Source organism: Calonectris borealis, chromosome Z, assembly GCF_964195595.1.
Source record: "Calonectris borealis chromosome Z, bCalBor7.hap1.2, whole genome shotgun sequence".
Classification (NCBI taxonomy): Eukaryota; Metazoa; Chordata; class Aves; order Procellariiformes; family Procellariidae; genus Calonectris; species Calonectris borealis.
In genome coordinates this window covers 41,243,603-41,754,356 of record NC_134352.1, presented here as the reverse complement: position 1 = coordinate 41,754,356, position 510,754 = coordinate 41,243,603, and the positions used below count along the sequence as shown (strand labels likewise).

At 39.9% G+C, this 510,754-nt stretch overlaps 6 protein-coding genes and 1 long non-coding RNA gene across 22 annotated transcripts; 3 read left to right on the top strand and 4 right to left on the bottom strand.

Annotated features, from left to right (window-relative positions):
• The first annotated feature begins 24,742 nt into the window (after positions 1–24,742).
• Positions 24,743–30,149, top strand: CTSL (cathepsin L). The gene is made up of 8 exons (XM_075137709.1): positions 24,743–24,826; positions 25,322–25,457; positions 25,790–25,912; positions 25,994–26,149; positions 26,505–26,729; positions 28,295–28,463; positions 28,809–28,926; positions 29,726–30,149. The coding sequence occupies exons 2-8, from the start codon at positions 25,332–25,334 to the stop codon at positions 29,823–29,825; spliced, it is 1,017 nt and encodes a 338-aa protein (XP_074993810.1). The 5' UTR covers positions 24,743–24,826; positions 25,322–25,331; the 3' UTR covers positions 29,826–30,149.
• Positions 30,150–33,922: 3,773 nt separating this feature from the next.
• On the top strand, positions 33,923–41,336 carry LOC142075792 (uncharacterized). The gene is made up of 3 exons (XR_012671028.1): positions 33,923–36,992; positions 37,435–37,470; positions 39,664–41,336. It is a non-coding gene; the product is annotated as an uncharacterized LOC142075792 (long non-coding RNA).
• On the bottom strand, positions 41,205–61,738 carry LOC142075791 (fructose-1,6-bisphosphatase isozyme 2). Its single transcript, XM_075137710.1, has 7 exons — positions 61,566–61,738; positions 58,719–58,881; positions 57,707–57,799; positions 51,897–52,037; positions 50,555–50,692; positions 44,386–44,505; positions 41,205–41,399 (listed from the first exon to the last, which is right to left on the bottom strand). Exons 1-7 carry the CDS (start codon positions 61,736–61,738, stop codon positions 41,205–41,207), a joined length of 1,023 nt encoding a protein of 340 aa, XP_074993811.1.
• A 5,675-nt stretch (positions 61,739–67,413) lies between these two features.
• Positions 67,414–77,560, bottom strand: LOC142075202 (fructose-1,6-bisphosphatase 1). Its single transcript, XM_075136272.1, has 7 exons — positions 77,319–77,560; positions 74,551–74,713; positions 72,722–72,814; positions 71,563–71,706; positions 70,183–70,320; positions 68,816–68,935; positions 67,414–67,829 (listed from the first exon to the last, which is right to left on the bottom strand). Exons 1-7 carry the CDS (start codon positions 77,486–77,488, stop codon positions 67,638–67,640), a joined length of 1,020 nt encoding a protein of 339 aa, XP_074992373.1. The 5' UTR covers positions 77,489–77,560; the 3' UTR covers positions 67,414–67,637.
• A 32,901-nt stretch (positions 77,561–110,461) lies between these two features.
• Positions 110,462–314,792, top strand: AOPEP (aminopeptidase O (putative)). 8 transcript variants are annotated; one of them, XM_075137924.1, is made up of 17 exons: positions 110,462–110,525; positions 127,739–128,701; positions 140,127–140,293; positions 147,943–148,099; positions 152,465–152,713; positions 195,175–195,364; positions 197,064–197,170; positions 202,315–202,417; positions 202,536–202,643; positions 212,266–212,309; positions 219,639–219,699; positions 233,242–233,304; positions 233,943–234,026; positions 288,237–288,353; positions 308,099–308,185; positions 310,886–311,030; positions 313,963–314,792. In XM_075137924.1, the coding sequence occupies exons 2-16, from the start codon at positions 127,896–127,898 to the stop codon at positions 311,024–311,026; spliced, it is 2,484 nt and encodes an 827-aa protein (XP_074994025.1). In that variant the 5' UTR covers positions 110,462–110,525; positions 127,739–127,895; the 3' UTR covers positions 311,027–311,030; positions 313,963–314,792. The 8 variants fall into 8 exon arrangements, with proteins under 8 accessions (XP_074994025.1, XP_074994023.1, XP_074994027.1 ...); XM_075137922.1 differs by having other exon boundaries at positions 197,061–197,170; XM_075137926.1 differs by lacking the exon at positions 152,465–152,713 and having other exon boundaries at positions 197,061–197,170.
• Positions 314,793–329,065: 14,273 nt separating this feature from the next.
• FANCC (FA complementation group C) lies at positions 329,066–416,295 on the bottom strand. The gene is made up of 15 exons (XM_075136496.1): positions 416,231–416,295; positions 400,093–400,266; positions 398,400–398,484; positions 392,612–392,706; positions 361,985–362,104; positions 361,110–361,174; positions 357,250–357,414; positions 354,122–354,278; positions 348,136–348,188; positions 345,066–345,165; positions 340,398–340,473; positions 339,494–339,575; positions 335,597–335,768; positions 332,509–332,709; positions 329,066–330,625 (listed from the first exon to the last, which is right to left on the bottom strand). The coding sequence occupies exons 2-15, from the start codon at positions 400,255–400,257 to the stop codon at positions 330,482–330,484; spliced, it is 1,680 nt and encodes a 559-aa protein (XP_074992597.1). The 5' UTR covers positions 400,258–400,266; positions 416,231–416,295; the 3' UTR covers positions 329,066–330,481.
• Positions 416,296–440,938: 24,643 nt separating this feature from the next.
• PTCH1 (patched 1) lies at positions 440,939–509,129 on the bottom strand. 9 transcript variants are annotated; one of them, XM_075137243.1, is made up of 24 exons: positions 508,896–509,129; positions 507,090–507,282; positions 485,229–485,418; positions 483,869–483,938; positions 483,668–483,759; positions 482,022–482,220; positions 481,251–481,372; positions 479,804–479,951; positions 478,857–478,988; positions 478,396–478,551; positions 477,671–477,769; positions 476,223–476,348; positions 469,149–469,267; positions 467,838–468,237; positions 467,026–467,335; positions 461,284–461,426; positions 459,069–459,252; positions 457,296–457,576; positions 455,632–455,769; positions 452,191–452,333; positions 449,120–449,219; positions 447,481–447,735; positions 445,874–446,402; positions 440,939–444,179 (listed from the first exon to the last, which is right to left on the bottom strand). In XM_075137243.1, exons 1-23 carry the CDS (start codon positions 509,094–509,096, stop codon positions 445,875–445,877), a joined length of 4,329 nt encoding a protein of 1,442 aa, XP_074993344.1. In that variant the 5' UTR covers positions 509,097–509,129; the 3' UTR covers positions 440,939–444,179; position 445,874. The 9 variants fall into 9 exon arrangements, 8 of the variants coding, with proteins under 8 accessions (XP_074993344.1, XP_074993350.1, XP_074993345.1 ...); XM_075137249.1 differs by lacking the exon at positions 508,896–509,129 and adding an exon at positions 507,553–507,900; XM_075137244.1 differs by lacking the exon at positions 476,223–476,348.
• Between the last annotated feature and the right edge of the window lie 1,625 nt (positions 509,130–510,754).

Sequence of the window (510,754 nt, the reverse complement as noted above, 5' to 3'; positions counted from 1 at the left end):
TTTAACAATGCCTGAGGTACTTGGCTTCCAAAAGGGTTACAGCCAAGCCACTCAGACTTTGCAGGTAGAAGTGTTTGGGTCTCCAAAAGTCAGATGAGCTGTAGGTAGAAGAGGACTGATGGTATTCCTCTGTGTGGCTACATCGTTTATCATAACAAGCTTTACAGGAACAGTGGAGACAGCAGCTAATGCTGCCTCAAAGCCAGGTGAGGGTCTCGGTGGATCTGGTTCAAGCTTGCATTAGCCAAATTGAGGTAGCGTTTCTGCACCAGCCAGACTACCCTGGGTGAGGTCCAAATACAACACATGCATATTTAAAGATCATTCTTCAGAATACAGCCATGTTGCTGAGTCAGTTGGATGTACCTTAAAAATCACAGCCCTGCCCTGAGACGGGGCAAACCTAGACCGTCTTGCCCAAACTCTGGGTCCTGCTGTCACCTGGGGCACCTACACAACTAATAGGCGCTCACATCTCCTAGGCAGAGAGAAGACTAGGAAGAATCCCGTGCAGGACAATAAGGCGTCTTGAACAGGAGTAAGTGCTTAGGCATGCTGCGTCTTACTCACAGGGGTTTGCCGGCAAAGAGATGTTGACAGCCTGAGCCCATACTTCCTCCTGCAGAAACGTCGTAGCACCTGCTGCAATAGTTTGGGCATTTCTAGTGGCTCTGTGTCCAGGTTCAGGAATAGGCACTCGCTCGCATCTGCATAGGATCCAAGGAGTGGCGAGGCATCTTCCCTGCGGACTCGGGCACTGTCACAGCTGAGTGTAACTGACCTCGAGAAGCTTTGGGCCACATGTGTTGGAAGTACAGTTAGGACGCTGCTGCTCATCTCAGCAGTTGAGGCTGGGGGGGGGGGGTACCCAGGAAAGAGGGTGGCATTTGCATGAGTGAGTAAGGGCTGGGTGAGACACCAGCATGTGGTGCACAGGGAGGGGAGAACAAAGTTGTACTTTCCAAAACTGTTCTCGGAGAAACATGGGAGAGAGGGGAGGGCTCTTGCATTAGGGGGGTTAGACTGCTGATGCTGTTAAAAGATTGCGTGTGTATGACTCTTTGAGTCACTGTGTGCTTCACTTTTTGAGCTGCACACTGCATTGCAAAATCTGCTATTTTAGCCTGGCCAGAAAGAAGTATACTTTGATCATTATGGTCTGTTTCCCCCTAGAGATGAATCAGTCCCACTTGCACACCCCCTAAACAAGACTGCATACTGACTCAGCTAAGCAAAGGGAGTGCAGAGAAAAGGATCATCTGCTGGGAACATTGGGATAACATCAGCAAATCCTGCTATCACTAAATTTACCAACAAAGCACTACAACTTTGTAGTACTGGCATCTTTTTTTAGTTCTTTCTATTGGTTGCAAATGTGAAAAAAATATTACTCTGCTGAGTGCAATCTACTGCTAAGCCAAAGCTTTTATTACTGTGGAAAACAGAGTGTACGTGTCTTGACTTTTGTGCTGAAGGCAATGTGTGAGTGCACATGAAAGCCAGTGCCAAATCCAGGTGAGTTGCAGGACAGAGCCAGATCCTACTTTCCTAAGCTTATAGGGTGGATTATTTCATTATTCCTGAAGTGCGTATCGGCAGAAGAAGCTGGAAAGAGATTATTTTGGAGGCGTTTCCACCCATTAAAGGCTTTGATAGCTAGTATTAGATTCTTTGATTTGGTTACACATAAGGAGTCAAACCACAATCCTCTACAACTAGAACACTTTGAATCAAAATTTTCTGCAGACCCCTGGGGATTGTCTCTCCCCTGTGGAGAATGTTGTAGCAATTACCCTGGAAACCCTGGAAGGGGGTGAGTCACTGTAACCAAATTAGCATCAGATAGGATGGGCTAAATTTCCTGGGTTGCTGAAAGTCAGAAGGAAACATCGCTTGCAGCTGCTAGACCTGGCAGTCAAGTGTCAGTAAAGATGTCAGAGGAAGCTGGAGGCCTGCAGCATACCTGCAGTATCCGTCTGCTTACAGAGGTTCAGAAAGGAGCTGCCTGAATGTTTAAGCGGATGGATTAACACAGTTTCCATGTATGCTTCAGGAACTGAATCAAGGCCCAGGGCTTGGAAGTGCTACCCAGGAGAACTTCCAGACCTTTTTATCCCAGGTAATTTTACCTGGCAGAGAAGTGCTTTGCAAAGCAGCTGTTGCTGCCTTCTCAGGAAAATATCGGAAGGAACCTAATCTACTGGTGTCAGTTAAGGTGTACGGGGTGGGTGTAAAGAATGAACACAAAGCCAGCAAGTGACCTCCCCACTTGTCATTCATTCTCGAAGGACCAGTGTCCGTTTGTACTGAATGAAACAGGGAGAGGCGGAAGGTCAAGGAATGTTACAGGAAGAGCCACGTCCCCAGCTGTGACTTAGCGCTATGCAGTCACTGTATTTCTTGCTCTCGTGGCTAGGAAAGCTCTGTAGGAGCTCCTGTAGCCACCAAAGAAAGGTGTAAGTGACAGGGAGGAATCCTGGCTTGCTTTCTGTATTCTACTTCACTAAGGATATTCAGTTACTTAAATGTTCCAGTCTTCCATGCTAGTGCAAATTCCCCTAGTTTCACAATTCCCCTACCAGACCCGCCTTTCTGCTTTAAATTACTCACCGCAGGAAAGAGTGCTACGTCACTCATGCGAAACGCCGTCTGCTGCGCCAGGCGAGTCAGGTGTTGCACGGAGGAAGAGCACAGGTCAAAGCGAATGGATGTGGCGGCTGCTGTTGCCGCCCAGATAAATGCGTATTTTTTATTATGGCCACAGGGCCTCTCTCTCCTGTCAGTCAGACCATGCTCCTGACTCCAGCACAATTCAGCTGTGCAGTGTGGATGTGACCTCTCTGGATTTCTCGTGGCATTAGCAGCAAACACAAAATACACATCCATTAAAGAGAAGAGAGGGGAGACTGTCTTACGCTTTTCTTTATGGTGTGACTGACTTCAGTATCTTTCACGTTCCACCAGTAAGCCAGGAACAGGCATTGTAGGCACATAGGGATCTCTCTGAAACTCGGATTTGACAGTCATGTGTGTTTGTATAAAGCCCAGCACCACTGCGTTAAGGAGTAATGGGGACATTCCTGCCTCACTCAGTGTTCATTGGGCTCTACTTTTTCTCTTTTTTTCCCCGAAGTGAAGCTGGTTTCTATGTAAGTGCTGGAAACCCCTTGTTTTCAGCAAGTGTTTATCAACTCCATCTCTGGTCCACATTGTTTCTAGGATGTGGTTTCAATAAAATCTCTAAAAGAAACGTTTTCCCCAACATAGAAACAAACCCTTTGGCAGCAATTTTCTAACTAATAGAGACTGCAGCTGACTGTTACTTTGACTGGTAAGTGAAGTAATATGCAAATTGGTTCTGTCATTAGAAGAATTAGTTTCAAAACCTGATAGAAGAACCTCCTTTAATCCACTATCAATGTGGAGCCACAACTCCTTGTTATGCATCTACATAGTAACTACGGCAGCAAAGTCATGACTTCTGTATGCCTCTGCATAACAATAGAAATGAATGATGACTACCCTCCCTAGCAGGTATTTAGATACTGGTAGATCCATTCCTGCTCAGTAGGCGTGAGGCTTGTGGTTCCTTCTACAGGTGGTTAGACCTACTAGGACCACTTATGCCATTGTGACCTTATTGTTAATATCCACCAGGCCAAGAGCCACATTTTGCATAAATTAAGCCAAGATTTCCACTTGTAGCTTGGAGGAACTGACCCACAGACCTGGTCTCAGTCCTACTCAAGGGCTTGCGTTTCTCTGCCTATCCTTTTACTCCTGTTATCTGCCCGCAACTCCACATGTTTACCCAACTAAGGCGAGACTCAAAAAGCAAAGTCTGCAAACAGCGCTAATGATGATTTTGAGAAGCTGTGAGATCAGCTGTACTATCAGGTCATTTCAGTTGCAACAACAAGCTGGTTTTATTCTCTTTCTGCAAGTTCCAGTTTAAAAAAAAAAAAACTGCCAAGTCAAGTCATTCATCTTTTTGGAATCTAGGAAACGTAACAGAGTCTAGAAAGCTTGTAGTGTAAGCAATTGGGGCTATATTCTGAAATATGACTACTAAGAAATCGGTCTGGAATTGCTCACTGCACTGTCTCCCTCTCCAAGCGAGAGTCTGACTTCTCTCTCCTCTGCTTGGTAGAAATGTTTCCTGTCTTTGCCCAGCAGAAGAGCCTCTACATCAGACCACTGTTGGCCAACAGAATAACCAGCGTATACATGCATCTCCTCACAAATATGATTATCACATGTGGGTCACTATCAATGCTTGAGGGTGCTTCCCAACACTTACAAATCCCAGCTGGAGACATGCTGTGTAGGTGCACATTTCTGTAATTTAGACAAGGCCTCCATTAGCACTGCCAACAACAGCGACTTCTTGACGTGCTGTGTTGCCATCAGGCAGGGTGTGGTGGTAGGTTATTAAACTGCCTCTGCCACTTAGTTTTCATCTGACACATGCTTAATTGTGAGGATGTCCTTCCTCTTGTTGGCGTTTGAATCAGTCCAACTGTTGATGAGGGATGTTGTTCAAATCGTGTTACAGTAAAAATTATTTACAGCCACCACCATAGTGTTACGGTAGAGCCAAGTTCAGACTCTTGACATGTTGCCTCCTCGCATTTCCCAGCATTAGCCAGGGGTGGCACCGTCTTATTCCTGACGGGCAGAGACGCGGTAGTTGATGTGGCCAAGAGACTGTTCTGGACTCCCCCATGAAGAGATGAGGACTGCAGTGTAAGTCATAAGTGGGAGAGACTTTATTCAGTGTTCTCTGTCACCTCAGGCTATTTCTATTAGTTATATGAAAGGAGGCTGGCGATGGAAGTAGAACAGGAATGTGAAAAATAAGGAAATCTGTGAAACCTGTGGCTTCTTGACCTTGCCATATGGTTGGGGATGGTGAGTACAGCTATTGATCAAAGATGCAGTGTTCAGATGCCAAGGACTGAAATTAGAGTCTAGGATCAAAAGAAGATTGGTATTCTTGCACAAGGAACAAATTTCACAAGCTAGCTGGCTTTTCTATATCGCAAATAGTTATAGTCCTTTCTTCTGACTTTTAGTCCATTGAGGCAACAAACTTCAGGGACAATTTCAATCTGGGAAGCCAGATGTGCTCCTCCTAACCTCTGCTACCTGAAGCCTATCTATGATTGCCAGATCCAAGGAGCTGAGTAAATAAAACATTTGGGGGAGTGGGAATGTAATAATTAAGTGTTGAAATAGCCAGAGTAGGTAGCGTACTGATGGCATTCACCTTTGCGAAACATCTACGCAAATGTAGGGAGCAGAAATAGTTTTAAATGGCAGCAGGAGGCAGAGACGAATCCTGTGCATTACTCCCCGTGACACAGACAGGGGCTTAGGAGAGGGAGGCCCTGGTTCATCCACAGTCGTCGTAAACAAGAGCTGAGTCCACCTGAGAAATAAGATTAAATACTTTCTAAAGCCAGTCCATGTTCTGGTACAGGTTCCTGGAGAGCCCTGTACGTCCAGTTCTGGCAGAGCCCCTTTGCACTGATTGCAAGAGGGAGTCCAGTTCTGCCAGCTTCGTAAGCGCCGTGTTCAGCGTTATCTAAGCTGTCTTGGAAAAGAAGCACGGTAGAGGTTAGTGGGAAACAGTAAACAAAACGAAGCATGCAGCAGCTAACATAACTACGTGTTTGGGGCAGAGAGAGAGGAGCAGGTGCTTTTCTGGCCGATAGCCACAGCTCAAAGGCTTAGTCCATATATTTTGGTCAGGAGACTGCTGGCAACTGATCAGCAAATCCGTCCGAGGCTGACGTCTCTTATTTGCAGGGTAGCTGGTGTGTGCGGGTGGTGCGTGCCTGTTTGTAATTACAGTCAGGACAGCTGATGGGGGTTAGATAACCTGTTGCAGCAACTTCTGTGTTTCTGACATTTTGCTTTTTCTTCTTTTTATCTTTACTTTAATCCAGAATATTTTCACAACCATGGAGAGAGAGAAACAGAGAATTTGTATATGTAAGGGTAGGTGAATTTGACGCTGGCTGGTCTGAATCCCTGCTCAGCTTGACACAGAAGAGACTTTAACCAAGTTCTCCCATATCTCACGTCAGCATTCTAGTGCGACACTGTAAGACTTGACGGTCCATTTTCCCAAGTATCTTAAGCTAATCTAAAGCTGTGTTCCACTGAAAGGGGAAGTCCTGTCCTTTCCATCCTTGCACTGCAGTCTTTTGGGCTTGCACTGATACACGTGTGGTTGCATGCTCAGCCAGTTCAGCTCACTGATCCAGCAGAAGCTATCACTTTGTTTTGTAGGCTTTGTCTGCAGCCTGATGAGCTTGCTGCTACGGCTTAGAGCAGGAATGAGAAGTCACAGGTGAGGGGAAGGGCCAGACTGCCTTTTTTCAGCAGTAATGCTTGTTCAAATCCGCCTAAGCTGCTTGGCAAACCACACCCATAAATAGTTTCAAGCCCTGTAAAGGTTTTACTTCAATGTTTGTTTTAGTTAAAAGCATTTCCACAAGCTCTGATAAAACTCTGGGCAGATGTCAGTGGCCCTTGGCAGAAAAGACACTTAAAAAAGATCACAGTAAGCTAAAACAGTCCTCAACCCACAAATCGGCAACTATCCCAAAGCCAGAAACACCAGCAAAGGCGAGATGGTAGAGCCTCTACCCTGGGGGGTGTTTAACCAGGAAAGCCAGCCCCGAGGAATGATTAGAGCGGCTCTGCTGCGGAGGGGAGGGCAGTACAGCAACTGCGCCACTGTGGGACTGAGCACTCCCTGACTCACGGCCACCCCTGGAGTACTAGGAATTGCGATTTGTTTCACTCCTGTTAGTGAATGAAGAATGCTATCCCTAGCCCTTTCCTTCTCTCCTCAAGCTGTCTTTGGGCACAGCTAATTCTGGTCCACCTGGTGATGAAGGCAAGGTTAGCACTGAAGCACGGGAAAGGGAGCTTGCTGTGCTCCTGCCTGTGCCACAGGATTCCTGTGGCATTGCTGAAGTCGCAGAGTCCATCCTTGACTCAGCCCTCTGCGGGATGCAAGCAAATAATAGTACTGCCCTGCCTGAAAGGGCTGGGCTGAGGCCCGGCGCAGGGAATGTTTCTAAAAGTGCCCGAAGTCTCAGTGCTGCAGGAGCTGTACGCTTTCAGGTGGCTTTCGCTAAACTCCTTCGAGCTGCACAGGGCATGCTGTGGTCCTACAGCACTTGTCACAGAGATGTAGACGTGGGCCATACCATCCCAGCTGAGTGGGACCTGGGCTTTACATGCTGTAACAAAACAAACACGAGGAGGAGAGAGGCTAGCTGGAGATGTGGGTGGAAAGACACAGAACACGAAGAAGAAATACGGTACTACTTGCCATTAAACGTTTCTGAGTAAAACTCACCCGTGTGTCATCTGACCCCTTTCATCTCTTTCATTGTACCCAGCAGATATCTTCAGTCTATTGGCATTTGGATTTGTTGTTTTCCTTTCAGTCGGAAAAGAAGGGGGGAAAAAAACCCTGATTTTACAGATGTGTGGCAGCTGCTGTAAATGCTGCTTCTTAAACCAACATAATGAGCAAATTGAATTAAAAATCAAAGTACTGGTACAAACCAAGGCTCAATCTTCCATTTCTCACACACCAAATACGACTGTCGGGTTCAAGATCTGAGTCTAGGTTACTCTGCCTGCAAAAGCATTAAAAAAACAAACCAACAAACCATGCTGATTCTGTAAGTGAATTGTAAAGCACTTTGCCTAGTATTTTAACAAGCCCTGATGAATTTAAAGGATGCTCTGTGATCCTGCTTCTGAAGAACAGTATTCATTTAATCTGTTCATTCTTCACCCTCAGTGCAGCAGGGATTGCTACACTGTGGCTGACGCACAGCCCGGGTCGTCCACAGGGGCCGCGCTCCAGGACCGGCCTTCCCAGGAAGGCACCACCCCGAGAGCTAGAGCAGAGGACAACTTGGTCCCCGACACCAAGTCAGGTGTGACCAAGGATCAGGGTATTGCTTTTGGACAGTGGGTTTCCCAGGTATTGCAGCTGGATACCAGACTCTGGGCAGTATCACAGCTAAACCGTAACCGTAGATTAGGGTGAGCTTTTCTCCGACCGGTCCACGTTTTCTCGCCGAAGAAGTTACAGCACCTCTCCTCTCGCCCCCCAACCCTGCTTGCAGGGAAGAGTGGTTTTCTCGTGTAGCAGCATCAGCCGCAGACATATCAACGATGCAGCCGCCGCCCCACTCTCCCTGCATTGGCTCTAGCTGATTGGGAAGGTTTGCAGACTGGGAAGGTCACACTGCATGTGAATGGGAGAGGATGTCCCTTTGTACAACTCGCAGAGTCTACATGTCTCTGAATAGTCTGTATACATAATAAAAGGGAGTACAGAAAGCTATTTGTAATTCTGTTTACCTGTAGGTTTTGTCTTTTATTCACTATGTATGGAAAAAACCCTTAATTTAGCAGGGCTTAGGGAATCTCTATTTGTGAATTATTTTCTTCTTCACTTATAAAGCAAATGTAAGGACCCAGGAAAATAAATAAGTAGGAAGGACTGGGCTGTACTGTAGGGAAAAGCTGTTAAGTTTAGGACAGGCAAGGGATCTGTCATTGCTTCAGGTGTGGATAACACTGGCTTTCACACACCGGCTTCCAAAGTGCAGAGGTACAAACTTTACCTTTCCAGTGGTGAAAAATAATGCACTGGCTAGTATCTGAGATACATTTGCCTTGACTTGGGAGATAGAAAGTCATCTTCCTTGTCTGAAATGGAAATTAAAAGAAACAAAAATTCCTTCAAGTGAAAAATTAGTGAGAAGTTAGGTAAGAAGAGCAAAATGTCAGCAAGAAGGTTTCCCGCAAGAAGCAGTTCTTCCAGGGTTTTGGGTAGGCATTTGTCTGTTTGAACAAACTACTTTTTTTCTTTTTTTTTTCCCCTAAGTGTTTAAGGGTGTTTTGTTTAAACTGTTTTAAACTAGCTCCAGTGGTTGAGTACAGGGAAAAACCAACAAAAGAACACGTGTAGTACTAAGCAGAGGAGTCATCCAACCAGCCTGTGCAAAGATTTTTCACTGCACTTCCAAGTATTTTAAGCACTTGTAGGAAAAAACACTGAATATCCTTGAGAACTGAACTGAGAGTCTGTGCATTGAGGATTTTGTTGGAAGCAAAGATCTTCCTGGAGGAAATAATCTTTGGACACTTCCTTTCCTGATCTCATTTTCCCCTGGTAAGATAAGCAGTAAGCCAGGCATTTTCACTAACATGATATTTAGCAATGGTCTTAAGGCAGGAGGGGGAGTGCAGTCCCATATTCTGAAGCCTCCTGTAAAGAAACAGGAGCCTGACTTTTTGATTGCCCCCAGAAGAGCTGTTTTTCCAGTGTTATCACGTGCAGCTCCCACAGGTGCCCACTGGAATATGATGGGTTTCTGAAAGCGGATACGCAAGCTGCCTTCCGACGGCATCAACAACCAGGCGTACAAAGCAGCGACCACCTCTGACCTCTTCCTGGCTGTAAGAGTTCGCTTATCTGCAGCGCTGAGAGAACAACATGCATGTCTCTCAGCGAGGACTGCTGTGAGGAGGCTGCCAGGAGGTGCCTGCAGCCTACAGACACAGCGGCAGACGCTGTCGCTGGCAATCTAGCACAGACACAGATAAGGAAGTTCAGACTTGACATCAAGGGGGAGCGGGAGGTGGTGTAAGGGACTTTCTGAGGGCATCCTCAAAGAGCTCCAATGTAGTATGATACACGCCAGGTAAGAGTTCAATGTTATTGCAATTACCACATAAAAGAGAAGAGAGACTGCAAGTGAATATGGAGAGATACGCAACTGTGCAAACCCTTGTTTGTCGTGAGTCAGTTATAAGCAAGCTGCACCTTGCAGTGCAAGGATGCTCCAGCCACCTCCTCACAAACTCTGCTCTAAGTTAATTCAGCCCCAGAGCGAAGAGCACCCCTGATGCTTGTTTTCTCGTTCTCAAATGTTAGAACAGTATTTGCTGCTGCTTTTATCCTAAAAGCCATCCACACTAAAACTGCAGGTACTGCACTTTGGTATGAATCATAGCATAAATACCGCCACAGTCACTGCTTGTCACAAACAGGTTTATTTCAAAATGACCATTGCAACATTCCTCCTTTGTTTGGCTGTTTTACAATCCTTCCTCGACTCCTGTCAGCACACTTGCCGCTGGGAGGTGAGAGAGAGGGTCTCGTTTCACCCCCGGTTACCCTTGGAGGCACAGTCTGTTCAATTCACCTGTGAAAGGAGGTGAGGGGTCTCTCATCTGACCATTCTGTAAGACAAACAAGTGTGGTGATTTCACGCCGTCAGGTTTTTTCGCAACGTAACCGCGTGTCTATTACATCCCATTTCCTGCACAGCCTGTATGCGATGCATTCTGGTAAAATAAGGGGAGGCGTCTGGTGCAGGGAGACACTCGAATGCACCGTTGCACTGGTTTAAGTCTCTGCCTGGGGTCATTCCATTGCACACTCGCCAAACCACAGAGCATAATGTGCCCTGACACCCATCTCCTCCCCTCACTCAACCTCCCATCCGCCTGTGGAGGAGCTCCTATACAAGTACGGAGGGCATTGCAGCAGTAGCTCTGTGCCTGAACAGGAGGGACATATCTCTCATCAGAGGACCTATAGCCATCCCACTGCCCCTTTGCAACATCATGCCTTCAGGCTATCTGTCAGCCAGGGTAAGAATCCAGTAAACAAGAGCACAAATCAAAAAACAATGTTGTGACCCATTTAATGGGAAAAAGACTATGTCAACCCAAGCTACTGGCAGAACTTGTTTAATTGCTATAGCTGCTAGCCAAATAAGTCATGTGTGGACACAGGCGTCTGAAGTCACCAAGCTAGCAGGGCCCTGCTCAACACACTTAAACATCTCTGCAAATGCTTGGCTGGGAATGTATCTAGGCACATGCTACTTCTGCAGCAGCAAAAAGAGTCTGGGAGTTGTTTCATCTTTCAAAGGGAAAGCATAATGCCTTTCTTTGTCCAGCACTCTGGGGGCTGCATCCATCCGTGTTAGTGGGTGTGAATTTACCCCGTTCTGCTTAGGCTCCGTGCTGAAGAAGGCCCTATGGAGGAGACTGTCCTTCACACCATTTGCTGCCTCATGCTGTCCTTTCAGTTACCCTCTCCATGTAGATAGATAACTGGGATGTTCTGTTGGGGGAAACAACTTGAGAAGTAAGAAAGCAAGAGTTTGCAGGGATGTTTACAGCACAGAGGATGGCTTATTTAGTCAGAGAAGAAAAAAAACCCCACCAAACACACCTATTCCAGCCTAAGGAAGCTCAGAAGAAATCAAGTTCTTCAAGTGAGAGGAAAAAACTCTACAGAGGCTGTAGGAGAAGAAAGCATATAAAGCAATGCTCAAAGACAAGTGGAAAAAAGGCTGTAACAAGGTCTATGTAAAATAGCAGCTCTGATCTTCTGCTCTCACCCTGCCAGTGTCCATGTACAAGTAATGTAAGCGACCGCTAACCTCATCTGTGAGTGGCGTTGCTTCATCAACTCTGCCTAAAGAAAATGCTCAGCTCAGAACGCTCAGAGCCTTCTCCTCCCCACAAATAACCTCTGAGGGAAGAAAACCAGGAGGGTTTGGAAAAGAATGAGAAGCATCCCTCTAGCATGAAACACATTGTGCATAAATAGCAACACCACCACCATCGATTCACCGCATTCAAGCCCTCGGTTTGGACTCTTTGGATGCTAGATGTATATAACTATGAAATATTGCTGTAACACTTGTACAGGTTGGAGCAAAACACTAATGATCCTTATACTCTGCATTGCAGAGAGTAACACTTGCAAAAACTGCTGCATGAGCTCATAGCAGCTTTGAGGCAGGGAGAAAATTTCTTCTCACCAGTTCCACTTGGCCTCCATAGCATACAATTTGCTTACACAACTCTTAGAAAGATGCTAATTTCTGAGGTTAGGTGTTTCCACAGCAAAAATGCAAGGTTACTCTCCATTTAGTCCTCTGAAAAATACCATCTTAAATTATACACTGTTCAAAACACACTTTCTTCAGTAAGACTGCATATGTGTGCCCTATAATTTTTTTTTATTTTACAGTCTTCGTGAAATTTAGTGCTACAGTGCTGAAAAAAAATTGAGGCACTGCATTACAAGTGGACAAAAGACTTAGTGATATCAGCTATTCCCTGAGCAAAAATAATTAATTCTGCCATCCCACTGAAGCAGACAGCTTAGGTGTTTAGGGCTCGATCCTGCAAACATTTAAATGTGTGTCTGTAGTTTATTCATGTGAGTGAATTCACAGAATTATATAAAATCACCTTTGTGGATAGTATTACAGGGCATGGTTTTTCACTGTCTTCAGAACTGAGATGGCTGCAGGTTCCTGCAGGCCAAGTGTTTTAGAAGTGGCATCTATAGAAACAGGAAAGTGTTCTATTTTTAAAATTCATATTAAATAATAGATTACTCATGCAATATGTTGAGCTTTAGTGCTGATCCTTTCGTTCTAACTGCTTTTCTAAGATGTTTGGTTAGAAAAATTATTTATGTTTGTTATCGTTGGCTTCTGCTCCTGATGAGAAGTACATTGTCAGATCATACCTGGCAGTCGCAGCATGTTCAATCTTTACAGTGATTTCACTTACCCCAGAAGACTTCACATAATCAGAAACAGTCAAAGGGAAAAGCAAAACTCATCCTGCCTTTGCCTCCTCCTTTGCATGCAGTCTGCCTTCTTGCAGTGCAAAGGCTTGATCTTCCTAGCCAAGGATACTGCTTGGACACACTTCCCTTTCTTTACAAAAGAAGTGCAGGTAGGAATGTGCTCCCTCCTGCCCTTCATAGGTGTGATTCATCATTTCAGGAATCTGTCTTCAGTAGTGACACAGAAGTAGCTACAGGATCTTCTGCAAGTAAATGAGAGAACCAGCTGTGGAGACAGCTGGGCAACATGGATGGCAGAAAAAAGTGGTGGGAGGGCAGAACCGATGAATTCTCGTTATCGTTGGAACTCTCTTTTGTCTCCTGTTCCTCATTTCCTCTCTGCATCTCTTCCCATCCCTACTGAGCAAGAGGGAGCTGTGCCACAGATAGCCTGGAGCCATACGTGCTCAGACAGGGGAGCACCGGCAGCTGCCGAGCTCTATTTTGTGGCAGCTGTGGTCTGCCTGGCTTTCCCCCAGTGGAGGCTCTGGTTTGGTTTTTTCCCTCCTACCAAACTGCTGCCTTCCAGGCAAGTTGGAGACTTCTGACTTTCACACCTGACGTGCAATGGCCAATGTGCTCAAAAGATACAGGAGGAGGGAAATAGATGCACGGATGATGTGATGCCCTAGGTCTCATGTTCTTAGGGAAAAAAAACCCAGAAGGTACCGACGGTCTGAGTGAGGGAGCAGGAGCAGGGCTAGTGTGAATCTCTCCGTTGACTCTGCATTGCCTACCTAGTGAAACTCCTACTGCCGCTCTGTGACCTCGCCCTACGTAAGGATGCAGGATAAGGCGCTGTGCGCTTCGCTATGATTCACATGAAACTGAGTATTTTCTTGCCTTCCAAAACAGGAAAACGGAAAAAACTAGTTGTGCTGAATTTCTGCTTGCACTCCCTGTTTATAAGAAACCCCTGCTTCGTGGCACACTCAGCAATTTAGTGAGAAAAACACTGGGGTTAGTGACTTCAAAAAGCTGTTTGAGAAATGTGAGATAACCCTGGCTGTTCCCAGAAGCAGTGGGAGGGAGGAACAAAACGGAAACACAGGGGAAAACAACAGGCAGGTGAATTACGCAGGTACACAATTGCAAGTACATAACCGAAGGTGAGGAGAAGGTTGTCCAGGGACTTGAGGCCAAAACTGTGCTCTTATGATATATCTTACCTACTTAGCATTCATAAAGAGCCACCCACAGCCCTACTATCTGCAGTTTTACCAAAAAAAAAAAGCACTGCACAGAGCAGCAGGGTTTCTATGAATAGCCCTTTGCTGTAGTATGTGAGAACAAGTAACCAGCATCCTCCTCAATTCCTCTGCTTGAGGAAAACAGCAACAGCTCAGCCAAGACCTCACTGAACCGCGATATTGCCATTCTGCCATTTTCTCCTCCAGGTCTGTAGCGAATCCAGGATGCAGAATTACGTCTGAGTTGATGAATTACAAACCTATTTGATGAATTCGTGTACTTTTTCCAGTGTTTTGCATGAAACAAATGGTTCTGGGCCTTTTTCAAAGAACATACTAACATTTTGTCTCACAAAAAAAAAAAAAAATCAGCTTGAGAATGGGCTTTCTTCTTCTGCCCCTAAAGTTTAGGCAACCCTGCAGCAACACATACACTGATTTGTCAGCCCAAGGAATTTGTCTTTGTAGCCAGGCTTTAGCTAGGAAAATATGCAGGAAAGCGTCCTGTCAGCTGTGTGGAGATTTTATAGACACACCAAATTATTTTCAGGATTGATCTCCCACTCCCTCACAGTACTTAATTAACAAAGCGTAGTTAGTTAACATTCATGGAAGAGGAAGGCATTCAATCAATGCAAAGCATTACATTTAGTAGTGATATCATTACAGTGAGGTATTTTATTATCTCCTTTTTATTTTGTTCTGATTATCTTCAATCAAGATTTAGCCTGAAAACATACAATGTGCATTATCACATATCTAGGGTGCCCTCTGCTTCTCCTAAAGGATAGTGATAAGGTAAGGCTGACACTTAATGAAACAGAATTTTACAGAGGGAACGATCTTGCTGATAAAGGCTGGGGGCAGAAGGGAGGAAAAGCTTATTTTTGCTCTTTTTGATTTTGAAGAAGTTGAGGCATGAAAGAGCGCTATAAAGGACTATGAACGGACCTGATGGGTGGAAGAGAAACAGCCAGGGAAAATGTTAAGAAATCCCACGTATTCTACTTAAGCCAACTATCAGTCGCTTCTGGTAACTCTATCCTTTGTTTGTCTTCATTTTCACTCGACGCGAGGCGCCATCAGCACGCAACCTTTGTCACATGAGGAAAGGTTAAGAGAAAGACCACCGGCGGCAGGGGGCCCGCAGCTGAGGAAGTGGACTTCCACCTCATCGAGGTTACCACAGGAGGAGCAAACAACCTCGGCGGCGTTCGGTTTGTATGGGATCATCTGCAAGGCACATCATTATCCCTGAGTCCGGGTGAAAAGGGCACGTTACAGCCAGAGCTAAAACATGCAGACATACTCGTGCTAGCCATTCCGGTATCATTTAAAAACATGTGTATATCGATTCCTGTTTAAAAGCAAACATGGAAAGCCAGCCAGTTATCTGAGTCTGAACTATCTAAACTATTTTTAAAAGAAAATCTGTACCTACCAGCCTTTATTTGATAGCTCTTTAGAAGTTGATTTAATGTTTTCAGCCCCTTCAGACAAACCAGGCAACTGAACACATGAATACCGGGTAATGGCCAATGTTCTATACATAGTTTTTAAATGTAGCCAAATACAGAAAGAAGCATGGGCTAGTCTCAGCTGGACTTTGCCACTTCTGCTTGGCTTGCCTTTTGGCGAGCAGTAAAGGAGAAGAGGGGAAAAAAGCTTTCTATGTGGAATTAGAAATCTTTCTAGCCAGCTCAACCAAGTCTAATCCGGTATTTGGCTAGAGAATTCTCTAGTTTCAGTTTCAACTACTGTTTTGAGGGGAGAATTTTTTAATACTGTTATGAAGGAGCATTTTAATTTAAATGATAGTATATGAAATGCAGAACATCACTAAAGCGTGTTTTTCCATTAATAGTTTACCCTTCTTTCTAGTCATCTTCATGTACATTCCATGAATGGTTTAGGACAGTACAAATTCAGCCCATTGAACAATACATGAAACAATGTGTGTGATGTTATACATGAGTTATGGATGTATTATTTCATGAAACAATTATTGGTAATGCAAAAAAAAAAAAAAACAAAAAAAAACCCAAACCAATTCAAAAAATACTCTTCTTGCTAGGAAAATAGAATAATTAGAAAAATATGTTAACATGTACATTGATATTTGCCACTGTACATATAGTCAAAATAGTCACAAAATAAGGTTTTACAGATAAACCCTGGACCGCTAGTGTGTTGAATCTTTTGTATGTTTCTTCTTTTTCTTTCTCCCTTCCTTCCTTCCTGTCTGTCTCCATCACAGAATTTGGGGCTTAACCTTTTGAGGCCAGACGGTGAATGTACCTAGTTCTAGATCCGAATGTCAGGACTGAGGGCCTGTGTAAATTTGCATTGAAACCTGCAGCAGGGAAAGCCTCTGCCAGCAGAGATGGCAGCTGGAGCAGCCTGCGTTCACCCAGGCAGACTAATTCCCAAGGTGCAGAAGAGGGACGCATCAGCCAGTGGCTCCTGTGCCCCCCCAGCGTGGCTGCCCCAGCCTTTGCCAACTAAAGAAAGCTGAAAGGAGCCCAAACTGTTCTCCCTTAAACATGGCCTGTGTTTTGAACAGTTATTGTTTAATCAAACACAAATCCTTACAAAAAAGTTAACTGTGGGAGAGGAAACAGCCAGCGCTGTGTTTGGATTGTGGTGTGTGCTCAGCTGTCTGCCCTTCATGCTAATGGGAGACATTTGGGACCGCTATCAGGGGGCAGGGGACCAGAAGGCAACCCAGGCACGTGGCATCGGGGCAGTGCCTGGGCAAAGGGGTTTCATCACCACCTTTCCAGCAATGGGCAAAGGTCAAATTTTTGCATTAAATCGTGGGTATTGTAGGTAATGAGTTGGTTGCAAGCCAGTGCGTAAAACAGCTTACTTGCAGCAATACTGCTTGGGGGAGGGAGGAATCTGCTAGTAAAGGATGCTGACATGTGAATGGTGAGGCTTGGACTTCAGCAGGCCCAAATTTTAGGCAGCTGGGCCACAATCCAGCCCGATGCCTACCAGAGGTACCAGCACAGCTGCATGCTACCATAGGCACCGCAGCAATCACCCCAAGCCGGCCCACTTTTCTAGCACTGCATCACCACACGCCAAGAGGTGACCTACTATAAGAGCAGAGGAAGACTCTGGTGGTGGGGATGAGAAGTGATTGTATGTTGTGTCAGTCACGCACTGTGCTTTTCTCCAAGTCTAAAGGTAAGGTCTAGTGAAATCCCTGTGGATGTTCCCATATGGAGCAAGAGGAAATTGCATAAGCTAATAGCTGCTCATGAGACAAGTCAGAGAAGCAGCGTTCAGCTCTCAGCTCTGAGGCTGCTGCGCTATGTATGGCCTTGTCATGGAGTCATCAAGACACTGCTGCGATGTGAAACACTTTCCTAAAATACCTTGTTTCATGCCGGCCACTAACTAAACCAGCTTCATCTTGCATCCAGATGAATGTCCCCTTGCACACACTCACTTTCTGCATCCCATGAGGAACCAGCACCAAAGTTCTTTTCCTTTTGCAGTGCTGTCCTGAAGCTTCAGGGTGTACGTTTAGGACACTCCACGGGTTGAGGGTGATCAAAGAGGGAGAGATCAAAAGAAACTCTTCTCTACTGATAGTGGCAAGATTCCAATCAAGCAGGTCCTTGGTGGCCAGAAAGGTCCTATAAAAGACCTGGTGTAGTGCGTGTCTGCCACAGTGATCAAACAGTGATTAAAATATTTGAAATGATTATGTAAATCTGACAGCAATTACCAGCATCCTGGTGTTCAACGGGCTGCGTATGCTTCAACCGACTCCCAGAGACAGGCAAGGCAATGCATATTGCACTGATTTGTATCACACCCGTTCACATTCCCAAAACGAGCTACTCCTTGCATTTATTTTGAGTAGCAGAAGAGGGAAAAAAGATGCATTATGATTTACCATGGCTGACCTCTGTATTGAAGAGCCTAGAGTGATCTATCCACGGGTCATTCATTCGATTTCAGTGGCCACAACACTGTAGTACTGCTGATTTTTGCCTCAGTCTTCCCGTTTGTGGGAATAACAGCAGTTTTGAGTCACCGCTGCTCTTACCCAAAAAGCACATGCACTGATCTCTTTTTCCTCTTACCTGATTTTCAGGAAAACAAACTTTAAACCAGTATTTGATTGTTTCAATTGCCTCTCTCCTCTTCTGCAAGCAGCTTTTGTTTAACCTTCCCTCACATGATCTGTTAATGAAGCCCAGCCTGTAACTTTCAAGTTTAAAAATAATTCCTCACATCACTCGCAGTCTCTAACCTTATCACGGGAAATGCTTTCCAGCATGTCAGCTTGCCCTTTAGACACCACTGCTCCAAGAACAACAGGAGACAGACAAACAGATTTTTCTTTCATGCTCTGCAACTGTTTACAACAGCTTACAGAAACACAAACATTGCAATCAAGCACTTAAAGACTTATACTTCTCTGAACTTTATTACTACTTCTGTTTCAAAAGAGAAATTTTGGATCACCATTTGTTTAAAGTATATTAAATACTCCCCCAAAGCCTTCTTTAAATTCTGTTAAAATGCCTTCACTGTGATCTCCAGAGTAGAGATGGGTGGTAAAAAATTGGTCTTGGTCAGAGGAACTTTACAATGCAGACAGGACTTGCAACTTCCAACTTGTTAAAATAAAATTTTATATTAAGAGAGTCAGGAAATAGTAACTACTTTTGTGTAAAAATTGAAAGAAATATCCTGTTTAGTATGAGGGAAAAAACCACAATTGTCCTTTAAATTTCAGAGAAACATCAATACAATGTGGAAATTACTCTGTATTTGTGAACTTCTACATCAGCAATTTAATATGCTACTTCCCCACATCCTCCCACTATTTCCCCAGGTTAGCTTTTGAAATCACAAATCTCCCAAAACTCAGAAATTACTATCCACCAGAAATCAGGAGGAGACACTGAGTAAAGAATGAGGAATCAATCAAACTGAGGTTTGAAATTTTAAGTATGTGAGTTACACCATGGTCAAAGCTTCAAAACTAACTTCAAGTATGACTCAGTATTTAGCCTCTCTAAAATAATACAAGTTAACGTAAAAGAAAAAAGAAACCAAAACAACTCATTTTTTCCACACATACAAAAATAACTTCATCAGAAAACCTCACGGGAAAGTAATACTGCTTTTGGGAAATCTAACCCTGAAGTAGTGGTGATATTAGGATCCCCCAACTGGTCTTTCTTGCAAGGCAAGCAATCCCTTGCATCATCTCCAACTCCTGTGACCAGGTAAGGCATTGAGATGCAAACGAAGCCGCCTTTGCCTTTGCTCCTGTGGGTCATCAGAGAAGCTGGAATTCAGTTTCTTATCTGGCACTCGGGTGAGGAAATGATGGTTCTGGGAGATCACAAGACTGCTGAAAACAAAGAGGTGTTTCAGAAGGGTTGTGTCACTGCTCCCCAGCCATCTCCCAGGTCTTCAGAAAACTCACAGAACCCTATCTGTGTTCCCTTGACGCAGACACTGCTTCTTTTTCTAACCTTAATAATGATGCAACTAACTTCTTTATGGGTGCTCCAGCTGAAGCACAGTTTGAATCTGATTTTTTACTAAGGAGAATCCAAACCAAAGATTCCTAAGTGGGTACTTATGAACATTGTTAATGCCATAGGGACATCATAAACTCGAGAGCCACCTCAGATCTTTGGTGACGAATGCCCAGGCTGGTTACTTTTCATGGAGCTGCAAGAAAGAAGAGAAACAGCTCATGCTTTTTAGGTAGCCTTTTTACCAGCCATATTCAAATCAAGTTAGGTAAAACTCTCTGCAGTTCCTAAAACTTTTCTGAAACTGGCACTAAAAGTAAGTATTAAAGTGAGTAGCATTTCTTAAGATGGAATAGGGATACCTATTCTATAATTGTCTTCTCACATCTTCCTATCTTTCCGAAACCGCCACTCTGGTGTTGGAAATTTACTGTGCTTTTTTTCTGTAAGAAGAATCTTTACTGTAAAATAGAAGAAAAACATAATTATTTTTCTGAAAATAAAGTTGACCTGTTTTTTTACGGTTTCATTTTCCTACACAGAAATATGACGCTGGCATTTCTTACACATAAACCAGAATCTGGCATGTAAAATCATCACAGTGCTCTCTGAAATATACCTGTGCTTTTCTAAACTGGATCAATGTTTGGCTGAACAGAAGTACATATGTGACTGGAAATTTTTTTTTTTTGGGGTAGCATCTAATAAAAGTTGGTCAGTGAAAGCTTGCTATGAAATACAGTAATTTGCATTTGAGGGTACATAACACTTTAAGTTACACCTTGACTAATACCATGCTGCTGTAGAAGTCCATTCTTAAGTCATGGTGTAGTAAGGTAAAATGATAGAAACCAGGTTTAAGCCAGAGGACTTTAGCATGATATAAAGAAACATGTTCACAGTCATAGCCTTTTAAGTAAGCCAGCTCAGCTTTTTGTATTCCAGGAATAAAGATCATGAATTTAGTCTTCATAGTAATGCAAAAATCGATACTTGCCTAAATAAAATGTCCTTCCTTTGCTGTTTGGAGAAATGGCATCCAAACAAACCACTTGTTTTTGCTTCGGGAAGGATCACAGCACACGAGTTACCTTGAGATAGCTGGTCTGTGGGAGCTGCTTGTGCCACACTCTTGTCACAGTTAAGTGTGACACAGCTTATTCTGTTCATATTGCACAGATGTTTTCGATACATTGTCAGCCTGCTGTAGCTTTGCAAGTCAACTACCATTACAAAGGAGCTTTGCTTTTCTGATTTCTGGGTCTTTTTCTGGCAGATACATGTTGGCCCTTTCGTTTGTGCATTTGTACCAGGAGAACAAAGAAGAAAAAGGATTTAAGAGTACAAAAGAAGTTTAGAAATCCTGGATTCAAAAAGGCAAACTGGTTCCAGAGGGGGAGGATTGTACTGCACACCTGGGATGTGCAGCGGCAGCTGAGTTTCATGTTGATGACATGCTTCCCTGGAGATCAATGCTGAGTTCACCCCTCCAACTACAGAGGCAACACACTGTATTGCAAGTTCTTGAGACTACTGAGAAATGCATGGCCTCTGTCATCTGGTAACTTGTAGGGCCAGATAGCTACAGGGCAATGGGCAATCTTTTGGCTGCCGCAGTGGAAACATGACCAGTTATTAAAAGGTGTTGTTCCTGCATCTTAAGAGTGGTATGCCTTTGGCAAAATAATTGGAGTCTTGCATATATAGGGTTCCTCAAAAGCTGTTTTTTTCAAAGCAATTTGGAAAGTTACCCTCCAAAAAAGAGAGATTTAAATTAATGGACAAGGGTCTTCTTCCTTCAAAGTTTTGATCTCTAGGTTATTGCAGAAAGGACTGTGACTACTGTGATTAGCATGGCTATCTAGGTCTCCTCTGGACTGGATGGCATGGCTTCAGTTGAGTTTTTAAGCAGAGGAACTGAAGGAGCTCTTGATTTCACCCCTTCTCTCTGCTAACTTGGAAGGGGTGCTTTGCGCACAAGACCCCCACACGGTTTCTAGTCCCCACAGAGATGTTTTCAATAGAGCAAAGACTGCTATGACTGGTGTGACTACAGCAGGGTGTCAGAACGTTGCACAGTTTGATGGAAAATGATTTCTAGCAGTATCTTCCCAGTTATTACCTCTAACTGCTGCCTCTGTTCACTTCAGCAGACCGCCACCATTCTGGGCTTGCAGTTTAGCATGTGAACACGTCATGATGTACAGACAGGAGCAGTCGGAACAGTGCTGGGACAGAGAGAAGTCTGGTAGCTGTGCAGTATGGCATTTTTACCTTGACTGAAGTCGTGAACAGTCTCTGCAGCATGGCTGGCAGTCTTCACATTGATGACAATACAATACAACTCTCGGAGAGGAAATGTTCGTCCAAGAGTTGGAGGTAGTCCTAGGCCAATTTCCTCTCACAGGTTTCTAAATGGCACTCTTGTGATGACCGGGTTCTGACCATAGCTGGTTTCCCTTGCATATGCTTATGTTTCTTGCATCTGGGCTCCCAGGCTTCCTTCCTAAAATACCTGGGGAATTGATATACCCACACAACAGTTATGACTCAGTGCAAGCCCAAAATCAACATGCTGAAGGTGAAAGTATTCCTGTCACCTTCAAGAATTTCAACAAACTCTCAGTTAACATTTCCTTACGTACGGTAGTTAAATAAACTTGTAGGATGAACTTGCCTTCTCAGTAAAAATGGTATCTGGCATTTGGGTGTGTGTACGTGCACTAACAGTATTCATGAGGAGAGGTGGCACAGTGGTATCACATGCTAGCTGACTGCATGGTAACTTCCCCAAAGAGACAGGACCTCATACCATCTGGAAAAGCATTGGTTTGTCTTGGTGCTTCTCAGGGCACATTACAGAGCAGCAAACATGTGATTTATGGTGCAAGACCTTCTGTAATTTTGACCTTACCTCCTGTCATGCCAGCTAAACATCTTGACCTTTTAGAAAAGAAGTCCTCATCCACAGTTCATTGAGAACTTAATTGTAGCCTTTCAGCACTCAGCTGATACCAGATACAATTGCAGGAACAAAGCTAACATAAAGAGGACTGAGAAGACCCGTTGCACAGAAAATATCAGCAAAAAGCTATTAAGTAAAAACTTTTCAAATCCCGCACAACTCAAAACAAAACCCACAAAAAACCTAACTATGAGTTAGTCAAACTATATGAAGTTCATCTAACTCTCATGAGGCATTTACATATGAACTGGTTAGGTAGTGAAAAGTTTCATGCTGGAAAGATACAAATGCATAGTGTTATTCAGTGCATGCATTTTCATTTTCCTTTACAAACAAGGAAATGGGTCATTTTCCTTAGAAAAGGCTGGTCTTGAAACTGGAAATACAAATGGTTGAACAGAAAGCACAAGGATATCTAGCTTAATTTTTCAAACCTACACACACTATTGATTATTCTAATTTGTGCAAGCATGCAATGTTGATTGTTGCAGTGTATGTCACACTCTTTTTCTTCCTTTCAAAAGATGCTTCCGTGATGTCTGTATGGTCAGTCAGCCACTAGCCATACAACAACTTAAGGCAAAATAAGAACTTTCAGAAATTTCAGCCACAAAGACCCCTAGAAATTTGATAACACAGCTTTGCAAAGCAAGTAAATGTTAAAATGATGAGCAAGTAATTCCAAAAAATTGTAATGCATCCAGTGTGCATTTGCTGCAGTCCTATTTGAAGAAGTCCTTCCCATGTTTTACATTCCTGCTCAAAGTGGCATGGCTGCACATACATAAACCATCCTGATAGATCAGTCCTGAGCGTTCATAGGCAAACTTTCACTTAAGTAAGCAGTTCAGCTTTAAAATATCTTCTTTTCTCAGAGGTTTTACAAGGCTTGCTTGTAATTACTGCCTAATCAAGGAGCACCATTGTTGGGTGTATTTACATATTTTCTGTGTAGTTCAGTGGCAGGAGACTTACATGGGTACTTTGAAAAGACAAGACAATCCCTCCAACCTCTCTTTATGTATTTGGCTCTGTGGCGTTTCCTTGGGCCAAAGACTTCTCCCGGGATAATCTGGGTAAGGAAACATGTATTGCTCATTTTGACGACACACTTGTCTGTCTTAAGACATCAAAAAAGGGAGAAGCACATATCATATGATTTCTTCCTTTTTGCTGTTGTGCAACAGTCTACAAACCCTGTTTTTTATTCTAAATACGTGCTTTCAAGTTTGCAAGCTAAAGCCATCAGCAACACTAGCTTTACAAGGGTTTAAGGGGGAACCTTGCATAGCTCTCACAGTTATTCTACTACTAGAGGCAAGCTCCCTGTTAAAAATCAAAGCCTGTCTACCCCTGGTTAGATGTAGGCCAAGTCCATGCATAAATCTTTTAAGTTCTCACCTGTGCTGCAACTCTTGGTGTTTTTCAGTAAGTATCACTGGATGCTACATATAAAAACACTAGCCACGCTGGTGGTAAAATACCTGACTCTTATTAGGCTTGGGTCCAGAGGCAGGAAAAAGCAGTTTTCAGATATTAAATAATGGGGGAATAAGAAGGACTTCCCTGGAAATCTTTCTTGTATCAGTGTAACCGCCATGCCGCTGGGACCCTGCCCAGTGGGAGATGCTCCCTCATACCTGCCCAGTGCCAGCGTCAGGGAAGTTGCTCTACCTGCCGTGTTTAACAAAACCTGCAGCGCGGTTGCAACGGCAGCAGCGCTCCCGGGCAGGGGCTGGCGTACCCCTCTGAGGGGGCACAGGGTGCAGAGGCACGCACACCCGCCCGGCTGGCCCCCGGCAGGCCGCTGGGCGCCCAGGGCTGGAGGCCATGGGCCCAGCACGGGAGCCGCCTCACCCACCTGACCCGAGCAAGAGCCATCAACGCGAACGCGGGGACTGGGCTGGGCCTGCGACTGCGAACACCCCGCCGCTTTTGTCTTTTTTCTCCAGATGTTGTTTTTCTTTAGTCTGCCAGTTGCCAGCTTTAGGTCCTCCCTCCCTAGGTTAAATTCCAACCAGCTTAGCGTGCTGCCACTATCTCCGGCCTGCCGGCACTCATAATAAATATTTAGACAAACATTGCCCAACATAACGGCTCCGGCGGTGCGGGATGCCCCCAGGGCGGCCCCACAGCACCTTCAGGAGCTCCCGGCCACTGGGGCTGCCCCGGTTTGATCGCCTGGCGGCGCGGCCGACCCCCCTCGGGTGACCGCGGGCAGCCCCGGACCGAGCAGCCCCGTCCAGGCCTTGCCGCCCCGGCGCCGACCCCCGCCCTCGGCCGCGGCCCGGGCCCTGGCGGGAGGCGCGGCCCGGCGGGGCGAGGCCCGGCGCGGCCGCCAATCGGCGGGGCGGGGCGGGCACGGCCGCGGCGGGTATAAAGAGAGGCCGCGGGGGCCTAGCGCCGCCGGGCCGGGGAGTCGGGAGGATCGTGGACGGGGTAGAGTGAGGTGAGCGGGGCAGGGCGGGGGCTGCGAGGCGGGCGTCCCGCGGGGCGGGCGGGCGTCCGGCGGGCGTCCCGCGGGGCGGCCTCGGCTCCGTCCCGCCGGGAAGGGACCGCCATTCCGGCCGCTTTCCTGGGGGGCTGCCGGCCACCGCCCCGCGTCCTGGCCCCGCCGCCCGAGCTTGTTTACAGTCGTGGCTGAGGGCTCCGCTCCCCGGAGGGGGACGGGCAGAGGCCGGGTCAGTTCATGGGGCCGCCGGGAAAGGCTCGGCGGGGGCGGGGGCGGTCAGTCTCCCTGCCTGTCCGCCCCGGAGGACTTCGGGGTGCGCGGTTTGCTTTTCTCCCCCGTGATCGGCTTATGAAGAAGCGGGGGCCGCAGCTGCGTGCCGGCAAGCAGGCTCGTTTCGGGTCGGGCACCCCCCTGCGTGCTGAGGGCTGCGAGGCACCGGGTGGCTTGCCTGCGCCTCGCTCCCTCTGACCGCCGCTCCTCCGCTCCCGGCAGACCTGCCAGCATGAACCTGTGCCTGACCACGCTCTGCCTCTGCCTGGGGCTGGCCTTCGGCGCGCCGAGAGTAGACCCCGATCTGGACGACCACTGGCAGCTGTGGAAGTCGTGGCACAAGAAGGACTACCACGAGGTGAGCGCCCGGGGGTGCGGGCTCCGCTCGGCTGGGCCCTGCCAGCTGAGTCATGTCGGCTTTGTTGTAACGCTGGCCGTGGTCTGCGCTTGGGGAGGATAACCCCCTCTTCCTCGGTCCCTGTCCTGTGTTTGTGGATCGACTCGGCTGTACTGTACTCTCTGGTTTTGTGACGAGGGTGGCAAAAAGACCATCTCTTAAACAGCCTTCAGACTCCCCGTTCGAGTAGTCTACGTTTGCCCGAGTGTACGAGCCATAGCAAAGCACGTTGTCGTGCAAGTGAACTTTGTTTGAACTGCCTCCTTGAAGTATGTTGTTTTCTGGCCCCTCAGAGAGAGGAAAGCTGGAGGAGAGTGGTGTGGGAGAAGAATCTGAAAATGATTGAACTCCATAATCTGGATCACACATTAGGAAAACACAGCTACAAGTTGGGAATGAATCAGTTTGGTGACATGGTATGTATAGAGGCATGAAACATACAGTTCTAAACAGTGGTGTGTAATAGATGGTGACTGCATGTCTTGAATCTTCTTCAGACAACTGAGGAGTTCAGACAGCTGATGAATGGCTATACACACAAGAAGTCAGAAAGGAAGTACAGAGGATCCCAGTTTCTTGAGCCCAGCTTCCTGGAAGCGCCACGATCAGTAGACTGGAGAGAGAAGGGATATGTAACTCCAGTTAAAGACCAGGTATTCTCTGATGGTGGATTTTTAACCACTTATAGGTCCAGTGCTACCTCTGCTTCCATAGAGGAGAAACACTGTGGACTTGTTTAATGAAGACTAGTGCAAGCTTACTAAATTAAGTGACATTTTGATAAAATTGCTGTACTATTAGAATTTTTTTTAGTACAGAACTTTAAGAGTTCTTTACTAAATGTCTAAGAACTGAAAAGGCTGTAGTATCTTCACTTGTACATGCTAGGAGTGTCAAACTGAAGTTGGTCTTGTGGCTTTTGTGTTTTTTCGTGTTATCAGTGGTAAGGGAACTATAATTGCCTAATTTGTCTGGATTTGTAACTGGGGATTTCATTTCTTGCTTCAGGGTCAATGTGGCTCTTGCTGGGCTTTCAGCACAACAGGGGCTCTTGAAGGGCAGCACTTCAGAAAAACTGGCAGACTTGTTTCGCTGAGTGAGCAGAATCTGGTGGACTGCTCTCGCCCTGAAGGGAATCAAGGCTGCAATGGTGGTCTCATGGACCAGGCTTTCCAGTATGTGCAGGATAATGGGGGAATTGATTCAGAGGAATCCTACCCATACACTGCAAAGGTAAGGATAATAGCTGAACTTGTATTGCAGGTGTCACGTCTCTTGTGTGGACAAACTATGTGTTGGGAAACTCATGCCTAGAAAGGAAGATGTCTAAGTAGTAATCAGTACATCTTCTTCCTGTTGCATCTTTCCTAAGAAAACTAGAATGACTGCTAGCCCCAGTAGGAATCGCATACTGCAGTGGTTTTTGAGGTAAAAATCTTACTAGATTTTTACAGTTGGAAAAACTGGAGCAAATATTTTTATTCCTCCTCCTCATTGCTGCCCTCTTGTCAGCCATCATGCCTTAACTTGGTTGACACACCAAACCAGGACCTAGCCCTTGTCAACAGTGCTACTTAGTTGTAGGGGTGCAATTCAGCTTCCCATAACTGAGCTATTATGGGGTTGCTACCCATAGACCAGCTAATTCTTGCAGCTGGTGCGATTTGATTTTTAACAATAAGTGTTGGCAATGCCTTAAGTTCTACTTCTGGGCTAAATGTGCATGAATGCAGATAATAGGCAGAATTCCAAAATACCTCTAATGATCTACCAAAAGTTACAGACATGAGAGAACAAAAGAGCAGTAGTAAATTATGGTATCACTTGAGAGCCCATGGTTTGGATTTTTCACCACCTGGAGTTCTGCTCACTACAGAGTATCTTTCCTTGCAGCTTATTTTGTGTTCACTGAATGTGCAATAGCAATGCCATTTGTTGTGAGCAACATGGAAGCCTTTGGATTTGGGTTCCTGTTCACCTGCATCCTGTAATCTCAATTTTTTCCTAATCTTGGCTCTTCCAGAGATCCCAGTTGGTTATAGGAAGTGCCTAACTTGCTGAATACAAAAAGTAAGCAACTGAGGTGTATTCTGTGTTCCTTTAGTTTTGGGGAGGCAACTTAAGTTACTAATCTTACCACACAGGTAAGGGAGGGATGTGCTTACTTCAATCTGTTTCAATTTCACGTGGCCTGACTTTCAAACTAGGCCTCTCTCCTGAGGTAAATGGCTATGGCACCAACAGTTTAGGCTTCCTTTTTTTAAAAAAAAAAACAAAAGTGAAGAAGCACAAAATACATGAATGCTCTATGTAAGGTCATATATACAAATGACTAACTTCCAAATCATCTGTACAGTTTTTCAAACTATGACAGACTAAAATTGTGGATTTTAAGTGCTGGCTCAATGAGCAGTTGCTGGATTGCTTTGTAATTAGTGAATACTTGGTTCTCTTCCATTGCCCATTAATGCATTCTGGGCTTCTTTCCTCCCTGAAAACAAATTTGTCCTGCCTACCAAAGAAGGCAGAGTTCCGGGATGTGATGGTCCTTTGCATCCCAGTAAAGCTTTCCTTTTGGGCCCCACTGTCCTTTGCTTTTTCTGTACTTTTGAGAAACTCAAAAGCAGCTTCTGTGTTCTCCCTCTGCCCTTGTCCTTTCAAAGCACTGCTGAAGCGATTGGAATCCTCTTCAGTCCCTTCTTTTCAAGGCAAGAAAGTCACGGAATGTCTGGTAGTTCCTGTGCTTACCTGTGTGTTAAGTGGAGAACTATGTAATAACTAGGGCTTTCTTTATTTAGGATGATGAAGACTGTCGCTACAAGGCAGAGTACAATGCTGCTAATGATACTGGCTTTGTTGACATCCCTCAAGGACATGAAAGAGCTCTCATGAAAGCAGTAGCAGCTGTGGGTCCAGTGTCTGTTGCTATTGATGCAGGCCACTCTTCATTCCAGTTCTATCAATCAGGTGAGGATTTATTAGTGACTTGCATGCAGAGAACTCTTTTTTTGAATACTTGGTATTCATTACTGTTCAGTTTAATAGGTGAAAAAAACCCAACTATGGTCTTGTGACATAGGACATAATCAGGAGTCCTTTTAATTCTAGTCCAGGTTCTCCACACTTTATACTTCTCTTGCATACATGTGTACCTGTCCCTCAGTTTCTTTCGTGATACACTTCACTTATCACTCCTTTCTCTGACTCTCAAGAAGCTGTCCCAACATTAATTTGAAATATACAAAGCTTCTGGTGAGGGAGAAGGGTTTCCTGCAGATGAGCTTGTTCACATGTGAACTTACGCCTCTGCAGGTATCTACTATGAACCAGACTGCAGCAGTGAAGACCTGGACCATGGTGTTCTAGTTGTAGGATATGGCTTTCAGGGGGAAGATGTAGATGGGAAGAAATACTGGATTGTTAAGAACAGGTAAGATCTGTCTCTGTGCCTTGTACCCTTTGGGGATAGGGGAGAAGGGAAGGTAGTTTGTCACTTGTAGTGGGGGATGGGGAGACAATAGTAGTTAAAATCTGTGTGTGGAAAATCTGGAGACTGTTCTCAGATTTCATTGTATGACAAAAGTTAGACCCGACTCATGCTACTTGGCAGCCTAATAAAGTAGGCCCAAAACTCATTTCTACTTTTTCAGTTAATTAAGGGAACTCAGTGCTGGAACAGCTCATGAAGCTAGTAAATTTTCAAAGTGGTGGAGCAGAGGGGAGCAGGAGGAAACCAGGTTGTGGGGGTGTAATGGCTTTTTTTGGAAACAGGGTGCTGCTCACTTGTGTGAAATAGGGTAACACTTGAACTGTAAAGATGGAGTTACCTCCTAGGTTGGAGGGAAAACAATAAATTAATGCCAAAGGGCACATCACATGAGCTTGTCTCATGTTCTCAGCATTACTGGGGCACCACCCTCAAATGCTGCTTGCAGTATTGGTTCTCCCTTAAAGTTGGCTAGGAGCAGTGTCAGAGCTTCAGGCACCTGTAATCCAGGATTGCACATCAAGGTCTCCACCTAGTGAGAGGATGGCTGCACCCTTTATTTTTGTGAGCTTGGGGTGCCTCTTCTGTAACATGCATTTAATTGCTGGAAAGCTCTTTAGTTTGGCTGCAGCTATCTTCATTTTTCTCAACAAATGTTGGAAGGCAGCAGTTTTCAATTAAACACTTATTGGGGGTAAATCTCTTCTGAATATGAAAACAAATTCTTTACTTCTGTTTTCAGCTGGGGTGAGAAGTGGGGTGACAAAGGATATATCTACATGGCCAAGGACAGGAAGAACCACTGTGGAATAGCAACAGCTGCTAGCTATCCACTTGTATAATTGGAAGACTGAACATTTCAGTGCAAGAGGGGTTTTAAACTGAATGACCAAACCCATGTTCACACATGTGGTAGACTTGTATTCTTCAAAAGTCAACTCAATTTTTTTAAACTTTTGAAGTATGTTTTACATGTTGGTGACATGCCACTTGTTTTAAATTAATGTAAATGTTGGTATGTAAACAGCTTGTAATATTGCTGGCTTTTGACTGCTTAATCTAATAGATTCTTCTTTGTATTTTTCGTTTTTTTTTTTTTTTAAATTGCAATGTGCTCAAAGGTTTACTTTTTAAATAAACACTTAAATTCCAGTGTGTACAGATAACTTGGCTTTTTGGTCTGTGTTTTTTCCACTTGGGACTTTTATCAAATAGGCATCCTAAATCATATTACTAACTGTAATCAGTTATTAAAATGCAACCCTATCTGGGAATGGCTAACAGCTGTTATAAAATGGAGTGTAGTATTTGTGACCCAACTTATTTAAAATGGGAAGTAGAAAAGTGTCTTTAAAGCAGAAGTGACTGAAAATCTGACCCTTGTTCTTTGAAATTACTTGCTCCGCCAGAATGTATATGTGAGTGAATTTTGTCTTAGTCCTGTGACCCAGACAGGATACCATCTCTGGTTCTTTGTACTTCATAACAATGATCGTCAGTCTTTGCACGTCCTGCATGCAGTGTCTCCACTTAGCTTTAATACCGTCAGTGTTTTCTTATGGCACCTCAAAGTACCACACCTCCATAGTTAGAGCAGTTGTCTCCTTTTGTGCATTATAGGATATAGCAGGAACACCTAAAGCACCTGGGCTGTTCAAAAAGAACACTTGTTTCTTGAGATATGCAGTGCACTTAATACTATCTTCCCCCTACACCAGCTTTGCTTGGGGAAAGAAGTGGGGAGCAAAAAGGAATGCTGTTACTATGGAAAGTGAAGTTGTCCCACTCTTAATCCCTGGATAGTCAATGGCTGACTGCACTGTGGTGACTTGTACTGTGCCCTGTGCTTCCTCTTCTGAGAGGACTTTTCTCCTCTGCAGGTATCTGTGGTGCTGAAACATGATTACTAGCTGTTATATGCTGTTGTTTAGATGTGTTTTGGGTGCCAGTAGTTTCTGCAGAGGACAATGAATTGGTAATACCAAAAACAGCTTGGGGGAAGACTTGTCTTGGGTTTTGGGTGCTGACTCACCCCCTCTTGCATTTGGGCTGGTGGGGAAGGAGGCTAGTTCTGCAGCTTACCTAGAACCAGTTCAGAGTTTATGGACCCATAGGTTTTTATGTGCAGTATGTTTCCTGAGTCTGATGTCCAAGTGTTACCTTGTGTGCATAGCTTACAAGTTATGGAAGCTGGATTTCCTTGTTGTAGATAAAATAAGCCTTAAGCTTGCATTTCATAAACACTTTTTGAAAGAAAAGCAAGATGAGGTATCTAGAATAATCAAAACTTAACTACTGTTCAGTTGTGAGTCTGTCCACGTGCTGCTTGTAGATGAATTCTTTCAACCTGAATCTCCCTACAAACTTTTTTTTTTTTCCAAAAGGAAGAGGTTCCCTCATCCCAGTGGCTATTTAACAAGCCACAGAGCAGAAATACCGGTTAGAATGTAGCTATTAAGCTGACTTGCTAAGCCTGTTACGGGGAGCATCCACACTGCTTGGCGGAAGCTACAGAGAAAATCAATATGGAGCTCAGCTGGTGGTATTCTAAAGGCTTACGTTCAGAAGGAAATGGCAATGGTCTGTACATTCAAAATGGGAGGCAAGGTCAGATTGCTACCAGGGAAGTGACTGCGTAAGCTCCTTATGCAGTAGCTGCTTTTTATTCTTGCTGCCCCAGAACTGGGGGTGGACAGAGACCTGTCTCTGAACACTTTTGAACTCTGGAAGCTGACATTATTGTGAGCTTAGCAGCACTTAAGGTGTTACTGGTTTTCTATATTGATCAAAACAGCAAGACTGAATATCCATTCACAACTGAGAATATCCAGTGCAGGGTGTGACCAGTACAAAGCCTGCTAGGACTTGAACTGCTGCAAAAAATGGGCAGCACGGAAAGGTGTTTGCTTACAAAGGCCAAGGTTAATGAAAGTTGCTGAGGAAACAAGGTATTTTTTATGAACAGATGGGAAATGAAAAGGAAATAACTTTCCAAAGTATATGCACATGAATGGGAATGTAGCTCACAAAAGAGGCATCAGCCTCTGACTTTTTTAGAAATAAAATGTGATAATACAGCTATTTGTATGCATTAAGACTTGATGACTGTTCTGGCTGAACATCCTCTCTTCTGAGTGGAAAAATCAAGAAGGGGACAGGGTAAGTCAGGCCATGCAGATAACTCAATATTTACACAGTCGTCTTAAATAACAGCTTCACCCAGAATTGCCTTACATGGTGCTGTAAACATTAAAATTTTGTATAAGTTGCAGTTAGGCATACTGGTAGAAATTAAAAACCTGTTACATTTCAAGAATTACATTAAATCTGGTTCTGTGATTCCACTGCAGTGACCCTATCTTCTGTAGAGCTGTTTCTTTCATTTACTTTAGAAGTACTATTACAAAGTAGCAAATAGTTCCGTAATGGTGTATGTCCTGTTGGAAAAAGTGTCATCTCTCTTCAAAGTTGTTCCGTTATGAAGATACAGCAAATGCATGTTATGCATGCACATACAGAAAACTCCTGAGTTGTTCCCAGAAAAGCTATGGGTAATTAAAGTTCTTCGTGACTGTGTTCCAGTATTTTTTTTCCAGGCTTTCTTTGGTTTTATATTCCTGCTGATAGCTGAAGTTGCATTTATTACAAGATGTATTGTTTGTAAAGATAGACGTGTATTATCTGTAAAATGTCCTATCTAGACTGCCCTGTTTAGGGCCTGTCTAAACTACAGCTACTGTTGTTAATGGGGTCTTAAGCATATCTAAATATGTGATTTGGGCACTGTGTTACGTGCATGGTAGATGGCAGTTCTGTACAGTGATAAAGCTCTGCAGCATTGCTTGCTTTCATCTTCATTGTGAAAATGAACTGTTTTATTTAGATTTGGGAAGAAAAAAGCATTTGCATTTGGTTTCTGGTGCTGGTGCTTCTTAGATAGACTGTGCTTGTCCTAAAGGTCTCATAAGAATAATAGTTTCTCCGATCTGCCTGGTGAATGACTGTACTTATCACTAGTTGGTCATGAGTTTCTAAAGACAAGTACTCTTGAGGCAAGGCAAACCATGAAAATAAATTATTCCGCTTAACACATGAAGTGCTGCTTCTCTAAACTCCAGTGAGAAATTAATTTAACTGTCATGTAAGAAACTATTTCTTTTACCTTTAAAAACAGTCATTTTCTCATCCTATCTGTGACTGCTAAGTAGAATGGAATTTTGTTTTTTTTAATGTGCGTTGTTTTTCATCTTTGCTAATGTTAAATCAATTTCCGAACATTAACAATGGAATAAATAAGCTTATTATTTCCCTATATAATCCACACAGGAAAGTAATTTTCAAAATATTTTGAAGGACTACAGTGACAAAATACTTGTCATCTCACTCTGTTGAAATGTTACAGGGAAGCAAATGTGATGAGTTGTATCAGTGAGGTTCTACTATAGTGAATGATTACCTGGTGATCTGCATAAGGGCACTCAGCAAACACATCATTCTGAGACAACTGGAGGTTCAGGAAAATGGGAACACCCTCTTCAAAAAAACAGGAACACAAAAACTCTAGCTTCTGAACATCAGTTATGCAGTATTTGCTCTTTAATTAATCTTGTTGATGAAATAAGAAATCCTGCCATATATCTCCTAAGCTTAATACCAATTAATCGGTTTTTACATATTAGAGATTAACTGCATTTTCTGACTATTAACCAAGGAATTGAGCATACCTGATGGCTGTGATAATGTAAGCTGATGCTTCTGCTTTCTAGCTCTCTTTGCACTTTATTAACGTACACAACAGAATAGAGCTCATTTTTAATTGCAGTCTATACCCATACCCTTCACTCTTTTTGTTGGGAAGTCATAGCAGGAAATGCTAAGACTTAACTAATACCCTGTTTTGAAAGAATTGTTTAAGATGAAATCACTAATGGGAATGTTTTCTCTCATTCTGTAATCAGGGCTTTATCAAATCATTGGTGAAATTTCAGGCAAGTGCAGCATCTGGAAGAAGAGAGATAATTGGACACAAAATTTCATTCGCAAAGATCCAATTCACAAAACCGAACCTAGATGACGTTCAATAAGGCTCATCTGAAAACAGACAAGCAGCCCAACCTGAAACTTCACTTTGGGGAGGAGGATGGTTATCCACATGGTGGACATCTGATCCATGGATTGATTAGTTTAGATGTATTAGAGGCTTCAGAAGAAGCCACCTTCACTTGTGTTCACAGGGAACATGACTGTGCTTTATTTGGGTTTTTTCATGCTAAGTTGCATGAAGATTTATTTTCCGGTGGTCTTAAAATTTGGTTTCTGCAGCAGTTTTTGTTTCCATCATGCTAGTGTCTGTTGAAGAGCTACTGCCAATCTTTGTGAGTAAAGGGGCAAAGAAACCATAAAGACAGGCATTTGTAAAATACATAATGGGTTCTTTTTAAAATGCTTCTTCCTTGTTTTGTTCACTTGCAGTTCTCACCACCTCCAGGAGATCCAAAACCTACCTCTGAGTGAAACCTAATAGCCTTTCCCACTAAAGTGATGCTGGGAAACACCAATCTTAGTTTTAGAAATACCAACGTGCGTTGTCAGGTGTGATGCTGCAGCTCTGATACCTGCTACCTTACCTTCTGCACTTCTTCTGGTTTGGGAAGAAGTGGTCAAAGATGGAGCAAAGTCAGAGTGTGAGCTATTCCCCTCCCCAGCTACCTTCAGAAGATGGTTCCGGGTAAGGCTGGCTTTGTGGGAGCCTCCAGGGAAAGATTGTGGCTGGCCTGAGATCTGAGCAAGGAGGAGATGATTTTCCAGCCTGGTGAGGGTTGTCTGTATGCTTAGTGACATCTAATCCACTTTGGACATTCATCTGGAATTAACTTTGTATTTCAAAGTTCCTTGCCTATGTTGAAGTGTGTTCCTCCAGGGCGAGAGTGGTTTAGGTGTGCTCTCCTGGGGTGCCCTCTGAAGCTATTACAGCTATTACTTTATGTGTCTACTAGGGAAAATCGCCATCTCGGGAACCGCAGTCGAAATATTCTAAGTTCTGGTTTTAATGATTAAGTTTATTTTTTTTTAATTACTAGTGAATGTTTCCTGCACTGCATGCAGTGACATAAAGCTGTTTAAAATAAACGCTGGGCTGTTAGACACTCAAACCAGCTTAGGAGGTTGATGCTGAAACGGGATGTTGAGAACTCCTTGAGGCTATAGCACATGATTTGGAACATACATGCTTTTGCTTAAAATCCAAAAGTCAAATGAAGTAAAGGTGGCTTCAGATCTGCTGAGTCATAGGTGGTTTTTCCCACTTACGAAGGAAGTATATCTCTAAATGTATCTCTTTATTATATCAGTTTATGAGGCTGGTAACAAGTCACAGAAAAAACCTAGATAGGGCTGCCCACAGAGCTCTCTGAACAGTTCATTGCTGCATATGCAGGTGCCCAGTTTTGCTAGATATGCATATGGCTAAGCGCATACCACAATCTTTTACCATAATAGCACAGCAATGCAAGAATTGTGAATGCAAGTTCTTCTCAATAGCCCTCTTAACATTCCTTCTGCTCAGCCATGTCTACTAGCATTGCAGTTTGCTTTCCTCATTCAAGCATGAAGCACTGGCTGACAGCAGGGTTTTTTTGAAGTAGGAATTACATACTGAAAACATCGGCTGTGATATGAAATTGCATTGGCTTTTGGAGATTTATGATAATACTCTCCTGTAGTTGAAAGAAACTTCTGTGTTTATATAGAAATTACACTGCCTTGTGCAAAGGTTAAGAATAAATTCTGCTGCCATTTTGCTATTAGTTGCTCACTAGTCACAGAAAGAAGTGGAGGGGACTTGTATTTTCTATTCAGTGCTGTTACAAGGTTTGATCACATTTCTCTCACAATACAATAGAACATTTCGGAAGCAAACCTGTGGTCACAGGAAGCCCATCAGGAATTACTATGAAGTGTTATTTCGGTTGCAGTATTTGCAGATATTTCAACAAACTTTATAGTCCCATTTTGTTAGGCGATCTGTAAACCAAAAAGCAAGAGAACCTCCCTACCCACCCATATTAGATTAAATACTAAACTGACACACAGCTGAGGAGTGGGAGAGGAAAAAGCCGGAAAGCGGTGGGGCTGCCTGCCAGCAGCCGTGCAGCTGATGAGCAGCTGTGCGTGTACATCTGAGCGAAGGCTAGCCTTCTCCTGTGGCTTTGTTTTCTCCCAGTGTAGCTTCAGCAGAGCTAAAAGGTAAACATCCCTGTTCTTTTTCTTTTACTGAGTTTAAATTCCAGATCTACATTTGCCTGCGTGGCCCTTTCCCTTCCATTTATCCTCCCTGCTTTCCTTCCGTTCGAGCAGCCTCCTTTTTCTCTTCCTGTGCTGGAATAATAAATCATGCTGGCTTGCTAAAAGGGGGACAAAATTGTCCATGCAGGAGCAAAATGGGAAGCCAGGCAAACAAAAGGGCAAAACACAGGTCGTGCATCACCCGGTAAGTACGCGCCGGGCACGCCAGTCTGTCAGAGTTACGCTTTTCCCAGCACGTGATGGCGAGGCCGGTGCCGCAGCGGCGGGGCGTGGGGAGAAGCTGACTTCTTTCCTTCCCAGGCGTGTGCTGACGGCGTGCTTGAGCGTAACGCTGAATCAATGAGACATGGCGAACAGTCCGTGCCCCGGGCTGGGATTAGGCTGGCCTGGCACATTCAGCCCGAGCACAGCTGAGCACAGGGGAATTGAGCGGGTGGATTACCTCCTCCGTGGAGGTGTCTCTTCAAAGGTGATAAAATATTCACCGGGCGATCTGCTCAGCAGCTGACAAGAATGCTTAGGCCAAGCTCCGTTTATCGACGTGTGAGTACGTAGCTGTCCCGGCCAACACCCTCCGCAAGCTGGCTGAGCAAAAACTCCCTTCGTCGATTGTAGTGGCCAGAACAGCAAAAGCTGCTACCAGAAACTGCTCGGCTTCTCATGAACAGGATCCTGCAAAACCGTAATGCAAATCATTACATTGGGTGAGAGCAACTTCCCAGGGCGGATCTCAGTGGGAAAACCTACCTGTTACCTATCTCCATGAAGTATTAAAATCAGTTCAGTGGAATCACATGCTTGGTTTGAGGTTTTTATTTTTCTGTTTTCCGAAGCCACATCTGTATTTGCAGAAAGGTAGGAACAAAACCTGAAAGTGTTTTCAGTAGCAATGCATGGGGCTTGTGGGTATTGTCCATGATGACGTGAAACTCGAATGGTAGGGACTGTCTCCTCAAAACTTCTGGGGTTCTGTACCTCTGGGTAACTGTGTGCAGATCCTCTATCGCTGTGTTCATTTTATTCCCTGCTTTACCCATGTTTGGGCCTTGGATATATCTGGAAAAGATACTTTTATCTTTGCAGTCTTGCAGGAGTTAATGATTTTATCATCTTTCCTCTTGTTAATCCCTCTTTTGTGTTCCATAGGTACCAATCATTGGTTTCTCACTATGAGTCTAACTGGTTAGTATGATCCATGTAAATTAAGAGCTCTCTCTTTTTCTCTGTCTGTAATTAGCCTGAAGTGTACTAATTCCATTTTCTAAGGGAAGGAAAGCCTTGCCTGATTTTTCCAGAAATATCAGCTGGCTTTACTGAAAAACCAACAAAACTCCCTGCGCATACGTTTCATGGAAAACAGCGTAAAGTATGGACTTCTGATACAAACGCTCAGACACATTTGATCTAGCATTTCAAACAGCGTTTCCATTTCAGCTGCCCTTGCTTTCTCAGGGAGGGGGCAGAGGGCCCGGGGTCAGCTCCCCGCAGCGCTGGGCTGGCAGGGCAGCCGCGCAGGCCGGCTGGGGGCCGTGAGGCTGGCGGGAAGCCTGCCAGCCCCAACCTGTTCTCTGATCCCCCATCTTGTGATCGCAGTCACAAGGCCGACTCTCTGCGGCTGGCTGTTCAGACTCACTTAATTTCCAGTCAAAGTAATCAGCGAACAATTGCTCATTTATTAGAGACTGGTGGGGTTTCTGTGTTTTCTTGTGTTATTGGGTACCACCAGGTTTAGGTAGTTTGCTTTTATTTTACTTCTGAAATAGGTGCAAAGGTGCCCTGAAACTGGAAATAAGAATTACGTTTGGCAACAAGTCGGAAACCAGCGTTTTAAGAACAGTCGTATTTGTTACGTACCTGGTACAATACAACTAGCATACTTTCCTTTCCACATCCTCCTCCAAAAGTAATAGGAAATCAAGCTGGCATTGGTTTATGTATAATTTTATGTCAAGAAACCATGAAATACTGATATAAAGGCACACGTGTGAATTAATATTTAAACGCATGTCTGTTCCTTCATGTACTTGATGTTTCCATGTATTTTCAATTTTGTATCATGCTGGTGAGTATCTGAGGAGGAGTATCAGGCATCACCTTCTTCTGTAGGCGGAGGCAGAGTCAGAGCACCTCCGTCGTGAGCGCTGGGCCAGGCAGCTTCCCTGCTCCTCCCGGCGGCGCCGATGGCAGCGGTGGTGCATCCCCTTTCTCACCACTCCAACCACTAAATACGGTCTCTGGGTGCTTAAAAGAAGGAAAAAAAAAAAAGAAAAGCTACGTCTCGTTTCCTCAGCTGCCTGGATGCCCTCAGACACCCTGGCAGCTGACCATGAAGGGAAGTTGTGGCCCAGTATCGCAAGGGCTTCATAGGTGGTGACTCCCCACCACAGGCAGCCTGCGGTTTGTGTCAGAGAGCTGTGGAGAAATGGTCTGAACTGGTATCGCGCGGGGAAGGGAAACTTTAAATGCCCTCCTGGGGGTTTAAGGTGGACACTGTAGAGCAGTCCAGTTGCAGAGTTGTGCTAGGTGTAGCAGAGAACATGCAAGTACTGAGGAAAACAGTGTAGGTGCAGTAGGTCAAAGTGGGACTCTGGTGAAGAAAATCCACAGGTCACACCAAAGTAAGTCACTGCTTTCTTAATCTGCATTTGGGGTTTGCATGGGTTGTTTATATAGGGAAGATACTGATCTCTTTGTAGATACCACAAACTGAGCGTTATCATTTCAGCATCAGCAGCCACCCCAGCTGCAGTTGTTTGTCAGATCGGTGACCCAGCGCTAGCTCCTCCACTAACAGGTGCTTCTGGTGCAAACTCAGGAAGAAAAGTCACGGGAAGGCTAGCAGCTGGGATTATATGCAGATTTTGCTGTGAAATCGTACTTAAATGAAAGCAACTCAGGTGCTGTTATGCTGGCACTAGGGCACTGAATGGCTGACACGTTGCAGTACGCAGGCACATAGTTTAATTGCCAGCACAGGAACGCAGATCTTAGTCACTAGAGTGTGCAATAAAACTTTCTTTCAGCACGTCTGTAAAAAGTGATTGCTTTTAGAGGCCCTGTGGTTACACTGGGGAGTACCAAGGGTACTCTTGCTCTGCCCTTAATCATCTCTCTTGGTCCCTTGGAGACGAGACAAGGTTACAAGTGATCTTTCTTCTGATGCAGTACTGGAATTGTTAGCTTACTAGATTAGCCTCGAATTATGCTTGGGTTTAGGTTTCCGATTTAAAAAATGCAATAGACTTTCTCAATAAATTTGTGACATCAACAATTATTTGTGTTCTTATATGGAGATTGTGGGAGAGTTGACTATACATGTATAAAATATATGTATTAACAAATCTATATTTTTTCTGCTTCCTCTTCATTCTCCAGGATTTAAGTGTGGCTTGCGTTTTGCTGTTGATAGCAGAGATTCAGGAAGCACATGACGAGGAACAGAATAAACAAGTACACGCTGTACTTGCTGATCCTGCGCAGTTGTCACTGTTAATAGCTTTAAAGACTGCCAGATAAAGACCTGCAGAAAGAGTGCTTTGATACCTGAAGCAGTACTGAAATCACATCCTCACCCCGGGGATAACAATACCTAAGGGTAAATACCTGCCCTGTATAATTTTCTGTCTGCCTTTATTCAGCTTGCCTCTTCTTTATGAATAATAGAACATAGTTGTAAGTTTAAAAATAACCATTGGAGTTTCTTGGCAGGAGTATTTTTAACTCCTGTCTATGTCCTAATTTAATTCACAGAATGTTCTTAATAAAGTCTTGTATCAGCATGCCTGGGGGCGTGGAGCAGGGGTGAAAATGAGCAGATGGGGCTGGAGTTCCTTTCGGCAAGCTCGTTGCGAAAAGAAACATCCATATAATGAGACAGGAGGGTTATAAAGGCATCAGGATGTGTAATATCTCAAGTGACCTAAACCACAGTTTTCACACCCTTATCACTTAACATAATCACACATTTCTTTCAATTAATAATTTTTGCTCTCATTGGTCAATGAATGCCTGCTAGTTTCAGAGCTGATTCCCGATACCCTTATGCAGAGTCAAGTCTGAGACGTGGCATTAGGGCACCAACAGGACGGGTGTGCTGGAGGTGGCTAGGAACAGCAGCGTAGCATGTATGAAAGGGCAAGCTTCAATCTGGAATGAGAACCTTTCAAAGTAAAAGAAAATGGAGGTGTAACAATGGCTTTGTGGCAATAGTTCAACTTCTGTTGCAGAGGAAAATGGATGAAGAGGAAATATGCATGATTTGAGTGTCACATCCACAGCAATGGTTTATTGTAGTTTGTGCCATTGAAGGTGGCCTGTCTGTAAGTAACACAAGACATTTTCCTGTTCTTATGAGAACTGAAATACCCTGGCAACATTGCAGCCTTTTCATCTTTATTAATTACCCAAGACATACATACTTTGGAGCTTAAAAACACTGTTTCAGACAGCATGAGACTTTTGGTCTTTTCAGGGCTGACAAGGTAAAAGGCACCTGCAACAAAACCTCTGGCAGAAAATCCAGATAATGGGCATTGCAAATGTTGATGTGAAAATTCTGTCTCAAAAAATGCCAGCCATGTAATGTCAGATGTAAAGCTTCAGATCAAATGGGGGTACTGACACAATCCACTTCTTTTTGTGATATTTTATAAAGTAAGTCGTTTTTGTTTAATAATCAGGCTTCTGTCTCTATGTTTGCACTGCATGAATCAGAATTAAAGGATTTTTACATTTGTTTGCAAGGAGAAATGAAATTTTTGTTTTTCCCATCAGCCATTCTCACTACTTTTCTTGTTCTCATAAAGTGGGATTTTCACTGAGAGATGGGTGCTAATTGCTAGAATCCACCATCTTGAAAGGTATGGCTTTTCCTGTAGACCAAAGACAGATGAGCAAGGTCTGATGTGGAAAAGCCTTTAGCTGCTCTTCTGGTGTTTCTGTACACAAGCAAGGTATTCCTGCACGTCATCTGGAGAACCGAGGATGAGAGGGACTCTCTGGTGAATACTCTCAGGTTTCACATCCAACACCGCCTCAGTCCCTGTAGTCGCCATCCCACCTGCCTGCTCAATGATGAAAGCCATAGGGTTGCACTCGTAGAGAAGTCGGAGCTAGAAAGAAAGAAGGAACACATGAAATTACACCAAAGGACTTACCAGAACCTAATACTCCTTTTGTGATTTTGGAAAATTTTGTACCAAACATCAACTGACCTAAGTAGCAATGTCTCTCTATCAGCCCCTCCTTCTTCCCTCTCCTCCTCTCACCTCCCTTCACACCTTCTGTTTTGAGGAAGAGTGTACTGACCCTGCATCCAAGCGTCACCACTATTGTTTCCAAGCTGACGTGCTGATGTGCAGCATCGGTGAAGCTGTATTTTGTCAAAAATGTCAAAAGTAGCTGTCGGGCCCACACACATCAGCAAAACACTTAAGCCAGCTAAGTTAACAGTACCGGGAAAGAAAAGCCAAAATCTCTTCTTATGTACAGGCTTCATGTGTCACCTCAAAGCTTGGGGTAATCACATTGTGTTTGGTCAGGATATTTTGGAGTTTGAAACTTGATGCTCCCGGTTTCAAATTTCAGGATTTGATTGCAGCCTTCAGAAATGTGAATAGGTATTAGTGGCCTGAACTCATCCAGATAGTGACTTTGTTTTCAGAAGTAACTGCAGTAATTACTAAAAGCAAATTATGTATGTCAGTATGTATTATGTTTAAAGGTTTTTCACATGTGCAAAAGAGAGAATGTTTTCTGGGAAAAAGGAAGCGTGACAGAATGCAACTGTACATAGAGACAAAGAAAAGGGTTGAACACAGGACTTTACTTCCCATCATTCCTTTATCACGCTGTTTGTAATAAAACCATTATATATCACAAACTTAAATAATGCATATTACCTTCATTCTTATTTTTAAAGCCCACTGAAGTGCTCCTTCTGGTACAAGGACTCCATCTGACAGGCAACATAGGACCAAAAGCCTCTATTATTCTCCTTAGTGCATGGCCAACTTTTAGAAGATCATGAGCCAGAAAACAGCAGTGGTACCACTGTGGAACCACATGTTGAGTTTCTTGTTGCTTAACGGTGACTACATGGCTTAAGGAAGGCAGTTTTCCTTCAGGTAGTAGTGCAATTGCACTTAGGGGTCTTCAGATGGGCTCTGTGTTCAGATAGGTTTAATATTTTTCACCTAGTAGAGAACTGTAAACCTTAACAAAAAATATTATTTAACATATCTGATTTGAAAAGAGGATCTATTTGTTGGTTGGTTCTGCACTGCTTTTTTAGCACTTTGTTCTCATACTTTCTTTAACTTAAAGAAAGAGCTCTATATGCTAGGGCCTACATAGATATCATTTACATTTCCTCTAAAGCCTTTGGATCAATTCCAGTGACATTTGCTTCCTCTCTGCTCTCTGTCCAAGTGCATAGACTGTCTTTGAGGGGGATGTTGATCAGGGCACCTGCCACAAAGGCATTATCTCTCTAACAAGAAGAGGTTTATGTGAAAAGAACTGTATGCACCTGCACTCTGAGAGAGAAAGAAGAAAACTTATATTTGTAATGATAGTACAGTTTTGCTTCTTTCATTACTCTGCTGGCAGTGCAAGCCAGATCAATCCAATACTCAATGTAGGCTAACTCATACAGAGATCTTGATATCTATAAAGTTATATAAGTACTTTGTACATTTGGTTTTTTGTCTCGTTTCTCATCTTTTCTCTTCAACAATGAAGAGAAATCTTCAACAGATTTCAAAACAAAAAGTTTAATTTGAAGAGGCCAGTCAGCAAACCCACTTCTCCCACACACAGCAAATTCCTTTTTTGTCTCTTGCTCTGATACACAAACAGATCCACACTGTTTAATGGGGGTTTTTTTTGGTTTGTTTGTTTTTTTTCTGGAATGCTGTATCAAATATTTAATCAAATTTGCCTGGACAAACTCGCAGACATTTTCTCTTGTGTATTCTGAAGAGAGTTCTTCTTCTGTTCTCCTCATTTCCCAGACCACTTGGACCTGCTGTTATTATGATAAATACATGCTCACCAGGGTGGAACCAGTAATCCTCTGCCCCTAGAGAACTGTAGACATCAGGGTGTTCTGATACCAGTGTGGGAGATGGGGCAAGTAGTTTTATGAGGGCAAATTCCTGCACATACCAGCCAAGGATACAAAAACATTTAGATAGAATGTTTTAAGGTATTTGGTCAATTTATGGTATTGACCAGGAAAGAAGAAGGTCTTGGAGTCAGAACACCATGACCAATCTATTATGCATTGAGCCAATCATTCCCTGAGCATGACCTGCAGGTTACTAGTGGTCCACAGATCAGCTGTATAACCAGATCTCTTTTAAAACATATTTGTTTAGATTATCACATTTGATAGTGAGGGTATCTGATGCTGCAGGAGAAAAGTTGAAGTTGGCTATGGTCCATGTCCCAGCAGATTCAGGGAGCCACTGCATTGCATTGCACTGCATCGAGTCACGGTGTGTTTTGTACAGGTGTCCAAATGGGAAATCATCTTTTCCCAGAATACTGATCTTAGCATGCATGAAATTCATCTTCCACTGACAGAGTCTTTCAGATCAGTTAGTAGAAGCCTGTGTTTGCAGGGCTGGTGATAGTAAGCTCAGTACCCTTTGGAAACAGTTGGTAGGCAAACTCGGTCGTCTAACATTGGACAAAACCCTGCCTGGAGTTCAGCATATACCGCTGGACTCTAGTTGCCAATATAAAGTGCAGAGGTCTTCCTTAGGCCTATGTTGTATCTGCCAGCTGTGCATAGGTATCTCAGCGGGTTTCTATGGTATTGTTTTTCTTTAGAAAAATGAATAAAGCCCTTGGTTGCAGTGAAAACCATTTGACTAATTTGTAAAAGCACACAGGAAGATTTCTGGCCTAAACTGGCAATTGCCTAAATTTCTTGTCTAAATTTGATTGCTGACCATCATATCCATTAATAATTTTCTCCAGGGATGGAAAATTATTATCTATTTATACATCTAAACTATTCCTTTACATCTCTGGGAAAACCAGAGGTATTAGGTTGACTAAGTTCACCAGAGAGTAAGTCAAATGATTCACCTTTCCTTTAGGACTCTTCTGATTAGCAGGATACATGAAGATCCCACCATACATCAATGTACGGTGAACATCAGCTACCATGGAGCCCACGTACCTGGCACCGTATGGGGAACTGCCATCCTGAAAAACATAGAATAAAGCATTATATCTACCATGCTAGACAGCTGGTAGCATGGCAAAATGTAATTTTGTTATAAAACAGGAATCAAAGCTGCTTAAAGCAATGGCTGATTATGTAAATGCCTAAACCAGCCTGAAGCTTAGTCTTTTGCAAGACGTAGTGATCATCTGTGGGGTTCTAAAATAAGCACTTAAAAGAGCTGCGTTTGCAGTATGGAAACCAGGGTGCCTGTAATTCACGTGCACGTTTGGTACCAACCCCCAGCCTGTGAAAAAGCAAGGACTGCAAACAGTGAGTGAAAGCTTCTTCACATGATCAGAACAAGGTACCCCTTTGACTGCTGATCCTTCACTGGTTCCTACGCCAGGGTATGAGGAAAGATGTCACTTTTCACTACATGTCCAGATGGTTCCCAGAGGACCCCAGGTTTTTCCTTCTAGCTTGTTTGTCAAGTTGTGAAATTGGTCATAGCATTCATTCGGCAGCTTAGTTTGGGAGATAGCAATTTACTCATGAATGTAGTTTTCCTTGCTCTCAGCTTAGAAATTAATGTTGTTGAAGGAGAGCTCATTTTAATGAGAGCAATCAGGGAACTATTTATATCAGTCCCAGGTTTGCTGGTCATAAAAATGGTAAGATAGGTAATACAGAAGACAAGGTGTCTTGCACAAATAGAAGTTACATACACCAAATAAGCTCCACCTGAGAAAAGCGACACGTCACCATACTTTTATGAAGGGGAGATACACAATACAAATGTAAACTGAAGGAAAGCTTTTTGAAAGCTACTATGCCAAGAAGTCTGTTGGTCTTTTGATATCTCTCCCTCTGTCTTCAATGAAGCAGAGGAGGAATTTCCGCCTCCCCAGAAAATTGCTAGAGACTGGGACTTCATGTACATTTAATACACATACATATTGGTGTATTGCAATGCTAAAAGTTTGAAAAGACCTCTGCATGTTTCTTCTGTCTGGATCAGTTGTCTAATAAAAGATCTTAGTGCTTTCTACAAAGCTTGCCTTGTGCTGGTACTAAATCCAGAGAAATACATAGAGAACTTGTTCAGCATTGCCGGCTCCAAGACCTTCAGACATCACAAGGTAGTCACCCTTCCCAGCAAAATCATGAGGTTAGCTGGGATAAAAAAATCCACAAGTGGGAGGAAAAAACACAGATAGAGAAAAACGTAATTCTATTTTGAAATCACTTTTCCAAACTGTTCTATGCAACTGTGAAATTTTTATATTTACTCTCCCTTAAAATGGGAAGATATCCTCATGAAATTACACAATATAATGCAACATAATGCTAAGAAGTTGAGTCCTAGGCTACTAAATATAATACTTGGATATTTGATACAGCTGGTAGTAAAATTCCAGCCTAAGTAATAACCATTGTTCAACTCTACTTGTACTGTTTTCCATGATTCTTTCTTCTTGTACACATCAGGAGAGCTATTGAAAATTCAGAGGAAAACAATACCAAGTGTGACAGACATGATGGATAAGACACAGCCTGGAGTTTTTACATTTAGTTTTGTTTAAACCTGGCCCTATTACTTCCAGATACAACTGAACAATACTTTTAAGTATTTGATCCCTTATTTTTCATGGCTTACCCTCAAATAATTACATGTTTAGACTTTAAATGATAGTTTCTCCATCTCACAGCTGTTTGCACTTGTGACTTTGCAACCGTAGAAATCTGAAGTCAGAAAAAAACACCTTAAGAAGTGTTAAAGAGAGACCAAAGCAAGTTTACAGTTTAAGAAAAGACAATTTTCAGTGAAAGATGTGATTACAGTCTAAAATTACCTTTAAAAATACAATCAAAGGAAGAGCTCTCTTTCATGTTTTCAGAAGGTGATGAAGCAAGTCTTAAGAAAAGTTTGTTAAACATTAAGAAAAGTCATAGTGTATTGATCATAAGCAGGCCCTGAAACAGACTGCTAAGGACTGCTTCTATGACATTATCAAATAAAAGGAGTCTGCAACCCACATGTATAAAATTTACTAACCATGAGCTGCACAGCTGAGCCACCTGTGTACAAATCATCAGATATGTTTTGGATGTGCTGGATTTCCTATTCGCGTGCAGGTCATTTACACAATTTGTGTGTACATGGGCAGTGTTATATGAAGCTGAAGAGGTGGCACTGACAATTTTATTTGATTCTTACCCTAATAGAGATTCACCTGCTAGAAACGCAGTGCTGAGACTGTGCTGAGAAAAAATACAGAAGAGAAATTCCTCCATTCTGGTACGGTTATCACTTGAACCACAGACTGAAATAAAATTTTCACTTCCCTGAGCGTCCAGCTACCTGCGTGGGAGGAATAAATAGTCCTTTTATTTACTAGAAATGTTACTTCTTGTTTCTCCAGTTTGGTCACTCACGCATTTTCCTTACAGATGAGAAAGATAATAGGTGTTGTATGCATGTTGGCATATTTCCCAGGCTTTCTTCTCAAACAAAATAACAGAGCATGAATGCTAGGGAAATTCATCCCAAGGTCTGAGTAATGCCAAGCTGTGTGTTTGTCCAGTGAGCACTTCACACTTGTTCGGCTGATCCTAATGAAAGAGTTGAAGAAACCTTGATGTTCCCTTGGTCAGCGTCCATGGTATTTGAGTAAACTTGTGATTGCTCTTAGTTTCACCATTTCCACTGTTTTTCTTTGCTTAACTCAGAGGAACAAAATTGGCTCATGACAGATAGTCCTGTGATTTTTTTCTTCACAATGTGTTGGAAGTCACTTTTTCACTTTTTTATTCTACTGATTTCTGACAGCTATGTTCCTCCACAGCAGAACAAGACCATGTTTTTCTTGCACAACTATGATGACTAGGAGAATGGGGGGAAAAAAGTCTTTTCTACAGACTACAGCAGCCACACTCTGCATCCCTCCCTCCACATACAGTTATGATGGCAAAAGCACAGTGTTTTTATTAGCTTTTGTATGTCACTCAGGCACAGCTGGACTGGCTGGCAGAAGAATGCTTCATGCTGAAATACGCTGTGGATTATAAGTTTTTGACGGCATCCTTAACCAGGGAGCCTCCATTGCATGGTTCTCAATCAACGAGCTGTGATGAGACTCAACTTCTCTTGTGGCCGTAGGAAGCGAAGATAAAAAATGGTGAGATAGCAAAGTACAACGGTGCTCACAGCATGTTTCTGAGTTCTGCCGTCAGTGAACCAGTGCCAGCTGGAGGCTAGGGCCCTGCAAGCATTACTGGAGGAAGAACCCACTTTTGAAAGGAATTAGGGTGAAATTCGTGCAGAAACCATTCCTGGCCCAGCAGTGCCCACTATACAGTCCAGACTGCAGTAAACATGTTGCATTACAGGCAGCCTTGCAAATAGCAGCTTGCTCTTCAAGCTGGTTAAGCAGCAGGAGATTTTGTGATGCTTAACAAAAAATTAGCTTTACTCTGGACTGTCATTCCAGAACAAATGTGTCTAGACAAATATTTCCCACTAAGACTCACATAACAATGGTAGGAGGTTTACAGCTGACCTGCAGAACAGCAGCACTTTTCCAGTGCTTTTAATTCAGAACTGATGCCTTAGGTGAATGGTGGTCCATGAGAAACTTTGAGGGTCAACATGGCTTTGTAGTCCAAACTGTCTGATCTCTTCTCCACATAAACAGTTGATTTGTAATGTTTGGTCACCAATGACCGTGATACAGAACATGGGACATGTTGTGGACAACATCCTACTTTGTTTGCCTGTTTTATTTTTAATTTTTCACTTTTCCATGGCAATGTTAGAAAGTCATCTGAACAGCATGTTGACCAAGAACCATAGGAAGGAGGAAATAGAGGTAGGATCAAAGGAAAAAAAAGGGATAAGAAAGTGACAAGTAGCTGAAATTTATGCCTAGTCTCTTGGTTTCTAGTGGCCAGAAGGCCATAGGGGAAGAGTAAGAAGGGATCCCCCATGCCCCACATGTCAATTCCCCCTCAAGTCACGGGCAGGGGGTATCCAGCAGATACCCCCCACTGCCCTTCTGCGTGCTGAAGACAAAGACCAAAGCTGTGCAATGCTCCACCTGGGTGCTGGAGGGAAGGTAGGAGCATCACCAATCTAGCTGTAGCTGGTAAAGCTTACAGATGATGCCAGGAAGCAGGCACTCTTCCATGCTATGGAAGAGTGGCAACACCTTCTCTCTCTTGTCCTCCCACAACACAAATATAACATCCTTTTTAAATCAAGGAACTGAGTTATGCTGTTTCCAAAACTCAGGTTCATAACAAGCTTTCAGATGGGCAGGGCACTTCCTTGTGCTTTGTGGCCTTTGGTGCCTTGGCCCTTCTCATGCAGACAACCCTTCGTCTCAGAGTAAGAAAGTGATGTGGTTGCTCAGCACCCTTGAGGAGGCTTCCCCTGCCCCAAATAAGCCGTGCAGTACTGTGCTGCTTGCTTTAAAGTAACAACAATACCTTCTGCCAGCTTCTGTTGCATTAGTGCAACAACACTTTCAATAGATTTTCCTCAAATGAAGCACAGATTTGAGATAAAATAATGTTTGCAAATGAGGTTTTTCCTGTATGTCCTAACCTAAGGATTTAATGAATCACATGATAGAGCTGTCCTCACTGAGCCTGTGGTGAAATATTTCTGGTCTTTCCAGTGGGCTTGAAAACTCTTCAGTATTTTTATAGTTGCCTGGGGTTTGTTATTTGCTTAAGAGTTTTACTTTAAACAACACTTGGGTGGTTTGCAAAAACAGAAATTAATAAATCCTGTGTTAGTGCATTATACTGAATACATAGCTCAGCATAATGTGAGCAGAATGAGAAGTACAGATCTTCTTTTTCCCAGCTGGATTAGTTTTCAGGAAGTATGAAAGCTGTGGGCTTCTGCTTCTCTCACAACTGTGTTGAAAGCAGACTTTGAAGTTTCAAAATAGCCTCAAATATTCAAAATTAATATATTTAAAATGCTGTGATGTGACACCCTCTGTAGCGACGATCTGGGTAATATGGAAAAGAGGTTTTGATAAGAGGTCAGCATTGCAGCTATATCCAATGCAGTAAATTCAGATTTTCAGCTCAGAAGGAGCTTCTCACAGAACTATGGTTTAAACTCTTACTTATTACATTTCCCTTGTACAGCACCCTGAAGTTTTCTACTGGATACATTGATTTTTACATGAGCTCTGTATAAGTATTCTCAACAAGTAATAGTTTAAAAAAATAATCCTATAGCTTTTTTTTAACAAGAAGAGCATTAAAACCAGTTTCCTGGCCGAATTCAGTCCTGAGCTGTTACATGTCACCGTATTTCATTATGACTTACTGGCTACATTGCTACACTTTCTAGAGAGCTTCCAGCTTTCTACATTGAGAGCTTGTGTTGTGTCCTCCTAGCATTGACTAGAGACCGTACAGAGTTGTATGTCCCCATGAGGAAGTTCATCATACATGGGACATTCTCAGCTTTATCTCTCTGAGGGATACAGTATAATCCTCTTAACAACAGAATATAGTGAAACTGTGCTTCATGCCTTTTTTTTTTCAACCTATGGGTTGGTTCATGATCCATATGATGCAAGTAGACAATGCAAGAGTCATACTGCATTTCTCAGACTCAAGCATGTGCAGGAAGAGAAGATCATGCCACCCAGATCCCTGCAAGCACCTTCTGGGCAGTACCTGGAATCTAGTCCCAAATGCCCAGCTGCACATATGACTGAGCTGCAAATTCAGATAAGCTAGAAAACAAGGGTACCCCCACATTTTGCTGGCACAGTTTCAAAGCTTTGTCGAAAAACCTGGTTCTTCATGTACAGCACATTTTCCTGCACACAGTGACGACAAGCTATGAATTTATTTACCAAAGTCTAAGTTATAAAAGATGTCAGGGCACCAGAAACCAACACATCATATACATACCCAAAATGGACCTGATGGCATGAAAGGGTTACATGGGGCTGAACTCAACAGGGCCTTCAAATCTTTTCCTGTTGGCCAGGGCTGAATGGAAGGCAGAGCTTGTCAGCAGACAGTACATTGGGTACAGTGCTAATATTTTCTTACCTCAGGGAATTTCTTCTTTTGTAAGTATTCTGTCATTGCTGGATCAAAATACTTCGCATAACCTTCATTGAGACTGTATACCTTCCCTTTCTTCTTGATTTTAACATCTCTGTCCACCAAAATAAACTCACCGAGACCCTACAGAAGAACAGGATAGGCCAGCTATTAGCAAGCAGCAGAACATTTTGTTGACTTACTGTAACAGTTGTCACACTAGAGATGGCAGAAACGCTAGCACAGCTTGGTCCTTTCAACACCAGTCTTCACAGTATTTCAAACGAGTAGAAAGCACAGAATCGGTGTTAAGTTCATGAAAACTTGTCACATTGATAGTATAAACAAAAAGCAATTTGACTATAATAGTTAGCATATCAAATGAGCATGAGTCAGCCCTGAAAGCAGATGGATTGTGGATCTCTGTCCACAAATCATAAGGTTACAAATTAAGAAATTACATTGCCTTCTGATTTTTGAACTCTTCTTGCCTGTCTTGTCCAAATATCTTAAAGTGAATGTGGTCAGCTACCCCCAGGTGTTGCTGTCTGCAGTTTGAGTGCAACTTCCACCTTGTCTTCCTCTGTCTCTACCCAGAGCAGGTCAGCTCCCATTTCTTCCCTCTTGGAATGAGCCTATTTATAAAGGTTAAAAGGAGTTTTGATAATAATGCATCCTTTTATCAAAAAGAACTCCTATGTCATTGCCCACATCTAATGCTGGTTTCTCAAATGAGGGATCTCTTTCCTGTATTCCTCCAGTAACACTTGTTGGGCTCCTGGGCTGGGCACCAAGGGGTGACACACGTCCAATTGTATGGGTGTGGTTGTGCTTTTGCAAATTATTGGGTATGCAGCTTAGAGGATTTAGCCATAAAACTAAATGGCACTCAGGAAATCAGACATCACTCTGCATGAACTGTATCAACAATGCTTCTTGCTCCAGACTAAACACTGAACATGCTGAGGTTCTCCTGCAGACAGAAAAAGCAAGAACAAGAAAAAAGCAGGAGTCCTTTAAGAGGAGGCAAAGACACTGTTCAGAGTAGATTTTCTTAAGTGTTTGTGCAAACCTGCAGTCTGGTTTGACTGAGCAGGGTTTCAAATGCTATTATTTAACTTAGACTTTCTTCTACTGAGTAGGAAAAACACACAGTCGTATTGCAACCAATATACTCATGTATTATTAAATACTTGTGAGGTGGAGGTGGGATGCTCCAGGACGTGGATGTTAAAAATAACCTCGTAGATTGCCTAGATTACAGAGACAAGGAGTAACAAAAATGAGTAAACCCGAGCACGGAAAGCTCTAAAAGATAGTGGCAATGTGATTAACACCATGACTGTACCGGATCGAGCATGAAGCAGTCCACTCCTTGTCCTGTGGAGAGGGCAACCAGTGTAGCACTGCCGTACAAGGCATAGCCTGCAGCAACAATATTGCGTCCGGGCTGCAAAGCATCTTTTTCAGAGGGCTCGTCGTCTGTTTCCTGAGGAAAAATTACCATTGGATTGAAGGTTAAATTCTTATAAGGAACAATAAAAACAACACTTCAATAACAATGCGGGACAGATTTCTTTTTGTGTCTATGCAGGCCTTTGAAACAACCAAAACAGAGATTGTTCCCATTAGTTCAGGGCAAGTTTGGTACAAGTACACGTGCGCGCTGGGACAGGACGTTGAGAGTTTGTTATTTTATACATGTCGTGCAATCAATATGATACCTGCAACAGAGCTGATACCTTAGCATTCCAGCCCAGTCTATTAATTCAAGATCATCAGAAATCTGAGACAGAACAGGGGCACTAATCTTCTGTAAATGTAAACATAAGCTATCATACTGACACCCCTCAGAGGAATAACTGTGAGGTGAATGCAGTAACTAACATTACAGAAAAATTGCTTCCAGTAATGCAGAATTGAAGGGTAGATGGTGCAACATGATGGAACCAAGATTGTGCATTGGTCTCTGCTGGTGAAGAGATGGGTAACTGAAGTGATATAAATGTTCATATTATATATAAAATAACAAATGCATTTGCGTATGTAATGTATGTGTGATTGCAGGTATGCATATATAACTCTACACAGAACATTCACATGGCATTTTATTTCAGGCTTTTAATCAAGTTCCGACACTCGTATTTTGATTTGGCACTTTGGTTATCACTGAACAACAACAGCCCAAGCAGACCTGGTGCAAATATTTCCAGCTAGCTCTGGGGGTGTGCCTCAGCCACGGCTTACAAGAGTTTGACTGGTAGGGTAAGAAAGCAGAACGGTCAAGAGCACTTGGGAAGGCTGGCTCCAGCCGTCACCTTCTAGGACAACAAAATGGGTAGGGAATGCTTGATATTAATGTTTCTTTAAAAGCTTGTCGATTGTGGTGGGTCTTCTGTGGATGTTTTGACGGTGGTTGTCAAGGAATTAAAATAAGAACCCCCTCAGATCCTTTCTTCAGGCCCTGGTTTAGCATTTTATTGTTCCAGACTCAGACAATTTCTCAGTGATTACATGGGCTTAATTAGATTGATTAACAGCTAAACAGAAATAGCAGGTCTAGCCCAAAATATCTGGTTAAAAAAAAAAAAATCAGTGGAGACTGTTTTTTGTAGGAAATAAAATATTTGATGAATATTAAGTAAATTCTTTAAAAAATCAAGAATGCCTTCCACAGACATTTTCCAAAGGAAAACACCCCTCCTCCAACAAACAGAGAAATTCTCTGTTCCCCATGGCATGGAGCTCTCAGGATGCCCATCAGGGTCCTAGCAAGGTGGAAGGCTAAGGGTAACCTGGGGATCCCATTCATCGTTGTATGCCAACATCTAGAGGAAAACTGAGATGTGGGACACCAAAGCTACATCTTTCATGGCATATGAAGACAGTAATTCCACATCAAAACGTCTTCATTTTCAGCTAAAAGATTTTGTTACTTTTGTTGCTTTCGCTTACAATTTTTAGCTGTATTTTGCTGAAAACTTTTTATTATTATTGTTTTGCCAAGTTCTTCTGTGGAAAAAAATCCAATTGCCAACCAGCTCTTCATGGGAGCTGAAATATAGCATGTACAAATACATCTGGTATGCAGTCCCTTGGAATTCTTCTATGTCAAGCTGCCTATTCAGAGAAGTTATAATGCACATAATGAAGGAAGACTAGTTAAAACCCCTGTTTGTATATTCCAGAGCTTTGAATACTGACTATTAGTGGCTAATCCTTTGCTAAACAATCTTTTACAGAACCAACTATTATACCCTACATCGCACCTTCTCTTTCAAAAAGATACCCCCATGGTACATACATCTCAACATCAAAAGCAATGGTTGTCTATAGCAGACTAATTATTTGCAACGTTAAATGCAGAATTAAACATACATTTACACCACTAGTTGCAAACATCTTATGATTCTCCTAGCTTTTTGTATGCTTTCCCCATTAAATAAAAATTAATTTTCTATAAATAAAGATGTTTGTTTATAAAACATTGTGTATATACAGTATATGTAGCTACTGGTGAGATATGATATTGATTTAAAATATATTTTCTGAGATGAGCTTTTCAGTCCTCTCTCTTAAATGCATTTTCTATATTTATATGGCTGAGAAACCACATATTTGTTGACTATTCTGAAAAAACAGAGGAACTCCTCCCTCGGGAGATGGACAGTTGGGCAGAATTCACGTGTTTTTCCACCCTTATTCCCAACTGTGTTTCCAAGAGTCAGCTTCCAAAAGGAAGGAAAAAAGCTCAGTCTCAAACAAACATTTTGCAGAGCTTGTCAGAATGTAAAAAAGCTAGCGATCAGCTGGTATTTCATTGTTAGGACTGCAGGAGTTTTGTCCTGCCAAGTACCATATACTGTGAAACAAACCAGGGAATTAAGCTGGCCAGTAGATCCTGATAGCTGCTGAATATTTTCACTTCTTTCTGGTGCACAGATGGATTTCCTTTCTATTATATTTTGACTATGAGATGGCGGTAGTGAAATCTCTTTAGAGGTCTTTATGCAAAGCACTGAAATAGGCAGAGGGACTGCAGAGAAGCTCTGACAAGTGTCGTGACAGAGTGACAGGGTCACTTTGGCTTGTTGGTGGTGTGAAACAGATGAAACAAGGTCCGCAGAGTCTGGCTATAGGGGTACCCTCAGGTGATATCTGAGTTTGAAAATTTTTGCATGTATGATTTGCCTACATCACATGAGGAAGTTCTCATCAGTGCTGGGAGCAGCTCTGGAAGGACTTGGTTTCCAGGTCTCCGTTTGTATCACATGTTTCACGAGTATCCTTTGCGTTTGCCCTGAATTCTTACACCTTCTCTGTGCGGGACCACATGGAGGGAAGGACATTGTCCTCATGACAATGAAGGGGTGGAGAATAAAATACATCTGAGGCACCGAGCAGCATTACAAATTAAAACCAGAATGAAACAAAGCAGCAGAGTTTTATAGCATGAAGGAGTATGAATTGAGAGTTGTAGATTCAGCTCAGTGGCATGAAAAATTGGGAAGAATCCAAGCAAAACAAACTTACTGTCACCACACCCTGACACTCCAGCAGCTGAGAGCCCCTCAGCAGCGGTGACTGTCAAGGTCCTATCCTTTGCTCCAGCTTCTGCTGATTCAGCAAGGCTCCTGTCTCAGCCCCACTTTTCTGATGTTTCTGGTCTTTTTAATAATACTACCCATGCTTCAGAAAGTAGAAGCCAGGTGGAAAACTAAATAAATCTAAGACGGCATTTATTTCCCAGTGGTTTTCTCTAAGAAACTGATGCAGTGCTTCTCTGGCAGGAGGCAACAGTACCTGTCACCGTGATGGTGGCTCTGGATTGGGAGCAGTCAGAGAACCATTTTCAGGTTTGAAATGTATTGGCCAAGTCTGGCCTTTGTAGAAAAATGCTTATTATCTTTTTTTCCTAAAATGAGGCAAATATTTCAGTTCTGGAGGGTGTGCCTTTGGAAATGAAGTTAAGGTGCTGACGTGGTGAGAAAATGAGTCATGCAATCATCTGAGAATTGGAAGGTACCAAATATCAGACAGGTGCTAAGGGTCATCCTTTGGAATTACAATTGTTCTAGCTTTTCCAAAATTATGTCCATGAACCTTAAATGGCTTGAAATTATATTTTATTTCTTAAGTGATTCTCATCCACTGGGGTAAACATCTCATTTTTATTCCTTTCACCTATCCTTCAGTAATAATCAATAAAGCACTTACTATTATTTCATTATTTCAAATGGTTTGAAGTTAATAGTGTTGCTATGAAATTGTCTTGTCTGAGAGGAAGGTGCATTAATTAACATGTACTTTGGAATTAACATTTTAATGGCAAGAATTATGCAAGTGAAAGTCTGTAAATTCAACATTGTTTGTAACTTTCCAGGGAAAATTGATAAATTGTTCTTGTAATTGACAAACCGTGCTTCTTCCTAGCAGCAGGGTTTTCATTTGGATATGAAGCATTTGTACAAAGCAATGTCATTTTCTTTTTATAAAGCGCTGAAGGGTATCCATCCACATGAAAACCAGTAATTTAGAAAGAGTATTTACGACAAATACCTTTATATATATTAGAACAACAACAACTATGGAAGGATCAGAAAATGAATTGAAAACCTGAGCATTTGGGAACAACATGAGTTCTGTGGGAAAATGTTTCTATTCTGAAGCAGAATCCTAGGGAAGACTGGGCAGTCCATAGTCTTTACACGCATTAACAGGTGAGTTAAAGATGGTAGAGAAATCTAATCTGTATTTCAACCTGCCAAGCTCTATTAATCACACTGAGCACTTGCCTTTATAGTTACACAGAGCAACCTAACAAAACACTTCTAAAGAGAAAGCTAGTGTTTAGTATTTGTAAGGTGGTGCTTACCACCTTTTAAGAATAGCGGGCCACACAGCTTATTGCCTACTGTAAATGTTGGGAGGTGCTGTAGTCTTTTAGTCTATCCTTAGAGAGATAAATGAAAAGGGTGGGGGCCCCTTTGCTTACCATGAGGGCACGTGACACAGATTGCATCCATACAGCTAAGCTCTCTTCCCTGCAAAAGGCAAGGTAATAGATGGTACTGCAGGTACTGGGATGCTCCTTCCACAAGCCATACCCAGGCATCATTTCAGTGTTGTCTGGCCTGGGCTGCACCTGTGATGGGGGTTTGCACTAACGATTAACAGTGTGGACAGCCATATGCCAGCATTTGGCTTGTGCCATGATCCTGCTGAGATTGTGCCATAACTATTTGGTTTACTAGTAGATGCATATTCTCAACAGTGATGATTAGTGTATCGCCTACAAGAAATGTAAAAAATGAGGACTAGCCAGTTGAAAATGATGAGTTAAAAGATGAGAGCAGACTTTAAAAACATATCTTCCTATGTTTGAAGTGTAGCATCTGAATCTGCAAAGCCTCCTGTGCAGTCACAAGTACTGTAAATGTTACTTCACAATAGTGATGGCTGAGGGTCTCCCATAGTCATATGACTGTAAGCTCAGGCTTTAGGAAAAACACCAACTGCTGGGAGATTAGCAATCAAATCACAAGACTCGGCATGACTCTAACTATTAATGTTTGTTAATTGGCTGCGCAGTTGCTGTTCTGTGCAGCCCCATGGGAGCAGACATGCTGGCAGGGCGCGGGTGGCTGTAGGTGACTCTTTCCTTCAGCCTCAGGTGGCCTCCATCGTTAGCATACTTATAAACCCCCATCCATAACAGGCATAGCAACTCGCAGCGGGAGGCCACCACACTGCTAACTGTGACCATCAGCCCTCCCCAGTCAGTATCCAGGAAGACGGATACTGCGATTCTTAGGCACTGCGACACCCCTCAGCTCTCCTGCAGCAAGTAAAGCATTACTGAAGGAGCTAACCAGATGCCTGATGGTGAGAGCGTTTTGTTTAAAAGCCTGTGTGTCTGGAGGAGGGAAGTGCTGCCACTTAACAATTTCATGGGACTGAGTGTCCCCTTCCAGGGAATTCAGGCAGCATTTTAGCACATGTGAATCTCAAGTGTTACCTCTTCTTCTCTTTCTAAGGCTCTGTTGATCCCAAAGACACTTAAGGCACCTGGGAAAGAAACTAAGCAAGTTGATATACCCAAGACATTTTGCTTTCACCAAGTGAATCATGCCAGGTGTGCTTCGTTCATCCTCTTACCTTTTTGTAGATAGCGAATATTGTTCCTATTGGTGCCAAGCAGTCTATATTGGATGAGCCATCAAGGGGGTCAAAGCACACCACATATTTACCCTAAAACAGAATTGGCAAGGGAAGCATTAAATGATATGTGGTCTTGCACTATTGTTTCCTTTTACTTGACAAAACTCATGTTTTTATGACTACGTTTAACCTTCCAAGCACGGCCTGACACGGCTTGACAGAGAAGGCTGCACTGTTGACCCAGCTGGCCCTGCAGCGCAACACCCACTCCCTGTAGGGCCTGCCAGAGAAACAGGAGAGGGCACGTTTCTGCTCAGACAGCACAAAATCCCATGATAGAAAGGAGCAGTCCTCTGCTGCCAAGCAAGAAAAAAATCGCTTGAAAGCAAAGGGAATGACTCATTCTGGAAGTGAGCATCTTCCTCGAGTAAATATGTTTTGTTTTGTTACATTTTGTTCTGAATGAAAGGATTTGCCTGTGATGTGAGGTTTGAGGGTAAGAAGGCAGAAGGAAAACATCTTGGGGAAAGGGTAGCTTACATCAGCGTGAGCAGCATCTCGCTGCAATAGGATCCCCTCCTGGGGGAAGCCTGATGAAGCGGTCAGGTGTTTCCTCTGGACATGTAACGTAAAACCCAGTTCTGCCAGCCTCTCACCTCATTTTATCTTGCCTAAATATTAATGTAATCCAAAACCGTTACACCGGCCGTTAGGGAATATAAGAGTACACTTACACTTGGGATCTGGGATGTGTTAACAAACTCCAAAATAATTATTTTCCCCCCTTCACAAAACTTCAGTAATAATTCTACCCTCCACAGCTTCTTTAGCTGTTGAAACCATGCCATCCACAGTTATTAATCAAAACAATGCAGTAATGGCGCAAATTTTCTGAATTCCCCCGGGAAGAGTTGGTTTTGGGGCGAGGCCCAGGTTTCATATTTGAAACAAGAGTGCCACCTGCTGCTGCCAGAGCCGATAACCCCCTGAAGGCAGGAGCTGCACAGACCCGCTTGTCTTTCGGGGTGACGATGGCCTCCTTGTTCTCCTCCGTGACCAGGACACAGGTGCTGTAGGAGGACTGGAGCATATTAATCACCAGGGAGTTGGATAATACATCCAGCTTCTTCACTTCGTCACCGGTTACGTTCACAGTGCCAGCTATACCAAACCTACAGAAAAGTAAAAATATCAAGAAACCTGAGGGAGGCCAACATTACAGGTTTTTAGGAAAAAAACAAGTCGGGGTGGCTCCTTCCTCTCATTTTCCCACACTTCTATCCTTCGGATTAAACTGCTAAGGTGGATTAGTAGACGGTTGCTGCTGCTAGAGAACAAAGAGAGAATGGGTGCATGAGAAATAGAAAGGGCAATGGCATCATTTCGGGGCTTTACCTGGGTCTTTTTGCTCCTGCTTTGATGTTCTCCAGGCCAGGAGCAGAGCCCACAGCCAGGTCAGTGGGTGCCAGGCTTCCCTAGCAGCCCCAGGAAGCAGCTGGCAGCAGCTTTGAGGAAGGGGAAGGGGCAGTTAACATCTGCGTCATTTTCTGCTGCTGCCTGCTCAGAGCTCCGTGATGGTCCTTTAACCCACGCCCACTCAGTCCCCAGCCACCCCAAAATCAGAAGCTTTAAAGACACCCCCAGATAATTGCCCATGCTGAACTGTATCTCAGGACCAAGGTCTGTTTTATTCAGTGATCCTCGGCTGAGTTAGGATGATGCTTCCATTCCCTATCCTGATTTCAGCAATATACTAATGATGTAGTATATAGTGGTATATAGTATATAGTAGTATATAGTACATATTTCTGAGATCTCCACTTCAGGAAGCACTGTTTAGACTAATATGCATGGTCTGGGCATCTTAGAAGTATAAGGAATCGTACAGAGAATAGATAGGGCATTTTTATTCATTATGGAAAAAAAAAAGGAAGGGGAAAAGGGCAACTAATTAGTCCCTAGGATGTTGGTCAGCAGCAGGCCTTAGTTGGGAGCAGGGTAGGTCTTTTGTCTTACTCAAAGCTCAAAGCTGCATTAGCTTTTCAGAATTATTGAGTGTTTCGGGCACTCTATTTTGGAGTGACAAGTTTGAGATACTGGAAAGGACCATGATTTTTCAGGGAGTGCTAAGCACTCATTCTCCAGGTAGTGTGTTTTCAGGCCCATTCCTAGCTCAAGTCCATAGCTTGGAAAAAGTCCTCCTTTACTTCTGAATGGCAAATTTGTTAAAAATTCATGCTGAGCTCTTTAACATTAAAGAAGCCATTTCACAGTCTCCTATTTGGAGGAGCTAGAAAAATCAGAGCTCTCTAACTTCACAAATGCAGATGCCTGCAAGCCAGTCACCATGGTTGAAAGTTTGCCACGGGAATTTCTGAAATTTCATGATTAGTTACAGTAACTTGCATGGTGCAAGTTACTCATTTGTATGTTTGGATACTTTAGATATTTCTGGTTCATCACCTGAAACTTTTGTTTATAGAGAGAGACATTTGCTTCTTAACATAATGGATGTTTTCCTTCTGAAAGGAAGATTCATCTAGCACAGTAACTGTGTGTCCTGTAGGCTGGGTGGCTATTCCACCTCTAGTCTGTCAAATAGAGGTTCTCCCCACTTATTAAATACTTCAGAGGTTGCATATTGAAAGATAAAAATGAGATAAGAGCAACTGTTCCTCTAAGTCAGGGAGGCAAAGCAGCTCAGCCTCACCTATTAAGTACAGAGACAAAGTACAGTGTAACAGTTAGGGCATAGGAGCCTGACGCTACTGTTAACTTTGACTATGTCTCAAGTTTCTTTACATATTATGGTCCATGCCTGTAAAGTGAGGGTGATAGTACTGAGACATTGAAGTCATGATTTGCACAGATCATTGAGGGATGCAATAGTCAACAGAAGCACAAAAAAAACATATTGGTGTTTTCACGGGGAAAAAAAAAAATTACAAATGTTGTCTTTCTTATACAAATATATTCCCTGTCTTTTTTATGCATGTGTGCCTATGTACATACACAGGCATATACAGAAACATATATTTCAATACATAACAAAACCCGTATATTTTAAATGCATAATTTTATTAGGACGCTCCAGCTCTCTGAACTGCTTCAGACAGATCACCATTAAAAGAATGACACTGATGTCCATTTCACCTGGCTGTACGAGGAACAGCTCGGTTCATTCCAGGCTTTGCTAAGGCAACTCTTTATTCCGTTTGCTGAATCACTAGATGCCAAATTGTTATGTTTGGTTTTCATACAGGGCGTTTTAAGACTGCCCACCTGTAACCCTGACACTACTTGAGGAAGGAAGGGGAAATGCACTCATGCATGGCAGTATACGGCGTTTCTCGCAGGGCTGTTGCTTTAGACCATTACTTATACTGCAGTTAGGCAGAACATCAGCTTCCCACGATAAGCGAAGCCCTGATTCACACAGTTCAGCACCAGGCTTGGATGTTAGCAGAAAATATCACGGTATGATATTCTGCATTGACAATATCATGGCATGATATTCTGTAAATTGACAGTAGATTTTGAAACAGATCGATATCAACATTTGCAAGGGATAACAAGGTGAGCAGTGCATTGAAGTTCTGGCTTAAATTTTTAGAGTAAAATATTACAGAACAGCAGTTAGTCTAAATGTCTATCTCGCGCCCAGTATTAAAATGCTCCAGAAAGAAAGATCTCCCACTTCCCACTCTTGGTAATCCAGGCTCTGACCTCATGCCTTCTCAGCTTAAAAAAGACACTTCCAATGTATTTATGAATCCCTGCCCTCTCCCCAGCCTTGCTGTAAAAGCAGCTGTCTCTCTACCTCCTCTTCCTCCCCATATCGCTAGGTAGGACTCACATGTGGGCAAGGCCTGCCTTTCTGACTGCGGAGGAAATGGCCTTTATGGCAGTCAGCATGGAGTTGAGCAGCTGTGTCAGCTCCCCTGTTGCTCCTTTAACGCGGCGTCCCTTCTCCATAACAAATCGCGTGAGCGTCAGCATATCCGTTTCGAAGGGGCTTTTGTCAGACATTTTTGCTGGGTACCAGAGTTGCTATCTTCTCGGCTGGATGAGACACAGCTTTCTTGCTGTGTTGAGATCCTGGGTAGCTGTTTTATTTTGAGGCAAAGCTGTTGGCTGCGTTGCTGGTCAGAGTTTATTAAAATGTTTCTGAGACCATGTGATTGAGTGCTCAGAATAACTGCACCCCTGGCTGGCTCCACGGCTCCTCCGGGATGGGACTACCGCTGAGCAACCACTGCTCGACTGCCCTCCCCACACACTGAAATTAGTGATGTGCACATCTAGTAACATACTCGAATTGTGCATTAGACTGGTTATAATGCAAAACTCTCACTGGCTGATTAGCTGGAAGCTGCTTTCCTGTAGGTGCCACTTAGCAACGAGCTCAGCATAGCCAAGGCAGAGCGGACAATTTGCAAGGTGCAAGAAATGAAGGCATTGGGCATCAGTAACCATGCGTTGCAGAGTGCCGTGTGGCAGAGCACCCACCGTGCTCTGACTCCGGACGGTAAAGTTTCCTTCCCATATCGCCTTAATCCCTGCTTGCTCATCCCCTCTTGACCTCCTCCATTGAGGAGGGTTTTGAAGGTGTATAGCACATCCCAGGGGAATCAGCAGGAGGTGCAGGGTGCATCCAGATGTTTTATGTTGTTCATTGGTCTGCTGCAATCTCATTTTAATGACTTCATTCCTAGGCTATTTGTAATATTATAGGACTTCCATGAATGAGAAGTACTGGTGAAATGTGGCTTGATTGGTTACAAAGTAATTATGTCTTCAATAATTTACAAATTACACTTATCTGATTTAAGCATGTCTGTGTCATAACTCACAAAATGAAATTTTACGTCGACTTTGTTATTATAGTGCAACATGTAAATACAGGTATGTCCAAGTGTGCAATTATACTGCCAGTAATTCCTTACAAGCAATATACTTGGATCACATGATGCTAATGTGAAGGTAGACAGAAATGTCAGGGAACCAGGTACATGCTATCTGGAACATTGGAATTACAGATTTTAATTACAGCACTATCTTCCCACTCAGCTAAGGCAGTAAGAACAATCATATGTTGTAGCCTTCATTGTACTTATCATCAGCAGCACTCTCTTGTTTTTAGGCAGATCTGGAAAGCCCCCAAGCAAAACAAGAAAATCTGGAGTTAAAGAAGAAAAGTTTCATTGAGTTTCATTGTTATCATTCATTTAACCCAAATTACTGCACTAAAATTGTGCCAGGAAGACAGAAACAAAATTCAGTAACAAAACATATACCTAACTTTTTGTTAGGAGGAACTGCAGCTGTAGGCAGAGTTTTGATTTCCCTTTGCATTCCTTTTTTAATCTTTAGCATTTCTTTGGATTTTCTTAAAACCGTCTCTTCACCTATGAACAAGACATTACCTGGAGAATTGTAAAGGGATTTGAATGCTAAGGTTTTCTATTTTGAAACCAGCCTCAAGCAAAGGTCTCAGAGACTGGCAGCACAGAACACTAGCAACAAATAGAAAGACACAGTTCAGTGCTGCTTGCATCCCGTGTGCTTAGCTTTGGGAATGTTTTTCAAGTCTCATTCTAAGGAGGAGGAAGGACTGATGAGCAGAGCTCCTCAGGTGGAACAACAGGCAGATTTTGCACTACGTCCTCTAAGGCAATGGTGGAAGAAGAAAGTGATCTTGAAGATTTCTTTTCCTCTTTTCTGACACTGTGATCTAGTTAAAAGTATACGATACCATTTGCATCATGGGACGAATATTCCAGAGCACTTTTTGGCGGGTTAGGAGACTTTCTTTCTTTGAACAGACTTTGTACAAAACTAACATACGATATATTTAGGGAGCTCTGGGATTAATAGCACATAGTGCTATTAATAAAAGAAGGGGACAGGTTTCACATTATACATGCAAACGGATCTGCTTGCTTAAAGTACAGAGATTACATTTTGCACATTATTTCATCATCATGGCAGATTGTCAGCCTGACCGGTACTAAAATGCTTTTAATGCAAAATCTTTCTACTGTGTAGCTAGAATACCATCGGGATACCCAATCAATTTAGCAAATACGAAATGGGGTGGGGGTTGGCCTATGGCTTCTAACATTTGTCAAAACATCACGTGCAGATCTACTTTACTGTTGATTCCAAGTGATCTTTTACACTGGTCAAAAAGACAAAGTTCAGATCATCTTCTAACAGAAAGTTTGTTTTGGAGTTAGTGGTTCAAAGGGTGTTCTCAGAGCTAAGTCGTCCATTATTTGCCTCTTTCGTTTTTTTTTTTTTTGACTGAAAAATCCCCAAATGCTATTTACAGGTACTGGATACTTTTTGGTATGTATAAAGCACAATGCTTTGAGCTGCTGCTCAAATAACACTCCTTCAATAACTTACACTAATATGTAAAGAACACAGAGTCTGTACCCAAGCTTTCCAGAAATATTGCAGGCAACAGTGAAGCAAGAAGAGAAATAAAAGAATAAAACTTGGATAAAGGCACAAGACTGGGTTGTATGAAAACTTTACCCTGTTTTGATAAATACTGTGATCCCACTGAATGATAAAAACCTGAATTATTAGACTGAATGATTAAGCTACATAAATAATTGCCATTTAATGGGGGGGAGGGGAGAAATCAGATTGTTTCAAAAATGTGTGATGATTCTTCATAAGCCTAAGAACCGCTCAGTAAGATGGGTTGGAACGGCATAGAAAGGTTAAAAAAAGAAATACCTCAATTTGACAGATCTGTGGGAGATTTGCCATCTAATGTAAAGATTACACAAGAGTTCTCATGGATGATTCACACTTCCACTGGCATATAGGCTAGCCGTGTGCCTTAAAACTGACACCTCTTCAAACTGATTTCAAATGTTAGTTGCTTGGATGGCGCCGGCTGAAATTGGAGCCAGCAACCTTTCGCCAAATGCCACAGTTCAGCCTCCGAGCGGGGCAGTGATTAGTAATGCCACGGGGGCTGGAGCTGCACCCTGTGACAAACCGACCCTCCCGCCCCGCCTCGACGCAGAGGGCGAGCTCTGAAAGAATAGTTCTCCCCGCTGGTGGCTACAGAGGGATGCCGTTCAAATGTGGGCTTACATATTTACCGATAGAAAGAAAAACCCAGCTCACAATGTGAAAAATGCTAAGTATAAAATGTCAGCCTACGCCCAAAACCAAAACACTAGCAAACACAGGCAGTATTGCCTTACCTTCTATAACCTTTACCTGCTGCCAGTATGGTGTCTTAAAAATAGATATATACAGCCCAGGGATTCCCAAAGATCCTGAGGGCAGAATACAGCCAAGGAATTACTATAACTAGACAGAAATGGCTGCTGTGGACACTGCCTGTCAAGTTGTGCCAACAGACTAGTGAGGCACTCTAGTCCAAACTGATACATGGAAAGCCAGAGAAAAGCTGTAAGGGCTTCCGACCATCCTCTGCTTAGTGTATTAAATACAAAAATGTGTCCAGCTATGGCTCTGTGGACTGGCCAAATTAAAAACTTAAGGATCTAAAAAAGTTGAGCATGACAACAACAGTCATGCACTTTCCTCTAGGAGCAGCATCCAGAACCTCAGAGAGGTTTAGAGTCCTTTTCAGCATGCTGCCTGCTGTAGCTGATTTAGTGAGCTTGAAGCCTTTAAAAGTGCTATGGGGTATGTGCCAGAGCCAGCAAGCAAGGAGATGCTCGGGATAGGAATATGCAATTCCTTTGGGAAGTGTTTCAGTGTGTGAGGTAGGCATCTCCAGCCACTCCTAGCACCTTCCCTCCTCGTCAAAAACTGAGACACACTTGCTGTTTCTTTCAAAATCACAATGAAAAGACAAAACAGATGCAAGGATTGCATTTTTTTTCTTTTACAAAAGCGAGAGCATGGCCATATCCCAGTGGTCGGCTGCTCACAAGAAGAGGCAGAGGAAGCAGCATAGGTCCTAGCACAAGAAGGAGCAGCCTGTGAAGAGAAGCCTGGGCCACAGGAGTCCCCCAGCACACAGCTGTTCCACTCCCTCTCTGGTTGCACGAAGTCCTCTCCCACGTCGTGGCACAGCGCTCACAGCTCCGGGCAGCCAAACCTCTCCTTCCAGCCTGACCCCCAGACTGGCAGCAAGGGCACCCCGCTGGGAGATGTGGGTTTGAGCCTTCTCCCAGAGGGGAATTAATCAGAAATTAGACAGTATGGTTACTGTTTGTCGGGTGCCTGATTCTGCAGGTGCGTATCAGGCAAAGTATGTAAGCCACGGCCTGCTCGCTTCCCAGAGCAGAGCTTGGCCTACAGAGGGGCCCGATCCTGCGCAGGGCCAGATTTAGGCTCTGAAAAGCGAGTGCACCAGCAGAAGGAGAGCTCAGTGGAGATCTGTCCAAATCCTTTAAGGGCTCGGGTCCCTGAAAGCCCTGTCTTTACTAACAAAGAAATAGCATTTTCCGCAGAAACTAGGCTATTCAGTCCCTGCCAGAAACGCCTTGTCCCCTATCACTTTGGAGAACAGATGCATATCTACACCCATCTAAGGTTTGCCAGCATGCCTCCCAATGCCCCAAACGCAACCTGTGTCAGAACAAGGGCCCCCAGGTATTTTTGTGCGTGAGCCCTCATAGAGCATGCCTTCGCACCATGGCCTCTAGCTTCCCCCACACTCTTTTCTTCTTGTAGAACAAGAAGAACCAAGCTCAGACAGGCCACCTGCACTGAGGTATCCAAAACCCCCAGATGAGCAGGTGCATAGCTCGTGGCACCCAGAGACAGGGGCTCCCAGACCATGGCTTGAGTGAATGCTCAGTGGCACTCTACCCAACAGCGACATCCACGTGTCCCTTAGTTTGAGTTTGGCGATGGTAAATGGGCAGTGAGAAATGTCAAAGACTTGCAGGTTTGGACTGATTCAAAAAGCTTGTGAGCCACGGCCATAAACTGTACCCAGACAGGTGGAGAGCCCATCTAGCTCCCAAGCGCTAATGTCGTGTTCCCAGCAGCATGCTCTGAATCAGCATATTAAATGTCAGGATGCTTTGTGGGGATCTTCGCAACTTAATTCTGCTGGCGCAGCAGAATCCTTTTCCATGATAATGCACACTCCCAAAATAACACAAATAACACCCGGTGGGGGTTGCTAGCAACACATAAGTTCCTTTTTTTCATCAAGCAAGCAGGTTAATTTCTGGCAAATATAGCCAGCTCATCACAGCAGAATGGTACCAACCTGTCTACACATGCTCTTTATCCAATTCAAAATCCACCTCCAAAATGTCATTTTCCAACCTCTGTAACTGGATCTGATAAAGTGCCAACTGGCAATATTGACAGTATGTGTCAGAAGTAACACACACTAACATACGTGTTTCACAAATGTTAACTCTTGGTCAGAATAAGCCCAGACTGAAGTACAATAAGTAACTTCTGGGGCCTAGAAACAACGTGTGAAGGTGTCCACATTAGCATTTATATTTATTGCCAAAGAACTAGACACTGGCCTAGGAAAGGTCACTCACTGTAAGAGGCTGCGAGTCTTTCCCCTGAGACTTTTAGAAGAGGACAGAGCCAGATACTCTGGTGATAGTCTGTACCTTGTCTGAGGAAGTTGAGTCTTCCCCTAGTTATTGAATGCAACACAGTAGTTCCTTGTAGCACAGTGGCTTTTGTGTAACCACAAATGATAAATGAAAAAGCAAACATATTTTCCCTTGCTTTTAATTTTAGTGCTTCCTTTAATGTGATCTTTTAATGCCTTTCATTGCACAGTGCAGTTGCACAAGATTTCACTTTAAAAAAATCTTATGAAAATATGGCTCATTTGCTTTCTTGCTACAGACGTCAGGCAGTTCAGTCTTGCAGTACTGCAGCGTGTTCTTTGGTTGAGCTGTAAGGCATTTCTTCCCATCTGCACAGTGACTGCAGCAAGCTTTCTTTACTTAGCTGAATGCTTCTTGACTATCTCAAGGTACTCCTTCACATCATCAGGAGATCCCAAGACAATCGGCACTCTTTGGTGGATATCCTCAGGCACTATGTCTAGTATTGCTTGATGTCCGGTTGTTGCTATTCCCCCAGCCTTCTCAATAACAAACGCCATAGGATTGCATTCGTAGAGTAGTCTCAGCTAGAAGACAAAAATCAAAATGGCAATCGTCAGCCCAGGCAATGCTGAGAATCACGGAATGTACGTATATTTGGCATTTGATTTAAAACCAATCAACACTCCAAGTACTCCATATTTCATATAAACTTTGACTCAAGAATGAAATTGTGTTCTTTTAAGCAGAACACTGGATTTGCCTAATATGAGTGCTTTCTCCATATCTCATGTTTGCATTGTGCTCTTTACACAGAGATAAAGCTCGTATGTAAGACACAACCTTTAACAAGGCAGCAGACCACGTAGGCCTGTGTGAAAAGAAAGAAAAACACTGGCCCTGAGTGTGCCATTAGGTTTCTCTAATGAATAACTGCATCTTATCTGCAACCTGAAGCAATAATTTATGGACAATTACAAAACAGATGAAAGGTCTTTGCTGAATAAACAGTCCTCTTGTCAGCCTCTAAGTGTGTGACCTTCCCCGAGTGACTGTCGTCCTGGCAGAGGCAGCCAGGCATAGTTCCTCCAGATGAGGCCAGTGTTACCAAGTACAAGATGCAGGTGGTTTTCTCTTTGGCAGAGCATCTAGTAAGGGGCGCACTACATTTAGGCTTCTTACATCCTAGCTTGTAATAGGAATCTCAGGGTAATGTGGGTTGTTTCCTCTGCTTTGAAATGTTTCGCTTGGTTGGGGCCAGCGCGCTTTGGGCTGAGATGGTACAGAGAAGCCTGTTTGAACAGCACATCCTCTGGTACATTGCATAATCTGAATATGTTTGGGAATAAAGAGAAGTCAGTACAGTTGAAACAGGTTAGCAGCAGCCCTAAGATAGGGCTGACAACAGGTTGCTGTCACTCGTGACAGCGTGCAAGGGGTGGCCATACCCACACACCAGTGATGCAAGCTACCAAATTACGAAAAACATGTTCTGCAGTCAAAATACTGATCTGTCATAGTGAAATATCTAGATAATGTAACATTTTCTATAATTGGGCTTATTCAGGTTTACCTTTCCTTTGGGACTTTTGGAGTTAGCAGGATACAGAAAGATTCCTCCATACACCAGCGTGCGATGCACATCAGCCACCATAGATCCTATGTATCTCCCACCATACGGTGAACTGCCATCCTACAGAAAAACATATAAGTAAATGTAACTTTTGAGCACATCAGGGTAATCTTCCCCCACCCCCCTTAGTAGTCCTAACATCTAACTCCTCCATATTGTGATTCATTGATAATATTCAAAATAGTTTTGGAGAAAATTTCAGTTTCCCCCTCATTTTCTAATTGGGAAAATCCAAGGAAAAGGACGGAGAGAAGATTTCAGCATAGACGAGTGGTAGTGCCAATAATAGAAAATTAATCCCAGCTCTCCATCAGTGCTCTAACCCCTGGAAAATTCTGCATTTTTAGTAGCAAAAAGATCAAGTGCTAGGAATTGATGTTGGGGTTTTTTCTTTTGTAGCAGAAAAAAATATCAAGGAGCAAAAGAAGTTATTTTTCCTACTTCTTCTATCCATTTTTGCCAGCTTGTACAACTTTCTTGGTACAAAAAAGTTAATAGTTGACTACTGATATTATTTCCTTATTATACTGCAGAGAGTACATTTTAATATCTAAATAAACAACACCTTAAGCCTGGCACGATGCCAGATGAAAACACCAGTCTTTGTTCAAAGCAAGATCAGGAAGTCAAGAAGGGACACAAACACTTAACAACAGTAAATATTCACACTTCATTGTCGACGTAATAACTGCGGCGATGACAGGCGTAAGGCATGAGAACAGACATGATTTTTACGGGCAGAGCTTCAGGCCTCCTGACACCAGGAAACTGCACGACCACAAAGTGGACCCTGAAACTAGACTAGCTTTTCAAGTGAGAAGCCCCCTCAGGACCCAGCCTGTGCTACCACTGAGCAATGACCCGCGGCCATGCCCACTCGGCTCTCCGTCTACTCGGACGCTGCAGTGAGGAAGCAGCAATCTAACACACGTGTCGATCAAATTTCTTCATCACCAGATGAGACTTCCTCTCTACTCGACTACCAAATGCCCAGTTTTGCCTCCAGCACCATTACTCAGGACCCCAGCCAGGAAGGAAGATTAAAAAAAAAAAAAAAAAAAGAAGAAAAAAAAAGAAAGAAAGGAACAAAAAATATGAAAGAGGTGCAGTGCGATACTGAAGGATGGTGAAATATCTGGTCACATCAACTGCTGCTCTAATTATCAGTCCTACATGAAGATACATTTTAAATAGACAAGAAAGGAAAACAAGCTCTGAACAGTGCATGAGACAGTGATTGATCGTCAAGTTGGAAATTATGAGTTTTGCTTGTCATCAGAAAGTTTCTCTTAAACAGGGTCTTTTACCTCAGGGAATTTCTTCTTTTTGAGATACTCTGTGACTGCAGGATCAAAGTATTTAGCATAGCCCTCATTGAGACTGTAGATATTTCCCTTCTTTTTGATTTTCACATCCCTATCCACCAAAATGAATTCTCCAATTGCCTAACAATAAGAAAGAAAAACAATTTGTTAACGTTAATTTCTCATTTATTTACAAGCCAAGGCAAAAACCAATCACACACACAAAAAATTTACTACAGCCGCCACTTTCTTTAATAATTCAGTACCTACGAAAAAGTGGCTATTTGCAGTCTAGATGTGAAGTGTTTTGTTTATCCATAAAACACAGACAGAGCATGAATCCTAGGGTCATGCAAGCTTCTTCATACTACCATTCCCAGCTCTCTATCACTTTTCTATGCCAAAAAATCCTGTTGCCTGTAAAGATATTTAGCTCTCCGCTTTTTTGCTAGGCTTACAATAAAAGTACAGCTCTGAGGAGTTTGAAAACTGAGAGTGCCGGTTGAAGCAATGCATAAACATCTTCAAATAGCTGTCGATATTAATAAATTCCAGTTCGTCTTAGCTTGGGCTAACTGGAAGCCTGGAGTCAAGAGAGCCAACCTCTGTAACCAAGGGCTGGTCTGTTTAGTTTTCACTAAGTAAATTTCCAAGTTAGTGCTAAAAATAAACAAAATAACATGCACGCATGCTCAAAGTTAAATCTGCTATCTGAATATAGACAAAAATACATGCAGCTACTTAAGCCTGTTACTTAACAGGGAGCACCAAGTTCTATTTCCTGCTGCTTGACTACTGCAAATTCTAAAAATTTAATACTGGCAGGTGGCACAGCCTGACTAACTGGTTACAAAAAAACCAGGTCACTAAAGCAAACTACTTTCTGCTATGATCAATATGACTTTTATTTTAAAACTCATACGGTCAATGCGTGCTAGAACATCAAACACACCCACACACGTCACTTACTCTTTTACACATCATGGTGGGATCTGAAAATACAGAAGAAGATTAAATATTTCTGCTTCTCTGGTTTACTAAGGTCCTAGCATTAAGGAAAAAACAAACAAGTCTTAAAGGGCATTCTGCATTGCAGAAAACAGCTCATTTTAAATATCACATGATTTGGCACATGCTGTATATTTGCTTCACTGACTCGGCTGTCTTCCCGTTGTTGAATCACAGATAGCACTGCTGCAGCGGGCAGGCAGAATGCAAAAATCTCTTGACATTATTGCTGATGGGTTATTAAGTGTACTTCATTTCTCCACGTTAGCTTGAAAATCCCTCCTTTGTGTGATTTTTTTTTGGCGACAAACGGTTCTTATGGACAGTACCTTGTTATACCTAATAAAGGAACAAAGAAACAGAAGACATTCTCACCGGATCCAGCATGAAACAGTTGACACCTCCAGCAGAAGTGGCCAGTACCAGCATTGTGGCACTCCCATAGAGAGCATAACCAGCTGCCACAAGATTACGCCCGGGTTGTAAAGCATCTTTCCCAGAAGGTTCATCAGGGGACACCTAGAATAAGAAGGAGCATAGTCAACTTTACTTCATTTCTACAGTTGGTACGTAACTGGATTCTCTGGGATAGGGACGGTCTTCTACTCCATATCCATGCATGAGGTGGCACAAATGCTTCCATGATCCACAAGTGAGATTCCTAGTGGATGCACTAATACAAATTATATGGAGGAAACAAACACATTGATCTAGAAATGCTCTTGTATAAGCCTAGCTGGAATGCAGGAAACAGGAAAGGATTAAGGAGATAATATAGACCTGTGTACCTCCTTGCAGGTGATGATGAACACAGCTCAGAGGAAAACTCCGAGGCACAGTTGAAAAGCACGCAATGAAATATGACTCACGGAGTTCACAGCTGATCAAAAATACTTGGCATTTTTTTGTTTTCTTTTGCTTCATACAAAAATGAAGTTGAAAATAGTTACTTTGGGATGTATGACAACATACAAAAGATGATTGAAATGGACAGTTGGGTGTGTTTTATCTGACTTACTTTTTCCCCCATCTTGTGACACGTAAGTCCGGTATTTCAAGCTCCTTCAGACAAGGTTTTTGCCTTTCAAAGTGAATTAGACACTTCAAATGCACATGCCATGTTTCAGCTCTGGTTTGTGTTTGAAGCCTGTCCTCAGGCTAACAGGACTATTAGTACAGAGAACAAGAAAACCTGAAAACACATTCCCCAAGTAGATGACAACCACGTCTCAACACAAATATTCATGAAATCTAAAACCTGATATTTTTTGTAAGGGATAATTCCTTTAGCTGGCTAATATCAGCCAGGCTTCCATGCACATATAGGTACCTCATCTTCTAAGAGAGTAATGCAGATCCCTTACAAATATTTTATACAAGTGTCTGTGAAATAGCAGATTTAACTTAAAGCTGGTCCTGAAAGTCTCTTCCACAAACAAGTTTAGTTAGATTTTATTAAGCCTTCATGTGCAATTATATTTCATCAAAAGGTGCACAATAATAGTTTTTCCTCTCCTACATGAAAGCAGTTTACCTTTCTATAGATGGCAAAGATGGTCCCAATGGAAACAAGGCAGTCAATGTTCGATGAGCCATCTAGAGGGTCTATGCAGACTATGTATTTACCCTAGAAAATAAAACAGAGGGAACTAGATTAGTGACATTATTTACCCACTTCCCCCAAATAAAAATACTTCAGAAGGTAAATTTTCTCAGAGTCTTTCAAAGCAAGAAAAACTAAAAGGCTTTTATAGATTATAAAGGAAAGGAATTAAAATGTTAGAAATTCTTTGGCCCAGGTTTCATTCTTGATTACAACTGTGTGATTTGTGGCACAGCAGAAGCTGGGAAATCTTTAAAGTAAGCAATAGATGATGAGATGGAAAAGGTGAAGTTTTCCTATGCAATTTTTAATGTAAAAAAAAAAAAAGCGGTAGTTTTTCATTATTAGTTTAGCTTCATCTATTTAACTAATGCTGATCCATTTTGATAGACATCCTGGAATATCTACCATGTAGGCTACACTTTCTCATCTCTAACAAAATGGCCTTCTGAGTTATAAAGAAAAAGACAAATGAAGATCAGCCTTTTTCACGTAGCGCTAGAATTAGAGAGGTTAAAAAGGCCTTTAACAGCTGACATTCATAAACTATGCATTTCACTTTACTGCACGTTCTGCTTTAAACTCCGTAATGAAACTCTGTGCTCTGAATTAACAGCTGCTTAGAAATTACCTTAGCCAGGCTGTGGTCTTATCCTGGGTTTTGGGGGTTTTTCACCCCCCAAAAAAGAATGGTCCCTGCCTGTTGCTGTATTACGGATTCCTGTAGCTACGGGAAATTGCCAGTACAGGAAAAACAGTTGAATCAACTGCACTTTTTAAATAGCTTGTTTTCCCCTTATTTTATCCACAGTCATTTTAATAATCACGTGTAACAACAGTGTGTGTTTATTCGCTTTTCGTTTGATTTCACTCTGCATGCCAGAAACTTACTTAAGTCCAGCAATGCTCTACTCTGGGTAGGAATTCTGATAAAAACACCATATTAGCTCACATTTAGTTTAGAAAAGCATCAACACTGAGCCTCCCTCAGTGATCTTTGAGGATTGTATTTGTTCAGCTCTAAAGCAATCTTTGTTCATTCAATGCCCATAAAATCAATTTTGAAGATTTCTCAACAGGAAGAGAAAGAAAGAACAGCTTTGACAAAGCAAATGTTATTATATGTTCTAAATTATGTTTTAGTTATTTGTTTTCGCTAAATTTTTACTCAGATTTTTACACGACCACACCAAAATACTAGCTAAGAAAAAGGAACTATCACTCAACAAGTGCAGGCAGACTTGTGAATATAAATAATAATAAATTATAAATAAATAAAAGTTATTTTTGTTTCATTGTTGCTAAGTCTTTTATAAGCTTCAAGGAGAATTTGCCTGAGTTAAAGAACTCAAGATTTGACCTTCACAGAACAGCTCCTCAGTGTCCTGCTGAGCAGGCCACTTTACAAAAAGGCTTGACTGATTCAGAGCCCAGTTCCAGAGATCAGATGGGATAAACAAGAAATAAGTTTCCTCTACAATTAGGAAACGGTGGCAAAAAAAGAAGGTGGGGAGGAAGAACAGAGAAAAAAAAAAAAAAAACAATAAACATCAGTCTCGAGAGCAGAAATAACAGAAAGGACAAATGTTGACTGACACTGTCTCCACCTGTCCCCCTCCCTGCCCCCCCCCTTCATTTGCCAATATAGAAAAGTACGTTTTCTGAAATTTTTAGCGCAGTTTCAGTTTCTCAGATCTGAAGCAGTACACCTGTAAAGGCTGATTTGAAATCAAGCAGGGAGAACCTTTAAATCTACTAACCCTTTTTTCAGTTTCCACTATCACAGCATCTTTGTTTTCTTCTGACACGATAACACATGTACTGAAGGATGACTTGAGCATGTTAATCACCAGGTCATTGGAAAGGATGTCCAACTTCTTTACTTGATCTCCTGTCACATTGGTAGACCCAGCAATTCCATAGCTACAGCAATGGCAAGAGAGAGCATTTCGTGAGAATGGGGCACTAAAGCTCCCTGTTTCTGGCAGCCTTATATTTGTAAAACTTCTTGTAAACAGCACTTCTGGATGATACCTCGGTTCACGAAGCCTGTTTTTTACATAATATCCAGTGGATTCTTGCTGACATTGATCTTGATTGTCAAGCATTGTCATCCTGATGACATTGTCATCTTGATGACATTGCTGACATTCCTGCTAACATCAGCTGTGGTGGCAAATCTAGAAGACACTGAACATGAGGAGCACAAAACAAGGAATCACCTTTCAATAGTCCCTAAACTATAGGCTAACTTAGCCAGGGCAGGCTGTGAAGGTGGAATTACAATAACTGTGTAATTTAATGAGCTCTTAGCTTTAAGACCTAAATATTGCCCCTGAATCCTGGGCTATGATATTATAGTTGCATACCCTAAAAGCTAAGACTTCACTAGAAACTTATACTTAAAAAGTAACAATGAAACTGATGATGCTAGTTATGCTGTGTAATTTGCTCCTGGTTAGCAACATGATGTACAAATTGCAGTAGGAACACTTTGCTCACAGATAAATTAACATTTTTATGGTTCAATGTTTTCAGTTTTGATTTTAAGTAGTAAACATTTCCTTGGGAGTAAAACTGAGAAATACAAACACAAATAAAACCCTGCGAGCTAATCAGAATCAAACCGTCTGGCATCAGGAAGTACCAGGAGACCTTGTGATAGGTGATTTCGAAAGCATGCAAAACAGAGGGAGGGGAAGTTTAGCTCTTAGAAAAGGAAAACAATCGCCAGCTCTGCATACATTCAGATGACTCCTATGTACTTCATCTTCGATTCATTGATTAGGCCGAATACTTTCGAATATTTCACATTTTTGTAATAATGCTGAACACACTGTTTTGAATGTACTGCATTTATTCAGTTTAATGCATGAGACAAAGAAAAAGACCTGGCATAATTCTCTGTCTTTCTCTCTGCTACAGGGGCTTGAACATTTTTCTGCAAGTGTGAAAGTGCTTTTAGAAAACAATGTTCTTGAACACCATGCTTGTAAGCGGAGGCACAAGTCCTCACCCTCAGAGCAAAAACTCCGTACGGCCAGCAGCTACAGCTCTCATACCTCCTCTGTTGGGGAGTCCCGGGAGGGGACGGCAGGGTGCTCTGCGCAGAGCCTGCAGCTGGGAAGGGACTGTGGCTTCCCCAGCTGTTCTGCACCTCCGCTGCTGGGCAGCACTGAGCATACAGCTGAGCCTGGGGACGACCCAACGAAATGGGCCCCGGCAATCCCTACTTGTTCACATTCCCCAACAGCCAAGCAAAATCCCACCACTGGTGATAAAACACAGTCCCACAGTGGGAGGTGCACTGTTCGGGTAGGCTCACAAGTCCAAAGCAGGCTATCCCAGCACTGGTGGAGAGTCAAATCCACCGTAGGGGATCAGAAGGCAAGGCTATCAGCACAGGTATCAAACCTGTGGGCAGCAGTCAACAGACATACATGTAGGACACATAACGAATGGGACCTTAGACTGTTACAAATGAGGTCACACACGGGAAACCCTGGTCTTTACTGACAGACACAGGAGGCACATGAAAGGGCTAGCACATAGTGATTAAAAAACTATCACTGTTATATAAAGTCTGAAGTCAAGACAGAGAAAAATAGTTCAAATATATTTAAAGCAGAGGATTTTTATTCTCTCTCGCAGTTGCTTCTACTTTACTAACTTCACTCACTAAAGTTTTTCAGCTCTCTGATACATTTTGTAATAAATGTTACTCTGTATTGCTAGAAGCCTTTTGCTTATTATATTTTCCTCTACATGGTTTGTAGAGGCAAATTCATTTTCTCTCTCCTACATTTTCCATTATGTAATGAAGCAGCCCATGTCTAAAGGCCTGATCAGCATACAATTTGGCCTATCAACAATACGCAAAATACTTAGGAGGATTAGATACCTACAACCAGTTTTAGTTATTTAACATTTCAAGAGCTCTAATTTCCTTCTGATGCATCTCCAGAGCAACTCCCCACTGACTGGCTGACTACAGACACTACTGCTCCTAACCAGTGCTCTTTCTAAAAGCCTTAGACATCCAATGCTTCATAGAGAAACTCAAGTTGCTATGATGCAGTATGAAAAAAACCCCACTGAATTTGATTAAACGCCTCACAGCATAAAATGCTGCTTTGATATTAAGCTACTGACCACAATGAGCAATAATACAGCCATATTTTGACAGGCTTTGTCTGTTCGTTTGGTCTTCTAGTTCAAAGCACCCAAACCTGCTGAGAGTTTGCATGAAGGTCTATCGGCAGCAGACATCTGTCAAAGACTGCATGCCTTGTATTATTAAAAAGTCATAGGATCCATTTCACATGAGAAAATCAAGACTCCAAGATGCTAAAGGAGTTAGTGCAAGGGGGGGGGGGGGGGGGGGTGGATGCAACACCACTCACACGCCTTTCGGGTGATACCCCCCATCCCCATCCCCACCACCCCGGCGGCGGCAGGATCCGCGGGGATGCGGGGAGGTGTGGGATGCTACCGGTGCTCCCACCCCTCCCGGCATCCCGGGACTCACAGGTTGGCGATGCCCGCTTTACGGACGGCGGTGGAGATGGCTTTGATGGCCGTGCAGAGGGAGTTGAGGAGCTGCGTGAACTCCCCGGTGCCTTTCGCCCGCCTGCCTTCCTCCATCACGAAGCGGGTCATGGTGATGACATTGGTGTCGAAAGCGGAGCGGTCCGTCATGGTGGCGGCGGCGGGAGAGTGGGGTGGCAGCCGTCGCCGCCGCCACTAGCCTCGGTGGGGCGTGGCCGGGGCGTGGCCGGGGCGTGGCCAGGGGCGGGGGTAGACGGCGAGAGCCCGGGGCGGGAGTACCCCGGCTGTCACCGCCTCCCCCCGGCCCGCCACCCCCCCATCCCTCCGGGACGGAGGAAGGCGGGAATGAAGATGAGGATGAGGAGAGGGGCCCCACCCCACCTTCCCCCCGGCCCCCCTAAAATAACCCTGCAAACATCCTTTATTTTACCAAAGCGTGCCTCATTCCCATGCACTGGGGGAATGTTTGAGGCATCATCCGGTATATGAATGGCACAGAAAGTAAATCGAGACACGGGTCGTGGTAGCTGTTAGTGTTTGCAGTGCTCGCTTCAATGCTCATGCTCCTGAAAACATGCCCAAAAACTCAGAAGTCCGCTTTGTTTCACCCCCCAATTGCAAAACTCCGAGACTGGCAAGTGGGTTATGGTGAACTGCACACAACCTACAGAGCAAGGTTAGTATCTCCTGCTTCACAGGAACACTCTTATCCTGACCCAGCATACAGGAAAAACACACATTTAGTAACCAATTCCATCAAGTATTAACTACTTCTGTTTAAAGAGATCATGCTAACCCCACATGCACAGTGCATCTAATGCCATAAAATGGCACAAAAGCTGTAGGGAAACTGCCACTGGCAACTGGACCGAATGAGATTTCTATAACAAACTCTTCAAAACTGTTCAATAGGAAGATGTAGCTCAAGTCCCACTCCAAAAACTAGAAATTTGTGCACCTCATACAAACACAGCTGCAAAACACACCCAGGAACGTAGACCCTCCTGACTCTCACTGCTTTTGGCTCCAGCCTTCCTGACTGTACAGAAAAATCAAGCAATACGTTTTGCTGCTAATGTTTGATCAGAAAAATCCAGGCACTAGTAAGTGAAACCCAGTTCAGCCAACACCTGACCCTTTTTACAAGATACACCCTTTTACAAGATAATTTGACAAATACAAATCTGGATATGGATGATCTTCTCTATACAGTGTAGATCTGTTGTACTACCCATCATTTTATGTTTGCATTACCTAAGGAGATAAATCCAAGAAATTTTGATTATTTTTCAGTAGAATACATTCATGAGTTGGATAAGCACAGTCTCAAATCCTAAAATTGAAACCGCAGACTGAAATCATTCCAGGTGATGTCAAATGCAGGGCAAAAATCTTTTAAAATGTGCACCTCTTTGCATATATATGTTCTTTCTTCATGCAAAGCACATTGCATATCTATACATTACATACTTCAAAGGTAAGCATAAATGTCTTCTTCTGCAAGTGCACACAACTTTGGCTTAATTTAGCCATGCCCAGAATTATAGACAATCCTAAAGATATTAGATACAAGTAGCCGTAATGCTCTTTCGAATGGGATATTTCAGTCTTTGGCAAGTGGTTACCAGCCCAGCATCATAAAAATGTTCTTGGAGCAGCAGGTGGATTTTGGAAAACTTACAAATGCACTAAAACTGGGTAGAAGCAAGCAGGCTAGAACAGCCTGGGAATATATGAGTTATGGTAACAAGCCCCAGAGCTGCTGATTTGGGACAATTTACCTTAATTGTGAAGACCCTAAAAAATACATCAGCAACCTGCAGGAAGAGCTGTACTTCAGTGTAAAATAGCCAAGATCAGTTCAAAATGGTCGCAACCTAAGGTTTTGGTATCCATGCCTGAGGAGAACTAACCTCTTTTACCTTACTCACAGGGCTATGCATACTCTCCTCAAGTAGCGAGCTGAAACCCATGCCCTTTTGGAGTCGGTGAGGTGAGTGGGACAAGAGTTTTACTCCTCCATTCCCACCATGGAAGCCAGGTACAAACAACCAAGCTGTAAACTGAAATAGCAATCATTTGAAAGGATGCTGGTTTCACATGGGTCCGTCCAGTCTGCATTTTCCACTGTAAGGAAGTAGCATAATTATTTTTAGCAGATACAGCATGTTCATAGTCTTCTGCAGTCAAGGCAACTCAATTACTATAGATTAACCCATTTCCACACCCCTGGCCTTAGAGCATGTGCATACATTGGTCATTTCTGGGATTCTACTACAGTGTAGAAAGTTGACTTGACATTAAATAATTATGATCTAATGGTCGAGTGTAGACAAGTTGTGAGAACATAAAGCTTAGTGTCATAAATTGCCTGATACTTACCCAACTTTTCAGGCAGAATCTGCAGTCTGCAGGGAGTTCCCTGTTGGGACAACTGGATATCTAGCCAAGCTATCCAGCTAAGTTTGTACGAGCCAGAGACTGCAGTATAGGTATATCTTGAGATTATTCTGATCAATTCTCAAACATTGTTAAGAGAAAAGGTCACTAACTTTGCCAGTGTTATACTATGAGCTTAATTTTTTTCCTCTTTGTCAGTATTTTCACATATCTTAGGACAATACAGAAAGATGCAAAGTCAAAAAGGAGATAACACAAATGTCAAAAGATGTTTGGAATACAGATTAAAAATTTTAACCTCCTAAAACACACATGCAGCCCTACAGCAACCATGCTGTCTGGTAACTATAAAATCAGTGTAAGATTAAAAGTAGGTTCTACATGTTGTGAACCTTTCCCTTTAGAAATCAGTAGTTAAACATTTATTGAAAATGAATTTGTGGCATTTGAAAAGAAAGGTCAGCGCTGGTTGATTAAACATTGCTGAAACATCTCACTTCTATATAGAGGAAAACACAGTCTTGTTTGCGAACAGATGACGTTCAACTAGACACGGTTCACAGCTGTTTTAGAACCGTAAGCATCCAAAACCACATAACTTCTTTGAAACAAACTTTTCTCCCAGCACATAAAATCCCAAATGTGTAATTATTTTGAAAACAAGACCCATGCTGATGATAAATCCCCAGGTATTTTATTATGAAGGTTGCTTCTTGTAAGTTCAAATGACAGCCAAAGAGACAATGGGAGTGAAACCCCTTCACAAAGGCCTTTTTTTCCCTCAAGTAAGAGTGTTTATGTGGGAAAGGCAGCTTTAGATCCCACTTTTGCTGAGAAAAAAGTTTCTTTTTGTGCAAATGTCTCACAGCTGCAGAAGTTTTGTGCTGGCTGGGTGGATGGAGAGTAAAATCCAGCAAGTCACACTGAGACCACTTGCAAGGCAGTGTCACTCCACCAGTGGAGATGCTCTCTACCTTGCTATGCCATGATGTTTAGGGCTGGAGCAGCATGAAGGGGATGGCTGAGGCTGTTCCTGGCTGCTGTAGGAGATGGATCAGGAGGAACTGCAGTAGAATGTGCAGAGCTTCAGGAAGGGAAGTGTACCATGTGGGAAATTACTAGGCTGATTTCTAGCTAGACAATCAATCTTTTGTCTTCTGTGCTTCAGAAAGTGTTTCATTTCACCTGCATGAATTTCCTATGCTGTGACAGCATCCCAGAATATTTGTTCACGACTGTGATAGCAAAGCACTTCACATCTCGGGACACAGATGAAAGATACCAGAAGGCATAAACTTATATTTAAACTTACGTAATTATAAGTACATATTGGCTAAAAAATAATTTCTCAGTATAGTAGCTGTAAAATGGTTTCATCTGGTATTCTGCATTAAATTACTCTGACAATTTGTACGGATTTCCCTATGATTAATAAGCAGAATTTAACTACAAGGTTGATATTAATCAAAATCCAGTGCGAAGGGATTTTCCAGTACCGTGCTTGCCTACTGCCCTCTTGTGGGAGTGTGAACATTGCCAGCATTTTCGCGTGAGACTGGCCCCTGTGAGAGTACCTTTGGAGTTTTCTGTAGGGTGGCAAAGCACTTAACGTGCAGACAGTAGATCCTGGAAAGGAAGTCTACATGCCTCTGAAATACAAATATTGAACTGTAATTTTTAAATCTCTGTATTTGTTACTTATCCACAAGATTATACCAGGCGAGCAGAGCAAAGAATATGCTACCTGAATATTACATTTGCTATCACTTCTCATATACAAACTAAAAGTCTTTTAAGTAATCATTCCAAGTCTACATCAACAAAATTTTAAAAAAAATCCTGCTAAAAACACGTAGAGATTTCAGAGCACTAAATACTCAGCTAAGAAGGTAATCAAAGTGTAGTTATAATTTTTAACAGTTCACTTTGTAGAAATAAACAATTTTTGCCAACAGTGACGACATAATGTCATGATTACATGATACAATTTGTCAATGTAGCAACCAAATAGAAAAAAGATTGCTTTTTCACACTTAAATCGGCAGCCTGCAAAATTCAAGACTGCCAGAGGAAGAGCACTTGGTATAAAAGACCAAACTCTGTTTTCAGACCCTGATCCTAGGTTAGATTCCTGGGACAGATCTCCCATTAACGTTCTTGCGGCTTTAATTGCTGGCTCAAATACTTATTTATATTGCTGTCTTTCAAAGTACAATCTGTTCAGGTTTTTCAGATCCTGTTATTTGAGATGAGTTACATGGACAGTGTCACAGAGGTTCAGCTGTGAAGGTCTAACTTAGGCTATTTTCAGCTTTGGTAATTTTAACTTTACATGATTCAATTCAGAATTTCTAGATAATATCAAATGTTTATCAGCACAATTAAAAGTATTTTCTTCCATAAAGGTATAGAAGTGTCCTGGTTCCAGCTGGGACAGGGTTAACTTTCTTCCCAGTAGCTTGGGGGGTGTGCTGTGTTTTGGGTTCGGTGTGAAAGGAGCGTTGATGGCCCATTGATGCTTTGGCTGTTGCTGGGTGATGCTTGCACCGGGAGGGGGGAGCACAGCTGGGGTGGTGGACCCAGCTGGCCAATGGGGTGTTCTATACCATGTGACATCATGCTCAGTATAAAAACCAGGGGGGGGGGGGCGGGGGGCTCGCCCCCCCTTCGTGACACGCGGTCGGCGGTCGGTGAGCGGTTGTGTTGTGCATTGCCTGTTTTGTGTATTCTGTTATTGTTGTTGTTCTCATTGTTATTATTACTGTTCTACTTAGTTTTATTTCAGTTATTAAACTGTTTTTATCTCAACCCGGGAGCTTTCCTACTTGTGCCCTCCCGATTCTCTCCCCCATCCCACCGGGGGGGGGTGTGATCGAGCGGCTGCGTGGCGTTTATTTTTGCTGGCTGGGGTTAAACCACGACAAGAAGAAAGAGTGGTTGGCTTTTCCAGCTTTATTGGCAGTGTGAGTAAGGTCTGACCTGAAACTCTTCTGTTAGTGAGATACATATTATAGAGCATGATTCAGAAATGCAGCATAATATCCACAAAAGACTCCTTTTGTGCAAGCCTCTGAAAAAATATGGCCAACAAATGAGTCTGAGTGACTGTTTATATTCCCTGTTGTTTTTTACCATGTTTTCTGTTACATTCCAAAAGTACAGGCAATAAAAGCATTTAAAATGAAAACTATTATATTTTTAAAAATTAATTTTATCCATAGTTTGCATAGTTTGCCAAAGCTTCTAAATTCTGAATAAGCATTAGTTAATCAATATAATTGCCTTGTGATGTAGGTAGGCAAGTAAAGAAAATAAAAGAAAAAACTTCATCCTGGGCCACAGAGGAAATTTGTGCCAGAATGAAAAGCTGGCTGATTACTTTAGGAATTCACACAGTTTGAGAGAGAGTGAAAGAAAATGGGAAAAGGAAGCATTTAGCTCAACAATACAAGAAGTGCATTTCTGTGTATTTCCTTTTGCTCTACTAACTTGATATTTCTCTTTGGTTATACAATTGCATTCAGTACAGAAGAAAGTAGAGAAGGGACATGCCAAGCACATACTTGGGTCAGCTCTGGAGAGCTAGCAAGCAAGTTCAACCCATACAGCTAGGACACCACTGCAAGATGGTATGAGTTTAAAAATGGGAGTGAGAGGTGGGTGGAAAGAAACCTATACTTTAGACTGCTGTAGAGTCCCTTTTGATTGTGATAGGATTAATAAGCAGTAGCTCAAAATCCTTTTCCATTAACTAATTATTAGCTAGTTATAAAATCCTGTTCTAAAGTCAGATTTTATCTTACAACTTCCCATCATTGCTGCAAGTAGGCTCACTTTACTGATGGCAGTAGTAGCAAAAACATTTCCTTTCATAATAACAGTATCACATGTATGGCCATTTAGTGCTTTTTTTGTACAGCCTCTAGCATGTGAGGGATCTAGTCTGCAATTGGATCTTGCAGGCGATAATGCAATACAGAAAAGGCACTGTCATCAGTCTTGCTTGAGATGCATGCTGAGCAACTTTGTCTTGACCTTTTATGCTTTTGCTCTGATCAAACAATCTATAGTAAAAGTAAATTCACCTATCCATGAGTACACATGTAGGGTTAAAATGAAAAGGATAATTTTTAAGACTGCCTGATAATTTAATTTCATGACTCACGCAGGTATGAATGGGTTGTGTAGGCTAAGCCCCAGCTAGTACAGTTCCCAGTGCCCGTTCATCACACAACACAAGGCTGATAGCCAAAACACAGTATGTGTCAAGACAGGGAGAAACCAGTGTAAGTGGCAATGTCAGAATCTTTTGATCACTGGGAGATATATTCCAGTTTGCTTAGCCTCCAGTATCCAGGCATATTGGTTCCCAGTTGATTCCAGAACATAGGTAACGGAGCCAAGGGGTATATCTAGCCCAGGGTCCACCTCCCACAGTAGCAGCCAGAGATGCTGTTTAGGAGAGCATGTAAGCCTGGCCATTCCTGCACTCCTTTCCCCTCCTACTCCCTCCGTACGTAACTGGACTAGGGATGCTAGAAGGCACATCCCTACCTGTTGCTTTAGTGTTCACTGTCCAGGTATTTTTCTGATAGATAACCTAATAAGAAGCCATAACCCAATCCCTAGTGCATTGCAAGGTATGGCCCTGGCACCCTAGGAGCCTGATTACAAAGGCAAGGGTTGCTGGTTGAACTCATTGCTGTGAATCTGAGGAAAGTAGCATGAACACACAGAGAAGGCAACAAAGATACCAAGGATCCAGCAGGAGAAGCACTTGTTTAGTGTGACTCCAAGGAAATAGTAAGAGAGATTTTTGTATGCGTGCTGGGTGAGAGAGATCTGAACAACAAGCAAAGAAACTGTGCCACAGTTTCTTTCCTGTTCTTGAGGCAGACAAAATGTTACTGTATGCTTTTTATAACGAAACAGGATAGTAATCAGATCAGCCTCCACATGAGATGTTGTCTCCAGCTGAGCTGGGAACTCAGCACTGGCGCTTAGCCAAAATCTCTTCCTTTTTAAGAAGGTGGTATCTTCCCACTGTGACATCAGTGTTTTTCTGCTCCTTTTAAGCTCCAGACTTAGAGAGAGGTGTGAGTGAGGTGCCCTTATCCCCTGAGACAAGATGCTGATGATCAGGGGAGAGGCAGTGGCTCCCAAGACACGCTGCCTCATGGTACGGCAAGACCTTCGCACTGCATGTGGTGGCCATCGTCGCTGTGACACACGTATTTTCTAGCCGAAAAGTGTTGGTACAAACATAACACCATGGCCTTGTAGGTATCACAGAAACACTTAGTTCCCCCCAGTTCTTCTGCCCCTAGAAACAACTTGCAAAAATTAGCCAACTGTCCAAGCTAGCATTTGAAGTAATGATGGGGTGAGGCTTGCAGAGTCCATAGCACTGGATAGAAATTTTGTAGTGGAAGAGGTGTTCAAGACTGCTCAGTGTTGCCCATGGGAGATTCAGCATTGACTGGAAAGAGCGAAAAAGGATGCCAGCCCATTACCTCGGAACATAGACATGTCATCATTTTTCCAGTGCACGCTAACTCCACAGGGGATATTTGGCTGTTGCATCATCCACCTCAGCAGAATATATCACTTTTGATGATGTTTGCAATGGTTTCTCCAACTCCTTTCTTAAAAGAGCAAGTATGAATGATAAGAGGGAGAGACTAGGAAAGGTCAGAAGTGCTGTGGCACTGAAGGAAGTCTTCCACAAGGACCAGATGCTGCCACTGTGTGAGTGGGGACAGGGCAGTGCAACTGCAGAGCTGACACTGAAGCGTGGGAGAAGCATGCCTGCGCGCGTGCGCGCGCACACACACACACACTTCTAGCTGGGCTGGTATGACTTGCAGCCTACTCATTTTTCTGGGTTGATGAGAACCAGACCTGCTGTGGCAGCGATGTGCGATGTCTGCCCAGCCACAGAGCATCTGGAAACTCATGAAAAGTACATTATATTGTAAGAAAGGTGAAGGAAGCCTGATCTCTGATCTTAGACGAGAGACAGAAGGTGATGGAGCAGAAAGTGGCTCAGAAGGCCAAAGTCTGAGAAGGTACTGCCAGATGATGGCAGCTCTCAGCTGGGTCAGTGGGAAATCTGGAAAGGAGCATAGGTGAAAACAGCTAGCATGATGAACTACCCTCATGGATACTGAAAGAGAGAAAAGAGGTGCCTTCAGGGTAAAGATACCTTGACAGAGTAATATAAGGATAACAAGATCTGTGCTCAGTATTGAGGCAGATGATTGCTGCCTTCATGCACCTGCCAGGAGGAATATCCTTTTCATATGTGGGAAGAATTGAGACTCCAACACAGAACACTGTTTGGTCTGTTCGTGCCAAAGACGATCAGGATAGGGATATAGTACAGCACCATGCCTCCAGATCCAAACCAACATAGAGATTTGGAATTGCTTTCACTGTGGCAAGCTGACTTTAGGAATAACCTTTCGTGTTAATCCCATCTGCTCTTCTTTACCATGCAGAACACACGGCTGCTTAAGCCATCCTGGTAGACCAGAAGTTAACTGTTTCCCTGCAGAAAGTGGTATTTCATGTCTTTATTTCATCCTGTTCAGCAACTCACACACATAAGTGCCTGCACACATAGGGCTGGGCACATCAGGATGCCCCAATTCATAAACCATAGTTTATTCCTTTTTAGAATAGCACTAGCTGAGAAAACTCACTGCAAACTGCAGTTAGGTGACCATTTCCTGGGCATGTTAGAGAAGACGTTGTTCTCTATTTTCACACAGGCTGAGACTAAGATAAAAAATCAGGGTGGGGGGAGAAAATTTCACACTCACAGCTTCCAACAAATGGGATAACAATGCTGGTGTGCCTAATGATACTGGTGCAAGCAGGTAACTCATACACATCTGTATCATTCGAGACTATGCTTCTCTCACAGACGTTTTACTAGTGACAGAAAAAGTAACAGCAATGACGTCATTCAGTATGGTGGAAAAGACATATTCCCTATTTTTTCTCTTTCTTCTGTAATACCGCTTGAGGTTAATGAACTATGAGGTGTAGTTTCCTTGCCTGAAACCTCTGTTGGAAGGGTACAAAATAATAAATGAGAATTAACTGTATTCTCCACAGGCATTCTTTTCTGCAGTATTGTTAGGAGAGCATAACTACAGATCAGTAGGGCTAAAAACTGGAAGCTCAAGTTCCTAGTGCTTATGGAGACAAAGAAGCATGTGGAAGTTCAAATCAATAAATGGCTCTAAAATTTCATTAATTTTAATGACAGAGTTCTTTGTTATTAATTAAGGCTAAGAATTTAATAGTGAAATTGCTCATAAATTCAGTTGACTGATTCCCTGTTTTGTACCCACCTTCACAAGATATGCTGTGCATGACCTCTGATAAGAGGAAGGTTCAGTTTGCAGCATGCTGCCACAGGTATGTTACAGAGTAATGGTGGAGGAAAACTCTGGCATTTTGAGTACAGGCCATAATGAAGATGCATTTTTTTTGTACGCAGGGCTGGAGCGGATGTATTGAAACACAGTATTCAAAGCTCTGTCTTGCCAGTAGGTGCTCAGTCTGTTTTCCGTGTCTTACATTATTTCAGTTGCACTGTTCATTGCCTGTGACAAATGGTTGCAGCCTAGTCTCCGTGAAACAGAAGCACCTCAGAAGACCTGGGGGAGAAGTCATGCATTTCACTAATGAGATGAGATAGATAAATAGTGGGGAACAACCTTACAAAAACAAGCAAGAGAACACCCATGATCTGGTAGAGCTGTTGTGCTTTGGAGAAAATACTCAGATACGATACTTAGGAGCCAACTGGAGTAGGCTGATGCAAAAGGTTTGTTGAACAGATTTGGATCATATCTCCACTTAAGTCGCATGTTTGTGCATATGAATGACAGCAGAAGTCCTACACCTCTGTTTTCACTCTCTGGAGAGCCGTGAGTACAGAATACGGTACAGCATGCTGAGTAAGACATGAGCAGATATCCAGCACTTACAGATAGCACTATTCCCATCTAAATTTAATATCTTTTTACAAAGGTGAGACGGTACTTTCCAGGTGATAACGTAAACAGTGAGAGCTCTTACAACAATAAGTCCATGCATGACAAAGGACTCATGTTTTAAAAGGGTCAAGTGGCTGAGGTATGTTCCAATTTTCAAAGGACTGTAGGTTTTGCATATGTGCATCTGCAAAACATATGTGCATCTGCATCTACAGAAATATATATGCATTGGTTTTAGACTTGCTAGGTTAAAACTTGCTAGCAGCATGGAGCTCTGCATGAGCTAATTACCAGTGTTTTCCAGGCTATTGGAGAAATAATCTCAATACCTCATTTCTTCCCAGGAGGAAATTGCTAAGGTACAAAGTTGTGAGCACCATCTTCCAAATCAAGAAAGTGAGAAGCTATGTGCTACAAAAGTTGAATTATTTGTCTGGTCTTTGCTGTTGCTTTCAGAGAAATGCAGTACATTGGAGCTACCTCACTTATAGGATAGGCTGTGAAGATATCAGTTAGTAAAGCACTTTTATATCCTGGCACAGAATACCATGTAGAATTGCAAGCTACTTATTTTTCTCGTCCTAAAATAGATTAGTAGTAATCAATCTTTTCCCTTTTCCATGTCCCAAATCTAACGTTATTTCAATCTGGCTCTGTTCAGCAGTAGCACCAAGATCATCAGTATGTCTCCTTTGATGATAATTGACCTGTAAGTGGGAGCAGAGTTCTGAATGGAAGAGCAGGCTTCCCGTGCCAAGCAGTAAGCCTGGCAGTGTTGGAAAATCAACTTTACAGTGGTGAGGCTGAGTTATACAAACCACTGTCAGAAATGCATAGCGGAGAATGAAACCACCACTCTGACCGCTGAAATACACTACTAAGGTCTTTATAAGGAATGTCTGCCCAAGCACAAGACATGCTGCCACCTGAAACAATAGCATGGCACTCAGTAAATGCCAACCATGCAAAATCACAGTACGTGCACTCAGAGTGGTTTCACTGCCTGCCACCCTATGCTTGTTGTAATGGCTGTGGGTGACACCACAGAAGGCCCAGAGAAGGAAAACGCAAAAGCAGAGCAGAAGTTTCCAGCACCTTGTCTCTAAGGAAAAGCTAGAAACACAGTGATCAGGGATGAAAAGGGGTTTTCATGTTGCAAATATTAAAGTGATCTCTTTCCTCCTACTTAAACCCCGCTCAGTTCAGGAAAACAGGATTTTCATCATGAGAAAACAATCCTAAAATGGTGTCGGAAAAAATGAAATCTGGTGTTTAGTCATAGACACTTCCTTTGAGAAAAAGGGATTCGCTTTAATTTCAACTTTCTACTGGCAGGCAGCTGCTGTGCAGTACCAAGGCTCTGCCATCAGATGGCAATGCTTATTTATGCCAAACTACTGCAAAATTAGAGCCTGGCAGCTCTCCGGAGGCGCAGAGGCTGGTCTGGGCAGCTTCATGCGTCTCTCCCTTCAAAAGAGGTTGTGAAGCTCTTAGCACTGAAGGTGAGTAAGTAAACGGAGGGGAACCGAAAGGCTGGCTCTCTTCTATGCCTGAAGAGATTGACACTGTATTTCAAACCTACCGCTAATACAAAATTATAATTTAAATCCTACTGGAAATGGTGTATTCACTACCCTGAGGTCTCTGCTCCTGCTCACTGAATACATCTGACACTCCCCCAGCTGTGTCAGTCCTCCCAGTCTGGTTCCTTCCAGGCAGTTTCCAGTGGTGAGTGAAGCTGTTTCAGCAGTACAGGACGAGACCTTCAGCATTTGACATTCCTAAGTACTGCTGTTGTGGTGGCTGTGATTATTATTTTTAGTACAGTTGTTATTTATTATGAAGGGCATAATTTTGTAGTAATAGAAGTAATTATTGGCACCGTACAGAGAACAAAAACACAGTCCTTGCCCTACATAGTCCACAGTCTGAGAATAAGAGAAAACAGACAAAACAGGCATATGAGGATGTGCCTGGTTTTACAGATGAGCTGCTGCAATGCTTGTATGGACAAAACTTCCACTGTCATTCAAAACTTCACTGTCAGTTATTCACCTTTTCCTCTTTGCATTCCGCAGTTTACATGTCATTCTGCCAATGGCATTTTGCTAGTGTGTGCTGAATATATCACCTTCAGAAGAAAAGAAGAAAAAAAAATTGATGAGAATTGAAAAAAACCCAAAAAAGTAACCTGTAAGAATAACATACACTGAGTTGGAAAAGATCATCTTAAATGCTCAAATTGGATGAGCTTGCCAAGTAACACATCCCTAATTCTTCCAGCTGACATAAAGAAAAGATGGCAAACTATGCTTGCACATTCAGTGCTTCCTTCTGTTTGTAAGGCCAGATCAGAAGTTCAGCCATTTATAGGCTGAACACTAAAAACAATCAAATAGGCCCCATGTGTGTTTTGTGACATGAAATCCTTAAGAGACAGCAGGAGTTAAAACATCCTGCCCTCAGCTTCTACTGTGTCTTAATTGCATAGGATGAGCAAGCACTGCACAACCAGGCACAGCTGGAAGTTGATTTAGCCTGATTTTTATAGGGGAAAGAAGATACTTGTTTTTATAATGGCTGATAGGGTTTCTCTTTCATGCCGTAGATACAGGCCTAACTAGAGGATTGTATGTGTATTTTATTCATTACAGATGTAATAGCTACATAGTGCTCAAGGTGAACTAGATGCTCTAGAGCAGCGGTCTCTAAACTTTTTTTCATCATGCACCTCTATGGGTAAAAAATTTTTTAGTATCCAACCCAATAGATGTCTATTTATTCATAAATTATATACTACTGTACTAGTGTTATGTACGTAATAAAATATACACAAAATAGAAATTAAAAAAGAATGACATAAAGATGAAATAAACACTATTTTAAAATTTTATTTTATTTTTTAATGGTAAAAAAATACTTTCTTCCAGCACCTCAGTGGATTGTCTTGTGTATGGCCTGGGGTGCAGGAACCCTAATTTGGAGACCACTGCTCTACAAACAAAAGCTGTAAGGTCTGATATCCATTGTCCCGTATCCAGCCAAAAGGATGCATCTGTTCTGATTTACACAGGATATGAGGTATCTCTCCATTCCAAAGGACAGGAACCTGCAGCATCCATTTAACCTGCTTTATGTATGTGGATGGCTGCCAGCAAAAGGTGTTCATAGCTGAACAGGACTTAATGAGCTATTGCAAGACTAGCACCTAAAGATTAATAAGCTCTTGTGATCTCACACAGCAAACAGTACGGGTTTTGAGGGACGAAAAGATGTAGCGTGTGTGGCCGCTTGTTTAAGAGGTATTTATGCATTACAACAGTTTTGTGCAAGTGTTTTTTAATGGCATTTTGGGGAATGCTTCAAACTGAAATTTAATGGGGAAGTGCTTTTAGAAACAAAAGGATGAGATGAAGTGAAATAAAAATAGATATTGAGAAGGGAAAAAAAGAAAAGGGAAGGGATGAGGACAGGCAAAGAGGAGAGCAAAAAAGGAAGAAAAATGTTATGTCAGCACTTGAGAGCAGGAACCACTGTTGCTTTATGAAAGCATATGTTCACAGTAACTGTGAAAATCTCATGGCAGAAATATACAGATAGTTTCCCCAATGCTAACATTGTCTTTTAAAATATTTTTGCAACCCTGCACGAGAACCATACTTTTCCTAATTTTTAAATAGCATTTTTATATAATACAATCTTCAGCTCCTAAACTTGAAAACATTCACATTTAACCATAATTTATCTAATTATACTATATTATTACCTTAGTAATACCAGAGTAATATCAAGGTATTACCAAGGTAATAATATAGTACAAATAGAATGAAAAAATGTGCTTTCTGATAAACTTCTGAGACATTCTTACTGTTTGACTTCCGGAAAATCAGAAATGATTGATTAAGTTCATTTAAGAACTCCCTGCCGCTCTTCCCATTTTTTTGTCACGCGGAAAGAAGTTTCCATAGAAAATGTCTCCTTGGGGTCAAATTCCAACTGACCCACAAAGACCGTAGGCGGATGTTTTAGTCAGGAGTTTGAGCATTCAACGTGAAAGACTATGAGTTCCCCGCCCTACTTCAACTCAGCCTAATTCTCATGTTAACATTTACGCACTGACTCCTGCAAGGCCCAGATCTAAAACCAGCTGTGAGACACCTGCTAGCATCTGCCACGGCATCGCGTGGGAACCGTTTTGGTCCCACCACACAAGCCTAGCTGAACAGTTAGAACTGGTATGAGACATAATACTCCCATCTCAGGTTTTAACAGTCTTAGGGCTTTTCAACTACAAACCTAAGGCTACTGAAGCAGCCCCTCACTTTCTAGGAATAACTCCAGTTTATCAGCATTTGTCTGAAGCTTTTTGGATCCCAGTTCTGAAAATAGCTTGAAGGCTGCAGTGAGCACCAAATCTTAACCCAAATCTTAGCCCCGCCAATAACCTCTGCATTGCCTAGATCATACCATAGTTCTTTGGCTCGTAACCCAAATCTGACATTTATGCAGTGTTAAGTGATCCCTTTATACAGAAGCATAAAGGGTTGCCATCTGGGCCCTATTATCACCAGTCTTACATTAGCCTCGGGACCCCCTTTCAGACCCAGCATGATTCATAGTTAATCATTCCCCTTGGGCCCCAAATTTAGATTAAAAGTTTAATTCAGCCAGCTCCTTATTTACCTCAACAGCCGCTTCTGTCTCTACCTAGTTTGTCAGCCTTCTTTATGACAAACCTTAATTTCAAACCTAATCTCAATTTTAGTCATAGCCCAGTAACGACTTGAAGCCCTAGACCCACTAACCACGTGGAAGGTCTTACCACAGGGTAATGTCCCCATCTGCACTCAGCCTTAAACCCAGCTTCTCGCAAGGCTGAATCCTAAACCAAATATTAATCATAGTCCCGGGCATCCAATGGCTGCTGCCAGGCAGAAATCCAAATGTAGTTACCCCTAAACCAGGATCAAGCGGTCCTTTGTTTGCTAAGCTGTAATTGAGGTTTGCAGGTCACTTGTTAGCCCTATTCCAAATCCCAGACTTTGCCTAGTGATCCCTGCCATCCCCCAAGCTATTCTAAGCACTGCATCCCCTGCAAAGCTCAGAGCTAATCTTAGCTAACCGGATCATTCCCATCCAAGCCTAAATGCAACCCACTTTCTAGCACTCTCCTGAAACTTGGACCAGTGCTGCTTCCACGCCAGACTGCAATCTAGTCCAGCAGTCCCTACCGCTGCCAGAAGTAATTACAGCGCTTTGGCCAACGATAGACCGTGCATACCCTAACCCCAACTGCAGTTCTAACTTCAGAGGTTGCGCATACCCATTTCGCAGCCACTCCTTCACAGAGGAAGGCAGCTTCAACGTTCATACATCGAGGTGTGGATTTGGGCTGTCGTTACACTGTTTGTGGCACAAGCACTTAGGTTTGCTGACCTAACATGATGGTCCTCCCGAGCGCGGCACACTCACTGCGTGGGTGTGTGTTACGTTCTCAGCAGCTTGTCTCGCTCCTTGAGTGGAACCAAAAGGACTCTTCCCGTTTTGCATGGCCAGTATATGTTTTTAAAACATGTGGCCACCTTATTCCAGATAATTTCTGAATTTGCAGAAGCTGTACGTTGCTGCAGAAGTTCAGACTTTTAAAGGAATGGAAAAAATGGTTACATGAGTTGCAAAAAAAGTTTGAAAACATGATCTGAACATAAGGAGTCACTTCCCTGAAGTCTGCACAAAGCTTAAAACAATGACAGTTTGAGGAAGAGTTTGGAATAGGTTTAAAAAGTATTTTTAAATATTGCACCAATCAACATGTGTTAGCTGAAGGAATGTAAACACCATTAGGGGATGTGATAGATGGACTCCGGCAAATCCTCCTGTGGCAGTTTACAGGGTCACTGGCCCTTGCTGTTCCCCTTCTGCCTGAGGTCACAGTCCCCCAAGCAGCCTGACCAGAAGTTGTCATGTTGCTGCACCTCTGTGCGGCTCCAGCGCACTTTGTCGTCTTTCGAAGGCCTGACTTCAACTCCCTCGGCGGTCAGCAGGTCGCATTAAACCCCAGGTTTTATGGAGGAAAGCAAGGCATAAACCTGAACAAAGAACTGTCCGCTACAGAAACTTCATAGGCAAGACTTACATGCATTTATGTAGCAGGTTAGTAGGAGTTTAGCCAAATTATTTAAGATCATACAGGCTAACCCAGAGCAATTTTTTTGGTATATGATTGGATGAATCACACTTGAAGCTAAAAAGGAAAACAGTGTTAAGTGACAGATAAACTTCTTGACCTCCTGTTTTCTTCTTAAGGACAAAAGCTGCAAATGAGCTATAGACTGCAGTGGCAATGGAAAACTCCACTGAGTGCTTTTTTGGCAACTTGTCATTCTATGAATGCTTAATGGTATATTTAAGGTAAAAAAAAACCCTGTTCTCACATTTAGCCCAATTTTTCTTTCACTCATTTAGCCTTTTCTTGACTACAATCCAAAGCAAGTAGTTTTGGACCTGGAAAAGGCCTGTGCTGTTCCACGTTGTTTTTCACCAATAATCTCTTCATTTTCAACTAATAACATGCATTTAATTCACTTTTAAATATTAACATTAGTGCCAGAGAATGCAAGTTCAGTAGACAAAGGCCTGTCTGAATAAGTACAAAATTTCTGAGTGGGTATGAGCTATGGTTATTTTGCTTCATATAAATGAATTTTGCTGCAGGTATACCCTGTTGGTAGAGATTATATCCTCTACTGGAAGTTAAATCAGCCTGTCAGCAAATTTGGGTGTCCTGATTTTACATTAATTACAGAAATATTTAGCAAGTGTATTCTTGCTTCCTGCTGAACTCCTAGCGTTTGAATGCTTTTTATAAAAGCTTTGCTATCTAAAATAGCTTGGGGAATGTATGGCATTATGGAGTTCTTTTTAATGAAAAGATAGATTGAGGAATCTAAAGGGAGAACTGAAACTCCGGTGTTTCAAATTCTAATGCCACCTTTGATGCTGGTCTTTTGGAGACAAAACAAAAACAGTCTTACAAAGTTGACTGGTGCTCGACGGACAAAACTGTGGCAGGAGAATGCAGGGTTTCTGCACATCACCATGCACACTTGCTTACCCCATGTTCCCTGAGCTACTGATCTTCAGACCCCAGCCACAACTGCCCTTTCCTTCTTGAAACCATGCTGGGAACGGTTCATAGAGGCAGACAGAATTTGAATAACAAAGTACTGACATGCTGGCACAGCATCACAACAGGGAAAAGGCAAAGGCTTTGGTTCCCTGATGATCTGAAGAAAAAGAGCTCTGAAGAGATGTGAAGTAAAAAAGAAGGATCCATGAATAGAGGAAAAATAACATGTTTCTCTAAAATAACGACAATGTTTGAATCCAGAACGTAATTCAGTGGAACATTGGGAATCTGGATGTCAGGCCACCTCTGTACTAGAATGAATTTTAAAATCTGATTTTGGACACTTGTTTTGGAAACGTAACTCTCTGTTTTCTAGATCTGAGTTTTGACAGCAGGAAAACATGCACTGCAACTGTTGGGATGATTCTTACTAATTTTTTGAACGACCTTAAGTGTGTTGCCGGCGGAAGAGCACTTGTGTGATACGCACTCTCTCCTCCTTCTTCTCTGCCAAGACTGTCTGGTAGGCTACTGTCTTTGCCTTTGACATGCTGTAATTTTGTACGGTCAGTGAAGAGCTTGCTGCTAAATTTGCCTCAGATGACACTGCCTTAGAAACTGTCACCACCGTTCAGTTTCTACTTCGGGTTCTGTTTCAGATGGCTTTTGGTTTTTTGCTTACACTGCCAGCTCTGTAAGCTCCGTCTGCTGCCTAAGCTGGGTTCTTACTGGGTCTGCATCACTACTAATAAGGAAGGCTCCATAGCTCAGTCTTTGTTAACACCACCGTAAACTGGGGAAATAATATAGGATGCTTGGTTTTCCCCTTAGGTCTCAACCTGCTCTGTAGGTCTAAGAGTAAAAAGCTGGGGAAAAGTAAGCAGAAAAGTAAAACCTTGGACAAATGAGTGGTTACTGCTTTCACATTTTGCTTTTTTTGGAACTTGTAATTCTGTTTTCAGACTGTTAATTTCAGTCTGCGCAACAAAAGAAAAGCAGAAGTCTGCTGGAAACACTGATTGCTTTGAAGAAACAGAGTAGAGTTACAGTCAAATAAATGTGCTCTGGACAAGCAGAGTAAGGGCTATCTGGTGGCTACAATCAACACAAGAACTAAGGTAAACAGTGGCACATTTTGAGTTCTACCACCCTATAGGAATTTCAGGATTTTTTATGTATGAACATGAAATAAAAAATAATAAGGTTTTATGTAAAGCCACGGGCTTTGAAATGAGGTATTATAATGCTTCATAGATCAGGGACTCGTGGTTATCATGCATAGTAGTGCTGTAAGAACCAGGGTATTGGAATGAATTAGTGGCCAGGTATCCGCAAATGTTACACTGTTTCTCTGTATTCAGTGGAAGTCAAAACAGTAAATTATCAGCAGAAAGCTCCACACTCTTTTCAGTAACTGAAAAGCCAAAGGCCAATGCATGATTGACTGCTAGGAATATCCCTGAGCAGTCAGTTTCACATTTAATATTTCAGTGGAATTAAAAATGAAGAATAGTGGACGTAACACTTAGGCAAAACATGCCAATCTGCTATGTTATTACAATTTTTCTTTATTCTTACACAGTTATAACAGTCAAAAGGTCAGCCTACGAAATGCCAGGAACATCCCCATGGCTGATCTGTTAATCCTGGGAATGCATAACAAGGATGCATGGGCAGTCATAAAATTTTAAAGAGCTACGGTAAATCTCTCTGCAAATACTGCCTTCATTTTTACAGTAAAGCAGTTAAGTGAAATAGAAACAGGTCACTCATCTGCAGTGAGGAACCCATTTAGGCCATAATTGTACACCTTTTTTTAATCCCTCTCTCCCAATGCCTTTTGCCTTCCCAGTGGTATTTCTGAAAGAAAATACCATGAAGGTTAAGAATTGATATTGTCAACCATTAACTAAGCTTTGTTCACATCAGCTTTGTCCATTGCAGGAGTAATTTAATTGTTTTCTTGTTGAAACGCTGATCTGCAGTTTTCTGGCACAGCTGTTTAATGTGCCAGTTTGACATTGTTCAGAGGCCTCTTGCTAAAACTCAGCTCGTCTCTTCTGCAGTTGATCGAAAACAATACCTATGTGCTAAGCAAGAAGGGTAGTTCCTATATGGCATGAAACAGAGAAATGAAAACTAAAAGAAATAATTTCATCATTTTCTCCCCGAATTATAAGCAACAGAGATCTCATACGCAAACTAAGAATTATATTTACAAGAATAGGCAAAGGATTGAGTGATGTTTATCTACTGAAAAAGTGCTTTTAACCTCCACTCTCTTTTTGGTTAAACTTTCAAGAATAAATCATAGAATCATAGAATCACAGAATCATTAAGGTTGGAAAAGACCGCTAAGATCATCGAGTCCAACCGTCAACCCAACACCACCATGTCCACTACACCATGTCCCTAAGTGCCTCATCTACACGTCTTTTAAATACTTCCAGGGATGGTGACTCAACCAATCTTTGAATGAAATGCCACAAAATTGCTGTCTGCTTTTACTTTTTCGTTCCTATTAGAAAAATACAAATGCATAACAAGAAAGTTTCTTCTTGGCCTTTCATTGACTTCTCAGGTTATTTGGAAGTTCCAGCTCCCTCCCCAGCATTAGTGATATTTATTTATACAGGTACATGACAGAACTGAGACAAGGTGGCTCCCTTTTCCTTAGTGTTCACAGTCTGTGCCACTTGTCCTACAGTCCGATCCATAGGAACTGATTTTTATACAGAAGTGTAATTCAAATTCTGTCAGCACGGCTGTGCACTGGTCTAAAAAACCAACCATTTTCATATCAGATTATGGGCCCTGGGTGTAAATGAAAACCCAAGGTAAAATAGATCCCCAGCTAGAATTTAATACTGGAGAGGACTCTGCCTGAGTGATCAAATTCAGCTACCTCATAGCTACACACCACAGGTAATAGTTATCAAATGCATCTACAAATACCTGCTCTGAAACCAGCCTATACCACATACTCATTGCCAGCTTTGAGTGTTCAACAGAAAGATGATGTTGGCCATTGGCCAGACGATGTGCTAGCCGTACGCAACAGCAGATGTCTGGGTAGGCAAAAATGCTCACCCGGCCTCGCAACGCAGACCATACCCTGTGCTGCCCAGGGGGACAAGGCAGCCCGTCTGACTCCCACTGAGAAACGCCACAGCAGAGAAAGGAGTGGATGAGAGAAAGAAAAAATCTAAACATAATGATGTCACATGACTGAACAAGGAAAATTAATGAGCATCAATATAACAGAGATATCAGTCTCACTAATTCCCTCATATATTGAAGAATGTATCTCATGAAGCAGTGGAAAAACAGCGGGGCAGGAAGCAGTGTGAGGTGCTGAGGTTGTGTAAGAATCCAACCCATCAACTTCAGCGTTCGTAACAACTCGCTACCAACAACAACGGCCACTCAGAGGGTTGCAGGAGAGGGAATGGCCTGTCGGAGTTCAGAGAAGAGGGACCATATGGGCTTCATATACATCACGCCCTGTGTAAGCATCTACCGTCCAACAGCAGGGAGAGGCTAGCAGAGGGCTGACCCGTACCCACCTCCCTTTCACAGCATTGCTTCACCCTGGAAAGGAGACAGCGATGTGCAGACCCAGTGTGGGGACGAGACAGAGGTATAGCAAGAGTATTTGGAAGAGGAAACAGACTGTGAACACTAAGGAAAAGGGAGCCACCTTGTCTCAGTTCTGTCATGTACCTGTATAAATAAATATCACTAATGCTGGGGAGGGAGCTGGAACTTCCAAATAACCTGAGAAGTCAATGAAAGGCCAAGAAGAAACTTTCTTGTTATGCATTTGTATTTTTCTAATAGGAACGAAAAAGTAAAAGCAGACAGCAATTTTGTGGCATTTCATTCAAAGATTGGTTGAGTCACCAAGAGGAATACAAGAGTATTTGGAAGAGAATGCCAGCTCAATTGAAGCTGGCATTCAATTCCCTAGGCTTAATGAAAGAATAAACTTCAGCTCGTGAATCACAATAGGAATTTTACTGACTGAAGTAGATGAACATGGGAGGTCAGTAACCCCAAATAATTATCCTGTTCAGCCTTTGCTTCTTCTGTTGGATGGCCAGTTAGTCCTCAGGAGACAAGGAGTACGGAGTATCCTTCTTCTCAGTCCAAGTCTAAAATCCACACTCTCTACCTGCTTTTTTGTCCAATTAGAGCAGAAAATTTGGCTAACCTTGCTAATATCTTTTTCCATCCCTCGGAGTAGCTTCCCAGTCAGTAACTCCTGTCACCCACTCTGTTCCTGTGCTGCTTGGAAAACATCAGCTCCATTCTTTACCTGCTTCAAGTTCCCATCCCATTAAAACCAAGAGAAAGCTATGAGAGGAAACACATCAGAAAAGCTCTTTATACCTTTTCCAGTGACTTTTTCTTCTTTCCATAGGGAGAAAAGACCAGGCCTCCAAAAGCCTGCTTCTGAATTCAAAGTGTTGCCCCGTTCTAGAGGAGGCAGATCCTTTTTGTGCTAGAGAAACACGGAGGGCTCGTCAGAGTGATGTGAACTCAAACATGGAAGGAAATCCGTGAAATGTTATGGGGGACTTTGTAAAACTCAGCTTTGAATTTTATCTGCAGGCAGCAAGTTTTGAAATCTTTTTTTGTAAAGTCCTTTATTCAATTCACATCTATGAATGAAAGAATTGTCCCACACACATTTGTGGTGCTTATTTTATAAAAAAAATCCAATGTACAGAAAAGATAAAGGGAAGGAGGAAATGAAGAGATTATCAAAGTGTCATTGCTTATAGAAAGAGAACAGATGAAAAAGTGAATATATATTATGGCAATAAAGTGCCAGCAAACACTTTAGTCTTGAATTGTTATGACAAGCATTTATTTTGTGGATATTTCTATGTTATGGCAGACATGGGTGATCCTGTGCTGACCTAATCGTACAATGATAAGTTCTCAGGATGTGACAGTCGTTATTTGCTAAGATAACATAAGAGCAATGGAACAAATTCACCACAGATGTAAGCAGACATTCAGAGCTATAAATCTCAGTTTTCCAGAGCTGTACCTTACTATATCAGGATTTAATTTTGACACAACCAAGTGATTATAACTCTTGCTGGAATAAATATGTAGAAACTTTGCATAAGCTAAACCTGATTTTGAAGCTTTGCTCTCTTATCTTCTTACAATACCTGCAGTACAATAATACTCCTTTAGCGCAAAATATATTTTATTTTAATCTATTTGTTTATGTCTTTTATAGCAATTAAAAATCAGTTCAATACTGGCATTATATTCACACAGCATTTGTGCGCCTTCTGTCACCTTGGAAGGTAAACATCTAGAGACATCTGGAAAGGCAGTGTCTTTCATTGTCTCAGTCTCTGTATGCCACTGTAATACAAACATTTAATAATAAATTAGAAGTTACAGAGTTGCCATGACAGCTATTGCCTATTTCCAGCAGCTTGCATGGGATCTGTGGCTATTAATACGTACCCAGCCTGTAGCTTTGTGCAGATTGTTATTCAAGTTAGCGCTGAACTAAAGCATTACAGATTGAGGTAATTAGCTCTATCAATGGTAGTCTTTTAGAATACATTAGTTAGCTCATGATTAGTTATCATGACCTTTACTGTATGGTTCTAATAGTTTAAGGCAATGTTGTTAACCAGCTTGAGTTATTTTAGGACTTGTAAGTCTTAAGTTCTACTTGATTATATATATATACTATAAATATGCATGCTATATATTTAAAAGAGCTACAAATTTTGTGTGTGTGTGTAATAGAAACATGGTTTCTATAGATATGGGATTAACTTTAAAACAGAGAAGGATGGGAAATTAATTTAGCAGATCTTATGATATAATAATGAGAGACACAGAGGCAATGCCAGTGAATTTCTGATTAGTAAGTGAAAATTAAACCATGAATGACCTACACAGTGGTCCACAGTAAATTAAATTATTGGCATTGCTTTGCTTCATTGTGTATTTAATTTATATCAAATAAAATCTTACCTTCTGTGCCTTTTGCCTTTTTATTAGATTTTTTTTTCTAGATTCTGGGGCAGTTCAGTTTAATAAAATAAAAACTACTTGACTACTCTGCCAGCTACAAGTCAAAATGCTAGTCCTTACTTTTATATCAAGGTAGATTTGCATCCTGTTAACATTTGTTATGGTTAACTACAGAAGGGAAAAGTGCTATAAACTTTGAGGTCATGCAGCTGCACAAACCATTACACCAGCGTAAGCCTTTACTTGGAAGGTTGTGCACTTTTGTCTTTAGTCCTGTATTTTATCCAGTGACTGTTTAATGTAAAACACAGAAACAGCCTTGAATAGAGGAAGAGGAGAGGGAACCAAGGACTCCCTCTTACAAAGCAAATACCCTGCTTGTAAGCAGGCACGCAGCTTGGGAGCTTTCAGGCAAGACTGCAAGGGGCCTTTGGGATTTAAGCAGCATCTGAGCAAGAGTCTTCAGGTTCACTGTTTTGAATTTGCACACTGGAACTCTGCCTGACTTCCCTTTTCAGTATGTTGACTCTGTACGATACTGTGCAAAGATCCTCAGGCTAGTGACACATGACCTAATGTCTCTATCTTTCTATACAATCTCGAGTATACGGCAAGCTCAGCATCTCTAACCCTATGCAGTGTATTGTGCTGTAAACACATAGCCTAAAATCTTCATTGAATTTTGCTTGCATTTCCTGAACTGCAAAAACTCAAGGACTTATCAAGATTCATTTTCTCAAAGATTTAACATCCCCACAGATAATATATATGCAAAAATACTCCCCTTCTTTCCCACTGACGGTTTTTCACAAGTTGCTGTTGATCATGGCTGCAAACCTGAACTGCATATTTGGACTGCATATTTGCATGTTCAACTGCATATTTGGCTGTGATCTAGAAATATTGTCTGTGATGTCATTTCCTAGTGCCAAACTTTAAACTCAAGCCATTATTGCCACATAGTGAGCTAAGTCACTTCTTCCCTCGAAAGTCCTGATTCCAGCAGGATCCAATGGCACAAACTGGCAGCAACAAACTGCCACTCAGAGAAGATGAGTCTGTCTTCCCACCACCTCCTCACTCACATCATCCCCACAAGCAGCAAGTTCTCTTATGAGCTCTGACAAGTGAAACAACATGTCTGTTAAGTGCCTGTGAAAAATATGAAATTCTCAAGGATCATTTTCACATGTATTCCGATCATAAAAACGCTAAAAAACCCCTCTTACATGCATCTACTGCATTCCATTCAAATATGACTGCATCAATTTGCTTACGGCAAGCAGAGGCATTCCAGGGATTTCTCAAAGCATCCCAGATTCCCTAAAAATATGCTTGTGTAGCCTACTTCATTGACTGAATCCTTAAAATGGAGCTTGTGGGAATAACAGAAAACTTCCCCCAAGCTAAAATTGTATCACTGGGACTGCTCACCTATTCAAGAACCTGGGGGCACTGGGTCTTATCTACCACCTATAAAGCCGGTCCCCACCCTACACGAGCAGGGAAGTCCGACGGGAAATATCTACTGTCCTTAAGAACTGAGTTAACCAAGTCATCCATCAAAAAGGCAAATTGTCAAATATTGTTGAAAGAATACCACAGAATACCACAGACTATAAAAAAGCCTGTGTGTCAAGCAGACTTACTGAATGACACCCACCATAAACATACATATCCCCCAGTCATGCTTTTCACCCATGCATACACCAAAATAGTCTCAGGAATGCTACCAGGAGCCCCATGACTAAAGAACTTTTTTCTTCTGATCCTCAGAAATAAACAGGTTTTGGTGATACTTCTAGATATCTTTGCGACCGTTATCATATGGTATTGGTGGCAAACATATATTTCACCCACAGAGTAAATAAGACGACTCACAGAATTCTTTCATTGTTAATGTACAGTTTTCAGGGAGTCATTATGGTCACTTTTTCCCTGCCAAAATTTTCAGCTTCCAAGTTATCACCATCCTATACTTACATATGATTGACAGTCTCTTCTCAACTGTGAATACCAGAGAGGCTGTGAATTGCAAATTAGTTTTGGGACAGAGATCCAGGTCTTTTGTCTGCCTCATCAAACTTAGCCACAGAAACTTCGTATTAAAGCAGCACAAGGCTTGTAAACTAAGCAAAACATGAGCCAGGCAGTGATAATTCCAATTATACCTATTGTTCTCAAAGATAAAACAAAGATTCATGCAGAATCTGATAAATCATACAACAATGAATTAAATTTTATTAGCAAGAGCTGAATGACTTGAGTTAGTCTTAATACTATTCCCAAAGCATGTTTATTAAGGGTATTGTAATTTTCTGCCTGTCTTTCAAATATTCAGACACTTCCGATTGTCAATGCAGATGGTGAATCAGGCTTAGAATTCGAACAGTTCCTCTTAATTGATGTTCTTCTTAGTCTAATTCCAGAAAATCTCTCCAAACTTGCAACACATAAAAATTAAATACTATATGTTTTATATGTGTGTGTGTTGTAACATTATAAACAAATGTATTTGTTTTGTGTGTATTCTTTGTAGGTGATGAATACATCATAAGGGTCTAACTTAGGAGAATAAAACCTATAATTCCTTGATTTGAGGAAAATTATCTTTCAACAGTTTACAGTTGTTAGTAGTAAGAGTTAGAATCAGTTAGGTCATTTAAGGCATGTAATGCATACATTATGGAGTTATGTGTTAAGCCGTATGTCCTCTTCTGGAAGCTGCAATGTACATTTTTTGGAAAAAGTATCATTTTATTGCTCTTGTGAATACAGTGATTAGTACATAATCTGAACACCTTTTCAAGAAATTGTTTTTCACATTATATACTTCCACAGAGTATAATTTTTTGATTTGAAATTTTTTGGCCTGTGTCATGCAGAAGATTGAGGTTAAATATTAATTAACCCTCCTTGCGTTCAAGTCTATAATTTACTAGAGACATATTACATTAGTACAAAACTTACTCTCGAGTCCTATAAAAGCAATGCTGAATTTTGCTCTTTAATCTAGGTGCTTCAGGGGGTTTTCCCCTGACGCTGGTGCTGATGTGATGGACTGATTGCCCAGAACAGGCACAGGGTGTAATGGAGATCCAGCCTCCCCGGACACAGTCCTGCAAGTGCTAACGAAAGGATTTTCACAAACAGTTGATCCAAAATGCCACTTTGAGTTCAAAAAGGCAACAGCTTTTTTTGGTAAAAAATATACATATATTTCCCTTACTGAGGCTGGCACAGTGGTTTTTACATGTCACCCATCACCTGATATCTCAACACCTCTAAAATGTTTTGAAATAGAAGTTCTATCTCCCCTACATCTACTCTCTTCCCTTCCAAAACATGGAGTAAGTAGCTTGACCAGTGAGAATAAATAGCTTAACTAGTTCACAGCTCGGTTCCTAAGTGTGGGAACGTGGTGAACGTGCTGAAGAAAGCTGAGTCAAAGAATTACACTTGTTTTTTTTTAAAATTAATTCTGAATGCAATCCCCTTGATTTTGAAATTAAATTACCTTTTATGATATTCTCAGTCCAGTTCTGAGTTCTTGGTTTCCAGATTCAGTAACTGGAGGCAGTTAAGAATGGGGGAGATGACTTTGTCACATTTTCATGCTAAGCCACTTTATATTCAGTTTCAGTCAGTGCCTTCTCAGACAGGTGTATATGTCATCTAAATACTGAGAGAGTGCTTACTGGCCTAAAAGAGACAGAGTGTTTTACATAGACCTTTCTGGCAGGCTCTCCTGCTTACATCCTCACCATCCCCGCATAAGGTTTCCTGTGGATTTTGAACCAAATGATGTAGGGAGCTCATGTGACTGCAGATGTGAGCCCTCCATCATATTTATTTTTTGGTGGTCTGGAAAAATTGCACAGGCTGCAGCAAAGGACTTCAGTGTATTCCTGTGGATTCTTGTGGATGTGACGGATGCAGCTGGTGAGGTGCAAGGGCACAGCTGGCAGGAGGGTGAAGGCTGCCAGCAGAGCCGAAGGGCCAGGAGCTGCGTCTCAGACACCCTCTGCGCCCAGGTGGCCCCAGAGACTGACAGCTGGCTCTGAAGACTGGACTTTGCCAGCTTTCTTCATCTTCTTGCTTAGAAAAGGGAGGATACATACTGCATGCTCAAGAGGTCTCCAGGTAATGAGTGAAACTCATTTTGGCACCGAGCAACCCATATACTTTAGGGCTGCAATTGTATTTATTTCTGACACACATGGAGCTGGGGAAGTTACAGCACCACAGGCCATTCCCTGCAGCCGTTCTCCTCCAGTTATGTGTCAGAAGCTTTTCAGGCTCTCTGCAGATTATAAAATATTCTCTAGACCTTCATTTGCTTATATTTAACGCCCTGCAGCATTTCTTGTGTTCTTGAACCTTTTCTTTCAGTTTGCTAGTGGCAAGCCACTTCATATTATTAACAATCATAGTCCTGTCAGAAAATACTAAATTATGCATATGCTTACTTACATTCTCTGTTTACGTTACATTTGGGGATCAGAGAGTGAATAGGAGTTTTTTGTGATGATTCACTGCATTCAGCTTCCCTTTCATGTACCAGCTGGAAAGGTTTACAACGAGCTGATCTCTCCACTAAGCATAATGAAATCCACATTCTCACGGGCAACAAATAATTTTCTTGTGTCGGTTGAGAAAGGTTTCCTGAAAGCAAGACTTTTCAGTCTCTTTATCCTATATTTGAAGGACTATATTAGGATTTTATTAGGCCAAATTGGTATCAAACCATGGGGCCAAATTAAGACAACCATTGGTATTCATGTGGAAAGGATATTTTTCTGCACTGGATGATAAGAATCACTGCAGCTGAAATAATACACTGGATAAAATAAATACTCCTTTTAGAAAAATACAGGTTAAATTACATCACAACACTCTTGATGCGAGAGTAAAGCCACAGAAGAACATCCATATTTAGCAATTATATCAATGACTAATTCTTACAAGTGATGAGCTGGTAGCAATAGCAATGAATCCACATAAAATTTGATCCTAAGATCAGGTGTCCATTTTTATCTTTATATTTGCTTCCAAAAGGTAACTTCATGTGAGAGGTAGCTGTGGAAACCCAAAAGTGAAAATGTGTCTAGCTGAGATAAAACACAGTATCTGAGGTTCATTTTTATCTTCTTTGGTGTCTTTTAATATTCCTTTGTACTATTTTAAAATGTGCAACCAAGGAAAGATTACCAGGAAAGGTATAATTTTTTTTCCTGCCTCTCCTGGAGCTTCAGGGACGTCTCCACAGCCAATTTGCTTTACCGGCTTCACATATGGTATACTTAACACATTGATTTTGAAGATTTCAGAAACCACTTGCAGATGAGTCTCCCTTTATATTAATCAAAATACTGACAAAGTAGGACAGTGGCTCCAGCCGTTAGCTGCAGAAGCAACTAACGCAGAAAGGACTTCCTTGGAAGAAGATAAAGCTTAGCCACAGCAAGGCTGCCCCATCACTCTGAACTGTGCAAGAAAAAGCTCCAGTTTTAGTGCCAAGCAGCATACCAGGTGGTGTTTCTGTTAACTCTTTTTCCTAAACAATGTGTGGCATTGGGAAAAAAAACAGCAAGTCAAGAATTTGCTGGTAAGAGCACCTATGAAAGCCATCAAAATAAATAAAAAAAGACTGCCAGCTTCCCAGGCTTTTAAATTCAGTTTCACGCATACCTGCTTTTATACCACCTCCTCCACTGTGCTTCCTTACTCATCCTCACTTTTGTTTCCTTTTATAACATTTATAAACATTTGTAACATTTATTATTTACATATCACCGCTACTAGAGTGGAGGTGTGTCGGAGATCCTTGCTGCCATCACACCGTTCATGCTGCCTCTCTGTTACACCCTTTTCCCCCATACTGTGTATCTCTTGGTTCTTTAGATGGTAACTCTCTGGAATATTGGATGGCTTTTCCTCTATGTTGGTATGAGCTTTTAGCTCAACTGGTTTTTAGGCACGATTGTCACAAACATAATAATTAACAGTGCAAGGCAAGCCATATATTCAAAGGACTTTGAAAGGAACCAACATCCAGTTTCAAACTATGCCCAAAATTGTGCACACCCTCAATCAAATGCATCTTCAACTTCAATCATCAAATATAATCTTCAACTAACATTTAACAGCTTAATTTGCTGTGCCGACATAGTGCCATACTCACATGTAGTGTTGCTTTTTGTGTATCTAAAGAAGAGGTAATTTTTTAACATGGGCTCATACTGTTCTTGAACAATGCAACCTTGTAGTGAAATTGAAAAAGAGAATCTATGCACAAGCTTTTAATCTGCTTAGACTCCACAGGATGGAGAAAATACTAGTTACCAGATAATACTAGTTACTAGATAACTGGCATAGTAATTAGTGTATTAACTATGTTAGTTAATGGCAATACTAGTCACTCCAGAATGCAATCTTCACATCTTTTACACCTTTGTGGTCAGCATCTTGTGATCCATTGAAAGGTGATTTGTAATTATAGTTTGTGAATTGTAAGCAGTGTAGACTCAACTTGTTACACTGAGTTTTGCCCTCTTCTCCATGTTTCAAGTACTCCTTGTATAGAGCAATTGCTCCAAAAAATTGCCTCTGCTGTCATGTTTGGCACCAAAATAAAGTTGATGTGGTACTAGTGACAGAATTTTTTAAAAAGTATTTAGCCGTTACTTTCAGTACTTTTTTACTTTTAGAACTTGTCTTAAGCCTGATTGTTAAAGGTGTAAAATATTAATATTACTGAAATGTTGCCCAAATAAGCTGTTATAAAAATACCCCCTTATGTAATCTTTAGATTTTTTTGTGAAAAATATTTTTACATTAAGCTTTTCTTTTTAATGGCAAATAAACTTCACTCCTGGAATCACAAGCAGGTAACTACTTTGCTCATGTTTGAGGCCAAATAAAGCAAGACTCCAATATTCATGTACATCAGGCTATCCACTATTCACTTGACAACAGCAATCCAGAGTGTTTTATTGTAAATGGGAAGGATGATGGTGATGTGCCACGCTGTGTGCATTTGGACAGCAACAGGAAATGCTATTTGTCAGAGAACAGCTCTTCTTTCAAGAAATAAATAACTTTGAGGTAAATATGGAGCAAGGGAGAGGTTGATTTACACTCATGATGAGGTTCTGGTTTAGTTTCTTTAGGCTAGAACAATCCATTCTCTCAGTCACCGGAAAAGGCTACCACATATGCAAGTAAAAGCAAGAACAGTCAACAATGTTGACAATCCACTGATCTTTAACAAAGCACAGCTGATTTCAAGAGCTCTGTACATCACTATTGCATCAGTAGGAAACTTGACCCATATTGTGCACTGAAATAAAAAAAAAAACACTAAAGCTGCTGTAGTGCAGCTTTCGCTTAAGCTACACCATTCCTGATCAGAAAAAATGCATTGCTTTTCCAGTATTTGTGAAGTAACATGTATTTTCATGGTTATTTACTCTTGTTTACATATATCAGATCTTCTCAAACACAACTCTTACAAATACCAGTTTCATCTGGATTCAGAACACATACTTAGTTGGCCGCACACTATCCAAAATGGTACCCTGATTTCAGACTCAACCTTTCCTTGATTACTGCAGGTAGCCCAAGCCAGAAAGTCCTTCCTAAGTATGGGTAGTGTGGCTGTGATCCTCAGAGGACACTGTGCTGGATCTGGCTGGGTCAAGAGATATTTTCTATTATCTTCCTACCAGTGCTAGTATGTTCCAATTACTTTGGAAAGACTGAGATTTCTAGCAGTTTTTGACACTTTAAAAACCATCTCAGTCAGACTTGCTGTAAGTTTGCATTTCACAAAGGCAAGTAGGCATCCAAATAGGCTCCCAAGTCCAATGTTTGTGAGCCTCCAAAACCTTAAAATTTCTGTTCAGTTGTGATTTGAGCTCCCAGCTACCTAAATTTCTGCAAGGCAGAGTAGATTTACGCTGCAACTGATGCAGAGGTCCTTAACCACGAAATACACAGGCTAGGTCTGGAACCAGCACTTTACAGCTGACTGCAAGTTGGAGACTAAGCTACTTCATCCTGGTGCTGAAGCAATATAAAGCAGATACATCACTTTCAGGGTCCAAAATTTACTGCTGCACTGCTTTGTGTAGATATGCCTACATTTTCTGCTAGCAGGCATTCACAAAACTAAATCAAATCATTCTCCACAGAAGGATTCCCAAACTACATTCCCGAACTCCCTGCCTAGCATTCCCTGTCCAGTGGGGACGGGAGGTCTGCACAATAGATGATCTCTGTGTTTCTTTCCCTATAATCCAAGGATAACAGCATCTCCATAGGGGAAGGGAGCTTTGTTTGCAAATTTCCCTGGTTAGCAAGGATCTGAATCCAAACTTCCCACCTCTCTTGCAAATGCCCTAGAAAATGCAATTGGGAGTTCTGGGAGACACTTTCCTGATTTCCCCTCTCAGTGTTTTTCCACTTTGCATAAGTAATAAAATGTTCATCAGACTAAGGAGAAGGAGAAAGTGACTTTGCCAAGCTGAGATTAAGGCACTCACATTGAAAAGTCAGGTTTGAATCCCTATTCTAATGAACATTTAATTATCCTTCTGATACCAGGCAAGCTGTGGAGGCATTTCCATTCCCTCCTCCCCCACTCCTTATGCTAGCCTCGTCAAGGAGCCTGGGCACCTGTGGACTTGTGCAGAATTTAGTAAGTGGCAATACTCACAAAACTAAACACTGCAAAGCTAAACTAGGTGTTTCAAAGACCTTTCATGGTCCCAATTTTAACAGCCAGTGGCCTGCCTACCATTCTTAGACAGCTGCAGAGTTGATTCAGCGCTAGTAACCGTTGGATATTTTTAGTGGCTATTCCTTTTGCCGACAGAAGTAACAGAAAAGTTTGCAGCGAGAAGCATCTGTGGCTTGCCGGGGAGCCAGCTGACAGCTCCGGCACCCAGCCGGCTCTGAGACACAGAAGCAGGGGCCTATGCCGGCAGCTCATCTCTGATGAATTGCTCCAAGAGCTTAACCATTCACTGCCAACCTAAACGACAGAATGCAGTACCTAATTAAATCTGTGATGTAAAAATAAATGCTTTTGTTTATCTCCTAAGCAGAGGACAGTGGGATTCTGGCTGCCTTGCACACCAGTGACAAGGCCACACCTTAGTGTACAAAAATAAAAGTGCGTTTCTCCATCCTGTGATCTGAACGAGTCCGCAAAGGCCGGTACAAGCAGCCAGGCAATTCTGACGCTGGAAGCTACCGCCAGTTACCTCAGAAGGCCAGCTCCTGCTCTCTTCCCTCACCCCTCACCCCCTGGGAGTGGGAAATTCAACCTTTCGTTTGTACGACGAGGCCAGCTCCCTTGGCAATAGGCGTGTTATCCCCCGGGTGCCCGGGGGCTGCAGCGAGGAGAGCCGCCGGCCCACGCACCGGACGACAGACCGCGATGGCCGGAGCGCCGGTCCCGCCGCGGCGCCCGCGGCCCCGCCCGCGGCCGCCGGCGCCTCACGGGTATGGGCGGAGCCTGCGGGGCCCGGGCGGGGCGAGTAGGGGCGGTGCCGGGTGGATGAGGTCATCAAAAGGCGCCGCGGTCGGGCTGGAGGGCGGCGGGGGCTCGGGGCGAGCCCGGCAGGTAACGCCGCGGCAGTGGCAGTTGGGGGCTGAGGAGCCCGGCGGGGCCGGAAAGGTGGGGGCGGGGCGAGGCGAGGGCGGTAGCGACCGTTTGTCCCGCTCACCCCCTCTCGCCTCCCACGCCTCCACGCGCACCGTGTGGCCCCAGCAGCCGGCACGTTGGCGGTGAAACGGCCGCCGGTGGTGGCTGCCGCTGTAAGCGTCCCTTCTCCGTCGCCCGCCAGCCCTGTGCCGCCGGCCTGGCGCGGCGCAAGGGCCCCCACTCCGGGCCGAGGAGGCGTGAGGGGGAGCCGGGTGCCCCGCAAGGGGCTGAGCCGCGCTCTGCTGGGCGCGCTGGCTTCTCCTGTACGGCGGCGTTTCCCACCTCCGGCGTCGGGCCGACCCGCCGAGCCTGGGGCGGGGCGCTTCTGGAAGCTACAACGTTACCGTCCTGCCTCTTCTGACAAACTGAACTGCTGCAGCTGGAGAGTAGTAAGCGGTAGAGTCATCAGAAGGCAAAATAGTAGGGGATGTGCAGCCAGCAGTACCTGCCGTCTTTTTTCACCGTACTTGTGCAGCTTGCACCGGTGCCCCTCTTGCAGGACATTAGTTTTAAGCTTCTCAAGCTTGATTAACAAGCTTTTCTGCTTGTTGGCCTCTTTAACGCTTGGAAACATATATAGGTGAAACTCATATCTTAATAAATGGCATTTTGTAATTCATCTGAGGATTTCAGCTTGTGTTAGGTCCTTGACTCAGGATAGTGCTTAAGGTTTGTGAAGGTCAGGTTGAGTGACTGAGGTGGCTTGCCAATGGCAACATTGGAAAGAGAAGACTGTTTATCTAATTCCAGCCTTAAGGAAACAGTTCTTTCACATTGTAGGTAGTATTTATAAATGACAGCTGTATTGAGTTAAAAACAGTCATTCTATTTCAGCATGGATTTGATATGGACACTTCCTGTGTATGAATATCTTCTCACTTGCATGCTCCATCTCCTGAAAAATCAGACACACACACTCCCTTTCCGAGTGTATTTTGAGTGGAAATAAAATCCAAGGTAATTTTGCACCTCTTTAATGCTGTTCAGCATCTCCAGAGAATCACTGAGGTTGAAGGGGACCGCTAAAGACCATCTAGTCCAATGCCCCAGCTCAAGCAGGGTTAGGTAGAGCAGGTTGCCTAGGACCATGTCCCCCTGGAAATCGTTTTGTAGAATGAAAAACTGAAAATGCCATCCTTACACAAGTGGGTTTTCTACAAACACAGTAATTGTAGATTTGTGGGCAGGGACTTGTAAAATGTTTAGCTGCCTATATTTGGGCTCTGTTTAATGACTGTAGGTAGTTGGTCACTACTGTAATACAGTGAACTACCAATGGACTAAAGAGAGTTTATGGAGAATATCAGGATGCTCTTCCTAGCTCATTTACTGATAGCAACTTATGCTTCTGTCTCAATCTTCGGTTAATTATGTGTTTTTCTTCAGGAGTGGGTATTTTCTGGGTGGAAGGGGACTTGGATTTTTTAGTGTTTCCCTTCTTATTTCAGCTGAAAGAAAGGAGTTTTCTATCTTGACTTGTAATTTCAACTCATGGGAAACAAATTCCACTGCTGCTAACTTGTAGTTGGTAAAGAAGGTCTTCCATTATGCTCGTTATTTCTATAGTTTACAGACTTAAAAGGAAGTTTCTGGAAAGGCACCAATTGCTTTGTCAAGGGATATTACTAATTGAATTAACTTTCACATCAAAGCCTCATTACGGTGTGCGCTAGTTTTCTTGTAACACAGAGTGAGGTCTGCAAGCTCCTTTATATGGATTGGTTTACAGTAGTTTAATAGTAGCAAATGTTTCTGTTAGTTTGTTTAAGCTTTACTTTCATCTATACAAGAACTCATTCCTGCCTTAAAAAGGCTTAAGATGGCTTAGCTATTTGTGTTCAGTGTTTGGAATAAAAATAAGTTTTGTAATTACCAAAAATTATGTATACGTATTACTTGATATTTAAAGAGTAAAATACTGTTGATGCTGATGTTCAGAACTGACTTCTTGGTAAGATCTTACATTGTGTGAAAAGTTTATAAAACTGGCTTTGGAAGAAGCTTCCTTGAAAGCAGTTTAAAGGGAATTAGTTATAAACCTCTTATAATTATTAAAGGGAGTATTTATCCAAAAGACTTTTTTTTTTTCTTTTTTTAATTTCTTTTAAATGCTAAGTGGAGAGCATTGTGAGTTAGAATTATAACACCTGCATGTTGAAAGCAATTGAGTTAGCTTTTATCTATGGACGAAGCAAATCATGGTTAACTGAAGGTGAAGAAAAACCAAAGATGGCTTTATTTTGTACTGTCTTTCGCGTGGGGATAAAAAGCTGGTGGTGTTTAAATGTGTAGCATCTGGATATTGGCCAGTGGCATGTAGGGAAAGTCTGTGGTGCTGAAATAGTTCTACACCCTTTGAAGAATATAGTGAGTACATAATACAAACAAGTTGGTATCTGTGCTTCAGAGATCCTTGTTTGCAGCCCAGAATATTAGCTTAAATTACCAGTTCGGCTACATGTGCCAGGCTATGGGCTGGAGTGACTGGGCCTGGAGATACCTGTCTCTGTGGACTGTTGTTCAAAGGGGATGATTCTGGCAGAACAGGCAGCTGGGAGAAATATCTTCCAGCATAAATTGGTAGGAGTTGTCTGACCGTCCCTAGTTTTCTAGGAAACTCGATTTATGTAAATTTCTATTCAATTGCTTTAATCGGCTATTATTTCAGGGAATGAGTTTGTGTACTGTCTGAAAAACAGAAAAGGTGAGACAGAAATGGCCTCCATCTTGGGGATTAATGCCTGCTACTTCTGTCAGCGCTTGTGTGTGAGTAAGTTTGTGCAATTCTGATTTTGCACAATAAAAAATATTGGTATGGTTTTTAAGGCATTAACCAGTTAATGTATTCAGATTTTTGGAGCAGCTTTAAGTTGGGAATTTTCCAGGGCTTGGCAGACATCGAATACAGAGTTGTTATTGCCTGGTTTGGTTGGAGATCAGTTCTCTTGATCTTCTCTCATCCAGCCCTCTCTTTCATTCATTTTTGTTTTCTGAGATTTTGGAAATGCATGAAAAGAAACAGCTACAGTTGTGCTCTGAAATAAGAGGTATTTTGTGTATACTTACAAAAGAACATGTTTGGTATAGTCCTACATTTTGCTATGAAGACACATCTTATACGACTGCATTTTGCGCCTACCTTTCACTGTTCTGTATTAACAATGTAAGACAGTCTGTCACTGGCTGATCTAGCAGGAGTGCAATGAAATAAAGCGTGTGCTTGGAAAGGTAGTAGATGATTCAGTGCATTCTGGATAGTACATTTCTAGCTTGTGCCAGTATATTATGGAGTCATCTCTAATGACCATGTATCTTCTCTGTTTTTCAAGGGGTTTTTTTTTGAAGTTTGTAAGCCTTTCATTTGCTTCCACCTAGTAGTGCCTGTGCTGGACTTCCCAACAAATTCAGGTGTTTTTCTGATTTTCTCATGTGGATTATTAGTGTTAAAGTGGAATTAGTCTGGAATAGTTAGTTGTTAGCAATTGAAAATAACAGCTTCCTGGAAAAATGGAACATTAGTATCAAGTATCATAATTGATCATTCTAGTTTTTAACAGGCTATTTACAGGTTTAACTAGACTACCTTGTATAATAGTTATTCTCACTTTCTTAGTTTACTTTTTTGTAATGGGTATATTCCCAGGGTAGTTCAGATGCCCGCTTTTTTATTTCTCCACTTTCCCCTGTAGGACAGGATTATTTTTCAAAGTTCTTCCCTTCTCCTGTCTCTGTATTTCATTTCTTTTTGACTGTAACAACCAAAACTGTGCATTACTGTGTATTTTTTACCACAAATAAACATTTTTTGTTATAGATATTTTTAGGAAATTTATTCTCTAATCTTGTCTACTTCGCAATCGTGTTTTATTTTGCCTGGAAGCTCTTTTCTCAGGTTTGCTTTCAGAGGCATATGATTCTAATTCAGGCCAATGCTTTCTGTATTAAGTGGAAAAGCAATGTTATACAAATATTGTTCCATGAAGGATCAGTTCTCTCCTATTTCCCATTCTTTGTGCCTTTTATGCAACTCTATTATGTACAGACAATCAAGAGTGACTATTCATGTTGGCCACCATCTGCTATTATCGTTGTTTATTCTTTTGCAAACATTTAGCTTCTAAAATATTAAAACATATAATCAAACAATTAGCTTGCCTTATGTTTTTATGACTTACAAAGTACGTTTCGTAAGGAAGGTGCATTGAATGTGAGGTCTATTTTCAAAACGTACTAGTAATTTGTTACATCTTTGTGTGTAGAAGTAGTATGACATGAAGCAGTGTTTGTAAAAAGATCGTCAAGAGTTTGTGGTAGCATTACAGTTCCTAATTTGTTTTCATGTTTAGAATCCAGCTAGTGAACCTCCTTTTCTAAAGGTGAAATGCATTACTTTCAAAAAAATGAAAACCAGATACTCATATTATGGACAGAATATAGCAAAAAATATTACAGAAGACAATATTGTGTAAGAAAAGTATCTCAAAAAAGATGTCAGAAATAATGGCTCTAGTGTCTTCTCGATGATGACAGTACCTTGATACGTACATAAGGAAGTGAGGAACTTGTCATATCAAACCCAAGGATTACTGACTCAGAACAGTGTATTTAGGAAGCAGTAGTAAAAGATGTATTATTTGCATATACAAACGTCAGATATGTACAGAGAACTCCCCAGGTGTACAGCAAAGATACTGCTTCAGCAATTGAGGTGGTATGTTTCTTGTGTTATGTGAACACTATGATTACAATTTATTCTCTTAACCTGTTGAAGAAGAATGAAAGGAAATGCAAAATAACTAGAAGTTCAGTTGTAAGAGTGTGTTAGATAGCTGGACCACAAAATAAACCAAATGATACCTGCGTGCTTTGACATTTGTATGGCAGAATGCATACCAATGGCTTTTGATTGTCTGGAAAACACTTTAGAGGTATTTAAACCACTTTAGTAACAACATAATATACATTACATCACTATTCAAAAAATACATGAGGTATGAATATATAGGCAAGACTTTCCATTTCTGTGTAGTTAGCATAGGCAGTTCTTTTTGTTTAAAACAAAAGCCCCATTTCTCTTTATATCTTTCATACTCCAACTCTTTCTCCCTGTGCAAGTGAGGAAAATGTTGAATGACAAATGCTAATCTGAATTAGTTCCATGATCATACACTGTTTGGGGGTCAAGTTTGTTGCACTTCATCTGAATCTGTACTCAATTAGTCAGAAAAAAAGGGAAGAATCCTGCCTTTGTATACCTAGGCTTGACTTGCAAATTTGCATAATGTTGCAGCTCCCATTGATTTTGCTTAGGCTTTTGATAAGCTGCATTTTAGTACTTGCAGTAGGAAACATGTTGGTGGGATAATTATATTATGATTTTTGTACATTTTTGGGAAGACTTTATTGAAGAAAAGATGTAAGTTGCATTTAATCAAATGCAGTTGGAATCAAATGGTAAATTAAATCATTATTTACAACCTGTTCTGTTAAACTCCCCGAATTATCACATATCTATGAAAAGACATCACACTTCAAATAAAGAGCAGAGCATGGGGTTTACAAGCATGTTTGATTGTTGCACAGCTACACTTTTTGTTTCCTTCTCACCTGTCTCTTGTACCTATCCTTATAACTTTTTGCTTCTGTAAGTGCACACATACTTTCTCTCTGTCTCATCTCGCTGATTTAGTCATGTTGCACCAATGAGGGACAGTCCATGTGTAGATGCTAAACTTCAAATCAAATATCAGTGTGTTTTTTACAATATTGTTGAAATAGCAGTACTGAATGAAAGCAAAGATATAGATGCCTAGCATTTAGATAAATGTAACAATATATATACATGTATATCTTTCTGTTCTGTTCAGTTATGGGTTTTTACAACGGTCCTTTTAAGAAATTAAAAAAAAAAAAACCTTTTAGCTCTGATATTACATTCTGCGGTAACTTTTATCCTCCTCTTTTGTCCTTCCTTTGTCAATTTTTGCTTCTCTTTTTTTTTTCATTTGGTTTGATTTCTGGTTTGCTTTAATGTGATTCCTATGTCATCTGTTTCATTGCTACAGAAGTTGGGTGTATAGTCATTAATTGCCTTGATCTTTTACTTTCTTTCTTGATACTAAAAAGGCTGTCTATTTAAGTGACCAAATAAACAATTCATTCCTGTCTTTTCTTCTTGGATAAAAATTCTCCCAGGGTTGAGATCCAATATTTGATAAGCCAAGCACAGCCTGAAGGAGGAGTAGATATCCATCTTGTCTGGAACGCAACCATCTATCCATGTATGTTAATGTCATAAAATTAACAGTCCTGTTGAAGACAATGCATCTGTTAATCTCATGTCAAGTTAATTCTTTTGTAACATGGCTTTGGGCCCAAATGAAACATTAAAATCATTTTTCTAGCTTTTAATCAGGTGACTGTCATATACATGCCTTAAAATATTTCTGCTAGATTGTTCTACATTCTGGGTAGCCTTATACTGTTTTTCTGTATTGCAAATGCTGTGTGCTTTCCAAAAATGCATCATTTTACCATTAAATTTCTTGTTAATAAAGTGGGTGTAAATAAAATAGGATTAAAAAGCACAACTGCTTTGCAGCTCTACTAATACTTGCTTTTTTAAAAAAATCTGGAAAATACATTGTCTTAGCACTGATTATACTTATCTTCTATAAATTTTGGTCTGATGTGAGTCTGAAGTTGTAAGAAGAATAGTTTAAAGGCAGTGTGTGTTGTTTTATATTTTTGTATTTATAATCACTTATAATATAATTTTAAAGAGAGAATTTTGTTGCATATGTACCCAACTGATTTAATGCATAGTGGTGTAACATGACCCACACACAAGAGGGCACATTAACTCCTCTGGAATGTAATTACAGAAAACCTTTTCAGTTAGGGTAAACTAATACCCGCAAAGAAAATAATAAAATCACACCTTGAACATGGTGCTATGTATAATTTTTAACCCGTTTTGTATGAATATTTTATGCATGTGCCAGAAAACTAATCTTACTTTAAAGTCCTTTCGGTTTAGTTCAGTGACTATTGTGAAGTTCTGTGACTGAAGATTAGCATTGTTGTTTAAGCTGGCTTAAAGAAAAGTAGAAAGTAATCTAACACTCACGTCATCATTTGTTTCTTACCATAGTATTATAGTCAAAAGTTTAAAAAGACAAGAATTCCCGTAGTGAAGTGAAGTTCCAGGATTCAAATACAAACATTTAATGATCTGAAAAGTTTTTAAAAATTATTGTTAACTTTCGGTAAATTTCTTTCCTGTTCACATTGCAGGTTTTATTTTGTATTCTCTCTCTGAAACAAACACAATGCTTCTCTGCTTCCATCTCTAAAATTTATGTACAGAATGAATTTTTTTAAAGATACGTTAGTGTCCCTTGACGATTTTTTGTCCTTGAATTCATCTTAATTTATTACTGAAATAACAATTGATTTAAGTTTTAAGGACTACTTTCCCCTCAGTCTTTTCTGTACTAGTGTTAGCTTTGTAATTCTGTTTCAGAGCTTTTCACAGTCATTGGAGGGAGTAAGTAATTAGATTCTCTATGCATTTGGACTTCTGTTCACCTCTCCCTTTTTCTCATCTTTGCCTTCCTAAGACAACATTTAGTGGCTCAATCTCCATTAAAAGCACTAGGTACTGTCTCTGTAGATCTGTATACCTTCTGAAAATCTGTCATATAGTTTGCAGAAGATGTCTTAAGATGCCTTTAAAAAGATTCTTAAGGAATTCTCTTTCAAAAAACAATCAATGCAGGCAATATTGTTTAGGCATCTAAACAGTATTGTATAGGCATCTTCATTGTTACAAACAATTAACATTTTTAAGTAGCCACTCTGAATACTGTGTGGAAGATCACCCTAATACTGTAGCAATGAAATACATATTAAAGCTAAATTCAATGTGGAAAATAAATCAGCAACTTTAGAAACAGTGATGTAGTCTGACTAATTCTAAAATACAATCATTCTTGCAAATTTCTGGTTAACTTGACCCTGGAGCAGAAGAGTATTATTTTGTTTGTTCTCTTGTTATTTCAGCTACATTCTAGACTTCTACTGAAAATGTAAAGAACACTGTTTCCTGAGAGTGTATTTCGGTATACTTATTCTTAAAATGATGTATTTCTGTTCTTATTCTCTGTTTGCCTTTTCGTTTAGTGTTTCTGTTCAACCACAACAAAAAAGCAGCTCTGCAGAATATAAAAATTACGATTTTTTGTATTTTTAAAAAAAGTTAGTTCTATTTAATGCAGTATAATATGGAATGTAGTTGTATTTGCAAGACAGCTTAGTATCTTTTTGCTTGTCTTTTCTCTGTGCCCCTCTAAGAAGAGTCTGGCTGCATCTTCTGTACACACCCCTTTAGGTACTGGGATATAGCAGGTAAACTTCCCTAACTGCCTCATGCCAAGGCTGACCTGACCCGGTGCCATCAGCCTTTCCTCCTACATTTGTGTGCTTCAGTCCTCTAGCCACGTGAGTGGCTCTCTGCTAGGCCTATTCTGTCAATGAAATTGCAATTTTTCAATAGACGTATTATAAACTTTCTTTCTTTCTTTCCAGAGGATTAAGTTAAGCTAAGTGAATTGTTAGGCAATCAGTTTATGAAAATTTAGTGGAAAAAAACATGCAGTAGAGGCTTGTCAAAAGTTGAAGTTGTTAAAATAATCTGATTGCTTTCTCTTACTAAGCAACCGGACTATTACATAATGAAGAAATAATATAAGTTTTGCTTTGTCTTTGGAAGGACTGTTGTGTCCTATGTTAACTTTCTTTAATTTGCCTTTGAATTTAATTTTTAATTTTATTTGTTTGTAATTAAAAAATCCACCAAACAAAACTCTCAAGACCATCTTCAGCATTTACCCCAGTGATTTAATTTTTAACTCTGAAAGCATTTTAAATTTATTTCAACGTATTTAAATGTAGGTGAGTCTGCCCTGTGTTTTGCTCAACTTTTGTTAAATTTGGATATGGCCTCATGCAGGGTTTAAGTCTATCCCAGTCTGAACTGCCTCCCAAAGGGCGATCATATTCTGTCCCCAGCTGCATGTTCCGGCCTCTTGCCTTGAGTTGTCCTCTGCACTTGTGTAGCTTTGTAGGAAGGAATGCTGTGCAGAAATTTGAGGAAGAAATACACACTTCCTATTGTGGCATATCAGGCGAAGATTGGCTTAGTTGTGAATACACACCCTCACGTGTTTTATGCTTGCATGAGTCGAGTGATTGGATGGGGTCAATCTGGAGAGGTTACAAGCACTTTGGAGTTCAGGATGTAAGTGTTTTTTAAAAATGAATTGAAATCATTAAGTTGAAATTCAATAGCTGTAAGTACAGAGTATTACAGAAAGAAATTCAGTGTGCAAATAAAAAATTGAGAAAAGCTCAGAGAATTTTTTGTGCTTATAGTGATACTGGCTCAGGTTTAATAGCACAGACACTAAGATTTGAAGGCTGAGGTTACAAAGAAATACCACTTTTAGCTTTAGCAATACAAGTATTTATTGTCTTTCTTGCTGGGGCTCTGCTGCCTTTGTGGATCTGTTGAACGACCAGGCTATGTAAATGGTTTTAATTTATTATAGGCAAAATGTACTGTTTTGATTCAGAGCACAGTTTAAACTTTATTTTAATAATCTGCCTATTCTGAACTAGTGTGTTGAGTGATTGGAGAGATGGAAGAGTGAGCTCCGAGTGGGGGTGGGGGTTAGAAGGGATGAGAAGCAAGTGAGTGCTTCCACAGTATATTCCGCAGTATAACTACGTCCTCTTTATCCAAAACTTCAGGAAACATGAACTTAGTGAAGCTTAGAGGGGAAAAAAAATGTTTACAGGAAAGAATATTTAATTAAATATTATGAAAAAATGGATTATGCTACCTAGTGAAAATGAACAACCCCCTTCTGCAGAGGTATTTAACAACAGAGGAGTGTTTCACATACTTCTGTCTCATCTCAAGGGAAAGAACTAGATTCTTCCACTGAGGACTCTTCCAGACAATATAATTAATACATCAGATATATGAGGTATGTATGCAGTAGTGGAGGCACAAAAAAAAAAAAAGAAGAAACAAACGAACAAAAAAGATATACTTTGAGAATATTTTTAATAAATCTAGAGTTTGGATGACATGGTAAGAAAGACCAAATGTGGTAGAAACGACACAGCTGCCTGATGAAAATACATTTTTATGTGAATGAAGGGTAACCTGCCAAAATTCTAGTTCACACATACAGGGCACATTTTAAATAGCTCCCTGCATGTATTTGAAAATTACTGCATTTAATGAGTATTGAGTGTGTATTTCGAGCAGTGCAAATATTTAAAGTTAGATTATGAACTTTATAAATATTTTAAATGAAGCAAACTAAACAAGCGTGCACAGTTAATTTGGGCAAAAATGAATAGGACTGGGCAAGAGCTGAGAGTCCCATGCCTTACCAATACTGTGGAACCCCAGAGAGTGATGTAGCAGGAGTGTTCTACTAATATCTAGCATTATTTTGTACAGCTAGATGATTGCATATACAGAGTTCGGTAGTCTCTATTTTTCTTTAAAAATAGATATAAAAGAACATTTTTTAATGTCTTATTGCTTGCCCATAAAGCAGAGAATGCTTTCGTACTAAGAGTGTGATAGCCACATACTCTTGCAAATGCATTGTGATAGCTTCTAATGACATGATCAAACCATTCCTCAAAAAACCTGATTTTCAACTTTCACAACCTGAGATGCATATTTATATTCTCTGAAATTTCTAATTTGATACATTTTATTGAAGTTCTAATGTTAAGAAGTGTCAGCAATTGAAAAAGCTAATAGGGATGTAGGAAACATCTTATTACTGTTATAAAGCTAGTATTATACGTGGCTTTCTTTACAGGACTATAGTGCTAGAGAGAGTTGCAATTAAACATTTTTTTTAGGACTTTTTTCTTCTAAAATTTCAACTTGGATACAGTCTTAAGAAATGTTTTTATCGATTTTGTCTTATTTTGGTATTTTATACAATTTTGTATTGTTGCAGGGAGTTAGGCTTCTGCTTTTCAGCAGGTAGAACAAAATGTCTGGTTCTGTTAACAAGCCTTCCTAATGAATTATATATACTTCTCAGCAAGGGGCTTTATCTCTGCAGTTCCACACACATATTCCCAGTGGGTTTTTGAATTTCTAAAAGAGTTTTTCATTATCACAGTCATAAGGAACTCATGGCAATAATGAATGTAGAGTTCCTGCCTCCAGAGAATGGTAGTACATAGTGGAGATACAAAATCAAGGAATGGGCTTAGGTAATAAATGATCAAAGCAATTACACTAATAGCAGCTTATTTCCAATTTGTCTTAAATGTGGTGTTTTTCTATACGCTATGTATGGACTATTGCTGCTGGCAGAAAGGTGCTGAATTGTGCTTTAGCAAAACTTTTGTGGATGAGTTCCTCACTAAGTTAAGAACTGTCCAGTGCAAGAATGTTAGTGGATGATCTCTTTACAGCAGAATTAACAGACAATTAACAGCATGTGCAGCATCTCTGATGCTTATTTAGAGTTCCAAGGTTGGACTTCAAGGTTCTTTTACTGCTTTTTAGCATTTACTTTTGGCCACTTATTTATATTATAGAAATGGATATGTCTAAGTTACTGGAATTGAAATTATCCAGATATGACCAAAAATAGTTTTAAGGTAACATCTAAAATTGAATTTTTTGAAATAGTTGTTTTGTTTTACAGTATGTTTCTGGTATTTCTTAATCTGTACAACTATACAGTAGTACAAAGCTGCTTAAAACAAACATTGCTGATGTGCATGACCATGAAACTTTAGAGAACAGGGGAAGGAAGTAATTTCATTTATAACTTCTATTCTGTTAACAGTGGATTTTTGGCATGTTATTTAGTGAGCAGTAACTCTTTGGAGGCTCCAGGCATAGACCAGATAGTATAGAAATGACATTTTTAAAAAAATCAGGCTTTTTGTTTGTGCACATTTTTTTCCTCCTCTGAATTCAGCGCATGTATGTTGTAGTTGGATATTGAAACACCAATGGGGAAGCTGTTAGCAAATATGTTTGGTTTAGCTAGAAGTAGGTACACTGTGAAGTATCAGAACTTCAATTAACATTATGTAGACAGAAATCCACACTGAGGATGTGTATCCCAAGATTGACAAATAAGTTCATGGTCATATATTTCTTTGGACTTCTTCGGTGTTCTTTTTAATATAATTTTCCATCTATTGTTGCAGATTATACCATCTGAAGTCTTTATATTTAGAAACTCCACAGTTGATTAGTGGAGTTTGCTGTACCCTTATAAAGTAACTCCTTTTTAAAAAGCTAACATTGGTGAAATTATTACAAAATTAACATTTAAACTAAAAGCATGCACGATTACCCTGGCTTAAAACTGTGGCGTGTAAATTCAGTTTCTTTCCCACTTAGGAGAGCTCTAAATAGGACTATCTCAAATTACTTGAGAGACCACCTCACTTCATAGGATGCAACTTCCAGTGTGAGGCTTTAGTGGGGAAGTAAAATTATTGTTTGTAACAGAAGCATGCTTTGCACAGAAGACAGAGCTTTTTGTGAATTCAATACCAATATGAAATTATCAAAATACAGTACAAAAATACAAAGATGTTCGAATGAGTGAGTCCCCAACACCGTCAGAATAGAATAGCATATCAGCTTCTTTGTTGCACAGTTCTAATGTTTTGTAGACTCCTTAAAAATATTTCATTAAAAAATTCTTCACAGGTTCAGAAGCCAAGACACCTGAAAACAGCCATTTAAATTCACTTAGTAGTGCTTGGAGATAGAGAGAATACCTACACGTTTTGAAAGCTGAGATATCTAAAAGTTAAGGTGATTTGAAATAGGATTAAACAGACACAGTGTTTCATCTGAATTAAAATTCAGTGTCAGAGTGTATGCAGTAATAGTTGTTACTTGTCTACAAGTGTGTTCCTCTTGTCTGTTGCTCTGTTTGTGAACACGATCAGATGTGTCATCTCCACTGAACAGAAGTGTTGATCTGAAACTTTCAACGGTAGAAGATGAATGTCCATTCTGCATGTTTTTTAGTGTCATTGGCCTTTGTTTTCAATTATCTCTCGAATCTCACGGATTTCATGTTTTGGTATTAATAGTTTTAAAGAGGATTTATATTTATAGAATTTAATTTTTTGATAATGCTTCAATGAATTGTGGGGTTTTTAAAATTTGGATTGAGTTTACTTGTATGGCACTATTTGTCACCTTTTAATCTGCCCTGTTAATTAATGTTAAATAAATCTGACAGTCCTCTAAAATCAAAATAAGTGTGGTTTTGTAGGCATTGAACTGCAGCTTTACGATTTATTTTAAGGTGTTGAGAGGTGCTTCTTACCATGGTAGCTGAGAATTTAATGTAAATTAGTGTAATTAATACTTTTGAGGTAAGAAATTGATCACACTTCTAACTGGAAAACAGAAAAACAGGGATATAAACACATATTAGTAGTATAGCACAAATATTTATTGTTAGTATAGTACTTACATTTTATAAAATATATCAGTCTTATATTATATCTGGTTTTCAAATGAGAAAATCTAAGCAAAACAGGAATTCTTGAATGCCAGTTCAGTGTTGGGTTTCTTCCCCACCAAGTCACTTTATTTCTTTTCTCCACCACCAATACTTAGCTTATGACTGTCAGAAGTCATAAAGTTTTGGTAGTCAGAAAAAAAATCCAGATAACATCAAGTTCAGCCCACAACATTATGCACAGACATCATAGATGAATTGCTCATGTCGCAGCATTTAGAACCTTTGGTTGCTCCACTGATATTCCCAGTTAGGTGTCAAGACAAGGACATGATTTGAATGGCCATATGCTTTTTATAGCTCATTCATCAAGCTGAAGTTTGCTGAATCATCCCTCAGCCTTTCTTACAGGTCTTCGTAAATGCTTTAGTTCCACTTCTGTACTATTTTCCAGACTTCCTTAAATTAAGTAGGGAGCGATCACTATGATGATATTAGGACCCAGTATGCATTTTAGGGTACTTAATACTTCACCTTCCTCTGTTGTTTTTTAAAATCAAACTGGTAAAACTGGTAAAATACAGATCAACAATGCACATGTATCTGCAAAGATAAGTAACCTTTGGAAAGCCACACTGAAATCACTGGGACTCTGCAGGAACTCCTGAATCTGGTTTTGGATCCTGATACGAGTGAATTCTGAAAGTACATAGAAGTACACATCAGTTAAGGCAGTGCAAGATGCATAGTGTTTTCTTGCAAATATGTGAAGTTTGAAAGCACTCGAAATAGTAAACTGTTATGATGAACAAGATGATTAAATTCGGAGAAACAGGTTGGGAAAACTCTCAGAGAATAGAGAAGTATCTACTGGAAGCAGTTCAAAAGATGCAATGAGGGAAAGGCAGTGGATGTGGTCTACCTGGACTTCAGTAAAGCCTTTGACACTGTCTCCCACAGCATTCTCCTAGAGAAGCTGGCGGCTCACGGCCTAGACAGGTGCACTCTTCGCTGGGTAAAAAACTGGCTGGACGGCCGAGCCCAGAGAGTTGTGGTGAACGGAGTTAAATCCAGTTGGCGGCCGGTCACGAGAGGTGTTCCCCAGGGCTCAGGACTGGGGTCAGTTCTGTTCAATATCTTTATCCATGATCTGGACGAGGGGATCGAGTGCTCCCTCAGTAAGTTTGCAGACGACACCAAGCTGGGTGGGAGTGTTGATCTGCTGGAGGGTAGGAAGGCTCTGCAGAGGGACCTGGACAGGCTGGATCCATGGGCTGAGGCCAACTGTATGAGGTTCAACAAGGCCAAGTGCCGGGTCCTGCACTTGGGTCACAACAACCCCAGGCAACGCTACAGGCTTGGGGAAGAGTGGCTGGAAAGCTGCCCAGAGGAAAAGGACCTGGGGGTGCTGGTTGACAGCCGGCTGAACATGAGCCGGCAGTGTGCTCAGGTGGCCAAGAAGGCCAACGGCGTCCTGGCCTGTATCAGAAATAGTGTGGCCAGCAGGAGCAGGGAGGTGATCGTGCCCCTGTACTCGGCACTGGTGAGGCCGCACCTCGAATCCTGTGTTCAGTTTTGGGCCCCTCACTACAAGAAGGACATGGAGGTGCTGGAGCGTGTCCAGAGAAGGGCAACGAAGCTGGTGAAGGGCCTGGAGCACAAGTCTTATGAGGAGCGGTTGAGGGAACTGGGGTTGTTTAGCCTGGAGAAGAGGAGGCTGAGGGGAGACCTCATCGTGCTCTACAACTACCTGAAAGGAGGTTGTAGCGAGGTGGGTGTTGGTCTCTTCTGCCAAGTAACCAGCGATAGGACGAGAGGAAATGGCCTCAAGTTGCGCCAAGGGAGGTTTAGATTGGACATTAGGAGAAATTTCTTTACTGAAAGAGTGGTCAAGCCTTGGAACAGGCTGCCCAGGGAAGTGATGGAGTCACCATACCTGGAAGTATTTAAAAGACATGTAGATGAGGCCCTTAGGGACATGGTGTAGTGGGCATGGTGTGTTGGGTTGACGGTTGGACATGATGATCTTAGAGGTCTTTTCCAACCTTAATGATTCTATGATTCTATGATTCTTACAGGCAATCTTCAAATTATTCTGAATTTACCGGGATATTTCAGTGAAAGAGGGCCTTCTGAAGCGAGCTTGGTGCCCTGGTATGTTTGCAAAAGTGCGGGAGGATTGATATAAAAGTGAAGGAAAGATTTTTCTCAGCTTGTCTTCAAAGACATCCCTGTAAGAGCTGTTTCCAACTGGTAGAAAGCCATCAAACAAGGGAGATATTTGCTATGTTTTGTGTGTGTTGTGCGAAGCTAGTGTCGATAATTTCTTTGCCTGAGTCTTTCACTTACTGATGCTAGCTTGATAGCATGCCCTGGATTCCTACAAAAGAAATAGCAAGGGGGGGGGGGCGGGGCGGGGCGGGGCCTGAGTTCGCCGCTGTGCTGTCTTTGAGAACTCCACAAAAACTGACTTCGGACGCTGAAGTCTATGATGAGGCTGTGAAATTTGAAACAATGTCACAAGGGAGTATCTGTTCACTTAAGGCACTTAAAAACAGACTTGGCTGCCTATCATGGAAGTGTCACTGAACTGGCAGGGAGAGAACTGCATGTCTTAGCAGTTGCTTCTTCCTCTGATTTCTATTTCTAGTCTAGAAAGTAGACAAAAAGGACTTAAGTGAGATGAAAGTGCATAACTTAGCTCAGTGGTCATAGCAAAACAGAGAATGCATGACACCTAAACTTCTGTGATGAACTTGTGCCTGTTGTTGCAACAAATGTTGATGCATTTTAGTATTTTCTTGCTTTTATAGGTATTTGCATATTTTCCAGTGAGAAGACCTTTTGTTTTCTGTAAGATGCTATTATCCTGAGTGTTAATGGGTTTCCAGCTATTAAGATGTAATCATATACCTTAAGTATTTAACTATAAATTTGAAAAATCTTCATGAGCAATCTCAAAGGAATACTTGGAATGCACTCATAGTAAATTGGCTCATTTTCTTGTAATTTACTAGAATTGCTGATATGAGAGCAGTTGTAAAGTGGAAAGTATATTAATTCATGAAGATGCATTGTATATATGAAATTATTACTTTAAAACTTTAAGACATATGAGGTGATTTAGGCTTACTCTTGTTACTTAGAATGACACTAGAAAAATGATCACTATCTTTTGAGGTAATGCATTTGAAATAAATACAGCAGCCTGAAAAACAAACAGTGCAGTAATAAATTAAATTAGATGTTGCATAACCATGTATCTTTTCTAAAGGATTACTGTGGGTGAAGAGAGTCAACAGGAGGCCTATAGTAAAGTGTGTTTCTTTCAGTTTATAAAAGCTGTCTAGAAATATTTTCACTTGAGATCATCTCTGAAAAATAAAGCCAGTGGTTCTTGACAGCAAATCCTGAAGCAGCGAGCTTGATGCCATTCTGTGGAGACACAATCACTCTTTGGCTGTACTATTTTTAATAAAGGCAGCTGGGCTTTAAATAACTTTTAGATTTAGTGCATTTCAGAAATGGTTGTGAAACAATTATCCAATTTATTTTGGCTTTTGTTTTTTTTTTTTTTAATAGAATGTGAAAAGTGGAGGAACTGCAATTAATTTCGATACTGTAATATTAATCAAAATTATTTTTGGCACTGGAGGCTGAGTATCCTTGCTCTTTAAGGAGACATCATATGTAAGAAATGTCTAAGGCTTTGTAAAACTGTTGCCCAATAGGCTGGAACATGGAGACACAGCTAGACCCCATGAAGGATGACTTGCCCTTAATGGCCAACACTAGCTATATGCTTGTAAAGCACTATATATTGGACTTGGATGTGGATTTTAAAAGTAAAGTTATTGACGGCATCATAGTTTTATTCTTTGAGACTGGGAGCCAGTACAGGAAAACCAGCAGTACTGGCAAAGGCGGCTGCCAGTTACAGTTTGATGAAACCTGTAAAATGAGGGCGTCTGAATTCTGCCACATTCCTGTGACAAATGTGACTGCCTGTTCATCTGAAACGGAATATAATGATTTTGCTGTCTGTGGTAAAGGTGAAGAAGATACTTCTGATAAAAATGGTAACCATAGCAACGAGGAACAGGCTTCTGGGATTTCTAGTTCAAAGGACTGCTGTGACATAGAGAATCATGGGAACAAGGATTTTCTGCTGGTATTGGACTGCTGTGATTTATCCGTGCTAACGGTTGAGGAGGTAGATGTTGCTGCTGTGTCAGGCATTGAAAAACTCACAAGGTCTGCCAAGCTAACTGATGCTTCAAAGGAGCTGGAAGATCTCAGGAATCAGATTGTGCATGAACTTGTGACTTTACCTGCAGATCGCTGGAAGGAACAGCTATACTATTTTACCCGCTGCAGCCAGGCACCTGGCTGTGGAGAGCTTCTGTTTACTACTGGCACCTGGAGCTTGGAGATAAAGAAATCAGGAATTCATACTCCAACAGACTTTCCTCATGCAATAAGAATACGGTACAAAACCAAACCGGAGGGAAGATCTGTTACATGGACTACAGACCAGAGTGGCAGGTATGTAACTATTAGCTGAAAGCTTTGCACACATTCATTTTAAACATGGGTGCAAGAATGTAGAATCGTGTAATGCTGAGCAACTGTGAAGACGATGAGCATTCTCTTCCATTGTTTTCATTTCATCCTTGGTTTGAATCCTGTTGCTGTCCTGTAGGAGACCAGACAAACTCTCTGCTCAAGAAACCCCAATGGACAGACCCCTCAGGCCTGTCTAAGTGACTGCATTTGCTCATTCTGAGTGGGAGTAAATAATTGCTGTGGATTGGAATAAGTGCGTGCAGGGAATAGGGAGTTATCACTTAGGGGAAGAGAAGGTATGCATGACAGGTTATTTTCACTTTAATACTTTGTGTTCTTTTTTCTTCCTGGCTTACACAACTGATTATACAGCATAAAGATCAGTATACATAATATTTCATAGAATTGCTTCACAACTAGTCTTTTATCAATATAGTAATAAGTTTAGAGATGCAGTCTTTTCCAGTTTAATCTCTCATAATCAACTTTCAACATCTCCTTCATCTATTATGTAATTGATGATAGCAAATGAACTGCAAACTGAAACTGCAAGAAGAATTGGCATTTTATCCAGCATTTGTGGAAGTACACAGTGCTGTACAGAAATCTTCAAGATGATCTCTTCATCGGAGGGAAACTACTATCCACTCTTTACTTCTACAACTGTAATTGTAATTTTACTGTATGTTCAAAGCTGGATTTTAATGGCTGTTAGTTCTTTATGATACCTAAAAAACAGGAACAAAGTTAGAAGATAAGGAAGAAATTTGGTCTAATTGAGTACTTGCTTTTCTTTCTCAAACTAGAGATATATGGTTACCTTTCATTTCAGTTACGCTAATAGAAATTAAGAGTCTTTTCACTGGCATCCACGTTAGGGAGGAAAATGAGGCCTTTTAATTGTACATCTGGTAGTTAGGTAATTCTACTGCTAAACCATGAGCAGTATCAAGTCCAGGAATGTCTCAGTCGTGTTCATTACCTCTTCCCCTTTCCCCTCCCTTCCTCACTCCCCAAGGAGTTATTTTTGGTATGAGTTTAGGAAATTTAACTCAATATAGTATCTTTAGTTATGAAAATTCTGAATTTTGACTGCATGCAAAGCTAGGGCAATTGCCTGTGATCACACGTGTCCGTGCCTACCTGCCCCTTACTAAAGTCTTTGAGAGTAATGTTAGCAACACTCAGCTGATATAGGACTACTCCTCTGTGTGTTTTTTGTGTGTTTTGAGCATTTGAAAGTTTCTTTGAGGCATCCAAATCACTAACGTCTTTTAGTTTTGACTCTTTTCCCCTTTCACTGCAAAGCAATATTCTTACTTTAGAGACATTTCGTGGCAGTTGTACATAAACACATGGAATTTTATGAATCAATAATGAAGTAGGAAAAGATGGTTTGACGTGCATCAGGCAGTCTGATGGTAGCAAATAGTCTCAAGCTGGTTTATTTTCAGTCTTTTGTAGGGTATTCCAGAAACTAATTCCTGTCAGAAAATAAGTTTTCATATCACAGTCATTAGAATCTTTATTGCTACATTTTTTAAACCAAATTCTGTATGTGATGAACCCATAAATATAGTGGTAAAGCTCATTGTATAAAATGCTGTCATATTTTTTCTTCCCTTTCTAAAAATAAAGCCCATTTATAATGTATGGGGGAAGTACTATTACATTATATTCTCACAGGGGAATTCTTTAAATTGTTCCAAATTATGCATATGGTGTTTTTTTAGGCAGATGTCAAATCCTTTCCCAGAGGGGTCTATAATCTATGGTTCTAACCCCGAAGAAAAGTGAAGCGAATAACAAAGTACAAGCATTGTGTGGCCACTTTCAATATGTTTCCTCTAATTTAACACTAGTATAATGTTTTGAAATTTAACCTATGCACTATTTTATGAAGATTTCCATTTTATTTGTTTTAAACAATGATGTATTGTCATACACAAAAAAAATTAGTTAAAGCAAAGTTTTGTGGGATGAGTTTGGGCAAGTTGAGGTTATGCGTATGCAAACCTGATGTTTGCACAGCGGGGCACACTTCTGTTTTCAGTAGAGGAACTGAACATACGGAATTTCAGCATTTCCCTGTTTGGGCTTTTGATACCAGCAAATATATTAATCATCAAGAGGGAAGGTTTTGTTTAGTCTTAGAACATGTTTTTTGTAATAACATGCTTTTGGGGGCCTTCAGGCGGAAGTACTAAAAAGGGGGCAAAATAGAGGAGTAGAGTATGTGTATGAGTATATATGGGTATGCACGTATATATACATATATGTATAAATAAAAACACTTTTCTGCCTCTCCAAAAGGTATACTCACAAGGACTATATCAGTTTTTAAAATTGGCAGGTAACTTTTAACAGTGATCAATAACATAATTATTACAATAGAAAAAAAAAGTGTTGATTATAATGTTTGTAATGTATTTATCATGAACAAAGAGCAGTTCTGTTTCAAAGTTTTTCAATTGTTTACTAGCACAATCCAGCACTGGGGTTTCAAACTACGAAGGTAATGTTGCAATTTTAACAAAATTATGGTTTTGTTTTAAGTATTCTCACTAATATAAAGTATTATAACATTATTTAAAATAAAACCTTATTTTAGACACTATAATAACCACTTTGTGGAGGGAATAATGTGTATAAAATATCTTTCATTACTGGGAAGAAGAAACTTTTTGCCAGTCCATCGAGGTGTTTAAGCAGTTTTGCCTAACTCTTAGGAATATGTTGTATGTGACAGTGTTGAGTCAGCATGCCTACCACGTATTTCAAATTAAATGCTTTCTCGTGATCATAGCTAAGAATCCTTATTCGTTAAAATACCCTGGGATCCCATCTCTTCATTGCTTAAGAAAAGGATTAAACACACTTAGGTTAAAATTAAAGAGGTAATTTTCCTAGTAGATAGCCTTGCGAATTCACCTGTAATGGGAGATTCCTCCCACCTTTTTTCTGCCATACTTATTGCCGCTTCTAGTGCTGTCATAAATTAGTTAATGATTTTGTTGATATTAATGAGCGACTGGAATGGAACTCATTTCCTCATTGTGGGATTAGGAATGAAAGAATATCTTTGGTACGAACGACATCAGTGAATGAATTCCATGACACTGAAACCTTTTAGTACGGGGTCCTAATCTTGTAAGTTACCTGTGCACTGTTTACCTTGGCATACATGAATCGGTCAGGACATGCATTTATTTTTTCAGGTTGAGCCCTAGATATTAGATATACAGAAAGGGGATGGGTCGAATTACTCCGAGTGTATGATTTTTGTGAGACTGCTATGGAAAAAGTATATTCTTAGAAACTATTAAAGAATGATTGAGCAGTTTTGGGGAAATGCTCTAGAAGGAGTTAACCTTGCGCTAATTTTCCAAAGTGGGAAATACTGGAAAATGTGAAATGATCTCCTTAAAAAAATGATTGTGATATCTTGATATTTATTTGACCAATTTAAATGTCTTACCTTTTAAAAATATTTTGTACCTGTCTAGTTGATTATCTTTATGCTATCTTGTTATTAAATTAAAATATCAATGTATTTTTAAAGAATTCAGGAAATATTTTTGAAAGCCTTTATGAAAGCTGTGAAGGTGAATACAGCAAGCACAAATGTACAATTTGGTAGAAGTGCTAATGCTAGCATATGTTCTGTAATTAAATGCTTCCTTTCAGATGCAGCTGTATCACAGACATCACTGAACTGCATGGTTCCTTATTTGTTATAAATAATCTTGCATTTCTGTAGTGTGCAGCTGAAGTACCTGAGGTAGATAGTGATTAGGAGAATATCCAAAGGGGTGGTACCTAACGTAGCAATAAAACAGACTTTGGTTTCCTGTTTAAATAATTGATGTTACTGATTCTGCTGAAACAGCAAAGGACTAGTAGAAAAGTTCTGCAGAACCTATTGTGATCTGTTTTGTGGACTTATGTCCGGAGTCTGTGTCAGGCTGGATCTCACTGGCTTGGAGACTGGCACAATTCCTCACTATTTTTTGTCTGCAGATAAAAAAAAGAGATTTTATCTTTTTTGAAATTGGTTGTTTCAAGCCTGCCTCTTCTTAAGACACATATGTTTTGAAATGCAAATCATGTTCGAAGAGAGTAGTTGCAATTGTTCAGATGCATTGGTGACAAGAGCTATTAATAAGTTTGGGTACTTCTGAAGATAAGCTCTTAAAAATTCATACTCTTCTTTGGCACTGTAGTCAGTCAGACTGAGTTATGTAGTATGTTGCATATATAAGGACTAAATAAAAACTGTATAAAGGTACACATAGCAACATCAAAATTTTTCATTTTTTACTATTTTAACATTTAGTTCATAGTTGATATTCCCTTTTGAAAGAGACTGAAATTTTCATAAATGTTCTAAACTTGAGATTTTTCTATAAATATTCAGGGTAGTGGAAACATGCTAAACATGTTTCTTAAATATTTAGCTAAAGCTTGAAGTTGGAAGTGAATTCTTGAGGAGTGATCTCTAATTTCCAGGAGGTTACACATAGAAGTCCCTACTTAGAACATGTTTGCAGTAGGCCTGCAAAAAAGGAGGCTAATTGTACTGATTCCTAGGCTGGATCACACAGTTTCTCAAGACTTGGTCTGAAGTCTTTCTGATTACCCTCGAAGTTCAGCATAATGCTTTGTATTTGTATTTTCTCTCTCCAAAGCGTATTAACAGTATAGAGTCAATCACAGAACTATTTTGTACTAATGAAAAGAGGGAAGGAGGAAGAACTAAAAAGAAGCCTACCAAAATACAACTGCTGAAAGAGACACTCTTGACCTCTCTAAATCTGGATGCTGGTTCCCACCACCACTGGTATGATGACATAGGTGTGTGAACAGCTGAGTGATGAGGCACATTAGGGAGCTAATCTGACTGAAAATAAGCAGGGGGGAAGGGAATGCCTTATAGGAGTTGTTTGGAATATGCTACTGAGGTTAGTTTGGAAGGTAGAGTTATCCGTTTCTCTGGTAATACAGGTTTGTGCCAATGTAACCCTGTATCTATAGCCTTTATGGAGTCTGAGGCATCCATTGAATTTTCATAATATATTTGATATTTTCAAAGCAAATTTTTTCCAGGGTAGAAATTGGAAAAATTAGTCAGATTTTCACAGTTTCAAACCGCAAATTAGAAAATGTGTCATGAAAACAGATGTTTATTTTTCAGTGGCGTGAGTTAGCATCATGCATTTACATGTGCTCTTGGATGCTGGAAATGCAGGAGGGGAATAAGGAGCTTGTTTTTCTTCATGGGCAAGGCTTGGGGGAATAAGATGCTCCAGAATCCAGGCAAGTCACAGACTAAATCCTAAGTGGCTACCATCAGTTGTGGGGAATTCTCTCCTGTTATTTTGTGTAATTTTGTTCCCAGTGATGAAAATTTATAATTGAGTAATCAATGAAGCAGTCTGAAGTTTGTTGATTAGTCATGTCTGACACAGTGATTTCTAAGGAAGAACAAATGGTATCAGGAATAAATGGAGACGTAAAATAAAAATAAACCAAAAAATAGTAGGCAGACCTTGAGTAGATAATGAACTGATTTGATATTTCTGGAAATGTGGATGGCAACAAACAAATATTTCTAAAAAATTTAAAATAGCTCCTCTGAATTTGTTGGTCTAAGCAAAAAGGAAGACCATGAGAAACGAGGTTTTTTTAGTGAACTTAATACTTTTTCAGAGTTACAACAAGTTTCATGGCCTGGCAGGACAAATGATACTCAGATGTAGGTGGAGTAAGTGGATGCCTACGGCATAGGACAGAGGAAGGAAGAGCTGGGCACTCACAGAGGCACTGCATACAGGAGTACAAGGGGCAAGGCTGATGATATTCCTTCAAGAAGAAGGAATACAAAAGGCAAGTTGCTTCACTAAAATGTGCCAATGAGAGGACCATACTAGATCAGAGGAGGGTGAGAATGAAACAGTGTTATGAAAATATCATTATCCATGTAAACAATAAAAGTCTAAATGTTTCAATTTTCAAAACCAAAAGGGAGATGAAAAACCAGAAGATTAAAGAGCCAGTGATATAGGGAATGAAGAGTCAAACCAGCACTTGTGTGTGTGCACTGGCTGGCCAAGAAACCAAAACAACCTTTGATTTCAGAATAGACCTGAGAAAGTCCAGCTGTATCACAGTTCATATCCATAGGAAAACTATCTTCTGTTTTTAAAGACAGAGGCTTACAAGGAGTTGGATTTTTTTGTTCACTGCTGTGGGAATAGAAAAATTAGGAAATCTCCTGTTTTCTCTGCCAATAGTCAGTTATTTCCAATCTTTACTACCATTTAAACACGAGCTATGGCTATGAAATTAAATTTTGTTTAAATGCCGTCAGGTGGTACTTCCTAAGGTGTTACAGAAGTAGTATTAAAAGATGCACAGGGAATGGAATACCTAAAGGATTGGTCAGATGTTTGACTTCAAATTTCGGAAACTTTCTCATAACAACATTGAAGAAGCTGTTAAGCATATTTCATTTGCCAAAAATACAGGTCAAAACAAGTGAAAAAATCCTCATTGTTAGAGGCAAAGTAGGAGTACAATAAGTATTAAATTGATTTACTTTGGATGAAAAAGGTATGCCCTGTCTTAACCTTATTATCTTTGCTTCCCAGTGATGGCTGTACCAAAAGATAAAACTTTTGAATAGGAGATTGTGCATGTACTATGTCTGGAAGAAGGATTGATATACCTGATGTGGATGACAAATTAGTGGACAAAAGTCCAAAACATTTACAGTGAAGTATCAGTTTAGAAATGTAGCTATCCAGCTGTTGGAAAACCAGCATCAGAGTAACAGAGATTACTGGAGAAGTCAGTGGAATTACTCATCTCATAATCATATTTAGTACTTTTAAGTTGGAGAACAGGTTGAAAAGGGCATGAGTAGTTATTTACTGGTGTTTTATTCAACAGAATAATGAAAACAAGAATACCTGCCCTGTTGGAATCTGATGACAATCACTGGCACCTTGCAGATATATAAATTGATCAGGCAGAACAAAAAAGTTGGTGTGATTTAGGTGCCAGGAAATCCTGCTGCTTTGTGGAAATGACACTGTAATTTAGAGTAAGAAACAGCTGCAAATAGCAGTGGTTTTACAGGGAGTGGCCTTGTAGTTGCAGGAGGTTGCCACCTTACATCCTCACATGGAAACAACCAAGAAATAGGGAATGTATTTTTTCAAATACAGGAAAGGGTTAGAGTTGCTGAGGTGGGCATTTTCCTTGAGAAACCTTCAAACAGGCACTAACCAAAGCAGGTTGACATGGCTGAGCCTTAGGACATGATTCAGGTGTCTGATGGCAGGTATCTCAAAGACGAACTGCAGATTCCTGTTTGGAGAACAGAGTATCAACTGAACATTTCTTATTAGCTATAAGGTAGTAGCTTAATTTGCTATTATAATTTATATGCTTACATGGGAGAGGGAGATCTGCCAAGAGGTGGTTTGAACTGGTTTTGATATGTTATGAAAATATATGGAATACTGATGAGTTAGGATTGCATGAATTAAATTTTCCTCAGAATCCTTGGCTCTGAGAGATTACTGAACAACAGACAGCCCTGAGTCTCCTCTTGGAGCAAAACCAACCACCACCATAACTAGTGCTTGATTTCTCCAGTAGCATGGATTGTTGATCATTGGGAATTACTAGTCATAAAGTTGGCAAGATGAGTGACCAGAGATGTATTTTGTGTTTTGTGGGTGCTTGTTTTGCCAATGTAACAAGTAATTAGGCAAATGGTCTCTGTTCTCTGCTTATCTTACTTTTGCTGTATTCAATTTCCTTATCTCTTCCAGCCTATGGTGGCAAAGATTATGGCTGGCATAAACAACATATTACATAAGTAGATGATTTGAACATCACAAGACCATTAAAAGTGAAAGAAAAGTGCTGGAGAGGATAGATAGTAGGAAAAAGGAAACAAACTGTGAAGTTTCTTGCTAGCAGTGGTAGGGATAAATCAGAAAAAAGGCAAATTTTGTATCAATTGACAAAAGCAGCCTAAAACTAACTATTTGTCATTGCTATTCTTTGATGTACCTTGGTTAGCTAGTAAGTTTTCTTTTTCTGGATCATGTGAAAAATCTCATCCATATCAGGATAAGAATTATATTTCTGGTCCTCTTGCGTGCTGGAATTGTGCTGCCTGACCCAGAACAAAGAAAACTGTCAGCTGCAGTGGGTGTCCTAAAGTAACACTGTGCTATTACCGCTGTTGTAAAAAGAAATTACTACTGTAAATGAAGTATAAAAAATTAGCAAAGTAAAACATGATTTGTCATGGGAAGCAAAAAAAATCCGTGGAGGTATATTTTAGGGTGAGAAGAAAATAGATTAAAAATTCCAGTGAAAGAAGAAAAGATGAAGAAAAAATCATGAGTTCACCTTATAAACACTTTTCTCTAAAGCAGAACAGGAGACTGTTCAATGTTAGCTGACATCTTAGTTGATGGCATGCTGTCAGTGAAGCCTCCAGGTGATCTTGCTATGAATGTATGAATATCCAATTAAAAGCTGATGTAATTGTTGTTCTGATAGTTTCCTCTTGAAATTTAGAACTTGTATGTTTCATTACTATTTTCTTAGCAGAGTTTGACATATTTTAATACATTTTGGTTTGAAATAATGGAGTTATAAGTATATCTGGACAAAAATGGTATTAAAATGGGTGAGGAGTGGAAAGGAGGCTTAGTTTTGAAGAAAGGATTATGTACTTGACCGGTCTTCCTCCACTTTCCTAACTCCCTTTCTACTTGGGCCTTAATTGTAGAGACTTGTGACCTGTCTGTGTATGTATTTTAGCATTAAAATGTTTTAGGGAAAACAGTTAGTTATGTAATATGTATTATTTCTCATAATGAGAGGCTTCTTAGTCCAATATGAAAGCTATTGGACTGGGAGGCTTGAAACTAAGCCTGTAGGTGCAGCTTGAACACTAGCACTAAGCAAATCTGTTCACAGTGTTTTGTTTTCCCCATCTGCAAAATGGTGTTGATATTATTTGTAAAATACTTTGTGATCTGCAGGTAAAAAGTGCTCTCTCGGAGCGAGATAACATTAATGGTCTTGGTAGTGGCTGTTCCATGTTACATTTGGTTTGTATTTGACACAGCCTTGCAACATTCTGCTTAATTCTGTTCTGCCAGCCCGTTTTCTCAGTCTTTGTGGCATTTCCTTCTAAAATTTCTTCAGGATATGAAACTCCCCTACATTGCTTTTAAGACTGGGTTGTACCAATGGCACGCAGCAAAACAGCCTTCACAAATGCATGGTACATCATTGGTAAAATATGTTTATCAGCAGTCATTAACCCACCTTTCTTCTCATTCCTATGAACTCTGCTAGGATCTCTTTTTCTAATTCTGTGTATTTTGATAAAATTTTCATGAATGAGGAACCATCCCTTCCTCCCATCCCCTCACAGCACACATATGTTTTAGGGTAAATAATATGTCCAGTATCTCTTGCCTAGCATTATACGGAGGAAGCAGGATCTCCTAGAAGGTGAAAAAGCAAGCTCTTCCTTTTTCTTGTGAATTCACTGCCATGCACTATTTCTTTTTCTGGGAGAAAACCCAATTATTTTATGTATATCAGAGTTGGTTACAGATTCAGTTTTAGGAGATTAATTCCAAAGAAATTAAAGCTAATTAAAGATTTATACAGATTAGTGGTCTTTTACATTTAGCTGTGCATTGTGTTTTACTGGGTAAAAGATAATCAGTTGACTCTCGCCACTGCAGTTACCTATTGAGCTTCACTGAATATCTATGTCCTACTCTATTCACTCTGATAGATGGCAGGGGGAGCCAGATTATTTTCTTTTTCTGATTGTGTGCATTAACAATAGGCCTACTTAAACTGCAGTTTCCCTCCATATTTTACTGAAAGATCAGCTGGCCTGCATTAGTTAAGCCACAGTAACGTGATTGTGCCATGGACAGCTCTGGATGCAATAGCACAGATAGCACTTTTGACAAGAGGGCAAAAATAGCTTCAGAATATTTTTCATCTGTGTCCGTCAGTATCTGCAAGCTCTTTCCCTCTCTGTAGTTTAGAGTTGGCTTTAGGGAGGAATAATTTGAATGGAGGAGCTGTTTGGAGAGGAGTAAACAAGAGGCTCAGATCTTAGCCATTGCAAAATAGGTTTTGCCCTGACAACTTGTCTCCTATTTTCCAAAGTGTTTTGATGATTTTCAAACTCAAGTTATGAAAGATACCGATCAGAATATTTTTAGCCTCAACATTCACAAAATAATTGTTGTGCACCCAGAATATTGGCTTTAAATATCATAGGTTTTTAAAAACTTGGTGCAGTGAAGTGATGCTTTCAAGATTTTTTTTCTTTAGCTGGAAAAACCTACTGACTGTGTTTGTTTTATATAATTTATATTTGAAAACTTAGCTTTTTTTTAAGCTGAGGGGTAGTGTTATGCAAGTACTAGGAATTAAGATAAAACTGCAAAATGCAACAAAAGAAGTAAAACAAGAATATATGCACATATATTCTATATATACAACATATATGCACTAGCAATAGCAAGCTAGAAGGAGTTAATGAAAGGCCTTGTAATCTTCCCAGCTTTGGCTAAGCTGCTAATAAAAAATTGGCTGGCATGAAATACTGCAGCTGAAATTGGAAAGGGGCAGTAGATGAAGAGGCTGTCTAGGAGAGGGTTAGAGAAACTGCAAAAAGAGCAATACTACAAGGAAGATTGCTACGTGAAAAGCGAGAAGGAGGCTGAGGCTGATAGGGAAGAAATGCTTTCTTCTCATTATATGCCCTGGGGTTCGAATTCTGAAAGCTAGGTGAGCTAGTGTGCCTCACCTTACTGCAAGAAGAAATGTAAAAATGTCAAGATTTATTGAGGCTTGGACTAAAGAAGGCTCAAGGTGGATCTACTGCTCTGAGTTTGGATGAGCCTCCAGGTTGTTCGGAGAGATGGGATTAATGATAATGAAAGCACTACTGTGATGACCACAGGGAGGTGTCACAGGTGTTGGTGAAGCCCTGCAATGGCATCTTCAGAAGATATTCAGAAGCCTTCTTTGGCCTTATGGGTTCATCTGAGAGCTATTGTATGAGGCTGGAAGGCTCATGCAGAAGCAGGAGAGGGGAAAGACTGGAGTTACTCTTTTCTAGTTTATGTAGAAATTAGTGTGGTAATCTTGCTTTCTTCATCCTGTCTTAAATGACTTAGATTGTACTTTGATTGGTTCATGGCATACAGGTTTGAAACCTACATAGCCGAGGTCAACAAAAAACCTCAGTACAACAGTAAGTTTGATTTCTGACAGAAAACTTAGTTCGGTCTTTCTTATTGTAACTCCAACTTCAATCTGTTTTGCTTCCATCTAGGCCATGTGTTTATACGATGGGATCGCCAATAAACAACAGAGCCCTTTTCCCATGCCAAGAACCACCCGTTGCCTTGTCAACATGGCAAGCCTCAGTCCGAACAGCTGCAGGATTTGTTGTGTTAATGAGTGGTGAAAACTCAGCAGAACCAGTCCAGCTTCGAGAAGGTGAAATATATATTCTATAGCAAATTATTTTCAATAATTTTATAATTAGAAATATAGCTTAGTAAATATATGATTTTGAAAGAATGAAGTTCCTATCCTTACAAGCTCTTACATGTCTATCTGTAATCTCCATGTCATTCTATGGAAAAGTTACCTGCTCAAGGCCTCAGGATAACTTAGTAGGAATTCAAGGCATCTACATTCCACTGTGTTACTTCTACTTACTTTTTTTCTGTGTTTTTATTCCTTCTACTTTTTCCAAACCTAGACTTCATTTGTCATAAATTGGGTTTGTTTTAAACACTGCAGTTGAACGTTTCATAGATGAAGTACCTTCAGGCTTTTGTCAACTTTAGGCCTTAGTAGATAATTAACTTTCAGTTTTAATTCTCCAGTCCAAGTGCAGCTCAGCATGCCAATGATTAGAAGCGGTCATTGTGTCATATCTGTTTCCTGAAATATATGGAATAGATAGAGAATATCAGGTCAATGCCCTGAAAATCTGGTCTTTGGGGTTTTTTTGGCCTTGGTAGATTATACCTTGTGCAACTGTAAGCAAGCAAGGATTTTTCTTCTGTGTTCGTTATACTTTATTCTCTAAACCTCTGTCTGCACAGAGAAGGAAGTTTTTAAGGCAGTTCTACTACACATAATAATACAAAGTATGTCTTGCTTTCATTAGTTTTGAGATAATCTGTCAAACAGGGTCAGTATTTTCTAGTGTAAGTAGTTCTGATTAGAAGTAGCATATAGGAAAAGGTTAGAATTAGGTGTTTCTGGAAAAAAAAATCTTCTGTTCCCCTTTAAAGAAGCAAGTTTATTCTTGAGGGGGAAAAAAAAAAGAATGAAAGTCTCCTTGATTTGAGAACCATCAGTTAATCCATTTGCATGGAATTGTCTGGTTATTTTTGGCCATATGTGAAGCCTATTTCAAGCCTTGTCTCTGCTGTTGAAACGTGGAAAACTGCCATGATGAGCTGCTCAGCTCACTTGGACAATAATGCTTTCCTGTCTCGGCATCAAGAAAGCAAGAGTGCTCTTGAATTCAGACTAGGAGAACAACTCTGCCATCATTGTTTAATTAGTTTAATCCACACTTATACCTTGCTAATGAGTGTGGCCTGTTTGTCCCTCAATGGTGGCTATGTGGTCTGAAATATTAAGAGGAAGAAGGATGCTTTTGTGAATTTCTAGAAATAGAAACCTTGGAAAAAATTTCAGGCAGTATAAATTGGCATAGGTCAGTTACAATTGATACTCTCTTAGACCAATTAGCTAGTTGAAAAGGCTGTATTGTGGAAGAATTATTTTCTCATTAACATTGTTTTGTCATTCTAGTTTAAAAAACCCATTAAAAATTTATACGTGAATGAAGAAAAAAAACTAGCTGTGGGGAAAACCATTTTTAAAATGCTGTTTATGGAGTGCTGAGAACGATATCAGGGTACCATATTGTTAATGATAGCACTGGGGCTTAGTCACCCAAAGTCAGCCTTGTTACCCTGTGGAGAACAGAAGGGGCTTTTGTTTAAATCCTTGTAGTTGTTGCAGTGGGTCAGTTTATGTTGGTAATTCATGTGTCAGCTTAAAGCTTTGTTTGTTTTGGTTTTGGGGGGTTTTTTAAATTTTCCAAAGGCCAACTCAGTATATTTCCTTTCCTAAGAACTCTGTGAAAGCAAGAAATACTGTAAGTAGTGTTTAATGGAAAGGCCAGTAGGGAGGAAATGACTCATTTTAGCTTCACTGTGCTAATGAAGTGCTGAGTGAAAAGTGTGAAGTGAACTGGGAAGAACCAAATGTAGCATTAAAGCTGCGTCCTTTAGGAGCCATGTGACAATGGCCAAGTTTTGTGCTGAACTTTACTGAACTGAAGAGAAGCAGCAGGAGCACCTATTGTGCTTCTGTCCGTAAAGTTTTCCTTCCGCCTCTCCTCAAGATGGAATTCCCAAGAGTGTGGAAGTTTCTGTTTACGGATCTATGCAGCACATACAATTATTTATGCTAATTTTGATGTCATGATGCAAGTGTTACTGGGTTTCTTTAAAGGTAGTAGGCATTGTGCTCCAGTAGCTCTCAAAGACTGAATCATGGATGAGACCCTCATTATCTTGGTGCTTATATACAGCTGGAAATGACAAATCAGTATTAGAGAGCTTGGAATAGTAAAAATTTACAAACGAGATACAGAGGAAAGAAGGGAAAGGAGCAATAGTGGGAGGAATGTCTTAAAATATCAAACAAACCCAAGGCGGAAGTGCTAATCTGAAGCCCCGAATAAATTCTCAATGAATTTAGGAATACAAATTCATTGGTTTAATTAGTAGGACTTTTAGGAGTTAAAAAGTTCAAAATGGTCTGTAGTGTTAAATGACCTGAACCACATAGCTCTTGTTGTTAGGCCATTATGCAGGGCATATGAAATCTATCCAGCTTAAAATTTTGTCTTTACGTTTATAAAATACACCTAAAAGCCTTTCAGGGTAGCTTCAATTAAAATAACTTTTCTTTGCCAAATTATTTACATACAGTATGCTATTGCTGTGCTGCATATTTATAAAATCATCCATAACTGGCAGAACATGAAAATATATTTTTAAAAATGCAGTTTCTTGGAAAGAACAAGCATTTTGGCAAGCAGTTGTGTATTAATTTATTCTGAATAGAATTACAAGTTAGCTGAATATTTTTTCCTTTAAAAGTCATATTTATAACAAGTATGCAGGCAGACAATAAGAGAACAGCAAGCAAGGATGATACCTTCATGCTTTTGAACAGAGATCTGCATTCTGCTTCACAGACCTACATCTCTAGAGGCTTGGATGCTGTGATCCAGTCCATAGCTAGACTAGGTGTACTCACATGCACAGATTCCTCATTTGCCACTTATATTTGCAGGTTTTGGTTATAGTGTACTTCCTCCTGTATGTGCAATTTTTGTGTTCTGTGTCCTACAAAACTATGGCTCATCCTGTACCTTGAAATAAAGTGAGGCCACGTTTGTTTGAAAATACTGATACATCACTTACTCAAGCACAAATGGTAACTATTCAAGTATGACCTAAAAGTGCTTAAAAAATACCGTGCATTCTTTATGGAGTACTTAGAGAAGAAAAATTTATCAGAAAAATGCAATTGACAATGCCCTTTGGGAGAAAGCTTTACAGGGAGCACTACGTGTGTGTGTGTAAGGTGAGCCATTTAACCATTGGATTTATTTTTCAACACTTGTCAGTTTTACTTTCCTTCAGCATATTACTGTAACACATAGAAGGTGCAAATATATTTAGTCACAAACACCTTTACATTTATTTTGATTCATGTTCAAGAAGTAGATATTCAACCTTTACACGTGAAATTGACTGGCTTCCTTGTTGTGTGGTTACTCTACCATTATGCAGTCCTTGATCTTGTTTTGCCATCTCTGATTCCAGCAAGAAGGTGTATTCTGTTACTGAGAGGAAATACGGTGCTGGAGAAGCTACTGCTACTGCTCTGTAGCCAGCAGCAACAACAGTTGCTTTTGTTTGTACTCCTCTCACTTTTCACAAGGCAAAACAGCAGAGTCCAGTACTTGTGTTGATTGATCTCCAACATATATCAGGAACTACAGCATGGGAGTTGACAGCTCATCACATGCTACTCATCCTTCTGAGCCAGTGTTGAACTAATGCTCTGGCATGAATGTGAGAGTGCTCTGTGGGAAATTCTGGCTTTCAGATGAGATCAAAGATCTCTACAAGTTACAAAGAGTTTCAGAAAGCTGGAGGGTTCTTAATCCTGGTGCTCCAGCCAAATAGTAGTTTTCGCATAACTAGTTATTTAGCTGTAGTTTTATGTATTAGCGCTAGCTCTTACTTTGTATATCAAATGCTGTGTGGGACTCTCTCTCTTTTTCCCTAAAGGTAGCTGAGTTTTGTGGGTTTAGTAAATCATGGACATCATCTGTATTTTGTGGTGTTTGTATTTGTGTTAGTGCAAACTATTTGAGGGAAAATATACTAATAAGTAAAAATGCTCTTAATGTTCTTGCATCCGGCATTAACAGATACTGACTCTCAGGTGTTTCTTCAGTTATAACGGACCCCACAGGACTCAAACAATTTTAATAGTTTCAAAGATAGCTAAATGCCTTAAAAATTCTAGGAAGTAATTCCATCATTCATCATTATTATTTCAAGTAGAAGAAATGAACAGCCTTTAAATTGCTCTTTTGTACAATTATAAATAGATTATAATTTTCCACCCATGTTAAAGGTAGTCCTAAATTTTGCATGGGATGTTTTCCAGCTATACCGATAGGGGATTGTTGTTGCATGGTTTGCGCAGTTATGACATGATAGATTTGCTTTGCAGAACTGAAATAAAAAAATTTTTTTTGAAAATTATTTTCAAAATTACTTGTAGAGAACATATTTTGAAAGTATTATAATTGCCTAAAATAATTATGCGTAGGAATCGAGTTGCTTTTAAATTAAGTCTGGTTGTAAGGAGAGGGTATAAGCATTACAAATAAAAGGATTGGGGTGCTCTTCCTCTATTTTTCCCATGGACTAACCCCAGCCTAATCTCATGTTCTTCCAAGGTGTCATTGCTTAGTCCAAAAATGTTTTTGCGGTACAAAATGCTGGGTTTGGTAAAGAAAACATCTACGCGTTTCAGCTGCACTGTTTTCTCTTACCCTAGAGGTGGTGCTGTCTCCAAGGCAGCCACTGGAAAGCAGAGGGCAGCCAGCGGAAGGGGAGAGGAGAGAAAAGGAGAGTGGAGCTTGTGATCCCAATCTATGCCCTGGTTACAGATGAAAGAAAACAAAACAAAGCCCACTGGCCTGAAGAAGGTTGAAGAAAGGAAGTGAAGTTACGGGAGAAAAGGGCAGGCTGGGAGACAGTCTTACCAGTAGTGAGAGGAGAAGACAGTAGACTGTTTAAAACAGTACCTCATGGTGCTTGCTGTAGAGACCATTTCAATCACCGATCAGTGAATGCACTATAGAGAGAACTCACTTGTCATGCTAGTGCATGCGATTTCAGTTGTTCAAGACAAAACAACTCTAGGATAAATATATAGTTATCCTATACAATTCTAGAGTATGAATGCAGAAGGCATCTAAAAGCCCTGCAGGAAATGGATTGAGCCCCAGCTAAGTGTGTAAAGACAGTGTAAGTCTTGGATCTTGTTCTGGGAGTATCCAGAGTTCGCATGGTCTCTTTAACGCCTGCAAAATATAAGGGACTTGGAAAAAAATACAAGGATCTGTATGTTAGTTGCTTTTCTTTTCTTCAGGAAATCCTAATTTAGATAAATCTGAAAACACATACCAAGAAAAACTACCTTTCTTTGTCTTCGGTACCTTCACCCTTTTGCAAGGTTTGCTCCAGCTCTCAATAGCATATGTTTGTTGCTAATTCATGTAAATTTCTGAATGCAGTACATGCTGTTCTTCTCTCTGGACTGCTAAACTGATTCCCCATTCATTTTGACATTCTGTTCAAATTACCCTTGTTTTTAAGAAAACTATGGTTTTGCTTGCTCTAGCCTGTCTTGCCAAACTTGTTTCTCACTGTAACCCTTTCTGCTCCCTCTGCTTCCACAGCACCCTTTCCTTTTAGGCAGTCTCCTCACTGTTGTGAGAGCCTTCTCCTTTACACCTCCTGCTGTCTGGAGCAGTTTTCTGTGACTGCCTTTTGGCTTTCATGCTTGTTTCAGAATTCAGTCAAAAACACATTACTGTTTTTCTGTTACGATTCCTCAAATTTTCACTCTTCCTTTGCTGTTATTTAACTCTTCAGGTTTTACAATTTACATAACTGCGTGGAACATTTTGTAATGCTTTGTATATAACAGATGCTATACAAAGTGAAGTACTGTAGACTACCTCTGGGCCTTCTCTTGTATGCATTTAAGTCAATGGTAAAGCTGCTGTTAACTTAAGTGTGTGCAGGCTTGGGCCTCTAGCACAGTTTATATCAATGAAACTCTCTACATCAGGATTTTGGTATTTCAAAATAATAAATTGTTGCTGTTCTGGATGAACTCTTTCTCTCAAGGTGGCATTTGCTTGCCTTGGCTCATTTGTAGCTTTGGTAAGTTAATAAAAAAAAAAGGGGGTGGGGGCAGGAATTTGGCAAAACAGTCATCCTCTTTCCTAATGTGTTTGGAGCAAATAAGTTCCTTTTGCTCACATACTGACAGGAGGTTAGGAAAATTACAGGAGTAATGTATGTTCACCTGACAATACAGACAAAAGGTTTTTGATGGTAGTGGTGAATGTTGCCAAAAGTGGAATGGAGTGAGGGAATGTAAGTGGTTGCCAGTGCATACAAGAGACAGAGGCTTTATCTGCCTCTTACAAGACTTCACAAACAGTATTGTTTTGTCATACTAAATAGTACATGGAAAATTTGTTGAGGCTAAGCAAAAAGATTTTTTTGCTTGTCCTTCCTTTGGACAGATTGACCTTCTGTGGTCATTAAGATAGGAAACCCAGAGATGCTTCGCTGCAGTTGCTTATTTCCTTTCCTCTATGCTTTGTGGCCTCCACTGGATTGTTTTTTTTTTCATTTTTTTCCTTTTGATAGTGTTCCATAGCCCTGGTCAGAATACTTTTGCATAAGAACAAGTATTAATGTTCTCTTAAAATAAACGAAGTTTGTATGTTTCCATAGTTGCCACAGCTACAGTTATTTGCACATAATTCAGCAGGTTGTAACTCATGCTAGGCTCTTTCCAAGAGTAATTAACCTATTAGTATTTTGTAGTAACGGTATTTGTGACCATAAATGAGTACTTGAATGTGATCTTTAAGCTATACCCTTTTTAAAGGGACAAACAGAAAACCTAAGCAACATTTAGATTAACGAAAAATACGCTGTGCTAAAACATCTGCCAGTTTATCCAACAGTGTTCATAGATACAGTCATCCTATACCGTACTTCCTGTCTTCCAGCACTGTGTTCCCATAAAGATAAGACTTACCATCTTTTCACCTTCTAATAGGCACTATAATCTTGTTTTAGCAGCTTCTGGATTATCATGACCAAATTATTGACTTAGGCAATATCCCATCTGATTCTAAGCTTGATTTCTCACTGCCTGGTTGGCACATTGTGTATCTCAGATTTCCAGATCCAATTCACAAGTACTAGTGTTGTTTGTTAGAACTTGCCTATCAGTTTGGTACTGTCCAGAACACAAAGGAAGGATTTTGTTCTATGTGAGATAATACAGTTAAGACAAAACCATGAGTGGTTGATCCAGGGTTGAAAGAGTTAAATTTTAATCTTTTTGTGTGTGTGGATCTAAAGGTGCTATTAGTTTTCACGTCTGATGCAATTCTTAGGCAGTAACAGTACAATCATGTTAAGTTGCATTAATAACATCCCACTTACGGATGATTTATTTATAGATAAAGGCATCAGCAGATAGAGGAGAGTTGCAGGTGTAAGTAAAGAATACTGAATCCATGGTGGTTATATATGACTGCTCTTACGTGTCTCAGTGAAATTATTTTTCTCTCCCCAACAAAAATACCAGGATGTAAGGTGGGAGTTTGGCCCCAAATCTCAAGTACATAAAAATGTCAAGTACTGAGTGTATGCTGTGACTGATGAGCCTGACTGATGAGCCTGTACAAATGTTCTTTTTATTTACAGGTATCTTGAGCTGGTACTACTACGTGACTATGCCAATGCCAGCATCCACCTTCACTATTGCTGTGGGGTGCTGGCAGGAAGTTAAACAGCAGTCCTTCACAGCTGCTATCCAGGCAAACACTGAGTTTTCCTTGCCATCTTCACAAGCTGATTTCAGGTTGGTGTTTAGAATATTGTTGAAAAATGAGATATGGGTAGCATTTTCATTTACGCTGTGGAATGTGAAAATGAGTCATATTAGTACAGGAATCAAAATAGAACTTGCTTAATCTGAACAGAAGAATTTTGACAGGAAAATAATTCCAAAGGCATCATTTCATGGCTAAGTGTGTGGTTCTTTTTATGTGAAAACAAGTTGCTTAGTGAGCAAGAGGGTTAATAAATCCCAGTGTCCTCTGGATTTTCATCCTAATCCTGCGTCTCCTAATGCCCTGCTGCAGCAATACCAGGTTCTCCCTTGTTTCTTACAATGCCTGGCTGTAAAATCTTTTGTGTTACTAGACCCTGTCCATTCTGGATACCTAATGCCCCCTACCACAATATTGCCTACTCACTGGCTTTTTTCTTCATGTCCAGTCCCATCCTAGAGTTAGAGATGGTCTGTGCAGTGGTTTGCCTGGGGTGATGTGTAGTGACTGGGTACATGAAAAGTCTGTTGCAGTGGTCTCGTAAAATAAAGTTGGACCAATGATTCTTTTCAATAAAAAAATACCCTGTTGTCTAGTACGTACAGTGGCTACCTAGCTGTCTTTCACCAAACCTGTAGAAATGTTATTATTTTGGATACATCTATTCCTCTTTCCAATCTAGTCAAAACTGCTCATTGAGTTTAAATTATTGCAGAGTGATGGATGAACAGAATACTATATAGGCCTGCAAATGAGATTTGAAACTAAAAATTAAGTCTCTGCAGAAGTACCACTTGTTTCCATGTGTATTCACCATAGTTAGCAGAAGTCTCAGACGTGGCATGTGATTTCTTCGTATATTACTCTCAGCTTTTCAAATTCAGAGTCATAGAATCATAGAAAAGCAAAGGTTGGAAGGGACCTTGAAAGATCAGCTGGTCCAATCTTTCGTGGGAAGGGCAGCTTAGATGAGGTTATCTAGCTATCTACCTATTGCCCCGTGTCTTCTCCATGTGGCTCCTTGTGAAGAGAAAGCCTCTGTGCTCTTTGTAGGTGCCCTTTAAGTGCTGGAATACTGCGATGAGGTCTCCCTGAGCCTTGCCTCCTCCTCTCTCCTCCTCTCTCCTCTCCTCTCTCCTCTCTCCTCTCCTCTATCTTCTCTTCTTCTCAGAAAAAGCCTTTCCTCACAGGGCAGGTTCTCCAGCCCTTAGTTCATTTTTGTGGCCCTCCTTTGGACCCTCTTCAGTTTGTCCGTGTCTTTCTTGGGGACCAGAACTGGACACAATACTCCAGGTGCAACCTGACAAGCCCTGAATAGAGTGGGGTGATCATGCCTTTATCTCTGCTAGTAATGCCTCTGTGGATGCAGCCCAGGATCCGATTTGCCTCCGTTGCTGCAGCGGCACACCGATGACTCATGTTCAACTGTTTGTCCACGAGGAACCCCTGGGTCCCTCTCAGCAAGGCTGCTCCCAGACACGCAGGTCGTAGCCTGTGCTGGGCTCTTTGGTTATGTCGTCACAGGTGCGGGACTTGCACTTGTCTTTGTTGAACTTCATACTGTTCTTGCTATCCCACACTTCCAGACTGTCCAGGTCTCTCTGTAAGATGGGTCTCCCATCTGACATGTGCACCTCACCACCCAGTTTGGTGTCGTCAGCAAACCTGGTGAAGGTCTTTCAATTCCATCATCCGGGACATTTGTGAAGATGTTGAACAAATGGGGCCCAGTATCGATCCCTGCGGGACGTGTGACAGGCTGCCAGCCCGAGTAAAAACCGTTGATCACCACTCTCTTGAGTGCGCCTGTGAGTCAGTTTCCTGCCCATCTTGCAGACCATCCATCCAGTCTGTATCTTGCCAGTTTGTCCAGGAGGAGGCTGTGGGAAACAGTGATGAATGTTTTGCTGAAGTCCAGGCAAACAGTATGCACTGCTCTCCCATGTCAATAGAAAATGTTATTTTGTTGTAGAAGGTGATCAGGTTAGTCAGGCCGTAAGTATTTTTTCTGTCATGTAATTAGAAACTTAGCCAAAACAATACTTGCCTTTTAGATAGCTGTTTTGGGCTAATACTGTGTTAACATTAAGACAGTGGAAGTCCTTACCGCTTTGGTAAAGCTAATGAGACTTTGGAACTTGAGGACCTAATAGGGATTTCTTATTGGAATTTAAAATGAAAGGATTCTCATGGCTTGCAGCTTGGCTAATTTTAGTAAAAAAAAATTCTAATAAATCTTGAGAATAGGAATTTTTATATTTTACCTCAGATCAGTAAGACATGCCTATTCAAGCTTTAAAATTGTTTATAGGTTTGATAAACTTCTAGAAATTGTTTTGTGTTTATTCCTCTACTATTCATATGTTTATAATATGACTGCCTCTACAGAAATACACTACAGATGTTCACTATATATTCCTCTCTATGTTCAGTAATAGGAATTTTTATTGATTTGGTGCAAAAGGTTATTCTGTCAAATTGTTGATAGAATAAATGAGAGTTTCAATTTTTTAAAAAACTTCTGAAAAAAGGGAAATATTTATGTAGCTTTTTGTAGCAAAAATTAGTGCAAGTTTTAATCAATGTGATGGTCACTGTTATGAGTCAATCTGTGTGATAGTCATTGGATGAGTTAATTGGCACAGGTAGTGTGATGTATCTGCAGCAGTTGAGTTAGTGACAGTGGAAGAAACAGAACTAATGTGTTTCGGAAAAAAAACCTGACCAAAAAAAAAATCAAGAAATGCTCTGCAAGTGTGGTGTCTATTATGCATAGACAAAAAAGGAGAGCCTAAGTGTACAAGGTTGTTTTGCAGTTAATTAGGACATAAAAATCTATGTCCTTAAAAATCTGCTCTTACAGTTATATCCAGTTAATCTTTATTTGGCAGTAAGCACAAGAGACACTTGTTATTTATTTTAATCATTAAGACTGGGTAACTATGCCAACATTATGCACAGTAGCAGGCATTTCTAGAAAGGGTGTGAAATGGATAGACAAGCAAATGTTAAGGTAGTGTCTCAGATAAGATAATAGAGATAAAGTCTCGGGCAGCAGGAAAAGGAAGGATTTCCGAAAGAAGTTGTTGAAATGTGTAATGTAATTTATGTCCAGGTGCCAGTGAGTTTGACATAAGGAGACTGTATCAAAGAAAATGTTAAATGGAGCTAGGGTGTTAAATAAGTTTCCTAATCTCCTTGTGGTCATTAAAGACTTGGCAACTTTTACAAGAGATAGGGTGCTAGCTTTCATGTTCTTGCCTAATCTCAACTCTGATAATTAAATACAAAGTGACATTGTTTTAGAGCAGAAATATACTGGATTGGACCACCCTTGGAAAAAAATTGTGTAATGATGGATGTAGTTTTTCCATATGTAATCAATGGAATAGCTTAGAGTCCACTTCTTTCACAGAAAGAGTTATGTAGGATGTTAAACGGTTGGCATTTCAGCAAAATGTAGTCCTTTTCTACATGTTATCATTTTGTTTTGTGTGTCAGCACTCACCTGGAGCATTCTCTTCCAAATATAAATGCTTTAGGCAATGCCAGGTGCAATAATAATAAGTGCTTTGCCTGCCCAGGCATAGTAGAACCAGCTTCCTTAAGTTGAAATCTCAAACTAAGGAGAGGCTTTGTGCTGTACAGAAGATAGGCTAGCAGGTGAAAACATGAAGCTGATTTCTGCTTAGATATGAGTCTATTTGGGTAGATAAATTATTGTGAAGGTATATGACTCAGTGTTTAGGAAGGATTTTATTTACCCCTCCTTCCTTCCAGCTCCAGCTCTGAATATCCTGTAAAAGTAACGTAAAGTGAGCTTGATCCTAATGTGGTATTTTGAAATGTCTACAGTGATAAGCATGAATTGATATTTACTGTTGTTTTTTACTGAAGAAAAAAAAAATCAGTAAAAGTTCCTGGAGAATTTTAGTAACAACAACAGAAAAAAAAGCCCACTTGGAATTTCATTGTAATTGCACTTAATATGCTTGTGTTAATATATGTGAAATTTTATTTTCATAGTCAAGTTTGAATAAGAATTCTCTGAATCAGTAAGTATTTTTGTATTGTTATTTAATTTTCTTTATGTACAATTTGAGCACTTGTTCTTTTGATGCGCATCTATTATAGAAACAAGGTTTGACTAGTCTCTTTTTTAGTTTTGAGTAACTGAATCAGTTCTACTCAGACATGTAGTCATGAGTGTTTTCACAGTGCTGCACATGTGCGAACAGTGTAAGAATACAAATGAGTTGGTTTTACGTAAACTAACTGTCATTCTGATGTCTAGAGAATATCCTTGTCTTAGCATACTCAGTTGTGCACATTTCTGGTATCAAATTAAACTATTTTGTCTTTTTTTTTGTTGTTGTTGTTGTTGTTTTTGTCAGATGGCACGAAGAAATCTGTGGTCATGTGGAATATCCCTGCCGTTTCCAAAATCCTGCTGCCAGGTTGCAGGCAGTCATTCCTTACAGAGTCTTTGCTCCCTGGTGCCTTATGGAACGCTGCGAGGAACATTTGCTTCAGCTAATTCCTCAGTGCCTCTCAGCTGCTTACACCACACTGGGTACCCACCCCTTTTCCAGGCTTGATGTTTTGATAGTTCCTTCCAACTTTTCCAGCCTGGGAATGGCTAGGTAAAGAAACTTCTTAGTATCTCATCTCCTGTATTTTGTTCGACTCCTTTTTATCAACTAGTTAACAGTGTCAAATTGCTATCAGTATAAAATTGCTGTGCTATTTTTCTTAAACCAAACTTAAAACTCTAGTTCTGGCTTCATGTGGGTAGGTTTGTTTGCATCCTTTGTGCTATGATCTTTAATTTTAGTTTTTACAGGGCTCAGGGAAGGAAAATATAAGCTTATTAGACATGTGGGTCTGCATTTCCTCATTTGCTAAACTGAAGTTCTTTTAGTGGTTCTATTGATTTAAATACTTGATGCTACTATCATTTTGTCATGTTTTCTTTTGGCGTTGTTTTTACCATTGTGTCTTGACAGTACAAGAGCACATTAAAATCTAGATCTAGAGTTTATTCATAAGCCTTTTGTTGTTTATGAGTTTCTAGTCAAACACTGGTCTTTGGAAACTGAGTAAGGCAGACTGTAAGGATATTATCAAGTTTTCATGGAATTGTGCAGGAAAAAAAGCTTAATTAAATATTATTGTTTTTACAGTATAATTTCCAGTCATGCAATGACAATAGAATTTTAGCATTATTAGTTGTAAAGCAATGTATAGCAATTGAAATTCCCCATTTGCTTTGTATTTTTCTTAAAAACATATATTTTTAAGTTGGTACTGAGATAGTGTTTGTTAATAGCAGAGAATGAAACACTATTTTTATTCACTGTCTACCTAGTGCCAACAGTAGAGGGGATTTATATAGGCAGGTGGACAAAACATCCAAAAACAAAATTAAAGGCAAAGCTCTGTTAGAAACATGAGGATTGAAAGGAAAGCTGTATTCCCAGACTGTTCGTTTTTGTATTTTGCAGCTCTTGGGGCAGTTGTAGAGTAGGTTTGATATCTGAAGCAACTTCAACAAATTGCACGCATTGCTAGTCCAAGTGCTTAAATGAACCAGAAGTTTATTTCTTTTTACAAACTGTTTAATTAATCAAATAAGGAAACATTTTGTTTCATGCTACATGTTTTATTTCTTATTTATGTAGATTCTGTTCTACAGCTTTTTCCTTGCAATCCTCTTTAGGCATAAATGTAGAAAATTATGCTGGCATGTAATAATACTGTATAGTTTTTAGTATAAGTTTACTTTATTTTTTTTAATGAAGATCTGTAAAATTTAAAACGTAAGCATTCAATGACCCTCCTCTGTCATATAAGCCTCATTACTTTGTAGATACCTTGTACTGGTTACTGAGTTTTCAATGATAGCTCTTTGCTCAATGAGCTCCTAAATGAAAGCATCAGGAAACTTGCACGAGTCCTGGTTGCTTTGGGCACCTACCACAGACTATATTCTCTTACGCTTTGCATAGTGGTTTGATTTGAAGGCAAGTGTGATGTTGTGTACTATGTTCTTGAAGCCATATGAAATTGGTAGAGCTGCTTAGTGATTTCCTCTGACTTCAAAGGCATGGTACTAAAAGGTTGACACAGGTCCTTATGGATCATCGTTGTAATTGAGGAAGAAACTGGCCATTTTATTTAGCTGTGTGATAAGTGCAGTGATCAGTGGAACCGTGAAGGGCAAGACGCACAAATAGTACAACATGAAAGAGAAAGAGGAGAAAGATGCCTAGGCCAAAATGACAGCACGCAGTAAGAGAAATCTTCAAGATTCAACTGTTGATATGCTACTGCTGTTTGTCAGAGCTTTCCCTGCATGTACCTTTCCCAGAATTTATAGGGAAAAAATGCCTGCAGGGTATTCCGTTGCAAAACCATCTTGGTTATCTGACTCCAAATTACATATTCAGAATATTGTAGTTGTGCTTTCTTTGTGAAGGAGATGAGAAAAACCTATGCTTTTATTTCCCTATACTTCTTCTAACCACTCTCAGTTCCAAGTGATCCATATCATTGAATATAAGTAAAGGATGAAAGAAAGGGCATGCATACTTCCTGATGCTTTTCATTCAACAGTTCATCAAGCCAAGCACATTCAATTTTTTCAAAATTGAAATAAAGGAATAATTTAAGCTGTTTAAATGTCAGGCTGTATTTGGACAGCAAAGGAAATTATTAAGTGACTCATAATAGCTCGTTTGTTCTTGTTTTGTGTGATTTTTCAGATGGAGGCTTCTATGTATATAGCAAGCTACTTAAATGGTTAATTCCTGTGCATGCAATAATTACCTAAATTACTTCAGTTAAGAATAAGCTATGTGCAAAACCATGTCTAAGCCCACATTAAAAAAAAAAAAAAGTTAGCTATTATCTTGGGTTAAAAAGGTGCTGTAGTATTTATTTTTTTATCTTCTAGTCTATCTGTAGCAGTATAAACATAACACAGCATGCCAGCGCAAAGGGGCTGTTGTTTTGAGAATTCTAATTGTACTCCTGTCTGCCAGGGAAGGAAGAAGTCATAAATTTTAGTCATTATCTGAAGAATCAGGGCTTTACAGCATTTGGCACTTTTCTTTGTCTGTTCCTCATTAGCTGATACTTACTGTATTTTTTATATCCCAAAATACTTAAGGGGGATGTTTCCCCAACATTTTAAACTGGTATGAAATGATGATAGTTCTTGCATAGAGTGACCTAATTAGGCATTTTAAGCTGTCTATTCCAGTAGCCGCTACTGTGGGTCAGCTGCATTTCTCTTGAAGTCTGACAGATGTTTTATGAGAAAAACTGTACTTGAAAGCATATTCATTTTACTTGTATTTTCTGTACATCTTTTCCTGTGTTTTTTAATTTGCTATGGACTTCTATATGGAAATATAGATGTATATGTAATATATACAATATATAATGTATATAACAATTGCAATCATCCCCTCTTGCTTCCTGCAGATCTTTGAAGCTGGAGGATTTAATTTTGCACTCTCTCTTGATTTTACACTATTTTAGTCCAAGTGATTTAGTATAGCTTCTCCCAAATCTATGCTAATAAAAAGAAGAATGTGGCCTAAATGTCTTTGTTGGTGATATTATGTTAAACTGTTCATAAATTGCATGAATAAAGCATTATGGACCAAATTTAAATAGCTTAAAAGCCAGAGATTCAGTGCTTTCTGTAGAATTTTGGGAGTTTTGTGAACACCTAACAGCACTTAATTATTTGATTTTAAGTTCTCTCATTAGCAGAAGGGAGTGAATTGGAGGAAAAGGAGTGGGAAGGTGTGTCAGACTGCAAAGACTCTAGAGCTCCTAATCAGATTGTTCGGGGAAGAGATCCCTGACCTCACACTACACTGAAAGGTGTGCATCGTTCATATACTTGGAGAGCTAAGAGGTTAAAAGCAGAAGATTAAAAGTAGTGCCATGTTCTGGTGCTGTTGACGATGACATGCTACTCCCTGAGGAATTGTCAACCCCATTGGCATTTAAGAGTTATTTCACGGTTGCAGATGTTCTCATGTTGAGCCAGTAGTTACTCATGTGAACAAAGCTGGCTGAAAGACTTCAAATAAAAAATAGGGTCTGTGTGTTCCCCGGTTGTTCGCGCTCTTCTAATCAGTTCGTTCCCAGTCCAGTTTTGTTGATCACATTTGAAAACCTAGTGTTTCAAAATCTCTTCCCACTGACCTACAACTCAATTTCCTTTCCTTCTGGCAAAACCTGAAGAGAGTCTGAATTCCTTCTTCTTTATCATTCTCTGAGGAAAAACATTCTTTTGAATACAGAGACTCTTAACTTTTTGTGCCACCTGAGCCTGTGCTTGAGACCTTGACTCCTCTTGCAGTGCTTAATTGTGTAAGTCCTCTTTTTTTATTTTGTCCATGGAAGTAATTTTTTCCTTGCTAACCATTGAGGGCATTTCACAGTCACACCAATCTCTTGTGTTTCTGTGGCTTTAGAAACTGCTTACCATCCTTCTACTTCTTCACAGCAAATGTGCTGATATTTGTTTTACTCCCCTGGGGGTTTTAAGCCTTTGTTTGCATTGAGTTAAAGTACTTTTTTTTGAAACAATGGTCTCCAAAGCTTTTTGTTTCCAGCACGTATAATTTAAATAACATAAGATTACTGCTTTCTCTGTTTGAATTAATGTACTTTAGATGTACTAGTTTTGTAGTAAGTGCTAGCACAAGGAAAAATTCTTAGCCAAGCACTATGTGTCAGTAACTTGACTAGTCACATCACATGTTGCTGGGAGCTAGAAGAGTATGATGCGAAAAGTGTCCCTCAGTATGTACCATGCTCTTGGCTTTTCCTCAAACACTTAGTACTAGTAACTGCTGAAAACAGAATAGTGGGATAGATGGACTTCTGGTCTTACCTAGTTTGGCTATTATTACAGCAATTTTGCCCAGCAGAGCTAGCAAATAAGTGGAACCAAAGAACTTCTAAGCAAAATACTGACGTTTTCAAAACAGGATACCAAAGTTAGGTTATTTGAATCCTATTTAGGCTCTAAAATTAGTGGCCTCATTTTCAAGTATGCTGGACACCCTTGAAACCCAAATGGTGTTTGATGACAGAAACGTAGAGGATGCTTGGCATATTTGTAAATCAGGTCAACTTATATGGCTGGCTAAATATGGATTTAGTAACCCAGCTTTCAATTCCTATTTATAAAGATCTTAGTCACTCTTCTCCTCTCATGTAAATGGTCTTTGGTATTTTAAGAGGAAAGAATATCCCTTTCTTCAAAACATGGTATATCAGCAGAACTCTTGAGTCTTTCCAGACCATGTCACTAAGGTTGTTAGCTTTTTAAATTGAAAAGGGAGAAGAAAAAAAAAAGGGGAGGGGGGAAATAAAAGTCCAAGTAGCCTCTTTGATCTGTGTGTCTGTAGCCACCATTTATCCGATCTGTATGTCTGCAGTGTTCCGACGACAACTGATAAGTCTATAGTAAAATCAGCCAGGACTATTGGAAAACATCCAAGTGTCAAACCTAAATGTGAGTGTGTAGTATTGCTCAGTCTTGCAGAACTGTGATTGACTGTTTGCCTCGGCTGTAGAAGCCTTTTGTGAGTCTATACATTTATATAAACTTTTTTGCACAACGTTTTCAGTTGTGTTAATTTGACAAAATACTTGCAAGAGTAATCCTTAAACATGAACTCTCAGTCTATTTTTAAAATATCACTGGTTGGTTATTCAGACAGAAATAACGACGTACAAAAATTAAAGCGAAAAGTAAAAGTATGATGTCTGGAGAAAGAAAAATTGATTTTTTTTTTAAACTTATTTTTGATTCATTATGTAGTGGAGAATCTTGACTTGAATCTTGCATACTTGTTTGCCTGTGTGTGTCATGGTTTTTTCTTTTGATTTTTTTTTTTTTTTAATATGAGAGACTGCAAATTGCCTGATATTTTAATTCCTGATCCTGCAAATGGTTTTGCATGCCCTCAAATTTACATACAGAAGTGCTTTTCTTTTCATTCAAAAGCCATACTTGCATCTTTACGTAGTATACTATTTGTTGGCAGGATCATGACTTGATTAAACATAAGTGACATTTGACTTATTTCAGGTGACTTTAATGTGATTTGAATTTAAAGAAAAAGAAAAAGCTATTGACCTTAGACTTCCTGGAAATATTTGCAAGTAGTGGTGGTTTGGTATACATCCAGTGTTTTTTTAAATAGAATTTGGAGCTCGAAATCCGTAGTGGAGTCCACCTAGGAGGAAATTGTATCTGTCCTTCTTGTGCTTCTAAGATGAAGAATCAAGCAGGATATTTGGCTGAAAATACCATGAAATCCATTCATCAATGCAAACAGAAGTGCTAGAACAGGATTGAGCATAAACCATTTTTTTAACCCTAGGTTCTGTCTTTCTATCCTGTTTTAGATGACCACCTATGCTGAGTTCTTTAAGAAAGGATGCAAATTACCAATTTTTTTCCCAGAGGCAGTTTTTCCAGTTCGCATTTTTTCCTTTGGAAAATTATGTATTTTGTAAATCACATACAAATAAATAAACATTGTTTATTTTACTATTGTGGAAATTACTTATGAAATCCGTGTTGTCTGTGGTACAAAGACTAGCATAGAGAGTTATAAATACAAAGATTCACTTTGACTTACCTGGGGTTCCTTTTGAATAGTAGCTGTTCTGGTAGATATTTGGTATGTTTGCTAGCCTCACACACACTGTTGCAACGCTTCTGTATATAATAATTCAATATACCTATGTTTAGCAAAGGGACTCCAGAGGTTTGCCTTGAGGAGTGGAGAGGGGAAAATGTGATACCAGTTGGGGAGATTTTTTGAAAGAGAGAAGAAGTTGGATATCTATTTAAAATGTTGTTTTTGTTTTTAATACCAGAAAGGCGGTCAGTCCTGGATCACATAATATTCAAAATTCTCTACAGGATATATGGGCTATAACGTACAGTCACTTTTGAATTCACAGAGATCTTAGGTCTGTCTTCTAGCCATCTAAACATTTAGCTCATTATATTTTGCTTTAGTCTTTCCTTCCTCAAATTTGTCTCTGTCCTAGGAATTTGGATTCAGTTTTTAGTTCTGTAGAATTTAATTAGAATTTTAATGAAATTAATATTAATCTACTGATGGGATAGCAATTTAGTAATTTTTACTTTTGCTGAAGCCCTGCTTTAGTATTTCAAGAAAATAGGGCTATTCAAAATTCACACTGGTTGGAGTCTTAGCTGTGATAGCAGTAATTCAGAGTATGTGGCTGTACAATACATGCGTACGAACTTAATGGTATTTAGACGTTGAGAACATTTTCTGACTCTTAGCTGGAGCCTGAAATGTAATTTGCTACCACTGCAATCGCAGTCCTTCATCCAGTTGTCATTTTGGGATCAAAACATGATTTGGAGTACTTCAGACACAATATATTTCCTTACTAATGTGCTGAGCTGCCTTGTTGGTCTATTAACTCTTAACAGATGTTCTTTTGAATGTAAACCTGCAAAGAGAATAAAACAAGTTTGTTTCTTGATGGAGAGCAAAATTTGTTTTTCATCATTTTATAAAATTGCTACAGTCAGAAAAATATTATTACTTAAAAAAACATGAGAAATAAGATTGATTATTCCTAAAAGCATGTCACATTTTAAGAATAAGACATGAGACTGTGATAGGGGAAGCCCGTTTCTTTAATTTGTGGGATATCTACATATTTTAAATATGGTGTGGTTTTTTTTTTTCCAATGGCTGAGTACCCAGCCATCTGAAAACCATGCCCTTCTTTTTTTATGCTTGAATGTGCAAAAAATGATATGCACTAATATACACTTAAACCCAACATACACAAGTTGCTTTTGAATTTTTTTTCCCTCTTAGGCTTGTGTTTCACAATCTGACAAGTTGATGAAATAGCATTTGAGGCGATGAAGAATAAAAACTGACTCTGTCTTTTTTCACCATCCCCTCCTTTAGGGATATTATACTTCATCCCTAAAGGGAGATTATTCAAATGGCTTGTCTAACCACCACAGTTCAGATGACATGTCCTTTTGCTTTAGTATGATACCTCAAGGTAACATCTGTGCAAGAGTGTATATTGTTTTCCTTCCAGTAGCAACAGCATAAAGCAGAAAACAACTTAGTAGTCTACTAAAACTGCAGTTTAAGATGGATTGAAAAGGCTCTACAGTAATGTAAACTCCATACTCTGAAACTAAATTTTGAATTGAAACCAAATTTCAGCCAATCAACAGTCTGTGCTGAACCACGCATCGATCCTCCACAGACACTCAGTAGGACCCAATTGTATATGATCTTGTTGCCTATATATTATATCAATCTGTCAGTCATGATTTCCTTGCTTTTGATTTGTAAGATTGCTGCCTCTTCATGGGCACAAAAGTGTAGAAGCTGAGTTCACAGTATTGCATCACAGCTGTCTCTGATGAGGCTGAGTTGTTTCAGTCATTCATTCGCTATGTTATCTGTCAGAAAGACTAATGTGAGGATTGTGCTAATCTAGAAACTGGCTATTGCCAAATCTTAGTACGTAAACTGAGCTCAAAGTACTATTTGGTCCTCTATTTTGAAAAATATGGTAAAATGGTAAAAAATGGCAAAACTGGTAAAAACTGTTTTGCTTGGGTATCATTGATGATGGTAAAGATGATGAGAAGTCTCTGAAACCCATTGTCCTGGCTTTGGGCCACCTTAGAGGACACAAACTTAATCATCCAGCTTTGCATGTGGAAACTACATCTGTGTTTCAAAACAAAAAGAAGTCACTCTCCAACCCCCGCCACTAACCTCCAGTCTCATCTGGAGTTCTAAAACGTCTTCTTCCTTACAATAAACACCTAAAGTGAGCCTCTGCTATGGAATGTGTTAATAAACAAGCCAGATGTGTATTCTACAGTATCAGGGGGATTTCTTTTGCATTTGTGGTAGTTTTCCATAGAGCTTTCTTAGTGTTTTTTGAAGATGAGGTACAATATTTACCTGTCTTAAGATGCTTCACTTCTTGGGTAGTACCACAGGGAGATAACATCTCAGTCACAGATTACTGACCAAAATTAAAACAAAAAGGGATGTTTTAGAACATGTGAATTGTGCTTCAAATATACCACTTTAAATAGTTACCATTTGTAATTTTATGAGATGAGTAAGGTACATTGTTTTAGGAGTTTAAAAATCACTTGGTTCTTTTGCGGTATGGCACATGAATTGTTAAAAGGGCTCTCGGCCAGTGAAACTTTTATCTGAGTTTATTGAGGTAGGACCTGCACTGCGATTAGAAAAGCAGTCAAAAAATATGTTTATTTATTTATTAAATAAACATTCTTAAAATTGGCTTTTGTACAGAACTTCACTTACTCAGATGAGCGAAATAAACATTACGTTGTCTAGAATAAACCTTGTAAGATGTCCCATTACTTTAAACTGAGGCCTTAAGTTGGAACATGAAGTCATTCCCTCTTCTTTCCCTCCCTCTCTCTTGGCTTTAGCTACAAAAAATGTCATTTCTTCTCATAGTAACTGGAGAGTTAATGGGGCTTTTTTGATGCTACTGTAGAATAGTAACTGCATGTTATTAAATTCTAGGATTGGAATTATTGCAGAGCCTACTAGCATTTCCAATATAAACTTGTATTTCAGTGGTTTAAAACTGGCTGTAACGACCTATTCCCAGCTTAAAGCTGGCATGAAATGGTTGGCTCAGGAGAAGAGAGTGTGTGTGTATGTATTGTACACACATAAATGAAAGGCTGGCATAGTTTATGTATATTGTATTTGTTACGTATTACACAGATTATATATATGTATGCCTAATCATATATATCCATGTCTGCCCTTCATATATGTGCATATATATGTGTGTAGGTAATGCTAACGATTTTTTTTTGCTGGTAAGTTGCATGGCATTTAGAAAGTAAAAGTATTTTTTTCCCCTCAACAGTGACCTGTGTATAAACAGATTGAATATGGAGAGATGAAAATAGTAATTAATTGTCATTATTGAACACTGTTTTAGAGATTTTGAAACTAATTTTCAGAATGACTTTTCCTCTCTGTATCCTACTTTATCTCTACCCCTCAACTTTTTTCTCCTACCAAGAGAGCTGCGTAAGATGATGGAAAAAGATTTTTTGTTGCAGATCAGTAGTAAAATAGGCTGTCTACTGTTTAATATTGTGTTCACAGTCAGCAGTGTTTCATTTCAGTGTCTGAGGCATATAAATAGTAGAGTGCTTATAAATGCAGAGATTTTGCATTGTATATGCTGTAATTGATAAGAAAGAAGATACTTAATATTGTGGCCAATTGTTTTGAAGCCCTAAACTTAATTTTAAAAGGGCCAAAAGAAAGGCAGTGTTCAAAGCAGTCATGGACTTCTGTCATGCAATTATCTCTGATCTGACTTGCCAGACCAGGTATGTGACACTTTCTTAGTCTCTGTCTATCATAATCCCTAGTAGTCTGCAATTTACCGGCCCCACCTGGGAAGAACCTGAACCACATAATATATTTTAGATTTTAAATGCAGACTGCAAGACCAATGATTCTCAAAGCAAAAGGAAATGCATAGAAATCATTAAATCCATGCATGCTGCTTTACCTCTGGCACCAGTTGCCAGGTGCTAACGTCAGTCTTGGTTTCAAGTTTAAACAAAAAGTTTCAAGTTTAAACAAAAGAACACCAAAGCTGTGCAAACAATGGCTCTGTTTTCCTTTCCTTTTCTTTTTTTTTTGCTGAAGAGAGAGAAAAGAGAAAGATAGTCTTAGAGATAGGGATTTGAGATAGGAAGGAATGTGTCAGAAGAGTTGTAGACCGGAAGAGAATGAAGATAACATTCGTCTTTATTTTAGTAGGTAGTCCCAGTGCTGATGGGCTACATCATGTTCTTCTGTATGGAAGTTTTCATAGGAGACTGATTTAAGGATCCCTAACCCTTTTCTCTTATGAGTAGTAGTTTGAGTTCTGCTGGTGACTACCTCAGAGAAGGCTAAGAGAATTCATGTTCTACAAAACAGTGATGTTACTACCAAAAACTCTACCAAATCTCTACCAAATCTACCAAAACTCTACCAAATCCAGTCCTTGTGAGAAAGCCTCATCCATACTGAGCTCCATCTTTTGCTTCTGGCCAGAGAACCTTTTTGGGTAGTCACAGAGACAGTTGGGTAGACAATTTTGGTTTGCTTCTGTGCCACTCACCGACCCCTAGCCTAGGGGAATAGCCTTTCTACACTTGTGACACTACACTGTGCCTGGTTTTGGGCTGCCTATTATGACAGAGATACTGACGAACTGGATAGAGTCCACCACGCAGCCGCTAGGATTATTAGCAGGTAGGAGGATATGTTGTATGAGAAGAGGCTGGTAGAGCTAGCTTTGCTTAGCCTGGGAAAAAGACAAGACTAACTGAGACTCTAATTGCTATCTCCTATTACGTGAGGGAGTGGTCACAGAAAAGACAAAGCTATGGTCCTCTGAGAGATGCACTGGGAAAATAAATGAGGCAACATGCGCAAGTTGCAGTGAGGAAATTCAAACTAGATGTAAGGAAAAGAGTTTTCACAATGATCATGGTTAAGCACTGAAACAGGTAGTCCATGGAGCTTGTGGAACCTCCATCCCAGGAGGTGGTGAAAAGAGGTTCCTTCAAACTTCACTTTTTCTGAGATTCCAAGCCTTCGTTGCTTTTACCTGTGCTACTGCTTTAGTTTTTATGTTAGTGACAAATGACACCTACCCCTCCATGTTACCTGTATGACTCATTCATGTTGCCATGGTACTTTGAGAGCCTTTCAACAATTAAAATACTTTGTTTTCAGAGAATCCTGGGAAGTAGTAGGAATGTATTCTTACTTTACAGATAGCTAATTGGTGTCTGTAGGTGTTACAGGAGAATCTTTCAAAGAAACATACAATTTCCTAATTCCCTTTTCCTCTCCCATCCCATACCAATGTTAAGTAAGAACTGAGTCTACGTTGTTTGGATCCAAACCCAGTGTTCTAACATTGCACGAGCCCTTCCAACCTTTTCTTGTTTGTAATAGTAAGTACTAGCTATCTGCTAAGTTTGAAATGCATACTCCAAACTTCTGGGTTGCTAATACTAACAAAAGTCGGTCTTTAATGTATAATGGAATAATGTATAGTGCCTCCTTTTTTTACTCTTTGTTTTTAAAAGCACTGGAAGCATTTTCATTATTACCTCTAATCCTGGAAAATGCACATTTCACCTGTAGAAGTTTCAGTACATTAAAAATAATAAAAGCTATTGAAATTGGGGGTAAGGGATGGGATCTTTAGTGACACAGGATCTAACATCCTGACAGAGAATTCTAATATTAGTCTTATTGCCTGTGGTGTCATCTTATATGGAATGTTTTTGCAGTATGGCAATAGACTGATTTTATTCACTTATTTAGAAATTGTTTCAGAATGTGGTTAAGCTTTTGGAAATGCCTTATTTGGTGCCAATGAGGTCCTCCTGCAGCATGATTAGTTCAAGAAAATACTGCTTCTCAGGCATTGTGAATGGGGGTGGCGGTTGTTTTTTTTTTCTAGGTTAAGTGGTGCTAGTTTTTCTCATCTAATGTTGATTTTACTGGTTGGTTTGGTTGAATGAAGACATGTATTTCTTAACTTCTTTTTCGGTTTCCTCTTCCACTGAGAAATCATTTTAGGTGCAGTAGAATTACGATATGGGACATTTCATTACTGGCTAGGTGTAAAGGTGTCTATCATAACTATTTTTCTAAGTCGTCTTATCTTTCTGATGATGTCAGCTGAGCTCAGACTGAACCAGCAGTAGAGTCTTAGACAAGAAAAATGGCTTTAATTTCTTCTCTTCTGCCTCTCCCAATCTGCCTCTCCTCAAAAAAATGAAAAACAACCAACAAACCAAAACCCTCCTCCCCTCTCTCCCTCCTCCAATCCTACAATGAGCGTTCATGTGTAGCTCTGGAAAAAAATGAAGCCATGAGCCAAAGACCAGTTATCTATTTTAGAACATGCAATTATTTGGCAATAATGTAAAAGTATTTTACAACTGTTTGTTGCTAAACAAGAGCAAATTCTATTCCTTCCCCATACCCATGACACATGATTTATGAGTTAATCTGTTTTAAATTTGTGCTGATATTTTTGATTCAGTTTTCCAAATAACATGTTCAAGGAAGTAATTTGCTTTTGCCCATACAATTACAACTTCAGCAACCAGGTAATATATGCAGCTGATGATTTTCCTTATTTTTAATATACTACAATGAACGTTATGGCCCCATAATGCTGGTGTAAATGATGAGTAATTCCATGAAGTTCTGTGTAGATCTGTCCCATGTGCATGAGATTGTAATTTGCCTATGAAACTTAAAATTTTACAGCTAAATCCTAAAAAATATAGAGGTAGGTAGTCTTGTAAATATTTGGGCTTTTTAGCTGTTAATGAAGATGAGGTATTAAATGCTGTTCCTAATTCTTATGAAGTATATTGTGATATTGTTGAAAATAGGTTATCTTGTGCAAATCAAGATTACTTAGCTGAGAGTTTAGAGCTCGGTACACAAAAAGCAGATTCTGATGATGGCTTTCTCATCTAATTTATCTAAAACTTTTGGAACTCTGGAAGAGGAAGAAACTCCCTCTTTTATCTGTGCTTTAGGCAGATTTAGTTCTTGTTGGGCCACTAGTCAGTTGTGCACAAAGTCACTTTCTGTGAACACAGCAATTAAACATCTTTTCCTTGAGCCCTCTTTGTCTGTCAAATAAAAACAGGGAACAGAGATGTTATTTTCTACTACATCTGTCAGTTACAGGCATCGTTGGCGGGGGGCAGCGGAGTGAAAGGCTATGTGGAGACTGCCTGCCCATTTCTACTGCAAGGCTAGTAATTTGTAGCACTGCTTCTTACACATGGAAAAAAAGGAGAGAGATTATCCTTTCACTGCTTCTCCTTATCTTGATTGCAGTGTATGTTATGCTAAGTGTGTCTCACTGCTTTCCGGCTGAAAAGCAGGGAGGCTTGGCATGTGATGTCAATCCTAACAAGTGTAGACTGCCTCCAGTACTCACAGTAGCTATGTGCATCTATACTGACGTGCTTTCCACCAGGCAGTTCTGTGCATAAAGGCTGTGTTCCGAGTGCATTTTATTTAATGCATCCTTTGACAGAGGCCAAATTGCCAACTTTCTCTTGTTTTAGGCTGCAGGGGTTTAGAAACTGCCACGAGGCAGTGTGGAGAAAGGCATAGGCACAGTTGTGAAATATATAAATATGTTGTGAAGGGGAACAGATAGAGGGTTAGCTGAGCTGTGATAACATAAGGAAAATAAATAGAAATGAGTAATGACGTAGGAACTTGTGAGGAAACAAACTAGAAAATGTTGTAGCTAGTGAACATATTCCAAGCACAAGCAGTAGGTGTGTTTTGCATGGCTAGTGAAAAATAGCAGATTTCGTTCTGGGCACTCAAATTGTGTATTTGACACCAGTGAAGGGTAAACATTATGAATTTATTAAGTTGCTGCCGTACCACTTTGTGAATATTATTTCCATTATTATTTTAATTTTGTGTAGTGACCGAAAGCCACAGTAAAGGAGTAAGTCTTCCAAAAGTACTTAATTAGGGTAGGGACCACATAGCCCTGTCAAACAATTCCTGTTGAGTGATTTTCCTTTTGGTCTTACAAAGTGAAGACCACAGCAATACTTGTTTTCTGAAGCTTGCCAAACTTCAAACTTTTTTCATTGTGTAAGTGTATAATTTCTGTAGACTTCAAGGTGGGTTAGTACCCTGTTGAAGGCTTCCTTTGGCCTTTATTGGGAAATGTTTGCATGTTAGGATTGCTCTTCAGGGATGTGAGTCCTTGGTGGCATTCTGGAGTGACAGAAGTAAATGGTGGACAAGGGAGATGAGCATGTTCAGAGCCCATTGCAGGGGTCCCAGTGCTGTGTTGATTGCTTTTGTTGGAATCTTTTATTATTGTTATTAGTAATAGTTTGTGTCCTGTTTTGTGGGTCTTTTTAAACAAACTGACCCAAAAGTTCTTTTAATTAAGAACAAAACCAAAAACTGTGGAACAAGGCTTTCAAAGTCCTTATATGAATTTTTGCACTGATTTGATGTTTGTTCTTAGTTCTGTTAGAAGGGCTTGTTTGAATGGATTTCCTACAAAGTGGTGCTAAAAGAGCCTATTTTTCATATTGTTCCTTCTCCAAAGTAAAATTCAGAATAGAAGCTTTGATATGAGGCAATTCAAGTCTAACTTCATTGTGAATCAAGTGGAAGGACTACAGAATGTTTACAAACAGAAAGAGAACTCCGTGTAAGATTTGTTTCTCCTAGTCTGAGTGTTGAACTCTTTCTGCTGTTTTTGGTGTTTTTCCAGAACTGTGATTGTCAGGTAATTTAAAGTGAGCAACACACTGGGGCTTTTAGATCTTTTGAAATACACAAATAGTGAATTATTTACTCTGGGGCAGAGATTCAAGATTTTTTTTCCTTCCAGAAAGCTTGGGAAGAAAGACAAATTAAAAGAAAAAATAGCATAAGCTCAAAATAATCCAGACAGAACATTTAGAACATAGACTATGAAGTGATAAAGATTAGGTCTTTCTCTGCAATGAATCATTTTTCTTGTAACTATGTGTTCCTTCCACATTTCTGCACAAGCCTTCCCAAATATATGCTTTGGCTTGTTTGTAGTACCAGTATTCATATTGACACATTCTCTGGCAGGAAAAAAAACAACTTAGCACAGCCATCTTCTGAATGAGTGGAATCATTTATTGGTCATTAAGAATAATTCCTCTTCCATGGCCACCAATAGAACTTGTAAGATCATTGTTATGATCTTACTAATTTTTTCTCATTGTGGTTGGAAATGGGTTAGATGAGGCCTTCACCACTGCACTCCTTTGCGGTGAGAATTTGGGTCTCATGGTTTTACAGTTCTTCAGGGCTAATTTCTGTTCCCAAAAATATGCAATTTCTCCAGTAAATTTTTACATAAACAAAATCTGGTGGTAAAAGCTCTGACTTTATATGAATCAGGAGGCAGGAATGCCTTTCTTTTCACAGTTGGGATTTTATGTATGTTTGTTTGGTTTTTTAACTTTGAGATCTTCTGCAAGTGCTTTATAATATGCTCATTGCCTCTGACCAAGGTAACTTTCTCTTCCTAGACCTCAGTTTAGCCTTTGGTCTTATTTATTCCTGTCGTCTTTGAAAACTTATCTCAAGGTCTTCTTTAATAGCATTGGTACTTGGGATTTTTTTTCCCACTTCTTTCAGCTGCTGCAAGTCTATTTTTTCACTTTCTTAACACTCACCCCTTCTAACTCTATGCTATTGTATAGTTAAGTCTCTTTTCCTCATATATGTTGTAATTCAGTACTACCTTTGATCATGACCATTCAGTTAAGTCTTCCTCTGCTTAATGGCTTGGATCCTGTACTTCCTGTATTTGCTATTCTTTTTATTTCTTTGCTGTCATGACATTCTCTCAGTTGGGAGACTTCATTCCTGAAGGACGGTTTTACCAAATTCATGGTGTTCAGCAGCTTATTTCACCTAAGAGTGATCCTTTTCACTTTGACATTTTGTTAATCCGTTTCTCTCTCTGCTCAGTCCCCACATCTGCTAGCATGGGGCTTCACAAGGGCCTAGGGCAAATTTCAGTTACTCTTGATGAGGGGGAATAGCCAAAACTTTCTTTAGTGTTTCATGATCCATTGTTAGTTTTCTAAGCAAAGCTCTGACATTCCCATGCTATGTGAGGTCTGAGGTTTACCCCTGACTTCAGCAGCAATGGCTGCAAGCTGGTCTAGGAGGCCTTCGCAATTCTGAGTTTGGACCATAGTCTTTGGGAGACTCCAGCATGCGTCAAAAGACATCATTTTCAACTGTCACACGTTCTGTGCTTTTAAAATAGTTAATCCAGTCTGCTTGGCTTGTGTTACTGTTCTGACATTTCAATGCTGATTAGTTAAATTTGCTGCTGAATCCACTGCTGAGCTGTGATTATGACCTTCAATAAGCTCCTGCTGCTGTTTGGCTAAGAATGCAGAACTCATTTTTCAGCACTGCCACCATCAGACGCTGGCAGCTTTGGACCCCTTTTGCCAAGGACCATAATTTCTTCTTTCTTTCTGGCTTCCTTCCACTGTGTATCACTTCCAGCTACTTTGCACACCACTGTAGTACCGTATAATGTTTCTTTCTTTAAAATTAAATAGCTTTCCGCTTCTTTAGTTTGGGCAAGAAAGTTTGGAGGTGAGCATTCAGGTGGTTTACCACACCTTCCACAAGAAATTTTTCTATTTTTAGATGAAAAATTCTGGTTGTTTACAAAGTCTGGGGGATGGCAGAACTGCTAAGAACAGCTTAGGCAGTGTTACATTTTCAGCAAAGTACACATTTTTGGTAGATACTGTAGGAAACGCTAGGTCCAGCAACTGTGGAAAGATCTTATGATCCTTCGCTGTTATTTTTGGAGTGTGTGTGTTGATTGGCTGGCCGCCTCTTTTGATTTTTTGCCTGTAATAAGCCGGGAAGGGATGTAGTTAGTAGTGTCTTGGACCTTTTGCTTGAAATGAACTCCATGGATGCTGACTTAAGTTATGGATGTTTTGTCATGGAAGCCTGTAAACCTGAGAAATTTAGTTGAGCTAAGTGAGTTCACATAATAGGTTTCTTTAAGTCAGTCCAGATATTACGTAGTAAGTACATTATGTCCCTGTTTTGCATTGAAATTAGACTGAAAAGCTAAATGTAATAAACAAGTTTACTATGACACAGTGCTGAGATAATTTCTAGTTTAGCAATCAGCGTGCTTAGAGATACAAGTCAATAACTTTACAAATGTTTCTGGATATGTCTTTGTATTTCTGCTTGAAAGAAGAAATCAAGCAAAATAAAAATTAGGCAAAAAGTAGTTTTAAAAACCCTACACTTACTGGCATTGACTTTGTTAACAAGTAATATAGTGCCGTTATAGTGGATGAATAGGTTGAAGTAGTCAGTATGGAGACCCCTACATCTAGAGTCTGAACGGTTGGAGAGATGTACTTTGTACTTGATTCAGTCTGGTCCCCTGAGCTAAATATCCCTTCCTAAGCATTGAAGCTGTTCAGAGGAGTGCTTATTTTTTCACACCCTTATGTTCCTGTTCGGGTGAAATGGTGCACAACTGGAATAGAGATTCCTCTCTAGCTTCCTCTAGAAATAATCCAGGTTGCCTGCACCAAAATCTCCCTGAGAGCTGATCCAGTTTGGAAATGTAAGTGTGAATGACTGGAGGATTTGCTTTAAAAATATACTGTTGGTCCAAACAAAAATACTAATGTGGACATAATCATTATCTCCCTGCAGCAATAAACTCACTATCAAACTGCACTAAGTAGTTTGCATACAAACTATGTGGAATAGTGTTTAACTGTACTATTATTGTGCATAGTAACATGTAGCAAATACCCATGGGGAGATTGTACAGGTGGGAAAGGTGATTTTATCTATAATAAAGCCTGAAATGAAGTAGGTTTCACTCACTCACTGTCACACTTGAGCACCAGAATGTGCACGGTGTCAAGAAGTCTGTCCAACAGTCTGGCACCAAAATATTTCTGTCCAGATGTTAGGCTCTGATCAGTTACCATGACATGAAGGACATGTTTCAAGTCCTTATGTCCCCTGGGTTCTTCTTAGCTTGGCAACCATGTGCAGGTTTTGTATATGCCTTTTTGGATATGCCTTTTTGTACCCTTTTGGAGCTAACAGGGATCAGTGTTTCCATTCTTTTCCCCTTGGTGAGCGGTCGGGCTTTGATCAGTGCTCTTTGTCTCCGGATCTGGATGTCTTTTTGAAGCTTAGGTGAGCTGGGGTCTTGATGAACTGCTAATCTGCGTGCCATTAACACAGGACATTCTGAGAGCCTTGTCCTTGCTGTGTGTTCCTCCGGGTGCCAGCTACACCCAGGCATCGCATTCATTCTCTGTTCATGCGTACTATTGCAGTCCTCTGCAATACTCCTACCAAAAATCAGACACTAATGATTTTTTATCTTCTGTGACTTAGTTTTTGCTCTCTCTCAATGACATTTTTTCACAAAAGTTTTGTTAAACAGTAAACTCTTAGGACAACTTGTGGCTGTGGTGTTAAATTTGGACTACGTTATGACTGGAAACTAGGAGAGTTTTCCACAGGACATGTATGCCAGTATCAACCCTGTAAGCTATAGTTCTGTGAGGCATGTGTCCTAGATGTGCAGGAGGTACAGAGCCTTTCTGAATCCTGTGCCTTTGTCTCAACAAGATAAAGATGCTGATCAACAGAGTCCACAGACTTCCTGCATAGAGAATATACCAGTATAACAGGCCTACTCGGGAGCCTGTGTGGCCCAAGAAGCTCCAGATGATCCAGAAAGAACCATATTGGAACCTGTGACTGAATACTAGCACAACAACCTGGACGTGATGAGCCAATCATACTTGCAAAGCCCCTTACTTGACAGCAATCAGGTCAGTGTTGGTGACCACAAGAATTAACTACATTTACCTCCAACTAGCTGGAACTCTTGCAGAGGTCAGTGTATAGATGTAACACCATAGGCAAAAGGTGTTGCACTGGAAACTTTACAAAAACCTACATGTTGATATTATCCCCATGTCTAAGAAGCGTGGAATGATTATACTAAGAAAGGCTTTTGCCATAATAGCAGGAAGTAGCAGAATTAGATTTGTAAAACTCTGGAGCAGTGTCTGTTCCCTGAGAGCAACTTGATATGCTAAAACTTCCTTTGAGTTCAGATCAGCAGGTTAGAATGAGCTAGACACTTCACGTATATCTGGGCCATTGTTTGAGCCAAGTTAACTTTGTTTGAGAAACTGGTAACTTACATTTCTGCCCTAGTATCAGTTAGAGGATATAAATGCTGGGAAAATGAGCTCCAGGAAGCTGGTAAACCAGAGCTGCTGAGTTTTCCTTGCTTAAGTCCAGCATGCGCAAAGTAGTGTCTCAGTTTCTTCCCAACTCCCCCTTTCCTTGTATCTTTGTGCTTACTAATAGGGTCTACCAATTCAGTCATGGGTACCATATCATAACCTTCATAAATTGGTTTTTGGATGAGAGTGGCTGCTGCTCTGAAAACAGCTGATAGAAGCAGCTTTAAGGTATGTGTGGCAGAGGAAGATTTTGCAAAGTTTGGAGTAGGACAGCCATTCCTTTTTGTACATGTTCTGGCTGTCACTTTGTTCTTTAGCTCATCATTCCTTGCTGATGCTATGTTGTCTGCTGGAAAGCATTTTCCATCGAGGCTGGAATCATTTCTTGGCTGGCCTGGAGACGCCATCCTATCCTGACAGGTGAAGGCTGGGTTTCAGCTGTTCCATCTGTGTGACCTCTTGGCTGGACAGTGCAATGCACGTGTATACCAAACATTCACTATGTAGGAAATTGTGTAAAACAGGGAGCTTAGTGCATTTCGTTGAGCAAGAGAGCCTGTTTTGGGAATGTATCAAATCTTTGCTTTTCAGATTGGCTTTCCACAGAATTTAGATTAAATTTCAAGGCTTTGAGTATCTTAAAAACACTGTCATACAGGCACAAAAACCTAAAAGACCATGTAACGTTTCACCATGGTGAAATCTGTGGTGATCTGCCACACAGGGGAAAACTGAAGAAAACTGAGGTTTATCTAGGGGCTTAAACGTCAGTGGGGTTGATCTAATTTTGCCAAGTGAATTCTTTCAGGAAGTAGGAGACAGGACATACAGTTCTGTCGTGGCTTAACCTGGCAGGCAGCCAAATACCACGCAGCTGCTCGCTCACTCCCCTCCCCCCCCATCAGTGGGACGGGGAGAGAATCAGAAGGGTAAGAGTGAGAAAAACTTGTGGGTTGAGATAAAGAGAGTTTAATAGAACAGAAAAGGGAATAATAATAGTAATAATAGTAATAATAATAGTAATAATAATAATAGTAGTAGTAATAATGATGATGATGATGATGATGATAGAATATACAAAATGAGTGATGCACAATGCAATTGCTCACCACCCGCGCTGACCGATAACCAAGTAGCGATCGGTACTTCCTGGAACACGCCTACCATTCATATACTGAGTATGACGCCACATGGTGTGGAATACCCCATTGGCCAGCTAGGCTAGCTGTCCTGGCTGTGCTCCTTCCCAACGCTTGTTTTGTTTTGTTTTGTTTTGTTTTTTAAGCTGAATGTCCTTGACTAGCAGGGTACTTAGCAACATCTGAAAACATCAGTGTGTTATCAACATTCTTCTCATACTGAATTCAAAACACAGCACTAGGAACAAATTTAACTCTATCCCAGCCGAAACCAGGACATATACACCTTGCTCTCAGGAGCAAGGGGAATGTTGTTGCACATGCTTGCTTAGCATAAATATTTAATACTGCATATATTCATATATATATACACACACACATATATATAAAACTCCCAAACCCTATCAAAACAAGAAACATCTTTGTTTCTTCTTTTCCCCTGGAAGAAGGATCAAAGAAGAAACAATGTGCAACAGATGTTAGTCAAATCACTTAATGCAGTGTGATTTATAAAACTGTGCAGAATATAAATTTTCTTCGAGTTACATCGTTGGTAGTAGATTAGCTCAACTGAAATCTAGTCAAAGTAGTCCCAAATTATGCAAGTATATGAGAACAATCCTGCCCACACACATAGTTTATTTAGATTGTAAGGCTTGAAGAAGACTTTCCAAAACTTTATGTTGTTGTGGGTTTATATTAATTAAACCAATTCTGTTCAGTCATGAGCTTTTGTTTATACACACTGTGTATTTTCAGAAGTTATTTACTCAAACATGTAAAGACTGTTAAAAGATTCTGAGATGACGAGTGCTATAGCAGTCTTTTTATTTTATTATTTATATTTCTTCATTAGTGTTGCTTTAAAGCTTAACAAAAGTAAAGAGTTTTTACGTTCTACAGTCTACACATACTTTTTTGTCGTTATCAAAACTATGAAAAAAGGCACGTTTTACCAGTGCAAGTATTTAATTACTATTCCAGCAATGTAAGTTGAAAATTAAGTGTATTTTGTTAGTTTTTCTTTTCCAGTGACACAGTATTTTCATTCTGATAGCATTATCTTTTTAGTGCTTCATTATTATTCACCTGGGAAGTGCTGCAATAGCTAATCAAAGCTATTAGGACACATTGATAGAAATCTTACTCCTTGTGTAGCAGAGCATAAAATAGCCACCAATAATTTCATAGGTAACTCACTAATATAACAAGAAGAACTCTAGAAAGAGACTTTAATGGTAAATTGTTTTTATTGTTAGGTTGCACAACATAAGTTAATAAAACTAAATCAATAAGGGGTGTCCTAAAGTAACTCTGTATTGTACTTTTGTTTTTATACACAGGCCTACCAGGCATGATGTATGCAGTAAATTAGTAACAGGTATAAGCTATTGAATACATTGCATATTTGGTGTGAAACTGTACCATGCAAGCTTGTGTAATACATTCTGGACACCTTGAAATTATTCTTTTAATGAAAAGTGTTCAATTAAAATCTGGGAAGGTAGGTGGCAACATTTTGTAGAAAGGAGGATAGAAACGTACAGAGAACTTTTCCAGTGATTAATAGCAGTGATAACATTTTACTCAATACAAAAGACAGATTTCCCTTTTCTGAGGTATTTTTCAGTTGTTTGACACTGGAGCAGAGTATGGGTGGTATTTTTAAACAGAATTCAGCAAATAAATACTTCATGCTTAAAAACGTCTGGCATTTCATGGCATAAGAACTTTTAATTAATGTCTGCATAACAAGACTGAAATGCGCTGTTTGTTATATTTGCATTCTAAATTGCTGATTAATGCAGTGTTTAAAGAGGGTAGAGCAGGATTTATTAATATTTTTCTCCATTTCGAAGCAAATTGTTTTTTTTACTTGTGTCTTTCTCTTAAGTCTTGTAATGTTTAAATGTGATACTTTGTGAAGGCAAAGAAGGGAGTTTGTTCTTATTTTGTGACAGCTGCATTTGTTTATGAGCTTTTCCTTGTGAGTTGTTGTAATAATTTGACCTAAAATGCACAGATGTTTGAACTCCTGTATAAAACCATATTCTAAACAGTGTAGCTTACTGCTCAACAAGAATGCGGAATGTGTCAAAACAGAAATACCTTTCCAATAACAACCACCTTGAAAGCAGAAAAGAACAGAGCTATCTGTTCTGTGAGGTGATCCAGATGAAGATATCAAACTTCCATCATTACGTTTTCTCTCTACTTACAATTAATGTCACACATAAATCACATTATTGTGATAGCAGACCATTAAAAACTGTGCAAGCCGGAAGATTAGGAGAGTTCCACTTCTCATTTTTTCTATGTGATTTACTGCTACTTAGAATGAATTTTAACATAGATCAATTGTAAGTGAAATGGACATTGTACACAATAAAGATGACACAGAAATCTTTTAGCTGCATTATAGTAAAGAGAACTACTGGCGTCTCTAGAGGTCAGAACAGTTGTATGGTGCACTGCCTCTTCTCTGCTACTCACGTTTGGTCATCGTTATCTCTACTCCCCCAGGTTTTCTCGGAGTTGCCATAACTTCTCAGTCTCATGAAAAAGTCAATGTTCTCCACAGTCTTCATTCTTCACATAATGAGTAATACATTTGGTAGTTTTTGAAAGTATTATTACGTGAATGTCCGGCTGAGGCCTGACTGCTGTTCTGTTGTGCGCCCTCAGCTTCCACTGGGAGCCAAATGTGTTAACTGTTTTTCAGGAGGTGCTCAGCCCTCTTCAGATCACTGCTCTTGCTTTGTAGCCAGCTAGGAAATTTCATAACCCTAACTAGCCTAAAAAACTTTGATTTGATATAATATATCCTGCTTTTTCAAAACACCTGCATAAATCTTATTAATGCTAATGGGCATCGCAGGCTCACAAAGAGGGGGAAGGATAACCATTTGTCTGAGATTTACATAGTCTTTGTGATGTTATGTTTGAAGATTTCTGGGTTGTATTCAGGCATAAGATTTTCTTCACAGGGCTCCTATTGACGTCAGTAGGAGGTATGCTTTCATATCTGGAGAGCATACTTGTTTGTTTTTAACTACATAACATATGGATCAGTGCTTAGATACCAAGATTATAGGAGCCAGAGAAATACCTAAATAGAGAGATGTGGGTGGAATGGCTAAAAATATACATAGTTTTAGATATTTTAATCTACTATAGTATGTCTGAAAATGCAAAGCATTCTGAAGATGTTGATCTCGGCACTTAAAAATGAAAGAGATTAATCTGTGATCACTCCCAATCAGTTTATAAATTTAACTTTCCTTTGGATAAAAAATAAACTAAAATCAAACCTTGAATTAAGCTAGTCGCAGTTGATTGATAGATGTGCTAGAAGGCTTGCCCTCTACCTTATATCTTTTGCATAGCCAGATGTATTCAAGCACAAATTATGCAGATCTGAATGTAATATTGTTGTGCTGTAATCTTGTTGTGAAGGTAATGATACAATATCACGTTAAAAAATGGCTGTTATTACATTAAGTTTTTTTTAGTTTGCTAGTTTGTTCCTTTTCATTCTGATTAGATTTTGCTTTTACCATTCCAAATTGATAAAAGAGTAAATCCTTCCTGATTATAAACTGTTATCACACTGATCTTTTCTTCTTCTGTTCTTGACTTGACTGAAAATGTGAGATGTATTATAAATCATAGCTAGCCACTTTCTCACATCATTTTAGCATGCTGTATTCCATGTGTGTATGGTACTTTGCCCTGTGATTTTTTGAATAGTCAATTTTATGCCTTTTTATATTGGTTGAAAATGAGTTTATATTCTGAAATATGCAATGTGTCTACTTGTGTTTATCTTTTTGCATGTACTGTCAGTATAGTTACCACTAATACCGCATATACAATAAAAAAGAGTACATTAAGTTGGGGCTAAAACAGTTGATCACTTTTTTCCTCCAAAAGTATCAGCGCAGGTATCAGTGGTTCTGGTAGCTAGACATTTGAAATAAGTTAAAACTCTAAAAGAAAGAGATTTTTCATTGTTGTTTGGTTTGATATAATTTTTAAAGTCTTTTTCTACATACGGCCATTGTGGTCCAGATTATCTTCTTCTGTTAATAGGTATAAGATTGTATTACCGATAACCTAGCTGGAGAAATCAGGTGGCTAAATTCAAATCTGATACGTTTACCTACAGAGATTCTCATTTCTGAAAGTCAAGAAAAGTGTGGATGAGAGAATTTAGCTGTGTTCTTTGTGTTTGGTATCAGGTGTAGGACCAAGATTTTTCATCTTGTGTGCAAGTTCCTGTCATGAGACTGAACTAGCAATTTTTGCTGTTGCAATTGCTTCCTAGCACCCCAGGCTTTTCACCTGAGTTGATTAAGTATTAGGAGTTACTTAAGGTGTTTGCTCTGGATGATTACGGTATCTATGCTGCTGTCATCTGTAAATAACCTTAGAATCTCCTAGACACGATGAAAACTGTGGGTCTCAATACACAACAAGTTAGCTGTCTTTGGATTCCTGAATGAGGGACTGAAAAGGAAGTGGTTACATCCATGCCTTTGTTATGGTAGTATCTGCCTTCTTAGGGTTCAGGTCAGAGGCATACGGGTTTGAAATAGGTTACATGGAGTGCCTCCTTGTGAGTGACTGTCAATATACATGTTCCACTTCAGGGTGCATCTGAGCTGATACAGCTTTTTCTAGACAAAAGAATCTGTACCTTGTACACACCTAGCTTTTCTTTGAGCTCTGCACTGAATGCATGGAGGGTGATGCACGTCTTCCATTCTTTAGTGCCTCTCAGGTCTGCTTAGGTAAAGCATTCTGTGGCTTCTAGTCCATAGTTTTGTCTCTTCTAAGCTTCTGAAATAAATTTTTAAAAATTACAAGTTTGTATAAATTTACAAATGACAAATAACTAGTCCTCCTTATTTTGTGCGGTACTTTTAAATAAACTGAGTTTGCAAAAACTATAAATGCAAATAGTATACAAATGCATTTGTGTTACTTAAAATCTAAGCGATCGTGCTCCTGGAAACAATTTTTTTGTTTGGTTTATGATTCTCTCTCACTCTTTCCGTGGTAATTAGACAAACAGAAAGTTGTGTTATATGCAGCATTTTAAAACCCAACTGCCTCTTCCCAAGTGCATAATTCATAGGAAGAATTAGCCAGTGTTCAGATAGAAAGAATTGTGCTAATATAGGCTGCTGTTAGAGTTCCGCAGTTATGCTGTAGAGAGACAAGGACCCTCAAGATAATTTCCTTTCCTTGGTCATGGATTTGCTGAGAAAGTTGCTACCTGTGAACAGAGATGAATCTGTTGCCATTTATGGCTAGGAGAAACTAATGTAGGAGATACGGATCTGACACTGACAGGCTCATTAGAACTTTCCAGTCAACTGAAGAGAGCCACGTATTCTCTTTTACAAATAGGCTGTTTTTTTCTGGTTAAATTGTCAGCGTTCACAACTTAGCTAAAAATATCTGCTCTCTTATTCTGTGTACAGAAGTCAGAAAGGCACAGTGAAGCAGCTCTGGCAAAGGCCGGCATCTGATTATTTCCCACCACATGAAGTTTAAATCGAATGTGACCTGGAGCATTCATTGGATAAGTAACTTGCAAATAAAGATGGTTTGGGGTTTTCTTTTCATGGTACTAATTGCAGAGAGCAGTGTGCTGCTCCAGAAGCCTTTGATGAAGGTCTGTGCAGTAGTTGCACATATTCCTTTATGAGATCCCAGAGAATGAGGTTGTTGTGTGCTCATTATTCCTGGGGTCTGTTTTGTAATGTGTTTTGCAAAGACCTCTTCTGGCAATTTCTTTGTGTAATGTTCATGTGGGGCCAGCAAGGGAGTCTTTGAGATGGTCTGTGCTTCCGTGCCATCAGTATGCTGAAGATACCCACCTCCCTGTCGTCATACCCAGATGGTGCAGGCTCTGCTTTCCCACTGTTTGTTTGATTCATAGGCTTACGTAAGGAGGAGTTGGCTGAGTTTCAGCTAGAGGTAATGCTCATAGGAAGAAAGGGAAAAATAACAGTGCTTCGTCTGATTCCACTGTTGACAAAGAATGCTCGCCCTCTTTCAAGAAGTCTCATCTTCTACTGATTTATTAGGTTCTGCTGATTCTATGGAATCATTGTTGGATACAGCTTTTTTTGTAAGAGGCATGTTTTTACCAAATATCTAATTTGTGGTGGAATTATTGGTCCATGAGTGGATCTTTATTTAGCTCAATTTAGACCCTCCTGTTTTAGTTCGGGATGTGGATAGTCTTTAGTCTTCTTGTGTGGGTATTGGAGGCCTGCTGTCAGTCATTGCCAGTCAATTGTGGGGTTTTTTTTGAACTTCACTTATAAACTTGCCCAAGCTTTTTGTGTTGAAATGTTTTATACGTGAATGTTAGAATAAAATTCTAGTCTGAGATATATGTGTGTCTTTCTCCCATTGAAATAACAAGAGTCATATGCATACATCTGAAGAAATGAACTCGGCTTTAAGCGTTTTGTTAAATAGATATAAAGTATGAATATAACTTGCTTTCATTTCTTTGTATGGGGGATCCCTAAAAGGGCTCAGAACAGTCAACGCAGAGAAATACTGTGATTCTTGCAAGTGTTTGCCTTCTATGTTGCATTTCTTGCTTTACTTTTTTCTCTTTTTCAGCTATCTTTGAAGTTACCTTTTTCTGATTTGTATGCAGGATATGCTTTATGACTGTGAGGGACCCAAAGCTCATGAACCATGTCAGATCAGAATCTTGCCCCTGCACAATAACATAAGCATCACATCTCTGATGCAACCAGTCCCTGTACCTCAAGAGAGCAACAGTCTGTTAGCAGCTTTGCTTATGTTTCCTTTTACATCCGTTTACAGCACATTTGTACTGCTGTTTCTGCTTTGGTACTATGGCCAGCTTAAATTTCATTCTAACTATGTCAAATTATCAAATAAAACTACAGCACTACAGTGGCCAGGAAAATGAGAGGCTGGACAGTAACATATTTATGATCTAAATTCTTCCTGTTTTTCAATTCTAAGGCTGCTGTCATTTTTCCATTTTATCAGTCTGATGTACATGTTCAAGACTTGCCTGCAGATGTCTACATTAACTGAAGAACTGTTTCTTTACATATTTATTGGTTTGGGGTTTTTTTTAATTGAAGGAAAATCCTTCTGAGCAAATAAACAAAGCTGATAAAGTTTGGGAGTTGGTAAGCTGAGTGATTCTTGGCATTGAGTAGTGGGCTACATTATTTGGGTGGTAGCTTAATTCAACTTTTCTGCACATCACTACCTGATCTTCACATAGGAAGGAAGATACACGCCTTTGGAAAGTTTCAGCTTAAAAATAGTACAGTATGGAATTCCTTGAACAAAACTGTATTATGCATATTCTGAATAAATCAGCATTGTAGATTGGGGATTTTCCCTTACTGGGCTATTTTATGCCTACATCCAGATTTCTTATACATATATGACTCAGTGATGTGGGCATCATAGATAGAAAATATATATGGGGGAGCATTCTAGCCATCCAGAAACATTATATTGCTGGTTCTTGACCCAACTCTGTGTCTACTCCTGTATGTATATACTTAAATTGTATGTTTAGTTTTGGAGTAAAATACCACCTGATCTTCCTGGGAGGATTTTGACTGGCAAATGAGAGTTAATTGGAGAGGAAACTTGTCCTCTTTCTGAGGCATGGTTTAAGGCTCCATAAGGAAATCTAAGATTTTGATCTGTCTCCTAAAAGCTTTGTGTTTGCAGTTGTAAATACAGAGACACCTCCAGAGCTTACCAATGTCTTGGATTAGTTCCTGCTTGTTAATACAGCAGAATTAAACTGCAATGACAATGTTACCAAGAGCTTGAAGGAAGCAGCTGGTAGTTAAGAATCTTACTGAGGGTAAAGAGCTTGTTTGTGGTCATGTGTGTTACTTCTGGCTTCCATCTGATGCTTGTAACATAGCTGAAGGAGGAATTACAAGGGATCTGTAAGATGCTTTGAGACGTGTCTCTTCTGGAAAAGAGGATGGGACCACGTAATCTATTATTAACTTCAGATAGTTAGATGTTTTAGCCCTTTTGTCATAAAGTTGGGATTTAAAAAGAAAACGGTTTTAACCCTGTTTGCAGATGCTAAGCTTTCTAGCAGATTCAATTTGAGTACAAATGTGAAGTGTGGTTGGAAAGTCCTGTGCTGCCCCTTGCCACAGTTACACACTGGCAACTTTTAATTTTTGTTCTTATATAGGAGTTTTTACTGCTTTAAAAAAAAGACAGAAAAGTGTTGGTGATGCACCAAAATACCATGGTACAAAAGGATTCCCTTTCCCCTCACTCTGACACTCAGGGAAATTGCTTAGTATTTACTCATTAGGCTTGAAAGCACTCTGAGGACATAAAGACACCCATGCTGACATCATAATTCGTAGGAAGTGTCAGTGAGCTGGTTCATCTCTGTTAATTTGGTAGTTTCAAATGACCTTGTTTGATCTTGCTACCTTTAGCTTTGTTATCTTAAGCCATGGGAAAAGGTGTTACTATTATTGTGACTACTTTGAGCATAGTCCTATGCCTTTTGATCGCAATGGGAATGATAGCAAGGGTCTGCTCCTTTATATGTAATTCTTCGGATGTTTTTCAACCTTTCTGTTTTAAACTTCTCTTTTATTTATTATCTGCCTAGAAACCACTCTCTTGATCACATAATTTTTAGACTTTTGACATCTGAATGGGATGCATACATACAGTTCTTAATGGTTGGTGATTTTAATCTTCACAGTGACAATAAATCTGGCAAATTCCTCAAGCAATGGTATGGATTTCTTGATGTTTTGATCCCTTTCTACTTGTTGCAGAGGTTGCTTGATTTAAAAATGTAGGGCTGGTGGTTATTGTTATTACTAATGCTCAAATGTCAAAGCAGGTATTCCAATAAACTTTACTTTCAACTAATCATTAGCATCTGCTTATTCTAGGCTTCAACCAGTGTGAGTTAGGTCTCTTGGTCAGTAGATTATTTCTCTTTCATGAGGTGTAGGAAACTCTTCTAATTTTTGTTGTTTTCCTCCTTGACATGTAAGTACAAGTAGAGAAGACCGTTTGGATAGAACTGACTTGATGTACTGTTCTGTCACAACATCAATGTCCACATGTTCGTTTTGGAAATGTTCAATGGTATACCTAAGAACATTCATTAAATAACAGTGAAAAATGTGTTGGAAGGAGAGGGGACATTATAGAACGCGTTGGGGGGAATCTGGGCAGTAGTCATATTAATGCTTTGGTTTATGCCCATGCTGAGACTTTTGCAGTGAATGCACTGATAAAGCTCATGAAATGAGGGGTGGTTATTATAATTCTTTTATACCAAACACCTGAAAAAATTCTTTGCTAGCTTTTGTACTTTTTCTGCCACTGCCAAATTTTTAAGTTTTTTGTGTTGCATACAGAGCAGATTCCTCTGACGTGTTGGTCATCTCCAAATTATTCTGCATCCTTGTGTTTATTCATTAATGTGTGAGGGAAGGAATGAAATACAGAATTCTGTATCCTGAGAACAATCATGTAGCCCTTGTGTCTGGTCCACTATATTTAAAGTAAAAATGATAATTCTTCTCTTCAAAAGTGGATTAACATGTATAGTTAATTTAAAAAAAATTTTTTGAAACATTTCTCATAGGAAAGAATATTCTTTGAAAGGTACAAGCAGATTTTCATACCTGTATGAGTAAAGTAACTATTTATTTAGAACTCTTAATATATATTGAACTATATCAGTTGCCCTTTCAAAACAATTTCATCTGAAGTCTCCTTCCATTTGTTCCATCCAAATAATGGCAACATTGTTTAATTTTTAGAAGAAAAATATTCATTAAAAACCCTCACACTTTCCAAAGTGTGTTCATACTATCATCAAACCCTAAACTTTTAATGGGGTTAAAAAAAGTTTTGCTGCCTTATTTTACATTTCAGTGATTGAATTTCTGACATAGATTTTTTCTGGTCATGCTTACTAAGGAAAAGTTGGGGGTTTTTTTGAGAGAAGTGGAACTACAGAATTTTTCAGAGTACTGTGAAAATATCATAGCTTGTCCTATAAAAGTTAACGCCTATTGGGTTGTGGATCATTACATTTGACTGGAAATTTGAAACATTATTATTTTTCATTTTTCCAAGGGCTGATACGTGATACATTGCAGTCTGAGTGCTGTCATATGACGCATGCTTCCCACCAGTTTGTTGCTGTTGGAGATTTGCTTTGGGACTGGTAGGGATCTCGACATATAGGCTGAGAGTTAAACTGTTGAAATTGGTGGAGGAATGTTTTGTCCTTAGGAAGATCAGAAGGATCAGTAGACTGCTGAGAGTGCTTCCAAGGAGGAGAGAAGGGTGCTGTGTGTTTCCTTTTTCTGTGAGGGAATTAGGTCTATGATGGATTTGGGGGAAATGAATTCAAATGTGTGGGTTTGAGAATATAAAAAATTTCCTTGGACAAACACCAAGCAAACACCACCTCTGTTTTCTGGGATGGTTTTTGGATTTCCTTTGTCTGTGGTAGTGTGAAGGAAATAGAAGGTTTCATTCCTTTCAATTTAAAGGCCAGTCTGTTTTCTTGCCAGGTGGCAGGCATCTGGTTTGTGATGACTGCCTGCACTTTCCACCATACTGCATAAATTATGTCTCTGCTTAACAAAGGAGGTTACTATGTGCTTTGGTATTACAAGTTCATAATAATTTTGACTTCTAAGTCTAGTTTTAAATGTTGACAGTGAACAGTGAAGTCATACTCATTTGATAATCTGTCTCATTCGTGGTATGATGCTGCATTTATATTTATAAAGGTCCATTTCCCTTTAATTATAGTGTAATTTTGGAATTTCAAGTATCTTTAAGATTACTTGGAAGATTGTTATCTTCTGCTTAAATTGTTTGAAGGTGAAATTTAAGGTAGTGTTTTGAACTGTAAAGAACCAGTACAGTGAATTTGCTGGAATATTCTTTCTCATTTGTTGTATACAGAGCTATTTTGTCAAATAAACATCAGGGAGTTCACTGTCAGGAATATATTTTTCGTATGATCACCAGCTTGGTAGTGATAGATACTGAGATAAAGCTATGATGTAATTCTGAATAGCCTTATTAGTCTTCTTGAAGACTACTGGTATACCACCAAGAGAAAGGTGCATATGGCTTGGTCACTGAGCAAATTTTTTCAGAGGCCTAAATTAGACTTTAGCATGATGAAGTGAGGAAGGAGACTTGCTTGTCAGTGATTGAAATGGCTTTGCTATTATCTTGTATATCTCACATATATACCTTATGATTCATATTTCAAAGGTTTCTGTCTTCACACATAAGATTTTATGCACTTCTCAGTGCTACCTGAAGCACCGTTGTGTTTTACTTAGAGTACAGTGCTCCAGACAAAAATGCAGCATATCAAACACAAGACTGTTTGTTTGAGGAGAACACAAAGTTATTTCTAAGTAGCTGTAGAACATGATTTTGAGCTGCTTGGAGAAATTTTTCTCTTCCCCACTGCCTTCAAGTGTAGTGGCATAATAAGGTAAAACCTTTAAGGCCAGTGCTGCTTTCTGATTTTGATTTTATGTGATGTATTTGTAATATTAATATTACATATTACATAGTATATATGTAAAAGCGGTATGCGCAAGTTATGTCTTGGAACAAACAGATTTACAGATGAGTTCCTCTTTCTGAATCCCATGACTTAAGTTGACGTTATCATGTTTCCTCTGCAACAATTTGATAGGCTAGAGATGTGTTAAAACAGTGCATAGAGAACTGCTTTTATTCACTCACTTTTCCAGAGCAATTGGAATACTATATTAATTTAGTGGCATGACAATGCCTGATTTAAAAAAATTGTCTTTACCGCAGGGAAGGAGAAAAGGATAAAATGAAGCTGTGCTATAGGTCTACAGTGTATGTAAAGTCTTAGCTTCACGTAATTTTCTGAAAGAGAGCTATTGGCAGAGGAGGTAGGATTCACCAAATTCTATTTACGGACTAAGCAACTACTTTTTCTTAAAAACTACACTGGACACATCCTTGTAAATTCAAACCATTCTGCCATTATGGCCAGTATAAACCAACAGTCTCTACTTACTGCTGTTTACTTTTTTCTTAAAATGTCTGAGGAACAGGCCTCTGATTTTGAACAGATCCTGGTGTTATTGTGCTGTCTGGTAGTGCGAGATTACATATGTTGTTTGTCTCTTGAAGCTTAATTTCTGTTTTTGCTTGGCCAGTTGATCTGAGTTAATACAACAGTGCATACGTGTAAATGCAAATTCTTTAAGTTCACAGAAAAAAAAAAAAGCACTGCAGTCAGAGAGGTATTTCCAGTGCCTTCTGAGAAGAAAAGCTACATCCGATTTACATATGTCAGTATAACTAATATTTGTGGTGAATTCTCGGTTAACTAAATTTAAACCTTTTGGAGGTGTAGCTGTAGAGCGATAGCTATTGGCAGGAGTGAGGTATGTATTGCTGTCACCAAAGAGCTTTTCTTCCACGTTCAGAACTTGGAACTGAGCCCAGCAGAAACACTCTGGCAGGCACTGTGCCGTCCCTGCTGGTGTCAGGCCGTGGAGAAGGTAACAGCTTCTTGTTTCCACCTGTAACTTCGCTAACAGGTGGTGAGGACAGTATGGCAGACCCAGAATATGACCTGTGTATGGAATTTATCTTTTTAAGTGTTTCCTTCTCTAAAACCGACGTGAAACTGCTGTACTAAAGTTTAAGTTGCAGTCAAACAAGTATGTACAGTATGTCAGAAACACACTGTCTGATAGTTGAAGCAAGTCTTAAGGAATCTTCTCCCATTTGACATTAAATTCTGCTAGAACTAAACTCCCCCCCCCCCCCCCCCCCCGGTTTTTATACTGAACATGTCACATGGTATAGAACACCCCATTGGCCAGCTGGGTCCACCACCCCGGCTGTGCTCCCCCCTCCCGGTGCAAGCACCACCCAGCAACAGCCAAAGCATCAATGGGCCATCAAAGCTCCTTTCACACCGAACCCAAAACACAGCACACTCCCCAAGCTACTGGGAAGAAAGTTAACCCTGTCCCAGCCGGAACCAGGACAGGCTGTGAAACCGTTAGCTATTTGGAAACTTCAATATGTACTTTCTGAAAAATTATACAATTTACACAGCTTTTTGATCATCAGGTTCATAAATCTAAACCGATAGGAATGCCAAATACCATTTGAGGTTTAAAAAAAAATTGATTTGATCAATGCTGACAATATGGAATATATAGAAGCAAAATTTAACCATTTGACAAGATATAGACCCAACTGAGTCTGCAAGGAAGTATCCAACAGGAACTACCTGTTATCCAACTAGCATTAACTGTGTTTTAACTGGAAACCTGGTTCTGTTTGGTCTTGGTAGAAATTTTGGCATATGTTTGCTTCCTGTGAGTGGTCAATATCCACATACAAATATGAATGTGTGGTCTGACAAAAAGAGAGAGGTTTTAGTGTATTGGCAGAACTATTGTCAGGAGAATACATGGGAGCAATAAAAAATGTTCTACTTTTTTGAAATTTAAAATCCTTGGTGATTTAAAAAAACAAAACAAAACAAAACCACCTCAAAATGGATCTCTTTTGACCCATGGTAGTTTATTTGCTGTGGTCTTGCAAGGCAGGAAACCACCTCACTCTCTCCTTTTGTACTTGGAAAAATACTTACTAATATAATCTGTATTAGCGTTAGCATTTTGCCAAATACAGAATTTGGCATTCTCAATTTATCAACTTACAAAGTTCCTTTCTATTTTTAAGGTTTATTTGATGAATTCACAGAGCACAAGTTATCAGGCCACTGTTGGAAGTCTCCAGAAGAAATGTTGGATGCAATAGATGTTTCTAGAATATAATGGTGTTTGCTTCTTTTTGGCATCTTTGAAAAGAATAGGTAAATGTATTCTGTGGCAGTGTCCTGGACAACAGGAAGAATATTTGTTTAGTCCTTATGATGGTCTGAAACAAATTTGGAGATGTATGAAAAGGTAAATTGATAGAAGATGCAGCAGAATAAAAGTTCATTAGTAGGTGATACTTAATATTACAAGACATTAGTACAGTTCTCAGTTATGCTAGCTATTTCCAGTTAAACTGTGGTTCAATAATAATAGCTGGATGTCTTTGTACGATGAATAAAGTAATTCACATGCACACTAGCTACTGCCAGCTAAACTGTCCCTTTGCTATATGATTCAACAATAATAGCTGGATGTCCTGATAATGGATAAAGTAATTCTCAGGCACACTGAAGCTCTTCTATCACTGCATGTGATGTAATTTAATCTTATTTTTCCACCAGCACAATAAATGTGACTGTGTGTGGAAGAGAATTTGTGTTTGTGTGTAAGATTTTACTTGGAAATGATCTTCCAAAACGGAGGAAAATGAATGCATTGCAAAGAGTTTGATGTTCCCAAAAGATTTTGTTTACAGTTTTGTTGAACTATTAAGCATTTATTGTAAGGAGAGTAGATTGTTCTAGTTTTAATAATTATAATGCTGTTCTGTTTTAATATTGCATGATCTGTGGGCTGCCATGAAGTTGTTACAAATTGAAGGGCTGATATAACATGAAATGAGGCACCTCTTCTGAATGTTGCTTTTGTTCTGTATTTAACAAATTAGTATGTTGACATTTGTCACTGATGGATTTCATTATTTGCTGAAAGGGTTTTAGGGGGTTTGACAGCATGAATGGTTTGTCCTACAGACTTCTGAGAATTGATAAAAGCATCTTTGTTCTTTGTCCAAAAGCACAACAGATATCTTATTGACTGACGCATACAAAAAAGAAGGCTTGTATAGCTGCTGCACAGAATAAACTAAGAAAATAATTTTGAAGCCATTACGTATTCTTCTATGTTGTTCTCTCTTTTTTTGCTAACAACGTGTATCTCGTTAATCAATGTAACAAGAAGCATTGGATCCTCATTCAGTAAAATGAAAGCATGTATTTTATATCAGTTTACATACTGTTTATAGGTGACAAAAATAAGAAAAATAGGTAATGGATGGTAGTAGGACTAGTTAGTTAAATTTTTATTGCGTGAACATTTTTAAGACGATTGTGCAGAGTGTTGTAACACAGAGGATAAAGGCATAGTAGGAATAATGCATTTTATCGGATATTGAAAATTAGAATAGACTTGACAGTTTTGGATTTGAACCCATTCTTTTAAGTAAAATGAAAGGCTTCAGAAAATGGGTTTCTAGGTACCAATTCTTAAAAGCAAGAATTGTGGGTGATACTGCGTATGGGCAAAAATTAGATCACATGCAAATTGGATAATTATCTTAATCTCATTGTTTGCTCCCACATTTGTAGTTGGCATGAGAGGCAAGACTGTATTAGATATGAACTGAAAATTTAAAAGAATTGGATCTGTGCCTTTTTTGTGATTTAAGAAGTTCTGATCTTTTTTTAAAAAACTCTGAGCTTTACCTTTTTATTTATTTTTTCTTAGAAATATCAGGGATTTGTAGCGCTCTCTCCTCCAGTAATGTTTGGGATTTCCTGAATGATTTGGGAATATATCTGGAGTTTTCTCGGTCTGCAGGTGAAGTATTTGTGATAGGAATCCTTAAAAAGCAAGGGCATTCCTTAGGTTTGGTTTGGTTTGTGATGCTACTCTAACTGTAGTTTGTAGAGATTTAATAAGAACCACTTCTGCCTTCAAGCAGATTTCATTTCCTTGCTGCTTTTTGAACAGTGATACCACGAGCTTTACATTGAGAAAAGAAACCTGAAAAACTTGAAAAACAAGCAATCTCTTTTCCTTTTTTCTTGTTGGTTTGGCTTTGTTGTTGTTGTTGTTGTTGTTTTCTGGTATGTGTGGATAAAAGTGTTCTTCTATATATTAAATGAAGAAAAAATTACCCATTCTTTATTTTATTTTGTCTTGTCCATGTCACATTTTGAGACCACTAATGTGTAGGCCCTTAACGTGAGTGAATTTTTACTGAATATGGAGAAGCAGATACATTTTACTCTTCTGTCTGACTATTTATCATAGTTGGTTATTTGCACTTTGGCTCTCAGCTGAGTTAATATCTGCCAGAAACTTCATGATGTAGTAAAAGGAAATCCAGGTCTTCCAGTGATAACAATGATGGAAAGCTACAAATAATGAAATCCATCCATGATCAAATAATATCATCCATCAGTGTCATCATTTAGACTGGAACTGAGGAATGTTGTTAGAGACTGTTCATCATATTAATCATTTCAGCAAGAATACAAAGAAGAGTTTGAAAAGGCTCTGAAACAAATGCTATGTGCATTTCTAATATAAAACAAGAGGTTCTTTAGTCTTCCCTTTGGTATATGAAAAGGAAACCTAAAAAAAAAAAATTATCACACAAATACATTTTGCATTTAAAAAATGAGAGATGTGAGTACCTGTATCTGTATCTGTTTCCATTACCCTCCTCTTGTTAAAATAATATGGTCAATTTAAATAATTAATTACAATGATCAATATCCATCCGCTGCTATTTTCTGTTCACTTTTTTTTATTTCAGCAAATGCTTAAGGTTAATTTTGTGGTCCTAATCTTATAAATCAGTTTTAAATGAAAGAGAATGAATATAAATGCATGGTTCTAATAGAGGCTTTCCGCACTATTATTTGTCATTAACCATTTTCATGTGGTTAATAGCATAGCTTTTTTTTCTTTTCTTTTCTTATTTGGCCATTTTCTAATATTTGGAAGCACTCAGAGAAATGTGGTAGAAGTTTCATATGAAATCTGGAATTTAGCAAATATAGAATGTAAATAAAATATTGCATTTATACGTGTATATAAAGTTCTTACTGAAATGAGTGGGAACCTGGTATTTCCTCTGGCTCCTCAGACTTGAACAAAATTTTTCCTTCAACCTCTGAACCTCTTTTGTGATGCTACCTATGCGAGCAAGAGTAGGTGTGTTTTATCATTGTTGTAATCTTTGCATCAGCTGTCTTATGTCAAACAAAAAAAGATACTTCTATGAAAAATTCCATATCCTAAAATACTATTCACAGAACAATCTGAACTACAAATATTTTTATTTTCTTGGTCTTGATTTCTTTGCTCTTTAACTGAAGTACTGTAGATTGACTTCCAATCTATCTGTTTTTTGAGAAAAAAAGAAATAAGCTAATTGAGTTGTGTAGCTTGTAAGACTTGTTTGGAAACATCTGCCATGAAACAATGCAATTTTGTACTATGAATATTTAGTAAGGGATCTGGAAATTGGTGTCACTGATTCACAAATTATTTGCAATGTTAGCAGCGTCAGTAGTTTTTGAGGAGCAATTGCATGTGAACTGTGAAGGTTAAAAATTGAGCTCCAAATATAGAGAGAATATATTCTCTCTATATTTTTGAGTGAAACAGGTGCTTGCGTTTATTGAAGCCACTTTACTTGCACTTACTCCTAAACGGTTAACTAAATCAGTTAAATTGGAAAAATTCCTTCTGTGATATACAACATGAAAAGCTTTAGTCCTCAAGGTATTTCTTTTTGAAAGCTGACTGAAAGATTTTTGACAGTATTGTAGCCATTTGTTGCTAGGAGGTATTGTGCAATTGATTTTTATAAGAGAATTCCATTACTTCGTGGTTTTTTGGGCGTCAGGTTTCAAACAAATCTGGATAAAAAATCTTGATGGGAGCTGAGGTTTTGAATCTGTAATTCCTATATACATGATATAGCATGAAAGAATATAGCATATCTTTTCATTTGTGAACATAAGAGAATTGAATTATGAGGAATGAGATGGGTTGATACGTACTTTTCGTTTAGGCTGATCTTGTATTAGCTGGGAGTGCATCAAATTATTTGTTTATTTTTTGAAGCACACCAAACCTCTGTTTGTGTCTCTTAGGAGACTATAGAGGTAAGTAAGTGGATATTGCATGTTCTTGTGCCTGCATTCCAATGGCACAAGTGTCCTCAAAGATAAATTAAGCTAGCATTCAAAGTCTGATGTAGATATCGCAGACAATATGCTAATACTGTTCTTTGTATCACTGGAATAATGTAGGTTGAAGGCAACTGGTGAGAGATTGCACAAACTATATAAAGAGCTGTCACTTAATTGTCTAACTTTCTCAAATTCCAGTAATCTTGAAGTGGACATCTTAATTTTAATGTGTTTCTATGAAAATATTTTTAGAGAGATTTCTGCTGCTCCCTTCTACATGATTTTCTAGAAGTACAACAACTGTCTAACCCATTTACTGTCTGACTACCTTTTTCTAAATAGGAAAAGATAAGCAATATGTGAAGTACTATCAAAACATGAAAAATATATTTTTTTGTTACATAACTTCCATCTGTAATAGAGATTTTTGCTGCTGCTTTTGACTCCAGAAACATGATTTTCCATCTGATATGGTCTTGGCTCTGTTATTTCAATAAATACATAAGAAAATGTATCTGCAAATCCCTGTGTTAAGAGGGAAAGACTCCTACTTCAAAAGGAATGGAACAATCTGTTAGAAATGAGCTTCGTGTCCCTAGCTTAAATGTGTACTTAAGTTCTTGCATGTACATTTGGCTAGAGTTTGTGCTATGTGTCTCATCTGATTATGTGTGAACAGCCAAAGGTAGCACACTGCTGCAGCCTGTGTGCAAAGTGGCACCTGCATCTAAGTCACAAGTCTGGAGAAAAAGCTTTGCAAAATTGCTTTCAGAGATTTGGCCTCTCAACTGTTGGATTACTGTTCAGAGCTCTAGGACTCACTGGAAACCTTTTATTTGTTAAAGAGACCATTTGTTAAGAACATCTACATGGGTGGATTTGGATTTGGAACATCAGGACCCTTCGGGCTTTCAGACCAAAAATTTCTTTCCCTTTTTGGCTCAGTTTTTCTTTCATATGCGTTCATACCATAGTGACAGTGCTGAGAATTCCCTTAACTACAGTTTAACTGGGAGAGGGAACTTGCTCCTTCTTTCAATCAAATGATACAAAGATCTAAGTTATGAGGATGTGATTCTGGTCAGAATAATAACCTTTTGCTTTAAAAGTGTAACCAAGTGTATACTTGTTGAAAACAAGTCATTAACTTCTTTTTCTGTAAGAGCCATTGGGAACTTGTCCAGCTTCCTGGGAAGGACTGGTGGGGGTTTTATTTTTTTGTTAACTGGGAGAGGTTTCCCATCTTTCTTACCACATCAGCTAACCTGTTCTGGCCTGCTTTAGAAACTTGGGCCAGACTTGAAAAGACATCAGCTAGAGGCATTTATAAGCTGCACATACCTCTTCAAGTCTTGATGTAATTGCTGAGGTGAATCACCTTTGTCCATTCCTAGTGCATGAATGGATTTCTCTCCTTTTCAAATCCAATGAAAGCAATGGATATCAAGCCTTATAAGTTGTTTCCAGTATATCAAATGGATGGTAGGAGGGCCAAATTCCTATTCTGGTTAAAAAAACAAAAAAAGCTTTTGGCTTTGCAATTTAATTATCATGCTGATTATCTTATTTTTCACATAGACACTTTCTTGAATTATTGAGTGTTTTAGGAATAACACTGATAGTAACAATGTGCAATGAATAACATTGTACTTCCTAGATGATGTAATAAAATGTAGATTTGGTTGGTATCAGTAGAGGTGGAGCAGAGTTTCTGGAATTCAAACACGCATTGGAAATAGAGAATGTGTTTTAAACTAATACATAGAATCAAACTTCTCCCCAAACTAATAGGTGCTGGACATATTACAGAAACATGTTCAGTCTTTGATAAAATTACTCTTAAGATAAATGGGAACTTTGCACTGCTCTGTAGTGATACCTGTTGCTATATGAGGCTCTGAATTGGAGATGTAGCTGCTTGTTAAGGGCAAACAAAATAAAAGGAATCATTTAGGGTGTTCTCAGGAAAGGAAGTTACTGGCTGTACCCAGACTCTAAAATGAAATTCTGCTGCAGCACATAATCTTATTTTTGGCCTTGTAGAAAGTTGTATTCTTATTCTTTGGCCAAAATTTAACTCATATACATTTTCATCACTGAAGTGTTTTGTAATCCTTCCATAAAGGACAAGATTGTCCAAATGTGGCATTTCTGTTAAATGATTGGAAAAAGCGGGAAATGCAGTCTTTACTTTTATTGTGTATTTACCTACAGTAGACTTAAAATGCAAACCATTCTGTGAGGCTGTTTATAAGGCATGAAGTTACTTTTGTTTTGCTTAACCAAATGGCCGAAACACTGCCAGCAGTATGCCTGGAATGTTATTTACTTGGTCAATTTCTGCAGTTTTTCTTTGTAGCACTGTACACACGCCACAGTTAGGGGTCATTTACTTACAACTGACCAAAGTAATACCCCTGAAGCTGCAGTTATTCTTCTCATCAGGGGCTTTATAATAAAAGGTTCAGCATGTTCTGCAGCTTCTGTGCTTGCACTTTTCCCCCCTCTCTCCCTCCCTCCCTTCTCTTAATCAGAATTGCTTTTGGCAGAGATTTGGAGAGCTGCTGTTTTTTCTTGCTTTGTTCTCTGTGATTTGATTCCTCTGTTAGTGCTTTAATTTCTTACATTGTTTCTTACAATGCCAGGTGATTTAAATGTATTAACTTGCTTTGCTGGATTACTATTGTTATTTTATAAGAAGACGGTTACTGAGTATGGTTTTCTATTTAAGTGTGTATCATATTATATGGTCTCAGTTCCAGACATTCAACTGGTTGCAAGAAAACTGTGGGTGTTTTAACATTTCTAACGGAAGGGTAGGGCGGGTGGGGAAGCTCTTTGGAACGCTGACGAATAATATTTGACTCTTGGAAATGTCTTAAGGCCATGTGCTCCCCTCCCATGCTCGGAAGGCTAGACTTAGTTTTAAAGACCTGTGGTCTTAAGGTGTTACCATTATGTTTTATTTCCTTTCTACCTGTCTGGAGTTGAGGAAACAGTTGAAATGCAGATTATGGATGCCGAGGGTTAGTGCAGGAATACTAAGATGGTGGTCTTGATTTGTGCCCTTGCTATTCCCATCTGTGGCGTGGTGCCCTGTTAATCCCTGGCATGCTAGTTACAGGGCTTAATTCTGTTACTTTTCTTTCCTAGATGTATTTAATTTCAAAAATTATGTAACTTTTGAGACATTAACGTCTGTAATGTCTGTAAGCATAGCAGAAATTGCCTTACAGCAGAACATGAGTTAGGAACTGCAGTAACTTGCAATTCAGTGTGTTTCCAATAGCACAGCAATAATTCCTAACAGTTTTTTGCCCCAATTTCTTCTTATAGTAACTGAGTGCAAAGCAGAGCAGATACAGATTGGGTTCTTCTCCCCTGTTGTGAAAAGCAGATAGTGAATATTGAGTCTCCATCTCACTTCTGTGCTTGTGGTAAAGGATGTTCTTCTTCCTCTGCATTTGCAGAAATGATAAACTCTTATCATCAGATGGTATCTTTTTAGCTTGTTTTAAGTTTTAACAAGCACATGTGTTTTACTATACATGGCTTTTGTTGCTTTTGGATAGTGATTTGTTTTCTTTATAAAATGTTTCTGCTTTATTTATTTCCAGCTTTGATCATTTAACTGATAAATTCTTGCTGCCTATATTCACACCTGCTCATCTTTTATTATGCTGGCTTATATATAAATGCTTCTATTGAAATAAATCAGTCTTGTAATTTGAAAAATACAAAACTTTGGTTTAAGTTACTACTTACAGGTAATAGCTGTTTGACGGTTGAATACAAAACAACTGCTTGGCAGAATTTTAGTTTGATTCTCTGCCAATCAACAATAAAGTACAACCTAATTCCTTTAAACGTCTGAGCTATAAATTGTCAGTCATGACCTAGCATGCATATAGTAATAACAGGCTGACAAGGCTAATAAAGCCTATACATTATTATGGCCATGCAATGCATGTAATAACAGGTCAATAATGTATTTTGTTGCTCATTCCTATTGTGCAGCCCACACATCATCTTCTTGTCACAGAGTGTATTACCGGGAGGGAGCCATCTCTGTGGAACACGTCTGTGCCATGAAATTGCTCATGCTTGGTTTGGACTGGCCATTGGTGCTCGTGATTGGACTGAAGAGTGGATAAGTGAAGGGTTTGCCACCTTTTTAGAAGATATATTTTGGGCTAGGGCACAACAGGTAAGGTAATACATCACTTCTCAATTGAATTATGTGGAAATCAAAATTAAATCCCGTGTTATGAAGATAAGTCTTTTAAAATAATACTGGAATTTGCACGGTAACTTGATTTAAAAAAACATAAAAAAAAATCCTTCCTGATCCACAATGAAAACTAATCTTTACAGAGGTAGAGGTCAGTGCAGCTATCAAACAGTTTCTCTGCATTCTTTCCACTTGTGTTCCTGAAACTGGAATAATCAGCAGTCTTAGTGAATATTGTAATATTCCAGGCACCTAATGAAAGTGGTCTGGTTTTGTCCAGCAAACAGCCAAGAAACGTACCTCAAAACAAAATGGAAGCTGATGAAATAGGGCAGCAGCACTTACACTTTTTTTCTCTTATACTGCCCAGCAAGAGTTACCCTCGTGTCAGAGGCTTAGAAATCGTCTGCCTTAAAGTGAAAAAGCTCATACATTGCATGTGAGCTAGTAAAGTGGTTTACTGATCCAATTCTCATTTTTGTTGTACCTCTGCTACTTCAAGCATTTCATGTGTTAGTAATTTCTTCTGTGCTTCTGTCAGGCCCTGATTCTACCCCTTAAGTCTGCAGAGCTCCATCTGTGGAAGAGCAGGTGGGGCTGGGAACTGACATCGTACACTCTTTGAGCCTCCATTTTATTAAGTATCAGACATATTTATAGCACCGAATAAAACAGAATTCCTTGTCACTTACCATGTTTCTGGAACAAAAAAGAGAGGAAGACTGTCCAAATACTTTGCTTTTCCCTTCTGGTCCTAAAACTCCTTTCTACCCTTACATTGAGCATCACTCCTCTGCTGTGAGCTGTTCACATTAATTCTACACTTTCATGAGTCACTTGAAAGCATTTTCATTGTAGTAGACACCTTTCCATGTAGCTGAATGGAAAGCAGTAAGGAACAAAATGGGGTGATTAGTGCCCCTTGTTAATTTATAAGGTCAGAAAAGGTATTATTGCTTTTTTTTTTTCCTTTTTAGAATTTATGAGTAGTTTTGGTGCAATCATACAATTGTAAGATTATAAGTATATTCCATAGTTCCTGACAATGATTTCATGTGACTGAAATATTGGTTTAATGCAGGATAATATTAGCTGCTTTTGGTTTCTCCCATCTCCCATCTTTTCTTATAATAAAGAAGCATAAATTAGTTGTTTTTTGTGAGCTGACAACCTGGCATTTATTTCATATGCATGCATCTCTGTTAATATTGCGTAAGTGGGGGAAAATACAACAGCGGGCTTTCATGAGTGTGTCAGCAGTAACAGGAAAGAGGAGTGAAGTCAGGACACAAAACAGCTCTTTGCTTTCAAGGCTGGGAAGAGTAAAGATGCATCCAAAACTGATATGCCAGGTATCTGTACTGTACAGTCAGTTCACTTATTGCCAGTCACTAAAGGGAAAACAACATGCCCATCTCTCTCCTCAGGCAGAAATATTTAACCGACTATTGATTTGCTGCGCACAGCGAGGCTTCTGTTTTCCTTAGGGCTGATATTAACTCTTATAGCAGCAACTGTTATTTTTTGGTTTGTTTGTTTTTATCACGGATAGCGGTACTGTTTTCTGCATCTTCTGCACGTTAAAGGGAAACAAAACAAGTTTCTCTTTCTGAAAATTATTATTGTCTGTTGGGAAACAGCAATCAATGATATGTGGTTTTTGTACACTAAGCAGCTGTCACATGATGAAATAAAAGGGCAGCAGGAATTGAAAGCCTTACTTCGCTGGCGACGACTCAGAGATGAGGTGCAGAACTCTGAAGAAGAGCTGCAAATTTTAAGGTAACAACATGACAGCGTAACCTTTGCTTTTGCATGTTCTCTCTCTCCTGTTTTCCACCATTTTCTCCCTTCAGAGGATATGCATCCAAATCATCTGATTAAATCCACTGCATTTCCTTATTTCCTTCTGAAGAAAAAAGAAAAGTCAAATTAAATTGACTAGGTTATTAACCTTCTGTATAATGCAATTGCTTTTCTCTTTGTTATAGAAAGCTTTCAAAAACCATGGGATTTAGTTTGATATAAAATGGCTCTAAGCAGTTTACAAGAGCCTCTATTCAGGGGAAAAAAAAGGCCATTTCCTGAACAAAGTTCACTGTTTGAAGCCGTAACAGATTCACCTTGTGTAGCTGAAGACAAGCACATACAGGAGTATGGTACCTTAACTGCCAAGCTGAATGAAGCTTTAAAAAACAAAGGAAAAAGCAGAATGAACTATATAAACCTACTCTCTCTTTAGAAACAACTAATAATGCTATTTAAACAAAATTTTGGTCTTTAGGTACCAGATGCTGAGCTCAAGGCTGCTTCTTACATAGCTAAAGACATTAGATCAAAAAAAGATTCTCACTTTGCTAATGATTAATAATCTGGGCTGTTCTGATTGGTGTCTTGGGAATTTGCCATAGTCTTTTATCTTGAGCGGCTGCCTAACATCTCCACTGCTTGTCTCCCCACAGTCTTTGACCAAGAAAAACAAGTTTACTAATCCTAACTCAAATTAGCCCTACACTGACCAAATCACAGAAGTACAGGCAAAGATTTCAAGAGATTATGTAGACCGTTCTCCTGCCCTGAAATACAGGCAGTATACACAGACCATCTTAAGCAAGTTTTTGCTAACATGTTCTTAGAAACCTCCAATAAAAAAGTTTCCTTTTTTACCTAGCTAAGCTGTTTTAGTGTTAACAGTTAAAAATTGCATTCTAATGCACAGTTCAAATATTGTTTATTTCAGACAATGTAGATTTCTTCTTTTCTTTCACCAAGTGGAAGTGAAGAACAAATTGATTGTCGTCTTATATATAATCAACTTTTAAATGTTTTTGGAAGACTGTTGCCATTTCATTCATTTTGAGGTCTTCCTTTCTTTTTGTGCTTTCCCAGTAGGACCTAAAAGTCTTATATTTGGGCGCTGTTCACCAACATAGAAATTCCTCTCTATGGCCTCATATCACCTGAAAACGTGTCATCAACTTTGCATAACTATAGTCTTTCATTGTTCTGTTTTACTTCATGTTTATTGATGAATTTTGTATCCTACGTGTAAGCAGAATCAGTGAAGTTACACATTTGCAAGTGTGCAATTTGATGATAGGTATAAATACAAAAGCAAGCCTTATCACTAGCTGTCATACAGCTGCTACCAACACAACTACTGATTGACAGATGCTGGGGTTTTTGTTTGTTTGTTTTAAAATAAGTTATTTTTAGGAACACTGGTTCTTGTGATATGAGGCTTATCTGGATGTATGGTTCCATTTTCAGCATTATGGAATCACATTTGCCGTCTTTTGCATTAATTGTGTAGTTATTACTTTTAATAAAATGTGTATGTGGTGTACATTTTTAAAATAATTTTTCTAAGGGTCAAAATATCCTTTGTAGTTTGAAGGAAGGAAGGATTGATTTATCTTGAAATTGAAACTTAAGCTTTTTATTGACTTCCACAGTTAGTAGACATAAGTCTCTGTCATAAGCATGCTGCTTACCTTTTGCACAGTGGTATTCTCAATGCTAATACAAAAGAACGACAAATCGTTTCTTGTTTGAAAAATATGTCTCTAATATACACTTCAAGAGAGGAACACGATGCCAGCTTGGGATTCTGGCAATCTCTTCCTCTCTGATGTCTCTAGTTTCCTGTGGTTGCATTTAAGGACTTTCCATTGGTTTCAGTCAGATATAAATATTCTCTACTACTTTTGTGGCATGGACTTGGTTCTCTCTTTGCATGTTTGCTCTTTTTTTTTCTTTTCTTCTTGCTTCTGAAAGTATGTCCATGTGCTTTCCAGAGTTGGTATGTAAGAGAGAAAATGTCAGTCTTGGCATTGTACTGGGTTTTGAGTCTGTACTGAGGCTTGTGCTGGTTCAGGCTTGTGTTTTTATACAAGGATATTAAAATTAAATGATAACTTCTTTACTTCTTGCTAATTATGTCAGGAAGAAAAAAATCAGCCAACCCACTCTTCCTAAGCATAAGCTTATTCTTCAATTACTTTTTTGTTCCCTGCTGGACCATCATACTATTTTCTGTGCTTTCTTCTGACAGCAGAAAAACTCTGCTCAAAACTTGTCAGCTGATCCTATTAACTTTTGACCCAGCAAATGAACACCTGTTCAGACTAGGTGAAGCCGCTCAGCAAACTGATCATCAGCATGATGTTTCTTCTTATTATGGGTATTTGACATTATGTTATAGTAGCATCTCATAAGTTACCTGTGAAAAAAGAAGTCAGGTATGGAAGAAGCAGGTAAGTGTCTTTTCAGCAGGCAGCAACTCTGAAAGGCAGCACCAGCAAATCTTAGTATTAAAGAAGGAATTTGTGGCACTGTAGTGCTCGTACAGGGTAAGACTTCAGACAAAATCCTGTGTATTTCCTCACAGAGTTTGAAGCAAACCTGCAGGGATAAAAGCACCTGTAAAAATATGTCCTGGCAGTCATTCTGTGGAATAAAGCTGGTGTTGAGATTGTTTCATGTCCTGGCCCTTATGACTGAACTTCAGCTTGTGATTCTTCATTAAGGCAAAGTAGTGTTAATATCTAATTACAAATTTGTCTCTGAGTTCCACTTGAGTCAAGTCCATTTCCCTCCTGAAGCAATGCTCTCTGACTGCTCTGCAGGTGTTTAAAGAGTTTTATTCTATCACACTGATAGGAAATGTGCCTTTCAGATGGTCTCTCGTGGTCTCTGCATAGGTTTTCATGACTACCTAGCACATCAGAGCATTTAATTACCAAGGACTCCCTGGTGAATTGTACTTTTACTTTGTACAATGTACTACTTTGCACAGCAAACAAAAAGCAGCATCTTTTGCTTCCTTCAGAAATTTGCCAGTATCTAAATGTGCCAGGTAGCAGCTTGAATACCTTGAATCAGCTTGCCTTTAGCATTATGCTAGCTTCATCAGCTAGGTTAGATGCTAGGTTTTGTAGGTCAGTGTAACAAACTTTCAGCCTCTGTACCTTCAATGTGTTGTAAATATACTAAACATTGCTTTAAAATAGTGTGCAGAAGTACTGACAGCAGAGAACAGGGTAACTTTCTGAATATTTACACTCTTTTGCAGACATTATCAGGGGTATATATACATCCTTTGCAAAAGCAGATTCTTCAGTACCATCATCCAGATGCAGTAGTGCTTTCTAGTCACTTGCTAGGCCAGTGACTAGACAGGCACAAAGTTGGAGGAGGAAGGAAGGAAGGATGGTTGCCTAATTTAGAATAATTGTAATTATGGGAAGTAGTTCAGTTTAGTGTGGATCCTGTAGCCTGTGCTCAAACTCCATTTTTTAAAGTCGATAGACTGGGCTATTTATTATGAGACAAATGAAGCCGTTTGAGCATTTTATATATGTAGGGAACAATGCAAAGTCGTGTATGGAATGCTAGCAGGCCTTCCTTCCAAGAGACTGATCCGGAATGGAAATAGGTGGACCTCTGCTCTTCTACAGTGGGTCTGCAATGGTTACATTGTCTTAAAGAACTGGAGTTACCATAGGATAAGAAATCAGTTCTTGATCTCCTCCTTTCAATGTTGAAGGAAGATCTTCCTTGAAAGAAAATATGAACTATAGCATGGTAAAGGACTGTGTTAGGAACAGTGTAAAATTGAATCTGCATATTGTTTTTCTGTTTTATTTCAAACAGTTGTATTTTATCAAGATTTTACTGTGTGAAGTGGATTTCATGTGCACAGGTCCTAAATATAGTGCCTAAAGAGTGAAAAAAAACAACTTAGCACTCTGGACAAAACTCTAATAAGAAACCATTACACAGATATAAAAAAAGAAGAATGTTTTCCCCATAGATATGAAAGAAATTTGATCACAGAGATTAGCTCATGAGAAGCATGTGAGTGATCTGAAGACTCCTGCACTGCTGTGTTGCCCCTATTCTGTAGAAGTGGGGGAAAGATGTTTAGTTTCCAAGACTGGCCATTTCAAAATCCACACTTGGAATTGGAGAGGTTGTTTCAGTCACAGGGTTAGGCTCCTAAGACAGACATCTGTTCTCAGACCACTGTTAGGTGGGATGTTTTCTCGATGGAAGAAAAAAAGCTAGAGGGCTTTTCAGTACTATGCCTGTGAAGGCACTGCTTACAAATGAAGAAAAAAATGTTTGCATAGCTTCTCTTTAGTTTCACTCTGTGTTCATAAAAGCCTAGAATTCCTCCAAACTTCACTGCTGTAGATTTCTGGCATACCAAATGCTGTATTACACTTCAAAATCAGGCAGTAAAGAAGTAGGTTTGTTCAAGACATTATTGTCTGTAAACCCAACCTCTGTGTGTGTGAAAGGCTTGCTCTTTCAAAACTTCAACTACTTTTCTTCTAACCCCAAACAGCAAAAATGAAAACTAGAACATTATTTCTTCTGCCATGTATTGTATGCAGAGGAAAGAGGTTATTCTTGCAAGTATAGTCATGTAAGCTGTTAAGCTAATGTTCAGGTATAAGAAGAGAAATCTCTAGTTGAACGTAATGACTTCAATACCCTCCCCTTCCCTTCCCTTCCCTTTCCTTCCATTTCCTTCCCTTCCCTTCTCTTTCCTTCCCTTTTGCTTAAAATGTCTTTTTTTGTTTGTTTTTCTGTGTTCATAATTTGTCTGTACACTGTAGAATGGCATGTGAGGTGATGTCATGCTGGCAGTGAAAGAGTACACCAGCTTAGTGATGGATTTAATTTGTACCCCGGCTGTCTAGTCAGCTATGTACAAAATTGCATTAAAAGTATGAAATGTGCTTGTTTGTTTGCCTAAGCCAAGTTATTTACTTAGGGTAAAGAAAAAGACTAAACTAGTCACAGGTATCTAAATTTACTATGTCATTCACGATGCTTTCAACTATGAGAACGTGTAATGTATGAGTTATTTCTTTACTTACTTATCCAAGACTTAATGATGTGTGTTACCATTTTAGGCCCAACAGGGAGAGCACAGGAGAATTGAGTGAGTCTGGAGCATCTGTTGTCAAACATGGTCTTAAAGCAGAAAAAATCTTCATGCAGGTTCACTATTTGAAGGTGAGTGTTGTCAGCTGATTTTTATTGAAATTGCTTTACTAATATGATAAAGAATTCTTTCTTCTAAATATCAGTGAATTCATAGCATCCTATTTGTTTCTGGCTTAATTTCTTGCAGGGTTATTTCCTTTTGCGGTCTCTGGCAAAGACAATAGGAGAGACTTCATACTTTGCATCTTTACGAAAATTTGTCCATAAGTTCCATGGGCAGCTTGTTCTTTCTCAGGTACTGTGCTTGGGGTTGTTCCTCACTTTCTGAAAAAAACAAATTACCTAAATTTTTGGTTTGACTATCTAAATCACTACTTCTGGTTGTGGTGAAAAGAGAGAGGCAATTGTAGCTTGGCAATATTGGTGAAATTCCTACCTGCTAGAGGCAGAACATTTTTTTCAGGGTGATACATAAATCGGACACCCTGCTAGTATCTGATAATGTAAACAATAGGTGATTTTTTTTTTTAAACTTGATACTTTGAAAGGTCAGTGTTCATAGGTGCTGATGTTCTCAAAGATAGGGTCATTTACCGTACTGGAATTGTCTCCTGTAGTCTTTTAGCTCATGGGATTTGGTTGTGATCAGTCAGTCTTTTCCTTGATACCCCTCTGTTTCTGAGAGAGAAGAAACACAGAGTAGGAATGTAACTGAAAACTTGTAACAAGTTACAAGTTGTAACAAGTGCATGCACGTTATATTTCTGACTTTATTTCCTTCCTCTCTGCATGCTGCTTCTTTCAATGCTTATAATTTCACAGTCTTTCTTATGAGGACGGTCTCTTTCTCACCAAGTCAGACAGGGATGTCCCCATCACTCTGTGACATTGCACCCACCTGTATTACACTCTCGTCACAGCCACTGTATGGGTTTCCTCATCATGGTCCATACTCCCATGCTTTCTAAAACATTCTGTTACTGAAGTATTAATCTAAAAGGGATGTTTAAGATGTGCTGCTTCTTTCTTGCAGTAGATTTTCTCTGACAGTGATACCATGCAGTGGCAGCTCACTCTTAAGAGCAGTTGTTCTCATAGAACAGGATTTCTTCCTGGATTGGTGAAGGCTTGGTTGTGAAAAATAACGTTGAATTAGGAATCGGAATCTGCCCTCCCTAAGTCCAGCTGCATAAATTAATCACTTGAAGTACTGACTTAGCTTGTTCTCTTGCTGACCTAAATGGTGTATAATTATTCCATGCAAAGCAGAACAGCTTCAAAAGCAAAGATTGAGCAAATCACACCACATTACATTGTACCATCTGTTATGTACAGAACCCACCTGGGCTGGTGGTTTCTGTTTATAAAATAGAAATTTACCTCCTCTTGGGTCTTTCTGAAAGAGTCCTGTAACCACTGGCTGTAGCATTAGTCTTGTCCTCCAGTGTTTTGTTTTGAGAATGTAATGACATAGCTCTCCAAACCCAAAGTTCTAGGAAATCCTGTCATTGGTGATGAATCCAGCTTGTGCCATGGCTCTGCAGCTTATTGCTTCTGTAATGCTGTGAAGACAGCCATTCATGGGGGTGTCTGTGAACCAGGTCACTGAACTCATCACAGTTAAAAACAGGCCTGGAACAAAAGGCACAACATGACAAATAGTTGGCATCACTAGAAGAGCAGTGTGATGAGAGTGAGGGGCAGGGGAAGAGAGAAGAGAAGGGGTGTGAGTGAATTTCTGAAACCAATTTCTTTGCTGAAGTCTGTCTTTTCTGGAGTTGCAGTTGAAATCTTTGAGGGGATTCAGGATGGCCATAAGCGTCTCCTTGCAACACGGAGTAAGGGCCTCTGATTTTGAGGGAATGGGGTCTAACACTTTCCTGTTTCTTCCAGCCACAGTGATTCTTTGCTTGTGCGCTTGCTGTTTTGAATCTCACTCTTATGGGGTGACGTGTATGCCCATGTATCTTACTCACAGACCTGTGGATTCTTTCGTGTGTCAAGTCACCCAGAAGTTAGGCATAATGGCTCTACTGCAGCAGCTCTGCCCTGTGGAGAAACGTTAGCGGTGTTAAGAGAGTTGATGTTTCCACTGCTGCAGCTGTTTACTGTACCATGTTACTGAGACTCTGAGCAGTCACATTTGGCATAGTGTGGAAAATGCCAGTGACTATGTAAGCCTTGTCTACATTATGATGTCCAAAATCATAAGTATGATGCTTCACTACTACACAACTGGGAACTTCTTGAAAATGAAAGAGATCATGAAACTGCTAAAAACATGAAAGATGCCCAGTGTTTTAATCCGGTGGTAGGAATGGTGCTCGCATTTTGGTGAGAAAAAGTTAGCTTGTTGCTCCTGGTTGATGTGAGATACATTGTGTCAATAGACTGTTTAAATGCTCCAGAATGTCTTAGCACATTGTACTGTTAGTCATGATAGCTAGATTGCATTGTAATTGAACTACCCATCTACTGGAGACTTCTCCCTTTGTACAGCACTCTGCTATGAAATGTCAATTTGTAGCTTATCTAACTCCAGTCTCATAAGATTAAATACTGTTATGTTGTTTCTGCACCCAGAAACAACCATTTTGTTTATTGGATAAAAAATTGTTCAGTGTTTTTAATTATTCAAGCAAGAATAAGTGATGCTTTTATTTCAGGTTTCTTAGGCTACTTTTTATTTAAATACGTGCAATATGTCCATAGCTATGTACTTAATGTAAGTCAAAAAAAGATATCTTACTTCATTTGAAGATACGTGATTTGGTGGAGAAAGAGCCGTGTACTATACAACTTTTATTGTGTGCTTTTTGTGCTTTTACCCTGTTTCACAGCAGCCTAAATCCAGCTCCCATTGAAGTTGCTTGGAAGAGAGTTTTAACATCATCCTGTTGTTTGGTCACTATGTTAAAAATGAATAGGGGATAGCGCTATATCCAATTGTAAATGCAGAAATCTTAAAGATTGTATTTATGTCGGTGTCTGGTATAGGTAGATAAGCAATCACAGCAGGAATTGCAAATGCAGAAGCAATGAAGTCAAGTTAGTACAAAGTTTATTATTCAGGTTCCTTCTTGAACAAATGTGCTGTCAATGTTTAAATGAATGAAAGATTTAAAATAAATAGAGGTGCAAATGGTAAGTTTAAATATCATAGTGTTGTACTTTCACCTTGTCCAAAATAATTGTAGAAGTTCCCAGCTTTAGGAATTGTGGGGAGAAGGAAAAGTAAAAACAGTGAAAATAATTGCCCATGTTCTGAATACTAGTCTTGTTTTCAGTGGTGTTTGTAGTATTTTTCCTAGATGGGAGCTGCAGGTGCAAGGAAATGACTTCAGATGTGAAACATTAATCAGTTTGCCTTTTTCCTTCATTTTGATTGCATGCTCAGTATGTTTTTAATAGTAGTTTTTGTTTATTTTAGTTGAGTTAGCAACAGATGAGTAAAGCAAGTCTGCAATCTTTGAGAAGGATTTTTAAAAAATCCTCCATTTTTCTTTCTGTGAGAGCATTCACTTAGTAACTGCTTTGAATGAACTTTTTAAATAATGAATGGAGTGTTACTGACTATAAATAAATAGAAAGGAGTGCAAGTTGCTGATATACCTAACAGAGCTGTTGTTCAGTTTGATATTGAAATACAAACACTTTGGGAATTGAATTGTTTGCAGACTTTAATTTTCATCTAGTTCTGTCTGCTATAATAATAACCCAAGGTCTGTAGCTTTCATCTATCTGATAGAGTTATAATTTGCTATGGTGAAATGACAGTTAAGGAGGCAGCGCTTAAAAAAAATCATAATTTATGCTATTCTTCAAAGTTTTAAAGCTCACTGTGTATGCACCTATATCAACATGTTCCTGCACATTGATTTGCAAAGGCACATACTATTATCATCATTTTATAAAATTGGTATCTGCACACACAAATCACCATTCAACTATCTATTAGCTTGTAGAACTCTTGTAACTAGAATTGGAAGTCTAAGCATGCAGTGTGCATGTATTTTGATGTCTCAACCTCTAGAATCTTTTCTTTAGATAGAAGTTGAATTAAAAAGTTTGGCCCCAGCTATTCCATGCTTACTGTCTTGTGAACTTGAGCAAACTGTTGACATGAGTGGAGTTTGGTTTGGACTCTGGCGCTGTCCCATCCACAGGGGTCTTTGCTTTCTACACTCTCATGTGCTTGGAAAACAGAAATAGATGAGTCAGTTTTACTCAGATTGAGTTAGTTTCCTGTTCCATTTCTTGCATAAATGAACATATTCCTACTTTTTTGTTAGCTGTGCACCATTTAGCCTTCATTCACTTTCCTTATATGTATGCATCATGAGACAACCTTTAATTACTACATGATCACCGTCCTTTCACTATTTTTTTTCCAAAGACCTTTGCCTTATTTATGTAGAATAGGTGTTGCTCTCATATGAAGCAGCTGTTTGGTATTTTGTTCTCTGTTCATTGTTCATAGGCACTTTATTTACCATGCAGTATGCTTTTCTTTCTGTTCAACTTTTTAAGTTCTAACAAGTGTAAGGCAATAAAAAAGACTACTTCACTAGATCAGACATTTTAACCCGAGATTAACTGTGTTTAAAATGCTTATGTATGTGACAATTTATTAAGGTATGGATCAGTTAATTACACTGCACATTTTGACAACCCATTGTGTTTGTATATAAAAATCTGACTAGCTTCAGGCCATATTTCAGTACAACTATCTTGAAAGAAGGAACGTATGAAATATTGTACTTGACGTATAAGTAAGACTAGGTTAGTAAAAGTCATTAACATGTTATAAGGCAAGATTTTTTTTGGTGAGAAAACTTTCTATTCCTTAGTTCTGATACACTTTTTTCACAATTACGTAAGATAAAATATGTTTTAAAGGACAGAGAGATCAGAATGAAGTAGGGCTAGAAATGGAACTGGAGAAGAAAGCAGAGAGAAGTGAAGCTAAGAGGAGCCCAGATGTTTTATAATCATGTATAATACCTGTGTGTGATTAAAAAGTCAGTTGATGTGTCACACATTTTAATGTCCAATAGTATAGTTGTATAAGAAAAAGTATCTTTTGGTATCATTTATCTCAAGTATAAAGATCCTAAAAGAAGCAGTAAGTTTTACACATATAATTGTCTTCTATCAGGGAAATGACTCATATATCTGAAAATGGCTTGGACCTTTCTGATAGAATACACAAATCCTTCCCATAGCTGCTGAACTTACTAAGTCTTGAACCTCAGTTTTCATCTGTGGAGTATTTTTTTGCATTTCCACTTCCGTTACAGTAGTCTTTCACTCCTCTGCTGACCTAAAGTTTTTATATTTGCTTAGCTTCCATTTAGCATCTTTCAAGCTTAAAATTAGATGGTAACTTGTTACGCAATATCACCCGATAGGAAAAAAGATAAATTCTTTAATTCTGACCAGAGTAAACTGACAAGGGAGCAGTCCCAAAGCATGTAGGTTTTATGAGTGCTGAATCACAGCTCCATTTTTTGTTTGATTTAGTGAGATGTATTTTAAATAATCAGAGTCAAATGCATCTTACGTATGATTTTCTGCCAGATAGTCTTAAACAGAAGTCCAAAGAACGATTGAGGTCTCTATGTAGAACCATTGATACATAACAGACCTATTTCCTCATCTTTTTCGTAGGTATATATGTGTGTTCTTACATGTTTATACATGTAAAATAGAAGGAATCTGTGTTTAATTTAAATTTTTAGGTGGTGGTATATTTAGTATTTTTAGTGGACAGTGAGAATTTGTGTAACTTCCAAAGAAATTAGAAGTGAATTTGAGGCAACATAGGCTCTGCTATCCAAGCATAAGGAGGAGGCTTGTTCAAACTCTATGCCTTCGCGTTCCTGCCTGGAATCTAGCTTGAACCTTCCCGTCAGTAAGGTAAGGAGGAATGCCAATGCTTTGTTCAGTCCATTAAGTGACAATGAACAAAATTTTTCCAACTTATCTGGTCCCTGAATAGGCTTATCTGTTCTGAGGTGTTTTGACATGTACGAAGATGGTTTTTTTGAAAGACCTGGGACTCTGACAGAAACCCTTTTAGAATATAGCTGGGGTGATTTAAGACTTGCTTCCCTTAGTTATTCACACCGTACCTAAGAGGACAAATTCAGTCTTGTTAGTATGGACAGTTTACTAAGATTGGTTTGTGTGAAAGCACTGGACTCTGAATTTGGGCAGCTCAATAAGGATACAGGTTGCCTTCTGCTGCTGTGCTACACAGCACCAGTCAGAGAAATACCGGGGAAGGGCCATCCAGGGGGCTGATATCACCTTAAATATCCAGATTTACCAGAAATCCTTATCAGAGCTTCATATGTGCTATGTTTTCTTGTTTGCCACAATAATTGGTCATTTTTCTTTAGGGAATTCCTGGTGATCTGAATGCAGTTCATTGGCATGGGGTAAATGGGCAACAAATTCTGCCTTTGACTGCAGCTAGTCAGTGGCTCCATCACCTGGGGCTTAAACTGTTAAGTTGTCTGGCTAATGATTGCTGCCTGATAATAGAGCATATATTTGGGAAGTCTTGCCTAGTCTTGGTAGGAGGTTGTCATCTTTGAAGGGGCATTCTGGGCTTGTTACCAAAACGCCAGGAGAAAGATTTCAACATGTTGCTGATTTTGTTAAATGAAAGCCAGGAAGATGAATGGAGAGGGAATTCAAAATAAACAGGATCCTAGGAATGGTGCTCATTATTTATTTTTCCACCCAAAAGGGACAAAGTAACATTTGCCATTTAGTTATGTAATTTATAAACTGCATAACTGATAGGGATAGTTTAACTTTGAGTGGGTGATTTCCATAAGGAATTGGATGGAGGTGCATTTGGAGTATTTTTGTAACCAACTGAATGTCCTTTTAGATGTATCACTTTTAGTCACAAAACCTCCGTTGCTTTTATGCACCCCATTTATATTTCAGTTAGAGAATTTAACTGAAAGTATCTGTTGGTCGTAAAGTACTTGAAGTATCTAGTTTTGAGTTTTTCATAAAGAGGATATATTTTGTCTTTTAATATTCAGTGTTCTTTATTTAATATCAACATGTGTGATCAGAGAGAGGTACCTGTCTGGTGCCCCAAAACAGTTCAAGAGCAGAAACATGCTGGTCATTGCTCAAGGCAAGAATTGGAGTAATAACATAGCATCTTTAGTCATGAAATAAAAGGTCTTCTAAACCCAGATCTGTCTAGTTACTGCTTCAAGTAGCCTTCTTTCCTAGGGTTCTCAAAATTACTTCTCTCAACCTACCTCTCAGTCATTGGGTCTCCACTCTTCTTTCCCTTTGACTCAGACACGCTACATGCATTAACAGTGCAAAGAAAACTTCTCCTTGATCTCAATTCGTAGTCTGTATCCAGATTTGATCTGCTCATCAGCAGCCCAAAGTTGCAGTTGTGATTAAAATTGTTGGCTTCAGTCTGGACTATGGTTAGAGCAGACAAGAGTCTTTAGGGAATTTAATTATGAGGGTCTAGCAAATCATTAGCAAACATGTGTGAACTCATTTTTCAAAGGCTTTTTCAGTTTGGCCAAATGTCATTAAAATTCCACAAACTGCAGAATAACAGTTTCTGTATATAGGGAAAAGTTGTTTTCTAGCCTCTGGGTTTCCACCCAGGGAACAACAACAGGAGTATGTAGGGAAGTGAGATTATTTAATAATATGAATATAAGCCAGTTTGTTAATAATGCAGCATTGCGATGGCATGTGATTTCTAACTCATATTTTCTTTCTGGCTTCATTGAATTACTTGCAACAAAGACAAAAACCAAACTATAATTTGTTTTATGATCTGACTCTGCGTTTATTTATGATTACTCTGGTCATCCACAAGTCTTTGCTTCCAAGTGTAAGGTCACTAGAACCTCTTAAAGAAATGGCATCAAAGCTTAAAAAAACGCCACATTATCCCCTAACTTTTCTCTTGGACACTTCTGAACCATTTCGTCTGGGGAGGAAGAAAAAAATAGCCTGAGGATAAAATTTCACTCCAGATGGTTAAAGTTTGGCAAAATTAGAAGCAACAGAAAAGTCAGACCTGTAATGGGATGTGTCATGCAGACTTGATAATAGGCAAATGTTAAAAGCCATGCAAATATGAGGTAAGTGGTAATTTGTTTTCCTACTCTGTTTTGGAGCATCAAAATAGAAGCAGTTAAAATAAGATAGAATAGATTAATCCTAAGTTTAAGGAAGTGTGTAGAATGATGGTTACTGCCTTAATAGATATTTGGAAAAATGGAGACAGCTTTAATCACAAAGGAGATGTTTAGTTTCATAGTATAATATACAGAATATAAAAAGACTTCTAATACCAGAGGTGTCTTCAAGTGTACTGTGGGATTGATTATAAAAAGTTGATGCAATCCAATCAGGGAATCTAACTGCATTAATGTATACCGAGACGGTGCAAATGGTGTCAAGGATGATCACTTCAGTATTACTTTTTACACAACTCTAATGATATTCTTTTCATATTCTTTATTTCCACATAAGCTTACTCTGTACCTCCAGCAAAGCTTCCACAAGTGGGAGGAGACAGTAGTTCTGTTTACGTACAGAATACGGGTACAGAACTGCAAGTAGTAGTATGAAATAAGGGGATTTCACACCTTGTCATCATGTCAGCAATACACTGTAGTTAGGACAGAATGACTCCTGGCACAGTTAATGATGGCGTTCTTGCCACAGCAACACTAAGACCAGCGCTGTGTAATTTACCTTTTGTCATAAGCAAATTTTGCAGCCACTGCAACATAGCCTGAATCTCACTTGTAATCTAAAGGAGGAAGGTTTAACCGTGTTACCAGTAGTTTCAATTGTGCAATCACCCTTTCTTTGATTCCCTGACAATGCCATAATCAGACAGAGAAACAGCATCTTTTGTTGAATGCTGTGGCAGAGTCCCTAAATAAAAGTTTTCTGCCTTTTAGGAAATATGCTTCAAGACGTTAGAGAGCAAGTAATTGCAATCAGAAATCAGCCTGCTCTCATATATTGCAGTGAGGAACATCATTAGCCTATGAAACTTGTCTCCACAAAGATTAGTGTATCGCTTTATGAAATAGCGTATAAATGAATAATTCATATTAATAAATCCTCTTATGAGATTGTTCACAGGAGTGCATTGTGTCAAAGTGATTGTCATTAAAATTAGGTCATGTATAGAGTGTGGTGCCAGAGAACCTTCGTGTGATGTCAGGTGTAACTTTCTAAAGATGCCTTATCATACTGTTAAAAGTGAGGATGATAGTAATGCTGTTCCACTGGCATTGCACCTTCTTTGTAAATCCATGAAAGAAATTCTAGCTACCTTTTGTTTGAAGAATTTACTCCTTAGTTGGTGTGGTTGGCAGCAACGTTGTGAATTTTGTCACGGAATGAGGAGTAGGTGTGATCTTCCAATCAAGTATGTGCATTAAGGAAAAAAAAAGCCTTATGTGGTTATATAATTAAAGACAGTGTGTTAACTTAAGCACAGTGGAGAGAACGTAAACACTCTTAATTCTGGTGTTTCTTAGCCTTTGAGTATGTGAATCTGCAGCCTTTAACAGTTTTAAATATGGTTTGTGTGTGTGTATTATAGATTAAATAAAAGTGGGAATGTGGGATTGTGTTAAAATAGTCAGCAGGCTTTTCAAGCCCATTTTCTTTCAATATTGACACTTGTTGCTTGAGTGGGTTGGAAAACTGACAAACATAACATATGTTGTATAAATAACTGAGCAGTATATCACTGTAGTGGATATATAAACTTCTTTCTTATCATTCTGTTATCTGCAGTGTTTATAAATCCATTGCTCACTAGCAATGCAGACACAGAGTTATGTCTTCATAGACATACTAACTGTGGTGCTTGTTTTGTTTTCCAGGATTTTCTTTGCATGCTGTTGGAAGACATCCCTGAACAAAAAGAGTAAGTGAGAACCCGGCTAGAAAAGTCAAGGAAGAAAGTAGAAATCAGATTTAAATATCAGCTGTGCTAGCCAGAAATACTAGGATTTCATTTAGTATTGTTCTGCTTGGTTTTTTCAAGAGTGTGTGTGTATCTTTCTCTGAAAAATCTCAGACATATATACACAAAAAATATGAGACTTGCTGCGTTGTTGCTATCCCATGCTCCCCCCAAGCAGTGCCTTTAATTTGCATGTAAGAGCAGCAGTGAGGTCCGGTGTTCACTACGTGATCTGAGGTGCCAGGCACAGCTGCCTCCTCAAATTAATCTGTGATCCTCCTGCCAGCTGCTTTTGGCACATGGCACCCTAGAGCAAGGAGGCCAGAGCTTTGCAGTGGATCTGGGAAACCAGAGAAGGTGGATTTTCCTCAAGCAGTAGTCTGGTACCATCCCCTCCCTGTCACACAGTGTGCCAAACAGGGAAGGATGGAAAATGCTAATGGAAATCCAGCGTTAGTTGCCTGACATGTCCTTCAAAATCCTGCTGTATATGACTGTGACTGGCCGAAGATGATACAGCTAGTCTTAAGCAGAGCTTTGAATCCATCCCTGCTTATCCATTGGTTTGTTCTGTGCTACTACAGACTGTGCTACAAATACAGATTCCTTTGTAGTGGAGCTTTACATATTATAGTTTTTAAAAATAATGTATTCATTTGAAAAGTGTAGTTTTGGGGAGCAGGATTCTAAAAGTCTTCATAAGTCTGGGTGAGTAGTTTGGAAAAAAAAGGAGAGAAGACATTCATAAGTCAAATGTATTGAGTTTTTTAGTGAAACACTTCTGTTCTTAGGGCGTGAGGGACAGAGAAGCTGGTTATCATTGATATAATGTGTTTTGTGGCATCATGAGTTTAGTTTGGGTGGTGTTACATTTTCCAGTGATGTACCGTAGAATGATATTTTGTTTAAATCATTGGATACAGGTTTCCAGGCAAATATAATCAGGAATATTAAATGAAATATATGGGAAAGTGAATTATTTAATGGCATGATTATACATTGATTTGTTATTAAAATCTCTTTTTTCCTTCCTTTTTTCACTTGTATTTCTCTGAAGTCCAAACCCAGTGCAAAACGTTATTTGAATAAGCATCCGATTTTCAGCCTAGAAACAAGCCGAAATATTTAAACTTTCAGTGAGAGTAATGCAAAAGAAGTATGTCTCCATTTGTGTTGCATCATACTGCAGAACGTATGGACAAAATTTCAAATCTATGGTAATTCATTTTACAATCAGCCATATAGTTTATCTGAAATTATCTACTGCCAAAATTACCTTGGGTGCAGTTATCAACAGCAATGCCAAGAATAATGGAACATCTGGATATACAGAAGGCGTTTATTTCTTATCTGCTATGAAGATGTTTTTTCATTCTTGAATGTATTCTGTTGCTAGCAGACAAATACTAGCCTGAGGTAAAAGCAAAGGGAGGAAAGATAAAAACGAAATATTTTTAGAGATCATCTGCTAATGAGTGCTTTTTTGCACAAAATTTCAGTCGTAGGAATGAAATGAATTTCAAGATTAGAGCAACAAAATTCTTGATAGCACACAAAACCTCTCAGACTTGTGCAATTCCACCAAGTAAAATTTTAATGTTAAAACTAAATGCTTCTTACTTGAAAAATATTAAGCACTTTAATATACTGAAGTTTGTAACGAAGGCTGGACTTAATCATAAAAAAAAAAAAAAAAAGAAAAGAGAAATTAGTACTAGGGATTCAAGCCAAATCCTGCCCTCAGCTGTGGCAACAGAGGCAAACTAGTGTAGCTAGGAGTAGAATTTGGCTTATGGGAGACTTTTGTAATGAGAACAGGATTAACATTGGCAGAAAGCAATCATACAACGGTGTGGAAATTTTCTGTAATTATTATATTGGTGTAATGCAACATTAGTTTTCTGCTATTGGATGCAGCAGACTATATCTAAAAGATTCTCACTCTTCCAGTACTTAATTCCTTTAGTTTTTAGTTACAGGAGATTTTTTAGTACATTCCCAGCGATAAGCAGTTTCAAGATACAGATGTTACTTCTTAAGTGGCAGTCACTGATTTTTGCTGCCTTCTGTACTCAGAGGACGAGGATTATATGCCTGCTTTATAGGGCTACTTCACTTCCTGCTCTGACTCAATTTTAACGGCATGTTAGCAGTAGGAATCCATTCTCCAAGGCAGGATCCTCCTGTTTCTGGACCGCGGCTGAATACTGACATCAGACAGGCCTAGCAGTACCTTCTGGTCCTTTAGAATGTCTTAACTTGCCCTTAAGGCAAATTATTTCTCTGTGTGAAGGGCTAATGGCAAGAAGGACAAACAAGTACCTATCATTATCCTTCTCTGTTTTCACAGTCTTTTAAAATGTAACATGCACTGGCTATAGCCTCACATTACCTTGGCCTTTCTGTAGAAAATCTACAATACATCCCACCTGTAACTGAGGCATCTTATTTCCTCATATATAATCTGAAACTTCACTACATTAAAAAAAAAAAACAAACTAAACCAAACAACAACAAAACCCCCTCTTATGTATATCCCAGTGCATTAGATTTGATAAAACTCTCAGTGGCTCTGTCCTCCCCAAGGCTTACACCCATAGCCTTTGCTGTAAATTGATCCTCTCCACATCTGCCCAACATGTGAGCCATGCAAAGACTCAATGTTTTTAAGGCCCTTTAACAAAGGGTGAATTTCACCAGCCTCAGATAAATCACAGTTTCAGCTGCTTGTGCTCTTTATGACTGCAGATTTTTTTGAGCAGGTCAGTTCTGTTCTTTGGGGTTTTCTGGTGGTATTTTTTATTTAATTTCATTCAATAAAATAAATAAGTGTACTAATAAAGCTATGGTTTTAATTATACATGATAGACAAAGGAAGGCTTGTGTTACAGCTCTGCTATTTGTACTGTTAATAACTTCGGCTTATTAACCACATTCCTTGGATGTCTTCATAAATTGTCAAGTAAGTATTAAATCAATGTTAAAATAATGCTGTAATTTCCAACTACGCAGCTATACAGGTATATGTCTCTTTCTTTCATCCTTGCTTTCTTCATTACTCACATTGTCATGAATGTGGTGATTTTGATGGAGACAAACAGCTGATAGGCACCCAACTCCCAAAGCAAATCATTGGGGAAGAGTTTTTCCAGTGTTTCTGATTCCTCCATGTTTTTGGTAAGGCAAAATATATATGCTGGACAAAAAACAAAGGAAATCTTATCTGCAGGATGCTATGGCTAGTTGACAGAATCACTAATCAGTCACTAGTCTTTGATTTGCTCTAATTATGCCTCCATATTTAGCTGGAATGGCTTACTTTGAAAATGATTGATGTGTATGAATGTATATATCCAGATGAAGCAAATATGCTTGTTGAAGTATTTTCAGTTGGATATGGCAGACTTCTTATCTTCCTTTAAAAAAAAAAAAATGCACACTTTCATGTGCACTGTTTAATTGCTGCAACATCTTATTCTAAAAGTGGTTTCTTGACCTGAATTCCTCCTTGACTGAGGAATTAACTGGGTTTATGTTAAAGTTTGTAGAGTGCCTTCGGGCCTTGTGCAATGAAAGCTTGATATATAGACATCTTTTATAATGCTAATTTTCAAATTATTATTAATGTTAATATTTCACAGAGCTTCCTCTGAAGCATTGAATCTGGCCATGAACAGTATGTATGTGTGTTAGGAGATCATCATTCCTAGGCTGATCGGCTTATTGTCTAAACAAACAGACAAGGGATGAGATAATGGATGTACTAGCATTCTCGTTTTACAGTAGGGAACTGTAGTACAAAGCAATTGAAGAACCTGCCCAGCCTTGCAAGAGCTCTATTCTAGAGTACTATTCAATTGAACCCAGATCCCACAGTCCAATACAGTACCTTAACCAGAAGGCCGTTCAGGAAATCACACACACACCAGATTTAAGTCCTTACAGATGCTTAACTGCAACATAAGCAGGTGGTAAGTGCCCTTTCTGAATATGGATGGTTTACTGAACTGCAGCCTCTATAAATATCAGACCCTGTGTCCTTTCTCTAGGACATTTGTTTTGAAATAGCAATCTGTTTGTGATCTGTTTTTTGGGCTTGATCCGAAGCCCAACAAGTTAGTGGTAACCTTTCCAAGGACTTTACAGTTCTTCAGTATTGACTCTTAACATATGCAGAGTAGATCTTTGCAACAGTCTGCATACTACTAATATATTTGGAAAAAAAATAGTGAATGCCTGTAAAATGCTAACACAAGTTGCTTTTTTTGATGGGTGCCAAAAAACAAGGTGTGTGAAAGTACAACCAAAGAAAACTGCATATGGTCATATGACAGGTGTTCAGCTGAAACTGAGGGTGCTGCAGGCAGAGAAATAGCAGTGTTGTTGTCTTTGCCCTTGAGAAAAATGTCGAAGTTTCAGGGGAGGCTGAGCAACTTACTAGTGGTTTTCCTGCCTGGATTAGTGGGATGTCACAACAGTGCAATTCCCCTCAGTGTCATAAGCTCATTTCAAAGCCAGAGTTTTGAAATGAGCTGTTGCTGGCTTTGAAAGAAATAGAGGGTATATTAAACAAAGGCACTACATTATAAAATGTAGTGTTATTATTTTGCATGGGTTTTTTTTTTAAGGATATTTCACACTTCAAATTAAGCTTCATTTCTGGGGGGAAAAAAAAGGACAAACTGGCATTGTGAGGCTGTGTTTCTTATCCCTAGGTAAGACAAATTAAATGCACAAATAAGGGTATTTTCCCCTAGCTGCTAGCTCATGTTTCAGCATTGGAACACTAAGCTGTATTGGTTTTGATTCATGCAATAACAAATGAAAAATTGCTGTTCTGATTATGCTGCTTGAGACAGAATAAATGGTACGATCCACCTGATCTACCTTTGACTATATAAAATTCGGGTGTCCAGTTTTAAGCTAGTCCTGTATGCGCGGTCTGTAGTAACCAGACAGACGTAAGAACTCAATAAAAAATGTCATCTTATCTCAAGGAAGGTGAATTGACTGACTGAAGATACTTCTCTTTCCCTCCATTCTCTGTGGAAGGGACTCAGCTAACTCACTTCGACTAGACACCAATTTTTAGAGCACTGTAGTAAAGTAAATGTAATTATAGCCTGAAGGATCTGGCAGTCAAATGCTCTAAATTTAATAAATTTGCACGAATAACAAGGTACTACTAAAAGCTGGCCAAATCTGGATATTTAGTAATTCACTTGAATGTAGAACACTACCCCATTACAAGCACGGCGTATATGTTCAGTTGTATGTAGAAAATCGATTTCCATAGCAATCAGACATGCAGAATGGTAATTTCCTGAAAACTCAGAATCCTGGCCATGTTGAAATGCTTTTGCATGACTGCTGCAATTATCTGAAGTATATGATCAGAGGGAAATTTTTTTTTGTCTGTGACAGTCTACAATCTCCTAATATTACAAGAGATATTTTGACATTTCAGATTTAGTGATTGGGAAGATTTCTTTGTCTCTATGGGAATTATTCTCCCTTCTGGGACTTTTTAAGTCACCTTAGCCAGGCTGATATGTCATCTCTTACTTGTAAAGACACTGTTGAAGTAAAGTTTGGACCTAAATTGCATGAACTATCAAAATATATTACCAACAGTGAATAGACTAGTGCTGCTTCCACGTTAAGCCTCCTTGGCCTGCACCATAAGATATGACTGACCAAAAACTGAAGAAAACTATTAACAGAAAATGGAAGCATGTATAAAGAGCTTTATTGTCATTGTAATCTGAATGTTCTTTTTCTTTATCTGTAGCTTCTTCCAGTTTTCAGTATGATGCTGTAGCCCATATATACACAAGCATATCTTAGTAGCTGAATGACATAAGGCAACATTTTTAAGGCAAGACTTTCGTATGTTTAAGGCACTTGGTATCTGGTTTTTGCCTTTGTTACAAAATTCCTGTATATGTTGGACAAGCTTTTTAAGACCAGATTGCTTATTTTTTGCATGTACTGTTGAACAATTACTCAATGAGAAGGCAGCTGACTCTCTGTTTTGATCAGATTGTCCCACCCCTAATTCACATTGGCAGGATTTTATTCTATTAGGTAGACCTGCTCATTTTAATGGATCTCCTTCAGAATACTGCTCAGTGTGAGTAGGGATGGCAGATCTCCCAACACAATGGTGGAGAGTGGAGGTTGTACCTCAAAGGAATGCTAACACATAGTTCTGCTTGGAGACAGAGGGTAAATTTTTCATTTTGGATTCAACAAGGATAAGAATATCTAACTCAGAATATAAGCCATGTCTGGAAAAGTGCTGTTGTTACACATATTAATATCAATAATTTAAATCTTTGGTCATTCCAAATGAAACTAGCCAAGAATGAGTCTTGCTAAGGCATTACCGTGTACAGGACCACACACATCTATTCTGCTTCTCAGAATATTTACATTCATTGAGGGCTTCCTCAAGTTCCTCTTTCAGTATTGGCACACTGCATGGACAGTGTGATTTTTTTCTTTTTTTTTTTGTAATTGGCTTCCCTGCAAGTTGGGAAGACTTCAATCAGAGTTGGAGTAAATGCAACAGAAGTTGCTTACAAAAGTGAAAGAGGAAATATAATTTCTGAATTTGCAAATACTTATGCATGTGGTTATTTCAGTCCCACACAGCTTCATCATGACAAACTATTTCCTTTTGTTGGGGCTTTAGACTATTCTGTGACTTCACTGTGAATGTTATGGGGATACAGAGAAAGTGCAGAAAAAATGAAACTGAAATATATTAGATACTTGGTAACTTTGAGGATTAATATCCATCAGTGTCTTTTAAAACCCAAAAGTTTAAGGAAGTTTGTATTTAATTTCATTTTCTTTGGTATTTTATCTTTACATTTAGGCTGCTTCTGTAATAAAATACTGGTTTTGAATGTCTCCGGCTAAATTTACTTGCCTGTGATGTTTTTTTTTTCTGTAAAAGAGACAAAAATCCACTCACCAAGAAGTAGAGCACCTGTTCATACTTTACATGTTTCATAAATGCATTTTACCATCTTACACTTTCTCTGTCAATCCTCATAAGCACTGAATTTATCATTTGAGTTTTAAGCACACAAAACTTGATCTGTTTTTAATTTGCTTATATCACCTCTGATGGTATTATTCATTAAAAAACCAAGAATGTAGTACCACTGCAGTACAACCAATACTTGGAATTCAGGGTTCAGCTTCTAAAGAGTTAATTTTCATGTGGAAATACTGGTATTTTTGTGTGTGTCTTCTAATTTTTTTTTTTTTTTTTTAAAGATCTGGGTTAACTGTAGAAGATATCTTCCAGAATTGGCTTGACACTTCCGGAATACCAAAGGTAAATACAAAATACCAGTTCCCAGTTCTTTTTGGAGTCTTGCCTTTCTCATTACATTATATGTTATTTAAATCGTTACCTGAGCTTATAACAGGTGTGGTTTTAAATAAACAGTTTTGATGATGACTGCTTTCCACATCTTTATATGGGTTTAGCTTTTATCGGTTGCAGGTTTTTGCTTCTACCATTGTCTCAACAAACCTGGCAAAGGGCAAATCTTACAAAACTTACCCCCTTGCTTAATAGCGTAGTCACAGGGAAGTATGCTTTACAGTATAGTGGTGGACTTTACTAAATGTAAGGAGCATTGTTGACAGTTGTCAGTATGTGAATTACTTGAAAGCCATACTGACAGCAGTAACTAAATGTTAAATTATTTGAACTTTGATATTTTGTGAATATTGTGACTTGCTCAATAATCTGCTGTATGGGTAACATATTTCATTGGTATTCCAGCTCTGTTGCAGTTGAGACAGAACATTATCTTGTGCTTTTAATTCTAAAAGCTTTTAATATTAATGTTTTAAATTCTGTGAACTGAAAATGCTTAGTTGTGTCTGTGCTATGTGAAGGCTCTGATTATTCGTTTTGGTCCAAAACTGGGATTAGCTGAAGAAAGATATCTCTGTATAAATATTCCTAAAAACCTGTTCTGTACAATGTATGTTTTTATTATACACTTGGGGCTCAATTTCTAACTGATTTCCCCTAAGCTGGCATCCCCTAGGTTGCTTGGGATTTATCTTACCTAGTGCTTGCATTTTTTTCCACTTTGCATTAGCATTTAAAAAAAAAAACTTTTAAAAGTTAGAATTATAAGTCCTGGTTTGTATGTGCAAAAGCAAAGGTACTTAGGCAGCATGACTGAGGCTTTGAGGAGTGAGCATGTTTGCAGGTAGCATTGTCAAAATCGTTTTGAGAGCTCAAAACGATAGGCAGTGGTCACTGAACATCAGCTGTACCCAAACACTGTGGTTGAGTTCTTCCCGTGACAGTTTCAGAGGTGTTCATGTCCACTGGTCTCTGTATGCTGTAGAAGGCTCTTTGGGAAGTTTTGCCCTCAGATGAAAATGTTCAAAGACTAATATTTGAAGATGCTATAAAATCAAGATGGAGTTTGTTTTTTGCTGTAAAATTATTGAAAATAAAATTAGCTTTAATTGGAAGGGAGGAAAGGAGGGGACAGTAAGTATCATCGTGCATCTTCATGTTCAGTCATTTCTTGAAAAAGGACCTTGATTTTAATGCTACGTTTTGACCAAGGTTTTGTACCTGATAGAAAATTCAATACATTGTAAACAGCTGCTTCAAGTATAGGGGAGAAACTGATGTTGCACAGCTGTAGTTGTAAGATGCTGAAGTGGCTGTCTGAAATGAGTTTTCTGGCATTTTGTTTACACGTATCTCTTTGAGGATGTGCCTTATTAGTGTCCCACAATCAACTCTAAAATCACAAATAAGGAAGATAGGAGCGGACTAAGGAATTGAAAATGGTTTTGATTAGGGTGAAAACTGAACTCTGAGTGTGTGAACTCGGAGTGTTTTCCTGAGTGTGTACTGTAAGTTGTTCAGAATGAATGTGAGTAGTTTCATTACACCCTGCAAGTATCTATTGGTTGTGTAAGCAAAACATGTAGCAAAAATATTTCCAGCAGGCTTGTAAATCATTGTAAATTTTCTTTAAAGACCAAAGAGATTTTCCTTATAGTTTGGCTGTTTTGGCTGTTGTAAAAACAACGTCAACTGGAATGGTGCTGATTTAGTATTCTGCTTCTTCTGAGGATCAGCATGCTGACCTCTTCCCTCTGGCTCTCTCTTCCCTCAGTTACCTTTTTGATGATTTACCCTTGTTACCTTCAGCACTTCTCAGGCTCTTGTGGGAACTAGTTTCCACTTTATTGAAAGAACATTGTTCTTTTATATCTCTCCCGTATGAGCATTTTTATATTTTATAGTGGCTGTGGTTGTTCCCATGGCATCTTTTGTTTCTATGTTTTGATGGGTTTTGTTCAGGAAATTCACGTCATCCATTGACTATAAAGAAAATTCACCACTTCATTTACAGCATTAGCTACCAAAGCATTTTTAAGAATTTTCTTCTGTGGTTATATCCAAATCTATCACCTGTACACAACTGGTACTCTCTAAAATTTGATAACAACATGGTCACTTAAAAACAGAGTTGTTAGCCCACCCCTCAGTTCACTGTTTTCACAACAGTGTCTAGCTTAAGGACGTTGGAAGGGTACTTGTGCAAAAGATGGATGAGGGTAAATACTTGCCACTCCCAGACTGCTGAAGCAACTTCCCATCTTCCTTCCAGTAGAGGAATTAGCATTTTGTGTTCTTTACAGTCATATGTCATGGCATCTGTCTAACTGAATATCCTATACTCCTTTACTTGTGCTTTGTTACATTTGCCTTTCCAAATCCTGTCTCCAACTCTGTCCAGGGAACGGCATATATATACTCGTTTATACTTGCAACTTATAACTATTGAAACTTTAATATTTGTCGGTTTCTATTACCATTTCACTCTTGGAAAAGTCACTTGGTCTTTTTTAAATATTGGGCCAGTTTCCAGGCTCATGTATATACCAGCAGTAATCAAGAATAAGTTAACTTAAGGGAGTCATATTGGTAAATACAAACAGAATTTGGCCTGTTGCCATGAAAAAATAATTCTGCGTGCCAAGTTACACTTCCAAATTTGGTATTTTCTAAAGCATTAAAGGTTACTTTTATAAAAAAGGGTGTGTAGTAATGCCTGGCCGATTCTTTCTTACATGGAATAGTGCCACAGCACAGTGGTTGTCTTCATGCTTGCTGTACAGGAATGTTTTTTCACACACAAAACAATAAGGAACATAAGAAATGAAAAGCCAGCATTTCTGAAATACAAGCTTATCCCCGCAAAATTATGAAAAAATTGGAAGAGGTGATAGCACTGCTGTATCCTTCTCCTAGTCCCTTCTGCTATTTATTGCTCCTGTTAAAGCTTAATTCTTATCCATTGTTCTACCTTAAACAGTATTTCCTGATTAAACTAGGTACTGCCAACAGGTATTTCAGAGTATGTACAGCTTATAGCGTGTATTGCGAGAATACTACTCCATGCTTTCTAATTCTGAATGAACACTGGAGTACAGCCTCCTGTTACAATACTAAGAATTTTGCCATTTAAAAAGAATTCATCTTTTTTTCCTCTCTGCACTGCTTTTTGTTACTGTGATACAGCAGTAGTTTACGCTACATCTACCAATGTTTTTTGTAAATCATCTACATTTCTGGAAATACAGAGTCAAAAGAAATCTTCCAGTGGTGAATATTCATTTATTCATAGTTATTTCTGGTTTTGTTTGTATATGACTGACTCTTGGATTGTCCTACTTGAAGAATCATAGAATCATAGAATCATTAAGGTTGGAAAAGACCTCTAAGATCATCGAGTCCAACCGTCAACCCAACACCACCGTACCCACTACACCATGCCCCTAAGCGCCTCATCTACACGTCTTTTAAATACTTCCAGGGATGGTGACTCCACCACTTCCCTGGGCAGCCTGTTCCAAGGCTTGACCACTCTTTCAGTAAAGAAATTTTTCCTAATGTCCAATCTAAGCCTCCCTTGGCGCAACTTGAGGACATTTCCTGTCGTCCTACTACAACCTCCTTTCAGGTAGTTGTAGAGCGCGATGAGGTCTCCCCTCAGCCTCCTCTTCTCCAGGCTAAACAGTCCCAGTTCCCTCAGCAGCTCCTCATAAGAAAAAATGGATTGGAAAGGAAACTCATAGCAAAACTATTAAAAAATTTGAACTGAAATGTAATTTGTAAAGTGTTCTAGATCAATGCAAGTAACGTATTTCTGTGGTTTCATAAATTTTAGGAGGATGTTACCAACAGCAGCACAAGTACTTAATATGATTTCTGATAAAGCAGTTTGCTGTTAAGAGGATTCCTGGCTTTTACCCTAGTTACAAGCTTTGTAGATTTCCTGTTTCCTTTTACTAAGACAAAGATACAGATGAAGGGATAGCTCTACAAGAGAATGCATCGCAGGGTAGCAGATATGTTCAGTTACTAAAAAACCAACCGCATTCAAATATTTTTTAAAAGAATGCTCTTACTAAACTTCTGAATTATCTTTAGCAGTTGTTCACCCAAGTTTTACAGAGGGTACTAAAAAATTTTTCAGCAGAAAAATCACTCTTATTGGATCAGAGTGTAACTTAAGGCTTCGGTTTGTTAACACTTGATATTTCTTGTCATTGCTAGTCATGCCTTATCTTGCAATTTTTCTGTCTGGATGTACATAATAACTGCATATTGGTGGATATTGAGACAGTAAACAAGTGAAATCCTTATTGTTTGTTGAGATACAGTAAATTTGTAGGCACTAGCAGTGAGAATGACCTGTTAAGTACGAAAATCTCATTCAAGCTTGTGATTTGGGAAAAAATTGGGAAGGGGCTATGAAATAATTTTCTTACTTATTTAATAAAATTTAACAGTGACTCTGTTAGATTAATTTCAAAGTTGCTATTAAGTATTAGTCACAAGAATAACATGCTGCTGCTTAAATACTGAAGTTTGCTACTTACCCTTTGATTTTTTTTATCTGAACATGGAAACTTTTATGTGTATTTTAACATCAATGCAGAGAATATAACTGATTGATAGTTGAATTCTAATGAGTTGATATTTGAGAAATAATCTGAAGAAAGCGTAACTGCTACTTTAAGATAAGTACTTATTCTTGTACATGGAAAGCATACTTTGAAGAATAGACACTTCCCCTCAAGAAAAATGGTATTGTTCTGATATTAGCAAGATTGGAAGATGAAAAGATCTTTCCAAAGTCCTTAAAAATTTAAATGAGCATAGGTCACCAATATAAATTGATTGATGTATTCTCTAATGGTAACAAGCACAATAAGAAAAAAGTTTTTGCATATGAATCATTAGTGCTGTGTTTTTTCCGAAATTAGCAGTTGTACTGTCAACATTGCATCCCATTTTCTTAGAAGAGAAGATGGGATTTTGGAAAATATAAAAATGTAATCAAGCAACGTGTATAGTACTGTAGCATGCATAAATGTCAGATGAATCATGAAGAGAAACAAATCAAGACAGATTGCACAGACAGACTTTCTCTCTATGTTGTTAACTCTTTGAAAGATGTTTTAGATAAAGACTATCCATCTGAAAGTCTTTCTAGATAGACCAAAGTATGCAGAGAATTTGATATGTTGTTTGGGGCAAACTATCAAATAAGTTGCAAGGTCTGTTATTATTTAAATAGATCCTGTGTTGATCTAAGGAATTTATTTAGATGTTCCTATAAATTGTACTTGAGATACTGCTAAATGAGTGTCGAAACCAGGACAACGAGACACAATAGTGGTGTATTTTTGTTTGTTGAATAGTTCAAAAATTCAAGAAAATTGCTAATATAAAATGATAAATCATTAAATGTCAGGAAGGACCCAAATTTATTTCAGAGCTCTTCAAGTTCAGGCGTGAGATAGTATTGTTATAGTTTTGGAGGGTTTCGGGTAAGTTTCTTTTGCACTGCATGTGATTGCTGATTTTAGGAGAAAAACACAGACAGGCAAGATCAAAATAGCATTGTTACGAATTATTGTGTGATCGCATTCTAAAATTGGAAAAAATGCTGCCTCAGTTTAGACAGCCATGTAATACTGGGGTAACTTGGTGTCTAGGTTGAGTGTATATGTTAATTTTTAAACATTAGATTTGAAAGTATTGGCCATAACATTTTGGTGCCTCTGTTGTTCTAATTTCTAAAAGTGAAGTTTAAAACAGAGTTTTCGGAGTCTTAATTTAGCCATTAATTGAATAATTCAGGAAAAAATGCTTTTGAGATTCTCAGCTAGGGCTGCGAGTCTGCATTAAGGCTGAGGAAGATAATTCATTGGATTTAGTTTAATGACCTGCAAAACATTGGCTTGCCTCTCCACCTCTCCAGTCAAAAGCCAGATTTTCACAAACGTCTTTCTGTTTTTCTTCAGGCTACCTTTCAGTATTGTATGTGTCCAGCTCAGACATACAGTAGTAGTAGTATAGTAAATCTGCATGAGTAACAGCTTGTTCAAGAAGTTGAAGTGCATTTGAAACAAATGTTCAATTTCTGAAATAATCGTGGACTGGATACCACACGTTTGTTCATTAGAATCTCTCTTAAGTTTAGTGAATCTCAAGCAGTCGTTCTGGTTCCCTTTTCCTATTAATTGCGTTGCTGAACACAAAAGCTGTGTTATGTGCAGAATGACTGAGCTTATCCGTACTAGAAAGGAGTTATGTTTGGTATCTAAAGAACAATAACAGTTTGCTGCCTGGCTGATCAATGCTGGATCAAGTTCACATTCCCAAGCTCCCACTCTCCCACCTACATGTGCAGGGGGTGGAAACATAGCAGAGAGAGGGAGGACAGGTCCTCTTTTACACTGAAATGTTGAACTGAGACTTGCCTAATAAGGACACAGCTGGGCTTGCATACTGATAAACATTGATTTTAATCCATTGCTTGTAAAAACATCCTAAGAAAAGCACAGAAGTTAGCAACCAATTAATTTTTAGCCTGCCCGTTGTTTTCTTTACCCAATGGAAACAATCCATAGAGGTTTAAAATACTTTTTATGCTACCTTGCAAGAAAACAGTTTTTCTATATTAACTAGGAAAGAGTAGCCTTTGAAATGGCTGAAATCTCCCCAGTTTGTAGTCCCTTATAAGTAGTTTTAGTGCATCGGACACAGGATATGAAATAATGAGAAGTCAAATGCTACTTAAGGAAATAATATTTGAGATCTTTTTAGTGCAGGAGGACAGAGAAGCTGAAGGTAAAAATTTTGTGACAGGAACAAGTTGTCATCTTCCCTCCTCAGTGGTCTAGGGTTTTTAAAAGAAACACACATTTTACTTCCTGGAAAATTTCCGTTTTCTAGACTTTCAGAAAGACGTGTTTGTGATTGCAAGGAATGAATATGTGGGGAAGATGTATTTCATGAATGTGTATAAACACATGCCATGTACCTGAAGTCCATGTAGCCCTCTGTAATGCTGACCCAAAAAACTGTGACCTACTGATTCATGCAGTGGTCCAGTCAGAAACTCAAAGTGATCTTGGGGGTTCAGATCCTGCCATTGCATTCCCAACTGGCCAGTGTTGGGGATGGAAGCTCTTGCTTCTGAGCCCAATGCTTTTTTCACATATTCTGCAAAAACATTGAGCTGCTGAAGTACTTCTAGAGAGTAGATGGTAACAAAATTCATGTGATGGTCTTCGTTCCATGTCCATCAGTTCACTGTCTTCCACAAAAGTTGATACGACCAATGTCAAGATCTTTCCTGGTTTATATTACCTTCAGTCATCCTCTTTTCATTTAGCAGTGCTTCATAGTCAGACTGAAGATGTAGATGATGATCACCTTCTGTTTAGTCATGGAGGAAATAAGTGATTCTTCTAAAACTCATTCCATCTCCATAAGAAAGGGATGTTTTTCCAGGATGCTTTAACTATTCTCTCTACTCCCTTCTCAGCCCACAGTGAAATTTAAATGCCGAAGTGAAGATGTCTGGAGAAAGATAGGTTTGAAAAGTCTATTGGCTGACAAAACTACTGGTCAATTCAAAAATGAGCAGTAACGGTCATGCTTCAGCTTATGGTTATTATCTTAGCATATGGACTAACAGTATTTCATGGCCAGAGGGCTAATGGACTTTTGCCTTTAATATGTTTCTTTACTAGAGCTGTTGGAAGGATTTTTGATTGCTTGAAGGGATCAGTAAGACTCAGAGGTCAGTACCTCTGAAAGATGTATTTTATTTCTTCAAGAAATAAAGTCTGCCTCATTTTCTTTGAGTCTCCTTGTGCTGGAAAAGGAATTAAAACCCTGTTTGTCACATCAGTGGTGCAGGACTGACTAGTATCCACGTTCAGGCATGTTTTTCTTTGTTTTTCTTTATAATTAAAAAAACCCAACCAAACAACAAAAAAAACCACAACAAAGGGCTTTCAAAGTCCTGTGTAGTTTGGCCAGCCAGCAACTATCCACTGCCTACCAAGATGTTGGTGTTGGATGGAGCCAAAGTGAATTTTATAGAGGATTCTCTTACGTCAAAGAAACTTAAGCCCTAGTCTTTGTCCTCTGGGTTCAAAATGTCTGGATTCAAATTACCTTTAAGTTGACAGAGTGCAGGGCCAACCTGAAATCTGAGGTCTTATTTCCATACATGATTGTATTAAAAAGTGTTATATCTTTTATATTCACTGAAAGGGTTGGCAAGCGCAGGAAATGGTTGAGTCACCATCCCTGGAGGTATTTAAAAGACGTGTAGACGTGGTGCTTACGAACATGGTTTAGTGGTGGACTTGGCAGTGTTAGGTTTATGGTTGGACTCGATGATCTTAAGGGTCTTTTCCAACCAAAATGATTCTATGATTCTGTGACCTTTTAAATATTATCTTGCTACTTGTAGAGGAAGGTGCTGTAATATACAGTCTGGACTGTGTCAGAAGTTTGCAGCACTTGGGAATACTTCTCAAGCAGAAAAGCCTAAATATAAAAACATTAATCTACTTTTCCAGTTGCTCCAGAGAGGCACCTGTATAGTAGGAAGAGCACCTGGTGAAATCAGGAGAGAAAAAAAAAAGAGCATTTTATCATACTCTAAAAATATTGTTATAATACAGATAATATGATACATAAATTATGTATCATTATGTGTTACCTACTGTTACTTAGTAATAAGTAATGAGCATATCATTTCGAGATCCTGTGGTCAAGTGGTCATAGATACTTTCTTTATCAGATTATGAATCTGATCTTGATCTAAATAGGTGGGTACAGTGATCCATCTTTACCTAGGAACTTTCTCCACAAGGCAGGGTCACTAATGTGGATATGAAGGTTGTATTTGCATTACCCCCTTGAAAAAAATACTCCTGCCCCACTATTTGAAAGTCATGTTGCAGTGTACTGAAAGTATATCCTCAAAGTTATTGATTCAACAGGTTTTTGTCTCTTGGAGGTAGAGATATTTTCAGGAAGGGCAAGTTTGACTTGAACATAATGTCTCTATAGCAGTGTTACACTGAAGAATATCAGACACAGCATGCTGATCTGAAAAGAGCGTGTTTACACCACCACAGAGACTCTTGGAGGAATTAGAACATTTGGATTTACGGTATCAATATAAATGACCATCTTTCCTAAAATACAGATAATGTCAGAACAACTTGATTTTCCATGTTGGTGAATAAAGCTGTTCCCCAGGAAGACTGGACAAAATCAGTTAGAGGACTTGCTGTTCTTACAGGAGCACGTTCTGGGATGGATTTCTTTTTCAGTAATTTTGATCTGACACTGATATACTGCTTCTTGCAATGTGGATGCACCAGCCATCTTGTCATTTTGAGTTGTAACCCACTGCCTCCTTAGTCTCTCTGCCAATTTCTGGTGACAGTATTGTTTTAAAATCCTTGCAATTGTTGCCCTTAGGAATAAAGTCAAATATTTCAAGCCATTATTAATCATCTTGTGAGCTACTGGATAAAATACTTTTCTCTATTTTCATTTTCTGAACCTTTTTACAAAAGATTGGAAGCCAGGTCTCTTCTGCTGAAGCAGTTTTCAGGTCACACAGACTGTTCTGAGGACACATCATATTCTCAGTTTCCACGTAGGTTAATTTTCCAACTTAAACTAGTGTTCTTTTTTTCCTATAAATCTTCTGTGTGGTAGGAAAACAGTTATGTATCTTGCATTTTATCGTAGTTCCTTTAAATTATCCTTTACTGATATCACAGATGGCATCAGCCTTAAAAAGTAGGCAGTATCATTCTAGTACTATAGAATGAAACTAGGGGGGAGTCCATTTTTTGTTTTATGTGACATGGGAAGGCATAGAAAGGTACAAAATTGCAATTTGTAGACTGGTGAAGTTAGCTACATCCTCTAGAAGAAAACATGACATCATGGTAAAATCTTTAGACTTTCCTGTGCGCTTGCACGGAATATATAGATGTGGGTGTGTATACATGGTGTAAAATTCAGTCATTCAAAGGCAAATAAAATCTCTGGAAATGAGAGGCTGGAAAATGACTCAACTGCATTAGTGATCAATTTCCTCTGCTTTGCAGAAGCTCTTCTGAAATTCCTTTACAGTAAATATTTCTATTCCTCCATTTTCGATTTTTTCATTTTGCCTTCCAATATCTGAGGATTGCTGGCAGGCCAACAAAACAGCACTGATTCAGTGTTCACCGTAGATAAAACGATCTTCTTAGCTTATCAATATTCAATATTTTAGCATTGAAGTAGCACAGACCAGCTGAAGTTATAGACAACTTGTGCAAAGGAAAAGTACATGATGATGATTTTTCATTGAGTTATGAAATATCATTAGTAGCCATCACAGCCTGAACAATTTAAAACCAGTTTCTATTTCAATTTAAAATGAAACATCTGTTGCACAAATATCCTATTGTTTTCTATGTTTTGTATAATCCTGAAAGTTCATTGTATGCTTGGGATCTGGTCTGACTTGAAGAATAGCTGGTGTAAACCATTGCCTAAGTTATTCACCAGGATATTGGGCCTGTCTTCACCCAGTTGGTAGAAAATGCTATCTCCTCCCCCCTATTTCAAAATTTAGTTATATTTAATCCTGCTGCTGCAAGGATGAAGGATCCTAGCATGCTTTGACATGTATAAATGCTTGTTCGCAATCTAAGGGTTACATAGGACAGCTCCATTAGCAGTCTCTGAAAGAAAGTCTTCCCAAGTAAAGAAGGACATGGAGGATGGACTAATCCCTTAACTTCTGTTGTGAGGGGATTCAAGTATGACAGTCATGTCGCAGGAACAGCAAACACGACTATTGATGGAGGGTAATGCAGTCATTCTCCCTTTAAGTTGGGTGTGCCATCACCCTTTTATGCAGTGTAAGTAAGCTCCTTCCTTTTGGAGTACGGAAGAATACAGTAGGAGACCAAATGTTCTTAAAAACATCTTTTCTCCCCTCCCTCCCTTTCCCTCCTCCCCTCCTCTTTTCCTCCCCCCCCCCCCCTCTTCTCCACTCCCATTTTTCCAGAAAAATTTCCTAGTCTGGTCATGAGCTAAATCTTACTGAAGCATCAATAAGTAGAGTTAATGGTTGACTGCACAGCCCGTGTGCTGTGACCACAGCTTGTTAGGCCCATCCGGTTTCTCTCGCTGCTTTCTTTCCTCTGTATGGGCATGTTGGCTCTTATCTTATGCTGCAGTGCAATCACCTCACAGTGGACGAGCGTTCAAGTTATGATGTGTACAGCAGCCGGCACCAGGGAACCCCAGGTGTTGGCTCCACAAGGTATATTACCATTATGAAAAGTCGATCACAATTCCTGTTGAGTTTCCTTCACTGCTGTGCAGCTACTAACAGGAAAACAGGAGCTACCTCTGAGTTTTAACACGTGTTGCGTGTTCAGGGATTTTCATCCCAAATCAGCCTCAGGGTCTGCAGGTCTGAAAATCAATGTCTCGTGTAACTTTTTTCCCCTAGTTTTCTCCAAACATTCGACAGGAGAGGAAGTGTAATTCTTTAAAGGATTTAAAGTACAAATCTGTTTCATTGTTTCTATGGCCCAGTCTTTCCCATAACAACTTCTGTGGGAATGCACAATCTAATATGTTAACTGATCCAAGGGAATATTGTTTAGGTAGTCGTATTAATTTGTGTTTGCCATTAACATAATTTTTTGTTCACATTCTTGTTCATTCTCTTTGAACTATGCTCTGTTGTTCTTTCTTCATTCAAATGCACACAGTTCAAGAGTCAATTTATAGGAGCTTTCAGAATTACCATTTAGTAGAAAATCTGTTGTGGCTTTACAAAATAAAAATACATTGTTGATACAGGTTTTAAGTAGACCTGTTGTCAGTGTGAAATAAAAATCTATAGTAAGATTTTCTACTGTGATATCTCTATTAAAAAGTTCTTTGTGTAATGCTTCATAGTGAAGTTGCTTCTATTTAAAGCATTGAGTTTGATCTTGGCTTTGATCTAAAGCTTTTGATCTTGAAAGAAGGATATTGTGGCAGTAAAACAAAAAGGGTAGGAGAGAGGTTTTTCTTTTTTTAAGTGATAAAGTTAAAGGGATACTGTCAAGATTTAGTATGCACTAATTGGACCTTTATTTACTGAAATCTATTTGCAAAGTCTGTCTAATTCTATATATGGGAGGGTTTGCTCAAACACATGCTTTAATGAGCCTTATTCTTTTACAAGAGCACAGAATTTCTTTTGAAGCTTTCAGGGAATTGTCATATATAGCACAGAGTACAAATTATTTTTAAAATACTGAAAATACCTTACTAGCATCATTTTAACTATACCAGGTGTGATGCAGTGTATCCTTTATTGTCTCCCATTTTAAATGCTAAACACAAAGCACTTAAGTTAGGATTTTATTAAGAACGTCTAGTATTCAGATTTGGCATGGCGAACATTACTTGGGTCTCTCCCATCATGGTGGAGTTTGAATATCCTCATCAAAGGGCGCAGAAACATCTGTTGAAGTCCTATGCCTAAATTTCATCACCTGCTTGCAGTGTCTTTTTGAATAAAGCATTTCGCCGAGGCGTCAGTAAAGGGCTTGCTGTGCTGTAATACGAATAAAAAGCTGCTTTGGTTCTTGTTTTTAAGATGCACTTCAAACCTTCCAACGTTGGATTCTTTAGATGTCAAGCAAGTGCTGGGGGAAATCTTGAAGCACTTAATGGCGATGGTACTTTCTTTTTGGAACTAGCCCCGTTCCATAGGCCATTCCGCCGTCTGCAAAGACCTGCGACGGAGGGTCTTTATAGGAAGGTCAATAGGGGAGCGTCTGTCATAGTAAGGGACTTAACGGGAGAGCGCCTCTCTAAAAATCAGGCTGCAAACCCGGGACGACCGTGCACGCAGAGGTTAGGGAGGGCCGGCCCTTCGGCGAGGAGGTCGGAGGGAGCGCGGCGGCTCGGCTGGGCCGGGCTGGGCTCCGCTCCTCCGGGGCGCGGAAAGCCGCGCCGTGCTGCGCCGCGCCTGCAGCCTGCGCCCGCCGCCGGGGCTGCCCGGAGGGGCACCGCTGGCGGTGTTTCGGTCCCGGCCGTGCCGGGGGAGGCGCGGAAATCCCGGCGGGGCCGCCCCGCAGCCGGCCGGCCCTTACGTCTTCAAGGCAGGCTCCTCCTCTCCGCGGGGCTCCGGGGGCCGAGGCACGGGGGCGGGCAACCCCGCGGAGGTGTTTCATTTCCTACCGAGAGCTGCGGTGTGCCGGGTAGGGAGCGGCGGGACGGGACGGGACGGGACGGGACGGGGCGGGCGCGGCTCCTCGTGACTCTGGGGCCGGGCCGGGCCGGGCCAGGGGGCGGTGGCGGGCGGACCGGGCTGCCCGCAGCGCGTCCCGTCCCGCCCCGGGGCCCCCGGGGGAGCGGAGCGCAGCGCATCGGGGATACTCCGCGGGCGAGGCCGCCTCACCGTGCTGCGCTTTCTCCCCCGTGTAGCCTTTGCTGGAGGAGGGTGAGACTTGGAAGGAGTGTCAGCTCGTCCAGCAAGTCAGCAGCGAGGTGAGGAGGAAACCTTTCGCGGCTGTTACATTGCCCCCTCTTCTTTCCCCGGCAAATCTGCTCCTTGAGTTTTCCACCTGGCTCCCCCCTCCCCTTCCCTCCCCGCCACGCTTTTGTTTTAAAAAAATAATTGCTTTCGTATTAGGAATAAAAACACTGGGGGGGGGGGGGGGAGAAAACAAGTGTTATTACTTTATTAAATAATAACAACCCGACCATCTAAATTTGGCGTTCGTAGTCTGGAACAACATCCGAGTGGGTGGCTGGAAATAAATTTCTTACTTGAAATAGAAGGTGTAAGGGATAAAGCGCAGAGATTTTCCCCAGAATTTGTGCACGTTGCAATGGTAACTTTCCATTTGGCAACCTGGTCTGGCATCAAACACTTTCTTTGTGCAAAAAAACATTAAACTGAAAGGTCTAAGATGAAGAACACCACTTCGCACTTTGACCATGCACAAGTAACTAACCAGATTACTAAGACCGTGTCATTCCAGATGAGAAAAGTGCTTTTCCCCTTTCCAGTGAAGCAATGGAAAAAATTGTCTTAAGTCTGTTTATAGCTTCTTACTAATGCTGAATAGCTGCACTCAGGTCACATCTTCTTCCTAAAAAAGCGCTATGGTTTTGAACTCCAGGTCACAAAATGGATTCAGACAAACCAGAGGATTAGAAAAAGTGGCAAAAAGAAAAGAAAGCAGGATGAAGTCGTTTTCCAAAAGGTAAGCGTTCATGATGTGCATTTGTGTAATGGGACAAAGGGCAGCACATCCAAAATGCTTTCTGATGATGCCCTCTTAAACTCTATAGAGATGTGCTTTAGCTTCTTCAACAAGGTGATAGTAAAAGGGTGTTGCTGATAAAGTTTCAGTGTCACTATGTAATTACGATAGAAAGAAATTAATAACCTTTTCAGATGTCTGCAGTTTAGGAGACAAAATTTCCCTATATTTGTATTTAACTGGAACATTCTGAGGAAGAAAGAGTGCTTTCATCAGAGAAATCAATAGCACTTGAGAGCTTTTGACAGGACCTGCACCGCTATTCACAAATTTTCAGATACTGGTAGCTGAGAAACAGTTTTCATGGTGGATATTGGGACAATAATAGATGTGATATGTACGTTGAAACAAATGTTCTGAATATGCTGTTGGCTCTTCATTCAGAGGGTGAGTTTGAAAATCATCTATTTGCAATACAGATTTCAATTAATGAAAATGTGTCTGGATGCTTGTTTTTGAAATTACTACAGAGGCTTTTTAAAACTGAACACAACCTAAATTAAACTGTTTTTAAACCGGTGATTTTTGATGTAGCTGTTGTGAAACATTTGTTCTATAATGTTGAGTTGACCATTTAAATCACGATGTTGAGAGGTAAGTAATTAGCTGACAATTCTGTCCCCTGAAGACAAAAATGTGAATAAAGATGCATTTCCGATGCATTATTAGAACTACGTGGTTTTTTGCTTGCTTTGGTTTTAGAAACAAATTTATTAATTATTTTTTTAAACCCTTCTTACCTTTAAAGGATTAAAATAGCAGTGTGTTGTTTTGCTGTTTCGACAGTGCTTCTAGAATGCATGATGAATCATTGCTGTTTCTGTAGCCAAATTCTTGCTGATAGCATGGCTGCCAACTCCTGGGATGTGTTGCCTTAGTATGGGCATTGCAGTATATTACAAATGTCTATAAAGTGCATTGTTGTGTGTGGGTGATTTACCAGCTCCATGGTGAGTTAAAAAACCACCAAATAGCATCCTTTAATTCACTACTACTTTTATTTTGTAATTGGAATACATTGTTTAGGAAAGATGTTCTGTTTTGTTGTACTTTAGAATGACATGTTCTATACAGAGATAGCATAAACTGTTGCACCAAATAATTCCCTTTCTGTTTATATTTCTACATATGAATGTTTGTTTGCATGTATGTGTGGCATTTGTACTTGCAATCATTTTATGTTAAGATAAATAAGAATTTTTTAAGTTAAAAAATAGATCATCGGGTGAATTTGTGAGCAAAATGCATTGACAGTACAAATAGCCCTAGTACAAGCTACAGTCTTAAAGTAATTTTTGAAGTAATTTTTAAATAGTACAAAGCAGGTCCCCTGCTACATCTTAACAGTAGGCTTAAAGGTACCTTATTCTGTTACACCCCTCCTCATCTCTTTTTATAGGAGAAATCTTCCTTAGTGCAAAACCCCTTTGTACTGGTAAAATTCCATTTCTGTTGGGGAGGTTGTTCTCCTCCTACTGCTCCAAGGTTCAGCATGTAGGCTTGCCGTGTTAGAAATGCAAAACCTAATGTGTAAACCTAAGATATACTCACTGTTATTTTAAACAGTAATTGTTGTGTAAGGTCTGTGAGCAGAAATGTGAATTAAAATTGGAGGCAAGAATACACATTGTCTTCTAATGTCCGTAAGTATTAATAATTCTTGGAGATTAGTGCAAATTCACAGCACTGCATCAGCAGAGTACTTAACCTTATGGGAAGGAAAAGGCGTAACAATAACCTTATGTTTGGTAGTGAAACCATTGACTAGGCACTGAGGGTGGGATTCTTCATGTTCCTTGGAAGTTTGGTCATTGCAATGGTGGCTTTTCCAATACAGTTAGAGACGAGAGAAGAGAAAAAGGGTGAGGGACCTTCCTGGTGCTGGCAGAGCTTTATTGTATTATTTGGTTTTAGAGCTGGTTACAACTAGGTTTCCAACATGGACTTATTAGTCAGCATGGTGCCCAGCCAGTGTGGATGGTGCTAACCTCTGTTCCACTAGAATTCTTGATTTTTAGCTGTGTCCGTATTGGCTTGTAGCAGGAACGGCATCATACAGCAGTTTAAGTACTTCTTTGGGGATAAACAAGAGAACAAGAAAGTAAAAAGCATGTAAAGGAAAAGTAAGGCACCCTTGAAGAAAGTAGCAGAGGTAGAAATAAATCCATGGAGTGAGAACAGGGAGGTGAGAAGTAGAGCAATAAGTAAACAGGGAAGTCAGAGCGCTGGTACCGGCTCATATCACAAGTGTAATTAAAATAAGGATACTGACGTATTTTGCTACATTTTAGAAAACTGAGCTTTGCGTTGATCTTGCTTATCCTTTCAAAACAAGCACTAACTTATTAAATGTAGCTTCTAAACTTTCATGTGCCTGTGCTGTCCGATTTTCCTCTATCATTTTTTTTCTTTGTGATAGGAAGTCGTATTTCTAATACAAGATGGATGACTTTGCTATACTGAGACACCGCCAAATCAAAGCAACTGCTTCTGCATCCAAGTACAAAATCTAGGACAGAGAGATAACTCTGTATGGAATAAGTGAAACAGAATTGTGGAGGAAAGGTTGCTGACAACTGCCGGGGAATTGCTTCTTGAAAAAAGTTGCCTTCTAAACAGTTAAGTTTGTAGGAGCTGACTTTACATACGCGTATATGTATTTAAAGAACATTTGAAGATACCACGTGCTGGATAAGAACTGTGTAACTGGTAGCGTTAACTGCGCTCAAGGGGCATATGAACCAGTGGGGAAGCTCGCATAGAAAGGTGTGGTGCCGCTCTCCAGTGTGGACCCACACACGATGGATTACAGCAGTGTAACAAATTCCATGGGTGAGAAAGACTTTCTAGTCAAGTGACTAAGGGTTCTTGTTCTTTGCTCTTCTCTCTTTTTTTTTTTTTCTTTTTTTTTGAGCCTTTTTTCCCTTGGAAACCTTTTCGCTGCTCTGTCTCTGAAGTATTATATTTTTTCTTAGCAGCTTTTATTACAATCTTTCCTTTCTTGCTTCTTTTTCACCCCTTTTCTTTCTCTGTTCTCCTTTGTGTCCTTCAGTCACCATTAGTACTGTTCATTACTTTCTAGTTACTTCCAGTCGCTTTTTGTGTTTCATAAGTTATCTTTTGCTGACCTTGTTTTCTGTTTATAGTACCCTGTAGATGCTGTTCTTATGACATATGTGCATGCATATAGCCAAGTTTAAACCCACTCACCCCTTGCATTTCTGCTTTTGTCATCCTTCCTATTCTCATACATTCTTTACTCATTTAATCTCACGCGGCCTCTTCATCTTGTCATTTAGCTGGTCAGCACATCTAGCAATCAGTATGCGTATCAGTACAGAATGTTGTTTATGTGAGAAAATTAGAGAAGGTAGAACAGAGCTTGGAAAGAAATGGTTGGTTAAAATTAGTGTTGTTTTATTATGAAGAGTGTGATAGAAATGCTAAGTGTTGCTATTATTTTTGTTGATACTGGACTACTTGAAAAAGATGCCATTATGCATGCCAGTCTTGAGTGTTAGGCAGAAGAAAATGATCTTTCAATTAGACTAGGGAATCGTAAGCATGCGATCTATATCCACTGTGGAATTTGAGGGGAAACGTATCTTTTTATTAGGAGACTAATTCACTTTTACATGAAGTTCAGTGTTAAAACGTAAAAGCTGCTTTGAAAGTATTCCAGTGGTAGAAGAAGTGTCATAGGATGAGATACCAAGGGTACGTAGAAGTGAGGGAGAGCATTGATGTGTGTGTATATATACACTAGGTAAGGAAGATGATTCGTGCAAATTGCATTTGTCTGTTTCAGTTTTAGTTTGATTCTATACTGAGACTGTGAGGAATAATTCAGCTTTTTCACCATAATTTCTGCTGTTTTCTTAGAAATACTGTTTTCACGTGTTTATCTGCTAGTTTACTAAAAATGTGATTGTCTTTGATTTTTTCGTATTGGTGTTGCTGTTGATCCTTCTTCTGACTCCAGAGATTTACAGTTGTCAGTATTTAAGCTCTGTTAATAACCTGAGCAAAAATGACTTTGTTGAAATAGCTGTTAAGTTTCTAATAAAAAAATTAAAAAACAAAACTGTTGTGATATGTATGACTAACGCTAAATGCTATAACTCTTTTGTCCTTTAACAACGAACTCACCAGTGTAACTAAAACACAAGAAACAAATTTTGTAATTCATTAAAATAAGTTGTGGTGTTATACTTCAAGTAGGAAATGTTTTGAAGTCTCTGGAAAAAATAGGTAGGGAGAAGAAAATACAAGGCGGTAAAAGAGAGCTTTTATTTAACTAGGGAATTTATTCAGGATGATGTGCTTCTGCTGATTCAGGTGAAGGAATATTAACATATAATGCGTTAAAATTACTTTAAAACTTTAATTACCATGTATTTTTTGTTTCTCAAAATAAATGTTTTTACTTGAATCCACCAAATTGAGAATCAAAGCAAGGATCAAATCTGAAGTACATCTTTTGAGCTTGTGCGCCGTATAGTGCTTAACAGTTAAAAGAAACATGGTAAGAAGTCCTAAAGCATTCTTCAGAGAGAGTTCAGTGGAGTCATTTGCTGTACGTTACCTTTCCAAATTCTGTTAATCTCACAGAACTTTCTAGGAACCTTGTAAATGTATTTGCTGGCCTTCGCTGATTACAGATAACGTTTAATTCCTTCGGCAAACAGGGATTCAAATGGAAAATTTTATACGCACCTTGTGTACAAGAGCTGAATTGCAGTAAATGTTGTTAAGCTATCCGAGAAATAGAGCCTGTCATTTAAAAAATTTTTCCCCTGAATACATATGAATATAATTTTAGGCCATTAAAACTAAACATTTTCAGCATTTAGTTTTCCATCCCCATAAAAATACCTGTATTTATGGATTGTTTGGAAACTGTAATTGTACAGCTCAAAAAAACTATTATTTTTTAGGATAGTGCTGCTTCAATGTTCACTTAAGAAACATTTAATAGAACAAGAAAATACTATGTCTACATGTAAAAAATATAAAAACTTGAGTGGAATTTTTGATTCAGCCATGATGATAATTTAAAAAACAAAAGTCCAGTTCTGACCTCAGTATCAGCTGTATCTTACATGCAACAGTGTTGCATCAGGATCTTAGTTTCCTTTTTAATAGCACCCATCGCTATTAGCAAGGAAGTGGTGTTGCATAGTGTATTTCACATTGTGTCTCCCACATGGATATTATTATTGTGTTGTCAAAGGGTGCATGTTCCTGTTAGGCCACATTCAGGCCACGTTTTTAGATCAATGAAGCAACTTATCACCATGTATATGATGATGCATCCGCTCCCTTTCAGACTCTGAGATGCCCGTTTCTAAATTAGGAGAACTCAGGCTAGTATGGCCGTGTGTTGAAATACTTTGAAGTTTACCGATAATTACATGACTGTTAATTATAGCAGTCCAAGCCAGCAGCCATCCTGTGCAGTGAAAGATTAAGGTCACTTTAATGTAAAACACAAGGTTTGTGCGGGAAAGAAAAAGGCAGTTTTAGTGGAGAGGTTTTTTCCTTTTGATTTGTAGGAAGAATTAGTTACACACCTGTGATGGAGCACTATTTGGCAATCAGACTCATTGGAGGCATTTTAATGAGGCAATGTTTGTACATGTTATCATATGATACTAACAAGATTAATTACATTACTGGGAGCTACTAATGCCACTAACTTTTCAGTCTGCTGTTGTTTCTAGTTGTAAAGCCCTATTTTTGATGGTTGAAATGTGCACCTTCGTACCTTAGCTTACAAATACCTTTTGTCTTTAATGAAACAGGAAATGGAAAATATGAGAACAGTTTTGTTCTTTCCAAAGTAGCATAAAAACAAAAAACATTTGATTGTTTTTAATATCTCAAATGTCTGCTCCCACCAGTGTTTATGCAGTGAATTCTGAGCGGTGATGTAGTGAGTTTTGGGAGCAGAAAGAAGGCTGTCCCTTTCAGGGCATTTGCAACTGGAGCAACTTACTACATTTGGAAAAAAGTGCTGTGCTGCATTCAAACACTCCATAAGTTTTTTTCTACAGAATTTCCTATGGATTTCTTGTTAGTTGAGAATATCCACTTATGCATGGCAGCTGAATAATCCACTTGATTTAAATGTCCCCGAGTTGTTCTTGATGTGATTGACTGTAATGACTCCGAAGGAGGTTTAATGGTCTGCTGGCTCAAACGTGTGCTTTATTTCAGTCTTAGATGTGTTTTATTTCAGTTTTACATTTTTACGCATTGTCAGAAATAGGCTTAACAATTTTTTGATGACCAGTCTTAGCTATTGTCCTCATTCTGTGTTTTTTTTCAGTTTAGATTATGTTCACATACTGTATAGTAAAAGCACATGTATAGGAGCCTGTAAGTGTGGACATTGTTATTTAAAGAAATACACAAGCACAGAAGGCGAAGGCTAAACCTTTTACAAAACCCATTTAAAAGGTTTTGATAATCTGCTTTTTGATGGCCATAGTATTAAAAGTAGTCATGGGTACAATTTACAGTACTGTCATCCTCTCCTCCCCTTCCAGCCCTGCAAGAATCTCTTTTAGACCAGGAAGGTAGCTCACTGTTAAAAGCAAATACATTCTTTGTTGCTTTAATTAAACAGGTTTGAATTCTTAAACATATGTAAATTGTACTATATTCATTTGGTCTGTGCTGCCTATACTTTCTGTGTTACTTTTCTTGTGGGCACAAATTGAGTGACTACTCACAATTGTCTGGTTCCTCTCATCAGAAGCTTTGCTTACAGGTTTTGTGAAACATATACCAACATTTGAAACTAGACTACAGTATCTCAAAATTAGTATGGATATTTATGCTATATAAATATATATCTATATATACACTATATAAATATAGAAAATATTTTTGATCTGATGAAGTATAATAGACAAGATGTCTAATATCTGTTGTTTTATTGGGACTGCAGTCTCACTATGGATGAATGAACAGAAAATATCTTCCTTTCTCTTTGTACTATTAAGCTATGTTCTTATCCTACATTGAGCTCCACCCAGGCAGTCTCCGTATCTGAACAGGATTCTTGAAGCACAGGGTATCAATACTTAAATTTTCCGTAGTTTTGATTCACAAATGATTGTCAGCGACAGTTTGCTTAATAAAGAAGGTACGAGAATTTTGTTTTCTTCCTGTGCTACAACTGTGTTCTAGTTAACAATCACTTTTCAAGAAAAGCTTTTATTTTTGTCCAGAAAAATGGCTGATGGAAGAGAAGCTTAGGCAATTATGTTGTTCTGTATGTGTCTTTTTCCCTTTTCTGCCTTTAATTTAGGCATCCATTGGGCATTTTCAATGCAACTTGTTAGTGCTCTAAACCTGCCATGTTCCTGTACGAGATGCTGTGGGGAAAGCCCACACAAAGGCAAGGCAGAAGTGTGAGCTCCATCATTTCTGGGAATCCTAACAGGCACATGAGGGGGAAGATGTTATGACTGTCCCAACCACAGGAAACATTTTTGTTGACACTTTGAGCCTGTGAGACAGTTCGGTCATGAGACACAAGTTCCTAAGAAATCGGATTTCATTTACTTTTGCTTCTCACAGAATTTAATGTTTGGGTTTTATGAACTATATCCTACGTACTCTTCAGGTTTCATGCTCCAAGTGTGGTGAACACCCACATAATGAATTTGCCTTACAGTTGGTTTCCTTCTTCACTTGTAACACAAATACCTGAGAAAAAAGGGGCTTAGGACTTAGCTTGGAAGACTGATGAGTGTCTTGCTTATGTTCTCTCGTCCGTATTGCAAAAGGAAATGAAATAAAGCTAGAGAGTATTAAATGTTTCCATGCTCAAGATCCTGTTTATTTCAAAGAAAAGATGACCAGCTCAGTGCCAGTTCTGCAGTAACTATGGTTGTCTTGTTTTTGTTTAAATTCGAGAAGTTTCTCTCTGTTTTGGCTGTACTTCTGACAAATTGAGTGAAGCTGCTCGTATTTAAATGCTTTGCTGAACGAGGCCTTAGTCATTCATCCTCAAGATCATCTTTCCAAGTGACCACTTTTCTCATTGAAGAGGAGATTTGACTTCTCCTAATTGCCCAGACTGCTTTTTCCTGGGAGATGTGGTGTGAATTTTTTTTTTGACATCTTACAGTATAGATGAAACCATTTGGGGGGAAGATAGTATTTGAGGGAGGATAATTGTAGAATTCATTTCTTAGGCTCAATTTCTTTCTACGTCCTGCAGTTTCCCCTCCCCTTTTTTGCGTGTTAAAGCAAAAGTGGGTGCCCTTCTGAGCGTATAGTTTATAGTGTGAGAAACCCACAAAATGGAATTCTAAGTTTATCACCCAAATTTACCTTCATTGTGGCTTGATAAATATGGCCTGGTTTTGACCGTAGGTGTTACCCTGAGTAAGCCCCATCAGTTTTCAAGTGCTTATTAAGAAATAGAAGGAAGTAAAAAATTTTTAATTTTATCTTTTGTGGAGCACGAGCAACACAGGCACTCGTATTTAGGTGAAGTGATTGTTTGAAGAGACTAGGAAGCCAGCAAAGGTGATTTAAACTTATCCGGTTTTATAGATGCAGATACGTGAACAGAAAGTGCATTTTAAAACTTTTTCCAATCTAAGTAATTAATATACCATACTTTTGTTCTAATACACCCTCTTATTTTGCAACATCTGTAGTATTTTTCAAGGAATTAAACATTTGCTTTTCTTCGAAAAACTACCATGCTTGTTTATGAGCACAGGAGAGGAAACACACATGACAACAAAATGCTTTTCTATATTACATGCATTGCTCCTAATTTTACAACAGCCCGAAGTTGCAGGATTGAGTTTTATAAAAGTAGCTGAGAGATTTCAGACATCTCAGAACATACTACCTCGTAGTGTGAAGATGCAGCTATAATGCAACTGTGTGTTTACGAAGTGTCTTCTATTACACGATTGCAAAGTGCTTTTTTTTAATGTAAGGACCTCATTACCATTGCATGAGATACCTCAAAAACACGTAACATCTCTCTTAAAATTCTTTGTCCTTCAGAATTGAAATTACAATGTTTATCTTGATTGTACAGATGGTATCTTCAAGGCGTGGAGATACTAGGTAGCTTCCCAAAGATACCTAAGAAAGTTGGGCAGGGCGAGGAAATGGACTGAAGTCTTCAAGTTTGATGTCCTAACACAAACCTTCACCTGAGGGCTCTCTTTGTTATAAATACCAGAGAATTAAGCTACACAATTTTCCATGAAGCAGTTAGTGCTCTATGCGCCAAAGTATGGACAGGTTGGTGATATTTTAACCTGCAGCAGAGATGGGAACAGAAGCTAGTGCTGTGACTTCATCTCCCCAGTAATGCTGTGAAAGGCCCAGTGCATACAGCAGTGTAACTGAAAAGATGAATTTGAGCATGGGAGGATTCGTTTTATCAATATTTGTTTTGCAATAGAACATGCTTTCTAGTCATGAATTAAGGCTATGGTCAGTGATTTCCGATTATAAGTATCATCAAATGTAAGTGTTGGCTTTGACTCTATTTTAAAGGATAATAATTTAATGGACAGCTATTTACCTTTTTGTCTTTGACTCTCTAAATGAGTGTATGCAGTCCTGTAACCTTTAACACAAAGGGAGAGTAGAATAATTTATAAAAGCTTGCTAAATCATGTTTTTTCAGTGCAAATAATTTTGATTGTAAAACTTTCAGGGATGGTGTTGGTGATGGTGTTGGGAGCATGATACTTAGTTTAGAAGCCAGAAATGTGCCTGTGTGTTGTGTCTGCACAGCATAGAAAGAGGTATGATGGACAAGACTGCTCCTGTCTTACTAAGCTGGAAGTAGTGCAGAGCTGGCACCTATGATAAAGAACAATTGCATACGTAATTCTTTACTATAGAGGTATACTTGTCCTAATGACGTGTGTTGCTTCGCAACTATGTAAGACAGAAATATAAAGTTAAATATCTTGTGTGAATGTCCTGGGTAGTAACCTAGCCTTCTGGTGTAAAGTGGCACGTAAGTAAATATTTAAGGAGTTATATTTAATTAAAAGTATCTGGTCAGACTATCAGATTCTCTTACGGTTTGTCAGGGACACAGGGACTTTTTCTGAAAACAATCCATTTTGTACTTCCAGGGTGCATTTCATATCTTGCACTTGTTTTTAATCAGTTGAAGCCTGTGAATGTCCTGTATAGGAATTTGTTTGAAGTGTTTTTAAAAAGGGAGGTTGTGTAATACCAATGACTTAGATGGCGTGTAGACACTAAGTCTTTTCATTTGTTTTCTCTTGTCCAGAGCATTAAGACAGGAAGCATTCTTAGAATTATTTTTAGATTTTTAAAAGTCAACCTTGATTTCCTCATGTAACAGTAATCCCTTGGCTAGGCCTGAAAGCAATATTGTTTACTCTTCCATGGTGCCATACGCTTGCAATTTTTTGCTTTATTTTTGGTGCCTAAGTTTTTTTTAAAGGAAGTACTTAGAAACTTCTGTATATTATAGGATTGTCACACTTGAACTGTTTGGGTATAGAAGAAAGTGCTCCCCGATGTATCCATGATTATTCTCATTGTGGGTCTAAATCAAACACAGTAGGTGGTTTGATTTATTGCAGCCTAGTGAGATGACCATGTCTAAGAGATCACTTTCTTGCTCCATAATTGTATTGTCTTTATGACATCACATTTGTTGTGCCAGAAAGATGGCTGAGCAATTAGGAATTCTGGTTTCCTTCTTAGTTTATATCCTGTTTGTTTTCCATCTAAGCGTTCAGCTGAGAAGTGAGCTATAGGTTCCAGCGCATCTTTACACCTAGGTCATGGCGCTGCTGCTGCTGGTTTAGTTGACGTGTCCCTCTTTTTAAACTAAAGAGACATTGGGTGCATCAGTTGTGTTTCTCTAACTCCTACCGTTGCTTCTCATTCCATTTCCAGTGTTCTGGAAATCTGGAAAACTTCTACAGAGATGTTGTCTTAAACACGCATTGGCTGCAGAATTACTGAAACTTACTATCCTTTCTTCTGCCACACAAATGAGCTGTGCTATGTAGAGAGGGTAAGCTGTTTCAAGTTCTGCATCTTTGTAATGTAAAAATTTACTTGGCTAAGTATTTTGTTACTTGTCACTGTGCAAAAGAGTTACTCTTGAAGACTTATGTGAGTTTTACTTGGCCATAACATTGTGAGTATCTGTTAAAGTTTGTGAAAACCTGATTATGGTCACAGAATCATGAACTCTGGATTACTCACCCTATGGATTTAAAAAAACCCAAATTTGCTGAATATTAATTACACAGCGGAAAAACTGGAAAGTCAGAGAAGGTGAATCAATATACCATCTCTTTCATTATTGTGATTCTAATTATATTTACAATTTTTATAAATTTGTAAGTTACAAAATGGGAAGTGACCAAGCTATGAAGTGTTATCAACACAAATAATATCCTTGAGATTTTGTAATGCTCATTGCTACTCACATGTTAGCTGAGAAGATCTAGGTAGGCATAGGAAAGGAATTACAGAGAGAAGGTCGAAGCTCGAGGTTTTTTCTTTGTGTCCGTCCTCCCCAGCCAGTACCTGCATTTTCCACTGGGGAGGCTTCTCTTCTCCTGTGGGAATATTGCAGATAGCCCCACTGTTGGCCTGTAAAACACTCCAAACCGGACATAGAAGTAAAGTTGCTTTAGGTTACAGGTAAGGAGAATTTGGCTACTTAATTATGCTGCGTTTTCTTTTAACATTAGAGGATGGGAATTGAAAGATATCTGGAGGGAATGTCAAGTTAAAGATGCCCTTACAAGGATATCCTTCATATGCTGGAAGCTAGCATATAGTGCAAGTGACTTTTTTTCCAGTTTATTGAATTTATTGCCATCTTGGCTTAGTTAAGAGTGGACTGGGTGGTGTTTTGCAATGCGGACTTTTTCCAAAGCACTGGCAAAGATTTAACAGTAAATCCAGCTGAGTTCCCCTGAGGGTTTGAGCTGAAATTCTGACTTTCATATTGAATTAGGCATGGTTACAAGACAAGAATTATTTGAAGTTTTTATGAAGCATGTGACTGACAGAACAGGCAACTGGGATGCAAATCGTTTTCATGTATGTTTTCTTTGTTGGGTCAAAAATATATTCAGCATACAAAAGGTTCTTATTTGTGGGACTTGAAGGGACACAGATAGAAAGATAGTTTTTAAATTTTAAAAATGAAAAACAACCCCCTCAAACTTCTTTGCCCAAGTTTCCTTCATTTGAGGATTCCCCTCCCAAAAAGGGCTTCCCCCTTTTTTCTAAACACCTGACACTTCATACAACTATCCCATGTATTTCAACCAGACAATGTTTTGGTGTTTGGGTTTTTTTTTTTTCCTGTTTACACTTCAGTTGTATTTTTTAAATACTTTAGCAAATGTCTTCTGTGATGTAGCAATGGCCTAATGGCCTTCCCATTTGTTTCCTTGGCCTGCTTTATATCTATATTGCTGTATGGCAGGGTGCTGCAGCTATTCCTGCCCGTATTTTTGGTTATATTATGAATAAGAATCACGAAGTAAACGTTGTCCCGTGCCACTTCAGGCAGAAATTTCTATTAAACTTTGAAAAAACCTGTCACCACACCACAATCTTTTTTTGTCAACTCAGAATTGTGCTATGCTTTGGAAATAACGGTATATTTGACAAGTTTACATTGATGTATGATTAGAGAAAACAATGTTAAAAATTCTGGCAGTCAGTCACCTGTCTACACTTGAGTCTTCTCCACGGTTCCTGCTGGGTTAGTCCCGTGCTGGTGTCAGGGTTAGCAGTGCCGGGTGCTTAGAAGGAAATTAAAGGCAGAGCGACACAATCGTTAGGTCGGTATCTCCACAGTGCCACATAGCAAATGCAGTCCTTTTATTTTAATTTCCTGTCTTGCAGCATATCCCATTTGCCTGTTTCTCACCATGTTCCCTACCCTCATTTTCCTCATTACTTTGTAGGGAAGACCTGAGTTTCAGCAACCTCTTTATTTCCTCCCTTTGCAAAAAAAGGCTATCATGAGGGTGAAAATCCATTTCTAACCAGAGAATGTTTGTAGATACACTACTGTAACAAATACCTCTCCTTTACCTGATTTAAACCTCTGTTAAGCTAATTTTTTTTCTCGTTTGCCTATGAAAAAAGAGGGAGAAGATAAAAGGTTAATGTTTGGTTGTTTTGTTCTTTTTAATTGAGTTATTGGGAATACATCTTTCTGTATGGAGCAACACCATGCTATTACTGATACACTTGTCCTTCTTTCTTTTCTTTTTGTACTGTTGTTCATCTGTTCTTGTGGAAGATAATGTTGTCATGTAATATAAAATGCAGAGAACCGATTCTTCATGAACGTGCTTGTGTTAATTTTATGAAGGATTTTAGGCATTTTTGGATGCACAGAAAATGCTAAAACATAAAAACTGAAATTATGTTAGGAATGTGACGGTTTCATTTTAGCTCACATACAAATGACACATCATAAAATTATCTTCACTTAATCTGCAATAAAAGCAGGATCATAATTTGGAGGTGGGGGTTACACGTGGCCGAAAAAAACAGTACATGCTTTGGCTCTATCCAATAGCTCTCCCAGTCATTTTAGATGCTAAAGAAAGGTGCAGTCATCTTCTGAGGACTAGTGCTTTTGAAGTAGGCCTTTCTGTTACGAAGGGGGCTGTTCCAGAATAGTTGGGGTTTTTTTACCCAAATGGCATTAGAGCAATTCTTACATGTTTACCCAGATTAAATGTTTTTACAGTATGCTGATAGTTTTGATAACTGGACTGGGTTTCTGGGGAGAACAGTGCCTATATAGAGCCTTTTGTTTCTTGATTTAAGTATGGACAAGATTGGCAATAGCTAAAAATCAGCTGTATCTAAAGGTTGCTGAGTGTTTGGGGTGAGATAAGCCATTCCTTATTCTTTCTCAGTAGGAATGGCTCCTAAAACAACTAACAAGAGAGTTGGTTTGCTTAAAATCCTTTTCTAATTGTTTCAGCAAAAGCCAAGGATAGGATAGATTTGAAGATACATACCAACATCTGAGGCTCTGAGTTGATGCTAGTTCTCTCAGCCTTGTATCTTTTGCAGGCTTTAAAGGCATTCCCCCTAGAAATGAAAAAAGATCAAGTTTTCCACTATTTACTTTGGGTTTTTTAATAGTTATTTATTTCATTTTTTTAATGTGTAGCATTCTTTCTGGAAGTCTGCAGTCCATACAGGGAGAGAAGGTACGTTTGAACTGAGCAAGATATAAGGACTGAATGTGTTGTGTGTGAGCCAGTCAATGTGAATGCTTAGTCAAAAAGCTCTTTTAAAATTAAAACCATTGCTAGGTCAATTGACACGATGGTTGGTAAACTCAGGGAGGGCAAGAGACAGCTGATTGCCTTTCAGCAGGAGCTGCTGAGCTTGAAGTGTGTGTAAGAGAGAGCATCCACTAAGAAGTAGTGAATGAGTATTCACAGTCACACCATAAGTAATTGGGAGAGGGCTGAGAGAGATGCCTGGTTATTACCTCAAAGAGAAGGAAGAAATAGTATAAGAAGAGCCAGTATGGGAGGTGAACCTGAGTTTAGATGTGATGCATGCTGCAAATTTTCAGGGAAGGAGTACCTGTCCTTGTAAAGAAGGGCTTTGTCCCAGATGGGAATATCCATCTCCCAGTGGGTGTTGAGGGTGCGCGGCAACTCCCAACCTTCACGGCCTCCTGGCCCGTTCACTATTACGAAATGTCTGCATAAAATATTTTGAATTTTGTATTTTTTCTAGTGTCTTGGCTTCCATACAGAAGCCAAATGTTACAATCTTCTTTGGCTACACTGCTTTAACATTAAATAACAGACGGACCCCTTTGAAGTCTTTATGAAAACCTCTGTCTTTGCTCCTCAGAACAGCCTGGAAAGCTCCCGAAATGCAGGAGCGGGGAGCTTGAGGGGGAAAAGACACCTTAAAACTGACAGTGAGAAGTAGAATCTGTACACACTGGGATCTCTGATAAAGTGGTTTTGGATTAGCTAACTGCAGGATAAATTATAACAAAAAGCAAACTGGTTAAACCGGGAGTTCCCGTTATTAACATCATAAAAGTATTAAAAATAGAATTCACAGCAAACAGGATGTCTGGTCATAACTGTGCAGTTTCGGTTGCCTGGTATTTATGCAGTTGACCTTCTGTGCTGAGATCAGAGAGCAGCGAGGAGCCTCGTGACTGTGAATAAAAATCCTGTTTAATCTGATCACACCAACATGGCAGCTCCTGGAAGGAGTGGGCTAGCATTTAAGGGTAATGTGGAGAACCTCCAGGGAAGAGCACATAGGGTGCCTCTGCTCTGGGGGTGACACACCCTTTCTGAAAAGCTGTAGTTTTACCTGGAGTTGTGGCCACTGGAACTATGTATTTTCTTTTTAATAGTAGTGTTAAAATTCTTTTTTTTTTTCTTTTCTGATATTAAATGTGGAAGTAGACTGTCAGGAGTACAGAGACTTTATTCCAAGTTCCTGAACGTGTTGTACCAAATGAATTAACAAAGTTCCGGGAGATGGGCTGTGCTGCCCAGCCAAGAGGACAGAGTGAGCACTCCATGCATCATGGGAAGCGTTCCCCATTGACCATTTAAAGTAGAACTATTAAGAAAATTCTTTCTTCAACCCAATAAACAAACAGGCATGACTGCAGCTTGAAGTCTGGACCAGACAGCACTGACATTTTAGCACAGAGAGCAATTTGTGTTCACAGCCCCTGCCTATTGTGTGATGGGAGATGAGAGTGTCGGGCTGGCTCCCGAGAGCTGGAGCACGTGGGGCTGTTCTTACTGCCGTACGCAAATACATTTTTTTGTATTCATATTGTTGTGAAATGCAGTCTGCTGTGCCAACAGCACTTAGCTGAAATTAACCTTCTCTATTGTGTGCTTTTCTGTTGTTCTGAAAATTTCCATCTCTTTCAGCCGAAAACCAGACTGCCTTAAGTTTTAGGGAGCAAATCCCTGAATGTAACGAAAGACAAGGCAAAAAGTAACTGAGATACTACTTTTAAGAGTAGCAGTAGCAAATGTTGTATACCTCGGTAAATAAATGAAATAATAATGGTATTGATAGAGGCTCAGAAGTTTCCCCAAACCTGTGTTGTGGAATAGTTGCATATCAGTACTAGACAAGACATGTCTTGGAGAATGAATATGGTGGCCACAAATGGGTCTTCTGGAGAGAAGAAAAAAAAAGCAGGGGGGGAAAGGAACTTCTCTTACTTTGTATTGATCTGGGTCTCAATTTTGTGTTGATTCACTGAGATTAGTAAAGCTGTACATATAGATCTTCATTTTGGCTCACTGTCAAGTTCTTAGGTTTTGGTAATGCCCTACTTTCTGATTTCTCTTCCTTTTAAAGGAGGACATTGGCCTACAGCATCAGAAATTTTGTTGCATATCAACATATATATTAATGGCATACTTGAAATAAAAGTTATTTGAAATAGGTATTCCTGGCTTATTTCTCAATGTCTTTTTGCCAAGCCATTTGTTTACTGAACCTTTGAAAAGAGAGATATAAGTTTCAATTAACTGAAGGAATGTACAACATTCAAATACCACGCCCAGCCTGCTTAGGAGGACAATATTTTTTTTTGTGCCTACATGCCCTTGAATAGTTAAGGGCAGGTTTTAGGTTGATGTCAGTTTATAGTGGAAAAATACAAGTCTGAAGCTATTGTTTGAGAAAGCAAAATGTGTCGGTGAAAGCAAAATGCTGGAAGAACATACGGTACAAGAAATACAGCCTTCTTAAAGAAATGTAACCGTATTAGTGGAATGGGATTGACAAAGAGCTCTAGTGAAGTTTTGATTTCCTCTCAGACTGCAGGAAGCTTTCTCTAAGATCTTACTTATCTTAAAGAAGGCACAGTATATCTCTCTCTCTCATTCATATATATATATATATATGATTTGGCTTTCCTCCCTTCTCCTCCCCCAAAACCAAAAGAAACGCTGTGTTTTAAGAAATGTGATTGTCAATTTTTAATTGGTTTCATCACAACTTTTTTAGTTTAAAAGAGGTGGTTTTTAAAAGAAATTTGATAATGCTGCTTCTTTGACCTTGTTGGGCAAGCATGATTAATCCCTTTTAAGTCCTTGCTTGGTCCTCTGCAAGACCCATGTCTATATTTCAGCAAAGTAAGTAGGCTTGAGTAAGACCACGCACACTTTTGGGTCTGTGACAGTAGAGGATGTGGATTTAATTCTGAGAAGGTGGCTTGGTCTACAGCAAATGTATTCAACACCCACAGAGGCTTCCTTCCTCCCCGCGTGATGTCCTCGCCAGCTGTCCCTGCTCACTGCCTGCGGAGGTTCGCATGGCCGGCGGTGGGCAGAGCTCCGCTTACGATCTGACTGCTCTTTCTCAAAAGGTATGCTAGGGGCGCAGCAAACTTTCCTCAAGAGTGTGGGGAGACATCCAGGATGATCGCACAGCTCAGATGGTTTGAAGTTAATCATCAAGTGTAGAAGGCCAGGTCTTCAGGTGCAGGAGGCTATGCGGAGGGTGTGGGCACGGTCTGCATTTCTCCCTGCTGACTCTGAAGGCATCCAAGAGCCAGCCTGTCGTAACCTTCTCGCCTGGCCCCTTCTGCTGTGAAATAGTCATAGTAGTTCTCCAGAGGTCGCTCTGCCAATACCATGCGAGCGTGGAGTATGTTGCAGCTCCTCGCTGCGATTAACGCTAGAAGACTGGAGCTGGAAACTTTTAAGTGTTTTTGAGTCCCCATGTTACCAATTTATAGGCGCCGAAGTGATCAAGTTGATAAATTGCATGACTTCAGGGGGGAAACTTTAAGATAAATATCAGAAAAAATGCCAAGTGTGCTCTTTCCTAGGTTCTGGCCCTAAAACAATCACTGTTTTCTCTTTCCTTTTCCCCCTTCTCTCTTGGAAGTCATGAAACTGAAGCTTTTTATATTTTGTGCATGTATCCACAGGACAAGGACAATCCACAAATACTGTATTGTCAATCAGCAATAGACATTATTGATGGTAGGTTTTCATAGAATAGATCATTAGCAGGCACTCCTCCATCGTGGATTGATAGTAACTTGGTTATATTTTAATGGGCCACTTGGCCCGATTTAAACCCCCTCTGCTTAAATGTCAGTAGATACTTATTGTTGCTTTTAAATTAACGACCTTTATGAAAAGAAGAAAAAGAGGGTAAATAAAATAATAAAACCTAATCTCATTCAAGATTCAACAAATTCTGTATTTTAAGTCAGAAGCTCAATCTTCACTTTTCATTTTTGTTTGTACCTGGGTCTATCTATAGGAGCACAAGGCAGAAGCTGTGGCATGCTGTTCTGTGAAGCAGACCGCGTAAAAGAGTAAAAGCAGCTTTCTTTTGCTCAAACCTTATTTTGTCTTTTGTTGGTCAGTCAGACATTTTAATACTGTGCCAATTTCAAATCTAGGCAACATAGTTCTGTACCGATGAGCTATTCATAGGGTTTCAGCCCTTAAGCAAGCTCTTCGCAGGCATGTGATGCCCACAGTAGTCCCCATTTAGTATACCCTGATGGAAGGACTGGCAGTTTTTCAAGTGGTGTGAAAGACAGAAGGATTGAAGAGCTCAGATTTAGCTGAAATCAGTGCAAGTTTTTACAAAAATGGTACGCGCACACACTTACTGTTCCGGGAATGCAGCCACTGGATTAATGTTTGCGGATCTGGGTTTTTTAATTATTTTTTGTAGTTTTGAGTTTACTTTTGAGTTTGGAGTTTAAATGTGAGGACTGAAGTAAAGCATGTCTGTTCATCAGCTCTGATGGAGAAGTACTATCTGTTTTGAATTAAGTGGTTTTGTTTAGTCCCATGTCATATTTCGCTTCAGTGATTCCATGCTTTATAATCCCTGTAATGGAGCTACTTTGTGTACATTAGAATACAGTACTTCATGTAACAAAAAGAGTACAAAAACTTCTACTCTTGGAATAAACCTATACTCATTTAAAGCAAATGTCACTGTACATTTTCTCTTATGAAACTCTGAACTGGTATAAACTTTGTGTAACCTAAAGAGTGCAATGGCACTATACTGGGTGTAAAACAATATAGAACTTGGTGCTCTACATCAGCTTACAGAGAAGCTCAATAGTTTTGTGATTATTTTAGTTCACCTACATAAATGCCATATTTTGGCAGTGGTGTGACAAATAATTTTCTGTTTTAAAAGGTCATGGAAGAGTAATTTAAATGTCAAAATACATTAGCTATTGTTTTATTTTTTAATTCTTCCCCTTCTTGAAAGTATTGAGAAATTCAGTTGCATAAACAGGAAAGTGACTGAGCTCCTCCAGTAATCCACTGTAGGTTCAGTGTTTGTGCCATTCAAATTGGCTAGATGTAAGCAATATAAATCGTTCCAGCATGTATAGATAGAATGGCTGCACCCAGCAGTTTCTGGATCTTCTTCCACAGTGCAGAAATACCACGTCATTTAGCAATATTAGAAAGATCAGTTTAGAGATTAGTGTAGGATAATAGAGGGTGTTCTGTCCAGCCACATTACAATAGTATGGCTGTAGGAATAGGTACGCCTAGTGACTTGGATTGCTTTTCATAGTTCTTTACAGATGCAGTCGGTACTTTGCTTTCATAGAAAAAACTCTTTAGTGTTTCACATCTGTAACAGTGGAGAGAAAATGATAAGTTAACTGCAAACGTTTGGGCCAACATGTACCAGATCAGACATCTGTGTGCCAGATATGCATGCTTCTGAGAGAGTGTTTCTGCTCAGTGGTCTGCACAAGATGCTCTTCTTTATTTAAACCAGCCTTAGGTTGGTTTCTATGAAAGATGGATATTATGGTTTAGACAAATCATTTTTCCTTCTTAACAATTCGTCCTTCTCATCTGCCTTTCCTGTTTTTTAGCAAGTTTTTTCCTGCTGACTGTTACTGAGACAGTGGCTCTGAATTCTTCTGCCGTCATGTTTGTTTTGCTGTGGCCATTGTTACTTATAGTGAAGGAACTTTGCTGGGTGTCCTGGAGGTTCCCCTGGACTTTACCTTTTCCAGATGAAACAGTGCAGCTCTGTGTAAGCTCTGGAGGGACAACTACGGAGCCTCTGCGAACGTAGCTGTGCAATGGTCCTCAGTGAGGTAGGTGGCTCTGTGTAGAGTCCTGTGAGGCTCCCCTTCCCCTGAGTGGAGAATGGTGTGTATGGCCCCGCAGATCCCCTCTGCAAATATCTCTGTTCACTGATGGCTCCCCGCTGGCTGTTAGCCAAGATATTGTACCCAACTATTACAGAATGAAATCAGATTCATCTAAAAGGATCTACTTCCCCTAAAACTGTAATGCACACTGGCATTAGTAATATTATTTTTTTTCTGAACTAGTAGAATCTCATTTGTTTTGTGTGACCAGCGGGTAGGTTTCGGGGTTTTCAGTTGGACTTTTTTGTTTTTACTTACTGCTAGAGAAGTTTGCATTAGTTCAGTAGTGTTCTTGTTGTTCTGCCTGGCTTACTCCAGTTGCCTTCTTCTGAGCTGCTGAATACCAACTGCCAAATAATTTTCCACATTCCACGTTCCTCTTTTTTCAGGGAAGATGGCATTGCACACACAATACAGGATGTCAAGGCATGATCTTAAGCCCCTGGAGTTCCTGGCTGTGTTCAGGCTAGGCTGGATTTTTCAGCCTTAAGATCCTCCAAGGCATAGAACTTTGAATAGCTGGTAGCTCATGCCTCAGTTGACTTGAGAAGTCACCCTCGTGCCACGCAGGTTTTTCTCTCTGCTGAAGTCCAGGCACTGGCCTACCTCATGCTTCTCCAGCACTGCTACCAGAGAAGAGGTTAGATCTGAAAACTGAGTCCTCCGCCCAATACATAGCTTTGAACAGCAACCACAAGTTCTCTTACACCGAGTGTTTTATCTACATTACATAAGTCATTCTTTCTTCCCCTCTGCCCTTTTCCTTAATTGTTTCCTACAACGATATATTTGGTTCAAGGGCATTCCCATCTGATTTCAGAGGAGAGGAAGAAAGCTGATCAGCTCCCAGGAAATTCCTTTGGTAACTGCAGGGGCTGGGCCTGTGATATTGTGGTATTAATAGTTGCTGTTCAGAGATTTTATGCATGCTGTCTTTCACCTCCTAAAAGGATTGAAGATTATTTTAGTCTTGTTTCCTATTACATATGCTCACATAAAGCTAATTTCAGTGTATATGGCTTTATCCATATGTTTTCTCTAGTAACCTGGCTTATTTAAATCAAGTATGACAGAAAGACAGATGTCAAAGACAACTAATACAGTAAACACTAGCCAGATAGAGGAATGAGAGTCATTAAATAATGCCATTGAAAGAGAGCTTGTGATTTGTTAGACACAAGGAATCTGTCTGTAGAAAGGCTCTAGAAGTACCTGAATAAACTTCAGCTGAGTTTACAGTCAATCACAGGACACACATCCAGGGGAAACCTGGACTTCATGGATTCTTATACTTCTGGAACAAAACAATTTTGCTACAGGATGCTCCCTTGTGATGAAACAAAGCTCTTGCTCATGCAACCTTATCATTCTTGCACAGTAGTGTCAAAAGGACAGGTAGGATGTTGGGTGCATGCGCAACTAGGAATCAGGATGTGCAAGTCTATTTCTCCTTTTGATGCTGATGAACTGCATCACCTTAGGTTTTCTACCTAAATGACTCATTGTAATAATTGTGTCAGTACAGATGTCTGCAATACCTGTTTCAATGGGTATCACAAAGGACACACAGTGTGGTGATTCCCAGTGTATGATCTGTAGACCTCTGCTCCTGAATGGGCTGGTTGGCCATACATTACTGGTTTTATCTTCCAGCTTCAAAGGCTCACTATCCATCCTCTCCTGTTCTTTGTAGTACTCTTTCAGGAATGATACACATGAGCACAAAAATAAAGAACTTTGAAAAAAGATGAGTATTGGAGATCGTTCAAAACTGCTTGGTGTTGTTGCTACTGTTTGTATTACACCAGTGCCTTATGTAGTATGCAGTTGCTGCATGTAAAGCTGTATAAGGGGAAAAGACGGTTTTATTTGTTGTGATGTTCGCAACTCAGTGCTCTTTGTTTCACTTCAGAGTGTTTCATGAACAAGACTTCCGACCACATATTTTGCTTTTTCATACCCTCATATGAAATATGAGGATAACATAATGTGATCAGGCAAAGCCGTGCATGACAGGACAAAGGCAAAGGCAGTGATTACATTCTGATGAGGTCCTTAGATTAATTTAGTATCTGGGGCTAACTGTTGAAGTATCTTGCAAGGGGATTGAAGGGAATTGTCCTGGTTTTGGCTGGGATGGAGTTGATTTTCTTCCTATTAACTGGTATAGTGCTGTGTTTTGGATGTAGTGTGAGAATAATGTTGATGACACGCTGATGTTTTGGTTGTTGCTAGGTATTGTTTACGCTAGTCAAGGACTTTTCATCTTCCCATGCCCTGCCAGATGTGCAGGGGGCTGGGAGGGAGTGTGGCCAGGGCGGCTGGCCCAGCTGGCCAATAGGCTATTCCATACCATATGACGTCATGCTCAGCATATAAGGCTGGGTGAAGAAGAAGGAGGGGGGGCGTTCGGAGTGATGGCGTGTGTCTTCCCAAGTAACCGTTACGCGTGATGGAGCCCTGCTTTCCTGGCGATGGCTGAACACCTGCCTGCCGATGGGAAGTGGTGAATGAATTCCTTGTTTTGCTTTGCTTGCGTGCGCAGCTTTTGCTTTCCCTATTAAACTCTCTTTATCTCAACCCACGAGTTTTTCTCACTCTTACCCTTCCGATTCTCTCCCTGTCCCGCTGGGGGTGGGGGGAGTGAGTGAGCGGCTGCGTGGTATTTGGCTGCTGCCAGGTTAAACCACGACAGGAATGCAAAATCTGCTAGTAATGTATTTCTTAGGTTTTATTTGTGAACAAAATTTTAAGAGAAGTCAGATCAGGTAATGTGGGGGGTGTTCTTTCAGCATTGTAAAAAAGAGTATTTGATTCTGGGGGTTTTGTCTTTTATTTTCCCAAAAGTTATGCTACACTGAATGTGGATTCATATAGACAGAATCAGCGTTGAGCTCCACCCAGGTTGTCCAGTCATTATAAAACTCATGCTGTCTCTAAAGCGGGACTAAGACTCCTGAGCCAATTTCAAAGCATGCTGCTTGGCCTCTCCCACAGAGCGCATGTGAATGATATTAGCTAGACAGAAGTATTTTTCAGACTGTCTTACACACTAATTTAAAACACAGGTGGAAACTCCTCCCAGTCTGTTTAGGTACATTACGTCTCTCATAGTCCAGTAGTTCACAGCAGTTGATTAAATGTGCTGAGGATGCATCATTAGTTAAGATTAATTATACTTTGGTAATGAAAAAGAACCTATTAACAGAAATAATTTGATTTTTAATTTATTCTTGATTTCATCTGGTTTGCTGCTGTGTAGCTAAAAGTGCTGTGACAAGTGTAGCTTGTTTTACTTAATTTCCGCTTCGGGGAAAGCCTGAGCAGGCAGGGCTTTCAATACATTAATCTTATTAAATTTTACCAGTCATCTGTTTCCCTGCCTTCAACTTCGGCATATGATGGAAAAGAGGAAGAGACAGACAAGCTAACATTCTTAGTGACTTTAGGTAAAACAACTGGCAGCCCATCACAGCAGGAACCTGGAAGTCTTGTATCTTCTACATGGATGAAGCAGGTGTGCTGATCTCTCTTGTTCCACCTGAAACGACAGTGGCCTGTGAAGCAGGTTCTGTTTGACGTTGGTCACAACCTTAAAGGACAGAAATATCTTCATTCTTGTGCTCGGTAATTGCACTAACTCTGTTCTAGGATGTGTGCTGATTCTCTGGCATTATATGGATGAAGAAGAAAATACTGTTTCTCTCTAAGTATTTTGTTGTAAGCTATATACGTGCATACGTGTGGTATGTGCTTACATGCATCACAACTGTGAAAGTTTTTACTCTCAATTTTCAAGAGGCCCATCTCTGGCTGTCATGGGCTGTGGCAGCTGTCAGGAAGAGTAGATCAGTGACCATTTAAGTCAGTTGAGATCCTTCCATTTTCTCCCCTCCCCCCCCAGTATTTTCCATGCTAGCAAGCTTTCAGAAATTGTCAGAGTTTACACGCTGTTCTTTTTTGAGTATGCATCTTCCAAGTTTCCTTGCAGAACTCAGAGAAAGAAGTGCTTTGATTAGCCTCCCCCAGCCTACACTGTGGTTTTCCATGGTTTGAACCATTAAACTTATTAAGCTAATAGCAGAGAATGGAGAAGAACAAGATCAGAAGGAAGATGATATGCCTGTGCTTCCTACCCAATCCTTTCGTTCTCTGAGGATCTGACAGGCACAGGGAACTTAACAAAGATTTGGGGCATGCAGTCACCGTCTGGCCCTCTGTTTTTTTGGCCGTCTGTTGGCCTTTTTCTTTTGTTCTCTTTCTTATTTTTTTGTCTCTCTGCCTCTCTTTCTCAGCTGGGTGGGAGAGCTGTCCTAATACCCTCCTTCCTTGTAATATGCACATAAGATGTGAAGAACAACTGCTTTAAATCAATCCTTACATTCATCACAGAAGCACCTGTAGTTATGTCAGCTGGCAGATTCTGAGTGCAGTATGTTTTATTGGTGTGCAGGCCAAGAGGTAGTGCAATGATGGCGATCTTGTTGTTATTATTTTCCTCCCAGGGTACAGCATCAACTCTCTTCCAGCTGATGAAGGTGAGTCCTTCAAAGACCAGGCTCAGCTTTCTAAAATCAGTGGGGCAGGGGCGGGGGGAAGCAGCTATAGAAGACTCCCTTTCTTGCAAATGGGGGAATACATTTCCCCCAGTGCCTCTGCAGGAGTACAGGGAGAACCTTGGTAATGCTTGGTGCTGTTGTACAGAGTAGTTGCATCTGTTGTAGAGAGCTGTTGGACGTAGCGGTACGATACATCATGCATTGGAAGACTTCCAGCTTTGACCGTGTAGTTTGGCAATATTTTCCATGTCAGAAAGAATGATGTGTAGTAGCCTCTGGAAGTAATATACATAGAAGAAAATGAATCTTGAACCAAAATTTTAAAAGAGTCAGATATATTTACACAATTCCTGTTGAATCTGATTAAGTGACTGTCCGAAGGATAGAGTTTGATCTCTGGAGTGGATTGTGAGACAAGCCTGACCTATCTAGCTGGGAGAACCATTGGGTAAATGCAAAGTATAGCAAATAACTTTTTTATCTGGTGTCTGTAAAATGCTATGATGAGACATTAGTTTGTGATTTTAAAAGTGAGACTGGGCCGGTGTGTTTGTTGTTGAAAAGTATATGCCCTTCGTCAGTCTGTTTTGCTGAGCAGTGCTGAAAATTTGTATTGATCAGATCTGATGAATTTTTTTTTTCTTCTGAGTAATGCATCTGATATGAAAGAATCTGTCTTGTGTGAATTTCTTTTCGATTTCACAGTGAAACCATTTCCCTTAAAATATAGGGAAGTTTTAGGATAGGAGATGTTGATATAGTCCTTTCTTCTCTTCTGAAAAATTTCAGCAGGAAAAATGAAATGTTACAGTGCCCATCAAGACTTTTCACGACACACACCCTTGCGCAATCAGCCCAGTTCACTACGTCTCAAGTGTGTTTGTTTTGGATTGATGCCAAATTTATAACCAGTATTACAAATATATATTGGATAACATTGCTCAGCCTGACAGCAGTAGTAGTGCTGTCAATGCTTCGCTTTTGTTTTCAGATAATCCAAAGTCTTCACATACTGAGCATCTGTGCAGCGTTCTTAATTCTCACGGCGGTAGGAGCTGAAGGCAATGTAGAACTGAGCCTATAGAGTACCTCAATACAGCATAAAATTTTCCACTGTGAAACAGTGTTTTCCTAAGAAGGAAGAGAAGGCAGAAAATACAGATGTCCATTGATTTATTAATAGTCAGTGCTTTAAAAGTGTCTGCTGTATCCATTTTCCAAAGAACATTGATTTCAGCACTGGAAAGGTTTGGGGGGCTAGGTGGAAATAAAGTACAGCCCTGAACATTTTAACACACCAAATGAATAATTTCAGGAAGACATGTAAATATTTAGATACATTCAATGTTCACACCATCTCTTAAGCTCGGGCATGTAATATCTTGGAATAAAATGTAGTGCTTAGAAGTTGCACGGTCTTGTCATTATCCCTTTATCCCTCCTGCAAAGAACAGTCATTGTTATTTTTAGTTCCTTTCACGATTCTTTGGCTTCCCTGGCAGCTTTTTTGGCATCTAAGCTAACTCTTTATTTGCTTTGTGTAAAGATCCAGAATCTGACTAAAGGGTCTGTTTGTGCTGTGGTCTGAAGGTTAACTGATGCATTTAGACAACAATAACTCTTTATTTTACCCTGAAGCAGTGCTTTAGTTGTGTACCAGAACTTCACAGTCCAGTTGCAAGATCTCAGTGTCTTTGATGTTCAGAAGAAAAAACTTATTTCAGACATATCTTCCACTGTGATCGACAGCCAGCCATCTCTATGGTAGAATTTGGCATGTGCATAGCAGAACGGCATCACGGCGGCACGTGTAAAATGTGTGTCAACAATGTCCACCCTTTAAGTTGGGACATAAATAGAACTCTACCTGATTTATACTGTAGGGGGGGTTTAGAGAAGCAGTATGGTGCTACTCTGCTCGAATATGGTCAGCATATGTTTTGCGTAGTAAAGCTTGGAGCATAAACCTGTGGGGAAAATGCCAAAACTTTTGCTAAATAAGTTGTTTTAGGACTTGTGATTTTGGACAGAACTTACTGGGTAGGGTGGGTGAGGGAATGACAATGAGTGGGAAAACTCATGAAAAAATGATACTTTGATCCAGTGTGCTGGTGGTCTTGGGCGGGTGAGATGACAGCTCTCCCGTGGCCTCGGGGAATGCCTGAACTAAAGTGAAGCAGTGGTGTTCGCAGTAGCAGGGGAGCTACGGGGAATGCGTGTGCCCATAGCACCCGACTGCACGATTCGGGGACGTTCTCCTGAGAGGTGCATGATGCAACCTCAGCATCTCCCAGGCAGATTTGGTAGAATCTGTTTCCCCCACGCTTAGGTGAGGGTTCATGGCAGCAGCACTGTATCAATCACCACTGTCCCTATTCGTTTTCTCAGTTGGTTTCACTAAAGTAAGGGAAGCCGGAAAGGAACACTACATTTGTTTGGAAGTGACATTTTGGGGGAAGGGTTTTGCCATCTTACCTAAAAATGTAGCAAGACAGCAATATTTTCTCGCTTCAATCTTTTTTTTTTTTTTTTAAAACTCAACTGTTAAACTACCTCTAATAGAGCACTTTGATGTTAATGTCAGAACGCTTTGGTCATTGCTGCACATGGGATCTGTGCCGAAGCAGTGAGTTCAGCCCTGATCAAAGGCTTTTCCATAGGTTATTTTAATGCACTCATTTTTTTATGTACTTTTTTGCCATGACAAAACGTACCAGATCCTCTGTGAAATGAGGAGTCAGTAAGTAGTTATGCCATCCGGAAATGGATCTAATTGTAGGTGAACCATGTGCGAGCTTTTTTCAGGAGATAATGTTGTGTGGAGGTAAAGGGAAAAAAATGTAGTTTTAGTACTGATCACTTTGCAAGTACGGCCCTAGAATTTTTAAAAAATGCCTAATGTTTTTTGTATTTTAATTGTTCATGTGAGAATAGATACTGTGTTTTCATGGCTTGTGTTCCTTTGCCCCGTAGGCTGAACAGCGCAATACTACCCGCTGTATTCTATGACTGTTTCTCTCCCCTATGTAATATGTTATGGTTTGGCTAGTGCATAGGGAATGTCTGTAAAAGAGGGTGTGGAAAGTGTGCTTTGAATACCAACGTATTCAGAATTAAGCACTGGAAAAAACTCCTGTCCGGAGCTTGACTGTTAAGCAGCGTTTCGTAGTTCCAGCTCTGTTTTGATGTTAAAGCATGAAGACCTATTCCTGAATTATTTCTTTGTTCCTCTCTATGCTACTGACACAAAATGAAGTTTTATGTCAATGACCCTAGTATCAGCAATGACTTTGGGAAAAAACTTCCAATTTATGCCATACTCTAGAGTTCTTTTTGCTCCAAATGTAGGAGCCCCCTCAGTTTGGTCTCTTTCCCCTCTGTCAAAAAAAAAAAAATTTCTTCTGTGTCTTTCAGTGTTGTTTGGGCTGATGGAAACCACCAGGGTTTTCCTGATCCGTTGTACTCTTTCTTTATTAACGGAGGGAATTTTTTTGTGCTGAAGCTGCTCACACTGGAACCTGAGGGTAGAAACCTAAATCATTCTCTCTCCTCTTCAGCTGACGCTGTAAAGTGTTTAATTGTGACTATTCCAGTGTCAGGTAAATGGAACATACATAAAATGGCTTTCTGCTTGAAAATAGGATTTGGGGTTTGATTTTGTTGGGGCAGGGTGTTGCATCTGAAATTCTACCTCATGAAAAGAGAGGTGGCCCAACAGAGTTGGCAGTGGAGCCTCTTGCATCTGGAGTGGTTGGTTGATTCCAGCTTGACACTAGAAATTACCATCTCTTTGTTCTTGAATGTCCTTTGTTAAATGAGCTTTAATGGACACTTGACTGCATTATGCATCAAAACTTGCTGTTTTTTAAATGAAATATAGTGCCTGGATTGTGCACAGTTGTTCACCAAAACACAGTTCTTTACTTGTTTCTTGTTGTTTTTGCTGCTGTGTCCTGTTGAGAGTGTGATGAGAGGAGAGCATGGTTTACTTTGTAGGTGAATCTTCTTATTCTAGTTTCAAAGTCTGAAATTTGAACTTAGAACTTGCTGATTTTGGTGCTTTAAATATGCTACCTTATCTGAGTCATCACATCTAAGCAGTGTTTTGCTGTAAAACTGAAAAGTTGTCGGGAGGGGCCTTCTGCTTTGCTAGGTGGTTGAGTACGATAACTTTGAATACTGTCATTTCATTTTGTTCTAGAAACGAAGAGGAGCAGACTGTGTTATCAGCTTTCAAAAATACTAGTTTTCTACTTTGGGAAGATGTGAATTCTTTACTTCTAAATAATTTAAAGTTCATCTGTGTTTTTCCTAAACTCTTGATCCTTTACTTACATAGTAAATTGTGCATCAAAACAAAATTCCTGCTGTGTTTCAGCTGCATTAGCAAAAACCCATTTTTACATGAAACCAGCTGTTACAGGGGATGTTCAGACTTCACCATGTGCTGTGACCATTTTTAGAAGGCAAGGGGACAGCATTTAGAGCAGATGCTGCTGTGGAGTTGGTCCTTGTGCCCACCCAGAACCTCAAGAGCTTGATGATCCTCTGGTTATGTGATTGTCACTGAGAGATGGCAATGTCACCGGAAGGTGTAACTCTCCGTGCATTTGTGTTGGCCTCCTGATAGGGAAAGTTATCCCGTCAGGAGATGGCTGCAGCCTCAAGTGAGCATTATCGTTCTTTTATATGTATTTAGACTGGCCAGTATGAAAATATACATTACCTCTGCATTATTTTGTGTCAAAGTGCCAGTTGCAATGGGCCGGACCCCTGCTTTTTTATTGCTGATTCAAACAAATAGTTGCTGTTAGCAACTGAGTGATAAAACTGGATTTAGGAAGAATTATAAGGTTTCTATAGCGTCAAAGTTTTATTGGCAGATTTAGTAGCTCACAGTATTTCTTTTCCTCTCTCCCACCATGTAATCATGAGGCTACAATCTATTTCTGGCCACTTTCAAGAGGTAGTAAAAATTATGGTTCTAGTTTGTAACCAGGGTTTATTTAAGGAAAAGTAAAGGAGAGGCAAAATTGCCTTCTGGGGACTTGCGTAGTGTCTCTTTGTTTCTCCTCTTTTCTTTCAAGCTTCTCACTAAATCTTTTGAGTGCCATGGCAAGGTCAGGGGGCAACCTGGAAATAGATCAAGTCACGGAGAGGCATTCCTGAGTATTTAAAAATATCTCATTTTGCTCATTTGCTTATATTTTTAAACTGCATTTTTAAAAGTTCTGCGATGTTGTTATCAAATAAAATACAAAGGTTGCAGCCATTTCAAACTGTGAGGTGTGGATATTCCTGAAATGTTTCTCAACCATTGTGAGACCACTGTGCTGAGGAGTAAATTTCTATTTCAGAGGTTGAAACAAATATCATTGGTTTCAATATCATATGTATTTCATTAGAAGTAAGTAATACCACATAGAGTATTCTTAATGTGTTGCAAAATAAGTGAACACTGCGGTTATTTTTCTTTTCAGATTTCAGGTTAAAACTGTTAGGTATTTCAGGGTTGGGCTTTTTTCCCAACCTAACACCCATGTAGAAAATAACATTTCTGTGCTGTTGATCTGACTACTGTTGATCATATTTGGATGTATTAATTCATTTCTGAATCTACAATCCCTTAAATAATTATTTTTGCTAAATGTGCCATGTGTTTTGGGGGCATAGATGAGTAATGTAGCATTAATGGCTTGTATTTGACAAGAGGTGTGATTTCTTATGATTGGAATGATTTTATAAATGTAGCTCTTGTTTGTATTACCTCTGTGTAAAGATAACCAGAGTCATGTACAATCATGTTCAGCAGTGGCATGAAAGGACTGTAGAAAGGAATGGCCACTTCTGAAGAGCTTGCTCTGATTTTGTGTGCTGCGTAACCATAACTCACATACACAGTGCAGAAGTAACAGGAAGGGCAACCGGGCCTGAGCTAACAGAAACAGGGGCTTTGTTTCACATATTCTGGAATAATTTGATTGCTAAATTAATACCTACTTCTCTGGCTGCTGACTCATATGAGAATTGCAGTCATAGAATTAATCCAAAAAGAGATGCTTCTGAGCCCATTTTCAGCAAGTTAATGTGGCCTTACCATGCTGATTATGCTTTCTATTCCTGCTGAATAGCCTGCCGCAACAAAAGGGAGCTAGAACGGGGTAGTCAATGAGCCATCCAGGAGATACAATAGCCCTTGGACCCCAGCCATGTAATGGGCACGTATTAAATGTAATTCTTACGGAAGTAATTTTCTTTTTTTTTTTCCTCCCAAGAGAGCATTCTAAAGATCTGATCATTTAGAAACATACAGATACATGCTTCTTTTAGCCATTAGGACAGCGATTGTCCTTTCATAATGTATACTTCTAATCTTTGGTTTATATACAGAGCTTGGAGTTATAAATACAGTGCTAAGTAAGTTTCAACCTTGTATGGTCCTTTGGGTCATGAGAGTGTCCTTGCTACCTATGCTTGAGTCTATCTATTTGCTGCCAACTTGTGTCTTAACAGGCTTAGTGAACTCTCGTTACCTATTTGTGTGGCTGCCAGGCCAAGCCAGAGCAGGCAGGAGCAGCCACAGGCTTTAATTTCTGCTGTGATCCGGTGGCACTTAGCTCTGGTTTTAAACTTATAATTAGGACTGACGCTTTGCCCAAAATGTCAATACGGTGCACCAGATCTGTGTCTCTTGGAGGGAGATCCCTCCTGGGCCGTGGGTGGAGCGGCAGGCTGCGCGGGTCTGCGCCAGCTCTCCTGGAAACAGGCTCCTGAGAGCAGAAACCCTTCCATTCGCCAGAATAACACAGTGCAAGAAAAAGGTCTTACATATGTCTCCATCTTGCAGAAGGTTGCTACAGCTCCTTCTTGTCTTTGCAATAAATGCTTTTACTGTGACATAAAGCAAGATGACAGTGCTTTCCTTTGAGCAAATGTTGGGATTATCGTGGCTTACTTTCCTGAGAAGGAAACTTCTGTTTACTTCAGGTGTTACGGAGCCTGATACAACTTCGATGTTGAGAGAAAGCCATGGCCGTGGAAGCAGTAGTCTAATTTTACAGGCACAGCGTGTAATGGCACCCCGGTGGGGCTGCCTTTATGTAGTTCCTTCAATCTTGCCAGTGGTTTGGACTGGCCACAAACGTCGCATTTACAGTCATGGCCACATGAATGATCTGAAAGATGATGTGATTGTCGTGGGATTAAATTGAACACTGATATTAGCGATGAATGAATTCTGGATGTGTGGCTTGCAAATAAAGTTATTTCTCTGAAAATGCACTTGAAAGCATAGAGGATATGATGCTTTTACCTCAGTTGCATGAATTTGGATGGCTGTCTTAATCGGAGATCAGGAATTGTTGGAGTTGGGGATCACACTGGAAACTCTTGTAGCAAGCCTCTGTAAAAACACAGTGTCCAGTTCTGTCTTGTTGAGCATGTTTTTATGCTAATAAGATTATCTGCACCGAGACCAACATTCACTTTCCTTGATAAACAGAAAGAATGTACTATTTCCAGGAAGGCACACGTTAAAAAGTTACCTGGATATCTTGTTTACTAGGTAATAAACAGAGGAAATCATTTCAGTTCATTTCACTTGCAGAAGTATTTTCCATGAATGAATATATTCTCTGAATTTTCAGACATTAGGTAATAGTATCTTTTCCTGTTTGTTTTGGGGGGGTTTAAGGTGTAATTTACAGGGAGACGTCAGGTTTTACTGAAACTTTAATTTTTTATTTCTAGGAGTGCAGCCAGCTTCATCTTACAATATTTCCTGAACTCTGTGTTGAATTTTTGTTTTAAAGAGAAAGCTGTAAAGAAAACGACATGGGGGCAGGGGGGTTGCTTGCCATAGATAGCAACCTGTGAGTTTAAATGAAAAAATCAGCAGAGAGAATCTTGTCATATCAGCCAGGAATAGCAAGCAATTCAACTTAAGATGTTGATTGTGGTGATGATACTTGAGCATTCCCTGTGGCTGTTCACATCGAAGTGATGACTGGAAACTTCTAGGTTTTTTTTAAAAAAAAGTGTCAACAATGTTAGCCACACTGAGAATTTTTGCATAAGGGCGAAGCATTTCTTTGTATCATGATCGCAGAGGCGATCAGCTCGGGTGCAGGCGCCACATGCTCACATCATCTTGCCTGTGATCAAGTTCATGCTCGCGTGATCTTGCCGGTGTTTTGGACTGGCCACAAACGTCGCATTTACAGTCATGGGCACATGAATGATCTGAAAGATGATGTGATTGTCATAGGATTAAACGATGTCTTCCGTGCACAGGATGAACTACCAACCACAACTTTTTAAATTAAAAAGTAGTCCTGGACTGGACTGGACTGGAAAGTTTACTGAATTATTATTATTAGTAGTAGTAGTAGTAGTAGTAGTATTAACTATAGAACAAGAAAGCAGACAATAGTGGAAAATCAGATCACATTAGACTTCTCAATGTTGGGGTGCGTTAATGACAAAGTCTCATCAGTGTGGGGAATATGCCAGAGATTTTCTTGCAGCTGGTAATTTAGCACGCATGAGGATCTGAATTCTTCTGCTTTTAAGTCTCTAGGCAATCTATGCAAGTCTAAAAACTGAATGTAATGGGATAACAGTGTAATAGTATAAATCCCTTGTGTAATGGTAGCTAAAGCAAACAAATTTTCAGTATAACCTGACCGTGTAGCAAATGTGACTGTTATACTAGGAATTGTAGTTGTGAGCCACTGGATACTTCATCTTTCTTGTAACAGTGTTCAGGAACAGCTAAATTAATTTAAGCTTCCTGAGTGGAAACAAAATCATGCTTAAATCAGATTAGCAGGAGCCTGCAATGAGAGTTCCTATTGCAAATGTCTATTGTGAATAGACATTTATCTTAAATTACTGTTTCAAAGAGAGATTTTTTTAAAATTGTATTTAGCTCTCCTGAATAGCGTCATACTGAGAGAGCTGCAGTCTGAAGGATTGTGTCCACAGAACAGATGTATCACAGACACGAGCGGTGCCGACTTCCGACACACTCTGGTACACTGATCCGTAAGGATCACCTACAGGGAGAGAGGGTGTAATTCAATTTCCAAACTCATTCAATCCCCAATCAAGGTTGCCAGTTGTGAGGACAGCTTTTGAGATATGTTTTTTTTAGTAGGGGCTGAACTGAGGCAACTAAGTTCATTTCATCTAGCTACCTTTTTTTTGTCTTGTTTTTAATGTTGCATTTCTTCAGAAAGGAAGTTTATCTAGAAAAGAGTATTTAAGCTCCACTGTAAATGTTTAAGCCTCTCTTTTCCATTTGGTAAATCTTTTTTGCATACAGGACCATATGCCAAAAGTACACTCATTCTTTTACAAAGTTGGAAGTACATAGACACTGCGGACATATTTCCTGTAGCTCAGAAGCCAAGATTCCCACAGCTTACAGGGGGCTCGTGAATGTCTAAGTCTGATTTAGCTCCTAATTCCAATAAGGAATAGTACAAAAATTGGAGAAAAAGATCCCATTCTGCCACTACCGTACAAGTAAAAATATTGGAAGTATGGCTGTGTAAAGGTGTCAAGATTGCCTTCACAGCGTGTATAAGTAAAAAAACCCTAATTTTCTCACACAATGTATTATTGTAATAACACATTACATTCTGGTTTTATAGCTGAGATGTGAATTGTAAGCTTTCCGTCCAGGGCCTTTCAAAGTTTCTGTTTTCACTGTTTGCTCATGCAAATCTGGCTGTTTCCAGTTGCAAAAGCCAAGGCTTAGCATTTGTCTATTTGCCTACATGGCCACAAATTGTTTTTATAAAGTATTTAGAGACATCTAAAGTCAACTTACTAGAACAAGTTTTTGGACAGATCTCCAGTGACCGAAGCCTATGTCAGAAAATGCCGTGATAATTCATACTTCTTATGCATTGGTTATGTGCTTTCTTGGTTTAGATTCTATAATAGCTTCCCGCTATTTTCTAAAAACCTTCTGTGTTATGAGTTGGAAAATACACCTGTACTGAATTTCATCATTTTGTACGCATGTAGGTTAGCGTGATTTTACACTGCTCTGCACACATATATTATTTTGAAACCTTCTTTTTTCCTATATTAAATTAATTTGACCCGTATCAGTATATATGATATCCCTAAATAAGAATGGACAAAGTGTGCAGATGTTCTCAATAATAGAAGCCGCGAACAAGATGGTTAGGAGTATGTTATGTGTTGACTTCAACCTCTGCTGGATTTGAGCAAGGCTGTTGCCTGCAGCACTTCGTTTTATGTTATGCTCTTTAATGTTTACGTGTTTCGGCTTTGCGCTGAAAGTTTAAAGCTAACCAAAGAATATAAAATGTCAAAATAAATTTAAATGATCATAGTGCGTGTATGTTAAAATGATTACTCAGAAGGTGCTGTGTGCCCCACCCTACAATCCTTATGCAGATGAGTTTCACTGAAATCTATGGGAATTTTGTTTCAACAAGTACTGCTGCAAAATCAAGTTTGTTATGTCTTAAATGCTTAACATATAAATCTGATGCAAAGCAGTTGCAACTCAGATTCCCTAGTTTCTAAAAAGTGGGTGCAAGTCTCTTTTTGAGCAGTAGATAGCCCACGTAGCATAATGAAAAATAAAGTGACCGTTAATGTCCACTACACAAACTTGTTTGATTTTAATATTGTCAGAAATAACTTGGTTGTGTGCTCTTTTTTGTTATTTTTGTTTCTTTAACACTGTTGTTACAAGATGGTTCTCTGAGATCCTCTTCAAAAGTTTTAGCCTTAAGTCAGTTCAGTCAGATCTGTTCTGTCAGCATTCATAAACTGTTGCAAACACCCATTCAATGTATTATGTTTTAAATGTTGTCTTGCTTGTTCTTAAAGGGTTTGTATGAAATTCATATTTTTCCCAGTAACGGCATATTATTATATGCACATCTGTCAGAAAAGTAGTGCAAAACTGTATCTGAGCTATACATCAGGACCTACTAATTTGCTCTGCAAAGCACAGTTTTATTTGCAAGTTGTGATGAAGATGCAAATGTGCAAAAAATGTACATAATAATTATCAAACAGTAACTTCTCTCATTGCTCCCTTCGAGTTGTAATAAAATCTGTATTTAAAAGTGTGCTGCAGATTAGTTTTTCCATATATTTGCTGATTTGTATAATTGGGGAAAATTGATTTATAGTTATTCACAGTAGGACTTTTTTCACAGTAGCAGTTATCAGGAACATGCAACTAATTTTAAATACATGGCCAAGCTCTCTTGTGCTAAACTAAAGTGCCTGTGATATTGAAGTGTCACATTATATAATTTAATTATGAAAATGTATATGGTAAGTTACTATGGCTGGAAAATTAACATCAAATTTAATGTGGAAAAATACAGATCCTTGATTAGAGCCTGTTGTCTCCATGCTTGACTTTTCTTCTAGATTTTTTTTCTTTTTACTTTTCATTGAATAGTAATTCCACTTCAGTCAAGACTACTTCTATCTACCTTTCATAATAAGGTACTTTACACACAGCTTTGAGCATTGTTTCAAATACAAGCTAGTTGTGGAATATGTGAAGATATTTTGCATGAGAAATAGAAATATGTGGATTTTTCGTAGTAATTGCACAAAATACAACCATTTTTACTTCTGTTTGTAGCCATTTAATTACTTTTATATTTGCTTAGCGTTAAAACTTAGAAAGGAAAATATGGTAGAAAATGAGTAACAGCAAAACACGGCTTGACAAAATCCTTCCGTAGATGCTAGGTAGCATCATGTAGTGCGTGGTTATTCTGCCTTGAATGCGTATTGCTGAATTCAGTTGCTTCAGCCACAACTAGCAAAAATTTATTTGTCGTGTTTCCTGATTTCCAGGTAGACTGAAAGCCTTTAGACGGAGCTCAGGAGAGTTGCACAGAAGTAGCTTAGAAATGGCTTTTGAAAACGAAGTAGATGAATTTTCTGGGCCTGAAGTGCCAGGCGGGAGCACGTCCCGCCTGTCCCGCCTGCCGCGCGCCCCGGGGAGGGGGGCCTGGAGCCCGCGCCAGGAGCCACTTCGGGGCTGCAGTTCGCTCTGCAGTGTCTCAGCTCAGCCCTCGCCTCCACGCGCTGCGTGCCGGCGATGGTCTCCTTGGGGAAGTGCACGGTCCTAATCAAGTGTCAAGTACAGAAAATGTGGGAAAATGAGAAGCAAGAGAGAGTTTCAACTCCAGTTATACTGAAATACTGGAAAAAAATATGGGGGCTTTGAAAGTGGTGAAAGGGTGGAATGTGTAAAGTTTCTGTGGGAAGAAAATGTCATCCTATCAATGGATTTTTTTTTTCAGCATTTTCTTGCCTTCTGTTGAATTTCATAATACAAGCATGCTTCTTTGTTCCCCTCTACTCCCTGTCAAAGCCCTCTCGATCGAGCAGAGTATGTTTGTTTTCCTTTTTGTTTTTTAAACGCTCAACTTGAAATCTAGTCAGCTTCAAAATGTTCGTTAAAAGTATGTAAGGTCCCCCCCTGCTTTGTCACTCTGCCAGATTTTGTGGTTTTACAATCCAGTTTCCTGGAGAGGGTTTTTAAAAATTATTATTGAGGGTTTTTTCTCTTCCCTGTTGCTGTGTGAGTAATTTAAAAAAAAAAAAAAAAAGAAAACCACAACTGGAGAAACTGGCTGTTGGGAGGAAACAGTAAGATGTCAAAATTAAGTAAACATTCCAAAAATAGAGGAAAATCCAATCACCAAGAACTGAAAAAAACCCAATGTATATGTAACAATTAAAAAAAAGAAAAAGAGAGATGCTAGTGTAATGGAGCTCAAATTTTTCTCTTACGGATAACCTGCAACCCATTTTCAAAAAACAGACAACAATACTTGATTTACTGTTTTAAACAGTAGCAGGTATAAGAGGAATCGGGGAGAGGCATTCAAGAAATAGCTGGCTAAAAGCCAGCAGTATGTTTTCCCATGTTTTTGACGTCTCAGCAGCCTGACTCGCCAGCTTCTATTCTGTCTCTTGCAATTTTACGTATCCAAAATCTAGATTAAACTAATCCCTCTTGCTGTCAGCCCCTGCAATTTAGAGGCATGCTATGATATACAGTGCGTATGTGTATCACCACAGTTCCACTGGCCGACACAGAGAGCACTTACTGGTGGAATTGGAAACCTGAGCTTTAAAAAATAAATAAATAAATAAATAAAATAAAATAAATAAATAAATAAATAAATAAATGAAGGAAGGAAGGCGGTATTGTATACATTGAGAGGCCCTTAATTTGGTTTCCTTATTGTGTGCAGCAAATGTTGTCATTTGCAGGGTTGCTAAGCATAAGTCAATAATTTTCAGTATTCAGGCCAATAAGCTCTAATTGCCTTGGCGATATAAATTTAGCCATGTGAATGCTGAAAAAGCCAGTCACAACAGTTTGGGGGTTTGTCTTTTTTCCTCCCCCCACGCTGCTTTACTTATCAAGTCAGTTCAAACTGTATGGTCAAGGATCCCAAAGGGATTAAAAAAAGGGAAAACACATTTTCCAGAGAAAACCAGTCCTCAGCACTGTATGGAACTTGGGCAGCTTTGTGAAAAAATTGCGTGCTGTTATATCACAACATGTCTTTGTTGTCACCTTCCTGTTCTTTCCCTTGAGATACCTCTCAGAAAGGTACGGATCCTTATTATTTTGCTCCATGTGGATACATTCAAAACTAATCAGCATTGTAAACACTTTGTTTCTATTTGGAAAAACTATTTTCTGACCACAAAGGTTAATATAGAAGGGCAGTATGTAATGGAAAGGCTGCTTATGTACACTGGCTTTGTTAATGATACAGACCTGCTGAAATACCTTGCTTTATTGGTTTATTCCAGCCAGACTCCCTATGAGCCGGGACTGGTGTTGTGAAATCACACAGACCAGCACTTACGATTTGCTTTAAGCATGCCTAATTATATAGTATTCATAATTAACAGAAACTACCCTTTCAATAGACTGTTACTTTTTCCTTTTATTGCTTTAATTTACATTAAAATTGCATATAAAATAAGGTGCAGTTATTCGGTGCACCTACTTGGTATTTCAGCTATTAAAGCGAAAGTGTATGTTTATTGCTTATATTTTCTTGAAGTCAGTGCACTAGCACCTGAAATTAACTGAGCTCTTATGCGAATGGACTCTCTCATCTTGTTACAGAAGGCAAGAGGATAACATTTCTTCTTCGGTTTTTGTCTTTTAGGAATTCATGTATGTTCAGAGGCAGATGAAAAAGGGCTTTACTTTTATGTTGTTTTTGGCCCTGGAATTGTAAGATTTGTCAAAACTCGTTTCATGTTGTTCAGATGCCAAAATTAAAATTTCTCATTAATGTGATTATTAGATGAGAGATAATGCTCCCAGAAGAGCATTGAATAAAAAGGGCTACCGTATGGAAAAGGAGGAGGGAAGGAAGGAGGTGGAATATGATCACCGAGAGCAATATGTAATTGCAAGGGTGGAGCATGTCCAAGACTGGTTTGCGATTGGATTTAGATTAAGAAGAAGAGCTTGTGTATTTAGTCTGAAGAGAAGACGAATATTATAGAGGGAAGATGAATATTATAGAGGCACCACAGTAAAGGTATAATCAGGTTAAAGGACTTTGTGCTCTTGCCAACTGAGTGGAACTGAAATTGCATTTGCAGTAAGTATACCCGTGTCTTTTGGCCTTTTCACAATAATACTGTGTTTCTTTTGTCATGTGCCTTACCAATTCTTGGAGTAATTCAGCTGTTACTGGTTACAGAGCTTGTTTTGAATATCGGCGAAATTCCTTTCGTATCACCTTCTTGCCTCTATTACCCATTTGCACTTAGTAGTGGCTAAGAACTTAGGTTTATCATGAATCACCTTTTTTAGGGGTGTTTATGAAAGAAAATCGCTGTCTGTTGCAGAGTTCAATCACAACGTTAAAACAGTAGTACTCAGCTGAGAGTGTTTTACCTGCCAGTGCCAGACTGGGCATTTACAGCACAGCTCGTGTCTGTTCCATGACTTTAGAGGTATATGAAATACAGGCAACTTCTTTAGGAACAGTTTGCAGGGGAAAAAAAAATATCTAATACCCATGTAATCAGCTTCCTATGTCTGTTCGGATGTTTTTTCAAGGTTAAATTTTTTTAATGGTGAAATCTAAGGCTGTTTAACATGTTTTTCCTTCTTTAAAGTGGATCTTTTGGCTTCCCTGGAATTTACACACAGATAATTGGCAAAATGAAGACAGATACACTGATTCATTCAAGCTTGATCGTGGGCAGGAGTTCGCTCTCTTAACAATCTATGGTGAAATAACTATAAGATTGCCAGAAAAACAGAAGAGAAACAGGAGATCTCAGTGTATAGTGCCTGCTTTGCGTGGGCCACTATAATGTACACACTATAGTTGTGAGAGCCTTAATTTCCAGAAGTGCTGAGTGCTTTCAGTTCCGAGCTTTCTAGGACTTGTGGGTATGTATACATCTGCAAGTCAGTGCTGCAGCAGCTTCCCAGGCTGAAGTCAGTGGGGCACAGAAGCTGCTTCAAAAACTGACATGCTGTTGTAACTAAGATGTCTGTGTTTAAAAATAAGGGGGTAGTAAGACGTGTTGAATTTCCAAGGATATGTTGTTTATTTCAGTGTATTTTCAGACTGGACTGGCTAAAGTTGTGTACAAATTAATGAGTTCATTAGATTCTGCAGATATTAAGCAGCATGTAATAGAAATTGCTCTACGAGTCTGTATAATATAATGCAGAATCCTCATGTTTTGAGCTAGTTTGAAAAAACAATAACTGTATTGTTTCTGCAAAAATCTACAGCGTGACTTTGCTATTCATTTATTAAACCCTGTAATGTCCTTTTAAAAGGGACACTTAAGAGAGCCCGATGCTGTAAACTTGTGAGCATGTGTAGGCTGCTGTTCCTTTCAGTGGAGGTACTCATGCACACAAAGTTAATTATACCTAAGTATTTGCAGGGTTGTGCTCATAAACTGCGGTCATCTTGGCGTTTTGTTGGGGTAGGTGATGATGTGGCTGGGATTTTGAGACGTATTCAGGGGATTGCTTTTAAACATGGGGGAAAAAACCACACAGCAAACTAAATCTCTACTGCCTAGTTTGAAAGAAAAGAAAAAAGTGCTATCGTGTTATTTTATGTTATTTAAGATGGAGCTATGAAGGGTTAATTTTGCCAGTGGAAAATATTTACTCATTGAAGTAGGGGTAGCTGTTTGCTGTTTGTTACCATAGCTGTCCTAATTTCAAAGAATTGCAAATGTCATTAGACTCATCCTAGAGTAATCAATTGTTCAGTTTTCATTTCTAAAAAGTAGGAGTTGGAGAATAGACATTTGTCTTAAATCAGTAAACTGCCTTGGACATTTTTTCTGAAATAATAATAGTGAAAGTAGTCTTTTTTAAATCTCTTACAGACTGAGAACTTTAATGCCAAGTTCCTTGCTGGAGGGAATTTTTATAGTTAAGTTATAAACACCTGAGAATTGCAGTTTATAATGGAAACTTCAGGTCAGCTTTAGTCACAGCAGCATATACGTATCTGAAACGAAACTTCTAAAGATTGATTTCACTAGACGGAAAGAGCGGATGGAGTGGGCACTTGCTTTTGCTTCTTAGGAGCAAGATCCATACTAAGCAGATATTTTGCTTATACTGCGGAATGGGTTGCATTTCAGTGTTCAAAAGCATTCATTACTTGCCTTAAATTAGGTTTAAATGATCATGTTACCAAACAATTTCTTAAATTAGTTGTAGAATTGCACTGTTTAAACTTTTCATGTAAATAACTTAGTTCTGTCACTGTGCGCAGCACTGTAGGTTCTTGCTAAAGCCAACTTTCAGTCAACTATTTCCATTACTAGATAAGAATGTGAATTACTGTTGAAGCACTGTACTTAACTTAGTGGTTATCCAACCATTCATATATAAATAATACTCTACTGCTGCAGAGTCAGCTCACTGCTCTCTGGCATTATCTGCTTGATTGTTTTCACATTTGTGTGTAACTTCAGTGATTAAGTGCCAGTCTTGTTCTCCTTACACGAGTAAATATTCCCTTGAAGTCAGTGGGAGCTCTCCTTCCATAAGGAGTATGGAATGAGACCACAGGACAGCAAATTTTCTATACATCCTTCCTGGAGATCAGTATTTTTTCCTCTCCCTCCTTTCCTGAAGAGGGAGAAGGTAAGTAGCATGCAGCCTTCGAAATAAACAAATAAGTAAGTAAATGCTGTTTTGTAGAGGATAGGCTCCCCTGCTATTGATTGCAGTGATTTGTTTGATGTCTGCTTACCAGGAAGTCCTATTGTGGCCCACGGTGGTTCCTCCAGGTCCACGTAAAAAGGTCTGAGTTAAGCAGGACATGAAATGTCTGGAGTGGAACCTGAAAGTGCACAGGTCGGGAGTGGGATATGGGGCGCTCTGTGCCTTACACACGTTAGATCCTTTTGCTACAGGGAAAATGGTATGGAAATGAATGGCAGTAAATTGAATCATATCTCTGCACGTTTATAGAATAAAAATAAATAACAACTTCAGAGTGGCGCCTTTGTTGCAGAAAAATAAAAATAAATCCTAAACCAACTGCTTTACCCTTTGCTTCCTCAGTCATTTGTAAAGCACTGGGAATTCCAAATATCTTTAAGAATCAAGGTTGTAGTAAACGATTGATGGAAAATGCTGTAGAAAATCTCTGTTTGAAAATGGAGAACCTAGAACCCTCTTCCGTTTCATCAAGAAGACTTGTCTTTGTGCCTGTTTCTGGAAATGAAGTTGCAAGTACCTGCATTGTATAAATACATTAAATGATTCCAGGTACTCTGGAATGTGATGCATAAACCTAATGGAGGCAGGGGTATGAAATTAAGGTCTTTTAAGTAACTCATTGAATCTTCCTTACAGGTATAGAAAAAGCCAAAACCAACACCCACCACCAACAACAAAATTTTTAAAAAATTATGGGACTTCTTAATAAAAAAGAGGGGTTTGGAGAGAGGTAAAAACTTTTCAGTGAGTTATTATGTGAGCATATCTTTGTATGCTTATGTGCATATACCAATATTACAAATGAGCATAATAAATTACATTTATCCCTGTTTTATAAGGAAGTGAATATATTTAAAGCCTCTAATTTTACCCCAACTGTGAGAGTGAATTTGTAAGGGAGTTTGTGCCTTAAATGTCATGTATTTTGTTCATACCCCTTCATCAACTTAGTAGTTGCTTAATATGTCTAAAGTATTTTTTCTCTGTTTCTGTCACTTGCATTGTCATAAAACCAGCACACATTTCTATAATCACAAGAAAGTACTAGTTTCTGTTTTTGCAAGAGAGCTCTTCAGAGATTAGTGCTTTGGTGAAATTCTATTAAATCGAATAGAGTTCTTCCCACATGAAGCTGTAGTTATGAGTCAAGAAACAAATCCATTATCTGGATCTAAAAGTAATTATTAATGTTGTGTCTATATGTGGAAGTACTGGCCAGTACACGTGATAAAATAACTCCTGCTCCCTTTTAATAATTCACATATCTTCCTTGGCATTACAGAAAGCCTCATCTGAGAAACATGAGCAGAATGTAGCACTTTTTATCTTATCACATTTTATCTAGTAATTACTTCTGAAAACATCAGTATTTCAACTAACTTTTAGGTTTGGTTTGCTCTTTTGGTTTGGTTTGGGGTTTTTTTGTTTGGTTTGGTTTGGTTTGGTTTTTTTTGTTTTTTTAAGAAGCCCTGCTCCTTCACTTCTTAATGATGAGGTGCAAATCCTGTCTCAAGCCACTCAATTTCTTGCACTCCTTCAAGCTAAAAATCCGTAAGTCAAATTGCAGTTTGGAAAAGTTTGTGTCCAGCAAGTTTCAGCTTGGATTTATTTTTATCGTTAGTTTATCAAAACCACGTATTTAAAAGACGTGTAGATGAGGCCCTTAGGGACATGGTGTAGTGGGCATGGTGTGTTGGGTTGACGGTTGGACACGATGATCTTAGAGGTCTTTTCCAACCTGTATGATTCTATGATTCTATGAAAATCCTACATAGGATTTTGAAAGAGAAAATCTGGCAGCTAGATTCTTGCTAATAACTATAGCATCTTTTAAAATAGCACTGGTCATAATAAGGGTGTCATGCAACACTCATCCACTTGTCCTCAGATCTTTTAAAGGCTTGATTTTTTTTTTTCCCAATGGTAATTGTCTTCCACAACAGTTTTAAATAAAATCTTATCCATATTTTTTAAATCAAGAATAAAAAGTAATGGGATATGCTTGTTCTGTTCCATACCACACTCATCGCCATAGAATCTGAGTAGCTTCCACAAGTGCATTAAGGAATGAACTAACATCTGTCATGTGTTGTTTATTGTCTCATCCTCTCCCCCTGGAGAGAGCTGTATGCAGTGGAGTGTTTTGTTTCAGAAAGGGTTTCTTGGGAGGGAGAAAGGGTTACTTTTTTCTTTTTTCTTTCTTAAGTACATGCTGTTATGTATTTGTACTAGAGCAGGCAAAACTGAGAAACTTGCCATGCATGTGGAGTGGACAGTGGTGGTGCTTGTGACCAGTCCTTAGTTCACAGCGCAAGTTTTAGATCAACCCACTAAAAAGTTCAGGCTCCCTTTCAAGAAGTCTGTGTGCTTTGAGTGGAGAATTGTGGAATGGAGGAAGAGCCTGGCTGCCGCCTGTGATCCTCGGTTAGCAGTCAGAGATGGCCTTCTCAGTGTCACGGGTGCAGGCTGCAGTTGGCTGGGTTAGAGGGGATTCTGGTGGGAACCAGTGTAGAAACTACAAGACCAACGTGACAGGCGTGTGGTAACCTGTGTTCTTAGCGTCGCAGTGCAGTATTCAGTACCAGTTATCTTCTGAAGTGCCAAAGGCTTCATTTTGAGGTGCTGAGGTAATTGGGCTGATCCAGCGGCTGTGGAACTGGATCACTTTCAGCCACGATGAAAGAGTTCTCCCAGACAACTGGAGATTTTTAGTCATGGCCATTGTGAGATCTTAGTTAAAAAAAAAAGAATCCAAGAAGCCAATTGGCATCTTGGTGGATTGGCATCTCTGCATCTTCGGTCAATGGAGACTGTTTCATGAGTGCAAACTCTAGATACTGCTCTTCTGAGTTCCCAGCATCACCTATGTAGTCTTAGGTTTAGATCTTATCTGTTACTGTTACATCTATTGTAAGGTTGTCTGTGATTAAGGCTTGCTTTGGAGGTGTGTGTGTATTTCTGAAACTTGAGTCCACTCAATCTGGTCAGTTGCATTCTTAACAAATTAAAAAAAAACAAACACCGCCTTCCTGCCCCCTCCCCCCCCCCAAAGGATCAAATGGATGTGGTGTGTTGGAAAAACTGTTGTGAGTATGCACAGGCTGTGTGGGACACACAATGCATCAGAGCCAGATTTCAGGTCAGAAGAAATTATTGCTAGCTGAGGTCTGGAAATGCAGTTGATCTACAAATATTAAAAGACAACTGGCATAATTATACGTGAAATCACACATGACCTGTTGTCCTGAAATAAAAGGGCAGAAAAGAGTGTTGATTCTTGTGGATTCTGAGAGCAAAGGGTCAAGTGATGGAAGTGCAGTTTCCCATCTGTGCTTTAGTCCTTTCCTTCAGGAAGGCTTGTGACATTATTAGTGTTTTATAACGAACCTCAGCCAGCCCTCCCTGGTGAAGCGGTCTCATATCCTGCAGCCATGAGCTAAGTGGCATTGATATGACTTTCTTCAGCAGCACCCAGGCTGATGAAAGGTTAGCGAAGAAAGAAAGAAAGAAAGTTCTCGTCTCTCCCCCTCTTCAGATTCTTTCTCTGAATGATGTCAGCTGTTTGGGGCAGATATAATATCTTGTGATTGACTTATCAGAAAAGAACATGTTCTGGTGAACAAGTCATGGTCTCCTCAAGACCTGACCACACCGTAGGAGAGCTGGGAAACCCTTAGTGAATTCCCGTGATCCTTGAAGATCACAATCCTAGATGAACTCTGGGCATTGACTGGGTCCTGCATTGGTAGGCAAAGGTAGAACAAATTTCTGTTCCAGAAATTTCCACGTATGTGCCAATTTCTCAAGGAAAAAGAAGATACTTCTTCAAGCTAGCTGTCGCTTAGTTCTGTTGCAAGGATTTTGGACTGAAGGGGTAGCTTAACTGCCGAGGGTAGTTTCTAGAGATAGGATTTGTTGCTTTCAGTGCTGGGTGATGAGGTTACTTGGCCAGTAATTTGCAACATAGCAGAGCTTAGAAAAAATAGTTCATTTTCTTCGGCTCTCGGGTTTTTTGTCCCTCTTTCTTCTTCCAGTACATACAATCAGAAAAATAAAGGAAATCTGTCCGAGGGTGCTCTCACTGATGGTTGTGGCTAGCATACAGTGATGATGGTTCTACAACTCTTCATTTCACAGTGGGTAGACTGGCCACTGAAACACTGGTTTTCAGTGCCTGCTGTAGTCTGCAACTTTCTTTTAATGTCTTAGAGGACTCTCGCTGGTCTGTTCGTTTTCAGACAATCTAGATGATGGTCATTCAAGGTGAGATGGTTTATACTGCCATTGATCTCAGTGCTTAGCCTGGAGCAGCTGAGACCTAGAGCATTTTGGGTGGACAAGTAAGGAGGCAAATACTTCCACTTCAGCATCTGCTACAATGTGGGTATGAAATCTTTCCACCAATTGCTAAGACTTGTATGAATCCTTTAATCTGTAGTAGTCTAGGGGTCTGGAAAATAAAACCAGAGTTCTCCTTGGCTTTGTCTTTTGTAGTTAGATGAACAGTTTGCTGAACCTGAAGTGCCTCTGTTGGGTCTCTATTAGATGAGAAGGCATGTCTTAGTGCCAGCTGCTTTCATGTGGTTGGAGAGCACTAACCACGGGGCTGACATTCTGGTCACCTCTCCAGTGCTGGGAACTTCTGAGATCAAGTGAAGGGGTAACTGAAGATCTTGCTGTTGCCAGCTTCAACGTTAGTTTGTGTCAGAGCAATGCTGTCTGTTCCCAGTGTGTCTAAGTAGTGGGATTTCACACTTCTCATGTCCACTTTTCTATTGCCATGGCCATTTCATCTAAAACCAGGAGCAGCACATGCTGGAAGCACGGTAGTAAGTGTCAGAGATGATAACCTGCATTGAATAGACAATGTGTAGCCTATTATGTTTAAAATGGAATTATTATGCTCACGGGTAAAGTTACGGTGAAACATTTCTTTGAGAAAAGTAAGGTTGAGGGAAAGCACTGTATAACTTGACTGAACCTGTAGTGGAAGCCACCTGGTTTTCATTTTGCTGGCTCAGCAGTATGTTAGATCATAAAGGTTTAATAATTTTTGACATTTCAGTGCATTTGTATTAGATTGCAGATGCTGAATTTCTTCGTAAATGGATCTTCTCTCCATTAAGTAAATTACGGGAAAATATTTTGTACTATAGCTTAAGAAAAAGATTTTCAGTTTATGGACTGGTAACAATGGCTGGCCTTTTAAAAATGTTACTGGTAACGCATAACCAGAATATCAGGCACAGAACGTGAAACAGCTTAAACTTTCATTTATGCTGCTGATTCCCATATTAAAGTCAGCTTAAAATATTGAAAAAATTAAATCCTTGCGTTCTCATCTCACAGTATTGTAACGTATATACCCACAGCTTCCCTGTCTGCTTTTGCTTTCATGCTACCCGACAAATATTTTTCAGTGTTAAGAAAATCAAATGCTAACTTTGATGCATAAGTACCAAACAGTTTGGTGTGAGTAATATGATCTGATTTGTACAACGATTTGTATGGTGGCAAAATTGCATTTAAATGCCACAGGACAAAACAACTCTATGATTATGACAAAGTTTAAGCATGTAAGTAGTCCCAAGAGCCTTCCCCAATTGGGTGTCTGTAACATTTATGGAAGTACAGCATTGGTTATGCAAACATTACTTGATAAATCAATGTTAATTTAGGACAGATTTTGAGGAGGGCATCTCAAAGAAGCAGGCCCGTTTTCTAAAGTACTTGCTCATCCACAACTCCTCTTTCAAAAATGCTGAATACATTGCTCAGTTAGAAGAAGTTTCCCAAGTTTTGTTGCTTTGTGGACACATTAGTGTCCACAGGTTAAGTTATAATTAAAATCAAACACGTACATAAAACCTTTCTGAACCCTCCAGAAGCCCACCTTAAATTGTAGCTGTGTCACAACATTTATTGCTTGCATATCGAACGTTGCACTCTGATTACTGCTATTTTTGTCCTTGCATTTGAAAAGGAGCATTAAAAGTCAATGGCGATCAGGTCATTTGACTTGTGTACATACTTAAGCTTGTGCAGTTCTTTGGGATTTGTGTCCTTCATCCAGCAATGTTTTCATATGCATGGCCAAAATAAATCAAACCTTTATATTTGAGTAGGTAGTGGCCTTACAATGATTTCTGACGTAGCTGATGTGCTTCCAAAAATAAGAAATCCTTAATTTTGGTGTTATATTTTTAAAATAGATACTGAAAAACGAGTTGCCAAGCACAGAAAGAACCGTCTGAGCACAGATTGAGAAAAATTGCACACAATGGGAACACATTTTGTAGCAGTGTAGTTCATAGGTAGACGAGAATGTGTTACAGACAAAGGTATTTGTTTTGCTTTTAAATATAGTGAGGTCTAGTTATCTTTCATAAATGTTCGAAGAGGAGCTGATTTTTCAGCAAGAGGGAAGTCATAAACAAACTGACCCAAATAAAGTTAAACAGAACAGTCTGCTTTACTTCGTACTTTTGAAATTTTGTCAGCCTGTGGCATAGATGGGTTTTATTTTGCAAACCAGTTCAAAGCATTTTTTTGTCAGCTGCAGATTACTTTTTTTTTTTCTGTGTATTAATCAAACTGCAGACTAGTTCTTTCAGAGTTAGACTCTCTTAAATAGTGTATCACACTATGCTAGTTAACAGCTGTTAGCATGGACATTTTTATTGAATTCATATGTTACTTGATATGAGTACATTTTAGCCGCTGAAGGCGGGGGGGGGGGGGGGGGGCGCAGCCTTGTTTTCCTTTAAAGAAGTGACTGTGCAGATGAAAACAGCATCTGAAGAATATTGTTTGAGGTAAACAATGACAAAGTCTGTCTAAAAATGTTGTTGAGTAAATACGGTTTTCTTCAATTTTCATGCTAACAATTTTCTGGACAGTTTGAGGAAAGGGGGGGGGATTTGTTTTACAAAGGTTTTTTGTTTAATTGCAGCCTGCAGAAAACAGCCCTCAAGGCAAATTGTCTATATGGAGAGCTTATAACGTGAGATTCATTCCGGGGTTTGTTTGATCGGTTCAGAGTATGGGCGTAGAGATGGCCTAGCCCTATAAATCCTGTCTCCTGGACTAGTAGCAGTACTTTCTTATCTGCAGCTAATGAGGGAATTCTGTCTGAAGGGAATCATTCACTGTTGAGCTCTGGGGTGGGGTTTTTCCCTTTCTTTCCTAAGAGAGAGTGGGAAGGAATTCAGTTTAACTTTGGAAAATCTTGTAAAAATGAAAATGAAAAGACATTTCATGTTTTTGGGGGGCGGGGACGACAAGACTACCTTCTCCCAAAGAGATACGGGAGAAATATGTTGTGCCTTAGAAACTTGAAACTATTCTGTATAATTTTCAAAGGTCAAATTGCTTTAATTCTGTTTTGGGCCTTGTTTGTGTTGTATTTCAGCCAGCATTTTCCAGTGCACAGTAGTGGCTTTTTTTTTTTTCCTTTCCCCCCTGTTTTTGCTCAGTGTAAACAGTTCCTTGCTGTGGTTACACAGACAAATATAGCCAAGAACCCTTTTCTGGGAGAAGAGTCTCCCCATGCATTTCTTAACCATTTTTGGGAAGAATCGATCTATCTGTGCACACGAGAGAGGGAGGCAGTAGCTGTAAATTGAAGTGACATCATATATATTACTCCCATTGATCCGCTTTTAGACTAGAGCCAGGATAAAAGGAAATGGCATCAGGGAGGAAGTATGCTCGTTTAGGCACAGATCCCAGTGTGATAATGGAGTAATAATAGAAATCACGCCACTGTCAATCGGTTGCTGCATTAGTCTGAGGCACATTTCCCCTCCAAGGAGGCTTTCAATGACTTCATTCAAGTGCAGGCAGGAGCAAATGGGACATTCAGCATACCAGCTGTACTACTTTAGTGATTTGTGTCCTGGCTTAGGGGTGCAGTGCAAGCGCTGGTGCTGTGGATGCTCAAGTAGATATATCTGTGTCACATTTCATGGCTGTGAAAGGTCAGTAGCCAAATGTTTCTGTGGCATTTTTTTCTAGTATAAAGGGTGAATCTGGCATTTATTGCATTTGTTAATGTAGGAATTGATAAATACGCTCCTTTGCGTGGGTGGTCTTCTGGGATGTGAGGTCGATGACCTCTGTAGCTGCCATACCAGATCTTTGAAGAGGCAAGATTTGTTTTCTTTGTGCTTTTTACAGGTTAGGGGTAGGATTCAGAAAACTCACAGTTTTGTTCCACGATTGTTTGTAGAAACCCTTTCAAACCTACTAATGTCTTGAGATATTCTTGTAACACCGTTTAATGGCTTAAGTGTCTTGTCTACTGGTATGAATAAAATACAAAGTATGCTTTTTCTTAGTTCCCAGACATTTAGTACAACATTGAATCTCAGCCCCAGTAAGCTGCTTCGGTAATAGTCTGAGTTATATTTTCACTTGGTTACATTTTCTTTAATTCTTTCATCTTGCCTTTTTCAAACACAGACCTAGTTTTTGTACTCTCTATCATTTGCAGTTTGTTTTAGAGGTAACAGCCTAATTATTCCAACTTTAAAACCACCACATCAGGTAACACAGGGCAAGCAGGGGACAAATGGCTACTTAGTGGCAGGACAAAGTGAACTCTTTGAAAAGGCTGAAGAGTTGCAGGAGAGGTTTTACAGTCTTAAGGGCAAGGTAAAGTATGCAGTGCTGGGATACAGCTCTATAGTGGGGATGATGTTTAATTATATGGGACATGACAGAAAACCTCTGGTGTGCTTCATCGCAACATATTAATTTATTCCCTCTTTGTACTGTCAGTACTCGCCACGGGGGGAGGGGGAACCCTGGGAAAGGTAGTATGATTTCCATGCACTAGGCATTGGTTGGGACAGGAGCTATCTACTTTACAATACAAATAGATGTTCTTTCAGCAGTCATTGCCATAATGAAAACTATTTCTTGATATTCGCCACATTTCCCAATTGAAGTGATCTATTTTAACAATTGTATATATTTGAGCATTTGATTTGAGTATGCTCCAGTGCAGTTCAGAGGGTGATTTTTTTATATACATATATGACTCTTTTTTTTTTTTTTTTTTTTTTTAACCAGGAAGACTGAAATTTTGTGTTTGGGGTGTTACGGTTGTTTTCTGAGTGTTTTCAACATGGAGATACACATTGACACAGTGAAGTTTATCCTGCTGTATTTTGCTGTAGCTGCATTGTCTGCAGTTTTTTTAATGTACGGTAGATATTCAATATGCATTTACAGAGTGTGAGTTGTTGTAAAGAAAAATGGCTTCACAACACTTGAAGAGAAATTTACTTTTTGTTTTCTCCAGCACTTATGTTTTGGTAGCACTTAAAAGCAAGGGCCCCTTTGTATTAAGCATAAGCCAAACAAATGGAAAATCGACAGCGTGTACCCCAAACAATTCTCATGGTGTGAAAGATGAGAAGTAACAGGTGGGTGGGATAAATAAAGACGGTGGTGGGGAAAACGCAAAATAATGGAGTGTGGGTTTTTTGATGAAAAATTTGAGTGCAATTTTATGAAGTTTATTTATAACCATTAAAAAGCTGCTTTGGAGATAGCGTTATTCATATTGCTGTGGTTGGGGAGAAGAAGATTCCTAAACCCCTGAAGGAATTTTTTAGTAGTCTCTGTTGTGAAACTTCGGCTGAGCTTTCTGCCGTTTTGCTTTGGGTAGGTTTTTTCTCTTAGGCAGAGTCTCTTTTCTTAAGAGAAAAGGGTAAGAAGTGAAAGAGAATGTTCCTCCTTTTACTTTGGGTTGGAAGCAGTGGGAGAACAAAATGTAATAGCTGCGCCCACTAGTGCCACTTCGGTTACAGGTCTGTCAGCCTTTCTTCTGCCGGTGCCCCCACCCTCTCTGCCGGTCTTTGCTAGCTCCTGATTAAACCGTGAGCTGGAAAATGGTATGTAAAGTCTCATCTTGGGCAGCTGGAACGTGGGAAAATAACAGAAGCCGTCGTCTCAGATTTTTTCTCTCTGCAGTCTCAAATCTGAACTGATAAGAGTTTAACCTGTAATTGTGGAAACTCTTCACCCATAATGCAGCACTAGGCAGAGATAAATTAAGGACATGGCTGTTGCTCTGCTGCTGTGCTTTTGTTGGCTTCAATGAGGTTCTGTAATGTTATCTTAAACAATAGCTTTCTGTGGGTGAATCTGTATAGCAATTATACTGGAGATATATTATAAAATAATAACTCTCCGCTGTTCTGTACCTATGTATTCAAGCAGCTGTTCTACAGTTTCTACAAATTAAGTATCGCTCTGCTGTCTTTGTAGTTAGCAAAGAAAGCTTTCTAAATCGGAAGTTACCTTTCTGTGCGTGGTGTTCTGTAACATTTCAGATTTTATTAGTGGTCAGGATGAATTCGGTTTCCAAGCAGAGCCACTTCCCAGAAGCCTTCCCTGTTTTATTTTTTAGAGCGTCTCACCATCCCCCAGGCAGCTGCTGTTGGACTGTGCGATAAACATTCAAGTTGGCATTTTAGTAGTTGTCCTGAAATTGAAATACTCAATATTTTTAAATGTCTGACTATTTTTAACAACTCCATTTTGTTGGCAGGCTTTGGTATCACTTAGGAAATGTTCCAGTAAGAGCCAGTAAGATGTGAGGTTTTTTCAGTCTCCAAGAGTACAACTTTAATAATAAAAAAATTGAAGGAAACCAAAATGCAAGGAAACCAAAGCATTAAAATCCTAGAGATCTCTTTTCCTCATTATTCTGATTTAGGTACTAATGCTAAATTTTGTCAGACTAAAAGGGAAGAAAATGTCGTGTTGTCCAGTTAGTTGTTGATGGCGATATTTTACAGATTAAGACTTATCAGAAGATCCTGGATATCTTCATGGACTTACGGTCAAAGATCAGGGGTCCAGACTTGTTCAGTCCACACAAACAGCCCTGGCTGTGGAGTGTGTTGTTGGAAGAGGCATTTCCTGCAGCCGACTTCATTTTGTACCATTTAGTGCATTCGCGGAGCAGAGGGGGACATGGGCAGCAAGGCAGAAGCAGAGCATCGCCAAATGTGATAAAAGCTGGAAGTAGTGTTAAAGTAACAGGATATCTTTTTTCATTAATCTGTCTGGAGAACATTAGAAGTGAGCAGTGCTGGTTTCTTTTCGTGTGCAAAAGCTTAAATTCACATTCTTCCTCCCTTCCCCTTTCCTCTTTTGATGCCCTGCAATGATGAAGAGTGGGGAAAGCTTTGGGGTATATAACAAACTTCTGACTGATCACCTGAACCCTCAATTTCCAATAAATGTTTCCTGGCAGCTGGTGTAATTTCTGTCTGAGCTCTTTTTGAATTATTTATTTCTTCATCCAATAAGCCTATTAAACAGAGCACTTAAGCACTTGCTACGTCAGACTTCTTGTGCTTTTTGTTTTTAGGTTACATTAGGTTCAACTTGAAAATGATAGGTTCTGGAGTCAGGCAACTAACTACTAAATATATATAGATGTATAGATAGATATATACTGCGTGTGCCACAAACATAACATTCGTGCATCTTTACCATGTAATGATGGATGACTTGTGCCACGTTGCACTAGAATAGGCAAATGCGTTGTTACAACACTTTTTTTGTGGGTCACTTACTTGTGCTGTGTTTCTTTGTTCACGGCAAGAATATCGTGCAATTGCTCGTATAACAGATAAAAATGCCACTTTTAAAAATTATACATTTATATGTCTGAAATTATGATTGATTCCTGAAATTATGCGCTGTAAATTATTCTCTTTTTTTATTCCTTCTAAGCCCAAACAAAGTGGAATTACTTAGCATATGTATTCCATAAGAATCTTACTTAATAAGCTATGATTATGTTTCAATAAGATAAGCATGGTTTAGATCTGATCTAACTATAATAATGAAAACCATGGAAAATTAGTCTTAATTGGGCCCCAGCAGAGAGTCTTTCAGAGCACGGACACGTAAACCCTGAGGTTTTTCAGAAACCAGCTAGAACTTCTTGTCGTATTTCAAGCACATGCTGGAAGTACACAGGTTATCACAGTCTTGTCCTCTTTGGTTTGTTTCCATTTAATTGCTTGTCAGTAGATGTCTTTATTCACACATGGCATTTATTTTCCTCTTAGCTTCTCCCTGACCAGCTGGTCTTACTTCTGGAGTCTCTCTTGGAGCAGAAGACGTTGTGTCCTAGAATCCTGCAATGCTTAGAGAAAACATACCAACTCCGGGAGCAAGATGCTGAGGTAATTCACTTAAAAAAAATCTCCCTAACATACACCATTGCATGGTTGACTAGGAGTGATAGTGTTCCACTAGGATCCAGGCTCAAGTTCTTTTATCTGTGTCTAAATCTGAAAATGGATGTTCTTAACTCCAGTATTGTTGCATCTTCAGATGCCTTAATTACCCAGTATTTCTGTGGGTTTTGTGTAGGTCCAGGTATGTTTCCATACTGTGGTAGTAGGAGACAGTGCAGCCTGGATGTCATTGTGTATGTACCTTGGGCAGCACATTCGCTCAAGTGTTAAATTTCTCACTATGTCATGGTGACTGTATTAGAGCCCAGTCCATTTTAGTTGCGTGTATTGTCTCCAAATAAAGTTGTGTCTGTTATGGTCTAAAATTGTTCTTCCCCACGGTCAGCCCATATTGTTCCTCTTTGAGTGCTCCGAAGTCTCACTCAGGATTTAGAAAAGTTTGCTTTCCAGAGAGACTGCAGTATGTTCTGGTTTTGGGCATGAGTTTAAGGGGGAATCAGTTCTTTACAGTTGCTTCTAGTAAGTGCGAGGGATATTAACAGTCCCTGAGGAAAACACTGTTTTATGTGACATTGTAAATGTGCCTTCCCCGTCACAGGCACATGTGAGGCTAGCATCCCTGCTCCAAAGAGCTTAATGTCTTTGGGGGGCAAACCCGTAAATCCTTACTACCACACGCAGCGCTGGCTATTTTGGATTTCTCAAGCTGGGAGAGTTGTGACAGTTAAGGCAGCAGAAGTTGTGGCTGAAAGCACCCTTGCAATGAGTCTTTGCTTCGAGTAGGTGGTATTCAGGAGGGGAGGTAAGAAGATGGAATCAGTCATGAAAACAAAGGATGTGTAGATTTATATATAAACAAGGGTTAGTTATGAAGTAGCATATGATCAAACTAACGTGCAGTGAGGGAGCACGGTAAACTTAACATGACGTTTGACTCTTGTTTAATTAAAAACTACTGTGAAGGCTGCGGAAGGTCGTGCATGACTTACCCTGTTATAATTGGAACTTTATGGCAGTAATTAAAATTCAAGTAGAGAGCAAAATCTCTCTTTTTACTCTTACACTGAAGTTGCCGGCTGGATGCTTATAAACACTTCGGAACCCAAACATTAACGTAAAGATTGATAGAACAGATGTTTAGCTTTTTCTCAGAAAAAAATGGACAACATTTCAACTGTTGCCTTTTTACTTTTTTGTTGATACAGGTTTCCAAATGCCAGATTTGTTTTTAATTAGTACTTGAACCAACATTGCTATTTATAGGTATTAGAATATATTTTAATCGCATCTGAACACCAGTGAAATGTCAGGGGTTCTATAATGGGAAGAGGAATTATTAGGGAGCTAGATCAAAGCAATAGCTGTGGTGTTGCTGCTTCATGCCTCTGAATTGTAAGCACCAGGCCACAAGCTTTGGTTTCTCAGGTTTTTCCTTTCTCTCCACTTTTGTGCTTTCTTTCTTCCTTGCGGTGTCATATAAAAGTACACAAGCAATCTGTCAGAATTTTTTCCTTTAAACAAAACAAAACAAAACAAAACACAGAAGGAGCATAATCTCCATTTTATTTTACAAAGTGAAAACAAGGGCTTAGCAGAGGTTGAGAAGTACAACTAAGATAACATTACCATTAGCATTTTAGCAGGCACCTACAGTTCTTTAAAGGGAACATTAGCTCACACACCCTCACATACCTGAGGGAGGGATTTTTCACGCCTCTTTCTCCAGTATGTGCACAGGGTATTTTTCTTGTCATGACCAAGGGGCAAAGAACCGCAGTCCAAGCCTATAGCTGAGCTGTTCTTGTCTAGATTTGATTTGTGAAGACATTAATCACTTACAGTGATCCTGTTGTGTTACTGGAGTTCAAATGACCTCGGTAACTAAACGTCAGAAATGGATCATTAAAAATACAAGCATAAGAAATTGCAGCAGACCAATAAGAAAAGAAAACTGTCAATGTCAGAGGTTTTATTCAGGGATTTTTGTAAGTAATGTTGTCAGCTGTGTTCCATCCAGCAGCAGAAAGTTAAGAAATAAGAACTTGTTTTCTTATTTTTGACAAGTAGTGTTTAAGCTACGCCACCTGGACGCTCACAAGTCTATGGGGCCAGATGGGATCCACCCGAGGGTACTGAGGGAGCTGGCGGAGGAGCTTGCCAAGCCACTCTCCATCATTTAGCAGCAGTCCTGGTTAACTGGGGAAGTCCCGGACGACTGGAGGCTTGCCAATGTGACGTCCATCTAGAAGGGCCGGAAGGAGGATCCGGGGAACTACAGGCCGGTCAGCCTGACCTCGGTGCCGGGGAAGATCATGGAGCGGTTCGTCTTGAGGGCGCTCACGAGCCATGTCCGGGACAACCAGGGGATCAGGCCCAGCCAGCACAGGTTCATGGAAGGCAGGTCCTGCTTGACCAACCTGATCTCCTTCTATGACCAGGTGACCCGCCTAGTGGATGAGGGAAAGGCAGTGGATGTGGTCTACTTGGACTTCAGTAAGGCCTTTGACACTGTCTCCCACAGCATTCTCCTAGAGAAGCTGGCGGCTCACGGCCTAGACAGGTGCACTCTTCGCTGGGTAAAAAACTGGCTGGACGGCCGAGCCCAGAGAGTTGTGGTGAACGGAGTTAAATCCAGTTGGCGGCCGGTCACAAGCGGTGTTCCCCAGGGCTCAGGACTGGGGCCGGTCCTGTTCAATGTCTTTATCCATGATCTGGACGGGGATCGAGTGCTCCCTCAGTGAGTTTGCAGACGACACCAAGCTGGGCGGGAGTGTTGATCTGCTGGAGGGTAGGAAGGCTCTGCAGAGGGACCTGGACAGGCTGGATCCATGGGCTGAGGCCAACTGTATGAGGTTCAACAAGGCCAAGTGCCGGGTCCTGCACTTGGGTCATAACAACCCCAGGCAACGCTACAGGCTTGGGGAAGAGTGGCTGGAAAGCTGCCCGGAGGAAAAGGACCTGGGGGTGCTGATTGACAGCCGGCTGAACATGAGCCGGCAGTGGGCCCAGGTGGCCAAGAAGGCCAATGGCATCCTGGCCTGTATTAGGAATAGCGTGGCCGGCAGGAGCAGGGAGGTGATCGTGCCCCTGTACTCGGCACTGGTGAGGCCACACCTCGAATCCTGTGTTCAGTTTTGGGCCCCTCACTACAAGAAGGACATGGAGGTGCTGGAGCGTGTCCAGAGAAGGGCAACGAAGCTGGTGAAGGGCCTGGAGCACAAGTCTTATGAGGAGCGGCTGAGGGAACTGGGGTTGTTTAGCCTGGAGAAGAGGGAGCTGAGGGGAGACCTCATCGCGCTCTACAACTACCTGAAAGGAGGTTGTAGTGAGGTGGGTGTTGGTCTCTTCTCCCAAGTAACCAGCGATAGAACGAGAGGAAATGGCCTCAAGTTGCACCAAGGGAGGTTTAGACTGGACATTAGGAGAAATTTCTTTACTGAAAGAGTGGTCAGGCCTTGGAACAGGCTGCCCAGGGAAGTGGTGGAGTCACCATCCCTGGAAGTATTTAAAAGACGTGTAGATGAGGCCCTTAGGGACATGGTTTAGTGGGCATGGTGTGTTGGGTTGACGGTTGGACACGATGATCTTAGAGGTCTTTTCCAACCTGTACAAAAAAAAAAAAAAAAAAAAAATTAAATAATATTAAAGAACCTATAAATGGTGCCATTTCTTCTGTCTGAGTGGTTTTTTTTCTGCAACAGGAGACAGTTGCTTTAATTGTCTTCTGTTAAGACAGATAAAGAAGATTTTAATGTCAGTTAAAAAATAAAGAATATTTAATTCTTTAAAATGGCATCATTTGTGATATTATACCACAGGCTAGATAGAGAGTTCTGCTTTTACTTAATCTACTTAATCTACTAATATACCTTTTGATTTACTTAAATTCACATTAAACTTCCAGTAGGGATTAGCAATGATATGGCCAGTAGTATGTGAGTGTGGTACACAAAGTAGTATGGCTTTTTGTATTTTAAACAAAGTTTGGTCTTAAAAATTGTACATAAAATGTTGTCTGCACACTCTGGAAGGCTTTCGCTGTATGTAGGTAGCTAAAAAGCCACCTTCTAGCATCCGAGGGAATATGAAGAATAGCGTGTATATGTGCTGCTGAGTACTCTTGCGAGGGCAAGAACATTCCACACTTTGTAGAACTTATGTGGAAAGAGTAACGGGTTTGGATAATCTCAGCTCGTCAGATAAGCATGTTGGGAGGACTAAAGGGGACAGTTGCCTGGTGGATTTTACTGTTGGGATGAAATCAGCAGAGAACCACCGCCCTGTCTCTGCCCGTTTTAAACGACCTGATTGTTCTGTATGGACACATACAGAGCACACTGGCATGGAAGCACCACACCGAAGCTAGCGCTGGGAAAGTACTGGGGAAAAGTTGCCCAAGGTTGCTTGAGCCTAGCTGGCTGCAAGTGGGATGCATGTGCCTTGGGCTAGTTTTGTCTCTGAGTTACCTTACAGTTCACTCATCTAGAAGCCTGTGTAACACAGCTCACTAACGAAAGCTTCACAAATACTGCAAGAATGCTCGCTATTGGCGGTCGTTTTGTCCTACACAAGTACAGCGTGGGAAGTCCTGGTTCATGTTTCTTAAAGCTTTTATAGCTGTATTTCTGAAGCATCTTTATGCCGACTTTAAAGTTCCGCGTGCTTGTTGTTGCAAAATGGTGTGCAGCTGGCGGTGTCTGCACTTGCCCACTGTGACATGCAGGTCTGTCCTCAGTCAGTGAAGGTTGCCAACAGCACTGTTTGGTACTCCTGACCACTTGTTACCACATGCACATCCAATCTTACCAACAAAAGGGCACACCTTATTTCAGAAAGGAGAGGAGGGTTTGCAGCAGATTATCTGCCTTGTTTTGATTCCTTGGTAGCAGCCAGGAGAGGAGAGAGGTGTGAGTCAGCCTTTGCCTGGAATGTAACTGTTGATCTCTCTTCAAGGAGTGCTCACGCTGTGTCCTTCCTGGGATCTCCTCAGCAACTCAGCATAGTTTCTGTCCTCTCTTAAATGAGGTCTCACCACAGATATGTAGCGTCAGAGGAGGGTAGGTGGTCCGTAGTAGCTTCTCCCTTCTAAGACATTGATTTGAATGCTTCAGCTAAAAAAAATCAGAGGTTAGGTAACATATTTCTGATTCGTAATGCATAACACATCCCTGATAGCAATCTTTGAGCCGCAAGAGCCAGAACTGAGATACAGACGGCTTAATCACATTTCAGACTGGTCTGCCCCCAGTCTTGGATGCTACAAGAGGCTTGTACGGCATCTGCCTAATTGCAGAATTTGTGACTCCTTCCTATTTTTTTCAGTCCAATTCTATAACGAATCATGATTTCATTTTCCGTTTACTGTTCAAACCTTGGAACATCTGAGAAAGCACAAAACTGCAAGCTTGTTTTCCAGATATTAAATTCACTGATGTGAATTATTTGAATTGAGCATATCCAATGTATCTTTAAACAACATTTTGAGAGCAATGAAGGTTTCAAAGTTTAAAGCCATTTTTCCATCACCTCTCAGCACCTTGAGCCCATCGTGGCTCAGACGTTGTCAGACAAGTGGGAGACAATTGCATGGAAGAATGATTGTGTCCTCAGTTTTCTCTTCCTGTTCCCTATTTTCTTGCTGTGCTGCTTCCTGCTGCGTAATAAGATAGCTCATAGACAGGCTACACCTCCATGACGTACCACGTCCTGTGTCGAAGAGAAGCATTACAGAAGCTGGCTGCAGTTTGAGGATGACAAAGTCCATCTGTAAGTTCAGCTGGCTGAGGAGAACTGGGATACATTATAAAGCAGCTACAGTTGCCATCAGGCAGCGCAGCAGGGTAATAGAATTGAAGGTGTGTCTGGGGTTGTTTTTGTTTTGTTTCTTTCTGAGGTGGCCGTTTTAAGCAGATATTTAATTTATTCAATATCTAGCAGATATCTGGCAGAACATGGAGAGTTGGTCTACATGGAAAGTTTCTGGTTGCTGGTATTTTATTAAGTCAGCCTAACCTTGATGACACCTCTTTTGATATGACTATGCAAGCTTACCTTGTTTGAGCATAAGCTGTTAAGGATTTTCTTTTAAAAAAATTGGCATCAGTTAGTTACAAATATCTAAAGACAACACTGGGAGCTCTGGATAACACTCAGTGAATCTGTTAACTAGAAAAACCCTGTGATTATTTCCATTATTTCTGTCCTAACATCTTCATTTGGTCAGGATGAGGCCTGTAACGTGTGTGTACACAAGATCACAAGAAGGCTGAGTAGCCTGCAGAATAGTAAAAAAGGCAACAGGAAAAAGATCACTAAGGCCATAAGGCAGTGGGTGTGCGCGACACTTTCAGTGCTGTTTAAGACTTGACAATATTTCTGCAAGTGTGTTTTACTTGTTGCTGAATTATCTAAGACCTGGTGATAAAAAATACAGAATGTGCATGAAGCAGAAAGATTTATGGTGTATTTCCCCAAACTCTGCACCGTAGAGTTAGCTTTTCTTTCTTCCCTACTGCAGGCATCACTTTTTTACAAAATATCTTGCCTGCACAGCATATGGAAAGTTGCTTTGTTAGTTTTCCTTGTCTCAGCAAGTTGGCTGAAATGCTCTTCACTTACATAATGCTTTCCCTGTATTCAGGATCATAATGTGGTATATTTTGGGGAGAGAGGAGAGGCTATAACTGTTCCTGCAGAAAATGTGAGTAAAATGAGTTAAGATCATAATATCGTCAGTCATGTGGGTGGCATAAAGCTGTTCTCACACAACTACTTCATTGTGCATGAGGTCTGCCTATGAGACCAAGGCTATAAAGTGGTGGCATCTTATTTCACTGACAGAAATCCAGTCATGCTAATACAAACCATATAAGGTACTTGGCATCCTAAAAGTGGTGAGAATTGTGTTTAGGACAAAATAACTTTGATTCATTGATCTTTCCTAGCCCGTGAAAAGCTGGCAGACGTGGAAGTACAAATGAATTACAATGCAATATCTGTCTTGCTGCTTCCCATCTGATGGCGACTGCATCGAGCTGAGCACATTCTCGCACTGCGTTATTCAGCTGTACTGCCGATTGTGGCTGGGCATTGTTGGAAGGCACCCTTATGGAACAGAGCTCTGTGGGGTACACTGTAAAACGGGGTGGGAAAAGGGAACTGCTCGGGAAAGGTCGGTCCATGCTCGCAGGCGGACAAGGCGCTCGGTGAGCTTTCCTTTCAGCACAGCCACTGGGCTAGTCCTTCCTTGGGGCAGGGCCTCAGGAGCAGTCTCCAGCTTTTGAATAAAATTAGCAATGTGTTTCAAATACCTCCACAGGCTTGCCCGTCCTTCTTGACTGGACCATGGAGCAACAGATAGGCATGTTTCAGATAGTGGCACTCCAACCCGGCAGGGACATACACGATCCTTTTCCTTAACCTATGTCATTGTTGGTATGATCCGTCAACTCAATAGATGAAAAAGGTAACAGCTTGAGCTGATGACCATAGTACAGGACATTACTTTCTTCAGAAGATAAGTGAATGCAACGATTTTTTATTTCTGCAAAAGTAAAAATAGTTTCTGTACTTATTCCATATTTAAACATGTAGCTTATTATTCAATTTCAACTCAAGTCAGGAGGAGATGCCTTGTTTTGTATATGAGAGCATGTTTTGCAGGGCATACAAAGCTTCTGTGAAAATTTATCATGGGTGCAAAATAAATTTCACCTGCCTTTTCCTTTCTTAACGTTATATTCAGAGCATTATTGTGGCACTAGAGATAGGTAGGATTACATTGAAGAATTTTTTATTTGCAATTGAATTGCAATTAGCAATTCAGTGTTGAGGAATTAGGAGCTTAGAAAAAGCTCTGTAGAGCAGTCAGCCTGCATGCCAGATTTGTTTCTGGAATAAATCAGGTTTGAGGTTTGTATACCCAACCATTTCTGAGGCGGCATGTTCATTAAACAGAAGAGAAAGAAGAGAGAAGAAATGCGAGTTTTTACAAAGTGAAATCTCTGTACTATTATCATTTTGATGCTTTTCACACTCATCCTCACAGAAATATTAATTTTCTTCCCTTCTCCTCTCCTGATACTTTCCCTGGCAAATACTAGCAAAGAATATGTCACTGTCATAGAAAATCTTTCCCATTTTCACTGGTAAAGGGGCTAATTTCAGAGCACAGTAGGCTATCCCTATCTCCTACAAAGGAAATGCATTGACCGGAGCAGCAGCCACTTGGGAAAAGGTCCTCTGTGATCTTGATATGTTTGGAACCTTCATGCTGTTTTATGTTCTTACTTGTGTTGCATCTAAATGCAGCTTGCAGACTCTTTGGCGCGGATGGCATTGGTATTGCTATTGATAAAGAGAGTTTTTCACAAATGTGCATTCACAGGAGTTGGATTTTTTTTTCCCAATGAAAGGAACTTTGAAAAGGGTAGCTTCTAGGAATATGGCACTTGCTTCCCAAAGATGAGGTCCAAAATTCAGCGTGAGGCTAAGAAAATGGGAACAGGGAGGGATGAGGGAAAAACGCTTCCAGTAACAGCAGTGGGAGTTGTCCCCTGGGACTGACTCTGGCTCATGTGCCCGTTGTAACTGAGTGGACGTGTTGGGATGAATTTGTAAGACTGACCGAAGGATAATCTCAAGTAGCTATAATTTGGGTTATAATTGGTAGCAATTTTGTTGCTGCATGCAAAGTATGGGGGCTTTTCCAGCCACTTGAGAAGCACAGAAAATCCCTCCATCAGCATTAGCTCTCCGAAGGGCATGATCAGAGCGCGAGATTTATGGAGGGCTGGAAATAGCTTTGCACCAGTCAGCACTCCCGATCCCGCACCCCTCCAGGAGCCAACAGCAACACGTTTGTTCCAAGTGATCTCACTCGCTGCTGGGTGGCATTAACAGGAGTTTCCAAACCCCTGACTGGTGCCATTACCGACGCTGTTCACTTATCGCCCCTTATTTCTCTCACTGGTTTTGGGACTTAATTTCCTCCTTATCTGGCAGCCCAACAACTTAGCGAGACTTGGAAAGTGGGGGAGCTGATGGTAAGAGGGAACCAAATACAGAATTGGGTTGGTTTGGGGTTTTTTTTACTATTTATCCAAAGAATCCGTGGAGGAAGGGATTGGAAATAGTTCCTGCTTTTCTATGTCCTATTGTCCGGAAAGGAGAATGAAGTGATGGAGTCCTCTGGGCTTCTGAAATCATTTCCGAAGGTGTTCTGAATTGGGTGCGACTGCTTTATGTGAAATTTCATACAGTATTTCTGTGTAGGGCAATACAAACCTAGCACTGTAATACAAACCACCTGACCTTGTAATGAAATTTAAAAGGTTACTCTGCATATATATGATAGCACTGACATAGCAGCCAGGATGTCAAGGGGGATGTAGTTTTAAAAGTACAAACAAAAGCTTCTAGCTATCAGCAGTAGGTTTTTTGTTTCATTATGAAGCTGTAGGCATTTTTGTGCTTTTGTGGTGCATCCTCTTTGTTTGTTTGTTTGTTTTTAATTCTGGAAAAAAAAAATGCGAAGATACTTTTTATTTAAAATAAACTGATTTTGAGGCTATATCCAAACAGCTCATCTAGTATTCTCATTCCTGTATAAAGGCTGACTGCAGATGCAGGTTAGGCCTGGATAGGACCACAGAGTTGGAAAAAATCTGCTATGCCATAAGCCTGTGAGGTCTAAATAGTGCAAGAAACGGGACAATTCAAAACTGCTAACCGTAGCTGGCTCTGACATCATTACCTTAGCCGCACAGATCTGGTAACACCGCTGAGTCACTGACTTAATAATGTGTGGGTAAAAGTCTGCTGTCCTCCTTCAACTCCGTGCCATTTACATACCTTTGGGGTTGCAGTGTCCTGGAGAGGAATTTTGTTGTGTTCCACATGGGGTAAGCATCACCCTAAGCAGCAACGGTCACTGTGTTCTTGGGGGCAGGGAATAAAAGAGAAGAAGATGACTCAAAAAGCTGAAACATGGAGTAAAATCTCTATGTTCTCATTTCAGGAGTGAGCGTGTTTCTTCTGAGTTTATGAAATCTATACATATTTCACTTAAGAATTTTTGCTGGGGGTCGGGGAAAGCGGTGATGTGAAAGGTCTTTGTCTTTAGAGTCAAAATCTCGTGTTTAATTGTTTTGCAAATTGGAAGCAAAGTTTTAAACTATGCAGAATTGGAAGGATGCGAGCATGGGCTGGGTAGGCTGGCTGTGACCTAAGCTGTGGAAAAGCGAGGCAGCCACATTGTTCATTGCCTGGAATTTGAGTCTCATTTTCATATGGAGCTCCAGATTCTGCCTATGACAGTAATCTTGCCTGGAAATCACAAATGTTTGGACCACAGTCACTGTGGGAGACCAAAGATAAAAGGAAGGCCCTTTTTTTGCCTCTAGTTACAAGAAGGAGGAGATAGAAGTAGAGGGATGGAGAGAGGGGCATAAGCAAAGGGGATAGCTTACTGTTGCTTGATACTTGCAGCAGCCTTTCCTTTTGCTGAACAGGAGTTATAATTTAATAGTAATTGGTAACAGACGGTTGGTGTGCTTGATCTCAAACTCTTCAGAGTTGGATTTCGTCTTCAGATGTGTGGGTGTTTATGTGTTTTTTCCCACTACAACGTTTGGTTTTATAAGCCCAGCACGCTTTTATGCGCATGTATAAATAGCTTATGTTGAAATACATATACAAACACTGTATGGGCAAAATAATGTATGCTAGGCAGACTTGGTCCGGAGACAGCTGGGAGAGACAGTCGTGATGGGACGCATTTGAATCACTCGCGATGTTGGTATAAAAAAAGAATTACGGTGATACCAGAAATATTCTAGCCGTTATGGTAGATAGGCCTTTCAGTAGGGTGTCAGAGGGAACGTGGATGGGGATGCATATGAGATGGAGAGGCAGTTGTGGTGATGCATTTTGAATAAGGTGTCAGCTGGGACATATACAAGCCAGTCTTACCTTGCTGAAGGTATGCGGCTTGTCCCTGCAGTATTTCTTGGTGGAGACTGCGGTGGACCAGGCTGGGACCTGGTCTTCCTTCCCCTCCCTCTGAGGTACAGGATCTCCCGCCCCCCTGGCACCCTGTCCTTACTTGCCCCAGCCTGTACCTTCGCGCGTGCAGCCACCCTCACCACAGCACCCACCCAGGAGAAGGGACAAGCGGGGATGGAGGGCGGGCGGCAGCAAAGCCCCGGGAGCACCCCGCCAGCCCTCCGGCGGGGATGGGGAGGGCGCGAGGGCCGAGCGTGGGCGCAGGGCTAGCACCGCGGGCAGCAGGGCTGGGACCCAGCCTGTTCTGGTGCAGAGTCCCGCTGGACGCCAGCACGTCTCCCAGCGCTGGGGGTGCGGGGAGGTTTGTGGGGCGGTGCAAGCCTTTCTTCTGCCGCCGGCCAGAAGGCAGCCCTGCTCCTGAGAGCCAGCAGCACCACAGCAAAGCGAAGCTCAGCAGACATCTCCAGTGAAATTGTTAAAAAGGCAGCCAATGACATCTTGTCTGCCATCTTCATCTTGCTGCAAGCTGTGAACGGCACTAACGCTCCAGCGTGCTGAACAGGCAATACTGAAAAAAGGCAGGGGAAAGGGGAAGCATTTGGTTCCAGTATAAGTAGCGTATTTATGTTTTTAATTAAGGCTTATTTTTAAAAACCTTTGTTTTTCAAATTAAGTGAGTTCACATGTTGTGTTAAACATTTACTTACCTCACATGCACTATGATATAGGAGCCGCCCCCACCATCATGGAGGTGGTGGCAGCGCGAATGGGAATGCGGTGAGAAAAGCCTTCGGGCACAGCAGGGACGCGCTCTCCCAGCAGCCGTTGTTGAAGGTGTCACACTACCTTGGTGCTGGCGGCCCTCTTCTCATCTACCATGCTGTAGGTCACTGTCCTATCCTCGCTTTGTTGATTCGCCGTCAAAGAAGAACGAAAACTGGAGGCCAGGTCCTGTTGTGTGTCCATCTCCTGTTAGACGGGGCGAGGAGGGGCAGGCTGTGGAGCGCTGGGATTACAGAATTAGGCATCATAACCCAGTCACTTATTCATAGTGACAGCTTTGACACCAGAAGAGAGACACCGCCTGTGCCACCTTTGAAGAAGGATTAGACATGGCTTCTTAGTCTCCTGCTTTTTCTGATTTCTTTTGGAAAATTTTCTTCTACCAACACAGATGTCATTGATCACAGATGGGGCCCACATAGGGAGAATAGTGTCTGGTCTCTAATTTGGAGCTCTCTGTTTGTGAACCTGAGGGGAGGAAAAAAAGGGCATTTGTCTTTTCCAAACAAGTCCTCAGCGTGTGCTTCTTTGCCAGGAATGAATCTTGTCCTGAAGTGCTGCCCTTTGGTCGCTATGCCTTTCTGATCACAGAGAGCAGCCAGGGATGCCCTCCGCTCTGGTTGGGCTTTCCTACACAGCATGTTTGGTGACTCCTGGGCTGCTGTATGCTTATGTAGGAAAGAGCCTCCACGCTGGCTGTGGAGAAGCACGAGTTTTATTTGGAGGTGGAAGTGGAGTCGTGTTTGCGGTCTGTGGGAGTTGGAGAAGAAGGGTCCGATCAGGTTGCTCTTAAGCAAGGCTGTGGTACCACAGAAACTTTTTAACGGTAAGGTTCAATTGCGTTACATACAACTGGGTGAATGCTAAAACAGGAGCGTGCAGTTGGATGGGAAGGAAATACAAATCACATTTATAACAGTGAGAAGTTTCAGGTCTGCACCTATTGCTAATTGAGGCTTGCACAGCTATGGGAGCACGCTGCCTGACCGGCTGGCACGCTTGCGCAGTTACAGGATGCTGCCAGTTGTCCCATAGTCTGCCGTTGACCAAACAACAGAATTTGTTTTTTAAAAGCTTGATTGTACAACGCCTTTCTTTTCTGCTACTAAATGGAGGCAGCTGCTGCACGAGCTCTACCCACAGCACTCCATCAGTGCTGTTGAGTGGAGGAAGCAAAGATAGGGCTTGCAAGTCCTTCTCCCCTGTTGCCAGCAGCCCTCATAGTGTGCAATTGCTTGATCTATGCAGAAATACAAATCAGAAGGAGTAAAATGAATTAAGGAAGTAGGATATTGCTACCAATATTACCAAAATCTAAAGTCTGGTATTCTGCTAAAATTAGATCGTAAGTTGCCTTTTAATGACCAGTTCATACTCCGGGTTTTAAAGTATTTAGACCTCTACATAGTTCTCCTCAAAATGACAGTTAGCCTCTGACAAAAATTATTTTGATGAGCCAGCCCATTATTACCCTTGGGTTTCCTGAATGACCACGCTACATTTTGCTGGGTTGTCGAGTGGGCTAAGACACTCACACTGTGGGATGCGCAGAAGGAAAGGAGGTGTCCGAGGTGGCAGGAATTGGCATGGGGCTGCTTGCAGAACCAGTGATGTCCAATGCAGAGCATGATGGGGCTCAGTGAACTCAATCAGCCTCAATCAGGGCCCAGCCACCCCTATCCCTACTGAACAGCAATTCCTCCCACTACTCACAATAAAATGCAGCATGAGTAAGGCTACCAAAAGCCATTTTTAAAATTTGAAGTGTTATCATAATTTTGACCGCAGCTCTGGGAAATTAAGTGTTTAATACTGAGAAAGAGTATTGCACTGTAAGAAACAGCATTAATTGAACCTTGACACTATGAGGGTTGCCGTCAAAGGTGGCCGCTGCTGTGACGCTGTATCTGGCCCATGGTTTTTTTGGCTCTGCGGTGTTGTCAGAGTGAGTGCTATGAGACCTGGGAGATAACTTAGCCTATGAAAAGTCCAGGAGTTTTTGGTCCAAAATACAAGCTCATTTAAGCTGTTAGACATCTTCTTTGCTCAGTTTCCTGACAAACCCTTGGCATACACAGTAATCACAATTACAGAATCCGTGTCAGAATGATGAATCCATTCTGCTTGCATCCAGTAGGTTTTTGGCTATTGAGTACATTTTTTTCAGATTGCCAAACTGATACTCTGTCAGCACAGTTGTAACACACATGGCTGTTTCATTGCTCCTTCTGAGCTGCTTCAGCATCCCTGATCATCTTACTTGGGTAAATGTTCATGAAAACAAATTTGCATACTAAATCATGCATATACTGTGGCATAAAAGATAGGAATGCCCATTTGAAATTCAGACTACATAGAACGAAAAGTCACTGATGCAACCTGGCTGCTGTATTAGAGAGTAACTATTTCAGCTAAGATAGAGGGAAAAAATTAGATCATTAAACGCACTGTAAAACTGGCAATTCTTAAACTGTAATTCTTCCATGTTAAGCAATTGTAAAACTTGGGTTTTAATCGAAATATTGCCCTGTAACATGTGGCATTGTTCCTTAATTATCTAGAAAATGATCTAATATTTGAATCCAATTTAAGTGTAGATAGGAAGAGACTGGAGATAAATTCTTTCAGATGGAACAGAACAACAACATTCCCGTGCTCTGGAGATACCAGCTTCCTTCTGGTTAATTAAAACTAATCTGTAATAGCAGAGCTTGGTTATTTGAAGAAGTTTCTTTATATTTGTTCCTCTACAAGTTAGACTGGAGTCTGGCCTCTGAGACTCTTTAATTAACATTCAAGATTCAAGTTGTTCAAATAATTTTTTTCATAAGAGTCTGTTTTATAAAGATCACATATGCCTCCCACCTTTAATAAAGGTTCCATTTTGTTGGACAATAGCTCTTCCTGTATTTCAAATTACCCCATTTTCTATGATCTCTGAATATGTTGCTTTTGTTCAGTGATTAAGATTTGTTGTCTCACGGCGCCTTTTAAATTGGATCCAGCTATTAGCAAAATGTACTCATTTTCCCTGAAGCTAGTCTCCCATTCTGCAGACCGAAGGCTCAGTAAACCCTAGCTTTTTTTTCTCCCTTTAATAAAGGCATGGTTTAAATTACTTGTTTTCTGAATCTTATTTGTAGACCTCAGAAGTAAAATATTTATTTTTTGCTGGCATACATATGATTGAGAACATTAGCAAGCTAGATCATTACAATATAACATAGAAAGCTTTCTGTGAGGATGTTTGAGTTAGGCTTGTCTGATCGTTTGTGTGGGGCAGGGGAGAATAGTATGGATTAGGCAAAGTAATTTATCACCTGCGTCAGAAAAAGAAAAATTATCGCTTTAATGTAAGACCTGTTCAAAATAGTTCAAAAATACTGTTTCTCGGGTATGTCACTGGGAGCCTTTCTTTTCAAAGTCAAGCCACGTATTTGGTGCCTTTAGAGGGGTTTAGTCAGTCAGCTTCAAGCACCATTTCCCAGAAGGTCTTGGCCTAGGTTGCTAAAACAAAGGGACTGTCTTAGAGCTGGATTATTAGTATATTTTATATAAGTATTTATTTCAGTTAAATAATCTCACACAACAGCTTGCAGTCTCTGAAAACAGACTAAGACAGCATAATTTTGGTTTTGCATCTTCCATTGCACTGTCAAAATACAAATAATGTTTGATTTGCAATTAATATTGTGCAATACTGTGTATTTTTCTTAAAATGAAATTAAAAGAGAATATGAGACCACTGGAATTATTCGTATAAATTGCTGCTCCTAAATTTGGGACTCTCTTATCTGACAGTAGCATCCCTTCAAGACATTTCCTCTAGGTGCTCGCCAATCGTTAGATCTTGATGTGGCTGATATTTATGAAAATGTAAGAGCTGATTTCCAAATGTTGTACCTGAGTCAGTGAGTGCCTCAGTGTCTTTCTGCCACCAAACTGTGCCTCAGAAATACACTACTAATATGGATAGTGTCTTGCAAAATTCACAGTAACAATCTTGTTTAGCTTAAAAAGCTGGTAGTGGAGACGTCCGCACCAGCTGCACAAGCAGGGCAGGAGGAAGGAACAATTTCCAGGCGATGAGGATCCATCCACGGGGAACCTGAGGTCCCAGCAGACCTCCATCACTCCCCAGCCACCTCTCCCCATCCTCAGGAGTACCGGCCGTCAGTCACGGGCTCAGAAGGACAGCTCTCAGCCCGGAATCGGAGGCTGAGAAAATAAATTGCGTTTCCAACTTTGGCACGTGGGTCCCTGCAGCTGCCAAACCCAGTAAGAGCTTGTGTGTGGGTGGGTGGGCGGTTACAGGTGTTGCTTCAGATCCAGACAAAGTCATATGTGCTCTCTGCCAGCAGTAACAGGAAGGATTGCTGTAAACTACTTTTCAGGTTTAGTTTATATTGTTTATGGTGTAACCAGCCAAAACGGCATATGGTGTGGATCTCTGAACCATGCAGAAGAGCATAGAGAAATGTGCAGAGAGAAAACTTGGAGAGGACTAATGAATTCTTATTTTTGCCACTGAGTATTTGCTCCTGGGAGGAATAGAAAAACCAAGAAGAGCATGCACAGGATGCGGTATGGTTAGCTCAGTCCTACCACAAGCTACTTAGTTTTCAAAATTTTCTTTCGAGACTGGTTTGTTAAAAGTGCCTGTTCACATGACTCATTCATTAGACTGTGAAGCTGTGGGGCCTGTTTTACTTTTCCTGCTCTAAGCATTGGATGAGATGCTGGGAACTGGATTTTTGTTTTTTTCCATCCTTCTCATGTGAATAAAATTTTCGTGTTTGTGGTATCAGCCTAGGGCGTGGATTATACTAGAAAAATTACTTCTTTATAGTGCATGTATCTGTGAAATAACTGCGTTGGCTTTAGCTGCAGTTCGCGTTACGTAGCTGTCTATGCGCCGCGCTGCATGGGGGGCGTGAGGGGCAGGAGAGTAACCAGCACGTATGTTCAGTCCCAGTGGTGGTGAAGATTTCAGTGCCAGCGTTGTGCAGGTCAGCCCCTGCCCGCCTTGCGCTGGGAGCCAGCCTTGGTTTCTGGGCTCAGCTTACCGGGGTCCCGTACGAGACACGGGAGGGCCGGGGGGGGGTCCATCCTGCTGGTTTCACAGGCACTTCAGCAGCGGTTGGTTCTCCTGCAGCTCGCTCTGCCGCGAGAGCACTTGGGGCTTTTTGGAAAACAGGAGGCAAATGTGTAATCTGCGGATAACAGACACGCTGCTCCTGCCCCAACTGGCAAAGCACCAGCATCTCAGATCTGGAAATGTGCCAGGATTTGTACTCACCCTGGGAAAGAAAGGGAAAAAAGCAAAAGGGAGAAAGAAAAGTGTGTGCTGTCCCAGATCTCACTCAACAAATAAATATTTTTCTTTTAAACTACTTGAAAGGAGGTTGATTGCCAGGAACAGGAACCCTATGGAGGAAGGAACAATTAAGGCAATGGGCACAGCTTCATTGTTCCGTGTTTTCCAAAGCCATTGGGATTCAGATGATCAGGCCATGATACAAATGTAAGGCAGACATACACAACATTGGTGTGTGAGGAAGCAGGACCACATGAACGCCTTCACAGGAAGAACTTCTGTTCTGCTCTCCATGCAGCTGTTATGGTCGCACCAGGAAAGGCGTGTTGGGGACGAGCTGCCTTGTGCACTGCGCGAGCCAGGTCCCTGCTTCTTATTGAAAGTACTCAGAAATTTAGGCCCTAAAATCTTATGATCTCCTCCTTTAGGATCAATAAATATTTTAATAACTGCAGGGATAAAAACAGCTTCGCCAGGCAGTATGAAGAGAGCCCCATCCCAGGATATTTTACAATCTGCTGTTGAAATATTCTCACTGAAGGCACAGTTTGAGAACTTGAGCAGACACAGAAACTGGACTTCATTGCTTGCCTCCTGGGTAAGTGCTGTAACTGCTGGACCATGAGATGTAGAAGAGCAGAGAGCACAGGAGAGGACGACAGTCCCCTTCTCCTCCTTACGTTTCTCATGCATGGTATGAGAATACATAAGAATTTTTTTTTTTTTTAATATATGAGAGAAGGTGCAGAATAAAGTGTGTGGGATGAAGGTATACAACCTTTTAAATGTGTTTATATTCTGTTTGGTTAACTCACCCTACAGATGAAAGAGGTGCATGCTTAATTTTTGAGCCTTGAAGATTTGGTCCAAGCATGGAGCTGCTTGGTGCTATGGGAAACACTCTGTAACAAAGCTGGATTGCCTGGGAAGATTTACTGGTGAAATGTTTAGTGTCTCCAAGGAGAAGCAGCAGCTGGGTGGGGTTTTGAAGGTCTACATTATGGATATGGGCAAAGCAAGTTGAATCTTGGAAAGCTATCTACTTTTGTAGATTTAGCTCTGGTTCCACTTGCAGGAATCTTAACAGCTGTTATTTTGTCAGCAAAAACCTTTAAAAGACAGCTTCCATTCCCTTCCATGCATTGCACTGTAACTGTTCAGTATCTCACATGCTCTGAGTGCAAACTCCACTCAGCCACAAAACACCTCAGCATTTTATTTCATTCATAAGCTGTGTTCAAACTATTTCGTGTAATAGGTCAGCTGGACATAAATATCAGATACCCAAAAAGGAGTCTTCCAGGATCTGTGAGCATTTATCACTTGTTAATTATGCTAATGGATTAACATCTAATTACATCCATCTGTGAAATTTTTTCCTGAGATGTAAAGTTGGCAAGGACTAGGATGCCAAGGAAAGTATTCCAAATACCTTATTTCAAAAAGCAACAATATACTTGTGTGACTTCTTTTCCCTCCCTTTCTGGCTTCCATTTTCAGTGTTATCAGTAAATCTATCATTCAGAAAAAGGTTCATGTTCAGTTACTTGATATGAGCACAATTTGGACTCAGTTTTGAAAAATATTAGAACTGCTAACGTTATACTCTTACTATGAAAGCTGATTGTTATTAGGTGCCCTGTCTTTTGAAAGATGCTAAGAACAAAGACTGAAACAGAAGGATTGGGAGGGTGGAAGGGGTTTATTGTACTTAGCTGTTTTCCTTTAGGATCAGTGCTGAGCCACTAATGGAATATAAAATGTTAGGCTGATCACTGCCTACAACTGAGGAAGCCTTGCTGGAGAGTAAGATGATGCTTACGCCACAAGAGTGGCTAAAAACAAAAGTCAGAAATTTAAAGAAAAAACCCCACGTGTAATTCATGTTCACAGTACTTAAATAAAAATATTTTTCAATTGTGATTTGCTTGAAAATTTCCATACTTTTCATTACAGTATGTTAATAACTGTTTTTGTCAATGTGCATTTGGTAAAACAGCCCAGCTTTTTAAGGGTAGACAGATTTTAAACGCTTTTCAAGGTCCTTAAAATCTATTACTGGCAAAGATATGGTGGCAAAACTGTTTTGTTTAACTGAAAACTCCCTGTTTCATGGTTTTATATCTAACTCATCATTTTGGCATGGATTTAATATCGATACAGAATTATGCATAAGCCTTTTTATCACTTGGATTATACACTTATGTAGGGGAAATTATCAGTTACATCTTGTGGCTCTTCCAGATGTTTGCAGTGCTGATCTCCTCCCTCTCCCCCCTTCTAACACTATAAAAGAAATAATCTCTAACTTAAAGGAAAAAAAGTCAAGTCTGGAAACAGTGGAGGTGAAGGTGCTGCAGATCTGTGCCTGGATCTGGGCTAGTTTGGAACCCGGAGTTTGTCTTTGGGCGTTCCGGGTTTCCGACACCGGGGCTGACGCGCGCAGAGCCCTACACCTCTGCCCGGCTTACCGACCGGCTGCTGTGCGGGGAAAACCAACCCACCAAAAAACCTAACCCAACAACAATGACAAAACCGAACTGGTTAGAGATGTATTCACACTCACATAGATACAGTACAGTTTCTTGGTTTTTTTCTCCCCCTAATATTTTTTCTCTTCCCAAAGGTTCGGCATCGGTGGTGTGAACTTGTTGTTAAACACAAGTATGTACCTGGGTATGGAGATGTTGAGAAATTTCTCAGAGAAGATCAGGTCAGTTACATTTAATTAGCATTTTCAAAATAATCAGCTTTTTGACACCTTAGTGTGAAACTAAAAAAATTAATGTATTTTCTTGCTGCAGTTTGTCAAAAACTTGAACTGTATTCAGTTTTTACCTCTTTTGTCCCTTAAACGTTGTAGTTTAAGGAAGCCACCTAGGGGTGTTCAACCCCACCTAAGTGTGCTAATCTTCTGGTAAGAGGTGAAATAGGATATATTCCTTCCTCTCCTTCCATTTTATGCAAGAGGTAGCAATGATGCTAGGAAGATACTTCTCAGAGTTGGTTCCTTTTGCAGGATGACGAAGGCAATTCTAGCTGTGAATGTTAGTGCATGTGGATGTGACCTAGGTGCAAAGCAGTCAGTGCTGTGGTGACTTCAGTTTTCAAGACAACATGGAGAAGGAGAAGCACAGCACAACGATATACATCCAGAGAATGCAGGCCTCTCCACGGTTAGGGAAATGATACCTGAAGATTTTGAAGGTCTTAAAAGGCTGGCCATACATGATGTCTTTACTATGGCTTTTTATTTAGGCCATTGTGAACTTAGAATTCTAACTGTACCTCTGCCTTGTTCTTTCTGTTGCACTTTTATTTATTTTTATTCACTATTAACTCTGTAAAATCAAGACATTCACTGCCTAGGATGACCGTTATGTATTTAAAATGTATGTAAAAAATAGAAAATGTTGTAAGATATGTCAAAGTCTAGGCAAGATATTAATGTCTTCACCTTTTATGTTCACAATGAACAAAGCCATTTACAGCCAATGAGGTTTTTGTGCTTTCAGGCAAATACATTTTTTCACAACAGCACCATAAAGTTATTGCAGTCTCTCATGCTCTTTCTTCCAGCTTTGAAGTATACCTGCTATTTATATCTCAGCCAATAAACAGGCCCCAGACTTCCTGGCAAGCTCTTTATTTTTAAAAAAAAAAAAAACACACACAAAAAAACCCCAGGCATAAACCAACATTATTTATGAAAATACGGAGTTATGTATATTGCGCGTATTTTAATCCTATGAAAGGATGGAGATAACCACCAGCAGAAGCTTGGGAGGGGGCGGGCGGGAAATCCTTGAGTTCATAAACCCAAACATATTGAATTACATTATGTTTGGAACAGATACTATGCCAAATAAAGACTAACATTTTCTGCAGTGCAGGGAAATAATTTTTGCGACTTTTTTTAATGTAATCTTCAATATCTTTTACTTCATTTACTCCAGTAGTGCATACAGTTTATGGCACTAACAGCTTCTGGAGTGATTACAACTCAAATCAGAGCAGTTGCATGTTCTTACTGATGATGAAAGACTTGGCTTTTTTTAAAGTCTGGGAAAAATGCAAATGTGACTATTTAAATCCTTTTCAGGACTACAAAAATGCAGTGTGTTTACTGCATGTTAATGTTTAGGCTTGGGGGAAAATTATTAACACTGGGTAGAGTGTTAATATTTGTAACAAAATTCCAACATTTTGAAATTCTCTATGAAAGCAACTGGAGCCCAGCTCCAAGGCCGCGTGTGTGCCTGGTGTGACTGCCAGACCCTGGTGCAGCTGCAGACCCTGGGAATCAGAGTTCTTGGGTCTCTGGATGGAAGAGAGTACGCTTAGGAGATTGGCGAGGATTTCTGCCATTCTCGGACTTTTTCCTTTAATTTCAGTCTTTGTTAAACTTTACGTTTCCCTTCTTGTTGAAGCTAATTTTTTTTAAGTCTTACCAGCCAATGCTAGAAATTGTGAGGAATAACATTAAAAATTGTGTTTTTTCAATGCTATCCAAATTTTTCCTCCCCTGCAACTGTCCAAACATTAAGTACAACTGTAAAAGTCACTGTGCTAAGCTGCTAATGTTTTGTCACGTGTATAATCCTGTTTTGATAAGTTGCAGCTTAACACTTACTGAATTCCTGTAATTAGGTGAAAAAATTGTATCCTCAGAACAAAACGGCAATCCCCAATGTGTTTCCCCTTAAGCTCGCCAGTGCTTTGCTACTTGCCGTCGAATCTCACCCCCAGGTGCCCTGTTACCTTTCTTGATAGCTGCTATGTCCAGAATGAGTAGTTAGGAGAAACCTGCCTTCTTACCAAACCAGAATTTATGCATGTTCAGCTGTATCTCAGGTATGAAGAGAAGAGTCTGAAACATAGACCTGACACCATTCGGTTGATGCCCAGTTACAGAATTGCCAGATGGGAATTTGAGAGTGGACTGTTTCGGTTGATGTCCTCTTTATTCGTGTATGTGTGTGGAAACATCCCAGCTGGAAAGAAAATTTGTATCCTGTTGAAGGAAGGACAAGCTTCTTAAGGGGCATTTGGAAATATTTAAGGTAGTGGATAAAAGAAAACAGATTTCTACTTGAAAAGGGGCAAGAAAAATGGAGTGAGAAAGCGTTTTCTTGTCATTACATAACAGCACCTCTTTTATTAATATTCTGTTCTTACACACTCAATACAATGTATAGACAACCGTCCTTAGGCTAAAGAGATCCAGAGAAAACTACTTTTTTGGAGAAGGGTAGGTGTTATAGAGTATTTGGTATTTTCTGTGTTTTGGTTTGTCTGTTTTGTTTTGTTTTGCTTTTAATTAAATGAATACTAGGAGGTCAATGGAATGAAAACCAGCTAAACCAGTCGTTACTGGTTGATAGGATGCCTGTGTGTTATGTTCCTCTTTCAGGCAATGGGTGTGTATCTCTATGGTGAATTAATGGTGAATGAAGATGTGAAACAACAAGAACTTGCACATAAATGCTTTGCTGCAGCACGAGAACACATGGATGCGTCCTCAGCCAAAGTGGTGGCAGAGATGTTATTCTGAAGAGGTGATTTTTCTTTTGAAATTAAACACCCTGGTTTTGCCTCATACAGGAAGAATATGGAGAGCTCACTAAACGCAGTAAACTTTGGCATACCATACAGCCTGTGGCTGCTTAGCTTGAGAAGTAACTGTTGTTAAATGTCTTGCTTTTTTTTTTCTTTTTTTAAGCCCAGCTGCTGGAGCAGTGAGTTAGGTACGTGTAGGCACTAGCTGGAGAGCATGGAGAATGGCTCTGTTACAAACTTTGTAATGGACTGTACAAGAGGCAACTGTAAGTCAGAATGGCCAGAGAAGGCCAGGCTCCAGCTGCAGTTGTTTCCCATTCTGTATTCTTAACTTTGCTTACAGAAATTGCAATTGTGCAAGGAGCATTTTTGTTTAACGAAGCTGCATGTTGACTTGATAGCCAGCACAGTCTTTGAAAAGAATCTGAGCCTACAGTGGAAGTACGAAGCTGTGCACTTGGAAGCAAATCTGAATCATGTGAGAACAAACTGGTAATTCACATGTTTTTGTGTTAAGTGTAGTGAGGCCTTACCTGATTACGAGGTAAGAAGAGTAGCCTTAACCTGAAGAAGCTGCTTAATATCATACATAATCTAGCTTGTTTCTGAAATTAATGGGGAGGAATCACCAGAGAAAAAGCAGAATTGTTAGAAATATTCACGAAATAAGGATTGCTGCAGGCTATAAACTGGTAACTTGCAAAGATATTCTCCATTTCTCTGTCTATTTGAGTAGCCGGAGGTAACCTTACAGTGTTTGTACACACATGTTTAACACATAGCCAATTAGGATTGGTATGAAGGTCTCTTCCAGTACAGCATACCTCAAATTTTTGCCTAATGATACAAGTCATCTGACAGACTGATTGCCTTAGTTGTTCACAGAATTTTACAGTGGATTCATGATATCAAAATTCAGGCATCTAATTTAGCAAAATCATCATTTGCTATTTGGTACCAAGCAGAAATCTTAATTTTCTCCTGTTCAAGCCTGTACATGTAGCAGTACTTGATAGTGAGTTCCACCTGAATGTGTGGTTACTTTATTTATATGAAATACAGCAGATGGATACCATGCAAGCAAGTCTGTTTATGAACAGTCATGTTGTTCTTCTGTATAGATAAGAACTGTGGCTGCCAAGAAAACTTTTTGGGAAAAGTGGATTAGACTGTAGGGTGCCAGGAGATCAGTTATGGGGTAGGAGGTTCGCCTTCTAGAACAGGTAGGGCTAAGAGGCAATTATCGAGGATCCACAGGAATTTGAGTTACGTTCAACAATTTTTAATCTGGTAGATGCCTTCAAGTGTCTGAAGGCCAGAAACATGGAGATGCAGTTTGTTCTGGTACTACTGTACTTGGAACTGTCTTCCTATAGTTCCTTCAATAATAAAATAAAAATCAAAATTTCTTCAAGCTTCTGGTGGTAAGTATCTAGCACAGGAAAATTACGTGGTATCTATGTGTTAGCAATAGTCTAGAGTTGCCTGTTTGACTTTTCAGACAGACTAGAAGTGTATGGTGAGCTATAACATAAAATCTAAAGATACTGTTACGAGAACAACACTCTGTGTGACTGCACAGCTTTCTTTTAATGTTGTGGCTGTTTGGGTTCCTGGCATGATGATTTGTGACTTCAGATTAAAATCACATTGCCAGGGATTACCACGCAGCCATGACCGCAGCTGCTAGTGTGAAACTTACCATAACTACCTGATCCGTGCACAGCGTGGAATCCTCTCCGTCCATTAAACAAAAAAAAGAGGAAAGCAGCAGACGCATCGCGGAAGAACCTCATCCGATAATTAGCTATACCGAGACGCAGACCTCTCTGGCGAGGTGCAGAGCTTAGCTGATTGGTGAACAGTGATTGTTTCCCTCTTTGTTCACAGTGGCTAAGTTCTGCACCTGAAGAGAAGGGGAGAGGAGACTTTGCTTAATGTCAGCCTGCGCAGGGCGGAGAGTGTTTGCTGGCTGAGATGCCTTGCTGCTGAATGGGCACATTTGCAATGAATGCACGTGTGTGAGGTGCAGTATATCAAGGATAAGAGGCAGAGGTGACTTGGGGAGGACCAAAGACTCTTGGGTTTAGTTGAGAATAAACAGCACTCCTTGAATTCTTGGTCTGACTGCAAATGTAAGGCATCACCTACAGTAATTTGGTTACCATGCTTTTCTAAAGGTCAGAGGAAATAAACGTTTGTGACTAAACTGGCATTGTCTATAAAGCTCTGTTTCATAGTCTTCTCTTTAATGGATGCTGTCATGATCTCTCTGCAGTTGTAGCTTAGTACTGTGTGTCGTTTGCAGGAAATGGTTGTTTCCGACTGGAGCTGCCAGTTACGGCTGCTGCTGTTGTTCCAGGCTGTTGATGGACCCGTCCTCCGGTGCCTACTGAGCTGATATCAGTTCTGATTTTACACACTGGCTCAGTTCAGCAGGAACAGGAGTCGAGCCCTAGAGCAAAAAAAGATGTACCTTTTCTAAGAGCCTTTGAGAAATGTTGTTACTGTTTTCTCTCAAAAACCGAATTAGGATACATTACGATGTCCTGATGTTAAACACTAAACGGCCTAAGGTGGAAAAGCTACCTCAGTACTGTTTAGAGAACTGTTGGCTTAAGATGAGAAGGTATGTGGATATGTAGCACGTCACACAGTATTGCTCTGGTAACTGACCGCCAGCGTTATTTTCAGAGTAGCCTGCTAATAACCAAGAGAATGTGCTTGCACTGTGGATCTTCCCTGTCTTCTCCAGACCTTGTTGTAGTAGCTCTAGAAATCTAAAGAGATCATTGTTAACTCTGTACCACAGTTATGCTCTACCGGTAACCTAAAAAGTAACTCCATTTGGAAAGCTGGGGCAATCAAGAATGCACAGATAACTCCTTTATCATGACAGAGTAATAACTTTTACTGCTGTTTCTGTTGCAGGAAAGATCACAGAGAAACTCTTTTAATGTATCTCCTACTAAGCCTCGATGGTACTAGGATTTCATTGACCCAAGACATCAAAGGAAGGATTATGTGACTGCTAAAACAATCAGCTGACAGAAACATTTACCTCTCAGTATTTATGTCTTCCAGAGGCTTACTGTAACCAAGAACGCACGTGCACAAAACAAACCACACACACACGTTACTGTGGGTTTAGGTAGTTCTTTAATACAAGAAATTTGGGGCTTATCCTTGCTCTTTGGTGATACAACCATTCCAGTTTGCAGATGCCAAGGGCTCTTGATTTGAATGATTTTATGCACTCCAGTAATTTGGCCAACATTAGTAATCACTGAAATTCGATGAAGCTGTATTCTGTACTTAAAATTTTGTTTGTAACTTCTATGCCAAATTGAAAAGCCAATATAAAATTAGCGGGAGCTGGGGTGGGGCTGGGGAGGTTAATTGGAAGCAGAAATAATCTGTGAAAAGTGACCAGCTATCATCCTGGTGCTGGGATGGGACTGAAGGAAAAACAAAGATCAGCATTCTCTCTCTGTCCTGTTTAGGTTGACTTTTACTGGAAATGTCAGATCTCTCCTTTTACTGAAAATGTCTTCCATACCCCTGTGCTACTCCTTTTGCGTGGTGATATATTAAGTGTAGCTCTTGTTTCTTAGGAACGTACTGCTCCACTGATCACAAGACATCTTAATTGTTCCTTTCAGAGAGTAAGAATTTAAAACACAAAAATTTCTGAACGTATTTACTTTGTACACTATTGTTTTACATTGAATACCCTTGTAAAAATAAATACTTTTTTCAAGCGTATGTAGTCTTTCCATTGCATGGTGGTTCAACAGTAATTTACAAACTTTGGAAAAAGAATGACCCCATTTCTGCTTTTGCCATAGGAGAGAAGCAGCTGAAAGTCATTAGTTAATGGATATTAACAAGAAAAATTAAATATGTTAATTACTGTTTTTTTGAAGTTGTTGTGCTCAAAATCTAAAGTAAGAGCCTGCCTCACCAGTGACTTCATTCCAAAGAGTACAGTTCCTCTTTAACTCACTACATTTTCTGACCTCCCCCTTTCCAGGCACACAGTGTCAATACCTGAATTATGGGACACTCAGCAACTTCTTTCAAATGCAGCAAGAGTTCAGAAATTGTCCAAGAACGCGCTGAGATACCACAATGACTTCTAATGTAGTTACACTCATAGGTGTAGTTACTAAGGGATCCCATTCAGAAAAGAGTTACACTTAATTTCACAGGTTTTTCTGCACAGGCCAAAGGAAACCAGCTTGCTTTTTGCCTTTTCCATTGTGTAAGGGAAAGAACTCTGAGCCGGATAAGGCTCTTGCACAAGACACCCAGAAATTAAATACGATGTAAGCCTGTTCGTAGCCAGTACTGTTAAAACTGCATGGCAGGTAAGACATTCCACACATTTGCAAATATCACCAAATTTTTATTCTTTCAAAATAATCTACTTTTCTTACCTTTTTTTAAATACTGAGGACAGCAGTAATTTTGCTTGCTACAGCTGTTCCAGTCAGTCTCAGCAGTATTAACGTGAGCATGAACTTGAACATTGATTTCCCTCACAACAGCTTTGTGATCCATCATGCATTGTAGCAGCTGAGAAAATGAACAGAAAATGAAACGCTAACACCAAACAACCTAAAAAATGGCAAAGAGGTGGCAGCCCTGGCCCTGTATATGGGCTTGTATGGCTTTTTGTGGCTAATCCAAGCTTTGCTAAATAGAGTGAGGGTCCAGATTAAAAAGGAGGCTAAAGGTGGCTTCAAATAGTTACTGTCACCATAACTCATCAGAAGTAACAGAGAACAGGAGACTCCGGCATGTATATATAGTAGCTTCATTAACATGATACAAGTGTTACTGTTAGTTTAAAATCCTTCTGAATCATGTAAAAAGCTCTGGGAGGGAACCATACAAAGCGTCCTTTAATTATTTAAGTTTTTAATAGGCCCTATTGAAAGCTTAGCAGAAAAAAAAATGAAACAATGTTTAGCACTGTTCATTTTACTCAAGATTCTCCCAAGGTGGGTGTTTCCATATTAATTTCCTGAGAGGACAAAGTTGTAGATTCTAATTATAGTAAATAAAAGCAAACAACAAAAAAATCCATTTCCAAACTTATTGTAACTAAAATCATTACTGGAAGTGACTTTTTATCAAATGGTGCCTCTATCCAGACTTGACTGCCAACACACTAAAATCTGGTGAAACTGCCCATTTATTGTTTAAGTTGTTTGTTCTTAAGTATAGTCAGGAATTTGGAGAAAGTGGCAGAAATGTTATGACGTTAAATCTCTGTTCGGAGGTGAAAACGAAGACTTGGAGGCTAACATACATTTTCATACCAATGTACGTGGCTATGACAAGCAGAGGCATTCACATAGGTGTGTCCTTGCCCTACTTAGGTTTCACTCTATTTCTGTTTCATAGTCAGCCCCCTCTGAATAAAATAAAGCATTTTGTTGTTTTTTTTCTCCCGCCCCCAATTCAGTCCTTTCCAAACACAGTGGTAGTTTTGCTTTGGATAGCATTAGAAAGCCCGATGCAGAAGGCTGGACTGCGTCACTCTTCGTTCATTAGGCCAGCAGCTGGTTAGGATCTCACTGATTCTTTTCTGGAGGTAGCTTTTAACTGAAAAAATGAATCTCCGATTAAGCTAAAACTGTGTCTGTGTAGTTAGGCAAGGATTATCATCTATTTTCCTGTGCCACTTACTGGGTCACTTTTTCAGAGTAACGGCAGACCATAATGAGGAGACCTAGGCAAGTCCCTTGTCCCCTCAGAGGAGATGCATTCCTGGTCATACGCTTTCTGCTACAAACACGGAGTAAAACATACCATTTTGCTGACAGCAGTTCCTCCACTTTTTTTCTGTCTTCAGCTTTGTGGGGAGGTGTTTGCAGCTGCTGCTGGCTCTGTGCTTTCTCCTTTAGGAGGGAATTAGCTGTACCCTATTGCCCATTCCTTGCACGTAAGAGGGAAGGAAAAAGGTCCAGCCTGGACACAAGAGGTCTAGCCAGAAACGCAGCCTGAGCAAGTGGGCAGCTTGAGGGAACAAGTAGGATTCAAGGCATAAGGAGCCTATATGGATTTCTGACACATAAAAAGCACTGTGAAAAAGGACATTACAAAACAAACCAAAAAAAGCTCTATAGAGCTACGCCACGATAATGTATCATGCAGAGTATTGCAGCCAGCCAGTTTATCTCCACAGCTGATGGAAGTCCTGAGAACTGGTGTTTCTACTGCAGAAAATTTTAGCTGTTTTGTTAGAGTTTGCAAGTGTAGGCTGCTCTGCATACCTTAGTATGCCTGAGGAAACCATGGCACCTTTGTAAGAATGAACAAGCAGCTAAGTTACTGTGTGCCATTATGTGCCAAAGGCTTTACTAGTTCTGGGTTGATTCTTTCCATGCAGAAACTGGACTGGAAATACCTGGTGAACCCACACCTTTCAGGACTGGGTCAGCCCCAGGCCCCCATACCGCAGTTGGGTGGCAGCGGGCGGTGGTGGGTCCTGCATGTGCTGCAACGCTGGTGTGTGAACACAGTAAAAGTTGCATGTTACGGATTGTCCTTCTGCACGGCACTGCTGTCTCAGCTTTTGTGCCTGAAGAGGGAGGAATTTCCGTGCCTTCATGAATTTGTCTTTCCATATTTTGGGACTTGATTTAACAGTCAAGAGTAGTTGTATATGAATTAGCTGAGCACGTTCAATTTTTACATCTGTAACTTAATGGTATTTTCTTCTGAGAAAAGCACTCTCTTAATATAATAATGTACTTCTATAGTAAGACTACCAGTTGACATAAACCCACATACTGAGCACAAAGCCTTACTATAATTCACTGCAAACCTTATTCCAGGACACTAATTCTTAATATCTGAAAGTAAATTAATATATTTTGTGGTTTTTTAAAACTATAAAGTATCTACCTTTGTGCTACAATTCCCAGTATTCGTGAGTCAGGTTTGAGGTTCTCTGTAACAGACAAAGATCTTAACAGACACGTAAGTGCATTTCTGTTCTTGGCCCCAATCTTTGATGCCCAGATTAGTAGTCCAAAAAAAGAATTAATTACAAGAAAGGACAAGGAAGCAACCAAAAAGAGGAGCCTGAGTCAGCTAGAATTTCACCATAAGTATACTGAGTTTACGCACACATATAAATACCGAAGTGCATGTATACACTAACATGGGTATGTTCCCTTGTTTCTGTGGACACAACATACTGGAAAAATTATTTCTTTTAAAAACTTACCTTGCTGGCAGGCTGACATTTTGTGCCAATGAAATATGCCAGTGCATAAGGAGATATTGAGACATTTGCACAGTGCTTGGGAGATAAACTGCATTTGTCCGTTTACTGTGAGCAAAACTGAGGGCATATTTTCTGCACAGAATTAAAGGCCTGATTCTTGCTATGTATAGCCAGTAGAAGCAGAGCAGGCATTTGTTAAAGGCATGCCGAAATTGCAGTTGTGTAAAGATTAACTTTTTCATGATAATTTACGCATCAGAAAACAGAACTTAATTCTCAGCTGAGCATTGTTTTGTATTAGCACAGTACCCCGACAGCAGTAATGCCCACAGTAATGCCACTACTATGCAAAAGCCTGGTTTTGCTTATCGCCCCTATCGTAGAGATGACGGCTCTGCTGTCCTCTCGCACGACTCTGAGCAGCAGCTGGACGTCATTGTAACCTTTGGTTAATGTAGCTCACTGCAATCATCTCTGAAAAATGGCATTTCTCTGACTGCTTCCAGGCTTCTCCTCTGGGCTTGCTGGGTGCAGTGTCTCAGCACTGGGGCTCTCTGCTGAAACTCGCTTTGGGACGTCTCATTCATGAGCCAATGCTGTCTGGTTTGCTGCTAGCATCATCCCCAGCCATCTTGATTCGATGTTGCTAGATCTAAACAGGCTAGTTTGAGAAGCTGTGTTTGGCACCATAGTGTATTTCACTTCATCATTATAGTGTATTATTTCACTTCATTGTTAATCCTGGAAGGACAGTGGTCATCACCTACTACACAGAAAAAAGTGTATTTTTGTTTTTAATCTCATGTTGTTACATCACAGTATCATCTAACTTTGTTCTTCAGTTGTTTTTATATTTGGTACTAACAGCTATCAGCTTTACAACTGTACCTGTTTACAGTCAACTCTTGCAAACACGACAAAACTGAAAATTACAGTGTGTCAGCAGCCATCTTACTCCATTCTGCATCCATCTCTTGGTGTGCCTGAAATTCACCTGTTTAACTGACAAGCACGACCAATTAAAATTTCATTCAAATTTATTCAGTTTTACATCTGAAAAGGACTATTCCTTTTTCTTGTTCCCTAATGTGAAATGTAAGCCCCCTCCTTCCTCATTCCGCCTTTCACATGCCCCTTCCCTACAGCCATGGCATCGTCATTCATTTTGAACTCTCTGTTGTTCCCTTCAGTAATACAGCAACATTACTCTGCAATACTGCCGTTAAGATTTTGTCATTGCCACGACTTGTGCTGAAACTGCCCATCATGCCCTAAACTCGTTATCACCTCCTGTTCCTTTTGACTACAAGAAGGATTTTTAATAAGCTCCCAATTTTAGTTGAGGAAAAAAATTGTCCCTGTTTTTTTGAATATAAAAAAAATGCAACTACATGACATAAACGCGTAACTTTTTTTTTTTTTAACATAGATGAAGAGTCAGATGAATAATGACTCACAAGGTTGTCCATTTTATACAAGAACAAGTGAACCCGTCTACTGACGTCTTATGGTTTCTATACACACCTTTTCCACTTCCCTAGCACTTGCCTCTCCTTTCTTCAGTCAAATCACAGGAATGCACAAGTTTCCCACGTGATAGCTGGGAGGAAGCCGTGGGAATCAGAAAGCAGTAATACTGAGAAAACAGTAAAACTGAAGTCCTATTTAAGTCTTAAGCTATCTGATTCTCTTTTACCAATATCAAGTAATGACAGCATCAGCTGTAGTATAGATGTGACACTGAGAAAAGCAATTGCTCTACACGACAGAACAAAGATCAATGTTTGTGTATATTTTTAGCATTATATTTTGGCATCAAGAGTATCCAGCACCAAAACCACAGGTTTATAACAGGCAAGAAACAAAATCACCAAAAATTATTCCCCTCTCTGTCTTGAAACACAGCTAGTAAAGACTGGGGTTTCTGGTATATTCTAGAGGTGGTGAGGACCCACTGCTCCCAATGCAGTCAGGAAGGAGGAGCTTACTCTCCAAATGCCTGAAAAATCAGAGCTAAATGTCTTTCAGATTCACAAAAGAAAACTGAATTGATAGGAAAATGATGAAAGTGGCACCTCAACAGGATATCACGTGGCAGTCCTTTTCATATTTTTGTTAAATGTATGTGGATTGCCAGATTTGAAGAACTGCCCCAAAGTAGAGTGGCATACCATTATTGGGCTGTTCAAATGCCTGATTTTTGAAACAGAGGGTATAATACCAAACTCTCTTCTTCTTTCAACATTCTATGACAATTAAGTTTGCCAAGTCTGAAGAAATCAGGGCAGGGAACAGCTGACTTAAGAGACTTCTGTGTGGTTAGACAGAAGTATGTATGTGCAGGAGCTTAGTAGAAAGAGCAGATATTCAGCTCATATGCGGTTTTATATGTAAGTCTTAGACTTCATTCTATGATGCTTGCATAACTTTGGAGTATTCCATCTTAAAAATAAAATAAAAAAAATAAAGTGACTGGATCTACCATTCGTACAGCCTGCCCATCCACAGAAAAGAGGTAAAAGAGGAAATACTGTCTCTAGCTCAGGTGCTGGAAAAGCAGAACAGATTGTCAGAACAAAGTGAACCTTACTAAAAATAAATTAACTTTATGGGTGTGAATTAACAGCAATCAACATATTAAAATTTGTGCTAGGGTAGTTCCTGGGAGCAGGGCTGGCATCACACAGATAGGGACATATGGGGGCTGGCAAGTATCTTCCCCTTCCCTGACAGAGACCCTGGATGACTTGCACCGTTACCTAACTTAGCCTAGCAAAAACCAGTTGGTTTTGGTTGCTTGATTCGCTTTCTCCTAGAAACCCACTATGGATCATACCTACATCCATCCTGGATCCTGGGCAGAAAAGGAGAGAGGGGGAAGAGAAAGAAAAAGCAATGCTTCTGCCTAAAGAGTAACCGCCTGAGAGCTCGCTCTGCCAGTACAGCAAGCGGAAGCAGAGCTGTTGAAATTGATCAGAAAAGCTATGATGAAAAATAGTCCACAGCGATCATCTGAAACCTTTAAATCCCAGCAGAATTATCTTTCCAAAATGGATGTTATGGCTTAATTGCAAGGTTTGGGCTTAACATTGGCTCAGCATCCTTTTACGGCCTAGGTCAAGCAGGCCAGAGCAAGGAACTACAGCAATTCAGTCTGAGCCCTAAAAGTATGCTGTACAGTGCTCAGCACTGATCATTTGTGTTTTAGCAAAGAAGCAAACCCACAAGAACGGAAAGTTGAAACATAATAGTGGTTTTTGAAACGCCTTTGAAGAAGAAATTAGTGGTCTATGGAGACAACATTTGTATTTTTGACACGTCCCCAGAAAAGCTGGTAACGATCCTGCCTACGGCAGCCAAACCCGCTCAGATACAAGAGCAGCCCCCAGGGAGCACGAGCGACCCGGAGCGTGGTGAACAGAGCGTGGCGCATCAGAAGGGCGTGGCGCGGCAGTTCGCGCAGCAGTTTGCGCCAGCGGGGCGTGCGGGGAAGGCGAGTGGGCAGGGCGCAGCCCCCCTCCAGGCTCCAGCGGCTAGCTCAGCTCGTGGCCTTCGCCCTCCCAGGAGAGGGCCTGGCCGTGGTTTCCACTTGGCCAAAAGCCATCGCCAGGAGAAACGTGGCGACCCAGACGGAGCCCCCACGCAAACATACGTCTGTCCAGGCCTCCGGCTGCAGGGGGTGCCTGAGCCTGTCCCTTGTACGGGAGGGCAGCAGAGACAACGCCTGTGCGCACTGTGACCAGGTGGATGATCTGCTCAGCCTGGTGGCAGAGCTGAAAGAGGAAGTGGAGAGGCTAAGGAGTATCAGGGAGTGCGAGAGGGAGAGAGATTGGTGGAGCCGCACCCTGCCGTCCCTGAGGCGAAGGGAGCACATGGAGGCTCCACAGGAAGCGGAGGAACCCCTGCCCTCTTGCCGCCAGCCAGAAGGAGGGGACCAGGAGACGAGGGGGGAATGGACACAGGTCCCTGCTCGGGGCTCCAGGCGAACCCCCGCCCGGCCTCCCCTACTTCAACCTTCCCAGTTGCCCCTACACAACAGATATGGGGCTCTGGAACTTGAGGGCCAGACAAACGAGGACGCAGATGAAGGCCCATCCAGGGGGTTCCCCGAGGCGAGGCAGCCAGCCCCACGCATTACGACTGCCTCCAATAAGAAAAAAAGGAGGGTAATTGTCATAGGTGATTCCCTTCTGAGGGGGACGGAGGGCCCAATTTGCCGGCCAGACCCGTCCCACAGGGAAGTCTGCTGCCTCCCTGGGGCCCGGGTGAAGGACATTACTAGGAAGCTCCCTAGTCTCGTGCAGGCCTCCGATCACTGCCCGCTACTGGTTATACAGGCTGGCAGTGAGGAGGTTGCAGAGAGAAGTCCCGAAGGGATCAAAAGGGACTTCAGGGCACTGGGGTGACTGGTGGGAGGATCAGGAGCACAGGTAGTGTTTTCCTCGATCCCTTCAGTGGCAGGGAGGAATACTGAAGGAACAGGAAAACTCATTGGATCAACACGTGGCTTAGGGGCTGGTGCCATCGGCAGAATTTTGGCTTCTTTGACCATGGGGAGGTTTACACGGCACCGGGCCTGCTGGCGACGGACGGAGTTCAGCTGTCTCACAGGGGGAAAAGGATTCTGGCGCATGAGTTGGCGGGGCTCATCGAGAGGGCTTTAAACTAGGTTCGAAGGGGGAAGGGGATAAAACCAGGCTCACTAGAGAAGAGCCTAGGGGCGGCACGCCAATGTCGGGGGAGAAATCGGCAGCCCAGCTCAAGTGCATCTCTACCAATGGACGCAGCATGGGCAGCGAACAGGAGGAGCTGGAAGCCATTGTGCAGCAGGGTAGCTATGACTTAGTCGCCATCACGGAAACATGGTGGGATGAGTCTCACGACTGGAGTGCTGCAATGGATGGCTATAAGCTCTTCAGAAGGGACAGGCGAGGAAGGAGAGGCGGTGGGGTAGCCCTGTATGTTAGGGAGTGCTTCGACTGTCTAGAGCTCGATGGTAGTGATGACGAGGTCGAGTGCTTGTGGGTAAGGATGAGGGGGAAGGCCAACAAGACAGATATCCTGCTGGGAGTTTGTTATAGACCACCTAACCTAACCAGGATGAGGAGACAGATGAAATATTCTACCAGAGGCTCGCAGAAGTATCACAGTCGCTAGCCCTTGTTCTCATGGGGGACTTCAACTTTCCTGACGTCTGCTGGAAATACAACATGGCAGAGAGGAAACAGTCGAGGAGGTTCCTGGAGAGCGTGGAGGATAACTTCCTGACGCAGCTGGTAAGTGAGCCTACCAGGGCAGGTTCCTTACTTGACCTGCTGTTCACAAACAGAGAAGGACTGGTGGGAGATGTGGTGGTCGGAGGCTGGCTTGGGCTTAGCAACCATGAAATGGTCCCTTGGGAGACAGTCCTGAAGGGCAAAGGGGTCCAGGAAGGCTGGCCGTTCTTCAAGAAGGAAGTCTTAAAGGCGCAGGAGCGGGCTGTCCCATGTGCCGTAAGAAGAATGGGTGGGGAAGACGACCGGCCTGGCTGAACAGAGAGCTCTGGCTGGGACTCAGGAAAAAAAGGAGAATTTACCACCTTTGGAAGAAGGGGCAGGCAACTCAGGAAGAGTACAGGGTTCTCATTAGGTCGTGCAGAGAGGAAATTAGAAAGGCAAAAGCCCAGCTAGAACTCAACCTGGCCACTGTTGTGAGAGACAACAAAAAATGCTTTTACAATATATTAATGACAAAAGGAGAGCGAAGGAGAATCTCCATCCTTTATTGGATGCGGAGGGGGGAACGTTGCCACCAAGGACAAGGATAAGGCTGAGGTACTTAACGCCTTCTTTGCCTCAGTCTTTAATAGTCAGAGTAGTTATCCTCAGGCCACTAGAGAAACTGGCGGCTCACGGCCTAGACAGGTGCACTCTTCGCTGGGTAAAAAACTGGCTGGACGGCCGAGCCCAGAGAGTTGTGGTGAACGGAGTTAAATCCAGTTGGTGGCCAGTCACGAGCGGTGTTCCCCAGGGCTCAGGACTGGGGTCGGTCCTGTTCAATCTCTTTATCAATGATCTGGATGAGGGGATCGAGTGCTCCCTCAGTAAGTTTGCAGACGACACCAAGTTGGGCGGGAGTGTTGATCTGCTGGAGGGTAGGAAGGCTCTGCAGAGGGACCTGGACAGGCTGGATCCATGGGCCGAGGCCAACTGTATGAGGTTCAACAAGGCCAAGTGCCAGGTCCTGCACTTGGGTCACAACAACCCCAGGCAACGCTACAGGCTTGGGGAAGAGTGGCTGGAAAGCTGCCCGGAGGAAAAGGACCTGGTTGACAGCCGGCTGAACATGAGCCAGCAGTGTGCCCAGGTGGCCAAGAAGGCCAATGGCATCCTGGCCTGTATCAGAAATAGTGTGGCCAGCAGGAGCAGGGAGGTGATCGTGCCCCTGTACTCGGCACTGGTGAGGCCACACCTCGAATCCTGTGTTCAGTTTTGGGCCCCTCACTACAAGAAGGACATGGAGGTGCTGGAGCGTGTCCAGAGAAGGGCAACGAAGCTGGTGAAGGGCCTGGAGCACAAGTCTTATGAGGAGCGGTTGAGGGAACTGGGGTTGTTTAGCCTGGAGAAGAGGAGGCTGAGGGGAGACTTCATCGCGCTCTACAACTACCTGAAAGGAGGTTGTAGCGAGGTGGGTGTTGGTCTCTTCTCCCAAGTAACCAGCGATAGGACGAGAGGAAATGGCCTCAAGTTGCGCCAAGGGAGGTTTAGATTGGACATTAGGAGAAATTTCTTTACTGAAAGTGGTCAGGCCTTGGAACAGGCTGCCCAGGGAAGTGGTGGAGTCACCATCCCTGGAAGTATTTAAAAGACGTGTAGATGAGGCGCTTAGGGACATGGTGTAGTGCACATGGTGTGTTGGGTTGATGGTTGGACTCGATGATCTTAGAGGTCTTTTCCAACCTTAATGATTCTATGATTCTATGAAATGTCAAGGCCTCTCTCCTTGTCAGTGGAATTTGATACCGGCTTTTCCCTCTATCTGCAGACAACTCAAGCTGATACGGAAGTGCAGCACAATCATGGGATTAAAAGCACTTAAAGAGAAGGCTCCAGGGAGACCTTATAGCAGCCTTCCAGTACCTGAAGGGAAGCCTACAAGAAAGCTGGAGAGGTACCTTTTACAAGGGCATGTAGTGATAGGACAAGGGGTAATGGCTTTAAACTGAAAGAGGGTAGATTCAGATTAGATGTAAGGAAGAAACTCTTCACTATGAGGGTGGTGATGCACTGGAACAGGTTGCCCAGAGAAATTGTGGATGTCCCATCCTGGAAGTGTTCAACGCCAGGTTGGACGGGGCTTTGAGCAACCTGGTCTAGTGGATCATGGCAGGGGAGTTGGAGACAGATGATCTTTAAGGTCCCTTCCAACCCAACCCTTCCTATTCTATGACAAACTGGTAGTCTCTACAGGGAATGATAATACAGATAGGAAATTCATATCTTCAGCTACCATTATTTTTGGAATAAAAAAAAATGGAAGTCCTACTTTTAGGCAACTTGTACAGAGTACAAGTTACAGCTTCATTAGTCAAAACAAAGAAAAGCTTCTTTCTCATATGTGAAATATTAAGGGAAGTTTTAACAGTAGCATGCAAATGATGCAAATGAAGCTACTGTTTTGGGAGCTTCAAAATAAACCCACAAGCTAAGAAATAAAATCAAACCAGCAAGGACTGAATAAACTGTATATAGAGGCTGATTTGGCACATAGGCATGGGAAATCTCAAGGACAGTATAATTCAGAATGTGGATAACTAAATGGAACTGTTCATTATGGTCAAGAATATGTAAAAATGTGTTATTTTCAAGATGGCAATATGCATCTGCAAAAGTTCATGGGCCTAACAGATATTTTTATTCAAAATAATAGGAAAGAGAGGGTCATTGTTCCTGAGGGGCTGCTTTTTTATGAAATAAGTCTATCATTTGACATAATACAGGAGAGTTATGAAACATGCTTTTAAAGTAGCACGATTTGTTAAGAGATGGGAAGCTAGTTAAATGTACAGACCTATTAAAGACATAGTATTGCTGGGTTTTCTGCTGCTACTTGTTGACATTCAGATTAACTGTCTTATATGGAATTGTTATTTCCTAATCCTATCAGTACTACAATTAAATTGAATGAAAAAGTCACAGCTAAATTTCTGCAACTGAGTTTCAACGTGCTGGGTTTTTTCTTCCTTCTCACCCCCTCTCCCTTCACACACATGCAAGAATATAAAATACAAACTAAGGCACAATCCGTGCCTACTAACTATATTGCTACAACTCAGCTACAGCCAGCTGACATTCCAAATTTTTGTTTCAGCGGCTGATGGCAACCCAATGCCTATCCCTAGCTGGCTCTTGGCTGCTGAAAGGACCCAGTCACTATAAGTACACTTAAGCCATCAGAAGGGGCGCATGAGGTTTATTCCTTTCCAGCAGCCAGACAGCTGGTGAAAGGAAGATGGCCAATGCAAGCAAGGGAAACTCCTTTTTGGCACTCACTAGTGAACAGACCACCTAACAGCAAATTCCCAGAATAAGCTACTCTCTGCTAAGGCAGCAAACAAAAGAGCTACCGTGAGCATATCTTTTAAATCCAGGCAAGCATTTAAGGAAAAATTGTATCACGAGTAAGAAGAACTTGCCAGAGAGGTAGATGGACTTAAACAGGCCCACATGCGAATACTGCTATGAATTAAGTGCTAGAGGGCTGCCTCTAGCATCAGCTAGTTCAGCTACATTGGTTTAATTTCTGGTGTGGCCCAGCAAAACATGCTGATTGCATAACAATGCAATTGCAGACTATCTGGAAAGTATAAAAATAGGGATTCAAAAACATGCTTGGTGCTCTGGTGGAGGCCTCCTCCTGTAATATTCCAGGTTTTGACTTTTCAGACTTGGGTCTAATAGAAGGCCGCACTTCAGTGCCAGAATTTCTCACCTTCCCACACCCTTCTTAAATCACAAAACCCCCTGCATTTTAATTAGCACGACATTATTCACTCACACAGAACATTAGCATTTTATTCTGTCATTGGATAATATAGCAAAGAAATGGAGTAAACCTGTTTTAGTACTGTTTAGTTTAATAATTTTTGCTAAAACTATTTTCATCCTAAACTTGTATAATGCTTCAGAATTTTTTTGGATTGTAATCCCCCCAAAACCAAAACCAAGCCAAACATATACCACCATGGCATGAATACTAACTTACCAAAACTAATATTAACTCGCTCGCATCTTCAGTTGGACTTTCTATTAACACCTCTTTGCACTTACAATGCTGCAAGTATGGAAACCCGATCACAACTCCGAGAAGTAACAGATTAACATGTTACTGGTGGTCAGCTAAATTGCAATACCTGATAACATACCCGTTCCTACCATACCTCACAAAATAAAATGTATTCTGCTTCGTATATGCACTGTACTAAGATCTTGGTTGAATGAAAGCCACAGAAGTGGCTTTTTTCTGAAGAAACCACCCAGCCCCATGCTGGAAAGCTTGCAGAATTCAAAAAGCTGTAACTTAGCAGTCTTAGACTGGAAAGAAGCATCATCAACAAACAAGTCAACTTTACTGTTTGAAAAGCTCTCTATATTCAGTATAATATCCAGGATTAGGGTGTGTGCTGACATGGAGATTGGAGGGAAAGGAACAAGCTACTTGAAACCTGATTTCAGGACTTGTTGGCTGGTTCTGCATAAAAGTACAGCCCGGAAGGGTCCAAAGAACTTTTCCAGAAAGCAGTGATTACAGAGGAGAAGACGCACGTTAGATGGACAATGCAGAAGCCACCATATGAGAAATCTTCTATTACTCAGATCTACCAGATCACACTGTTGCCTTCCACTGGCAAACTAACAAAAGTAGTTTCAACATGCCACAAAATCATGGTTTATATCCAAGTTTATATCATAATTCAAGCACTGTGAAAGAGCAAGGAAAAAGAAATACCAAAGATTTATAACAACTATGCTAAATAAAGCAAAAAGAATGCCAGTGCAGATGTATCTTTTTAAAGTTACAGATAGCATCAATTAGGTTTCTTTCTCAAAGCCTGCTGAAATGAGCAAATCCTCCTTATAATATTTAAATCATGCAGTATTTCTTAAGAAGCCAAACACAGGAAAACAAGAATGTACCAAGCCACTACTAATTTTGTTCCTTCTGCCTTTACTGTGCATTTCCTTCCTGCTTGAATTGACTTATCACTATTTAACACGATATTGATTTTGTTTAAGAAAGTTAGAAGAATTTTCATGCACTTTGTTGGTGGAAAAAAAAATGCACTGTGAAAGGACAGTTACAAATTCATCTCCAACAACTGTAATACACATATAAATATAATACCCATCTCATTCACCTAACAAATCTGCAAGAATCATATATTGCAACTCTTTGCCAATCTTTCTTTTAAGTAGTTAAAATTACATATAGTTGTAATATGGAGAGAACTTAAGGAGAACCAAAGAACGTTTGGTTCTAGCAACCGGATTAAATTAAAGCAAAAAAAAAAAAAAATCATTCTTCCTTTGGAGACAAATTTTAGATTATTTATCATTCTAGGTAGAGCACCCCACATGTCTTCCCACTAGACAAATACCTCAGAGTTTGTGATCAACAAATAATTTAGTTTAATACCATGCTTTTCAGGTATGATATTCAGAGAATAGAAAACTGGGTTGCTTGATTTTGCTTTTTTAGATATGTGTGGCTACCAACAACTGAAAAATTGCAACGTATCTCTTTCTGATTTTTCATTCAGAAATATTTTTAATCCAAAAAGAGAAAAAAACCCACCTTTTTTCACAGACATACATTATGTATTTACTATTTCTTCATATGCTGGAATCAAATATTACAAACATTAACAAACTGACTTGAGAGAACATGTAACTTCTGTAATTTGGTCTGATATGACTCACTGGGAACAAAATTGTAAGAAATCAGTCAACAGCATTACAGAAAATATCCTTCCTCTTCTTACAGCCAAGGGACACTAAGTACATTGTTTTTCTTTTCCCTTGCTCAAAAACAAATGCTATGTTCAGAAAGCTGTGTTAATTTAAGATACATGCCCCTGATTTTATGCAAGGATAGTATTCCCAGTAGCATCTTTGAACATAGGACAAGTGTTGACATTAAAGCTAGATCTTACTGAAAAGAGTTAAGATCCCCTGTTATTACTATTCTCCATGCTTGTTTTTCTAGGTAACCTAGAACGAGGTTCACAAAACTTCTTGGGACAAATACTTTCCTAAGGGTAAAACAGTCCTCCCTGTCCATGCTCTTTGCATGAGGCAAAAAACCTAAACAAAGCAAGCAAGCAAAGTCCCTCTGGACACAAAAAGGAAGGAGATGAGTTGCAACCATACGCTCTCTTTGGGAAATTTGGCCCTCAAACTTTGGGGAAGTTTCGTTATGCCTATGTTGTCCTTGGCCGGTTTTGTCTGAATGAAAAAAAGATTTCTTAAACAAATAAACAATAGCATCAGTCATGGCACACTGAAAGTAGGCTGTACTGCAAGCAACCTTCTACCTGCAGTATCTGTTGACAGAGACCAGCTATTGGTATAGTACTTTGCAGAGAACACTGTCCTGTGAAAGCTGCAGTACTGAAAAAAAAATCATTTAGCAAATCTGAGAGGAATTTCATTTTGGAAACATTTTCAAAAAGAACTAAAAGTTCAGGAAATGTTGATTTCCTGAGAACACAGTGCATTTCACCATGAATCACTAACTCTCACTTGAGATCATCGTTAGTTTCATAAAAGCAGAATTCTAGAACAAAACATTTTAGGAACAACTTACCAACCAAGCAATTGGATATGATTTGCTAATAAAACCATGTGTAATTTGGAAGCAAAACTGATCCTCAGCCAGATAAACAACAAGGAGATGAGTGAACTGCTTTAAATGACATAGGTCATTTAAAGAAGGTGCTCAGAACAAAATTTTCAACTATCTTTAATATTTACTGTTACATTCTAAAAGGTTAACATTTCCAAACAAAGGATTATTTTCAAATATATATGAGGGAATACAAAGTTGCGGGATATGCTTAAATAGATCTTTTTCTACCCTTGGTAACCTGCAGTGCAAGACATTAATGAAAGCCTGACACCTGGATAAAGATCTGATTTGTTGGCTTGATAAATAGATTACATTAAAAATCTAAACTTTCAATGTTAGTTTTTGAAGAAGTTCATTCAGCAGCTTCACAGTCCTTTGGTTTTCTTCACCATTACAGTTAATTCTGTATGCAGTACGGATGAGAAGGCTACAAATTTCTTTGCTTGCATCAGTAGTCTCAGTAATCTGAAGGGAAACAGAGAAGATCAGAAATAATGCAATTATGCTGCTAAGTACTAAGAATTTACCGTTAATATTTGCAACAAAACCACAGATTTGTCCCTCACCACTGAACACGTGAGATGCTCTGAGTTCAAAAACAACTTCTGCCCAAGGCGGCTCTTTTCATATATCTTGGCAGAACCAAGCAACTTTGAGATTTCTACTGCTCTCTCAAATTTAAGTGAAAGAAATCAAGAGGTCAAAAAGTTTTTAAACGAAACACAAATGGACAGACGGCGTAACCGTTTAGAAGTCATCTCCTTAGAAAACAACTAAAAGCACATGAAGGTTTTGGGTGGGCTTGGGGAGACAATTCAATTCTATAGAGCTTTCAAAAGTAAAAATATATCCCTCCCCCAAAAGATGACAAAGTACCAGGAAAAGACCCTAAATTGCAATTTTTGCAGATCAGGAGGGACTTTACTCCACGTTGCCTGCTGTGTTAAACCCAAAGTTTACTATGCTAACCAAAACCACTGCCATGCATCCCAATTTGTTTCCACACCATTCTGCCTTTCATATATTGTCTTCAGGCCTTTTTAAATCACATGGTGAGCCTAGCTACACATTAATTTTTACTGTCTCTGTGTAATCATTAATCAGACTGACATACTCTGGTCTACAACAGCTCATGACCACCCTGCACTGGGGAATACTCAGAGTTTTGAAAGTTAGTTATGTTGCTTTCTATAAAGAAACAAGAAATTGCCTTCGGTCTTCCTGAAGAGGTTTAAAGCAGCGGACTAGTATATTACAGCATCACTGCTCAACAGCCACACTCCTCAAAAGAGAAATACTAAAACCAGCAGACTGTAAAAATACATACAACACCCCCTAATTTTATCATTACATTCTTATGCTAAGAAGAAATTGATCACTTGTGAACTTACACTTAAAACGCTGAAATATCTTAGCCCTTCTTAAACAGAAAAATGTTACGTCTGTTTAGTCAGCCAGAAGGAATAACCACCAAAACAGGCTTCCAGTTCCCTCTGTCATATAATCAGACTCCTTATACACGCCATATACCCTAAACAGATGGAAGAGCACACTGCTGCTGAAAGGAAAAAACTTCTGACGTGCTAAAACCACACACTGGCCCTAGACCTGCTTGTACGTCTTAAAAGAGTATGGTTGTACAGTTAGAGAGGAATAAATCCCTAATCTCATACTGAGCTCATAGCACTATTTATCTTGAGAGACACAAACACATTATACTGTTTGCACAAATAAACCTGAAGGCTCTCATGAACAATAGCAAGATATTGTGGCATGCTTCCAACATTTTACTCCTCTTCAGCTTTTTTCACACACTAAATGACACTTTCTCAGATCTTTGTTCTTTTTTTCTCTCAATTATTACACCATTTTCCTCTCTGGCTTTGCTAAAGCACCAAGCTTCTGCCTCTTCCATGCTAACACTTAGTAACTAACTGTTTTACATAACAGAAAAGAGACAGAAGACAGTTCCATCATCTCTGCAGCAGCTGGATAATTAAGGGAGTGATTTATAACTGGGAAAAGCAAGATGTTTGCACATGCTATCTATGCCAGGTGTAAATGAAGTGTAGGTATCCCTTAACTGCAAGCTACTACTCCAACTATTTCTGCAGCTGTATAGTCAGGACAGCAACCTTTTCAGTGAGATCTTGTCAAGAAGTGTCAAGAAGGAAAATACTTTTACTGTAGCTGAAATAGATAGGTAGCAGGTTAGGTATAGTTGCTGTACTCATGATCTTCTTTAATTCTCTGTTATGTATTTTCTTTATTAAGAACTACGAACTTAAATCTAAAATAGTAAAAAAAATATATTTTACTTAAACCGAAAAAAAGGAAGAAACACTTACATGGTAAATAAATTCCTGGGCAATCATATGTCCACCAGAAGAATAGAGCAAAAAGTTGGTAAGAAGATGTGTTATAAGATGCTGGTTACAACACTGCTCTGTATCTGTTACACTGTGTACAGCAGCCTCCAGATCTTTGACAGAAAGGACTGTACAGCTGAAGAGCATCATTAGATGATTGTAGACTGCTTGAGCTTCTACCTGTAGGAAACAATTTCAAAGGATGCAGGATCAGAGAAGAGTAAAGGTCATACCTACAGTATTTTTCCTTTGGATTTATTCACTAACAGGAAACTGAAGCCTTGGCAGAAACTACCCAAACATGAAAAGAGTTTGAATTTAAGCAGCAGGAAGAACAGGGAAGGAAGGGCTGTACACATTTCTTTTATACCAATTTGCACACACAGAGGTGGACAGAATGGATTTTTTAACTTTCTTTGGTCTTGCAAACTAAGCAGGCAGGGCATCAAGCCAGGATTTGACCTTTTTTAATAATAAAAGGAAATGGAGAAAGTCTCTCAGCAGAACATAGTCAGATTTTTGCATTGTGGGAAAAAGAACAGAGGCTCCTCAAGGGCTCATTTCAGTATTGCTGCTACAAATCAATTAAATCCCCATGCAACCTGACCTCGGCTGATAAAATCTTCTGGTAAGAATGCAGTTTTTTCCTTCTTCCTGTGTTGTTTGCAACTTATGGTTTTACCTTTTGAGTTAACCAATAAAAATTAATTTTTACTGGGAGTAGAAAACAGAAGGTTTTGGCACCTACACAATGGAAAAAGAACTATAAGCAACTATTGCAAAAAATCCTAACAATAATTCTGTTCACTGTATTAAAAATAAACCAAACAAACTGGTAGAAAAAACTCAAATGAGTAAGCGCAGGAACAATGGAAAAATGTACCACTGCAGACCCAAAGGAAAAGGACACCCGTTTCTCAACCATGTTCATTAGCACAATTTGTTTCAGTCATTTAACCGACCTTGCTTTTCTCATCCCTGCCCTATTAACAATTCCACATAAAATAGTCTGAAAAAACTGCTATTCTTGAATTATGTCTGCAATTACATGTGAGGCAACAAATGATATCAGAACTTAAAGAAAGGTAACCGGAATTCTTCAAGATTCTTTATCCCTCTGTGCATCCTATTCTTGGTATGCCTCCATCCCATGTGCCAGAGCCCGGAGATTGATAGCAGCAGACTCTGCTCCATGAGCTCACATACCCTAGGAGACTCATTCTTAATGCCAAGGTTACTACGATCAACCTCCAAGTTTTGTTCCTCCAATGTTTCAGTGTCTAAACAAATGGACTCCAACAAATGAATAAATACTGAAGAGCAGAATATTCAGTTCTGCACATATGAGTGAAGTCTAGTGAACAGCAAAAGTAGCCTTTTTCTTCTTTAATTCATTTTAACCCTATGTATTCCACTCTTGCTGAGATATAAGCTGCTACCTAAGTAGCAGGAAGACAAAATTTTAAGTCATGAGTGCACACCTCTCCACGCAAGCTGAATGAAAGTCCTCCAGCTTGGCATCTGCCAGAAGTTCCCATCCCATCTTAATCCTTAACAGGTGAAAGGCGCAGGGGTTGAGGAGGAAACCACTCCATTTGAAAGAGCTGAGAGCTAACCTGCCAAAGGGCAAATTAAAAGAAAAAGCAAATATCTAACTAAAGGCAGAAGCTTTGCATGAACTGTGGGAATGCTTCGGAAGTAGCCTAACCTGTGGAAAAAAAAAAGTCTTACTTGAAGTAATGAAAGAAAAGAATCATAATGAACTGAAATATCAGCTCTCTGGGAACAGATGAATAACTTCGTGGGCTGTCAGTAGAAAAGCTTTTTTCTCACTGAAGTTTGTTATACATTATGACAGAATAACAAACTGATAGAATAGGGGGGACGCAGGGAGATGATTTTATATATGGCACAATGTGAATTCGCTCTGTGGTGCTGGAGTTAGAACAATGTTCCACACATAGATTTGCACCTACAGTCCTTCAGTTTCATTCACTCATGTTTATCGTTTGGGTATTGCCTTCTTTCCCAAAACTGCATTCTAAGACCAACCCTGGTTTCTTTACTTCACTGTAGCTCTAACCTAACTCTGCTCAGCCAACATCCCACCCCCACTCCTAGACTATAAGTAATTAAAGAGAAAAAAAATTTAAAAGTGATTGGGATGTGAGCTTGCATTTATAGTGCCATCCAGGTGGTGGGAGCGGAAGGCAAGGAAATAAAATATTACAGAACACACTGTTGTACATGGACCATTAGATATAAAACGAAAGCATGATGTTTTACTAGCGTGGTGTACTGAGCTGCATTTTTAAATCAAACAGAATCCATTTTTGAATTAAGGCAAACTGGAGATGCTACAGCCAGATTCTGCATCTGGGCTTTGTAGATCAGATTGCTTGGGCTAGTTCAAACTTGCATAACAGGTCTAAATTAAAGGCTTTCATGTATTTGCGTGCATACACAGACACACAGCACTCTTCAGGCAGTACAGTGCATGAGGTCAGAACACTGCTTCCTTCTGTTAGAAACCTAGCATGTAGGAATATAACATACTTGTTACAATCTCATACATGCCAAAAATCAGTACAGATACATAAGAGAAATCAGAATAGATGGGCAAGGTTAGGATTCAGGGCTGTGTCTGATTAAGTGTCTTTACTGCTTCGACTTCTGTTGTGATTTCTCTTGTGTTTCCTTCTCAGAAGATGCCATAACACAGCAATGCTGAATTCTGCCACAGAGTGATTTTAAAAAATACCATTCCTAGAGTAGTTTTACTTGTGATTAAAAGCACCCAAGTTATCCAAAAGAAAGTCAACAAGGTGCTAATCTATATAATATACTATAAAGAGGAAAAATGTTTTCTAAATGTCACTAAGAAAATCCACAAAAATTATCTTTCAACTTCTCCACTGCAACACAATTCCCAGGAGACCTTGTAAAGCCAAAACCTTCTCCAGTGTAGACCTTCCATTCTTCTGGTGTGCACTATTTGTTTTATAGCAATAAGATATAAGCAGACTATTGACTGCTTATTGCTGCTTACTATCGCTACATTACCCACCATTGTTTGAGTCCTTTGTTGATTTTCATTCTGAGGACAGTAGTAAAATGCCAGCAGCCACAGCAAAGCATCTGGTTCTACAGCGGCCTTCAGTAATTGTTCTGCCGCAATATCCAGCCATTCTCCAAAAGAAGCAACCAAAAACCAGATTTCAAAAAGGTCAGCAAGAGAACTGGAAAATAACAAAGACACAATTAAGTGTTTCTTTATTTCTTGTTATTTAACATCTTAAAATGTCTTAAGTTAACTGCAAAGGGTGCTGGCATGAAAATAAAAATGGTTAAACTACTCTTCAACAGATAATGCCTTACCTGCTGAGCATACAGCCATGTACTACTCTATTACCTGCAGTGACGATCAAATGAGACATACCCAGTGCTACTAACAGATTAACTTTGTCAGTAGAACAGACTATCCATAATACCAGTTTCTAATAAACTGTGACAAAATACTGTGTATTAAAATATACAACATAAAATTAAATCTTACCGTTTATAGTCTCCACTTGAACGATTTTCAAAACTTTAAATCATATCTCAAGTGTCGTATTCTAACATACTATTGCCTTATACTGTCTTCCAGTTTCTCTCTGTTGCTTTCCAGGGTTATTTTCTGTTTTTTGGTAATTCATGAGGCACATGTTTTTTGGTAATGCATGAGGGATTACATTTAGATGGACTAAATATAAAGTTTGTAAGGATATTAATTCTCCTGATTCTTAAAATTCAGGTCCTCTTTAATGAAAACTTTGGTTTACAACTGGGTTACTGCAGTAAGAAAAAGGAAGGTGAGAATGGACCACAGCTCATCTCTACACTTTCTCACATGTACTCTTCTAAAGTTAAGATAAGACTAAAGAAAAGAGAAACAATGGGGAGACTCATCCCTGAAGCAAAAAGTCAAACTGAGTATGGAAGGAAGGACAGGCAGAAGGACAGCTGGAAGGAGATTAAGAACCAGGAACAATTATTCCTATTAAGTTTTGCAAAAGTTCGAAGAATTAGAGGTTTTTCTTATGTTTTATTCCTGGGACTCCATGAGCTGCTGTGCCACCCTTCCCTGGAAACTCTAAGAGAGCTTAGAAATTTCAGGAGTTGTTGAAGTTGTCTGATACCATCATGTCATCTGGAGAATGTGACAACTTCAGAGTTGGAATAAATTGCTTTATCTTTAAGACTTTCTGAAGAGGTGGGAGGCACAGTTTTATGGATGAAGGTGTGATGTGTGCAGGTAGTATTCTATGTCTGGAGTACACTGGTGACGGATGTTGTCTGCAGGTGTCCCAGCAATTATTGATCCTGTAAATGATATTGTCCATATGCCACAGAATCTCAGGGTCTCAAAATCCTATTCCTAGGACACAAATCCACCACATCAGTATTTTTGGATAAGCGTGATCACTGACATCAGACATAAGAGGTTGACAGTGACATAGAGTCATAGAGAAAAAATAGAGTACTGAGGTGACTGCTATAAAAGTCACCATTGTTGATACTCCACAGCTTTTGGAGGGGCAGCAGCATGGCTCAGACTGCAGGGAATTAGAGATATGTGACAAAATCCAAGACTGAAATCCTTAGCTAAAGGAACAGGATCAACACTGGTAAAGTCTTTGAAGATACTAGAATCTGGCAATGCAACTTAAAAACCTTTGAAAAAACAAAGAAATGTGATCGTGATCTAGGACAACAGCCCTCCCCTCAGCAAAATAATCTACTTATCTGACCATAATTCAATGCTGTGACAATGTAAGTGGATAGGCTAGCTCTGAAACCCAGTGATGTACAATCAAAGATGAAATTTAATTAAAAGTTAATTACTGAGAACAGATAACTATACTTAGGGTAATATTGACAGTATTTACGACCGGAAGTGTTCATAGCTCAAAGGGTAAACGTAAGTCCTTAAACTTTAAGCATTAAACTAATTTTAACAGGTACTACAGCAGAATAGAATTTAATTCTTGCCTAGAGAGCCTAGGCACCACTGCACTTACAACTCACCGTAATTTTCCTGTACCATCACAGTGCCTGGTTTGGAGCTGTGTACCCTCCACTTCTGTCCCCACTGCTGTTTCTACCTGCTCTGTAGTGGCACCTATGTCAACTGCTCCACTGTCATTGCCAAAAGTGGCCCTTCACTTTTTCTGGGACTTCCCCCCGCAAAATGTACATCAGTTGATTTCTGGTTTAAAATGTCACATATGTTTACTGTTCACTGAGGTGACTACATATAATAATAAATAATGGCACAAAAGCAATCTGTTGATTACAAGTACCCAGAAAGCACCTTGTTGTAAGACTTACATTTGGTGTAAAATAAAACCATTGAAAAACAAGCTCTATAAACAGAGAGCACTGACTATAAGAAGCAACAGGATATGCTGTATAGTAGTATATTTTGCTCCTCTGTTAATCTTATTAAGTAGAAAGGATGGAGAATCAGGAATAAAGCAATAAAAGAAAATCAATACAGTTTCCTCATGGATGTTAGTATTTAAAAACTTGAGCCAGATCCATTTTCTTTGTAACTGAGATGGGTTTGGTAGAAAACATAATTGTTGCACGGCTTCTAAAGGAAGTAAGAGGATATTCTGGCAAGTACAATGCTATTCAAACTAGTGTACTATCAAAGCAAAGGGGGAAAAAGACAATATAAGCCAAGAAAGGGTAAGGCAACAAAAGGAGAACAGACATGCTTCTATTATTGTAACACATTATGATGGATGATATTTGTTTTATTTGTTTGTTCTAAGTTTGAGTTATGTGTTTCTTTAAGAAGCCAGGGTCAGCTCCTGGTCACACTCCAAGGGCAGAAAGGTTTGACAGACTTCGGGGATGAACAGGCGAGACATAGCACTGAACTGCAGCTCACACAGAAAGTGAGAAGCTGCCAACAGACCGCCTGGCCTCAGAGGGAACAGCAAAAAGTTTTTTTCTGCCACTCAACAAAAAAAATAAAAGCCTCCATGGGTTAACTGAAACCAAGCGTGGATGCAAGTATCTGCCTTCCAGGACACAGGGGGACAGTTGGGTATCTTGTTTTGCAAGTCTATCTGGCCTAAGGCATTCCATGTTTCTATTGAAATATTTCAGGTTTTAAATCAAAATGAAACTGTTTTTTTTTAATTTAAAAGCTTTTCAATATTTTCTTTGGAAAGCTCACTCTCGGAGCAGATCTAAACAGACTCATATCCAAGCTCTAGGTGAGTCAGGTCTCATCACACACCTGATAAGAAAGGATTACAGAGCAGCAACAGGTAGAAATGTATCTTTTTTCATTCTTTCCACATAGTCTAGAGCATCTAGTACCAAAGCAGAATTCATGTACACAAACACTATCGTTCATTATAGCAACTATTTGGACAAAAAAAAGCTAAGGGCAACAGGTCAGAAACATGGGGTGTCAGCTCAAAGAGTAATATAACAAACAATAATACTGCAGTCTAGAGTCATATAGTCATATCTTTATTAAAAAAATCAAGAAGTTTGAAGTTTGAATGTTTGCACAAGCCTGCAGAAAGCCAATACAATCTCCTTCATAAAACAGTACTGCTCACAACAGGCTAGCTTTTCTGGTTGGAAGAGTTCTCTTGTTATTCTATCCAGTATCAATTTAAAAAGTTTTGGGGGAGAAATGGGAGAGTAGGCAAGTAAGTATTTCTGAAATGAAATGAAAAGAACAACAAGATTTTGTTTACTCAGAGGCTTATTGGTCAGGTCTGCTACAAAGTTCAGGTTCAGCAAGTAGTCTAACTCCTATTCTTGAAAACAAAGCTCTATTTAAAGAATAATAAGAAAATGATGAAACATAGCCACCACAGACTTCAAATGACCTGACTTTTCACAAAGTAACCTACGCAAAGGACAAAAACTTAGAAAATATAACACTGCTTACCTAATGTTTGTATCTTCTATTAATCCTTTGAGCATATCTGAAATGTGTTTCAAGTGTTGAGACCAGTATGTAGTTGGCAGTTCTGAGGAAGGAGGATGAAAATAAAACTCTTAAAAAGTCTAGTCTGTCCAACTAGAACAGAACAGTGGAATTAACCATTTAAGCTAGCATTAAAATTTGCGCAACTTTATTCAATTATCACAAACCATTTAAAATTTCATTTTAAAATTTCCCAATTTTCAGCGATACCTATTACTGTGTTTCTTAGAACAATTCATTGACAAAGCCACGTGAGGAAGTACAGCTAGGAATATTCAAATGAGGCTGTACCCTTCTGTAAATGCTACCTCAATTTTAAATATATGATCAGTGGAGTAACATTCCCAGAGGCTCTTGTACTGAGCTGAAATTATTGCTCATGTAAAACTGTGCCATATTGAGCAGTGGTTTCTTGATCTATAAAAATGGGAAACCTGAAAAAAAATTAGGTTTGCAATCTAAAAAATCAGCAGAATTCAAGCTTCAGAGAGAAACGGCAAGGTTATTTCTTGTAATATACATATGAAGATTTTCATAATGACAATTACTAATATTATAAGATAAGAATATTTAGTGTTTTTACAATCTCAGTAACCTGTATTCATTCCTACAAAATTATGCACTCTTTCTTTGTTATTCACTTTGGGTTTAGTTTTCTTTAAAGTTAAATCTGTATTATTGTTACATAAGAATTAGATGTTCCTGAAAAAAAAAACATTAAAAGAATATTATTAAAATTGCTAAGTCAACACATCCTATTTAGGAAATGGCAAAATTTTGTCTTCATCCCTTTTAAAGTTATTTTAAGACACATACAGATCATGCAGGTTGGCTAATGCTGCAAATATTTCATGAAGTAACTTACCAAAAGGACGTCTGAGTAAAGCTGTTACAAGAGGCTGGTGATGGTAAGGAAAGTAGGCCTTCAGTGGAAATTTATGCTAAGATACAAAATCATTATTTTAAGAGCTTTCTGGTCAGTTTTCAAAACAAACGCACAGTGAACAATCTCATCTAAGGTAGTAATTAACAATACAGACTGAAGCAAGAGAACACAAAAACTCTATACTTGATTTTAGAATTTTGCATAAAGAAAGAAGGGGGATATTTAGGAAAAGCTTGCTTAGAAAAAGTAATTATTTATGGATTTTTAAAATACTTCCATTAAAAAAGATTTAGAGTATGAAGAAAATTACATCTTCATATTCTTAGGCTTTTTCCCTGTAATCACAAAAGTCTTCACTCTTAATATGCGGAGGTTAAAAGAGACACTAATTAGTTTAATTTCATTTTCCAGTATAAACAGGTTCATGGATCATATTAAGCTAAGAAATAATAACACCTACAAAATCTGAGGGTGTGATGTAGACTATTGCCTTATGTTCAAAAATGGAAACCTAAAATTCTTAGGATCGGATTCAGCACAAGGTAGCGTAGTTATAGATAACAGACTTGTCCTCCATTTACCGGGGTTCATGCGATTTGTGTACTGTGAACATTGCTGCTTGTGTAATTGAGACTAGCAGCAGCATACCTTTTATCTTTTTGTTGTGCAGACATCTACTACAGGCACCTCTAACGTGTAGCATGCACGTGCAAGCGCAATATGAACTTCTTTTGAGATGGACTGAAAACTGGCTGAATGCTGAGGCCCAGGGGGTGGTGATCAGTGAGACGAAGTCTAGCTGGCAGCCAGCAACTAGCAGTGTATCCCAGGCGTCAATACTGGGTCCAGTCCTATCTAACATCTTCGTTAACGATCTAGACAACGAGGCAGAGAATTCCCTCAGCAAGTTTGCTGATGACACAAAACGGGGAGAAGTGGCTGATACGCCAGAGGGTCCTGCTGCCATCCAGAGGGATCTTGACAGGCTGGAGAAATGGGCTGATAGGAACCTCATGAAGTTCAGCAAGGAGAAGTGTGAAGTCCTGCACCGGGGGAGGAACAACCTCAGGCACCAGTACAGGCTGGGAGCCAACCAGTTGGAAAGCAGTTTTGCAGAAAAGGACCTGGGGGTCCTGGTGGACACCAAGTTGAATGTGAGCCAGCAATGTGCTCTTGCTGCCAAGGCAGTGAATGGTAGCTTGAGCTGCATTAGGCAAAGGATTGCCAACAGGTCCAGGGAGGTGATCCTTCCTCTCTCCACAGCACTGGTGAGCAGCCACTCCAGCAAACCTGGAGTACTATGTCCGGTTCTAGGCTCCTTAGTACAAGAGAGAGACATGGACATACTGGAGAGAGTTCAACAAAGGGCCACAAGGATGATTAAGGGACTGGAGCATCTCTCCTATGAGGAAAGGCTGAGGGAGCTTGGAGATCAGAAGGCTCAAGGGGGATCTTATCAATGTATATAAATACCGTAAGGGAGGGTGCAAAGCAGATGGAGCTAGGCTCTCTTCAGTGGTGCCCAGTAACAGGACCAGAGGCAATGGGCACAAACTGAAACACAGGAGGTTCCATCTGAATATCAGAAAAGACTGTTGTTTGTTTGGGTTTTTAAAAAAAAAAAAAAATGTGCGGGTGAGCAAGCACTTGCACAAGTTGCCCAAGCGGTTGTAGAGTCTCAGTCCTTGGAGATATTCAAAAGCCGACTGGACGTGGTCCTGGGCAACTGGTGCTAGGTGGCCCTGCTTGAGCTGGGAGGTTGGACTCCAGAGGTCCCTTCCAACCTCAACCACTCTATGATTCTGTCATTTCAGTCTTAAAGTCTCCATATCAATGTCCTTAGAACTCTTCTGTCTCCTTTCTTTTGGAATAAGAGACTATTTAGCAAATAGATCATCTCTTGAAACAGAGACTGGGAATACAGATGCTATAAAATGTGATAAATTTTAAATCCAATGAAGACCATATTTAGTAACTCATTTCCTTTGGGATATAAATGCATGCATCTTACAAACAAATAGAATGACACATTCTCTCTCTATTTGTTTTTTTGTTCTGTAAACAACATTTAATTGAAATTACAACACACTAATATGTGCAGTATTCTCAGACAATCTAGGTATCACTGGTATGGTAAGACTCTAAAAGTCTACTTGTCAAGTGTAATTAGTTTAATTAAAAATTAATAATCCCTATACTAAAGTATGCATGTAGCCAATTAGCTTGCACCAAAAATCCCCATGAAAAAGCAGCCCTTGACATAGTTAGTAGTAGCCAAGACAACCCGCAGCATGAGTTACGTATGAAAACAATACTGTAAAGTAAGTGAAAACTAGTTTTCAGCATACTGTTTAAGCAAAGCAAAAAAATGTTTGCTTCCTATCATACAAACACAGTATTTTAGGCAGTTCTTTCCTTACATAAGCTATCACAAAGTGCAAAACAAGGTACAAAGAGACAGAATGAGTTTGGATGTGACTGGTTATAATAACTGCCATGATGTATAACAGGAAATAAAAGTTGAACATTGGCTTAAAATATTTATCCGGCTATTTAAAACAAAATTCCCAGGTGAAAACCACTGACAATTCTGAAACGATCAACGGAAAATAATCCTGCAGGAAATTATAATTTCCATCAAATAAAAACATGAACTTTAAGTTCATAAATTTACAAGTAACGTGACCCAAATATCCTTAGGTCAGCTTTCACTACCATCACAAACTTAAACAAAATCTGCTTGTACAAAACATGGAAAAGATTATCCCAACAGTGATCTCAGTACACCCATTCTTAAATTTCTTCTTCGATGACTACACAAATGGTCTTTTTTCCTAAGTACGTTTAAACTCCATGTTCCATTTATACCTTTTTCAGTCTCCCAAAACATAGAGGAAACAAGACTATTCCTAAACCCTGTAGCACTGTTTTTTCACACTCTTCAGCTTTTTTCCTGCCAAACCTTATTCTCTCTAAATGGTCTACAAAGTTATTAGAAAAGACAGCTATTTCTGACAGCTGCCACACTGCAATAGAGAATCATTCTCCTACCTTGCAAACCTGTGCAACTGCCGGACATGACCTGGTTATTTTGAAAATTTTGTGGACAAATCTGTTTGCCTAGCCTTTTTTCAATTAACTGTACTATAAATTCCTAAGGTCTCAGATGACCCAGCCAGAACTCTCTTCATCCTCTGTCATTAATGGTTTTACCAATCCTCTGTGAAATGCTAATGGAGCACATTATGTCCTGTTAAGGGCATCCAGATACCCCAAAGATGGGTGCCTTATGAACATATGTAATATTAATATGACAAAAAAATATGATCTGACTGATTTAGACGAAGTTTAGGAAGCAGTCTGTGCCTGCATTTTTGTATGCCAACTGTTAGTTAATATTATGGTTGATTCATAAACATGAAACAAGGAGTTTTAAATTCTAATATTGAAGATAATACCTTAATTAGAGCCCCCTGAATTAAACTGTACACAGATTAAATAAAGGAAACTTAACATTTATAACCACTTCAAAAAAGTGGGCAATAGTCCATGTCGCAATGCCAGCAGGTGAAGGACTTTCACCCTGAAGCAAATGCATCACTTGCACAACAGGAGTAGCTCTTGGGTGTCCGATGGGTGTGGAATCTTCACTTGCGTTCTCCACCCAGTCCCCCCACCTGGGGCTACACAGTGTGCTGCTGCCACATAGTCAGGGTGGCATAAAATTAACATGCACAGCACCTATATATTAAGCAAGACAGCTGCAGTTTTATGCTTAATTCATGTTGCCTGAAGCTAGAAGACAGATTCAGGCACACTGCTAATTAAAGACCAGTATGTCACAAGTTCCAAGAAGTCCCAAAATTTTCTTAACTACCATCTCCCCCAAAAGATGCAAAAATCAAAAGAACCGGAAATTTTCTTAAGTCTAAAGTGAAAGCTATTATGTGATAGGATACTTTCCAAACTTACACTATATGAATTGGAGTTAAACAACCAAACATGTTTAAATTAATGCATACAAAAGTAATTCTACTTAATTCCGTTCAGTAAGACCTGTATAAAAATCTGTGCAGAAGCTGGGAAATTTGAAGCTTCAGACTGAGGAAAAATTCCTGAGAGGCCACTTTTGAAGACCAGAAACTGAAACCAGTAAGTATTCTGTGTCTTTTAGCTTTTGAACAGACAAATCTGGCTATTTGGTGTCCTACTTACAATTATTTGGGGGAATGGGGATGGAGTTATGATCTCTGTTTCTTTTATTATCAGAAACCCTGCTACGCAAAAGAAAAACATCTCTAAAGCTTTTCATCCTATCAGAGATGGATGATCGTGATCATGTTCACTACACAGGCAGAAACTTCAGCACCAGGGGAACTGCCCCTGTGAAAATCACGGTTTAGGTTGCAGGATTACTCCAGGGTAAAGTCAGGTAAATTGCTCTTATGTATTGGTTTCACACTATAATCTTATTCACAGGTGAAAATGTTTGAACTGAACTTTAGCATGTATATACAGCTTTAGAGAGATGCTATTAATCAGCTCATTATACTCAGTCACCATTCTTAACAGTAGCATTGTTATTTTCTTGTGAAATTTCATACCTTCTCACTGAAAAGAAACGTTAAGAAATAGATCTTGACTAACCTGATTGTTTTCATTCTGATGAGCCTGAAGGAAGAGCTGTGTAAACACCTGTATTATGGTCATAATTTCTGGAGTTCCATCAGTTTCCAGCAGTGCATTCCTAAGCATTGAAAAGTTAGATTATGACAGATCAGATTAGTCTGCCCATCACACCACTGTTAAATGAAATGAAGAAAAAAAGGTACATTCTTTTTATGCTGTAGATTCAACCTGTCTGAGCTCATTATGCTAGTGTGGAAACTGATAGAAACACCAACTCTGCAGACTTATTTTATTTTATTTTTACTTTTAAAAAAACATATGCAACAAATAAACTAGATTTAGTAAGTATATACAATATACATGCAGTATATGCAATATACACACATAATTTATCCTACCAATAAGGGAAAAAAGTGTAAAATTAAAAAAGAGACTACTACAACTTTATTAGGCAAATTTGGCACCTGAACAGTTTTAATCGGTTCAGAGCGACTATTCTCATGCCTAGAGTTAAGCATACTTTGGTGCTTTGCAGGACTGCATCCCATAGGCCATCTCAAATTAGAGCGAAAGTATAATCTAGTACAATCTCCTGGGATATGGTATGTGGAGTGGGAAAAAAAAAAAAAGAAAACAAATCTTGTTAAATGTAACATTCCTATTGGAGCCAGGGAAACAAACAAACAAAAGTTGTTGACCAAATTTAAAAGTTGCATATTTTAAAAACTACACAAGGAGACTGAACTTAATACAGCTGCTGTTCAGTTGCTTTGACTCCTTGGTGATCAATGAATCAGAAGCACAAACAGAGATGAGTGTACACCAAAGGTGTACTATAGATCAGTAATTGCTACAGATTTAATTAGGGACCAATGCATTCCAATGTGCTTTCAATGGTGAAATCATAAAATCCACTCTGGAGGTTCAGGAAGGTGAACGCTGTAACTGGCCTTCCATAGGGCATAATGTAACCTTGAGCAAATGGAGCAGAAAAATATATGGGCAGAAAGTGTAATTTTCATTCTCTTATTTGAAAGACGTGTAAGGAGAAAAAATGTTCAAAGTAAGCTGCCGCTGAAACATAAGTTTTTATTACAGAATTGTTTCGTTCTTTCCGTAATGATCTGAAACATAAGAACAGCTTACATATTACTGTAACAGAGAAATTTCACAAAACTACAGGCATATCTAATCACTAATATAAACACAAGAAATAGTACACAGAAACTCAAGGTGTGTGGACTTCTGTATAGCCGCACATAGCAACAAAATAAGCTTCTACCTGGGAAATAAAAACAAAAGTTCATATTCCTGAGATAAAACAATTTAGCACAATTAACCTCAATAAAAAGCATGCAAATAGCAGGAAAAGTTATTCGTAAAAGAGACACAATGCTTAGACCTGTGCTTCTAACAGAATATTAACCCCCAAAATAAAATGAGTTTTCTAGCAGATGTAGAAACATAACACAGTTTCCAAGCAATGAAATACAAGTTCTTTATCAGCAGCTATCTAAAATCTCACATGTGACTACACCTGGAATAGTATCTTAATGTCTGCACACCACTTGATAATAGTTGGAAGGATGTCAGAGAAATACAGCAAAAATGAACACAAAGCTGCAAAACCCAATTGGTTTGCAAAAGCCTCTCTAATATATAGAGCTTCACTTCATACCAAGAGGACCTGAAACATAGTATTTTTAAAACATATTAAGGGTTGAACACCAACAATGTAGAGGAACAAGCATACTAAGTAGAAACAATGGAAAGCAAACAAGGGAGCAGAAACGTAGGCTGAGCAACAGGAAAACATGATGAATTTCTAAGACCATTTGCAACATTAATACAAGTGCAAAGTTTTGTTACGAAATACTCTGCTGGACAAAGTCCTGCATTACCTGAGAAACACCTCATCCATTTCTACTGTCTACCAAATGGAAAGGGTGCAAAAGAGTTTCGTAGTCGCATGTCAGTTTTAGAAAATATTTTATATACCATGACCCTAAATAAGCCAAGAAGCTTGAACAAATTTTGTCTCCTTTATACCTTCACAACATGCAGCCCCCAGCCTAAGACATTAGTACAGGCCTGTTGAAGTCACATTAATTTTCAAGTGCATTTTGCTTCAGGAAAGTGACTGGTCTCGACTATTCAGAAAATGCCACCTGTGCTCAGACACTGGACCACAGCAACAGAAGGGACTGCCACAGCCATTGCTGCCGAGTGGTTCCACTCTCACGATACAGCAGTCTACAGTTTCTACAGCAAAGAGTCTTCTGTTGGTGCCTGCACAAACCTCAACATGCACACAGACACAGAAATGCCCCCAAACACGTGCACCTGGGAGCCCTTTTTTCTTAAAAAGGAAAACACTTGATGAACAAAGGATGTCAGTCATTACATACATTATTTTTGTATCGAAATTGTACTACTGATAACGCCGGCAGTAGATCTACTTAAAAAGAATGATAAAGTAATAAGTCAAGTGAAGTGAAGAGAAAAAGCCACTGAAAACTCAGTACAAAGGACTGGAAGCCCCCATGTGGTAAACAATATACATTGCTTCAAAATAATCTTAATGCATTCAAAACCAAACTCATTATTAACAGGCAGATCAATAGTTTAATGCCATTAAGAACATATCTGATATCAATTCTGAAGACTATTAACATTACGTAAAAGAGGCTGCACTTGTAAGTGCAAATGTTTTAGCTAAATTCCATCTTCATGCTGGCATAGACCAAGCCACTTCAGCTTTTACAATTTTCACCTCAAAATCGTATTTCAATCACAAATCTCTACTGAAGTACAAAATAAATTATAAATTTTAAAGGCTAAAATACAACGTAGTCAACAATATCAATGATTATTATAATGTAACTTTTACGTAAAGTTCAGAAGATTTTTAACATTTTTCATTATTTGTAGTATATTACACAGAAGGGGACATTAAAGCATATAGCTGAAGAAAAAAAACATCCTGAAATTATTATACATCACACATCATTATACTCCTCCTTCTCAATTTACCTCAATGTGTAAATTGATCATTTGAAATACTTCCCACTATAATTTCAAAACTTACTTGAAAATTTCATTAACAATTCTGAAAATGGCAGGATGGCTTGCTGCTTGTGGCTGTTGACAAACAAATGAAAAAAAATTAGTCATTAATAAGAAACAACTCAAACAACCACCACTGTATAATTGACAGCTTAACTCATGGATGCTATTCCACTGCAATTATTAAACTGTAAATCTCAGATCAACTCTTACTAAACCCTCAGATTTTCTCAGGATTAGGTTCTTCAAAATAACTACGTCAAAGGCATGGGAGGAGATCCACAGCGATACCAAGCAGACTAAACAGCTGATAAATGCAAACACCTGGGATCCCAAACTATTTATGACAACTATCACTAAAAATACTAAAGGTGGCAGATAGAAAGAACAGGTTGTTGCATGTAATTGCTGGAGGCAAGAGACAGGGAGCAGATTGACAAAAACCTTTTTTCTCCTCTTCACAGACAATCCCTTTTGGATGTGCTTTGACATTCTTGCTACATCCTCAAAATTAAATTCCAGAAATTAGATTTATTTTATCGCCTTTGTCTTTAATACTACCGCGCACATTTTGGTCCAAGACATTTTTTCACAGTATTATCTTCTTCTGCGAATTTCAGAGTTGCTAGTACAAGCTAAATATCTCAGTGCATCAAAATGTATTTTTTTTAAAACTAGTGAAGCTTTTTATCATGCTACCACACAAAAGATGCTTTAAGAAAGTTGTTATATTAAACATACACTAGTAAACACACAACTCTCTAATCCCATATTCTCAAATTCTAAGATTTATTAGGCATATACAGAGCACCAAGAATAACTACATTCCCCGAAGTATATTTGCCTAAGTTAAAAAAAACAAACTCACTCTTTGTGTTTTTGAAGATAGCACCTGAAGATTTCATGAGAATATAGTTCTTGAACAATCTAGACTAATGCATGTTTAATAAAATGCGTTCTATAATCTTCAGGATGCATGGAAGGAATAGCATTTATAAATGGCACTTATTGTAATAGCTTTAAGTGCCTGATGCACTATTCCACAGAAAACTTTCATGCATTTGTTTCAAGCTAAAAAGTACCAAGTAGAATAGAATTTTTTTCTTCTTAATTGCACACAGGCAGAATGAGGACTTTACTCTATATGATCCCTATATGATAATCTCAGAAAACAAAGAGACAACCTTTAATACAAACTCTCTAGAAAAGCTCCTTGTTTCTCACAGTTGTCCTTGCCATACTGGAAATACCAGGTGGCACCTCATCTTCATGTTTTACCACACTTTTTCTTTGTCACATGGCTGTAGCTAAGTTTGTCTATTGAACGCGTGCCATCTAGTGTCCAAGAGTATTTACAGGCGGTTGTCTGGACATGTGAAGAACAGCATGCAGCTTGTTGCAAGGCTGGTCTCCAAACTTCCACTGCTAGAGGGAGAAAAAAACCTGGCTGGATAAGACAAAAAAGAGACACGTTCATGTCTTTTTTTTTTAAAAAGGAAAACTTGGACTGGACGATCTCTAGAGGCGCCTTCCAACCCCAACCATTCTGCAATTCTGTGAAAAGAGCAGAAAGTGAGAAGTATGCTTTTCAGTCCTCTGGGCTAAATGGTTCAGTTCAGCCATTTCTCCACTGTCTTTGCAGATACTCTACCTACCTTTGAACACATACTTCTGTGATGGCGTACCAACCCACTGTTGCTTAAGACAGGTTGAGTACAAACTAGAAAGGGTCCATCAGCACATTGCCACACATATCAAATCACAGTTCTTTTGAACAAGACCAAAATAAACGTGCTGTATGCAACAGTGAAAAACTCTCCATGCTTTCCTGCCAGACAGCAGCAATCTACAGTACTCACTACACAAAAAAAGAGTCAATAGCTCCTAGTATTTTATCTACACTACTGAAACCAGTATGAATTTCATCACTGGTATTCGAAAGGGAAAAAAACCCCCAAAACCCCAAACCTCACCACTGTTACCTAATTCCACAAGATTTTGATCAATGGACTGCATGGAATTAATTTGCATGCACTCCAAGTAAGAATGCTATCATAGCGGAAAAGTCTCCAAGGCAATTTGAAGATGTGCCTGTTGCGTAGCAGGACTAGAGCAGGCAGCGCAATTCTGCTGCACCCAGCAGCAATTCTGGAGTTTGGGAGGGATTATCAATTTCAGGAGGGATTCTCACAGGGTTTTCATGTTGTTGACATTTTCTCCTTATTTTTTCTAAATAAAAAGGCATTTTACATTTTAATAATGTTGTCTGTGACTATGCAATATTTTTCACAGAAAGCTCAGAAATCCAAACATGCTGTCTACCAGGAGCTTATTCCACCACCTTTAAAACATGCACAATACACAGGACACAACACACACTAAACCAAAAAGATCCAAACACAGGGAAATGGAGCTGCATGTGTGATGTCATGAATACATATTTTAAGAATGTGTGCATCTTCAGCAAAAAACCCCACACGAATACACTGGGATTTTTGAAAGAAATAAAATAGGAAAAGTATACTGTAACGTAAAGTATTACATACACGAGTTCTGTAGAACTACCCTACTTTTGCATCCATATTATCAGAAAAAAAGAATCCTAAGCAACTAATTTATAACACAAAGCCAGAACTGAATAAAGAAATAAGAAAAATACATTTGTATCTACAGGATACAAGTAAATGGCACAAAGACAAACAGACTAATAATCATATACTACATTTTATTCACATCATAGAATGCTCTGTAACAACTGCAAGTAAGAGTAAACATAGGGAAACAAATCGTGGCCAAGAACACACAGCAACAGATTTAAGGTGATAACACTGCAAATACCAGTTCTCTTGACTTCCAGACTCACATGGAATTAATTGGACACAACACTTCTACACGTAAACACTTCTAGCTCTCAGAAACTACTACACTGTTGTATTTCAAGTGTTGTCTGTATTTCCAAATGGTATATTTACCTGTATTCCTGAATATTTACCAATCAAAAATGAGAAATGTCAATTTTTTTCTTACACCAGGTGCCGAATGTATTTTTATTTTGAAGCATACGCTTATTTTGAAAGCACAAACATCCTTTTACAGAGCTTTAAAGAGCTCCTGAATTCATCAACATTATGAATAAATTAGTGTGCTATTTCAAAAATTTTACCATAACACGGTTTTGAAGACAGGCAATGCTGAGGGTACTAATTGTAATTTAGCTGGAATGTATTACAAGCAGAAAAACAGCTTCTCGTTTTCTCTCTCTAGCCTTCCTCCTTTCTCCCTCGTTCATGCCTATTTCATTGGCACAGCTCCCAGTGAAAGGTGAGTGTGGATCCGGCTAGACTCAAACTCGGGGATAAGGCACAGCAAGAGGGCAATGCAAGGGCATGGGAACCAGAGCAGTCTCCAGCTTGGTATCCTGTCAGGCAATACAAGAGCCACCATATCACCCACTAAAACTGTATTTGCTCTGTAATGCTGAAGCGAAATCAGCAAGGGAGACTCCACAGCTAGAGCTTGAACTGCAGAGCACAACACAACGTCGATTCTGGGCTGGACTTGGGAAAGATGACAAGGTGGAAAAATAAAACGCACCAGTAACAGATGGTTTATAAAGGAGAAGCTGACAAATTTTAAGCCCTCTCAACCTATTGCACTTTTCTTGCAACATAACTTTGAAAGAAATAAAACTACTTTGGAAAGCTATCTAAGAACTGAACACAACCTATAATTGACACTGATTCGTTCACATCTCTTTTTACATGCTTTACATGCTTTAAAAATCTGTTTATACATATATCTATGCAATTCTGGTAAAGCATAAAGTTCTAACATGTGTATTGATTTAAATTTTAGTTGTTAATGCACACACACAAACCTTAAAGTTACTTCAGAAAGGAAGACATCCAGTCACCCACCAAATTCTGAAGAAGCCAAAAGACCATTTGTGATGGTCACTTAATTTGTTTTTATTACTTCTGAATAACCATAGAATTTCCAATATTAATTCCAGTTTAGCCCCAAACCCACAAACCTAATAGCATACCATGTAAAACACAAGTTAGTGGACCATCACACTACAATTACCCTTGGAATTAAAATATATGAGTATTGCATATCAAGTTTCTTTCATAATAGAAATACGGTTGTTTACAACTATCTGGGTACCATAGACCTCTATGAGGGTTATGTACAGTTTGGTTGCTCTACCAAGATAGTTTGTTTAGATAAATGATTCTGATTTCGCAATTATGAAAGTGCTTATTGAAATTTCCTTCTTATCATACACTATAATCAAATCACTAACATATTTCTGCCTATTTGTACTCTAGAGGTTTTCTTCCAAATAGAAAAAATGTATAAATCAGGTTTTGTCTCATGATTCCACTTTTTATTACCATAGCCATAAGGCAAACAGAGGTCATATCCTATAAATACCATAATCCAACTGCCAAAAAATGCGTATCCATATTCCTAAATAAATATTCAAATGTCTGTCAGGCAGGCTAAATTAATCATACTGTTGGATTCAAAGTGCTGACTGATCTAATGTCACACAAGTATCTTTACAGTACCATGTACAAGTTGTACAAAACATCATTAAGTATTTTAGAACACAATTCTGGATCAAATCTTTTCCTTCTACACTGCCTCTCTGAAGCTGCTCATCCTGTTGTTTTTAATTGGTATTCTGTCTCCCGTTTATGCACCCTCCCTCTTATCAATGCCTATCAATCAGCAATATCCATCTTCCAACTGCTCTCTGCTTCACGCCTCCATTCATTCCGCTCCTTGTCCACAGGATGTCCTCTCTAAACCAGCATTCAAAGCTGTTGCACTGGTCTTTCCACTTTGTGAGTATCTTATTTTGAAAGCACAAAGTCTTTGGAGCAGAGGCAAGTAAGGACAACCTAAGTGTGCTAGCAGTGTAATATTCCATTCTTTTCAGGGATCAGGATGTGAAGACAAGGTAAATATCAACATTGTTAATAAATAACAGCAAACCAATAATTAAAACAAAAATTTTACTTCTTTGTATATATAAATCTAGATATTTTTATTTTTTCCTCAGCCACGTGTGGTACCATGTACTGTATTCAACTCACAGTGTATCTGATACAGAAAAATTAGGCACAGGCCTTGTATATAGCCTTATCTTCTGGAATACCTAGATCCCCAGATGATATATGAAGCGCTGTTGATGCCAAGCACTTATGAGATGCAAATAGAAATCTGGAGATTCAACTAAAAAGGAAGAATATATAAAGGTATCATTCTTCTCCTGTCTGAAATACACACTCTGTAAGCAGTTTCACAGGGTGAAAATAAGATACCACGTGCCATTTTTTAGTTCTATCCATTTTATGAAATACATAATTAAGTACATAGCACACATGCTATTTCACACTGTAATTAACAATTAAATTTACATTTAGTGTTGCAAACTAGCTCATTATTTTGGAAAAGGTATTGTGTCATGTTTTCCCATAGGAAAGATTTTTGGTGCACTGTGTAACACAGCATTTGAAAACAAACTTTAATTACAGTTTAGCTAATGTTTTGTATTAAGAATTTTGTTCAGGTTTGCAAACAAAACCAAGTAACTAAGCAGTCCATAATAAAACAATCTACAAGGAATTTCAATTGTTTAAACTGCTAAACTCCCAAGGGTACAGAGATTGAAGTAAAAAAAGATTCAAATCCTCCCTGGCCAAAGTTTATAATTTTTTAAGACGGAGGCAGGTACTCAGCACCCCCATCAGTCAGATTCTCATCTCTTCATCCATTCTTCATCACTGGATGAAATCTTTTTTCTCTTTTCTCTTCTGCCAATTCAGTGTAAAAAATAAAAATTTACTGACATTTCTAAGACTCAAGATTTGCCTTTGCATTAGCAAGTTATATGCCATGACAGCCATTTCCCTCAAAGATGCTGACGTATTTGAAAACTCTCTGTCACTTCTGAAGCATGAAAGAGCAGTATCAAATGTACTACATGTTGCACATACCAGTAACGAATCTTTTATGACACAAGCCACTTCTTCCAGTGAATTCAACTGAATGGAAACCAACTGATCTAAAAGATATAACGTAGCTTTTTCAAGGCTTGGTAAATGACGAAGCCAGAGGCTGAAGATGGCTGATTCAGAGAGGGAGATCTTCTTCCTGGTTTACAGAGAAAAATACTGTTTTCCCAGAGAAACTGGAAGGAAGACAAAAATGTACTTTTTCTTTTTTTAAAGCACATTGGGGAAAAAGAAAACTCAAAGATCAACCTGCAGCAAGAGAGAGAAAATCCTGTTTAATATATCTTACTCTGTTTAATATCAAATAATAATGGCAAAGAGTAACACAGAATCACCATCACCTACAAATGAAACCTTACCACATGTCTTTAAAACCTAAAAATTTGGTTATGAATGATCCCAGCAAATGGAAACGGAAGGTTTAAGTCTGGAGTTCCCTTCCTCTCTAGAGAAAGGTCCTGCCCCCACTTGCGCTCTTTCAAACCCAGACTGCTTCCTGCAGAAGGCATCAGCAGTTGACAGATAAGCAGGAAGGTCCTGGATGATCTTACTGCTGGCTAAATCAAAGCCTTACCTGTCTTTGCAGAGAAATAAGGAAAAGAAACAAAAACTGAGGTAGAGGTAGGTAAGTCTTCAGCCCAACAACACTGACCGGAGCCTTTTAAAAGATAAATGGTTAAGAAGGTAATTATCTCTTCACTTAAAGTTTTTGCCTATAGCTCAGCTGAAGTATAGTGTTGTATCACTAGGAAATAAAAGGCACAGTTTATTTTGAGACAACACCGTAATTTGCATGGACCAACACAAATCAAAATATACTAAAGTAACCACCCAAGAAGAAGAGATATTAAAGCACAAAACATCCTGGAATATTTTTGCAGCTATTATGTTAGTTGCAAATTAAAAGGTTAAAAACAAAAAAATACATAAATAATAAGAAATATGTGCCTTGGTCTTAAATCAAGTTAAGATTAAAAAACGTAGGCTGGAGAATACATGCAAACTAAAGCTACTGATAAAAGCAGTACTGATTAAAAAAAAAGTATCAGTGGAAAGAAAGATTTAACACCATTTTAGGACCTATTTTCAACATATGTATACATTCATTTAAATATCAGCCTTCAGAATTCTGATTTCCATTGAAAAACTGTATTTTTTCCATTCAAAACTATGTAATAGCTTAATTTAAAAGTGTACATCTGTAGACAAGAAATATATCAAAGTACGTAAAATTTCAAAATTATAAAGCAATGCTCAATTTCAAGATGCTGTTTAATTAAAGCACATAAGCCCATCAGAGTAAATTTGGAATGACAAGAGATTATTTAATTTTGCCACAATTCCCTTTGTTGTTGTTTCTGTGGTAGCACGGCAGATATTATTATGCCAGGAAAATAAATCTAATAAGCTTACATAGAGGTGTTCCAACTCTGAGATTTTAAAACCATATAGGAAGTAAACTGTGGTCATTATCCTTCTGCGACTGAACTTGCAGACAGCCCACTGGGACAATGCTGAATTCTGTTGAGCACTGCAAGTCCCAGTATTTAGTAACCCTCTTTCCTGGAGCAGCTTCACCCGTGTTCAGAAAACGAGTGTTCAGAACACAATGACAAAGTTAGGGAACACAAAATTCAATTGCTGAAGTGGGGAAAAACAATAAAATACAAGCACATTCATGTTAAGATCACGTGAGCTTCAGTGACAGGCCAGGAGCATACCGCGCGAGGCACATGGGAGCCTACATCTGCTCTCAGGGAAACCATACACTGTTGTCAAGGGCCCTGCAAAACTCACTTAGTCAAGAGCTCTATGACCTGCATCATTTTTGCTCACTGTAATAAACAAGTAGCTCAAAAGTTGAGCAAAGGGATGTTTATTTCAGTCAGAGGAAACTTTTATGACCATCTAAAGGATTCAGACTCACATTATGAAGTGGCACAAGTATGTCATGATGGACTGCTCACTGACATCAGTATAGACCATCCATGCTGAACCTGTGAACTTGCTCCGAAAGTTTTCCAAACTGCGTTACTGCTTGTGGAACACGTCCAGTCTGAAGCCACGAAAGGTGGACAAGTGAAAGATCGCTCTCTCTTTTTTCAGACACATCTTTCACTACAGACCTTCACATTCCTTTTTCGTTTGTTTTCCTCAGCTTCTGGTAACATGTATACAAATTAGTAATTGTGCTTTTCCATTAATTATTTATTTTTGCTGGAGCCTTCAAGGGAGCAATATAACAACCTTCATTGGAACATCTCAGAAATTATCATGTTGGGTGCAGAGGAAGCAATTAAAATTTTGATTAAAAAGGAGACAAATGGATAATTGAGGTAAAGCATTCACAAAGCGTTTTTTTGTAGTATTAAAAAGAAGTTGTTTATAATACCATCCCTCAGCTACCACTTGAATAAAGCAACTCTCAACCAAAAGTAGGCTGTGTGCTTTCCCTGATGTCTCTCCTTCCCTGGCATAGCCAATCTTGCTGATGTTCAGCTTCACTCTGCTGGTTTTCATCCATAGACTGATTTTATCAAAACAGTGGTTTTGTTGGCAGCAAAAGAACCGAAGTTATATTTCACAAATTGCTCCTATCAGACTCCCTAAAAATAATCTGCTGAAAAATAGGAGTACTTAAAATCTTGAGAACCAATTTCACAAAAAAAAAAAAAAAAAAGAAAGATGGAACCACCCAAACATAAGGATCTATCTTGTGCACAGAAAAATAAAGATGGCTCTCAAAATGTCAAGTTAGGAATGTTGATACACTTACATGAAAGGTAAATGATACTTCTATGAAAAGTGATCATGTCTTTCACAAAATTCCCAAAATCTATTGAAGACTTCAACCTCCATTTTAGAGAAATGGTGGGACAAAGTTCCAAAGTCAATATTTAAAGCTGCTATGCCACAATTTGTACATCAGCATTTAAAATTCTGCTTTGGCCTACAATCTGATTTCTGCTATTCAACTGCAAGGGAAGTATTTTACTAGAATGCAGAAGATGTACAGCACGTTCAGCATACAAACCCAGAGAAAAGACATTCAATTGCATTAATAACCTTTATGAAAAGAGCGTAAAACTCGTACAGACCATGCTACTTACTTTAAAAAGGCCTCATTCACAGCCTCCAGGAACTCTGAACTGAGAATTTCTTTTGATGCACCTCCATGGTAAAGAAGGAGAGTTTCCAGCAATGGAATTAGATCAGGCAAAGTAACAAGAGGGAGACAGAAAAGGGACACAGCATTCACACGACTGGCTGAAATTCTGAGGGAAAAATAAATACAGTTCATATTTCAGAAAAGTAAAAACTTAATTTCTAAACTGATAAGGTAAAAAGAAGATTAAATTAATTACAGAAGGTTAAATGTAAGAGATGCATACCTAATTGCAGAAAAATTATTTATTGGAATGACTGTTGACATGTTGTTACATATTGTCTGAAGAATCTTAAGGAAAAGTCATACAAAATTTTGGCATTTTAGTGCTCAGGGCAAACCACATGAGGGATATCAACCCAATTCTGAAGTGCAGCCAGTTGTGTTCGCTCAGTAATCACACCCTTCCTAGCAGGGAATGCTTTGTCTTTCCCAGGATCAGTGAAGCACAGGTGATGAAGACTACAGATTCACAGCGCCCATGTAGGTTTGCTAGACCCACACAAGAGACCACTTAGCTGCTTTTAAGGCCTCCTGTTGTTTCCTTGACCTCTCAACAGTTGCCTCAACAGAGACACCTTCTATGAACCAAACAATGTGAATCCTGCTGTCTTCAAGTGCTCAGCTCAAAAATTTTTGTCTTACAGGTCTACAGGTGAAGGAATATGTAACACTTCTGGATCTTAATATATGAACGACTCACTTGACCTGCTCGCTAAAACTACATGCTTGGAAATTATTAAAGACACTGGAACTGGAACATAAAGAAAACATGGAAACTTTGGAACATAAATAAAAAAAAAAAGGCACACAATATAACAGATAACATTTGCAAAAGGAAATCACAAGTTTCCCAGAGTATATATAGTTTCTAGCACATGAAAACACAAGTTTTTCTAGATGCAGTTTTGACAGGAAGATATTTAAGAAGACCAAAAACTCCTAAATATTGAATTCTAGCAAATTTAAAAGTGCTAGATTGTTTATACAAGGCTTCCTTGAGTTGCTGCAAGTTTCTCCTGATTGCATTGTTCACTAAAAGGGGTGTACTCTTTGCAAGAACCCAAAACTCTTTTCTTTGGGGAGCCACCAATGCAGTCTACGAAGAGCTGAGACAGGGATTACACTACAGGCTGTTCTGAGTAAGAGCTACCTCTATTGCCCGGCATGTATTGAAGCTACTCCCAAATAGATGTTGCCTAATGGTCACTGGCATATGCTGTGACAGAAATGCTATGACATTTGTGGACACGGGGTACTGTTGTGGTTTCCACAGTGAGAGAAATAAGATATGACACATTTTCAAAGACTCAAATTTCTGAGTAAGTACCTAACCAAATAGGTGTTTAACGTTTCTTACATGGAAATACTTTGAGATGCAGTTTTATTATGAGAAGTGTTTCTGTAGGAATGGTAATTATTGGGCTGATATTTGTTGTGCAGTAGTGTTTTTTGCAATATACATGTAAAGTTCACAGACCTGAGACTCTCTATATCAGTCCCCTTCACAAAATTCTGTTTCTAATTCCTTATCCAGGATTAGCAAACTTTAGCAGTTTGCTTTACTCTTACTTTTAACTTTTGCCTGCAAAGGCAATTTAAAAAATCCACCTAAGTTCAAAGTTTTCCTTTTCACCTAGCAGAAATCAGATATTTCTCTTCCCAACAGTCTCATTAGCTTTTCAGCTATGTCTGCTTCACCCTACTTTATAAAATGTGGGTGTTTGTTTTCTACATTGAACAAAACTTTGTGATGCTCCTCATTAACTGTGTCCATGATTTCAGTACTAAAGTCAGCTCTAAATGAATTCAGCTCATTTACTCTTCCTTACACAAACACCTAGGTGCAAGAAGGAAGGGAGAAAAATAGCCAACCTATTGGCTTATGATACAAGGAAGATATTTCAATAGCCTCCTCTTCCCTGTAACCTTACAGGCTGTGTGGTGTTAAATAGGTCACAAAACTCATTTCATCATATCAGCAGCTTTGACTCTGAAGACCAATATGCACAGGAGAGTCATACATTTAAAAGAGAAGACACAATTTGAGTACATAGTCTATATTAAAAATACCTATGCTTATTTTTGCTTTTGTTTTTTAGCTGGAATACACTTAATTTACATGCAATCAAAAGGATCTACTGATGTGTTCAAATACGATAATTTTTAAAGTATTGACAGAAGACTATGATCTGCATTTCAAGGCCAGTGGAAAGGCACAAATTACACAGTGAAAAGGCATGATCATGTCAAAAATAGTGACAACAGTAGCATTAGGCAAATGTATTCCCTTTTTTAGGGTCACAGATTTTGGCTTAATTCACTATATTTATGTAGTGTGGATGAAGAAGGCGATTATTCTCACTGACTACAGCTAGATGTGTAGAAAGACCCCACACAGTGTTGCAAGATGATTATTAGCATCTGATAATCTGGATTGGAGATCTGGCCAGAGCACACCGCAATTTCCTTCCCACCCACTTCCTCAAACTTTCATCCTTAGAAAACCAGGCCAAAGAAGCAGTTAAAGGATGGAAATACTATGTGCTTGGGTACATTTAAAATAGTTGTATATGAAACACGTGGTATTGCCACAGTACTGTTTGGTACCAGATCAAGGAACTAATGGAAGGAAAATGAGAGGTTCTTTAAATAAGCATGGACAAATTTTATCATTAATAACAAATGCAAAGTAACTACTATTCTATCATATTAAATTGTCACTCACACAAACAGGGAAAAAATTCCTTTGGAAAAATTTTTTTGCTTTTTCTTATAGTAACTGCCAGTTAACTTTGGTTATAAGCATGCATATAGAAGCCAACATTATGATTATGAAGTTCATGAGGTTCAACAAGGCCAAGTGCAAGGTCCTGCACCTGGGTGGGGCAACCCCCAGTATCAATACAGGTTGGGGCATGAAGGGATTGAGAGCAGCCCTGCGGAGAAGGACTTGGGGGTACTGGTGGATGAAAAGCTGGACATGAGCCAGCAATGTGCGCTCCCAGTCCAGAAGACCAACCGTGTCCTGGGGCTGCATAACAAGAAGCGTAGCTAGTAGGTCAAGGGAGGTGATTCTGCCCCTCTGCTCTGCTCTGGTGAGACCCCACCTGGAGTACTGTGTCCAGCTCTGGGGTCCTCAGCACAGGAAAGACACGGACCTGTTGGAGCAGATCCAGAGGAGGGCCACAAAAATGATCAGACAGATGGAACACCTCTCCTATGACGAAAGGCTGAGAGAGTTGGGGTTGTTCAGCCTGGAGAAGAGAAGGCTCTGGGGAGGCCTTACTGTGGCTTTTTAATACATAAAAGGATTTTATAAGAAAGACAGAGAAAGACTTTTTATCAGGGCCTGTATTGACAGGATAAGGGGCAACGGTTTTAAACTGAAAGAGGGTAGATTTAGGCTAGATACAAGGAAGAAATTCTTTACAATGAGCGTGGTGAGACACTGAAACAGGTTGCCCAGAGAAGAAGTGGATGCCCCATCCGTGGAAGTGTTCAAGGTCAGGTTGGACAGGGCTTTGAGCAACCTGCCCTAGTGAAAGATGACCCTGCCCATGGCACGGGAGTTGGACTAGATGATAGTTGGAAGTCCCTTCCAACCCAAACCATTCTATGACTCTCAGGTTAAATATAAACTCTTATGTGAAGCACAACTTAACAAGCTTGTCCACACCTGAAATTATCTACATATATATCCAAAACTTTCCAGCTGAAGCCTAAGTTGCCCAAGATTGTAAAAACGTCCTCACTAATGAAACAAACGAAAACATATCAAAATGACGTTTAGATAACACCTACCTTCCCGGAATGTTAAGTCCACTGAACTGATTTCCTCTGAGTTCTGTTACTAATGAAAAGACCATCTGTTAATAAAATAAAATAAAATTAAATTAAAAAAAAAAAATTACACATACTGCAAATAAGCAGACATTAGTTGCATGGTTCTCTGTGTGACTGACATACTGTGGAGGTTAATAACTTTCTCTGTTCGCTCAGTTTGATTTTTTAATTTTTTAATTATTGGTGCCAAATGAAAGCTGTCCAGATCACTGAATAAACCATGCTGCAAAAAGTTTTTTGAACACACATTATATACCTTCCACATTTGAAAACTAAGAAGCTATTTATTTTAGCTCTGCTTCCCCAAGATTTGAGGCAAAATTTTCAGAAGAGCACTACAAATAATTTTTATATGCTTTATCTAATTTAAGTCAACATATTATGAAATATTATTCCCATTATTTTTATATATTAACGTAAAAGACACTTTTCCTAAGATTTAAGGCTCATCTACCATTTTAAATGCAGTGCATACAGTCAAAGAAAACATTCCGAAAGTTATGTTCTAATACACAAAATAATACATATAATTTAAACTTCACAGGGAAAAAAAAAAATCAATGATAGGGCAGACATTTTTTTGTTATAGCACAACAGCAATAGAAATTTTGTTTTTATGAACATCTATTACAGTATAATCTAATAAAATTTTTTCTCATTTGTCCAGAGATCTCCCACTTCATTTTTTCCCCTAAAAGGCTGTAAAAGTAACTGAGGTAAGAAAAGATAAACAAAGTTCGGTTCATGTTCCTTATAACAATGACAACTCCATGTATGTGCTTATAAACTGGTGATTTATTATTAACAAAATCTCAATTGCACAAAATACTTACGTTTTTAACTAAGTGACAATAATAATCTGCTGACGTGTAGCCAAGAGTCGATATGAATGTACTGGTTTCAGCTTCATTACTTTCCCACTTAGAGGAAGAAAGGAGATGGCACAGCAAACTCTGTGATAAATCAACAGAAGGGCAATAAAAAAAGTATTAGGCTACAACATGCTGTGCAAAAAGAATTGACTGCTATCGAACTATATCTGGGGTAAGATCTTTTAATCGGTTGTGGCCGTTTTACACCATCAACACAGAAGAGCAGGCAGCTCCCATCAACCATAAGGAAAATGCTGCAGCTGCTACAGTCAAACGTGGGTTCACACACCACACAATTTCAGTAGCTGTGCAATAGCAACGGAGGCCTCCATGTCAAAACCAGACAGACCTTAGGTAGGTTTCAGTTCTCTGGGAGCCATTTCAGTCTGATATCATCTGGACAGCAGTAGTCATGTCGCTACAGCAAAAAACTCACCTGTAGTCTTGATCAGTACCGTGATCAAGAAGAGAAAGCACGAAGTTAACATTTACTTTTCCATATGACCCCTTCAAGAGGCCCCACTACTTTTGATGGGATTCAGGGTCTGGCCTCATAATTTAATTTGCTTAATTTCCTCATTATCTTGAAAAGATAATGATAAAATTTTAGTTTTACATTTACTTCTCTACCAATTTCACTACGGAATGCTTTAAGTCACATTTAATAAAATCTTTTTAATACATCATATAAAAATGAAAACAATCTTTTGATAATAGATTCAGAGTAAAGTCATATTAACACATTGGATACATAGGTTCTGCAGGCGCGTGCAGAGGATTCTGAACATAGTACTCTGGTTTCATGCTTTCCCCGTTCTTCAGCGCTGTAAGACAGTTGTGCTGTCTTTTGGACAGATCTTACACCCCAGCACCTTCCCAGCTGAACTCATTTATGAAAACTGTTGTGTGAAATCTTGAGCAGGTTTTTGCATCCTGCTGTCATAACTGAGCAGAGGTAGTTTTATGCTGCTTATCAAATGATCTGCTCGGACTTTATTACAGTTTTGTTTTCTTCCTGTCCTCTATTGCTACATGCTGATGTAACAACAGCTACACTCCCTTTCCAGAGGATTATTTCAGCACTTTATATATCATTGACACTTAAAGTATAAACTAAATTACACTTCGTATCACAGTAGGTATAAACCCCTTTGTAACAGAGGGTCAGGAGTAGCAAACACTGAAAAAGACCTTCATTTTAAAAATATGTAATTAAAAGGAAAGTTCAGACGGAAGCTCTGTGAATTCCATGGCCTTAGGGGGTTTCACTCTACATATTCTTTTTAAAAGAGGGATCTGATGAAAGATTTGAGACTAAAAAAATAAAAATCAGTTAGCTCATTTTCTGCTTTCAGAAATCCAAACCAAATATTCATGCGTGCTTTTGTTGAACATCCCTAAGCAACTGCTTCAGAAGTCCTGGAATTAGATGCAGTCCAGGTGTTCCACGTTTGATTAATGTGAGAGAGAAGATACAATCAGCAGAAGCACACCAGAGGTCTAAGAAAATTCATTAGTATCAAAACAAGTAACAAGCATTTGGGACGCCTTATTTATTGTACTTTTGTTTAGGATTGTTTTACTACCTTGCAGACTTATGTTAAATGCCTAAATATCCTTTTCTTTCCTTGTAAACCTTTTCCTACAGAGCCCTCAACAGGAGACACTGCTGTTTTGCCGCCACCTACTGACTTCCCTGAAACTATGGAAGGAGGAAAATGCTGCGGCAACACAGAGTTTCAAAGAAGTAATTTACATGCAATTTCTGCATTCTTAAGAAAAAGACATAAAAAGGTGGATTTTCAAAATGTACAAGCATCTAAATATGTCAAAAGTGAAGGCTAAAATCTATTAAACTGTACAATCTCCAAACATCCCTTAATCAATTTATTAATGTGGAACCATATGTATTTTTAGTGTCCTTTGCAACTATTACTAAAGTTAAAATTTGTTTTCAGAACATTATCAAGGGTTCAGACAAGTAGTTCCTACAGAATAGGACTGTTTGCCAAGTAGAATGAGATAAGGGATCAGACTGCAAGTTGAAAACAAAATAAAGGAGGAGTTAGCAACAACAAACCTGGGATGCTGCTTTTGCTAGAGCTAAGGAGGGGGGCTTGAAAAGTACAAAGTTTGTTGGATTGCTCAGTGAACGACTTGCCAAAAGCTTCACCAGTGGGAAGAACAAACATAAAAAGCTCTGAAAAGGATTTGACAGGTTGACATGGCAGCTAATGACAACTAAGTGAGGGAGTAGCTTAAAACCCCATATATTCGCCTGTAACACTACAAAATATATTATCTAGTGACCCTCTCTGTAACCAGAATTTTCCTAAGGACAAAACTAATCAAACACTCCTTATGGGAAGAGGAATTTCAAAATTACTTTCCCCCTACCCTTGCCTAATGCTCATTGTTAACCCATCAATAGAAGAAAAGACAAGACAAAATTACTACACATCATCAGAGTCTGCATATGCCCTGCAACACTTTCCTGCGTTTTTTTGTTTAGTTGGTTGGTTGGTTGTTTTTTCGTTTGTTTTTCCTTTTCTGAGCATCCATGCCAGGATTTTACAGATCACTTCAGTTATTTTTTTGGAACACATAAAACCTCTGAACAGCCAGAAGGGGGCAAAGGAAACAGGGGTAAGGAGATATTGTAGTCAAGATGAAAAGAGGTATTAGGTATGTATAAAAGAAAGGTATGTATTAAAGGTGAAAAACATTTAGAATTCAGCTCTACGTCTTACGTATTTCATTTTACAGATGCTATTGCCAGTGCAAAGCCTGAGACATACCTACATGCAACAAAGATAAGAAATTTGGTAACAATAATTTAAAGCATTTATCTTTTAAGGTTTAAATGCTTTCTTTGGTTCAAAACATGTCCAGAAAGTTCTCCTCCTCTCTAGAATATGTAGCTCATTTACTGCACATAATTCTGGTTGTAAGTGATAATTCTTTTACTACTATATATTGCATTAGCAGAGAGCTGTCTGAAAGAAAAGTAAATATTGACAATTCACTCTTACATTTGACAAATGGACTGTTAGATGGATAAGGAATTGGCTAGATGGCTGTGTTCAAAGAGTTACAGTCAATAGCCCAATGTCCAAGTGGAAACCAGTAATGTGTGGTGTCCCTCAAGGGTCCGTACCGGGACCAAATATTTAATATCTTCACCAATGGGATGGGATTGAGTGGGACAGTGGGATTGAGTGCACCCTCCGCACGTTTGCAGATGACACCAAGCTACATGGTGCAGTCATAGAATCATAGAATCATAGAATCATAGAATCATACAGGTTGGAAAAGACCTCTAAGATCATCGTGTCCAACCGTCAACCCAACACCACCATGCCCACTACACCATGTCCCTAAGGGCCTCATCTACACGTCTTTTAAATACCTCCAGGGATGGTGACTCCACCACTTCCCTGGGCAGCCTGTTCCAAGGCCTGACCACTCTTTCAGTAAAGAAATTTTTCCTAATGTTCAATCTAAACCTCCCTTGGCACAACTTGAGGCCATTTCCTCTTGTCCTATCGCTAGTTACTTGGGAGAAGAGACCAACACCCACCTCGCTACACCCTCCTTTCAGGTAGTTGTAGAGTGCGATGAGGTCTCCCCTCAGCCTCCTCTTCTCCAGGCTAAACAACCCCAGTTCCCCAGTCGATTCACTTGGGGGAAGGGATGCCATCCAGAGGGATCTTGACGGGCTTAAGGAGCTGACCTGTGTGAAGCTCATGAAGTTCAACAAGGCCAAGTCCAAGGTTCTGCATCTGGGTGAGGGCAATCCCCAATATCAATGCAGACTGGGGGATGAATGGATTGAGAGCAGCCCTGCAGAGAAGGACTTGGGGGTACTGGTGGATGAAAAATTGGACATGAGCTGGCAACATGCACCTGCAGCCCAAAAAGCCAGAGACACTGGAACAGGTTTCCCAGAGAAGTTGTGGATGCTCCATCCTTGGAAGTGTTCAAGGTCAGGCTGGATGGAGCTTTGAGCAACCTGATCTAGTGAAAGATGTCCCTGCCCGTGGCAGCGGGGTTGGACTAGATGACAGTTAAAGGTCCCTTCTAACCCAAACCATTCCATGATTCTATGATTTGTGTAAGGCAAACTGTTTCTTGAAAACAAGATGCTTTCAGCTGTTCTATTGCATAATCCTCTTGAAACAGTACATTTCTGTGTAAGTACACAAACGGTGTGGAAGAGGTAGTATAATGGCCAGGAATAAATGGCTTATACGTAATAACCTCCAACTAAAGGCAATTTTTTTTCCCATATGATTTTTCCAGCCACTTAGCAGGTAAGCTGCATAAGGCAAACTCAGCTGTTGCGAGAAACCCAATTTTCCATGAACATGGAAAGATAAAACAAGCAAACCATTCCAAGAGATAATCTCTAAAGTGACAAACTGACTGAGAACAAAAAGATCATCAGGTGATTATTTTTTAATGATAGTTGTCTATCCTTTTTCATCCTATACCTCATTAACTTGATTATCAAAAATACAGTGTAAACCAGTAATGGCTAATTTTAACTAAATGGCAGTGAAAACTGTTCTTTTTACCTCAAGCTTCAAAGTCCACAGTGTTTAAATTCCAGTAATTCTCAGATCTAAAGGGACTGTATCAGTAGTTATTTCATATCATACTGCAGAACTTGGTTAGAACCAGCTGAGACCCAGTGTAAAACAATGTTTTCTTATATGTAAGTTTCTCTTTTCACTTTTGAAATCAACTCTTTCAGAAAATACTGTAGAGAGATCTAGAAGGTTTCAGGACATTTTCTCACAGAGATTCTTATAGGGTGCTACAGAAATACTCAAAACTAGTCATCGGTTCCATTATTGAATTATGAAGCCCCCACAAAGCACTGCGGAAAAGAAAAAAAAACTTAACATTTTATATAGCCACAGTGTGGATTCCTGGGGTCAGAGAGACCAGTAATTTGAGACTAATGACTTTTAAGGAATCATTTCAAACCCAATAGAAGGTATTAATGAACATGATGGGAAAGTTGTCAATACTAAATGCATTCCTGTATTGATGATCTCAGTCAGGAATCCTAGCCTACTCCAATTTGAAATCTACATAATTGTCAGTTATTTCTGGCAGTAAATCAATTACCACTCACTGTCTAATCCATTAATGCCATATTCTACAAGCCAGAAAAATGGATGAGTTTGTGGCAGAAGTGCTGCATTCAGAAGGAAGAATAACAAGGTGTCATGATTCTGGAAAATGAACCACAGTCAGGCATACTGTGGTATCAGAAATTATTTCTTTCTTCATTTCCCTCACCGTTGATTAAGTAGCAGGCAGTAAGGAAACTACCTTGGTTCTAGTTGCCAGAGAATACATCCATCCCCATGGCCTTGGATTAAAGTTCTGCGACATAATCCCTTTCAGCCTGAAATTGAATTAATGAATTTTCATAAAGCCCTCACAATGACCAACTTCCTTGAACAACCTTGCCAGTGGCTTTATTTTATTGATGCAATTTATACTGAGTAATACTCTAGCTAACTCAGTTTAACATCCACTGCTGCACAGAGATTTCTAATATCCTTAACAGGCAGATAATCCTAGGACCGTTTGCATGAAGACATAAAATCATTTACTTTATCAGTGTAAACACAGTGCTTCATATCTACCAGGTTTTCTAGTGGAGGCCTGATTTAACATTTACTCCTCTGATTTATAGATTGGCTACAAGGCTGTCCCTTATTAATTCACCCAGGGAAAGTGGAGGGAATGAGAATAGACTTGAAACTAAAGACTGCTGAGAATACAAATGGAGAAAACAAGTCACTATGTTCCCTGGTTTCCGTCCACCTGTATGTAAAGAGGACTAAGCAACTGAAAAACATTTCCTACATATCACTGTTCAATTAAGCTAAGCCAACTCTTTTGATATTCCTCTAAGTAATGAAGGCTGATTCCCATGTGCTACAAGGGATTTGCTGAGTTACTCCATGAAGTGTGTTTCTCAGAGACAACCATCTCGTGGAGCACATGCTTCTGTGAAAGCCTGGAAATTATTTTCCTGGAGCAGAATTTGCCCCTCCTCTGAGATAAGCAGCTCAGCATCAGGCAGATACCAACTCAGCTAGTGTCCACAACTCCAGAAAGGGGGAAGAGGTCTTCTGATACTGCCTTCACTAAGCAGCCATCAAGAGCTCTGAAGCCTTTTTCCCCTTCTTTCTGCAACAGGAAATATCTTCCTGCTCACGTTGATGGGGAAAAATATAGAAGCCTGAATTAAAGGCACAACTACCTCTGAAATTAGACATCAACACAGAAATAGCACTTGATTTTTATTACAGGACCTCATGATAAGTTTTATGTTAGTAACTGTATTTGTGTAACAACTGTCTTGGAATTTATGGCACAGTTTCAAAGACATTCCAGGGGAACCAGATAAACCAATTTGTTTCTGGAAACTTCTCAACACACTCTCTCCAAAGTATTTATGATTCTGAATGTCCTCAGAAGCAGATGTGAACATCAACAGGGGCAATATATTTTGGAGAGAGGAGATGGATGGTTTCACTGGGATGAGCCATTCAAACCTGATATTGATTAGGACTTCCCAGTGGCACTGCTGGGCTCTTTTTGCCAACTTGGATGAGTCGGTCAAAGCGACAGGTAGAGTAGGATGGAACAGAAGGCTCTATCATTTATCCTAAAGGATATTTCTCTTTAGTATGTTCTCCTTGAAACGTACAGTGCCATTATTTTTTGAGAAGAGATCATTAATGACATTTTGCTGAAAATTATGATGTATGTGAATTTGTTGGAATTTGTACAGCACGGATACCCAAGGGTAAATTTCTGAAATCTGGTCAAGTAACAGGTTTATTTCTGACCTTTCCATCTGCTTCGACAGGAACCAGATTTCCTCAGCTCTGCTAAGAAAAAGCAGGTATAATAAGAAAAACTAAATCTTACGCAGAGGAAGCATTAGAAGTAAGTGCTATTTCCTCTTTGCATTTTATCAGATTGTGGAATGAGTATTTCTTGTATGGCAACGATTTCAGGAGTCTGTCTTAGGTGTTTCCCTGTACAGTCAGATGGCCCACTGCTTTCAACACAGGTCTAGAAGACAAGACATCTTCTATTTCCAACCTGGCTTTAAAAATACTTCAAAACTGTGTAATCAATTACAACATTAATGCTAAATTAGATAATACGATTTCCAATCATTATTAAAAAGACAAAAATGCTATACAATAAGTACCATTTCTTTCTTTAAATAGGTAGGATTCTAACATCCCAAATTAATTCCTAAATTATTTAAACAGAGTCCTCAGGAAGCAAGGTATACACTTTGGTCTGATTTGTTTAAATGTAAATTAATTTGTTTGTTTGCTAGCTTTCAGCAGCTCAGTCCAAACCAAATTCCTCCAGATATTTTTTAGCAATATTTTCTTACAAATCCTGCCTGAAGGCTTAGGAGTTTTATCACGTCCCATACCTTCTAGATTAAATGATCGACAATAAAATACAAACCGGTCTAGTATTTTTAGAACGTTTTTACTACAAAATAAACAGCCAGTTCTGGAGAATCATAGTGGCTAAGTCTGTAAATGACAAGGCAGCACACTCATTCAGAGACTGTCTCAACACCAACTGTTTATGAAACCAATTCTATGAGTAGGATGCTGACATAACACAATTCATATTATTTCCATGCACCTATCCAATCATAACAAAGTCTGTGACTTTTAATTTTGCTTACAAGCCCTCTTGCTCATTTGCTCCTTAGTTCCAAGAAAAGGCAGAAAATTAGTTTTCCACAAACCAAAACCAAAATGTGAAAGAAAATAAGGTAGTAAAACGTCATACAGATTTAAACATAATGTAGCTTTCGAAGTACCGTTTTACTCTAAACAATTTTGTTTTCTCAATATTTTATAAAAATCTCAGTGTATAAATTAGGGGAAATCATATGGCGTATGTTTGTTAACAACTTCATTAGTATCAGTATATGACAGTGTATTTTATAAGCTAGTAAAAAAAATTTCTTTAACTACTTACCGTCAATAACCTAATGAAAATCTCCAATTTCTGCATTAAAATTAAAATTGTTTAAAACACATTTCAAATAGATGAAATGTTATACTATGCACACACCTATATTTCAATGATTAGCTAGCCTACACAACCTCCCACTTTACCAAATTGAGTCTATTCCAGTAACCACTGAGAGGTTTTGCACAAAGAAATCACTTCAGTTTCAACTTAACTTTACGAAAGCTTAGAATATTCTTCAGTAATTTACTGGATCCGGGCCAAAGTGCCTAAGTATAGAGTGGGGAGGGGTTTTCTTCCCACATTTCTTTCTGACATTTACTGTCAGGAAGTTTTTTTTGTTTCAGCGCAGTTTATGGATACACATTCTTTGCATTTATGGGATGGTTTTCATTAGCTAAATTCTATACCAGCACACTAAATAAAATTGTTGGCCACAAGTACATGTTTAGGATTTATTGGAGCTTCTCATTTTTCTTCTTACTCACTTGAAATGACAATCTGACATCTGCCCACATCTAAATCTCCATTGATAACCATGAAAGACTAGATGATGGTAAACAAATTATTCTGCTAAACTCTCCTACAGAGACAAGGATCTTGCCATTTAAGCATATGATCAAGTTACAGAAAATCTATAGATAAATGACTGGACTGAGTTAATGTTACTTTAGAGTTAAAAAAAAAAATCCAGGAATAATATTATTCTTTCACAAAATTCATGTTGCCAGATGCACAGACTTCATTGATTTTCACATATTCCCAGACAGGAAAACATAGATTCTACGAAGTTCTCCACCCTGTACCTGATGCAACAGAGCCCTTCACCCTGTTCTGTCCTTGAAGCAGGTAAGCAGGCTCACCTTCAGTCAGTGTTTGCAGTAAACCTGCTCAAGTGCTCTTACATTAGGCCAATTTCCTTAACTTTGCTTCCACAACTGTAATTGCAATTGCTTTTTTAAAAAAGTAATAATGGCAAAAATACACAAAAGGACCATGAAAACCTACTAAAAAAACTTAACTGAAAAAAACTAAAAATCCCATTCAGACAGATATGTTTTTTTCTTTAGAAATTACTGTATGCTATGAATTGTGTTAATCTTGCTGATACATGTAGCTTATATTCTTATATAGACTAGGCTTATATTCTACCTCTGTTTCTTAAAATGGAAGAAACATGTTACATACTTCCATACAATTCAGAATGAACCTGATCCTAATTTCCAAGCAATATGCAGCAAAGAAAATTATGGGAAGGGAGAGAAAGGCAGGGGGAAGCTGCATTGTTGTTCCCTCACCAATTCAAGCACAGTTAACTTCTGTGAAACTAGTATAGGAAAAACATGTTGCACTACTACTGTGGCTAAGACCACACAACTTTTTAATGGATGAGTTCCAAAGCCTAAGCTCCATCTGCAAATCACTAACAAAACCCTTGGAAATCATAAGAAAGAAGCTAAAGAATTGTGGGGCTGGCAAGCTTTGAGTCTACTCTTGGCCTCAGACAGGAAAAGCTGTTTCAAATCTCCTTCTCTTTTCTTTCTCCTCTCTCTTTAAGAAACACCCACCTAGAAAGTGCTATTACTCTTTGTATTAAAAACGGGGAGACTTTTGCTGCTGAAATAAAACACACATTTACACTAACTTACAAAAGGAAATTCAATAGCTTTACCAGAGTCAACCGTAAATCTTTTTTTTTTTTTTTTAAAGCTCTCTGGTTTAACTAGCTAGAGATTTAGAATTAATTTCCCTCTTCCCTCCACAATTTTCAAAAGCCAAAATGCAAGCTTCCCACAGAAGAATTCCTTAAATCCACAAAAAAATTATGTGGAAAAGAGGGATGAATAAATTTAAGTTTAGAAAGAGTGGATGCATCGTAAAATTGTTTCACTTCTGTTTAAATCTGTGAGTTCAGTAATTTCTAGAAAAAAGCTTTTTTCAATAAATGTATGTGTCCAATGTCAGATTTTTATATTTCCAACAGGTACACATTGCAAATACCCAAAAATCACCTAACCTAGGATGATATTCAGAAGAAATTACTTTTAATCACTTGGTTCTGGACTTCGGAAGTATCAAGCTGTTAAAAGTTTAAGGGGAGAAAAACATTCACTGAACTTTTTAGCAAAAAAGCACAACATACATCTATAATGGTAATACAACAACTGCTGGTAACTAGTATTATTAGGCTGAGCGAAAATATCTAATGCCAGTAGAATTTCTTCAAGTAGAGACCTCTTTTTGTTTGTCAGTAACAAATCATTATTCTTTACTAGAGCCCCCTGGCACTACTAAAGTGCTCCGAGAAATGTCAGCTGGCTAGCAAATTGTGACACTTGCTGTTAAAGCTCGAGCAGCCTTGCAGGAAAACAGAATCCTTAGTTTCTCATTTGTTCTTTGAGATACTGAGCTTTTGTTTATTTTAGCCCAGAAGCCAAGAAATTATTTATATTCATGTTAGCTTGGCATTGTTAAAGAATTATCTATTTGAAAAATAAGAAGAGAGGTCTGTTTTCCCCCAGCCCATTCATATTATCATACTATTTTTAACCAGAAGATTATGGTAATACTTGCAAATTTGCAAACATTGCAAATTCTTTTACATCCTACTAATGCAATTATCTATAGGTGACTAGAGGAGTTCCAAATCAGCTTAGAAAGTTGATTCACAAAGGGGTTAGTGAAAAGGCTAACAATTTACAGATATAATCTTCAACAGGTTAGAAACAACCATTGAAGTCCCTCCAGTTGACTTTCCAAAAACTGAAAGAACAACAGTAGCAAAAAAATACAGTCAGTGATCTCAGTAAAACTTCGGGGCGACAAGCATCAGAAATTGATTATGTGCTGTGTATGAAAACCGATTTTCATTCTTAAAAATAGCCAGCCCCAATCTCTTCTTATATGAATACCTCTTAATATCTTCAACCACCCTCCTGTCCTTTACGAATAAAATTGGTTTAGAACATATTCTATTAGAATTCTTGAATATATGCTATGACTGTGTTATTACTTACTCATCTTTGATTACATATCACTTACTCATCTTTGATTCATTGGTCAATTCCAATTTTCACTGCAATCTTCCCCCTTCCCCAGAAGGGACCCACTCTAACCATACCTAAGAATCTTGCTTTTTAACCTACTAGAGACTGAACTGTATATTAGCAAGTTTAACAGGCAGAGATGTCAAATCTTAAGCAAGTATCGCTGGGAGAAGTGGGTTTCCCTAGGTGTGTACCCAGCGTAGTCACACACACTTCAATAGCTGGTGCAGCTGAACAAAAATGTTAAACGATGGTTCTGAAATCACTCCATCTCTGGCCCACGTATTTTGTGTATGCACAGGACTTACATGCCAGGGACGGGAATAAAAAGGGCCAGCAGCTCTGAGGAGCCCGTTTCCCTTTTCAGGTTGGTACCCAGGACACAAACAAATCACAGAAAGGACTGAGAAAAGTGCCTTTATCACTCATTACTCCCTCAGGACACATTGCAAAGCAAGCAGACTTGGTTCTCAAAACTGAATTTTAACCAGTAATTTAAAAGTTGAGAGGTCCCATATTACATTAGGAGTTCATTAAGTCATTGGGCTGTAATTAATGATGTCAGATCTTAAAAGTGTGCATATATCTCATTTAACAGTCTGTTGCTTTCTGTTTTGATTAAAAAAAAAATTGACTTTCAACTATCAGTTACCCAGTGAAAGTTAAGATGTTTCTTTCAAGCTCATTTACACACTTAATTCCACATATGCTTATATACAATTTTATATACAAAAACTCATCTATCAAAATGTATCCTTTCATGCCATCTGTCCTCAACTGCAGCTGATTTACATACTCCAAAAAGGCCTGTAAATGTAGTGTAAGTACTTGCATGACACCAAGTTTAGCCATTTAAATCTATTTCATGAAACTGAAGTTTCCAGATGAGTATATGTCAAACATTAAGGAGGTGAAATCAGCTTCTAAAGCAGTAAATTGGCTGCCAGGTAAAAAAAAAAAAAAAAAAAAAAAGTACCTCTTCATTTTTGTTGGAGGAAAAGTGCTGTGCTAATGGCTAGAGTGACAGTAAAACATTTTAGAGAAACAGCAAAATAATGCTGAGCATCAAAGCAAAAAAAATTGGGAGAATGAAAACAACAAAGATGAAAGGCTTTTAAAAAAGGATTAAATGTTATAGAGCACTTAATATAAGTGCAGAGGTTACTTCTTATTGCCAAAAACCAACAAAACATTCAGATTTTAAAGTAACATATATTTTAACAAAAAAAAAAACAACTGAACAACTTTTTGAAGAATCTATATATATTACATTACATACTATTTACTTCAAGCAGAACTGATTTGGTAGGAAGCATGACCTGTATGGTTACGGCTGACAGAAGCAAGCAGCCAAAAGGAGGGGCGAAGGGAAGCTATACTTTCTCAAAATTAAAACCCCCTAAAAGTCTGTAGAGTGCTGTTTACTTCAGCTCTGTTTTACAACCACTGCTGCACGGAGAAGGGATTGACTGAAATGTCTGCAGTCCGTGGCCACCCACACTATGGGAAGCACTATGATTAAAGAGAGTGCTACGTTCCTGTATCTGCCAGCAAAGTCTGCTCCATACTGTAATTATTATACTTGCAGTCTTCTTATAATCTATTGCATCTGTTGCGGCAAGTCCCCTTACATTGTCCAACAAGAAAACCACTGAACATGAATAGCAAGTTATTTTTAATGTGCACAAATGGCTCGAAAACTGGATACTTTAAATACTTCTCTTTTAAGTTTATGAAAACATTTGGCCTTACAGTATAGCCAGTGCCACAGTGAAAGCAGACCTACCACTGAAACTTTCACTTTAACCTACTTACCAAAAGATATAGCCTGACACACCACCATTTCACCCCACATCTTTATAATGAGCTATGTCGTTGCTTCAGATCTTTAAAGCGCAAAAACTATGTGAATTGTGGATTAGATATATACCTAGAGAGCACTAAAATATTACAATTCCATCTGTCACTTCGTTAAGTGATTACACACACTGAACATTTCCGATGACCCTATGATTTAAATGCATTATAACTTCTCCCTTTCTCTTCAAGAATGTTTAATATTTCATAGTAACGGTAACTTTGAAAACAATAAAATAAGCTCTAAATATCAAAATAAGTAGCAGTTCTCTTAGCATAAAATTTCATTTTGAATTCTGATCTCTGCAATAAGTAGTAAAAAAGTTCAAAAGTTATATTCCATTCATTCTACTGATGTTGTCTGGTGCCCTATCACACAAAATTAAGCAGTACAACGCTGCTGTTGGAAGCACAACACATAGCTATTATTGCACTCATCCCTACCAAATTTATGAGGCAGTCTGTACCATTTCAACAATTTTGCCAGGAGTTGGCTGCACAGATGCTCCTGTGAAAAGCACAGATTGTCTACTGGCTATAAATATGAAGTGTTACACTAACCAGTGTGCCACCGCCTAGCAAAGGAGGGAAGAAGGATGTACCAAAAGCAAGGCTGAATGAAAAACATCAAGGACTGGGTAAAAGCCCATTCGTCTCCACCCACTCCAGACCACTTCCTGAGGAAATATCTTTAGACCCTCTTTGATATAAACCTTTGATTGGAGGCAAGGGTAAATTCCACATATAGTGACTGAGGAAAAGTGCCACAAAGACTCCCAAAGGACCAGATTAAAATACAGAAAAAATTAATAGGAGAAGTATAAACTAGATGATACACACTTTAATCACCATCAGATGTCTTTCATCTGAAGGAATACACTACAGTCTTTGCAATGATCAAAGTTGCTGATGATTATTTGCACAGGTTAGAGGAGGAATGACAAGTCCTCTTTTCCAAACATACCAAAAAAGCCGTAAGATCCCTAAAACCACAAGAGTGAGTAACTTTGAACTACTTTGGCCTCAAGGAGACTTAACATTTTCCATTTCTCTCTTGGACGCAGGCCCCCTGGAACACAGACCTCTCTCTTCCCACAACTGCTAGGGAAAACCAGATCCCCTGCTCCACGCCTCCCCTTCCCTCTTAAACTAGCATTCCCTTCTGATTATTTTGTATTTTACCTATGGTAAAATATTATAGTGATACTATCACAAAGATAAGAAATAGTCTAAAGCAACTAGTTATTTATCTTAGTCTGAATATTACTAAAATTAGTGTTCTCCCCCTAGGAGGGGGAAACAACAAAAAAAAAAGTTTCAAACATTGTATTTGTAATAAAACCATGCTAAAATCTATGCTCTAGGACATATGGTCTCTCTCCTCTAACTTTCTCAATAATAAATAGCAGGTGAAGTATGTTCATAATTTTAACTCAAATATCTCAGTTCAGCTCTTAATCTCCCTCTTTCAAAACTGTCAAGATAAGAAGGAAAAAACGTGTTTCTCCATATGACCTCTAGCAATTCATAAGTCTTTTAATAGACACATTACCCATATATGTCACTAATATAATATTCTTATCTCATAGAGATATCATTTATTGTAAATCCAACATTATTTTAATATTTTTCTGCATCAAATGCTCTTGGGGCCCATTTGCCCCTGTGGAATGATAAATGATTTAGGCTCTTCCTAATTTAATAAAGCAGACTAAAGAACAGATCTTGAGGTTCACTGTAATTTGTGCACTAAATATCTTCTTCGTGTTACCTTAAATTCCCATCTCATAGAAAAATGTGAGCTTGTAGATTTGCTTTTACAAAGACAAGAGAACACTTTAAAAAAAAAAAAGAGAAAAGCTTTTTACATTGTATTTGGATTATTCTTAACATACCATGTTCTTTCTTAGTAACATTTTCTGAGGTGTTCTTAACCATCTGACAAAGTGTGCATATAAATAAAAATAGTACGTAGCGGGTTTTATTAAAAGATGACAAGTATATTGGCCACAAAATCAAATCACTACTCTTCACCTAAGAAGAGACTATCATAATTCCAATGTACAACCTAATTTTTCATGTATAAATTAATGCATCTGTATTAAAGTTGGCACTGTTAGAGAGAGAACGAAGGGATGGAACACTGTCTCCTTAAATCACAATGATCTAACCAAGATTATAAGCAACAATAGTAAAAACAAACCAAAAAATGTTCTTTTATGATGGTCACACTCTCCATTAATGTCATTCCTTTTCTTCTAAAAAATATGGAATCCAGTGCAGTTGTGGTTCTTTGAGATGTGCTGGCATGCAGACATCTATTCCATCAAAAGGGCATTCAAGGAAAAGGCAATGTTTTGTAAAAAGAGCGTATCATACCCTGCCCTACCTTGTGGTAAATGTGTGACCTCAAAAAGGTAGTATACACCCTAATAAATTCAATTCCTACTGGAAGGAAGTTGGTAAGGAAGTTAGTAAATGTGTAATAGACAACAGCTCTTCAGGTTATAAAGGCAAAACCTTCTCTCACTTTTGAGTACTTACCTGAATGCAAATTCATACTGTGGGAAATGTTAGTCTAGAAGAGGATCTTGGAGTTGTCTTAGAAAAAGACATTCTGCCAAGGGTGGTGGTGTTTCAGGGAGCCTCCAAGATGACTTATCGTTTGGTGAAGGGATGAACAGAACTTCAAAGTACCCATCCCGCGCATACTGGAATGAGGCCCAAGTTCTGGTGGAGTGTGCCTGGATCACTTGAATACTTTTGCACTCCTAACAGAATATCCTAACAGAACTCACCATCTTTATGGACATTTTCTTCATATAAGCACTAGGACATGTTTACTTCAGCAACTGAAATAAAACAAATGGGGAGAGTAACAGAAGTGTTTCTATTTTTAAAAATCTAAATACGAAGAAATATTCAACATGAGTTTTGGAGAAGAAAACAGCCAAGTGAATCTGAGCCAAATACACAGACAGGAAACAGATTAGATATTGAGAAACCAATTGTACCTTTGAAGCTTAACGGACCCCAGTGTGAAGTCTTGTATAAGAAGTAAAGGCATTTGACTCAAACTTTCAGGTGACATTCTAGTCTGACAGTACAGAATTAAATCCTTGCTAGTGGGAAAATAGTCAGGAAAGTACTACGCTAACGGAGACCAAGTCAATCCTAAAGTCCCCCTATTACTTCAACCAAGTGTATCAAAGGAGAATATATTTTTCATTGTTTACCTGAAGAACCATGATGATCAAAATGTATAACGTGTATGTGAACCGGAGCTACTGAGGCACTTTCACATAGCAAGTGGTCTTGACGGAAGAGAATAAACCTCCTGAGATACCCACCGATACGAGGAAGACTTTCACAAAAAACATTGGTGCTAAGGAAAGCCAAATATCTGCTCATAGACATGAGCTATTATGAAGCACTGGAACTTACAGCAACAGAAGGGAATAAGGGAATTTGAGATTAGACTTTGAAATTCTGTCTATGTGACAGAAAAAACAGCTCCATTACAAAATATATTAGTCAACCTCTCTCTTATTTATTGTAGCAGCCTGTAACGGCTACAAATTACCTCACTAATCAGATCGAATCAAGTCATCTAGAGTCTCTGTGTGGACCTCTTACTTACGAATTAGATCAAGTAGAGAATGCTTGGATGGAGAACGTTCTCTGGGGTTTCACCTTTGAGGGATTTGGAAAGTGTCTGGAGAGCAAATACAGCACTTCACTGTCACACACTTTCCACACCACAAGATGCTCCTTTCATCTACCAGAATACTTCCAATTCCAGCAAGCTTATATTAGATCATGACATTCCAGCATCAGTTTATTCTCGATTTCTAACAAATGCACTCACCTTTGTGTTTCAGACATTAAATCAACAAACTTTGCTTTGGCCATCTGGGAGAAACACACTGTGACCCTTGGGCAGAAAAAATTCACACATAATAATCTGTCCCACTTCCCAACTAAAAGAGCTTTCTATCGCCATCTGTAGAGCTGTTCTAACAGTGCACAGACTGTCTGGTTATCTCTCGTATACAAGCAGCAACTGAGAGATGTAGGAAAATTATCTTAACTGCCTAAGCCTTCCTAGGACTTTTCATGCAGTTTCAGAAACTGTATTCCTAGGTCTTCTAATTCACATCTGAAGAAACCTCACATTGTATCACTCAAAAATAAGTCAAGGCAAAAGTAAGACTGAAAGAAATCTCAATCAGAAAACAAAGCAAAAAAAACCTCAGTAGTGTGGCAAACCTCAAAAACAGCCTACTTATTTGGGGCCTACTAATATACTATATAGAAGAGTAATTCAAGCGCTATACATAGACTGACTATGCTACGGCTATTAAAAATAAGGGAATAGGGGAAAAAACTTTATTAAATATAGTACCTTATAGGGAGGTTATCTCTGGGAAATAAACCAATAATCAAAGTACTTTCAGTTTTCCAAAAAGTAAGTAAATCTATGGCTACCCAGCTTTAGTGGATTCTCACTTGACGCGGCCTACAATTTCAAATTCTGAAATAAGCCTTAACAGATTTCTCTGTATCATGTCATATTCATTTGAGACCAGTCTAAAACATGTCTGTTAAAACTAAGAATTCTTAAATTGTGAATAAGCTTTATTTTTCTCTTTTAATATATTTTTTCCAGTGTCTTAAAGGAACCACCGTGACAAGTCTTAAAGAAACCACCAGAGCACTGCAATACCCTCCCTTTGGCCTCTCAAACTGACAGCAATAATCAGAACTATGTTGTTGTGACCCTCTGAACTAGTATTCTTAAATGACATTTTTGTACTCTTAAGTCACATTCCCTAATGCTACCTCTAACAATTACTACACATGGTATGTTTGAAATGAGACAAGTTTAATTACACAGGAGCAGAAATACCACAAAAATAGCTTTCTATCTAGCTAGTATACTGGCTCTGACAACAGCCAAACGCAGAAGCCTTAGGAAAGCTTGTACGAACAGAGCGGGCATCTAGTTGTATCCTCCTTATCCCTCCTTCCTAGGGGTTCGGCTGCCTGCGCTCAAGGCCAGCTGTCATTCAGGGCTGCGTGAGCAAGAGTTGTAAGAAGCCGGGTCCTTCCAGCTTTGTTTGGGAACTGCATTTAAGCACAGGCGAACAAGGTTTTTGGTCCTTGCCTGAGCTACGCTGCAGCCGTGCCTGTGGCTGGTGGCGCACCTCATTGCTCTGGAGCCTGACCCGTGGCCGTGACTTCCCGGCTGGACCTTGGACCTGCCTCACCACTGTGAACCTGGTCTGGCGATCACTGGACTTATGGCTGACCCTGGTGATTGTCACTGGACTAGCTCTGCTCTTCTCGTGCAACTGCGCTGTTTCTGCGTAAAGCCACAGCCGCACCTGCCTCCTATAGTCCCCTGTGGATCCTGGCTCACCTTCCCCCGCGGAGCAGCCTACTCGTGGCGCTCCCTCACGCCAAGCGTGGCAGCGTCCACTGATCTGCACTCAGCTTCCTCCGTAATGGCCTCAATACTCAACCTCACAAGGTGCCAATACAAGTCTTTTCAGTTAGCCTCTGTCTTTAATACTCTCAGATCCTGCACGAATTAAAATAGTTGATCTATACCTAAGTTTTGCCTCACTGAGCTTTTTCCAAATGCTTACTGGATTTTCCAGTAAACAGCAATTCTGTCCAAGGTCTGAATTTACCTTTGCAAATGCTGTATTTAAAGGTGAAAAGTGTTCGATTACTAAACTTATCCTCAGACCTTTTTCATGAGTGGCCACAACTGGTTTATTATTGTTTCAGCTGAAGCTCAGCTTCTACCAAAAAAAAAACCCCGAACATTTTACTGCATGAACCGAGGCCAGAGAAAGAGTAGGAGTTCTTACTCTTGCTTGTGTTAGGCCCTTGACACAAACAGCAGCATTTTCCTATTTTAACTGACATGACTGCGGTGATACCATCTCTGGTTTTTTTTGCAGAGACAGTCACAAGAATTGAGGATTTTTTTCTTAAATTAATCCCTTCTGTTTCTCTTTTCACGAACTGCACAGAATGCTTATTAAACAGTTTTGCACAACAATACACTCACAAGGATGGTTCAGGCAGCTTGATTAAATACATAAACTGCATTCCGAAGACTTTTTATACAGTCCATCCACATACACGATACTCTTCCTCAGTACAATCTCTCTTGCTATACATTTCTCCACAGGTATATTACATCTATGCTTGTTTCATTTAGCACAGAAGCTCTGCTTCTTTCAAAAATGGCTTGGAGCTTCTGACCGTAGCCTTTTATTGTTGGGTTTGGGTATTATTATTATTTTCTTCCAGATTCATAGAACTTCTTGATTTTTAAAAACATGTTGCTACATTCTGGTGAGACAAACTGACTGCTATACCCAACCCAAATGACAGCCAAAGAAACAAAAGCAGTTTTCCCTAAGGAGAGGGCTGAACTTGAAAATGTTTACTCTGTTCTCTTAAGAGCAACTATTAAACCCTGATGTTACAGCAAACTTAATATCTGGCACCAATCAGAAATGTCTCTCCTTGTATGTCAGATATTCTCTTTTAAAATATTTAATGCAGTAATCTTTCAGTGGTTTTGATCTGGGTTGGTTTTGTACATGGCCAACAAATGTACCACTCAGGTGTTCTTCAGAAGAGCAAGCCTTCAGGAAAAAGTCATGGAATATTCAGGCCTCTTCAGCTTTATTCTGCACTTTGAGTATTACTCTTCTGAATTGAAAGATTTTATTATTATGGGTTTTTCTGTCCATTGCCCAAGCTCCTGGCAAAAGTTATGAAGCTCCACCAAGTATTTTTAGATCTGCATGACCTTTCAGCTCATCTTTTTTTTTTTTCCCCTCTGTCAGATTTGATTTGTTAACTGGCTCTGAAAAAATGAGCACTCTGTCTCCCTATGCTTTAGTTTTGACTGACACAAGCTTTTTGTTTGCTTTTGACAAAACTCTAATTGTCAAGTTGCTGCTTAACAAATACAAGGCATCAGAAGTTATGTCTACACCTGCTAACATGTCTCTCGCCACTTGTTCCAAATCCTGATCACACTCTGATCTCTAACCTGTGAGTCAGCCCTTAAGTTTGTAAGACTGGGTTTTTTTCAGTCTTATTTACAAACTGTTTTACGGAATTCACTATTTTCACTTTCCTTATGCATTCTCTAAAACATCTCATTTTTATGTTTCCTTTTACACAATGCATGTATGTATAGCTTTTGCATACATGTCTGAAATAACAATTCACCCAGCTTCCACTGGTTGAATTAACTGAAAATTGTTTTAAAACACCAATTAATTTATCTCAAATAATTACAAAGAGAAAAGCTGCCTTCTGGGTTTTCTGGGTTTTAATACCATCGCCTTTGACAAAATGGCACATATGAGTCTTCTATATGTCCTTTCAGGGGGTGGGGCATTGGCCTTTAACCCATTCTATCTACAGTCGAATAGTTTTTTAATTTTTGCTAGTATACGTAACTCTAGAACACTCTAGAACAAAGTGCCCTTCAGATACCTGATTCGTTCTGCTCCTAAGATCTAGTCTAAGAGTGTGCATATGCACTGTGTATCAAGAAAGGTGGACTGGGTGAGCAAACACAATTTTATAGTCACTGACATTATTACATATTTGGACTTTCTTGTACAAGATGGTGGACTGAGAACTACACAGAAGCCAGGGTGACACAAACGCTTCTGATCCTTTATTGCTTAAATAAACAATGGGAAAACCATCAGTTTAACTGTTGTGACAATTACATTCACTCAGGTATGTTTGCTGTTCATTAGTCAACTTCATTATTAAACTGGTAGATCAAGTTTAAAACAAAAAGACCCTGTATTTTTAGCTTCATGCATAAAAAGTAAAACTATGTAAACAGAATTTTACAAAATTGTGAAGCAGTTATCTTTCATGTTTTCCCTTTATATCTGGGAAACATTTTAAAATCAGCTTTTCCTATTCAGAAAGCTCGTATGCTTCCTCATTATTCCTTGACTCACAAGTCAAATACAACATTCAGGTTTCTTGGATGCAACTCAGATGGCTTGTCAACTTACAAATGCCATCGAAATCTGCACTTCCCATCCTGTCCACAGGATATAAGCCTATCTGGGGTTTAAAATTGGATTAAAATTTTCATGAATGATGAGAACATCAATAATTGCATTGCATAACAAAATGTAATTTTAAAAATTTTAAAGTTCTAAGTGCTTTAATGCTCTGACCAATCATGAATCATAAGAATAATCTAAAAATCTCCAAACACAAATAAAACAATATCATAAAAAGGATCACTAGCCTCTTTATCCTAATTTTAGCCTAATTATCCAGAATCTCTTGCATGTTCACAAAAGCCTCCAGAACAGACAACCATTAGCAGCAGGATATTTGGTAGACCGTTTTTGATTGTTTCCATTTTTATGAGGTGTATTTATTTAAAAATTGCTCTTAGTTTTGACTAAGAATGGAAAACTTTTGTAACATAGAACAGCTTAAGTGAAAGTATAATGCACAACAGTTAATTCTCAGTTTTTATTTCTCGTTACCAACTCCAGTGAATGGCCTGTTCATGCTTACTCTGTAACAGCATTATTTTATACCCCTTAATCTGGTTGTAGAAGTCAAGTTCAACTTGGTCCTTCCTTAGAGGAAGCACTCATCTTTATTTGTCATCGTCATGACAAATTTGACAAATTAAAGGCAAACTAATACTGCCTTTCTAACAAAACACATCCACATGGAACCAGGGAAAGGCTGCAGCGTTATTACCATTAGTTTAATCCCTAACAACATCTAAATTACCCTACTCTTTAGAAACGGTGTGGGAGAGCACATGTTTCTGCACGGATGCATGTCTGTGTGATGTGCATACTGACAATCGCTTAATACAGAAAGTGCCATCTACTGGTATTTAGTGGTATAAATTTTCGCAGCTTACTATGCTTGCTAGAGTTGCTGTGCTAATGCACTGCAAAAGGCTTACTCTTAACAAGGTACCAGAAACAAAAGAATGGATGCTTTGTTGTACCCGACATTGCGAAGAGAGTCTCATGCTTACAGCAAATAAACTTTTGAAACCAGCAGCAGTGAAAAAGGTGACAGAATGAAATAAAACATGGGAGCAGCAAACCAAGTAATACGATGACAGACATACTAAAACCATTCCAGAATAGATACATGACTTGTCCTTAAAAATACAGTGCATGACCATACATAAATGGGACACCACGAAACCACATAATAAGGTTTGCCTAGGGAAAAGCAGAGGAGGGGAAATACAAAAAACAGGCACTGTTCAGAATACTATTTGTAATTTTATAAAAGTGAGGAAGGAGGCAGCTGAAAGAAAGGAATGGTTGTTTCTTTTTGATTCTTTTTCCTAAAGCTATTTGCATGATGAGTCTTTCATTGTAACCACTTCAGAACCAAGAATGTTTTCTAAACTGTTCGTGTACAATGTTTAATACAACAGATCCTCAGATACAAAGTCCCTAAGTACTAAAAAAAAAAAAAGAATAATTAATCATTATCATAACAACAACTGAAAACACGTGTAGAATTCTTCCACATCTCTAAAATAATTATAGGCAAGAAAAGACAAAAATCAGTTCAACTGCATGCACTGTGCATGCAGGAAAGAAGGTAATGAAATTAATTTTCCTATTAGTGAGTATCCTGAATTGTTGTCAAAAATTTCAGGAATCTTAACACAGAACTCTCACTAGTGCAAGCATCATTAGACAGCTAAGACTCAAAATGATGCCACACAACCTGGGCAACAGTGGAGCTGGCTTCTTATGTAGAGGCTACTATTAAAAGAAAACGTTCATCTTTCCTTAGAAGAATATGTATTAGAATGCTGTGAAATGGAAAGCTGTATATATTAATATAAAACAAACATATGTGTACCTGTACGTAATATGAAGAATGCCATCTACTGGTACGTAAGAACATACACCCACTGTTCATAAGTTAGTAAATAGCTATCATAATAAGCTACAAAGTTGTCATTACTATGTACTGCAAACAAACTCCTATGTCCAGTTCCAAACTCCTCCTCACATACTGGGCATACTGTATTTTAACAAATACATATAAGCCATATATCCTGCAAAATAAGCTTCTTCCCATAAAACAGACACAGGAAGAAAATACACTTTTCTTATTCTAAGGTCTTAAGACCTCATTGCAGCCTTTCAATACTTAAAGGGAGTTGTAAGAAAGATGGGGACAAACTTTTTGGCAGGGCCTGTTGCGACAGGACAAGGGGTAATGGTTTTAAACTAAAAGAGGGTAGATTCAGACTAGATATAAGGAAGAAATATTTTACAATGAGGGTGGTGAAACACTGGTTGCCCAGAGAGGTGGTAGATGCCCCATCCCTGGAAACATTCAAGGTCAGGTTGGACGGAGCTTTGAGCAACCTGATCTGGTTGAAGATGTCCCTGCCCACAGCAGGGGGGTTGGACTAGATGACCTTTAAAGGTCCCTTCCAACCCAAACTATTCTATGGTTCTATACTGAGAATTATAAAGTCTACCTCCCTTTTTCATCTTCCATTTCACATAAAAGATATCTTGGATACTTTATAAAGATATGATGAGAATCCCTGTATTTCTCAAAGATAATCTAGTCCTTCTCAGTTCCTTCATGATTTACTCATGATGCCTTACTATCCTTGTTGTGACAGAAATACTGAAAATGCTTTGGTAAATTATTCCAAATGGAAGCCAAAATACATGAAAACACACACGCATACATTTCACACTCCCTGACCTTTTTTTAACATGACTTCTTTCCAATTTTTTTCTCAGTTATTCTCCACAACTTTCCCATAGTTCCATCAATGCCTACTTTCTTCTATTCCTGAATACTATTGCCTAACCAAAATATATGTCAATGAATTAAACTATTAAGAATGACAAATCTGGTAACACCTGATCAGACAGCTGGATGATCCAAGATACGAGTGAAGAAGCACTGAACATCTAAAGAAGAAAGGAAAACCACATAAAAGTGCAAGTTTATAGTGAGAAGTAACTAAGCATTTCAATGCAAGTCCATCTGTCCCAAAAAGTAAATCACAAACGTTTCCATTTTGAAGCATCACTGAGAGACCATCCTTTCAATGTTAATTCATCACAGTCTTAGATATATTGCTACATAGAAAGCAAAGGTCTTAAAAGCCCATTTTGTTGAAAATTCTGGCACAGATTCAGAAGTAGGGGTGAAAGGTCACTGCTTCATTAACTGAACCAACTCAATTAAAATTGTAGTTTAATTAAAAAGTCAAGAAGATCATAAAAAAAACAGGTCATCCAGACAACATCACTAAAAATCTCAAACATCCTGTGCTTAATTGGCAGTAAATTTCTTGATCTGGCCTATTTGAGGAGTAGCAATCCACTGCAAAACACTTTAATACAATTTAATACAATAGACAGAATTCCATCAAATTTAATGTAAACAAACACAACGTCAAGGTACATCAAAAGGTTGTCATGTGGAAGACAGGTATATGCCTTCAATTCTTCTGGAAAACAAGACTTCTATTCAGATGCTTTAATGTGTCCTCCACAGGAGGCAAGTGTAACAGTACTAAAGGGAAAGATCCCACACAGAAGGCCTTGACATTACGTTCTCAGATTTATAACTCAAATTAAAAAAAACCCAGCCCAAACCAAAACAATAAAAAAACCCCACAAAACCCTTTTTACCAGAAACATTCGAGCATTGCTGTACAAGCAGAGGTTCTACTAAACACATACCATATTAAACTAATGGTTTTCAAACATGTTTCCGTGTTTGCTATTCAAAAAATAACAAGATGACACTGAAAAGTGCTGGTATATCTCCTATTTCCCTAAAAAGCAGAGAAACTCCAGCAAGCCCATGTTGCAGTTCTACTGCAAACACTGAATTTGGCAAAATGGAAGTCCTTTACCTGAGAAGACTACATTTGCATTCTCAAAGAGGTACTTCCCAAGTGGTAAACTTTGTTCATTGAGTCCTGACAGTGTCCAAAGGAAATAATAATGTGGTCTCTGCTTTCCATCGCATACATTTGGAAATAAGTGGTGTCCACCACCTTCCCACCAACATTGCTTAGCTCAACAGAAAATTGAGAAGTTAAACTCAAAGAGGGGGAGGCAAGGACTGCAGACCATAATTCAAAACCTTGATCTTAAAGCAGAAATATCTCAGCAACATTCACAAATGATTAATAGATGAGTCAGAGTTTTAGAGGCTTTTTTTTTTTAATCAGTTTTAGTATTTTCATAGGAATATTATTTTTACACAGTTCTGTTGATGAACTAGAAACTCACTGACGCAATAAAATTAAAATTTTTACATGGATTTGGTGTCGTACCATCCTCAGTTCAAAAATTACCCAGAATAACACTGGTAAAAGAAAACATGTATGAAATCTTATAAAAGATAAAAGACACAAGTTTCATTAGGTATTTTCGGAAAATATAACAAAAATAATTTTATAATTCCAGCGCCATTAAAAATTACTCTTACAAAGAACACCTATTATTTTTGCAGCCATTACCATAACGTGGCCTTCCACTGGATACACATACCCAACAGAACTACACATTTCCAGAAAGGAAAATTTGGCCAAGCCCCAAAACCACCTCTAAAAACACGTTCCAAGACTGATAGGCCTTCTACCCCTATGTTTAAGCTATTATGTATACACTCGTTCCTTTGAGGGAAAGTAAAACATTGAGAAAATGTATCTTATATAAAAAAAATTAAAAAAATTAAAAAGAGGTATATTAACTCTTCCTGTTTTACCGAATTTTAAAAGGGATGGGCTGTAACACTGGAGCGTGTCCAGAGGAGGGCAACAAAGCTGGTGAAGGGCCTGGAGCACAAGTCTTAGGAGGAGCGGCTGAGGGAACTGGGGTTCTTTAGTCTGGAGAAGAGGAGGCTGAGGGGGGACCTCATCGTGCTCTACAACTACCTGGAAGGAGGTTGTAGCGAGGTGGGTGTTGGTCTCTTCTCCCAAGTAACTAGCGATAGGACGAGAGGAAATGGCCTCAAGTTGCGCCAAGGGAGGTTTAGACTGGACATTAGGAGAAATTTCTTTACTGAAAGAGTGGTCAGGCCTTGGAACAGGCTGCCCAGGGAAGTGGTGGAGTCACCATCCCTGGAAGTATTTAAAAGACGTGTAGATGAGGCGCTTAGGGACATGGTGTAGTGGGCATGGTGTGTTGGGTTGACGGTTGGACACGATGATCTTAGAGGTCTTTCCCAACCTTAATGATTCGATGATTCTATGATTCTACAAAGAACTTTGCACTGGAACTTTCACAAGTATGTATGGTCTTCCAAAACAATACAACAAAAGCAGTATTTGAGACAAATTCCAAAGCAATAAACAATTCATAAACACAGTTTATAAACTGAGAGGAGAGGAGGAGGTGTGACCAAGTTAATAAAATGGAAATCTACTTCAGAAAAGTCCTCTAGTTGCTACAATGTGATTTCAAGAGTAACCCGCAGAGAAAGAAAGCTGTTCTAGCCCCACCAGACGGAAGCCCATGTTAGAACCAGACTTACTGCACAGGTCCAAAACTCTGCTCAGAGAAGGCCAGCTGGAGAAACTAAATCACTTACTTTCTTAGAGACTGGTTTCACCAGGTCATGACTGATTTCATCAGTGAGAAATCTGTGGCAGCATGTATCTTGGCTTCCTATACTGCATCTGGCTGTATAGAAAACCTATGGAACCTAGATTCCAGCATTAAAATTCAAAATCATTAAAAATAAAAAAATTCTACCATTTTAAACAGCATCTGATCCTAAAAACACTGCAGTCTACATTGCACGTTTTAATTAAATTCCAAGTCATATCTTTGCACGTTTTATTCTTTCAGAGGACTTACAGGCCTGCATGATCTTGGTTTCTGAAACTTACTAATAATGCTGTTCAAGTGGGTAGCTACCCTTCTTGTCATTAAAAACAACACAGCTTCTCTATGACAAAGGCAGGAAAGTTAAAAAGTAAGCAAGCATCAAATACATTTTTTGCTACTTTGAAAATGCAATTTAGTAGCTGAAAACAAAAGACTTGAGATCAGCCTTCCTATCAATGATCTTAGTCAAAGACGCACTGAAAGGCCACAAAGTACTTTTTAGGAACTCACGCTTGCCATGACAAAAAGCAAGGTGTAATTTAATAGTCAATGTACATAGCTGTAAAAACAAAGGAAAGAAGAATATTCACCACTAACTTGACTGAATAATATAATTTTCCAATCGGATATAACTTTGCATTTTGGGAGGAAAATTTTAACGTAAGCCACATTTAAAACCCATAAAACTAAGAAGCAATCTTAAAAAGGTTTTTGTGGTGGTTGTTGTTAAAATTAAACAGTTAATAGTAAGCTGGTAAAGTTATCTATCTGCATTACATACTCCTCATTTTTTGGTTATTTGGGTGGAGTTTTTTGGTTGGTTGGTTGGTTGGTTTGATTTGCTTTTTTACATTTTCTTTGTTCTATTGTCAACTAAATGTACACCCAGAGGTCCCAATTTATTTGATGCACGCTGGCTTACACAGTAAACTACGTTACTTCTTTAAAAGCTGAGTATTCCTCCTCAGTGTATGCTGAAGTATTAAGTTGAGGAGATAAAATTAACTCTCAGCTGTAGGGCCAAAGGACAAGGCTACTGTGAAGGTCACTTCCGCAGAAGCTGAACAGCAGTTCCTATATGTAAAGCCCTTTTCCATGGCTCCTGTGTCAGTGTGTACGGACCCGACAAAGAGCCCCATTCTGTGTGGTCATGGATGGTTTTCCATCCATACCCTCTAGGGAGAGCTTAAATACCTTAGATAATCTATCATTTCATTCCAAATACGGGCAAGTTTTCCGTAATACTAAAAACCTTTTAAGTAGCATTCACATTTCAGAGCTTTATTTAGAATTAATTTCTGGATTTCAATTTCCCTTTACATCATGTAGCCACAAAACTACCTTCCTCCCCACCCTCAAGAATTTGTTTCAACTATGTATTTTAGACTGTTGGCCATTTTTTCCATAGTGTACCACAGTGTATTTGGCATCTTCTCCACCAGAGAGTGAATATCCCTGCTGTAAAGAGCTCTCACCAAGGCTGAGGTCAGCTCAAACCACTGCAGAGGTTGGTCATCCAGTCAATATGAAAACAGTTGATGCAAACCTCAAATTATGGCTCTCATAGCAAATGTGTCTTGCTCCCTTTCTGTGACAATTTTTTGAGACACATATAATATGGAAAATAAAGCAGTTCAGGAGGAAACAATGTTAAGTATGCACTAGGTGGATCAATAGACTTACTGTATGGGGTTTTTTTTAAATATACATCATTATCACACATGGCAAAAGAAACCCTTCAAGAGTAGCAAAATATTTAACTTAGGTTCTTCTGTACAAACAAGCATAGTCCTTATTACATCACAATTGCTGGTAACTAGAATTACAATGCTGATTAGGAAAAGGAGATAAAACCACTTTCTTCAAAAAGCTTTGTGATGATGCACACTGCACAGTAAGAAACCGAGAAGAAATTTTAATAACTATAGAAGACAATTTAATAATATCCTTTCTTTTAATCTCCACTTTTGTATCCTCATGACGTGCATTTTATAACCTCCCTTACCTATCCTTTTTTTTTTTTTTAATTAGAAGTTTTCCAAGAGCTGTTTCTTTCCCTCCAATCAAAATACAAAGGTATTACATTTCAGATCATATTATGCTACACCCACTTTAGGCAACTAGGGAACTGCTGAATGATAAAAATAGCCAGTAAGACACGTTTATGCTTTGAACTCCTCCATGCCTTCTTCCCTATCACTTTTAGGTTAACTCTGGACCCATCAAGTCACAATGACTATTAAGGTTGATTCAAACACACAGAGTGGGTGAAAAATTTCTGCAGACTACAGTCAGGCTGAATCAAATGCTTACGTGTTAGGCCCAATCCAAGACAGCTTCAGGTGGCAGTGCTGCCAAAAGCAGCAGTCCCACCTTTATCCATCCCTAACTGTTTGTTCTTGTTTTCATGATACTTTTTCTTCTATCAGCCACACCATCAGTTCAGTTACATCAATCAGATAAGGCAACTGATACAGATTAAAACAGCTGTTTTTTTTCTCTTCCAGAAATGGAAGCTATCTGTAGACGATTGTCTGGGTACAACTCTCCTCATCACTTAACATCATTAATGCATATGCTGCTGCTAATAACAAATAAAATGACAAATTTTGCTCTGTTTGATAACTAAGTGCATGCTATTGTGCATCTCCCATGTCATTATGAAGAATATGTCCAACCAGCAAGACTACATTAGAAAAGGCAGAATTTTTTTTGCATCATTTTGGTATTCAAGCATTGCCACACTGTGAATTTCAAGTATACTAACCTCAGGAAGACCCTCTTGAAAAAGGTTAAAGGAAGGAAGAAAATAAGGGTGATTTCAGTCAGTATTAAGTTGTTGATAATTTCACGGCATTTGGTAGAACCCACCAAATCGGGGCCCAAGGGCATCTGAAAGTTTGTGAGAACTTACTGCTGAGAATTACTGCACCTAAATCAACAGTACTACACAGTTAAATAGTTATTTACCAACATAAACATCTGCAGTATCATCACCTATTTTATAATAATCTGTACATCCCAGTATTACATGCATACCTAGATAAAGTACCTAGATAATGTACAAAGTCTACTAGTAAGTAAGAAATTAACTACCTAGAGGAGCCTAGAAGTACCTTCACCTTTAGCAGACATGTACATAAATAATGATCAGGCTGCTACATTCTCACTAGTTGTGAGGACTATAAGATATATAAAAAAAATGCATTAACAATTCCATTAATATTTTAAACTATATTTTGATATGGACCCATGGAGTATGCAAGGACATAAAAACAACATTGCACCCTCAAATTGCTATTCAGCAATGTAAAGCATTAAGCATCAATGTGCTGCAAGTTATTTACATGCTGATGTGCTTTGCTAGTTCAGTGTGGAAATGTATAAAATATGAACAGATGTGCCATGCAAAACCCCAAATTTGGGATTAAAGTTAAGGATTCATTACTCCTTAAGTCACTAAATATAAATCCACACACAAGCACCACCCCTCCCCTCTCTGCCTGCCTTTGAAGAAAGTTTGGATACAATTAAATTCTTCATAGGCAGAAGATTAAACAAAAGTAAAAAAGAATAAAATTAAAGAGCAAATATAAGTTGTTTTCAAAACAAACTATGGCACTTCTCCAGGTTATTTATTTTATCCTAATTGAAAGGTTCTTTTTTTTTAATAATGCTTGCTTCCCTTCTGATTTGTGGTCGTTGCTCACTATTCAGTTACTAGACTTGGTGAACGTACTAGGTTAAAAGCCATCAAAACTACCCAATTTAAAATACCACATCTTTTTAATATTTAAAATGACAGACTAGCACTGACTGTGTTATAATTAGTGTGATATATACTTCAACACAATATGCATGCAAGTTGTGTTTGGAGCAGTTTCTTAAATGACAGTGTCTCTATGCTATGGATGTAGCACCTTTAAATAATCAATTTAATTCAAAGCAGTCCTGGGAAGGATTCATTCACTTACCCGTATCCAGCTGTTGGCCTTCAATTCCACAGGGTTCTGTGGTTCACTGCTGTATAGACAACATAAGCACCACATCAGAGTCTTCTGGCTTTCATCTGCAGGAAAAAAAGCAAGTAAGGATACATTTAGAGAAAAAAAAAGAAAAATCAAAACACAGAGAGAATTACACACAACAATCCCTATCCATCCTCAAAACTAAAGCCCTAAATGTCAGTCTCAACTCATAATGCTTCTATTCTACCAGTTTCGCACCACACATTTAATGTTATTCATATGTAGTTCTTGTGTAACCATTTCCTTCAATAGCAGTTTAAAAGGTATCAAAGAGTTCAAAATCTATATAATATTTAGATGCTCTTAATAAACATGCATGACCTAGTGATTCGTTTACATAAATAATACTTGAAGCTATCATCAAGGAACTTTCAATTCCGCATCTAAATAATACTATTAATAATAAACAATAATCAACAGTAGTAAAATAAGTATTACATTGTGTCCAAAGCTTGTGCAACTAAAGAATGCTCACTTCTGAAAAAGTTAAGTTCATGGAGTATGAAATAATCTGTAACAAGAATATAAAACATCGAGTTTTCTGTAAGAACATATTAAGATTCTCCATGCTTCAGGAAAATGACACTTCTGCAGACAGCAGAATAGCTAAATGCTGATGGAAAAAAATCCTATTGTAATTTTCTGTTCAGGATCAGATCAGGTTTTACCTAATTCTAACCCATTGTTGGAAATTAGTTGCCTTCTCTAAAAACCTACTATACTGAGCACTACTGTCACTGTGCTTTGATGCACAGATATTATTATAGAGGAGCTGGTTATTTGGAGTAAGCAGTTGAAGAGCCATTTAACTCATGAATATTCCCCACAACTTTGTTTTCAATAGGCCTTTTTTTTTTTTAATGTTCTTTGGCAGATACCAGGAGTCTGTACACTGAATTTCTTCCCAGAATAAAACTGCATGATTGTAATAAAAATTACGAAAAATGGAAGTAGTATTGTAGCTCTGATATAATATTCACTTAGTAAACAATATTATTCTTGTTAAAAATAATACAAACAAGTAATACCACATGAGTTTTAGAAATTATATTAGGAGACAATTTGATTATCAAGCTCAAAAAGTGTTTTCTTTTGTTTTCTGTGTATTTGTTATCCAGGATGTAATAAACAGTATTATTTAGAAGTGCTTTGTTGGCAAAGCCTGAAGAAAAAATAAAAGCTCCATTAAGTAATGCCTGTATTTTCACCAGGTGATCAGAGAAGTTAATATTGATTTAAACCAGTATTCCTCAATAAATGTCCAACAAGCCTGTAGGCCATTACTGGCCTCCCACTGACTAACATCTCTGCACAGAAATGGCTTTTCAAACATACACATTTAACTGACTACAGTTTGGGGTATTCTGTCATTGTGTGCTTGGGGATTTTTTTTTAATATGGATTTTTACAAGGCTAATAATTTCCTAGGTTGTTTAAGATTGAAGTTAAAGGAGACATCTTGCATACTGCTCAGCAGAAATTCAAAGAATCCTTATACTTTGATTGTAACTGCATCCAGCCAGCACTCAGATATCAGCACTAAGAGGCAACTCTTATCTTCTTAAAAAATAATTTCAGCTAAACCCTGATATGAAATTATATGGGAGGAAAAATAAACAACTACTGTTTTATTTGTTTAAATGACTAAATGATAGCCATTTGCTTCTTGGAAAATGAAGATTTTAAACATTATTAATTACTAGTACTAAAATATTGTCTGTTTATAAAGTCTGGCTTTTGAGATAATTTTCAATTATATCAATTGTATTTAAAAAAAAGTCAAACTATACAGAAAGAGATGGGGGGGGAATCAAGTCCAAATCGCCTATCCCGAACAAAGTATACATAGTTCAAGTGTTCCTTCTTTTGACTCATCCTATTTATACTGTATATCTACAGTATGCCATTAAGTCATTTTATGTAAGTTATGGTTTTCTTTTGACGTAAAAAAATAAAGAAAAGAGGTGAAAAAAATGCATGTAACTGCTTAATTAGATTTCTGAATGCGAAGACTTTTTGCTATACATGTGACTTGCTGCATACTATAAAGTAAATTGCATATATTGTTGCTTGTCAGAAATGTAAATCAGTATGATGAAAGCTAAAATGAAAACAAAGCTTACATAAATGATATACTGGCGCACTTTGCCAGCATAATGAGTTTACACAGTTTTGGCTAGGTACATTCGAACCTCAACCTAAGTGAAACCGACTTATATTGGTGTCATAGCTATGCCAACAGTTCCCAAAAGATAAGGGACTTGTACAACTCTACAATTTTCCCAGTCAAAATTACTTTTTGGCTACAACCAAAACCGAAGTAGTCTCCCATAGATCTGTGAAAAGTAGGAAAAGGAACCATACAGTCCTCTTGCTGAAGTACCCAATGACTCTTTGAGAGCCGCTCTCAGGTTCACTGTTTTCTTTCCACAATTGCTTTGGAACTGGGGATGAAAGATGGGAAGATTAAGAATACAGGGGGACAGATCTTAAAATAATTATGGAACCTGTAAAAGATAATCCCATCAAAAGGCCAAATACAGAGAGCCACAGAAAACTTACTGGTGGGTTCTTTCCTCCCATTTTTCTACTATCTGTGATACCCATGGAAAACATACCATCACGGTATGCACTGAAAACCATTATCAGGATACAAATGAAGGCATTTGATCTTATTATGGCATGAAAGAATCTCACTACCCAAATTAATACCCAATTAATACATCCAGAGGAACAAAATTAACTCAAAGTTGGAAATTATATCCCAAAGAAGGTCACTAACTATCTACTGGACTTCTTAAGGAGGTTACTGTTGTAACTCCAACTCCAAAATTTTCTGTAGGCAATTTAAGACAGCTTGGAAACCGTTTTGTAAAAAATAAAAAAAAAAAACAAGAAAAAACCAACCAAACAAATAAAAGCTCAAACCTTTATGATGAACCAGATTGCACGTCTTCCCTGCCAGTCTTACATCAAAAATAAAATTAAAAAAAAAAAGAAAAAAAAAAGAAAAAAAAAGGCAACGTTTTTTTCTTATAACACAGTGTGGTCTCAATCATCCTATGATATAGTCAGTTTGTTTATAAATACCCTGCCATGAACAGGGCCAGATGCAAGGATCTAATAAGAAAACCCTAATCTTACAGCCAGAAATATTCTTTTTAGAGCTTGTTGTAAAATTTTATTGAAACATATCAGAAAATGTTGATTAGCTAAAACTGAACTTTCTGTGGAAGTGAATGCATACATAAGCATGCACACTCACACACATATACTGACATACAGAGCCACCAAGAAATTCCCAGCATTTATAGCATTAGTTTGGGATTCAAGACATTTCGGCTCAAAACTCAAACCAGGAGGGTCCTACTGAGAAGATAATCCCCTAGCCCACAGAAAAAAACACTGGAATTCCTTACCAAGACTGAATTTCTCATGTATCCCTTGTGGTTTAGGACCACAAGCACAGCCATGAGATTTTCTTCAGTCGTGCTTCCTTCACGTTAGCCTTCTAAATAAGGCTAACTTGGTCACCTCCTGCTCAGGAGTGTTTATGAGGAGATTATTTTCCCTTAGAGACCACGCTTCCTGCACTGAGTGGTCAGCCATGTCAGCTTCCAGCACCAACAGACATTCATCTAAGGTGATAGGTATTGTGGTTTGGACATGATGCAGAAATATAATGTTTTTCCTCCTCCATTTATTAATATGAAAGACCGAATTGAACAAAATTAGTTCCTTCTACTGCAAGGGTGGCCTGGTCTCAGAAGCATGCCTGAATGAGCTATTTATCCAAATGAGAAATTACATGAAACCCACTTGAGAGTCAGCATCTGCTACAGCCAGCACTATCTTAAAGAATATCTTCAGAACTAGTGCCAAACAAAATGAAAACCTGCTGAATCTAAAATGCCAGCAGTCCAAAGAGCACTCAGGTGGCTCTAAAAAGAGGAAGTGGTGGGAATGTATAAGCAGATATCTTCAGGTCTATTGATGTCAGAAAATCTCTGACTCATCTTTAAGCATTAAAGTGAACGATTCCATTTTGAGCAAGTGAAGTTCTCCGAATTGGCTTGCTTGCAACTTTGAGACAAAAAAAAAACACCGACAAAAAAGAGATTGCATCCTCTTGCAATCTTCAGAGGTAATAACCAACCTGCAGAAAAAGTGCTTTTCTTGCTTTAGAAAATGCTGAGTGATCCCAAAGAAGAGGAAAGAAGTAGAGGAAACCAAGAACGTATTGCTAGGATTGTTGTGAAAAGGAGTCAAAAGCAGAAACATATGGCTTTCAACTTTGATGAAAAATATAGATGAAGCTACTTTCTCTACCACACGACAATATATTGTCAGCTCAGAAAAACTGATGGTCTAAAGACTTGTATATTCCAAACAAAAAGTTAGAAGAAAAGCACGTGTGTAATTGTAAACATCAACACTTACCAACATTCTCAAAAACCGGAACTATGATTAAAAAGGGAACCTCTTCATTGTAAAAATAGGTCTATAGTATGAAAAGGCTTTTCTCAGAAGGTGCCACAAAAGCACACATTTGCTGCTCTGTGAAAGTGATCTATGTTTAAATCTATGGTTCCTTCCCAAATTTTCCTTTCAGAGAGGAAGTGCTGACATAACACACATCTACCATGTGTTTTGCAGACAAGTTCATTCCGCTTGTGGTTGGAGCTGACTAGAAGAAGATAAGGCCAAACCAGAAGACGTATGATCACTTTAGCCTAATGCTGTACTTGACTTAATAAGCCAAACACAAAAAAGTGAACACAAAAATTGTCCTTTCCCATATTTCCCCAGAAGGAAGCATAAAGCAGAAAAGACAAAATGCAACTTTTTCTTTTTGCAGTTGTAGTAGTAACAAAAGACTGGCAAAAGATTATTTTAAGGGGCTCACAGAGCAGCTCAGAATAGTTTTCTGCTTCAAAGTAGATCCCAAGTCATTTATCAACATATCAACATCTCAGTTCCTGAAAAATGTACTGGAACTGCTGGTGAGGTAGTGCAAGTAGTGTCTTCTCCCTCCCAACAGCTTTCCTGTCCCCAATTTCTTTTCTCTTCTTTATTCTCACCTACACACATATACACTACCAGCAAGATGCTTTTTGTTTTTCATACGCTTTTTTCCTATGTCACCACTTTACTGCTTTGCTTTTGATTCTATATTTTCACTAGTTTGCACGACGGGGAAAATACACATTCAGATTAAACTCAATAAAACCAAACACAATCATAACTTAGTAGAGCTTTACACTAATAAAAAACCAAACCAAGTATCAGAAAAATTAATTCTTCTATATTAGCATATATAATACAATATTCTGATGTATAACTAGAAGAAACTTCTGCTGAAAGTAATCTGAAACACTAGTTCTTGTATATTTTGAGAATCTAACAAAAATGTAATTAATACAACAAGAAAATAAGAAGAATGGAAATCATGACACACATAAACACTCACTGGGTTTAAAACCTACTGCTCCCAAGTCAAGATTCTGTAACTAATCCATAAAATTAATTAGCTCCAAAAGTAAATTTAAGATTATCTCAATGCCACATATTTTAAATAACTTGGCTAACCTTTTCATCTCAAAATTTACTTAAGTAGAAAAGAATGCTGTATTTTTATGGAAAAAAATCAAAGTATATAACAAGTTGTATTTTCCTAATTCCTATAGAATAAAGTTTATGGAACTGCTGCAGAAATATCATTATACGTTCTTACCATATCCTATAACAAAAGGATTCCAACAAAGCCTTCCTAGAAGCTGGCCAATTAAAGGGAACTGTTGGATTGCTACAATTGAATCCTATTAAAATACAAAAACAAACAAAAAGATAATAAATATACATCACATCAAAAGTAGGTTAGGAGAACTGTTAATGATACAGATTGTTGTAAATTACTATCCCAATGGTTTTGCTGTGAAATGCTCTGGAAGCAAAACACCTGCAGGTATGTAATAAAAGCAGAACTTCCTGAAATTGGCTATAATGTCATAATTCAAATAAGTTAAAGCTTAAGTAAGTAATTTCCTCACCTAATACTTAATTATGGTAGAAAATTTGTTCATGTGCCTGACATACAGAAAACAGTATTAGTAACCAAGATTTCATGATAATAAAAGCACAATTAAACTATATTTTTGTTGATCCTCATTGCTTTAATATACTGTCTCCCAGAGTTTCTGAAGAAATTAATACCTACTATGGCATAAAACTAATTATCTTTCTGTTACTTTTGCTTGCTTTCTTTAAATTAACTTACATAATGACTAGCCAGTAACAAACTGCAATTTAACTTTTAACCAAATAGAAAGCAGCTTCACTATAAAAGAAGTAGACAATGTAGTTTACATACAATTCTGTGTAATCAGTCTTATTTTTCCATTTTTGTAGCTTTACTATTTAATAAATGAAGGCTTTTAAAAATGGTGCTGTGCTGAGATAACATGCAAGTAGCAGGAACGATAACCATCTCCTGCTGCTGCAATAAATTCCTTACATTTGTCTCACGTTTGGGGCTAGCCCTAGACTTTCTGGGGCCATATTCACAAGGTCCTTTTCAGGCCAAGCCCATATTACTTGAAATAGCAACATTAAAAATAGGTTGATTTTTTCTCCCCCTCTTAAGAAAAAGACATATATAAATACGGGAAGAAACACCACTCCTCAAAAATCTTTTACTTAAAAGTTAAACTCGGTTCAGAAAAAAATACCAACTCTGCAGTCTTCAGATAAGAATAATATTTAAAAAGAAGTACTTCCATAAGAAATCAGCCTCATACCATAGTGCAGTATTTATAAAGATAATTATAGTGATTACATATACTGAAAAAGCCATGCTCAGAAAAACATATACACAACTAAATGTATAAACAACTAAACTCACTTTTAAAAAAAGCACTCTAGTGAGTGCAGACAATAATTAAATTACTAAACAGAACAGCCAGCAGCATGTGCCAATGATCTGACCATGCTGCTAGAATTCACTACGTGTGCCACAACACTGGGGTTAATGTGTCAACAGACTCTCTAAGATTTAAAGGATCAGTTACAGTTTTGCATGTTAAGGCCTTTAAATAATCCAATTTATGACCTGACAACCAGAATCAAATTCTTGTTTATTTTAAAGAGTTTTTTAAAGAGGCTAGAGCATTGGCTGGGAAATCTCACGTGACAACAACCAAGCAAGAAGAAAAAGCTCCTTTCACAATAAATCAGGGAAACAGGAAGCACACTCCTGTTTGCATTACCTGCAACTGTTTCCCCAATTTGCCTCTCTGATCCAGCAATACATGAGGTCAATAACACAAACCTCTTTGCTACTGTTAGCTTCTGGTTTTGTCAAAACATGGTGCAGATTGTTTCCGAGGGTGTCTTCAAAACAGGTCACTCTTCCTTTTAAAGTCACTTACCATATGTTTTAAAGTTTCATACATCTGGTGTAGAAACTCTTGGAGCTGGGGCAAATGAAGGCACACATCCTTCTGGGATTCCACCGTGGTGGCTTGACCCCATTCAATAGCTTTATCCAACCAATATTCAAAGTTCAGTTTGGGCACTGCCGTGTCCTGGGCCATTCCACAATCCTGAAAAAAAGATTATAACTCCACATCAGGCAGCACTAAACATTGGCTTCAAACCAAGAATGAAAATGGGAAGAAGGATTTCTGCTAACCTTTTTTGTGTTCACTTGTGAAGGAGGATGTAGGGCGTACTGTATTTACATCTCATAAAGATGCCAATTTTCTCTGTAGTAGTAAGAGGGTAAAATAATAACCCCATTGTGACAAAGTAGCAAAGAGGGCACAGCAATCAGTAAATTACCTTAGAATGTACCATCCAGCTGTGTCTCAGGCTTTTATTATCTGAATTTGTCGTCACCAATATTTCACTCAAAGAATATTAGAACAATGTGAGTTTGCATTTATTTAGAATGTTTTGCATGATGAAAAACTGAAAATGCCCGTTTCAAGATAAATGAAAGCATTAAAATAAGGGTCAGTCAAAACAAAAGGGGCTAGGGGGCCTTTACTTGTTGTAAGTTCTACATCTGTAATTGATCGTTAGTTTTAAGTGCAAAAAGAGTATTCTCCTTAAAGGAAACTAATAAATTTAGTATTCCAGCTCTGTTTTACTTTGCATTATTATAAAAAGGAAAGAGAAAAAATATGACATGCAGCTTTACATATAACTCAGTTCTGAATAAAAGTGGTACCATATATAATTTACATCCAATGGCTGCAAAAACTGGGTCTTTGAGAGATGAGCATTATTGCCAAGCCAGAATGTTAAAATCTAAACAAATTGCCCCAATAAAAGACACCCAAAAAAAACCCCACTTTTTTTTTCTGCTTTGCTATTATATTTTTTGTTGGCAGAAGGACACAGAATAGCACAGCAGGCACTACAACAACCTTTAAATCTCTCTGAAAGAAACACCTCATAGGCTGAAAGAGCAACAAGATCTTGCAGCCATTCAATCATTGTTCCTTCTGTCAAGACTGTAAAGACAACTGTCAATTAACACAAATGTGGTGGCAGTTTTCAGAAATGAACTGTTGCCCACTTGGAGACAAATTCAGACACTCAGAGAAGCAACAGAAATCAGTGAATATTTATCTTTGTACACTACAGACCAAAAAAAAAAAAACCTGAACCTGAGGAGCAGCCCTGCAAATCAAGCTTGCTTTATAAAGTTAACCCTTACAATCATATCACTTATATAGCATGCTAATCTAAGCCAGATAAAAATCTGAAGACCATTAATAAACTTGTTTAATTTCTACGACTAATAAATAAATACCCCAAAGTCAATCACAACTATTATTTGACTTCGGATCCTGTCCAGCAAAAAAAAATTAAGGTAAAGCTGTTGGCTTGCTAGAGTTCAATGCATGTTTGCCATAAACACGTTCAAAGTAACGTAAGCAAAGCCAACGCTTTTGTGTTCTTTATTACATTCCCATTTCTACTTGCAACGGTTGCTGTCAACAGAATCTTAACGGACCTATGTAGTGCCAAGATCTTACTGATCTTCTATGAGTATCAAAAACAGGCTACAAGACTTCATAACCATAGCTCTCTGAAGTGACATAGGTCAAACACCCAGCAGCAATTAGCCATCAAACACTCTTATCATCACAGGGACATAACAAAGACTTCAAGAACAAATTAAAGCCAGGAACTGAATTTACAGATTTGAGTAAAGTAATGAGCCTGTTTGATGTTCCCAGGTAAGATTAATCCTCCCGAATAATTGAAAAGTAAGTCCCCTAACAAAATGGCTCCTAAAAGTTTAAGAAAAAAGGAAAAAAAGGGAAGGGGGGGAAGAAAAGAACTACAGACAGTCCAGCATTCTGGGGCCAGTCACATGAGTTGACTACGTATTAACAGAGGATTTGAGGTAAGCAAATCAAGCAGGCTTATCTCCTATACCAGGTACCTGTGACTACTATTCCAGTATGCAGAATGGCACAGCTAGCACCGGGTGAGGATGGTGTTTTTTGAGAAGTCTGGAATCCCAGCTCCACAATAAGAAAGGTGTTTTATCTCCCTTCTTAATTACAGCTAAATAAACTGGATTGCTGGTCCAGAGAGACTCATCAGCAACTCCTTAGCTGGTCAAGAGCCATTGCCTTATAGAAAATACTGTCAAAGATTGAGATGCACATTCTTGTTCAACTACAACCAAAAAAAAAAAGTCAAAAGGAAGAACGCCAGCACAAATCATAAAAGAAAGGAAATCTTAAAAGTATATCTATTCTATATGCTGCTAACTGCAAGTATGCATTTTTTACAGTTTCTCATAGTTAATTCCCTTAAGATACCCGACCTGGGTATCTTGGATATGAGCAAAGCACCGTCCCATCAACAGACTTGCACTAGTCACATAAATAAACCTGTCTTTCCTTCACCAAAAAAACAAAGTAGTTCTGTAGTACTATTTAAAATCCTCATCTGAAATGCAGTATATTTTTCACAGTTGTCTTGTTGTATGAAAGCATAAGCAAAGGACTTGCACCAAAAAAACCCAACTATACATTCTAAAGTTCAGAGCCTTCCTGATCAATCCTCAACTTCCTCCTTTCACATAATTTTCTGTATCTCACACCTCTCCTAAAACAGAGTTCAGAAATTTTAGCTGCAGGCTAATGCTCATTCATGGACAAGTTTATAGGCAAAAATGGAGGATTCAGTTTTCTGTCCCATTTCTGAAGTGGATTAAGGGACAAATAAATGTATTTTTCTGTGCAATTAATTTTCTGAAACTGCTCAAAATACTATAATATCAGAAATAAGGGGCAAGTGATCTATATGACCAAAAGAACAAGTAATCCGCAGTGCATATCTGTAATAAACTGTGGTATATACACTGAAAAAAATGGGAAATAAACCATTAAGAGTGACATGACTAACAATCTTTGTTTGCACTCGTTTTGGGGGGAGGAGGCAAGGTTGAGCACTTCTGTAAATCTTTATAGAAGAACTACTCTTGCCAATTCAATGGTAGCAATTACAGCAACTATTAGGAACTGAATGTAGACTTTCAAAAATTATCATTGCAAAAAAATCTGTAAGTGCTAAAAATATTGCTATTATCTGTTTTGGGATACAATCAATTTACATTCTTATAAAACTTATCCTAAGAGCTACAGAAGAGTATATTAAAGTGACATTTCCAAGAATTGCTGCGTTGTTCATATAGGCCATTGGCCCTTGTTTAGCATTTTGTATGTGCTTCAATTCATCCTTGATCAAGAACACGCTTAATTTAATATGCACTAATATTTTCCTGCATTACAACACTGCTTATGCCACACTAAAAGAAAACAAAACAAAACAAAATTATCCCAAGCACCTCTTCTATTTGCAATAGCACGATTTTTAAGCTGTACTTACGTGTTTGCTTTCCTTAGAAGCCTCCAATGAAATAGTTATTTTATTGATTGGTTATTTTAACTATAGCATTTACTGCTGAAAAGAGCAATTTTATTAATATCGCTTACTCTTGTCTTCACCTCAACATTACTGGGAATGAATACTGAATATATAAATAACACAATGAAAAAGAAAACATAACATACCAAACCTGACACACAGATCTAATCTCAAAAACTGTCACAGGATATATAGTTTATTAACAAGAGAAATATAAAACTATTAGTTAATGAAATTTAACTTAGACGTTCAGATGCCGGCAAGACACAGAACACATTAAAAGACCTACAGAAATTATAGGTAATAAAGACTTGATTAATAATTTGACTTGTCATACTGTCAAGTATATTCCTAAAGTCTCTTTCATTTCCACCCTCTTCAGTTAGTTGGGACTCCTTTTATTTCAGATGCCAAGAATCAAAAACTGCTTCTTATTTATGACTATTTACTCCACAATATGAGAAATTCAGAAGCTGGATTTACTGTGAATTGCCTTAAAATATCCTTTACTTCTAGAAAGAAGGGAAAGGAATAGTCTTTAGTCCTCATCTCTCAGAAACCCCCAGTCAAACCCTCCTGGGCTTGTACTTTCAAGCACAGGGAACCCTGTGGAGCAAGGCATGAGGGTACTTGTTACATCTTTCACAAGCTGAAGGCAGCATTTCTAACATGGAATGGATTAGCTTTATTCTGTCAAGTGAGCTATCTGGATTAGTGTCTGAAATGTAATACTTTAGTCAGGAACTTTTGTTACCAATCTGGAGGCAAAGCCTTACAGTATACCAGGGCACTCCACTTAACGTCCTCCAGAACACACAGATACAAACACCACGCTACCATAGTCCTCCATGTTAAGACATGAATACCATTAAGACTGAATACTATTAACCTGTGATAGACAGTGAACTATTTGCAAGGGTAGAAGAGACACCAACAAAGTCTTCAGAAAACTTCTCACAACTATCTCCTTATCTATAGTCTCAAAATGAAATATTTGTGCATTCAGCATGCAAGTTGTAAAAGAATGAAGATTTTTTTTCTCTAGAACTGTAGAAATAAAATCTTTTTAAGTAAAACCATAAAAAGAGAAAAATCAAGTGAAAGCAAAGTAGCTTCTTCACTATTACAAATTCTGAAACTCAGGACTCAGCTATAATAAAAAGGGCATATGCAGTTGCTAAAACATTACAGCTCCTCAGAGCTTCAGAAAGAATTTCTGTCAATCATAGAAAATTCAGTAACAAACTTTCATAGTTTTCCATGTCCCCAAATCTGGCTTTAATAGATTGCCAAAAATTACTACCAAACTTCTATTACTTAGTTTGTCTTTAATCTTGTAAATTCAGCTGTTATTTTTAAATAAATAAAAGCATTTCAATTAGAAGGATCTTTGAAATACCATTAAGCTACATTATTGCCTTAGGTCATAGCATTCCAAATAAATGTGACAAAAACTTGCATTCAAGGTATAAAGCTCTCATTTGTGTACTTTTCCTTGAACCAGTGATAAGTAGCTCCACACTCCAAATGAACACTTCACTTTCCATTACTCCATCTCCTCTCTCAAATCTTGCCCATCGGCAACATCAGCTTGTGAGGAAAAAACAAAACAAGAAAACAGTTAAAATACTTATATGACATCAGGGTCCAAAGGCCCCAAGCAGAACAGGTCACCATTGAGCTAACAGAACACATAAACATACATTCCAAATTCCAGACTGTTTTTAGGGCTGTTAACACTTACAAAAGCAGTAGAACAGTCCTGTTGTGCCTGTTTATTACTCTAATAGATATTAGGAGACTAACACTAGGAATTAGGAGACTAGATACCAGGTAAGTACTTCAGTATATTATATAATCAAAAGATACCATGATTTTGACCCCTTAATTAATAACCCTTAACTCAATTATGATACAGCATGGTTAATACACTAATAGAGGAGAAGACTAGTAACTTATTGTTTTCATGTTTCAAAGATTATGATAATCATATCACAAATTTAGTGGATGATATTTTGAGGTTATGCCAAAAGAAAAAAAATAGCAGTTATCCAGAACACAGATACTATTTGCTCTTTTATTATTTCTTTACATGAAATGTCTGTTAGGTTCCTTCACCTTGTTCCTTCAAGTATATTTTTCATCTTCACCTTTACAACTCTCCTTTTACTTGCCAAGAACAAAAAGAAAATGTAATGCATGCTGAAGTTAGGCAGCAAAATTAAACATGATTTATTTCCTACTTTAAAGAAAACCTATTACTAGGCCCCCAAAAATAAATTCAGAAAAGGTTTATTAGGAAAAAAGTGAATAATTTTTTAGAAACTTCAGAAAGGCCCAAGAGTAGTAAAGACTATGTGAAAGTTAGAAATATATATTATTTATTCCTGTCATCTTATTTTTCACAGTGTCCCTTATTGAGAAATTAGGTTCACAGGCTGTTTTATAGGTTGGTATTAAGTCTAACCTACACTCACTGGCAGTCCAGCAGTCAAGAATAATCTAGGGAACAATTTCCATCTTGATTCTGGACAGTGTTGATTAGTGTTGATTTTTTATTTAATAACTTTTCAGATAAGAGCAAGTTTGCCTATTCCTCTTTATGCCTAAATCCACAGATATTTTACAGGAAGAACAAACCATTATTATAGAAAATTGCCTGTCTATATGCAGACTTTCCAATTTAAATCAAATTGCATGCAAATATACCTCCCCCTGGAAATAAAACCAAAGAACAGAGTTTTGCCAAAAGAAAGGAGCCAACATTGGCTAAGCAGCACGCAAAATCTGGTAAACTAAATAGCTGTCAAGCAGATGGGTGGCATTATCATCCAACATTTAAACTAACAATTCTCCTAGAGAAAGTAATTAACTCCTCTATTTTGCCCCTCTATATTTGTTTTCTCTATTTACTCTGATAATTAGTGTTTTAACAGTTGTCAGATCTGCCTTCTGAATTACATTATCAGGTCTCACTGGAAAAAGAGTCCAATTTTCATCTTTAAGGGACTGTGGCCACAAACAGGGCTACTTTCGTGGACAACATATGTATTAAACATCTTGCACAGGTTTAATCTGAGTAACACTGCAAACAGCAAAATGATGTTTCCAGTTGCATCCTGTTGCCCTGCAGGATTGGAGAAGACTCGATGCCTCCAGGAAGCATGTACTGCTGGGAGTCATACAAGATCGCCCTTTCTAGAACACTCCGAAAACGTTACATCTCCCTCCCCCCGCCAAAAAGGACTATATGATCGTAATAAAGCCTTCTCCTTCTCATTCATCAGGCTATAAGCTTCATGATCAAAAAACCACTATTAGTCTTCCCTGATAACAGCAACCACTTCATACAAATATTAATTTTAAAACTTTCTGGTTGTAATGGCAGGCTTGTCTTGCAGCAGCAGATCTTCCTTCTGACCTACCCCATTTCAAGAGGCTAAGAATAAAATCTTCTTTAATCAGAAAGGCAGATATAATATCTCAGCACATCCATCTAACTCTTATCTTTTGCCCAAGGGAATAGTGAAAGATGTGAAAGACGTTTAAGAGTGGTATCGCTGAATTTTACAGATGTTATGTCACCTTTCCATAATGAATCTTAACAGGACAACAAGGCAATTAATTATCACCTCCATACACAAAAGATGCAACTACCAGCCCACAGAATGGATTACTATGTTTTTAGGCACAAATTGAATATAAAGTCTGATCACAAGCCACTGGAAGTCACTCCTGCGAGAAACACACCAACTAAGTTATTAAGACTCCAACACCACAAGTATGTTTTTTTAAAAGTTAAATTTAAGAGGATAAAACAGCCAATGAGGTAAAGTACCTTTATATCTCTGGCAGAAGGCTCTACGCGATTCAGCAAATTGCCAAAACATATGATGTCCTAATTTAAAAGAATTTCAATGTCAGGACTAGCCAGATTAAAATCCAGCACGGCCCACATAAAGCTGTCCATACCACTAGGCAGGGAATCAGATGCATGTACAAAATGGAGATTTGTTTCAAGGCAATAAAGCAAATCCCAGATTTGACCGGTGCACACTGATGTTGAGCAGATCAACATGGCCTTCCAAAACAAAAGCCAGACTTGAGAGAAACAGGGGGCTTCTAGCTCACCCTTTAACTCCTTGGTTGTTCTTCCATATCTGAATTGCTTACCTCTGATCAGTACCCAGTGATCTGCCACAGAAAGGTAACAACAATATATGACAAAATACAGCAGAAGCTAGAAATGACATATTAGGCATGGTGAACGGAAGCACGAACAAATACAGATCTTCATAATCTTCTAGAAATGGGGGGTAAAGCACATCTCCTTTCATTGTATTTCCTCAGTAAGGCAAAAACTTACATATTTTGACCGATCTAAATACCAAGCCTTCCAAGATTATTTTGGTAACAGTAAGGCAAAAAGTCACATCTTGCACAATCTAAATACGAAGCCTTCCAAGATTATTTTGGTAACACTCAGGTCACTGTAATGTGGCAATCTCTCCTAGTGCTTGAGGGATAAAGACTTTTTGGGATAGCTCTAATGAAGATGTATGTTAAAATATTCTTGGGTTTAATTTGCTGGACAGAGCCTTTTCACTCAGCCCAGTTCATTTTCAGCTGACTTCTGTAACAACAGCTGCAGTAAAGGCCACACAAAGAAAAATGCAGGTAAGAAGACCATGCAAACAAAGAATAAATGGACTCTAGAAAGAGGCATTAGGTCTGATTCAGCCTCTGAACTACAGAACTTACCTTTGCAAAAAGTCCAGTCATGGCTAACACCAGTTTAGCTTCACTATGGCTAGTAATACCACACATCAATTGTGCATGGGCCTCCAGTCTAAACAGTACATAAATTGGACCTTCTTTTGCAGGTTACAGGAAAAGGAACAAAATTCTGATTCTTTTTACATCAGCTACAAAATTTTTGTTAGTCTCAATGAAGCCTAAATTTCATGTGGTGCATCCAAGACACTGGGAAGCTTATCTATATAAGAGCCCACCAAGTCACTACACCAGAAAAGTTAGACCTACTAGCAATAATGGCAACCTTGTTAGGTGTAATTTATTGTTTGTACCCTTTCTCTTATACCCAATCTGCCAGCTAATGCATCACTCAGTATCTCATGGGCTATCTGACACAAACTTTGACTATAAAGTTTTCATTATTCTCTTCTGGCAAATATTATGCTCTCACTTAGCTTCATGTAAGCCAAAGCAAAGATGTGAATGAATTATAATTATCTAGACACAGAGCCATTTTTGTACCAAATACAAATTGTACTTTCTCAGTTAAACTTTTACATCTGGTTATCACTGTGTCCTCCAATTTAAATCAACTATTACACATTTTTACTGTAACTTCACATGCCTAAAAGGCTTTCTTCAACCTCTTCTCTACTGAACAACACTTCTTCAGAAAAAAACTGATCTGGGGGTGCTGGTGGGCAGCAGGCTCAACAGGAGCCAGCAGCGTGCCCTGGCAGCCAGGAGGGCAAACCGCATCCTGGGGTGCATCAAACACAGCATAGCCAGACGGTCAAGAGAGGTGATTATCCCGCTGTATTCAGCGTTGGTGCGGCCTCATCTGGAGCACTGTGTGCAGTTCTGGGTCCCACAATTTAAGAAGGGCGTGAAGGTCCTTGAATGCATCCAGAGGAGGGCAACAAAGCTGGTGGAAGGGCTGGAAGGCATGTCCTGTGAGGAGCGGCTGAGGACTTTGGGTTTGTCTAGCTTGGAGAGGAGGCTGAGGGGTGACCTCATTGCTCTCTGCAGCTTCCTGAGGAGGGGAAGTGGAGAGGGAGGTGCTGATCTCTTCTCCCTGGGATCCAGTGATAGGACGCGTGGGAATGGTTCAAAGCTGCGACAGGGGAGGCTTAGACTGGACATTAGGACACATTTCTTTACCAAAAGAGTGGTCAAACACGGGCTTCCTAGAGAGATGGTCGATGCCCCAAGCCTGTCAGTGTCAGTGGACAATGCCATTAATACCATGTTTTAACTTGGTCAGCCTTGAAGTGGTCAGGCAATTGGACTAGAGGATCATTGTAGGTCCCTTCCAACCGAAATAGTCTATTCTACTCTATTCTGATCTGAACATAAACAAAACCAATCACCCAAGGTTCCCTCATCATTGAACCTTCTCTCCAATTAACTTGTATTTGTATACTGCTTGAGTGGAATATAGAGAAATTTATTTCCTTAAAATTCAAGTCCTCTGAACAAAAAACTTTAGCTAGAGATTAATTCAAAGTTTCACCATGAAATATACAGCATTCCTCTCTTCCCAGTTACAATACTTTGAGCTACCAGTGAGGAGGGGTTGCATGTACACCAATCCTTGGCACTTCTTTTTTTGCTTTTTAGTCGTTTCAAGTTCTGCAATTAACAAATATGCAGTAATTCCCTAGTTTCCAAGCATAGGTAGAAGAACATACATTAAATTGGACACAGCAAGTTAGAACATGTCCTCTCTTCAGAGGAGTCATATATGACCTGTAATGTAAAAGAAAAAAGTGTATTCCTTTCTATTAGCATATCAAGGAACAGAATTCACTTCTACCTGTACATACTAAAATTACAAGGAGACAGGGAAGAAGCCTAAAAAAGTTCCTGCCAGAACATCATCTTCCTCCAACTAAGCTGTGGAGCAGATTCTGCAAATGGGTAGCACGGTCCAAAAATATTCACCTTTGTTTCACCATTTAAAGAAAACAAAACAGGGGGGAAGGGAGATGGACAGGGACACAATCTATTTAGATATAGAGAAGAATGACTAGCCTTTCTTTCTTCAATTAAATTGTAAGTTAACACTAAAGGGCTTCATATTTCCAACAATTATGCTTCTTCAATAGCAACTTCAATGCAACTTTGCTAAATTCAGGCTTTACCCCTGACTTACACAGGTATAAGAAAAGAAGACACATGGTCCAAACCCTTTATCACAAGTATCTGAATATCAGTTAAAATGCTGCTTATGGTATTGATATCCGAAGCTATTCATACAGTGTATGGAGTTGTTCTTGCTTGTACTAAGTGAATTCCTTTCCTCTGAAAATCTCTAGAATCGTTTTTTTTAAGACCTCTAATATTTACTGTAGTGATGAAGCACACACCTTTCATTGAAATTCTTCAGTTCTACAGAGCTAAACCATTTCTACATAAGCGTACAGAAACAGAGGCACAAACAGAAAATGACTTGTCCAAAGTCACTGAGGAAACAAATGGCAGAAAGAGATACAAGACACAAATCTCACATGTTCTAGCCCATTAGACAACACTGCTTCTCAAGGATTTCCTCAAAGATAATCTATATTCAACCTAAGCTCCTCAAGCATGACACAATGGTTTATGCAATGGTGAAGGGCAATATTCCACCAAAAAGAAAATGACCACACAACAATCATGGGGAAGTATTTTCTTGCCAGTTTTTATTATACATACTTACTTTTGTATGAACTCTAGTGACAGCATAATAAGTGTAAGTAAAAATGATACATACTTATTCTAACATCAGTTGAGGCTACTGAAATTCTGTGAAAACCATTCACATAGTCCACATACAATGAAAGCAAGTTTGCAAATGAAAGAATGCATTTCTCTTTGGCATAAAAAAAAACCTTACCATAAAGTCTCACACTTTTCTCCCCTCTGTCCCCGACTACTCATACCCACAAATAGCCAGACTAAAATCTTCTGAATAAAGATGTATTTATGGCACTAAGTACACCTGACAGAAAAAGAAAAATGTATTCTTCAGAAGAATAAAAATAACTTCATGACATCCACATCAACATTTACACCTTTTTGTTGTACATTATTTTAACACACTCCCACAGACATTTGTCCCTGGAGTCCATTGACAAGGTTTCATGCTATTCACAGGCATTAAATCAGGCTATTCATTCTTTGCAAACAAGAAGAGATAAGTTTCCTCAGAAACATTTAGAGCAAAGGCTTTTCAGTGATTCACTCAGTCAAACTCATACTGCAGCAACAATTAGCTATGTGGGCATTTAGACTGGAGAGAGGGCACTGACATTCAAAGCGATGAGGCATTGATTCGGGGAATTCTCAGGCAATTATTCCTGCATATTCTATGCGCATATACTTTTTAATAGTATACTAATAAAATATACTAGAAGTATATTTTATAAATAAGTAATATATATTTTATAAATAAAATATACTAAAGAATACTAATAATATACTGCTAATAGTGAATCCTGTGACTTGCCAGTAAGATTTTTGTCGCATCTGTTCGTGAAAAATTCACAATTCAATAATGCCACCCTTGGTGTGAAATTAAAGATATATAGTTCCGGTATTCTAGGGGAAGGGAGTTCCTTATGAATCTGGGTCAGCTGATGATGGATGAGAACTTTTAATGTACAACATAGGAAAATAGCATTAGCTAGTGGTATGACTCTTGGCCTCTTCTCCTTGGACACTCATATGTGTCAATTTAGTTGTATATTACGATACTTTATTACAGTCACTGTTTGGAATATTTCAATACTGTCACATAGTTAATCAAGATTTATACAATAAACATGTCTAGTAAATCTATCAGTAGGGAGGAAAGACAGCACTGCCATTCGGCTCCAGGAGTCAAAAGCCTCGGAGTCCGATTCTCACTTCTGACACATCTCACACGTGACACTAAAGAAGTCATTTAAGTTTCCAAGGCCTGTTCTATTTCACCTCTACAGAAGCCTGATTAATACGGCTCTAATGCTAAAGTTTAATAGTACAGTTACTTTTTACTTTTTTTTGTTTTAAATCAAACTTAAAATACATGTCTGATAACATTGGATTTGCTGCATTTGCAAGTAAAAAGAATTTATTCCTCTCAAAGATTTACTAAGTTCCTTGTGCTGCAGTAGCTTCATGGACTTTATTTTGCCAGATTACCATAACTGATACTGTGCAGATTACATTTGAGCAAGTCATCCGTCCTTAGACTGTGTCCAATAATATCTGTATAATTCATACCAGTAAATTTATGAAAATACAACTCATGGCATTGCTTACCTACAGAATTTCTATTAAAAGTTAAAAATGCATGCAGAAGCTCTATGTCAAAACCCTGTAGCCATATGCAAGGCTGACAGTTAAAAAAATAATAACAGAAACCTCTTGCAAATAGCAACATGAGTCCATCCTTTACCATTAGAGTAAAAGCACTCTTGAAAAGATGTTAAAGAAGCTGTAACTAAAAATTTCCAAATTCAGAAGATTTAAATTATAATTGTTAAATTAATACAGATTTCTCTTTATGATTTATTTATGATTAATTTAAGTTTAATTAGTTCATGATTTATATACTACTAGTAAAGAGTATTTTTATATTAGGGATACAGTGTTCAACTCCAAATCATCACCCACCATTTGTCATAGCGATCTAAAATCAGTATTACTTCTATAGAAAAATGCATAATAAAGTCTTACTAATTTTAAAATACTTTTGCAATACCCCCAAAGTTATTAAACCAAGGAGAAAATATTTAACAGATTCTACATTCCTATAACTTACAAAGTAGACTCACTATGTGGCCCTAAAGTGGTCTCAGAAGTTGGTGGGATGTGCCACCAAGTTTCAAGACACGAAGGATTTTTAATTCAAAGCTACATGAAAGAAAATACAGATTTTTAATGAGCATCACCATTGTCTTCATTTTAGCAACATTAATAATAATGACAGTCGTTTACAATAACTTTAACCAGAAAATTTGGTCTAGGAATACCTTCTTGGTGAAATTAACTTCGCTTAATTCAAGATTTTACTTGAGTTTTGAGAGCTGTTCTATTGTTAATACATGTAATAAGATCTTTACAACCTGGCATACTTTTGCGCATTTTTTAGATCAGGTTGGCACAAAATATGTTGTATTCATTAAAAAAAAAAAATTCTGGTAAGTCAAAGACTAAAGATTTTTATTATTATTCTCATGCAATATATGCATCTTCCTGTAAATGTGAAAAACGATTCCATGTGTATCAAAGGACTCTAACATTTTCTGAATCACTGTTTCAGGAAAAAATTGTTTCAGCCATCCTTCACCCTTCACCCATCTTTTGAACGACATCTTTGTCAAAACCAGCACCTTCACAACTGTCAGTCAGTATACAGAAACATATGGTTTAAGGAAAGAGAAAGAAAAGAAATTATGGTTTAAAAGTATACTGAGTGCACAAGGCTGCTCCATTAACAGGAGAAAAACTGTGTCTAGTACCTTCAAATGGGTACCCTTTGTTGCTTTAACTCTCCGTAACATTACCCTTAAAGCTCCAACTCCCACTGCTGTCCCTTATGACACTTTCACCCATGGTATCCTACAGTTAATTTCATGCGCATACCCTCCAGCTGGCCCATGTGCATGGGCTGACTAGACGGAGGACTGCCAAACAAAATGTGGAACAACAGCCTCTTTCTTTGACCCTGCCCTCAATTTTTAGAAAATTTATAGAAATAGAAAGAATTGTTTTCAAACCTTTATCCTGCTTTCAAACTTGGTTAAAACTGACTAACATGTTCAATTCTTAGTAGTCAAAGACATGAAGATGTGGAATCACACAGATCTCATTTCTTGAGGAAACTAAGATAAAATGCACAGAAATTATTATAAAAACTTGATCCATGCCTATAAGTGAAAAGATAACCTTCAGGATCTGTTCCCGACTCATACTTTCCTACTGCCATGCTCTCTAAAGACAAGTCTCCATGGAGGTGCAAGTATAGCAGCATTTATATTCTCTTTACAAACTAACCACTGGAGGACAACCATCATAAACGTTCAGGCAGGCCTGCTTCTACCCAAGAGATGGCAGTAGTGAACAAACATCCACATAGAGAGGAAGAGAGACTGCAAGAGGGAGGAAAAAACGATAAACAAGAGGGCTTTCCAGCAATGCCAAAATTCAACAGACAGAAGATTTTCACAGATCTGTCAATAGCTCACAATATATTTTGATAAATATCTCAATTTCTGCTTCAAATATCGTATGATGATGAATTCTGATGACCAATTTTTGAACCCTGAGCAAAGAAGGGAAGATGAACAAAAAAACAAGTAACGCAGCAAATAATCTTTCTAACTCAGAAACTAAATTGAATGTTACTTCGCTTAATGGCCACAGACAAGAAAGCTTTCCTTTTACAAAAAAGATTCGTAGAGTTTGCACTGAGGGGGGGGGAAAGAGCTTCAGATTCTTACAATTACGTATTGGAAAAAATTCCCAAATCCTTAAGATTCTCCTGGTTTTCAAAGGCCCGTCACTCTGTGATACAGAGCAGTAACCGCTACCCACCACATCAAAAATGGTGATTTGGAAAATTTTTGAGAGGAGTGGAAAGTAGTGGTTTGATTACCTGTATTTGTGAACCAAAACCAAAAATAAAAATGGCAACTTCTCCCAACACTTACAAGGCATTGGTCTTTCCTATTCTTTAGTTTAAATAAAAGGCCAGCTACACTATCTGACAGCACGCTGTAAAAGCATACTGTACTGGAGTTCCTCCACTACAGCAGATGTCTGCGAGTGTCAGATTGCACAGTACAAAAGTTGGCACATCTGCTAAATCAGAAACAAAGCTGTAAACTTTTCACTCCCTCACTCTGTAAACCATTTAGGAAGGTATCTATACATTACAGTTGCACTGATCTCGTACACCTATCACAAAAGGACATTTAATCGCTCGGTTTCCAAAGTTCCTAGAACAAAGGGGACTAGCAAGATGCAGACAGCGCAGATGTGGACGTCTTTCTCTTTTCACTTGTTTTCAGTACCAGACGATATTGACCAAGTACGAGCTGTTAACGGGGACGTCCATGGGGCCGCAGGTACTCCCTTCGTCACAAGCCATTCCCACGTTTCACAGTCCACAGCCTAACGGGCGTTCTCACTAAAAAGCTCAACCCTTGTTTGGGGAATTATAACGCAGCTACTTCCCCCCTGCTCTAGGGCAAGAGTGAGGCACAGCGGCAGGAAGGCATGAGATAGCCAACAGCGACCTCACAGCGAGGCAGCAGTAGCTCGGGGAGCAGCTGGGGGAAGTCCCGGGGCGAGACGCTCGGTATGCAGCTCACAGGAGGTACGACCCAGCGCAGCGCCGGCCTCAACGCCGCAGCCACCTTCCTCTGGCAGAGCAGAAAGCCCTGGCGAAGACCAGGGCGACCCGCCTCCACCCCTCGCTGCCGATGTCGGGCCCCCCCGGCCGGTTCCTCCCCGCCAGCTGCCGCAGCGAGCCCGGCGCAGGGCCCGCCCTCGCGCGCCCTCGCCTCACCACAGCCCCCGACCCGCATCCACGCATGCGCTCCCTCTTGCCGGCGCCCCCTCCCCTTCCCCGGGGAGCCCGCGACCACCGAGGCGAGGCCGCCGGGGGCGGGACGGGCGAGAAATGCCGCTCCCCTTTCAGTCAGCGGGAAGATCCCCGCCGCCGCGGCGGAGTCGGTGGCCGCCCCCAAGCCCCTCGCTCCCAGAGGAGGGGTGGAGGGAGCCGCACGCCCTCCCCGTCGCCACACCGGCTCGGCGCGCACGGCCCCCGGCTCCGGCTCCGGCCCCGGCCCCGGCCCCGGCCCCGCCCCCTCCCCAGCAGCTTACCCCGCGGCCCGGCTCGCGCTGCCGGTTTGGAATTTTCGCGCGCTCTGCCCCTCCGCTCGTGGGCGGTGCGCTTGCGCGGGGGGCGTGTCGCCGCGCGAGCCGCGGGGGCGGAGCTAGCGGTTGGGCGGTAGCGCGCGGGGCGCAGCTCTGCCAGGCGGCAGTTCTTCACCTCTGCACCCGGCCCGAGGGCGCGTCCCTCCCCACACCCTGTCAGCTTCCCGCCTCAAGCACGGGACCGCGGCGTGAGCTACAGCTGGGGCAAAAGCCTCATCGGTCTTCACGGCTGATGGGCCCAAAAGGCTTCTAATGACTGGAAACCGAGATGCTTGTGTCACCTACGTGTCCAAAAATTTACCAGGTGAAACAGAGCGAGATGGGTAAAGCCAGTTTTGATCCTGTGTGTACGGCTAAGGTAACAACTCCGCAGGGAAATCAAAATGACGGGGACGTTATGCCCCCGGTGAATCTTGTGGTGAGTCTGCCAGGGACCGTTTGGTGGTGCTGGCCAGGTGAAGGGTCCTGCCCATGACCCACCGTCCTGGTCTCTGACCGTGAATGAATAAAATCCTTTGGTTTTTCCCCTTCTGGTAAGACTAAGCGCAAAACCTCTTAAACTTGGGCTTGCTTTCAGTCTTGTCAACATAAACAGGCCTTTTCACCCATGTGAAAAAAATGTGAACAGTATAAGTACAGATGTACTGTAGATAATAAACTTTGCTTTGAATAAACTTAGGGTTTGGAATATTAGCTGATTTCTCTAACTGAAATTTGTGCTGGTGGTAAAATGAGAACTGTACATGTGGTGCACCTTAATAGCCCTCAATTTGTTAAAAATCATCAGTAGTAAAAGTACCAAGACCCTGTATTCTGTCACTTAACCACTGTCGGGTTATGCTGGTCATCAAGGAAATCCTGCTGAAAATACCGACACTACACAATCCGACTACTTAGTGCAGTTTTGCTTATCACTCCCTAGCCCACTTACATGCTATTTGTTCACCCTCCGGTCATTCTTCCTCTTCCGCTCATCTGTTCAACTCCTCCTGTTCACCCCGGTAGTTTTTCCACTTCTGACTGGTTTTACTTCCACTTTCACTACTTGCGATGAAGAGCTGGTGGGAAATTGCTACAATATTTCCACCTGTCTTTTTAAGAAACCATCAGTGCTTAGAATTTATTTCTTTCCTAGCATCTTCTTCCTCCCAAATACGTATGCTTAGACCACTCTGTGCTTACTTCCTCCTTGAAGAAACTGGATACTGAGGCACTCATTGCGATCCTACCTAAAGAAAAACAAAACAAATTATTTGAAAGAACGAAGTCACTAAAGGAAAACACTATCTTGAACCTAGGTTGGAATGTATCTTTTCAGATGGGTTTTAAATTAAATCCCACTGACATAATTAGTCTGAATTAACAGGCTAGTTTGTATTAGAGTTGTATTCAAGATTTGTACTCTGCATAAGCATAGGACTACCACTGCTGCTAAAGCTGAAGTTGCTGTTTTTCTCTTTACAATTTACCCAGTCCAGCTGATGCTCCTTACTCTCATTCAGCTTTCATATTCTTCTGTTCAGATTTTGTGCAGTGTGTCATCTTTTCTGACCACCACTGCTTTCAATTTTCTGTAAAATGAGACAAAATCTCCTTCAGTACAAAGGCAAATTCAACCTACCCTGTATAGTGAAATCCCCATGCGTGAATACTTAGGTTACTTTTTTTCATTTCATCCTATCAAATCAGCAACACCTGATGAATTAAAGGCTTGTCTGTGGAAGTTTCAAAGTACTTTCTTGGGAAACAGCAATTGCTCATCAGGCAACCCACCAAGACAAACTGGCGGGGATGTTTCCCACACATCCAGCACATCTGCGGAGCACAACTCAGAGCTTTGGGTGTAATGCCCATATTCGCACTGTGAGTCCAGTTCATAACTCATTCAAGTCTTTAATCATTCTACTTCTTCTCTTTCTTGTCAAATGAAAACACAGGAGAATTTATATTTGTTTTCTACCATCAATTGTGTTAACACTTCCTTAGATGTCAGCATTATTAATTATTTCATTGCTGAAACGTGTAACTGTTCTGGTACAGTGGAAAAAGCTTGAGTGGAAGAAGTTTGGTAACATCATTTTTCAGTTTCTGATTGAATATATTCCATTGTTGTCCAATGTCTATTTCTATCCTATAGTCACAGAGTAGCAAAAAGCTGCCTTTGTTAATCAGCTTGATGTTTATACCATCAGCAGAGCCAATTTACTTCTTGCTATGCAAGAAGCCATATCCCAGTTCTCATGCACACCCGGACATATGGCCAAAGATCATTGTAATATACCAGAAGCTGTGAAAAACAAACCCAGGAATTAAAAAAAAAAAAAGCATTTAAGAATGTCATGGGAAAGGGTATAGTAGACAGATGTATAAAAATAGGAATAAATATAATAGCAAAGATGAAAGCAAATGACTAATATGCATAAACTCCAGTGGGTGGAAAGAACACTTGGTAGTGTTACCTTCAAATGACCCTCATTTTAAATAGTCACAAAATAAGTGGCAATGATATGAATAATGAATTAGGTAGTACAAATCAAGTGAATGCCAATACAAATGTTATGTTACTTCAGACATTCTGTTGCAGTTTGCCACTCTCCTACATTTAATAAATGCAAAACATTTGAGTGTTAAAAAAATGTTATTGGGACTGTTTTTTGTAGCCTTGATCTTTAATAGCAGGTACTACTACTACACATAGAGCTAATCCAGCTGCCTAGTCTCAAACAGAGAATTACTGATAGTAAATCTTTGAAACTTCCAAAAAATATTTGAAACTGTTAAAAGTCTCCAGAAATAGTACTGCTATAGATAAGAATGCCATGACTTCAAAATCTGAATATTTAGGAAAGAAACTTCCAAATACCGGAGAATTGCTGGCTGCTCCCTGAGAACCCTAGCAATCTCCTCTTCCCCAAGGTATGTTGCAAAAACCCCCCGTTAAGCTTTGCACTTTGATGAGACACAGCAGATACCACACTTTGGTTCAGGGCAAAATATCACCATTTTGTCCTTTGGCCAGTACTAATCTGGCAGGAAGAAAAACCCCATTGGGGGAAAAGAAGGAAATATATCTTTGACACGTTTGGGGAGGGGGAGGGGAGAAAAAAGAAAAAAAAGTCCCAGCTGTTTGAAGCCGCTCAGAGGTTTGGAATGTTAGAATAAATACTGGGGGAGATAGATTGATGGGACGAACTGCAGGTGAGGCACACAAAGGTGCACGGTAAATATAATTTATCAGTGCACATGACCACCACATATGTAATATATTTTATGCACATTATAGTGATTAGCTAAAGAGCACATACTGCTTTAAGCAACACAAGAACTTCTGCTTAAACAAACAAATGCACAGTACGAAGCAAAATGCCCTCAGACCTCTTAGCTGAAGTGAACAGCTTCATACAAGTCTGTGGCTAGTTCAAAATGGTTGCTACAAGACAACAAGAAACTAATGTAGCCCCTGCATACATATTGTTGTCCTTTATGGATGGAATTGGGACTGCCCAAGTATTAGAGTGGCAAGCAGAGCATTAGTAATATTTGAGAGGTTTCCCGTCCTTCCAGAGAAGACCGCAGTGTGCAACAAGTCACCAATACATTTCAGTTTACTGGTGGTTGCTAGCCGCATTAGGGGATTGGCAGATGTGTCATTTCTAGCTGGTGATTATATCTTTGAAAATTTCTCCACTAAAATACTGTATTTTGGGTGACTGTCACTGTAATAGCTAGGTATACTAACATCCTTGAGTTCCAGGTGTTCGTTCTCTCTCATATCTCCCATTCACTTTCCAGTATAATTTCATGGTTCGGTATTGCTTATGCTTTCTGTGCTGTTCTATGAAAGAAACAAAGAACCATCTTCAATAAGGAGAAGTGGAGTTGCTTCTTGGAGGCACCAGTCTCTGCAAATCTGGTTGGTGGTCAGTGCGTGTCACACAGTCTTTATGTTGACACTGGAATAATTTTTCCTCTCCTTTGATGATTTGCTTGTTGTTCCTTTTGATTTGACATCCTGGGGAGGTTTACTTGCTCCTAAGAAGGGCAGGAGCATTTGCCGTGTTCTGTGTACCAAGTGATAGATAAGTATGTTTGGTTTCTTCTTAATGCAAATACTATCAAGGCTTTAGCTGGGGAGCCTCTGCAGGGTTTTAAAAAATTGGCCCTGAATAGGCCAATGGTATTTAATGCGCCTTAAACCAGACCTTAGGAGTTCTCCTAGTATCTATTAAAGCTGTGCCCTTGGCATTTCTCAGTCTTGAATAAAACATATGTTCACAAGGATAAAATTTGGAAATTATACCATATATCAGTCAATTAGCTAACCTTGACACAGTCAAGATATTCATAATTTGTCTTCTTGTATATCTTTCCAATATGTGCATTATTAGAGAAGATGAAGTATTTAGCTTGGTGACTGATTATGTTTCTATCTATATTTTATAAAATTCCTCATGGAAAATAATCCTGAAAATAATTCCTTTCCCTGTACCTATCTGCACTCTCAGCAGGTGCTATAGAAAAAACATGAGCAAAGTCAATCATTCTCAAGATACTGAGACAGTGAAGATACAAAAATCTTCCATGATGTCCTGCTGCTGTTGCGTGATGGTTGATGGTTGATGAATACCGGAGAGCATTTCTGAAGCTTGGTCCGCAGGAACTAAGCACAGTGCATAGGAGCAGACAGCTTACTCATTTCTATAGTATTCCCTGTTGATACTCTGAAAAGTTTCTATGGCATATACGGAAGGAGCATAAAATACTTGTTACGGAATGGAAAGTTAATGACTTCGCCTTGACCTTTTCTCTTACTGACAGCTGTTAACAATATGAAATACTTTAGTGAGAATTTCAGTTTCTCGTGTGTGTCTATATTCCTTCCTGCTTTATATAAAATGCTCTCCTTAACTAGAAGAGGTATTTACACGTTCTAGAACCTGAAAAGTTTTAGCAAAATTTAAGATAATAAAAAGTGAAATGCTGATTTTACTGGCAGCAAGCAGGAGCCAAAATAACAAATGAACAAAATGTGATAAAGATCACGCTTGAACCAATTTACAGAGGTTTGGATGTGTGGGAAACTGCCTGTTGAGAATCAGAATGCAGCTACAAAACTTTATATTCTTTCATGACTTACATCATTATTCAAACTCGTGTCAAGTTATGAAGCATTAAATCTTAGAAAATGAAGTTACCATCATAATTTAAAGTACATCAGTGAACACAAAGACATCACACACTGAAAGTCTTTAGGTTTTTTCCTTTGCAAGCTTATTATTACAAGTGAGATTTTCAAATTAAGAAATTATATCTCAATAAATTCCTTTTTCTTCACAGTTTAAAAGTATGAGAAAGCTGATCACTTCTTGCAATTGAAATTTCAAAAAAGTCCACAACGCTGTAAAATGTTGCAATAAAACAGATTTTATAAGTTCTTATTCCATTACATACAGAAATTTTGAAATAAAAGAAAAAGCAAAATTCACACACATAAAAGGTATGCCTCAACTTTTCATGGCATGGTACAAATCATAAACGGAGTTAAAAACAGAATGTTGCCTTATAACATTCCACTGTACTAAAAGTGCAGCAAAACAGAGTTACTGTCTATGGAGAAGACAACAAGTAGGAGAATACGAGGAGAAAATGTAAGCATATAAGTTGATAAATTTCTCTTATAACTGCCTTTTATCATCTGGATGAAATGCTTTTATTAAAAATGGAAGCACAGTTGCCAAACTGACAGAGTTTTGTTTGAAACATGAGACTGCCTTTTCATCTATTGGCCTTCCCAAGCATATGTCTACATCAAAACCAAACAAATCCAAAGTATAAACATAAATACTATAAATCAGATGAAAAATGAAGAAATGACCAATATTTACTCAATGCACAAATTTCCACCCATTAATCATAGTATTCTTAATGCTGACTTCTATGATGCGTATTATGAAAAAAAAAGTAACAACAGAATATTAAGAGGCCATAGAACACAGGAAAAGAAGACTGGGTGGAGAGACAGTGAGAAGATATCTCTCTTTGGTTTTAACCCAATCTCATGCAGGCATCTTTAGCTAATCAGTTTGAGAAATAGTCTCCATGGTCTGCATTTTTCAATGTTTGCTGAACGTTGTATGTGATCCTTTGTTCACAGTAAGATAGGCCAGTCTGCTAATGTAGTTTTCATGCCTTTGCAAATTACGTGTTTTTCCAGTGTTGCAGACTTCTGCCTCACAAAAAAAGTCCCTAAGTAGGGATTCCCTTCAAAATGGAAAAGATCTCCACTTCCTGAGTATTAAAGTAGCTACCAAAATAGTAGAATCACAGTCATTCCAGTGTTAGTCAAAACAAGGCTGAAACAATACAGCTCTGTGGCAGAAAACAAGAACTGCAGTTCGTGGATTGCCAACTTTGCACCCACATTCTCTATATATGAACCGAAAACCTCCTATTTCTCATTCCTTCGTTTGGTTTATTGGACACTACAATATAGTGTTTCTTTGACCTCCCAAAGGAAATATAACTCCAATATTCCAGTGCCTTCACTGCTTCTTTAAACAGTTTGTCATCCACACTCCTTTGCCTGCAATACTCATAGTTGCAAATCTGTGGAATGTACTCTTTCATAAATCTCCTCTCAGTTGTTTTAGCAATCCTTCTTCCTTTATTGGTATTAACCTTTCTTTAACCTTGTCTATCTTCAGATTTAGTCCCTTCCTCGTGACATCCCAGACAAAATATCAATTTGTTTTCCATCATTCTCTCATTAAAACAGTGTTCCTTTGTTTCCTTAATTTCCTTGCTGCATTAACTGAATATTTACATTGGATCACCTTTAAATGGTCTATAATTTAATATGGTGAATCTGATTCACAACTGATAATCATTTACATGCATATAATGCCTACAGTTCAAAAGTGCTTTATACAGCTTTGTACAGACCGTGTAAAGCATGTTTTAAAGGCATTGTTTCAGGTATCTCTATAAACGAAAGATGTATGTGCAAATGCATGATACATAATAAAATATCAAAGACAAATATTGTATTATGATGGACATAAGGTTGAGAATATGTACGTGTAAATTACAAATAATTAATTCAATGCAAGCTGCGTTGAATTAACCCAAATCTGAGCATCACAATGCCAAGTTATTAATTAAGATCACATATAAAATAAATCTAAATGTATTAAGAAACACAAAGTAAGGGACAAAAATCTCGTAAGTCTGTTTGTGCAATAATTACAAATTTAAGGCATAGAGTCTGTTGCTCCGTACAGGATTTTATTCATTTTGGAAATAGTTGTTTCCCTTGTACCCACAATGTCACACCCCTTGTTTTCTTCTCAGCAGTGTCCCTGGAAGCTTGCCCAAGAGCTTTAGCTCAAACCTAGAATTCAACTATGAATTTCCTTATGTGTACATACTTCTTTCATTTCATAGAACATAAAATAACTCGGGGCAGCTACAATGTCATTAGAGGTTCTTTCATATTTGATCTTATAAAAGAATTTTTATCATGAAATAATCTGATATCAAATAAGAATATGAAGCTGCATCCCCTCCCTACTAAATGCTACCATGTGGAGCTCATAAGTGCAAGCAACCTTCTTGCCTATTAAACTTTTATCTGAAATTCACTGGTCTGAAATTCAAAGCATCGAATAAAGAAATTGTGCGGGGAGTCCCATATATTAAGCTCTGAGGTGTCCATGCTTTAGGTGCTCCTCAGTTCTCTTGTGTCAGTCTGCCCAGCTGTGAGGGCAGGACTGTACGAGGGAGCCTGCCAGTTACTGAAACCTCAGCTGGCATAAAACCGCAGAATCTGCAGTGAGCAATAAAGCTAGTGTAAGCAATTCTGCATCCATGAATAACAGCTCAGAGTTACGTATCTATGGACTACTGCTGCAGAGAGATAACCGAGCTTGCTATACCAGTGGCCTGATCCACTATGGTGATTTCTTTGCTCCTAAACTGCAGTTCATGCAAATGAGTACAGAAGAATAATTAATATTGCCAATCTTAAAATTTCAACATTTAGAAATACTAGCTATTCTCGATTCCCTAAATATCAAGAGTCTTAAAAATTTCTCAGTAACTTACTTCAGATGATCAGATTGTACAAATTGACCAAATGGCCAATGACATTTGGAAAAACTCAAGAAACAGGTGGTATTTGACTGTGAGAGAACAGAGGTTGTACCCTGTTCCCCCATGAGCTCCACCTATGCCTGAATGTAAAATGTGTCCAGCCGGACCTCACCAAAAAGCTAATGACCTGAGCATCCTACCTAGAAATGTTACTTTCTCTCCATGAAGTCACAGTGCCTTGTTTACAAGCATGTTATAGGCAGTAAAATTATATTCAAAATGCACCTAGTGGGCAGTGAATTTTGTGAAGAGTGCACTGGATGAACCATGAATCTTTTGGGTGGCTGAAAGCATTTTATCTCCTTCCTCCAAGTGGCAATTTTTCCCCATCTGGTAAATGAGCAAAATTATACTGGCATTGTAAAATGCTCTAGGAATGAAGACTAAGGAACATGATGCAAAAAGTAAGTCTAAGAATTATGGTAGAGGAAAAAAGATATACAAATGATAGGAGTCAAGAAGCCTGGTTCCTCAGAATCTTCACTAATTGGCTTTGTGATTTCTAGGAAGCCATTAACCTTTGCGTTTTCCATGCACTAACTAAATAGCATAAGGCCATAATTAAAAGTAAAAAAAATTAAAGCGTCAGTAGCTTTAGTAGTGAGTAGGAAAATTAAAGCGTCACTGGGAAAGTATCTAGAATACAAAAAGGCTTCTGAGTGGTTTCCCAGTGAGTGTATTTACTGGAAACATATGGGATAAAGCAGTGAAATGTTCTAAACACGGTAATATGTAGCAGTACATTACAGCATATGAAATGCTGCAAACAAGTAACTAAATTAGTTAGGAAGACATTATCTATCTTCAGTGGTTCCAACTTCCTCAATATTCAAAACCTATGTAGGCGCTGCAGCATTACTTGTCACGTCCCGAACACCCTTCTCCATGCCACGGGGTGAGAACCAAGCTGTTGATGAGATCAGATGGCCAAAGGACGAGGAGACTGGGAGCTTGACCCCCACCTGGAATTCTTCTCAGGCTGTAACAAGGGTGGAGCAAAAATGCCACCAGCAGGACCTTGTGCCTCTGTTGTCGGAGCTGCCCTTGCGCTGCTGCTGACATCTTCATGATTCACACTTTGCCAGGCACTCTGTTTGGTGATGGCTGCTCTGTAGCTTCATGAGAAATAAAAAATGGAACACGATTAAATGCTGCTCCGAGTTGTGCCAGTGCATTAATGGGAATGGGAAAGACATGTGAAGACTGATTTGTAACTGGATAATGCTGTGATACCCATTTGTCATGGAATAAAGAAAGCCTAATTAAGAAACAGCAGGGAGAAAACACAAGAGGTCTGTTCCTTTAAGAAAGTCTGCAACCACTGAAAAAAAGGTTTTAAAATGTCATTTTGCTAGCTTCAGCAGCACTCTATTTAAAATTATAGTAAAATCTATTAGTACTTGTGCAGAGAACTTGTAACCATGTTAGATCTAGAAAAGTCATTGTAGGCCAGTTACAAATAACGATATAATTAAAAAGATCACTGCTGTGAAATATTGTTTATCAGAAAAACACTATTTTTTCTGTCAGCTGTGGATTTGAGGTTGTGAAATCTCTAGCAGCTTTATGCTCATCAGCAGTTTTCATTCATATGCACGATAAAATTCCTTAACCAACATGTGTCAAAAGTAATTTATCATATTATACTTAGCACCGTTACAAATCTGTAGTATCAGTCTGTTCTCATTCACAACTTTAAAGCAGGCAGGTTTAACAGTGGCTTGTTATAAATTCACTTCGGGGTCCAGAAACGCTGTGTTTCTGTATAGTGCAGCTGCACACCTAGCAAAGCCTTCTGTACAGCCTTTGCTAATAGCCTGGCAAAGCCCTTGGTCCTGTGCTTAACATTAGGCAAAGTATTGCAGCAAGTGACAGTGCAACTGACATCCATGCTGTTAAATACAAGCTTACACAGTTTATCAGCATCAGGGCTAACTTCCTCAGCACCTCACTAATGCTTGTGGTTGAATGGCAAATGGTGGCCTGAATGCACCCGCTTTGAGCACACCGGGGGCACAGAGTAAGCCAGAACAACTGGCTTTCAGCCACATGATTCCTCTGATTTATCAGTCACTGGGTCTGTCTCTTCATCCTTCTGGTTACTAATGTCTCTATGGATGTTCTTGAAGACATGGCAGAAATCAAGACTTCTTTTTTCTGACTCATCCCTTTCTGTAATCAAATGTTCTCCTCCTAAGTCCCCTGCAGGATGCAACCATCGCAGATAAAGCTGTACTTCCTTAGATGTTGTACCTATACAATAAGACTTAACCACAAACTACTTATATGAGCTTTTTTTTTTTTTTTGCATGTTGGAGCTCTGGTGGAAGACATTTGCAGACCATTTGACATGTTTCCCCAGAAGGCTGGTAATGTCCACAAAATTCAGATCCTCTTGGCCAACAGCCAGGGCTAGAAGTGGGTAATGCTAATGCTTCTCTAGCCTATAGCCAGAAACACCAGCAGTGGGCAATGTGACAACCCTAAGGGTGTCTAATTTCTCAGAGACATACTGAGAATATGCATCTTCTTAAGCCTGTCTGTTATGACATAGGCTGTTTTCCCAGCCACAAAAATAATCTTTGCTTACTTTTTTCCAGAACCCTCGGCTTGTAAATATTTTGGAGTCTTTTCTAAAGGAAGGTACTATGTGCATTTAACAATACTAGTATTTTCTCTGCTAACAGCTATTTACAGTCTAGGTTGTCATGCCGTTAAGGAGTAACAATCAAGGAACAGAGCATTTCCTAGGAATTAATGGCTGGCTGGGCAGAGTTTAAAGCCTGAGGTACAGCCAGAGGCTATTAACTCCAGCTGGTCATTAAAAATCCTTCGGAAATACCTTGCTCTAAGGTCAGTATTACTGTTAAAACAAATGTAGGCAGATGGATTTATTTCATGGGTTGCATTTTCAGTTGGTATGCACAGGGCTCTTCTGGAGAATTTACACCTTCTTAACATTAACCAGCCAATTATTTAAGTCACCTCTCAGCATTCAGTCATACAGTTTTAATTATGCTTATTATGAAAAATGGAAGCAGAGCACACTGACAACTTTCAGATCAGTTTATCTGATTATCATTTCAGATCTGCTGGCAGACATGGGATGTTTTTTGCTTCCCAAACAAAGAAACAAAAACCCTGAAATGTGCATATATTCACCAAGAAGTAAGTACTCCATCTTCATCTCCTCATTATCTAGTATGTTTGCAGAAAGACATGATCATTCACAATACCAGCTGGCCAACAGGCCAAAATGAAAATTTAACACAGGCAGGATTTTATAGGCTTTAACAAGAGCCTATAAATAATAAATAATTCCACTTAAAACATCTTCTGGGGAGACAGTGTAGTAGCAAAAGAAGAATTCAGGAAAATACATTTGGAATCGATTTGCTGGAACAGAAAAGGAGCATTCAGTGGAAGTATTCCTGCTCATAAGTAGAGATGGGCACAGTTCAGAATAAAACAGGAATTGATTTAAGCTCTACAAACTCCTGAATAAATCTTGAAACTTATGTGTCTAGTAGATCAGTTATCACTCAGAACAGCCATCCACACATGGCTTTATATTTTTTCTAATATTCTGATTTCAAAAAACAAAAACAAAACACAAAATTACAGTTTGTGCTGTAATAATACAAATAAGCCCAGGTACAGATAAAGCTGAAGCCTCTCACTCTGCCAATTCTATAATATCTGAGTGTTTTATCTCACTACCGATTTTCAGACTAAAAGTCAGATCCTTACCTGAAGATTCTGATCTTGATTGGTGCATAAAACCAGCTCTGCTCTTGTCAAATGACAGATTTTTATTTCATCAGAATTTAACTCCCTGGGTGATTACCTTTAGGGGGAGGTGGCAGGGCTTTGGGATTTGACTTCACCATTTTTAGTAAGATGAAGATAAGTATCAATACATCCCTCTCAGCTACCGTTAGAATCACTATCAGTAAATGGGGAAGTTTCTAAAGCCAGTCATCATGCTGGGCAAACTCATGTTTCAGCAGTGAAAGCGATTATTTTCTTAAGGTACTCAGAGCTGTAAAGCAACAGATGATTCCAGCAATCTGTCAATAACCTGTTCCACTACAAAATCTTGTATCACACCTGCTGAAATACTCCTGTAACTATTTGCTTGCTTTCCATACACATATACACACATACACACTCCAATAGCTGTCCTATTTTAAGATTATTTCCACTGGCATATGGGTTTCTTCTATTTTCCTTTCAAAAATGTTTCAACACCTCCACAATGTGTGTATGTGTTACCCTAAGGCTTCTGAATATCCCAAACCTGACCTCCATTGAGCTTGGCAGGATACAGAGCAAGTCCTAAGGCACAAATCCTGCAAACAGTTACACATCTGCTTAATTTTACAGACTTAAGAGTCTTCCGAGAGTTAAGCACTTAGTAAACATTTGCAGGATTGAAGCTTAAGCATTTTTTATTGTAATATTTTATTATGTATGTAGGAGTATGCTTACATCCATGACTGTATTATCTGTTCAAATGTAAACTTTCCCTCTCAGCCACCAACTTGTGATAGCAGTACCTGAATGCAATCCATGAAGTTAGACTCCCAACCTGAATTCAAGGCACACGCAGGTTTCTCCAGCAAAAAAGGTGCTTTCCCAGTTTAGGCTGAAATAGTTGCAAATGCTGCCTGTGGCAGGGCATGAATTATGGACTTTTATACACTGTTTGAAAATCTGTGCTTTTAGTGTAAAAGACAGTGTGTATAAAACCAAATTTTGTCCTTCTAAATGTGCTTTCGAGATGAAACATCCACCCCTCCAACATTAACTGGATAAGTTGCAGCAGTTAGAGTGAAAGGATGCCAAGACTAAACTATTTACTTAAAGGATTCCAATTTGTCCAAGCACCAAATGGTTTAAGTCTCTCAACCAGACAATTAATAATAAAACGACCATTCCAAAACACAATTTAGCACTCCAGATATATACTCGAGTTTAGCAGTATCTGATGGTCCAACATGCTGCACATTGCTCCGAACAAAAATTTCTCACCAAATGGATAGCTTCAATCCTGAAATCCGTATCAGATGTTCGGGAGGTATACCAGCAAAAGATTTAAATGCCTCTAGGTTTTAAACTGCAGCTTATCTTCCTGCGGACAAATACTTGAAAAAAAACCTTTGAAATTATTTTTGTTTTCACTGGGGTATTCCAAGAATTAACACTTCTTCAATTCATCAGGTTTTAGGCAGACTTCTTTCCTTATGAGGACAGCTAGATGTCACTCAGCTGGGTAGAAAGTGCATTTTTGCTGAACTGAATAGGTTGCATCAAAATAAAAGGAAACCTTGCAGCACTACACCTTATCATTTTTTATTTCTACATTACCTAACACCCGTTTAGAGGGCTGAACTCAAGTGTCTCAGTTTTTTATGTTGACAGAAGGGGGAAATGGGGGCAAATGCAAGTAAAAACCCAAGTGAAAAACATAAGTGAACATATGTAAGCAATATGGAAGTCCAAAACAGAATGCTGGAAACCAGAAGCAAACACAAATCTCTGTATTTTGATGAAAGAGATACAGCCACTGCAGAAACTTTCAGAAGTCACAGACCCTAGTAAGCAACATCGGCCGAATTCAGTTCACAATTCTGAAGTCAAGCCAGTCACAACTGTAGATGCTCACATGATAATGTGGTTAGATTCCATGAAGGATTAAACTAATCTATGCCCAAAGTTCCTAGGTTTTACTGCAATGCCAGAACCACTAACGATGATGCCCAGAATAACAATTTGGATGCACGCCTACTAAAAAGATGAGTTATTGAAGGTAGTATACAGGTCTTGGAGTCACAGCATTTCATGGGGAAAGCAGCGCATCCTCTATAGTAGGATTCCAGGTATACTTTTATTTATTCCCTGGGTCTTCCTCAGATCCATCTTTATTTGATCTCATGTACCGTAAAGATATTAGAGAGGTTTTTTTGCATAGACTCCTTGAATGTGTATAAACTGTTACGTATAGCAGCATACAAAGTTGTACAGTTCATAGAGGCAATGTAATCTTTCAGCAGCTTGCAATCAACATGCAATTTCAAATTTCTTACGTGCTGGAACACTGTACATCATTGTCCCCTGGCTATGACAATAAACTGCTTAAATGAGCATGTGCCCAGACATACCATTTTTATCAGAGGGCGTGGGAAGGAGGACCAGTATTGTGGCTATGTTTCTGCTGACCCAGTGAACACCCTTTTTCCGCAACATGTTTTGCAACACATATGAAGCTCAAGAAGCTTCAGACTACATGACTTTGCCATGACTACATGACTGGCCATGACTTTGGCCAGACTACATGACTTTGCGTTAGCATAAACCCTGCTATCTCATTTCCACATTCACTTCAGCTCATCTCATCTTAACTAGTTACAGAAAAATCCTTCCTCAGTGCCTCCTTCTAAGCTACTAAACATGGAACTTTCCTTCCATGGAAAAGCACAAGAGAATTAAAACCCTGATAAAGATATGGAAGAGAGTTTAAATAAAGTTTAATTGTATGAAGCTGGGAGTCACACTTTTTTTATTGGTCTAAAAGATTACACTGCTGGTCCCTTTATCGATTTTCTACTTACAGGACCACTCAAAATCCATTGTATTAAACAAGCAATAAGCCATTTAGAAAAATGTAATGATAACGAGTTAATCTCTGAAAGCACTGAGGTAACTAATCCAATAATGACAGTATAATTTTTTGTTTAATATCCTGTATGGGACAGATCACAAATCTACGTTTTCGATTAGAGTGGCAGAACAGATCTTAATAAAAGGGCCTCATTATGAAATATGCTTCAACTCAAAACTCTCTGGAGAAAATGCTCTGACCCTATAGTGCTGTTTAAGAAGATCGTATTGGATCAAAGGCCCACTGGGATATGGAGCATTTGTGGTGGATGAAAGGCTTAGATTTTATCAGTTATTGTAAGATATAATCATAAAAGAATGGGAAAGGATTCATGGCACACAATAAATAAGATGTGTAGCCACTTCTAATTTTAAAACAGAGATTAAAGAACTCTTCAATATCAGTATTTTATGTAAATGACTACTATCCATTATGATTTTCATATATTTTCAAGTGACAATATAGCTACCTCTGTTCTCCCAACAACGCAGCACTGGGTGAGAGTCTGAAAACACAGAACAGCAGTTAAACAGATGAACAAGTATCAAATTTAAGCCATGATTTACAACGGTGAATGCTTCCAGAACCAACTTCCTTTGGAACAAAGTATAGGAAGAAAAAAAAGGCAAAAAAAGCTTTGATAGTTCTTTCCTACCTCTGTAGGGTGGAACAAAAGGGCCAGCATCCAACAGAGAAACCGTAGCTGAGTTCTTAGCACTCCTGAAAATTGGTGACCTATTTTGGTGCCTAAATAAAATTGTATGATCCCGGAGAGGGCCCACAGGATAAACCAAAGCCAGAAGGGACTTGTAGGAAGGCAGAATTCCCTAGCCACTTGTTACAGTTCCACAGTGTCACTTCTTTCTATCGTGGCTCTTTTCTGCTTGTTTTTAAGCGGTGTTTTGTTCTCAAAGCTTTAGAGAAACAAATGTTCAAGATGCTAACTCGGTGAGAAGTGTTCTTTGACTGTAGATATGCATCTATGAATTTGCAAGCAGAATTTCTGGAGTTAAAGAATATCTTTAATTATCTGGGTATTCTTAGCAAGGGTATACTCTTACCAACAGCCTGTCACAAAATCCCATTTGCCTTTTAAGTCCTTCTTTATAAAAAAGCTAAAGATTATGAATTTGATCTTGAAAGAAGAACCTGCTTGTAGCCAAAACAGGGAAAAAATACAAAACGCATTCTTCCCTGTTGGTGATTTTAGTGTAGCAGAATTTTGAAAGAACGGGATCTAGGAAAACACTGGCTCCTCTTATAATAATTTTGAGGTTTTTTTGTGTCATTGAGAATTATGAAAAAAATGACAGCAAAATGGGCAAAGTGTCAACTGAAGTACATTTATAAGAGGATATAGCCTCCAGTTTGCCAACACAAAGCTCCTTCTCTGAGTTTTATGAACTGCAAGTGCATTACTTACCCCTGTGATGGTGGTGCCTCCAAACAATGTCCTGATCTTGTGTAGTATTTATTATTATTATTGTAAAGTAGGACTCTCAAATATAATATTTGGACTGAACAGATCATAACTATTCCATGCATTTAATGAGTATTTAGAAGGGCTGATTTCTTGTGATTAAAAGATAACAATTTTGATTATGTTGTATCATATTTTAATTACAATTGCATTGTTTTCTGTTTTGTGCAGTATTTCATTGGTCTGGTCTGTCACAAAGTTCTATGAATATTTTAAGGTTTTGAATATTTTAAAGTGCAGAAGCTGGATTTATTCCTCAGCTCTGTGGGTTTCATTCACTTTTCTGTACATTTTCATTGAAAAAGTCCCCATTTCCCAAACTGATCCCAACTTCTTGCTCTCTCTAAGCCACCAGCCCATGCTCCCATCTCGGAAGTCTCCTGCTCCTTCTAACTCATCCTCTCCTGGCTCAAGCCCCTTTCACTCTTCCCTAGCCAAATCCCCAGCTTCCCGACGCTTCCCAGGTCTTCCTTCCTGCCTGAACACAAAGATGGGCTTTCTTCCCCAGCTCCCGTGGCTGTTCAAGAGAATACGGCTGCTGCTGTCCACGATTCAGACCCAGACAATGCCCTTTCGGGCACTTTTCTCTCCATCTGCCACCCTCTTACTGGCTTTCATGGCTGGCCAAGGCCATTTGCTTTCATTTTTTTTTTGACCAGAGTGCAGGGATTGTAAAACACACACCACGACGCATGTATCACAAATCCCCACAGAAAAGCCAGGAAAAGCCGGCGCGATAGCCAGACTCCCAGCTGTCCCATAAGCGATGGCTTCCTATACACCCCTACTGCAATGCTTCTTCACAAGGGCTTCCAGAGTCTTTGCTTTTTCTCATACTTAGCCCGTTAGGTGGCATGTTAGGAATAATATGGTGGTTATTAGGGGGACGTGTGTTCTCTGGAACAGGAAAAAAGTATCTGCTGGGCCACAGCCCATTTCTGGGTCTGACACACAATTTCAATGGGAAAAAATTAAATGTTAGTCCAAGTATCCATGCAAAGAAGACCTTAAAAGGGAAAGGTGCTCTGAGGCCAGAGAAAATAATTTTAAAAGACACAGCGGAGTGTCTTCAATTCAAAGCCATTTTCTTCTATTACATGTACATTAAGGAAGCTAACAAGACCATTTCCAGTAAGTCAGTACCCTTCCATTCTGCTTAATGCCTACTTGTACTTCGAAGAAATTAATCAAAACAACAGGAGTGTGGAAAGAACGTCTAGAGACTCCCATAGTCTGTAGGACAGTGCAGAAGAAAACTTTTTAGGAAGAGTCAGTGAAGCCAGCCCCAGACCAAGAAAAACCAGTTGTCTGGAACCTCTTCTTCTAAGCATCCCTTCAGGAGTTTGCCAGACAACAAAAATTAAAGCAGAAATTGAAGGGATGTACACCGGGAAAGTCAGCCCCAAGAAAATTGTGAAACCCCAGGTGCAACTTCCTGCATTTTGGAAGACTTTTAAAACATTTCAGGTCAAAAAAGCACATGCAAAAATATAAGCCTACCTGGTATTTATCTTGGACTCGGTGCTAGAATGACTTGCCAGTAGCAAATTCCACCCGCTGAAACCACAGTTCTTACTACACACTTGCATGTTTCCCATCCTACACACTCACACACACATAGACACACACACGTTGCATAGAAAAACATTCAAAAAGCCAGTATCAACATTATAAAAAATATCCCCCAAAGCAAGTTATCACCTCCCCTATGAGTAGGAACACTGGGCTCTTATGCTCAGCATCCAGGCACAGCCAAGCCTCCCTCGTCCAGCCGAGTGACACCCCTAGTCATTTTACACAAACTTCAAATGCAGCTTTTAAAGAAACTTTTGTGAGTCCCCCCACATAGCCTCAGGTATAGTTCTCTCTCATTTCTTTTTCTGCTGTTTCCTTTCACTTTATACTGTACAGCTCACTGGCTTTTTTGCTTCTCTGTGTCTCAGCATCCCTTCACCCTGCATCTATGAAGGCTGCATGCAGAATATCCAAGTCCCATGTTGCCAAGCTGAACCAAGTCTCGTCATCATTATAAGAAAGTAGTAAACTTTCTTATATGTATTTTTATCAGTTGCAGCACTCACATCCCATTTCTGCAACTACTTTAGTACTTAATTTTTCCAGTTTGAGTAGTCCCAGCTACTCACTGTGACTGTGAAACAAGACTTAAATGTTCAAAGGATCAGAGCCCATGTCACTTTTCATTAGGAGGATCTTGAGTTTTCCGTAATAGTATTTTTTCTGCTAAACATGTCTGATATAAATGACTTGGCTTTCAGAAATGTAAAACTCCCCATTTGACTCATGCAAAACCTGAACCATAAAACAATTTGTGAAACATATGCACAAAGCAGGGAAAGAAAACAAAGCAAAATAAACACAGGTAATCATTTCCCAGGGAACATACTCTGAGAGGCTTCTTAGGGAGCTTTCTTTTTTGGGATTCCTCAGGCCTGCCCAGCCCCAAATTTGTACTATCTTATTGGTGCACAAGAGATCTTGTACTTCTGCACTGGCTCTTTTCATTGGCTTTTTGGAACAACTCAATTCAAACTGTATACCACAGGTATCTCTGGGCATAACTGCGTTCACCAGCTAACCATGAGCCATGCTGGATGCCACACTGACATCCCCATCAGGATGTGCAAGGGGGAAAGCAAGGAAGAGGAAGGGCAAAGAGAGGAAGAAGTGTTGTAGTTGCAAGTAAAATCATATTTGAATGGGGGAAAAAAAAAAAAAGAGCTAGTTCCACAGAGGTAAAGGGTGCAACCTAGGTCGTTGCACTTAGGTTACAGCAATTTTCTTGACTTAAAAGGTTTTGTGAGATTTAAACTAAAGGAAAATAAAAAGGTGATAATTTAATACAGAATGGCCAAAACAGAACACAATTATAAAATATTACAATAATGAGAGAAAGACTGGATGTCGTGGCAGTTGGAGGCCTAGAATTAAGGTTCACAAGCATATTCCAGCATAGCTCTTCCACACGTCTCAGGTGGGTGTGAGACAGGCCACTTCCACAAACAAAACCCTCTGCTTGGTGGTTTTCCTTGTGCAACTTTCTGTTTCAGACGCAGCTTAAAAAGGCTCCTGAAGTATGCAAACCCATTCAAGAAGTCCCAGAGTACCATTGACTAAATTACGATTTACAGTCTGAGGGAGGGAAACCCTGATTTTTTTGACTTGATTCTCTACAGTCAGAAATCCGTGTACCTTTTGTTGTCAATGACAGCAGAGGGACACCTCCATGGGGATGACTCACTGTGCCCAACATACTGTTGATTAAAAGGAAGGATATGACTAGCATAACCAGGATCACACTTTTCAGTGTACACTCTGTGGACCAAACCATGCAAAGATTAATACAAATGTAGATTCACCTATGAGTAATCCCACCAAAGACAATTTAAAAGCAATATTTGCTCAAGGCTCTTAAACACCGTTGCTGACTCATGACTTATTCCCATCAGATTTGGCAGGGATTTCCTTGTTCCGTGTATGCTTATTTCAATAACAAAATGTTTAAATGTTCTGAATAGAAGAGAATAGAATGGAATAGAACAGAACAGAACAGAACAGAGTATTTCCTTTGGAGGGGACCTACAAGGATCATCTAGTCCAACTGCCTGACCAATTCAGGGCTGACCAAAAGTTAAGGCATGTTATTAAGGGCATTGTCCAAATGCCTCTTAAACACTGACAGGCACAGGGCATCAACCACCTCTCAAGGAAGCCTGTTGCAGTGTCTGACCACCCTCTCAGTAAAAAAGGATCCCTAATCCCAAGTCCGAACCTCCCCTGATGCAGCTTTGAACTATTCCCATGCGTCCTGTGGCTGGATCCCAGGGAGAAGAGATCGGCACCTCCCTCTCCACTTCCCCTCCTCAGGAAGCTGCAGAGAGCAATGAGGTCGCCCCTCAGCCTCCCTTTCTCCAAACTAGAGAAGCCCAAAGTCCTCAGCCGCTCCTCACAGGACATGCCTTCCAGCCCTTCCACCAGCTTTGTTGCCTTCCTCTGGGTGCACTCGAGTACCTTCACATCCTTCTTAAATTGTGGGGTTCCTAAGGAACCATAACCAACTAATGTGTAAATCCTCGTTAGTTCATGGGCTACTGATTTGATGGACTGTAACGGTTACTTTGGAGCATTACAGTCTATTGCATTAGAGAACATCCATTGGAATTGGTTTAAATCCATGTACTGTCTAATTAATTGGGAAACCTATTTATGAATGAGATTAAAGCTTTCACAGACAATTGCTTAAAAGCACTTTTTGCCCCCATACGTACACTTTTCCTCAAAATTATGATGAAATGCCTGACAACAGCATAGAGATGCAGAGTGAAAAGTTAAATTAACTAAATGGAGCAATGCTAAGTAACTTCAACAGAGGAGTTGGACACCACAGCTTATGTATTGGTTAGTATTTTCACCAGTTATATGCTTAATAATTAGTTATATTCATACGCAGATCTTCTTAGGGGCTAACTCATCTTAATTTATAGTTCTGTTTCCTCACTTGATTCAATATGGGCCAGATGGAATGAAACTATAAATGCATGGCATTCACAGAGCTCATGTCATGGATACTTCTGTTCCATTCATTTAGTTTCACAAGAACGTTGTTGACAATTTTTTGCAAATTTTGCAAAGATAAAGGTGAACAAAAAGAGCCTCACCCTGCCCTTTTGCCAGGTAGAAAGCCCTATACTACTAACTCCAACATGAAAAGTTTTAGCTGTCTTTTAGACATCATCTGACAACTTGCATAAGTGCTACACTAGGGTGTGTGGTGCTGTACAATAACATCCTCCCTTAGTCTTTACAACCATTTAAAGTTGAACCTGTTAGTCTTCTAAAATGTTGCAAAATGGTACAGAAGCATATTATATTGGCTACCAAAGTAAATGCTCTTAACTTAAAATAAATGCTTAAAATGATTGCATAATAGGGAAGCAATAAAGTGAAAGAGGGTTTGAATTCTCTTACAGCAAATGCTAGTTATTTGGGGTGAAAGTTGCGAGTTTCCTATTTACCCCAGTTATTCTAGTGAAATAAGGTACTCAAATCTTTTACCATTATTAGTCTTAACAACTAATAAAATATCTGGTCCCTTGTTTAATGAGAAGAAATAACCCGTTTGGCTCAGAGAGGTAAACTGTAATTACAGCTGGGTTATATGTTTGGTAACTAGGAAAGGGTAAATTGGCATTCTAACCTCAAGATTATTAGTTTAAATCTAGGCATCTCAATGGTCAGTTGTCACCCGTGTTTGGTGACTTACAGAGTCACCTATACTTTCCATATAAAGCCACCTCAGTGCAGGAGCAGCACTCTGTGGTGACAGGCTCTGCTAAAGTAAGCTCCCCACTTAAAAGCCCTGCCAAGATCTGGCAGCCCAGAGAGGTGCAACCTCTTGTCTTGTGGGCAAGACACAACATCTGTCACAAGGGAAAGAAAGAGGAAAGATTTCCCTTCGTCAAAGTAACAAAAGCTGGAAAAAAGAAGCATAATGCTACTCTTCCTTGGAGTCCTTTCTAGTTACCAAACAATTCTTGTTTAATTCCTTTCCCTTCCCCTCTATTTCAAAAGGCTAGCCAGACATTCCTCCCTACAAGTCTATTCCTCAACGTAAACTTCAGAACAAAATCTCCAGGGCTGCTGAACTGGACACAACCTGGAACAGAAAAATCAGTCTTACCCAGGCTTTGAAATACATTTGCAATACCATTTTGGGTCTCCTAAATCAGATGGTGGAGCTCTCCCTCTTCCAGAGCACCCAGGGCCTCTCACTTCTGCCATAAATCACTTTACAAACACTCAAGTGGTCTTCCCCCTCAACAGATGGGGAAACCCACCTCATTCACTCACCCGTGAATGACGGCTGGCCCCTGCTTCCCAGCCCTTCCTCTTCAACCGAGGCAGAGCCCTCCCTTGCCTGGGAAGCAGTTTCCAACCTCCAGCTTCCAACCCTCCCCCTTCCCGGCGGCCCTGGCTCACGGCCTCACTCCCCAGCAGGTTTCACAAGGCTGTGGTGTCTGCAGGCAGCTGGGGACCTGCAAAGTCAGCCCCACTGTGAAGGTTTGAGCTCAAGGGATGGAAAGACCAGGCAGAAAAGCCACGGGGTTTTGTGCTCTGTTGTGCAGAAATGTATCTCCACCGTGTGAACGTGAGGTCCTAATTCAAGTTAGCTGACTCAAAAGATCCAGCAGCTCCGAACTAGCAGCTCAAGTTAAGCCTGGAGAAGGGCCTGGGAAGATGCTCTGATTAGCAAAACAAATTAAAATGCATGCTGCCTTGTGTTCGGTGCTCCTTGAGGCTGTAACCTTGAGTTACAGCAGCATGTTCACAAACCCAAGGCAGACAGAATTTTCTCCATTGCAGCCTTACCCTACATCAGTGGCAAGCAGGAATAGCTGCCGTGTCAGCAGAAACATTACTGACACGTGCAGTTACAGCTGTTAAAATGAGGGTGGAAATGCTCCTGAGAAAAGCTACTGTAGGGTGGTAAGTGGCCTGGATGCCACTGCAGACAACTAAAAATCTGAGGCAGATTTCCTTTGCTTGTGTAGTATCCACGGAGGCAGAATGGTTTCTGCAGTACCAAATATGCCAGGATATATGTTACTTTTTTTGTCAAAGCAGCAGTACTGCTTCATTTTTGTGTTTAATTAGCTGCAATTAACCATGTAAAGTTAAACTGGGCATGTATTTTTTTAAGCCACTCAGGCTAGGTAGTGCAGTTTCCTGGCACGCATCCTGTTCTAGCAGTAAAGTTCAACATGTCTGCAACAAAAAGGACAAGAATGATTAAATGGAGTAGGGAAGTAGTAATTGTTCTCATTACTTGCAGCAGCCATTAAAAGTAATTACAATTTGGCAACGGTAGTTTTCAGATATAAACAGTCGGTGTCTCAGATGCTCATTGGGAGTGAAAGTTAACAAAAATGAAACACCTGTTCATACATCAGTGCTGCTCAGTTTAGCAGCATGCAGCATTCCTGAAGCTGTTAAATACATGTATTATGCCAACAAAAATTTGGCCACATGTTTACTTAAGGCCTGAATAAATATGGCGAATCTCTGACAAAAATCTGATTAAGGTCTTACCTGGGGTTAATAAGACTGACAGCAAGAAGAGCCATTTATAAGAAATCCAAACATGAGAAGTAATGCAAGGTAAATAGCTATCGTTGATGCAAAATGGAATTTTTAAAGAAAAACCCTGTGTACTGACTGGCAGAATGTATTGATTTATTCATATGGTTTCCAGTCCTGTGAATGGAGCCGCTCCCATGAATGGCTGGGACACAAAAGGCAAAGTCAGTGAGTTGAGCTAATGGAAGAGTTCAGTGGCCACTATTCCCACGGGCTGTAACCCACCGAGGCCGAATCTGCAGCCTGATTCAGCCTGGCTAGTCCTGAGGATCTGAAGGAGAGTATTTTGAGTAGCAAAAAAACATGTGTAGGAGTCTTGCAGTTCAAGTTCTTTAACTCTATTTTTCTCTTTTCCGGTTAAACTTCCAGAAAACGTAAAATAAAAAGTTGTATTTGTATTTCCTCAGACCATGAAAAGTAGAGGCTGAATTATAAATTATCTGAAGATGTGTTTGGGCTTTTTGTTTAGAAAGTTAGAAGGCTCATGAAAAAATCACCTAAGGGTTACAGGATAAAGTAAAGGATTGCTGGCTGTGTGGCACTTTGGTGGATGCTCAGCAGAGTATGTTCGCACAGGACAAACCACACTGAGGTTTCTGACGCAAGTGACTTCAGGCAGATGTTGCCACTTAACAGCCTTCACCCTGCTGCCCGCGGTAGCCTCTCCTCCTTCCCAAGCAGTGCGTGCACGGAGCACGGGACTGGCACCCTGGCTTGCAGTCACTAGCACACTTCCCTGAAGGAGTTTTGTCAAGAGTCTCCCATCTTATGGAGCACTGCTGTTTTCAGAACTCCACATTTATTTATTTTTTGTTCCACGAAGTGGGAAAAGCAGGCTATTTCTCTGGTCCAATTTAGGGAGCAGCCACAGAGATGGCCACTTCTAAGCAGAAATAACGTGTACATAAACTGCTTTACCCAAGGGTTCAAAATGTTCAGAGTGAGAATGAAAGGCATAATCCGGTCCTAAGCCTATTGCCCGAGACATAACAAGGGCAACAGAATCAACAGACAAGCACCAGTGTGTTACAATTTAGACAGAATTTTAGAATTGGCTCCTGCTCCGAAATGGGCAAATCTGAATCTCCCAAACATCCTGAATACTGAAACATCCCAAATTCATGCTCCAAATCAGAATGATTGCATGGTTGCACCTGCACAGCTGACCAGTAGTACATAAAGAAGCATTCTACAAACAACCAAATCCGTAACCAATAAGTTATAATATTTTTTATTCATGTTAGAATTTCTATCAGTGTTTGAACATTAATATTCAGAGAGTTTGTACAATTTCCATTCAAAGTTTAAAAGGAGAACCACACTAGATCACAAATGGTAACTAAAACACAGTTCAGAATTGTATGTATATTCACACTCTCTTTCTCTCTTAACACTGTTAAACACTTTCTTTTCTGCCAGGGGGGTTACAAGGAAAAGTGTGCACCGTAATCGTTATCTCAGCAGTGTTCCAAAACATAATGGTATCATCATTACATATAAACTCTTTAAAAATATACTTCTGTCAAAGGACTTGATGACTACTATGTACACTACAAAAATAAATTTTCATATAAATAAATTATATGGCATAATTTTATCTTTGTAATTGAAATGACACAAACCCACTCCTACCAAAAGAGGCAGGCAATGAGACCCAGTTTGAATATTTTTTTCCTTTTAACTCCTTACGCTAAAAGCTACGACGAGTCCTTAATGTAAATGTTATATACTCTTTCCTATTTAACATTAGTAAGCACTCTATACAAATAAAAATCCATTAAACAGTAAAAACATAGCTGTAATAGTGTTTCCAATAGAAATAAAATCCCTGCATCTTGTTTGTTATAAACTGGCATGACAAATACTGTAAGAAAACATTCTTATGATACAAAAATATAAATATCACCCATGATTAAAAAAGTTAAAAAACAAAACCAACACAAAATAAATGTTGCCAGCCACTGAGTTCTCCCCTTGCCAATGTGACTATCGGAGAAGAAGGCCTACATTGCGCACGAAGCAGCAGACAGCTCACCCACACACAAGCACGCAGGAGGACTCGGGCAGGGGCAGGTGGGAGACACCGCGGCTCGCCCTGGCCCCCTTCCCTCCCGAGGAAGAGGAGGGAGCGAGGCAGCCCGCCGCAGCGGCGGTGTCAGTGGGAGCCCTGCCGACCTCTGACATGGGAGCGCACACGCTTGGCGGTTGAAGGTAGCTTCCAATTAGTATCATACAGTTTTGTTGCAGAGTGTGTATGATCTGAGGTCACTATGCTGCTAGTGCTAAATTGGGGCCCCTCGTCTTTTTGTCATGAAGAGTTTTCATGTTAGACAGTGAACTGGACCAGTAGGCAGTTGCGACATTAACCCTTAGTGTGCATTGAAACAGTAGCTTATGTATCACGGGAATGACACCAGGCTCTCGCCACCTGCTCTTCGAGCGTTCACATTGGAGATCTGTAAACAAGTGCCTCATATCAAAGTGTTTTCAAGTGAGCAAAAAAGGCATGGAAATTTGTGCATTCTAATTATCCCCATTCGTTATGCTGGCAAGGTCTGTAGGCAAAGATAGACTCCCTGAAGCCACTGGAGAAAAACACTTTCCCATCAAAGAATTGGCCACTGCTGTTCAGGCATCGTACTTAAAGAAAAGCCCCACCACTGCTGTGTTTAGAAACTGAGTATTGGTTGTGTTTGTTTGGCTCTGAATACACAACTGAACATCTACCTGCTCTAAAAAAACTGCCTGGAGAAGGGCAGAAAAAAGGTGAAGAAAGAGGAAGACAGAGATAATGAAAACTTTTGTTCTATTATTTTAAATTACGGTTCTCCATTCTCAGGGTTTGTTTCCAACTGGAACACGGATTGTAGTGTTTTTTCAGACCCTTCACCTGCAGCAATCCCCTTTAGTTTAAAAATAATAATACAAAAAGCTAAATTAGTTTCACAAAGAGATCCCAGTTTAGCTGTTTTAATTAAAAGTGCCAATGCAGCATGGGAAAACACAAACAATAGAGGAAAAAACAGCCCAGGCCTTACGTGTCATTATAGTCCTGGACCCATGAGAAAGCCATTTATATCTGAAAAGTGAAAATAGATTTTTTTTCTATCCTTCCATTTGATTTTTATCACTTACTATTAACTTCCTTCCTGCCATGAAAATAAGGTGACCAAAGATACTGCTTTCAATGCTGTAAGGACACAGCTGAGCCGTGGCTCACCATCAAACAACTCAATTATCCAGCTTCTAATGCCACCCATAGTTAACAGTATCAGTATCAAAATAAGGCATACGCTCATTGAATTTCTATAACCACCAGCACCTCTCAATATCCAGCACCTTTGGAAGTCAAAAAATAATGGTTATAGTGTTTGCACTTACCTGGCACCTTTTTCAAAAAAAAAAAAAACCAAACCAAAAAAACCAAAGCACTACACGAACAGTAATTAAGCCTCACAACATTCCTGGGAGGTAGGTAAGTGTAATTATACCCATTTTACAGAACGAGAAGCTGAGGCATGGGGCAGTTAAGTGACTTGACCAAAGTCATGTGAACCAAGTCATTAACAGTGTGGGAAACTGAACCACAACCCCAGGCCTCGACTCCCCGTCTTCTCTTCTATTTTAGTTGGGCCTTTGATGATGGCAGTCTATGGTGTATGTTGGAAAACACCAACACAGTTTTCACTAGTGCTTGCTAACAGGGAAAGCCAGACTCGCATCAGCATCAGTGGGTTTATAAGCCCACTAAGTTGTTACCATACAGTAAAAGAGAAACTACAGCACACCAGGAACATACACAAAAAAGCATGCATGCTTCCAGATGCACACATGGATAGACACAGCAAAACAAAACCTGCACATAGCTAAGTCTATTTAAGCCTCCCAGATTAACTTGCTTTTCTTCATATCTGCTATTTTAAAAATTATCACGCATAGCGTGTTTGAAAGTTAACAGTAACGTTTCATACTACCACAGGGTTGTGATACGCAAATTTAAAATATTTTAAACAGACATGTACCTTTTAAAAAAAAAATCCTATTACATAAGCAATATTTGCATAGAATTATACAAGTAAATTATACAATATTTAAGCAGCAGCAACTTATGCTGAAATTTAGAACTAGATTAAGCTTAGTTGTGGCACAGAGATCAACGTACAAAAAGTACAAAGCGCACACAATATTGTCCCCATTCTATTGCCCAGAGGCAAATGACTCCAGATTATACTACTTTACATTGTTCTTTTGTATATTACATATGTGTACATCTTTTAAATACTTAAAGAAATATTTAACAAAATAATACAATAGGTTACAGTAACAGTGAACTGTTGTCCTGATGCAGCATGTCCTTTTCTACAACTTCAAGCAGTTCTTCTCTTCAAGCAGTTCTGGAAATACAGTTTTCCATCTTTGGCCTCTTCTTTGCTTCAGTTATTACCCTTTACAAACAGAGAAGAAAAACAAATGTTCATTAAAGTTCAAGAAAAACAAACAAATCAAGCTAATCCAAAGCTCATTTCATGATTCTTGTGGTTAAAGTTAGCAGTCAGGAAACGCAGGCTCTGCTTTCATCTCAGTCATGAATTTGCCAGTAAAGAAATACCGATGACCATTAAAAAAAAGTGGATGCTTTAATTTCTGAGTTTCCAGCTTCAGATACCTGCAACTAATTCAGTCAAATCGAATGAACACTTCAAGGAGAACTATGCTACATCGAATAGTGCGCACAGTTAGGAATCTCATATTACCATGCAGTTCAGCTTAAAAAAGCTGAGCCCGAGTATTTCCTTATTCTGAGGATACTATTACTCACCATATTTCTAGACTGCAAGGCTAAAAGCATTCACGTCTATTTGCACTTTGAGATGTTTGGAGAGAGGTTTTATAAATCAGAAGGCGATTTTATTATGAGTCATCAAAAAATTTCCATCAAAACTCCATGCGCGTGTGTGTGCGCGTGCACATGTACGTACATGTAAAATAGTTCTACAACCAAAATAAAATGGCTTGCTCTGGTCAAACTAGTGTCTGTCACTGAAAAGCTCTGAAAAGCAAAGAAAGAAAACAGCTAAGTAACTATTTTACACTTCCTCTTGCCCCCAAAAAAGAAAAACGGAGTGAAAATAGTTAAAATAGAGAAATGGTTTTTCAGGCACAAGCCCCAAAAAGCTTTCAGGGTAAAAACTCAATTGGTTTCTCCCCTTCAAAGTATTCCCTATAAAATTAATGGAAAATTTTCAAGAAAATGAACAGCTTTATTCTTCCCCAAACATCTGCTAAAATACCCTGTCTGTTCTAAACAGCACTGTTTCCTGTAACTTTCTCTCGCCAGCCTACGGACAGACAATGGTGTAGATATCGTCTCACAAGTTCTTGGATGTATCTGTCGTTTCACAGGGACACGCGAACTGCCCTGCTAGGTCACCTCTACCCTACGCAAATCTGCAATAGCCACTGCAGCTGCCCGCGGCAAGGGAGAGATTGGCCCAAGGACTCCTCCAGCGTGCGAGTTCGCTGGGTGGGTCTCTGAAGGCCCCCCACAGCGCAGGGGACACCCGCTGCGCAGCAGTGCAACAGGCATGGTGGGGCCTTCCCACCGCTCACTTGGCCCCTCTTCCAGAGGGATTCAGTCCTCACTTCGGACTTCAAATTCTTTCACGGAGTTTTATTCAAGAGAGGGCAACTCTTAGCAGCTGGCAATTTTACGCTCTCCTAGGCCATGTCATTCTGTATGATGTTTTAGAACGTGCCTGATTCAGGGATCGGAAGACAGGACCTATCAACAGTAAATGCAGTCGCGCAGCTATGAAGACGTTACACAACATCTCTGCTTCATTCTCCTCATCTGGTAAGCTGGGATTGTACGATGTACTTACCCACTTTGCAAGGCTCTTGGAAGCAGTTCATGTCGGAATCCACTGTAACTTCTCAGTGTTGCAAAGTACTATCTTATCCGACCTGACCAGTGCAAAATGTACTATATTCACAGTCAGCAGATTGAAGATGATTAGGGATCAATAAGTAAACCTCCCTGAAGGAAAGGTACCTCAGAGAAATTTTATCTTTCCTCTTTCTTTCAATCACACCATCGCCTGGCACAGGCAAAGCGTGCAGCTACAGGAGATGGACCTACCTTACTGTGAGCTGTTGCCAGGCATCCTTTCCTCACATTCAACATCTTGCAATTCTATCACTTCTACTTTAGAATTTCTTCTTTCACACCGCACATTAAAAGGCACATGGGGGTCCTCAAATGGCCCATGGTCAGCTTCATGGTATCCCTCGTAGGGCGGAAAGCTCCCTCCCCGAGAGCTGTGGCTGTGCACCGCAGGGTGGACAGCAACAGTCACTGAAGCTGAGGCAGTCACAGTAGTGATAGGCTGGCAGTACGCTGGTCCTGCGGCGCCCACGGCACCGAACGCCGGGCTTCTCATGTTATGAGAACGAGCCCTGTGGCCCAAGCGATCCCTATTGCTAGGTCCTGAATGCCCTTCAGTAGAAATTTCAAAAGCGTCCCTGCGAGGGCGGTAAGGAGGTGGTCGCAGCCCTTCCCTCGCTTCCCGTTTAGGTTGTCTGCCCTGACGCCATGCCTGCTGCGTGCCGGGCTCTGGATTCGACTGTAATCTGGGACTTGACTGATGCCTTGTCTCTGGCTGAACCACCTGCAAGAGAGATGCATGGTTATGCCTCTGACAACACGAGGCAAACAAATACTACGCTCGCTTGTATTTTATGCTGAGAACAATTATAATAATGCTGTCCTGGCTCTAATTCCACAAAGCTAATGTTCTGGAGTCTGGTAATTGTTGATTTTTCCAGATAGTTTTTGTCTGAACTTATTAAAACCTGGAAAGCATACCTTCAGAAAAACACAGGATGACAGCTGAAAACATTATTGTAAGCTTCCTACATACTGGTCCATCTTTTCAAAGGGATGGGTGACAAGCACTTGGTCTTAACTTGTTCAACAAGCAGAATTGCAGGCATTTAGAAAAGGCTCTGTCCCATGCAGGGTACCTACACAGGATGTTAGTAGGGTAGTTTGTATAGACTGTAGGAATCTGTTTTCTGATTTCTGTAAAAAGCGTGAAGCGCAGCGGCCACATCAGTCAATAAACCGTGACCAACTTCAAATGTGGCTGTGCTTGTACCTATTTCTAGGCCTCTGCTGAACAAAAACAGATCCGCATTGCAGCTCAGCATGCAGCATCAGCAGGGGTAGGAGACAGAGCTTTTTCACTTTCCTTTGAAATCGCAGTTATGCCAATCCAGTAGCAAGATGCAACAGGCCCTAGGTTTGGTACAACCCTGAAACTGTTTTCTTCTGGCCCTATCAATCTTTCTCACCAAAACGTACTGTCAGAGAGAGGTATATGAGATGGGGATCCACAAGGAGTTGTGTGGAAGAGGTCTGGATCTTTTAATCTCTCCCCGTTCTCTCTCTGAGAACAGACATCAAACAGACTGAGAGCTCTCTCTTGTGGCTGGTGCCAATATGATGTAACAGCAATTACACATGCCAGAGACCTCTGCTTTCAGACCATTATTTTACCGCCAACTTGATTCTAAAGGAGAGCATGAAGAAACCCTTCACTCTCTGCTTACAAGTTTTGGCACAAAGTCACAAAGCATAATCAGCCAGAAATATGAAAGAGCTTTCCACAAAAATAAAGAGATTTAAATTAAAAAAACCCAAACACTCTTCTTGCCCTCCTGCCAGTCAATATGCGAGCTACTTACAGTGGATCTCGCAAAGACAGGATTCTCAGTGGCTTCCACTATTACTTGATGGACTGGTGCCCCAGGGCCTTGGGTGGCCTCATACTGATGAAGCTCTTCACTGATGCCCGACACTGTGGTTTGAGAGCTGTACTCCGAATCAGAGGAATCTGACCCATTATTTGTTTGTCCGGGTGGCAGTGCAAACCTCACGATGCTGGGGGGCGGCTCAGGAGATGGTGTGGGCAATCTGTTTCGTCCATTGGCTGGAGAAACCTGATAATGACAATGCATTCAGTAACATTCAATGAGTATTACCCTTTTAATCATTCGTGCTTGACACAAATGTTCTTCTGCCACATACACCCTCCCATGCCACAAGAACCTCAGCACCAGTTTTCTGATGAACATTTATACTGAACTTAAAAAATTAATGAAAGAAAGAGAGACATGATGTCCATCTGTGGATATGTACGTAAACAGGATAACAGAGATTCTGCTGGGTATCATTGTCTCAGGAAGTGCACGTATGTGTGTGCATGCATGCACTTGCACTTACAAAAATAGTATGTGGAGTTCCCTCCCCCTTCAGCATACATTAACAGTGATTTCATAAAATCACCTCAAATGTGTATGTATAATATGGTTCAGTGTCTATTTGCAAAGAGAGATGGATACACACATAATAGCAACACCTGTGGTAATAACATAGGCGTGTATATATTTCTTGAGTAAGGGACAGGTCATATATACTGTTAGGAATAAAAGTGATTACACACTGTTATCAAAACTATTTTACTAATACTAAAAAAAAATACTTCTGAAATATTATTAGTGCTGTATACATACCCTGTGTTTCATTCTTGTACACACACATACATATATATATATAGACACGTGAAGCATAGCACACTGATTCTACTAACACGTGATAAAGACAGCCCTATGTAACACAGTAATTGTGTTAACTATAGAGTAGGAATGAATAATCAACAACCAAATACAAATTTGGTATCTATGAATCCTTTTTGCTGGACTTGGGTTTTATGCTGTAAAGTCATCAACATCTAAGTGAAGCCTTCCACCCATCAAAAACGTTGCTTGAGCCAAGAGCAGGGAGGGGCGACTGGACAGGGGGGACCTTCTGGCAGACCAGACATGGTTATCAAGGTGTGGTCTGTGGACCACCACTGGTGTATGTTGGTCCACACAGGCCTTCCTGGTGGTCTGCTCAGTTAAATATTTTGAGGAAAGCAACAGAGACAGTGAGGTAGGAAAGAAGAAGAAGGTATGTGTACAAAATGAACTGTCTTTTGCAAAATATTGGGGGAAATCCTTATATTACAGACTAGTTTGCGTATCACATTATCCTTTTAAAAATATAAATAATCCTACACTTGTATCAGGTTTGCTGATTGCAGGCTCTAAAACAATACTTATTAAAAAAAACTTTAAAAATGTAAGTAGAAGAATATTAACTAAATAGCAAGCAGCACATTTAATAAAGATTTAAAAAAACCCGAGAGCAAGAAACTTAAAAACTAAAAAAAGTCCAAGAGAATTTAAAAAATAAAAAGTTTCTAAAAAAGGGGAGTGGCCTGGGGGGGGCAGGGGTGCAGAGATAGTATTATTTCTTCTGTTCACCATTAATTTTACTGACCTCAGGGTATGGTCCAAAGAATGAAAGAAGAACAGGAAGCAGCACCAATCCATTGAGAACTCCCAGAATGGTTAAGATTGCCAAAACAGCAAAGAAATACCTGAAGCAGGGTTTAAGGGGGTTTGGGGAGAGAATAGCCACAAATATTGTTAGAAATAAGGGATTACAAACTACCCCTAAATATGTTAAAATAATACATATACTAAACTAAATCTAAAATATGAGTAATGTCGTACTAAATAATTATATCACTTTCCATATATAGATATAGGGGTTTTTACCTTTTGACTTAGAGAAGCTACATTCCACAACACAAAGTGTTAGTTGATAAAGGAAAGAAAAAAATTACATTTGTTAATTTCCCAGAATCTGGAAGCATATAATGTTATTTATGAATGTGTTACACAAACACAAAAATATGGAATGTGCAGTGAATAGCTGAATGGACTGAAAGCACAAATACAATGAAAAGGGGCCCCCATTAGTGAAAACCCAGCAGAAGCAAACAAATGAAGTGAAGGGTGTAGAATTTAAACAATTTAGCCCAGAAGGAAAAGAAGCCCTCTTCTCCCAGCAGCTAATCCACTGTGAAACGCTTCTGCATCTTACAGCAGAATCTCTAATTAAATCTCCAGTGTATCAGGTAAGGGTTTCCCTTGCTGTTCGTTAATCACAACTTTCCGCCTAGAATTCTGTGAGTTCCAGTTTTACCAAATAGCTCAAATTGCAACCTTTTTACAACACAGGAATCCGCTTTCTGCAAAGAAAATGCTGCCCATTCTATAGTAAGCTTCAGCATTGTACTGAGTAAGAGCACTCCACAATGGCAGAGCTGCATTGCAGACTAATCTTTTGTTGAACAATTTAGCATCTCTGAATACTCTTGTTTTGCGTCAGCCAATTCAAACATAAAGGCTGAAGTACTATGGAAGAAGAGGAAAGTGCACAAGTGGTTGTCCTTTCCCACCACTGAGGGCTAAGGTCTGGGATCCTTCATGAATACCAAGGTAAACCTGTCAGTAAAAGGAAAGCCTTGCTAGTTGGTATTCGGCACAGCTGGGGCTCAGACTAAACTTAAGGCTGCGTTGTAACTAATGATTTCAAGGACTCAGTCTTAGTAAATTCCTGGAGGAGAAGGCAAAGGAGAAGAACGGAGGGCAAGTTTGCTACTAATGGGCCTGCTGATTACATTGTCTAGCTGGCAACAAACTTTACTGCCTCCCTGTTTCCACATCTGATCAAATATATCAGACTCCTGTAAAACTACAAATAATGTACTATTGTAAACATTTGGGAATTTCTGATCTGCATTAGCAAAAATCAGCAACCCAATCTCCTCTACTAACATAAACCACCAGAACTTTACACTGGGACAGAGATCAACAACAGGCATTAAAAACATTTGCATCTCATCCATCTAATGCTAGGATAAACAGGAGGATTATAGCTCTGACCACTTGGTGTATACAATGTCTGTTAATTTACTTAATCTTCCACATTGCTGGACTAATCTATCGCTTTCCGGAAGTTTGGGATCTTCTTCACCCACTATAACAATGCTCAAGCTCCCATAGTTTATTTTATTTTATTTTTTAAACAAGGCAAACTAAAGTCAGATTGTGCTAGAAAATGAGAAACTGATGGCCAAAAAAAGTAAAATAACGTAAGTTGAAAAGTTGAAAGGCTCATTTTATAAACTGAGGGAAGGGAACATCCAACCCAAATTTGGTGTGAAGGGCTGCTATAATATTCCATTCGCTATGACACAAAAATATGCTTGCCAAAATCTCATCTGTTAAGTAGAAAAGCAGCACACCAAATGTACCCCTGTAAATTTAGGTTAAATCTATAAGTAACTTATATGTCAAAGTATTCCAACCGTTACAAGATCAGGTCCTAAAAGAATAATTCTACCTTATTTCTTCAACACCAATAAAATAAAGTAAAAAATACTGACTTGGGAAAAAAATACAAATTTTATTTCACGACATGCAGGATCTGTGTAGTAATAATCTTCATGTAGGTTTCACGAGGTCTAACTGCAAGCTGCCTGCCTTCTTCAAATCTCTTACATACATAAACAAAAAATCTTGATGAGATTTAGCAGCCACTCTCTCAGTTCCTGCCTCTGACATTTTGTTGTTCTTCTTGTCAAACGGATGTCAGCTAAGTCTAGTCATCTATCCAGCTTATGTCTAAGTAGTTAAGTCATCTTTCAGAGCATTTTTATTTGGCCCAGTTCTACCTCAGTTCCATTTTAGGGCTTGGATTTTTTTTTTTCTTGCTGTAGTTTGCCACAAAGAACCTGTGTTACTTCTAAGATTAGCCATTTTGCAGAGCTCCACAGGTTGTTTGGAATAGAATAGGATCCGTTTCACTGCACTTCTCAAATTCCCCTCAACGAAAAACTTGCTTTCCTCTCATACTTGACGAATTCACATTCTTAATTAAATTCACAAGAAACAGTCTGCCTGTAGTTCTTAACAGAAGGGCCTTCAGGCTTTGCTTTACAAAATTTTAATATGAAGTTCTGTGTTCATACTTATGGTTCCCCAGCTCCCAAACAGGGTTTTTTTTCCTCTCCCTGTTATACATCGCTGTAAACCTCACATAACGATAGAAGGAGAAGGCCCGGAGAGAGTCACTTGCAGCACAGTTGCAGCATGTTTGTAGGTTCCCGTGTCCTTTGCACGCAAATTGTTGTGCATACAAGAAGTCTGGAGGACCTAAAGGTTATAAAGGTCAAACCTAGCTAATACTGGACAATACTAGATGCTTTGAACTGACTCAAACCCAGAACTAGCGAACTTTGCTAAAGAGGGCCATTTTTGTGTTCTTTCATGCTGGGTCAGATTTTCCTGGAACAGATTTTAATACCAGCGGTGGAAACACTACGCGTCTAGCATGTAACAAGGAGTTAATAAAACAGAGGGAAAGCAGGACCATGACGTAAGCATGCTTGACACACCATGCATAGTAATAAAATGACAGATACGCTGAAGTGACTGAAAATTAAAAGCATACTTATCTTTATTTTAAAAAGAAAGTTAAGACACACACAAATGCTTTACCTGACAATAAAATCGAACTCAGATCCTGCGAGCATTAACACTCCAAGCAGAGTGGACACGGCCCCATCCAGCACTGGCGCAAACATGTGTTCCAATGCAAGGACAGCCCTATGGTTCCTGTCTCCTATGGCAGTTAAAAATGCCTGTAAAACAATGAAATCCATTTCATTAGACAGATGCACACAACCTTTCAAACAGCCTCTCTCATAGCGTGCAGAGTTTTTCACCAGTTAATTACTTCAAACTACAGTTTATGAAAGCATCTCTATAGCGGGCTAACCTTGAAGAGAAGGCCTGATTCTGCAGTCATACCACATAGCTGCTGCTGAGGTCACACGACCAGAGTAAGCACTGATTACAGAGTCAGACTATTGTAATAATTTTGGAAACAGTGCCTGCTTGCATCAGTAGGCTTTTGTCTCCAGCTTTGCTTACTTCCACCTGCGAAGAATTCATTTCATGGTGAAAGCACTTCAGGTGTCAAAATTGCAGGGCTACTCCTCTCACTCTCGTGAGGCCACGGCTTCCACGGGAAGCGTGCTGTAAAAACAGCCAATACCGATGCAAGCTTTCCCACGCACTTGCCACAGACCAAGGACGGGTAGCTTCAGTTCAGGTACACGGCGACACCCCCAGCAGCGTTCATTAGCACATCAGGTCCTCCGTCCCTTTACACAGAAGTGTCCACTGGCACGGCGCATTTCTTCTCACTGGTCCGAGGCTCCAGACTATCAGATGTTACACACGGTAAGCACCCAACTGATGGAAAGTTGTCAGCATACTCAACAGGACTGGTATGAAGTAACACTACTAAATTATGTGCTGCTTTTCTTCTTTTTCTTTTTAATACTTCTATTTCACTCAAAATACATGTTTTTGCAACTTCACTGCTTCAAAGCTAGCTGGCGTATACGTATAAAATTGCCCTAGGAACAGCGCTGAACACAGTGGTGCCTGAGCACCAGTATGACTAGTGAAATGTCTTTCTCCCTCCAACTCCTTTGTGAACAAGCTGTATCAAGAACACTCAAATGCTGTTGTTTCTTACGGATTTGTCTTCTCTGTGTGTGACTTAATGGTTTAAGAAGACAAGAACCTGGTTGATCTTCTTCCTGTGATTTATAAGGGCTCTCTCTTCGGCAAATTCTCTACTTCCTGTTAAGAGATGAGCTCAAGCAGCTATCTTCCTCTTGGTGCTGGAATTCAAGTCTCTCTACTCTAGCGGCTTATTTTCAGTTATCTGACAAATCTGGGGGGAAATCAGTCAATACATTAAAAAGTTATTTGGTGGGACAAGCAGACCAAAAATGGGTACATGTCGAGTGAGATTCCCAACCCTCACTTCCGTAGGTAGCCAAACCACGTATTATTAATCTTCAGTATTGGATTAAAAGTTCTCTACGGAAAAGTAATGTATTCAGGACATTTTACATTCCCATATGTATAAATGGATAAAGAATCCCCTTCAGGGTAAAGGCAGCTGTCAGTGAGACAGTTCACATGAATGGGAGCTATGGGATCTGATCCACAAACATATTAACAAGTTATATAAACATATGTATGTGTGTAATTAAAAGGATGCATGATACAAAAGTCTACTATCGATTCAGAATTTACTTGCAGAATTAAAAAAATGAGGTCACAATTCACAAGCAATAGCAGAGAATTGAGCCACGAGTGGATTATGAATTACTCTTAAACAAGTTCAGTTAAGTTCTGTATCAACAGTTCCAGCATTGCCTTTTTTGTTTATGCCACACTGGTTTGACCGTTTATATGCAGGAAGTTCTGTGAAGGTCAGTACTGCTGCTATCATGTGAGGTCTACTACGCATTCTTTTATTTAAAGCCTACATTTGAAAGTTTTTGACTCCAGAGTCAATGTGAAAAAATGCAATTTTCAGTTTGCTTGGCATTTTACCTTCAGCCACAGGTGACTTTTACTTTTATATCTATCTATCTATCTGTAGAAAGTCCCGTAAATTAGATTAGTTTCTTCCCATTTAGAAACAAATAAGTGTATTCCTGTTTTAAATCTTCAATTCTAATAAACTGTCCTTTCTTTCTTCCTCTTGTACACCATTAGTTTCTGACACTTCCCAAACTACTGCAAGTCCTAGCAAGCAGGTTTACCTCCAAAGCCTAACTATTCATAACAGTAGAGGAAAAAAGATGTCACCACTTCAGGGATCCAGTTGCTCCTCTTTAACCTTACACTACTTCCCCTACAATTTTTCTTAAAATTATTCTTCCCATCCCAACACTTCACGTTCCCCAACTCCGTACATCATCTACAACATGTTCCCAGTATTTGGCCATCTCTAGTGTGCTCAGATCCCCGTTAGTTCTCTCTTTTTGACTGTCACCAGATCCTCTTAGCAGTCTACGAGTCCTCCTTGGGTTTAACAGGCCAGCTTCCCTTCACTTCTTTTTGGATTGCTACAACCATCTCCTCCCTGAAATTACATTTTATATATATCGATTAGAAAAAAAAAATATATATATTAGAATATCTCTCTCCCTCTCTCTCGATTAGAATAGCCTTATAGGAAAATGACTTACGCTGAGTGTGCAAAATGTTGGAAAGATCAGCGCTGACATTGTCAAATGTGAACACAGAAAAATAGCCCTTTCCTCTGTTCTTTGTCACCAAATAAAGCAAGATGAGTTTTGCGTATCTTAACACCCAAAACTGCCCCCTTGCAAGCCAACTGTTGGTTCTATGCATTGTTGCACATCAGGCTGACTAAGCTACGTGAGTAGGTGCACTCTAGATTTGGACACTTAACCTTGAAAATGTTGAAAATCTATATATGAAATGTACTTTTTTCCCTCTCTGCTCCTCCTCATCACATCGGAAAACTATTTTTCTACAGACTCTGTGTGCCCACTATTAATAGCTGATGGATTCTGAAAAGAACGTGCAGATTTTTCAAGTGGAAAATGAATCTAAACACCTTCAAATTTCAGTGGTCCAGAGAGATCAAATTACACTATATGTGATTTTGAAAATCTCCTTTAAAGGCTTCTCTTCCACAAGATGCAGAATCTACATGCAAGAGGGAACAAACAGCTACACAGCACTGAGGCAACAACAGTGAGGCTGCAGAGAAGGATCAGGATTGTCTGGACTGAAGTAAAGTGCTTTAAGAGCTGTGCTTTGCCTGTATATTTGCATCACTCAGACAACTAGATACCACACGTCATGTATCCCCTTTTATCTCCTGGGAGACTGACTCAATAGTTAGGAACTACTTCATCAGGATCAACTCCGCTCTATCGAGACAAACCGAATGGCACACGAAACTGTTTGTGATCAATTTCCTTCTGAGAATCTGAATCTGAAGTCACCGACTTAGGAGACTAAGTAAGGATTTGTGATCCTTACATTGCCACTGTTTTATTTTAAAATATTTTGAAAATGCTTCCTGATTTTACGTACCAAAGCAACGTGAACAGTGAATTCCACACCAATGCCAACAGAAGCAATCAGGATAACCACAGGCACTGCACTCAGCTTTATTCCAATTAGACCCATCATGCCAAACAGCTCCACAGTCATCAAAGCCAGCACCACCACCTAGGTGATTTCAAACAGCTGTTAATAACTTCAGACAAATGAAGAGAAAGATATTTCAAAACAACATGGTGACTATAAAACATATTCCTCAAAGCCATCCTATATTCCCAAAGACAAGCTGCTTTTTTTTGTTTTGTTGTGCTCAACGGCAATGACTTGCTGAAGAGCCGGTTTAAATTATACTCCTAAGAACCAGTTAACGGACCAAGCATCAGTTTTGTATTGGTTACAATTTATCAGTGATCTGAAAAACAATTTATTCTTCCTTATCATGGATAACCCCCAAAACATACATTTTCTCTTTTTCACCTGTTTCTTGGACAATTCTTCCAGAAAAAGTAACTTTCAACTACCTGTATTGGAATTTTTTTTGTAGAACTGCAAATACAAGTGAGGATGACTTTTGAGTAGGTTTAAAACCTAGAAGAAAGTGAATGCCATAATCAGCTGATGAGTCTCTGGTTACAGAGGGGCTCTGAGCTTTTAAGATACTTGGAGGGATTGACACGGACAAAGTGAACAGTTAAATCTAACGAAAGCTTCTATTTTTCTTTCATCTACCTTGTAAAAAAAACTGAGGGAAAGGGAGGGGAGGAAATCTGTAGAATCAACTTTAAAAGTTGCTAAAGCCAAGCAGGAAAAAAAGATAGACATACTTATAAAAGCAATGGTGGACTCTCAAAATAAACGCCTTTTCCAAGGGAAAAAAGTATGCACTACAATAAATGATTTTATAAGCTAATGAATCAAGAGTAATAACATAAATTGCTTGATTAAGTGCTATGAAAAATATTCTAGACTAAACATTTACCTTTTAGCATACCTGTCGTATAAACGTACATTACAGAAACTAGTAACTGTTTTACGCTTTTCTACTTCTGGCATTTTATAAACCATACGATAGTTTATGGAATTTAAACATAGGAACATCATCATTCAATTTAACTTGAATGTTTATTGAGAGGCTTATGGTGCCTTGCAGGAAGCATGGAGGAGTATTCTCTTCAGTTTATAATTTTACGGCTTTTTCTCCTCGATAGCTCAGTTACACTCTTTCTACAGTCTGTACCGTACAACCTAACCATTTCAGTTTTTCCAGAAAGACTGCATTCAGAAATCAGTGGGAAAATTCACGGGCAAGTTAGTCACAAGCAACTGCCTTGAAAAACAACTATGTCTGATAAAAGGGGAGAAGGAATAAATAATTAGAAATAACTTTAATAAAGCTCTTGGTTTTCCTCTGTGTCTTTATTTCTCATGTTAGCGTGCATCTGAGCAAGGGCAAAAGTTTATGTACCTTTCTAAGAAACATTTAAAGCTGCAAAAAAGGTGGCCAAAGGATTAAGGTTATTAAGGTTTGTACCTTTAGCATGAACCCTACCCCCTCAAGTTGAATAAATATATAATGAATGATGCAATATACATACTCCACCAGAGGCCCAGACATAAACAAAACCTTCCCGACTACAGCAAGAGCTATGCTGAAAGGAATTTGACTTCAACAAAGACCCTTACAATAAACTTACAATGATCCCAGCCGTCCAGGGGTTTAGGAGGAAGAGGGCACACACCAGAAACGTGCAAGCCAAAACCACGCTAATGGATAAGAGGAGCCAGTGACGAAGCCCAATGTACTGCTCCCAAAACAGAAATGGGTAACCGTTTGGGTAGCTGGCAATCCCCAGGCTGCTGTAGTTACTACAGATAGCTCTCACTTTCTCGATAGCCTCCACAAAGTCAGAAGTTTCACGCAATCCGTTGAGGTAGAAAGGAAACTGAGCGTATTCTATGGGCTCAGCTGCTGGAACTAGGAAGAGGATAGCAGTGTTAAAATGGGTGTTTGAAATGAAGAAGATACACAGAGACCATGATTAACAAAACACTTTGTTCTCCACAGCAAAATGCTTAATGGTGTTGAATTTAAATTTTACTTCTTTGGAACAAGTGACATTTTAAAAACTCCCCAATAAATTGAAAGCTGAAGCAGTACAGGAGACTAATGTATTTTATCATGCAGTGCAATGGGATGAACACAGTCTACATCAAGTCCCCAAACTTTAATAGATATATTTCAATATATGTATTTAATACTCATCAGTGCTATAGTGGTTTTTACTGAATACCTGGGCAAAAATCCCTAACTGCAATATAAAGTAGAAGATCACATCATCTTAGACATTTTATCCAAATGCTTTTCTTTTATGCAACTGCAGTTCCTTTGAAATCAAAGGTCATTTCCCTGAGATTAACTTGAGGTCCACTGACACAAAACTACAGAAAAACTATGCTCAGTCAGGCTGGTTGGTTTTTAAGATTTCCCCTGAATATTTTGAAAGTCAGATTCAGAAATCCATGTTCTGTTACTGATGCAAATGACTGGGAAAAAAAACTATTATAAAAGTTTACTGAGGAAATACATAACTTTTTATCCTTTAATAATTTGACAAACCAACACGCTCCATACTTCTTTTTGAGCGTAACGTTAAGTCTACTCTATGACAAGGAAAAAAGAAAGCCTCCACAACACGCATTTTGTTACTGCCGTTGTGTGTTCCAGACCCTGCAGGGTCATTCAGTTGACTTGCTAAACATGATTTGCCCTATTATAATCTCAACTATAAATTTTCATTAAGACAAGACTTGGCTGACTGCCACAAAGCTCTAGGGTTCGGATACACTGAAGCATGGCTAGCTGGTTACCGAATCACGTTCCCAAGCGCACCAGTCCCCCCCTATATGCCCTCTCCCCTTCCCCACTGCTGTCCAACTAGCAATCCTCCCAATAAATTGAAAGCTGAAGCAAAGCAATGCGAACTGGCATTGGTGCTCAGGGAAACAGTGAATGCCACGGAATGGGACTGCTCCACTACCTAAGTAGCTCTTGCACCACATCAGTGTGGGTAGCTCAGCATATGAGCTAACTCGATAAAATTCCCTTAGGTATTAAAAATTGAGGATAAACATGATATAATCTCAGTGATGAAATTTCAGAATGACATAGGCAGGAATCTCACGCAATCTCCAGGTTTCTCTCACAGACAGAACTATCAGGTGACAGTAAAAAGCAATGCTTACTGCAAGTTTTTAGAGCTTTAAATGACTACAAAATTCATTTTTCAACATGATAAAACCCTGCAGTGGTGCCACATTTGCAACGGTGCATGGGTCTCCTAAGACTACAGAGTAGGACAATATATTGCCCTCTTTCCGCTTCCGAGCCCTGTGCAGCACCAGCCAACTGCGGAGTTACTGGTTCTTGAAGGAAGGACTGCAAGACATTACGATGAAATGCTACTTACTTCTCAGCCTTGTTTCTGGCATATAGTCTGCTTTGTCGTGGACCCACTCCGGGCGGTGAGGCCGGATGTTGGCTTGTGAGGCAGCATAGGCCACCGGGTCATTGCTAACCCAGGCTGTCAGGTAGATGTAGAAAGCATTTGGGTTAATGATTCCATCCGCATCCACCAGACGCTGTTTAGTCAACTGCAAAATGGGAAAAATTAAAAGCCTTTCAGAATGAGTTTTGCTTTCGGGGCTCCTCCCGTAAAGCTATCAACAAATGGTCTTGAGATGCAACACACATATAAAAGGGGAAAAGCAAAAGAGTATGAATCTTCACTTGAATCTTCACAAGTGACTTATCAGTAAACTATTGTTTGACAACGAAAAAAACCCTAAAAATCTACAGTGACAGTAGAAAGTCGTCATTTATAAATTATTACTCATATAATATTTACAATAACCACTAAATCAGCAGACGGTTCCAGAATAGACTGAACCAATTAAATCCGAATTCTGAAAGCCTGCAGCCAAGGGTGAAAAACAACCGAGTAGGAGAAACATATTTAAAGAAAGGGAAAGAAAAGCTGGCAAGAGTCCCTATACACGTCTGTGTGCAGTTAACCTCTGTTGTTAACACTGAAGGAAATGCCACCCAGTAAATGGAGGAGAGCTATAAAAATAAAACAACATCTGTATAAATTTTGCTAACACTTGCCTCCTATGACCTATGTATTCAGAAAATGCCCAGCGTCAAGAAAGCAGACGAGTGCCCTGTGTTATTTGGGTCACTGTGGGCAAATGCATCTGTGGGGTAAACAGCAGTGGTACACTTCTAGGGTTCTGTAGCCAAATTCTGCACAGCTAGAGCTCTGACAGAGGACTCTGTGGGTGAAAAGTATTACTGGGGTTTTTTGTTTTGTTTATTTAAAATTCTGGCTCAGCTCCAGTTTCAGGTCTTTCTAATGAAATGAAAAACAACAGTGACAGCAGTTAAAAAAAAAAAGCTGGATTCCAAGGATCTGGATTCAATTAGTCCACAGGATATGCAACAACTGTATGTCTTCAAGCTGTCTCTGGAACTGCACAGTGCAGCGCTCAGCCCCTGTGGGTGCACCGCACTTTCCTCCCTCCCAGGCACAGGAAATTATATCAGCAGCTGCAGTCCAATCGCATTTGTTCCACAGCGTACCTGGTACACTCTCCTAAACAAAATCTCACTGAAGGTTTTCTCTTCAACTCCCTTTCTTTGCTTAATTCATAGCTGAAGCTCCATTCAGACCTGACAGCATGCTGCATGTTGCTATACAGCAGTGTGTTTTACACACCATAGTAACTTTGAACAATGTACTCCGTAAATCTGTCACCTTTAATGCCAGGAAAAAAAGAAAGACAATAAGCAGATCTGCCAAGAAGCTCATTAGGAAGACTATTTTTCTGCCTGAAAGCACAGCGAGTCAATGATGACTCTGGTAGAGGAGAAGTTAGGTGTTGCAGAATTTCTTCTTAGAGGTTTGAAGTCTAATTTTAGCGTAAGGAGTCAAACCTAATGTGTTTTCACCTACCAATGGCTACAGCAAATGCAGTCATATGCTGTGATAACCTTGCAAAAGAACCTTAGACATATTTAATTTAGGCAGGTCAAACAACTGCCATTCTTAGTTCTACAACAGTATAGTTGTATTTAGTGATGATGGTACAAGAATATAATATGGCACGTAACGATTTCAGTCCCCTTCCATTATCATTCATCAACATCTTTTTTAAAATGTTATATTTTGCATAAATCGGTAGGAACTAAGCAAATAATTGCAAATGCTAGATTCAAAGCCATGACAGAAAGTTGAGCAAAGGTCAACCCTGTAAGGCAATCTGATTCAAATCAGAAACAATGCCACTTAGGGCAACAAGGCTAACGTTGGCTCTGCCTGGTATAGGACCAGACTCCATCTACCTATGGATAGAGCAAAGCATTTTTCACAACAATTTCAGTGGAAACTGAGTGTGTCTGACACGGGAGCAGCACCAACCACACACCAACCAGTAATAATCAAGGGCAGGCATTCCCAGAGTTGATTTTGAACACTTTGCAACACAGGCCATGCAGTAAGGTGTAACTCGGGCATTCAATTTATCAAGATGAAAAAAGAGACTATGACACGCTCTTTGCATCTCCTCCCACTCCTGATGACTTGTGTATTCCTGTATAAACCAGTATGGACTCTGATACAGTACCTGGCTGATGTCAATGGGCTTTGCTCGGTTGCCAGTTTGTACCAAGAGTTTGTAAGCCAAAACAGCATCATCAGATCCATTTTTATAATTGTTGTAAGTGATCTTCCCCATTTCCCAGTCGCTGTCGAATGCATCCTGAAGTCCTGAAGTTAAGGGAGGTAAGGGGAAGACAGAAAAAGTGGGTAAGCAATCACTCTTAGAAACAAATTTCAGTAGGAAGAAAGAATAATGACTTTTTTTCATAGCTGAATCAGGAAGAAGAATATCCACCTGCTGCCTCCTACATTTGGGGCTCCTCATTCAGCGTGTGGGAAGGTAAAAGTACCAGTTGCATGTCTAGTATTTTGCCCAAAGGAAGGCAGGGGAAGCAAGAAGGTGCAAGGGAGAAGCCTCAAGAGTCTTCCCATATTGTGCAGACCGCCAAAGCTGAGCTAGCAAGCTGCAGGTGCAATGTGCACTGGTGTAAGCCAGCTTCCCCTCACGGCAAAGAGGGGATCCTGGATGAGATTAGGACCCTCCGGTCCCGTGTCCTTCTCAGAGCCTTTAACAGCAACCTAGTGCTCTGCTTGGAAAAGTATATAGGGAAGCGTTAAGATTCTCTAGAATAAAAAGTGGTTTTCCTCATGAACAACAATTCCAGAACCATCATACTCAAAACTCCATAAGCATATTTGCATTTATCACCTCTTTCATACACACCCTCTTTGAAGCTGAAGTCTTGCCCTGACCTGGATGGTGCCAGAACAGCAAAGGGCTGAGTTCAGCCCTGATCCAACGCCACCGCCTACCGTGGAGTTAAAACCAGAGGAGGCGTTTAGTCCGTTATCTAGAAGGGGAACACTCTCCACACTCCCCTCTGCCTCACCAAAACCCTGGCCGAGTGCACTCAGCCACAGAAGAGGACACACACCGCTCTCATTAACTGTTTTGGGCTACTGCAGAGCACTGAGGCAATAGCTTCTACGATATAACCAGAAATTCCACTACAAGGGGAAAAAAAAAAAAACACACTCAAACTTTCAACTTCAAACAGCAACTCAGCTGCTCCTCGAGCACAGCGTGAGTGAACACGATTTTGTCAATTTGTTCCATCTGTTCAACTTGTGCAGCTAATACAAGTCGTGGGATCTGCTGCCAGCACATGTAAAGATCACAGCCAACACCTATTCACTCTCAACTGTTATTTTCCTCTTTGCCACCCTTCAAGGGGGAGGGAATACCTCACAGCACAAATTTGGATCAGATTTAGTACAGGAAGCCACAGCCCAGCACAAGGAGGCTCTGTGCAAGCAGATGACAAACCGCATGTCCAGGGAAGGGAAGGAAAAGGCCGGGGGAGTGGCAGTGGAGGAAATCACCGACCCACCTTGCAGCTGTGCTGAGGAGCCGTAATGAAAACCGTCATTACAGATCGGATAGGTTAGCTACAGCTGTACAGAGATAAGAGTGATGGAAGAGAAAACATACCTGGCCAACACTGCCTCCGGGCCGGAGTACCCGCTCCCATTTACAAACTCATCCCCCCTCCCTTAGAAAACTGCCTCCCATGTTGTCCTGCCAAATCGTACCCACTCATGAAGCCAACGGGCTGAGAACCAAGCGATGAAAGAAGCCTGCCAGATCTCCGCACGCAGCCCTCCAGCACCTTCCCAGGAGGAGGACAATTTGCCACCAGGTTTTCTGGCATCACCAAAGGACTTCGAGGCCCCCTTTAAAAAAGCGTGGTTTGCTGGTGCCCTCAGAGAGGGCAAAACATTGCTTAGGACATGCAAAAGTACCAATCCATCCCCCCCGTGCCAAGTTCAGCTCCATGTCAGTCTCCCAGAAAGTGGCCAGGTGAGAGCATTTGTGCTATCGTACCAGTCATGTGAAAGGCGACTTCGGGAGGTTAAGAGGAGGCTGTCAAATAAGCATGTGGGAAAGGAGACCACCAAAGAACAGCTTAACTTGCAGTAAAAATGGCTCCCTTCAGCAGGAGGAGCACACAAATTGCTATGACAGACAGCATGTGGGGGCAGAGCTTTCAGACTAACATCCAACCCCCTGTCAGGGGGGCTCCACAGACACACGATAACAAATACATCCATTGGCATGTGACATTACCAATTCGTGTTGCAAGGTACCTCAAAAAAGGGCACGTATCTTTAACGGCAGTGGGTGAAAACCCAGCTCTCTCACACCTCTCCCGCTCCCCTGTTCTCAAAAGTTTGGTCATCCCTCAAACCCTGCTCCCTTTTATATCTTTATTCCTCAGTTGGCTTAACTACTTTACGCTCTGGGTTATTTTACTACTGACCTTGCTGAAACTGAAAGTCTTTGGAAAGAATACCAAGAAACCATTATCAGCTGTGCTTAATTTCTAAAGAATGTCAAAATTTCAATAATTAAAATTTCCCATAATGCTTTGAAATGAATAGCAGAGTTGCTACTTTCAAAGCAAACAGTACTTCCATTATAAACTGTTCATACCAATGATTTTAGAATTTTAATCTTTCATAAATGGGATTAATGAAATGTTTCTGGGCAGAAAAATAAAAGTAACTTGTTGACCTCTTTCTGCAGAAGTTATAAAAATTAAGGGAATTTTAAAAATCTTATATATGGGATTTTTTCATATCAGCAGTCAACTTTTGCTTAATGCTTCAGAAGAAAGTGAAATCCTACAAAATTATGTGGGATGCAGGAATGGGGGTGAGGAAGGAATTCCTACTGACTCACGTGAACAGCTGGCACCATGAAACACCAGATAAGATTACCCTTTGCAAAAAGAGCCTAATTACAAGCCATCAGGGAATTCAAGCTACCTCATTTACATTCAGTCATTTACAAAAATAATGTTAACATTTCCAGTTTAAATGAATGATTAGTGTTAACTCTTCTTCTGTCGCATTTTCGGTAACAGGAAATATGCTAACATTGTATGATACCAGAATGCAAAATACAAGGGAACCTCTGAAAAAAGAAGTGCGTTAGGCTGAAGGCACTCCACTGCTAGTAAACGAGGAGAAATGTACGGCTAAGACCACGGACCCCTTCTTGATAAAAAATGCTTTTGTTCACATGATGTTGCTTCCCTCATTCTGCCAGACAAATGTGTGCGTGTCAGAAGGCCATGCTGAGTCATTAATCTCTAGCACTGAACTCCCCGTCAAGTTGGCAGGAATTAGCCATGAAGTTCAAAGTCGCCCGTACTTTGGTTATCCTGCTCCTCCAGCATGTAAAAATGCACCACTAGAACCGTTCCCACCTTAGAGAGGATCCTCCCTGAATCCAGCCTAAAACTGTGCCTTGTTCGTAAAATCTGTTTTCACCTTCCCTCCCCTTTATTCCCTCAGCATCAGCCCCAGTTGGTAAGGATCAGGTATTATTCTATTAGTGCCTGCACCTTGAAATAATTCCCTAACAATGACAAGCGTGACAGCTTTCAGTGTAACAGTTTAGTTCTCTCCTGTTACATCAATGCCGTGTACCATTTAAAAAGATAACTTCTTTCTATTGATACATCTCAATATCCTCCTTCTTTACAGCTTTGTGAATGCAGTATCACAGCCTGCGAAGACAGCCCTGCGCCTTTACAAAGCAGCTGGTTTGTATTAATTGTGCCCCTCTTGGGGAAGGACACAGACCTAAATGCTAATTAGTCATCATAATGATTAATTCTGAAGCTGTGAGTCTTTAGGCCAAGCAATGCGCCTTCCGTCACAGGGCTGCCACATCCACTTGACCTGCCGCAAGTCCCTGCTTCCTGGGAGTGTCTCCGACCGCTCCAGTACAACCTTTTAGCTCCACGCCCCCCGTCAGTATACCCAGGGTACCACAAATACTCACAGCTCCTCTAGCTGAAGAAAAGCGGAGGACAAGGAAGGAGGACAGGCGGGCTAATGTGGGCTGGAAGGGGAAACTATGGGCAATGAGAAGAGAAGAGGAACACCTCAAGAGAAGAGCAGATCTGGAAGGGTCATACATGAGCACGACATACAGCACAGAGGAGATGTGCAGGCCCTCGGCACTGGGCCAGGACAAACAGTCCTTCGCACAAGAAGGTGATTACAAAGAGGACAGGGGGGCACCCAAAGCAGAAGAGGTTCGGGAAAGCATGTGGTGGGCCTGAGAGAGCGGGAACGGGAATGCGAGCACCCCGGGGAGCAGCACCAAGTGGGCTGTCTCCAGCGCTGCGCTCTGAGAAGCCAGCAAGCGAGCAGATCCAAGGGCACCTCTTCCCAACTTTATCGTTGGCAGACTGTGCTGAGGTTCAGCACTAACGTGTGAAGATCCTGAATACGATCTCAGACTTCTGTCCCCCTCACAGGTCTGGGAGGTGGCGGGGAAGGTGGAAGGGGGAACACCAGACACATTTCTTCCTACTGTTTTGGAACAACAACAAAAAATACCCACAAAAGAAATAAAATAAACAGCAGAGTTACAAGAGAACTTGGAAAAGCATGTAGAAAGATGCTTGCTTAGAAATCTATGAAGTATAGTAAGGTTCCAATCCAGCAAAACATCTAAGCTATGTTGATTTTTCTTCCTGCCAGCAATACCTTCCCTTACAGCTCAATATGCTTATGTGAGCAAAATATTTTAAGTAAAACTTCCAGTAAGTAGACTGTAATGAATGGATGCAATGTATTTAAAAACCATTAAAAAACGAAAGCTAATAGCTGAAATACTGCTTTGCCTGATTTATCAGTGCATTAAACACACAGGAAACTTGATCATTTTGTTTAGGTGCGTCAGATTCATCCGCTTTTAATATTGTCTGACATATTTTCAGAAGGAATAAAATACCCCAAATACTGGCAGTTACCTACATGTTCTCTAAGAATCGTTGGTTGCACTGGTCATCTGTAAACAGTTAAGGTTAAAATTCACAGTCTCAGTAGGTCAGCAGAATTTATTTTTCGGTTGGCAAAAGCTTCCTAGAGATTCTCGCAACAGAAAGACAGAGGTAGGACAGAAGTAATCCTGGGCAGAATATGTTTGCTCACAGCAGAGAGCTGTTAAATTTGCTTAGATGTAACAGTACTATTTATTTTAAATACAAAACAGTTATTTGTCTCAACATGTGTAATTATAATATCTTTAATATCTTTAATAAGCTGACATCAATTATCATCATAGTACCTGAAAGGCCATGCCTTCTCTTGCCTTCCCCCACCTCATTACAATTCAGCACAGAAAAAGCAGCACCATAGAAAAAGTGAGGATACTTGACTAAAAATCTAGAATGTACAGTAAGTTCCCAATCCAATAAAACACATAAGCCACACTGAATTTTCTTCATGCCAGCAGTCCCAGCTGAAGCCAACAGGATCACTCAAGTGGTGAAAGTTAAGTCTGTGCCAAAATACATCGCTGGACGGGGACTTTTCATTTACTGTTTTCAAAACACTCAGCAAACATTTATCTTCCCAAGACAGTGGGCCATATTTGGCCATTAATTATAAGGCAGAACTCCTCACTAGCTACTTAGAAATTAATGGCATGAGATGGCCTCTCATGGATATAATCTCTTAAAGCTTCAAAACTGTCTTACTGGGAAGTAAACTTAGCCACAAAGAATTTAAGTGACCTGTTGGAGAAACAGCGCATCAACATGCAAGTCCATATCAGCACCTAGGCGTACCCCCTCCTGCTCGCAGTCTTTTACCGTGTGACTCTATTCAAAAAGGGGAGCATTACTAGTGTGAACAAGCGGTTACTACTGTAGAATTAAGAAAAGTTCAGGCAACTCTCTCTTACCTTGCAGCCAGTCTCGAAAGTAGTGCAACCACATTTTGGGAAGCTGCCTATCCTCTTCCAACAAAACGTATGTCACATTGCTGAAACTTCGGTGAAGTTCATAAAGTAAGTGCTGGACATTTGGATAGTCTGCCTTCTGCGTCACAATATACATGTTGTAGAATGAAAAGTACTTGAACTGTGCGGCAATAAAGTCATATTCCCGTGTTTCCCGTGGTACAATGTCTGTGAGATCTAGTCCATCTCTCACTCGGGTAGTTCCATAAAGGCTGAGCCCAAGTAAACCCAGAAAAAGAAAAATAACCACAATCTGCAACAAAAAATGGAAATTAATTTGATTTTAGGTTTCTAAAGAAACTAACAATTCATAATGGCACACTACAAAGCCATGTTCAAAGTTGACACCCATCGGTCTACTTTAAAGCTTTTATTTCTTCTGTTTTTTTTTTTCCCTACACATACAGTCTACAAGGCTAAGCTAGTTCGTGCTTTATTGAAGGGGCGCTGCATCATGGATGAGAAATTTGTATCGTAATGAAGTTCAAAAGTGGCTTTAGTTTCACTATTCACAAGCTTATGTTACTGAAAGTCACCAAAACCCTCACTCGTCACTTAAATTTGAAAAGTATGTCTCTATAGCACTCACAAGATAAAACTTTTAAAGTATGAAATTAGCTGTAAAATTATTAAGAACTGTTATTCCAAAAGATTTCTATTTATTCCTTATATTTAATACCACTGCCAGGATAATTTTATTACTGGGCAAGGCAGAAGTCTAGTTTTGAAAAACAGGTAAATACTTCCCTGATTACCTTAGCTTTTGGTTTTAGGAGGAAGGGAGCATAATGCTTTTCTGCAAAAGATGAGAGTGTCCACTTCGTACAGGGTGGCTCAAGGCAATGCATACTGGAGTCTGAGAATTGGGAAAGCAAATCCCTCGTCGAGCTTGTGCTTTCTGGGCTCTGGCAGCTAAGATTATCTTGCGTCACTGTCACTGGCTGCACAGATATTTCTGAGCGAGGCTCTGCTGTGGTGTAGTACACCTGCGTATGAGGATCGTATTCTGTGCGCAACTGCACTGTAGACTGCATTGTAATCTGAGTTTCATGGGCAAAACTGTGACTGCTGTACGGGGGTGGAGGACTGTAGCAAGTGTTGTCATTTTCCGTGTATGCCTGAGGCTCAATCTGAATCACTCTAGTGACACACGGACTGTAAGAGAAGAGAAGAACATCTGTTCGCATTTAGACGGTTCTTTATTTTAATTAGACTAGATAGGATAATCTGCTTCTATCTGAGACTGCTTCTACTACCAGTAGATGGTTTATATTAAGTAAGTGTAACGCTTTGATGTGAATTTCATTCCACGCCTTTAGGAAACGTTTCTCAGACATGGTTCGAAGTGTAGGCCTCTGAGATTATGTGCACGTTTCTTGTGCTCAGGAAAGAAGGAACCAGCATCTGTCTGAAGACATTGACATCTACCCGCACCACTCCATTAATTACACATGCTAATCAGGTCAATACACAGGTAGCTGCACATAGTCTGAATGCGCAACATGTGTGTTAGTTTGCTATATGCCCATGCTGAGAATTAAGCTATTTAGATCAACATGTAAACATGACATACTGAGTTCTTCTGTTTAGAACTATTAAAGTAACTGTTATGCTTATGTATTTAGCTATAAAGGCATAAAAAGCATAAAAACTAGCACATAGTGATTAACTGTAAGTAAGGCTTCTCAGTACCCTGAGTTACGTACAGTCTTCCAAGATGATGCAATACTAGCACTGGACACCTTGCAGTACCCTGTAACATTCTAAAAATACTTGAAGATATTCCTGAAGCATGGATCTTTTATCTGCTTTCAAAAAGTTGTCCTGCAACCGCCAAAATGAACATACATACAAATGAAGGGAAAACGGTGTGTGAGAGACGTATTTTAACCTTTCCCCTCAGTCAGGTAAAAACCAAGGTAGCAAACAGTTACTAGCAATGAAATCGTAACAATAACATGACCCTGCTGCAATGAAGAACTCCCACTCCTGACAAGGAATGGTAGGACCGATTGGTGACCACAAAAAGGACGCACCTCATACATCAATCTATCACACATTCTCACCTTGTAAAACAGCAGAATATATCCAGCCTCCTGTCTTCCCGACGATAAAGGTCCATGCTCAGGATAGCAGGAAAAATCAGCAGAACCATAGCAAAGTTGAATACCACCACAACTGCTGCCTGGAGATCAATCATAGGAGAAGCGATGTCGTTACTAAGCTTCATGTAGGGCATCAGCTTTACAAAGCATAGAACTTCCTTTCAACTGTCATCCGTTCAACCATTTATCATGTCAACCCATCAGATGCTTTCAAGCTTTTCCCTGAGGAAACTGGGAGACATACTTTTACATTCCCATTTCATTATGGTAGGCCTATTGTAGTTAATTAATTTCTTTTAATAATAAACTTCATATTATTTTAATACATCTGTGCCTGGAGATGTGGTGATGATTTTTTAAGTGGAAAAAGAGTCTACAAATCATACTTTTGCATGAGATTCTCCCACATTTGGAATCTCACAGTAAAAGATGGAAGCAAAAGCAAACCTGGAACTAGAACTGAAGTTCTCACATTTAAGGGATCTGAAGTAATTTAAGTATCACAATAACATTAAAGCACATTATTACATCAGAAATAAAATAAAGATTTAAGTAAATTTTGATGAAACTGTTCTATTTAGTAAAATATTATGCACTTGATGTATTTACTTAAAAGTCTAGCCAAAAAGAGCAACATTTTGGGTTTATCAGGGATTATTTTTAAAGGAGAATCAAAATTAATCTAACACCACATAGTAAATCTATGTATTAATATGCTTGTGTTTAACAGAACTTGATTAATGAGCCAGTCTACCAAAATGAGTCTTAAATTGGAACAAGAATACATCTTAAATTGGAACAAGAATACTTGGTCTAATTTGTAAAGCGAACATTACGTAACGAAAAAAACCAACTTCCCACCCACCTCCTTTCAAACCATACTTCAAACCCTTTCCCACACAGAGATTCCCAGAGAATCTTCATAAACATATGTGGTGCAGCATCTACCATTATTATTAATAGCATTTATTTGTAATGCAGAATTGTTAGGAGCACTAGTCATTACAAAGGGAAAGCCTGGGCACAGATGGGACTGGAAGATAGTTATAAGAGTAGGAGAGACACTGGGAAAAAAATGTTGAGCCATCAACAGGTGGAAAAAAACCCTGAAATCCTTATATTTTACCCATTAGATAAGCAGTAGCCATCTCAATAGTAGCCCAGTTTCATGTTAAGGAAATCATATAAACCATGAAGTGCCTCCACCTGTAACTTCTGAAGTAATGACCGCCTGGGTTAAAACAGTCATAAAAAAACCCAAAAGTTGGGCTACAAAAATGAAGTCGCTGACCTGATATAAATAGGCCCTCCTTTTTCAAAAATAAACAAAATGGCTGCTTTTGATGTTGAAAAATCAGGCCTCAAAATTGGCAGCTCAAAGGATGTGATATCCAAAATCCATGTTTTAAAAATTCTTGACTTATGTGTCAGATAAATAATATAAATTGCCTAAATAATGCAATTTTTATTTTTGTGTCTCTTTATCGGTGAAAATCAAAGTACTGACACACTGAATGATTTTTAGGGTTCTGAAGCTGTTAAGTGTGATAAAAAGACTAGATATTGTTTTTACTTTCCTGAGAATGACAGACTCAACTAGTTATGTAAGTATTTTCTAGTCATTTCAATCATAAATATATCGTATACAAAAGTGTTTATTGGTGTTTCTCTTTTGCCGCCTTCAGCCTGCTTGAAGTAAGATTTTGGTCCTGCTGGTTGTCTGTAGACATAACTACTAAAACAGAATTTACTTAGTACTTAAAGTCAAATTAGTATTTAGCCATCTTTGAGAGAAAAGATCCAATGACTACTTCATGATTTATAAATATCCATACAGAAAGGTATGTAAGGTCATAGCCAAGACTTTAAAATTAAGTGATTTCCTTTTGATCCTCTCTAGAATTAATCGAATTTGTCAGAAAAACAAATGGCTGCTGTTGCAAGCAAGGTGTTTGTTGAACCTAGTTCATACAACTGCTTTCTATTGCTGCTAAACCAGAGAAGGTTGAATCACCCATATAACTTGAATAATTAGTTGTGTCTAACCAAGATATTCTATCAAGTATCAGCTAGGATTTTTTGAGATTTCGAAAAAGCAGCTGAGGCCTGATTCAATAATTCTTACTCCTCCCAGCATGGCTGAAAAACTAACAGAAGTCCTCTGTTCCTGCTCCATAAACTGCAAATACTTCATGCCTTATCAGTGCCCTTCGTCGACCCCAACATCCTTGAATCTCAAATGCCACTAAACCTGAAAACTAATACTTAAGTGTATGGCAGAGATGCCATTAAAGTTAGTTATATTCACATCTGATTTTTTAAGAAGCATCAAAACTAATCCAATGAGACATAGTAAATACGCCTATTAATGTGGCATCTCTTTTTAGAACAACTAGATTTTCCATTGTGCCATCCTGGTGTTGATGTATTAACCCTGCAAGTGAAGTATTTTTAAATAATTCCCTCTGTTCTGATTTGTACTTAAACAGATTCCAGGACCTTAACACCACATCCTATATATTGCACACTGTCTCTCCCCCCTCACCCACCTCTTCAGCATTTCAAGGACGTAACAGTTCTCAGTTTTCACAATTAAATAGAGAAAATATTGTTCTTGTATCAATTCTAATTTGTTGTACCATCAAAAAACACCCTGTGACTTGATAAGGAGAGGGAAGGAAGAACTGTTGAGGGGTGACTCAACTTCCGACCTGATGCATCAGCCACCACTCCCCCTCCCAGTACCAGTTAGACATCTGCTGGCTGGGAATGGGAACGTATGAGAATTAAGACCACGGCAATGCCCACAATCTGTAACAATTACATTGATTGGAATTGCACCAAGAAAAAACTGTGGTAGCAGAACTTCCAGAGTACAGGCCATCTGTTAGCAGCACCCAAGCTGAGAGCATGCTTGGGACTTTTGGGGACAGGGCATCTTCTCTCACCCCTTCAGAGACGAATGGTCAAATGGGAGAGGAAGGGGCCTCAGAACTTTTCCTTGAGAAATCAACAAAACTAAGATTCGTCCTAGAAGGGATAAAATGGGGCCCACTCAAGGGTGTGAAACGAAGGCATTCAGTGAAATGAGATCAGAGAGTAGTAAAAAAATTCCATTAATCGGAAAAAAATGTTGGTCGCTTTCTGAGAAACATGCTCCACTTTTTGCATCTTTTCATAGTGCACAGCCTAAAAATACTATTGCTGCTGCAACTGTTAGCGGAGACAGAAGAATGGCAGTCTGTGCTGGAGGCAGCACAGGAGACGCGAGCCAGGCTGGTAGGCTGGGGCCCCGCTGAAGGTATGTGCTGCTATGTGCCATTCCTGGCAGCCCACCCATGGAGAACGGGTGTGCTGTACAGCCAGAGGTGATGAACAGAGGAGGAGGTCTGTCAGGGAAACTTCCACCCTACTGCTGCCTATCTGCAACTCCCTCCTGACAGCATACAGACTCGGATCCCCTCCTTGCCCCCACCTTTTCCCTTAGGCTTTAATTTTGCTTGTTAAATTCTTATGTCAGGAGCAGGGAAAGGTAAATGACGTGGGTAAAAGGAGGGGGACAAACCACTTCAGCAGAGTAAGATAACTGAATGAGCTTAACAACTTAGGTTCTTTCTCTCCACAAAACCACCACCACCACCTGGTAATGCACTTTTACATTTTGGAAAAAAACTTGTCATTATTAGGGTGAAGGAAAAAGTTACTGCTAAGACTTATTGGGAAAAGTTCCACCCCTGCTCATTAGTGAATCCACACCACTCCTCTGCTGTTAGGGGAGGACGTTTCTGTTGTAAGCAAGAAGAGGTAGATGACTTTTTGTGAAGCTGTACCTTCTCTTTCCTGGGCAGAATTTATTCTGCAACAGTGTCCGAGCAATCTGTCTGAGGAAAGAATTCAGCCCAGCCTTGCCTTCCTTCATTTATTCTCAAAACAAAGAGCTATGTTTAAGACATTCCTACTGCAAACTTCAAAATCTTTGAGTGGATTTCTCTGATAATGTCCCCTCCACCACAATTTTAAGAAATGAAACACATATGAAAACTCAGGACGTACTGCTTCAAAGTTCTCAGCACTCTTACAGGTGATTCTTGTGACTCAGTATTTGGGACATGTTTAGCATCTCAAAGCCCTAAAACTGCTTAAATAAGGAGCTAGTAAGATCAACAAATGAAAAAAATTAAAATGGTGAAAAAGCTAAACCAGTCCCTATCTGCATAATGGAATTAATTTTAAAAACCTCACTTTCAAAAGGACCGATTTCCATTTTTTAGAACTCGGCAAGAGCTAACCCTAGCAAACTTCTAAGACAGCATCAGACTTGCAGTGTTGGAGTTCCATAAAGTAAATGAACAACTCAGAGGTATCAATGAACTGCTTTAGCTGGCAGAACAGAACAGAAGCTGAGAAAGAAGAAAGCACTGATACGCAAAACATGAGTTTCTAACTAAAAGCTGGGCTTGCAGACGCAGGGAACCATTTATTCTCCCTCAGCAGCTGGGTTATTTCACTGGGCCTCAAAAGTTATGGAAACTTTGACAATTATCTTGCAGTGTCTTAAGAAATGTGAATGAAGAGCAAAACAAGGTCAAGAGCAATCCTTTTTTTACGCCCATCTGCTAAAAATTCACTATCTGGATGAGAAGAAGGCAGCATCTATGAAAAGTAAATGCAGTATTTCATTGCTTTCTAAATCTTGCTAGGAAGCTATCAAAGACGACAAGGACTTCTTGTTTAAACATGCCTGAGCCAGAGGGAGAGGGAGGAAGAAGACTGTAAATAAAGAAATCCATGTATAAATACAGACCACCCACCAAAATCTGCCATGGTTATCTGATTCTGAATGTTGTGATTAATGTATCACTTGATTTTGATTCTACCTGGTGAAGCTAGGCAAAGCAAGTAATAGATGGTTCTTTCTAACAACAAAGGATATTATTTTAGTAGTTCCTAACATGTATCTATCAGTTATATGTATTTCTCTAAACCAATAAATCCTCAGTCTCCAGCTGCCCTTTTTTTGCACATTCTTCCATCTCTTATATACATATAAGGTTACTTTGTGCAAGCGAAGACAAATTACAGATGCATGTGAGAAAAGATTGAGCAACTCAAACATTAATTTCTGGACACCCCAACGTTCCTACACATAGATTCCGTATTAATCACTGCCTTAAAAAGGACTTTGATCGTGATGTTTTTATTCTGCATAATATCAACATGTTCATACATGAATATGTTGAAATCTCACTGGAAACTTCTTGTTTGTCATTTTGCTATGCCGACTTTGTTTTCTGCACTTTCAGTGACTCAGTCTACAGCGTGGCAGCAGGCAAAAAGAAAAGACTTTAGGAAAGGTATGTTTAACTTATACTCAGATTACAGTAACAATTACAGGTGGTGTCTCCACATATGTTCCAAAGGCAACCTGTCATGTTCTGATGTGTAGAGTGAGAATAGAGAAAGGCTGAGCAGAATTTGATCAGATAAGAAAGAATTAACTTTGGTGGCTCCCACTCAACAGCTTAGCAGTGCAATTAGGACAAAATGGCCCATCTCTGTTGAGTACTTCTTATGAGATGCATTTAGGCTGAAGTAACTTCTGTAAAGCACAGGTACTACAACGCCTGACAAAACAAGCCTTCTCCTGTAACTCCTGGTGAAGATCTCCAGCATCCTGTTAGCTGCTTAAGGTGCATGTTGAATGTTTCAAATTGCGCCACAGATTTAGGAGACATAAATAACTTCTTCCAATAGAAGAAGTGTTACACTTCAAAAAATGTTTCACACATTGACACTGGTCTTTGCCATGAAATAAAACAATTCACTGTCACATCACCTGTAAGAAGAGACATCTAGGTTTTGGCAAATCAGCAGAGCTAAATACTGCTAACCATTTAGGACTAAGGATCTAGTTTTAGTTGCCACAGACATCTGCTAAACAATGCAGAAAACCAATGAGGCCTTTACTTTCTCTATTATTCACTATCAAATTGCCTGTTGAGAAGGAAATGGTAAAAAAATTATTAATGTTTACTGGTTAGGTAACTGCAATCGCAAACAGTTTACCATTTTACAGCTTAATGCAGGCACACTTAAACCTCTGAAAACAGCAATAATTGCCACATGTATTAAGAAAAATGGCAGCCCTTGCTTCCTCTGGGTAGCCAAGGGCTCAAGGAGAATGAAAAATGACTGGAGAACCAGGCTACAGCAGAAGAAAAATAACTACTGAAAAAGTACTGTTTGCCTGCTCTGCACCAAGGTCATACAGTGCTATAAATTGCTTATGTATTAAAGCAGTGTCAGGGGAGAAATTCCCAAAGGTTTCTTCAAACAGCCCTTGCTTTTAGAAGAAAGCTTTCTCCAGCACCCTTACTATTTCATATTCCTGAAGGTATATTATCACAAACGAATACAAGAAAACAAAGAGAGAAAGGGAGAGAGAGCAATACATGGTTCAGCACATAAAATTCACATTTTCTCTCAAAGCAGTTGGAACGTAAAATTCTTGGAAGTTTTCTCCAAGTTTGCTAAAATTGCATTGGGGGGAAGGCAGTACAAACTGCTGCAGTAATAATTAATATGGCAAATGCATATCTGCTGCTGTCATTGCACTTTGGTTACAGTTTTTAAGAGCAGCAAATTGGACAAACGTGAATGAAAGGGTTAAATTCCTACTGAGGAATGTTACAGTACAGTCCACTCCTCTTGACTTAAGAATGAAAATCTTTCTGGAGACTTGTTTCTGCTTAGCTGCGTACATCTTGGTTTTTGCACACAGCTGTGATGGGGCAGGGTATTCTTTCACCTGCTAACAGGATGCGAGAGACCCCAGGCATGAGAAATGGGAGGAGCAGAATCAAGGGCAGACAGCAGTTGTTATTACCCAGATCTACGGTGAACAGTGATCACATACCAGTTCAGTGAACTGCAGCAGCACTGAACACAGACTTCAACACTACCACGAACACTACCATCGTGGCCTTCCATGATGGGACCATGCAAAAGAGCTAACAAAACAGCACATAAACTTACTTGGAGTGAAAATGCTCGTAAAGCAGGAATAGGGATTAAGGCAGCCATAAAGAAAGCAGTAACATTGCTGATAGATGTAAGGGCTACACTTGCTCCTGTTCGCTTCAAACATTCACCTGTTCTGTCCTGCAAAACAAATGACGTATCTTAAAAGTCAAGTGAATAAGGTGATGTCCTGCAAATGAAGGGGTCATCCTACAGATACAACACAGTAACAGTGAAAAATTATTACAATGAAATTCTGAATACAAGTGTGCATTTGAGAGTATGTGAGAATAAACAATATACTAAGTATACTGTTCAGGAGAAAAGCAGATGACACATGAAGTGCGCATGGCTTTTGCAGGTAGAAAACATTATCAAAGCTGATTCTAGCTTCAGAATGCAAAACTAAATGGGTACTGACATTATATCAAATACATCTGTAATTAAGTAGGATGTATTTTCTACCAGTTGAGTCACTTGGTGTTCTCATTTTTCAGACAAAATACGCATGTATTAACAGCATAGAGGCATAACATAGCTACACATCTTGAAGAAGTGTGTAACAAAACAAAAAAACAACCCAAAACCACACACAAAAAAACACAGAGAAATCAAGATAAACACATGACCCTTTTCCAACCCAACAGGCTATTTTGAAGCATATGGAGATTACAGTGAGGTTGTAGTGCCTGCATGCCAAACCAGCTGGAAAGAGCACATGGGAGACATTGCTTGTACAAAACAGAATGGGCAAATATACATTGCTTTTAAGCAGTTTGTACTTTGGATCTGAAACTTTGGACTGAAGGTAAAAAGGTCAATAAAAGGAAAGGATCATAAAAGTGACGACATCTTAGATTTCATAACATTAATATGTTATGCTTTGAAATGTCATGGTCAATTATAAACATCAGAAAAAAAACCAGAGAAAAATATACAAAATAACTCAAATTTAAGGCCATAACAAATAAGTAAAGGTAACAGCTGATACAAATAAAAAGAAATGTTTGTTTTCTGCGCTGTCGTCCTTCTCTTTCTTTTCACCTGAACATTTTTGTGTTCTTCCATTAAAAGCATTCTATTATTTAATTGCCAGACTTGTATTTGAGTTTGTTCCTAAATTTACATTGACTTGCACTAAGATTTTGGGCAGAATTTGCGTTGTATAAATTAGCCTTTATTTGACAGCTATAAATTAAATTTTCAAGACAAAATAAATCTAAGACACTATTAAAAAAAAAAAAAAGAAAAAAATAATGTGAACATTCCAAAACATTGTAGGATCACATGCATTGCCATCATTTCCTATTTTGACACAAATAAGAATTTCCAGACCCTAGGAAAAGCAACTGAGAAAAAAACGGGGGTTTTTCAATCACTACTAATTAGTTCTGGGTACAGTTATCTTTTCCTATATGAAGCCTTTTGTTTTATCTTTCCCCAAATCCCCATTATGTCATTACCTCGAATGGAATTCTCTTATTCTGCCCTGTTTCGCTAAATGCATGTGCCAGAAGGAAAACATCATCTACACCAACTCCAAGAGCAAGAAAAGGCAAAACCTTGGGGAAGAAGCAAAACAAACAAAAACCAAGAAGGTTGTTTTATGATCTGCCATGCAGCTAGCCATTAAACGGCTAATTAAAGCAACTTTTACATTACACTGTATACAAATCCAAGGGTAAAATGAAAATCAAAAGGATGCAATACCACTATTAACTTTTATTCTGGAATACTGCTGAGGAACTTGCAGTATACCATTTGCAGGTACAAAACCTCACCAAAAGTAATTCAAGTTTTGGGTAGACAAAGAATGTCTGATAATAATTCAAGTTATATTCGAAGTATTTTCAGAATTTGAACATCCTGATATATTCAGATGCAAAGACAAAACCTGCAGCTTCTTATGTAAAACTGGATGCCTCCACTCGTATTGGGACACAGAAAAATCAAATAACCCAGAAGCTAGTAATTATACAAACTACAGGATACCTGTCTTTCTCTTTAATATCATTTGGCAGCACGATCACTTAATTTCTCACAGCATAAGCTATGAGATAGGAGAAAAGCCCAAGTAAAAATCTAGAGCCAAAATACTCTGCAGCTTTTTTCCCCTCAAAGATTCAGTTGTGTTCATTTACTAACAAAGTACTCGTAATTTAACAGCAGACTTGTGTCTCCTAAGTACCTGAGTTGTGGCAGCATTAAAGGAAATTCCAATCAATGAGCACAGGCCCAATCCTGCAGCCACTGAGAGTGCAACCAACAAGACTCCTGCCAGCCCCACGGCACCCTGAGACTTGGCACAGTCCCACCGCAGCATTGTTAAACAGGCGTAGGCAAGCTAAAGCAAGTGAGGGGGTGGGGGAGAGAAGGAGTTGGGGGAAAAAAGGCAAAATATTAGAATGGATCCTTCTCTAACAGCTATCTCTACCCACCCAAAATACACATCAACATTTTTAAACAGAATAGACACATGGCAGATGTTACACGGAGGAACAGGTGACAAGCCTGAGGCAAAAGTTTACAAACTGTAGTTTTTATTTTAAATATGCCTAAAATGTTCTGGACTACTGACTGGTAACAATAAAGCAGATATTTAAGCCCTGCTCTACTACCAGAGAAAATTAAATAAATTTATTTTATTACCATTAGTAAGTAGCCACTAGCTACTCTGATAACACTGACATCAGAAAATGACTTTAGGATGTCATCCAGGGTGGTTGTAGTAAAGGAAAGCACCTTCTGAGTAGAGTTTTGTGCAACACTTTGATGAACAACCTATGAAAAGAAAAATAAAACTTGGTGTGACTAAAGAAAAAATTCATTACCATCTTCTACAGCACACACCTGAAATCAGCTACTTTTGCCTTAATGTTCCTGTGAAAGCCCACACCCTACACAGAGATTATGCTGATGCTACACAAATGTGTTTGGTCATTAGTTCTTGCAAGCTACTGATTATAAGACAATTCTTAAGACAAGAATTTGCATCCTTCAGGAGAGGCTACTGCATTCCCAGCCCATTCCAAACATTTAACTTGAATCCTCTTCCCATAACTCCACCATGGATTTGCTGTAGTACGAGTTTTGCCTTTAAGCCAAGGCCAGCGATCTCTTCGGGGTGCTCCTCTCCTCCCCTGCCTGGCGACGCGCAGAGGTCAGAAGCAGCGCAGCAGAGGTCAGAGCTTGGGACACAGAGGCCAGGCACTGTCACGTAGCCTCCCCACCCGGGCTGCCACTGGCAGAGCAGCCCATGGCAGGCTAATGTTTTCCAGACACCTTTAGAATAACCACGTCAACCAAAAGCTTTTAAATTCCAGCTAGCTTTTCGGTTCCTTCTCAGCCCCAGCAAAGCAAAAATGTCCCAGACAGCAAAGAGCAAAACCTTCATGGCTTCTCATATGTGAATAACCAAGCAGCTTCTTAAGTGGGGGGAAAAAAAGAAAAAAAAAATCTACTTAAAAATTGGGAGGCAATGACTCAGTTCTGGTTTAAGCATCTTCCTTGAAGAAATACTGCAAAAAGCCATGACAGAAGGCAGTGGATCTCAGTAGGACCTTATAGTATGATATCTAGGTTATTTTCAATTTTACCTCAACATACATCCTCTGCCAGGCTTCCAGAATTGCTGCTGCCTTATCCTCGTTCCAGTTGATATGTGAAACATATTCATACCCCTTGAAGTGCTCATACATCTGCTTAGGAGTCATTAACTGAAACATGGTTTGCAAAGCCTGGGCACTGTGACATGGAGAGAAGGGAGAGGAGGAAGAGGTATAAAATGAGCATTTTCAGGAAATTATTTTCATGGCATCAAGTCCCAAATGAGACCCTAACGGGAGCTTGCATGAGTTCTTGATTTTATAGGGCACATGTTCGTATTAAAATTGAACAGAGTATAATTATTCTACTGTGTATCTGGTGCAGCTGTACTGGTCTATGCAGTATTGAGGCTAAATCTGGTTTCATTGAAGTTAATGAGAGTTTTGCCATTATTTTCAATAGGATCAGTTTCAGGAGCAAAGAATGTAAACCCTACAAATCAGTTATAAAGATCATAATTGATAGACAGATTACTGTGAGGATGCCACAGGAACAGTTATTTCTGCGAGATCTTGTAAATGCCGTTGGCAATTTGTCATTTGAAGACCTCAGTCTTTTTCATCCCTTGGAGAGAAATGCCAGATTAAAATCCTGGTGCCTGACAAGCTGTGAGGAGTACACAATGGCAATAACCACCCATCCTGAATCTCCACAGTATGCAACCGTATCCAACAATTTTAGAAGCTTAAGGAACTATTTTATTTTTCACTAAAAATATATTCTGTGGCTACTTGTTGAAAGACTTATCAATGTTTAGTGTGAGTGTAAAAAAGGTCAAAATTCATATTAAAAGTTCTAATACAAGTTCTTTGTATTAAATATGGAAGAATTATGCTTCATTTAGTTTAGTATGGCCTACATTTTTCAGAACAGTTCTAATTCACATGTTTTTCCCCTACTGCAGTCCAGCGTTCCATGACTTCTTGAAGAAGTCTGAAACAAAGGGGTTTGTTTTATCACTTAAAAGATGTATGCAAGATGTAAGGACATAAAAATAGACTTTTCTCTGTATTGATCCTGAACAAAAAGCTGTGGAGATTTCGGAATTCTGAGAGAAGTCAAATGAGTGAGCGCATTATCCAAATTATTTTTCCCCCTTTTTCCTTTGATCATATTTCAAAACATGATCAAAGGTGTTCAGTGCTTTAAACACCGTTCAATGCTTTATACATACATTTTAAACAACCAAGTTGCCAGGAAAAAGCTTTCTTTCTGAGCAACTGAGGCTATCATTCCGGGGTTGCAAGCAGGAAGCAATGACGCCTCCTTAAATTTAAACAACTGTCTAATCACTCTTTCTCTTGAGGCATGTCCTCCTAAACTGGGATTCATAATACACATGAAGGGCAGTAGATTTTGCAAGATCCTCCCCCTGTGCCCCAAAAACCAAACTCTAACAAAGAAAAACTTTGAAATTTTCTACAAACATTTGTTTACCTGACAAGTTTACCAGAACTGTTCTTGACTGTACCACCTATAATCAACTCCTCCTGCCAATGCATGTATTTTCTTGACAGTCCATAGCATCCACCACTCAAAACAAGGGCTACATCAAGAGGCTAGAAAAAATTATGAACAAACAATTAATCAGTTTCATAACTTCAGACAAACTCATACCCTAATTCAACACCCAGTGTACTAGAATAACAGACATTAAAGACAATCTAGGAGGTCTACAAAGAGAAATGTGTTCAACAAATCAAATTGAACAAATCAGCTGGATACTTGTTGACCACACGGTAATTTCTCCAAAGCCAGATGTGATTGATAAAGGAATATATATGAAATTGGGGCCCGTGACTTCAAATTCTTCACAAAGATCAACAAAACTGGCGCTACTTGAAGGAAAGCTTTGCTGCGTGGTCTGAGTGTATAGCGGCAGCTGTATTCCAGCAGTGGCTATGTCTGTCTGAGGCATCATGTTTGCTGAAATGCCACATCACCGTATTGCGACACCCAGCCAGTAGCTGACAACTGTATTCTCACTCTAAACACGCGGGATTAAGCATTGCGTCACAGAATGAGGGGAAGGTCGTGACTGTGGGCTAACAGCATACAGCATATAACATGAACAGAGAAATGACATCACTCAAGAATACGAATTATATATTGCTTGGAAGAAAATGGTACCTTCTTCTGTCCTCTCTGACCTCCCCTCACCACCCCGGCCTCCCTTGAAAAGATATGCACAAGGACAAGCAAACTTACTTTTGTGGAATTTTTATTGGGAGCTGTGATTGGGCAATCGGGATCAGCAGGATTCAGGCAGGGTCGATCCATATAACCATGACCAACCTCCGCTTTATTCAGCATTTCTTCCCAGCTCTCCACTTGGTAGTTTATTTTCTTTAACTCTTCTAAGAATTCTAAGGGGTCAAAGTTGATCCACTGCAAAGGAGGCTTCCCTCTGCAAGAGAAACCAGGAGAAAATGACACACATAAAAAGACAAAAGAACTACTGAAACAAACATACTTTTAAAATTTGTATTTGCACAAATAATTGAGCTATTTTCTGTTAGAAGTTAAAACCTTTTCTGGTAAGGTTGTTTCATAAAATGTAAGGCACGTTTTAATGAGATTTGTTTATGTACTTTTATTGCAACCCAGTTGTAATTTTAACAAAAATACTCAGTCCTTACAAAGTTATTGTATAAAAGAGAATATTCACAGGTTAAAAATACTTCCATTTACAAGCAAAGCAAAACAAATCATCAAGCACCTAAATAACAAAAAAGCAGCCAACTGCTGCTTCAAAGAATTAGGGGGGGAGGGGAGAAGGAAAGAAAAGAGGGGGTTGAGGAAAGAAAGCCTTTCTCATAGTATCAGATTACTTCTTGCTAGTCTAATAATCATCTTGCAAATGTAATCAATCAATATAGCTGATCTTTGTTTATCTGTAACAATACTGCACTCCTTCAAATGCCCTGGCAGCTTGACTATCAACCATCAAGCTTTCCTGCTACCATGGCTGTCACCACTATCACTGCCACGTCTCCCACCCCCCACTTCTGAATTTGTGATGTTGACAGACTAGAAAGGCTTTTGGCTGCCTTATTCTGTGGTTCAAACCACACTGTATCTGCTTAACCAGGCTTAAGTCATTATTCCGAATCTCCCAACCAGAAAACACAAACCCCCTTATTTCCCCATCTAAAACTGTACACTAAAGGTTAGGAGATGGCCATTGCAAATTGCTTTTACAGAGACATGCAAACCAGGACAGAAACAATAAACTCAAATACTAACTCTTGCATAATTAACAGAAAATGCCTGCACAGATTAACAATTAACTTTTTAAAGGATTCGGGGCATATAATATCGCAATTGTAAATTGTGAGAAACCACCCATAAAAGATACTATATGGCTTCTTTAATGATCTCATAAGCAAAGGATTTGTTCTTTATTCCTTAGTAAGACTTGAGATTTAATCCAAGACATCTTCTTAGGAATAAGTTCCCAGCCAATCCATGTTTTTGTATTTTATGAAGAAAAAAAAAACAAAAAAACCCCAAAAAACCACCAGAAAAAAATTTATTTCAGGGGGAAAAAAAAGGTATAAAATTCTTAAAGCTTGAATTCAGAACTTACATTTTATTTTGCATGCTAACAGAACAGGAAAAATAACATAGGATTTAAATCAACGCCTACAAATCATCTCTTAGAATCAGGAAAATCTTTGTTCAATTTAAAAAAAAAAAATCCATCCATATTTTCTGTAGAGACACTATATTTTATCCTTTATTTTTCTGTTAAACCAGAATCTGAATAAACAATGGGAATGCAACTTAAAAATCATACACAGTTATACTATTAAAATCAGTCAGACCAGAAAGTTATAAAAAACAATGCTTACAATAGATAGGCAGTTCCTGACTGTAGCTTTGCTCCCTCCCAGAAGCAGTCCAAAGGAGTGATAATTAAGCAAGGATAAAGATACTCGATGATCTGTCAAAATCAGAAAGCAGAAAAACACAGTTATACTAGAACGTAATCAAAGCAGCACAAGCTAAATCATGAGAATACACAAATCTTGTAACTAAATGCCTACACATACCTGGTCCATGTAACCTGCTTCTGTGATGAGTTCTCCTGATTTATAACACAAATGTTCCAATTTCCACTGTCTATAAGAAATATAAAGAACAAATTATTTTTTTCTTGCACAATTACTGAAAAGCTATTTTCAAAATGTAGTGGACATTTAAAATTGCCACTCATATACACATATTGGCCTCAAGCAGCCAATCATTGAGAAAGGCAAATATTATTCAGCATAGATATACTACACCTCACAAAAAAAGCAAAGGCCTTTCTTTTTGTAGTTACAGAACTAGACATTTGTTTCAGTTATTCTCACATTTTCTGTAAAACTCATTAAATATAATGGAGCTGCTTCTAGATGAACAGGCTAGTCAACACATGTTAAAGGGACAGAAATCCATCTTTGTATAAATGAGACCGCTTTTGAAGATACCATGCAGTGACACAAGCGAGAGAGAAGCCAGCTCCAGCTCAGAAGACTAGAATATTTCCAGCTGACCTACACATGCAAGAGAAAAGAAACCATTAGGATTCCTGCCTTCCTTTTTCAGCTATGTTACAACTTCCACTGCCATGACTTCTAACGCCTTAGACAAGGCAGGAGCTGGGTAGAAGATAATTGGAGCCTCGGCATTAGTCCACTGAGGCATCAGTTGGATGTGCTGAAAGACAGGGGGCTTCACGCCTCGCAGGCAGCACACCTAGGCACATCATCATGCAAGTGGTAACCCTGGAGGAACCACTTTTCAGGGAGACATCTCGCTAGCCCAAAGCTGGTACCTTCCTAAGGTGCACCTTCATTATTTTTTTGTTGGACAAGATACAACTCCCGACCTTCAGTATGTGCACACAGACACTCTGAAGGCCAACTCTATTATGTCTATGTTATTAAACAGTTATTATTCCACTGCCATTTCTCACGTTTGCATTTCCCTTGATATCCAAACTACTGGAAGGATACCGTACCACTGTTCACAGTCACTATGTACCTCATGATGGTGTCAGCAAGAGAATTCAACTCTAATATGGAAGGATTTTCAGTGTTAGGAATCCCACCCATAAGGTTCCATTTTTAAGAGCACAGACATCACTCCTTTGTCAAGACAAATGCTGGATACTATCGCACTTCTCATAGGGGTACACTCTCAGAATCTCTTCCAACACTACTTACCCCGTCTTACTTGTTAAAAGCCAACTTGTCACTGCTATCATGCCACAACGTCAAGTATCAGAAATCAGCGACATTCAAATCAAAACATAGTCCTAAGGGAAAGGCTCTGAAGTGCTAAGCATTTAAAAATAAACGGAGGGACGCATGTACCCACTTTTTAGCTGTTACGGATGGTCAAGAAAACTTTTGCTTTTCCCCTTACCTGTTGTACATATAGACATGTACTCTGCTGGCCTGAAGCGCAGAGTCAAGGTGCTGTCGGAGTGCTTCTGTTGTTAGTACATTAGCACCATCTTCCTGTGGAGTCTGGATCATGAGCTGGGGGTTAAACATGGCCTCTTCTCCAATCTTCTGCCGAGTGTAATTTAACTCCCGACTCACTCGGCCACCAACTGATGGATAAATATCAACAGCTTTGTATTAGCCAGTAACTGCTTATTCTGGATTCACTTGATGAGCATTCTCCAGTCAGAAAAACTGGTCCATGTGCATGGACTCTTCTGTCTCAAACTGATCACAGTATAATTCTAAAACTAGTAACAACTTTATTTTAGTAACGCTGCACCAAAAACCATATTCCTCATTAAAATTCCATTGCCTCTATGCACTAAAACATTGATGCGTAAACTGGAGCCTCAAACAGTTTTTTCTACATTATAACCAATATCCCATATGTAAAAATTAAAAAAGAAAGAAAAAAGGAAAACCTTTTCCTCACAGACCAGACCAAATACTATGTTACAATTTCTTACACTTGTATAAACAGTCTGCTCCAATAGCACATTTCAAGATAAATGGCTTTAATTTACACTCCTCTCCTAAATAATTTGGCAAAGGCAAGAAGGAGAATGTTTCTCTTCAGTTAAAAAAAGGGAGGAGGGAAAGAGTAAGTAAGCATGAGTACTTCTTTCACCCTTAAGTAAAAAAGAAAAAATACCAAGTTCACATAAAGAGATGCAGTTTTGAGTGTAGCAGAAAGGACTGTCTACAGCTAATTTACTCCAGTGGTCCAGTACCTGCATAACATGCTGTGAGGCAGATCATTCATGTGCAACATCTGTTTTTAAACCCACATGAGCTGAACAGTGTGCTCCATATTAAAACATGGTGGGGAAAAAAAAGAAGAGAAAGGCAGAGGGAGACTGCAAAATCGGCAGGCTCTAGAGGGAGCCATATTCAATTTGCCTTGCCAGAAAATATTACGTAAGAATGGAAAATTATCTTCCGTCTTACAAAAAAGCATTCAGCTAAAGTTCATATACTTTATATAACCTCCCCTGTAGTCTCCCTAGCAAATGCATGTGGGAGGCGGGGTCAATTAATTCAGCCCATTAGCTGAATCAATACCACATCCAGATGAGGAGGACAAGAATACCACCAACATGTTGTTCCCATCCCTTACAATTTATTACCTTTATTGCTCTGCTAAGTCCAGGCTACAGACCTGGTCTAATTTGTTACATTTTTTTCAGCCCTAGTCAGCTTGGCACTGGTGATCTGAACTACTGCCAAAGTTTAATTCTGCAACAGTGTGAACAGAAATTAGGCATGTACATCTATCTCTTCCTAGGCCGTATAACGGAAGACTGATCTGTAACCAGTTGGCAGTGTGGGAGATGACATTCCCAAGCCCGAACAGGGACATACTTTTTCAATCACATGGGCCCTCAACCCACCCGTAACCCCCCTGGGGCTAAAAGGACCACCAGGCAAGACGCGGGGCCCCTGCATGGATAAAGCTGTCAGAATGAGACCCTCAACAATTAAACCATACAGTCATTCTGGCACGAAGCATTGCTTAATTTCTAGTTCAAGAATTCTTTGAAGAAATAAGTGTTTCCACAACACACTCCATTTTTTCAGCCTGTCACATGTGGCGTTACCTCCTTCACACCAAGTAACAGTGACCAGCTCACAGTAAGAAAAAAATAAAAATCAAAGTACAACTTCCTTACCTAGAGGCCCTTTATAACTTTTAAAATCCCTCTTACTACAGTGAGAGAACATACAATCATTGAGACTCCATATGCATGGTAACAAAAAGCTATTGTTAATTTTTGTCAAGAATCAAACCCTAAACACACTTTCACTCATCAGGCTCATGTTCACGCTCACTGCCATCTTTCTCCACCAACCAGTAGTCTATGATAGGCTAATAAATTTTGCTTCATCCTACAGGAATATGGGGTGGGGGTAAGGGAGCAGAGTTATCCTAATCTGCACCACAGCTTTCTTTTGCAGCCCTTTACGCTGCAAGTGCTTCCAAAGACAAAATGTCTCCCTCCCTCTTTTGCGTCTCAATGCCAGCCAAGACAATAAAGCCCCCATTTTATGAGGACTGTGGAGCCTACCATAAACTTCTACTCCTGGTACTATATTCTCTCCCATTCCACCCACACTTCCCTTTTGAATTTAACCAGGACTTTAACCAACAAATCATACTTCATGCAAGACAAAGGGCAGCATTCCTATCTCTGCTGAAAGTGACCAACTGTTTACTATCAACAGAAATGATTGCTTCCTAATCAAGGTCCTGTCAAACCACATTAACTTCACTGAACAAGGCAGATTTAGCTAATCAAAACTGCATCACACAAGTCAGTCATCAGAACAGAAGCTGGTTTTTTCCCCTTTTAACATTCAAAACAGGAATAGCAAAACCACCCAAGAAGGCGGGTGCACGTTCCAGACCCCAGCAACAGATCCGCTCCGCATTCTTCTTAAGGCATTACACCACTTAATTATTTCTTTGATGTGTCTGTTATGTACATTTCTTCAGCCAAATAGAGTGAAGAGAACTCCACAGTAGATACTTTATACAACGTAAACACTCAGGTACAAAGGAATTATAAACGTAGATTGAAGAGGAAAATTCTGACTGCCAAAGTCAGATTATACGAAAACTGTAATACAGAGAGACTAGAAGCAAATGGATACATCAGTGGTCTTTCAACATATCAGAAGTAATAAAGAGCAAAAGGGAAGGCAAAAAAAAAGTTTCTACCAGTTATGTTTTCATTTACTTTAATTGGAAGTTTGCAAAAATCACTGGAGGCTGCCATACCCAGAGATCTTAAGCCTCCACAATCGGCACAATCAGCTGAATATGCACTTTTTAAAAATCAAGTGCCCTTGTTGCCTTTTTTCCCCTCCAGGCTATCCACAGCTGGTGCAAAAATCTAGGAGAGAAACCACTAAAAATGTCACTGAAATGTACCTGAACCTCATTGTGCTGAAGATACAAAATACCATGCTCAACACTTGCACGCTGCAGAAAGTCATTCCTTACACTTGCAAGAAAAAAAAAATACATGCATTATAGTCATCACAGGATTTCCACACTATAGGACAAATGATGTAATGGAAAATATGACCAATGAACAAAATGCTGGTGTTTTGTGGTTTTCCTTTATGGACTCTGTTTTCTTGTATTTGATGACAACAACATTTTACACTCAAAATGCAACTGACTTAAACTGTTTGTATGGCATACAGCACCAATACTTCCCATTTTATTCCGAATCAAAGACAGACAGAATTATTTCACTTTAATATGCTGGTGACTAAATCCATACATCACCCTCCTTTTCTGATATATCAAAAGCCACTTGATGGTATTCGAGTCCTTTATTACATGATTCCTTATCATTTAGTGCCTAGACAGCTGAGTTGGTGGCACAAATTCCCACAAGCCAAAATGCTGATTTAAATAACAGATCGGTACATTGTCTCATGGCCGGTGGTAACACAATGCAGCAGTTTGTACACTATCTTTCCAGCACTGTCATTAGATTCTGGGTGTCTGCCTACTAGAAATGAGATACTATGCCATCTGTACAATTTAGCTAACAAATTGGAAAAAAAAGGAAAAAAAATCACAACAAAGTAGTAACACCAGCGTCCTGGCGCCATTCCTCACTTAATGTATCAGTTTCTAATTCTCAAGAATGTGTTTGAAGGCCAGTGTTCAACATGAGACAGTTTTACTGCCAGCATCTTTGTTGCCGAGTATCAGTTCTTGTTAAAAACCTGCTTTTTCCAGAGAAGAGGAAAGAGTCCACAGGCTTCCCTCTTAGCTCTTCGCCAGAGCACGGGAGATCTGCCTTGAGCAAGTCAGCACCCTGTGCCATGAAACACGCTGCTGCTCCTCCTGAACTTCCCCACCGGCTCGAAGGGAAGCTGGTCAAGGTACTAAATTCCTTGCCCTCCTGAGGGGCCTGAGGAGAGCAGTAACTGTCAGCATGGACGCTGGGTTGCTAAGAACTATGTAAGGACCACCGTGCCTCCCTCCCCCAAGGGCAATGAACAGCTGTCAGGGGGTAACAAGTTTTAGTCATCCTTAACGTGAGGCAGACCTGAACCCATGACCTATAGGTGAAAGGCTCTAGATCCCATTACCAAGCAGTGGGGTGACAGTCCCAGTATTTCAGTCATCACACATTAAAATGCTTCGGTGCATCTTGAGTGAGAAGCACCCAGAAAAACAAAACTGCTTGCCCCTAGTGCACATCTGCATAACACTGATGCACCCTCCGATGTCGTAAGAGTGAAACCGCACCTGTGTTCATTGGCACAATTTCTGACAGATTTCCTTCCACTGACTTACTAACCATTTCTAAGTTACTGGGTCATTCAGCTCATGTGCTCATTTCCACTGCGAATGTCACTGTCTTACCTACACCCTTCTCACAGTTAGCATTCAAAATTTACGTGGCATTACATGAACATGCTTATAAAGAACTCTGGAATCCACCACCGGGAACTGCAGTCCCATCCACACTGAGCAGTCTCAGCAGCAAGTTTGACCTCTGCTACACTAAGAGATCGATCCTAAATCAAGCCAAAAATCACTGCTTGTTAATCTACTGTCTGGTTGCTCAAAAGGCATGAAATACTTCTTTTTCAGAATATCTTACAATGTTCCATTTCAGGTTTCTGGAATTGCATCATATAGCCTGAGGTTTTGTTATTTTTTTCGGACATGAACACTAGTGCTATTAACCATTCAATAGTTACCTTGTGCACAACTATGCAACAAGTAGCTTAGTAGAGAGCAAGCTCTCTCTAAAAAAGATCCTGAGAGCCAAACACTTGGGATAAAAATGTTTACCTACCAATGTAGAGGACAGATTTTGAGAAACCAAAGCCAAAATTTCCAGAAATACCTACTGGTTTTGGAGCCTAAGTTCTTCTGTGACAAGCTTGAGGTGCGTGAATGGAGCAAAATTTTCTGGAAAACCTCCCTTCTGAAGACTATGGGCCTTAAGGTGTTTCCACTTGAGCACTTGTGGGGGGGCAGACACACTTCTGCTTTGTTTGAGCAACACCATCTTCGTTTTTCCAGGACTGTAAATGTGTAGCATTAGAGCAATCCAGCCCAACCTTTTGACAGTGACAATGCAAAGCAATAAAATCGTACTCTAACAGTCACGGACACCTCACACAAACAATGTATTTTTCCTTTCATCTGCTGACCCTTTTTGATAAATCAGACGTGTAGATTAGTACCCCTTACGATGCTTACATTATGGCCTGAGCAACAGCCAATGCAGGCAACCTCTGCAATTTGCAATACCTGTCATCACCACAACAGGAACGAAAGAGAAATAGAAAACAAAAACCCTTCACGACTCAGTAACCATATAAAAACAAAGACAGAGAATAATATCCCAATGTGTTCACATGAAACTCAACCTTTAGGACGAGAGGAAATGGCCTCAAGTTGCACCAGGGGAGGTTCAGGTTGGACATTAGGAAAAATTTCTTTACTGAAAGAGTGGGCAAGCCTTGGAACAGGCTGCCCAGAGAAGTGGTTGAGTCACCATCCCTGGAAGTATTTAAAAGACGTGTAGATGAGGCGCTTAGGGACATGGTTTAGTGGGCATGGTGTGTTGGGTTGATGGTTGGACTCAATGATCTTAAGAGGTCTTTTCCAACCTTAATGATTCTATGATTCTGTAATTCTTTACCAACCAACCCCAAAAGCAGCAGTGTGCAGAGAAAGACAAGAACAGTGCAGACTTGCACGGAGATCAGACAGCCCCCCGCCACGTGATGCGCTCCCCGCTGGGCAAGTGCCCGGGAAAGCTGCAGGTGCCTTGCGTTCTCTCCCTTCAGCACCCTCTCCCTGCCGGGAAGGGAACCAGGAGGGGTCTTTGTCTTCATAGCTCCCTCTTGGCATCCTACACAGCCTATCTCCCTCAACTTTGACTGCTGTTAAGGGCTTCCTTCTACTCCACTTCCTCACGTAGTCTCTCCTCATGCTGTTCCCTTCTGCACCTCTGTTACACGCGTATACAGGTGTTACTCAAAAACTACAAAATGAAACCAGTTTCAGTCCATTACAATGGTACGCAGATAAGCAGCCAGCCACAGCTTTGCCTCCCTGTCCTAACTGCGTACCGGGATTACTAGTGTTCACACCTGCCACATACCAGAAGGCAGCACCTAATGACACCAATGACAATTTCCATTTTTCTTGATACAGGAGCACAGACCTCATGACAACAAAACATAGCAGCCAAGTACTACTCACAGAGGATCAAAACCGCCTATAAAGAAACTGAGATAAAGAGTTGAAGTTCTCTGGCAGATATGAAGATTACCCTGCCTCTCACTGGGCACAGAAAAATAATGGCCTTTTGATTTAAAGCTTCCTGTTGCTCCCTAGGGAGTTCTATCTTCGCGTTCTCTCATATGTTTGAGCTTGTCTGTGCTGCTCTTTGTCAGCAACAGAATATAGTTTTTCTGCACTCAGACAGTATTACTTAGCATCCTGACAGAAGAGCAAGGAAGACAGCACCTTCCTCAGAGTCATCATTCTCTAGGCCTGACTGGCAGAGTACAGGGGTAAAACTGTTCGCTGGGAGGAAGTGCAGAACACTTTCATTGAAATTTAAGTTTAGTCAGCACAAGAAATGGGACTAGTTGGCATGTCCACTTCTTTAGACTTTTAAAATGCTGTCTACTTGTAGTGTCAGAACTGCTATTGGTTTACATGGTTGGTGTCTGAATTTATTAACTACTGACTGTAAGACATTATCATGTATCTGATATTCTAACGATGCTAGGGATGGCTCTCATAAGCCCATCAGGATTACATTACAAAAAAGTTTTGGCTAGCTGCAATGTTTTTTTTCTGCTCGTTTATTTAACTATGGGAACCAGCAGGGGTCTTTGTCTTCATGCCTCCCTCCTCGGCATCTTAGACAGCCTATCTCCCTCAACTTTGACTGCTGTTTAAGGCTTCCTTCTACTCCACTTCCTCACGTAGTCTCTCTTCGTGCTGTTCCCCTGTGCATCTCTATTACACGCGTAATAGTTTTAACTTATAAAGACTTCATAGGGAGTGACTGAAATTGAGCTACCAAAAAAAAATTCCGTTGAGAAATGATGAGCTTACAAGAGCTGGAACACAGTGGTAAGCAATCAGCGTCTTAAAGAGATTACATGGTCGTTCAATGGGCCATGCAACAACTCAATGAAAAATTATCATCTTTATCATGTAATTAGACATGATCTATGCCAGCACTGGACTACAGGCAGTCAGAAATTCCATGCTGTGTCTAGGTTTTCCCCCACAGCATTTACTCTGCTGAATACATCTATCTGCGTTTGTATAGCTCACATGGCGTAGCGATGGTTGTGCCTGCCCAGGTTAAGACAGCCTGCACCCTACCGTCTCCCTTCCCAATGTCCAGTGGGCACTCTACACTTCTCCTTCTCCCCCATTACAATGTCCAACAAAAGAACACTATCTGCCTAGAATACCATCACATCCCAATATGAAGATTTAACTGACTTCAGTCTCTCTTTAGCACCACTGACTTCTAGGAAAATCTAGAAGCAATGTTACCCCCTCAACCACTTCTGTCACACTGAGAATTAGATAACACCATTGCTTAAAAAAAAACAAAAAAAAAAGAAAAAGCAAAGATAAAAGACTGTGGCCTACAAATGCAAAAAAGTTACAAAAAAACCCCACAACAAAGCAATTCAAAAGGCTGCTTTTTATCTCCCAAGCCATCATATGATATGAGTTAAGTTACTCCTCACACATGCTGAGGATGACTCCACTGTTGCTGTTACAAATTTCATTAATGCTGACATGATTATGAATAGCAAAAATAAGAACACACATCAAAGATGGCTTTTCATTCTGTCACAGTTTGACAAAGTTTAGAGCTGTGACAAGGACACAAAGCTGTCTGCATACTCAGAAAGACAGCCCAACAACAGCTGCCTCTGCTTGTAGTGGGAAACCTTCCCTGCAATTTTAGAAACTAAAACCTTCTCTTTCTAAAAATCAAATAAAAGCTGATTTTACATGTATGCATCTGTATTGCCCATAGGCAGAAAAATATTATTTCTGATTGGATAAAACAGACAGATTGCTAAAAAAAATTAGACCTTTTTTGATGCATTTCTTGCTTGGTGCCCCTCTGGGTTGAGAAACTGGGAAAGCGCAGTAAAAAATACCAAACCAAAATGAACAAATTGAGCAGTACAAACTGGAAAAAAAAAAACATGCAAGCAGCTTTGAAATCTAGAATAACATAGAAAACTGGTACACGCAATTCAAACTTTCCAATTAAACATAAAATGCAGTAGCTGCTTACTGAGCTGCGACACATGTCCTTGGTAACAGGATATGAGCTGTTCACCTCTGGGTCACTGGTTCTAATCCAGCCAGGAACAATAGTGACCACAAGTTGTTTACCATCTGACAGCTGTTTGCTAGCTTATGTGAAATGAGTTGGTGGTCTGAGTCCATTTCCTAGCGGGCAGGTGTCCGTATTGTAGAAAACCACCGTCACAATTGGCATCCTTGTTGACCATCCCAACAAAGAGACTGAGGAATGAATGGGCACGGAGAGTGAACTACCCTTTCTTCCAAAAACGTGGTCCCTCCAGGTCAGAGCTAAGCCACAGCTTTTGGTGGAGAAGCCCAACTACTGAATTTTCTGGCTGAAGTAGCACAGGAATAAAGGACTCTAGACTCTGCTTTTTCCTAGAAATCAGGGAGACGGCCTACAGAGAGGATAGGCAGCCTATACAGATTATTGCAACTCTCCAGCAGTTTACGGTCATGTCACAGTTTACACCCGCTGAGGAGCAAAGCTGAATTTTTATTTTTGGGTAATTTAAGAAAACATTTGAGCACTCTTCGTAACAGGCCAAAATCCTCAATTGTACATGTAAGTGGCTAAGTTTCCAGGAGTTCTGCTGAGAAGGGTATGTAAGGGGCTTCAAGGTCTAAACCTAAGGATTTCAAAACAGCTGAATATAACTGTTTTAAGTTACTTTAACTTGAATAAGAGCTTCTGCTGGGTAATATGTTAAAAACAATTTGCTGTGTTGTTCCACAGCAGTCAGCTTTCCTCTAGGCCCAACTTTTCATTTAACCTCTCAGTGCCCTTTCCTCAAATATGTAATTGTTTTCCTGTGTGGTTAAAAGCAGCATTTTAAAGTCTTTTCATCTGTACTCCTGGGATAGCACAAATTTCATCTGTACATGGAGTAGCACAAAATTTGAATGCAATTTTTTTAAAGGAGCAGCAAACAGCAATGAAAAAACCCTCCATCCAGAACCTTTTAGATGATATCGTTTCCTAAACAGTGCTCTTAGGAGACGGCAAAACTAACATACAGAAAAATGAAAGGAGTGAACATGTTATGAAATGGGGTACAGTTTCTTTCAAGTATTCCCTACCAGCTGCTTGCTGTACCATCTGTTGTTGCCTAAGCAGCTTCCTTCTGAATGGCTCTGCACTGAAGCAGAACTGCTCTCACTGTCGGACACAATCAGGTCAGGTCAGCACTCCCCCCAGCACCGAACCTGCTGCCTGTCACGGCTCCCCCACCTCAATATTTCTTACTGGCCACCAGCTCCCAAGACAGCGCTGCATCTGTCAGGAGGCCCATTTTTCATCGTTTGCTTGCTATTCACACCAAGCAGTAAAGAGCGCGTTTCATTTTGTGCAGGATGCAATCAGAGATTCCTGTCAGATACTCCGAGAGTGTGACCATATGGCCAAGTTTATTCTGAAGCAGAAAGGGCTGGGAAAGAAAGTTAAGCAAATGACCGAACACACCCCACAACGCAACCTTTCTGTTCTACTTTTGGCTAGTCGGATCACGCGGGCGATTTCGCTTCACCACCAGATTACAACAATGGTCTGTTCACCCTCTGGACGGGGAATTGCCAGGAGCTCCAGGAAGGGCGGAGACACGCCCCTGCCGCAGCCGCCGCGGGCAGGCAGGCACCGGCGAGGTGCCGGCAGACGGTGCCGCTGGCCGGCACCTCCTCAAGCCCGCCCGCAGGCGCCGCCGGCGCCTCCGGCCCTGGGCACACGGGGAACCCCCTCCCCGCCACCCGGCCCGGCTTCCGCGGAGCCGGCCTCGCCCCCCGGCGCGGCGCAGCGCAGCGCAGCGCCGCGGCCGCCCCCTCCCGCCCCGGCCGCGGGGCGCGCCGCTCCTTCCCGCTGCATCTGCGCAGGGAAACACGCATCGCTGGGAGCCACTTTCATGATTTTGTTGCGAGCGGGATTAGCTGGATTAGGGGCCGATGCATAAGGACCCCCTGCGGCTGCGAGGAAGTTTCATCACAAGGTCAGTGTGGTGTGAACTATATTCTGTCAACACCACCACTGCTTATAGCCGAGTACAAAAAATACAAAAGGGGAAAAAAAAATTGCCAGTGAAATATATGAATGAACAGTTTACGGCGACAAAGAGATTTACAGATTTCCCCATCAGCTGTTTAAAAAGATGTGTACCCTTCGACGCTGCGCTCCTTTAAAACAAGAAACCTGTATTAGTCATTTTTAATTTATAAAGAATTTAGTGGTTTAGGAGGTGGGAGGAACCTGGGGAATAAGTGTAGCAACCCACACACAAAACCACAGAGGAACTTCTGGCACTTGGTCTAAAACCAGTCATGCAGCTTGAAGATTGTTGCACTGTTGAGATTTTATTACATATAATGCTGTCACCTTCAAGACTATTTAATTCCTAGCCCCCTAAGTGCAGTAAGTAACAGAGACATAAAGAAAAAAAAAAGGGGGGGGGGGGGTTGGAATGCAGAAAGGAGAAGGTGAATTAAAGTTTTTTGTTTGTTTTTGCTCCTTAAAGCATAACTACCAACCTCGTACTTCCCCCCCCAAAGATTCCCCTCACCCCATCATAATGGCATCGCTCAAAGACAGCAACACTTCTGTAGCCGGTGTGATGCAAAATAAAATCTGTAGTGAAAGAGGGGAACTTTTGTTTTGCGTGCGTGTGTGTGTAGTTTTTTGCGTTTTGGGTTTTTTTTGGTTTTTTTAAGAGCAGTCCGTCTTGCACAGAACCAGGCTGTTCAATCAAAGCTTTATCTGTTATATTTCTGTCCGTCTTTCTCTTCTGTTTAGCGCATTCACCAACAAGAGAAAAGGGAGTAAAGCAATGGAGGCTTTGACCTGCAGCTGTAACACAATACTTTCGCACAGCCCTGTCGACCCCTGACATAAATTTTACACCGCAGCTGGCATTTACACACTTAACATTACCATATGTATAGCCTACTCTGTGCTAATTATGCTAATCACCTGTCTAACTCTCTGCTGCGAAAAATGGTTGTATTTAGCAGTCCACTGCCTACCAATACAGCTTACTGTGTGGCTGAAATGTACATTCAGACGGCTCTGAATGGCAAGATTTTTCCACGTTGCTGGCTTCATTCAGACCACAGAAAAATTTATTCAAGTCAACTGGTTTCGGTCCGCAACAAAAAAGTTACGAGAAAAAAGTGAGTGTGTTCCTGCCCTAACATTCTAAGTCTGCTTGCAAGCAAAATGATAAATCAATTGGTGTGGGAAACAAAAAGGGAGAAAGATTTCTTTTGCAAGCCATGTGAAACTGTAGCCTATTTAAAAAAAAAAAAAAAGAGAAAAAAAAGAAAAAAAAGAATAAAAAAGGTCATCCTATTTCCCCAAATCTCTAGAAAGAGCAGTTAATAGATGTTTATGCCTGATCACAATTCTCTCAAGTTGCTAGCTTTTATCTACAGTTGGAAGTCACACTAAACATGTTTTAGTTTTGTTTCTCAATCTTAATAATTTGCACTAGAATATAATATTTTCTATTATCTACCGCCTACACAATATCAGCTTCTAAACAGCAAGGGCTTCTTTTCTGAGTATGGGGAACCCCTCAAGAAGTTCATAGAGTAAGACTGGTGTAAATGAAATCAGAATTAGGCCCATATCCAGAGGCAAGTAAGATAAATGCACAGGAAATACTCTCCAGGAAAACTGGAGAAACACCTTCTTTAAGTACCTGTATACTTTTTTTTACCATTACAGAAAAGGTAACTTAGAAAAATTTGAAGTTATAATGGATAGAGGTTTTTTTAATGTTATCATGGTGTCAGCAGAAAGGGAGAGGTTTAAATGAGTTCCTAAAGCTTATTTTTCTTCTGAGTATCTCACTGAGGAGATTAGACTGAGATCTGCATTGGGATTGCATTCCTGGAGCTATTTAAATACAGTTTATCACATACAAATAAGTTCCTATAACCCCTTTCCCCTCTGCACACACCCAAGGAAGCTATGGCAATTCACAGATTTGTCAGATAACCCAAACGTAAATCTGATTACTGCATCACCCTTGGCAATTTCCTTTCAGGTCAGATTTGCGGAATCTTCTTTCAATTAGTTTTAAATATTATGAAATGACATGTTCATACACAAAATGGAAAAATGTGCAAATAAACCTCCTATATCCACTACCACATCTGAAGAAGATAAGCACACTGGAAAAGTAAGTCGTTGTTAATATACAATAAAGGGTATTTAATTAAAACCAAGAACAGCTCAGCAGTGTTTATACTCAGAAGGTGCAGTAACACACCCAGTCTTTCCACTACACAGCATGAGGTTGAGAAGAATCCTATGCCTCTGCCTCCCCTACTTCCCATCCTTTGTCCACTCTGCTTCCATGTGCACGAGACTGCGGTTCACAATAAGGTGAAGTAACAGGTTTTGCCTGTCAGCAATGGCCTTTACTTTAATATTTTACTTATTACATGCCTGTTTGACTAAATTAAGCAGCCTCAGCCAAGACACATCTTGCTTTCTAGCATCTCAGTTTCAGTTACTATTATCTGCCAGTCCAAAGCACTAATTTATCTGTGTTCTTTCAGCTCCAAAATACTGGTTGAGCAGCCAAAACACAAATAACACTGCAACTACTGTGCTTATTTCAGAGCCTGTGGATTTTTCCCTTTTCTTCTTTTTTTTTTTTTTTTTTAACTAGGAGATGGACCACCCTGCTCTCATGGCACAGAACACTATTTACATTGCAATACTTGACTGTGTCATACATCTGGCATTTTTGGGCAGGATTCCTGAGCTAGGGGCCAGAAGCCCTTAAGCAATGATTTAAGGGGGGGAAAAAAATCATACAACTTGACTTAACAGTGCTCATTTCTAGTTTGTTGCGCTTAACTTTTGGTTACTGACTGAAAAGCAGAAATGCATCAGGCTGGTAAACAAGAGAAGGCTGTTTCTTTTAATTTATCTTACAGTAAATGAAGACTGTATTACAGCTTAAGGGCTCAGCTCCAGCTTCAGGTATAGGGTGTACAACACTGCACATGTGCCTTAAAAATATCAGCTTTTTCTTGCACGTGAGCAAAATACAGATGTTTCAAATATACAATGATTACTTGTATATTTGAAGCTGGAATTAAGTTCAGTACAATTCTCTAAAGGAGCAGCACCTTTGCAGAAAGAGTCAGGTTATGGTTCTGCTCATTCCCTTACCTCTTATATATCTTGCTCAAGAACTGAAATAACTAAGTTTTCCAAAACCAAGCAGAAGTTAAAGCCAAGACATTCATTCTAAAAACCAAAATTAAAATTCTCCATACATCAAAACGTCTATATGGTCAGCAGTTTCCATAAAGGGCTTCCTACCTCACGAAATTACTACTTCTGCCAAATTCAGGATGTTTATAGCAACCGAGGTGAGACTGAATGAGAATAACAGAGAAAAAACAATAGTGAGTAAATTGTATTTACAAATATTAAACTAAGTTTACACAGCAAAAAAGGAATTAAGAAAAATACGTTTTATTTTTAAATTCTGAATTCAAACTTACTCCACTCCACCTATTTCTAGTGCAATGTACAATGAAAAATTATTCCAAGTCAAAGTCACTCAATTAACAGCAAGGATGAACATAGCTTATTGTATCTGGTATTCATTGGTCATATTTAGCACACTGTACGTGGATAATAAAATAGCACAGATCATGCAAAACAAGAGCAAAACATTTTCCTGTTCTCCTTGATTGAGGGGCACAGAAATAAAGTGGCCATTATAAGATAGCATGCATTTTCAACACAGAAATCACACTTCAAAGCGCTGAGTCTTCTGTCATGAAGCACCATCTTGGGAATCTGTTGCCCCAGTAAAGCATCAACAGTAGAAAACCATACAGTTTCTGTAAGTAATAATTAAAGTTGTGTTTCTTTGTCTTTCTGAAGTCTGACAGGGGACTACACTTCTTATTGTAGAACTGTCACTTAGCCCTTAAGGAGTTTTACTGATTTCTTCAGGTTTTCTCAGGTAGAGTAACTCACAAACACGAACGGGGAAAGACCTCCTGCACGAGGGGAAAGACCTCCTGCACAACACAAGGCAGGAAAGATTAGAGAAATGAAAAGAACCAAAGGCATACTGAAGATAAATATGGATGGTTGAGAAAATATATATAACTGTACAGAAGACAGAAAGAAGAATGAACTTCTTGGTAAAATTCTGCACTCCAGCTCCTGCTGAACTCCAAAAAGAGCAGCTAGAACCATGTGTATCCACACCATCATCTGTAGAGAGAAAAAGCACTGTGCAAAGGCTGGAAGACTGAACTTTATTCTATATACACGAGAAAATGCCTGACAAAGAACAGCCCCACGAGGTCTATAACCAAAATGCTGTTTTAACCAACCAGAATATTCTTAAAAAGCTAGCTGTGGGGCAGAAAACTTTACAAGCACAGTTTTACCTGAGTGCTCATAGGTTGAAGCACGTAATTCACTGTTAAAAGGATTGTGCATAAAAGTCCATGAGTGTCAAAATGAGAACATGTTCCATTAGACACCAAAAGGAAAGCAGTTGCAGACACATTAAAACTAGCATCCTAGTGGACACAGCTCCAACAGGTCATAGGGAGGTCAGCTTTGAAGGAGAAATCCAAATGAAATATAAACATGGCATTGTAGAAACCAGACAAATCTCCCATAGCTTTGTCCAGCCAGCACTAATCTAGGCATCAGCTGTGGTGCATAATCTAAACAAAAGGATCAGTCGGTTCATACATCTGGAAGCTGTCATATTTTGGAGCCTCCTAACAGTTATGTGTAACTGAAACATCCACTTGCATGAAACAGCCTTTAGATTTGTTGAGCGGTCAAGAACTGTTACATGCATACGCTATGTAGTATTACTACTTTCTGGGGAACCACCACAAATACTATTTAATAACAGGGCTTGGACCATCTCCTCCCACGGAAAAAATAAATCATGAAAATGGATGGAGTCAGGGTGAGGAGCTAGAGTTTTCCTTAATGCATTCACTGTTGAAAGCAAGTTTCACTAACTATGGCTTTTAGAGTTCAGTCTTGCCTGAACCTAGTGTCTACTAAGGAATAATGAGAAAGGAAGGCCCACTCTATACAAAAAAAGGACAGTCCACTTAGAAGGTAACAGGAGTTGGTAGCAGACCTCAAACCACTCACCACCACCTCCACATAGCACCACAACTCCAGCAGCAGCCAGCCCTACTGCTGAGCTAGCTCTTCTGCTTACCTACATTCCTCCTGTTCCTGCTCAGCAGCAGTGGCGTGGGGACCAACAATAAAGCAATGTTGCTTTCAACTGTTCTATTTCACTCCAGCATTTCTGTACCGAAATCTCCAAGCTCTCCAGAACTACAGAAATGCCTTCACACCCTGTTCATAAGCAGCAAAATCCCCAGAGTGCAAGATGACACTTCAAGTTCAGAAGGGAGGAAGAGGGGGATGGTGCAGCCAAAGCACTGCCCTGCTAAATACACGTTTCAACAGAGAAGGAAACAGACCCTTCCAAACAAGGATCTGTAGGGCACATTCTGGCACAGACATCGGTGACAGCGTGTTAAGTTTGGAAATAACAATGAAGATTAATTTTCTGCAGCCTTGAGTAAATTAAATGCCTCTGAAGTCTGAAAGGCAGAAGGAACCGTGCAACCACGCACTTACAGCTGAGAGGAGTGCCAGTTCTACAGGAGGAGATCCTCCTCTTGCCCTTCCCAGAAGAGGTAGGAGCGGGGGCATACTGTCAGTCTGCTGCGGCTTCGTACGTGGGTAAAGGCCTGGCTACGCTAGAGTCATTCCAAGTTCTGCCACTACATTCAGTGAGTTCAGGATTTCACCCTTTACCTTCTCAATGACCAAAGAATGGTCACATGCAATACCTTCACTAAAACTCTTACAGACAAAAGAGGAATTTCAAACACCACAGCTGTTTTTTTTTTGATGTACAAGCTTTTCAGCAATGAGCACCAACTCTGAGCAGTGGTGTGAACACCTGTCAAGATGGAACTTAACAGAGATGCCAGTGACTTTGAATTTAATAGCAGGTCCTTGAAAGATGACAATCAAACATCCATATAACTAAAACCTTTACACATCTTTTCTTAACAACTTTCAATATATAGAAACAGAGGGAGTTCAACTTCACAGGAATATAAGACCCACTGTCCCGATGTTTTTATCCACAATCATCATGTAAAGCTTAAACATTAGAATTTGATGTTACTTTTCAAAACAGAAGCACGGACTGAAATACTCTTCCATTTTGACCAGTAAACGTTAAAAAGAGCACATTGCCCAGATGACCATCCTTCAGCCATCATGAGGAAACACCACTGCTACCTTCCCATTTGAGAAACCACATGATAACTAACCATACTTAATTCAAAAAAAACAGTGGAATTGGAAATTTTCCAGATAAACACCTTGCAGTGAACTTTCAATACGCATCGAGGGACACAACACAGGGCAAGACAGTATTGAGAGAAAGGTAAGCTCTTACGTCACCTGATCGATATGAAACTAATGGATTTGGTGATGTCATCAGAGAAAACCCCCGAGACTGCCACACAGCCTACCAACACCCCACCTCAGATTCACCAGCAGAGTAACTTCTGCTCTTCTGCCATCTACTCTGTGTCGATGTGGTGATGCTGTGCACCAACGCACATGTTTGTGGAATTGTACCTGACAAGGTCAATTCCTGCCAACTGTATTCAAACCAAACATGTTACTCCAGCCCACTCACATAAATTTGTCTCCTTGAAACAACAAATCCACAAAGATATGTTCCTTTACTATTCTTTTTTGTTTCTCCAAAGAATACTAGTGTAAAGTTAACTGATGCCTTAGGCAGAACTTAAGAATAACTTTCTGCTCCACCTGCACTTGATCTTGCCGGGTTAAGCAAACTGAGAATCTGTGGAAATAATGCTGTTTCCTGCATCACTCACACGCTTTCCTCATTTTCACCTCATTCTTATGTTGCACGGGTAGATCACATATTCTAAGATGGGTCAGCCATAAATACTACAGTAGAGCAACTTGGTTTTTGCCCCTTCAGAGTGAAAGGAAACAATACTACACATAGCTCAAACCTTCACTTACAGTTTCTGCCGTACACACTCAGTCCTAATTCACTTACAATTAGAACGTGCTCACTTTGTTCCAAGCACCAAAGCTGAACTATGTGGCTACTGAGGCATTTTGTTTTCCCTGCAGACTGTCCTATCCCTACCTGTATCACCCACCCTTTCCCTTCAAACTGCCTTAAAGAAGGGGCTCTGCATGTTAGAGCTTGGTTAGCTTTGTGAAGAGGGCTACTTAAAGGGGGAAAGGTTTGACTGAGCTACAGCTAGTGCAAAAAGTGCAGAAAGCAAGAAAGGAAGGGAAGAACACCATGATCTTCAACCTCTTAAAGAAGAAAAAGTAATGAAGAAAGTGAGGGGAAAAAAATCCCAAGACAATGGTGACATGAAATGAAGTATCAAGGAACAAGCCTCGACCATGTCTCCTGTTATGAGCTGCTCCAATTAATGCCATTCAAGGCATTGCAGTAGCCAAATTTCAAGCTCCACTTAACAGAACCTTCTCTGGAGCCACAAAACTACCTTCTTTCAGAAGCAGAGGCTGTGAATTTACATGTGTGACTGCTGTTCACACACAGGGTCTTAGAGTGCCTATTAGAGTGGTAGCGAAAAACATAACCCGTTATGGGCATGATTTCTTCTCCATCCAGAGTGCTTTCTAGTTATGAATGGATGTTTCTAAAAGCACATCTGTGTCCAACAAAATTCAGTCACAGAGGAAATCAATGCAAAGCCCTTTTCATTCTCTCAAGGGCGCACGATGTATAAAAATGCTAAACAGTCCCCACAACTCCAGTATGCATGGACACCCACATATAGCAGTTCAACTAAAGCTGAATAGCTGTGGGTAACAGAACTGCCATTAAAATGCCAGTCCAGAATTTGTTTGTCCAAGAAACTAAAACAAGCATCCTCCAGCAGCAAGGAATGCACACGGGGATGACATACCTGCTGATGGGCTGAGGGGAAATAGGTATGTGTCCCAGTCAAAGACACCAGAGAGCCACACTACAAGACAGGAGCACGGATTCAGAATATACTGTGGGACACACAGTAATAACTGAAGTGCTCTGAACACCAGCCGGAGGATTGTGGTTTTTTTTAAAAAAAAAAAAAAATTAAAAAGCTACTCTACAACACTTAGTGCCAAGAAGCAATCTGAGAGGAAAGCTACTTTGGTATCAGGAGGCTCACAGAAGGCCAAGAGTGTTGGCACAAATTCTGAAGGAGGAAGACTACTACAGGAAAACTGAAAGAATGATGTTTTGGAGATCTGTTTTTCTTTTTCTTTCTTTGAAAGTTTGCCTACCAGGTGGGTTTCTAAACTTCTTGTGTAAATATTACAGCCATAATAGCTTCAGGCCCAGACTACTAATCATTTATCTTGGAATGTGCATGGTCTTAAAACTCATTCAAACTTCACTTCGCTATTTTTAATTAATTGTGTTATGGTGTTAAAGCAACCATTTACTTCCAGCAAACTTCAGTGCTGTGTTACGTTCCATGCTCCATGGTATTCAGAAATACACCATATAAAACCAGTCTCTTTATGTAAATACTGCCAATTTATTCAGCAGTAATAACTGTAAAAAGCTTCAGTAGCAAATCAAAACTGTTACTTGAAATATATTTCAAATAATCTACCATATTTGACCAACATTGCTCAGTTCATTCAAACGCTTGGTAAACAAAAGGTAAAGGCAAAAATAAGACAGCTGTTTTAATAAACAGAGCCATTCAGCCACTGCTTCTACTAAAAGAAACCTTGATCTAACGGGTCCCTTAGTACAATAACCTCCATGGAGTGTACTTTAAAGCTGTTAGGACCAGGTGCATACAAGTGCAGAAAAACGAGTTTGGTCACCACTTTCCACTTCTGCATAGAAAGAACAGCATTTTCCATACTATCTCTTTCTATACCTGTTCCATCTCAAATTCTCACTCTGCGCTTCTGTCTGTAGTTTAGCAACAGAAATATGCGATTGCTATTTGTTAGGTTTATTTGTGTAACACCCTGGTTCATGAGCGCAACATTTACAGTGTCTCTACCAAGAAAAGCACATTTTAGCAAGCCCTTTTGTGTAGATGGTCAGCTAGTGCTAGAACAGGAAGACTAGAAGTTAATTCAAATTAAATCCAGAATATTTTATTTCATCTTAATCAGCTAGTCTTTTCTTGCGATCTAGAAATGCAAGGGTTTCTAAATGCAGAGTTTTAATACATTTTTTTACATTATTTAATTCTGACATGAAAACTAAACTCAATAGATCTGAAATTACACAGATCAACTCTGTACAACCAGATGCAATACGAATATATCTTGGCCATAAAAACCTCAGAGATCAATTTCAACTAGATTTTATACCAGGGACTTTCCCCCCTCCCCCCTCCATGAAGCAATAATTAATGGCATGAGAAGACGTCAGTGCAGCAACTGAACTAAGTGGCTATTTTGCAAATCATATTTTCTTCCTTGAGAATTGCATTTTTACTGTTGGGCCAGTCATATAGGCATTGTCAGCAAGCAGTTCCTCAGGTTACAAAAAGCACGTGGTGTTAACGGGATGGGATCACCTTCCAAGTAAGTGAACCCCAGTAGTATCAGGATAATAAACCTCAAGGAAGCGTGCTGGATGGACCTGCAGTCACAAACACTTACAGAAAAGCAGAGGTAAAACACATATGAGCAAATATTGACAAAAGAAACTTCGCCACAACAATCTCACAAGGACTTAGAAAAAAAAGGATGTTCAGAGTCGTTTGCATTAGTATTTAAGGTATACAGGACCCAATGACCAGTACAGACTCTGAATGCACATCTCTGCCTATGGATGGGATCCTGCAGTGCCTGCTCTGTTTCTCAGGGCTGTTGACAGCAGATCTCATCATATTTTGGGCTCCTGGACTATACGGACCAAAAAAAGTTCAGTCGCTAACCCATTATTTCCCAAAACAGAAAAAAACAATACTTGCTAAATGACCCCTCATCCTGACCCCAATATGGCTGTCATCTGCAAGGATGGAACCTGGTCCTATATGGTCCAATTCATCCACAGGGCAGGACAGACCACCTTAGTACAGCCGCTAACTTTGTTTGCACTCAGCACTAGTTTTTCCACACACACATATACAGAGAGCTATTTAGTAACGATTATTTATGCAGCCCTCCATATTAACTTTTATAAGCCAAATTCTGCTTCAAGCAACTTTGACATAAACCCAGAGTAACTACTGCAGTCAAGGAACTGTTTTCACGTCAACCCAGCTAACGGGGGAATGTGATGCTAAGTAAATAATATTTTCCCCCAGGAAAAAAAAAAGAAAAAACAAAACCAAAACCACCAAAAAATCAAACTCGAATACCCGGCAGCCTGGAGCCGTGCCTCTCAGAGCGGGGTAACCCGCCCGGGCTGGCTGCCCCGCTCCCCGAGGACACACGGGGCCTGCGAGGGGGGCGCTGGCGACACCGCCCTACTCACCCCACACACCCCCGTGCTTTTGGGGGGTGTCCGTTTCGAAAGGCAGCCCGCGAAGCCCCGGTCCCCCGGTACCGCTCCTCTCCTTCACCCAGCCCGCCTTCCCACGCCGGCGCCTTCGGGCTGGGCCCGGCGGAGGCGCCCCCCGCCCCGGGCACTGCCCGCGGCCACCCCGCTCCCGGCAGCCCCGCTTCGCCTCGGCAGCCTTTTTTATTTTTTTCTTTTGGTCCTCTCCCTCCTCTTTTTTTAATTTTTTTTTCCTCTTTTTTGTGTTATTTTTTTTCTTTTTTACCTTCAGACAAACGCTCCCCCCCACAGTTGAAAGCTGTCCAACAACAGGACCACACACAGGCACCCGCCCCGCCGCGCTCCTCGCCGCCCGCCCCCTCCCCCCGCCGCGGGCGCACGCACTCCCAAAATGGCGGAGGGGCGCATCCCGGCAGCGCGGCCGCCTCCCACCGCCGACGGGGACGCAGAGTATCCGTCGCCCGCCGCCCTGCCGCCCTGGGAGACGGGCCGGAGGCAGGGGCGCAGGGTGGCTGGGGGCGGCCCGGCCCGGCGCCCCCCCGCGGAGCGCATGGCCTGCCGCCGCGGCCCCCCCCCGCGGCCGGGGAGGTGGTACGCGCCGCCCGCGGCCGCGCGCGCGCCCCGGCCCGAGGCCCGCCGCCCGCCTCGACAACCGCCCGCCCAACCGCCCCGCGCTGCGCCGGCTTCCCCGCCGGCAGCCCGGCCCCCGCCGGCAGGCAGGCCCTCCTCGGCATGAGGAGCGGCCCCTGTGCACAAACGTACACACGCAGGCGCTGCGGCCGCCGCCGCTCGAGCTGACTTTACCCGGCCGGCCAGGCGGATCGGGGCGGCAGCAGGAAGAGGGGGACCCGGGACTTACCTTCCACCCACAGCTCCTCCACGTTGGTTTCGAGATTAGCTGCCCTTAATCCTACAGCGAAAGCCCCAAATATGAGGAGGCCGACCACCAAAAACTTCCCGCAGTTTTTCTGAATGTAACAGCCCAGTTTAAATAGCAGTCTCTGAAACTTTGCTCGCAGCCACAGCGGCGCTTTCCGTCCCGTCGCCTTCCCCTGCAAGGCAAGAAGAGGTCAGTAGTCGAGGGGCTGCGGCAGGCCGCCGGCCGGACGCGCGCGTCCTCGCCCCGGGGCACGCGGGGAGAGCCTCCCGCCCTCCCGCGGGCAAGACGGCTCCCGCCCCGCCGGGGGCGCCTCCGGGCAGCGTCCCCGCGAGCACGGACGGAGCGGCGCGAGCAACTGCGGCGGGCGTCCTTCCAGCAGGGCCCTCGCCCCACGGCCCTGCCGGGCAGCCGCCCTCGGACGCGCGCACAGGCCACGATGTACCTGCTGGTAGCCATCCTCGCCCCAGACCAACACACAGGTTGGGGGCGACGCTACCACCACATCAGACCCCTGCGCCTTCGCCTACGCCGCCCACCGCGCTCTTCGCGCGCCCGAGGCACCACCGGCAGCTCAGGCTGCACAGCGTTCGCGCTGGCAAGACCCGCGGCTCCAGGGCAGAAGTAGCCACTGCCGATAAACCTCAACAGCCACAAGAAAGAAAAAAAAAACCCTTTTCCTGTTCTCCTTCGACTTCTGAAGGGCTGGGGGGGGGGGTGGGGGGTGATGGTGACGGGGAGCTAGTCGGTAGCAGTTTGCTGCCGTTCCCCCCATTCCCAGCTCCTAGCAGGGGTTTGGTGCTGAGGAGGACCCACGTGGTGAGCAGCGCTGCAAGATCAGAAGTAATTCATTTCCATAGAGTTTGGAGACGCTGTGTGATCTGAATTAGGAAGTAGAGCAGCCATCTGTAAGTTACGACAATATTTGTGAACGGAAGAGGGCAGCCACATGGATTTTTTTTTTTTCCCCCTCCTCCTTTCCCCCTTCTTACAAAGCCCAGAAATCCGCTCCCTGAAGTGAAACCATCCCTACAGCAAGGCAGCGTCTCGGGGTTGTTTACTTTGAACATTTTTGGCCGGCGGACATTGGCGGCCTGGGCCGTCCCTCCGCCCCGCCCGGGCCGGGCTTGCGGGGCGCTCCAGCTCTCCCCGCCGCCACCACCACCGCCGCCGCTCCGCGGGGACCGGCGCGACCTGCGCGGCGGAGCTAAGGCGGCAATTTGTTTACGGCCCTGGCTTCCCCTCCCACCGCTGGGGGGAAGAAAACCGCTGCAAGCTTTCTCTGCTGGGGGACCCCCTCTCCGAGGGCAGTCGCCGTGCCGGCGCTCGGCGGAGAACTTCACAAAAGCACAACTTCTGCCAAGAAAGCGGCCGCCCGCTTTCTCCCCCGTCCCGGCCGGGAGCGGGTGTTGCCGAGGTCGCTGGGCGCTACGAGGGGACGGAAAGGCGGAAAGGAAGCGGCGGGGGAGCGGGCCAGGGGCTAGCCGGGGGGAGGCCGGGAGCGAGCTGAGGCTGTCTTCGGCGATTTTCGCCGGAGGAGTGCTCCGCAGCGCAGGCACGCAGCAGGGCAGGCACAGGCGAGAAGGGAGGGAAGGAGGGCACTCTCTCCCGCACTGAAGAGTCACAGACGTCCCTCTCTTTTTCCCAGCATTTTATTGGTGGCTGCTTCATTTCCATCTCCTCCTTCCACCCCCGCGAGAAAACACACCACCTCCCTCCTCCCCCGCCGAAAAACAGCACTAGCGCTAGCGTGTATCTCTGGAAAAAAGAGTGAGAGATTGAATGCACCTTTGAGATCTGCTCCAAGGCGAAAGCCGCATCGCAGTAGCTCGGCCGCTGCAGATACTCCCGGTCGGGCGCCGCGGCGCGCCGATTCCCTCCGGTCCTCCGCCGCCTCCCGCCGCCGCTCCTCGCCGCCCGGCCGGGGTGGCCGCCGCCGCCCGCACTGCTGCTGGTCTCCGGCTCCGACACGTTACCGGCCGAGGCCATGTTGCCGCCGCCGCCGCCGGCGGGACAGGGGAGCTGCCGCTGGCGCTGCCGCCGCCGCGGCGGGGCCCGGGGGCCCGGGGGCGCGGCGGGGCCGCGGGGGGCTGGCGGCGCTGCGGGCCGCGGGCTGCTGCTGCTGCTGCTGCTGCGGGGGCTGCCGCCGCTGCTGCCGCCGCTGCTGCTGCTGCTGGGGCTGCTGCGGCGCGGCCGCCTCACGCGGGGCGCGGGGCGGCGGCTGCCGCCGCGGCCGCTCCGGCCGAGTCGCTCCCCGCGCCTCCCATTGCCACATCGCGCGCGGACCCCGAGCTGCAGGCGGCCGCTCCCCGCGCCCGGCGAGGGCGGGCGGGCGGGCGGGCGCGACCCCCGGGCCCCCCCGGCTGCCGCTGCCGCGCTTTCCTCCGCTCCCGTTGAAATCGCCTCCTGCGGCCGCCGCTGCCTCCGGGAAGCCGCTGTCCGCGGCGGCGCTCAGCGACGGCGGCGCGGCGGCGGCGCGGCGGGCCGCGGCGGCTGCTGCTGCTGCGCTGCCTGGCCGTGCTGCACCATCCTGCCTCAGCGCCGGGGTGCTTCCCGCGGGCCGCGGGGCCGGCGGGGCTCCGCGGTCGGCCCCGCCGCGGCGGCGGGCGGCCGGCTGCCTGGCGCTCTCCCCCGGCGTGTGCGCGGCAGCAGCGAGCTGCAGCCCCTCGGCTCAAGAGATGAGATGAAGAAGAAAAAAAGGACTCTCTCCATTTGGATAAAGAGGAGGAGGGGTGGAAGGGGGGGGGGGAGTATGAGAGGAGAGAGAGCGAGAGGGCGAGAGGGAGGAAAAAAAAAAAAAGCGCTGAAAGCCCGCCCCCGGGGCTGTCAGATGGCTTGGGTTTCTGCGAGGCGATTGGCTCGGGGAGGGCAGAAATTACTCAGCAAACATGACTATTATTAGCTGCTTAGCAACAGCTCACCAAAGTAGAGAGACCACCCAGGCCGGCAACCCTTGTGTGTGCATCTCCAGCTTCAGGGGGAGCCTTAAAGAGATCCAGCCTTCTTTGCATGCAATACTTCCATTAAGGAATGCCTTCCCCCCCCACTTTCTTCTCCGTTTTCTTTTCAAGACAGTTTTCTCCTTTTTTTTTTTTCCGCCCGAGATGCTTGCAGACAAATACACGCGCGAGACTTTCTCGCGATCGACATACAGAAATATATTTTTTCCCTTTTAAAAAAGAGAGAGAAACGGGGGGAAAACAGCATTAAACGATTTCTAAAGCCCTTAAAAGAAAATCCTTTTAGAGGCACCTTGGCCTCAAGCTGCAACAAATACTGGGAGGTCCGAGCTGAATTCCCAGGCTTGCAGAAATAATGACAGGGTGGTGGATGCTGCGGTAGAAAGTGCCAGATTCTTCTCCCTCTCTCTTTCTTTTTTAACTAAAGAGGAGACTTAGTTCCTTGCAAGAAAACCACTCCGTCCAGTTAGAAAAACACAATGAAAACTTAACACTTGAGGGATTTAAAGCCGCGCGGTAGCTAGCCTGTTTCAACTTAGGGCTCATTCTTCAACTGAAACCTGAGGAAAGCCAATTTTAATATGTTTTTAGTGTAAAAGTCCATGAAACGCAGCCTGCCTGGCCGCGCTAAACACTTCTTGAACTATACGCGATTGTTTACTTTTTTGGCACCGCTTCTCCCCGTCT

Excerpts from the sequence above, each read along its gene's own strand:
- AOPEP (XM_075137922.1), top strand. The coding sequence starts at position 127,896 with ATGGAGACACAGCTAGACCCCATGAAGGATGACTTGCCCTTAATGGCC. Across the intron at positions 148,100-152,464 it reads TCTTCACAAGCTGATTTCAG|ATGGCACGAAGAAATCTGTG; the intron begins GTTGGTGTTTAG and ends TGTTTTTGTCAG. Across the intron at positions 197,171-202,314 it reads GAAGAGCTGCAAATTTTAAG|GCCCAACAGGGAGAGCACAG; the intron begins GTAACAACATGA and ends TTACCATTTTAG.
- LOC142075202 (XM_075136272.1), bottom strand. The coding sequence starts at position 77,488 with ATGACGGACCGCTCCGCTTTCGACACCAATGTCATCACCATGACCCGC. Across the intron at positions 74,714-77,318 it reads AAAGCGGGCATCGCCAACCT|CTATGGAATTGCTGGGTCTA; the intron begins GTGAGTCCCGGG and ends CCATTGCTGTAG. Across the intron at positions 68,936-70,182 it reads AAAAGAAGAAATTCCCTGAG|GATGGCAGTTCACCGTATGG; the intron begins GTAAAAGACCCT and ends GTTTTTCTGTAG.
- PTCH1 (XM_075137243.1), bottom strand. The coding sequence starts at position 509,096 with ATGGCCTCGGCCGGTAACGTGTCGGAGCCGGAGACCAGCAGCAGTGCG. Across the intron at positions 479,952-481,250 it reads AGTTCTGGTAAACTTGTCAG|TGCCCAGGCTTTGCAAACCA; the intron begins GTAAACAAATGT and ends TCCATGTCACAG. Across the intron at positions 455,770-457,295 it reads CCTGGACGGCTGGGATCATT|GTGGTGGTGCTGGCTTTGAT; the intron begins GTAAGTTTATTG and ends GAAATCACCTAG.
- LOC142075791 (XM_075137710.1), bottom strand. The coding sequence starts at position 61,738 with ATGTCTGACAAAAGCCCCTTCGAAACGGATATGCTGACGCTCACGCGA. Across the intron at positions 57,800-58,718 it reads TCACCCCGAAAGACAAGCGG|GGTAAATATGTGGTGTGCTT; the intron begins GTCTGTGCAGCT and ends ATTCTGTTTTAG. Across the intron at positions 50,693-51,896 it reads ACTGCTTCATGCTCGATCCG|GGTCTCGGTGAGTTTATTTT; the intron begins GTACAGTCATGG and ends GTTCTTCTGTAG.
- FANCC (XM_075136496.1), bottom strand. The coding sequence starts at position 400,257 with ATGGCCCAGGACACGGCAGTGCCCAAACTGAACTTTGAATATTGGTTG. Across the intron at positions 398,485-400,092 it reads ATGAAACTTTAAAACATATG|GATTCAATTGTAGCAATCCA; the intron begins GTAAGTGACTTT and ends GTATTTTAATAG. Across the intron at positions 340,474-345,065 it reads ATCAGAATGAAAACAATCAG|CATAAATTTCCACTGAAGGC; the intron begins GTTAGTCAAGAT and ends TTTGTATCTTAG.
- CTSL (XM_075137709.1), top strand. The coding sequence starts at position 25,332 with ATGAACCTGTGCCTGACCACGCTCTGCCTCTGCCTGGGGCTGGCCTTC. Across the intron at positions 25,458-25,789 it reads ACAAGAAGGACTACCACGAG|AGAGAGGAAAGCTGGAGGAG; the intron begins GTGAGCGCCCGG and ends CTGGCCCCTCAG. Across the intron at positions 26,150-26,504 it reads TAACTCCAGTTAAAGACCAG|GGTCAATGTGGCTCTTGCTG; the intron begins GTATTCTCTGAT and ends TTCTTGCTTCAG.